General features: G+C 47.1%; 6 protein-coding genes and 1 long non-coding RNA gene across 11 annotated transcripts in view; 4 read left to right on the top strand and 3 right to left on the bottom strand.

Annotated features, from left to right (window-relative positions):
* PMAIP1 (phorbol-12-myristate-13-acetate-induced protein 1) overlaps positions 1-740 on the bottom strand; it is a 4,432-nt gene extending 3,692 nt beyond the window's left edge. Inside the window, exon 1 of one of the 2 annotated variants that reach the window (XR_016036690.1) lies at positions 1-441. This exon is cut by the window's left edge and continues 68 nt beyond it. Coding sequence is in view for 1 of the 2 variants with exons in the window: in XM_088833415.1 (XP_088689541.1) it covers positions 451-508 (58 nt within the window). In the remaining variant the exon portion in view is untranslated. The other variant, XM_088833415.1, reaches the window with a different exon arrangement.
* Positions 741-10,040: 9,300 nt separating this feature from the next.
* LOC148773588 (uncharacterized) lies at positions 10,041-14,524 on the bottom strand. 2 transcript variants are annotated; one of them, XR_016036721.1, is made up of 3 exons: positions 14,428-14,524; positions 13,235-13,405; positions 10,041-10,926 (listed from the first exon to the last, which is right to left on the bottom strand). It is a non-coding gene; the product is annotated as an uncharacterized LOC148773588 (long non-coding RNA). The 2 variants fall into 2 exon arrangements; XR_016036720.1 differs by lacking the exon at positions 10,041-10,926 and adding an exon at positions 12,811-12,884.
* A 120,242-nt stretch (positions 14,525-134,766) lies between these two features.
* Positions 134,767-374,422, top strand: CCBE1 (collagen and calcium binding EGF domains 1). 2 transcript variants are annotated; one of them, XM_055417468.2, is made up of 11 exons: positions 134,769-135,569; positions 136,004-136,084; positions 324,824-324,876; positions 337,443-337,577; positions 339,890-340,042; positions 351,181-351,284; positions 358,401-358,521; positions 363,041-363,180; positions 363,261-363,296; positions 364,010-364,045; positions 364,929-374,421. In XM_055417468.2, the coding sequence occupies exons 1-11, from the start codon at positions 135,439-135,441 to the stop codon at positions 365,160-365,162; spliced, it is 1,224 nt and encodes a 407-aa protein (XP_055273443.2). In that variant the 5' UTR covers positions 134,769-135,438; the 3' UTR covers positions 365,163-374,421. The 2 variants fall into 2 exon arrangements, with proteins under 2 accessions (XP_088689633.1, XP_055273443.2); XM_088833507.1 differs by lacking the exon at positions 337,443-337,577 and having other exon boundaries at positions 134,767-135,569; positions 364,929-374,422.
* Positions 374,423-434,699: 60,277 nt separating this feature from the next.
* On the top strand, positions 434,700-456,792 carry LMAN1 (lectin, mannose binding 1). Its single transcript, XM_055417467.2, has 13 exons — positions 434,700-434,968; positions 438,127-438,281; positions 438,365-438,472; positions 439,246-439,307; positions 440,266-440,365; positions 444,040-444,163; positions 445,696-445,754; positions 446,175-446,307; positions 447,845-448,038; positions 448,198-448,268; positions 451,155-451,308; positions 453,177-453,298; positions 453,599-456,792. Exons 1-13 carry the CDS (start codon positions 434,731-434,733, stop codon positions 453,633-453,635), a joined length of 1,557 nt encoding a protein of 518 aa, XP_055273442.2. The 5' UTR covers positions 434,700-434,730; the 3' UTR covers positions 453,636-456,792.
* Positions 456,793-460,700: 3,908 nt separating this feature from the next.
* On the top strand, positions 460,701-485,548 carry CPLX4 (complexin 4). The gene is made up of 3 exons (XM_055416834.2): positions 460,701-461,005; positions 468,949-469,036; positions 484,815-485,548. Exons 1-3 carry the CDS (start codon positions 460,839-460,841, stop codon positions 485,040-485,042), a joined length of 483 nt encoding a protein of 160 aa, XP_055272809.1. The 5' UTR covers positions 460,701-460,838; the 3' UTR covers positions 485,043-485,548.
* Positions 485,549-504,838: 19,290 nt separating this feature from the next.
* Positions 504,839-509,123, top strand: RAX (retina and anterior neural fold homeobox). Of its 2 annotated transcripts, none has more exons than XM_055416833.2 (3): positions 504,839-505,127; positions 505,418-505,674; positions 508,439-509,123. In XM_055416833.2, the coding sequence occupies exons 1-3, from the start codon at positions 504,839-504,841 to the stop codon at positions 508,934-508,936; spliced, it is 1,044 nt and encodes a 347-aa protein (XP_055272808.2). In that variant the 3' UTR covers positions 508,937-509,123. The 2 variants fall into 2 exon arrangements, with proteins under 2 accessions (XP_055272808.2, XP_088689616.1); XM_088833490.1 differs by having other exon boundaries at positions 505,385-505,674.
* A 23,401-nt stretch (positions 509,124-532,524) lies between these two features.
* Positions 532,525-545,882, bottom strand: GRP (gastrin releasing peptide). Its single transcript, XM_055416831.1, has 3 exons — positions 545,653-545,882; positions 538,310-538,537; positions 532,525-532,789 (listed from the first exon to the last, which is right to left on the bottom strand). The coding sequence occupies exons 1-3, from the start codon at positions 545,789-545,791 to the stop codon at positions 532,752-532,754; spliced, it is 405 nt and encodes a 134-aa protein (XP_055272806.1). The 5' UTR covers positions 545,792-545,882; the 3' UTR covers positions 532,525-532,751.
* Between the last annotated feature and the right edge of the window lie 30,834 nt (positions 545,883-576,716).

Below are 576,716 nucleotides of genomic sequence, written 5' to 3'. Positions count from 1 at the left end.
AGCGTTGTTACCGCTTCTGTTGGTGTTGGGGCGGGAGACAGCGGTCAGACACGGAGCAGGGTCCTCAGAAGGTCCCGGACCCCGGGGGAAAAGGGCCTGTCTCGGGAAGCGCTGAGCGCCAGCGGCGCCCCCGGCCGTGACAGTGACTTTCTCCGCGTGGCCCCGGGGAGGGCGAGCGCGGACGGAAGGCAGGCGAACGAGAGGAGGCTTTCGGCCGCCGCTCAAAGCAGCAGCATCCCCATCGCAAGGCGCTCCCCTTCCTTCGCCATCCCCACCGCCCCGGGTTAAACCCGCGAACTGCGCCCCGGAGGCGCCCCTAAAGCACGTGCCAGGGCGCGGGTCCCGCCCGGCTCCTAGGCCCCGGGGCGACGGGCTGGCCCTGCCCGGACCGAGACCGCGACCCCGGCCCCCTTCCCGGCCAGGATCTCCGCGGGCCCCAGCGCTCCCTACCTGCCGGGACCCGCGCGGGGCTCGGCTGGGCGCTCCTGCGAGCCCTCCTTCCAGGCATCTCTGCAGACGGCCGCCGGCAGACCCGGGCAACTCAGGGATGCAACTCGAGCACCGTCGGTCTGCAGGACGCAGGCCGCGAGCGGGGCGAACTGGCCGGAGCCGACGGGCCGCACGGAGCCGGATAGAGCGAACCGCGCGCCGGCGGGGACCTCGCCGCTCTGGCGCCCGCCGCAGCCCGCGCTCGGGTCGTACCGGGACTTCCCGGTGACGTAGCGAAACCCGCCGCGGGCTCCGCCCATGCCCGGCCCCCAGCCCCGCCCCGGCCCAAGCTTGGCCCCGCCCCGGCCCAAGCTTGGCCCCGCCCCGGCCCCGGCCCCGCCCCCGGCCCAGGTCTGGCCCCAGCCCCGCCCCTCCAGGGCCCAGCCCTGTCCCCGGCCCAAGCTTGGCCCCGCCCCGGCCCCGGCCCCGCCCCCGGCCCAGGTCTGGCCCCATCCCCGGCCCCAGCCCCGCCCCTCCAGGGCCCGCAACGCGCCCGGCCCCGCCCCCGGCCCCCGGCCCCCGGCCCCCGCCGGCGGATCCGCTGCGGGGCCGAGCCGATCGGCGGCTGGGGAGTCCCGACCCGGCCCGGAAATTACTTCCTGGACCGAGAATCCGCTGCAGGCGTGGCTGGGTCTAGGAGCTGCGAGCGGGGAAGGGTTGTCCTCGGGGAACAGCTGGGGATGGGGAGGCCTGGAGCGTCATCCTCATCGTAAACGGGCAATCGGAGACTCCCGTAAACAAACCCCTGAAGGGTTCGGGAAAGGACAGTGTTCAAACTCGAGGAGTGTGGGAAGTTTTCAGGGAAAAATGAGAACACTTAATTACAGTAGAGAAGCTGCCAGAAGCTTAACTGAAACTGAAACTGGTTGGGAAGCTCACTGCCAACTAGAAGCTGGATTTGGAAAATGCGTTGGGGGTGGGGGGAGAAGGAAAGTGGGTGAAGGGAAGTGGCTGTTCTCTACCACCGGGTGAGGACGGTGGTTTTAAAAGCAGGGTCGGTCTCATACCTCCTTCCAGACGCTTTAATAAAACAAACGAACAAAAAATAGTAGGTCATGTAGACAGCTTTCAAACGCTCCCCCGGGGACAGAAATGAGGCATTTGGAAATCTGTATTTGCGCGATGTTTGGCTGGCCCTCGAGCAATTCCATTATTATAAAGAGAAGCAGTCACTCGTACTAGGGAACAGATCCTGAGAATTTGGCGCTGAGGGCTCCCGAAGAACTTTCTCGTCCTGTCCTCGGAACAACCCGACCAAGTGGACATTCGCACCATTGTGGCCACTTTCCGGGTGCGAAAACTGAAGGTTTATAGCGATGAAGCGAGCTGAGCTCACACAGGCCGAGAGCAGCTGGAGGACCTGAACCCAGGCAGGACCATCCCGAGCAGGACGTCTTGCCCGCCATCTGCGGCCCTCCCAGGAATCACAGTTTCTTAGAAAATAAGTGTTCTTTATGTGTGTGCCTGCATGCGTGCAAGTCGCTTCAGTCGTGTCCGACTCTTTGCGACCCCATGGACTGTATAGCCCACCAGGATCCTCTCCAGTCCATGGGATTCTCCAGGCAAGAAAACTGCAGTGGGTGGCCATGCCTTCCTCCATGGGATCTTCCTGACCCAGGGATCGAACCTATGTCTCCTGTAGCTCCTGCATTGCAGGCAGATTCTACCGCTGAGACACCGGGGAAGCCCCTCTTTTTATATATATACCTTTTATTATCTATATTATGCACAGGTTGCAAACTGGTTGCTTAGAGCTGCGAGTTTTCGGTTTGGTTCACAGTACTGGTCTTGTGAAAATTCGAATTAGTTACCAGCATTTAAAAATTCAGAGATTGCATTAGAAGCTCAGATTTCTGGCGGCCTTTGGAAAATCATTAACTCTAGACAACCCAAGATTCTTTGTGAGAAAGCGCAGGAGCGGGCTGGGAGAAGATGCAGTGGCCGCCCTCAGAGAGACGTCAGGCCGGCGGGAGTTCTCACTTTGGCCACACCCCGCTGCGGTTTGTTTTTCTCATTTACATTATCTGGCCCCAGTAGGCATGTGAACTTGTTTATTTACCTTGAGTCACTCAATCAACAAAAACCTGCAGGTATTTATTTGTCACTGGGTCCTGCTGAAATATAGGCAATGTCGTGTAAGCATGGAACAAAACTTACTCGATTTGCAGCAACTTAGCTTTGAGTGTGGTAAAAACATAGGGCTAAGAGTGGATAAAATTCAGGAGTTATCACCACAGGGTCCAGGAAACCCAGCAAGCCCAGCAGACAGTCTGCCTTGCAAGTCTTGAACCCATGTCCCAAAACCACTCTCAAGGCTCATTTTGATTGACTTAATACTTCAGGAACACCATTAGCTTCCTGCTTGGATAAATGAGTAAACTTCTCATCAAACTAAGCACCCTGAAATGCAATCTGTACATTCCACAACAGAAAAACAAATCATACCTTGTTTACCTGCAAAGAGTGTGTCCTCTTGACCTCTGAAATTATCATCATAAAAGATCGTTGACCACGTGACCCATGCTAGATACAAACTTTAGGCAAATTGTGGCTTTTAGGGAATTGCAAATTTAACTCCCAGGAAGGAAAAAGGAAGAGGGGGAGGTGGGCTTCAGAGATGGGTCAAGTCAGCCATTTATGGAGGACTTGTTAAGATTTTGATTTTGAACCACTGAACCAGTGAAGTTGCTCAGGTGTCCAACCCTTTGCGATCCCATGGACTGTAGCCTACCAGGCTTCTCCACCCATGGAATTTTCCAGGCAAGAGTACTGGAGTGGGTTGCCATTCCTTTCTTCAGGGGATGTTCCCAACCTAGGGATTGAACCTAGGTCTCTGGCATTGCAGGCAGATGCTTTACCGTCTGAGCCATCAGGGAATTAATGGTCCATAAACTCTTTTTCTTTAGCCACCTCATGCGACGAGTTGACTCACTGGAAAAGACTCTGATGCTGGGAGGGATTGGGGGCGGGAGGAGATGGGGACGACAGAGAATGAGATGGCTGGATAGCACCACCAGCTCAATGGACATGAGTTTGAGTGAACTCCGGGAGTTGGTGATGGACAGGGAGGCCTGGCGTGCTGTGATTCATGGGAACGCAAGGAGTCAGACACGACTGAGCGACTGAACTGAACTGAAACTCTTTTTCGGATTTAATGTTCTATTAAGAGAATCAGAAACTGTGTGTGAAAGGGCTTTCTTAACTATTTGGACCCAGAGAATGACAAAATAATGATTTCTCAAGAAGCATTAGAATCCCCTATTATGTTTTCTGAAAAGGACTGGTGAAGATAATTTTTAAAACTATTACCAGGTTTTAGTTTTCAAGGACAAGTTTCCAAAATGACAGTGCAAACCTGGCCATGACTGTGTTGTCACTTAGAGTGTTAAAATTTTTTTCTATAAAAAATACACCCGAAAATAGCAAACGTGATTACTAATAAAATAGTCATTCATCTGTTTCATGCAGAAAATAAGACTGGACGGGCAATGAAGATATGAGAGATGAATGAGGGGGGATTGAAAGGAAGCCTGGGACAAAATGGATTGTAGGCTTGAGCCTGTTTATTCTGATAAAAGGGGACCTCCCCCCACCCCCACCCCGTATAGCGTGTTTGTCAGCAAGAAATCAGCCTGATGATCGTCAGAGATGCTTTTCCCGTAATCGATGTCTTTCCTCTTAATCAACAGAGACTGATTTCCATCTCTATTTTAAGGCAGACACTGCTCCTTCTGGGGAGACAGTGCTTCCTGCCCCCATGGAACCTACCTCTGAGAGACACACAAATCCAGTGTGCATATGGATCACCTGTCTTGTTCAAATGCATATCTGACTGTGGAGATTCTGCATCTTAACCTCTGGTAATGCAGATCCTCATCAGCAAGTCCGGAGGATGATGCAGGAAAGTACACGGGCAGGTGCCAAGGATGTACATCAGGACTAGGCCAGGGAAATTATGGCAGACTGTGGGACCTCCTTGCGGGGGGGTGGGGGCACTTAAGCAGAAAGGGCATCTCCATAGAGACCAGGACACAAATAGGAGTTGGCCAAGCAATGAGACCAAAGGGAAGAAATATGCTCCATGCAGAGGCTGAAGAGCAGTGGAGGGGGGTTGGGGTGGGGGGAGAAGCCACCTGAGGAGTTTGCACATCTTTGCGGGGACAATGGGGGTACCACAGAAGGTTTTAAGCACGTGAGATATGTGATCAAATTCTAGAAAGTTCGCTCTGGCTACAGCATGACTGTATTAATCCAGATAACACTGGAGACAGTGTGACTGGTCAAGATGGGTGCTTATTCACTCAGACATGTCCTACTCTTTGCGACCCCATGGACTGTAGCCCCTGCCAGGCTCCCCTGTCCGTGGGATTCTCCAGGCAAGAAAACTGGAGTGGGTTGCCATTCCCTTCTCCAGGGGATCTTCCCAACCCAAAGATCGAGCCCAGGTTTCCTACACTGCAGGCAGATTCTTTACGGTCTGAGCCACCAGAGAAGCCGCCAGTCAAGACAGACATTATCATAATTCTTATACAAGATGGTAATGTCAGCAAAGACAGTCCCTTCTTTCAACCCTGTCTTTATTGAAATTCCCACATTTCCTGACCAGGATAGGACCGAGTTCTATTAGAGCAAGACTTGAAATTTGTCAGCATATATGTAATTGACATTTTCGCCTATGTTAGTTTCCTAGAGCTGCCATAGCAGTGCACCCCTAATTGAGTTGCTTAAAACAATAGAAACTTATTCCCTTGCAATTCTGGAGGCTGGAAGTTTGTTGTTTTTTTTTTTTTTGAACTGAGAACTTCCAGATGTTCCAGCTGGATTTATTTATTTATTTATTTTTTTTAAAAAAAGAACTTTATTAAAAAAGCACAAATGCAAAGAAATGAACAGAGGAAAATTTATGCGTCGAACCTGGACTGGTCACTTATGATAATATACATGCTACAATTCCATTCTCTCCAATCATTCCACCTTCACCCTCTCCCACAGAGTCCCAAAGACTGTTCTAAATGCCTATGTCTCTTTTGCAGTCTCTTATACAGGGTTCAGGTTACCATTTTTCTAAATTCCATATATATGCGTTAATATACGGTATTGATGTTCTTCTTTCTGGCTTACTTCACTCTGTATAATTGGCTCCAATTTCATCCACCTCATTAAAACTGATTCAAATGCATTCTTTTTGATGGCTGAGAAATACTCCATTGTGTATATGTACCAAAGTTTTCTTATCCATTCATCTGCAGATGGACATCTAGGTTGCTTCCATGTCCTGGCTATTATAAACAGTGCTGCAATGAACATTGGAGTACATGTGTCTCTTTCAATTCTGGTTTCCTCGGTGTGTATGCCCAGGAGTGCGATCGCTGGATCATATGGCAGTTCTATTTCCAGTTTTCTGAGGAATCTCCACACTGTTCTCCATAGTGGCTGTACTAGTTTGCATTCCCACCAACAGTGTAAGAGGGTTCCCTTCTCTCCACACCCTCTCCAGCACTTATTGCATGTAGACTTTTGGATAGCAGCCATTCTGACTGGTGTGAAATGGTATCTCATTGTGGTTTTGATTTGCATTTCTCTGATGATGAGGGATGTTGAGCATTTTTTTCATGTGTTTCTTAGCCATCTTTATGTCTTCTTTGGAGAAATGTCTGTTTAGTTCTTTGGCCCATTTTTTGATTGGGTCACTTAGTTTTCTGGAATTAAGCTGCAGGAGCTGCTTGTATAATTTGGAGATTAATCCTTTATCAGTTGCTTCATTTGCTATTATTGTCTCCCATTCTGAAGGTTGTCTTCTCACCTTGCTTAGAGTTTCCTTTGCTGTGCAGAAGCTTTTGATTTTAATTAGGTCCCATTTGTTTATTTTTGCTTTTATTTCCAATATTCTGGGAGGTGGGTCTTGGAGGATCCTGCTGTGATTTATGTCGGAGAGTGTTTTGCCTACGTTCTCCTCTAGGAGTTTTATAGTTTCTGGTCTTACATTTAGATCTTTAATCCATTTTGAGTTTATTTTGGTGTATGGTGTTAGGAAGTGTTCTAGTTTCATTCTTTTACAAGTGGCTGACCAGTTTTCCCAGCACCACTTGTTAAAGAGACTGTCTTTTCTCCATTTTATATTCTTGTGGAGGCTGGAAGTTTGAAGTCCAATTTGGTGTCGGCAGAGCGGTGCTCTCTGAAGACCCTATGGGAGCTCTCCTTCCTCGCCTCTTCTAACGGATTGCAAGCGTCCTTGGAGACACTTGCCTGTAGGTGTATCACCCCATCTCTGCTCCTCTCTTTACACGACCTTCTCCTCTGTGTGTCTGCCCAAATTTCCCTCTCCTTATACAAACATCAATCATTGGATTAGGACTCACCCTAAATCTAGCAGGGCTTCATTTTACATTGGCAAAGTCCCTATTTCCAAAGAAGCCACATTCAGAGGTTGGAGAGGGAGGGGGAAACGGGGGATGAGGACTTCAGCATGTCTGTCTGAGAGACACAGCTTAAGCCCTGACACCTCCTTTCATCAACTGCCTTAAAAAAAATTCTGTATATACATTTTTTTCATCCAATTTGCACATTGACAAACCAAAAGGAGCTTAGTAATCGTGACGATGAATTTGAAGCAACTTGAAATAAATGTCAAAAGCAGTATAGATAAGAAATAAAAAGACTTCAGAGGGAATAGGTTTCAAACATCTGCCAGCTACAGAAAGCACGTGTACCGAGAGCATTGTCTTAGTTGAAGGCGATGGTGTAACAGACCACCCCCCATCCACCCCACCTCTGGGCTCCCCACTCACAAAGCCAAACACGATTTCAAAGAAGGCTTTGATGGAATCTGAAAGTCAATATGATCCCTATTAGTGCAACTTATATAAGCACATTATAAAATGCCGAAAGCAAATGCTTTTTTTAATTTCCCATTTTCGTCATTTGATTCTCCTTTGTTAATTAATTCTTTTCTGATGCACCCCCCCAACCCATGATCACAGATAATGCTCATCAAGCACATTTGTACTTTTTTTTAACTGTAAGAAATAGGCAGTGGGACAGTCCAACACATCTCAGGAGAATAATGGAAATCAGTAAACATGACCTGTGTATTCTTTAACTGAATTACTGATTTTCAACAACTAAATAAATCCAACTAGCTTAGAGCATTTCATTCAAGAAACTATTACTAAGTGCTGTTTAAGTTCATTAGAACCCAGAATATTTGATGATAAACAAAATGATTTTTAGGTTGTCATTGAGTAGCCAGTAGGAAGATAATTCAGTCTTGTGTAAGAGTTGCTGCTGCTGCTGCTAAGTCGCTTCAGTCATGTCTGACTCTGTGCGACCCCATAGATGGCAGCCCACTAGGCTCACCCATCCATGGGATTCTCCAGGCAAGAACACTGGAGTGGGTTGCCATTTCCTTCTCCAATGTGTGAAAGTGAAAAGCGAAGTCACTCAGTCGTGCCTGACTCTTAGTGACCACATGGACTGCAGCCTACCAGGCTCCTCCGTCCATGGGATTTTCTAGGCAAGAGTACTGGAGTGGCTTGCCATTGCCTTCTCCGTGTGTAAGAGTTAAAAAGCAATAATTGTCTGAGTGTTATCTGTGGAAATACAACACCACAGAATCAATTGACAAGCTTATTCAAAATGCAGACCTGCCTGACCTCAGGCTAGTGAATCACAGTCTCTAGGACCCCAGCCTGGAAATACACATTTTAGCGAACCTCTCAGATAACGTTTGTATACTAACGGAGAGGATGCAAAGGCACTTGAGAAATGATTTGCTGCTGTTGTTCAGTCGCTAAGGGTCCGACTCTTTTGCAATCCCATGGACTGTAGCCCGCCAGGCTCCTCTGCTCATGGGATTTCCCAGACAAGAATACTGGTGTGGGTTGTCATTGCCTTCTCCAGAGGGTCTTCCGGACTCCAGGGACCGAACCCAGGTCTCCTGCATTGCAGGAGGATTCTTTACCACTGAGCCACCAGGGAAGCCCTGAGAAATGATACTTGACCTCAAATAGCTTACACTCTAGTGAAAATAAAATAAATATGAATTAGCAGTGAGTAATTGAAAGTGGACTATAACTTATTGTGCAATTTTGTGACACATGAAAATATTTTTACCATATAGTAACAGCTAAGTAAAAATTATTTGTATTTTGTACACTTTTCTGTTTGAGTGTTACAGTTCACAATTCAAACAATCTAGGTAGGGAAAGGGAAAAAAACAGCCCTCTTAATTGCCATCAGAAGACAAAAAAAAACCTGGATATCCAGAATCAGTAGGTTTAGAAAAAAAGGATTAAAAACAATAATACATACACAATTGACCCAGAGCTTATACCTTGTGAATGGGGCAGAGGCCGAGCTGAAATGCATGGTGATTATGATCCGGAAGAGACAGAAGAGACAAAGCAAAGACACAGGTGGTGGGACTTCCCGGAAGTCCAGCAGTTGAGACTCCGCCTTCTGATGCAGGTGGGAGGGTTTGATCTCTGATTGGGATCTAAGGTCCCACAAGCCACAGCATGTGGTCAAAATTTTTTTAAAAAGAGACACAGTGATAACAGGAGGGCAATAGGGAATTAGAAGCTGTTTTGAGCATCCGGAAGCTCTGAGCATTACTGGTGCAAGCAGAACTGTTATCCAGCTGAGTGGCTAATCAGCAGTTGCTTCCTGTAGTAGGGAACTGTGGTTCACACCGCAGAGACTTGGAAATGGAGGAAGGCTGAGCTCTCAATTGCCCTCACTCGTGCCTAACCTAAACCTACGGCACCCATGATCGGTGTCACTTACAGAGTCGTCAGCCTCGGATTCCCCTGAGTGGGGCTCCCCTGGCCTTCTTCCTCAAGCTCTCCCAGTTTGCTCCCTGCTTCTGAGCCTTTGCCTTTGTACCAAGCCTAGAATGCCTTCTCCCTATCTGTCCTTGTCTAGAGCCCTCTGGCTATTCAAGTCTCGGAACAAAGGCTTTATTCTCAGGAAGCACTCCCTGATCGTCCTGTCTAAAATCGCACATCCCTATCCTCCAAGGGACTAGCTAGCAGGAAATCGGTTGTGTCTACTTGACTGGCTTGTTCATCATCTACTTGCTGGTTTTGCTTCCCTGGTGGTTCAGCGGGTAAAGAATCCGCCTGCAATGCGGGAGACCTGGGTTTGGTCCCTGGGTTGGGAAGATCCCCTGGAGAAGGGAAAGGCTCCCCACTCCAGTACTCTGGCCTGGAGAATCCCATGGCCTGTAAATGAATCCATGGGGTCGCTGAGTCGGACACGACTGAGCGACTTTCACTTTCACTTCCCCTTTTGCCGTCAGATTCCACCGAGCTCAGGCCTTAAAGGCTTGTTTTGCCAGTCCTGGGACCCCTGGTGCAGAGCAGCTGAGGACACCGATGCTGAAGGAAGGGAAGGTGGTTGCCTAAATTCCCAGTGCTAATAAGTAAACAAGCAGGCTCTGCAGTCGGAACCGTCTTAGTATACACCTCATTCATCACAGTCATTGTCTGATAATAACAATAATAATGAAAAAGTTAGACCATAGTCAGAAGAGGTCACACATACTAGGCTTTTAAATTCTGCCTCTCTTTTTTTTTTTTTCTATAAAAATATTTGACAATAAACCTGGCAGTCCAGTGTTTAGGACTCTGCATTTAGACTGCCCAGGGCTTGGGTTCGATCCCTGGTGGGGGGATTAGGACCCCACATGCCAGGCAGCTTGGCCAAAAATAAGTAAATACGATTTAAAAATAAATACAGGACAATAACTAATGATTTTTTTTAAGTGAGTTCTTAGAACATCCACTCAATCCCCAGGTTTGGAATGTGCACACGGAGCTCCATCCCCGCTCCGAGACGACCTGCAGGAGCCCTGGGACGCACCCTCCAGCCCTCCCCTGTTGTACCTTCGCAGCCAATCTGCAGGAAGTCTTCCTGAGCGCCGATGCTCTTCCGTTACCTCCGCTTCCGGGCCAGCCCCTGCCTGAGCAGCAGGGCTCCTCCTTGGCTTCCCCTCCACACCCGCTCCTCTTTCATCTGTTCACACTGCAGCCAGCCTGACTGCTTTTGATGCTAATTTTCCCGTCTCTTCTTAAAACCTTTCTGTCCATTGCCCACACTGCCTCCGGAGTGCTCAGATTTTTATTGTTCAAAGATAGAATTCCTGCTCTGCTCTAAAGTCTTTTGGGGGGTCTCCAGTTGCCCCTGGAGTCAAATAAAATATGAAAAACCACCTGCCAAGAGCCAAAGGAAAAAAATTGAGTGAGCATTTGTTCACTTGTTCTTTTTCTCCTTCAAGATTTATCTGTTTGATTGGTTGTTTTGGCTGCACCGGATCTTCATGGCTGCAGGGTGGGCGTCCTCTAGTTGCAGTAAGCGGGGCTACACTTCCTTGCAGGGCTCGGCTTAGATGACTTCTCTCATTTCGAAGCTCGGGCCTCCAGAGCACGGAATCAGTAGCTGCAGGGCACAGGCTTGGTTGCCCCAGGGCATGTGGGACATTTCCCGATCAGGGAGAGAACCCGGGTCCCCTGCATGGGCAGGTGGATTCTTCACCACTAGACTGCCTGGGAAACCCTGTCCGTTTGTTCTTATTCCCAGATAGGAGAGGGATGTGTGGGGGGGGGACAGTGCCCAGGAGGAGATGCCACCCGGAGCTGTCCATGTGGGGAAGAGGACAGATGGGAGAGTGTGCGTGTGTGTGTGTGACAGGTGCACACGGCGGTCCGGTTGCGGAGGGCGGGGGTGGAGGGAGGGAGAAGGAGATGGAGATGCGGGCAGAGTGAAACCAGGAGCCCCCACCACCCTGAGTTCTTAGCAGGACAAAGAGGGGGAAAGAAGGGCCACCAGAAATGTCATTAGAGCTCTCAGGTGAGATAGGACATCAGTGTTCTAAAATTGCATTGCCTTCCGATAGTCCAACACTAACTACATAAGAAATATGTTTCCAAAAATAGCACCCATGTATAATGCAAAGAAATTATTATAAATGCATTCCCCATGGCATATGCAAAACCCAAATGAAGAATCCTGCTTGTGTCCTGAAGGACATGAAGGAAGAATTACTCCCAGGTGAGAAGTCTCTGCCCAATGCTTCCATGAATGTGATACAATTCCAGTTAAAGTGCCAGGGAGATTCCTTGAGGAATGTAACAAGTTAAGAACTAGCCCTTCCATTTATCATAAAGAGAAATGGTTGAACAGAGCAAAGAGTTAATGATACAGGCCTCAAAACAGGTGAGAATAAACTGTATGTTGAAAGTGGTATTTCAATTCAGTGGAAACAAGGTAGATTACTCTATAAAGAGTTTTAAGGGACTTCCCGCCTGGTCCACTGGTTAAGAATTCAATGCAAGGGACACGGGTTCGGTCCCCGGTTGGGGAACTAAGATCCTACGTGCCATGGGGAGACACAGTGCACAGTGAAGGACCCCTTATGCCTCGAAACTAAGACCAGGAGCAAATAAATGACGTCTAAAAGACAGACTGTGCTCAAGATGATTGACTACACACATCCAGGGGAGAAAAGTAGTGTCTGATTCCAGCTCACTGCGCTTGCGTGCATTCCCAACTCTGTGACCCCATGGACTGTAGCCCGCCAGGTTCCTCTGTCCCTGGGATTCTCCGGGCAAGAACGCCGGAGTGGGTTGCCATGCCCCCCTTTCCTATCTCATTATCTGCATAGAAACAAACTCCAAAGGGTTCACGGGTTTAAGTATAAACATTGGACACATTAAAAAGTACTTGAAGCTATCATGGGGGATTATTTACATAATCTTAGAACTGGATTGACCTGTGAACATCAGACCTCAAGGACACATTTGACTTCCTGCTGCTGCTGCTGCTGCTAAGTCACTTCAGTCATGTCCAACTCTGTGTGACCCCATAGATGGAAGCCCACCAGGCTCCCCCGTCCCTGGGATTCTCCAGGCAAGAACACTGGAGTGGGTTGCCATTTCCTTCTCCAATGTGTGAAAGTGGAAAGTGAAAAGTGAAAGTGAAGTCACTCAGTCGTGTCCGACCCTTAGCGACCCCACGGACTGCAGCCTACCAGGCTCCTCCATCCATGGGATTTTCTAGGCAAGAGTACTGGAGTGGCTTGCCATTGCCTTCTCCGATTTGACTTCCTAGAAATGTTAAAATAACACCATCAACAATGTCGGGAGACCTCAGAACTCCTGAAGAACAAAGGCTGAATTCAGACCAAGGTCCGATCCAGGGCTTGCAGCAGCGGTGACAGAAGCAGCGCAGCTTTCTGTCAGAGCTCTCTCTCTCTCTGTGTTTTTAATAAGTATAGAGTCTTTTGTCAAAAATATTTACTTACTTTATTTATTTGGCTGCATCGAGACTTAGTTTTGGCTCTCAGGCTCTTCTTGCGGCAAGCTTGATTCTACTTGAGGCTCGAGGGTTCTTTTGCCCTGCGGCATGTGGAATCTCAGTTTCCTGACCAGGATCAAACCCACATCCCACGCATTGGAAGGAGGATTCTTAACCACTGGACCATCAGGGCAGTACCCTCTTGTTTTTGAGTGTGTGGAGGGACATATCTGATTCCAGCATACCTCTTCCCCCTACACCCCGCCATCTGCTAGGTATGATGCAAGGCCCAGGAAAGACTGGAGGAAAAACTTTGAGAGAAAGTTTTATGGCTCTCCTGAAAGTCACGTATCCATCCTTTCAAGCTCATCTTTGCTGAAGCCCAAGTGCTAATTACTCCATCCTCCCAAACTACAGGGCTCCAAACCACCATCCGCAGTTGATTTCTCACCTGTCCTTTATCCCCCCATTCAAGCTGTCATCAATCCTAGCCCATCTTTTTTCAAGGTGACCGTTGGTTTTAACCTTCTTCCTCAAATTCTTCTGCCAACAGAGCATGTGATTTCAGTCTAACTGTATTGCAAAAGTCTTCCAGTGGAGCTGCCTCTTGCTTTCAGTCTGCCTGTAAAACACCAGTTCCTTGACATTCATTCCTTTGCTGAAGAATTTGTCAGTGTCTCTCCATTGTCCAAACAGGTCTGTACCCCACGTTTCTCGGCTCACTGGTATAACAGGTCACTGATTGTCCTATGGACCCCCTCAAACAGAACTGCGCACACACCCCGGGCATGACCCCCGCCCCTCACTGCTACCTTTCCTCCAGACTAGCTGTTTGTATTACCCGAGCCAATCTTCATCCTCATCGTCATCAAAACCCCCAGGGGATGTTTTAAAATCTGTCAAATTTAGGGTGGTCATTGAAATGCTAGAATAATCAGCTTTATCTTCTTCAACAATAGTAAAAGCTTTGATGTAATGATCTAAGTCTCAAAGAATTACACTATATAGACACAAGTTGGGTTAATGGAGAAATTTTGTATAAAATTCTGTTATGCCTTTTTTTTCCTTTTTTGTCTGCCATCTTCACTATTAACTGAAATGTGTACTTAAACAAGCTCCTTCACTTCTCTAAGCTGAGGTTTCTTATTTGGGGAAGAGAGAATAATACTGCTAATACCCTACAGGGCTTTTTTTTTTTTTTTTTTTAGTATAAAGTTGAATTGTTGTTTAGTCACTAAGTCATGATTGACTCTTTTTCGACCCCATGGACTGTTGCCCACCAGGCTCCTCCAACCATGGAATTTCCCAGGCAAGAATACTGGATTGGGTTGCCATTTCCTTCTTCAGGGGATCTTCCCCACCCAGGGATGAAACCCAAGGCTCTTGCACTGGTCCGTGGGTTTTTTACCACTGAGCCACCTGGGAAGCCCATAAAATTGAATAATACAGGCAAATAGCTACTTCAGTGGATGTCACATCCGGAAGACTCAGGAAGGCTGAGTCTTCTCCACCAGTCTCCCCCACCAGCATTCCCAGAACGAGAAGGGCAGGGCAGGAAAGGGCCGGCTCCTCCACCCTGAAGGTCCCGGCTCACGTGGGCACGCGCCTCACCCCGAACACAGAAGCCCGCCTGGAAACACTCACAGCTGCTGCTGGCTAAGGATGACAGGCCAAACCCCACCCAGCATCAGGCGGTTAGAAACAGGACCGCTTTGCTGAGCTCTTCAGAGAAAGGAAAAAGGTAACAGGCAGGGAAAGGAAACTAAAAGAAAAAGAGGAAATGAATCACTTTCTGAGCTTCAGACCTCAACAAACACAGAGCGGGCTGGCGAATGAGGGCGGAAGGTGGGGGAGGCGGTCAGTTCACAGGCAGGTGACTTTTTTTTTGATCTGTCTCTTGGGAAACATGCAAGAGCAAATATCCAAATATCTGTGACTAAATAAAATTCTGGCGGGAAAGAAGCGTGGGATCGGAAACCAAGAGTCTCGCCGGCTCCTTTGCAGGCCTCCAGGACTCTTGGAGGGGACGCGGAGGGAGCCCTGGGCTCAGCACCTGACCCTGCGGAAGCGGGTCCCGCCAGAGGCCTGGGAGCCCCGACGCAGATTCTGTCGGTTTTCCCGTTGTCACTCAGTTATCAGCTTTGGATCCTGAGTGTAGACAGAGTTCCAGGTTTGAGAGTCAGAAATCCACTCTGCCACTTAAAACCTAGCCTCTTCTCAGGCAAAGGACTTTCCTGGGTTTCAGATAGTCCATCTGTTAAATGCCAGTCCTAAACCCCTGTCCCCTGAAGAAGGGCATGGCTACCCACTCCTGTATTCTTGCCTGGGAAACCCCATGGACAGAGGAACCTGGGATCAGTCCATGGGGTCACAAGGAGTCAGACACGACTCAACAGCAACAACAACCCTGTGCCTACTTTGTAAGTTTTGGAGACGATTAAATAAGTGAGACAGTAGATTTTACAAATATATTGTGTAAACTGTAATGGACATATATGATTGATTAGTATTGTTAGGACAGCAGTTCATCAATTAGAATGTGGTCATGAAGCTGTAATTGTAACACTGATAGACTTGACAGTTCCAAAAAAAAACAGCGGTCTCACAAAAAAATCAGTAACTGTGTGTTTCCTAGAAGGAGAATGAGTGGTTGGTGGAAAGGGGTTTGAGGGATGTGCATTCGTATGAACTGCTCAAAGATTATGCAAAGATAATATAGAAAGGATAAGTACCTTGCAGTCTGTTCCCACCATGGAATCCCATACAGCACTCAGGATAAATGATGTAAAACCATCCAGGTGAAGCCTGGATCAGTATGACATATGGAGTGAAGCACACAGGCATGATTATAGAGAGGATGTTCTCATCTATGGAAACTCCAAAGGAGGCGCAGCTCCTCGGGGCTAACAGGAGCTGTGACAGTGATCACACAGAGGAGTTACTGACTGAAGACTCATGGAAGGGGCACTTGCCTGTGGTCCACTGGTTGAGACTCCTCTGCTCTCCCAGTGCAGAGGAACTGGGTTTGACCCCTGGGAAGGGAACCAGAGCTCAGCTGGTAGAGAATCTGCCTGCAATTCAGGAGACCCTGGTTTGATTCCTGGGTCAGGTAGATCCCCTGGAGAAGGGCATGGCAACCCACTCCAGCATTCTTGCCTGGAGAATCCCCAGGGTCAGAGGAGCCTGGCGGGCTATGGTCCATGAGCCACTAAGCACACAGCACGGGAACCAGATCCCATGGGCTGCAATTAAAGATTTGGCACAGCCAAATAAATAAAAAGAACTTGCTTTTTTAAAAAGTCATGGAAGAATTCCTGAGGAGTTTACAATCTTCCATTTCTTAATCTGGATGCTCTTTGTGTGAATGTGTTAAATTTGAGAAAATATATCATACTTTTTTTGACTGTATGTTATATATCCACTCAAAGTATAAATAAAGGAATACTGAATGGGGGTGGGTAGGTGCCATGCTAATTGGACTCACAAAGAAATGATACAACAATAAAAGAAATATTTATTTAAACTTTTTCAGGATACACCAGATGGTATCCTTGTTCTTTAATCTCCAAGTGGCAGTTTAAGAAATTCACAGAGGCTGGCATTTGTTAGTGGCAGCAGAAATGAAATTACAGAGCCCAAAGTGATATTAAAATCCGAGTCCAGGTGAATCAGTATGTTTTTCAGTCCAACCAAATAACAGAACAGTGAACTAAAGATCTGATATATGATTGGAAGACTTGTCAGGATTTTAAAAGGAAACCACAGGGGTGACAATATTAAAATATTAGAACCAAGAAGTGAGTGTAAAAGACAACTTTATATTCCTTAGAAATGGAAAACGTAGCCATAGAGTGTAGTGGTTAAGTACCCAAAGTAGAAGTCAAGTGAACTGTGAGGCTGGTTAATCCTCATCTTAGTGGCCATCAAGAGGAAGACAACAGGTGTAACCACTCTATCTCGAGTCGGACACAACTGAGGTGACCTAGCATGCACTCACGTGGGACTGTTAAAAATGAAGCAAGCCTTAACTGTGCCAGGGGAACACGAGTTGTGCGATCCCACAGACCAACAGCAGCAGCAGCTGTTGACCTTCTATGCTCTTGAACCTGAGGCTTCCTCTCTCGATCACGGATTTCCTCGTGTGCATAAAATAGAGGCTTGACTGATTGATTACACGCTGTCTCCATTTTCTCCGTTCTAATTCCCACTCCCTGAATGAAACCAGTTCACAACAGCCTGCGAGTGGCTGATGGCTTATTACCATTCCTGGGGAGGGCTGCATTTTAAATAGATAACGCTCCACGTTAATCTCTGTTTTTAGGCTATCAGGCAGCAGGATAAGCGGAAAACAGTGGAACTGATGGGAGAGAGATAATTTTGCCCGAGGGCTGCCTAATCTAAAAGCCTACCCCTATGAGTCAGCTGTCCGCAGAGTTCCTGCTTTTCTGGGCTTCAGCTTCCTCCCTCCTCTCCTCTGATTTCACAAGGGCCGGAATTTTTAAATTCATTCCCGCCTAGGGACGGCAGTGGGCTGCTCCGAAGTCCTTTGTTCCCGTCTGGGTTGGGTCTCTAGCAGCCCCAGATTTCTACTTTCCGTTTCCTAGTGTGGGTTCTATCTGGCAGGCAGGCACTGTAGTTTTGTTTTGTTTTTTTTTCACGCAGGATGGTATCATCTCTTGCCAAGCCTCCAGTTATTCATCGTGTTATTCTTCTGGAACTCAGTGTCCTAAGCAGGAAAATGAATGTCTGGGCAACCGGGCCCAGGGTTGGCTCAGACAGTAAAACAAAGAGAGGAAGCGCTAAGCGGTAATAACAATATTGGTTTCTAGACAGAACAGAGCATTGGCCCAGGAGGGCTCTGTCCAGAGTCTTCTTCTCTTGAGCTATTTTGATCCAGTTGTTGTAAGAACCTGCAGTGGTGGGGGCTCCGCTTCCCGCCACCATCTGCACACACGTGCTGTCTCTCTCTCTAATCGGAGTCGTGCAGAGCCCTAAGCAAGGGCTCTGTGATCTGCCCCGCTGCTGGTAGCTCCTGATGAGAGGGAGGGTACATTTTGTCTATCCACAGGCCCCCACCCTTGTGTTTTCCTTTGGCTATCATTTTCCTCCTGGGAACTGGGCTTCGAGGTGGCCTTCTGTGACGGCTGGGTCTTAACTAACCCTCAGGGATGGGCTGTCGGGCCAGTGCTGGGCACCTCCCCTCCCCCAACCAGCAGGGAAGTGACGCTGGAATGACTTCCTCATTGTTCCTTCTCCCAATGTTTGCTTTCATCTCAGCCTCAAAATCCAGTCCCTCTGCCCTCAAGGTTTATTACCCGAGGGGTTGATTTAAATAAACAGCCACGCCATCAAAATGTGCTGGCTCCCATCTCAGTGGTAGAACAATTTTCTTTTTTTCATGAGTCCCAGATTTCAAGAGATCTGGGCAGTGTCCAGGCCCATCACCATCAACACCCTGAACGACAGAGACCCGAGAAAAGGAGGGGAAACCGCGAATGTAGGAGGGACCCTCAGTGTCAGGGTGTGTCAGTGCGTGCGTGCTCAGTCACTTGTCAGTCGCGTCCGACCCCTTGCGACCCCATGGAGCCGGGCCCACCACGCTCCTCTGTCCAGGGGATTCTCCAGGCAAGAATGCTGAGGTGGATCACCGTGCCCTTCTCCAGGGGATCTTCCCAGCGCAGGGACTGAACCCATGTCTCTTATGTCTCCTGCACTGGCAAGAAGTCCTTTACCACTAGCGCCACCTGGGAAGCCCCATCAGCGTGACTTGTGAAAAATGTGCCCCTCCCCTGGTGTTTTCTAAGAAAGGAAAAGGCTCCATATATACAGAACAAACATCTTTCTTGGCAGAGTTTGCCTTAAATGTTTTTTGCCTCCAGAGCAAAAACTAAACTTTCTGGCTAGAAATGTAGCTTATGACTATGATCCCCACAAGCCTACATGAGATCAGGGGACCAAAAACACCAGCCTCTCCTGGGAACCAGAAATGCAGACTCTTGGTCCCATTCCAGAACTACTGCATCAGAATCTGCATTTTAACACCTTCTCCAGGGGATTCATATGATCCTTAAAGGCGAAGAGGCACTGTGAGCCTCACTCACGGTTAACTTTTTTTTTTTAACTAGCACCATGTAATCTGAGAGAATTTAGAGGTATTTCTGTGCCCACAATAGGCTGAGGTCAACCATTTACAGGGAAATTGGAAGCAAGAAAGTGCATTGATCTCCATGCATTTAGCAGTTTAAAAAAAAGAAAAGAAAACCTCTGACCCCTGCTGGGATGTGTAAAAATGGTATTTTTCCATCTTTTTTTTGTAAATATATATTTGATTAGGCTGCACCAGTTCTTAGCTGTGGCATGCAGGCTCTAACTCCTTGACCAGGGATCGACGCCAAGTCCCCTTCATTGGGAGCTCGGAGTCTTAGCCACCGGACCACCAGGGAAGTTTCCTCATCCTTTTCTTGTTTGGCTAGTTTGGGCTTATTGGTAAAAAGCAGATTGGGAGTTTTGTTTTGGGTTGTTTTTTTTTTTTTTTGGTATTTTTGGAAGGCAGAGGAAGCACACTTTGCTCTCAGGCCTCACAGACATGGTAGACAAATTTTCAGAGCTTTTGTAAAATCTGTAAGTGAACCAATGGGAGGTTTAATGTTAGTTGTCTCTGTGAAGGGGCAGTGCTCTTTAGCTGGGTATTTGTGGGAGGCGGCGAGAGATGCTCCGAGCTGGCTTTTTGTTCGCTTCCAGTCGTCAATGGACACACCTTTAAAATAACCACTATTGTATTGTCTTGTCATGGGAAGGCAGGGGGCTCCCCTTAGACTGCTGCTGCTGCTGCTGCTGCTGCTAAGTCGCTTCAGTCGTGTCCGACTCTGTGCGACCCCATAGACGGCAGCCCACCAGGCTCCCCCATCCCTGGGATTCTCCAGGCAAGAACACTGGAGTGGGTTGCCATTTCCTTCTCCAATGCATGAAAGTGGAAAGTGAAAGTGAAGTCGCTCAGTCATGTCCGACTAGATCTTAAACAAGTTAACAGTTTATGACTGTTTACACTCTTTATAACTTTTCTACTTGAGGAGGAGGGCAGAGATGGGGAAAGGAGCTTTGCAGAATCAGAGGTTCAGTGCTGAGGGATTGGCCTAGTAACTTCCATTTAAACTTGTGCCCAATTTTCTTAGATATTAACTACGTAGAATAACATATAGGTCAAATCTTTTCCATATCATAATTTCTTAAACACTAGAGTACAACAGAATATTAAATATGTACAATCTCCTCCCCTGAATGTTAACCCTGAAGATCTAACTGTCTTAAACATTTCTATACCTAATTGAAATTCTTCCCCAGGTTGAAAGATAGTACTTAAAAAAAAAAAAAGAAACTATCCTTTCAAACTACCCAAATTTGGGGGTTGTCTTCCCATGTAATTTGGGGTGTTGGAATATTCATTGGATTCTCAGCAGACTCTCTGCAGGAACATGCTGAGTCTTATTTATAGTCTAGAACAGAGACTTGAACCTGCAGCTCCCATGGCTATTATGACCTTATTTCAGTCTCTCCCAGTCTATAACCCCTCTTGTTGATCTCTTAATAGATTTTGTCTTTGGATCTTTAAGAAATGTGTTTCCCGTCTTCCCAGGATTCTCTTCTTAAACTTCCAACCTCAGGAGCACACAATTCTTTCCCCACCTCTCCTCAGATTTATTGAGATAAAGTCGAACTATAATACAGTGTAAGTTTAAGGCACACAAATGTTCTGATCTGATACACTTAAAAATGTACCAAAATGATTCCCCATTGTGTAGCTAACACCGTCCATCCCCTCACATATGGTGAGAACGTTTCCAAGTCTATTCTCTCAGCCGCTTTCCAAAATATAATGCAGTGTTGTTAACCATAATCACCATCTGCACATTGGGTACCCCGAACGTAATCTTATAACTGAAAGGACCACACAGGATTAAAGGGCTCTAATTAGATTCTGGACCAAGCCCGTGGCCTTACATGACAATCTGGTTACAATGCCCAAGTCCATTCTATTGACAAACTCCACACACACACACACACACACGTGTGCACAGAGGCGCAACAGCCGAGGAATATAGAGAAAATTATGAAGGGCATGATGCCCGGTTTCAGGGCTAAGGAATATCTTTTACACGAGAAGGGGAAGTATACAAACTGTCATGCTTTTTCAACAGCGTCATACAACTTTAAGGAAGTCAATATATTTCTAATCAGACACAGTATATAACAATATTTTAAAATAATATAAAGACAAAAGTGACATCTGGAAGGGCTAGGAATGTTTGTGTAATCAAATGGTTTCTTACTTGAGTAAGATCTCCTATGTAAAAAGGGGAAATCATCTATTCTTAGTTCCTTGAATATCCATCTATGTAAAAGAGGAAGAGAAAATAACCCCTTTCCCCCCAGCAAAAAAGTATGATTTTACTTTAGAACAAATCAGGAAAATTAAACATGCTGTCTCTATGATTTCTCTGCTTACAGACTTTTTATTTTTTTACCGCAATGTCATAACTTGTATATATAAGTACACTAAGTGTTTCTGATGAAACTGAAGGACTTTCTACTTCTTGACAAGAACTCTGGGGACTAGAGCACAAAATTGTGACCAGTTGGGACTGAAAAGGGAGGGCTTGCATAAGACAGTCCTTGAGACTTCTAGAGTCACCCATGCCCTCCATCAGTTCCCATATATTCAGAAGAGTCTGTGTGACTGTGGTTTCTGATGTCACTTTACAGTGGGAGGGGACTCTTTCTGGGATGCTATTTTTAGCTGAGGTCTGTTTTTGTTTTTAAGTCACAAGTTTCCAGTTCTATAATGTTATTCAGTAAATAAGTCTCCCATTTTTTGTTTTTTGTTTTTATACCCACAGGCTCCTAGATAACTAGAAGAATGTAAATGGATTAGGTAAGGTTAAACATGTATAAATCTCATATAGTGTATTATTTAATTGCTATTGCCACCGTGTAAAATAAATGTTGTTTCAATTTTACAAGATTTGACAACTGACCTTAGGCACATTGCTAGTAAAGTGAGGCAGAATTGAGATTCAAACTGAGAGTCTTTAAGTTTCAAATTCAGGCCAGGAGAAATCTTAAGAATTCCACCGAGGAAGGTTAAGTTCTTGTGGTTTGGAATTATTACAAACATCAAACATATCACCACGCTGTAACTTCCCCTTTGATTGCGCAAATGACCAGAAATGTACATGCATAAAGTCCCAACCCACTCCAGTGTTCTTGCCTGGAGAATCCCAAGGACAGACGAGCCTGGTGGGCCACAGTCCATGGGGTCACAGAGTCATATATGACTGACCCTCATGTGACTTGGCACTCATAAACCCTAAAATAACTTTATAAGAGGATCTATTGCACTTATGGGTTTCCTTGGTGGCTCAGTGATAAAGAATCTACCCCCAGTGCAGGAGACATAAGAGATAGAGTCTCTTGTGTCTGACCCCTGGGTGGGGAAACTATGTTTGACCCCTGGGTAGGGAAGAGTCCCTGGAGGCGGGCATGGCAACCCACTTTAGTATTCTTGCCTGGTCCCATGGACAGAGGAGCCTCGGCGGGCTGTCATTTGTGGGGTCACACGAGTCGCACACGACTGGAACGACTGAGCGCATTGTACTTGTTTTCTGGTTTATTTCTTGCTCATTATTTATCCACTCTTCAGTCGGAGCTATTCTGGAAAGTGCCCTCCCAGGTAGACGTTGTAATAAATAGACTGTCATACTTTCTCTTTTAAAATTTTTTTCTTTGCTTTTTTTTGGCCAAAACTTGTGGCATGCGGGATCTCAGTTCCCAGATCAAGGTTCGAACCTGGGCCCCCTGCAGTAGAAACTTGGGAATCCCGACCACTGAACCACAGGGAATTCCCACAGGCTGTCATAATTTCTAATGGAATCCTATCTATTTAGAATTTTGTCCTGAAAGGATTTATCTCAGAGAACAGTGAAGTTATTGGGATAGGAAGCTTTCTTGTGGCCTCCTCTGTCTTCTTTAGTTTGGAAGTTTTCTAGGCTTTTTCTCCTTGTTTTCCAGGTTTCTTTATGGAGGCCAGAATTTTGGAACAAAATCTGGACTCTCATTGTGGGAGATTGAAGTCCTATCAATATAATGCCTGGAAATACTCATGTCTAAATGTTTGTGTAAATATGAGGAGAGGGCCTGGTTGTTTTCAGAGCTGTTTCCTGCCCCACCGAGATGTTATGAAGAAGAAGTTTGGAAATGTATGCCCATCTTTTTCTTTCCCTCCGGCTGCACGGGGTCTTTGTTAGGGCTTCCCAGGTGGCTCGGTGGTAAAGAATCCACCTGCCAATGCAGCAGATGTCATTGGATGTCTGGGTTGGGAAGATCCGCTGGAGGAGGACATGGCAACCCACGCCAATCTCTAATTCACACAGATGGATTCAGCCTCAGTGTTCACAGCAGCACTGTCTACAACAGTCAAGACGTAGAAGCAATCTAAGCATCTATTGACGAATGGAGAAGGAAAACGGGATACACACACAGACGCGCATGCATACGTGCACGACGGGTACTGCTCAGCCACAGAAGGGAGTAGTGAAATCTGCAGCAACATGGACAGGTCTCCAAATCATTATCCTAAGGGAAGTAAGTCAGACAAAGATGAGTGTATGATACCACTTATATGTGGAATCTAGAAAGTGATAGGAATGAACTGACTTACAAAACAGAAATAGACTCACAGACATACAAAATAAATTTATGGTAACCAATGGGGATAGCACGGGGGGATAAATTAGAAGTTTGGGATTAACAGATACACACTGCTGCTGCTGCCGCTGCTGAGTCACTTCAGTCGTGATACACACGGCTATATACAAAATAGGTAAACAGCAAGGACCCACTACACAGCACAGGGAACTATATCTTGTAATATATAATATAGTGTATACAATATATAGTATAATGGAATGGAATAGATACACATTATAATGGAATGTATACTGGAAAAGAATCTGAAAAAGAATATATATATATACACACATACATATAAAACTGAATCACTTTGTCCTACACCTGAAACCAACACAATATTGTTACATATTGTAACAATACTTCAATTTAATTAAAAAAAATTAATTAAAAAAAATTTTTTTAAAGACAGTAAGTTGAGAAGGGAGGAGACATGTGTATATCTATGGCTGACTCATGTTGATGTATGGCAGAAACCAACCCAACACTATAAAGCATTTATCCTCCAATTAAATGTTGTTTTAAAAAAAGTAAAGAAAAAAAAAAGAATTAATGGTAAAGGCCAAAATTTTTATTGTGAAGGCCCAATGTCTTAAGGCTAAATATTAGGATCTCCCAGCTGGACATTACTTACTTAAGTGTCTTGAACTATATTTTTTATTTTTATTTTTTAATTTTTATTGGAGGCTAATTATTTTACAATATTATATTGGTTGGTTTTGCCATACATTGACATGAATCCGCCCCGGGTGTACATGAGTTCCCCCTCCCGATCCCCCCTCCCACCTCCCTCCTCCCCTTATCCTCCCTCTGGGTCATCCCTGCATACCAGCCCCGAGCATCCTGTAATATGCATCGACCCTGAACTGGCGATTCGTTTCACATATGATAATATACATGTTCTAATGCTATTCTCTCAGATCATCCCACCCTCACCCTCTCCCACAGAGTCCCAAAAACTTGAACTATATTTTAATACTAACAGCAGCAGTGAAAGAAATAGCAAGAAAAAGCATAATCATTCAAGTCAAATTGCTCATTCTGGATTTTTTAAACGGTGTAAAAACCTCAAAAAGAAGGTCACAAAAACACTTTAAGGAAAACAAAGCTTATATTCTTTACAAATTTTAGGAATAGTTGCTAAAATGTATTTAACTCATTAGATTTTAAGAAGAAACAAAAAAGTAGTGAGTGAGTGGTAATACCTAAGAACACTGAATTTTAAAGAGAAATAGAACTCAGGATTAAAGTCACGTCATAAAACAGTGAAGAGAAGTTTAAAACCGGGGGTCTGCAGTTCTCATCCTGTCTCTGTCTGGAACTCTGTGATCCTGGGCAGGTCACCTCCTGTTTCTGAACTTCAGGGGAAATAATGCTAAGTAAGCCCTGGCCCTTGTTTACTCTCTTTAGGGATCAGATTTCTCATCTGCATAGGCAAGGAAGTTTTGAAGGAAACAGTCTCCAAGTGAGTGAAGCACTCAGTCGTGTCCGACTCTTTGCAACCCTGTGGACTGTAGCCCGCCAGCCTCCTCTGTCCATGGGATTCTCCAGGCAAGAATACTGGAGTGGCTTGCCATTTCCTTCCCAAAAACAGTCTCCAGGTTATAACAAAGACAGTCGTCCAGGCAGCAAACGTCTTCATCCTTCTCTTGGCTTTCATACTCATTTTCTCGCCCACTGCCGCTTCACAAAGCAGCAGTAAAACAGGAACTGTTTTCACCTGTTTCTATTGTAGTGAGATTCCTTTTTATTTCAACATGCTCTTTTACTTGAAAATGCATTTTTAAAATGAAAATATATAATCAAAGCTGAATAACATACAAATCAAACCTGTCCTTCACATACAATCCCAGCAGGTCACGGTGTCGCTAATTTTCTCCTTGCTTTGGTAATCTTTCGTTATAGTATTTCTCTTTTTTTAAATGAAATCTGGGTAAAACCATGTGCTGTATTCATAACGTTGCCATTTTTTTAATTAAAAATAAAAAATAGTGGAAAGAATGGGAGAAAGACATAATCCTGTTTTCTGTTAAATATAAATATATTTTTTCTTACATAAGTAATCTGTTTATTTTAAAAATTTCAAAAGTGTAGAAATATTAGAATTGAGAAGCAAAATCCTGTTATCTCATTCAACCAGAGATAATTATTTTTAGTGTATAACTTTCCAGACTTGTTTATATGAATACATGAGCCTATGTATACATATATATTAGAATAAATCATAAGGCATTTCCTATTCTACAATCTTTTCACACAGTGATATATCATAACAGCTTTTCATGTAGCTCTCTCATTAGGCACGTGGCATAAATAACAGTACACGCCATTATTAATGACCAACCTACTGGGAATTCCCTGGAGGTCCAGTGGTTGGGACTCTGTGCTCTCACTGCCAAGGGCCTGGGCTGGATCCCTGGTTGAGGGACTAAGGTCCCACAAGCTGCCACTCCTGCAATTTCACCAAGCATCTGTCACTCACACACACTGTAGAAATGATTTTATCCAACTTGATATTCGTGCTTCACTTTAGGGTACAGTTTTGCATGTAGAGTTTTCATATTTTTAAGCACTTAGAGTTGACTATCGCTTCCTTTACAGATTTTAGCATTGGCTCTATTCTAAGCAGGCCCTACCCCATCAATTATAAAAATATTTTCCACTGTTTTCTACTCGTATTTTCTTTTACCTCATTGTGGTCATCCATGCAGTTACTTCTTTCTTTTTCTTTCCAGAGGAAAACAATTTGACACAAACTGCCCCCTGGAAAGGAGATCAGATCAGTGGCTCAGTCGTGTCCGACTCTTTGGGACCCCATGGACTGCAGCACTCCAGGCCTCCCTGTCCATCCTGAAAGGTAATGGGCATTTACATTCCCACCCGCAGTGAAGAAAAACATGTTTTAACAGTCTTTGACCACATTGCACATTGCCTTTTATTTTAATATTTGTCAATTTGTAAAGGAAAAAAAACTTTGCCCGCTTATTTTGCTTCACATTCTCTGTATTTTTCATGAAACCATCTTTTATGATTACGTGCATTTACAAATTTTGTTTTTTTTCTCCTAAAACTGGTTATGTCCTTGCTATATTTTTCTCCTGAGCTTTACTTCTATATAATCAATTTTCAAGAATTTATATTTTTTGCAAAAAATTATATTTTGTTATACATTTAAAGCATAATTCAGAAAAACAATGTGAAAGGTATGCCTTTTTTTTCATAATGTGTGTGGCAAATGCTTTGAATTGTACTTTAAACTGTGTGTGATAGGGACAAAGCCTTCGCTCTTGCAAACAGAGATGCTGACCGGAGGTCAACATCGCAGTGGGGCGGGGCCTGGAGAGGAGGCTGAAGAAAACTTTCCAAACAGTGTATGGTAAAGGCCAGGACCAAGCAAGCCGGTCTCCAGCAACTAGGCCCCACAAAGTGCGATTCATTCTCATGCTAACAGTCACGTATGGATGGGCTTCTCAGGGGCTGAGTCTGGGGCTCGCCCACAAAGGGCCGGGAGAGAGACTGCTGGAGGTGACAGGAGGCTAGCAGTGGGGGAGGAGATGGCAGGGTCCTAGCGGCTCACTCAGCTCCTAAGACACCCCTATATGCTCAGGGGGAACACCTGGAGGTGGCTGTAGACAAAAATATGCATTTCGTCTCTGCTTTAGTTTATCCGTGTGACCTATTGGTGAGGACAGAGAATTTAGTACATAAAAATACTGTGCAATAAAAATGTGTTTTTTTCTCCCTTAAGCCAGAGCTCTGGAGTCACAGGTGTTTGGGCTCCAAAAGACACCCCCGTCTCCCCACGGCTACCCCAGCAATCACACACCATTGTGTTTCACTTACCAACACAGAAAACAAATGATTTTATCCCTTGCCTATAATGTTCAGTGCTGGCCAACTTCAAAGCTCTCCTGGCACTCCCCACAGCCACGCCAAGCTATGTGTGACATCACCATTTCTACATCTACACTTCATTAAATCTTGGCACTTAGGTACTAAGAGCATGACGTTTCCCATCTTGTTGTGGAGATTTCCATGGATATCTGCACATTATCTGGGTGTTCGGCAGCCACACCAGGAAATAATTGCTCTTTACACTTGCTGCAAGTACAGTCTCAAGACATGGATGTCAGATAAAGTTTCCGTCTTCGACCTTTGTCACTGTTTGCTCCACTTCTGTTTGTCACAAGCCTGCTCATAACACTTTCGTTTGCTGCTTCCTGATTACTGCAGGAGGGTGATTGGAAATGTTCAGGCTGGCAATCACCATGTGTCCTGTCCATTCACCTTCAAGGTTACTGAGTTTCGACTCATCTCTGCTTTCAAACAAAGTCAAACACCACTGCAACCAGCATCCACAAATGAACTGGAGTGCAGTGGTCGTGGGCGAGGACTTTTTTCTCATTCCTGAACCTGGAAAACACTTGTGTGTGCATTAGTCACTAGCCCAACTCTTTACGACCCCACGGACTGTAGCCCACCAGGTTCCTCTGTCCATGGGATTCTGCAAGCAAGAATATTGGAAGGGGTTGCCATGCCATCTCTTGGGATCTTCCCCACCCAGGGATTAAACCCAAGTCTCTTGCATTGCAAGCAGATTCTTTACCATCTGAGCCTACATAATATACACTAAACTGAATTGAGTAAACAACACACTCTGTCACTTGTAACCTTCCTGAGAAAGCTCATGATCACTGCCTTGCAAGGGAAACATGACTTCATCAAATCAGGTATCATTAGAAAGTGTGGTCGAAACTGCCCTTGTAAAGGGAGCATGTACACACCTTCCCTTTGTTGACGCTATTTCACCTACTGTTTTTTTTTTTTTTTTCCTGTGGCACTGAACTGTGATCAGTCTTATCTAAAGATGAGGTTAAGTCAGGCGAAGGAAAGATAAGTGCAGAGGGGTGGGAGGGAAAAACAGGCAGAAGTGGTCTAGCCAGAAAGTACATTAACCTGCTTCATGGCAGTGACAGGGTGTCAGCTTCTAGAAACACTCTGCAAAGCTCTACTTTGACCTAAAGCCACTTTAGTGAACAGCATCATCTTTCCTTTATGCTGTGAGTGTGATAGAACAATGATTGGCGTTCTTGTTGTTTAGTCATAAGTCACGTCTGACTCTTTTGCGACCCCGCAGACTGTAGCCCGCCAGGCTCCTCTGTCCATGGGGTTTCCCAGGCAAGAATACTGGAGTGGGTTGCCATTTCCTCCTCCAGGGGATCTTCCTGACCCAGGGATGGAACCCGAGGTTCTTGCATTGGCAGGCGAATTTTTTTTTACCACTGGTCCACCAGGGAAGCCCCATATCATGGCGTCATTTGTGTGATAAACCACTGAGAAGGTTGTAAACTCTGGAGGAGTTAAGCCTGTGCATGTGGACAAAACTAGCCCTCTAAGGACTTTTGCCTCATCCTGGATTAATTACTCAATACCTGGGTAACTTGGTAGGGGGCTATTGACGTAAGAAATTGGGACCCCAGAAGTGAGAAGGAAGGGAGCTGGTTGTGAATATCTGCACTGTGAGGGCTGAAAGAACTCTGTTTTGGACTATCGGTGTATACTCAGGAGAATTGATGTGTGCTAAGCTTGGACTCTCCCAGTGTAGGCTTTTCTCATCTCAAAAGCGGCAGCTCGCTATCCACCCCTTATAACTTTCAATTGGGGAACTTCTGTGTCATTGAACCATTTCAGGCCATTTTCTATCTTTCTGGAATCTCTGAGTGGTATTTCATTCCTTTTTAAAACCTGCACACCTACCCCAAACTCCCCTTTTCTTTTCTAGCGACAGTATTAGGTCATCAGAACTTTGTTTACTAATAGTTTCCCAAGTTCCTCTTATTCATCAACAACTCTGCAGCCACATAATCCCTTTATTAGTAACCCCTGACCAGGTTCTTTAATCCGCCTTATCTCACTTCTATGGTTTGTAAATGGAGTGTTTTCCCTAGAACTTCTTGGCAATCAAACCTTCAGTTTGGAATGTCTTCCACTTACTGACATTTATTTTTAACTCTTGCTTTGGCCTTTGAACAGATATGTGTCATAAAGTCTATAAGTCCAGGCTGGATACGCACACCTTTGCAGGGCTGCTTATGAAAAGCTCGGGTTGAGGGAGTAATCCTATCTGTGATGCAAACTTTGTTTACCAGAGTGTCAGCCCTCTGGAAGAACACTTTGCATACAACTGAAGGTGAATACAGGAGAGAACTGTGCCCAAACATCCCAGGGCCATGGTTCATTGTGATGGAGATGGCTTGTGTTAGGGATCTCTGCAGGTGCAGGAGGCTTTGGAATGTGCAGTATGACTGCTGACTTTGTGCAGGTCGCTCCCAGCAGGCTGGGACTTTCCACCAAGAGCGTCATTCAGTGACTGTGGACAGAACCAGACCTCCATCTCAGAGTTTCCCCCTCTCTTCCAGGGGGTCTGCAACTTTCTGAAAAGAAATGCCAAAAGGATTCCTCTCCTTTTGGTACTGAGAAGAGGTGTTCAACTGGATGGGGCATCCTTTTGCAATGAGAGGTGGTCTTCTTGTTCAGTAGCTCAGTCGTGTCCGACTCTCTGCAACTCCATGGACTGCAGCACGCCAGGCTTTCTTGTCCTTCACTATCTCCCGGAGCTTGCTCAAACTCATGTCCATTGAGTCAGTGATGTCACCCAACCCTCTCATCCTCTGTCACCCCATTCTCTTCCAGCCTTCAATCTTTCCCAGTATCAGGGTCTTTTCCAATGAGTCGGCTCTTTGCATCAGTAGCCAAAGTATTGGAGCTTCAGCATCAGCCCTTCTAATGAATATTTAGAGTTGATTTTCTTTAGGATTGACTGGTTTGATCTCCCTGCTGTCCAAGGGACTCTCAAGAGTCTTCTCCAACACCACAGTTGAAAAGCATCAATTCTTCAGCGCTCAGCTTTCTTTATGGTCCAACTTTCACATCCATACATGACTCCTGGAAAAATCATAGCTTTGACTATACAGACCTTTGTTGGCAAAGTGATGACTCTGCTTTTTAATGTGCTATCTAGGTTTGTGGCCACCTCATGCGACGAGTTGACTCACTGGAAAAGACTCTGATTCTGGGAGGGATTGGGGACAGGAGGAGAAGGGGATGACAGAGAATGAGAAAGCTGGATGGCATCACCGACTCGATGGACATGAGTTTGAGTGAACTCCGGGAGCTGGAGATGGACAGGGAGGCCTGGCGTGCTGTGATTCATATGGTCACAAAGAGTCGGACATGACTGAGCGACTGAACTGAACTGAACTGAGGTTTGTCACAGCTTTTCTTCCGAGGAGTGAGCATCTTTTAATTTCATGGCTGCAGTCACCATCTGCAGTAGTTTTGGAGCTCAAGAAAATAAAGGTTGTCACTATTTGCAATGATAGGAGGAGGCTTTTAATAGTATTTTGGGAGGGAGCAGGAGGGACAGTCCCCCAGCTGGGGAGACATAAACAGAATCTCTAGTAACGGCTGTGGTTATAGCCAGAGAGGCCTGGTCCCAGCACTAATTACATGGGTCCAGCTCAGGCTGAACGTGCCCCCGGGACCAGAGGAACTCTGGGTTCTTCTTTACTACTTAGGCCAGATGTCTGCCGGCACCCCAGAGATAACCAGCTCAGGTCCTGGGCTCTGGGTCACTAATTACGGGCTCTTTTTGACGTCTCTGCATCAGCCAGACCTGAAAGTGCTGTTTACCAACCAACTTTATCTACTTAGAACAGAAAGCCACCTCTTTCTATCTTGATTTATAGCCCAGTAAACACAAGTTATAGATTCTCTGCTAGAGACTGAAATTTCCTGTAGGAAGAACCCCTGCCCATGTCTTTAGAGCCTCCAGGCTTAGCCCTGTGGCTGGAACAGAGAAAATATTAATAGTTCTTGACCGGATAGAGTGAAATGTGATTGCAGTGAGCTGACACGGTCTCTCCAATTATTGAATAATCATTGTGATCACTGATTGACCTCCAGGTGGCTCAGCGATAAGAATCTGTTTGCCGGTGCAGGGGATGCCTGTCTGTGCAGCAGACATGGGTTCGACCCCTGGTTCAGGAAGGTCCCTAGAGAAGGAAATGGGAACCCACTTCAGTATTCTTGCCGAGAAAATTCCCACGGACAGAGGAGCCTGGCAGGCTACCATCTCTGGGGTTGGAAAAGAGTCGGACACAACTTGGCAGCACGCTGATCTCCTACGAAGTGTCTCAGCGGACATACAATCTCGCCAGTCAGTGCGATCACCTGGCAAGATAGACATAAAATCCTCTTTCGCACAAAAAAAGACAGTCGCTCAGAGAAGTTAGGCAACTTGCCTACAGTCAGAAGCTGCGAATGGCAGAGCCAGGTGGTTCATTTGTGTCCAAGGCCCTTGGGAACATCCTCTCTATCGAGCCACCTCCCCAGAGTTGCTAGAGATGGACAAAGGGAGACTGGCGCCCTGACTCCTCAAGCCAAAGCCTGGGCTAGTGAAGCAGGCGGGGCTGGGCAGGGCTGGGCAGCGGAGCCTCCTCCTGCTCGACGTTGTCCTGCTCGGGAGGAGCGTAGGTCTTGGCTGGCTGCGCCTGCGCACCCGGGCAGCTGCGATGGCAGCACATCAGAGTCTTGGCACGATGCCGCAGGGGCGAGGGACACGCAGGTTGCACGCCTGAGAGCTATAGAAAGAGTCGGAACCACCAAGAATTGGTGTTCAGTGGGGAAAAGTGGAAAGAAAGCCAACACGCCTGTCCTGATTGAAATTCAAAGTCAGTCCTCTGAGACAGGAAAACACACATGGAAATCGGGTGAGGCCTCCGCTTCGCTCCCCTCATTCTCTTCAGACTGAGGTCTGCAGGACAACCAGGAGGCTGTGGTCAGTCCCCCGGAACTGGCTGGGGTCCTCGCTCGGTGAAACCGTGGGTGGGGTGGTGGTCTCCTGGCTCGGCCCCTAGAATGGTTGGTGGGTCTGTTGTTTTTGCCCTTCTCTGCCGGAGTGCAGAGGGCCCTATCTTCATCCTCAAAGCCCCGGGGCATATACTTCTGCACCAGAGAATGTACTTCGAGGCATTTAACCTAAGAAAAGCCTCTCCTTCTAGGAAGAAGGGTTCTCTCCCCTCACCCTGTGCAGTCGCAGAGCCTGGATGAGTGATAGGAGCTGATGAGCACGCGAACCGATTCCTTTAAAAACTCTCATCTGTTAGCTGCTGTTGCCTGCTCTTACCTCCAGCTGCTTAGCTGCTAGAGAAGCTAAACTGTGGGACACACAGCAGCTGAGGGACGAGGCCAGATGGTGACCAGGCTGCCTGACTCTCCTCGCGGCCGAGCAGGTGCGGTAGCAGTGAGCAGGGTGTCGTCAGCGGCAAGGCTTCAAACCGTGGCTCGGCCGTGACCCTGCCCTGCGACCTCGCGCGGTCCCTTAATCTTAGCTCCTTTTGCCTCCAAAGTTGGGATGTCGGTAGTGTCTACTCCTTGGGAAGCTATATATTAAAGGCGATAGACATAAAGCATGTTATCTGCTTACTAGCTCCTGGCTATTACTATCAGAAGTAGTTCCGTGAAAATTCTTATCCTGTGAAGAATATGCTAGAATTCGCACCTAACTCTCACTCCATCTGCATCTTCCATCCACCTCTTTGCTTTGGCTCAGTTGAGGTAAATATCTCATAACATCTCATGCTCTGTAATTTTATACTTATGCAAATACTTTCATATTCATTATCCCAGCACCTCCTGTGCTCAATCAATATTTCTTTAATATTTTATTTATTTTTTGCTTATTTATTTGTTGGGCTGAGCCAGGTCTTCATTATGGTAGGCAGTAGGATCTTTGTTTGTGGTGATGGGGCTCTAGTTCCCTGACCAGGGATTGAACCCAGAACCCCTGCGTTGGGAGCACAGAGTCTCAGCCACTGGGCTACCTGGGAAGTCCCAGTCAATATTTATTTTTATTTTTCACAGCTGTCTCAGGCTACATGTGGGATGATGATGGTGGCATGTTATAAAGGAGGAGAATCTGCTAGGAGCTTACAGTTGGGACTGTGCTCTATTGGTTTGCTAGGGCTGTCATAACCAAGCGCCAGAAACTGGGTGGCTTGAAATAACAGAAATTTATTGTCTCACAGTTCTGGAAGCAAGAAGTCCAAGATCCAATGGCCGCAGGGTTGGCTTCTTCAGAAAGCTGGTGAGGGAAAACTGTTCCGTGCCTCTGCCAGTAAACATCTGGTGGTTCACTGGCAATAGCCAGTGTTCCCTGGCTTCTAGAAGCATCACTCCACCTCTGGCCTCCATCTTCACGTGGTGTTCCCCTGTGTGAGTGTCCTTTTTTCTGTCCAATTTCCCCTCCTTCTAAGGACACAGTCATACTGGGCTAGAGTCCACTCTAAAGAGTTCGTTTGCACTTGGTTACTTCTGTCAAGACCCTATTTCCAAATAAGGTCACATTCCGAGATACCAGGGTTAGGACTCCAGTGTATGTTGTTGTTTAGTCATTCAGTCGTGTCTGACTCTTTTGTGACCCCTGGGCTGTAGCCCTCCGGGCTCCTCTCTCCGTGGGATTTTCCAGGCAAGAATACTGGAGTGGGTTGCCATTTCCTTCTCCAGGGCACCTTCCCTAGCCAGGGATCGAACACTTGTCTCCTGGATTGGCAGGTGGACTCTTTACCACTGAGCCACCTGGGAAGCCTGTATATTTCCTAAGGGTTCAACCCATAGCAGTAACCAGCCATGAAACCAGTAACCAACCATGAAACCATAACTGAAGCCAGGGGTGGAGGCAGGAGAGGGCTGGTGGGCGCACCTGGGGAGTCACGCATCACTGGTTTTGTAGCTCCACTGGGCTGGAAAGAAGGGAGATGGGAAACTGGACCCAAAGCTTGAAGGGCCCTGATTCTCCCAGGGAGCAGGAAAGCTTTCAGTCTGGGAGAGAGCAGGTCACAGAACATTGTGGAGCGGCGCTGGGGGAGCTGGCTGGCCGGCCAGAGGAGGGGACCGGTGAGAAGGCTCGTCTCTGTTCTGTGGGTCACCACTCACGGGGCCAGCGTTCAGATGTGCATTTGTTTTCGGCGGTTCTGGGTCTTCGTCGGGGCGCGGGAGGCCCCTCGTCCTCCTGATGCACAGGTGTCTCACTGCAGCGGCGTCTCTTGTTGCTGAGCACGGGCTTCAGGGCGCTAGGGCTTCACTAGCTGCGGCCCGTGTCGCTCCAGAGTGCTGGCTCAGTAGTTGTCGTGCTCGGGCTTAGTTGCCCCAGGTGTGAGATCCTCCTGCACCAGGGATCGCACCCGTGTCTCCCGCATCGGCAGGTGGACTCTTATCCTTATGCCAATGGAGAGTCTAGCACCAGGGAAGTCCCAGTGTTCGGATTTTGGAAGATCGCTATCTCCTCTCCACTTGGTCGTTCCTGCTCCAGGTTGAACGTGCCCAGGGCCTTCAGTCACACAGAGCACTGTCTGTCCCCTGCCCAGTTCTCAAGTGCCAGCTCTGGGTCCATACTGGGGGTATCACAGCTGAGGGACGGCCGAAGAGGAAAAGTCAGGACTCAGGAGGCCGAGAGGGCAGGCAGGCTGCGTCTGGAGCGTGTGCCGGGGGTGAACCCACCACCTGGGCTCCAGGGCCACGTCCGGGTGTCGGGAGCAGGCTTCTGCACCCAGAATGGGGACTGGCACGGGTGAAGCTAGGGGATTCCAGAATTGTGTGTCAGTCATCCAGGACAGAAAGAAAGATGGAGGCTCAACAGCCAAGGCTGCAGAAAAAAGAGGGAGCCCCCTCTTAGGAATCAGACAGAAACTCAGTTTGGAACCTCAGCACGAAGAGCTTTTATCTTTTGGATGTGGGATATTCATTCCCCCAGCAGGGACTGAACGAGGGCCCGTGGCAGTGAAAGCGTCTAGCCCTAACCACTGGACCGCCAGGGAATTCCTTACAACGAGTCTTCAGAGCCAAACCTGGTCCCTGGTGACAGAGGAAGGAAGGAAGGGAAAAGGAAGGAAGAAGAGAGAGAGGGAGGGAGGAGAGGATCCTCCAAGGGCATGGCAGCCTGAATTCTCACCTCTCTGTGAGAACTGAACCAAACACTGCAGTCTGGCTTTCGGTTCAGTCACTCAGTCGTGTCTGACTCTGCAACCCAACAGACGGCAGCACGCCAGGCTTCCCTGTCCCTCCTTGATCCAGAAGGAAAACAAGCTCTGCACTGGCCATCTATTGCTTTTTAGCTAAATCTAGAACAAAATCTAGCTCTGTGGAGCTGCAAAGAGAGCTTCTGGAGGGCACAGGGAACAAATGTGACTTCGAAATGCAAGCTTGTGACACTGAGCCGAGAGCCGACGAGCCCAGGGGGTCAGGGCGCGGGACAAGAGCCCTCCCGCCTGCCCCGCATCATTTTTGATCGGCCCACCAAGACTACCTCAGACCAATAAAGCGTCTGGGAGCCGATCCAAGCTACTTAACTCCGAATTACTGAGGTGCCAATAGGCACTAGGCTTATAAATCAAACTTTTATTATTTGGTTGGCTCAGCCAAGTCTCCAAAAGGAACAGTAAAGTTTTATGATGCACTTCAACAGGCTGATCTTCAGAGCCAAGCTTTGTCCTGGATGAAATTTTTCCCCTGCAGCCACCAGGTCAGACTAGATCACCCAGCCTTGCATTGATGCCACCAGATGGTGAACTGAGGTTAGATGGTCAGATCTAAATAGAGTTTGCATTTGATATATCATCTTAATGTGCTAACTTAGCCTTTTTGTGAGAGGTAGAACTGCAAAGAATTTCTGGTTGCTCTGTCTGTTATTATTGCTTTTTTTTTTTTTTTAATGGTCTAAAATTCCACCTTAGGGTAGGCAATTTGAAAATATCATTGTCTCATTCCTCTGAAAGCATTTTTCATTTTTTTATTTTATATTGGAGTATAGTTGATTTACAAAATTGCAATAGTTTCAAGTGTACAATAAAGTGATTCAGTTATACATGTACATTTATCCACTTTTTCAGACTCTTTTCGCTTATAGGTTATTACAGAACATTGAGCAGAGCTCCCTGTGCTATCAGGTTGAAATCATTAACAGTTATTTCTAATTAATTTATCCTCTGTTTATTTGCTTTTCCATAGAAATGCCATTTAAATGCAACCAAATTGTTTTAAAAGTAAATGGAAATAATTGTTTAGGGTGTCTCCTAATAAGCCCTAGAAAATAATTAATAATTTGGCTGTAATAAGAACTCAAAAGAAAAACTTAGTGTTCTTTCTAGGAGTAAATAGGACTGTGGTTGAGTAGTATTTCAGTCATGGTGACAATCATTTCCCCAGCTAAAATTTGGTTAGTGAAAGAATGATTTTTAACTTGTGCTGTGGCATTTCAACCACTCGAAAGTGTCCACAGGAATCTAGAGTGGATGGTAGAAAATGACAAGAAGTAATTCTAAGAAAAAGAAAAAACAAATTAGTGACCCATCCCCCAGTGAGAGAGCAGGTCCACAAACCATCACGATGTGTTCATCAAAAGTCCAAGTCAGAATTCCTTTCTTAGATTAAAAATGTACCATTAAAATATCTCAGAGTTTACCTGCCCCCAAACAAATTATAGAATCACTTTGTCACTGGCTGAATCCACGAACGATAAAAAACACCAATGCGATCATGAGATTTTGCTTCAAAATATATTTTAAAGATTATCAAGTGTAAAACTCTATTTCAAAAGAAAGTAGACGAAGACCTTTGTGCCCAGATCAGAGTGATCATCTTCAGGGTTGTCCTCAGGGTTCACCCAATGGGTATCATTGCTGAGAAAGTTCTGGAAACTTTTCAGAACCCAATGTATATTCTCTAAATGTCCTCAGGGGTGTCACATCTTTTTTCTTTGTTTGGAGCTTTGCTTTCCAGAAACAAGTTAAAGTTTATTCTTTGAGTACTGTGGGTGGTCCACCTGAGTAGCACTGGCTTTAAAACTCAGTTTAGACTTGCAGGATGGATCTCCTTGTGTGACTTGTAAATCACTTCTCAAAGCAATCCCAGAAGAGTTTTTGACATGTTTTAAGCAAAGTAAAGATCATAGGCAGGAAGTACAGCTTCCCAAAGTGGCTGTTTTAAAGTGGCATTAATCTGGCTAGAAGTCACAGGGCATTTAAAAGTGAAATCCGTGTGAATTTATAGCCATGGTTCAAACACACACAATGCTGAAGGTGAACTGCTTTAGGGAAACATAAAGAAAACTTTAAAATGTTTTGCTTTTGAATCACATGCTTAGGGAGAAAATCATGTGACTGTCTTCCCCACCACACGCAGAGTGAGACAGGAGAATTACTTCATGGCCTCCAATGCTGCTAGTTTGCAGAGGGACTCATGGAGAGTGGAGAACAGAAATAAGAATTACACAGGCCTCAGGGTGACAAGGGAGCCTGCTAACCCAGTTTATGGAACTGAAACATTGCCCCCTGCCTCTCTGTCATTTATACCTACCATGCACATGTGCTAATAAGCCCTAAAAATCCAGCAGTTGTGAGTTTAGCATCATGGTCGTTCCCACCCCAAATACCCCTGTGATGGCTTGCCTTTATATGCTGTTTGGGTTTTCACAGGACTTTCTTGCATGAACCCCCTGAGAGGCAAGAAACATAGGTAGCCTGCCCCCTTTATTTTTTAAATAACTTTTATTTATTTATTTTTGGCTGTGCTGGGTCCTCGTTGCTGCACAGGTTCTTTTCCAGTTGCAGCGAGCGAGGCCACTCCGGAATGCAGTGCGTGGGCTTCTCACTGTGCTGGGTTCTCTTGTTAGGAACACAGGCTCTAGGGCGAGGCCTGCAGGAGCTGGGGCCCACGGCCTCAGTAGCTGCAGTCCCCGGACTCAATGGCTGTGACTCACGGGCCTGGCTGCTCCATAGCATGTCCCGGCCCAGGGGTCAAACCCACGTCTTATTCGTTGGCAGGTGGATTCCTTACCACTGAGCCATCAGGGAAGCCCCTGCCTTTTTTATAGCCTGAAATACTGAAGCACAGAGGGTGCGATGCTTGGCCCAGAGTTACTTGGCAATCGACATGGCTTTCAGACTCCAGGTCTAACCAGTTCCTGTGCCAGGGTGCTCTCAGGGCTGGACTAGAATCAGCCTGCTGCTGCTGCTGCTAAGTCACTTCAGTCATGTCTGACTCTGTGCAACCCCATAGGCGGCAGCCCACCAGGCTCCCCCGTCCCTGGGATTCTCCAGGCAAGAACACTGGAGTAGGTTGCCATTTCCTTCTCCAATGCATGAAAGTGAAAAGTGAAAGCGAAGTCGCTCAGTCGTGTCCAACTCTTCGCAACCTCATGGACTGCAGCCTACCAGGCTCCTCTGCCCATGGGATTTTCCAGGCAAGAGTACTGGAGTGGGTTGCCATTGCCTTCTCTGAAGTAAGTATGAGATATACTTAAAACACAATTTTTAAAGATCTTTATTTTTAAAATATTTTTTGCTATTATCCTTATATAATTTTAAAGGTTACACTCCATTTTGGGCTTCCCAAGTGGCTTAGGCAGTAAAGAATCTGCCCACTATGTGGGAGACCCAGGTTCCATCCCTGGGTCCAAGATCCCCTGGAGGAGGGCATGACAACCCACTCCAGTTTCCTTGCCTGGACAATCCTATGGACAGGGGAGCCTGGCGGGCTACAGTCCATGGGGTCGCAAAAATTTGGACATGACTGCAGCAACTCGAGCATGCAAGCATAGATTTATAAACTGATGGCTCTCCTCCCTGTGATGTACAAGACATCCCTGCCTCACACGCTTTGTATCCCCCATGCTCCCACCCCTATTTTGGCCCTCCCCACACATTGGTAACCAGTACTCGGTTCTCTATGTCTGTGAGCCTGTTTCTTTTCTGCTGTATTCACCAGTTATATTTTCTATATTCCATATATGTGATATAAGTATTTGTTTTTCTCTGCCTGACATTTCTGTTTAGCATAATGCCTTTCAAGGCCATCTATGTTGTTACAAATGGCAACATTTCATTCTTTTTTATCACTGAGTAATATTTCACCTAGAGCCAGACATCTTGGAATGTGAAGTCAAGTGGGCCTTAGAAAGCATTACTACGAACAAAGCTAGTGGAGGTGATGGAATTCCAGTTGAGCTATTTCAAATCTTGAAAGATGATGCTGTGAAAGTGCTGCACTCAATATGCCAGCACATTTGGAAAACTCAGAAGTGGCCACAGGACTGGAAAAGGTCAGTCTTCATTCCAATCCAAAAGAAAGGGAATGCCAAAGAATGCTCAAACTACCGCACAATTGCACTCATCTCACACGCTAGTAAAGTCATGCTCAAAATTCTCCAAGCCAGGCTTCAGCAATATGTGAACCGTGAACTCCCAGATGTTCAAGCAGGGTTTAGAAAAGGCAGAGGCACCAGAGATCAAATTGCCAACATCCACTGGATCATGGAGAAAGCAAGAGAGTTCCAGAAGAGCATCTATTTCTGCTTCATTGACTATGCCAAAGCCTTTGACTGTGTCGATCACAATAAACTGTGGAACATTCTGAAAGAGATGGGAATCCCAGACCACCTGACCTGCCTCTTGAGAAACCTGTATGCAGGTCAAGAAGCAACAGTCAGAACTGGACATGGAACAACAGACTGGTTCCAAATAGGAAAAGGAGTGCGTCAAGGCTGTATATTGTCACCTTGCTTATTTAATTTATATGCAGAGTACATCATGAGGAACGCTGGGCTGGAAGAAGCACAAGCTGGAATCAAGATTGCTGGGAGAAATATCAATAACCTCATGCCGGGAGCCAGCGAGGGAAATCCTACCCGTGGCAAAGGTCAACTGGGGAAGAGGCCTGACGGGCAAAGGCTAATCAGGACTCGAGGAGCCCCCTGGACTTACCTGAGCATCTACCCCAAAGAAAACCGGAATCTGACTGATTTACTATCTTACGCCTCTTACCAAGTCCTCTAATACTTACGGGGGTTCCCCCCAACCACCTTTCTCTGAAAACATTAATTCAGAGCTGTAGTTTAAAAGTTCTCCTCGGCTTAATAGGAGTGTTCCAATCCAAGCCCCTCTGATAGCTTTCTAACTTGCATGACAAGTTTGTCCGGGCTCCTAAAATGCAGGAATCTGTTGAAGAAGTTAAAATCACTAGAATAGTACTAGAAAAGATTTCATTGTTGAATCAATGCTTGCTGCAGTTTCCTCTATCTATTGTATCCTTGGAAATATATTAATCCTTTGACTTAACCACATCAGATCTTAAGTTAATAAGTTCCTTTCTTGCAGCTCACTACACCGGTGCCTTATAGGAATGTAACTTTGTTATGTGTCTAGCACCTAACTTTAGGAAAGTCACCTTAAAGAAAAGTCCTTTACTTGCTAACTAACCTATTGTTAGGAGAGAGGGCCATAAACTGTTAGCAGGCCCCCTGGCCAGAAGATGATGTAAACCACCTAAAAACTTTTTATCATGAGATATACAAAAATGAGCCCTGATCCTGATAAGGGTCAAGACTGCTGACCCCACGTGATTTTGGTATGAATCTATACCTCCCTTTCTTTGTTTCTTATGCGCATAACTTAGGGTATAAAAGCAGCACTGGAAAATAAAGTTTTGGGCCTTGCTCACTGAAGCTTGGTCTCCCCGTGTCGTTCTTTCTCTTTTTCCATCCTTTTCTCTATTCTCCTTTTTCTGGTTGAGATCCTTTGGAGCGCTGGGCCCTCTGAGTTTACTTATCTGCCTGGGCTTCTAAGACCCACTCGAGGGGGTGCCCTGGTGGGGTGCCTCAAGTGATTCGAGAGGGCGCCTGCGGCCTACGTAAACAGAGCAAGCCCCGTGCTGGGGTTTTATTGGTTTCCAGCGTAAACCAAGGAATCATCAGCCCCTGTCTCTCTCTCTCTCTCTCTAACGCCGACGCCGTTCATCCCGAGGATACCCTGGGTCATATCGGGGCTGGACCCCGATAACCTCAGATATGCAGATGACACTACCCTTATGGCAGAAAGTGAAGAGGAACTCAAAAGCCTCTTGATGAAAGTGAAAGAGGAGAGTGAAAAGGTTGGCTTGAAGTTCAACATTCAGAAAACAAAGATCATGGCATCTGGTCCCATCACTTCATGGGAAATAGATGGAAAAACAGTGGAAACAGTGTCAGACTTTATTTTTTGGGGCTCCAAAATCACTGCGGATGCTGATTGCAGCCATGAAATTAAAAGACGCTTGCTCCTTGGAAGGAAAGTTATGACCAACCTTGATAGTATATTAAAAAGCAGAGACATTACTTTGCCAACCAAGGTCTGTCTAGTCAAGGCTATGGTTTTTCCTGTGGTCATGTATGGATGTGAGAGTTGACTGTGAAGAAAGCTGATCGCCGAAGAATTGATGCTTTTGAACTGTGGTGTTGGAGAAGACTCTTGAGAGTCCCTTGTACCACAAGGAGATCCAACCAGTCCTTTCTAAGGGAGATCGATCCTGGGTGTTCATTGGAGGGACTGATGCTGAAGCTGAAACTGCAATACTTTGGCCACCTCATGCGACGAGTTGACTCACTGGAAAAGACTCTGATGCTGGGAAAGGTTGGGGGCGGGAGAAGAAGGGGACGACAGAGAATGAGATGGCTGGATGACATCACCGACTCTGTGGACATGAGTTTGAGTGAACTCTGGGAGTTGGTGATGGACAGGGAGGCCTGGCGTGCTGTGATTCATGGGGTCGCGGAGAGTTGGACAGGACTGAGCAACTGAACTGAACTGAATATTTCACCCGGGGCTTCCCAGGTGTCGGTAATGGTGAAGAATTTTCCTGCCAATGCAGGAGACATGGGTTCAGTCCCTGGGTCAGGAAGATCTCCTGGAGAAGGAAATGGCAACCCACTCCAATATTCTTGCCTAGAGAATCCTGTGGACAGAGGAGCCTGGTGGGCTATATAGTCCATGGGGTTGCAAAGAGTCGGACACGACTGAGCACACGAAGCAATATTTCATTGTCTGTATATACCACATCTTCTTTTTCCCATTCTGTTGGTGGACACCTAAACTGCGTCCATATCTTGGCGATTGTAAACAATGCTGCTATGAGTACTGGGGTGCATGTATCTTTTGGAATCAGTGTGTTTGGTGTTTTGGATAGGTACCCAGGAGTGGAATTGCTGGGTCATATGTTAGTTCTACTTTTCGTTTTTTTTTTTTTTTTTTGAGAACCTCCATACTGTTTTCTACAGTGGCTGGAACAATTTATTTATTTATTTTAATAATGTTTTAGGCAAACCAAAAATATAGACATTGGCACAATGGATATCTGTAACATACCATCCCACTTCCCAGTTACACTGCTTAAGCTAGAACTGAAGCCTCCTCTCACCTCTTCCAAACCTCATTCCTCTGCCTCCCCGGTGTAGCCACTCTGCTGGAAGACAGTTTGCTTGGGCCTTGGTAGAAAGGATCTTACGGTGTCCTGCGCCTTTTCTGACACTTTGCCCCCAACTCCCCTGCCTCCTGGTGAACTAGTTGGGTCTGGAGGTAGGTGCAGAGTGAGCTGAGGCTTGAGGTGAACCTAACCAGCGCTGGGAGGTGAGGTCGTCCGCCTCAGAGCTGATCAGGTAAGGAGGCAGAGAAAAGAAGGAAGAAGGACATTCGGCCTCTCCAAGCACTTGTGAAGTCGCGTATCTCCTGCCGTATCTGTAAACAAGGACGTCACGGCCCTCCAGATGTGACTCTCTGAGCCCAGAGGGCCCCAAAAGGAAGAATAATGCCTGCGATATGGCTGCTGCTACTCCCTATGGACAGGGGAATGGGAAACTATGGGAGGCTGGCCCCAGATAGCTGTGTTAGTCTCTCAGTCGTGTCTGACTCGTTGACTGCTTAGACTGCAGCCTGCCAGGCTCCTCCGTCCATGGAATTCTCCAGGCAAGAACACTGGTGTGCGTTACCATTCCCTTCCCCAGGGGATCTTCCCAATTGAAGGATTGAACCCAGGTCTCCTGCATTACAGGCAGTTTCTTTACCGTCTGAGCCACCAGGGAAGCCCAGATCACTGAGATGCATATGAAAGAAATGAGTTCAGTGAGCCCAACACTTGCCATACATAGAAGAGCACTTAATTCCTTGAGATACCTGGTTTTCCTTGATTAACAATAATCTTTGATGTTCAGGTTATCTGCCTGTTTGTTGCAAGCTAAGTGTTAGTTGCTCAGTCATGTCCGACTCTTTGTGACCCCATGGACTGTAGCCCACTAGGCTGCTCTATCCAAGGAATTCTCCAGGCAAGAAAACTGGAGTGTGTTGCCAGGACCTCCTTCAGGAGATCTTCCCGACCCAGGTATCAAACCTGGGTCTCTCGCACTGCAGGTAGATTCTTTCCTGTCTGAGCCACCAGGGTAGCCCCCTTTGTCACACACTTCTGTGTAATCTGACTTCTTCCCCCGCCTCCCCAGAGCAGTTCCCTCAGGACTACCTGAGACGCTGCCTTCCAGGCTTAAAGTCCTAAAAATTCCCACTGAATAAATAAGACTTTCAGGTAATGACTATTTTTTCAGGCAACAAACTGAGCTGGGATCCCCCTCCGCCAGCCCCGTCGCACAGTTTCGTTGCCAGTCCAGTGGGTTTGGGGTGGAGTCAGGGAGGTGGGGTCTGGGAGCGCCTTCTGGCTCCTTTCTCTGTCCGGTTCCCTTGCCTCGGGGCTCCCCCGCCCGCGGGGTGACGTGTTCTCCCTCGGGTCCGGCGAGGCGGGCGAGGGTCTCCGCGGCGCTTCCCTTCCGGTCCGCGGCCGGAAGCGGACCCCTCCCGGCAGCCGGCGGGCTCTGGCTTGCTGTCTTCTGCCTCCACCGGACGGGACCTGCCCAGCCTCCTTCCCCCTGGATTTTTCAAACAGGTAGTTCTGTAAACCAAGCTGCAGTGAAGGAAAAGGATTAGGAGACTCCACGTAAGGGCTGTTTGAAAGATAGTCCTTGCCTTGATCTTCCTTGCCTTGTGGGGAATGACTTAACTGAGGGAGTTTTCCAGGACAGGAGAATAGCTCCAGGGTAGAAGGGTGTGGTGGCGGAGATCTTTGTGTGTAAACAGTGCCTCAGGCTCTAGGTCAACCAGAGGGAATGTGGCTTGGCCTTCACCCTCCTGAAAGGCCTCAAATTTGGGGCCTTGATGTCGTCTTCAAAGAACCGTCCCTAAGATGACCTCACAGTGACAAAGCACGTTCCTCACGCAGCTTCAAACCTGAGCCTGTCCTCAGACCACACAGCCTACCACCGACCCATTTTTATAGATTCTGTAATTACTGCTTGATTCAGCAATCCTGTTTTAGAGTAATTATATTATTATATTTTTGTTTTAAAAATATTCATTTATTAAATGTGCCTATGTTTAAAATACTTCATGTTTTGGGAATTATTTTTCCAAACATTTTAATTGGAAATTATAATTTCCAGAAGGGTAGAAAGACAATGCAATGAACATATCCATCACCAAATTCACCAATTGTGAATCTTTTGGCAATTTTCTTTCTCTGTCCATACTTCAATATACATGTGTGTATATACACACACATATAGAAAAATACATATACATACTCAAATGTTATTTTTCCTGTTAAATCATAAATTAAGTTGCTTCATCTCTAAATACCTCAATATGTATCTTCAGATAATAAGGGCTTTTTCATAATAATGACTGCTATGAATATTATTACAAAGAATTACCACATCATAGCAAAGATACATACTGTCAGTAAAAGGGGTGTTATGCTCCCTTGAAGGTAAAGTATCTACTGAAATTATTTGAAATTCTTCTGTTTAAAACGATTTTTCTTTCTCTGCTATTTATTGATGTAGTGTTAAATTAATTCAGCAGGAGCCCATTAAACTTAGGTGGCTCCCAATGCCACAGTAGCCTATGTCAGCAAATGAAAACTTAAGCCTGTCAATGCTTGAAAATTATGAAATTGAAATCTAAGGATGACCAATCATCAGGTTTGAAGTTATAGCCAATCAGTATTTTCCTTTCTCTGTTTCTACCTTTTCTCTAGAAAAGACCTCCTAACTACTTCCAGTTTGGGGTGCCTCCTTCAAATCAATTTTAGTTCCAATAAACTTAAAAATTTTAATACGCCTCAGGTGATCATTTAACAGTTCTTAGTCATTTATTTATTGCATCCATATGGACTCATGAACATTCATTTAATACTTTATATTTTATATTATAATGTAAAATATTATTTTATAATATAATACTTTATATTATATATTCATTTAATACTTTTATTGGTTATAATCCAATACTGCTTTGTTTACTTCATTGCTATGTTTGGTCACCGGGACCTCTTTCAGGTGCTTCTTGTGACTTTTGATGCACTCCCATCCTTATGATTTGTTTAGGCAGATTTTTACCATTTTGTTTTGGACTCTTTCTTACTTTCTGACACAGTAAGATGCTTCTGGTTTATCTGGTGTATTTTCTGCCTGAGTCCTACAGCCAGCTGTTTCTCCAAGGAGCCTTGTTGCCTTTAACTGGAGAATGAAATTAGAAACCAAGATTTGGGAGCTAAGTATGCTTGCTGCTAGCGGGCTGTCATCCCTTCTAGGCCCTCTCAGCTGACAGAGCAAGGAAATACGTGTGTGTCCACTAACCTGTGGGCTCGGCAAGGCAGGAGCCACAGAAGACGAGGGTTCAGTCCCTGGGTTGGGAAGGTCCCCTGGAGGAGGGCAAGGCAACCCACTCCAGTGTTCTTGCCGGGAGAATCCCATGGACAGAGGAGCCTGGTGGGCTGCAGTCCGTTGGGTCACAAAGAGCTGGACACGATTGAACCGACTTAGCACACACATAGCCACACTAATCTGTGCCTATACACTATGTATAAACATTTCTATTGGTAACTATCTGTGTCTGCATTACGCCGAACATGAGCGAATACTGATGTCTCCAACTCTAATCCACATGGATCATTTTGGCCTCCTCTTCTTGTCTGTCTGTACCCCCTCATTCCAGTACTGAGAAATCTAGCTCCCACCATTTGCCATCTACTTCCTTAATTGTTCATTGAGTTTTAAAAAAACATTTGAAATATTAGTATCCTTTACTGCCAGTGTTTTTGTTCAGTTGATCAGTCAGGTCTGACTCTTTGCAACCCCATGGACTGCAGCACGCCAGCCTTCCCTGTTCTTCACTGTCTCCCGGAGCTTGCTCAAACTCAAGTCCATTGAGTCAGTGATGCCATCCAACCATCTCATCCTCTGTCGCCCCCTTCTCTTCTTGCCCTCAATCTCTCCCAGCATCAGGGTCTTTTTCAAAGAGTTGGCTCTTCGTGCCAAGTTTTTATTGCTTTTCAGCCTTTTTCAGTGAATGGAGCTCATCATATCTATATAATAGCCTTAATCTTCTAAGAAACATAGGAATTAAGGGCCCAGCCATTGGTGTAAAAGCCCCAAGTCTACATTCGCTCATCCTAACATTTTCTTTTATACTGAATTTCTGTTTCTTAGGTAGAAAATCTGGAGGAACTACGATTTTAGTCTGAATTTGATGTAAGGATTATATGTTATATGTAATATACTTAATCTTCAGTTCACTTCAGTTCAGTTACTCAGTCTTGTCTGACTCTTCACGACCCCATGGACTGCAGCACACCAGGCCTCCCTGTCCATTGTCGACTCCTGAAGCTTTCTCAAACTCATGTCCATTGAGTCGGTGATGCCATCCAACCATCTCATCCTCTGTTGTCCCCTTCTCCTCCTGCCTTGAATCTTTCCCAGCATCAAGGTCTTTTCCAATGAGTCAGTTCTTTGCATCAGGTGGCCAAAGTGTTGGAGCTTCAACTTCAGCATCAGTCCTCCCAATGAATATTCAGGCTTGATTTCCTTTAGGATGGAGTGATTGGATCTCCTTGCAGTCCAAAGGATTCTCAAGAGCCTTCTCCAACACCACAGTTCAAAAGCATCAATTCTTCGGTGCTCAGCTTTATAGTCCAACTCTCACATCCATACATGACCACTGGAAAAACCATAGCCTTGACTAGACGGACCTTTGTTGGCAAAGTAATGTCTCTGGTTTTTAATATGCTGTCTAGGTTGGTCATAGCTTTTCTTCCAAGGAGCAAGTGTCCTTTAACTTCATGGCTGCAGTCACCACCTGCAGTGATTTTGGAGCCCCAAAAAATAAAGTCTGTCACTGTTTCCAATGTTTCCCATGGCAGAAAGCAAAGAACTAAAGATCCTCTTGATGAAAGTGAAAGAGGAGAGTGAAAAATTTGGCTTAAAACTCAACACTCAGAAAACTGAGATCATGGCGGGGGTCCCATCACTCTTGGCTGGAGCCTGGGTTAGGCTTGTCTGATGACTCGGTGTCTTCCGTCCCTCTCTGGAAGGTCCCAGTTTACGTTTCTGCTGCATCTCTGCCCTCTGGTGGCCAAACAGAGTCAGTGGGCCAAGAGGAGAAGACGCGGCTTCTGGGAAACACCTTCAGGAATAGATTGGTGCCCACTTCAGGGTGCAAAACCAGAGCTGCGAAAAAGATATCTAGCCTTTGAATCATCTCATAGAAATAATTAGAAGATTATTTTTAAAAAAGACACAAAACAAGATGGGACCCCTACCCCCATTATAAGAAGCTTTGCTTGTTTATTTTTGATTCTTACTTATTGGCAAAATTTAGAATATTGCCCAAGCACTAATCTGGAAGTGAAAGGGGTATAACCTTTCATAAAAATGCTTTGGGGGCTTCCCTGGTGGCTCAGTGGTAAAGAACTCGGCCTGCCAGCGCAGGAAACACAGGTTTGATCCCTGGATTGGGAAGATCCTGCGTGCCACGGGACAGCCAAGCCCGAGGGCCACAACTATTGAGCCTGTGTTCTAGGGCCCAGGAACTGTTGCAGAAACCAGTACTCGAGAAACCAAGCCCCACACTTGGAGAGTTGGAGAACTTAGGTTTATTACACCAGCAGGCCCAGAGGAGTCAACACTCCAAGCTCTGAGCCCCTAACAAAGGGGTTACAGAGTTTTTGTACACCGACAGACATGATTAAGCGGGTTTCAGGGTTTGCAGGGGCTGGGCAATTGCAAAGAGCAGGATAAGGGTGAGTGAGATAAGCTCCAGTTCCTAGTATTGTGTCCCCACTTTCTGAGACCTACGTGATCCAGGCTTTGCAAGGAGCAAGCTGGGTTACAGAGGCAGAAGGAGCAGGAGGTTATGCAAAATTTTAACTTTTCCTCTTCAGAACCACAAGGACTGAGCCCATGTGCCCAACTACTGAAGTTGGAGCACCCGAGAGCCCGTGCTCTGCAAGAGGAGAAGCCACGGCAGTGAGAAGCCTGCGCATGGCAGCAAAGGGTAATCCCCGCGCTCTGCAGCCCGAGAAGAAAAAGCCCGCACAGCAAACAGGAAGACCCAGCACAGACAAAAATAAAGGAATAAAAATTTCAAGAAAGAAGATACTTTGGCATTAGGTTTCAACATGCACCGTGTTAATCTTGTTTGACCTAGGAATCCTATCACTGGGAGTTTATGAAGGATCAATTCACACAAAAGCCAAAAGATGTATATAGGAGAGTACTGGGCTTCCCTGGTAGTTCAGTTGGTAAATAATCTGCCTACAATGCAGGAGACCTGGGTTTCATTCCTGGGTTGGGAAGATCCCCTGGAGAAGCAAATGGCAACCCACTCCAGTATTCTTGCCTGGAGAATCCCATGGACAGAGGAACCTGGCGGACTACTGTCCATGGGGTCGCAAGAGTCTGACCCGACTTAGCGACTAAACCACCACCACCACCATTCATAGTTCAAAAGGAAAATTTGAAAATGATCCCTGTTCCAAAATAAACACCTGATTATACATATGGTTCGTACATACAGTATGTATGAATCTTATAGATCTGTACTTGACAGAATATTATAGATGTGTATTTGACAATCCATAAATTGCTGAGTGAAAACAGAAGATTGTAAGGCAATAAATACTGTAACTCCATTCATTAAAAAATATACGTCTGTGTTTGTATGTGTGCTACAGAGGAAGATACAGGCAAGAATGAGGGCTAGAACAGTCACAGCGCTTGCCTCTCAACGTTTGGATCGCTGGTTACTTTTGTCATCTTTGCTTTTTGTTCTCGTTTTCTGGCCCCGCACGTTGGGGGATCTCATTCCCAAACCAGGGATGGAACCTCGGCCACAGTTGTGACAGCCCAGAACCCTAACCACGAGGCCACCAGAGAACTCTTTGTATTTTTTTGAGTAGATAAATGAACTAGTATCCTTTTTATTAAAAAAGTAATGCTATATTTAAAATCAAGCAGAATAAATAAAATTGGTTACTTAAACTGTAAATAAACAAAAGCACATATTTTTCTTAATCAAAAGCAATGCTGAAATATTACCCATCAATAAAAAGGAACGAACAGCGGATTCATGGGACAACACCTTGAGTCTCAGAAACATCATGCGGTGTGAAATAAGCTTGTCCACTTATGTGACATTATAAAGGAAGAAACAAATCTATATTTATAGTAAACAGATCAAGGGTCACCTGGGGCCCTGGGTCTGGGATTAACTTCAAAGAGACACATGAAGAATGTTTGGAGTGACTGAAACATTCTATATCTTAATTGGGGGGTGGCTAACAGGAGAATCTATTTTTAAAGTCATGGACCCATACACTGCAGATGGATCCACTGAACACGCTGAAGCAAAGCTGCTCACGTGTACATGGAAGTCTGTGAGTTACGGAGACAGTGAGATTGACCTGGAGTCCCTAAACTCAAGATGGGCGTGTTGGGCAAGGCAGGCCCCGGTCACACTTGTGAAATCAGGAGGATTTGCACTTCCACCTCCCTGGAAACCAATCCAGTCTTCACCTCATTCCATCCATGACCTTAGACAACAGTAGTTTTCACCTTCTCTACAAAAAAAAAAAAAGCCCTGGAGCTTTCATGCATGGAAATGTGGACATGATTATAACCAGCCTAACATTTTATACTCCCTGAGAGTGTTTCTGATAGGATCACAGTCTAAATCTGAGGCTAGAGAAAGGAAACCCAGTGAGAGACGCTGGAGTGGAGCACCTGTGTATCGAGGGTCTCTGCAACACCCTGCAGGGTAACCCCCTCTATGGGGACAATGTGCCTGGCTTGAAGTCCACTACCTTGTCCTTCGATCTTCAGAGCTTCAATGTCTGTGTTAGTCACTCAGCTGTGTCCGGCTCTTTGCGACCCCATGGACTGCTTGCCAGGCTCCTCTGTCCACGGAATTCTCCAGGCCAGAATACTGGAGTGGGTTGCCATTCCCTGCTCCAGGGGATCTTCCCAACCCAGGGATCAAACCCCGGTCTCCCACATTGCAGGCAGATGCTTTATTTCCTGAGCCACCAGGGCAGCGCTTAGAGCTGCAAGGGATCTTACAAATCATGTATATTTATTCATGGGTTTGTAACCCCAGTTACTGAAAGCCTTCTGAGTTCCCCTGGGCCATGTACTAAAGATACAGAAGAGAACTCAACAAACAGATCCCATCCACAGGGAGCTGACTGTCTCGTAGGAGATTCCAAGATGGGAACTTGGAAGTGCCACAAGGGACCACTCCCCCGGAAGCCGTGGGCAGCAGGATCACAGGATGGCTCTCCACGCCGCGCTCCGGGCAGCATGAGCACCCATGGGGCAGGCGCCAGGAAGACAGATGGAATCAGCTGAGGCTCTACAGCCGAGGGCTGGAAATAGAAAACATGAGCGGCTTTCCTATTGCTTGAAAACTCAGTGACGCTGAAGATTTTGTTCAGAGGTATGCTGGATCAATGAATGGTTGTAGGGGGAGGTCCTGTTTTCAGACAGTTGTCTGTGTAATGACACTCATTTCATAACCCCCCACCCCCCATCCCCTTGTTTTGGACTCAAGTTAGATTTTTAAAAGAAAGAATAAATGTTCATTTCACAAGTACTTCATAGTGAACTCACATTTGTAACATCTGAAATGTTATATCCTGGAAGAGATTGGGAGACAGAACAGAATAGAGGTAAAAAGGCATTTTTAAAAATCTTTTTATAAAAGAGAGGAAGATGACTTCAGTCTAGTTGACTGCGTTTGGGTCTGTGAAACTGTAAGTACTAAACTTTCTTTTTTTAAAGGCAGGTTTGAAATTTACACTCAGTAACTTACACTCAGTAAAGTCTGTTCTTTTCATGTGTACAGTTCTATCAGTTCAGTTCAGTCGCTGAGGTGTGTCCGACTCTTTGCGACCCCATGGACTGCAGCACGCCAGGCTTCGCTGTTTACCACCAACTCCCACAGCTTGCTCAGACTCATCTCCATCGAGTTGGTGATGCCATCCAACCATCTCATCCTCTGTCGTCCCTTTTTCCTCCTGCCTTCAATCTTTCCTAGCAACAGGAAACAGTATTTTCAAATGAGTCGGTTCTTCACATCAGGTGGCCAAAGTATTGGAGTTTCAGCTTCAGCATCAGTCCTTCCAGTGAATATTCAGGATTGATTTCCTTTAGGATGGACTGGTTGGGTCTCCTTGCAGTCGAAGGGACTCTCAAGAGTCTTCTCCAACATAATTCTTCAGCACTCAGCTTTCTTTATAGTCCAACTCTCACATCCATACATGACCACTGGAAAAACCGTAGCTTTGACTAGATGGACCTTTGTTGGCAAAGTAATGTCTCTGCTTTTTAAAATTCTGTCTAGGTTGGTCATAACTTCTCTTCCAAGGAGCAAACATCTCTTAATTTCATGGCTGCAGTCACCATCTGCAGTGATTTTGGAGCCCCCCCAAAATAAAGTCAGCCACTGTTTCCACTGTTTCCCCATCTATTTGCCGTGAAGTGATGGGACTGGATGCCATGATCTTAGTTTTCTGAATGTTGAACTTTAAGCCAACTTTTCCACTCTCCTCTTTCACTTTCATCAAGAGGCTCTTTAGTTCTTCTTCACTTTCTGCCAGAAGGGTGGTGTCATCTGCATATCTGAGGTTATTGATATTTCTCCCGGCAATCTTGATTCCAGCTTGTACAGTTCTGTGGATTCTGACAGATGAATACAATCAAAGAGACACCACCAGAATCAAGATGGCAAATATTTCCACTACCCCCCAAAAGTTTCCTAATGCCCCTTTGAAGTCACGAGATAACAACATTTTGGAGGTGAACCAAAATTCCACTTGAGGTGTCTCAGTTGGGAAGCCAGATTTTTTTCCTCCTAGAAGGAGGCTGTTTGCAGAAATCAGATGTGCACCGAGGAGCCAGCTTGTTTGTATAGCTTGTTTTGTTGCTGTTTCTTCCTGTCTGTTATCTCTGCTATTCTTCCCAAATAGTCTGTTGGCATAAGTGATTTTAGCTGGGCAAGATTGGGCCTTTTGCTTTGCAAATTTACTTTAGATTTAAATGAGAATTAGATTGAATTACAATGGGACGAAAAAGCACTCACTTAACTCAGAGCCTAATTCTACAACGACAAAACATTGTTGACTAAGAAGGAAAAAAGAGATGGGTGGGTACCTAGTTTGTAGACAGACGCTTGTGACTGCTCAGTAGCATCAGACTCTTTGTGAGGCCACGGACTGCAGCCCACCAGGCTCCTCTATCCATAAGATATTCCAGGGAAGAACATTAGAGCAGATCTCCTGGGTCTCCTGCATTGATAGGCAGAGTCTTTATCGCTGAAACACCAGGGATGCGCAGACCAGCTGCTAGAATTTACTTAATTCTTGCGTGAGGAGGCAGGCAGGGTGACTGTCGCCAGGTTGAGGGAGGGGGAGGGGCAGGTCACCCTCTTGGGCGCCCACTGCCCTTCCAGGAATTCTCAGCATTAGCGCCACAGAAACTCTCCAGGAACAAAATCATACTGGAGCAAACAAATGCAGGAGGATACAAATGTACTGTCACAAATACTGTCACCTGGAGTTAGAGCGCCACCTACAGACACGTGAGTGAGGCCGTAAATGCTCCTGGAATTTTCATCTCTTAAAAGATTGTTTATTTCAGAATACCCCCAGCAGTCAGGGTCCTTGGTAGCACTAAATACAATTCTCTTTGGCTTTTGTGAAAAGACAAGTTTGATCTTTCATCTAGGGATGTGTGAAGGTCTGAGGTGTGTTGCGATAGCTAAAACATTGTTTTTTCACATTCCGTTGTCTCTCGAGGCTGACGCGCAATGATGCCTTTGGCAGGGGGAAGGCCTACCTGTCCAGGTGACCTAGGTCTCTGGTTTAAATTTAGCAAGATGCCTAGAAGTGGTTCATCCTGAGGGATCAGTGGAAATCAAGATGAAGAGGAAACATTGTTACCAGGCTCTTGAAACGGCGTTTGCAAAATGCTTTTGTATCAGAGAGACTTGATAGTAAGCCTCAGAACACCCACCTGAAAATGGTTTAAATTTGATGTGCTTGTTAAGTCACTTCAGTCGTGTTCGACTCTGTGTGGCCCATGGACTGCAGCCTGCAGGCTCCTCTGTCCTTGGGGTCCTTTAGGCAAGAAGACTGGAATGGGTCGCCATGCCCTCCCCCAGGGCATCTTCCCACCAGGGATGGAACCAGGCTCAGGTCCCCTGCGTTGGCGGGGTGGGGGTGGGGGTGGGGGTGTCTTTACCAGTAGCGCCCCCTAGTGGGCATTGCTATCTCACTGGGTAAGAACCCTGTGGTCCCTGAGTCCAAGATGGGTTAACTGGCAGCTCTGTGATGTCTTCCAGGACGGAGACTGTTAAGTGCAGACTCCCTTACAAGCCCACGTTCCCTCTCAGATCCCTTGTCACCGTGTCTGAGTGCTCCGAGAAAAGCAGAGAAGGAGCCGGTTGTTGCTGTGAAGGTAAAGCTCAACCCGGAATGGTGAGGGGTCATCTCATGTATGAGAGCAAACAGTCCAAATGCCAGGGTGACAAAATGTCACACTGGCCACCGAGGCAAGACACGGAATCTCTGATCTGCGGAGGGAACTTTATGTGACATTCACTCACTACATGCCAAGCACTGTTCTAAATTTATTACCTATATAATCTAGCTTTTGTTTAGTTATTTTTTTAATGATGTTTTTTCTACTTTATTTATGAATTTGGCCATGCTATGCAGGATCTTAGTTCCTTGACCAAGGATTGAACTTGTGCCCCTTGCAGTGGAAGCACAGACCTTAACCCCTGGACCACCAGGGAAATCCCTTATATTATCTAGCTTTTAAACAACATACTGAAGTGGATACCATTATCACCCCTGTTATACAGATGAGAGGACAAGACAGGCAACACAAGTGACTTCAAGGTCACACAGACTATGTCTGCTTCACACTCTGCACTTTCAACAAGAATGCTTTGCGGTGAAGGTCACGGATTAAGAGACAGGCACACCGGTGTGGCCAGTTACCCTCTTCTCCAAAGCAAGGCTCTATCTACTGCAGAATTAAAACCTCAGGAGAAACCAGACCACTGTTTTCCTAGCCAGTTCACACTACTACTACATATCCGATTAATTCTCAGTCCTTTTCTGATTCTAAATGTGTGTGTGTGTGTGTGTGTTGGGAGTAATTGATTGGGGAGGGTTACCTAGACAGCATTTTAAAAAGCAGAGACATCATGTCGCTGACAAAGGTCTGTCTAGTCAAGGCTATGATTTTTCCCGTGGTCATGTATGGATGTGAGAGTTGGACTCTAAAGAAAGCTGAGCACAGAAGAATGGATGCTTTTGAACTGTGGTGTTGGAGAAGACTCTTGAGAGTCCCTTGGACTGCAAGGAGATCCAACCAGTTCATCCTAAAGGAGATCAGTCCTGGGTGTTCATTGGAAGGACTGATGATGAAGCTGAAACTCCAATATTTTGGCCACCTCATGCGATGAGTTGACTCATTGGAAAAGACTCTGATGCTGGGAGCGATTGGGGGTAGGAGGAGAAGGGGACGACAGAGAATGAGATGGCTGGATGGCATCACCAACTCGATGGACATGAGTTTGAGTGAACTCCGGGAGTTGGTGATGGACAGGGAGGCCTGGCGTGCTGCGGTTCATGGGGTCGCGGAGAGTCAGACACGACTGAGCGACTGAACTAAACTGAACTTGTATTCTGAAATAGGTGGAAAGAAAGCCATTAACCGAAGGGAGGCAGATCAGGTGGTGTAAGGATGAAGACCCGCCCCTCAGCGGCGCCCACGACCCAGAAGTCAGCCTCAGGTGGGGAGGACTGCTCAGTGAAGATTTGCTCTCAGGGGGTCTTTACAGGCAGCACGAGCTGACCTTGCTCTGGGGAATCTCTGCACTTCTAGAGGCAAGGCCATTGTTAGCTCGAGGCCAGCAGATGGCGCTGTGAGCCCAACAGAAAGAACCACTCCGCTGATAGCCGTGCACAAGTGTCCGTCGTGTGACTCTGCGACTCCGTGGCCCTTAGCTCGTCAGGCTCCTCTGTCCATGGGATGCTCCTGGCAGGAATACTCGAGTGGGTTGCCATGCCCTCCTCCAGGGGATCTTCCCAACCCAGGGACTGAACCTGGTCTCCTGCACTGTAGGTAGATTCTTTACCACCTGAGCCACGAGGGGAGCCCAGATGACACAAGGGCCACCAAATGCACTGCCCAGGGCTTTTCAGATTGGTTTCCTCGCGGCCTCCGTGGCTTCCTCACGCCCCAAAGGAAGGTCCGTGCCAGAGTGTGTAAGAAGCCTTGTCTTCCTCAACCTCAGGGGGCTCGGCCCCCAGACACACATGATGTAAAACTGCCCGGGAAGGCTGAACCGGCCCATGAGGTTCTGCTGCTGCTGCTGCTGCTAAATCACTTCAGTCGTGTCCGATTCTGTGTGACCCCATAGATGGAAGCCCACCAGGCTCCCCCGTCCCTGGGATTCTCCAGGCAAGAACACTGGAGTGGGTTGCCATTGCCTTCTCCACATGAGGTTCTAGTTTTGCTGAAAAGGGAATCTTGCAGGGGTTGGGAGGGCGGAGAGGTGACTTAGGAAGGCTTTCTGGAACACCGGCTGTCACAAGAGATAGCCTGGCATAAACGACAAAGTCGGGTGTGGGCGAACGAGAAAAACAGATGAACCCAAAGCAAACAGCAAACAAGTTAGTGGCGGCGTAAATCTTGGAGGAGCTCCAGGGAGCCTCTCAACTTCTGCCCTCACACCATTAATGCGTTTTATCCCGCTTTGTCCCGAGAAAGTCTGATCACTTTGATGGTGGGATCGTTCCATGGAAAATTCTCCTCCGGACCAAATCAGCCTCAATCTTTTGATCACGCTGTCTCCATCACGGTTTCTTTCTCACCGGTAACCCGTGTTAGGACCCCCCGTGCTCCCTTGCTTTCCTGAGGTCGGTTATAGAGAGCATAGTTACAGAGGAACGCAGCTCGCTCCAGCCCAGAGAGGGTGCCAGCCCTCGATCGGCTGCACGCGTGTCTCATACCTGGTGGTTGCGTGTGGGGGATGTTTACTCACCGGAGATTTCCCCTCTTCCCCAAGCCTGTTTCCAGCGTCATCCTCACCTCCACCTTCACCCTCTCACCCTGGCCAGTCAGCAGTGCTTATCAGGAATCACGTGATTAGAAAGATACAGCCACAGGGGAAAACACAAAAATGCACTGATTTAACTGAGAGCTTGAGGACACTTTCAGCATGCCTTTGCCTGAAGGAAACAGAAGGCTCGTTAAAAACAGAGTGGGCTGGACCCAGGATCAGATCTACTAGATCAGAATTTCCAGAGGCAGGGTCTGTAATCTGCACTTTAAGTCCCCCAAGTGATTCTTATCATCAAGAAGCAGACTCAGAGATGCAGAGAACAAACTATTCTCGTAGTTCCCAGTGGCAAGAGGGGAGGGGATTAAGAGGTATAGACAGTTATTAACATGTATAAAATTAGCTACAGACTATATTGTACAGCACAGGGAATATGTTCAATATTTTATAACAACGAAATGGTTGTTCAGTCCCTAAACCGTGTCTGACTCTGCAAGTCCATGAACTGCAGCACGTCAGACTTCCCTGTCCTTCTCTGTCCCTGGGAGTTTGCTCAGGTTCAGGTCCACTGAGTCAGTGATGCCCTCCAGCCACCTCATCCTCTGTCGCCCCTTCCCCTCCTGCCCTCAGTCTTTCCCAGCATCAGGGCCTTTCATCTAGCTGGTCAGTAACTGCATGGACTGTACCCTTTAGCAGCTGTGAGTCACTGTACTGTACCCCTGTGACACGTAACACGCATCAAGTATAGTGATGGTAGTATAGTGATTAGCTGTGTTAGTTGCCCAGACTCTTGCGACTCCTGGACTGTAGCCCACCAGGCTCCTCTGTCCATGGGATTCTCCAGGCAAGAACACTGGCGTGGGCAGCCATTCCCTTCTCCAGGGGAATCTTCCTGACCCAGGGATCAAACCTGGGTCCCCTGCATTACAGGCAGATTCTTTACCATCTGAGGCACCAGGGAAGCCCCTGTACTTCAATTTTTTCTTTTTTTTTAAGCAGCAGCTTAGGAAACACGACCCAAGAAACTGTCTTAGTTCAAGAGTTATTAACTGCCTGCAAAGGGCTAGAGACAGGTATCTGAGGCTTTGTGGACCACAGAATATTCATTACAGCTACTGTGTCTTACTGAGAAGGTAGCCGATATGTAAGTGAAAGGGCATGGCCGTGTTTCAATAAAACTTTACAAAAACAGGCTGAGGGCTAAAGTCTGCTGACTGCTGGACCAGTTGGCAGGTAGGACGGTGAGGACCAGAGGGGTGAGGAGACCCGCTGACACTGCAGTCAATCAGGGGCCCAGCCAGGCCAAGGTGACAGGCCTAGAACAAGGTTCGCTTCATTGCTCTGCTGCTGAGCCGGGTCCTCGGACTCTTCGATCAATAGGAGTTGGTGAGAGGCCAGATGAGAAATTCAAGCAAGGCTTTGCTGGGCTCGTGCTGCAGCCCAGGGGAGTGAAAGCCAGAAACAGCGGACACTGCTTGCTCTCTGAGGGGGCGGGCGGGTTCCTTAAAGGGGTGAGCGTGGAGGCAGATAGGGGCTCTGGCAGAAGGGTGGCTGAGGTGGGCTGCCCACCCCTTGGGGACGCTGCGTGCAGGGGTCAGGCCTGGCACCCTGCTTCCTCTCCGGGCACCTCAGAAGTGGTAGTTAGTTTGGGGTCTTTTTGTATCTTGTGTTGCATGCTAAGACGCTTTAGTCATGCGCGACCCTCCACGACCCCATGGACTGCAGCCCGCCAGGCTCCTCTGTTCCTGGAATTCTCCAGGCAAGAACACTGGAGTAGACTCCCATACCCTCTTCCAGGGGATCTTTCCAACTCAGGAATCGAACCCATGTCTCTTAAGTCTGCTGCACTGAGAGGCGGGTTCTTTACCACTGGTGCCACGGGGGAACCTTTTCAGCATCTTCTTGTTTATAATTGCCCTGACTGCCCAAGCCTGCAGCTGTTTTTAGTCCCTAATCATTCCTTTGCTTTCTGTTCCTTGAGAAGACCTCTGTCCACTGAAGTAAAGGGTCCCAGGTTCCCGTTTATCTCAACCCCACCCAAGTCAAATGTGGATCCACTGTGGTTGACTCTTTGCTTCAGGATGAACTTCTGCCATGTCACTTGTGGCAGGGACAGTCGTGATGAGGGAACGGTTGCATTCTCTATAGAAGGAAGATCTTGGCATCCCCTTTCTCTGGTGGGTGGGTTTAAAAAAAAACAAAGAAAAGGAAATAGAAAAATAAAGTATTGAGTGGTTAAATTAAACAAAACTTGGGAATTTTCTGTATCAATTAAAAATTTCAAAGCTCCAATTGGCTAACTAGATAAATAAATGTTCTTTTAAACTCACTTGTGACCAAGCCTTGAATCACGTTGAGGGGGCATCGGGTTCTGTAGACATGCCCAGACCCTTTGAACAACCTTCCCAGAAAGAGGTGCCCTCCTTATGGCCAATTCCCTCCTTCCCCGCCTCTCGTGGCGGTGGGGAGCATCTGGTTGCCATTTTCTTTGGACCTCTGAAGAACCGTCATTAAATTGCCACATAGTTGTTCATTTCCTGGCAAAGTGGCCGATTCTCTCAGACTGTCCTCAGAAAACTTGTCCTGTAATCCTGAGATCATTTTTATGGGGTGGGAGCCTTCTTTCTCTGAGTTGTCCACACTCAGACTGCGTGGATTTTGACCAGGTTCAATCCGCTGGTGAGTTTTGAGCTCTAAAGGAAGAACTTTTAGAAGAAGACATCATGTTTTCCTCTGCTTGCAGGCCAGGGCCCGCAGTTACTTCCTGGGGCATCCCTTACGGGGTGAGTCACGATGTGAGTTTACCGCGGGGGAAACCAGGGAGCCGGGGTCCTGTTCACTTCTTGAAAAAGAGTCGTCACTCTCTCTCAACCATCAGAAGCTCCTGTTCTTCTCCTTCAGTGGGGGCAGGGAGCATTTGTTTGTGTGTGTGTGTGTGTTGGTTTTTTTTTTTTTTTTGGTACCCAGAAAAAATTTGCCTTGAATACCAAAACAGTCAGGCATTTTGGGAACTCTTGTAGAATTAATTGTTGTGCTGGAATTTAGGAAATTTTTAGAAATGGAAAACAATGTAGCAATCACTGCTTTCATAAAACAGAGCGTTTGGCATTCAGATGACCCTGGTCGTCTGCCCTTCTCAAGCTTCTCATATTCAGAGCACTTTCAGTAGCCTGCCATGGTTGGTGCTTTTTTTTTTTTCCCTCTTCTCACCCAACTTTTATTTGGAAACGATTTAAACCTGCTGAACAGTTGAACACACACTCAGCAGTTATTAACATGTAACCACATTTGCTTTATTGCTCCATCCACCTTCACTGACACCCCCACCCACCGCCTGACACACGCAGGTTAGCTCTTCTGTGCTCAGCCGTGTCTGACTCTGTGCGACCCCGTGGACTGTAGCCCGCCAGGCTCCTCTGTCCGTGGGATTCTCCGGGCAAGAGCACTGGAGAGGCTCGCCATGGATCTTCCTGACCCAGGGATCGAGTCCACGCCTCCTGTGTCTGCTGCATTGACAGGTGGATTCTTTACCACACTTTCTTATTTCAGTTGTAACGTTTGAAAATGAGTTGCTGGCATCATAACACTTTACCCCTTCAGCCTGTGCCTCCTGAGAGTAACGCAGCCTCCTACATGAACATTACATGAATGTTGTTCCTAAGAAAGTTAATATTAATTCCTTAGCATTATCTAATATACAATCCATATTAAGATTTCCCCAATTGTCCCAAAATGTCTCTCCATAGCGATTCTCTTTTCTGATCCAGGATTCAGTCAAGGTTCGTGCTGTACTGCTGTCTTTATCCTCCGGAGTCTCTTCTAATCAAGAACAGGCCTCTCATTTCTTTTTTTTTCATGACGTTGACATTTTGAAGCATCCAGGCCAACTGCTTTTGGAGAATGTCCTCTATTCTGAAACTGTCTTGATTGTTTTCTTATGATTAGATCTGAGCTAAATACTCTTGTCGAGGATGCACGTTGGTGATATTGCATGCTTCCTCCTCATCTCATCTGGGGCTATCACACTGACATTTAGTTTGATCACTTTTCTCAGGTGATGTTTCCCAAATCTCTTCAAGGCAAGAATGCATTTTCCCTTTGTGAAAAGTGAGCAGGGTACGAGTGGTCCTTTGGGTTTATGTGGATCACAAGTTCTCCAATAATCTTACACTGATGTTTTTACTGTCCATTGATGATCTCTGCCTGAATCAATACAGGGAAGCTGCAAAATCGTGATTTTCCTCTAATTTTATTTTTCGTTCCAGTTATCGGCTGGTATTGTCCTGTAAAAAATAGTAAGCTGTGCTGAGACAGGGCCTTCTTCAGTTTTGTTCACGGATTGCACAGCAGGCAACTGCAACTTGAGTGAACTCTTCACAGATATTTGAATTCAATACATGAATGAATGCTGCCCGTGTTTGTTTTCTTTTTTTTCATTTCTTATTAAGCAGTTTTGATCCGTTTTACAGGGAGAAGTATTGAGGGATTACTTGAAAAACTGGATGTTTTGTGCAATCTCTTGTACAAGCAAGTTATACTTTAGTCAGGGAAAACAAGCTGTTGATTTAGTTTATACTTTAAAAAAACAAACTGATATATGAGCACAGTTTACAAGTGAAATAGTTACATTAAAATTGGAAACCACCCTACCCCTTGCCTGCCTCTTTTCAATATTGATTTTCCAGTCTTTAGATAAGATCATTTTCACCGATTTTAGCAGTTCCCTAGTACTTCTCCTCATAGTTTAATGAATTTATGTATTCTTATATTACTAATTCATATTTAATATTCTTTGGATATTGTCTAGTGACTTTCTCATTTAGAAGGTTAATATTTATTGCTTTTAAACTGTTCCCTTTCCTGCACATTTCTTTTCTCCACACATCTATTCTCACCACCATAAGCATGTGGTAAGTTTTGGTTAAGTCACCATCCGTATGCACAGACGAGTCATGTAATATGCTTTTTGTGCAGCTTTTCCTATCCATGAAGATGATCACTGCCTATTTCTTTTTCATTCTCTTGGTTTTCTTTGTGTCATTAATCTATCTCCAAACTCTCTGCCAGCAGATTATACATCTCCTTTCCGTAATTTCGAGCACATCTCAGTTTGTTTTGTTTTGAGAAAGCCCTTCCGGAGCCCTTCGCCCAGCTCCTGTGGCTGAGGCTGCTCTCACGCCGGCTGTAGAGCTGCTGTCCCAGGATCTCTCTTTCCCATTTTTTTCCTCTTCCTCTGTGGTTCGTCCCACTTCCTGGATCCCGTGTCATCTTTCTTGGTTACCTCACTCATTCTGATGAAATTCACACTCCCACAGCTTCCCAAGGAATAAGTGGGAGGTAAGTTGGTGATGAACAGGGAGACCTGGCGTGCTGTGATTCATGGGGTCGCAAAGAGTCAGACACGACTGAGCGACTGAACTGAACTGAACTGAACTGAAAGAAGATGGGACCTTGCATATATGAAAAGGTCTTTAGTCTAGCTTCCTACTTGATTGACATGTGAACAGGATATAAAATTCTTAGTTGGAAATCATTCTCTTTCATAATTTCAAAGGAATTTCTTCATTTTCTGTTAGCTTATTGAGTTGTTTTGTGAAAACTTTTTGTGAGATGTGTGTGTGTGTGTGTGTTTTCCCCTCTCTGAATGGTCTCAGGATCTCATTTTTGTACTCAGTGTTCTGGAATTTCACAGTGATCTCTCCTTGGTATTTTTAAATAAATTCACTGGCCAGGTCACTCAGGAGATTTGTTGAATCTGTAAACTCACATCCTTCAGTTCTAGGGAATTCCCTTGAATTAGTTCTCGTCTACATTTATTTCTTTTCTCTCTTTCTGGATGTGTTATGATTAAGATGTTGGACCATCCAGACTGATCTAAACTTTTCTTCTTTTCTCTCCTATTTTCTACTTCTTTAGCTTCATATTCCTTTTTTTTTTTTTCTGGTACATTTTCTCAACCTCTCTCCCAAAACTTCTATTGAATTTTTGGGTTTTGCTACAATAGCTTTAATTTGTTTTCTTTTGATTTCAGAAGCTCTTTTTCTACTGCTTCCTGCCCTTAATCATGAATGCAACGTCTTCTGTTTTGCTTTTGTGCACTTTAATGATTTTTAAAAATAGTTTGTTGTTTGTTTGCGGCTGCCCTGGGTCTTCATGGCCACACATGGGCGGCTCCCTGGTTGCAACATGCAGGCTTCTCGTTGCGGTGGCTCCTTTGCTGCGGAGCACGGGTTCGAAGCACCCAGGCTTCAGCAGTTGCAGCACAAGGGCTCAGGAGCTGTGGGCTGTGGACTTAGTTGCCCTGTGGTGTATGGGATCTTTCTGGACCAGGGATCAAACCCGTGTCCCCTGCACTGGCAGGTGGATTCCTACCCACTGCAGCACCAGGGCAGTCCTAATGACTGTAAAGACATTTTCTCTTTCCTTCGTTGTCTTTCTTCCTCTAAGGGTACTTTATCTGCTCGGTTTTTTTCTCTGTTCTTTCATGTTTCATGCTTTCATTACCTGTCACTGACCCTCACCCCTTCTTTAATAATTTGTAAGGCTCTGAGAGGATGACTGCAAACTCTGCGTGGTGGGAGAGAGTTTTCAACCTGCAATTAATATTTTTTAACTCTACAAGTGATAGACTCCTGGCATACCTGTTGGACACCTGAGCTGTCGCTAATGAAGAAGCGGAATCAGATAATAATATCCTTTTATTTCCCTTCTGAGCTTGAAACCGACTGAAGCATGCAAGCGGGGAACAGAATGAGCACTTTATTGCTGAAAATGCTGGCTGGAGAAGTGGCTTTCGACGCATCCCCTATGAGAACAGTTCACACCCCTGCTAACTAACAGGAAATGCAGGTCTCCTCCGGATAGGCAGAGCATGGCTGTGAGTCTCACCGCGCACTGGGGAGTAACCCTTGCCGCACGTGCTCAGAAGAACGTCTGAAAGGTCTGTGTGCTGATGCTCTGCTTGTTTCCGTTGAGTCCTTCTGGGGCTCAAAAACTTATTTTGCTGAATTAATCCCTGGTTTAATCTCCTTGGAAGATTACGTGAAGCTGTGCTTCTGTAGTTTAAGGTAGGATACCGTTCCCTACCCGCACCCCAAGGCTGAAATTTGAGCTTTCCGCCCTTTTCAGAACAGAAGCGTCAATCTCCATATTTTATTTCAATCCACAATGTCATCCCTTGTGCCCATGCCTCAGGGTTCTCAGCTAAAGTACGAAGACATGAGAGTTTTAGAGTTCAATAAACCTCTCTACCCAAATTTGGAACCAAATGACAAATAAGACATAGGAGACAAAAAAAAAAAAAGAAGATTAAAATGTCAATATTTTACTGGTTAGGTTGATTGAAGAATGTGGATCTGAGGCCCCTTGGCTTGACTGGCATCATTCCCGGGGCAAATTAATCAAAGTTATTCAGCTGGCACTGAAATGCTAGGGCGGCCACAGGCTCCACATCGTGACCAGCAGACCAGAGTGTGCCCTCTGTGTGAGCAGTGAGATCCGCCAGAAACCCCTGCTGCCCAAAGCAGAGCTGAGCACACCAGCCCCTTCTCTCAGCCTCAGCAGTGAGCTCAGCCATCTCCCATTTGGAGGAGAACTCAAGGGAGCAGAGAGAAGCCAGAAGTGGTTGTTCGGTCTCTAAGTCCTGTCTGACTCTTCGCAACCTCATAGAGCACAGCAGGCTCCTCTGTCCTTCACTGTCTCCTGGAGTTTGCTCAAATTCATGCCATTGAGTCTGTGACGCCATCCAACCATCTCATCCTCTGTCGTCCCCTTCTCCTCCTGCCTTCAACCTTTCCCAGCATCAGGGTCTTTTCCAATGAGTCAGTTCTTCACATGAGGTGGCCAAAGTATTAGAATTTCAGCTTCAGCAATGAATATTCAGGGTTGATTACCTTTAGGATTGACTGGTTGGATCTTCTTGCAGTCCAAGGGACTCTCAACAGTCTTCTCCAGCACCACAATTTGGAAGCATCCATTCTTCGGTGCTCAGCATTCTTTATGGTCCAATTCTCACATCTGTACATGACTGCTGGAAAAATGATAGCTTTGATTATATGGACTTTTGTCAGCAAAGTTGTATCTCTGCTTTTTAATACACTGTGTAGGATTGTCATAAAAAACTCAACATTCAAAAAACTAAGATCATGGTATCGAGTCCATCACTTCATGGCAAATAGATGGGGAAACAGTGGAAATAGTGACAGACTTTATTTTCTTGGGCTCCAAAATCACTGCAGATGGTGACTGCAGCCATGAAATTAAAAGACACTTGCTCCTCAGAAGAAAAGCTATGACCAACCTAGACTGTATATTAAAAACCAGAGACATTACTTTGCCAACAAAGGTCCATCTAGTCAAAGCATGGTTTTTCCAATAGTCATGTATGGATGTGAGAGTTGGACCATAAAGAAAGCTGAGTGCTGAAGAATTGATGCTTTGGAACTATGGTGTTGGAGAAGACTCTTGAGAGTCCCTTGGACTGCAAGGAGATCAAACCAGTCAATCCTAAAGGAGATCAGTCCTGAATATTCATTGGAAGGACTGATGCTGAAGCTGAAGCTCCAATACTTTGGCCACCTGATGACTGACTCATTGGAAAAGACCCTGATGCTGGGAAAGATTAAAGGCAGGAGGAGAAGGGGACGACAGAGGATGAGATGATTGGATGGCATCACCAACTCAATGGACATGAGTTTGAGTAAGCTCCAGGAATTGGTGAACAGGGAAGTCTGGCACACTGCAGTCCATGGAGTTACAAAGAGTTGGACAGGACTGAGTGACTGATCTGAACTGAGGTTTGTCATAACTTTCCTACCAAAGAGCAAGTGTCTTTTAATTTCATGGCTACAGTCACCATCTACAGTGATTTTAGAGCCCAAGAAAATAAAATTGGCCACTGTTTCCACTTCTTCCCCACCTATTTGCCATGAAATGAGGGATTGGATGCCATTATCTTAATTTTTTTAATGTTGAGTTTGAAGCCAACTTTTCATTCTCCTTTTTCACCTGCATTGAGAGGCTCTTTAGTTCTTTACTTTCTAGCATTAGAGTGGTATTACCTGCCTATCTGAGGTTGTTGATATTTCTCCTGGAAATCTGGATTCCAGCTTGTGGTTCATCCAGCCTGGCATTTCGCATGATGTACTCTGCGTATAGGGAAAATAAGCATGGTGACAATATACAGCCTTGTCATACTCCTTTCCCAAGTTTAAACCAGTCTGTTGTTCTATGTCTGGCTCTAACTGTTGCTTCTTGACTTGCATACATATTTCTCAGGAGACAAATAAGGTGGTCTGGTACTCCCAGAATACCAGAGGGAGAAGAGGGAAGCCAGAAGCATTCTCCCATACTTTCCGCCTGGGGTGTGGTATAGAAGTACTCTTACCTGTGGGAGATGTGAGGAATAAAGAATAAGTATTTACTCTGAACACAAATCTTGGATTTTCCCGCATGAAATTACACATGGAAACCACATAATTTAATCTCCAAACTGGGACATATCTGGTGATTGATTGAGACCCCTATCAATAATTATTCCAGGAATATGAGCATAAATGGGGCTTCCCCAGCAGCTCAGTGGTAAAGAATCCACCTGCAATGTAGGAGACACAGGAGATGTGGTTTCCATCCCTGGGTGGGAAGATCCCCTGGAGGAGGGCATGGCAACCCACTCCAATATTCTTGCCTGGGAAATCCCATGGACAGAGGAGCCTGGTGGGCTATGGTCTATGAGGTCACAGAGTCGGACCCAACTGAAGTGACTGAGCATGCACATAAGCATAAACTAGCATCACCCAGGGCAACCAGGAGGAAAAGTCGCCTCCCTTACAGTGAGCGTGGGGATTCTCAGGGGATCTCTTCTCTCTGGACTGACATTCTTCCATTTTCTCAAGTAGTTGCTATGGATAGTCACTCTTCCCCCGACCCTCTCCCTGAAAAGCTGCGTGGCTTGCAGGATCTTAGTTCCCCGACCAGGGATTGAACAGTGTCTCCTGCAGGGGAAACCCAGAATCCTAACCACTGGATCACCAGGAAATTCCATGGATAGTCACACTTCTGTGGCCTTTTCCTCTATATATTCCTTAGGCACCTCATAAGAAGGACAGAAAGAAAAAGTAAGCCGTGTTCCAGTCATTTCAACTATAATAGGCATTTAAAAATAAATGTTTGTTGAGTAATAAGTATGTAAATAAAATTTTAAAATGTACTTGACAAAATTCTTTTCTGTGGAGATAGAGTCTCTATTAACTAAAGGGAAATAACAAATGGAAGACAGGAAGAGAGAAAGAGAATGCTCACTGAGAAAATGTGACTTATTTAACTTTGTTCTAAATTTATGTGGATCCTGGTCCTGTCTCTCATAAAAAGTTATGCTCATCTACCCAGGAAGTCACCAAGAGCGTATTTTCAGAAGTTTAAAGAGAAACAATCTCCAGAAGATTATTTACTATTAATATGCTTTACAGTTGGGGGAGATTTTTATTTTCATTTTTCATTTCCTGTTTCTTATCTTATGTTCCCAGATCGAGGCTATTCCTGGGCCAGAAGAGCATGTCTTAGCACAATCTGCCTCCTGCCATTTATCAAAACGTTGTCTTGACTCTTTTCAGTTAATCAAAACCAGGAGGTAAAATCTCAGGAAAAGACTGAACTGTGTTTCTCACATCAAGAGTAGTGACTGTGTGTGATCAGAGGTGGTATTGGTATTAATACAGAAAGAAAAGTTTGGACTTTGGTCAGTGGTGTGCGAGTTAAGGACTTTTAAAAGGATGCCAATGTAGATATCAACTCTTGAAAATATAATACGATACAATACACATATGCCAGGATTGTTGATAACAATAACAAAGTTGATCAACTTCTACCCCAAACAACTGTTTTCATATTGAACTTGTTTTGTTTTTCACTGAATAAGAGGAGGTGAATTTAAGGTTTCCATTTGTGGTTTCCAAAAAAGAAAGCAATTTGGCAGGGAAAGTTTCTCACTAAGGGCAAACAAATCATGCTGTGACATGAACCTCATTTCCTTCTTGTCGATGGTGATTATTACATGTCAGCTGGGTGCCTGATTTATCTGTCGGAGAAGTTTCATGATGAGCAGCTGTGACTGTGGTAAACACTGAAACACACTGTTATATTCTTTTTGCTTTGAACCATTTGGGGAACCAATGGTCAGTTTTCTATGGGAAAATAGAGTACCAGCTTCCTTTTGGAAAATCTCTGATGGGTAGATGGAACAGAGGGAAAAGGATGATGGCTAACTTTCCTTGAATGTGTATTTTCTTGCCAGCACCATTAAAATTACTTTACATTTCACTTATTTCTCATAACTCTGCCATTTCATAGAAGAAAAATCTGGGCTTGGAAAGATTAAGCCTCTTTACCAGGCTCATACAGCTGCCAATCAGCAGATGTGGGCTCTAAACTTTGGTTTTTCTGGATTTGAAGCCCGAGCTCCTAGCTGCTTCTCCTCATGGCCTCACCTCCCTACCTAGGAAATGCCGTCCACGTATCAGTCTCTGCTGCTTGCTCTGTGTGGAGTTACTACCAAACCCTGTTAATCTCCCATTAGGCCTTAAGACCACGTGTCCAGTCCTAACGCCAGTATACCTCCTTATCCCACGTTGGGGTCATAGCACATTCCCACAAGGTCTGCCTGCTTATGCAATCTCCGCTCTCAATCCATTTTATACATCACAGTCAGACCAATTTCCCTTTATTACCAGTTCCTCCTTATTTTTTTTCTTCTTCTTTGGCAGCAGGCCATGCAGGATCTTAGTTCCCGGACAAGGGATTGAACCCTTACACCCTGCATTGGAGGCTCAAGGTCTTAACCACTGGACTACCAGGAGGTTCCCCCTCCATCACCATTTTTAACATCTGTTCTACCAATGTAGAGGGCTTCCCAGGTGGCGCTAGTGGTAAAGAACCCACTTGCCAGTCCAGGAGATGTAAGACTTGGGTTCAATCCCTGGGTCCCTGGGGAAGGACATAGCAATCCACTCTAGATTCTTGCCTGGAGAATCCTATGGACAGGGTACTGCCTGGTGAGCTATAGTCCATAGAGTCACGATGAGTCGGACACGACTGAAGTGATTTAGCATGCATGCAGGCATGCTGTTGGTGCTTTGCTTGGTTCTGTATAGATTCCATCTTTGAGGGATCTAGTCATGTTCATAGGGTTAGTTCAATGTATTTACACATCTACAGGCCCAGCATTGGGAGTAGAGTCACCATCTTGGCTGTGAGTACTTGAGTCTTGCCTGGTGATTTGCTGGAATGAGTGCAGAGAAGGAAGGGGTCTACAGTACCAGTTAGATTCAGCAGTCGGCGAGGGGCTCCCTATCTGGAAGACTGTAGTCTCTGCAGCGCCCAATTTGAGTCTGAACCCTGTAAGGCAGAAGGAGGAATTGAGTGGGCCGGACTGAGCGCCATCTAGTGGGCGGAGGCTGCAAAGTGTAAACGAGAGCTGACTGTGATTGGCAATCTGATGCTACAGGAAAAGACAGGCAGTTGGTGGTGAATGAGGGGAAAGGTGGGCGCTGCCAGCAGATCAGGGGGCTGTGGACTGATGGGGGAGTGGCAAGAGGAGGCTCACCCTCGTCTTCAATGCAAAGCAGAAGGAATAGGGTAAAAATCATTTATTTTCTTTATCTAGGACCCCACCATGATCCCCAGCTTTCAGAGTAAAACAATAATAATAAATAAAATTTTAAGAAAAAAGAACAGGTATGCCTGCTATCAGTTTGGGTCATATCAGTTTAAACAGTCAGTTGTATCTTTTCTTTTTCTTTTCTTTGACTGCACCACACAGTTTGCAGGATCTTAGTTCCCGAACAAGCGATGGAACCTGGGCCTTTGCGGTGAGAAGGCAGAATCCTACCCACCGGACCTCCAGAGAATTCCCTGATTTATCTTTCAGTCAAGAATCCAAAAATGTTTTGTGTGTCTACATTTCAAATTTTAAAAAGATAGTTCAGTTCGCTCAGGTGTGCTGACTTTTGCAACCCCATGGACTGCAGCACACCAGGCCTCACTGTCCATCCCCGACTCCCGGAGCTTACTCAAACTCATGTCCATTGAGTCGGTGATGCCATCCAGCCATCTCATCCTCTGTCGTCCCCTTCCTCTCCCGCCTTCAATCTTTCCCAGCATCAGGGTCTTTTCCAATGAGTCAGTTCTTCCCATGAGCCAAAGTATTGGAGCTTCGGCTTCAGCATCAGTCCTTCCAATCAATATTCAGGACTGATTTCCTTTAGGATCGACTTGTTTGATCTCCCTGCTGTCCAAGGGACTCTCAAGAGTCTTCTCCAACACCACAGTTCAGAAGCATCAACTCTTCGCTTTCTTTATGGTAAAAGGGGTACTGTTTAGTAATTGTCCATGCATGCTAAAGGGCGATGTGAATTGCACTTTCATTCTATACTGTGGAAGGAGGCAGACACTGTTCACACAGAGATGGAGGAAGAGCCAAACGACTTCCTGAAACAAAAATACTCACAGAACGTTGAGACCATGGGAGCCGGACCTGTAGGTTAAGAGGCAAAGGGACACAGACACAGCCCCATTTTTTTTGCACACCCGATTGTTGAAAACATGCCTATGTGAACGGGACTACTTTCCATGGGAGCACACACCCCTGTTCGGCAGATTGAAGTGCGGGCCAACAGGACAGCTAACACGTTCTCCTCCTCCAGAACAAAACGGTGAGAGGCAAGAGCTTCGAAGGAGCGAAAGTTAATCCAGTTCACAATCAAATGAGCATGTTGTGGGTTCAGAGCCAACTCAGAGTCTGAGCCAACTTTAGTCAGTCAGTGCCCTGCGTTTAACCAGCTGGAATGTTTTATAAGTACCATCCACTCAATCCTTTGACATGAGGGCTTTGCCTCTTGTTGGGAAATATGCATCTCGTCATAAAAATGGAACACAATGTCCTTGGATTTGTTGTTCTCTAGAGAAGGAGACTCTATTGTGCTATATGCCAGGAATATAATAATAAAGAGGCGTAAACGCTTATTACACTGAATTTATTTCAGGCATGAGAGACTGGGAGACATTTATGCAGAGAGATGGATAGATTAGGAGTATAAAGACTGTAGGCGCCACTCCCACGGTACCAATATTTAAGAACAAACTCTCGATCACTCTTTCTTTTTTCCATGCCCAGGAATTCATCAAGACAGAACAAGCCAAGAGCAAAGGACCAACTTCAGAAGAACTGTGATCGATTCAAGGTTTTTGAAACCAAAAGCTCAGTTATAGAGGAATTGGGACTAGTTTAGATATGAAACAGCATTCCAAGGCTTTTTCTCAAATGTATGTATGCTTCTTTTTCTTTAGCCCTTGAAAAAAATGGAGATTGACCCCTGTCTTGTACCACACATTTTATATGTGCTCAAAAAGAAAAAACAACCCAGACTGATTTGAAATTTTAATGGAAAAAAATAAAACCACATAAGAACCAAAGAGAAATGCAGGGAAGGTAATGAAGAAAGAAAAAAGAAAAAGCAACAAAAAACATGGATGAATATTTATATAATCTTGAGGTGCAAATGGCCATTTGAAGACTAAAACTAAAGGCAAAGCTTATAAAGGAAATAGAACCTAGATTTGACTTTATTCAAGTTAAAAAGTTTGTGGGTTTTTTTTTTAATTCAAGATTCAAGCACCATAAACAAAGGCAAATCAAAAGAATGTGTGCAAAATTCTCATTTCCTTTGGTCGCATATAATCCACTCAAGCTAGCTCCTGACAAGAGAAAAGGAACAGGAGATCAGGACAGCTATCTCCCAAATTCCAAGAACAGGAGCGTCACTGGGCCTCAGGAAAGCGCCAGGCACAGGAAGCCTAGGGCCCAAATGGTGCGATTCTGATTTTATCATCTATGCTGACTGGTTGGTAATCTGTGATATGTCTAAGAAGAGTAACTTCACATCTAGTATTTGGTTTCCCAAGGGTCCAATTCTTATAGAAGATTCATGATGAATGCCTGATTCTCCCCCTTTCATTAAAGACGTTTCACTGAATGTATTGTTTTGGGTAGAAAGTCTCAAGATCTATGGTCAATCAGCTGGAGACACAGGAGAGCCAACGCTATAACATCTGTCAGTGTCTGAAGGTCTCAGAACGAGAGAGTCAATGGTGTAAGTTCTAGTCTGAGTTTGAGAATGAAGGCAGGAGAAGGCAGAAGCAGGAAGTCCTGCGTGGGGCTTCCCTCGTGGCTCAGTGGTGAGGAATCCGCCTGCCAGTCCAGGAGACACACGCTCGATCCCTGGGTCAGGGTGATCCCCTCGAGAGGGAAATGGCAACCCACTCCAGTATTCTTGCTTGGAGAATCCCATGGGCGGAGGAGCCTGGCCGGCTGCAGTCCATGGGGTCACAAGAGTCAGAAACAACTTAGTGACTAAGCAACAGCAAGTCCTATGTAACTGTTCACTAAATAAAATAAACTGGTTAAAGCATTCAGTTCAGTTCAGTTCAGTCGCTCAGTCATGTCCGACTCTCCGCGACCCCATGAAGCTTTTAAAAAAAAACACAGGCAAGTCAGAGGGGGTAGATGATGTCATTCTCATTTTGTAGGTAGAAAGGGTGAGACCTGGTGGAGCTGTGGCTCGTCGTAGTTCACTGGGGCAGAGAGAGCAGCCTGGCCTTTTAGTCTACTGCTGTTTCCATTTAGTAGCTGGCAACTTTTCATCTATATGGAAATTAAAACTAATGAGGCGTGCATATATTAAAGTTGTTTCTGTATGAAAGTGTATATAGCCAGGATGAAAGCCATCGGTCAAGGGCTGTCTCCAATGCTGCTTAGCCCAGGGGTTCTTTGGCCCTGCCAGTGTTCATCCAACGGGTATGATCCCACAGCAGAGGTCACAGTGTCCTTTTGTTCCTTTTTAAGGGTTTTTTGATGGAATTTACAATAGTCATCTGGACTCAGTCTAGGTCAACAATGAATATTTTCCATCAAATCCAAAAGGAAAGGACTTATTAAGATAACTTTGGCTGTAGTGATTTTTACGTGTCTCTCCATACCTTATGGGGCTTCCCAGGTGGCTCTAGTGGTAAAGTACCTGTCTGCCAATGCAGGAGACACAAGAGATGCAGGTTTGATTTCTGGGTTGGGACGATCCCCTGGAGGAGGGCATGGCAACCCACTCCAGTATTCTTGCCTGCAGAATCCCATGGACAGAGGAGCCTGGAGGGCTCCATGGGGTCACAAAGAGTCAGATATGACTGAAGCAACTTAGCACGTAGGTATGCAATAAATTACGGGTAATTTTCAATCTAGAATAAAGTCACCAGTACCGAGCTGGACCTTGTCAGGAGTTGGCTCCTCACTGCTGAGTTCAGCACCTGAAGTGCAACAGATGTTTCTTTTTAAGATTTGAGGGAGCCTGGCTGACCCTCCTACACTCAATTTCTCTTTCTCACGGGAACAAATGCCAGCAGAGCTGAGCTCCAGAGATTCCAAGGTTGGTCTCCTGGAGTCACCGGAACAGCCCAGGGCAAGGTTGTCTATTGTTAGGCTCAAGCGACGCGAGTGTACTCTAGAACAGATCTGTCCTTTCACACACACACAAAAGGCCCCGTGCTCTGCTGTGTAGCTGCCCGAAGTCCTTAGGAAGCCATCCAAGGAAGGAGTGAAAACTCACGCAGTAAGCCATGCTTTGAAGTGGGATCCTCTCAGGGTTTCCAGCCCTTTAAGAGTGAACTCAGTTGAAAATTGGCTTCCATGGGACTTCCCTGGGAGTGCCTTATTCATAGTATATAACACAGGATGACTCTGCAGACTTGTTGTTGTTGTTGAGTCCCTCTGTCCTGTCTGATTCTTTGTGGCCCCATGGACTGCAGCACACCAGGCTTCCCTGTCTTCACCATCTCCCGGAGTTTGCTTATTGAGTTGGTGACGCCATCTGCAGATTAAACACTATTTTTAAAGCTGATTTTGCAGGAAAGGCACAATTCCACAGCAAACTTTTCAGGAACACAAGTTTCTGATCTCATCATATTGTCTGATCTACCTACCCAGGAGCCCCCTTCACCTTAGAGTCTGTAAAATGGCAAGAGCTCTTACACTGCCAGAAGAAGCATGCCATGCCTTCTCAAACAGAACCGTGTCAGTCCATTTGAAAGGGTAGATGAAAAGATGGGCCAGTGGTTTTTCATCTTTGCTGCAGTCAGAGTAAGATGCAATGGCCGAAGTTTGGAGGACAAGCTGTCTCCATTAGAAAGGAGAAAGGCCTTCGTCAGACCAGGCACCCATCTCCCCTTCCAGTACGCTGTCTTCCTCTCCTTAACTGAAACCTCTTGTGCTTCAGGGTCTGCCCATTCGGTCCTTTATCAGCCTCTATAATGATGAAAACGTGATGTGTTCAGTCGTCATCGTGGCTTCAGATCCTTAGAGAAAAACTGCTTTCCCACACCTCTTCCTCCGACTTCTTTATGAGAAGGATGCTTTCTGATAAAAATAACATGCTTGTAGTAGAAAACTCGGAAAGTGTGGAAGTGTGTAAAGATTATATACAGCCTTACAAACACATATTACACACCTGCTTGTGTGCTCAGTCGTGTCCGACTCTTTGACTCCGTGGACTGTAGCCCTCCGTGCTCTCTGTCCATAGGGTTTTCCTGGCAAGAATACTGGAGTGAGTTGCCATTTCCTTCTCCAGGGGATCTTCCTGACCCGGAGATGGGGAATCGAACCTGTCTCCTGATTGGCAGGCGGAGTCTTCACCACTGCGCCACCTGGGAACCCTACAAGTAAGAGCAGTTCACTGCGAATAGAAGTGGCCCTCCCCAGGTCAAGCGCTCCTAAGATATCCCATAAGTGGCTTAGACGTAGGCTGGTCACCGGTGTGGTTAGTGTAGGCCGATGACTACATGATGCTTTAAAAAACCTGAAGTGGGTTTTCTGCCCTCAAATCATTTCTCTGTAATCCTTCAGTTTCTTTACTTTTCTTTGACTTGATATTTTAACAAAGAAGATCAAGTTCTCTAAATTAGCCAGAGAATGGCTGTCAAGCACCTCGAGGATATGCGTATATATATATATATATATATATATGCAACAGTTTCTATTGTTACAGTGATTTTTATCATTTTATTTTGGCTGTCATACGGCTTGTGGAATCTCAGTTCCCTGACTAGGGATTGAACCTGAGCCCTTGCCAGTCCGAAAGCATGGAGTCCTAACCACTGGATTGCTAGGGAATTCCCACACTGATCCTCTTATTGCCTCTATACCAACTACTTTATAATTTATTTTTATGATGTTTCAGGGCAGCAGAAGAAGTAGCCCTTTGCCCGTTCTCTCTGCTCCAGTCTCCTAACCACTTCCTCCTGTGGGATCTGTCCACCTAGTCATGTGCAGGTATTGCCCCCGAGCTTATTTTTCTAAACCATAAATTCTTCCTGAACGTATCAAAGTATGAACAGGTACTGCTGATTACTAAAGTGTGAAGGAATTGTCATCTGAATTTAATATCGCCAAAATGAGAAAGGGCTACATGTTAAAGACATTTATAAAACAATAGTTACTTAAGGTATTGCATCAATACATTTTATTACAAAATTTAGTCCAGCCTTGATATATGTGTTCTTATGCACAATAATCATACTTAATGCAATCTTCCTACCATTCATTTTTAACTTCTAGATCCAAGACTATTTCTTTAGCACAAAGAGAAGGACCCATTCCAGGAAAAATTATATTCTAAATAAATGCATACAATGCATTAAAATGATGCAAAATTTTATGTAGTTTATATGATTAATACACCTATAATTGATACTGAATACTGTAGTAGTGAGGTAAAATAGCATGTAATATGCAGATTCAGTATGCAGAGCACTCTAGCAGAAAGGTGAAAAAAATGACAGACAATGCCTGTTGACATTGGACTTTGAATTTTAGGAAAATTTTTGATTACTTAACACTATTTAGAATGGTGCTCTAATGTTTGTGGCAAAATCAATTTGCTTCTCAAATGGAAGTGAAAGTGTTAGCTGCTCAGTTGTGTCCTTTGCGATCCTGTGGATTGTAGCCCCCAGGCTCCTCTGTCTATGGGATTTCCCAGGTAAGAACACTGGAGTGGATTGCCATTTCCTTCTCCAGGGGATCTTCCCAACCCAGAGATCGAACCCCAGTTCTCCTTCATTGCAGACAGATTCTTTACCATATAAGTCCTTTCAAATTAAAAAAATGTATTTTTATTTACTTATTTTTAATTATATATCGTCTCTTCCAGTTCTATTGAAATATAATTGACACACAGCACTGTATAAGTTTAAGGGGTTCCGCATAATCATTTGACTTAACATACATCATGAAATGATTGCAATAAGCCTAGTAAACATTCATCACCTCATATATTAGTAGATACAAAAGAAGAAAATTTCCTTGTGAGAGCTCTTAGAATATGATTGTAACTACTTACTTTCATATATAACATGCAATCGTATTAATTATATTAATCATCTTGTATCTTGTATCCCTGCTGCTGCTGCTGCTAAGTCGCTTCAGTCGTGTCCGACTCTGTGTGACCCCATAGATGGCAGCCCACCAGGCTCCCCCATCCCTGGGATTCTCTACGCAAGAACACTGGAGTGGGTTGCCATTTCCTTCTCCACTGCATGAAAGTGAAAACTGAAAGTGAAAACTGAAAGTGAAGTTGCCCAGTCGTGTCCGACTCTTTGTGAGCACGTCCTTATTTGGAAGTGGAAGTTTGCACCTTTGGAGCAGCTTCAATCAATTTCTCCTGCTTCTCCCTGACCCCACACTTCAAATCTCTTTTCATGAGTTTGTTTATGAAGAATAACTGACCTACAACACTGTGTTAGTTCCAGGTACATGACATAGTGATTCAATATTTCTATACATTACAAAATGGTCACCATGATAAGTCTAGTTACCATGTGTCACTATATAAAGACATTATGTTATCGACTGTATTTCCCACACTGCACTTTTCATACCTGTGACTCCTTTATTTTGTAACTGGAAATTTGTACCTCTAAATTCTCCTCACAGTAGGAGAATTAATTTAAAATTCTAGAATAAGCCTGGTACAATAATTCCAAAGACATCTGAGAAGAGACTCTGTATCAGAGAACAGTACTGTCCTTTGCATTTTTGGAGGTACAGAAAAAAACCGAATATAAATCCACGTCAAACCATGTGGGAGCCATCTGGAGTTGAAGCTGATGCTGTGACTTGCTCCCCTAGCTTGATGTCACCAACCCTGGTAGGTCTATTCCTTCATTTATGGAACACTTTTTGAGTGCCTGCTACCTTATTTGACCCGAACATCGAAGGTAAGAAAGCTAAAGTCCCAGCCCTCGATGAACGTAGCATTTCATGGGAGCAAGGAAGCACGAGCAAGCAGACGAGGCTCTGAGACACGTGCAGGCCAGACCAGCAAGGACTGCGCGAGGAAGGGGCCGCTCCGCCGAGGGGCTGGGGATGAACGAGCTTCAAGGAGCCTGGCGAGGAGCCGTCAGAAACACAAGAGAAAGAGGAGTCCGCTAGTTCCCGCTGCCAGCTTGCCCTGCGGTCAGAAGGGCGCTGCGGGTGAGCAAACGCTCAACCCGCCGGGGGCATCCGGGGAAAGGCCAGCGGGAGACGCTGCCGAGACCAGGCAGTGCCCGGCGCCCAGGCTGCGGGCGGCGGCGGGGCCCGCGCGGCCAGACCCTCCGGGCCTTCGCCGGCGGGGCGCCCGCAGCCCTGGGCCAGGTGCTGGCATGAGACGCTTGGCAACGGCCCCTCCGAGAGCATCTGCGGCTCACACTCTCCCGCCCGCGGGGTCAGCTGCCTTTGCTTCCCGAGTGGGAACGCATGAGGGCGGCTTGCTTCCGGAGAGGCCCGCGAAGGCGCCAAGACGCCGTGTTGTGCTCCGGCCTTACTGCCTGGTTCGGGAGACCCGAGGACAGCTGCGTGCCTCCGCTCCCGGGTTGCATCGTGTTCCTTAAAATGGGTGTGTTCCTCGTGGCTGAAGGCAGTTGAGGCAGAGTCTTCAGGACTGCATTTCGGGGAGGTGCATCCATCACGTTTGTAGGCGGCCCTGGAATCTGTCTCACCTCACATCACTCTTCCCAGGAAGAGTTAGGAATTAGGTTGTGAATTTAAAACCCAGCCTTTAAGACTACAACTCATTTCTCTCCAGGGTCTCGTTTTGTCCGAGCTCCAGAGAGACGTGCAGATGGAGAGAAAGAGAGCTGGACTCTGGCAGTCACTTCGTTTACACCGTATATATACGCCATGCCTAGCACGCAGCCTGGGGGGTGGGGGGCAGGAACTTGGCAAAAATGTGGGGAATGAACAATTCATAGTCATTAGAAACCAGAGAGGAAAACTTCCTTCCCGGTGGTATTTGTGTCTAATCTATTTTGCTATATATCTTTCAGAATGTTCTTTCTAATGCTAAAATTATTTTAATGTTTTACACCGTGCTATTGCATTAAACTTTATTATGAGAAAATACAAAATTAAATGGCTAAGCAAGTTGCGCTTTCTGAGTTAAACACACCTACAGGGATTTTTTTTTTTAAATATTCTTTTCCATTATGGTTTATTACGGGATATTGACAATATCCCTGAGCTATACAGAAGATCCTTGTTGTTTATTCATCCTGTATGTAATAATTGGTGTCTGCTAAGCCCGACTCCCAATTCCCACACCCCTTTCCAGCTGGCAACCACAAGTCTGTTCTCCGTGAGTCTGTTTCTGTTTCGTAGGTGAGCTTGCTTGTGTCGTATTTTAGATGCCGCATGTAAGTGACGTCATGTGGTTTTGTCTTCTCTCTCGCTTTTTTCACTTACTATGATAATCTCAAGGTCTGTCCATATTACTGTAAATGGCATTATTCCATTCTTTTTTTACGGCCGAATAGTATTCCACTGTATATGTACCGTTTCTTCTTTATCCATTCACCTGTCAATGAGCATTTAGGTTGCTTCCATGCCTTGGCTATTGTAAACAGTGTTGCCGTGAACATGGGGGTGTGTGTATCTTTCTGAATTAGAGCTTTCTCTAGGTATATACCCAGGAGTGGGGTTTCTGGCTCATACAGTAACTCTCTTTTTAGTGTTTTGAGGAACCCCCATCCTGTTCTACAGTAGCTGCACCGATTTACATTCTTTACATTCTCACCAACAGGGAAGGAGGGGGCACTGTTTTTTGTTTTTGTTTTTAATAGGCTACAGAGAGGGCTGTAACAGTCAATCTCTGACCTTGCGTATTAACAGCACACCAAGTACTTCGAAAACATGAAGATTCTTACATCCCATAATCAAATAGACAGAACAGACAGTAGACTGTCTAGATTAAAAATAAAGTCAATGGACTATGACGGGTGAATGAAATGGAGCAGGTAATCATTGCATGTACGCAAGTGCCCATGTGGCAAGACTCACATGTACTGTGTTTTCAAGGCCCAGGGCCCTGAGCTGCCACAAGTCAGTGCAGCCACTGGTGTGTGCGCCTTAGGGATTAAAGCTTTTCCTGCCGTGCGCTCTTGGCTCCATATTGAGAATCCTAGTGAACAAGACGGGGTTAAATCCGTGCAGTACAGGAAGAACAGCATCCTGCTTTGGGAAATTAAATGGCACTAAAATGTGTTCAGGACTTCCCAGGTGGCTCAGTGGTAAAGAATCTGCCTGCCAATGCAGGAGACAAGGGTTTGATCCCTGGGTTGGGAAGATCCCCTGGAGAAGGGAATGGCAACCCATGCCAGTATTCTTGCCTGGGAAATCCCATGGACAGAGGGGCCTGGGGTCGCAAAGAGTTGGACGCGACTGACGACTAAGCAACAACAGCAAAATGTGTTGAAGGTATGCTCAGAGCCTAGGATGGTGCATCTGACATCTAGTGCCTGCGACATCACAGAAGGAACTTCCGGAGAAGGGAGAGAAGAAAGCACAGCAGACTGGCGGGGCCAGGCCGCAGTCAGCGGTCCCTCCTGTGAACCCGCGTGGCTGCAGCAGCCAGCGCTGATCCTCCCGGATTTGTCCTCCCTAGGGCAGCCCTAAGGGTTCCTCGGTGCCTTTTCCACCATCCAAACGTCCTCGTTCCAGCCTGTCTTTCCAAGTCCCAGCGTTTCCCCCAACATCCTGATAGGTGACTCGCTCCAGAAGAGGTGTTAATGGCTGATCTTAGGGACACATCAAACCCTTGCAGAGCACATTTACATTTTAATTGTGACCTTAAATGCCTTAACCCTAAAGGAAAAAAAAAAGAACCCAGCTAAGGTGAGACCCTCAGGCACCACCAGAGGGCCAGTGGGAAAGCTCTTTGGGTCGAGGGTAATGAGCTTCCGTGGCCTTGTTTTAAAACCAGCTCATCACAGGGTGGCTGGCATCCACTTGGGTGAGAAGACAGCTGATACCTAAGTCTTTCAAAACGGAGAGTTGTATATTCTTTGGAAGGTCCTCTAGGAAACCATGGTAGCTCGCTTCTGGATTTGATTTTCCAACATCAACAAATCCAAATGTTGATCCCCAAAGTCTTCCTTTAAAATTTTAACTCATTTTCCTCTGTTTATAGCTCAGTGAAGTTGGAAAACAAGTGGGGAAAACCCATCTCATCACGTGAAGATGGTAATTAAGTATCATCCTCTGCAGGTAACCTCAACTTCTCTAGACCTCTCTTAATAAGACCCTGTTTTATTCTGCTTTTAGCACTGTAATAACCTTTCACTGGATTTGCTCTGCTCTCTCGCTAACTTCTCGGTGCAAGGGTTTGTGCTTATTTGCTGTTTCACTGGGAAAACCAACAGCCAGACCGCTCACAACCAGTCTGCAGAGTTGCCGTTTCCCCATGGCACTGTCACTCACCTCCTATAAAGAAAATAAAACGATATCACAGTCTTTTTTTTTTTTTAACCTCACCAAACTCCTCTAGTATGAAGACACAAAAGCAGAGGAAGATATCTTGTTTAAATTGTCCTTTATTTTGTGCATAGTACCTAACAGGCTATCTTGATGGGAATGGACGCTCATAAAGATGCTTGGTGCTGAAGAATGGCTATTTCAGTCCAAACCATCCTTCTCCCTTGGTATATTGCCCCTATTTTCCAAAGTTCATCTTCAGCCAGCAGACAAAATGTGGATTCTTAATTAAACGCAGTTTATGCCCGCTTTTACTCAGACCTGAATTTGTTGTCACATTTTTGGGTTAGCTTTTGAAAGCCCAAAGATTACATGTTAGGGATGATTTTCTTGGATGAAAGCCAGTGCTCTTCGGGATGTCAGTTCCAGAGAAATTGGAGACTTTTATCTCCTTGAGCAAAGCTTTTATCGCCTCATCAAAGGGCAGCTGTCATCCACTCAGATGAGAAGTGGATATCTAAGTCCTCCTAAGAGTGGAGTGGTGGCTTCTTCTGAAGGTTGTCTTGAGATACAGAAACCACAGAAACTGCTTTGGGCAGCAGGTGAAAAAACTAACAGAAATATAACAATGTTGTATCATTAAAATGATGGTTTTAAGGATCATGGTTTTAGAACTTCAGCCTCCTGGCTGAGACTGCTAACTCCCTTTGGGGGGTGATTCAGGGGTCAAATTACTGCGTATTTACATATAGACTCACTTCTGATGGGCTCTCTTCCACCCTCTAACAGTATTTATAACCCCTAGGCCTTATTCCTTTACTTTTTAATACTTCACTGTATTTGCTCTAAAAGTAAGATATTCCCAACTATAGCCGCAACAGAATAGCCAACTTCAGGAAATCGACTATTGATACCATGATGTTATCCAGTTTCTAATCCATCTTCTAATACTGTCCGTTGTCCCAGTAATGTCTTAGCGCGTGTGGACAAGGATCACAGTTTGTGTTTTGTTGTCACTTAGTCTCTTTTATTCTGGAACGTTTTCCCAACCTCTCTTTGTTGTTCAGGACATTGACATTTTTAAGCATGCAGGTCACTTATTTTATAGACATTTCCTCCAGTTGGCTCTGTTGGGTGCTTCCCAAGAATTACATTCAGGTAGATTCTGAGGATTCTTCCATGAAAAGTCAGAAATCACAGACTTTTCCACTGGCTTCTCCAATCTCATCTCAGTTCAGCTCAGTTGCTCAGCCATGTCCGACTCTTTGCCACCCCATAGGCTGCAGCACGCCAGGCCTCCCTGTCCATCACCAACTCCTGGAGCTTCGAGTCAGTGATGGCATCCAACCATCTCATCCTCTGTCGTCCCCTTCTCCTGCCTTCAATCTTTCCCAGCATCAGGGTCTTTTCCAATGAGTCAGTTCTTTGCATCACGTGGCCAAAGTATTGGAGCTTCAGCATCAGTCCTTCCAAGGAATATTCAGAACTGATTTCCTTTAGGATGGACTGGTTGAATCTCCTTGCAGTCCAAGGGACTCTCAAGAGTCTTCTCCAACACCACAGTTCAAAAGCATCAATTCTTCGGCGATCAGCTTTCTTTATAGTCCAACTCTCACATCCATACATGACCACAGGAAAAACCATGACTTTGACTAGATGGCAAAGTAATGTCTCTGCTTTTTAATATGCTGTCTAGGCTTGTCATAGCTTTTCTTCCAAGGAACAAATGTCTAATTTCATGGCTGCAGTCATCATCTGACTGCAGTGATTTTGGAGCCCAGGAAAATAAAGTGTCTCACTGTTTCCATTGTTTCCCTGTCTATTTGCCATGAAGTGATGGGACTGGATGCCATGATCTTACTTTTTGAATGTTGAGTTTTAAGCCAGCTATTTCACTCTCCTCTTTCACTTTCATCAAGAGACTCTTTAGTTCTTCTTTGCTTTCTGCCATAAGTGTGGTGTCATCTGCATATCTGAGGTTATTGATATTTCTTCTGGCAATCTTGATTCCAGCTTGTGCTTCATCCAGCCTGGCACTTTGAATGATGTACTCTGCATATAAGTTAAATAAGCAGGGTGACAATATACAGCCTTGACGTACTCCTTTACCGATTTGGAACCAGTCTATTGTTTCATGTCCACTTCTAACTGTTGCTTCCTGACCTGCATACAGATTTCTGAGGAGGCAGGTCAGGTGTTCTCTTGAAGAATTTTCCACAGTTTGTTGTGATCCGCACCGTCAAAGGCTTTGGTGTAATCAATAAAGCAGAAGTAGATGTTTTTCTGGAACTCTCTTGCTTTTTTGATGATCCAACAGATGTTTGAAATTTGATCTCTGGTTCCTCTGCCTTTTCTAAATCAGCTTGTACATCTGGAAGTTCATGATTCATGTACTGTTGACGCCTGACTAGGAGAATTTTGAGCCTTACTTTGCTAGCGTGTGTGATGAGTGCAATTGTGCGGTAGTTTGAGCATTCTTTGGCATTGCCTTTCTTTGGGATTGGAATGAAAACTCACCTTTTCCAGTCCTGTGGCCACTGCTGAGTTTTCCACATTTGCTGGCATATTGAGTGCAGCACTTTCACAGCATCATCTTGTAGGATCTGAAATAACTCAACTGGAATTCCATCACCTCCACTAGCTTTGTTTGTAGTGATCTTTCCTAAGGCCCACTTGACTTCACATTCCAGGATGTCTGGCTCTAGGTGAGTGATCACATCATTGTGATTATCTGGGTCGTGAAGATCTTTTTTGTATGGTTCTTCTGTTTATTGTTGCCACCTCTTCTTAATATCTTCTCTTTCTGTTAGGGCCATACCATTTCTTTCCTTAATTGTGCCCGTCTTTACATGAAATGTTCCCTTGGAATCTATAATTTTCTTGAAGAGATCTCTAGTCTTTCTCATTCTATTATTTTCCTCTATTTCTTTGCACTGATCACTGAAGAAGGCTTTCTTCTCTCTCCTTGCTGTTCTTCGGAACTCTGCATTCAAATGGGTATATCTTTCCTTTTCTCCTTTGGTTTTAGCTTCTCTTCTTTTCTCAGCTATTTATAAGTCCTCCTCAGACAACCATTTTTGCCTTTTTGCATTTCTTTTTCTTGGGGATGGTCTTGATCACTGCCTCCTGTACAATGTCATGAGCTTCTGTCCATGATTCTTCAGGCACTCTATCAGAGCTAATCCCTTGAATCTATTTGTCACTCCAACTATATAATCATAAGTGATTTGATTTAGGTCATACCTGAATGGTCTAGTGGTTTCCCTACTTTCTTCAATTTAAGTCTGAATTTGGCAATAAGGAGGTTATGATCTGAGCCACAGTCAGCTCCTGGTCTTGTTTTTGCTGACTGTATAGAGCGTCTCCATCTTTGGCTGCAAAGAATATAATCAATCTGATTTCGGTGTTGATCATCTGGTGATGTCCATGTGGAGAGTCTTCTCTTGTGTTGTTGGAAGAGGGTGTTTGCTATGACCAGTGCATTCTCTTGGCAAAACTGTGTTAGCCTTTGCCCTGCTTCATTCTGTACTCCAAGACCAAATTTGCCTGTTACTCCAGGTATATCTTGACTTCTTACTTTTGCATTCCAGTCCCCTATAATGAAAAGGACATCTTTTTTGGGGTGTTAGTTCTAAAAGGTCTTGTAGGTCTTCATAGAACCGTTCAACTTCGGCTTCTTCAGGATTACTGGTTGGGGCATAGACTTGGATCACTGTGGATTCTAATTGTGAATGGAATTTATATGCTTTACCAAACCCTGCACGCCCCACGCCCTCACTGCTGGCCCTGGCACTCTCTCCGCCTCGGGCCGTTTGCACTTGCTGATTCCACCTCCTGGAACCATCTTCCCCTGGGGCTTTGCTGTGTTGCTCCCTCACTTCATTCAGGTACATCCACCACAAACCGAGTGGTGACCTCAGATTCCAGTCCACAGCCTTTTTTCATTGTTTGGAGTCTCCCTTCCTGCCAGACTTCTGAAAGCCTGCCTCTCCCTGTCTCCTACTCCTGGGACGTATCAATACATGTGTATATAAGACTGATTCTTCCAGAAAGAAAAACACCAATACAGTATACTAACGCATATATATGGAATTTAGAAAGATGCAAATGATAACCCTGTATACGAGACAGCAAAAGAGACACAGATGTATAGAACAGTCTTTGGGACTCTGTGGGAGAGGGTGAGGGTGGGATGATTTGGGAGAATGGCATTGAAACACGTATGTTGTCATATGTGAAATGAATCACTAGTTCAGGGTCAATGCATGTTATAGGATGCTCGGGGCTGGCATGCGGGGATGACCCAGAGGGAGGATAAAGGGAGGAGGGAGGTGGGAGGGGGGTTCAGGAGGGGGAACTTATGTAAACCGGGGCGAATTCATGTCAATGTATGGCAAAACCAACCAATATAATATTGTAAAATAATTTGAAAAAAAAAGACTGATTCTTAATTCACTCTTGGAAAGGAACCTGGGGTCTCTTCAGTGTCAATTCTGTAGGTGAAGCCTGTATTTAGAGCACTGTTAATTTAGGTGAGGGTGACATCTAGTGAGCCAGTGATGACAGTCTTTGAGCTAAAAGTTCTTGATTAACCCCAGAGATCCTGGGAGGAGCATAACAAAAGGTATAAACATGAAACTAGTGCACTCTGTCACCAGGTGGTGGGAATGATTCACTATCTGTGAGTGAAGTGTTCTCACCTTCATTCCAGCATTCAATAACGTACTTTCCCCCTGCTGCTGCTGCTGCTGCTAAGTCACTTCAGTCGTGTCCGACTCTGTGTGACCCCACAGACGGAAGCCAACCAGGCTCCCCCGTCCCTGGGATTCTCCAGGCAAGAACACTGGAGTGGGTTGCCATTTCCTTCTCCAATGTGTGAAAAGTGAAAGTGAAGTCGCTCAGTCGAGTCCGACCCTTAGCGACCCCACGGACTGCAGCCTACCAGGCTCCTCCATCCATGGGATTTTCTAGGCAAGAGTACTGGAGTGGCTTGCCATTGCCTTCCCCCTAGTGACTTAAAATACCACTTTTACTATATACCAAATTCCTTTGTGTTTTTGATTAACAGTATATTTTTCTTATCCATCTATGTTGATATATAGAGATGGGAAGATTTTAAAAGATGTTTGGTTTTCTCTCTCTAAGATGTGATGACTATGGACCCACTTTCCACTCCTACTGACTACTCTTTTTTTTTTTTTAAATAAAACTCCCTCTTGACATGTGCCCTATTTTCACTTCCTCTCATTCCATTTCCCCCTGAGCCCCATCACTCAGGCCTTTGCACCCAACAGGTCACCAGAACTGTCCTGGTCAAGGTCACCAATGATGCGGGTTCTGGTTTGTCCGGGATTGTCTGGGTTCTTACCTGTTGACCTGGCTTAGTGATTATGAATTGGGTTTCCTTTCACTCTCAAAAGTGTTCTGGTTTGAGTGATAAATTATCATCTTCCTACTGGTGACAACTAATACAGTCCACTCTGCCCTGACTCACCCGTGGTTAACACTTTCCCTCATGGCCTGTGTTATCTGTGCTTTCTCTGTCTTTCCTAAGGGCAGGAAGAGTCTCTCATGAGGTCACAGCTCAGTGATTAATTTCATAAACTTCCCCAGAAGCAATACTTTTATCTCATCTACTGTCCCTATTGCAGTTTTGTCTGTTGACCTAATAATTTCCCATATAGCATTCCTGTCTTCCCACCCACACCCCTGTAACCCTCACCCATATGTCAAGTACAGGACCTGGCCTGAGGCCAGGCGCTGAATTTACTTGTTGTAACCTAGAATTTACTTGTCTAACCTAGAATATGTCTTTGTCTTTTACAGCATTGACACTTTCAGTCTTCCCCTACATTTTTATCCCAGAACATTCTGCCTCTCCTGTGCCTCACAGTCACCCTTTGATCACAGAGCTCACCACCTCGGCGGGGGCTGAAGAGAAACCTTCCCTCCTTAGTCTTCCCAGAGAACCGGGGTCCAGGGTCCCTCAGGAATCCGGGCAGCGGGGTGAGGGACAGAGAAGGAAGGCTGGGCGCTCCTGACGCGCTGACTGTGGGGCCCTACTCTTTCCCTGCCCATGCCGCCTTGCTTTGTTCTAGAAAGCCCTTGGCGTGGCCCTGGGATGACCCCGAGTCTTGGCCAGAGGGATAGATGTGGTGGGTTCCGGGGGTCGAAGGGGAGCCTCCTCAAAACCATGGCGTCAGGAAAGCCGTCGTGGCGTCGGGAAAGCCGTCATGGCGCCTAGCTCCCTTCCTCGGCCGTCCCTTCCTCCCTCCCTCCCTCCAGTCCTTTCCCAGCCGCCCAGACTCCTCCGGTCACCATCCTCCTCTGCGTCACCTAAAGTCACTCCAGGTGCCTCCAGGAACCCAGGGACCACCTGTTGAGAAACACGGCTCTTAGGAGCTGCCGGCCCCTCTCTCATCAAGGCCTCTGTAGACTGCTGTTTCCCAAGTCAGACTCAGGAACCTTGGACCAAATGGCACGGTGCTGTTTCCTCAACTTCATTCTCACACCAGGGCCCCAAAATATCCGTGCCCCGTTCAGATAAGAGAACCCCTCCAACCGGCCTGCCCAGGGAGCCCCGTGGGTCGCTGGTAAGCCCCTCCCTGGTAAGTCCCACACTGCTGTACTTGGCCTCATGGCAGAAACGTTGGCAGGGGTCTCTATCCGTGAACATAGGCAGTGTGGCTCCCGCTCAGCTGGGCTTGTTTGGAGCAAGGTTTATGGGGTCTGCTTGAGCTTCTGCCTATCCGACTGTCCCCACGAGGCTCCACCTGTTCTGGGCTATCCCCACACCCTGTACTTGCCTCCCACTGACTCTTTCCTGGCTTGACCCCTGCCTTCTTAGATAAACACTTGCTAATTCCCCACTCACCGGAGCCCGCGGGACCTCCCGACCCCCGAGCAACGCACCCACTTGCTTTTCATTTTTGGGGCTGCACCCAGCACAGCTTGTGGGAATTTAGTCCTCCTACTAGAAGTTGAACCCAGGGCATTTGACAGTGAGAGCGTGGAGTCCTAACCACTGGACTGCCAGGGAACTCCTGCAGTTCTTTTCTAAGTATTAACTGAGAAGAGACGGACACAGCTAAAACCACTTCAGCTCGGCAGCGAGAGGCCCCTGCCTTGCCCTGACGAGTCCCTGCCCACTGGAGCCTTGACTCAGCAGAAGGTTTCACCATGGAGAGCTGGGAAAGAGTGAAAGATGTTTCCTGGAAACATCCTCTCTTCGTCAAAATCCCAAGGCTCTGCCGTGACTAGGAAACCTTTGTCTTCTGCCAGAGCACATGCTTTGGCCATGGCTTTGTTCTGCGGAACACTAGGCCTCGGGCTAAGGAAAACACCAGGCTTCCCTGCCCAGGAGGTCCCTCCATCAGGAGCAAACGATTTGCTGCTTACCAGATGAAACATGGACTTTCTCATTTGAAGATCTGAGAAAAATCAAAGGAAGAGAGAAATTAGTGGATCAAAGAGCTTGGGCAACAAACTGAATAAAGACCTTCACTTTCCAAAAGCATGTTTAAACATTTTATCGAAAATAAAAAATCTTCCCAAAGTTTATAAATAGTACCCAGCTATCAGATCCAGCTTTAACCTGGGAGAAGTACTTCCAGCCTTGTGACTGAGTTTGTGTGCCTGTGGTCAAATGGATTTGGAGTGGAAACTTTTTTTTTTGTCATCTGGCTTACTGTTGTTCCTTTCCAAGGCCATACTATTTGTTTAGGCCATGGGATTACTCAATCGATCAAATATTTATTGAGTAACTAGACAACCATTGGAAAACTTGGACCATGTTGTGTTTCCTGCTATCTGCTTTCAAGATTTAAGGCAATTGAGATCTCCTATGCTGGTCTGTATGGGGTCGCACAGAGTCGGACACGACTGAAGTGACTTAGCAGCAGGAGCAGCAGCATGCTGGTCTTTTGGAGCTTAGAAAAGAGTCACTTGGTCAAAAAAGGAGGGACTCATATACACAGAAGGAAATATACTCCTGTGACATTTGGCAAATAAAATATCCACGCATTCAATTGCCCTATTCCTGTATCTATTTATGAATGTTTCTCTCCATTTTAGCTGTTTTCTCTGTGATATCTTAACCATGCCAATGACATCACTTGAAACTGGGTATTAAATTTTGGTCTCCTTAATTTGCCTTCGGAGCAGGTCCCTGGAGACTATTCAGTCAGTCCAGTCGCTCAGTCATGTCCGACTCTTTGTGACCCCATGGACTGCAGCCAGGCTTCCCTGTCCATCATCAACTCCTGGAACTTGCTCAAACTCTGTCCATCGAGTCGGTGATGCCATCCAAACATCTCATCTTCTGTCGTCGCCTTCTCCTCCCGCCTTCAATCTTTCCCAGCCTCAGGGTCTTTTCCAATGAGTCAGTTTTTCGCATCACGTGACCCAAGTATTGGAGCTTCAGCTTCAGCATCAGACCTTCCAATGAACATTCAGGACTGATTTCCTTCAGGATTAACTAGTTTGATCTTACAGTCCAAGGGACTCCCTCAAGAGTTTTCTCCAACACCACAGTTGAAAAGCATCAATTCTTCAGTGCTCAGCTTTCTTTATAGTCCAACTCTCACATGTATATATAAATAATAATATATGTGTGTTGGGAGAAGATATACACACATATCTCTACTAGATGGTGTGGAGAGAATCACTCAGGCTATTTACCAATCTTTCTGGGGACATGCGGAGATTTCACTTCTCTGCGCACTTGAAGTTAGGGTTGGCCATTTGAGTGGCCAATGAAACAGAAAAATTGGTACATAGAAGTGGGCTGCTGCTACAGCAAAGATCTAAAACAAATGACATTAAGGCCAGCAGGTGGTTGGCAAGGACCCTGGACCTGCAGTAAACTGGAATGTCGATTTAACTCCTGTTTTTTTTTATTAAAATTTTTTTTTACTATAATTTCAAAGGTTACTCTCGTTTACAGTCATCACAAAGTGTTGACGGTGCCCTCCACGCGGACACTGTGTCCTGGAGCCCATCATGTGCCCAGTGATCGCCTCCTGGGACACCATAGATGTCTCATGCTCTCAGGCTGGTGACGTCTTTTTCTTACCTTCTTGACACTTGTACTATACCAGTTTTCAACAATATATTCAATTTTGTTTAAAATTCACCTATCCTAAGACAGCATACAGTATTTTTAACATATGAGAGAAGACTTTTTTAAATAGGAAAAGGAGAGCTGTGCTGAAGTATTTGGTGTGAATTAAATTACTGCGGTTGAACACTGCATCACCTCCTGGCATGGGTTACGCAGTTACTGTTGCTTGATAACAGCCAGTTACACGCTTATCTAGGGAAGAAGCCTTTTTCAGACTCTTTAGGGATGGGTAAGATGGTCCACAGTATCTACAGTGTGTGTGATTTTACAAAAGATAAGAAAACATTCTTCAAATCGATGTTGGACTCCTGCGAAGTCCAAGGACATAACATTAATTTTAATTCTATGAGAGTTAATCAGTGAGAAGTGAAGATAATCGAGTCAAGGATTGTTGCTTTCTGATGATCTAATTTGCTTTGGGAATAGGACTTACACATTGTAGAGAAATGGAGAATGAACAGATTCCCTTCTGATTCCAGATGTGCAAGGCAAACTTGGCAAGTGTTGAACCACAACTGAGTCGTGACGGGATTCCTCGACAAAGGCCTGAAACGCGTCCTCACCGTCTCCTCTTGTTAATATTGTCTCTTCAACTTGGAACGTTCTCTTTTTCTCCAACCGCCAAAAATCCCTCTTGTTTTTCCGGGTCCAGTTAAAATGCTAATCCTTCCTGAAACATTTGATAGAGGCAATAATGATAATAGATTACATTTTTAGTTAGAAGTACTAGTTACAAAATATTTAGGTTCCCTTTTGCCAGACACTGGGTTAATTAATGCTTTGGGTGATGATCTCACTTACTTCTTATTGTACGCTTATGTTTTGAAACTGTTCTTCTCCGAATTAGTCATTCATTGGCTTAGAATTCTGTAATTACAGAAATGCTCCATCTTGTCTTTGCAGCATTTATACCTGGGTTTGAGTCCCAACTCAAAAATTCAGTGGACTAGCTGTGTGATCTTGAACAAGTTCTTTAACTTTTCTAAGCCTTCATGTTGAGGATTAAAAGGACTGAAATGTTGTGCACATAGCTGTGGTCCTGGGGTGGCCCATCATTTACAAGCAGGATGCCCTTTGCCTCCCTCTTGTGCTAAAGCCCCTGTCATCTTGGGTCTTGGCTTACTCTTTTATTTTGGTGGAATACATCCTCCAGATGCTCTTCGAGAAAGTAAACATGAGCCAGAAGGCTGTGTTTGTGAGGCCTCACATGTCTGCAGTTTTATTTGACTGCTTCTTTGAGGTGCCTGGAGCCTCCTCTTCCTGACCTCTTCCAGGTTCATCTGTATTAATCAGCTTGTTTCTAGGTTTTCCCCCCTGCCAGATTAGGTCTTAATGGTTTTTGGTTTCCCACGTCGGCTCCTATTTAGTTCCCGCACAGTTCCCTGGGCGTCCCACCTTCTGAGATTGTGTAGCCTTGTCTGAGATGGTGTAGTCTTCTCTTCACAGTCTCTTTGCCTTTGTGAGGTTATGCTTCTTTTTAAGTCCATCTATTGTAATGCAGTTCTGTTGGGGTTTCAGCAGGAACACAGATGCCCACAAGAATTCAGTCCACCACGTTTGATCAGAAGTGGGAGCTTGTTATTTTAGCATAAGGCTTTAGAAGGACAACTAGAGCTCGAGAAGGTTATACTTCTTTTACAGAAAGGTTGGAATATAGAAAGAGAAGTTGGGGAGGGGAATCAGGGCTTCTCATTTGGGACAAGTTGATGTTGAAGTGCCTCAAGGACATTGAAATTGCGATTTCTTGGAGACCTTTGGATAGAAGAGCCCGGAGCTTAGGAGATAAGTCTGGGTTAGATAAGGATATTTGTAAGCTGTCAGTAGGGAGGAGACAGAGGGCAAAGTGTGAAGACAGCAAAGAATGGAGGTCAGAGAATCAGTAAAATAGCAGAAAAAAGAACATTTTGTAAAGACCAGATAATGACCCAGGATTTTGTTTTGCTACTTTCCAGTTTCTGGAAATATATATATTTATTGCTTGAAATATATATAAATATATATATATATATATTGCTTGAAAATATATATTTTAAAGCAGAGTTTCAAACTCTCCCCACTTTTCAAATAGACTCTGTTTTTTTGGATCAACAGCCCCTCCTGGAGAGCAACGTCTATTAGAACCAACGAACTTCACTGACTCATCAATATCATTCATTTCCAACCAAAGTCCCATTGCTGGTTTTATTCAGCGTCACTCCTTGTGTTGTGCATTCTATGTACGCGCTATGGGTCTTGACAAATAAATAATGACGTGTTCCCGCCATTATAGTATCAAACAGAATAGCTTCACTGCCCTGAAATTCCTCTGGGTTCTGTTCTTTTTAGGGAGTTATGCAACTTACCCTGAACTCCGGCACTGCTTTCTGAGTCTTAGCCTCCATGAGACCGGAACAGTGAGATAAGGAAGATAAAAAAAGGCCAAAGAGATGGAGGGTTGCTCCCCAAAACTGCATTATCTTAAAAGGCCTGAATGATTTATAGCCCTTCACTAAGAACTGTCTTCCTCCTTAAACACCCACAGACTGCAGACAGGCCAGAACCAGCCACCCCACCATAGACATGGGTCTTCCTAGCTCGTGATCCAGTAAAGGCTGACAGGAAGCCAAACACACTTGACTACATTAGTGCATCAGTTACCAGGCAAAGACACACATACACACAGTACCTTCAAATGTTGTCTATGAAATGTCCTTTGAGGGGAAAAAATAAAAGCTAATCACTTAAAGGGGAAGGATTTGCTTCTAAATGTCACAACATTGTTTCCAAAAACCATTGCCATGGCAAGGAATTAGAAGAATCTAACTCTCAGCTGATCACGGGCATTTTCCTGTGTGCTGTGTGAAGTAACCGCAGTCGTGTCTGACTTTGCGATCCTGTGGACTGTAGCCCGCCAGGCTCCTCCGTCCATGGGATTCTCTAGGCAAGAATACTGGAATGGGTTGCCATGCTCTCCTCCAGGGCATCTTTCTTAACCAGGGATTGAACTCGCATCTCTTATGTCTCCTGTCTTGGTAGGCAGGTTCTTTACCACTAGGGCCACCTGGGAAGCCCTAGAGTTTCCCTGATTGGGTTGAAACAGTCCTCAGGAAAGAGCTTTGCATCTGCTCAGGTGTGTGGGCAGGTATTTGGTTAAGAGCTCAGTGTTCTGTGCCATGAAACAAGAGAGACAAGCTTGGCCTGAAAACATTTAAGGGCAAGTGTTAAGGATCATTCACCGAGATGATGAAAAGATCACTGTAGGGCCTTGTAGACTGATTTTGAGTGAAATAACACCCAGTGTATCTTTTGGTTCTGCTAGGACAATGGTTCAGAGAAGGCAATGGCAACCCAATCCAGTACTCTTGCCTGGAAAATCCCATAGATGGAGGAGCCTGGTAGGCTGCAGTCCATGGGGTCACGAACAGTCGGACATGACTGAGATAATTCACTTTCACTTTTCACTTTCATGCATTGGAGAAGGAAATGGCAACCCACTCTAGTGTTCTTGCCTAGAGAATCCCAGGGACGGTGGAGCCTGGTGAGCTGCCGTCTATGGGGTTGCACAGAGTCGGACACGACTGAAGTAACTTAGCAGCAGCAGCAGGACAATGGTTTGCCATCTTGGCTGCTCATTAGAGTCACCTGGGGAACGTCTAACCATGAGTGCTTCCCAGGTGTCATGGGTGAAGTTCTGTTTTAATTGGAATGATCGGGACTGGTCATCTGTCTATCTGTCGATCCGGGCATCTGTCTATCTATTCCCCCAAAGAGAGGTTCCTCTTGGGGAATCTACATGCTCACTGTGTTGAGACTTCCTGTATGAGTTAGCTTTGCCTGTGCCCCCAAGAGCTTAAGGAAACCCATTGAGATGTCAGGCTCCACTGGTCACAGGGACCCAGTAAGTAATAAGCCACAGTAGCACGATTTCTGTCAAATGAGGGTGTAGAGCCAAGGTGGTGGTGGTCAGGCGCTCTCGCCCCACAGCCGCTTGCTGTCGCCCCACGTTTTGTGAATACGTGGTAGTCTAACAGCGGCGATCATTTAAGCACTGCGCATGTGCGATGCCCTGCACGAAGCGCCGCCGGGAAAGCTCCTGCAGTTGAGCCGCGCAGAGCTGAGTTGCATCGTCGCCGCTGCCGTGTCCGCCGTCAGAGGGTGCGCCGTGCCTGCGGCATTGCTGCTCTGCCAGTCAAGGGGGAGTGAACATGCTCGCAGTTCCCGTGGCTCCTGGCATCTTCTTCCATCTTCCCGCTGTGCCTCGCCTACCCTGGATGCGGCAAGGCGGAGTGTAAAGCGCGCACGCTCACATCACAGATCCGGGACCAACGCTGAGTGAGGTGAGGGCCCTCGCTCGGGGTCCTGAAGCCAGAACCGAACCGGCTCTAGAATCAAGTTCTCCTCCGGGGATCAGGCTTCATTCTTTTGCTTCTTTGTCACACTGCGTTCTATTCCACAAAGCGGCTCACCTGGCTAGTTTCAAAAAGCCCTAGCATGTTAGCCCTGAGAGGGGCCTCTGCCCGGTTTCCTGACTGTGTCTTTGGGGTCCGTTTCACGCAGAGGTGACGAGTGGGGGACAGAGGTGGAGGGAAGGGGCAGATGGAGCAGGATTGCAAGTCGTGTTCCTGTTGCCCTCAGAGCAACTCATAGTATATTTTGGTCTTCCAAAGAAAAAAATTTGTGAAGGCAAGTGTCCAATCCTAAGAAACAGAAAAGTAATATTAAAAGTAACGACTGAGTCCAATTAATCCTCAAGTGTTACATCAGAGAAAAGAAGGCCAAGAAGTTAAGCTGTTTCCAAGCCTCAACAGATGATGGCCCAGTCAAGAGTAGCCTCTCACTCTGCATCCATACTTTCAGGGTTATAACCATGACTCACGAAACAATCGAAACCTCCAGAATGACACCAAGTAATGATGATACTGACATTATTGCTGATTTTATTAAAAAGCACAGTATTTGAGTGTGAAACGGCACTGCTGTCTGAGTGCGTGTGTGCTCAATCGATTCAGCCCTGTCCGACTCTCTGTGACCCCATGAACTGTACCCCACCAGGCTCCTCTGTCCGTGTGATTTTCCCAGCAAGAATACTGGAGTGGATTGCCATTTCCTTCTCCAGGGGACTCTCCAGGGATGGAAACTGGGTCTCCTGCGTCTCCTGCATTTCAGGCAGATTCTTATGGTTGAGACTCACTGCTGTCTAGATGGATCTTTTTGGTGATGTGAATAAAAAGCTTTATTAGAAGCAAGTCCATTAGAGTTAACGAGGGCATTTTATCAGCAGCCACAGCTATCACATGATTTCTCTATTTCAGCGATAGGTATGAAACAGTAACAACCGTCCAAATATCACCCTTCTTGTGTCTCCAGTTAAACACTTCCTGGTCGCGGTGGCGTACTCTTTCAATCTTCTTGTAACTTTTCCTTTTGAAATAATTAGAGTCATGGGAAGTTACAAAGAGAGGCAGAGTGGTCCCAAATTCCTTTCACCCAGTTTCTTCAGGTGGTTACAGCGTATGTAACTATAGAACAACATCAAAATCAGAAAAACCGACCTTGTTACAGTCACGATGAGTGGTATTCCCTCTCTCTTTTGTTATTTGCATAATATTTTGGGGTGATTTTTTATTGTGGTAAAATATAAGCTAACAAAAATTACCCTATCATTAATTGTACAATTCAGCAGTGTTAAGTACATTCACAGTGTTGTAAAACCATGACTACTATCCATTTCCTATACTTTTCCATCATCCCAAACGGAAGCTCTGTACCCATGAAAGAGTAACTCCTGTATCTCCCTCTCTGTTGACTCTGGTAACCGTTATTCTACGTTTTGACTAGAGAAATTTACTTGGTACAGCTCTTTTAATGTGTTCTTGATTCAATTTATGGTTTTGCCTGAGTTCCCCTTTTTCTGCAGTTCGGCCATTTTGGTGCTTTTCCAGCTGTTCTGTCCCCTGAGAGCATCTCAGACACTCAGACTGGGGAAGGGAGACATCGGTCAAAGGGCACAAGCTTCCAGTTACAAATCTGAAAACACCCTGGAAGCCTAATTATACCAAGGTGACTATGATTAACAATAAATAATGAACAGAGGGTGAGACGGCTGGATGGCATCACCAACTCGATAAACATGAGTTTGAGTGAGCTCTGGGAGTTGGTGATGGACAGGGAGGCCTGGCGTGCTGCAGTCCATGGGGTTGCAAAGAGTCGGACACGACTGAGCGACGGAACTGAACTGAATTCAATGAACATTAAACTGTATACTTGAAATTGCTAAGATAACAGATTTTAAATGTTCTTACAATGAAAGTGAAAGAGGAGAGTGAAAAGGTTGGCTTGAAGCTCAACATTCAGAAAACTAAGATCATGGCATCTGGTCCTATCACTTCATGGGAAAGAGATGGGGAAACAGTGGAAACAGTGGCTGACTTTATTTTTTGGGACTCCAAAATCACTGCAGATGCTGATTGCAGCCAGGAAATTAAAAGACGCTTACTCCTTGGAAGGAAAGTTATGACCAACCTAGATAGCATATTAAAAAGCAGAGACATTACTTTACCAACCAAGGTCTGTCTAGTCAAGGCCATTGTTTTTCCAGTGGTCATGTATGGATATGAGAGTTGGATTGTGAAGAAAGCTGATCGCCGAAGAATTGATGCTTTTGAACTGTGATGTGGAGAAGATTCTTGAGAGTCCCTTGGACTGCAAGGAGATCCAACTAGTCCATCCTAAAGGAGATCAGTCCTAGGTGTTCATTGGAAGGACTGATGCTGAAGCTGAAACTCCAATACTTAGGCCACCTCATGCGAAGAGTTGACTCATTGGAAAAGACTCTGATGCTGGGGGGGATTGGGAGCAGGAGGAGAAGGGGACGACTGAGAATGAGATGGCTGGATGGCATCACCGACTCGATGGACATGAGTTTGAGTGAACTCCGGGAGTTGGTGATGGACAGGGAGGCCTGGCGTGCTGTGATTCATGGGGTCGCAAAGAGTCGGACATGACTGAGTGATTGAACTGAACTGAACTGAATGACCACACAACATAATGGTACTTATGTGCAGTGATGGCTATGTTAATCTTATTGTGATAATCATTTCACAACAGAAATGTGTATCAAATCACCACATTGCACACCTTAAAGTTATACAATGTTATATGTCAATTATATTTCAGTAAATCTAGGGAAAGAAAAGAGAAGTTGAAGACCCAAACCAAGCAACTGACTTTTGTTTCCTCTCCCTTGGAAGATACAGACTCCTCCCTTCTCATTCCAGAAGCCCAATTACATTGATCGATGTTAGACCTTTCTAAAGCAGGCAAAAGGAAGAAATGTCACATTCCCTTTTTATAGGCTTGGAATCAAATATAAGACTGCTTAGCTTCACAGAGGAAGTGACTGTTATCCTAGCCAGCCCTGATAATGGTTTAAAGACGAGGCATTACATTAAATACAAACAAATAGTGTACAATAAAGGAGAATTTATTTAATTGACTTTGTTATCTTTATCAGGGATCATTAGGACCTTGGCTGTTTAGTAGATTTCATAAAATAATTTGGGCTTTTCTTTATTCTTTGCTTAAGGCAATATTCTTTTTAGCCTTTTTATGACCCCTAACGAGGATAGTAAGTTACAACATGAGACTGGATTTTCCAAAACGTGTTCCAATAGATGTTTCAGGGAAAAAATAAATTTTCTGTGGCCAAATACATTTGGGAAACATTGGATTAAACTGATTTAAACAGGTTTCTTTGCTACATTATTTCTCAAACATTTAATATCCTGAGTGTAGTATAAATCTTTAGGGCATGTAGCCTGTAATGCTTCCCAAACTGATTTTTCTGTAGAATTCCTTTTTTGGGGGCCAGCTTATAAGCAAGGTGTCACAGAACACACTTTAAGAAAATCGAAATTAGGCTAAGAAGAAAAGAAGCAACAAAGGCATATAATGTAATTTGTTGAACATCAGTGGGCTTGAGTAAGTTGACGAGTGTAATGTATTTAAATCGGGTATATTAAAGAATGCGTTGGTTTTCAAACTACAGTAGATTATGGCAGACTGCAGCAGAGAGTTGGCAGGACTGTCTCTGATTAGTAATGAAGTAAAGAATGAACCTCGGCATTTGTCACACAGATGCAAAACCATTGTGAGCTTTCTTCAGTTCAGTTCAGTTCAGTTCAGTCGCTCAGTCGTGTCCGACTCTGCGACCCCATGAATCACAGCACGGCAGGCTTCCCTGTCCATCACCAACTCCCAGAGTTCACTCAAACTCATGTCCATCGAGTCAGTGATGCCATCCAGCCATCTCATTCTCTCTCATCCCCTTCTCTTCCCGCCCCCAATCCTTCCCAACATCAGAGTCTTTTCCAGTGAGTCAACTCATCGCATGAGGTGGTCAAAGTATTGGAGTTTCAGCTTTAGCATCAGTCCTTCCAATGAACACCCAGGATTGATCTCCTTTAGAATGAACTGGTTGGATCTCCTTGCAGTCCAAGGGACTCTCAAGAGTCTTCTCCAGCACCACAGTTCTTTGTCGATCAGCTTTCTTCACAGTCCAACTCTCACATCCATACATGACCACTGGAAAAACCATAGCCTTGACTAGATGGACCTTTGTTGGCAAAGTAATGTCTCTGCTTAGGAGTGTAATAAAGCTGCATTGTTACATAGAACTTGTGAAAAAATTTAAGATAGAAGAAATTGTCTTGGACCGCAATAAAAGGACTCGAGGAACAATGTCATCAATAACTGAAGTAAAATTTTTGTATTGAGATTAATTGTTAGGAAAAAAAAAAGAATAATTGTGCTGTCATCCTACAAAAAACAGCCTACAAACACACACAGACACACACACATCCTTCATTTGGGAATTGTGCATGGCTGTTTTGTTTGCATTATACTGTCAAAGTTGAATTATTGCAACAAAGATCATGTGCCCCCAAGGCCTAAAATGTTTACCATTTGACCTTTTACAGAAAAGCCTGTTAACCCCTGACAGAAACAAACAATTGATAGAAAGTTTAATACGTTCCTGGATTGAATTGGGATCCTATTACACCTGAAGAAGTCGTGTGGATCATAAGTAGGTGTAATGGGTTACTTGCAACAGCAAAGGATGGGCTCCTTTCTGTAGAATAGTTAAACTATTGCTGTAGAATAGTTAAGCCAGATACTACTTTGATGACATGGAGGCTGTGGTTCCAGTTTCCCTTAGTTGGAAACCGATGTATATACTACATTTTCTTGATCCGTTGCTCTGTGTTGATGGATCCTTAGATTGTTTCGTTGCCTTGGCCGTTGTGAATAGTGCTGCAGTTTTCATGGGAGTGAAGATATCTCTTTCATATCCTGTTTTCATTTCCTTTGTTAATAAACCCAGCCTTCTTGGGCACCTGAGACAGTGCTCAGTCGCTCGGCCGTGTCTGACTCTTTGTGACCCCATGGACTGTAGCCTATCAGGCTCCTCTGTCCATGGGATTTCCCAGGCCAGGATACTGGAGTAGGTTGGCATTTCCTCCTCCAGGGGATCTTCCCGACTCAGGGATCGAACCTGCGTCTCTTGCATCTCCTGTGTTGGCAGGGAGAGTCTTTGCCACCGAGCCCTGGGAAGCCCCGTCTGTGGCAGCATCACCCCTGAATCAAGCCAAACCCTCTCTTGGCTGGGTCTCCTAGACCCAGAGCCACAGGTCTATCAGATTTCCAGCCACTGCAGTGGCTCTGTCTCCCTGACTCGAATCTTTCTGGAGTTGAAACGCACAGGTTACTTGAATTTCCGGGTCACTTAAAAGTGCAGGCAGAATGCATTTCTTAAAGTGAATTCATAGTTATTTTGCTTTGAGCAATTTGGGACCATTGAGATAATTTGGAGTTCTAACGTTTAGAAGCCCTTTCTAGAAATTTGATGTGTCTGTATACTCCAGAAGAATGATTTCCTTGTCAGATCTCTTAGAGCTAACAGTGAAACATTTGAGTGGATCACAGGTGGAGATTTAAATAACTGTGAACGTTCTCTAATTCTAGCCTCTATTGCTCTCTTATGGCAACGCTGCTGCTTAGCCGCTCAGTTGTGTCTGACTCTCTGTGTCCCTGCGGACTGCAGCCCGCCAGGCTCCTCTGACCATGGAATTTTCCAGGCAAGAATGCTGGAGCGGGTTGCCATTTCCTATTCCAGGGGATCTTCCTGACCCAGGGATCGAAACCTCATCTCTTTCATCTCCTGCATGGGTAGGTAGATTCTTTACCACTACCGCCACCTGGGAAGCCCTTCTGAAGGCAACGGCAGGTATCTGATCAGGCCATTCTGGAGGGAGCCGAGTCACAGACGAGCTGCCTCACAAACAGATGACTAACACACACAGCAGGCGCTGGTTCCCACAAAAATGGGGTTGGGGAGGCAGTTAGCGGAGTTGAGAGGGTGGGGCGGAGGGCAGAGGGGTGTTCAGAGCCCAAGCAGGGGACTTGCAGATCATTGCCTCAGGCTGACTAACCAGCTGGCATTTCCAGGAAGTCTTTTAGGCTCAGCCCCTTTGCCACCATTTTACCGGACCTGGTAACCAGCAGGATCCCAGGCTGTCCCTACTTCAGTGTTAAATGGGGTCTCTGGGCAGACGTGCATGTTATATCAGGAAATATAGATCAGGATTAAATCACTGGGGCACCTTTTCTCTATTACAGAGAGTAGAGATTCAAGTTCAAGGTCTTGTTTATGACCTTGGCTGAGTCCTCTAGTGAGGAATATCAGTCCTGAATATTCATTGGAAGGACTCATGCTAAAGCTGAAGCTCCAATACTTTGGTCACCTGATGTGAAGAGCTGACTCACTTAAAAAACCCTGACACTGGGAAAGATTGAGGGCAGGAGGAGAAGGGGACGACAGAAGATGAGATGGCTGAATGGTATCATGGACTCAATGGACATGGGTTTGAGTAAACTCCAGGAGTTGGCGATGGACAGGGGGGCCTGGTGTGCTGCAGTCCATGGGGCCGCAAAGAGTCGGACACAACTGAGCAACCGAACTGGAACTGAGTCCTCCAGTGAGTGGCCTCAGTTTTCTCATCTGTGAAATGGAAGCAACCAGGAGATGGTAGTCTTAGCATATCCACCTCTTTGCATGACAGCTTTGGAGACACCAGGAGACAATGGCCAGGATGATGACGGGGATGGAAATCCGTACGTGTGTGAGGAAAATGGGCACAGGTGACCTGGATAAACAGGCTTCTTTCTTTTCCCCAAACAACACTTTGGAGGCAAGATAATTGTCTTTATTCCAAGAACCTTTATGTGGAAAAGATAATAATTTCTAACACCTGGTCTAAGGGGTATAAATGACAAGACTCATATCAAGGAAATTTTTCTGATAGAGGTATTTTTTTAATGGTATGCTCTGCTGTGTGATGGTGAACTTCCTTTTACTGCTGCTGCTGCTAAGTCACTTCAGTCGTGTCCGACTCTGTGTGACCCCATAGACGGAAGCCCACCAGGCTCCCCCATCCCTGGGATTCTCCAGGCAAGAACACTGGAGTGGGTTGCCATTTCCTTCTCCAATGTGTGAAAGTGAAGTCGCTCAGTCGTGTCCGACCCTTAGCGACCCCATATAGACTGCAGCCTACCAGGCTCCTCCATCCATGGGATTTTCCAGGCAAGAGTACTGGAGTGGCTTGCCATTGCCTTTTACTAGATGAAGCTTAATAGGGGAGAAATGCCCACTTATAAGTGCATTTGGACTTCAAAGGCGAGAAGCCATTGAAACACAATAAGGTTGGAAACTTTAATTCTCTACAGCTCTCCCGACTATTTTATTTTTGAAAAATGAACTGACATACGAGAGAAAAGGTTGAAAAGACTTGGATTTAAGGATGTCAGGGATGTCACAGACACCATGATGACAAGGGAGTAACAGGAGAGCCTTTCAACCTTCGCCTTCCTGGATGGCGCAGTGAAAGGCGAGCAGCTAAAAGTGCACTCAGTTCAGTGGGAGGAGGAGAGCTAAAGCTTCTAACCACAAGAAGGAAATGGTTTCAACTTTTCTTGCCCTTCTACCCAGCTGTATCTGATGGATTGTTTGGAGAAAACAAATTGGATTAAGATGGAAAAGTTTCAATCCCTGAGTTGGGAAGATCCCTGGGGGAAAGCATGGACACCCACTCCAGTGTTCTTGCCTGGAGAAGCCCCATGGACAGAGGAGCCCAGTGGGCTGTAGTCCACACGGTTGCAAAGAGCTGGACGTGACTGAAGTGACTTAGCACACGCAGAGAGAGGACCCCTGGCTCTCGTCTTCATCCTCTTGCCCCGTGGTGAGCGGTCCTGGGGCTCACCGATACGCCCCACAGAGGGTGGCAGCGAAGGGGGTCTGCGTGACGGGGCAGAAAGCTGCAGACCCCCCATGTCCAAGCAGCTCACGAGTAGAGGTTCCTGCTCAGTGTCAACGAAACGGCGACCAGGAGGGCATCCTGCAGAAAGCTCAGTGCGTGTGGTTCTTGGACTACAGTACCTCTGATACAGCCGTGCACGTGTGAGTTTTCAAGTAAGTGGCACAGTTTATGCATAGAGTATAGAATATTAGCACACGCTTTTGTGCTGGAAGCGTTTTTATTCATTTATTTCAACTTTCTTTATTGACAGCACCAAGTCTTGAGTGCAGCATATGGGAACCAGCTCCCCCACCAAGGATTTAAGTCAGGCCCCCTGCAATCGAGAGTTCAGAGTCTTAGCCTCCGGACCACCAGGGGATTTCCTGGAAGCATTTTTTTTCTTTTTTAAATCAGATTTATTCAGCCTTAAGTAACCTATGTGTCACTAACCTCATCCTGCAAACAGTTACCATTGACCAAGAATGGTGAGTACACTGATTGACTCAACTAGGGGCGTTCTTGAGGAAACTGACATCTCATTTATAGTAAGTCTAATTTTTCTTCTAATTTCATAGTTCAGACTGTCCCTCCTCAATGGTCCACTGGGTACTTGCACTTACCTGGCTTCCCTGGAAGACTGTATCTTTCTTGGCAAGGCACCCAGGGTTGGTGGTGGCCTCCATTAATTCTTCAACGGCTTTTATCCTCATGATGACTGAGAGTGTGACCTAGTGTCCTGTCTGACCACTTGAGTAGGAGGCCGGACTGTTAAACATGATTTCCAAGGACTCCTTAGAGGCAACAGCTTTAAAGAGAGCAGGAAGGAAAGGGGCCTCAGAGACTTATAACAAACTGTTCTGCTCAGAAAAGAACAACCACCAGCTGCAGAAATTCAAGGAAAAGCCTCCGGATCGAGCCCGAGAAGAGCAAAAAGAGCTGATAATAAGGCAAAGGGTTATGTAGGCTTCATTAGTATTTTCCAAATGAGGAAATGTGTGGGTAGGAAGTGGTTTAAGGCTGTTCAAGAAGCCAAATTATGAAAAACCAGAGTGAGGAAATAGGGAACAGTCACTTAAAAGAAAGTAAATCATGAAAAGAGAATTCCAGCCCCTCTCCCCTGTGACCACATGGAATCCTCCCCCCGCAAGTGGACAGAAATACTACAGTATCTGACAGAGGGTCTGAGGGAAGGGGAGGCAGATGAGAAAAGCAAAGGCGCTGTGAAGGGCTTTCCAGGGATGTGGAGATATTCTTTATCGTCTACTGTGTGAGGGTGGGGGCTTCCCAGGGGGAGCTAGTGGTAAAGAACCCGCCTGCCAGTGCAGGAGACACAGAGACGCGGGTTTGATCCCTGGGTCGGGAAGATCCCCGGAGGAGGGCATGGCAACCCACGCCAGTATCCTTCCCTGGAGAATCCCAAGGACAGAGGAGCCTGGGGGGCTACAGTCCATGGGGTCACAAAGAGTCAATTACGAAGCAACTTAGCATGCACGCCTGTGACAGGGGGAAGGATTACGTGAGACGTGGGGGTACAGATTTGACATCAGCCCCCAAAGAGTCTGCTTGTGCCATGGGTCAGCCTTGGAAGGCTTTAGCTCCCATTTGGTCTTCCAGTGGAAAACAGCTCCCAGAGGCCATCTAAGGAGGATGCTCTGGAAACTGCCCTAAGCCACAGGCCACCACTCCAGCTCCCCTCTGGAGGAGCAGCTCGCCCTGTAACTCACCCCCAGCCCTCTTCCCCAGGAAGAAAAGAAATGCCAGCTCTCCAAGCTGAAGTTAGGACATGGCGAGTAATAGAGATGGGCTGTGAATGAGTGAAATCTCATGGAAGTTTTCTCTGTCTCAAGACTTCTCCTCCGGTGAGCTGGAGAGGCAATCCTGTGATGTCAGAACCACCAACACCCAGTATGTGATACTCCAGAGGGACGCAAAGGGCCAGGCGGGGGCGTGGAAACCAAGGGTTCAGCCAGAACCCCAAAGTGAGAAGACTCCCCAGATGCCCTGGGCTGTGCTGAGGAGCCGGTGGGGAGCAGCACCTTGGGAAGCTGGGGCAGCTTCCGTCCCAGACATCCTGGCACTAATCTCGGTGAATCCAAGGTGAGTCACCGGTTATTCAGAAAGCACTTGCTCCAAGCTGCTGAGGGAGGCGGTGCAGAAACACACCGCTATGACGAACAGCCTCTCAAGACAGCAAGTGTTAGGGAAGAAGGATGACACGGGGGTCTGTGAGTTTTCAGGGTGGGAGACAAGCAGTGGCAAGACTCGTGAGCATCTGTCCTTCAGCGGCAGCCTAAGTGGGTGCTCCAGTGGCCTCTGGCTTTGGCCTTGTCCCAAAGGCCTAAGGTAGGGATACGAGCCCAGTCAGCCTCTGCTATGGAAGCCAAGCCTGTGTGCTTGCTGAAGAACCGGTCACGCAAGGGCTGCAGTTAGCGGAGGGAGGCGGCGTTCTGGCAAAGACAGTGACTAATTGAAGGGGAAGGGAGTTCGCCAAGCAAGCACATTCATTTACTGATTCTCAAATGGGTCACCCACCTTTTCTTTTTTTTTTAATTTACTTATTTATTTTTTATTGGAGGCTAATTATTTTGCAATATTATATTGGTTGGTTTTGCCATACATTGACATGAATCCGCCCCGGGTGTACATGAGTTCCCCCTCCCAAACCCCCCTCCCACCTCCTTCCTCCCTTTATCCTCCCTCTGGGTCATCCCCGCACACCAGCCCCGAGCATCCTATAACGTGTATCAACCCTGAACTGGTGATTAATTTCACATATGACAACATACATGTTTCAATGCCATTCTCCCAAATCATCCCACCCTCACCCTCTCCCACAGAGTCCCAAAGACTGTTCTATACATCTGTGTCTCTTTTGCTGTCTCGTATACAGGGTTATCATTTGCATCTTTCTAAATTCCATATCTATGCGTTAGTACTACCTTTTCTTTCTATGAATCTACTCATGTTTTTGGGACCATAGAACCAATTTAGTGATGGAAAGCACAGTTGTAATTTATTACCTAACTCTGCTTAAGTTCCATGGCTAGGATGAGAGAAAAGAAAATGCCGGTCTTTGCAGGGAAATTTATGATCTAATTTGGAACTTATGATCAAGTTTGGAACATCAGATGGACAACTAGATGAAGGAGACTAGGGGGGATGTGCCAGTGTCAGAGGCTGATGGAGTAAGATGGGTTAGGGAGTCTGCAAAGAGGAGAAGGGCTGGGGTTAGACACGCAAGGTCGGGCTGCATCTGGGGTCTGGGGGTCTGCCAAAGGCAAAGGCAGAGAATCTCTGTGTGTGGATCGTAGAGCGATCCATCTAACAAGAGTAGGAGATCAGGTGGTGAGGAGTGATTAGAAAGAGGTGGGAAGTACAGGAGTAAGGGCATGGTGTTGAAATCAGGTCTGAATCCCTGCCCTGTTTCCTTGTAGCTGTGTGACCTTGAACAAGCTGGTTAACCTCAGAATCTCAGTGTCCTCCTGTAAGATGGAGTTGTATACTTCAGCAGGCTGTGAGGATTGAAAGAGACAACCACATCCGGACTTGGAAGCTTGCAACAAACACTAGCTTTTTTCTTTTTAAAATTTGAGCATAGTTCCTTTACCGTGTTGTGCTAGTTTCTGCTGAACAACAAAGGGAATCAGCTCTGAGTCTACACATATCCCCTCCCTCCGGAGCCTCCCTCCCACTACCCCCCAAGTCCCTCTAGGTCATCACAGAGCCCTGAGCTGCCCTCCCCGCGCTATACAGCTGCTTCCTACGAGCTTCCTATTTCACACATGGTCAAACTCCAGCCCTTCTGTGTTTTCAGTCTCCTCTGCAGGGACCATCTGCCTGATCAGTCCTTGTTTTCTAACGCTGTCAGCGCACGGTTTTGAGGAAGTAAACGAGTGACTGAACCGAAGTCAGAAAGAGCAAAGTAACCCAAGTGAGCATGCCCATAAGGTCATCGCGAAGAGCACCAACGTTCTTCAACCTTATCGCCACCTTTATTTAGACAGACTTTCCTCCTTAGGAGTATTTCCACCTCGGGTCATGGGAAAAGCAAACACACAAAACACCAAGAACGCGATGCCTCATTGATGGCATTACAGGTAAGAAGAGGATTATCCAAAGGAATTATGTATTGGTAACATTATCATGTTCAAGTAAATCCAATTATTTCTTTGTAAAAGTTCAATGAGTGTTGGGTTTCTCTAAAACAAAACAACAAATATCTCTGTCCATTATATAAAACCCTAGCTACTTGTTCAGGTCACAGTAGCGAGAACTCTGGCACAGTTTGAGGAGCAGTATTTTTTCAACACAAATGATGCTGTATCCAATTACAGTTAGTCACAATAGCCAGAAAAATCAGATATTCAATTTAGTAGGTTAGTTTATTGTAACATAAATTAATTGGAATTTGAAATCTGACTCTGGGCCTGCACCTGGAGTGCCATCTATTGTGTCTGATTGAAAGAGATAAACGGAGTTGGCTGGAAGGCCAAGAGAAGGAAGGTTAACATCGGGTTGGCCAAAAAGTTTGCTCAGGTGTTTCCGTGCCAGCTTACAGATAAATCCAAACGAAATTTTTGGCCAACCCGATAATATTACTGTCGCACTCACTGAGGGCTTCCCCTGTGTGATTATTGCATCATCCTCATGGTTCCAGGGATCGGAGGCCCATTCTGTAATTCTGTCTCCCACAAGCCCTCAGTACCATCCCCGCATCTTATTCGAGTCTCCCCAGTGTGCTTTCGTACCTCCCAGCATCTTTCACAGAGAGTCCTCTTCTAAGCTCTCCTTGCTGGCGTTGTTCAGACAATTGCTCAGCTCAATCCCCTGCTTTGTTTGGGCTGCACACACACAGCTTAAGTCTCTCTAACCCAAGTGAATCTTTAAAATGTGTCCCAGACCCGGTCTTAAGAGAATTGAAATCTCGATACCATGGCACATTCTTGCAGTTTTACCTAATCTCGTCACTAATTACAGAATTATGCAGGAGAGTCTCTGAATTTACCATGATGTCAGCTTCCATCTCATCCATTGCTGTTCCATAAGCCCAAAAGCTTTCAATAGATAATAATTGGAGTTGGAATTGGAAAAACTTTTGGCCAATGTGTAGCAGGTTTTCCAGAGAAGTATTTTTTCACTGATACTGTGGAAACCTAAACAAACTTCTCCCTTAGGATCATAGTAAGTCTGGAAATATCAGTCAGCACCCTAAACACAGTCCAAGATTTTATGTTTTCTGGGTTGTTTTTTTTTTTTTAACAAACTGTCAGTTTTTATTCTTATTGAGCAACAAGCAGTCTCATTGTTTATTGGAACAAACAGGCAAGTAACAATTCTTTCTTTCCAAATGCTGGATCTTTCCATTCATTTAAACAACAACAAAAAATATATTTCTGGTATGCCCATAAGAGGCAAGAATGTAGAACTGCAGAGCACGCCTTAGACAGGATTTGCAATGCCTCCCTCGGGTCATTTTCCCGTGATCAGACTATTTGCATTTTGCTCTCTTTTGAAATCTTTGCAAACGCAAATTGGATACAAACTCTAATTCTCTTGTGGTGGAACGGGAAGATACTTTTAAAAAATGAATTAGGAATTGACATTCCTTGACTACATCTTCATTTTAAAGCAAACAAGCGGAGCTTCATGTCTCTGAGCAGAGAGCTTCCAGTGAGCCTGGATCCCCCGCCGGGAAGCACGAGGCTTGGCTGGGGTGGGGGCACTGTGGGTAGGGGCTGCTCTGAGGGCAGAGGGCTCTGGCAGCAAACTAGCTGCTCACACTCAGGATGGGGGCTGAGCAGCGCGGAGGCCATAACTTAGGTCTTTTTCTCATCTGATTGAAGGGTGCTTCTTATCCCCTTCTGTCGGGAGAACCACGTTTTAAAGGCTCCACTGAGGCTCCCTTGCTCTTCAGTTCAGTTGCTCAGTCGTGTCCGACTCTCCGCGACCCCATGAATCACAGCACGCCAGGCCTCCCTGTCCATCACCAACTCCCGGAGTTCACTCAAACTCATGTCCATTGAGTCAGTGATGCCATCCAGCCATCTCATCCTCTGTCGTCCCCTTCTCCTCCCGCCCCCAATCCCTCCCAGCATCAGAGTCTTTTCCAGTGAGTCAACTCGTCGCATGAGGTGGCCAAAGTATTGCAGTTTCAGCTTCAGCATCAGTCCTTCCAATGAACACCCAGGATTGATCTCCTTTAGAATGGACTGGTTGGATCTCCTTGCAGTCCAAGGGACTCTCAAGAGTCTTCTCCAGCACCACAGTTCAAAAGCATCAATTCTTCGGCGATCAGCTTTCTTCACAGTCCAACTCTCACATCCATACATGACCACGGGAAAAACCATGGCCTTGACTAGACGGACCTTAGTTGGCAAAGTAATGTCTCTGCTTTTTAATATACTATCAAGGTTGGTCATAACTTTCCTTCCAAGGAGTAAGCGTCTTTTAATTTCATGGCTGCAATCAGCATCCGCAGTGATTTTGGAGCCCCCAAAAATAAAGTCTGACACTGTCTCCACTGTTTTTCCATCTATTTCCCATGAAGTGATGGGACCAGATGCCATGATCTTCGTTTTCTGAATGTTGAGCTTCAAGCCAACCTTTTCACTCTCCTCTTTCACTTTCATCAAGAGGCTTTTGAGTTCCTCTTCACTTTCTGCCATAAGGGTGGTGTCATCTGCATATCTGAGGTTATTGATATTTCTCCCAGCAATCTTGATTCCAGCTTGTGCTTCTTCCAGCCCTTGCTCTTAGCTGGTGAATAATCACAGAGGAAGGAATTTTTCTTTTCATCTGTTTTTTAATTTTCCCTTTCTCTCTTTTCCTTTCTCCGAGGAGGCTCTCCTTCCAGCACATCCTAGAACCAATAAGGAATGTCTGTGAGTAGAAATAGGTTTTTCCCCAGTATTTTTCCCTGTTGTGGGAATTCTTCCTTTGGCCTGATCGCAGATTTTCCCATCCCGTATATTCGATTGACGGGTTGGTGGTTTTAGAATTGGGTCCTGATCACTCATCACAGTTCCCCAGGGTTTCTTTCTCACTTTATTTGGTGACTTATTGACATTCCTGTGTGAAGTCCTCTTCTTCTCCATCTTAAAAAGACCAGTCTTCTTGTGGCATGATTTTCTTAAATCTGTTGAGTTTCCAGTGACAAACCCATGAATCCTTTTCTCCCTAATCCCTTATTGATCGAAACCAAGCTCTTGATCGGCCTCCAAGGAGAATGGGAGGATTCACTCCATTGGCTCTGAGCGTGCTTTGTTGCCGTGTGTAAAAAAACCTTTGTGGACGGATTTCTTGAAGCATGAGTCAAGTCTTATTATAAGAAACTCCCCAATACAGTCCAATTCCTTTGTTGTGACACACGAACTGTTATAAAGCTTAAAGAATGTTGCAGCAGAAAGGGGTCACAGACCTTCTCGTTCTGCAGACAAGGAAACTGAGATTTAATCAGTTTTAATGAATGAGCCCAAAGGGGAACTGCATGGAGTTTGAAGATCTGGTACCCAATGTTAAATGTTAAAAGTTCCCAGTGTTAAAGGAGAGTTCAATCCCATCTGAGTTCCCCTGAAAAGAGTATAATCGTGAATACGAGCTCTGTTTTGATCTTAATTTTAACCACATGTCCCAGAGTCAGGTTCAGCACTTAACTGGCTCTTGCCCACATTCCTGCTGAAGCGTATAAACTGCCAGGAAATTAAATTTTGCTTCATCTTTTGTCTGATAGAAATGGAATCTTTGAGTAAGGTGGTGTTCGAAATTCTTCATTTATAGTTAGAATTCCACTATTCCCTGTTCATTTTTATGAAGTGTTACACTGGTCATGGTGCCATGCCCTAAAGTACAATGCCCAGGGTACTGCTGGTCCCATCAAGCTGCCCACCAGCCCGACGTTGGGGAAGGTGCAGATGGGTGCAGAAAACCCACCTGTCAGGCCGTTAGCACATCTTTGGGTTTCCTCCAACTCATCAGTAATAGCATACTTAAGATGACCATAAGAATCAGAAGTTCCAGAGCTTTCGATTGTTTTTAAGAGCTTGTTTTATTTTTATCACTATCTGAATTACTATTAACGTTAAAAATGGCCGGTGGTTCCCGCCATTTGACTTAGCCAAACTGAATCCTAATTTTCTTTAAAACTGCTGCTGCTGCTGCTAAGTCGCTTCAGTCATGTCTGACGCTGTGCGACCCCATAGACGGCAGCCCACCAGGCTCCTCCGTCCATGGGATTTTCCAGGCAAGTGTACTGGAGTGGGGTGCCATCGCCCCCTCCCTTCTTTACAACAGTGGTTCTCAATTGAGGGTGACTTTCCCACCCCTTCAGGACATTCAGGAAGATCTGGGGATGTTTTTGGCCGTCACAACGGAGGGTGGGGGTCGGCGTGCATGCTACTGCCGTTCAGTGGATAGACCCCAGGGATGCTGCTAAACATCTCACAGTGCGCCGGACAACACCCCGAAACAAGGAATTATCTGGCTCAAAAAGCCAACAGTGCCGCAGACATAGAGAACAGATGTGCAGTTGTCAAGTGGGCGGAGACAGAGGGAGGGATGGCCTGGAGTTTGGGTTAGTAGATGCAAACTATTCTATAGAGAATGGCTTAACAGCAAGGCGCTGCTCTATAGCACAGGGAGCTATATTCACTGTCCTAGGACTCGCCATAGTGGAAGAACATATATATATGTATATGTGTGTGTGTGTGGCTGGATCACCGCTATACAGCAGGATGGCACAGCATTGTAAATCAACTATGCTTCAATGAAAAAAACGTGTTTTCCCGACCCTTTTTGTAAAAACAGTATTGATTTCCTTATTTTGACTGTGCTGGGTCCGCATGGCGACACGCAGGCTCTCTCCACCTGCGGTGAGCAGGGCTTCTCACGGCGGCGGCTTCTCCTGTTGTGGAGCGCGGGGGCTTGGGGGCTTGGGGCCTTCAGTAGTTGCAGCAGGTGGGCCCCAGAGCTCGGGCTCTGTCGTCATGGTGACCAGCTTAGTCGCCCCGTAGCCTGTGGATCTTCCTGGACCAGGGATGGAACCTGTGGCCCCTGCACTGGCAGGTGGATTTAAATCCCACCCCCACCTATTTGTTTTTAAAGCAAATAGTGTCAACGTTGAGAAAACTTGCTCCAAAAGAAGAATAATTCCAGTCTGCCCACCAAAGACAAATGCGGTATGATTAATAGTCTCAGAATTTTTTTAAAGTTGGTAAATAAACATTGAGGATTGTAACTCCACCTGCCATTCTGCAATGGAAACCAGAATGTGTCAGAGTGAAAATTGTATACTTAATGGGTTTAACTAAAAACTAGAGAAGACAACTAAACATGAACACAGTGGTATAACGTCAGTTCAGCCGCTCAGTCGTGTCTGACTCATTGCGACACCAAGCACTGCAGCACGCCAGGCCTCCAACGCCAACTCCCGGAGCTGGTATATTATTGCATTCAGTAATTTTACCATATATATGTCCATATGTACATATTTCTCACTTCCACTGCATAATCATAAGGGATTTGATTGAGGTCATATCTGAATGGTCTAGTGGTTTTCCCGACTTTCTTCAATTTAAGTCTGAACTTCGCAATAAGGAGTTCATGATCTGAGCCACAGTCAGCTCCTGGTCTTGTTTTCGCTAACTGTATACAGCTTCTCCATCTTTGGTTGCAAAGAATATAATCAATCTGATTTCGGTGTTGACCATCTGGTGATGTCCATGTGTAGAGTCTTCTCTTGTGTTGTTGGAAGAGGGTGTTTGCTATGACCAGTGCATTCTCTTGACAAAACTCTATTAGCCTTTGCCCTGCTTCATTCCGTGCTCCAAGGCCAAATTTGCCAGTTACTCCAGGTGTTTCTTGACTTCCTACTTTTGCATTCCAGTCCCCTAGAATGAAAAGGACGTCTTTTTTGGGTGTTAGTTCTAAAAGGTCTTGTAGGTCTTCATAGAACCGATTAACTTCTGCTTCTTCAGCATTACTGGTTGGGGCATAGGCCTGGATTACTGTAATATTGAATGGTTTGCCTTGGAAACGAACAGAGATCATTCTGTCGTTTTTGAGATTGCATCCAAGTACTGCATTTCGGACTCTTTTGTTGACCATGATGGCTACTCCATTTCTTCTAAGGGATTCCTGCCCACAGTAGTAGATATAATGGTCATCCGAGTTAAATTCACCCATTCCAGTCCATTTTAATTCACTGATTCCTAGAATGTCGACGTTCACTCTTGCCATCTCCTGTTTGACCACTTCCAATTTGCCTTGATTCATCGACCTAACATTCCAGGTTCCTATGCAATATTGCTCTTTACAGCACCGGACCTTGTTTCTATCATTGGTCACATCCACAACTGGGTATTGGTTTTGCTTTTGCTCCATCCCTTTATTCCTTCTATAGTTATTTCTCCACTGAGCTCCAGTAGCATACTGGGCACCTACCGACCTGGGGAATTCCTCATTCAGTATCCTATCATTTTGCCCTTTGTTACTGTTCATGGGGTTCTCAAGGCAAGTATACTGAAGTGGTTTGCCATTCCCTTCTCCAGGGGACCACATTTGGCTGTGGTCCATGTGATTAGATCAGCTAGTTTCCTGTGATTATGACTTCAGTTTGTCTGCCCTCTGGTGCCCCCTAGCAATACCTACCGTCTTATTTGGGTTTCTCTTACCTTGGTCGTGGAAAATCTCTTCACAGCCGCTCCAGCAAAGTGCAGCCGCTGTACCTTACCTTGGACGAGAGGTATCTCCTCAAGGCCGCCCCTCCTGACCTTGAACGCTGAGTAGCTCCTCTCGGCCCTCCTGCGCCCGCGCAGCCACCGCCTGTTGGACGTGGGGTAGCTCCTCTCGGCCGCCGGCCCTGGCCTCAGGCGTGGGGTAGCTCCTCAGGGCTGCACCTCTTTGCGTGGTTCGTTGCGCCCGGGCCGGCATCTCTCGCGTCGCGTCTGCGCCGCCGGGGCCGGCGTCTCTCGCGTCGCGTCTGCGCCGCCGGGGCCGGCGTCTCTCGCGTCGCGTCTGCGCCGCCGGGGCCGGCGTCTCTCGCGTCGCGTCTGCGCCGCCGGGGCCGGCGTCTCTCGCGTCGCGTCTGCGCCGCCGGGGCCGGCGTCTCTCGCGTCGCGTCTGCGCCGCCGGGGCCGGCGTCTCTCGCGTCGCGTCTGCGCCGCCGGGGCCGGCGTCTCTCGCGTCGCGTCTGCGCCGCCGGGGCCGGCGTCTCTCGCGTCGCGTCTGCGCCGCCGGGGCCGGCGTCTCTCGCGTCGCGTCTGCGCCGCCGGGGCCGGCGTCTCTCGCGTCGCGTCTGCGCCGCCGGGGCCGGCGTCTCTCGCGTCGCGTCTGCGCCGCCGGGGCCGGCGTCTCTCGCGTCGCGTCTGCGCCGCCGGGGCCGGCGTCTCTCGCGTCGCGTCTGCGCCGCCGGGGCGGAACCAAGACCATCCCCATGGAAAAGAAATGCAAAAGAGCGAAATGGCTGTCTGAGGAGGCCTTACAAATAGCTGTAAAAAGAAGAGAGGCGAAAAGCAAAGGAGAAAAGGAAAGATATAAGCATCTGAATGCAGAGTTCCAAAGAATAGCAAGGAGAGATAAGAAAGCCTTCCTCAGTGATCAATGCAAAGAAATAGAGGAAAACAACAGAATAGGAAAAACAAGAGACCTCTTCAAGAAAATTAGAGATTCCAAGGGAACATTTCATGCAAAGATGGGCTCGATAAAGGACAGAAATGGTATGGACCTAACAGAAGCAGAAGATATTAAGAAGAGGTGGCAGGAATACACAGAAGAACTGTACAAAAAAGATCTTCACGACCAAGACAGTCACGATAATGTGATCACTGACCTAGAGCCAGACATCTTGGAATGTGAAGTCAAGTGGGCCTTAGACAGCATCACTACGAACAAAGCTAGTGGAGGTGATGGAATTCCAGTTGAGCTATTTCAAGTCTTGAAAGATGATGCTGTGAAAGTGCTGCACTCAATATGCCAGCAGATTTGGAAAACTCAGCAGTGGCCACAGGACTGGAAGAGGTCAGTCTTCATTCCAATCCCAAAGAAAGGCAATGCCAAAGAATGCTCAAACTACCGCACAATTGCACTCATCTCACACGCTAGTAAAGTCATGCTCAAAATTCTCCAAGCCAGGCTTCAGCAGTATGTAAACCGTGAACTCCCAGATGTTCAAGCAGGTTTTAGAAAAGGCAGAGGCACCAGAGATCAAATTGCCAACATCCGCTGGATCATGGAGAAAGCAAGAGAGTTTCAGAAAAACATCTATTTCTGCTTCATTGACTATGCCAAGGCCTTTGACTGTGTGGATCACAATAAACTGTGGAACATTCTGAAAGAGATGGGAATCCCAGACCATCTGACCTGCCTCTTGAGAAACCTGTATGCAGGTCAGGAAGCAACAGTTAGAACCGGTCATGGAACAACAGACTGGTTCCAAATAGGAAAAGGTGTACGTCAAGGTTGTATATTGTCACCTTGCTTATTTAACTTATATGCAGAGTACATCATGAGGAACGCTGGGCTGGAAGAAGCACAAGCTGGAATCAAGATTGCTGGGAGAAATATCAATAGCCTCAGATATGCAGATGACACTACCCTTATGGCAGAAAGTGAAGAGGAACTCAAAAGCCTCTTGATGAAAGTGAAAGAGGAGAGTGAAAAGGTTGGCTTGAAGCTCAACATTCAGAAAACAAAGATCATGGCATCTGGTCCCATCACTTCATGGGAAATAGATGGAAAAACAGTGGAAACAGTGTCAGACTTTGTTTTTTTGGGCTCCAAAATCACTGCAGATGCTGATTGCAGCCATGAAATTAAAAGACGCTTGCTCCTTGGAAGGAAAGTTATGACCAACCTTGATAGTATATTAAAAAGCAGAGACATTACTTTGCCGACCAAGGTCCGTCTAGTCAAGGCTATGGTTTTTCCCGTGGTCATGTATGGATGTGAGAGTTGGACTGTGAAGAAAGCTGATCGCCGAAGAATCGATGCTTTTGAACTGTGGTGTTGGAGAAGACTCTTGAGAGTCCCTTATACTGCAAGGAGATCCAACCAGTCCATTCTAAAGGAGATCAATCCTGGATGTTCATTGGAGGGACTGATGCTAAAGCTGAAACTCCAATACTTTGGCCACCTCATGCGACGAGTTGACTCATTGGAAAAGACTCTGATGCTGGGAAAGGTTGGGGGCGGGAGGAGAAGGGGACGACGGAGAATGAGATGGCTGGATGGCATCACCGACTCTGTGGACATGAGTTTGAGTGTACTCCGGGAGTTGGTGATGGACAGGGAGGCCTGGCGTGCTGTGATTCATGGGGTCGCGGAGAGTCGGACACGACTGAGCGACTGAACTGAACTGAACTGAACTGATGTACATATAGACATACACTAGAAACCTACATACATACACACAAAATCCACCTTACCTAGATTCAGGGCCATTTCTATTTTTAAACTACAATGAAAGGGACTTTTATCATACTGGGTTGACACTTAGTCAGTCCTAATACTGAGGCATTGTTCATTCAAGTCAATATCATATGTTCATCCATGAGATTTCTGGTATTTTTGTCCATGAGGTTTTATCAGTTAGTCTTTGCTGCATACATTATTCCAAAATTCAGTAGGCATTTGCTTTCATGTTCTTGAGTCTATGGGCTTCGGTGGTGGTTCAGATTATAAAGAATCTGTCTGCAATTCAGGAGATCTGAATTCAATTCCTGGGTCAGGAAGATCCCTCGGAGGAGGGCATGGCAACCCTCTCCAGTATTCTTGCCTGGAGAATCCCATGGACAGAGGAGCCTGGCGGGCTGCAGTCCACGGGGTCGCAAGGAGTCGGACATGAGCGAGCAACTAACACTCCCACTTGCGTCTACAGGTTGATGGACTTGCTGATTTAAGTTTGGCTCAGCTGGGTGGTTCTTCTTGAGGCGGTGGGTCTTGCTTAACTTAGCTGTGCTTTGGACTTGGATTTGCTCCACGTGTGTTCTTTCACTTGGGTTGAAGGAGCAGCAGCTCCTTTGGGGAGGATCTTCTCACAGTGATGACAGATGAGCAAGACAGGGAGCAGACACGTGATGCCCCGTAGGACCGGGGCTTGAAACTGGCTCGAAACTATAGTTTCTGCCTGCGTCCCGTTGGCCAAAGCGGGTCACAAGGCTTGGGCTGGTAGTTGTGGAGTGAAACGATGTTCTCTGTCCTCAGTGGGAGGAACTGCAAAGTCCGATGACAAACAGTATGGGAACTGGGAACCATAATTTAATCTACATAGGGCATTATGGTAGCTCCCTACGACACTGTATCTGGCTCAGTAGTTTCATGGGTCATCTTAAAGTAGCTCTGACACCTTGTGGACACCCATTCTGGCTAGAACATCAATAAACATATAATTTTTGCTTAATTTTTTTTATTGTGAAATTAATAAAAAATACTTGAGAATATATGAAAAGTACAAAAGATGAGAATAAAGAAAAAATCATCCACAATATTTTAATCCACAGAAAATAATGTTTTGGTGCATTTTTTAGCATTAAATTGTGTTGGGATAAGAGAAGTAATTTTTGCCTATGTTGGGAATTTGGAAATTAGTGAAAAGAATAAAAATCACTTGAAATCCCACCCCACAATTGTCTCTGTTAACACTTTTCTATGCACAGAATTTATGTAATTGGTATCAAACTGTATCTGAGTTTATCATCCTGACTTTTTTCACCAAAATATATGTTAAGTATTTCCCATGTCATTAAATATGCTTTGCAAACAATACGTTGATAGCAAATATTCCAGCACATAGCAATTCTCTATCCAATCACTTATTTAAACTATTTCTATCTTCATCTGTCAATCCTCTTAAGATGGTGTTTTCTGCACTAGTTATAATGCACATCTTTGGGTTTTTTTTTTAATATAAATGTATTTATTTTAATTGGAGGCTAATTACTTTACAATATTGTATTGGTTTTGCATACATCAACATGAATCTGCCACGGGTGTACACATGTTCCCCATCCTGAACCCCCCTCCCACCTCCCTCCCCATACCATCCCTCTCTGTCATCCCAGTAATGCACATCTTTGAAAAACAGATACGAAAGGAGTGTATCCCTGATATTGGTCAAATTCTGGTTTTATACAACTTTCACTAGTTGACATAGTGATTGAAACGACTCAGCTATTTCCAGCAAGGCTAACAGCAGGAACCAAACTTCACGTGCACCAACATTCACAATAATTCCTTGGAAGTTCATACCTGGCTTATCTGTTATCCTGGAACTAATATTAACATATGCTTTCCTGCTGATGCTGTCTACTGATTCTCTTCTAACGACTGACAGCAGGATGTGTATTTCATTTGGAGGTTGTGTGCCTGGCAAAGAGGTGTATTAAGGCTCTAAGTCACAGAAGGAGCTCTGAGGAGCCGTGTCGACCACTTCAGTTCACTTCAGTCGCTCAGTCATGTCCGACTGTTTGCGACCCCATGAACCGCAGCATGCCAGGCCTCCCTGTCCATCCCCAACTCCCAGAGTTCACCCAAACCCATGTCCATCAAGTCGGTGATGCCATCCAACCATCTCATCCTCTGTCGTCCCCTTCTCCTTCTGCCCTCAATCTTTCCCAGCATCAGGGTCTTTTCCAATGGGTCAGCTCTTCGCATCAGGTAACCAAAGTATTGGAGTTTCAGCTTCAGCATCAATCCTTCCAATGAACACCCAGGACTGATCTCCTTTAGGATGGACAGGTTGGATCCCCTTGCAGTCCAAAGGACTCTCAAGAGTCTTCTCCAACACCAGAGTTCAAAAGCATCAATTCTTTGGCACTCAGCATTACTAGCATATGGATGAAGCTTGAAGTATCAACCGATATAAATGCTTTAAGGGTTAAGTTCCAAATGTTTAACCTAACTATCCCTTTATATAGGGCTTCCCTGATGGCTCACTGGGTAAAGAACCTGCCTGCAATGCAGGAAATACAGGAAACTTGAGTCTGATCCCTGAGTGGGGAAGATCCAATCTGTAGTATATAAAGGGATCATTTTGTGGTATATAAAGATTGACATCAAACATTGTTGATATCAAAAAGGTTGACATCAAATACTACAAGTTGACATAAAATGTTGCTAAAGGAGACATACAGACCAGTTTCTAGGGCTGCCTGAAGAAAGTACTACCAACTAGGTGTCTTAAAACAACAGAAATTTATTGTGTCGTCGTTCTGGGGGCCAGAAGCCCAAAATCAAATTGTTGGCAGGGCCACGTTCCCTGTGAAACCGCAAGGAGAGGATCCTTGCCTCTCTGACTCCTGGCGTTTCCCAGCAATCCTTGGCATTCCTTGGCTTGCAGATGAATCGCTACAGTTACTGCCTCCGTCACATGTCACACAGCCATCTTTTCTTGTATGTCTTAGGGCTTCCCTGGTGGCTCAGATGGTAAAGAATAGGCCTGCAACGCAGGAGACCCAAGTTCGATCCCTGGGTAGGGAAGATCCCCTGGAGAAGGGAATGGGAACCCACTCCTGCCTGGAGAATCCCATGGACGGAGGAGGCTGGCGGGCTACTGGGAGGAGGGCGGTCCACAGAGAGTCAGACAACTGAGACGCCAACACGTTCATTTCACTTTTCTCCTCCTTATAAGGACAGCAGTCATACTGGATTAAGGGCCCCTGTTACTCCAGTATGACTACATCTTAATTAATTACATCTGCAATGACCCTGTTTCCAAGGAAGATCACGTCTGAGGTGCTGGGGGTAGGATTTCAACATTTTTTTTTTTTTTACTGTACCACGTGGCATGTGGGATCTTAGTTCTGTGACCATAGATGGAACTCGTGCCCTCTGCAGTGGAATATCAGAGTCTTAACCCCAGGACCGCCAGGGAGGTCCCCTCAGCATATTTTTTTGAGGATACATTTCAACCCATACCACTAGGGAATGGAAAGTTAAAGCCCTGAGTAACTGAAATAGCCCACGTGAGTATTTGTTCCCATTGCTTAGCTGGAAACAGTAAATACATAATAAAAACATCTTTCTGCACTGTGGGATGGCATTAATGAATAGAATAATGGGAACTTCCCCTTTGATCACGTCCCAACATATATTCTGTTTAGGTTCCAGACTTTAAAGAGTACCATGTGAGCATTCTCGAGGCACAGCATGTCTGTGTACAGCGCTCATAACGTTAGCAAGGACACCTCCTGAGTTAACTATTGTTTTCTGGGAATTTCCCAGATTTCTCTGGATTTCAACATGAGGGATATGGCCCGGGAACAGTAGCGTGTGATATAGGACGATATGGCTGGAAAGGACAAATTTTTCTAATTCCACACGTGGTCCGCAGCTTGGCTAATCAAGTGCATCTCAGTTGCAGAGGAGCCAAAGTGGAAGATAGTTCCCAGAATGTGCCTTGATTAGAAAAGTCTGCCCAGCGTGTTCCAGCTGGAGGCCAACTGGCAATGACTTGACTCACTAAGGCGAGGAGTGCAATGTGGTTTCCTTCACGTTTGCTCTCCTCATCATTCTTGATAAGTCATCGTTGGCCACTAGGATCTTTCAGAAAGCACTTATGTAAACCCCAGAGCCCACTGATTTATTGGTTGTCCTGTAATAAATCAATTACACAGAGACATTGTCTGTAACCAACATGCTTTCTTCAACCCACAGTGCTTGTAGAGTATGCGTAGTGGTATGAAGAACTTATAGCATGTCAAACAAACCCACTGGTGGAAAGATTGATGGAGTGCTCCTAGAGCAACGTCAACCAAGATACTTAAACAGGTTAAGATCACTTCTCTTTACATTAGGACCGATGAGGGATAGCAGAATGACATTTGTATCAGCATTACACCCCTCACTAGAATTTAAAGCACTATGTAAATGTCACTCATTGCCCCTGTCCTCAGCGTAGGCACATCGTGTTACAGGAGGGAAATCTGAGACAGGTAACTAAGTGCTTTCTTCCGATCCTGAGGGTCAGACAAAATGAGAATGTTTGTTTATGATTTCTACAGCTGCATCCCGTGCATCCTCACAGATCATGTACACAGTATGCTTGCTGGGCCCAGTACGCCGTCTTGCGTAGGACTTTTATGTAGTGGCTTCCCTGGTCGCTCAGACATTAAAGAATCTGCCTGCAGTGCAGGAGACCCAGGTTTGATCCCTGGGTTGGGAAGATCTCCTGGAGAAGGGAATGGCAACCCACTCTGGTATTCTTGCCTGAAGAAACCCAAGGACAGAGGAGTCTGGAGAGCCTTGTCCACGGGGTCGCAGAGTCGGAAACAACTGAGCAACTAGCACTTTCACTTTTAACCTCACATTACACTTTGTGATGAGCATTGCCATCGTCTCTATTTTAAAGATAAGGAAGCTGAGGACTAGAAAGGTTAAGTAATTTGACTCTGATTCCGGTTCATAAGGTACAGTGTGGCTAGGAACCCAGGGGGTGCTTCCGAAACCTGTCCTCTTCCTAAGTCTGGTTTATTCCGATTCTTTTAAGTAAATCCTTATGTTGTCTCCTCTGCCTCTTTTGAAGACATCCCGTGGCTGCGTTTCCAGCTGATGCCTATTCCAGAATAAATCACTGATTCGAGGGGTAGCTCAGAGGGTTAAGAATTGCCTGCAGTGCGGGAGACCCGGGTTCGATCCCTGAGTTGAGAAGATTCCCTGGAGGAGGGCATGGCAACCCAGTCCAGTATTCATGCCTGGAGAATCCCACGGACAGGGAAGCCTGGTGGACCACAGTCCATAGTGTCATAAAGAGTCAGACATGACTGAGCAACTAATGCTTTCACTTTCTACTTTAGTCCCAGGGGCCGTGAAGTCAGGGATCCAATCCAAGATGGAACAAACAGGACCGCATCTGGCCCGACCCTCATCCTTGTCATCGCCTTGGGAGGCTGCCTGTGTTGTCCCCTCTCAAGGCCCAGACAAGTCTGAGTCAGGGGCGGTGGTTTCTCAGCCCCAGGAGACCAAGATTCTTCTAAACTGGACGCAGGTTGGAGGCGTCAAGAGTTCCCAGTGCCTCCCTTGCGTTCCTTCCCACTCACATGAGCCGTTATTCTCCCCATGGAAAGCACCACTGGACGCTTTTGTATGAGAAGGAGGATTATGTGAGATTATAAATAACACTCCCCGCACCCCCACCCCCAGGAGCATATTCCAGGAAAACATTTTGGGAGCCGAGAGGAAGATGAGTAAGCAGGAACAACCTTGGCCAGCTGTGAGTGCGTCCAAAACACGCCTTCTGAGTTTGGAGCACAGTGACCTCACCCTGCAGCCCCGTGGAGCTGTGAGACCCCCGCCCCTCTCCCGGCCTGTTCCTAAAGGACGCTTCCCCCAAAGCAAATTAAACCCAAACAAAATACAACCAAGCAGCTGCGTCCCGCGACTGAATTATACGAGGTGTCAGAAAACCATTCGGATGGCGTTCCCTGCTGTGGAACGGAAGGGATGGGGAAGAACGGCTTCCTAACTCCCCTCACCCTTCAATTTTGTTTACAAGGCTCTTTGCTAATGTTTCATGGGGGGAAATGACAAAGCCGTTTCCACTCAGACTCCCTGGTTTGTTGGCCCTGGAGGATGGGGGAAGTCACTGTTCCTTTTTGAGACTCGTAAAACGTCTGTTGCTTTCATCCTGAGACGTGAGGTCCCAGGCCCCCACACGCCTGCCCGGGGAGGACTCCACGTGAGGCCACAGGGTCTGCGTCCTGCCCAGCCCACCCGCAGCTCACCGTCGCCTCTGGCAGACCTCCCCGTGGTTACAGTACCTCCCAGCAGGGGCCAGGCCACCTCCAACAATGACAACAGCTCTTTAAACAAGAACGTCCGACCTCCTCTCCCTGCTGCCTCCCAGCCCCGCGGAGCCCATGGGGAAGGCTTCTGACGGAACATTCCTGTTTCCTTCCGCGGTGACGGTGCAGGGCAGTGGCTAGGCAGAGAAGAACTTGAGGGGGAACTGGGATCTGATTTCCCAGTTTCTTCAATTATCTATTGGGCTGTGCCAGGGCTTTGTGGCAGCATGCAGGACCTTTCAGCTGTGACATTCGAACTCGTATAGCCGCGTGTGGGGTCCAGTTCCCTGGCCAGGAAGGGAACCCAGGGCCCCTGCCTTGGGAGCGAGGCGTCTCAGCCCCTGGACACCACCCGGGGAGGCCCAGAACCATTATCTAAAGGGTCTAGAAGCCCACAGTCATCCGTTAACAGAGGCCTGGGCTCCAGCCTTGGCCCCCCGCGCTCAGCCCTGCTGGGCTGGGGGCCAGCTTCCCGGCCCCAGCCTAGCTCTCTCTCTCTGGGGTTCTGCTCGGGCCTCTGTCTTAGGGCTCCAATACTTTCAGTCATTCCTCTGCTGTTCGTGCTTCTGCTCAGGAAAGCCAGCGACGGCTGGAAACCCTCAGAAGCTGGCTTGACAGAAAAGAGGCGTTCGTCAGTCAGTTGTGTCCGACTCTTTGCGGCCCCATGGACTGTAGCCCACCAGGCTCCTCTGTCCATGGGATTCTCCAGGCAAGAATACTGGAGTGGGTTGCCATGCCCTCCTCCAGGGGATCTTCCCGACCCAGGGATCGAACCTCTGTCTCTTGTGTCTCCAGCATGGGCAGGTGGGTTCTTCACCACTGCTTTTGAACTGTGGTGTTGGAGAAGACTCTTGAGAGTCCCCTGGACTGCAAGGAGATCCAACCAGTCCATCCTGAAGGAGATCAACCCTGGGTGTTCATTGGAAGGACTGATGCTAAAGCTGAAGCTCCAATACTTTGGCCACCTCATGTGAAGAGTTGACTCACTGGAAAAGACTCTGATGCTGGAAAGGATTGGGGGCGGGAGGAGAAGGGGACGACAGAGAATGAGATGGCTGGATGGCATCACCGACTCGATGGAGGTGGGTTTGAGTGAACTCTGGGAGTTGGTGATGGACAGGGAGGCCTGGCGTGCTGTGATTCATGGGGTCGCAAAGAGTCAGACACGACTGAGCGACTGAACTGAACTGAACTGAGCACCACCTGATAGAAAAGAACTGGAAAGTCAAACAACCGTGGGCCCCGCAAGGCTTCTGATAGACCCTGTAGCCTCCAGCCCAGCGGAGCGGGCAGTGAGCGTGGTCGGGGTGGGACAGGCTGATCTGGATGCTGGAAACCAGCTCTCAGTTTTTGAACCCGGAGCCACTGCTCTTCCTCACTACTATGATGCTGATGATAAAACTTTGCAAATGGCGCCAGAGCGACATGCGAAATGGAGATACTCAAATCCCTGCCTTCAGTATTGAAGAATTCTTTAATGAATAGGAGAAATTCATTCTATGTGAAGAATGCAATGATAAATCTTTTCTCATTCAACAACCATTTGTTAGGAACATATTATGTATGAGGCCGAAGTGAAATATTCAGAGATTTACAAATTTTCTTGTCTTCAATCCTGAAACTTGGGCTCGAAGCTCCAGCCAAATCCTAAGTGGCCCTGAATTCTTTTCCTGCAAATAATGTAGTGAAATGCCCTCCTTTAGTTTGCACGTCCATACGCTCCTATCCCTGGCCCCCAGGGTGCCTGAGGTTTCTCTGATTGTGCTAACCATTTGCTCACTAAGGTCCCCGTTGACTCGTTATGAATTTGCAGGTGGCTGCCGGGAAGTACGCATGGTCTGTGGCCACAGAGCTCAGCAGAACTTTTGGCTCACGAGGGGACCGCTCTTGGAAATGTGCTTCCATAAATCACCCACTTGGCCAACTAATCATACATGGCAAGAACTTATCCCAGGACAGCGTGGAATGAACTTTAGATTCACTTCCTCTTTAAGGGAACCGCAGACCTTGTCTTCAGGCAAAGCCCAAGCTCTCTGGCCGGGTGACTCAGGACATTAAGGGAGACCAGCCCGGTCAGTGAACCAATGGTGACAGACCCAAATGAGCTTTCTGTAGGGAGGGTGGCCTGGGTAGTGACTCCCTGTGCAAAACAGCCTCTTTAAAGAAAAGAGCCGAGCCAGTCCCTAGTGGCTAAGTGTGTGGTCCCCCAGACCAGACAACCTGCATCAGATTCCAGGCCCCACGGCATGCTAGCCGGGGACCTTGGTTGCATGATCGGCCTGTCCACACCTCAGTTTTCCTCATCTGTAAAATGGGGATAATTATGTTTACATGGCAGGCTTGCTGGGGGACTGGATGACATCACCTCAGAAAATCACTTAGAACAGTGCTTGGGACAGAAGGAACAGCCAATAAAGGATGGTCAGGACTGTTATTGAAACAGGATGGGCCGCAAACTTCACCCCGAGAGGGATGCCCAGAGGTCCGTGTTCATACCAGGAGCACATGAATTTCACAGAGTTGTGAAGACGGTACTTATAATCCCTAGTCTGGCACGGGCACCCCAGCCTGGCAACAGACAGTGATCTCACACAAACAGGATTATGGCCCTTTCAGGGACATCCCCACCCCACCCCCAGCCCCAGCCAAGGGGAAAAGGCCCATCTCGTGGGAAAATATAAGGTGACACTTCTCGAGGAAGGGGGTTTTGAATTGCTTTGGTCTCAGTTTAATCTCAAGGGGGGAAAAAAACGAACTCTTCCTTGACACCAAGTTTTCTATACCAAAGTCCCGCTCGGCCAGGAATGATAGCATTTCGAAGGCTTATGCTCAATCTAACTGTTTTCCTTCAATCCCCCAAACTGCTGCTCTGTTTTCTTAACCTTGACCTTAGATTTCAGGGAATTCAGGGCAGAAGAAAAATAAAGCCAGCCTCAAAAATCATTACCACAGGCTGCAAATTTCCACATGTTGGGGAGGCCACCTATTGTTGAGCTGCGGCCCCTTCCCAACTTTTCAAAAATGTCCTGATTTCCAGAGATGAGGCCTAACACCTTCTGAAGGGTAAAAAGCTTCCCAGTCAAGGATGCAGTTCAGTCTGCTCCAGTTCATTCACTGTGTGGGGAACGGTTTGGCCTGAAGAGGAAGAAAACAGTTTTTGTAGAAAGGAGTTGTCAAGTGGAGGCAGTTGAAACCATTCCTGACCCTTTCCTTTGAGACAGGATAGAATGTGGACGGTGTTTTTGCAATAAATGAGAAATAAATAAATACAGAGGCACGGCGCTGTCACCCCACACTATGGGATCTCCTGCAAGAGTCACGGGTGTTTTGTACATTGGGGTCAAACGTCCGAGTCTCCAGTTAATGGTGGTCTTCTCCAGAGCCTTGGGCTTCAGTGTTGGGAGTAGGGAGGGGACGCTAAGTGGCTTCCCTGCCTTTTTGTGGTGATTCCACTGAGCTTTTAATAGCTTGGCATCCACGAGGCTGGACCCCAGCTGCTTCAAGGATCACTTGTCTGTAAAGGAGGGATCTTAGGTTTGAGGATCACTGACAACAAGCTGGAAATCAGCGGCCTCCGATTGCTCAGCCCTGGCTTTGCTGCATTCTCTCCAGGGGGTGGCCTGGCAGCCCTCTCACTTCCAGCTATCTTGGATCTTCGCTGTGTCACGTAGACTTCTCCAGTTTGGTGCACCAGCTTCTTCGTCCCCTGGCGTGTGGGACCTTAGTTCCCTGACCAGGGGTCGAACCCCTGCCCACTCCACTGGAAGGCAGACTCTGTACCAGTGGACCACCAGGGAAGTCCCTGTCAAACAGCAAATACAGCAGAAAAAAAAGAATAATTTTTTTTTTCATGCAACAATGTAGGGAAGGTCTTTCTCCCTTCTCTTACAGTAGAAGAAGAGCAGGTACAATCAGGCCATGCCACGCCAATGTAAGTGCCACATAAACATCACTTTGGGAAAGAAAGGCCGAGAACAGCATCTGCGGCCACAGCAGGTGAGCCGAGGGAAGCAAGCAGGAGGGGGAGAGTCAGAGAGGCTGTCTGATAACATTCGAGAGACTCTGAAACCAGAACCTTCAGGGCTGCAGGGTTTGGGAAAACTGGGAAGATAAACAGAATTCTAAGAAAAATATTTTTACAGTTCCTCTCGTCACCACAGGACAGCTCAGAGATAAGGCAACTGCCTTGCTAAGATAGGAACACGAGGAGGGGACAGGGCGTCTAAGTGGTGAGACCCGACCACATCTAAGGCGTAAAGGAGACGCAGCCAAGGGGACAGCTGCGGTCGCAGGGAAGAAGTGACGAGCGGGTGGGAGCTGCACTCAGGGCGGGCTGGGGGCAGGAGAGCGGGAAGCACCTGGGCTTGGAGACAGGAGATAAAGAGCATGACAGTGGGAGGTGGCCACAGGCCTGTTTAGGGCAGGGTTTCCCAGCCTTGACACTGCTGACATCTTGAGCCAGGGAATTCTTCGCTGTGTGGTGGGAGGAGGGGGCTGCCCTGTGCATTGTAGGAGCTGGAACAGCATCCTGGTGTCTGCCCACCAGATGCCAGAGCTCCCAGGCCCCCAGCTGAGACGCCTAAAGTTTCCCCTAAAATGTCAGATTTCTGCTCGGTGACAAAATTGACGCCCGCCCCCTCCCCAACCCCAGTTCAGAAACAATGACTTTGTGGAAGAAATAGGACTGGGGTGGGAAGATATTTTAAACGTGTATACTTGGGGGAGAATGCACTTGAAGCAAGAGCAGAGGGACCTCCCTGGTGGTTCAGTGGTTCATCGGACAGCTCGTTTGCCTTCCAACGTAGGGCCTGTGGCTTTGATCCCTGGTTGGGAACTAAGATTCTGCACCAAAACACCAAAATGTAGAACAGATGCAATATTGTAACGAATTCAGTAAAAAGACTTTAGAATGGTCCACATAAAAGCATCTTAAAGACAAACAAACAAACAGAGGAGCAGAGGAGCAGAAGGAAAATGGCAGAGAGAGTCAAGCGGGGGACAGAAGGGAAGGCTGGTGGGTGAGAGGTTGGAATCTGACCAAGGGAGGAATTGCAGTAACACGTTTGACGGAAGAGAAAACTGAAGCAGAAGGCAGAAAGCAGAGACAGGAGAGAGGGGGCCCCACGGAGACCAGGGACGACGGGCCAAGGAGGAAGAACGCAGCCAGAGAGGCAATCGGCTCCAAAGCGGGCCTCGAGGGGCTTTAATGGTGGGTTCCTGACGTGCAGGGTCAGGTCCATGAGTCTCGTATCAGGACGAGAGGACTTGAGAGCCAGATACACGGCCGGCTGCACACACATAACTTTCAGGCTCTTTATAATTATCTTGCAGATAAACACTGGAGCTGAAAGATGCTCTGAAAGCTCTCAACTCCCTTCCCGATGAATTATCAGGGCGGTCATCAGCGATCACACCAAGGAAACGACACTAAACGTTCACTCAGGTCCAAACATCACCCAATTGCCCTGCGATACCCCAGACCCAAAGGGATGTATGTGGATTCCATGAACCTGAACCAAAGCACCTCGTTTTATCTGACATTCCTTCAGGATTCCGCGTTGTTGTAAAGATTAGGGTGGAAGAATGCAAGCCTGTGCTAATCTGAAATATCTTCAAGCCAACCACCTCTGAGGACTGCGTGTGGGGGCGGGTGGGATGGGGAGGGTAAGGGGTGGGGAGAGGGAGAGAGACTGAAGGATCCAAAATTCTTCCAACTTTCATGAGCAAATCTTCCACTATTCTTTCTGACTCTCAGAGTCAGTTTCCAGGTGGAAGGTGTTTCCATGGGACTATGCCAGACTCAGAGGTCTGCAAGACATCTTGGTTAGGTATTTCTCTGTGGTGACTACAAAAATAAGCCTCCCCTAGCCCCTGCATATTTTCCTGATAGCCGGGTGCCATGAGAGTTCTAGGTTTGATTAAGACCTGTCTCTCGTCCAGGGCTAGAATGGGAAGGATGGTTTGCAAACAAGCCAGAGCTCCAAGGGTTTTGAAACCGGATCTCAGACTTGTCAGGTCAGCATTCCCATCCCCACGTGAATCAGCGGACATTCCGGCTCCACAGGGATGGGTAGGTCCAATGGATAAAGCCCGCATTGCTGCAAGGAGAGAGGTCAGCCAGTACTCTCAGGTGAGGACTCACGGGGTCAGCTGGCTGGCACAGAGCTGTGGAGGAAGGCTCACGCCGGGACACAAACCACGATAGAGTCTCAGGGTCACCAGTTATCACGGTGGACTCTGGGCCTTCTGTGGCTTTAATGACATCCCTGAGCAAACATCCCAGATGTAGTCAGTGTCTTAGGAGAAAATTGCTCAGATCCTTGCTTTTCCAAAGGGCAGTTTGGTGTAGTGTTAAGAGCACGGACCCTGGGGCTAAAAATGCCCCAATTCAAACTCAGCTCATTGCTCATAACTCGGTCCTTTAGTCCAGCGAATGAAAATCTCCCTCTCAGAGACTTCCCTGGGGGTCCAGTGGCTAAGACGCTGTGCCCCCAGTGCAGGGGGCCTGGATTTGATCCCTGGCCAGGGAACTCGGTCCCACACGCTGCAGCTAAAGATCCCACGTGCCACAACCAGGACCCAGCACAGCCAGATAAATAAATAAACAAACATTAACAAAAAGAGCGTCTCAGCTTCTCACCCGTGAAAAGCGGATGATAATAGAATCAGTGACGGAGCATCACAGTGAGGATGAGATGAGATGATACTTGAAGATATTTCTTTTTTTCTGGCCATGCTGTGCCCCATGCAGGGTCTTAGTTCCCTACCAGGGGTCAAACCTGTGCCCCCTGCAGCGGAAGCCTGGGGTCCTAACCACTGGATAATACTTGTAAAGTGCTTTTAAAAATATCTGCAGGTACCAAGTGCTCGGTAAGTATTTGTTGTTACTCTTTGTGCCAAATTATTGGAAAATGATCATTGTCCATTAAAAGCGTACAGGAATGTGTCTTCCTTGGTAGTATATCATGAAGAGGCCTCCATCGTGGTTAACAGATCTATCCCATGTTCTGTTAGAATCTAACAACCTCTAGTGAGAATGCTAAGATTTTTAGGCACCATATGGACCACCTCATTTTCTTTAAACAAAACTGCCCACCCAGAAGACTGCCATCTCCTTAGGCAGGGGCCCTTTACTCTGTTGAAAATATTCCCAGCCTGACCCAGTTAGGAAAGCTCAACAGAAAACAATGCGGTCGCACCAATCCATAGAGTTGAAGAGACTCTTCACACCACTCTAGAACTGACCACAGCCAGGTTTTAACTAGCCAGTTCCTGGCATACATTTACACCATGATTTGCTTTAAAATGTATAAACATCAGACAGGCACAGTATTCAGAAGCACAACTGTTTTCTAAGGGGAAGTATGTACATTCTAATTTCTAGCAACTGTTAATGGGCTTGACTTACCCAGGGCCTTACTCACCTCCTAAGGTTTACGTAAAGCCCGACGGTAGTGACCGCAGTATGAATCCTGCTGCTTAGTTTAGTCTGTGCTATGAAAGGATATGTCTCCTGTTAGCCATCCATCCATTTCCCAAAGTATCTTTTATGGAAAGTAAGTTAAACGGACTGGGCAGGTGACCGTCATAGCTGCACGCAAGTTTTCAAAGATAATTAGAGTAATGTTTGCTTTCATTTATTATCTCCAGTGCGGCATGCATGTTGTAGACCATTTTCTCTTTTCAATGATCCTATGACTTGGAGGTTGTTGTTTCTAGTTATTTACGGATAAACGGAATCCCAGAAAATTGTTCAGGATCATGAAGGTTTTCGTTTTAGAGCTGGATTTCAGATCCAGGTAAATCTGATGTTTAATTCCTTCCTCCTTTCAGTGCTATTTCTCTAAGTGTATTTTTTTTTGGGCGGGGGGCACTGCTGCAAGGCATGAAGGATTTAATTCCCTGACCAGGAATCCAAACCTGTGCCTCCTGCAGTGGAAGCAGAGTCTTAACCACTGGTGTGCATGTCAGTCACGTCTAGCTGTTTGTGATCCCATGACTGTAGCCCACCACCCTCCTCTGTCCATGAGATTTCCTAGGCAAGAATACTGGAGTGGGTTGGCATCTCCTTATCCAGGGGATCTTCCCGACCCAGGGGTTGAAACTGAGGCTCTTGCATCTCCTGGATTGGTAGGCAGATTCTTAACCACTAAGCCATCTGGGAAGCCTTAACCACTGGACTGTCAGGGAATTTCCTCTAAGTCCATTTTTTAAAAGGAGGGAGGTAAGGTCAACCTCATTCAGTTCAGTTCAGTTGCTCAGTCATGTCCGACTCTTTGCGACCCCATGTATCACAGCACGCCAGGCCTCCCTGTAACCTCATACCTGGAGGAAAAAAATATTCTTAATTGTAGCAACTACCGTGCTCTGCTAGCGTGGGTAATGCAGTTACATTTACTAAAACATAAAAGATAACCTTGGTTCAAATCAGAAAACCTCTATTAAAGCCAACATGGTTATTACCTGTCAAATTGAATTGATATCATATTACTGAGCTATCTTCCAGTTCTTAATAAATACTAAATAAGTACCCTTCCTCCTACAGTGGTGCGGGATATGAGAGAATATAAAGAGAGTTAGCACTATGAAAATAAAGCAGAGAAGTTTGTAGGAATGGTTGATACTCCAAGGAGTCAGCTCACAAATCCCGGGTCTATTCTAACGCCACGTTCTCTAGCAGGGACCTCGTAGTGAGGGGTTGGTGGCTGTTCCTCTAACGCTGGACCCGGCCTCCTTGTTCATGCCTGTGGGGACCACAAGAGATGGGGCCCTCCTAGCCACTCATCCCGCCTTCCCCATTTTTCCCACAAGGAGCTGAGGATTGAATGGAGCTAGAACATTCTTCTCCTCCTGGAAACCCCAGGTGCGATCCTGCAGCTATGCCTGGCCACGGAGATGGCCAACTCTTATAGTCTAGACAAACTTCTTTGGAAGAAACCCCAGGCAGAGACTCAGAGGAAGAGTGAGGGTGTGTGTGTGTGTGTGTGTATAGAACTTTCATGAACATGACACTCAAATCATATAAACAGTGTTTCTGGATCTATTTGAGACATTTGACCAAGTACCAAGAAGTTTCTTTCCCTTTAAAAAGATCTTGCCCATTTTTCTTTTAGCCACCTTATAGACATATAAGGCTACAGGATCTTTTAACATTATCTTTATTTCAGAGTTTGGCAAAAATCGTGTGATTCTGTCACGGACATAGGAATCAGATGTTTCTTCCTGTCTTGGGAGAAAATTCCAGAGACCTACGGCTTTAATAATACTTTCAGAATTTGGACAAGTTAAAACGAAGGCAGACTAGGTGCAAAGATGGTGTACACACCCCAAAACCAGGGCTTGAAAGCCCTTTGACTGTGTGATCATGTTTGAGGCATCTTGCCTTGAGCACGTCCTCCCAGTGGCTTGGAGACTGGAGCGCTTTAATACTCCTCAGCGGGTAACCCGAATTCCCTAAGTGGACCTGGCTGTATGTCAATCAAAACTGAAACGGAAGGAGAGGTCCCGGGGCAACCTGTCTATTCTAGGGGTATAGTTATATGTGTCACTCGCAGTTCTGAACGCACGCTACCCAGTGCTTGCTGGGTCTTGCTTCTTTGAAAATACCTTTAGATGACTATCGCTGTCTTCCAGGGAGACCAACAGGAAAAGTCTGTGACTCTTTGTTTACGCCATTTATAGGTTTTTCCATGATGGCTACCTTGAATCTTGTAACTGATCAGGTAATTATCCTGAAGTGAAATTTGAGACTCTAGAGAACTGACTTGTGAATCGCTCTGGTTTTTTTAGTATTTGTTCCTTTCTGGCTGCACCAGGCCTTAGTTTTGGCCTATGGACCTCTCTTGGTTGTGATCCAACACGTGGTCTCCGTAGACTGTGGCTTGCTCCCTCTAGCTGAGGCTTGCAGGCTCTCAGATCCCCAACCAGGGATGGAATCTGTGTCTCCAGCATCGCAAGGAGGATTGTTAACCACTGGATCATCACCGAAGTCCTGTTTTAAATACAGCATTGGAATTACACAATCCTGCAAACTAACTTCACTTCAGCTTCATTTTATTTCGCTCCCCCAATTTCCCCCTTTGCCCCAATTGCTTTATCTAATCTGCTCCGTACCATTTATCGTTCTTTAGTCAGTAAGTTACGTCCGACTCTTTTGCAACTCCATGGACTGTAGTCCGCCAGGCTCCTCAGTCCATGGGGTTTCCCAGGCAAGAATACTGAAGTGGGTTGCCACACCCGTTTGACAGCTAGATTAAAGACAGAAGATCTTAAAAGTTCTCATCACAAGAAAAAAAAAATGGTACCTTTGTGTGGTGATGGATGTTAACTGGACTTTTTGCGGTTATCATTTTGCTATACATAACATACTAAATTATGCTGTACACCTGAAATGAATGTATTATATGTCCATTTGCCTCAGTTGAAAAAATAAAAGTTAACAATGTTTAAAAATGAGTGGAAGAAGCCATGGCTCTTATTTCAAAGGACACTCTCTGCCCAGTGGCCTGTTTTTATTCTTTTCTTGCTTCACTTTGCTTGTGTATGCTGGCCCCCGTATTTTCCAGCCGGTCAGCCCTTCCCCCGGACAATGCTCAGAAGCCCTTAACAATAGCTGTTCCACCCGGGAGTGGAACTTGCAGCACAGCCCCGCATCCCGAGGACACGGGAAACTGTGTAACTCTCCGCTGTGTCTCAGGGAAGCTGACAGGTCTATATGGAAAACATCACACAGAGCTGTGTGCTGAAAAGTTAACAGTTGCACAGAGCCTCTGTTGAGCAGCACCGAGGTCCGCATCATTAATCTTCATAACACTCCCAAGAGAGAGGCAGGAGGTGCGTCCTCTCAGCCCGCGTTTCAGAAGCGAGGGCCTGGGGCACATCGGTGGGGGAGATGTGCAGGGAAAAGCCCAAGCTCCTGGAGGTCCCTGCACACTCAGCTGCAGTCTGACGTCTCCCAGGCAGGCTGCAGCCTGAGCTAACGCAGGTTTTGTCTTTAACAGGCGTGTTTAACTTTTCAGGGGACCGGAATGCATCCAGGACATCCACATTGCTTTCCACGCTGCTGTGCTTTCCATCCCAGCCCCCCAAGAAATGGCTTGTGTGGCCGTAGCTGCCAGTGGGTTTAAATACCAGGTCTCCAGGCAAAGGTTTTCAAAAGATCTCTGCTCCAGCTCCGCTCTTCCAGACACGCCCTCTGGCCACCCAGCCTCAGGGTTTCCTCCCCAGGCAAACCTGGCCTGTGTGGCAGACCCCAGCACGTCCTCAGATACCTCCTTCTCATCCGGGCTCAGCAGTGGGGCTGAGAACAAGGAGCCCTCAAAGTCAGCGACTTGACTCCCAGATCGACTCCTCCCAAGTCAACAGACTTGATTTTGCTTTTATCATCTACAGCCTGAATTACTGTCTCGGGAAAGCTCCCTGTCCCCATGTGTGGCTTATTAACTATTTAATGAGATAACTGATGACTTGTAGCACTAACATCCACAATTACAACAGTAGAAAAGCAAAATGAATAACGAGGAAAAAAAAAGGCAGCCAGATGTAAAAAGAGAGTAACAGGTAAGAAAATAAAAATAGACTCTCCTAAAGTGACACAAATTTTACAGCCTCTAAGATGGGTTTCTTTTTCACATGCTTAGAGAGGTATCTCTTTAGGAACTCAAACAGCCGTTGTGAAATAAACTCCTATTTATCTAAAAGCAGAAAGTTAAAAAGTTAAAACTGAAAATCCTGTGTAATATAATCATTTAGGTTCAAAATGATACCAGTTAATGTCTACTGAGCACTCAGTATATACACCAGCCACTGTGAAAATGTGTCATGTGCGTTACCTTATTCATTACTCTTAAACACTTAGAGGGAGTCTTCTCCATTTTACAGACGAGAAAACTAAGTTTCAGAAAGGTCACTTGCCCCAAAGTCACTGACCTTGGAAGCCAGGCATCCTGGGTTTGAATCCAGTTTTTTTTTTCTTTCTTTCCGACTTTTGATGGTCACTGTCAGGTTTTACAAGTTTCTGAAATGTCTCCTGACCAAGTGAAAACTCACTTCTTTTGTTTGATTTCAAATCAAGTCTGATTTGTACTCTGCCATGCCTGTGTAAGTTTTGCAGGAAAACAAAACCCACCTCACTGAAATCGGACTCCTAGTTTCAAGGGATATGGTATCAAATAAAGTCATAAATGTGAAAAACCTTTGGAAATATAAAAACATTCTACAGAACAATGAGGATACCACTGCTTTGAAAAATGTCAGACATGCAGGGTGTTTCTCAGTGGCCCAGAATATTTTGAATCAAAAGGCCTGCTCACCTAACCCATGAGAACCCTAGGAACCTGTGATCAAGCTGTCTTTTCTCCTCCTCAGGAAAGCTGCAGAAACCACAGGTTTGTGAGAGGCTGGGAATCACAACCTTGTTTCTGGGCCGTGACCACTGAGGCTCGCTTTATGTTAGGAGTCACTCTTTAATAGGCAGCACGGAAACGCAAATGGGCAACCAAGTCAGGAGATGCCGAGCCCTCCGAGTTACACGTGGGCCACCAGCAGCCAACCCGATTAACGTCCCGCAGCCCAGGGTTTCAGGAGACCCCTTAACAGCCTTGCCTTAAGCGGCGGCCGCAGGCCCGTGATGAACCGGCCTCTTCAGCGTCTCACCTGATCTTCCAGGAGTTTCCAGCTCTCACCTGTGTGCGTGGTGTGAAGCAGCATTAAAGCACGAGGGAATTTTTTAAATTAATTTATTTAATTGGAGGCTAATTACTTTACCATATTGTGGTGGTTTTGCCATACATCGACATGAACCAGCCACGGGTGTAAGTGTGTCCCCCATCCTGAGCCCCCTCCCACCACACCTCATCCCTCTGCGTTGTCCCAGAGCACCGGCTTTGAGCGCCCTGCTCACGCATCGACTTTGGGCTGGTCATCTGTTTCACAGTCCTCGGAAAGGGCTGACCAGAGCCCATTACTTGTTTGACCGGAGGGCTAAGGGACTGACACAGTCACGCTCTAGCTTCAGGTCTGGGGCCGCCTTCACCTCCTGGGCCCTCCCTTCTACGAAGGAGATGGAGCGGAGGGCGGGCAGTGTAGACGCTCGAGGGGCGGGAGGCCTGACCCGCTCCTTGGAAGCCAGCCCACCGCGGGAAGGAGGCGTGTTGAGCCCTCTGCCCCCCGCCTCCTCCCCCGCCCCGGCTCTGCGACCCCGGGGTAAAATGCCAGCGGCCGCCCGCGCTCCGCACGCCGCGCGCGGCGCCCAGCGGAGGACGGGGCCGGCGGGGAGGGCGCCGCCCAGAGCCGAGCGCAGCGCGTCCGTCTGTGCGGCGTGAGCCTCGGCAGCGACTCCGCCCCGACCCCCGCGGGCCCCGCGTCCCGCCCGCTGCCGGCTGGCGCCCGCGCGCCCCAGCCCCGCAGCCCCGCGCGGCGCGCAGGTGGCTCGGACGCCCCCGCCTCGGGCGCCCCCCGCCGGGGACAGGCGGGCGGCGGCGCGCGCGGAGCAGCCGGGCGCAGGGCTGGAGAGGCGGCCAGCGCCGCCCAGAAGCCGCGAGCGTCCCCGATGGTGCCGCCGCCTCCGAGCCGGGCAGGGGCGGCGAGGGGCCGGCTGGGCAGGAGCCTGGGTCCGCTGCTGCTGCTCCTGGCGCTGGGACACGCGTGGAGCTACCGCGAGGAGCCGGGCGACGGCGACAGGTTCGCGCTGCGGCTCCCTGCTGCGTGCGCGCCGGCTCTCGGGGCGCCGGCGGTACCGCCTCCCCACCCCGTCCCGCCGGTTCCCCGCGCGCTCTGGGTTTCCCCGGCGCTCACCCCTCCTGGGTGAAGGAAAGCTTCGCAGACCCGGGGGTCTGCGCCTCCGCTGCGCGCACACCCCGGGCTCCCGCATCCGGGCTCGGGGCTCCGTGACACCGCGCGCCGCCCTCCTGCCGCTGTCAGTGCCCCGCTTCTGCACCTCTTCTTTTTCTTGGGGGCCGGGTTCGCTGCCTGGGACCCTCGCCGGACCTCGGGGTCCTCCCCGCGTCCGCGCTTGGGGACCGGCGCCGCCTCGGCGCGCGGGACGCCGATGCCCGGCGCGCACTGCCCGCCGCTCTCACGCGGAGCGGTCAACCAAGTTCCCCTAACTTTTTCAGAGAAATCTGCTCGGAAAACAACATCGCGACGACCAAATATCCGTGTCTGAAGCCTTCGGGGGAGCTCACCACGTGCTTTAGGTAAGCCCCGCGGCTCGGCTGACCCGGCTGGCTGGCGCGCGCCCGGGCTGGTCCGGGAGGCGGTGCCCGCAGGAGGGGCCTGGAGGCGCGCTCGGGGACCGCGGCCACCGCGGGGGTGCTCCGTCCTCTCTGGTGCAAACTTTTTTTTTTCTTGTGTGTGTGGTTTCTGAGCCGGAGCAACCACGTTCATCTGAGTGTCTGCACCTGGAGTTCCTGCTCTCAGAACCCGAAGGCGGTGGTTTTCCGCTCCCCGGGATGCTGGCGTGGTGGTTGGAGAAAAGGTTGCCAGTTTCATGAAGAAAGGGGATGGGACTGTGGGGTAAGCGGTGCGGCATAGGGCATAGCGAGGCATAGCCAAGATGAGTGGTTGCGCTTGAGTTTCGTTTTGACGTAAAGTCAACAAGGAAATCCTTAGTCCTTGGATCTGCTGACCTTCTGCTGGGACAGAGTGTAGCTTTGTCACAGCCTCTGGGCGGACGGTGGATAAGATTGTTCCCTAAAAGACAAAAGCGTCGAGATCGTTGAGCCACGGAAGAGGATCTGGCTTCCTGAAAATTCGGTCCGCAGATCACCTTGGTGCTTGTTAAAAGCACGTGTGATGAGAGCCAGGGCCTCTGATAGGAAAACTGCCCCAGGTGGTTCTGAGGGGAATCAGTGTTCCCTGCCTGCGGCCCTCTGAACCTGAGGGGAGGTGCTTTGTCACCGAAGGTGACCACAGGCACTGTCCCCGTGCCATCACTGGAGGGAGGCACACACCCACGAAGACTTGTGAGTTGCCTGCGTTTTAAAGGTATACTGTTCGAGGTCCAGGGATCACACACTCCCAGCAGACTCCATCTGGGGGAATCCTGCACTGTCTCGGTGCCAGAATCAATCCTGGGCAGTACATGATAACAGGGTGGTCCTCAAAAGTGAACTTGAAAGAGAAGGAAGTCACCCTAATGATGTGGTAGCAGATGACTCCTCATGGTCTCAGCTGCAAAAAGCTGCACATGCTCTAAGGCCCAGGTTTGAGTGGTTTCAGGGCTGGTCGGTTTAGAGGTACCAAAGCACTGCCGGTTACATCACAGACCACACTTTAGATATCTGTTGGCAACAGAATGACAACGATCACTTCAGGGAGGCAACAGTCCTGTGAATCCTTGGGAAGGGATTTTCTGAGCCATGGGTGGTAAACACTGAACAGAAATGTGAGTTAGTAGGGGGGAGTGGAGTGTGGTTCAGTTGGCAGGTAAAGTCTTGGAGCAGTTAACAGGGTAAGCAAGGTCTACCCAGCTGGGAACCTGAGCTGGTGGTGGTGGCTTCAGGATTCTGCCTGGCTCCAGCCCTGTGTTTCATCCATACTGTTTCTTAGGATGCATTCCCCCCCATCACCACAGCATAAAACCTTGATTTAACATGGAACGTGTCCCTGAGATGGTTTGCTCATTATTTGGTCCCTGAAAGTCAGACTGCCCATAAGTCAATGCCAGTTACAGAATGCATGTCCAATTTTCAGAAACCATGAGTGCCTGATTAGCCTTCTAAGCTGATTTCATTCATTACGCTGTTACTATCATCTCCGCACCGCTCCCCCCCACAAACTTTGAAAAGCAGTGTGGTGGTTTTTCCTACACTGAGACTCTTACAGGAGACATGAGCAGTGTTTTGATGTGTTTTCATTAACGGCTACTCAAACGGCTTATGAGAGCTAACAAAAAGGATATCTTTCTAGGAGAAAAGAGCTTGGAGGAATGGGAGGATGATTTCAGCAGGAGAAAATGGTCCCGTGATTATCATCTCTCTGGTTTTCCTCTCAGAATTCTAAGTGTATTTCACTGACTTTGTGCAACTTCCATCCTTCAGTAACTCCCTGGAGACAGTCAGCTGGAAGCTGCTGTCCCTGTTCTGAACCCCGAGGATGGAGGGATGCTGTGTACTGATTGCTTTGTGAACCCTGTCGTCTTGGCCCTGGAGACCCTTGCTCCTGCCAGTGTGGTCTGGAGACTGGCACAGGCGTCATCTGGGAGCTCGTACTGTCTTGGGGCCCTGCCCAGCCCCCCTGATCCAGAACTTGCATGTTAATGAGATGTGCATTAAGGCTTGAAGGGCTGCCATGGAAACCAGTGTCTCAACACGAGTCACCCTGCAGACCCATTTGGACAGATCCTCAGGAGCTCAGAGGCCTCCACAGTTGAGCGGGTAGTTAGTTCTTCTACCACATTGACAAAACCAGAGAAAGAGCCAGCCTTCCAGGAAGCTGGACTCGTTAACTGTTGGATGACCCTTAATTAAGCTGAGGGAAGTGTGTCTGACTGCATGGAATCCCAGTTTTAACAGAAGTCTCTTGTGAAAGGATTTTTGCACAAGAATGAGTCCCAGAAGTCACTCCTGAATTGTAGAAAGTTATTGTTTGTTTTAAACACTGACTTTTGAAAAAATCATTGGCATGGAGGATGAGTTTAATGTTAAATAAGTAAACGAATATGGTAGATGTGAGTTATAAATCTGATCTAACATTACTCCTGAAAGCATATGGAGACTTAAGTATCATAACATGGGAAAGAGAAACATGGAGTGGGAAGAATATTTGTCCTGGACCCCACCGCTACCTGCGTACAGCTGTTTTCCGTGGTTTTACCTAAGCAGCATCTTTCCACTTTAACGTTACATTAAATGACATTGGAGGATTTACTGTATATTCAGCACAGTCCTGTGCACTTTGTGTCCATATAGCTCTAATGTTCAAAGCCACTCTGTAGCATGCGGGTGTCTGTTTTACAGAGGGAACTGAAGTTCTGGGATTTAGTCCACTTGCCCAGAGTTGCAAAGTTAACACACGTGAGAGCCTAGGTTTGTCTGACTTCAAAGCCTGGGCCCTTTCATCATCCTGGAGGTGTCTACAGATGAGCCTGAACTTCCAGATATGGAATTTAAGTAAAGGAAGACTATAAATTTAAATAGATACAAACTCATGCAGTTGGTAATGCCAGCATCCACCATGACCACAGTGGTTTTCTGAGTTACCTTTGCCCTTGATCTGTCTCAAACAATTGACTTTATATTATCATTATACACAGAATTGGTTCATGCATGGAGAGCTTTCCTTCCTTGTAGGGTTTCTTTCATCTTAATCACAGTCTCTGTCTCTAGAGACTCTACCCGATTGTGCTTTGAGCCAAGTCCCTGAAGTTGATGAATCCTGAATGAATGCCTTTGGCAGCTTGAAGGACACGTTCGCTCAGTGTTATAATCTGACATACGGTAGAGCATATCTTTTACCAGCAGTTAAGATTTCACAGTTTGTGAGACTTATCTAGGCTCTAAATTTATTCTACCCAAGCATATAAAGTTATAATGGCATTTACCCTCTTGTGGCTATTAGTTTTTTCCTGCTCCCAAACGATGTAATTTTTAAACAAATTGTTTGGGTTTACTTTTTGTTATTTGATTGCTAAGTCATGTCTGACTCTTCACTCCATAGCCCTCCAGGCTCTCTGTCCACAGGATTTCCCAGGCAAGAATGCCAGGGTGGGTTTCCTTTACCTTCTCCAGGGGATCTTCCTGGAGCAGATTTCAAAGCTGGGTCTCCTGCATTGGTAGGGGGATAATTTTTACAGCTGAACCATTGGGTCTCATCAGTAAAATGACATGTTAAAGGCTTTTTTAAAACCAGAAAACACATTTGAGTGTAGGAAGCATTAAGACATCAACTTAAGTCTGTATCCAATAAGTATGCTAATTAACTCTTTGGATACTTGAGCCGATTAAGAATTTGAACATCTCAGTTCAGTTCAGTCGCTCAGTCGTGTCCAACTCTTTGCGACCCCATGAATCACAGCACGCCAGGCCTCCCTGTCCATCACCAACTCCCGGAGTTCACTCAAACTCATGTCCATCGAGTCAGTGATGCCATCCAGCCATCTCATTCTCTGTCGTCCCCGTCTCCTCCCACCCCCAATCTTTCCCAGTATCAGACTCTTTTCCAGTGAGCCAACCCGTTGCATGAGGTGGCCAAAGTATTGGAGCTTCAGGTTTAGCATCAGTCCCTCCAATGAACACCTAGGATTGATCTCCTCTAGAATGAACTCGTTGGATCTCCTTGCAGTCCAAGGGACTCTCAAGAGTCTTCTCCAGCACTACAGTTCAAAAGCATCAATTCTTCGGCGATCAGCTTTCTTCACAGTCCAACTCTCACATCCATACATGACCACGGGAAAAACCATAGCCTTGACTAGACGGACCTTGGTTGGCAAAGTAATGTCTCTGCTTTTTAATACGCTCTCTAGGTTGGTCATAACTTTCCTTCCAAGGAGCAAGCGTCTTTTAATTTCATGGCTGCAATCAGCATCTGCAGTGATTTTGGAGCCCAAAAAAATAAAGTCTGACACTGTTTCCACTGTTTTTCCATCTATTTCCCATGAAGTGATGGGACCAGATGCCATGATCTTTGTTTTCTGAATGTTGAGCTTCAAGCCAAATTTTTCGCTCTCCTCTTTCACTTTCATCAAGAGGCTTTAAGTAGTCCTAGAAAACACTTAAGCAGTCTCTGGTCAAGTTTTCCAGAATTGATTTTTCAACAAAGGACTCTAACTGTAACCAATATACAGTGTACATGACTGAGTTCAAAGTTGGGTAGTTTAGATTAACACTGATGGGGAAAGAGATTAGAAGCAGCTGCTGCTGCTAAGTCACTTCAGTCGTGTCCGACTCTGTGCGACCCCACAGACGGCAGCCCACCAGGCTCCCCTGTCCCTGGGATTCTCCAGGCAAGAACACTGGAGTGGGTTGCCATTTCCTTCTCCAATGCATGAAAGTGAAAAGTGAAAGTGAAGTTGCTCTGTCGTGTCCGACTCTTAGCGACCCCATGGACTGCAGCCCAGCAGGCTCCTCTGTCCAATGGGATTTTCCAGGCAAGAGTACTGGAGTGGGTTGCCGTTGCCTTCTCCAAGAAGCAGCTAGGAGTGGCTTTATGGACTTGGTTGTTTTTAAGTGATTTTTTTTTAACAGAAGGGTTTGTGTGTAAGTCGCATTAGCTCCGATCCTCAGCTTTGTGGTTCACGGGCCTCCAGTGGAGCCCTCAGCTCCATTAGTCCCAACAGTGGCCTCTCATTAGGGCCGCGTTCCCGTGGGAAATGATGACACTTGGCTGCAAAAACTCCTGCTTCAAGATAATGCAGTAGCATTGCCCAATCCTGTTAGATTATGGAAGCTAACGTGCTATTTCTGCAGATGTGTTTACTTGGAAATTGCAGAGCAAGAAGGTCGCTTCATTAGCGCAGCAATGCCAGACAGAGAGCCCGGGACTCTAGCTAAGGCTCTGTTGGAGGCAAGGCTGGAGAATGTCCTCTCTGCCGAGTCCCTGAGTTCCTACACAGGGCTTCGTTGTGTCAAACGTGCCTAGTATAAAAACCCTATGCCCCGGTTTGCATTCAGGCTCTACCGCTTGCTCTATAACCTTGAGCATCCCTCAGTCTCTGTTAGCTTTCTCCTTGGAATACATGACGGCCGTGTTAGTACCGGAGTGGCAGGCTTACAGGGAAGATGGAAGGAGTGGAGGCATGCAGGAAGCCCTCGACGGACACCGCCCCTCGGGCTCCCTGCTTGTGTCTCTCCTCGTCCTGTGTGCACGTACTGAGTGCTCAGCGGACATCTGCTGAGTTTTGAACTTGACAGTTAAAATTTTTGAAAGAGCAAATTCAGACCGTAGCCAGGAACCCTGAGGGTGTTTATACAGCAGTCACACGTCAGCTGTTTTTAGATGCTTTTCCAAATGTAGGCTAGCCCAGAAATCTAGCGCCTTGGGAAAGTTACAAAAAGGGTATCTTTTGCTTCCTCCCTCCTACCTGATTACACGATGTCCTCAATTCATGTAACTATAAAAGCAGGCGTCAGGCATAGCTACCCCCGTTTGAGAGGCGCCTAGAGGGTTGCTGTCTGTCCAGGGTCAAGGAGGGACTCATTGGCAGAGATGAGGCCAGCAGTCGGGTCCTCAGCCCAGTTCTGATCTCTACCTCCTGCCTCCCATCCTGTGGCTCTCATAGCTCAGGACTGGCTCTGAGGGCGGCTCTGAGTAACTGTTGGCTTAGTCAGGGCTCGTGGGCCCCCTTGGAAAGAGCATTGTATCCTTGTGACGACCGTCCGTATTCTTACCATAAGGAGGAGGCAGTCCCAGTGTCCTGAAGAACAGAGCAGGGGACAGGTGGGCGTGGCTTCGTGCCAAGCCACACGATTGGCAGATGTGTTGGAGCGAGCGTCTTGTTCCTGCTGGATGGTTAGCTCGCGAAGCCCCTGAGCCATCTGTCCTCTCATCCACGACTGTAGCCTCAGAGGCCAGTCCCCCGCCTGGACCGAGCCCGCGTGCACTGTCTGCATGCACACGACGGGACGAATGTTAATGTTCAGTTCAGTTCAGTTCATCGCTTGAAAGCAGAGAAATGTGACCTGTCTTTTCGGTCTTCCCAGAACTTCTGTTGCTATCAGAGTATGTCTCCTTTTCTAGCTCTTTTTTTTTTTTCCTGCTAGAAACCGGATTACTCGCCCCTCTGAGATGCCACCATTGTTTGCGTGAGTTCCCACCTTGACCTGCTTCACTTTAGTTGCAGATGTGTTGACGGGAGCTGACTTGGGCAGGCCTAACTCACTCCATGAGCTTGTCGCTTTAAATAATGGCTGAAGAGGACGAGGGCAGTTCCACCTGGTGTGATGCCCGTGGACGCTGGTTTGGAAGCGGTGCTGGGTCGCAGCTTTAAAGGGGATCCCCCTCCCTCCCACACCATTGTTTAGCTTGAGCAGGTGTCTGGGGCGGGGAGGAGGCATGGCGGAGGATGTTGGCCCAGGCAAGGCTCTGTCTCACTTATCACTCATTCTCTACGGATCAAGACAGAACGATAGGAAACAACGGACCAGTGAACTGACCACGAGAGGCCTTGCAGTCACCGGTGTCCTCTGGGACCAGGTCCAGTTGCTACTCATTGTCCCCAGAGCTGTCGATGCCCAGCTTTCTATATTCACTTCACTTCCTCTCTTCTAAGTCAAGCTGGGAGGTGGATGCACCCAGAGAAAGCAAGTACTCTTTCTTCCAGAGCACCCGTCTTCTCGGGTGGCACTTTGCCTTTCGGTCAGCAGTTTAAGGGTCAGCCATACAGCTTCTGCAAGTGTAACTGCCCTCCTGCGTGATGGGACCCTCGCCACCAGGGCGTTAGAGGAGCTGCCTGATTCAGGCCACGCTGACCGTCTGGAGAACCAAGGTCTCCATGCAGTCGCAGTTTGCTTTTTCTTTTTTAGTTTATTGCTTTTTACTTGGAGGATGAAAAGGTAATCAGCTGTACCATCTGCAGCTTCTCTCCTGCCAAGCCAGGTTCTTTTCCATAAAGTCGTTTACCAATTTCAAAGTTTTACCAACAATTTCGTTCACTTATTCAGAGCTTACTGTGTGCCAAGCACTTAAAATATGTATGTGGTGTATAAACATAAGTTGTTTTTACTCTGAAAAAAAAAATGTGAATAAGGCATGAAAGCCCCCCCTCCAAAATCTCTGCCCTCATGGAATGCATGGATTTTAATTCCATTTATTTTTCAGTAAAGGGATTTCAAGCCGAGGATGTCCTTGGGGACCTTTATAAGATGATTATCTTTGGCACACAACCGATGTCACATTTGGGGAGCTAAAAGCTTAGTTTCCTGTGGCCCAGCTGTATCCTTTCAGCAAGAGAAACCCCACAGCTCCAGGCCAGGGACCTGAGAAGCTGGGGATAGTGGTAACTAATGTGTGTGTGTGTTTTCTTTTTTTTTTCCTGCTAGCAGGAAACTAGCACGTGCCGCAAGTCCCTTGCTTCTAAGAATTACTGGAATGTAAAGCGTTACAAAGAGAAAGAGAATTCTCTGGCGGTGTCCTGCGAGGCAGCATCAGAATTGACCACAGGGAACAGAGAGCTCGTAGGGACCCAGTTCACCTTAGCAGGGTCGCCCCACGTTTCCCAGCAGTGACTTTAAGCAGAGCGTCATGAGAAGGCAAACCCCTCCTGCGTTCCTGACTCTCCTAATAATACAGCCCGGTTCTGTGTTCATAAATGTTTCTAAACCTTCTGCACAGCCTGTTTTCAGCCTGTAGAGGACAGAGCCATGTTACGTCCACATATTTAATTTCAAGTAAAGGACCGGCTTCCCTGATGGCTCATGGTAAAGAATCCACCTGCAATGCAGGAGTCGCAGGTTCAATCCCTAGGTGGGGAAGCTCCCCTGGAGAAGGAGATGGCAACCCACTCCAGTATTCTGGCCTGGAGAATCCCTGGACAGAGGAGCCTGGCAGGCTGCAGTCCATGGGGTTGAAGAGAGTCAGACACAACTTAGTGACTGAACCACCACCACCCAGCAGAGGTCACCTTTCCAGCTTCAAGGTGTGACCCGTGTAAGTCAAAAGCAGGCGTCCGAGTCTGGAAGGACAGATATCCTCGCTCAGGGTGTTAGAACGTGGATGAGGTCATCTTTCTGTGCCCTCTGTGATTTCAGAGACTTGAACCACACCCGTTCTAGCCTTACCCACTCTCCACCTTCACACCGCTTGCCCTCTACCCCGGGAGTTCCCCTGGCATTCGCCCCTGCTGGAGTGAGGTCCTCATTCGTAGTCCTCTGGTAATGGCAGGGGCATCTGCCAACCCGGTGGCTGCTGCTGCTGCAGAGAACTGGCAGGAAGCCAGAGGGCCCTCTGCACTGGGACCTGGCTCTGGAAATTCAGTAAAAAGCAGGGATTGGTCTTTATGCCACCCATGATCTAAGAATATTGTTTACCTTTTTTTAAAGAATAAATTCTGGCCATGCTGGATCCTCACTGCTGCGAGGGCTTTTTCTAGTTGGGGTGAGCGGGGTTCCTCTCCAGTTGAGATGCGCGGGCTTCCCCCAGCAGTGGCTTCTCTTGTTGCCGAGCACGGGCTCTGGACACGTGGGCTTGTTAGTTGTGGGGTACCGGCTTAGTGTCTTCCTGGGAGGTGGGGTCTTCCTGGACCAGGGTTTGAACCCATGTTCCCTGCATTGGCAGGTGGAGGATTCTTAACCAATGGACCACTCGGAAAGTCCCTTATGTTTTTGAAAGGGTTAAACTAAGCAACAGACCTTCAGTTCAGTTCAGTTCAGTCACTCAGTCATGTCCGACTCTTTGCGATCCCATAAATCACAGCACGCCAGGCCTCCCTGTCCATCACCAACTCCCGGAGTTCACTCAAACTCATGTCCATCGAGTTGGTGATGCCATCCAGCCATCTCATTCTCTGTCGTCCCCGTCTCCTCCCACCCCCAATCCCTCCCAGCATCAGACTCTTTTCCAGTGAGTCAACTCGTTGCATGAGGTGGCCAAAGTATTGGAGTTTCAGCTTTAGCATCAGTCCTTCCAATGAACACCCAGGATTGATCTCCTTTAGAATGGACTGGTTGGATCTCCCTGCAGTCCAAGGGACTCTCAAGAGTTTTCTCCAGCACCTTAGCCCCAAATCTCAGATATTTACCATCTGGCCCTTCTCCAGGAAAAGCCTGCCAACTTCTGAAGAGCCATCTTAATGCAAAGATGGGAGTGGGTTTCTCCATTCGCCTGTGACCTCATCCACAGGTCTGAGTCCTCAAGGAGGTCATCTTGGGGACGTTGAGTCAGCTTCATCTTTGGGGCCTGTACTTTTGTGTGGCCATATTTTATTGCATCTGGTCTCTGGCCCGAGTGGTTTTGGTTGTGACTTGGTTTCCTGATCTTGAGGAATCAATCATAGTTGTTGTTGAGCTGGAACTTTATTTCCAGTCATCTTTCCTTAAATGATTCTCCGAGTGAATGTGACTTGTCAGAAGCTGGTATTATTGCCAGTGGTTAAGCTAACTTACTGCCGCTTGTCTATGTGTCCCCAAGCCTGGCCTTCCTCTGCCAGCTGAGTAATCCCTGGGTTGCCTTGGCGGATGGCCCACCATTCCTAATTTCATACTTTGCTAATTCCCAACTTGCATATTTATCGTCACATGCTTTGACTCAGAGCCTTTGACTCCATAAACTTGTGAGCTTTGAATTTCTACAGTGGAGAATTGCACATTCAAAAATCAAATGATAGAGTATATATTTGTGTGAGAAGCATACATCTAGAGGAACCTTAGAGGAGCAATCGTTGTCAATGATGAGTACCCTCAGCCACAGCTGCAACATCCCGCTTTTCCTTTTACGGCCGAAAGTATCGTAACGTGGCTCAGTTGCACTGTGCACAACATCAGTAGTTAAACTGTTGAACTTAAACTCTGAACTGCCTTTTAACACTGCCACGTCTTTGATTCCATAAAGGTCGCGGAGACACCTAGAGAGTGATGCCTTTTGGACCCTGAGTGTGGGGGAAGGAAAGAACTATTGAAAGGGAATATTCTGAGGAGAGGGGAGCAGGGCCTCTGGTGGTATTTGGGAAAAAGAGAAGGAGGAAAATGTTGGCGTGCACCACCTGACAAGTTAGGAAAGTAAACAGTGCTGTGTGTTGGAGGAAAGAAGAAAAACCCAGGAATAAACCCTTGATAAGGAGACGATCCTGTGGAGATGAAGTCAGGTGAGGAGGAGGTATTTCTAAGCCGTAGCACACAGTGGTGCCGAGCGGGCGGGGCACTTTCGGGTGTGGTAAAAACAGTCTGTGCCCTGATTGTGCTGGCGGCTACACAGCTGCCTACATGCGTCAGAACTCCTCAAATTTGCACTTAAAATAGATGAATCCTATCTGATATAATTATTCCCCAATAAGGGCTTCCCAGCCGGCTCAGTGGTAATGAATCCACCTGCCAATGCAGGAGATGTGTGTTCAAGCCCTGGGTCGGGAAGATCCCCTGGAGAAGTCAATGGCAACCCACTCCAGTATTCTTGCCTGGAGAATCCCATGGACAGAGGAGCCTGGCGGACTACCAGTTCATGGGGTCGCAAAGAGAGTCAGACATGACTTGGCAACCAAACAACAGTTTCTCAAAACTAATTATGTGTGTCTACTTGAAAGGTTAGTTTCTATGACATTGGATTTTTCCTATACACCAAGTAGTTAAGTAAGTTATATTTTTTAGTCATTGGAAAAAAAAGTTTGTCGAAGTCACGTGGGAGCCTGTGACCTTGGTAACCAGCCGTTTTAACTGACTCGGCTGAACAGAGGTTAAATGAAAGGCCAGCTAAGCTTGTGAGGGTTGACAGATTGACGAATGCAGTTTCCACAGCGTCCTGCTCGTGTTCAGCGCAGTTCCTTCCGAGGCTGGAGCCTGTCTAAGAGGCGGTGCAGTGACCATGCCACGACTTTCCTTCCAGCTGTCCCTTCTCTCTGCTTCCACTTGGCATCGCTTGCGGTAACATGTCCATGTTTCACTCTGGAATTTCCCTCCAGTGAAATGGCTCACAGCTTTTGTGGTGAAAAGTTGAAAGGCAGAGAGGAGGTTGGCTTCCTGGGAGGCCAGAAAGACCACAAGACTGCTCATTGGAGGCAAGGTCATTGCAAAAAAAAAAAAAAAATGCACTGGAATTTAGTTCTGGAAGATTCTGAACGGTTAGAGGAATCTAGCAGAGAAGGTAATGGCACCCCACTCCAGTGTTCTTGCCTGGAAAATCCCAGGGACAGAGGAGCCTGGTGGGCTGCCGTCTATGGGGTCACACAGAGTCGGACACGACTGAAGTGACTTAGCAGCAGCAGGGGAATCTAAAATGTAACATCCATGAGGTTTCATCTCTGAGAAAGTTTGGCTGAAAGATTTTAATTCTGTAAAAAGCAACGTTAATATTCTGTCAGTTTTCTGGAAATCACTCTTGCCCATCGGCTGGAAGGACACAGGTAGAGAGAAGTGTGGAGCTGTGTATAAAATCTCTATGGGGGTCACTTAATCAGGCGACCTTTTGTATCTGCCTGGAATCCAGCTAAGAGCAGGGGAGAGGAAGCAGAGGGTGGGTCTGGGGGAGCTTTGGACCCAAAACCAGAGATCAGAGCGACAAGAGCCCGTTTCTCACCGAAGGCTCACTGTCAGATACTAGCTTGTTGTGCCATGAACCCTCTCTCAAGTCCCAGGGCAGGTGTGTGGCAGAGCTGGGGTCCTAAACCAGGCAGTCTGGCTCCACTGGACTCTTCTGGAAGGCCTGACAGTTTCGGTTACCTTGCCTTCTGCCAGCCGCGATGTAAGAGACGTGTCGACCAGGGAAGGAGGAAGCTAGAGGTAAGAACGTCAGTCCTGCTGGTGACAAGGTCAGTCGGACACGTCGTCAAAAGCAGACACGTGAACCAGCGCCGGTCTCTGCCCCTCGACCGTGTTAGTTTGCCAGGAACGCCCAGGCAAACTGCCATAGACGGGCAGGCTTCAACAAGAGGTTCTCTTGCAGCTCTGGAGGCAGGAGTGTGGGGGGCTGATCCCTCCCGAGGCGTGGCCCTGGCTTGCAGATGGCTCTTCAGTGTCTTCACACGGCTCCCTCTGATCTTGTCTGTCCTGGTCTTCATCTTATACGGACACCAGGCCCCACTGCATCACGGCCCGTTCTCACGTCTCATTTTAACTCGGTGGCCTCTTTAAAGCTCTGGTCTCTAAACAGTCATGTTCTCTGGTATGGGAGTTAGGACTCCAAGGTCTGAGTTTTGGAAGGACACAGTTCAGCCCTTCACATCCCCCACCAGTAAAGCCTGGCACATCCCAGGGCCAGGTAATGAGGGGCATCCTTTCATGCACACTGATTTCCATGGGCATCACTGTCCACCATGGCGGTCCCAAGTTACCCAGTGAAGTTAAAGCACCTTCAGCGATGCTGCTGCAGAAGGACGAGTACTAAACTGTAACACTGTTCGAGGTGGCCTCTCTCTTGGTACCGCTTTCTCTAGCCAAATGTCAGAGGCTCTGATCTTTTCTAACTCCCTGCGTTGAGACGTCATCATTACAATGGTGAGGCCCTACCCCGAGGCCTACTGAATCCAAATCTGTCTTTTAACAGGGCCCTTGGTGTTTCCTGAACTTTTGGGATGGGGGTGGGGGTTGCTGAGTGGTAAAGAACCTGCCTGCCAAGGCAAAAAATGCCAGAGCCTCGAGTTTGATCCCTGGGTTGGGAAGAGCCTCTGGAGGAGGAGGGCGTGGCAACCCACTGCAGTATGCTTGCCTGGGAAATCCCATGGACACAGGAGCCTGGCAGGGTACAGTCCCTGGGGTCGCAATAGAGTTGGACGTGACTAGGCTACTAAGCCGCAGTCACAGGTGCTTCTGACACGCATTAGACTGAGAAGCCCCGCCCTGAGGGCCAGCCTGCTGCTCCAGGGCCCCTTTCCGCTCATGTGGCTGTTCTTTGCTTCCTACTTGCAAAGCGCTGCCTGTGGCTGAACAGCCTAGACTGCACGTGGAAATCACCCGGTGAGCTTAAACAGCAATCCCGCTGTCCAGACAGCACCCTCGACCAGTTGCTTCCAACTCCAGAGATGGGTGTCAGGCTCTGGGAGTTTTTTTTAAATTTACTTTTAATTGAAGGATAATTGCTTTACAATATCGTGTTGGTTTCTGCCTTACACGAATCAGCCACAGGTGTCCACGTGTCCCCTCCCTCCAGGCCCTCTACCCCATCCCACCCCTCGGGTTGTCACAGGGCCCAGGTCTGAGCCCCCTGAGTCATTCAGCAAACTCCTACTGGCCGTCTGTTCCACGTACGGTAGGTACATGTTTCCAGGCCGTTCTCTCCATTCGTCCCGTCCTCATCCCCCACCCTCCCCACCCCTCTATGCTCCGTAAATCTGTTCTCTGCGCCTGCGTCTCCACTGCTGCCCTGAGAATAGGTTCATCCGTACTGTCTCTAGAGTCCACAGAAGGTCCATCCGTACCGTCTTTCTAGAGTCCGTATAGGGCCCCAGACAGTTTTGAAGCTTTTGTATGATTCCATCAGGCAGCCAGGGTTGAAAACCTGGGGGAGCAGAAAGCCAAAGGGAGCGGGCCGCCTGGTTCTCTGCCCGCGGAGAAGTGGCCCCCGGCCCTTCCTTCTGTGGCCTCTAGGCCGGACCCTCACGCCCTGTGCGGTCACGGCCGGTCGTGCCCCTCAGCAGAGATGTTTCCCACTAAAGCTGGTGTCGGTGCCTGGCGTCTCCCGGCTCTCCTGCGGTCCCGCTTTCCTCTCTTGCCATTGCCTTTCTCTGAGTCGGTGTTCCCAGGGGCATTCAGGGGAGCGATGAAGTGGCTGGGGTGGATCAAGAAGGGTGGCCCTTTCCTTGTAAGCTTGGTGTTTCTTAAGCTGATCAGCCCTAAATCCCCTGAATTCCATCATTTCTCATTTCCTCTCGCAGCCTCTCAGCTTGGTGTCTGGAGCTAGTGACCTTTGTTGCATTTTGTTAAAAAAATTTGCTTTGTGGCTGTACATGAACCTTCTCCCCAGATATAAACACAGCTCAGCGTGTTATAAGCGAGCACGTCTCAGGGTCCAGCTGTGCCTTTCTCTCCTTGTAAGAAGCACTGTTTTCCCGCGTCCTGTGATCGGGAGTCTGTGTGCTGGCAGGTTCTCTTCACATTCCATTTTTGTGTTGCTCTTCAACTCCTCAGGCCGCCCCCCTGGAAGCTGAAGGAGTGTCTCAACCCCCAGCTGACACAGGCTTTTTAAAGCTTTGCATTAACTCTAGCAAAATGAAACTACGAGCTTTGTGGTTTGGCTGTGTAGTTATCACCTAAGCCCTGTATTTACCTTATGGCCTTAAACCAAGCAGTCCCCAAATAGGTCCACGTGGAATGCAGTGTTACATACATATAATTACATCTTTTTTGAGTGGCATGGCAATCCTGCTGTTATATCATAGAAATAGAAGTTATTATAAATTAAGAAAGGAAAGGTAATTGCATTTCCTGGGTAGATGTGCTCTTGAGGTTCTTAATAATGGGCTTCTTTGAACTGGAGGCTGGCAAGACGTAAAGTGGTTCATAAATGACCTGAGTTCTTAACCAATGTCCCGAGTCGGACAGCGTGAGTGTGGCACTCTGTTAGAAAGGATACGATCGGGATGGAGATTGAAAACCTTAGGTGGAAGTGTGAAAGGAGCCTAACAACTCATGAGCCACTCCTGCCATCCCCGCTGTCTTCAAGTCCTTTCCCCGAGACCCCTGGGTTTGGGAAACACATTTCCGGGTGTTTGCGCACATGAAGTTACCATCTGTGAAGGGCATCTTGAGGTCTGGGACGACGAATGCTCGAGGCTGGATGCTCTGGTGTGATGGCCCTGGCAGTCCGGCTGCCCTCCTGCTGACCCCACCCTGCTGCCCCGGTGCAGGGGGAGATTGAGGTCTTGGCACACCTGGAGCCCTTTCTGGACAGTGAGGGTGTGTATGTGTGTCTGTCTGTGTGTACATATGTGTATGGGGATGCTCCAGTGTAGACCACTCCCCTTACAGCTCTTGGTCATCAAGCTCTGTTTGTTCAAAAGCTGTTCCTCTGAATCCTGCCTCTCCAGTGAATCCTTCCTTGGCTTTTTAAAAATTTTATGTATTTTTTAATTGAAGGCTAATTGCTTTACAGAATTTTGTTGTTTTCTGTTTTCAGGTAATTATCGGATTTTTAATACCCTTTTCCATGTTTAGGTGGTCTAGTTTAACAAAATGCTATCACACTTGAGTTTTGGACTAAATCAACAGGCTCCTCGAGCTTCCCTGGTGGCTCAGACAGTAAAGAATCTGCCTGGAATGTGGAAGACCTGGGTTTGATCCCTGGGTTGGGAAGATCCCATGGAGGAGGGCATGGCAGCCCACTCCAGTATTCTTGCCTGGAGGATCCCATGGACAGAGGAGCCTGGTGGGCTTCAGTCATGGGGTCACAAGGAGGCGGACACGACTGAGCAGCTAAGCACAGCACAGAGAGGCTCCTCATTAACTTGAAGAGTGATTCTGTTCACTTACCCTAGCTTGCCTTGTCTGCATACTTTTGAAAGTTTTCACTGGGGCGAGGTTGTAATTAGGATGGAAATAAATCTCCATGGCAGCCTTTGCTTTTCAGTGTGCTTTATTTGCGTCATAATCTTAAAAAATGTACAAACTTATCTTCTTTGGAAGATGAAAATCTGACATTTTCCTTTCATGTGTTTTTTTTAATTAGGAAAACTTCAAATAATGCTGTGGGAGAATCAATTTCCATATGCTCATCCATCATTAAGATTTTGCATTATTTGCTTTATCTCTTATTTCCTAAAGTATGTGAAAGCAAAACCCAGACGTGTCATTTTGCCACAAAATATTCTAAGATTCATCCCTAAGAAATGTAACATATTTTTGTACTGCCAAAATGTCATCACACCAAAAAATTTTTAAATATCTCCCCCTTCCCCAAATGAAATTTGGGTTTTGTGGAGTTATTTCTCTTGAACTAAGTCATATGGGTGAGGGGGTACTTCTGTCACCACTAATGAGTGATCTTACTTTTGAACAGGTGTGTGTGGTTCTGAGAGTTTCTAGAATGGAAATGCCATGAGGGTACCCAGAATGCCACATTGTAGTACCCTTTGTAACAGGGTGGAGCTCTGTATGAGGCCACGGCCCAGTAAAAAGATTATTTTCATAAGTAAAAATATTACTTCACCTTAAAGGTAGTCCCATATGTTTGAGCCCCAGGATATCATCATATGAATGAGGTATGTTCTTAGCAGATGAAAATGTAGTTTCAACAGGAACAGGAAAGCAAACATTTCATTTTTATATTTATCTGTATTTATACTTCACTTACGTTTAAGGGTCTTTCACACCCAAATGAACAGGCCTTTAAAAATTTCTTTTTATTTTTTGCACAATTTTTAAAGATTACTTTTCATTTCATTTCAGTTCATTCGCTCAGTCGTGTCCGACTCTTTGCGACCCCATGAATCACAGCACACCAGGCCTCCCTGTCCATCACCAACTCCCAGAGTTCACTCAAACTTATGTCCATCGAGTCGGTGATGCCATCCAACCATCTCATTCTCTGTCGTCCCCGTCTCCTCCTGCCCCCAATCCCTCCCAGCATCAGAGGGATCACTTTTCCAGTGAATCAGCTCTTTGCATGAGGTGGCCAAAGTATTGGAGTTTCAGCTTTAGCATCTGTCCTTCCAATGAACACCAGGATTGATCTCCTTTAGAATGGACTGGTTGGATCTCCTTGCAGTCCGAGGGACTCTCAAGAGTCTTCTCCAACACCACAGTTCAAAAGCATCAATTCTTCGGCAGTCAGCTTTCTTCACAGTCCAACTCTCACATCCATACATGACCACGGGAAAAACCATAGCCTTGACTAGACGGACCTTGGTTGGCAAAGTAATGTCTCTGCTTTTTAATATACTATCTAGGTTGGTCATAACTTTCCTTCCAAGGAGTAAGCGTCTTTTAATTTCATAGCTGCAATCAGCATCTGCAGTGATTTTGGAGCCCCAAAAAACAAAGTCTGACACTGTTTCCACTGTTTTTCCATCTATTTCCCATGAAGTGATGGGACCAGATGCCATGATCTTAGTTTTCTGAATGTTGAGCTTTAAGCCAAACTTTTCACTCTCCTCTTTCACTTTCATCAAGAGGCTTTTGAGTTCCTCTTCAGTTTCCGCCATAAGGGTGGTGTCAAATGCATATCTGAGGTTATTGATATTTCTCCCAGCAATCTTGATTCCAGCTCATGCTTCTTTCAGCCCAGCGTTCCTCATGATGTACTCTGCATATAAGTTAAATAAGCAGGGTGACAATATACAGCCTTGACGTACTCCTTTTCCTATTTGGAACCAGTCTGTTGTTCCATGTCCAGTTCTAATTGTTGCTTCCTGACCTGCATCCAGGTTTCTCAAGAGGCAGGTCAGGTGGTTACTGCAAAATGTTGTCTGTATTCCCATGTTGTGTAGTAACATCCGCAAGGCTGCCCTACATGGAAGCACTAGTTGTACCTCACCACTGAAGCACACACACACAACCACTAGTTTCTTCTCTATTTCTGTTAGTTGCCCTTTTTTGAACAGGACTTTCTGGTGGCAAAACTATTCATTGACACACAATACATTTCACTTCACTAATAGCAAAATCAAAAAAGCAACCTAGATTTTCTGAAATGAAGGGAAGCTGTAATTGTCCTTTTGTCTTTATATTCTGATGTCATCAGTTTATGTACCCTTTCAATGTTTTGCATATTTAAAATCAGTGGTATAATTTACCCTGCGTAGTTAATGTCTTACATACACGTTAGCTTCAAACATTTAAATTACACCACAGCTGGTAAAACAAACAGGCAACCCTCAACCTCTCCCAGACCTTCCCTTCCTGTCCCATGGCAATTATTCCAATTCTTCAACCTTATTCTTCTGAATTTTGTGTCCGTGGCCCTAAATAACTTGCATTACAGCACAATTTATTTTCAGTGTTTGGTCCTGTCTCTCGCCTTCCTTCTCAGGGAGAAGAGAGTTTGGCTATCGACCACCATCCACACGTTTATTCCCCCTTTGTGCGTCTCAGAGCAGTTCTGGATTGATCAGTTTCCATTGTCTTCACTGTGACTGCAGAGATGCTTTGGTGTCTCAGCCCTGCTGGAACAATGCGAGTCCTTTTTTCTACTGTGTTTTGCCTTCCTTATAAGTCGTTATTGCCCCATCTTTTGCCTTTTTCTTTTTTTTTAAGAACAGGAAAATGAACCCACTGCCCAAGCTACCCTCATTTGTATAAAGTTCCTCTCAACATATTCAGACTTTCCTAGATGCCCTGTCGTTTCAACCATCTTGAGGAAATTCCTCCCAGGACCTTGAGGCCTGCCATGATCCAGACCGGATTCTAAGTCCTTTGAGGGCTAGGATTTCTCTTACTCTCTGTGACCTGAGGAAATCTGTCTGGTGTTGGATTCCAGGTTTTTTGGGAGCCCATGTTTTCCCCTTTCTGATTTTACTTCTTCTGGTGGAGTGCATAGGCTTCCCTGGTGGCTCAAGGCGGTAAAGAATCCACCTGCCAATGTGGGAGATCAGGGTTTGATCCCTGGGTTGGGAAGACCCCCCTGGAGAAGGGAATGGCAACCCACTCCAGTATTCTGTCCTGGAGAATACCATGGACAGAGGAGCCTTGGAGGGCTACAGCCTGTGGCGTTGCAAAGAGTTGGACAAGACAGAGAGACTGACACTTCTTTCATAATCTAGTATTTCCCTGAGAAGGGGTCTTGGGAGGGGGATTTGTTGTTGTTGTTTTGAAGTTTGGCGGTTCACACATCCCGCTCTCTAGATCTCTGCTGGGTGCTTTTACCACGTTCCAGGGGTCGCGCGTCCCGACAGACTGAGTTTTGACCCCGCTTCACTCCCAGCACACAGCCTGCTGCCTTCGCTTGTGGCGCTCACGCCTCGTGAGTTGCTCTCAAGTGAGATGCAGAAGCAGTTGTAGAGCATCGTTTTTTGCATGTCCTGCATGCCCAGCCTTTCAAAACGTATTTCCAAATCTGGGCTCTGACTCCCCTGCCACCATCACCTTTGGCCTGACCCCTGCAGCGTCTCTTTTCTTCCTATCCTGTCTCTTATATTTGATTCCGGTGCAGCAGAAAGTGAGATCCTGAACCTTGTAACAGATGGTGTCCAACCCAGGATTTTTTTTCTAATTAATTAATTTTTTATTGAAGGATAGTTGCTTTACAGAATTTTGCTGTTTTCTGTCAAACCTCAGCATGAATCAGACATAGGTACACATACATCCCTTCCCTTTTGAACCTCCCTCCCGTCTCTCTCCCCACCCCACCCCTCTAGGTTGATACAGAGCCCCTGTTTGAGTTTCCTGAGCCATAAGCACATTCCCGTTGGCTGTCTATTTTACACATGGTAATGTAAGTGTCCCTGTTACTCTTTCCATACGTCTCACCCTCTCCTCCCCTCTCAACCTAGGTGTAAAACCCTTCAGGGCTTCCTCGTTAGCCGCGAGAGAATCTCTACCCCTCCCCCAGCCTGTGAGGCCCTGATTGATGTGTCCACACTAGGATGTGTCCCTCCCTCAGTTCCGCTCAGTCTCCCCGTGTCTTTAGATCCTTACCTCCAGTTGTTGCTCATGCTGCTCCCTCTGGATTAAAGGTCTTTCCCTGCTTTAGAAAAGGAAAACTCCTAACCCGGCTCCCAGTCCTTCAGGATCGAGCTCACCTCCTTTGTGAGCTGCTCCCCAAGCCCTTTCCGTACGAGTACCTCCCTCTGTCTCTGTGGCTCTCCAGTTCAGGCCCTGGCTTCTTTCTAACACTTTAAACCACTCGTAGCTCATTTTCTGTGTCTTCCTGACTAGAGGAGGAACGGGGCGGAGCCCGTTTTATTTATTTTTTGTGTTCCCTGTGCCTGGTGTAGAGTGTGGTCTGTTTTCCCTGCAGGATACGCATCTGTTTTGTGGAGAGTGAGTGGACATGGTTACTGTCCAGGAAGGTCACCCTCTGAAACAGAGCCATGTGTGCTATGCGTGGACTTGAATTCACCCTTGGATCTCAGCCAGGTATATAAGGCAGTTTATAATACATACGATATGAAGGGAGCATAAATTAAAAGGACCACAAGGGCTGGAAGCTTGAGAGATGGGGCCAGCACTGAGGGCAAGAATGTGCGCTGTGAGGACACTGATTGCTGTGGATGGGCCCCTGGGCTCTGAGCCCTCTAGCAGCCAGTGAGAAAAGATGGTTTATACAAGTCCACATGGTGAAAGCTGAACATTGCTGGGAAGAACTACAACTGTCCTTTATGTTTAGACTAAAGAGAGGTTTCATCCAGGGGTCACTATAGAAAGAATAGATAACATGAAAATCGTCCCTATAACGGACATGGTAAGTTTCATGGGGTGGGGGGTGGGTTTCGCAGGTGGCTCAGTGGTAAAAGATTCGCTGCAGTACAGGAGATACAAGAGATATGAGTCTGATCCCTGGGTCAGGAAGATGCCCTGGGGGAGGAAACAGCAACCCACCCCAGTATTTTTGCCTGGGAAATCCCATGGACAGAGGAGCTTGGTGGGCTACAGTCCAAGTTAGTTGCAAAGAGTACAATATGCCTTAGCAACCAAACAGCAAGTTTCACAAGAGTGGTTCTTACCATGGCCCTCCAATATAGGCCGCTGCTGTCCTGCCAAGTGCAGCTTGTTGAGGGACCATGCCTGGGCCCCTGTGAGGCTGTCCTGGCTCTGTGTGCCGAGTGGAAACTGCCACACGTGCTGTGCGATGATTGCTCTTGCTGCTTTGGTTTATGGTGCTGCTGTTGCAGGAGATGACCTTGTGTTGGGCTGGAGTGGGAGGGCGGATACGCTTTTTCTTTTTTTTGCTTTTATTTGTAACTTCCTCTTTGTCCTAACTAAATGCTGCTGGCCACCACCACTGCATTTTCTTTGCACTTGCTCCTGTTGAAACACCTTCAGAGAGCCCCTTCTGTCTGTCCTTCTAGACTTTTCTAGAAGGACATACTTCCTCCAGCAGCATCTTCTAGCTTCAGCAGTGTTTGTCTCCCAGACTGCGTTTTGAGAATGTCCTAAACCTTCTTTTATCTTCGATAACTGTCTCTTTACTCTGGATGGACTTGGCTTTCTCCTCCATCTCCTGAATGCTGTGGGGCTTGCCTTTAAGGGCTTAAACATGTTCGCAGTCAGTGGGATTCTAAAGAGTGGAGATTAAAAGACGGAGGAAGTTATTTTCCTTAGCTTTGTAAAGTCCGTCTTTGGTTGTGGGAGCTGTCCACTAGGCATGAGTCTGTGCAGAGCAAACCTGTACTGCGAGGAACAGAAGCCTTCACGAGTTTCATAACCCTGTGTGTGTGCGCGTGTGCTCACACCTATGTGTCTGTGTGGGCGGCAGGTGTTGTGGCTATAGGTTTTAGTTAATATTGCTTGATTCCCCACCCCCATAAAGAGCCCAAAGTAGTCAGTCACTGAACATACGGATCATAGAATGAGCAGAATTAAGGGATCTTACTTAGCGCCGTGGGTAGGATAGAAAGCAGAAATTTCCTCTGTACGATCAGCTTTAAACCGGATACAGTGCAGCAGATTAGAGAGCTCCATTGGTGTCACAAGCAATCACTGTCCTTAACAAAGCTCTCTTCCTGGGAACTAGAACTGCTCATGGCAACAGCGGTTGGATTACTTGGTTTGGGCAGCTGAGTTGGTTTGGGCTTTGGCGGAGACGTCTTTCCTTCAGTGGTCTTCAGGGATCTAAGTTTTCGGTTGATCTTAACTTTGGGGGCTTTGTTAACCCTCCTGTTTCTGTTTGATGCTTTGTGAGAATTCATTGGTGATAAAGATGTGTTTAAGAAAGTGCAAATGATCATCCTGAAGGTAGAAAAGGAAAGGCCTTTTGAGCAGAACCTGGATATGATTAAATGCTTGGTTTGCTCAGGGACGTTTAGGTTTCACAGCTACAGGCCATCGTTATTTATCAAATTCCTACAGAAAATAACTTCTATTGTATACCTGAAACTTGAGATCCTAAATTCATCTTCCCCCTGGGAGCAGTTATTTTTATAATACAGTTGTTGATTATGTAAGATTTCTGAGAAATGCAAATATTGTGTAATGGCAGAAGAGAGTGTATTAAGTTTTTCTGGACAGTTCCAAATATGCACTTAGAAATGTAAATTTTGGTTGTGTTCAGAAATATAGACTTTGCTTGTAATAATAATAATTGTAAATAATATGTATTGAGCACTGTGTCCCAAGCACTGTATTAAGCTGTATGATTTTGTTTACCCCTCTGGGAAATCCCATGAGTAACTTCAGTTGACCTTTGAACAATGTGTGGTTAGAGGCACTGACCCTCCATAGTCCATAGTCAAACTTCCAGGATAACTTATAGTAGGGCCCTCTGCACCCCCACCTGTAATTATTACTGGAAAAATATCCATGTGTAAGTACGTATCCACATGTAGTTCAAAACTGTGTTGTTCAGGGTCAGCTGTTTATGTTCCTTGTTTTACAGAAGAGATAAATTAAGGCTTAGCCTTGTCAAGCGACTTCCTCAGCGTCATATGGCCTGTTGAGTGGTGGAGCCGTGGCATTGCGTGTCCAGTTTTGCGTCTATTCTTTTTTCATTCCTCAATCAGAACTTTTATTTCTTCTAGTCATCTCTTGCTGCCTTGGGCTTCCCCGTGAGCTTCTTTGCCCCTGAGCCACCAGGGAAACCCCTCATTCTGTCTGCAGCTCTCCTCAAACCAGGATCCTGCCAACCTTCTCCTTATTATTGGTGGGGCCAAGATTTTCCTGGCTCATTGAACCTGCTTTCCTGGAGTGAATGTTGATCTTCCTTGCCTTCCACCCATCCTCTCCTCTGCCGAATCCAGCCCTTGATAAGAGCCTTGGAACTCGCCTCTGTTCTTCCCCCTCAGCACTGGCGCTCAGGCCTGTATCCCCTCGTCCCTCCCTGAACAGCGTTCAGCGTAATCCCCCCTCCATGCCTCTTCCTGCCGCTGCTGGTCTTTGGAAACACTGTTAATGAAACCACGTTCTTGTCACTTACTCCTCTTCCTCCCGGTCCGTATTGCTGGGTTCTCGAACTGCTTTCTTAGCGTTCAGGACCTGTCAGCTGCTTGCCTTCCCCAAACTCAGTCACGTTTAGGTGAGCGTTCTCCCCTGGTGGCGTTCAGCTACTCTCTGCAGAGCTCTGCTCCAAGCCAAATTGTGGCAAAGCTTTGAGTGTCAGTCTTGGGCTTAGATTTTATCTTGAAAGGTTCTGAAATGCTCAGTTCAAAGGAGTGATGAGATGGAACATTGCTTGGGAAGACTGATGGAGGGTGGTAGGATGCCTGGTACTGAATAGAACGTTTGTCTCAGGAATAGACGGGCAGATCTGCTTGGAAGTACTGGCCCCAAGGCGGTGGTTACATAGTTGGATTGTATAGACTGTAAGCCATCCCGTAGCTGTGAACACACATGCGTGATTTTAGGCAAGTCTGAATTATGAAGGAGGCTGATAACATCTCCAGCTTCATACATCTTCCCTTTGAGCCAGCCTTTCCATCCTAAGCCCGTGGTTCATCATCTCAGACGTGGTTGATATTTCACTTATTTCTTGCTCCACTTGAAAGAATATTACCATTTAGAAACTGATTGAAACTTGCAGTGGATGGAATACTTGTATCTCCCCCAGATTCATATGTTGAGACCTAATCTGCAGTGTGATGGTATTTGGAGGTTTTGCCTTTTGGGAGGTGATGAGGTTGGGAGGGTAGAGCCCTCATGAATGGGATTCCAGCTTCTATAAAAGAGGCCAGAGAACCCTTTGCGCCACGTGAGGCTGCAACAAGAAGACAGCCATCCGTGAACCAGAAAGATCTCTCCCCGGACATCGAATCTGCTGTCACCCTGATTGTGGACTTCCCAGTCTCCAGAACTTTGAGAAATAAGTGTGTTGTTTAAGCCACTCAGCCTATGGTATTGTGGAGCCTATGGTATTGAACTTGAAGGAGTTCAAATAGACTAAGAAAAAGTTTTTTTATGCACGTGTTCATTTCTTTAACTGTGGGATGAAAAAATCAACAGGAATGAACTGTAACCATAATCAAAAATAACACTTCAGGGTCTTCCCTTTAAAAAATAAAAAAGGCACACCCTTCTCTTAGCTGTATCCTATTGCTGAAACGCAGACATGGTGTGGGAACTAAAATAGAAGCACACGTTGGAGATCAGTCTGGGCTGTCCATGCACATCACACAAGCAAGAGGAAGAAGCATGTATCCTGTGAAGCCAGTTGTCTGACTCTGTAGCAGCCAGCTAGATTGCAAGCTGATGCAGCATCTGTAAAGGTGATGATCACGGCTCCCTTTTGTTGAGCACCCATTCCAAGCTGCACGCTGTGGGCTCATTTTACAGTGACCCCTCAAGGTGGGTACATCTTTCAGCTCAGAAAGCAGGCTGGATGTGGTGAATAAGCTTGACTGTGGTCCCACACCCTGGAGGTGCCCCTGAAGCCTGGGTTTCATCCGGGTCCGCCTGACGGACTTGAATTTGTATCGTCTTAGAAATTTAAGTAACTGTGTGGGTAACGGCCCGTCTGCTGGGTAGTGGGGCTGTTCTTCATCCCAGTTGTTGGGGGCAGGTTTATTCTCTGTCCCCCCAGGCCCTGCTGTCCACTGTTTCCCATCCTGCTTTGTGTCCTGTGTTCCAGAGCCTGATTCTTGTTTAATCACAGGCCTTCTGGCTTTCTGTAGGGGTTGCCCAGTGACTGCCCTGGCAGCAGGGCAGAGGCTGGGTCGAGAGGTTGACCTGTCTCTTGCCCGCTTTCTCCTTCTGCTCCTGTGGACTCTGCTGTTGGCTGAGTGCATCCGTGAAAGCCCACCGTCCTGCCTGCAGCGTCAGCCTCCATCCCTCTGGATTCCTGCCGCTGCCTTCTCCTTTTTGCCGTCAAGCCAGTGGGGTGACAGTTTCCCCGGCTGTTACCCGCTCCGTGCTTTGCATCCTGGGTCGGTCTCCCTGAACCCCGTGCGTATCTTTGTAAATAGCTCCATCACAGAACTTCCCTTCTGGCCCTCAGAGGACCATGTCGATAGTTTCCAATTTCTATAGTCAGCGTACACAGGAAGTAGAAAAGTGCTCCTTGTAGATCTGTTGTAGCTTTTATGATACCAGCAAACCCTGCCTGCGTTTGGGCAGTTTCCACACGCCTTGCCTGCTTCTCCTGAGTGATCCCTTTCCGGCTCATGTCAGCTGGCTGTGTCCTCATGCTGAGTGCTCCCTGCTTCAGCAAAGCTAGAGGGAGCTTCCCCAGCAGGCCTTTAAAATACTGATGCTTTTTCTCTCTGAAGAGATTGTAATCATGAAACCCTAACCCCGCACACACTAACCCTTAGCCCCCTGCCCCCAAAAGACAATCTCTCAGAGGGCAGTATTGCTCGCTCCCCGCTCCTGTGGAATCACCACCAGCTTTATTTACTGCTGTGTTTTGCATGTTATGTATCCTTCACATGTCGGTGAACTTGACGGATTAACTTCAGCCCCCAGTGTTCCTGCTCAGTTGAAGACATGTTCCTCAGCTGAAGTAATAGCCACAAAGCAGATGGATGTTCAGAGACCCATTTGCTCTGTCTCCTGGTTAGCAAGATGCTTTTTCAGCGAGAGGCACTTAACGAGGAAGAAGCTGGCCCAGAGGGTAGAAGTGAACTCACTTCATTTATATGAAATGTACGTGTAACATGGCTGTTCTTGAGTGCTGCTTCTAGACATCCAGAGATTAGCTTTTATTTTCACCTTCAGAAGAAAATCACGTATTTTCCTGTTGTCTACATAGTGACGTGATACCCAGATATTTCCACAGGATTGAGGCGTTTGCCATTGGACTATAGAATGTGAGCATTTCCACATAAATTAGTGCTTACAGCAATATAGTACAACCTTCATTTTCGAATGTTCATATTAGATTGCTTAACAATTATCTAGAACTTACTTGGAAGGGGATAAAAATGCCTGTGGATTTCTTTCTCTCCTATGATTACCTGGCTTATTGATTGTGTTCTGCCTCTCCCATAGAGGGTCTTACCACCATCCCCCAATAATCATGGGCTCCATGTCAGTACATTTTATCCTCCTTTGGAGATCCACCCAGTCCATTCTAAAGGAGATCAATCCTGGGTGTTCACTGGAAGGACTGATGCTAAAGCTGAAACTGCAATACTTTGGCCACCTCATGCGACGAGTTGACTCACTGGAAAAGACTCTGATGCTAGGAAAGGTTGGGGGCGGGAGGAGAAGGGGACGACAGAGAATGAGATGGCTGGATGGCATCACCGACTCTGTGGACTTGAGTTTGAGTGAACTCCGGGAGTTGGTGATGGACAGGGAGGCCTGGTGTGCTGTGATTCATGGGGTCGCGGAGAGTCGGACACGACTGAGCGACTGAACTGAACTGAACACCATGCCTGGTGCCAGTCATATGGAAACTGCTCAGTAAATCTTTCAAGTCATTCGTTCATTTTCTAAACCTAAGAGCCTTGAACTTGGAACCATTCTCTAGGCTCATTCTGTTGTGTACTTTTTACTGTATGTGACTTGATTTAATCACACCCCAGCAGGAAATAGCAATCCACTCCAGTATTCTTGCCTGGAGAATCCCAGGGACAGAGGAGCCTGGTGGGCTGCCATCTGTGGGGTCGCACAGAGTCAGACACGACTGAAGTGACTTTGCAACGGCAGCAGCGGCTTGCCTTTGGGCTCCTGCATTCTGCCTGCCAGCTCTTCCTCCCCTCGCCTGGCTAACTGCAAGCTGTGCTTTGGTACTGAGCTCGACTGTTACCCTCCTCTTGAACCTGCTATTGCATTATGACCCTCCCCCCACCCCCCGCCATACATTCCCAGATCTTCTACATCACACAGTTATCACATTTTGTAACTTACATGTTTGGGGGACTAATTACCTCCACCCCACTAGACTGTTACACAGTGAGGAAGGAACCTGTCTATTCTGGCCATTTTCTGCCACAGTGGCTGGCATTGAGGAAGCTATCAATATTTAGGGAATGAATAGAGTTGACTGTCATTGTTTGCCAACCACATATTTGCAACTTTACCTGCTCAGTAGCATTTATCTGTAACCCTAAAATCAGTATGTGTGTGGGACTTCTGTGGTCATTTAGATACCTGAAGAATAGTGAAAAATCTGAGTGTCCTGATGTGTGTTTTCAGCTGAGGTTGAACAGGTGATGCTGTGCCTCCTCCCTGCACCACTCATACTATAAGCAAGAGTCCTTTTATTGTGATGTGTGTAGGGTCAAATGTTTAAGTTTTGTGGGGTGTTTTTTTTTTTTGGTGACTTTACTGTTTTAAAATGTCCCTAAACGTCATAAAGAAGTGCGATCTAGTATCCCTAAGCGTGAAAAGGCTGGGATGTGCCTTTCAGAGACAATATGTCGTTCGATGAGCTTCGCTCAGGCGTGCGTCATACTGCTGTTGGTTATGACGCCAGTGTTACTGAACTGATGTTTATTTAATGTCTTCGAACGGAAACACACATAAACAAGGTTATGTGTTGGTCAGTTGATAAACAGGCTGTTGCCAGAAGCTTTCAGGAACCTCAACCTCCTCTAGGAGCCATGGTCCAGTGTTTGTGAATTTCATGTTTGTTGCAATTACAGTGGTGACAGCTATGCTAAGTCACTTCAGTCGTGTCCGACTCTGTGTGACCCCATAGACGGCAGCCGACCAGGCTCCACCGCCCCTGGGATTCTCCAGGCAAGAACACTGGAGTGGGTTGCCATTTCCTTCTCCAATGTGTGAAAGTGAAAAGTGAAAGTGAAGTCGCTCAGTCGTGTCCGACTAGTAGCGACCCCATGGACTGCAGCCCACCAGGCTTCTCTGTCCATGGGATTTTCTAGGCAAGAGTACTGGAGTGGCTTGCCATTGCCTTCTCCATGTGACAGCTATAGTAAAACATAATTACTGTGAATAATGAGGATCAGTTGTACAGGATCCATTTCTTGAACTGTGGAAACTAAAGCTCCAGGAACTTCAGTATCTCGTACCAAGGCAGACAGCTAGTGAGCACGAGACTTGAAGCTTTCATTCATTCAACAAATATTTGTTGGGGCCCTACTCTGAGTCAGACTGTGTGTACATTTGACCCTCATATCCTTAACCCCCAAAAGAAATGGATGTGAATGCAGAGTCCTGACTTCTTCAGTAAATTATTGTAAACAAGGTCAGTCACAATGGACATGAGTTTTAGCTAACTCCAGGAGTTGGTGATGGACAGGGAAGCCTGGTGTGCTGCAGTCCATGGGGTCGCAAAGAGTTGGACACGACTTAGCAACTGAACAACAATAAGCTCAATCACACACATCACCCAACTCCTTTTGAGCTAGACCAAAAATATTTACTTTGTGTTTTTTTTTTTTTTTTGGTCTCCAGTCTGTAGGTCCGTAGAGATACCCGTTAGATGGCCGAGATGTTTTTTTAAGTTGCAAAATTTTCCAGCTGAATTCCACAATGGGAGTATGTTAGCAGTATATTGTTGGAACATCTCCAGGGAAAATAGCTTCAGTCAGGGGGAGAAAATACACATTAAAAAAGAAATTACCACTACATGATCATCAAGTAGTCATAGGAGGAAATAGTTTACAAAGATGTATTTATTTATACATTTCCCCTCAGTCCCAGAGTCTGCCAGGTACTGGGATGTCAGGGCAAAAAAAGGGCATTTGTAAATCTGTGGTTGATTGACATTTTGGCTGTGGAATTACGGAGTTATTCCAATGAGAGAATAGTTTCAGCTGATTACTTCCGTGAATCTAATTTTTTGAGCCTCTCAGGAGTAATTTGGGGATGACTTTATATCTTTGCAAAACAAATTGGGCTGGGTTTTCATTTATTGTAGAGACAGAAAACGGGCACGTCTTCAACTTAGGTGGACATGACTTTTATAAACTCCCTACGGCAGACGCGGTAAAGAACACAGAGTCGTCAGAGTTGAGCTTGAGCAGTGTTCATATAGTGTGATTCCAATCGTTTATATTCACCAAGTGCTTAATTGCAGGCTCAAAAAGGCTCTGTCCTCTGCATAAACATACCCAGAATATCACAAGGGGAATATTCTGAAAAGAGCAACTGAAATTGATGTTTAGGGATCAGAGTGCAGTTGCTGACAATGAAATATTAAACTATGTTCCTTAGTACACGAGACTGTGAAAACGTAAGGACTTGGGCGCTCTCTAAGAAGTCAGTTTCTCTTTCAAGGACATTTGCATTTCTTTACTCATCGTAAATAATTCCATGGGAATGTTGGTTGGTTCTGTGGGCAGAAGCCATTCTGAGTGGTTCCATGGATTCTACCATATTTCTCATCACCTCCGTGACCCCTGAGGCTGGGCTAACCATGCAGGGGAGGGAGGGGGGCTCTGGGAGATGACTCCCCAACTAAGTAACCGGGGCTCTCAGCCCCTCCCAAACTGGTACCAAAACGAGTGGAAAAGCCGGCCAAGCCCCCTCCCGCCTCTCCCCCGTACCCCTCAGAGCAGCCTTGTCGCAGCTCCTTCCTTCTCTGGGGGCTCTGTTCTCTGAGCTCCTTGGCAGTGGCCTTGGCTTAGCGACTCTTGGAGCTCCCACACCTGGACTGGAGTTCCCCAATGCACGCGGCCCTGGCGTGCTGTTTCCTTCTGTGAGAGAGGAATAGAGCCGTGTCTGCTTCACTAAAATCCAGCCGCAGCTGAGGTGTCTGAAAGGACACGTGCTTTAGACTCAGCGAGCTGTGATCGAGTGCAGAGCTGCCCCTGGGCAGTCACAGGGCAGTGGGGCCCTCCCCTTGACCCTCAGAGGCCCAGTTGCCCCATCAGGGAAATGACTCTTTGAGGATGAAATCAGCTACTGCATGTGTTAGGTCCATGGTCATTTACTACTGAGTTTTGTGCTTTTGTGAGAAGGTTCATGTTTCCAGGAAGGACTGCAGCTAGGAGGTAAGATGCTTCTGTTGGAATTGAGATAAGGCATCCCTCCCTCTGGACTGATACACAGCGGAGTGCAGGCTGGATTTCAGCTCCCAGTGGCTCTCCGAACTGGATGCCCATGTTCAGGGCGAAGCTGGACAACCTTGTAGAAGTCCTGAGTCCTGGAGGGGCTACTGAAGTAGACGTCTGGAGACTTATGCATGGGATCCATAAACTCGGGCGTCGCGTATCATCTGGCTTAGGAACACTTCTAAAGAGAGAAGAGGAAAATGCTCTGAAGGAGGTGCTAGGGTAAAGGGACTCCGTGTCACAGACACAGAACTGGGAGGGACCTCTGAGCTCTGTTATGTCTGTACCTCCATCTCGCTGCTGCTGAGTCGCTCGGTCATGTCCGACTCTTTGCGACCCCATGGACTGCAGCCCACCAGGCTCCTCTGTCCATGGGATTTCTCAGGAAAGAATACTGAAGTGGGTTGTCATGCCCTTCTCCAGGGGATATTCCTGACTCCGGGATCAAACCTGCGTCTCCTGCATTGCGGGAAGATTCTTAACCGCTGAGCCACCAGGGAAGCCCCATCTCATTGTACAGATGAGCAGATTGTGGTCCAAGAAGCGTTGGTCCATGTGTTTGATCGCACAGCTCTCTGCTGACAGTGGGGAAAGTTTCTACTTTTCCACACTCAGAACAGACTCTCTGCTTGCTCTGCATACATCAGGATCCCGTGGCTCAGCCCAGCCGTGTTTCCTGGGACCCTGGCTCTTTAGAAACCCTGATGATGTGGTTGGGCACATCCAGAGCCTGGTTAACCTTTCTGGCTACACTCTGGATGAGACTCGATGGGTTTTTGTTCCATGTCACGTTTTTCCTCTCATTTTGGCATGCAGTGAATGCTAATTGCTAAAAGAGCAGCCAAATCACTTGTAAACTCTTTTTTTTTATTTTTTTAATTTTATTTGTGGCTGCTGGGGTCTTCATTGCTGTGCACGGGCCTTCTTAGTTGCGGAGAGCAGTCTGCTCTTCCCTGAGGTGCCTGGCTTCCCCCTGCAGGGGCTTCTCTGTTGTGCAACACCAACTCTAGGGCGCTTGGGCTTCAGTAGTTGTGGTATCCGGGCTTGGTTGCCCTGCTGCGTGTGGAATCTTCCCGGACCAGGGATCGAACCTGTGTTCCCTGCACTGGCGGGCTGATTCTTAACCCCTGGACCACCAGGGAGGTCCCTGTGAACTCTTAATAGAAATGCTGAGAGAGTTTCTGCCTGTTCACCTCCCGCTTTTTGGTGCCTGGGAGAAAGTCGAAAGCAGGCCTTTCATGACTTGGTTAGTCAAAAGCCGTGTAAGCAGTCTGTATTGGATTTAATGGTGTCTGCACTGGCTTCTCCTATTCAAAATTGGCTCCTGTTTAAAAAGAAAAAAAGATCATGTCAGTTCTTTTAATTCAGCGTCTCAACAAGCATTTATGGAATGTGTAGGCAGCTCCATTTCTTTATAAAGTTTCTTTAACACAGTCCTCAATATTTACATGCAACTCCTCTCCAAGGAGATCAGAGTACTTACAGTCATTATTTCTTGGCCCTGACAGCTCTGAGATGTGTGTGGAAGGCGGGCGCAGGAACATGTGACAAGAACAGGCCCGAGTTGCTTTCCATTTCCAGTTTTAAACATTATTACTCGGGGGGCTGTAATAACGGTGCTGATGGAAACATAACTGGTTGAGCCTTTTTGTTCATATAGCCCTGAGCACCCCGACTCATGGAACACATTCACTTACAGTAAAGGGTCAGTGAGATCCAGTAACGCTTATTGAGTGCTTACTACTCTGTGCCAGGTACCACTGTACGCGCTCTGTATGTCTTAATTCATTGAATCCCACAGTAGCCAGAGGAGGTAAGCAGCATTGCTCTCTGTATTTTACAGATGAGTAAACCGTGACACAGAAGTTAGGTACCCTGGCCGAGGTCACACAGCTCATACGCTTGGCTCAGCAGTAAAGAATCCGCCTGCAGTGCAGGAGACACAGGTTCAGTCCTTAGGGCTGGGAAGGTTCCGCGGAGAAAGAAATGGCAACCCCCTCCAGTATTCTTGCCTGCAAAATGCCATGGACAGAGGAACCTGGCGGGCCACCGTTCATGCGGTCGCGAAGAGTTGCCTACAACTTAGTGACTAAACAACGTTTCAAAATTGGACCGTCTGCCTTCACGGCCTGCGGCTGGCTTCTCTTCTGATATCCTGCCTCTGAAAGCAGGACATTGTAGTGTGCCCTCCTTACAGCCAAGTTGTGTGGGGCTTTAAGTATCTATTATTTCTTCATTAGACTGTTTTTTTTTAAATTGTGGGACTCCTCCTGGTGGTCTTGGAGAAAGTAATGGCAACCCACTCCAGTGTTGTTGCCTGGAGAATTCCGTGGACAGAGGAGCCTGCTGGGCTACAGTCCATGAGGTCACAAAGAGTCAGGCACGACTGAGCTAGTGGTTAAGACTGTGCTCCCACTGCAGGGGGCACAGGTCTATCCATGGGTCAGGGGATTCGGATCCTGTATGCGGCACAGCCAAAAAGAAATTTCTGATCATACAAGAGACTGTGTTCTTAAGCCTAAGTATTGGTGTTGTCAACAATCTTGGTACTCAGGTAACCCCAGGAATCAATGAAAGCAGTCTTGGTTAAGGAGGATTCTGAGAGTTGGGTGCACTTTGGGAATGTAGACGGCGGCTGGCTGTGTCGTGAGTGCCCTGCCCGATCAGATAGGAGGCGCGTGGAGTGGACATTTGTCTTGGGGTCTCTGGTCTCCCCTCTCCCATCCCCCCTTTCAGAGCTGCTCAGTTCAGCCACCTTCTTGGGGTTCCCTGGCTCTGCAGCATCCCTCCCTATAGATCGGCCTCAAAGCTTCAGCTCTTGCCCTTCTGTTCACACACAGACCTAGGCGAGGCCTTGTCCTCTGGGTGCTTTGCTGGGCAGCTTGGCTAAATCTAAACTGCTTTCTGCTGCAGCACAGGCGTGTGACTGGTAGGTTTGGAAAGGAGCTATGTTTCTGTACTGGACTGCTAGAAATCATAGGACCGTGGAAATGGAAAGCCCAAGGTGGACTCTCAGGCTGTGGGGGACAAGGAATAGGAATATTCCGGGAACTCGGGCCTGCCCTTCCATCGTCCCAGACAATGATCTATGAAGCTGGTAAACTGCATAAGACCTTAGATTCATTTTCCCAGTTGTAATTCTTTCTTGCCCTTTAGGATCTCTGGGCTTAGTTATTGGCAGATTACAGCGTTGGCCTCTGGGTGCTTCCACAACCAGACATAGATACTTTCGGGCCTCCCTTCCCTCTGACCAAAAGTTACCATTACTTGAGTAGAAAGTAACACTAACCAGCAGAAGTTCCTGTAGTAGAGGAGGGAGCCTGTGGAATTGGCGTTTGGTATGTAAGAACCTTTGTTCTTGAGGCGAATAATAAGCCTTGTGTTTACAACTCCATCACTTAAAAAAAAAAACGCTGACCTCTTAAAATATATTAGTTAACCAAACAGTTGCCCTCTAGACACACATGTGAGTGATTAGGCCCAGATGCTGTTCCTGGCCATCAGGAACTAAGAACTAATGACCTGGAATTCATGTCCTCAGAGCGGGGGTCCTTAAAAATTCTTCCCTTGTGAAGACCAATTGAAAGCAGTGGCTCTCTGGAAGGCAAATTAACTTAACCTCCACCCTCCTTCCCTCTATTGCAAACTGGCAATTAGCGAACATCCAAGAAGTCTTAGCATTCAGGTAGCTAGTTGCTCTCCTAAGATTCTATATAACTCAAAATGCTCCTTCAAATGTTCTGCAGTCACAGGTGCCACAACCATGAATGCTTTGTAGGGTTTTAAATTTTTTTTCCCTGCTGTTTAAAAACAGTATGAAACAATCGGCTTCCTTTTCTCATTAGGTATGAGAATTCCTGTTGACTGTTGTGTCGCGTCCCCCAAACTCTACGCCAGCCTCTTGATCCCTCTTCTTTCCGACTCACTTGAAATGGACCTGCACGTTGAAAATCTAATTGTAAAATTACAGTGTGCAGGTTCCGATCCTTGGGAGCGGTCCCCAGTCTTTTGGAAAGAGTCCAGAGTAGAGATTATATTTTAGAGTACCTCATTGGCCCTGCCCTGCCCTCCTACCTCCCCTGCACATTTTCTAATTGTGGCTGCCACATTCAAGGCAGAGTCAACATTCAAGCTAAACGGCCAGACTGGAATGCTTTCAGGTTTGTGAAAACATCCCAGCTTGTTATCAGGCTTCATAAGGTGAGTGTGGTCTCCTCCTTGCTTTCCCAGTGGTGTGTTTATTTCAGGTGGGGCTTTGCCATCTGATGGAAGAGTGGCAGTCATGAGGAGCCAGGTGCGGGGTCCTCATGTGGAGAACCAAGGCACAGCTGAGTGGTTGCAGCAGCCTGTGTGGTCCATGAAGCCTAAAAAAGTTTACTATCTGTTCATTTTCTGAAAAAATGGCCAAGAGATGCCATGTCCGGCTTGCTTTTTAAACACATCTTTGAATCCTGTCTCATCACGGCCCTCGCCCTTCTGCTCAGTGGCTTGGCCTTCATCTGCTTGATTTTCATCACGTTGCTCCCAAAAGGTGACCAGTCTCTGGGAGCTGTGCTTGGGGACTGAGGCTACTAACCCATGTTTGCTGACATTGTCCTGGGATTTCTGTGTTGAATGACGCTCATCAGTATTGGTCACAAAAAAAAAAAAGAAAGGGAAGTCACTCAGTCGTGTCTGACTCATTGTGGCCCCATGGAGGAGGCCCCACCAGGCTCCTCTGTCCATGGGATTCTCCAGGCAAGAGGACTGGAGTGGGTTTCCATTTCCTTCTCCAGGGGCTCTTCCGACCTAGGGATCAAACCCGGGTCTCCTGTACTGCAGGCAGACTCTTTACCATCTGTGCCACCAGGGAAGCCTAGTATTCAGTTTATTTCAGTTCAGTCGCTCAGTCATTCCAACTCTTTGCGACCCCATGAATCACAGCACGCCAGGCCTCCCTGTCCATCACCAACTCCCGGAGTTTACCCAAACTCATGTCCATCGAGCTGGTGATGCCATCCAGCCATCTCATTCTCTGTCGTCCCCGTCTCCTCCCACCCCCAATCCCTCCCATCATCAAAGTCTTTTCCAGTGAGTCAACTCGTCGCATGAGGTGGCCAAAGTATTGCAGTTTCAGCTTCAGCATCAGTCCTTCCAATGAACACCCAGGATTGATCTCCTTTAAAATGGACTGGTTGGATCTCCTTGCAGTCCAAGGGACTCTCAAGAGTCTTCTCCAGCACCACAGTTCAAAAGCATCAATTCTTCGGCGATCAGCTTTCTTCACAGTCCAACTCTCACATCCATACATGACCACGGGAAAAACCATAGCCTTGACTAGACGGACCTTGGTTGGCAAAGTAATGTCTCTGCTTTTTAATATGCTATCTAGGCTGGTCATAACTTTCCTTCCAAGGAGTAAGCATCTTTTAATTTCCTGGCTGCAATCAGCATCTGCAGTGATTTTGGAGCCTAAAAAAATAAAGTCTGACACTGCTTCCACTGTTTCCCCATCTATTTCCCATGAAGTGATGGGACCAGATGCCATGATCTTCGTTTTCTGAATGTTGAGCTTCAAGCCAACCTTTTCACTCTCCTCTTTCACTTTCATCAAGAGGCTTTTGAGTTCCTCTTCACTTTCTGCCATAAGGGTGGTGTCATCTCCATATCTGAGGTTATTGATATTTCTCCCGGCAATCTTGATTCCAGCTTGTGCTTCTTCCAGCCCAGCGTTCCTCATGATGTACTCTGCATATAAGTTAAATAAGCAGGGTGACAATATACAGCCTTGATGTCCTCCTTTTCCTATTTGGAACCAGTCTGTTGTTCCATGTCCAGTTCTAACTGTTGCTTCCTGTCCTGCATACAGGTTTCTCAAGAGGCAGGTCAGGTGGTCTGGTATTCCCATCTCTTTCAGAATTTTCCACAGTTTACTGTGATCCACACAGTCAAAAGCTTTGGCATAGTCAATGAAGCAGAAATATATGTTTTTTCTGGAACTCTCTTGGGTTATCTAAAAGTATGAAATTGAATTTAAGAGGGAAAAGAGACCAGCACCCCTGTCTGTTTAGATGACGATGTTGAGACTCTTGGGGACTGAGGGACTGAGCCACAAGTGCAGGTAGTGGCCATCAGGGTCTACTCTGGGATTCCTGGCTCTTGTTCTGATTCTTTCCGCAGACACCACGTGGCTGCCACAGACATGCACTTGCCAAGACAACACATGCTGTGTAAACCTTTGTTTCGTGTGATCATTTTTTTCCTTCATTCCTACTATATATGACCTGTTACCAGGTTGGCCAGAGGAGTGAGGTGTGCTCAGAAGGAAAAGCAGAAATCCTGTTAGAGCCAAGTGTGCATCACGTTGTCCTTTTTCACTGTTTGCTCAGTCAGTACTCAGCCATCAGACAGAATTAAGCCTGCTTTTACCTCTTCTTGTCAGTAATTCTAACACTAACCATTTCCCCCAGCCTAGTTTGAAACTACTGAATTATGCCTCTTTCTCTTTAATTTGCTATTTTAGCAATGCTAACACCACCTGGCTACTTGTATAACCTTCTAGAATCAGCAGTTTTATTATTAATGTTCCCTGCCAAGCTGACATTTTCACTTCCGATGTGTCTGTTTACATTTTGTAAATAGCACAGCGAAAGTGAAAGTGTTACTCAGTTGTGTTGGACTCTTTGCCACCCCCATGGGCTGTAACCTGCCAGACGCCTCTGTCCATGGCATTCTCCAGGCAAGAATACTGGAATGGGTTGCCATTTCCTTCTCCAGAGGATCTTTCCGACCCAGGGATTGAACCAGAGTCTTGTGCATTGTAGGTGGATTCTTTACCATCTGAGCCAACCAGGGAAGCCCAGAAATAACACGGTGGTCATCAAGTGTAATCCACTTCTGATATGACTTTCTATTTCCTGCTCCTCAGTGGGCTCAATGTTAAATTGGATAGTAATTAATATTTGATTTTGACTTACAATAAAAGATTATAAGTGGAAACAGTACTGTACCTGCTCACCAGTTTTGTTTCTTCCCCCGTCTTTATTGTCAGCCTGGGATTTCTTACTCTGTTGAGAACACAGAGCAGCTTCACGTTGAAAGTGAATCTGGGTGCTTATTGGGTGACTTTGAGGAATCTTTTTTAACGTCTCTGAGCTTTAGGTTGCTCATCTATAAAGTAGAGCTAATGGTACTACTCTCATAAAATTATTGCAAGCAGAAAGCTGGTAGAATGAGTGAAAAGCATGTAGAGGTCTGTCTTTAGCATGCTGTGAAGTCTCCAGATGGAGAAGGAAATGGCAGCCCACTCCAGTGTTCTTGCCTGGAGAATCCCAGGAATGGCGGAGCCTGGTGGGCTGCCGTCTATGGGGTCGCACAGAGTCGGACACGACTGAAGCGACCTAGCAGCAGCAGCAGCAGCAAAGTCTCCAGATAGAGGCCTCTAAGCTATGTGATTTTTTTTTTATTACTTCATTAATTAAAAAATTTCTTTTGGAGTATGGTTGATTTACAGGGTTTTAGTTTCTACTGTACAGTTATGTATACACATGCCAACTCTTTTTAGATTCTGTTCCCGTATAGGTCTTTACAGAGTGCTGAATAGAGTTCCATGGGCCATTCAGTACGTTTTCATTAGTTATCTATTCTGAATATAGTAGTATGTATGTGATTTGTTAAACAATTTTCAACTTAAAACAGGCTTCCCTGGTGACTCAGACAGTAAAGAATCCACCTGCAATGTAGGAGACCCAGGTTCAATTCCCAGGTCAGGAGGATCCCCTGGAGAGGGAATGGCTCCCCACTCCAGTATTCTTACTTGGAGACTCTCATGGACAGAAGAACGTGGAGGGCTTCAGTCGGTGGGGTTGCAAAGACTCAGATATGAATGAGTGACTAACACTTTCATTTTTACTTTCCTACTGAAAGTGATGAGCCCTCAAGCAGGTGGACTTAAAAAAATGACCAGGTTAACTTTGCCCTTAATTGTGTGTGAAGAGTTTTGAGATTTTGCACCATTCTTGAAGGAATGACCCTTAGTTGAGTTCAGGGTGTCTATCAAAGGTGTAGTCCAGTCTCCCCAGGCCCCTGGGGAGCAGGAGGGATGTTTGTCGGCTCTGTGTGGCTGGGACAAGAAGAGCATGAATCTTTGCGAGAGCTGGAGGGGAGGGTGTAACATCACAGGGGACGTTTCATCCAGGCTGATGCTGCATCTGTGTGATTCTTTTTTTCGAACGTGGCAAGAGGGGGTTCTGGAAAGTGAAATGGTTAGAACAGTCTGATTCTGCTGCCTTTGCAAAATTTTATATAAAAGCACCTTCACAGTGGGGCAGACATCAGACTTCACTGGCACTGGAATTCCCTTTTGCCCAGCTGGAGAAATGTTTTTCTCAGTTCTGAGTCCAGCTGGGATGACAGTGGAAGCTTCTCTTCCTCTTTTCCCTGTTGTCACCAAATATTATTCTTGTAGACTCAGGCTTTGTCAGAGGGCTACAGCATGGATTCCACATTTTAGAGAAAGTCAAGTGGGTGTCAGTGTGTCGTGTTACCTTTACTGACCTAGAAACCAAGGGGATAGAAAGAGCTTAACTGTCCCAGTGTCTTCTGGACTCAGTCTTGACTTCTGCCTACCAAGGAGGAGTCGTGGCCGATGATGAGAAGCAAAGATACTCAGCGGGCCCTTGTACCTGACTTCCCGTCTGTGATGGAAGTGATCAGTGCTCAGTCGGTCCAACTCTTTGCGACCCTGTGGACAGCCCGCCAGGCTGCCCTTTCCGTGGGGTTCTCCAGGCAAGAATACCTGAGTGGGTTGCCGTTTCCTACTCCAGGGGGTCTTCCTGACGCGGGGACTGGACCTGGGTCTCTTGTGTCTCCCGCGTTGGCAGGTGGGTTCTTTACCGCTGTTGCTGAGTCGCTCGGTTGTGTCCAGCTCCCTGTGATTCCATGGACGCAGCACTCCAGGCTTCCCTGTCCTTCACCATCTCAAACTCACGTCCATTGAGTCAGTGCTGCCATCCAACCATCTCGTCCTCTGTCGTCCCCTTCTCCACTGGCGCCCCCTGGAAAGCCCTCAGTGATGGGAGAGAGCTGACTTTTCCTTGTCTTTGATTCCAAGGCTGAAGCTCCTGGGAAAGGTATTTCATATGAATGATGGCATCCCTCTTCACCTTGTTTCCCCACAGCTGAAACTTAGACGCTATGGCCGCTAGTTCTGAAGGCACAAGGTGATGTCACTAGGCTATAACCTGTAAATTGTGCACTCACTAAACCCTCTCTCCGGGCGTCTTGGTTTGAAAAATGCTGTACTTGGAGACTGGATTAATCTTCTGCAGTTCTGTCGATTGCTCTCCATCTCAGAAAAGATCTTTCCTATGGGTATACTGACCCCAGCGAACACATTCTTTGATTCTTAGAAAAAAAAATCAGCAGTACAGAGAAATCTTGATTTAGTTCTGTGGATGACTGTCAGTCAAATTACTTAAAAAACCTGATAAAAGTCAATCTAAAGGGAAGAACCAGCATTTTGCAGGCACTCGTGGCAAAGCCTGTCCTGAAAAGGTGGTGGTGGTTTTTTCCTTAGCAAAGGCTGGTTTTGTTTCCTAGCAAGGCAGGCTGTGTCCTTCCTTTCAGGGACCCGCGGCAGCTTCCAGGGCCTGCCCAGGTCCGCTTCATTGTCTAGAGGAAAAGCCATCTAAGATGCCTGAATATTTTCCCCGGAACATACTGGAGCTCGTGGGATCCCAGGACTTTTTCCTCCTGTATCTTGGGCTCTGCTGCTTCTGTTCACGCCTTTGGTGAAAGGGAAGCAGGTGAGACGTCCTCACCGTCTGAGGGGAGGTTAAGAAATCCCACCCAATGCAGATTTGTTAGCTGGCCATGACCCAGAAACAATCCGTTCTTAACAAACTCTTGGAACATTCATTTTAACCCCTTCATGGTATAGTTTTTCAAGCTACACTCGAGTTTCTTTCTCAGGTTCTGTGGCTGCTCCTCATGCACAAAAGAGAATCTGTTTCCTTCTAATTTTTCATCACCTGCTGTTGCTTGACCACCCCCGCCCCCTGCACCATGGTTAACCCTGTTGCCAATTTGAGTTGCCTTCCCAGGTGTGGTTTGGCTGCGGAAAATGGGTGTAGTTTCAGGTGAGACTGCAAGGCACTCCGAGTGGAGGAACTGAAAATGAAGATGCTCAGCAGCTGAAAGGGGGAAAGCGGCTGTAAGATCAAGCAGAGAGTGGTTACAGGGAGAGGGGTGGGCCTGGCACATCTGGGGAGCTCTCCTGGGATGTTAGAGATGCGTGAACATCCAGATGCCCGCTGGGATAAACCCTTCAGAGGAAAGTGCCTTAGGGTGAGCCTAGGCTGCAGTCCGTGGGGTCCTACGGGTCGGACACGACTGAGCCACTTCACTTTCACACATTGGAGAAGGAAATGGCACCCCACTCCAGTGTTCTTGCCTGGAGAATCCCAGGGACGGGGGAGCCTGGTGGGCTTCCGTCTACAGGGTCACACAGAGTCGGATACGACTGAAGTGACTTAGCAGCAGCAGCAGCAGTGCTGAGGTTTGCTCTGAAACCATCGTCTCTCACACTGAAAGGATTAGGTGCCTTTTTTGCTTGTTCTTTTTGACCATTTCAGCCACTTTTATTTTGTAATTAATTTTAAACTGAAGTATAGTTGATTTATGATATTAATTTCTTCTCTGCAGCAAAGTGATTCAGTTACACATGTATAACATTCGTTTTTAGTCTTTTTCCATTGTGGTTTATCATAGCATACTGAATACAGATCTCTGTGCTATACACTGGGACCTTGTTTATTCATTCCGTATAGATTAATAATAGCTTACATCTAGTAACCCCAGCCTCCACTGCAAGCGTCCCCTCAGCCCTCCCCTTGACAACCACGTCTGTCCTCTGTGTGTCTGAGACTTCCTGAGCTCAATCGCGTGAGGAGGTTTCCCGGGGGTGATGGCAGCTGATGAGAGCAGTGGTTGCATGTCATTCGCATGTAGGCCTCTGGGGACGCAGGGGACACTTGGGAGAGGGTTGGAGCCGAAGTGAAGTGGCTTCTGGTCTGCGGGCAACTCGGCTTGGTCCCTCCCCATCCCAGTTAACGTGTTATCCAGGCCAAGGTGGATCAAGGGAACCAGCCTCGACCGTTCTGTGTTTGTTCTTTTTTTAAAAAAAAACAGGTCTCCTTGCATCCATGGGGTTTTGTTGTTGTTCTGTGGGCAGAAGCCATGCTGAATAGTTCCATGGACCCTGCCGTATCTCACATCACCTCTGTGGCTCTGAAGCTGGACTAACCACGCAGAGGAGGAATAAGGGGGTCCCCAGGGTAACCCTGGCTCTCACCCCCTCCCACACTGGCACCAAAACAGGCACCCTGCCCCCTTCCCAGGTGCCCCTCCAAGCAGCCCTTTCCTGGTTCCTTCCTTCTGCTGGGGACTCTGTGCTCTGCACCCCTAGACAGTGGCCTCAGCTCAGTCACTCCTGGAGCTCCCACACCTGGACTGGAGTTGCCCAGCGCCCCCTTGCATGGCCCCTCCCCACAGGCCACGTGGAAGGATGTTTGCTCCATTAAAATCCCACAGTAGCTGAGCTGGGAGCTGGCTGAAAGAGCACGTGGTTTAGACTCGGGGAGCTGTGGACTGAATGCAGGTCTGCCGCTAGGCAGTCATGGGGGCAGCAGGGCCCTTTCCTTGACCTCTCAGAGGCCCAGTTTCCCCACCTGTGACTTGACTCCTCAGAGGGCGAAATAAGCTCATGCATGTAACATGCCTGTCACGTGTTAGTCAGGCGCTCTGTCGGGAGGCAGCATTGGAGGCAGGTGGTCAAGGGTTACGGACTTGAGTCTGAAGACAAGTGCGTGCTATGGATGTCACGTGCAGTGTGGTGACTGCAGTTCCCTGCTGTGTGACACATCAGAAATCGGTTAAGAGTGGATCGTCCATTCTCATCCCGAGGAGAAGTTGTTATTGAAGCTGTGTGAGATGACGGACGTTAGGCAGACCTGTTGTGATCTTTTCACAACGCATCAATCCAACCGTCGCGCTGAATGCCTTAAACTTTTACAGTGACGTATGCCGGTGATTTCTCAGTAAGCTGGTTTAAAGTGCTCTAGTAAGAGGAGCCACCCTTTTGCATAAAGCCTTGAACTTAAAAAGGACTTTTTCAACTTGATGAATGAGGAGAGCTGGGTGTGGCTTTGTCTTGCTTTTCAGTGTGGAATGTTGACCGCCCCTCGGGCTGCCGAACACATGGAGGGGATTTTCCGGGCTTATAGAGTTGGCTGAGGAAGTCCCAGTGGGGGATCAGGAGGCTGAGCCCAGAGGCAGGACCACCAGGGTCAAAGGGGGCCCCACACTGGTCTCCTGGCAGCCATTCTGCGCTGGAAGGTAAGGGCAGGGAGAGAAGTTTTTTGTATTTCAGTAACTAAACCATAACTGTGTGTCCTGCGTCACAGGCTGCTTCTGGTTCAAGCTTAGAAAGACACACTGGACGTGGGGCATCGTGGGTTTCACGGTCCTGTCTGCGTTCCTCCCGTTTGGCCTTTATTTTCCTTTGTTCTGTCCATTCGTACTTGTCAGTTTAGTGTTGATGTAGTTATTTGCTTAGACCTAGGTTTGATCCCTGCGTGGGGAAGATCCCCGGAGAAAGGAAAGGCTACCCTCTCCAGTATTCTGGCCTGGAGAATTCCATGGACTCTATAGTCCATGGGGTCGCAGAGAGTTGGACACGACTGAGCAACTTTCATACATACATAGACGCTCTGAGATGGTCTGGAGGCAACAGTCTGTGCAAAAATCTAAATTGTGTCTCAACCTTTAGGAAAAAGCCAGTAAATTCTTTAATTTTCATTCATTATTTCTCTCCTTCTGTCCCTGTCACACACACACAGAATGCACACTTTAAAGAAATTTTTACTCAGAACTCCTTAAGGTTTTAAATGCCTTGTTTTCTTTTTTATTCAGAATCAAATTTATGTTCAGTTTGTTTCATTAAAACAATGGAAATGTGCACCAAGGAACAGAACACTGAAAATTCAGACTTTCTTCGTAAGTACACAGTTGAAAGTTGCCTCTTTTAATCAATTGGAGGCCATCATTCACAGGTGGAGGGACAGGCCTGTGACATGCGTGCATTCTTTTTTTTTTTTTTTTGGACTCTGGACTCAATTATGCAAAGTGACCAGAACCTTCTAAAGAGAAGAAAGGAACAGACACGGGAATATGCTGCCAATTCAGTTGTTGGGAGTAAGCTGACAGAGTAGGCTGGGTCATGACAAAATCTGATTGCAAAAGAACGTGTTCATGGTCAAAACCTACAAAAGTATGAAAAGATGTCAACCACGAGTTGCATTATCAGTGTTTTAACGATTATCCTTACAGTCTTAGTGTGTATGTGTGAGTTACAGTTCTCATTATTCTCATCTGTACATGTTTTGAATCGTATTTTTCCATGCGTGCTCAGTTGTAGCCAACTCTTTGTGACCCCATGGACTGTAGCCCACCAGACTCCTCTATGAGATTCTCCAGGCAAGAATACTGGAGTGGGTTGCCATTTCCTCCTCCAGAAGATCTTCCTGACCCAGGGATCAAACTCGCATTTCCTGTGTCTCCTGCTTATCAGGCGGGTTCTTTACCACTGAGCCACCTGGGAAGCCTATTGAACTGTACCCCCAAGTTAATCCAATTCGTGTAGAAGTGTAGGGGCTTCCCTGGTGGCTCAGATGGTAAAGGCTCTGCCCGCAATGCGGGAGACGTGGGTTCGATCCCTGGGTTGGGAAGATCCCCTGGAGAAGGAAATGGCAACCCACTCCTGTATTCTTGCCTGGAGAATCCCATGGATGGAAGGGTCAGGCAGTCTACAGCCCACGGGGTCACAAAGAGTCAGACACAACTGAGCGACTTCACTACAGGGTGACTATTCTCACATCACTAATTATAGAATCATTAGAATAATATGGACTAATTATATTGGGGGATGACTTAATAGACTTCATTGCAAACATTTCAAGGCTGTAATTTTTTGTTACTGAATACACGGTGGCTATTTCTAGGTAGAAATGAAACCACATGTAAATAGGGATTAAAGACGAGAGTCTGGGAAACTGTTACCAGGGTTTTTTTTTTTTTTTCTCCCCTTTTTCTTTCCTTTGAAGAGTCTAGCCTCAGCATCAGCTTGTTGTTCTAGCCACTATTTCTATTATTGGATAAAATCAACTCAGCAAATTTCTTTAGAGTTTATGTTCCCATCCATAGACCACAGGACGATCAGAGTCTGTCACATTGTTGGTTTTTTTTTTTGGAGACTGGTGGTCCCTAGTGTGCGTTTGGGGGTTGACGTGGGCTCAGGGACTTTTTCAAGGAATGCTGCGGGGCTCTGGTCATCGACTTGGGTTCTCCGTGTTCTTGCGGGCCTGGTGGTTCCATTCACAGCGTGGCTGATGTTTAAAGCAGACGGTTCAGCACCTCGTAAGGAAGCAGTTTTGAAATCATTGCTACATAAGACCCATCAAAAACCTCTGCTGAGGACTTTGAGAAGGGGTGGTTATGTCTTTAGGGCAGCTGTTCTTAAACACATTAGGTCATAGAGCCATTGAAGGGTGGATACGCTGCCATATATCATGCAGTTCCATGTTCATTCCCAGGGTTGCAGTCCCCTAGAGCCCGAGCTCGCTGTCTTGCCTCAGAAGCTCTGAGCTCTCTCCCTGTATTACACCCCCACCCCCGTCGGCATCCTCTGAGAACTGCCCACTGCTCCTCTGGGCGACGGGCTGAGCACGTCCTCACCCACCCGCTGGGCTGGGACCATCTCTTCAGGCAGGTGGTCCTCCAGGGCAAGGTCCTTCTCAGGACGTCCCAGTCCTGAGCCTTTCCCTTGGTTCAGATCTCTCCCTCAGGAAACTCACACTTCCTTGGCCCCAGTAAATTCTGAGAACGATCATCCATCCTGGTAGCCTTTTATGTTGCTATTCCATCACAAGTTACTGTGCCTTACAGACTCCAGTGAACACAGGTTGTACCTTAAGTTGTTCCCTGGAAGCCCTCTCCCTTGGTTTGAGGCAAGAGGAGGGAAGGTGTTCTCCACTTGTTCTCCAGAGAAATATTCTCTACCTCTCTTACACTACTGTCCTTTAAAATGTTTTGTTTATTTTTGGCTATGCTGGGCCTTTGTTGCTGCGAGGGCTTTTTCTATAGTGTTCGGGCTTCTCACTGTGGAGCACGGGCTGCTAGGGTTCACAGGGACATCCTGAGAAGGCCCTTGCCCTGGAGGACCACCTGCCCGAATAGATGCTTCCAGCCCAGTGGGTGGGTGCGGAGGTGCTAAGCCCAGGAGCAGAGGCTTCAGTGGTTCTGGTGGTGCATGGGCTGAGTTGCTTTGCAGCACATGGGATCCTCCTGGACCAGGGATGGAGTCCGTGTCTCCTGTGTTGACAGGTAAATTCTTTACCACTGAGCCACCAGGGAAACCCCCTTCCCTGCTGTCTTCAGTTCAGTCTCTCAGTCGTGTCCGACTCTTTGCGACCCCGTGAACCACAGCACGCCAGGCCTTCCTGTCCATCACCAACTCCAGAGTTCACTCAAACCCATGTCCATCGAGTCAGTGATGCCATCCAGCCATCTCCCAGCATCAGAGTCTTTTCCAGTGAGTCAACTCTTCATATGAGGTGGCCAAAGTATTGCAGTTTCAGCTTTAGCATCAGTCCTTCCAATGAACACCCAGGATTGATCTCCTTTAGAATGGACTGGTTGGATCTCCTTGCAGTCCAAGGGACTCTCAGGTGGTAGGCAAAGTCCAATTGAAATGATTTCAAAACCACTTAGGTCTTGGATACAGTGTCTACAGCTTCCTTTGAATAAGGGATGGGGGAGTCTTTGCCCAGATTATTTTGTCTAGTTTATGGACAATCTTGAGACAGAGTGTTTGATTCTAACATCTTAAGCTAAATTGCTCTTTCCATGGCTAAGCATGGGGGACCTTAGTGGGATGGGTCTAGGAGCAGGGGATGGCTTTGGACTGGGAAGAAGCACTTTAGTTACACTAAGGGCTTCTGAGGGGTGATGATTAGCTGTGAACACTTGCTTTGCTTGTCGCTTGCTGGGAAGCTGGAGGACTTGGTCCAACATTAGCGTGGTATTTTCCATAACCATATACCACGTGTGTCAAATAGTCAGATGTAAAATCCTGGTTCTCAGAAGTCCTTTGTGGATCTGTGACGTTCCAAGGATTTCTAAACCAACTGACACTGGGAACAAAAGTAGTATTTTGATAGAATTCCATTTTTTTCCTACTAAAGTATAGTTGATTTACCCTCTTGTATTAATCTTAGGTATACAGCATAGTGATTCAGGATTTTTACAGATTATACTCCATTAAAAGTTCTTACAAGATAATGGCTATGATAAACCTGTACTATATAATATATTCCTGTTGCTTATCATTATTTTTATATCTATAGAAAAAACAGACTTGAGAGCAAGAATTGGAAATAATATCTGTCTTTTCATTGATATCTTGTGGGAGAAGCAGGAAAAGCCTCTTCTCTGGACTTTAAGCCATGTGTAAATGATATTCTTATCTCTCCTTGCTATTCTTTGGAACTCTGCATTCAAATGCTTATATCTTTCCTTTTCTCCTTTGCTTTTCGCTTCTCTTCTTTTCACAGCTATTTGTAAGGCCTCCTCAGACAGCCATTTTGCTTTTTTGCATTTCTTTTCCATGGGGATGGTCTTGGTCCCTGTCTCCTGTACAATGTCACGAACCTCCGTCCAGAGTTCATCAGGCACTCTATCTATCAGATCTAGACCCTTAAATCTATTTCTCGCTTCCACTGCATAATCATAAGGGATTTGATTTAGGTCATATCTGAATGGTCTAGTGGTTTTCCCTACTTTCTTCAATTTAAGTCTGAATTTGGCAATAAGGAGTTCATGATCTGAGCCACAGTCAGCTCCTCGTCTTGTTTTTGCTAACTGTATAGAGCTACTCCATCTTTGGCTGCAAAGAATATAATCAATCTGATTTCGGTGTTGACCATCTGGTGATGTTCATGTGTAGAGTCTTCTCTTGTGTTGTTGGAAGAGGATGTTTACTATGACCAGTGCGTTCTCTTGGCAAAACTCTATTAGCCTTTGCCCTGCTTCATTTCATGTTCTAAGGCCAAATCTGCCTGTTACTCCAGGTGTTTCTTGACTTCCTACTTTTGCATTCCAGTCCCCTATAATGAAAACGACATCTTTTTTGGGTGTTAGTTCTAAAAGGTCTTGTAGGTCTTCAAAGAACTGTTCAACTTTGGCTTCTTCAGCATTACTGGTTGGGGCATAGACTTGGATTACTGTAATATTGAATGGTTTGCCTTGGAAATGAACAGAAATCATTCTGTTGTTTTTAAGATTGCATCCAAGTACTGCATTTCGGACTCTTTTGTTGACCATGATAGCAAGGAGAGATTAGAAAGCCTTCCTCAGCAATCAATGCAAAGAAATAGAGGAAAACAACAAAATAGGAAAAACAAGATATCTTTTCAAGAAAATTAGAGATACCAAGGGAACATTTCATGCAAAGATGGGCTCGATAAAGGACAGAAATGGTATGGACCTAACAGAAGCAGAAGATATTAAGAAGAGGTGGCAAGAATACACAGAAAAACTACAAAAAGATCTTCACAATGAAGATAATCACGATGATGTGATCACTCACCTGGAACCAGACATCTTGCAATGTGAAGTCAAGTTGGCCTTAGAGAGCATCACGACGAACAAAGCTAGTGGAGGTGATGGAATTCCAATTGAGCTATTTCAAATCCTGAAAGATGATGCTGTGAAAGTGCTGCACTCAATATGTCAGCAAATTTGGAAAACTCAGCAGTGGCCACAGGACTGGAAAAGGTCAGTCTTCATTCCAATCTCAAAGAAAGGGAATGCCAAAGAATGCTCAAACTACCGCACAATTGCACTCATCTCACACGCTAGTAAAGTCATGCTCAAAATTCTCCAAGCTAGGCTTCAGCAATATGTGAACCGTGAACTCCCAGATTTTCAAGCAGGTTTTAGAAAAGGCAGAGGCACCAGAGATCAAATTGCCAACATCCACTGGATCATGGAGAAAGCAAGAGAGTTCCAGAAAAACATCTATTTCTGCTTCATTGACTATGCCAAAGCCTTTGACTGTGTGGATCACAATAAACTGTGGAAAATTCTGAAAGAGATGGGAATACCAGACCACCTGACCTGCCTCTTGAGAAATCTGTATGCAGGTCAGGAAGCAACAGTTAGAACTGGACATGGAACAATAGACTGGTTCCAAATAGGAAAAGGAGTACGTCAAGGTTGTATATTGTCACCCTGCTTATTTAACTTATATGCAGAGTACATCATGAGGAACGCTGGGCTGGAAGAAGCACAAGCTGGAATCAAGATTGCTGGGAGAAATATCAAATAACCTCAGATATGCAGATGCACCACGCTTATGGCAGAAAGTGAAGAGGAACTCAAAAGCCTCTTGATGAAAGTGAAAGAGGAGAGTGAAAAGGTTGGCTTGAAGCTCAACATTCAGAAAACAAAGATCATGGCATCTGGTCCCATCACTTCATGGGAAATAGAAGGGGAAACAGTGGAAACAGTGTCAGACTTTATTTTGGGGGGCTCCAAAATCACTGCAGATGCTGATTGCAGCCATGAAATTAAAAGACGCTTACTCCTTAGAAGGAAAGTTATGACCAGCCTAGATAGCATATTAAAAAGCAGAGACATTACTTTGCCAACCAAGGTCCGTCTAGTCAAGGCTATGGTTTTTCCCGTGGTCATGTATGGATGTGAGAGTTGGACTGTGAAGAAAGCTGATCGCCGAAGAATTGATGCTTTTGAACTGTGGTATTGCAGAAGACTCTTGAGAGTCCCTTGGACAGCAGGGAGATCAAACAATTCGATCCTAAAGGAAATCAGTCCTGGGTGTTCATTGGAAGGACTGATGCTAAAGCTGAAACTCCAATACTTTGGCCACCTCATGCGACGAGTTGACTCACTGGAAAAGAGTCTGATGCTGGGAAAGGTTGGGGGCGGGAGGAGATGGGGACAACAGAGAATGAGATGGCTGGATGGCATCACCAACTTGATGGACATGAGTTTGAGTGAACTCCAGGAGTTGGTGATGGACAGGGAGGCCTGGCGTGCTGTGGTTCATGGGGTCGCAAAGAGTCGGACACGACTGAGTGACTGAACTGAAATGATATTCTAACTTAGTGACTGGTAATGAGGGGTGGGTGGAAAGTCTCTTCCACCCTCCCCCTCCCCCAGCTTGGAGTCAATGGTAACATGCAGGGAGGGGTAAGAGGTACTAGGGACACATCTGTCCAAACCCTTCCCCACACACTGTACCAGTTAGAGACTCACTTGTGTTTAGTAAGTTCATTGTAATGCAAATGGTCCTTGAAAGGATTAACCACATGGTCATTTGACTACATAATCAAATTGGTCTTTTCCTGGTGGGGTGGTTCTAAAAGAAACAACATGACTGGGGAAAATAGTGATTTGGGAGTATTACATTCTTCACTTGAAAAAGAAAGAAGGTGAAGTTGCTCAGCCATGTCCGACTCTGAGACCCCATGGACTGTATGTAGCCTCCCAGGCTACTCCATCCATGGGATTTTCCAGGCAATAGTACTGAAGTGGGTTGCCATTTCATCCTCCAGGGGATCTTCCTGACCCAGGGATCAAACCCGGGTCCTCCACATTGTGGACAGACGCTTTACCGTCTGAGCCACTGGGGAAGTACAGACTTAAATGGCTCACTGGGATGATGGGACCTGGGAGGGGTCCTTTCTGGAGCCAGAGTACAGGAACAGCAGACTTCATGCATTCAGTCAACAGACTCCTTAGGTGGTCTAGATCAGTGTCTCAGTTATGTTCAACAGAAGACTAATCCCGTGGGATGTTTCACAGCGGGAGAGGAAGGGTCTGTGGTCAGATCTGTTTGTAAAGTATTCCTTGTATCCCTCAGTCAGGTAGTATATTTGTTGTTCGGTTGGTAAATTGTGTCCAATTCTTTGCAACCTCATGGACTGTAGCACACCAGGCTTCCCTGTCCTTCACTATTTCCTGGAGCTTGCTCAAGCTCATGTCCTTCAAGTCAGTGATGCCATCCAACCATCTCATCCTCTGTCGTCCCCTTCTCCTCCTACTTTCAATTTTTCCCGGCATCAGAATTTTATTCAATGAGTCAGCTGTTCACATCAGGTGGCCAAAGTATTAGCATATTAAGGGTTCTGAGAAGACTTGCTTGCATTAAAGAAGTGGTTCCCTAAGTTACTTGACCAAGGAACACTCACTGGGAATACCGAGTATCCCCCTCTTGGGAATGTTCTAAGCTTCCAGAGCAGCTGCTGTGACTCAAGATGCTTTTCAGGCTCTGGTTAAATTGCTTTGAAACCAACAGAAAATTTGCTCCAGTTGGCCTCTGGTGTTTTGTTTTCTTTACCTCAAGGGTCAGTTTGAAATTAGAATCACATATTTAAGTTAAGACCTGATGAAAAGATAAACAGATTAAATAACATGAGAGAGGGATGATACCATGAAATGACTGGATATGTAAAATGCACACCGATAATTATTTGTGTGCACACATGCACAGAGGCTTTGAATGCATTCTTTAGAGAGTCAGGACTTTGTTAATGACTCCATGAAAATAAATAACTCCATTAAAATTAAAAATCTAAATCTTCTATTTTTAATACCTCCAGTTATTTTATAACATCCAACCAGTCCATCCTAAAGGAGATCAGTCCTAAATTTTCATTGGAAGGACTGATACTGAAGCTGAAACTCCAATACTTTGGCCACTTGATGCAAAGAACTGACTCACTGGAAAAGACCCTGATGCTGGGAAAGATTGAAGGCAGGAGAAGGGGATGACAGTGGATGAGATGGTTGGATGGCATCACTGACTCAATGGACATGAGTTTGAGCAAGCTCCGGGAGTTGGTGATGGACAGGGAGTCCTGGTGTGCTGCAGTCCACGGGGTTGCAAAGAGTCGGACACGACTGAGCGACTGAACTGAACTGATGCTTTAAAGTAACACACCTCAGTCAAAAGCCATAGCTGGTCCTTGGTTTGAATGTAACTGACTTTTCTGAGAGGTATATTGGTGTTTAATAGCAAATCAAAGACATCTGGGAGGAGACAAAGGAAAGCGATTGATGGTAAATTATCTGACTGCCCTGGTGTCGCCCAAACATCTCTTCATGAGCTCATTAATTTTTAACAGGAGAGTCTCTTTCCTAAATTTAAGCGTTCCCCCTGTGACTGACTTTATCCTTCAACGTTGTGTTTTAAAGAATCATTGTTTCCCCTGTGTAGTTGGCTCACTATCCCTGAGGCATCATCTCCCATCGTATGAGAACATCACGGTTGACTCTACAGTTGATACTGGTGGTTTGTCCCGAGGTTTCTGCTTTTACAGTTCTGATGCCATGGACATGCTTGGGAGTGTCTTCCAGTGTACATGGTAAGTTTTTCTCGAGGCTGTCTCCGAGAATGGGCCTGCAGAGCCTTGGGGAAGGGCTGTTGAGCTTGGCTAGAGAGTGCTTGTTTTCTTCAGCAACGGTGGATGAGGATTCTCATTGATTCACACACAGAGGCTTTGTCGACTTTGAAGTTTTTATCATATGGGTGTGAAACGGTGCTTCTGATTTTATCCTAGGGTGGTTTAATTGGCATTTCTGATTCCTAATGAGCTTGGGCATCTCTCCATGACTTGTTGAGTCATCTGTGTTTCCTCAGTGAAATGCCCCGACCCATTTTTCTGCCAGGCAGTTTTTTCCTTCACTAATTGATTCTTCATGGATTTATTATTTTATTATTATTACTGCTTTGCCCATTTATGTGCTACAGAAACTGTGGATGAGAAGACACTTGTAACTTTAATATAACTGAATTTATCTTTTGATATGTACTTTTAGTTATAATATCCACCTGTGTTGTTTCTTAAGGTTTTACAGTTTTTCCTTCTCAAACCTAACTGGAATTGATTTCATGTACTGTGTAAGATGGGCTTCCCAGGTGGCGTTAGTGGTAAAGAACCCTCCTGCCAGTACAGGAGACAAAAGAGATGCTGGTTCCATCCCTGGGTCAGGAAAGTCCCCTGGAGGAGGTCATGGAACCCGCTCCAGTATTCTTGCCTGCAGGATCGCATGGACAGAGAAGCCTGGCGGGCTATAGTCCATAGCGTTGCAAAGAGTCAGACACGATGGAAGCAACTTCGTACCCACACACAGTGTAAGATGTGAATCCAAGTTGTTTCTTCCCCTAATGGAGAATCAGTTGTGCAAGCCTCCCTTATTTAATACTCCATCTGACCTTCCACGTCATCAGCTATAAATCAGTTTTCCATAGGCACGTGTATCTGATGTTTGACATGTACATGAATTGTGCATGTATCAATTTTTGTTCCATTTACCTGTTGTTTTATTCACCAGTATTGAACTATTCTGATTACTGTAGATTTATGTATCTTGATGTTTAGTAGAAAATTATCCCTACTTTGTTTCTCAGAAATACTTTGGCTCTTCTTGACTACCTGCATTTCCTTTAAATTTCTTTTTTAGAACCAGCTTACGTTTCACCAGAAATAATTAAATGTAAAAATCAAAAGTTTAAAAATTATTCCCCAAGAGTCTTCATACCCATGAACATAGCATATTTATCTACTCTTATAAATTCCTTAATACATTTTAATAAAAATGTCTAATTTTTTCCATAAAAGCTTCCGTTCCGTTCCGTTCTGTCGCTCAGTCGTGTCCGACTCTTTGCGACCCCGTGGACTGTAGCCTACCAGGCTTCTCCATCCATGGGATTCTCCAGGCAAGAATACTGGAGTGGGTTACCATTTCCTTCTCCAGGGGATCTTCCCGACCCAGGGATCGAACCCAGGTCTCCCGCATTGGAGGCAGACGCTTTAACCTCTGAGCCACCAGGGAAGCCCCCATAAAAGCTTATAGGCCTTTTATTATAAGTATTCTAAAATTTTTCAATATTATAAGTGGAATCCTTTTCAAATCACATTTTGTTTCTTAATATTTGAGATTTATATTTTTGCATCCTGCAGCAGCAACTTAGCAGCAGCAACTTAGCATCAGCAACAATAATCATAAATTTTTATATATTTATATATTTTACCTTACTAGTTTACTTAAAATCTCTAGTGGTTCTCAAACTTAACCATGCATCAGAATTCCTTGGACTTCTTAAAACACACATTTCTGGGCCCCACTGTCAAGAGTTAGATTCAGCGGGTTTAGGCTGAGTCTAGAGAATGTTTCTCTCGAACAAGATCTCCGGAGATATTGATGCTGGTCTAGGACTCTACTTCAGGAACCATTGCTCTGGACTCTGGCGGTATGGTGGGTGAGAATCCACCTGCCTGTGCAGAGGACACAGGTTCGGCCCCTGGTTTGGAAGATTACCCATGCTGTAGGCAGTTAAAGCCAGCGTGCCCAAGCTTAGACTCCACACCCTCTAGGGCCCTCGAGCCACAGCCGGTGAGGCCCTGGGCAGCAGCTACTGATGCTTGTGTGCCCAGAGCCTGCGCTCCGGGAGAGGACCCCCCGCAACGAGAAGCCGGGGAGCACCGCACTGAAAAATAGCGCTCCCCATCACTGCAACCAGAGAAAGCCTGTGTGCAGCAATGAAAACCCAGTGCAACCAAAGTAGGTAAAAAGTAGCATTTTAAAAAATTACTCTAGTACAAAAGTGCAGTATAATTGGAAGTCGATCCCCTATCCTTGTTTAGACGTTTAGAGGAAAGCGTTAGACATTTCACCATAAGGTATGTTCTTTGCAAGGAATGTGTGTGTTCTCTGTCAGTTGAAGTATAATTCTATTTCTTCTTTGCTAAGAGTGTGTTTTGAAATTATGAACTATGTCGAATTTCACCATCATCATCTTTTTGAGATTTTTTGTCTCCTATAATTTATGGTTGTGAGATAATTGACTTTCTCGTTTTGCTTAAAACCCCGTTATTCCTAAGATAAACCCATCCTGTTCGTGATGCCTTATGTTTGTGGCACATTGCTAGATTCAGGTGGTTAATATTTTTTCATTATGCTCATGAGTAAGATTTCCCTTTAATTTGCTTTTCTCTCAGTGTCCTTGTTTGGGTTCATTATCCAGGTTATGTTAATCTTGTAATGTTGGCTGGAAATTATTGCCTCTTTCCCTGTTATCTGAAAGAGTTTGTGTAGATTAGAATTATCTGCTCCTTGCGTGTTTAGTCGAAGTTGCCTGGGAAACCATCTGGACCTTGTTTTTATTTTCTGGAGCTTTTCAAATTGGAGTTAATTTATGGAATAGTTATAGAAATATTCATGTATTCTGTTTTGTCTTGAATCACTTTTATTAAGTTGTATTTCTCTAGAAATTTATCTCTTTCCATGAGTTTGTCATTTTTAAAATTTATAGGCATGAGCTTTATTATATTATTTTTAAAATCACTGCTGCATCTGAATTTATGCACTGTTTTTCATTCCCAGTGTTTATCTTCTTGATTTGTTTGCTCATTGATCTCTCCAGAGTTTGACTACTTTCTTGCTAAAAACTTTGCTTAAATCTTCTCTCTTTGATTTGTGTTTTATTTTAATTTTGATTTAATATCCAAAGTTTAATTTTGTTTTTTTTTTCTTGTCCTGCTGGTTCTTGTTTTCCTTTTTCACTTTCTTTTGGACTGACTTGGACTAACGCAGCTCTCTCAATAACTGACAAATTACCTTTTTCCTCCTCCTGTTAGTTCTGTGTTTTGTTTTTAGTGAAACATCTGCTAATTTTAATTTTGATGGATTATAAAAACCATGCACTCATCGAACATTAAAGTGTTAGATCAATAGTGAAAGAAGACATAGCACCAAAGTAGCAACCCTAATGGAGAAGGAAATGGCAACCCACTCCAGTGTTCTTGCCTGGAGAATCCCAGAGACGGCGGAGCCTGGTGGGCTACCGTCTATGGGGTCGCACAGAGTTGGACACGACTGAAGTGACTTAGCAGCAGCAGCAACCCTAAACATGAGCTGCTGCTACTGCTGCTGCTGCTGCTAAGTCACTTCAGTCGTGTCCGACTCTGTGTGACCCCATAGATGGCAGCCCACCAGGCTCCGCCGTCCCTGGGATTCTCCAGGCAAGAACACTGGAGTGGGTTGCCATTTCCTTCTCCAATGTGTGAAAGTGAAAAGTGAAAGTGAAGTCGCTCAGTCCTGTCCGACTAGTAGCGACCCCATGGACTGCAGCCCACCAGGCTCCTCTGTCCATGGGATTTTCCAGGCAGGAGTACTGGAGTGGCTTGCCATTGCCTTGTCCGTAAACATGAGCAGTTAAGATTAATTCATATTGTTCGTGTAAGACACACTTGATTTGCACTTGCATGTGTAAGTTCCAGATATACTGGTGGGCTTTAACTGTGAGTTTTATAAGCAGATTACTCTCTTCACATACCTCCATTCTTGATCATTTGAGAGCATTATGCATAATTAATAGTTCCAGCATTTATTGAAAGTTTTTTCGAAAGATTCTGCACTGTACAATTTTACCCCAAGAAATACGCACAAAAACATTTGATCCTTGGGAGACTTCACACCAAGGATTATTGATATTTCTTTGCACAGTTAAGACAGTAGGTACAAAATCCTATTTTGCTTTGTTTCTTGAATGGCAGTACAGCGATACACACGGTTCCAGATCGACAGTTATCTCCGCACAGCACTTAGAAGTTCTTCCGCTGTCATCTGGCTCCCAGTCATAGCTGCTGCAGCCTGCTGTCAGGTTGTCACTGCTTTGAAGCAGTCTGTCTCTTCTGTCTTCCTGTAAACTGCCTCTGCTTTCTATGTTTTTCTTTTGTATCCAGCTCCCTCCCTCCCTCCTTCCTTCCTTCCTTCACTGATTAGAATTGATCGTGCTTCCACAGTCCGAGCATTTTGTCTTTCATCAATTCTAGGACATTCTTCTCTCTCCAAATGCTGACTGTCTTTCTGTTCTTTCGTTTGGATTCCTGATTAGACGTGTGTTGGACCTTCTTACCCTCACAGCCCTCCTGTCACTTAAGGCCTCTTTTAAATTGGTTTTAATCATTTGAAGGGTCATATTGATGTCTTTGGGTTTTCTAAATCTTTATTTTGATTTCACTTTTGGTTTTGGGTTTTTTTCTTTTCTGACTCTAGTTCAGGGAGTTTTGTTTCTGAAGTGTTTTGTGATTTTTTGTTGCAAACTCATATGTAGCTGCCATGATCTGCACGGCTGAGTACAGAGTCACTAGGTTGTGTCTGACTCTTTTGCGACCCCATGGACTGTGGTCCACCAGGCTCCCCTGTCCATGGAGATTCTCCAGACAAGAATACTGGAGTGGGTAGCTGTTCCTCCTCCAGGGGCTCTTCCTGACCCGGGGATCGAACCCACGTCTCCTGTGGCTCCTGGACTGCATTTGGACTCTTTACTGCTGAGCCCCGGGGGAAGCCTGCAAAGGCATCCTAAAATGCCTGGCTTTTTAGAAGGCTTGCTCCTCCAGTGAGACTTGGGTTGACTTCTGCCCTAATACCCTGAATTACCTTTGTATAGGAACCACTTCAGTTAATTTTCAGCTTGGGGGATCCTGGGTCATGCAGTTAGGATAAATGCAAACCCTGAAACTGTGTGAACATAGATCTGTGGTTACAGATTCATGGGGGAGACCTTTTCTTTTCTACCTGAGCTGAGGCCCAAACAAACGAGTTTCCCTGTTGCTTTCCCTTGCTGGTCAGCAGGTTCTCCCGGCACATCCTTTCACTGAGTGGAACGTTGAGAGTCCTGTTACCACTGTGAAACATGACAGTACAGCTGATCCTTGAACATCAGGGTGTGTGTGTGTGTTTATGAGGCATTACAACTTATAGTCAGCCCTCTGGATCCATGGTTCCCCTGCATCTAGGGATTCAACCAGCCATGTTTTTTGTAAATTACTATAATATTTATTATTGAAAACCATTTGTGTATAAGTGGACCCAACACAGTTCAAACTCACATTGTTCATGGGTCAACTCTCTTTGACTTCAGTTTGAACTTTAGCCTATAAAGTTCCAGGTTTTACTTCCCATGTTAGGTTCATGTCCCAGTATTTTCAGGCTGTTGAAATCCAAATTACCAGGAAGTCCTTCATTTCTTGGTTGTGCATTGACTACAACTCCTACAATTTCGTAGGCACATCTTCCAGGCCTGTTTTATTTCCCGCATTGACTGTGTCTCCCTTAAAGTCAGGGATATTCATCCACAGCTTGATTAATGTTTTCTGATGGCTTAAGTCAAGATATGACCCCAAGTTTTAGTGTTTGTGCAACTGAAAAATTTATCATTTCTGTTTGGGCCCCGTGTCAAGTGGAAGGAATGTTGACACCATAAAATAAATTAATATTTTGCTATAAAATTTATGCTAAAGTATTCTTTGCTTAAAAAAATTCTGAGTTACATAAGAGTGTGTGTAATACAGGAAGAAGTGGCTTGTCTTTGGGTAGGTTGGCTGCCCGGCATCCTCCTGGCTGCTTAACCCCTTAACAATTCAGACAATGCTCTCAATGTTCTGCCTCAAGGGCTCTTGCTGACCGAGTGTCCTTCAATAACTCTATGGTGGATCCAGAGGAGCCTGGAAATCCAGTTTAATGAAATGTGCAGATGATGCTGAGGGAGAGAAGTGTTTCATTCTCAGTGGGGACAGGAGCTCAATAGCGGGAGGAAAAACTAATGCTAAGCAATAAATAACAAGAGGGGAGAATACGCCTGCGCTTGAACTAGAGAAAATTAATGTACCTTCGGAAAAACGATCTGCGGTGAATCTCCGAGCAGCGATCTCAGAGGGAAAATTGGATTCAGAGCAGAAATGTGAGAGCAGATGGTGGGAAGTTACGCTGCAGTTATTTCCAGTTAATCGGTCATTAGCCCAGCGACAGGGGGCTGAGGAAGGTTTAGCCTTTTTAACAACAGCAAAAAAAAAATTGCTGTTATTCTTGCATAACAATATATAAATACTTGCTGCAGAGTGCCTTACCGCTTTGAACCCGCTGACATCCATCACCGGGGGTTATTTGTCATTTACTGGGGTTTACAAGGCATTGTCCCTGTGAGCTCCCCAAGCATGAATTAGAGGTGCGCTTAGGGAAGAAGGAAGCTGTTTTCAATCATCCTGTTACTGATTAAGTTATTTGAGCACAGAATGCTTAAGGCCAATTTCAAAAATAAAATGGCCAAGCCTCGAGAGTGGGCGTCCGACTTTGACCTCACAATCCTCTTCCTTAGTTCATGCCGTTCCCTTCTTGGTAAAATCACTCCCCGTCGTGAAGGCGCAGCCTGGAACCTCTGCCCGCCGGGGCTCTTCCCTGACTCCCAGCCCTGAATTATGTCTCTTGTGACCTTGAGCTGCTCTTGCAGTCTTTGGGGGCCTGTGTGGCTCTCTGCGAGGTGCTTGGACTGGCTCTTCTAACATGGTCTTTGGAGAGTCTGCTGCTCCTCTATCCTGGGGCACAAAATTCAGTGTGGGGTTATTCCTTCTCTTTTACTGAACCTTAAAAAGATTTTGGGGTTTCCCAGGTAGCTTAGTGGTAAAGAATTCGCTTGCCAATGTAGGAGATGTGGATTCGATTCCTGGGTCGGGAAGATCCCCTGGAGGAGGAGATGGCAACCCACTCCAGTGTTCTTGCCTGGGAAATCCCATGGACAGAGGAGCCTGGTGGGCTACAGTCCATGGGTCACAAAGAGTTGGATACCACTTAGCGACTAGACAGCAACAACAGCAAAGAGATTTCTAAGTTCTTATGAATGTCCATGTTCAATTCTGTTTGAATCCAAAGGACAAAAAGTGGCGATCTAGAGCTGACTACAGAGGAAGGTACTAAATAAGTAGTGACTGGGATTTTCCTGGTGGCCTAGTGGTTAAGGATCCACCTTGCAGTACAGGGGATTTGGGTGTGATCCCTGGTCAGGGAACTAATAAGATGCCTGGTCAAAGTTAGTCATGTCCGACTCTTTGTGACGCCTTGGACTGTAGCCTCCCAGGCTCCTCTGTCCATGGGATTCTCCAGGCCAGAATACTGGAGTGGGTTGCCATTCCCTTCTCCAGGGGATCTTCCCAACCCAGGGATTGAACGCGGGTCTTCCGCATTGCAGGCGGATCCTTTACCATCTGAGGCACCAGCGAAGCCAAGATGCCTCTGCCAGAAAGCAGCTAAGCTGATCACCGCAACTAAGACCCAGACCCTATGCAGCTAAATAAATAAATATTTCTTTAAAAAGTAGTGGGCTCACCCAGATTTTTGCTGTCACACGTTTCCTATTATCCCCTCACTCTAAGATGCCCAAGCAAACCACCAATACTTCATTTGAAGGGTCTTGTCTGTCTCCATTGGAGCCTTCCAGGTGGCTCAAGTGGTAAAAAACCCGCCTGCCAATGATCCCTGGGTGGGGAAGATCCCCCGGAGGAGGAAGCGGCAGTCGGGTCCGGTATTCTTGCCTGGAGAATCCCGTGGACAGAGGAGGCTGGCAGACCGCAGTCCATGGGGTGGCAGAGAGTTGGACGGGACTGAGCGGTTGAGCTCAGGACCGGCTGTTTCCGTGGGAAACCCCAGCTTTCTGCCGCTCTGGTGCGGGGGCGCCACCTAGTGGGGACGGATGGCAACTGTAGGCGTCTTGGTGCCTCCCCGTTTCTCCAGGATCTTTAATTTAGGGAGCCAAAAAGGAGACACTCTGGGGTGAGCTGCCGCAGTGGGACCAGAGCCACGACTCGCTGACACAAGGAACAGTAGCCTGAAGTCTGCACGGTGTGGTCTGAGGGTCGCTGATCTAGACGCTACCGCTCAGAGGTCCTTATTCTAGGCCTCTCATGAATGCCAGGTGGCCGGGTCTTGTGCCCATCCCAGTTGCATGAACTGCAAGGGGGAAGCAGATCATTCCCCACGGGGAAATGGAAGTATGATTCCAAAAGGGAAGAGGACAGACGCTGGGCTGGCAGAGAACAGATGTCCATGACCTTGGTCCTAGCACCCGCGAGCCCGTTACAGGCAGCACATCATTTGCGTTGACGGCTGCCAGCGTGTGGGCATTGCTGGATATCCAGTACGTGCTTCATAACTCCTGGCTGATGAGGAGTAGATGGGCAGGGAGGGACTGTGAGCACCACAAGGCCACAGGATCCCCGGGGAAAGGGTAGAAAATCAAGGTCATGTTGTGTAGGTAAATTCAGAAACAGCCGTGTGTTGGTTTCAAAGCTTAGCCTCAAATTCTTCAAAATTCTTTTAGCTGAGAAGTGATGTATCCATCAGTGGTGTATAGCAGAAGCTGCGCTATGAGACTTCCAAGGCAAGGTGACATCAGACCCAGCCTTGTTCACCAGAACACAGGATCCTGGATCCTGCATCCATCACGTAACTTCCTAATGAGACAGCTGGCTGGAGAGGCCACGTGTAGGTGCTCTGGTCAAAGGCCTCAGCTGACCCCGCCTTCGAGTGGTCCAGGCTCAAATATCAAACATGAGAGTGAGCCTGGCCCGTGGCACAGCCCATCCCCTGGCTGAGTGACTGCAGACGCTGATGCTGCGTGCAGCAGAAGAGCCACCCAGCTGAGCCCTGCCTGGGTTTCTGACGTAGCCAAGTGTCAGATGATAAAACAGTGGCTGCTTGAAGCCACCACATGTTGGGATAGCCCGTTCCCCAGTGAAGCAAAACGGGCACACACTGCTGTCTCTTCAGCCTGAACAGGGACGTCAGGACCGGACACACTTCACGTTACGCTGACCGTGATCTCAGGTGACATGTGCTATAAAAAGAGCTGTTTATGAAGAAAAAGATTAAATGACTTTTTCCCCCCCAAAGGCTTTTAAATAATACGTTTGAATAACTACATGTCTTCCTCCAGCCTGCAGCTTGCTGGCAGGCTGCCTCTCTTGTGTCGGGAGCTCCATGCAGCAGGACGAGAGGCAGAGGCACACGTCTCACTGGCTGTCACAGCTTTGCCTCACGTGGCCCCTGGGGACCCGGAGGACGTCTGTTTCCCCGCGCACATGGATCTTGGCAGACACAAGGAGCAAATTCCACTGGTGCTCTTGCAAAATAGGAAGGAGTCTTCCTTTCTGGAATTTTGGTTGATTTTTTTTTTTCCCTCTCCCCTCTTTCTTCCCCCTGAAGACATATAGCCTGTCCTTCGTCCCAGAGCCTTGTTAATGCCTGGGCAGAGGGAGGGCCAGGGTGACTTCTTTGCTGGGAGCTATGGCAAATAGATTGGGAAACAGTGGCTGACTTTATTTTGGGGGGTTCAAAAATCACTGCAGGTGGTGATTGCAGCCATGAAATTAAAAGACACTTACTCCTTGGAAAGAAAGTTATGACCAACCTAGATAGCATATTAAAAAGCAGAGACATTACTTTGCCAACAAAGGTCCGTCTAGTCAAGGCTATGGTTTTTCCTGTAGTCATGTATGGATGTGAGAGCTGGATTATAAAGAAAGCTGAGCACCAAAGAATTGATGCTTTTGAACTGTGGTGTTGGAGAAGACTCTTGAGAGTCCCTTGGACTGCAAGGAGGTCCAACGCTCTCTGGTGCAGGGTCTGGGCTTCCTGACTGTGGGTTGACTGACTGGGGAGGACAGAAGAGGAGGGCTGTCCTGGCCCCTTCAGTTCAGTTCGGTTCAGTCGCTCAGTCGTGTCTGACTCTCCGCGACCCCATGAACTGCAGCACGCCAGGCCTCCCTGTCCATCACCAACTCCCAGAGCCTGCTCAAACTCATGTCCATTGAGTCGGTGATGCCATCCAGCCATACCATCCTCTGTCGCCCCCTTCTCTTCCTGCCCTCAATCTTTGCTAGCATCAGGGTCTTTTCCAATGAGTCACTCTTTGCAGCAGGAGGCCAAAGTATTGGAGTTTCAGCTTCAGCATCAGTCCTTCCAATGAACACCCAGGACTGATCTCCTCTAGGATGGACTGGTTGGACCTGCTATTCCTTTCCCACATTAAGGGGTTTGAGTGCCAGGATCACAGTAGAAGCTCAGTAAGTAAATGGTTCCCCATCCTGTCCTCAGAAGTAGTGTCTGAGCCCTCTATGAGTCAGCCAGGCCCTGAAAACAATGCCTTCCTAGGGACGTTTTACATTGTGAAAAGCTTGAACTTTCTAAACAGATGCACTGAGAAGTGACTAACTTATCCCAGAACATACTGTGGGATTCTGTCAATAAACCACTTAAACCACTTGAAGATGGAACTTTATTTACTCTCTCAATAGGCCTTTTTTTTGTTCAGGAACTTATTGCAGAAAGTGGAGTTGATACTGAGATTAGGTAAACATCCTGTTCCTTTGTCCACTGCACGTTCATCCGAGGCAGTGTCCACTTCTGTGCTTTGGCACTTCCACTCAAAATGTTAGGCTCTCATATTTTCTTACTAACTTCACCGAAGTGATCATGACTGATTTAAGAGCTCCAGAATGTCAGCGTTGAATGTTGCCTTAGAAATTCCTAAATCACTCCGGCTGCTGGTTCTGCACTTAAGAATGTGGCCTTAGATGGTGCGAAGGTGGCTCTCTTTCTAGAACTTACTCGGTCTGCTTTGCTCACACAGAGGCTGCTATCTCCACAGCTCCCTGTGGACCTTAGTCCCTGGCTGCGGTTTGATGCTCTTATGTGGGTCTGACTTTCTACTTAACTCAGGGCGCCTCAGATTCCATTTGTGACACTAGTGTCCAGCCTGGGACGGGGGTGGGGTTAAAAACCCTGGGTGCCTTGGCTTCCTGGAGACTGAGCTGTGTGTGATATGTTAAACCCTGCAATTGATGCATAGCCATGGTTGAGAACCGTCAGTTATCATGAGGCTCTGTTGCTACTGAGTTCAAACTTGTACTGCTCACTGCAGGACAGGCCAGTAAGTCAAAACACAAGTTGTTGGGATAAGAAATAGACTTTCTTTAAAAGGTCAACAGACCCAGAAGATGGTGGACTATTGTCCCAAAGAACCATCTTAACCTGAGTTAGAATTCATGCTTTTTTTAATATTAAAGGGTGTGGTGGTATAATTGAGTGATGCAGAAGCCTTTGTTCTTGCAGCTGTCCACATAGGTCTGTGTTCCTGTAACTCTCCAACAAGACATGCTGTTCTCTGCAATGTTTTATCCCCATATGAATGGAAAAATGTTATACCTTTAAAGGTCAGAGCCTTGAGAATGGGCCACCCTGTATGTTTTAGACAATAGGCAACAATTCTTGTAGCAAAAGCAACAGAATACAGAGTTGAAGAAACAGATCCAATATGGAGTCAGATTTGTTCTTCCCTTTTACACTGTTTCCCTGATCCATGAGCATGTTGCCTTCTTAAGGTCAGTGAATAATACAAGCCCAAGGCTTCTCTGTTGACTTAGTTGGTAAAGAATCTGCCTCAATATGGAAAACCTGGGTTCAGTCCCTGGGTCGGGAAGACCCCCTGGAGAAGAGAATGGCGACTCACTGCAGTAATCTTGCCCGGAAAATCGCACGGACAGAGGAGCCTGGCCAGCTGCAGTTCATGGGGCTGCAAAGAGTCGGACGCAACTGAGCTGCTAAGCACAATCAGAGCCTGGTGATTAGTTTACTGATAAGAGCCTGAGGAGTGACCGAGGACTGGTGAACAGAGATGAGCCCCGGAGAAGCAACCTGGCCAACAGGGGCACGCCTACCTGCGAGCTTGTCGGAGGCTCGTTTCTTTCTTTTTTTTTGCCGTGTCTGAGAAACCTGCATGCAGGTCAGGAAGCAACAGTTAGAACTGGACATGGAACAACAGACTGGTTCCAAATAGGAAAAGGAGTGCGTCAAGGTTGTATACTGTCACCCTGCTAATTTAACTTATATGCAGAGTACATCATGAGGAACGCTGGGCTGGAAGAAGCACAAGCTGGAATCAAGATTGCCGGGAGAAATCTCAACAACCTCAGATATGCAGATGACACCACCCTTATGGCAGAAAGTGAAGAGGAACTCAAAAGCATCTTGATGAAAGTGAAAGAGGAGAGTGAAAAGGTTGGCTTGAAGCTCAACATTCAGAAAACAAAGATCATGGCATCTGGTCCCATCACTTCATGGGAAATAGATGGGGAAACAGTGGAAACAGTGTCAGACTTTATTTTTTGGGCTCCAAAATCACTTCCGGTGCTGATTGCAGCCATGAAATTAAAAGACGCTTACTCCTTGGAAGGAAAGTTATGACCAATCTACATAGCATATTAAAAAGCAGAGACATTACTTTGCCAACCAAGGTCCGTCTAGTCAAGGCTATGGTTTTTCCCGTGGTCATGTATGGATTTGAGAGTTGGACTGTGAAGAAAGCTGATCGCCGAAGAACTGTGGTTCTGGAGAAGACTCTTGAGAGTCCCTTGGACTGCAAGGAGATCCAACCAGTCCATTCTAAAGGAGATCAATGCTGGGTGTTCATTGGAAGGACTGATGCTAAAGCTGAAACTCCAATACTTTGGCCACCTCATGCGAAGAGTTGACTCACTGGAAAAGACTCTGATGCTGGGAGGGATTGGGGGCGGGAGGAGATGGGGACGACAGAGAATGAGATGGCTGGATGGCATCACCGACTCGATGGACATGAGTTTGAGTGAACTCTGGGAGTTGGTGATGGACAGGGAGGCCTGGCGTGCTGTGATTCATGGGGTCGCAAAGAGTCGGACACAACTGAGCAACTGAACTGAAGAGCCTCTTAGGCTTGCAGCAGCTGCGGTTCTGTGCTTGTACTAAGAGGAAGCTGAGGACCTCTTGGTCCTTGGTCGGCCTGTTCTGTGGCCACCGCCTCTATAACAGAACTGAAAAACTCAATTGTGCCTTCTGTTTAAGCATCAGGAAGCCTAACTCTGTTTTTTGTTCTCAGTCCCTGGAGTGTACTGAGGTTGGAAAGTTATGTTTGCTAGATGTTGGTATGCCAACAATCACAAATTTTTAGAAACGGAGGAAGCAGTTGAAATCGCCTGCATGTTTCAGGAGTGATTCCTGCATCCCTCCTCCCCTGCTCCCTCCTCCCACCCTTGCACGTCCCCTCATTTCAACTCGAGATGCTCTTGTGTCTGCAGCTGGGTCCCAAATGTTCTGTCATGGCCTTGGAATGGTTCTGTCACAGGCCAACGGGAATTTGAGGCTGAAATGTTAAGGTCTGGCCAATGAAAAGGAAATGTCAGTAATGTCCTCTGCCAGCCTGGCAGTGGGGAGAGGGGGGGCAGCTAGCGCTGAGAAGAACTTCTTGACCAGAAGCTCCGAGAAGCAGGCAGGCAGCTGCACAGCTTAAATTGCCTTTCTTGTGACCTCGGTTGTGCCATGGCCAGACCACCCTCCTTTTTATGCAGAAAGGTAATTGTGTGACTCCGTTCAGTTTATCACACACACACACACACACACACACACACACACACACACACACACACCCCTCCATCATTTGGAACGAGTTATTCCTAGTGGCCTTGTGGTTTGGGTCTTTATGCGCTGGGGAACATGTTTAATAAAAACCACACGATTCATTCTGACAGCCTTGGACCATCTCCCCCAGAGTGAGGGGCCGCTCGTGACTGGCTTTCTTCTGTCTTCAGCCTATGTGCTTTTGATTGCACAACCAGGCATTCCTTTGAATTCATGTGTGTCCTTAAAAACAAACCAGCCGTGCTTTCAGTAACGCAGACTCTCCCCGCCTCTGTGGTTGCTGGTGGATGTCTCTATCCTTCCGAGTGGAGAGAAGGCTGAATCAGAGATTAGTAAACAAAAAGTGCCCCCTCCCGGCTCGGGAGTGCTTCTCTGTGCCCCTGAGCCCTGAGCAGGCACAGGGTGAGACTTGGGAGAGGGTTGAGCCTGAGTCCCCTCGGTGTTCTGAGGGTGTGATCCTTCAGAGTCAGAACCCAGGAGGACCCCTGTCCTCAAGCAGACTGTGCTCAGGAAGAGGCAGGGTGCCGCCCGGCTGGTGGGGACAGGAGGCAGCTGGGCTTGGGTTCTTGCTCCGCCATCACTACGTTCTGTGTCCTGGACGTGTGCCCTGACCGTGCACCATATCTCTTCCCTTTTGTGTTGTGGGAGACAGTGATGGTTCCCAGCTGACTGAAGAGTAGGCAGACTTTTCACAGGACTCAGCGTGGGCACTCACAAATGGCAGCAGCTAGCCAGCAGTGAGGAAAGCTGAGCGCCGAAGAATTGATGCTTTTGAACTGTGGTGCTGGAGAAGACTCTTGAGAGTCCCTTGGACTGCAAGGAGATCCAACCAGTCCATTCTAAAGGAGATCAATCCTGGGTGTTCATTGGAAGGACTGATGCTAAAGCTGAAACTCCAATATTTTGGCCACCCATGTGAAGAGTTGACTCACTGGAAAAGACTGATGCTGGGAGGGATTGGGGGCAGGAGGAGATGGGGACGACAGAGAATGAGATGGCTGGATGGCATCACCGACTCGATGGACGTGAGTTTGAGTGAACTCCGGGAGTTGGTGATGGACAGGGAGGCCTGGTGTGCTGTGATTCATGGGGTCGCAAAGAGTCGGACACGACTGAGCGACTGAACTGAACCAGCAGTGGACACGGTAGTCAGAGCAATCAGCGAGCCCTTCACATCTGGTCATTTGCGCTGCCTTTGAAATCCCGAACAGTGTTAGGTTTTCCTGTTGTGTTTCTGTCAGATCTGGCCCTGCAGAACTTCTGACTTGTACCAAAACCCTCCACCAATCTGGAAGAGCTGCTGCTTGTGAGAATATATAAGAGAATGTGTTGCAGACTGTGCAGGTCGCTTCAGTACATGAGGTCCCACAAAGGTCCGAGCAGGATTTTTGACATCTGCATCTGTTTGGAATGGCCACTTTGAGGTCAGACGATCATTTGGGCCAGACCATGTCTGTTGATTCATCCATGCAGGACTTAAGATGGGTGGCCTTGTGGTGGCCCCGTCATTGAAGGGTCTCCTGAGCACTTAGGCAATGGGCAGGATGCACCCTTGGGGCGTGTCGTGAAAGAGAAAACAGCAAGGGGACATCAGACCTGGCAGCAAGCTGACCTGCTGACAAGCTGGAGCAGCGCTGAGAGAGGCAGGCTCTGACTCGTTCAGGGGCAGGCTGGGGTGCGAAAGGGCCCCTGCAGATGGGTTTCTTGGTGTAGGGGTTGTGTGAGTATCTTGTAGGCTGGAGTCTCCTATGGATGAAGTGTGAGTGTGAGTCCATGGCCTGACTCTAACCATGGCAACATCTGGGCTCTTGAGGGTCCCCACGTGGAGTCAAGCTCCTGCGTCTGATATTAAGGCAACGAATAAAGAGCCAGTGGCCGTGTTTCTCCCCACCCCCAACACAGGCTCTCTCCTTCTCTCTTCTGGGGGCTGGGGCCGTGCAGATGACAGGAGGGAGATAGGCTTTGGAGTCAGGAGAGCTGAGTCCAGCTGGCAGCGGGAACGGCAGGTTTCCCACCTCTCAGCCTCTTTTTGCTCATCTGTAAAATGGGAATGGTCCTGTATTTTTTTGGAGGACTGGTTTGGGATTTGGTTACAACTTCGGTAATGGGAGGCATGCAGTAGTTGCTTAAAATTGTAGCACTTGTTATTTAGGGTTATTTATCAATGTATCTGAACATAAGAGATGGGGGTTCAATCCCTGGGTCGGGAAGATTCCCTGGAGGAGGGCATGGCAACCCACTCCAGTGTCCTTGTCTGGAGAATCTCATGGACAGAGGAGCCTGGCAGGCTACAGTCCATGGGGTTGAGAAGAGTTGAACACGACTGAAGCGACTTAGCTCTCACGCATCCATGCCTCTGAGCTCTCTGTATTAAAGGGCGGGAGGCACAGCAGTGCCCGTCCATGAGCAGGAGGAGCCCTGACCCAGGGTTCCAGCACAGGTGGTCAGATACTCAGAAGACTGATTGGTCCAGTTTCAAGTCCAACACGAATGAGGGGCTGATTCAACTCATCCTGTCTCTGGACTGTCCATCTCTGCACCTTCAGACCAAGGATAGGCTTCAGGCCTTTCCCTCTTAAATCTGCTTGACTGAGCGTGTGTGGGCTTTGTTTCCCAGCAGCCCCTGGATTCCCAGCCCTTGCTGTGTTGTTCCAGGGTCCTGGAAGCCTTTCCAGGATACCCCTGGCCTCCTGGATGGTTCTAACCGTCTTGTTACATCTTCCCAGCTTCTGGGTAGCGCTGCACTGGACTGCATCTCTTCCTTCAAATACCTGCTCTGCCCACAATGGTCGCCCCCTCCCTGCCCCATGCATCGAAGTTTACTTGCTCTGACAGGCCTGTCCAGTGCAGGAACGTTATTCTGGAAACCCTTCCCGTTTGCAACCAAGCTGAGATCCTGCCAAATACAATACGAGGACTTATACTGACTCAGGTGAAAACAAGCAAACAAAGTCATTTGAAAGTCACAAGGAAATCAAATACCTTCAATGTATAAATGCTATTAAGTTTTTAAAGGACTCTGGAGTATAAGTAAGTTTGTTTAAAGAAATTTAGTCTGTTCAACTTGAAAAAAAATAAATAAAATTGGATTATTTGATTTAAAAAAACAAAAAAAAAAGAAAGTCACAAGGGGCTGGCTTTTTCTCTGGAGGCTCTCCCTACACTGCCGGGGGAGATACGGAGTCCTGCAGGTGGTCTCTTCCAGCTCGGAACATGCTCAGGAAGCCCGAGGAGAAGTGGGTTTCTTCTCCTCATCCAGGGATTCCTCCAGGACCCTGGGAGAAAGAAGGAAGCAGCACAGAGGCCCGAGGTGACACGCAGACAGGCAGGCCAGCGAGGAGGCCGGCGCGGGGGTCTCACGCTGCGGGGAGGCCGGGCGCGGGGGTCTCACGCTGCGGGGAGGCCGGGCGCGGGGGTCTCACGCTGCGGGGAGGCCGGGCGCGGGGGTCTCACGCTGCGGGGAGGCCGGGCGCGGGGGTCTCACGCTGCGGGGGGACAGGCGCGGGGGTCTCACGCTGCGGGGGGCATGTGCGTGTCTGTCTTCTGCCCCTATGCGTCCTCCTCCACCGGTCCCCCTGCGCCCGCCTCCCTGTTCCCCCAGCTCGGCTTACACGGATGAAGGCTGGAAGCTGTAGAGACAAGAAATGGGACAGTGAGCCCGCGCCCTCTCTGGCCACCTCTCTGCCGTCAGCTTCCCGCCGTGGCTGACTGGTGTTCGAAGGATCCGGTCTCACTTCTTCATCAGTGGTGTGTAGACGCCTGGGAGTTTGTGGAAACTGTTGCGGTGGTCCAGTGGTTGAGACCCACACTTCAGGGGCTGCGGGTTTGACCCCTGGTCAGGAACTAAGATCCCGCATGCCATGCAACCAAAAACAAACAAAAAAAACCTAAAGTTAGGTATGAATGTAGCCGAAATAGTTTGACTCTTTCCCTTCATCAAAATAAGGGGAGGTTTTATGTTTGTGGGTTTAAAAACATATATAAAATGTGTTTGGAGCAATAAAGCAATGAGATTATGATGGGAAACTTCAATCAAGGAGAATGTTGAGATGTGGCCAGTCTGATCAAATAATAATAAATGTAAAGATGAACTCATTTAAGTGTGTGTCGTATCCACCCAAATGTTCAATGGAATAAATCATAAAAAGAACCATAACATCTGAGACTTTATAATCAAGCAGATACTACAAACCAATGAGAAGGAAGAATTAATATATAGTTTTAGAACAACAGGCTTGGAATTTGGAAAAAACAGTATGATCGCTCATGTGATAATCTAACTAGACATTGAGGAAAAATAAAATATTTTGAAGTTTCATTTTAGGATCCAGACAAATAGTAAATGCATAATGCATGATGGTATCATGATTTCCAATGTGATTACTTAAATCACTTATGCTTTTAATGTAAACAGGTACCTGGGGAGTAATACATATTAAGATTTTCCAAGTGATTTTCTTAATATATTTATTAGAGAATTTCTAAGTGCTAAAAATATGAAATGCTTGTAATTTGTAATTATGTGTGTGCTAAGTCAATTGAGTCTTGTCCAACTGTTTGCCCCCAAGGACCATAGCCTGCCAGACTCCTCTGTCCGTGGGCAAGAACCCTGGAGTAGGTTGCCATGTGATTATGAATGTTCAGCAGCCTTCATAGAACTTTGAAATCAGGTAACTATTTTACCCAGGACCTGAGGTAGCACAGGTTCATTCTATCTCTCCATCAACCTCTCCATAAAGGATTGAATAAAATAGTTCCGTAAAGTTTCTTGGTCTCAAATCAAGTAGTTACAGTATCAGTTATAAAAATCCAGGTAGTTTACAAGCGCATCATAAATCAGAGCACTTTCTTTCATTCTGAGTAGAGGCAGATACCTTTTAACTGCTCTCAAGATTTAGTTCCGAAGGAAAACTTTTCTTAGGAAGACATCTTGAATATAGATTTCTGAAGGTCATACTGTTAGACTTCACTGAGTTACACTGAGGGCTTCCCTGGAGGCTCAGACAGTAAAGAATCCAGCTGTAATGCAGGAGGCCTGGGTTCGATCCCTGGGTCGGGGAGATCCCCTGGAGAAGGGAAAGGCGACCCACCCAGTCTTCTTGCCTAGAGCAGGTGTCTATTCCCTTTTCATCACAAAACTAATATAAAAATTAGATATGGGAAAACATTAAATTTTATATGTGTGTGTGTGCTATGTCACTTCACCCATGTCTGACTCTCTGTGACCCAATGGACTGTAGCCCACCAGACTCCTCTGTCCATGGGGATTCTCCAGGCGAGAATACTGGAGTGGGTTGCCAGTACACAAGTACCATTAGTTCAAATTGGCTGTCTTATATTTCTCAGATTTTCACTAAACTCTTAAAGATAGACTCCATCTATCACGGACCTTACGTCTACCACTCCGCAACTTCGTTTGCGGTGAGTGGTATGATCCACCAGTTCATTTATCCAGCATCTGATTCATCCTGCACAACACGCTGTCTTGATTAGATCAGGCACTGTGCCTTGTTCTTTTCAGTGGGGGTGGGGGTAATAGATCAAATAGGAGCTTTTTCAGACATGGAGACCCCGAGGTCAGCACAGCTCAGGTCGAACCTTAGTAATTCCCAAGTCGGAGAAGTACGGTCTTGAAAAATATTTCTATTAGCATGATTCCTTACAAGCTTAAAAGTGAACAACCTGCTGGTACGATTCTCCAGGGAAAAGTGTGGATCTGAGAGCCATCCACGGCGACGGGGGCATTGCTTCCAACCCACTGGGAAAAGTCTGAAAAGTACCTGAGGGGTGTCAGCCCCCTGTTTTCACCCCACGTCTTGTCCTGTGACCTGCTCTTGCCGAGATGGGCAGTCACCCCCTTGATGGAAAATCGCATTTCTTTCCATTTTAAATAAAATCCCTGTTCTCATGGTTCTTGTTCGTTTTCTCGGCAGCTGACCTTTGGGCTGAGGAGCAACCTTTCGGGTGAGGCCTTGACTGTAGCCTAGACTTGTGGTAACGCAGGTGCTGTCTTTAAAGTTGGTTTCACTAAACAAAGAATCTCAGACCCAAATCTGTATGCATTTCAAAATTCCCTTAGACTTTAAAAAAAGTACCTGAGTGCCGAAAGTGTGCAGGGAAAGATGGGAAACACAAGAGAAACATCTGGTTCCGTTTCTGAGGAGATTGCAGAGCAATTTTTTCAACTCCCCCCCGCATCCGCCCCCCATCACATGTAGCCACAATCTAGTGATTATGGCTAGATAATCTAGTGATTACATTGAGCATCATTTCTGCTATCATTGTATTAAATTCCTATGGTGCAGTGGTTCTCAACTTTAGTTGTTGACTAGAATCCCTGTGAAGCTTTTAGAATCCCTGATGCTTGGGTTTTGCTCCCAAAGATCCTGATACAACTGGTCAGGGGAGAAGCCTGGACTCCTGGATTTGCACGGCCACGGTTGAGAATCAGTGGCTCCCATTACCCTGGGAAGCAGAGAAGACAGCTTTATTCTCACTTAGCCTAAGTGATGAACCGTCTTACCCAGCGTTACCCAATTAGTCAGTGGCAGCGTTAGGATGAAAAACAAAGGCTTCCGTCCGAGGGGACTTTGAAATTAAATTTGGCGATCTGTCCATCACACCATGGGCGTCGTGTGAGCTTCCTTGGTTGTTGCACTGAGACTCAGTTTCTGGGAAACCTCGTGCACTGGGTTTGACCCTGGAATCGCCTCAGTCTTCCTCTTCTCTCGCCCGTGCCCCAAGCTTCTGGTGTGGGTGGGAGTCAGGAGGTGATGGGGCCCTTAGCGGAGCCAGGACTGAAGGGAGGGACTTGGCACCAAGTCTCTGAGGACTCCCCAGGGGGCGGGCTCCAGCCAGGATGCACGGCCCCCTGAGCCCAGGGCGTGTGTTCCTCCTCGGGGGAGTCGGCATCCCAGAGGAGCCGGGAAAGGGGCGGCTCCTTCGTCAATTATGTTCTAAAACGGATCCAGCCTTCCAAATGTTTGAGATAGTGCCACTTAACCTGGCATTTCTTGCCGCAGAGTTTGTGTTACCCATGTTTGGGGTCCCCCATCCGTCTTTTCACCGTCATTCGCAGGGCCTCCTCTGGCTCACCTCTCATGGTTTCCTGTCCCATGTTGGCCAACCTTTCTTTTAAAGCACGCGTTCCCCGTGTCTGCCGTCTTCAGATCTCTCTCCCTCCCTCTCTCCGCCCGATACCGCCCCTCCCAGCACAGACGCCCAAACACAGCCTGGTTTGGCAAGGCTGCCCGCACCCCACCGTTCTGGAGGGTCCTCAGAAGCTCGTACCCCACTGACCCTGGGTCAGGAGTGGGCGCTGGGTGCCTGCTAGGTGCGAGGAAGCCAGGCCGCCCATGCGTGTGCCCTGGACCTCGTTACATAGCAGGGCCTGGTTGCCCTGCTTCTGTGACTCCATCAGAATTTCTCTTGACCTCACTATGGCTGTAGTAAAATAACCTTTTCTATTTTTCTTTCTTTAATTTTTGTTGGAATATGCTTGGCTTGCAATGTTGTATTGGTTTCCAGTAAAAACAACAACAAAAAAAGCAAAAACACTTTTCTGTCCTAATAATAGTCCCTTTGGAAAGCGTACTTTTTCTTCTAAAGGAACTTGGCTTGTCTGCTTTCCCCTTTCTTGTTCTTCTCTTCTTCAAATATTGAGTGCCTGCTGTATGCAGTGATCTAGCTGTGTCAGTGAGTGAAGCGGTCTCGTGGGCCCTGCCTTCTTAGGCGCTGTCGGTGTGGAGCAAGGGAGGACATTTACTTAGCACCTACTTTGTGCCAAGAATAACCTCATACTTTACGGAGCAAGGTGGCAAGTCAGATAAATAATATGCCAAGTACTGTGTTGATAAAAAGAGTAAAACAGGTCCTGGCCCTCTGTTCCCAGCCTATTTAGGAAATAAATAGAGTTAACTATGGCTTAGTCCAGTCGAGATGTATACTGTGCAGTGGAAGCACACGTGATCACCTGTTCTTTTTCCTAGCAGATCAGGAAAGGGCCAACCCATGCAGGGGGCATTGGGAATGACCTTGGCATCTGAGCGGACAGGAAAGGCAGCTGTGTTCGGGGGGAACTGGGAGGGCCAGAGAGTAGAACACGGGTGATGAGTGTGGTGTTGGGGTATGGCCAGGAGCAAGGGCGTCCATCAGGGAACGAAGTCGGCAGCAAAGCTTTGAAGAGCCTTATAAATCCATAGGGATGGCCCTGTAGACAACAGGAAACTATTCCAGGTTTCACAGAACGGTGTGTCCAGAGCTCACCTCGGCGGAGCGAGGGAGATGTACAGGGCAGAGTGGTTAGGATACCGGGCTCGGGTGTCTTCTGTTCAAGCTGCGGTGAAGGCTCTGGTCTCCACTGTAGGGCCATAGAGTGGAGGAAAGTAAAGGAAGCCGGGCCCGTGGTTGTCCAGCGTCTGTGCCTGGATGTGCTAAGCAAGAGGCAAGCAAGGAGTCGGAGGAGACCAGGTTTCTGGCTTGGGCGTCTGGTGGCGCCATCAGCTGAGAACACGGACACGCCAGGGCTTGGAGTGGAAGTGGTCCGGGGTTAATGGCTTGTGATGGGGACATGTTTCTTTCTCACATCTTAACGTTTGTCCCGAGGTCAATCCTGAGACGTAAGTAGCTGGAATAGCCTCACCCCATTTGATACCAAATGAATGAAAGTCAGGACACCTGAATCACCAGCTGGAGCTGTGACCACCGGGGTCAGTGAAGCCTGGAGGCAGGTGGGTTAAACTCCAGCTCGGTTCCAAGGTTAGCTGCAATCCCAGTATTCAGGCTCATCAGGATTGAGAAGTTGGTAACCTGTACTTAAGTCTTAGGGCTTCTCAGGTGACACGGTGGTAAAGAATCCACCTGCCAGTGCTGGAGACACCAGAGATTTGGGTTCGATCCCTACTTAAGTGTTAGGGACTGAGACCATTTTCTTTCTGGACTGCATTGATATAACAAGTTCAAAACAGGGTGTTGAAAAATTTGCCTTGGCTGTCTTTGTTCTGTATCTGGTCAATGTGCAAACACAGCCAGCTCAGAAAAAATCCCCTAAAATTAGTTTAGGAAGGCAACTTGGCAGTTATCTGGGAAAGCTTGATTGTTTCTTTAGTGGATTAAGTGTGTTTTAAATTTAAGTGAAAACTGAGTTAAGAAAAATGATAAAGTAAATTAAGCACTTATATTTATGATTAAAGACCAATCTGTGTACATCTGTTATTTTAAATATTACTGATATTTAGAATTAATAAAAGTGTTCTCTATGAAAGAAAACATCCTTTTGCATAAACTTAAAATAGGTGATTGAGGGACTTCCCCGGTGGTCCAGGGGTTGAAATCCCATGCTTTCAATGCAGGGGACGTGGGTTCAATCCCTGGTCAGGGAATTAGGATCTCGCCTGCTACATGTTACAGCCAAAAAAAAAAAAAAGAATGATAATTGAGTAAGAGGTTTGGACTTCTGTTTACAAGTATAGGAACATGAGAGACTTTAATTTTACTACTTAATCACAGTAAAAGAAATTGAAGATGATTCAAAGAAATAGAAAACTAGCCCATGCTCTTTGATTGGAAGAGTTTATGTTGTTAAAATGACCATACTGGCCAAAACAAGCTACAGATGTAATGCAAGCCCTCTCTAAGTACCCATGACATTTTTCACAGAGCTAGAACAAATAATCTTGAAATTCTATGTAGAACCATAAAAGACCCAGAATTGTCAAAGCAGTTCTGAGGAGAGAGAACAAAACTGAAGGCATAACCCTCCCAGACCTCTGACAATACTGCAAAGCTACAGTAACCAAAACAATGTGATCTCGGCACAAAACAGACAAATGGATCAGTGGAACAAAATGGAGAGCCCAGAAATAAAGCCGCACACCTTTATGTGGTGTCAATTCACCTTTGACAAAGCAAGAATATACAAAGGAGAAAAGACAGTCTCTTCAGCAAGCAGTGTTGGGAAAACTGGACAGCCAGCCGCATGCAAATCAAGTTAAAACACATCTTCACACCACACACAAAAATAAACTCAAAAAGACTTAAAGACGTAAATGCAAGATGACACCACAAAACTCCTAGAAGAGAGCACAGGTAAAACATTCTCTGACATAAATCATAGCAATATTTTCTTAAGTCTCCCAAGGCAATAGAAATAAAAGCAAAAATAAACAAATGGGACCTAATCAAACCTTAGAAGCTTTTACTCAGTAAAAGAAACCATAAACAAAGTGAAAAGGCAGCCTACAGACTGTGAGGAAACATTTGCAAACAATATAACCGACAAGGGGGTAATTCCTAAAATATACAAACAGCTCATGCAACTCAGTAACAAAGAAACCCAAACAATTCAATCAAAAAATGGGCAGAAGACCTAAGTAGACGTAACCCAGAAGACAAGAAAATGGCCAACAGGCTCATGAAAAGAGGCTTAACCCTGCTGATTATTAAAGAAATGCAAATCAAAACTACAGGGAGGTACCACCCCACACTGGTCAGATGGCCATCACTGAAAAGTCTACAGGTAACAATTTTGGAGGCAGTGTGGGGAAAAGAGAACCTCCTACAGTTCTGGTGTGAATGTAAGCTGGCACACCCACTATGCAAAACGGTATGGAAGTTCCTCAAAAAATTACAAATAGAGTTTCCACACAATCCAGCAGTCCCACTCCTGGGCATATGTTTGGAGACAACTCGAATTCCAAAAGATTTGCACCCCAGTGGTCATAGCAGCACCATTTACAATAGCCAAGACATGGAAGCAACCTACATTCCCATTGACAGATGGACAGGATACAGAAAACGTGGCACAGACATACATACCATTGAATATTACTCAGCCATAAAGAGAATGAAATAATGCCATCTGCAGCAACACGGGTGGCCCTCGAGATTAGATTACTAAGTGAAATGAGGCAGAGAGAGACAAATACTATATGACATCATTTACATGTGGAATCTAAAATAGGACATTAGTTTGAAAAACAATGAAAATAAATGAACTTATTTACAGAACAGAAACACGGTCAGACATAGCAAACAAACACAAGGTTACCAAAGGAAAATGAGGTTGTGGGGGGAATAAATTGAAGAGTTTGTGATTAGCAGATGAAAACTACTGTATATAAATAAGGATCTACTGCACAGCACAGGGAACTGCACTCCGTCTCCTGTAAGAAACCATAATGGGGCTTGAGTCCGTTATACTCTGCAGAACCGAGTCGCTTTGCTGCACCAGGAGCTAACAGCACTGAGAACCAGCTGTACTGCAGTTTTATGAAAAGCTAGTCATTGTGCTGTTTTAAAACTAAAATTCTGGGACTTCCCTGGAGGTCCAGTGGCTAAGACTCCACGCTGCCAATGCGGGGGGCCCAGGTTCAAACCCTGGTTAGGGAACTAGATCCCACATACTCTAAAAAGAATGGATCACTGAAAATGTCCAAGTGCAGTTTAAAAATTGAGTGTAATTGGAAGTCCCCCTGAAAAATAATTGCAGAAGTGTGCTCATATAGATTTGTATGTGGAGCTTCCTTAAGGCATTTGGATTTATAAATTTTAATATGTTGAATGTTTTTCAAACTAATGAAAACTCAAAAGTAATTGAATGAGTTTCTGTTTACAGAAACCACTCTCAAGAGGACAAAACACCCACTGACATAAACTGTAGTTTAGGGTTTTGACACTGCTCACGTGGTGATGAATGATCCTTGTGCCTTGCCGGCCACTATGTGGCTGAGTAGTTACCCTCATGCAGGTGTACACACGTGCACGCATGCACACATGCCTCCTGGCCCCTGAAGTGCAGTTCTTTGCCCTTCCCCACTCCATCCCCAGCTTCAAGCCCTGGATCACGGGCTTCCTTAAGATCTGTCTTCTCTCAACTCCGTTAGAGTTGCAAGTCCACACCGTGCAATTAAGCCGTTTTGTCATCACGTCTCATTCTTTTTGTGTGTAGATCTTAGTTCCTGCCCTGGTTGGGAAGATCATCTCTCTATTTCTCACATCTTCGTTCCAGCCAGTCATCTCCCAGATGTGCTCAAAAGAATGAGAAAAGGAAAAGCTGCCCCGTGTGGGAGCTGCCTGTCAGGCGGTACCATGGCACGGCACGAACTTAGCTTCAGAACACCGTGGGTCCCAACTCGGCCGCGTTACTTTCTTAGCTGTGTGCACTTGGCAGATTTATTTAGGCTGTTCAAGCCTCAGTTTACTCAGCTTTTTAGCCCAGTGCCTGGCATATTAATAAAGCCCCATAAATGCTTGTTGTTTCGGTAAGCCAGCTGCCTGGAAAGCTTCCACCTTCCGGGGAAGAAGGGACGTGGCACCAGCTTCAGCTGAAGATGCTTCTCTCATCCGAGCAGCCCACGGGGAGGACGGGGCAGCTGCAGAGGTACCCGGGCCCTCTGTGACAGCCCCGGGGTTCTGCTGTCCCGGAGAAGGTCAGAGGTTGGGGTCCTCTGCAGAGCACGTCCTTCCGAGCTGCCATTGCCTCGCTGGCTAGAGAGAGGGTTAGGCCACATGGAAAGGTGGTACTTCTGCCAAAAGATGAAGATCTTATTTGACACTTGGGGTTTGTCTCACTCACTCTTAACCCATGCAGAGGGGAGCAAGGATTGTTGATAAGAAGCCATCCTTCTAGCCTGCCCTGTAGACTTGCTGCTTCCACTCGGAATTCCACAACCTCTTAGCAGGGGTGTCTGATGACTCCAGAGTGGGAATAATCTTGTAAAGTCCCTGCAGTCTCGCATCCAAGCAGGACTCCGGAGTGCGCAGACTGAATAGGTTTCATCTAGCAAACCAGGCAGGAGAAGGCAATGGCAAGCCACCCCAGTGCTCTTGCCTAGAAAATCCCATGGATGGAGGAGCCTGGTGGGCTGCAGTCCGTGCGGTCGCTGGGGGTCGGACATGACTGAGCAACTTCACTTTCACTTTTCACTTTCATGCATTGGAGAAGGAAATGGCAGCCCACTCCAGTGTTCTTGCCTGGAGAATCCCAGGGACGGGGGAGCCTGGTGGACTGCTGTCTACGGGGTCACACAGAGTCAGACACGACTGAAGTGACTTAGCAGCAGCAGCAGACCAGGCAGACCTCGTCCTGCTCCTGAGACCTTTGAGGTGTCTGTTTCCTCAGTGGTGATAAACCTCAATCAGTGGATTCTTCAACCTGAACTCGGCGTTGAAACCTTTAGTTCAGGGTTAGAAATAATGCCCTTTTTTCTACAGTCAGTGAGCAGAGAAATGCTTTTTGACAAACCCTCTGCCTTGCCCAAGTGTGTGTACATGTTCAGTTGTTCAACTGTGTCCAGCCCTTTGCGACCCCATGGACTGTATAGCCCACCAGGCTCCTCTGTCCTTGGAATTTTCCAGGCAGGAATCCTGGAGCAAGTTGCCATTTCCTCCCCCAGGGGATCTTCCCGACCCAGGAATCAAACTTGTGTCGCACTGGCAGGCAGTTTCCCACCGCACCACCTGGGAAGCCCTCCCGCCAAGCGCAGTCTTCTCCTAAAAGAATTTTCAATTGTGATCTTTCTGTTTTCTGAAAAATCTTCGTTGCTGTGTTTCCGTTATGAGCTGTGCTCAGAGGGTCGGAAAGAAAGGCTACACATGAACAGGGGCCCTTTCCTTTCGTTACCACCCTCTAATCCTGCTGACACACTTGCCTGCCCTCAGCTGGAAGCAGGTGTAGACGACACCCTACTTGGTGAGACCTAAGAAATGACACAGGACGCGCGCTGTTTTCCCGTGACGTCTGAACCTGGCTCAAGGCCCCACTGCTCTCCCGCTGAGAGTCCGCGCCAGCTGGGAGACCTGCCAGGCACGCTGACCTCCCAGTCCTTAGGAAAAGTGCGGTCCTGCAGACAGTTTCTGTCTTCATTGTCTTGGTGTGAAGGCCTGAGACCTGCACAGTGAAAGCCATTCGGAGAGCCGCATGAGCCTGCTGCAAAGGGCGTTGGCTTGCAGGGGCCCTCGTAAAATTAATTTTTCATAAAGGGGCCTTGGAGCTGTGCTTGCCAGCCTCCTGTTGGCAGCGCATGGATCCCAGGGCTTTGGTAGGGAAGGGAGGGGCTGTGTGTGAGGGGCACCCTGCCTGCTGGCCGTTTGGGGGACGCACCTGTTGCCTTCGGTCTCTGTCTGGGGCTCCGCTCGGATCAGGTGTCCTCCTGGCGGGATGGGGGTGCCAGATCGTTGGCCAGATCATTGTCTGGGGGCACTTTGCAGCCCTCTCAGGAAATGGCTACAGGTGCCTGTGTTTCTTTCCCGTTTCAAAGACAGGTCAGACAGTGCCGTTACGTGCAGAGCATCACGCTACCACCCCCTGAAAAGGAACGCTCCAGCAGTCCCCTCGAAGCACCTTTACGCCAGCACTGTGGGGTTCCAGAGACTTCTATCGTTCTGTGGTTTCTTTTATCAAATGCTGCTCGAGGGTAAGGTTTCCTTTGGCTGGAGTCTAGCCATGCTTTCTGTTCTGGTGGCTAGTGTTGGTCTGTAACGTGATGACAGGGTGGCTTTGGGGGAGGAACGGGTAGGGAGGGGGGAACTTGGAACAACATGAGATAGTCTTTGCGTCAAATGTCTTACCTTGGGAATTACTTGTAAACAAGTTGTTCACTGGTGCTTAACGTGTCCGAGAAGTATAAGCATGCAGTAAGTGGCACTGAATCCTACGCCCTTTATCGGACATGTCGGTGCAGTTAACACACTCCTTGGTCTGTCTTGCTGACATCAGACCCCTCTGTGCCAAGCAGGTTCAGCCACTGTTTTAAAGCTGGTGTTTATCGTTTCAGCACCCTTCCTTCCACCTTCATCGCTTTTTCCTGTGTGTCCCCTACGCGGTGCGTTTTTCCTGCTCTGAGCCTCACGCGAGTGACCTGCTCTCCTTATCCCTATGTGAGCTTCCCTTGCTCAGTGTCGGGCGCCTGAGTGTGCTCCTGTGGGCCCAGGGAGGTCTGGGTGATCCATCTCCACTTTTCTGTGACATCCCATGGCATGAATACACCGAATGCCAGAGCATTGGCTGGCGCAGAAATGCTGTCTTATTAGTGAATGGAGTCTCTTTCTTCTCCAATTGTGTTGAAATAACTGTCTCCCATAACTGGATTGTTTTCTGCTGTGAGTAGGTTTACTAGTGTAGCTTTTCATTTGGGAAACTTTATGCTTTGGTAATGTTTGTTATTAGAAGAGGAATAAACCCTCACAGAAGGGCTTCCCCAGTGGCACAGCGGTAAAGAATCTGCCTGCCGACACAGGAGACGCAGGTTTGATTTCTGGATCGGGCAGATCCCCTGGAGGAGGAAGTGGCAACCCACTCTGGTATTCTTGTCTGGAGAATCCCACGGACAGAGGAGCCTGGTGGGCTACAGTCCAAAGGGTGGCAAAGAGTCAGATGTCACTGAGCCCAGACTCTCTCAGAAAATGCCATTTTGCAAGTTGATTCAAATAATGAAATCTGAAGACTGGATTGCAGGAGGATAAAGTGGATATGAAGTAAAGATGCTTTTAGAGTGAAGTAGGCCAGAAAAGTAGGAAGTCCTTGGCTCAACAGTGGCTGTCGGGATTGAGAGAGGTGTAAGGATGTGAGAGAGGCTGAGGATCGAACCTGTGGACTTGGTGGACCAGATGTGGAGGAAACTCAGGTTTCTGTCTGGCTCTGGTCTCATTGTTCGTTATAGACCAGTCTCTAGCATGTGAAATTCTTAGGAGGGAACCGGTTTATTGGCGATGAGCGTGAATTAAGGTTTAGGCTGGTTGGATCTGAGATGCCTGTGATGTCCAGTAAGCAACTGCATATGTGAGGCTGGGGAACAGCAGAGAGACGGGTGCTGGAAATAGAATCCTGAGGGTCATTGGCACATGAATGTCGGATGAAACCATGGAAGTAGACGTGACTCCAAAAAAGAGCACGTGCAGTGAGAAGGGAAAATGGCTGAAGACAAAACCCATCAGAACACTGAGGAGCCCGCGAGGCAGTGTGAAGGGTCGAGGCCTGAAAGAGAGGGAGATGAGTGCTGTCCTGAAGACAGGGAGAGGTTTCAGGAGGGAGGAACTGATCAACAGACCGGAAGCGACAGAAGTCAGCTGAGGCGAGACTCGAGTCCACTGGATCTGGCATCAGAGAGGACACGGGGGCCTTCAGGAGAGCCACGTCAGGGGAAGGGGGTGTGGAGACTGTAAAGAGTCAGTGCAGGCTGGGTCACGAGAGCAAGGAAGCAACCGAGGCAGACTCCAGTTTCAAGAGGTTAGGTTGGGCCTGAGCGAAACAGATGGCAGCGGGGGAGTAACAGTAGGGTCAAGGGAAGTTTGGGTTTGAATCTAAGAGAAGCACAAACATGTTCTTGTGCCAAAGGGGGAAAGATCCCGTGTCAAAGGAAAACTTGATGATGAACAGGAGAGGAAGTAATCAAACTGGTCCATGGGAAGGAATGGAATCCAAAACAAAAGTGGAAGGGTCATCTTTGGGGAAGAGAAACTGTTTCTTTCCACTGAGGAGGGATAGCAGAAGGAAGCCACACGTGAGGATATAGATAAATTGGCAGAGAAGCCGGGCTGAGGCCGTTGCTGCCACTGGACCTCTCCAGGTACCTTTCCTTTATCCACCACTGATTGGGAGCAACTTCTAATTGTCTTACAAGTCATTTGGCATCACTTTCTCAAGAACTGCACTGTCCGATAGAGTAGCCATGGGCCACTTGTGACTATTTACATTTAATTAAAATTATATACCCTTAAGCGATTATGTTCCTAAATGCTCCCTGGTGGTTCAGATGGTAAAGAATCTGCCTGCAATGCAGAAGACCCGGGTTCGGTCCCTGAGTCGAGAAGATCCCCTGGAGAAGGGAATGGCTTCCCACTCCAGTATTCTTGCCTGGAGAATTCCATGGACAAAGGAGCCAGGTAAGCTACAGTCCATGGGGTTGCAAAGAGTCAGACACAACTCAGTGACTAACACTTTCGCTTTTCGAGAGTTTCTGTTCCTAAATGCTCTGACCATGTTTCAAGGGTGCAGTAGCCACGTCATGGCCACTGTATTGGACATCAGAGCTATGGAATATGTCCAACATCAGAGCAAGTGGTTAGCCAGTCCTGTGGTAGGGACCTCCCTGAAAACTGCCCCACTAAAACCTCAGCCTTCCATTTGAATCAGACATTCATCTTCCTCTCTAAGGATACTTGATGCCATTCACCTCAAGTGTCAACTACTTAAAAGGCAATTTAAAAACTACATAAACCTTACATGCCAGTAGCCAGATCAGACAGAGTCTGGTTCACAGGAAATGCTGAATAAATGGTCACTCAAAACGCAAAGGCATGAACAAACTGAAAAGTGAATGAATGGGTGGGTGCACTGGCCTGAGTCTTTGGGCCTGAGGTGGTGAAGCTCGGGGTTCTGTACGGACCAAATGACTGTACGTCCATCCACATAAACACCTTCTTTTATAAGGTGTTTGTGTTGTTCCCTAAGTCGTGTCCAACTCCCTGTGACCCCATGGACTGTAGCCTCCCAGGCTCCTCTGTCCATGGAATTCTCCAGGCCAGAATACTGACGTGGGTTGCCATTCACTCTCCAGGGGATCTTCCCAACCCAGGGATCGAACCCTGGTCATCCGCATTCCTGGCAGATTCTTTACCATCTGAGCTACCAGGGAAGCCCATTATATAATGTAAACACCTTATAATAATAAATTATATTAATAGAATTTGAAATGTTCACAGTTCAATTACATTTTTCCTTTAGAAATCTTTACTTTTCTTGAGTAGTTGACAGATTTTTACCTTCAGACAAAGAACCTTCCCCAGATCATTCCAATGCTGATATAAAATTAAAATTAGGCCTTCTTATACTTTCCCTGGAACATACCTCTTATGAAGGCAGTGGAGGCCGATGGGACCTCCTTTCCTTAGAAATGGCTTGTGAAGTCCTTGGTAGGAACAACACAAAGTTGTTTTGTCTCCCGTCTTGCACCTCGGCCTGTTTGCGAAATAGTCTATTTAACAAGCCAGGAGTAGGGCCCTGGGGTCTGGAACACAAAGTTCACTATCAGTTCAGTTCAGTTCAGTTCAGTCGCTCAGTCGTGTCCGACTCTCCGCGACCCCATGAATCACAGCACGCCAGGCCTCCCTGTAGTGTTGACCTATGTTCTGTTCTGTTCTGTTCAGTCGCGCAGTCCTGTCCGACTCTATGCAACCCCATGGACTGTAGCCTACCAGGCTTCTCCGTCCATGGGATTCTCCAGGCAAGAATACTGGAGTGGGTTACCGTTTCCTTCTCCAGGGGATCTTCCTGATCCACCTATAAGAAGTTTTAAAAAACAGTCTGGGGAAAAAGCTTTGTAAATAGCACAACAATAATACCAGCGAACACTTATTCAGTACTTGTGAGCCAAATACTGAGTAGCTTGTTAGACACTGGTTTTTAGTTTTTAGTATGCGCTTCAGACACATGCCTTTATTATCCCCATTTTGTATACAGTTAGCCAACAACCTGTGGCTTGAGAGACTGAGAACAGAATTTGTGTCCCATAGGGAGTGGTTGGAATTTGAGCAAAGGTAGATGCCGAAGCCTGTGTTTAACCACAGGGCTGCATGAGCTCCCAGGCTTCCGGCTCTGGGGTGAAATCTGCTCTCAAGGGCAGCTGAAGGGCACAGCAGGAGGGCAGTGAAGGAAACAAGAGGAGAAGAATGAATGTGGACCCTCAGCTGTCTTCCTTTTTGCTTCGGTTGGTCTGGAGTATTAGAGCAGTCTTGCCTCACTTTTATTTTCACAAGCAGCCCCCAAGTCGTAAGAGTTGTGCCCCATAGTTCACTGCATTTCAGCGATTGGAAGTTTGGGATGGTTCTGCCAACTGAACAGTATTGGAAATGGCGGTAGGTCTCCACTGCAGTGCAGCTGCTTCTGTGCCATAGTCCATCTTCGAGCTGGTTCAAAGATGGTCAGGCATGGAGCGTGAGAGGAGGCTCTCCATGTCTCACACGAGCTCGTGAACCATGGTCCGCAGCACTGGCATATGGTTATGTAAGCATCAGCCCAGACTGTAAAATTAAAGGACCAGATCCACAACTGTACGTTTCCAGGTCCACTGGACAGGATTTGTGGATTAACGTTTGTCTAAGAGTAAACACTGTTCTTTCCCTTCATCAGTCTGACGCGATGAACGTGTTTATGGGTTTTCATCAAGAATGTGTAAAAGGCTTTTCTGAGCAGCTGGTAAAATGTCGAGTGAGAAAACTAGCGTTTGTGTTTATAAACTTAAAGGTGAGCCCATTTTGGTTAAGGAAACTTAGGCTCAAAAGTCAGATTTCTCAGATAAAAAGCTTTAACCTGGTTTTCTTCGCATTATGAAACAGACAAAAAAGTCCAACATAAAATATAGCCTCCAGGGATTATTCTTGATGTGTTTCTTGACACCCATCCAAGGTTTAAGTCACCCCGTGGTCCATGGAGATGCTTGATTTACAGCTGCCTAGCCAGCTTCAAGACAGGGCCCGAAGGTGGTAGGGGTTTATATATGGGTGTTGTCTTCCAAGATGAAAGTCGTATTTACTGCTGTATCTGAAGATGATTTGTAATGGGATGTCATAACAGCTTTGTTAGGTTTGTAGATAATTAAAACAAAGTCTCATTTATAAACCAAAACAGGGGAAAGGCGCGTAGGAAGTCAGCATTTCATGGGTGCAGTTTGTGCTTGGCTGAGTGACTGCTTTCTTCATCACAGATGCCTTTCTGCTTTCCCTGAAAGGTCACTGTATCCCTTTCTCTTGCATCTGAGGAATTTCCTTCTGAGCAACTGAAACTCCAAGTTTGGGGAGTTCTGATGCTTTTAAGCTCAGTCGTGGAGCCTGCAGGAGACCCTTGGGCATGAACTGCCCTCTGAAAGCTCTGCAAAGCATTTTCCTGCAGCAGTTGCTAAATAGTTAAGGATTAAGCTGTATTACGAAGAAAACTCTGCTTGTCCAACTTTAAGTCTGGGGTAAATTGGAGTTTATCCCAAAGCACAGTAGGAGCTGAGATCAACCCGGTGGCTTGGGAGGGTAACTTGCCTCGGGCAGGAAGCTAGAGCTGGGAAACTCGAGCTTTCTGGTTCCTGGCCTCAGCCGATCTCCAACCCCAGTTTCCAGAGACCCAGCCTAGGAGGTTTTCCAGGGAGCAGGTCACTTCCACCTTCACCTTTTCCCATGGAAGCTGCCAGGAGGAGGGCAGGCCGTCCCAAAGCTGCCTTGCTGGGCTGGGGTCCCGTTAGCTCTAGGGCCGTCGAGGCTTCCTTGCGCGCTTCGTCTCCAGTGACAGCCCAGACGCGTTTTAACTCTCCGCTCGGGGCGCCCTGCTTCCTCATCCAGCTGGGAACGCGTGACGGGGCTAAGTGAGAGGCAGAGGGCGGGGTCCGTGAGAGCACGAGGTAGGGACGGTCTGCGCGGAGGTGGAAGGGGCTTCCTGCAACCATCGTCAGGTGCCTGGTTTCCCAGCGAGGTCTTCGCCTGTGAAAGAAGATTGGGAACTTGCCCACCACGGTCAGCGCATGAGATGCTCGGGACCCGACGGGCCAGCGCAGGGCGTGGTTTCCTCTGCTACACGCCCACCTCCAGCACCCACCTGGACCACTCTTCTTTGTCCTTCAGGGGTCGGTTTGAGCTGTGCATGCTCCACGCAAAGCCCTCCGCATCTTTCCGGGGCAGCGAGGCACTCCCCTCCGCCTGTGCTGGGGCCCTGTTCCTGCCCTGGGCCCCCCTCGCTCCCTTTGCCTGCCTCCCACCCCTGCCTCTGGTCACCCAGGTCTCTTCTCTGGATCTGCGAGATTAGGCTTTTCTTATTTTGTTGTTGTTTTAAGCTTGCACATATCCACACAGAGGCTTTATTGTCCTTAAAACAGTTTAGCTCTTACCTGTAGCATGTTCCAGAAGACAGTCTATCAAAAAGAACGAGGCTCCTCCTGCTGCCAGACCCCCTCCTCTTTCTGTATTTCGCCCACTTTGCCTCCCGCGGGACAGGCCCCCCAGCCCCTACACCGCAGGAGGGGTGTCCCGAGTGGGTACTCAGCAATAGCGGCCCCCGAGTGAGTGGGAAGTTTTGAAAGACTTGGATATGTCCTCAAAATACATTTAATGCTAAGTTGGCAAAAATAGGCAAGTCGTGGTTGAATTTTGAAGGACCAGGAGTCCTTGTCAAGTGCATATCAAGGCTATCGTGGTGAACAGTAGGTCAGGTTGACCGTGGATGCAGATACTTTTTGGAGCAATCATACACAGTGAAAGTTGTCCCTTTGCTAACTCTCCCATCTCTATCAGCATGAAATCACCATTTAATCAACATCGCTTAGTTGCCATTTTTCTGCTGTAAAAGTAGATGAGGAATTAACTCCTAAATACAGGTGATTGTAATCAGGTGCTTAGGAGGCATGTTAGTTTAGATCAAAGGAGTGGTAAAATTGCTGATTTTTATGTCTGTTCTAGTAAAGTGGTCTGTGGAGACGGTTTCAGACCGTCTTTTGCTTTTTAGTGGGTAAGTTTCTATTTTGCATCTCCTTCACCCCCAAGTGTACAAAGAGGGTGAACATCTTCTGTGTGGCTGGGACCATGGCTTGGTCCAGTAACACTTCTGGCTTTGAAGGGCCCTGGACGCCTAACCCCTTCCTGGAGTGCAGAGGGGCCCTGCTTAGATAAGATTTCCAGTTCCTTCTGCCTCTTTTCTCCCAAGGATCCTCCCTCATCGGCCTGCCCTAGATGGAATAAAGTACCCAGAGAAACGGGAGAGACCTTTTCCGACTCTGACTTTTCAATGAGTAACAGATACATTATCAGCTATCACGGGTACGGAGTGTCAGGCTTTCTGCTTCACCTCTCTATAATCCTACAAAGAGACATAAGAGACGTGGGTTCGATCTTTGGGTTGGGAAGATCCCAGGAGCAGGAAATGGCAACCCACTCCAGTGTTCTTACCTGGGAAATCCCAGGGACAGAGGAGCCTGGCGGGCTACAGTCCATGGGATCACAAAGAGTCAGACACGACTGAGTGTACACAACCCTACACAGTGCGTCCTTTTTGGATGCAGAAGCTGAGGCCTGGAGGGGATGAAAACGTCTCAGCCCGGGCAAGTTGGATAGAACTTTTGAGGTCCCTCCAGGCTGCAGGCGCTACCTCAGATCCCCTTTCTGATGTTTGAACTGTGTTTCTCTCTCTTCTCTGATATATTTGCTCAGCCTCCAGTATTTTCACAAGGATAAGAGGTTGTCTTTCTCCTAAAATAAAATTAGTATGTTTCTTTATAAAAGAAAAGAGAATTTTCTGGGATGGAAGAAAAAAAACAACCGCTTTGTAGTAGGAGCTGGATGTTAATTTCATTTTGTGTTCTTGTTGAATTTCACAACAACATCGGAACACAGAATTACTTAGTAGATAATTCTCTGATTACTTTAAGATGAGCAAAACCTTGTTTTGAAGCTGGGAGCTATGCTCCCTGGAGAAAGCCAAAGACTACATTTAAGTCAGATGTTTTACAGAGAGGTGAGCCATCATTATCTGTATCATTATCAAATTCTGCCTCTTCACAGGAGTAGAGGAGAAAGATTGTTTTAGAAATGATAAGAACTTTATCAAAACCTTTCAGCCAAGCACCTGAAGGACCGAGTTGACGTGTGATTGATGCATCCTTGCAACGCAGAGCTTCTCCCATTCCTTCAACTTCTGAGAACAGAGTTTCAAGCCCCAGGGACTAAATTCTATGCCTTGATATCTGAGGTTGCAGGAGCCATGACCATTCTTCTCCCAGTGGTCATTCCAGAGCCTTCTGAGTGAGTGGTTAGCATTGATTATGGTGCCCACACACCCTGGATTTTTGTCTAGGATAACCTGAAACTCAGTATTTTGTTTCACTAGTCTTTGGTGTGTAATGATGGCTAACAAATTGAGTGTTCTGTGTTCCTGGGAGCACATGAGTGCAGGTTAAGCACTTTCCCCGTGAGCTTTCATGACGACCTTATCCTTCATGTATAGTTCCAGACAGTGAGAGACGGAGGTTTAGCAAGGGTCTGAGGGATGGGAGCCTGTGAATGAGTTTGAGGCCAGGTTTTAACCTCAAGGCTAACTTCAACCCTGGGCTCTTTACAGGCTTTGGTTTTGCCAGACCCCATGCTCTCATTTGGGATTGGAGACTGGCCATCATGCATCCTTCCCTTCCGTGGCTTTGGGGTCCCACTACTACTGGGCAAGGTAATTCATGTTCCCGACTCTTGGGCGCTTTGGCCTCTCTGTGTCCTGTGGGGTCTCCCCGTTGCTCGGCGCCCGGCTCCTTCCTGTGGAGTCCCCCTTTCCCTTTCTGTTCTTGATTTCCTGATTCTTACTCACGCTTCAAGGTTTCCCATTAAGTCTTTTCTGGTTCTTCCAGCTTATTGTGATCCTCTCTTGATTTCTCCCCACTCGGAACATGGCGTTTTCCCTTTACACAGTGACTTGTTACACACCTTTTCTATGTTGTGGGTATTTTCTGTTGTCACAGTGTGGTGTTTTCTAGCAAGGGCTCTGGTTGTTGGTCAGTTGTTAAGTTGTGCCTGACTCTTTGCGACCCCACGGGCTGCAGCACACCAGGCTTCTCTGTCTTTCACTGTCTCCCAGTTCAGTTCATATCAGTCACTCAGTCATGTCTGACTCTTTGCAACCCCGTGAACCACAGCACGTCAGGCCTCCCTGTCCATCACCAACTCCTGGAGTTTATTCAAACTCATGTCCATTGAGTCAGTGATGCCATCCAACCATCTCATCCTCTGTCATCCCCTTCTCCTCCTGCCTTCAATCTTTCCCAGCATCAGGGTCTTTTCCAATGAGTCAGCTCTTCTCATCAGGTGGCCAAAGTATTTCAGCTTCAGCATCAGTCCTTCCAATGAATATTCAGGACTGATCTCCTTGCAGTCCAAGGGACTCTCAAGAGTCTTCTCCAACACCACAGTTCAAAAGCATCAATTCTTCAGCGCTCAGCTTTCCTTATAGTCCACCTCTCACATCTGTACATGAGTACAGGAAAAACCAAGGTCTTTGCAGATGGAAAATGTGTTTGTTCATCTATCCATCCTGTGGTTTTATGCTGAATTTGTAGCATAAGCACTTGGGTACAGATGAAATGTAAGGGAAGAAGGCCAGAGCTTTGAATCTTTAATGCAATGCTGGTAAATCTTAATGGAAGACGGAAGAAATCACTCAAAGATGATAATGCTTGTATCCTCAGGGTCTTTCTCTTGACGTGGTTATCAAGAGGCAAAAGCAGAACAGAAATGGATGAAAGAAAGTCATGAAAAAATTTGCTCGTTTTTTTCTCTCCAGCCTCTCCTGTCACCCTAAAGGATCCTGCTGCCAAGAGCTAGTACTGTTCTTAGGTTTTCACTGGCTTTCCGGGACCTGTCATATAAGTCAAGGAAAGTGTGCGTGAATTGTGGTGGACCCCTTTTCTTCTCTCATTCCAGTCTTGTCTGATGTCTGAAATATCCACAAATTTGAAACATTTTTAACTTTCCTATATAAGCAAGCTGATCAGATGTTGAATTTGCTAACCATTTAAAGACGTGCAGAGTGGAAAAGGTCCTTTTGGAAAAATGTGGTCCACAAAGCCCGCTCCGTGTCTCTAGGTCTGGCTGTCAAAAGCTGTGGCTCCAGAGCTTTCTGTCTGCCTCTGCCCTACCTCCACCTCTTACCCCAACCCCAGCCTCAGTTCATCCCTCAGTCACAACCCCAGCCCCGGTTGTGGCCAGCTCCTCCCCCACGTAGACTCTCCCCTCCCAGCAGCTCGCTCCCTTTTCTTACACACAGAAGTGTAGACTTCCGCCGGCTTCTCCAGTTGGCATCCTCACCCCTCACCCCCAAGGCTCGGAGTTGGTATCCCTTAAGTGATTTGAAGCTCACTGAGGGGTTGCAGGGAGGAGGGTGTAAATAGTAATGGTCCTTTACCATCTTTGACTAAAGCCATTTCCCACAGGAGCGAAAAGAGGGCCCCAGGCTCTGCTTTAAACAGGAGCCTGTTTAATTAGCTCTGTCTGTTTTCAACAGCAGCCCACTCCGGTACTCTTGCCTGGAAAATCCCATGGACGGAGGAACCTGGTGGGCTGCAGTCCATGGGGTCGCAAAGAATCGGACACGACTGAGCGACTTCGCTTTCACTTTTCACTTTCATGCACTGGAGAAGGAAATGGCAACCCACTCCAGTGTTCTTGCCTGGAGAATCCCAGGGATGGCAGAGCCTGGTGGGCTGCCGTCTATGGGTCTCACAGAGTCGGACACGACTGAAGCGACTCAGCAGCTTAGCAGCAGTTTTCTTTTAACTACATTCATTACCTATCATCTAATGGGAAAGCTTGTACTGAGGAAACATGTTTAGCCCAGAACACTATTCAACCATAAAAGAAATGTTGCCATTTACAGAAACATGGATGGACTTGGAGGGGATGGATGGATGGCATCACCAACTCGATGGACTTGAGTTTGAGTGAACTCCGGGAGTTGGTGATAGACAGGGAGGCCTGGCGTGCTGTGATTCATGGGGTCGCAAAGAGTCCGACATGACTGAACGACTGAACAGAACTGAACTGATACTTAGTAAATATAGACACTTACAAAGATGAATACTATCATCGCTTCCATTTAAGAAAAATTTAGTATAGTGAAACATAAACAGACTCACACATATAGAAAACAGCGGGAAGAGGTAGGGGATAAGAAGAGTTATAAACGACTAAGTATAAAATAAATAATCTATAGGAATATATTCTACAGCACGGGGAATATAACCAATACTTTATAATAGCTTTAGAGTATAACCTATAAAAATACTGAACCGCTGTGTTGTACATGCGTGCTAAGTCATCTCAGTCATGTCCTTCTCTTTGTGACCCCAGGGACTGTAGCCCGCCAGGCTCCTCTGTCCATGGGATTCTCCAGGCAAGAAGACTGGAGTGGGGTGCCATGCCCTCCTCCATGGGGTCATCCCAGTGCAGGGATCAAACCCGCATGTGTCCCCTGCATTGGCAGGTGGGTTCTTTACCACTAGCACTACCTTGGAAGTCCCTCTGTGTTTTACACTTGAAGCTAATATAATGCTAATAAACTAGACTCTGATTTTAAAAACCTTGATTTCCATTCTTTTAGATAAATACCTATATGTTGGACTCTAGTTTACCTTTTAACACTCAGATTTTCTAGAACCTGGAGGGACTTAGAGAAATAGAAGGAAGACACTGGGATACTATTTAAACAGCTATTTTATGCTTAAGGATGAGGGCAGGGGATGAAAGTTGCCTTTGTTTGGGCCCCAGTGTGGCAGGAACCATGAAGGGAGAGAGAATTTACTTTTCACGAGGTTGCCTTGGCTTGTTGGTTGGTCTCTGCTGAAGCAAACATTCCCTGTACCTTTATCTAGAATTGCAGGAGGTGGAGAACAGAGGGAAATGATCTAAACCCAGAACGCTGCCTGGGTGTGTCGGGGACTATGGTTCTAGAGTGTGCCCGGTGAGAATGAATGATACTGCTACTGAAATCAGAAGTCCCCCTTTCCCTGCAGGGAAATGGTGCCCGTGCAGGTACCCATAAGTCACATGGCTTTTGTTTCTAGACCAGAGGCTCCCACCGCTGGTGATCAGTGATTAATAACAGCCCACGTACCAGACTTAATCAGTTACAGGTTGTCCCACTGATAGAAGTTGGATGATGTGAACAACCCCCATCCCACCAAACGTTATAAGTATTCAAATGTCAGCACAAATCAAGAATCTGGGGAATACTCAAGTCAGCGCTGCCTGCAGCCAGGATTATAATGATTATAAATATGTTCGGCAAGTTCAGAAAATTTTAGGCCTTGTCTTATGTAATAGCATTAGGGTTTGTTTTTTTTTAAAACCTTTTGGGGGGATTTTTCTTAGGAAAGTAAGGTTTTTAAATTATCTATTTTTTTTCATTTTATGTGCTGTTGAGGGATAATGGCAATGTAGATAATCTAAAACAGCTGATAGAACAAGCACAGAATTGATAGTTTGGTGCTGGAATGCATTATAGAAGTTATTGTTGGCAACACTTAAAACCTCCTCTTCATGTTTTTCTTAAGCTAATTTGAAAATTAGAATGTGTCCTCTAATCACATAGATTCTAATGGAAGGAGGGTGGTATGGAATTGCACTGAGTGGCAGAAAAGCGCTCACTAAAGATTTAAGGGTGCCCGCAGAGAAGCATCACTTGAACAACTGAGATGGCCAGGAATTCAGTCTTTTCTCAAAGCTTTTTATTTTAAAATGAGATACAGGTCTAGAAGACAACTCAGAACAACTGTGCAGCTTAATGTAAGGCAAATACCTCCAGTCACCACACAAGTCAAGAAAATTGTCAGCCATCTAGAAGTCCCCCATGTCACCATGAATACAGAAACCTTTCATCCTTCCGAAAGCCACCGCACTCCCAGTACTTCCTTAAGGTGTCTCCAAAGTTTTACCATCTCCATGTGTGTCCCTGAATCTTGGGGTTTGCCCGTTTTTTTAATTCAAGCTATCTTTTAAATCTTTATTTCTCTCTGTCCCTTTGCCTTACAGTTTGTCTGAGGATCTTGGGCCCTTTGGTCTGTAGAGTTTCCCACACTCTGCAATTTGCTAATTGCACTGATTTGCTTATTCTTACTGAGACACTTTTTTTTAATGAGAGTAATTCTTATTTTTATTTTTTAATTGAAGTATAATTGCTGTATAATGAAGTGTTTCTGCTGTACAACAGTGTGAATCAACTGTATGTATATATCCCCTCCCTCTTGGGCCTCCTCCCCTCCCCGACCCTACCGCTCCCCGTCATCGCAGAGCGCTGAGCTGAGCTCCTTATGCTCTGGAGCAGGCTCCCACCAGCTCTCTGGTTTACACGTGGTAGTCACTCAGGTGTGTCCGACTCTTTGAGACCCCACGGACTGTAGCCTGCCAGGCTCCTCTGTCCGTGGGATTCTCCAGGCAAGAATACTGGAGTGGGTAGCCGTTTCCTTCTCCAGGGGAGCTTCCCGACCCAGGGATAGAACCCAGGTCTCCCACGTTGCAGGCAGATTCTTCACTGTCTGAGCCACCAGAGAAGCCCCCATAGACATATTGTATATATAATATCAGCCTTTTATTTATGACATGTTGAAAACAGCTTCTCCAGGTTTGTCATTTGCCTTTTGATGTTACTTCTGATAGCTTTCACTATGCAAAGGTTTTTATTTTTATGAGATCAAATTCATGAATTTAAGATTGCATGTGGAACTTGCTTATAATTAGAAGGTTGCTTTTTGCACTCATGCTATAGAGGAATTCCCCCATGTTTTCTTTTAGCACTTCTGTGGTTTCAGTTTTTGCATTTATGTCTCAGATCTACTTGACTTATTCTTGTTTATGGCATGAGGTCTGGATCTGATTTTTATTTTTTTTGGCAAATGACTATCCAGTTGTCCAAGTTCAATTTATTATTATCTTTTATCTCAGTGATCTGATACCACATTTAATATACTAAACTTTGACTATAGTTGGTTTTGTTTCTGGATTTTCTCTATTTCATTGATCTGTCTGTCCTTTTGGTATACAAGTGTTTTAATTCTCAACAGCCTTTTGTGTGTGTTTCCTATCTTCCAGCACTGTGTTCCCCATCCCCTGTCCCAGCTTTTCATCATTGGTGTTTTCTTAGCTCTTCTTGCATGTTCGTTTTCCTCGTGCACCTGTCTAATTCTGTAAAAAGCAAAGTTATTGGAGCTGGTAATTTTGTTGGAATTCAGAAGTTCATTTAAAGAGAACTGAGATCTTTATGATGTTATTATACTAATCCAAGAAAAATAGTAGTCTATTCTAGTGTTGTTCTTTTTTTGTCTTTCGGGGGGGGGGTGTTAAATAGTCTACACATAGATTTTGCAAATTTAAGTGTATTCCTAAGTAACTTATCTTGTATGTCGCTATTCATACTGACTGCTTGTTTTCCCATGGAGACATTTTTGCGTTGCCTCGCTTAGTTTTTCTAGGTATCCTATGTACATAGAAATAGTTTTTCTTTCCACTTTTATGCCTCTAATTGGTTTGCCCAAGCTGGCTAATTACAATGTTAATGTTAAATGGTAGCGTCAATGTTTTGTTCCTGACCATAGTGGAGATGTCTCTAATAAATTTCTTCATTGAGAAAGGTAGATAACGGAGAATTCTCTGACAGTCCAGCAGTTAGGACTCTGCGCTTTCACTGCCAAGGGCCTGGGTTCAACCCCTGGTCAGGGAACTAAGATCCCACAAGCTGCATGGCATAGCCAGGAGATAAAAAAGTAAATAAGACGCTAACTTTAGGACTGAAGTGTATGTATATCGTTTCCTATATTCTTGAGCATGTGTGTGTGTGTGTCTCAATCAAAACTGGATACTGAATTGTTAGACTTTTTTCTTTTTCTTTTGGTGTTATGGAAATACGATTCTTTCTAGATCAGTTAACACCTTAAACTTATTGATGCACTTCCTACTACTGATTTCTGGAGTCCATCCCACTTGGGATTTCCTAAATACAATTGGCCATGGTGCATTTTACTGAGATACTAGATTCTATTTACTATCTCCTTTTGGCAATTTATATCAATATTAATTTGTGATGTTGGTTGTAATACTTTTGAGGGGCTATCAGCAGTAGGCTATTTAATATTGGATCTTTGGGGCTTCCCTGGAGGCTGGTAAAGAATCTGCCTGCAATGTGGGAGACCTGGGTCCAGTCCCTGGGTTGGGAAGATCCCCTGGAGAAGGGAACGGCTACCCACTCCAGGATTCTGGCCTGGAGAATTCCATGGATTGTATAGTCCATGGGGTCACAAGGAGTCAGACACTACTGAGCGACTTTCACTTTTTTCATCTCCTCTTCAATGCTTTGGTAGAATACCTCAGCAAAACCAGTTTGTGGGGGGTAACTTTCTATTTCTTATGTGAAGATGGCCTGCTTGAACTTTCTCTCCCTAACGTGCTCTGTGTTGATGAACTTTCCCAGGAAGTAAGGCATTTCAGATAGGTTTGTGAGTTGACAGTATGAAGGAACGGCTGCAGACTACCTTTAGGGCTGAGATTGAGCTCTGAGGGAGGAGACCCCAGCCCTGTCTCCACAGGGTGCAACCCAGACCTTGCTGCAGATGGCATGGCTGGGGCTCAGCGGCTGGTGGAGAAGCTGCTGTAATCCTGTGCCAGTGGAACCTGCCAGAACAGTGCTGGGGAAGCCCCCCGCCTGGAAAACCACTGCAGGTTCGTGCAGGGAGGAAGTGGGTGGTTTCCTACCCTGAACTCTGCTTGCAGCCTCTCTCGGGGCACAGCCCAGGTGGTCCTTCACAGCGCAGCGGCTGACGGAGAGGCTGCGGGGGCTGACGGACTGGGCACTGCCAGGCCCTGGGCACCTCGGGCGCTGGAGCCGGGCTGCAGATGGCTGCAGGAGCGGGGGTGCGCACCTGGAGTGCCCACAACTGTGCCCGCCGCTGGAGCTCCCACACACTCTGTACCTTGTTGGGCATGCTGGAACCAAGCACAGGGATTCTTCCTGACATCTCGTAGAAGAATTGCTGAGGGCAGTCCCGACCCAGTGCCCATGTGTGAGTGCGTCTGGCCACCCCGTGGCCGTCAGGGGCTGACCCTGTGGCTCCGCAGGGGACCCCCATGCTCCTCCCTGGTTCCAGAAGTGCGTGGAGCTGAGCGGAAGCACCGGACTCCTGAAGCCAGGAGTCTCTCTTTCCTCAGACTCTGCTGAGGCCTCCAAACAGATCTTCGAGGTCTTTATACACAAAGTGAAAGTGCTATTTGCTCAGTCATGTCTGACTCTTTGCAACCCTGTGGACTATAGCCTGCCAGGTTTCTCCATCCATGGGATTCTCCAGGCCAGAATACTGGAGTGGGTAGCCTTTCCCTTCTCCAGGAGATCATCCCGACCCAGGGATCGAACCCAGGTCTCCTGCGTTGCAGGCGGATTCTTTACCATCTGAGCTACCAGGAAAGTCCACAAAGCACATTTAAATGCCAGAGTTTTCTTATCAAGTATTTGGGTCATTGCGATGGAGCGTGCTACCCACCTCTAAGGACAGAGGCCAGGGAGGCTGCTACATGCCTTACAAGGTTCAAGACCACCTCCCTTCCTGCTCCTCAGCAAAGAAGTAACCAGCCCCAAATGCCAGTAGTCCTGGGGTTGAGAACGCCCTAGTGATAGCTGTGTTTGGAAGGACCAGAAACCCCCCTTCAATCCCTCTTTTCCTTAAGTTACCCAAAATGGAAGCCACCATGGGGACGTCTGTAAGCCAGAGGAAGACAGGATTAGCCTCTGTTACCCCGTAAGTCTGGGCGTTTCCAAGCTGAGGTCTGCTGGTTACCGTTGCACGTGACTTACTCCTGGCACTCAGTATCTGAGGCTTTGGGACTTTTCGAGAAAGTTGAGGGGACACAAGTGGGAACACCTTGAACATTTCCCACCAGAACTAGAAACTCTGTCGGGTAAGTTGATATTCTCCTGTCAACTTATATTCTGCTTTTCTGCCTTGCAGTGTTAAGCAAGATGAAAAGCTGTCGCGTCAGCTTCAGATGTGTTGGCAACTGTTGCTCAAATGCAGGGAAATAAAAGGAACCAAAGGAAAGAGCGCAGAGCTCTGGTGTCTGTTCTCATTGCCCGCAGGCAGCTTCGAATGGGAAGCACGCAAATGGAAACCGCTGTCAGGCCTGGAGCCTGGCCAGCACGTGACAGACCCGTGAGTGCCCAGCTGATCACGGCAGGCATAGAACTGGAGGCGAGTAGGATAGTCCAGTGGGAGGAGGACAGGCTGACTCACGGGGCCCCACCCCCATCCTGGCCCAGCCAGCAGCTAATCCCTTACAAGACATTTGGTTCCCATCCTCGACGGCCTAATATCACAGGTGAGGATGTTGAACTAAATTATTCCCAGTGTTTTCTGATCCTGAGACGTTCAGTAATCAACTGTGGCTTCACCCTCTTGGACAGTCTTCTGTGGAAAATGAATTCTACTCAAATCAGGTGTGATTGGCTCTCGTTCAATTATGGGAAATAGAGGCACTTCAGAATGATTTTCTTAGGCTGTTGTTCTCCTGTCTTCAGATGCCCAGAGGTGCCTTTCGTGTGTGTGTGTGTGTGTGTGTGTGTACTCAGCACCACTAGTTATTCTAGTAAAGTGAAGGCGGATACTGGTAGCTCAGTACAAGCAAGGCGTGTCCTCTTCCAACAGCGAGAGTTGGGTCAGTGTGTCCTGTAAAACAGAAATCCCTGGACAGGGCAGAGAACGCTGCTTTTCTGGATAGTCCCAGCTGGACCTCACTGAGGCAACTGGAGCCCCGAACATTTCCTTCGGTTGCCCTGTTCCAGGCGGGTGGGTCATGCCGCACGCAATGCAGGCAGTAATGAAGGTCCTCTGGAATTCACTGTTTTGGGAGGGGAGTCACTTGGTTGCGATGTGGACAGAGGTATTATGAAGGTGATTCAATGAAAGGTATCCTCATTTGTGACCACAGGAGTGGTAGTTTTCAGGTTCTACTGCGTGTGAAATGAGCTTTTAAAGCACCCAGGAGACACAGGTGCTTTCAAAGCATGGATGTTAGCATCTTGGAGAAGCGGATCCAGGAACCTGCCTTTTTTAAGGATCCTCACAAGATTCCCATGTGCAGCTGAAGCCGGGGACGCTGTTCTTGGGGTGTTGATGAGGTTCATGATCCAGGTCCTGCTCATGCCTTTATGAAACTGTCCAATGTCGCTGACTTCACCTCTGTGCTAGAGTTCCTCTTGCTTTCTTAGCTAATTTTAACAAACTGAGACGCTAGTAAGTTCACTTGCCAAACACGCAGTTATAGCAGTTGTCAACAGAGATGAATCGCCTGTCAAACTTTTGTCAAGGGGATTCTTGTATTTTGAAAAATGTTGAATAAGAGATTATATAACATTCCATCTGTGAGAATCTTGTGATTAGATGTCAGTGAGGCTGAAATTAATCTCTGTCTTTAAGCTGGCAACATGACAAACATCCGTATTTGTACTGTGACTTTCTTCATGTTTTTAATAATAAAGGCAAGTATCCTCTATTTAAACTATCTCAGCTCTGTAGGATTGTGCTTCAGTTGGATCACATCGTTGACTTTTTTTCTTTCTACATCTATTCAAAATTAATTCCTTAGAGTAATACTACAACTCCTGTCGTTGTGAGTTTTCCCAGTTAGATACATGGGGTGGGTGGGTCACGGGCTTGTTATGTAGTCTATATAACCTACTCATGTTTTCATGGATATAACTGATTCTTAAAAATCCACAAATCTTACTAATGCTTCCATCTGCATGGCAAGCAAATTGGAGTATAGTTTCATCAAATATGATCCACGAGGTTTGGGGAAGACTTTGTGATATTAGCTTTAGAATTTGCGGAATAGCAGAAGTGCCGTCAATCTCGGGCAGCTTAAACTGGCCCATCGTGTTTTTCCAGGTATCTTTCCTTTTACTAAATTAATCTTCAGACCCCTGTTGTACTGCCAGACTTGGCTTTGGCCGAAGAGAGGACCAGCTTCATCTCTGTTACCCAGAGACTTAAAGCAGCCTCCCAGATAGACGTGCCAGCCCTGGGGCCCCCTGACCTCTCCTCCTCTTAAGGGCTCACTGGAACGAGTGTGTCATTAATGCTTGTGCCTTTCTCTCTCAAACTCCGCCATCCCTTCCCGTCTACATCTGAATTCAGGATATTCAGACACTAGTCACAGACACTTCTGCTTCCCACAAGCCCAGCTGTGCCCAGGGACCCATCAGAGGAAGGAACAGGGGTGTTGGGTTTCCTTTATGCCAGCCGGCTGGCCTATATTCAGATGTACTACGGGATTTCTCCGGGTCCTGTGCAGAGAGCCACATCCGCGACAGGAGTCAAGTTCAGAGGATAAAAGGGATTCCGGAGGAGTCAGAACAAAAGGACCTCTTCAGGTAGGCAGCGTCCACTTTGCAGACTTGTTGGCATCCTTGTTTTGAAAGAGGACAGACAGGTCCCTGGGGAAATGGCAGTCTGGATAAGATGCAGGAACTCTTAACAAATGGGTGCGTTTCACCTCCTCCGTCCCTTTGAAAGGATCGTTCCTTTGTTTGACTCAGAGGCAAAAGCCTTGACGAGGCGCCGGTGGTCGGTCGGGGAGGGGGCGGGTGGGGGCTGAGTGGATGGGGAATGATTTCGGGGCGGGGTGGGAGGGGGCGGAAGCCACGTCCTGGCTCCACACAGCTCCTCACTGCAGGGGAGACGGCAAAAGTGATACAATCCCGCATTGAATCAGAACCAAATAAAGGCAGTGAGAAGTAGCTTTTAGTCTTATGCCTCTGTCTCCTTACAGCTTTGGTGTTTTTTCCTGCCTTAGTCATAAATGTCAAGGTCTCTGACAAGCCTCAGACTTCTACCCCCATTTAATGTTGACATTTCTAATGAAGCTGCTCACCAAAAAGCATATTTGCTGACTTACTTTACACTTGACATTCAGGGGAAAATGACTGTGGAGCCCATTTAGGGGAGGAAAAAGTGAAAACTTATTTGAAAAACAACAATCTGAATGGCACAGCCATTTGGGAAAATTGTTTGACATTTCCTTAGAAAGTTAAACATACACTCATCATATGCCCAGCAGTTCCACTCCTGAGTATTTAGCCAAGTGAAATGAAAGCCTTTGTCCACACAAAATTGCGTATGCCAGTATTTATAGTAGCTTATGTCGACAATCTCCAACAATTAGAAACAGGCCAAAGAGCTTTCATCTGGGAGGTGCACAGGGCTAAGGTGCATGCACACCGTGGAAACGCTGCTCCGCAAACAGCAGGAGTGAGCCACTGTTACACGGAACAGCATGACTGCATCTCAGGTGCATTATGCTAAGCGGTAGAAATCAGATGCACAGAGGCTACAACCTCCTGTGTGATTTCCTTTCTGAGTTATTCTTGCAGAGGAAGAATTAAAGGAACAGGAAAAAAAGAAAAATAAAGACACCCTGGGGCTGAATGGGAAGGTGTCAGTTAAAGGGGCAGGGAGGGGAGGATTTGTCGGTCACGGAACTGTTCTGTCTTGATGGTGGTGGTAGCTACTGACTACGCTTATCAGATCTGGGAGAACTGAACACTGAAAAAGGTGGTTGTTACCAGATGTAATTTATGCGTTAATAAATATAACAAATAAACAAAGAGATGGGTGGGGAGACATCACCCGTGGGAGTGGGGACACCCACCTGCAGCACTGTGGCTGCTGAAGCCGGTTGGGTCCAGTGTCCTGGATCCTCTCCAACCACCTTGACTTAGGACTTAATGAATGACTCCCGCAGCACGGGTTAATGGGGCCTGAGGGCAAACAGGTGAAATAAAGACAGTGCAGTTAGCTTCGGTTTGACATGAGCATTGAGACTCTACAAGCGTCATGTGGCCTCCGTTCCCCTTTACTTTCAAGTTCTGTTGTCGTTTGTCTACACCAGTCATGTTACACTAGTTTCTATTAGATATTCATTCCTGGTATCAAGATCTTGATTAGAATTTGTTGAATATTCTTAGTCTCTGAGGTCACTTTTATAAAGACGTGTCTTCACTATTTCTAGAGGTTTGTTGACCTGACTGGATTCAGGTGATCCCAAGTGGACTCCGTGAGATCCAGGCTGTTGGCTTTATGGACAGTCTAGGAAGGGGCGTGATCTGTCTTGACCCTGTCCTGCCCTTTAACCCCGTGCCCTGTGATGTGTGCCATCTGCCCCTCTGTGTGTTTTGGTGAATTTTTTGCACTGCAGGTAGGAGTGTGGAGTAGTTTGCTAGGGCTGCTGCTACAAAGGAATACAAACTGGGTGGCTTGTGGGAAAGCGTACTGTTTCTCAGTTCTCAGCTGGAAGCCTGAGATGCAGGTGTCAGGGGCTGGGTTCTCTCTGGGGGCTAATGGAGGAGAATGTGGCCCATACCCTCCCCCACCTTTGACCTCCCCTTGGCTTCTGCGGCATCACCCCAATCTCTGCCTTACTCTTCATGTGATGCTTTCCTGCCATGATGTCTGTATCCAGAGTGCCCCCTTTAATAGGGACCCCAGTGTATTGGGTTAGGGGTCCCCTCTAGTATGACCTTCCTGTCCCAGGGGTCGAACCCGGCGTCTCTTACGTCTCCTGCACTGGCAGCTGGGCTCTCTACCACCAGCGCCACAAGGAGTCTTAGTATGACCTCGTCTTAACTAGTGGAGTCACATTCTGAGATTGGGGCTTCAGCAGAGGATTCTGGGTGGGGACACAATTCAGCTTGTAACAGTGTATCAATTACTGCTTTTTGACTGGAGGAAGAGTCAGCCACCTAGAAGTTTAGACTGAAAGGTCTCTCCTCACTTCCAGTTGGGCAAACACAGGGATGCCACAGGAGCCATGGTACTAAAGTTAAACGTTTTGCCAGGCTACAATGCAGTCTATTTCATGAACATGACATCAAAGCAGGGTGTTGGTTTAACTTTCTTCAAAACTAGAACGCAGAAGTGTAAAGGTACGTTTCTTGGAATCCATGTGGAACTGAACTGGAACACTGTGAGCAAGGAAGTCGGTGAAATCTGTGAATGGTTTTGACCCAATTTTTAACAAGCTTTTTTAGGCAGTAGAATTCCTCCTGGGAAAGCATTGGTTCTTCAGTCACATTGACTCTTTGTGACTCTTCCAGGCTCCTGTGTCTGTGGAATTCTCCAGGCAAGAATACTGGAGTGGGTAGCCATTCCCTTCTCCAGGGGATCTTTCTGACCCAGGAATTGAACCTGTGTCTCCTGCGTCGCAGGCAGCTTTTCTTGCCATCTGAGCCACCAGAGAAGCCCTAGAATTCCTATTACAGTGTTTTAAAGCTAGAGCTCATTTTCTCTAATGCACAGCATTTGCTGTCTTGACAGTGATTTATTAAGGAAATATTTTACAATATAACTCTGAGCTTCAATTTTAAGTCATTAGTTTATTTCCAGTAAGGTTCTAGAAGTGTGAAAGCAAAGAGAATCTGACCAAATCACCATACTATAAATTGTGTGAGAGTATCGCCCATGAAGTCAGTCTCAAAATCATTGTGGTCTAATTAGATTCCCCGTGAATGCCCGCTGATGTTACTGTAATCTCATCACGTGGTGACACTGGTGTGAACCAGCAATGACTCGGCTCTGAGGTAATTCAGGAGTTACTGGCCCCTGTGTGGTCCTTTGACTCCAGCTGCTGTTCTAGTTGGCCTAGTACAGAGAGAACGTGTCCCACCATGAAGGGGGCGGCTGTGAAGAGGCAAAGGACCATTAGAATGCTATCTGATTTGATGATTTTGACCATTCGTTTAGCAAAAATATATATCTAATGTTCATTGCATAAAGATTTGAAAATTCAGACAGTTCCTGTCCTCAAGATGTTCACAGTGAATTGAATAATGAAAACAGATGGGTGAATCCTATAATAAATAATGGGAATGTAGACAAGTTCTGTAGAATTTTAGATTTTTATGGCAGTTACTCCAATTTGGAGGAACCATAATACGTCAGTAACTTCATTCTCTACCTGGGAAGTTGTGGCACTTAGATTTACAGTAACTCTAGGAAGTTTCTCGACTTTTTTTTTCTCTGACAAATTATGTCAACTAAACAGCGAGAGAGTAGTATAGATGCTACAGAGACTACGGTCAAAAGACAGGGCTTGGGGGCTATGTTAGAGTCCCCCAGATAAACAGAATCAACAGGATGCATAGCTGGAGGGAGAGACTTACGGTAACACACTCACCCATGCAGTCGTGGGAGCTGGAAGGTCCGACCCCTGAAGGCCTGGCCAGTAGGCAGGAGGTTCAGGAAGGGTTGAGGTCGCAGTGTTGAGTGCGAAGGCTGGAATAAGCAGGGGTTCTGGGTTTGAGTCTGGAGCGGAGTTCCCCCTCCTGGAAGAAACCGCTCTCTTTGCTCTCAAGGTCTTCAAATGATCGGATGAGGCCTGCCCACGCTGTTGTTCAGTCGCTCAGTCGTGTCTGACTCTTTGCGGCCCCGTGGACCGCAGCATGCCAGGGCTCCCGGTCCATCACCAACTCCCGGAGCTTGCTCAAATTCGTGTCCATCGGGTAGGTGATGCCATCCAACCATCTCATCCTCTGTCGCCCCCTTCTCCTCCTGCCCTCAGTCGTTCCAACACTGATGAAGGGTAATCTGCTTTGTTCAGAGTCTGTTGAGTTAAATGTTAATCACATTGAAAAATGACTTTATACCAACATCTCAACTAGTGTTTGACCGAGCGACTGGTCACCACAGTCTGGCCAAGTTGGAATATCAACCATCTCAGGGACACGTGAACCTCTGGAGTCTTCAGTGTCTCAAGACTTTACCTCACAAATGAAGCACCATGTTCAGAGCTCAGAGTTCATTCTCTTAAACTGTCCTGGGTTTCAATTTCCTGCCATTTGAACGCTGGGTCATCCTGCTTGTCTACACTGGGTGAAGTCTGGAAGTGAGTGAAGTTAATCCACCCAAGCTTGCCTAAGCAATATAAATTATCTTGACTGATTTACATATTTTGACACTTTTCATTAAGCAGACTTTTTTCCCAGAAAAAATCAGTGTGATATAAAATCATGATAGAGGATGTTTGTGGGGGTGGGGGGTGGGTACTGTTATATAGTCATTTTTTTTCCTTGAAGTAATTCACTTGGAAACATTGTCAAAACAATCTGCAGCCAAGTCTGTGCATGCCATTTCACGTGGGTTTAATTACATTACCCCCAAAACCCAAACGCACATACATTGGTCTGACATCTCAGAGAATTGATCTGTAGTAACAGGAAATCCGGGACCTCTTTTATTTAGTCTCTCTATAACAACGATTGGTTCCAGCTTCACCAGGGCAAGGGGGAAAAAAACATAAGATTGGTGACAGCTACAATAATACTGCCTCAGCTCGCTTAAACTCAATAGCAAAGCTGATCTGATGCCCTAAGACATTTTTTAAACAAACACACACTTTCCCTCACTGTCATGGGCTTGCTTCACAGTCTTTCTTTCATGCTTGGTGACTGTGAAAGTGCCGATGAATGCCGCAGTGATGCCACGTAATCTGTTCTGCTCATTTACGCTTTCCCCAGATTCCACCTCTGCTGAGACAGCCACTGCGAGGCCCGTCTGGTGCCATTCTTAGGTCGTTCTGAAAAAGATGGAGGGCTATCACTGGGTGTCTTCAGTGGCTGAAGTCTAGACTAGACTAGACTCCTCAGGAGTCTAAAGACTAGAGATCTGGGGCTTCTCTGGTGGTCCAGTGGTTGAGAATCTGCCTTGCATTGCAGGGGACATGGGTTTCAATCCCAGGTCGGAGAACTAAGATCCTACATGTCGCAGAGCAACTAAGCCCACGTAAGGCAACTAGAGCCTGTGTGCTACAAAGAAAGATCCCACATAAAGCAACAAAGACCTGACACAGCCAAATAAATGAGTGGATATTTTTTAAAAAATAAATATAGTGAGCTCTGACTGGGGTCCAGACAACGTTTACAGTTGGGCCTGTCTCCCAGATTTTGATTAAGTCAGTCTCAAGGTGGGACCTGAGAATTTTCATTTCTAACAAAATCCCAGGAGGACCACTTGAGCATCACTCTTCTGTGTGGATCAGAGAGAAAACATTAGGTTAAATCAACCGTGGTATAAAGACACTGGTGTTCCTACTGATTGTCCATTTCACCTATTCATTTACTTTAGTATTTAATAGAACTACTATATGGGTAGGCGTATTTTTAAAAAAATCACTGTCAAAGAACTTATGACCTATATTTTTTAAGAAGAGCAGAAACATGTAAGGAAAAGTTATATGATTGTGCAAAGAATACAGAACTTTGTGCCAAATGCTTCAGCTTTGTCTGATGCACTTCAGCAAGCCGACCTCTGAAAGGAAGTGAGTTAGTGTTGGCCTGGCTCCACTGTGGACCAAAAGGAGGAAAACGCACATTTCACTTTGGGGGGTTGGCTATGACCCTAATCAGAAGCGGCAGAGAGGGGGGTGATTTTCTGGCTCAGGCTCATACATTTCAACTCAGCAGTCAACTTACTCCTCTGATGGAGCGTGAAATTGAAGCAAGATGGCCCCCCAGCTGCAGGACCAGCTTGGTGGGATCGGGGCCCAGGGCACTGCCTAAGGACCACATGAACACCAGAGGCTCCGATGTCCCGATTTCCCTGCTGTTTGGTGGGCGGCGGAGAGGGCCTTCGGCTCTCTGGGAGCCCATGGGCTGGGAGCTGCTCTGGTGCCTTTACCCAGCAGCGGTTCTATTCTTTGTCCTCTCTGGAAGCCACACACCAAGAGCCCTTTTCATATTGCGCTGATGAGCTGCCCCAGCCTCCCACACCTCCCTGAGGGCAGCTTCCTTTTCATTTTCTGGGAGGTCACTTCCCTGAACCCCCTCCCATGGCTGTGGTCTTGGGGACCCTGCCCTGGATTCTCGCTCATAGCCATTTGGGGTATAAGTCGAATCCGAAAGAATATACGCAAAGGCCTGCGGAGGCCAGGGACCATACAGCCAGCCCGTCTTCCTTCACATCATTTCTCTCCCTGATCAGACCCCGGCTCTTGACTGTTTTCAGTTCTGGCTCAGAGGCCTGACTTTCAAAGCCCCTCCCAGCAAACACAGTCTGCGTTTCCGAGGGTGCCTCTGCTTAACCTCACTGACTGTTTAGTCCTTCCCGTGCGTAGGCTCGTGTCCCGCCTCCCGTTACGCTGTTCCTCTCCCTCGTGAGTGGCACCGGGTAGTCAGTAGAACACTTGTGTATGCATGCTAAGTCACTTTAGTCGTTTCCGACTCTCTGCAACGCTATGGACTGTAGCCCACCAGGCTCCTCTGTCCATGGGATTCCCAGGCAAGAACACTGGAGTGGGTTGCCATGCCCTCCTCCAGGGGAACCTCCCGACCCAGGGATCGAACCCACGTCTCTTTATTGGCAGGCAGGTTCTTTACCACTAGCACCTCCTGGGAAGCTCCAGTAGCACACAGCTTCCCAAATAATTCCTCTCTGACTCTCCCAGGAAGCTCCCTCCCCTCAGCCAGACTAAGGAAGTTACTGCACTCTACCCTTCAGTATCCCTTCGTATTTTGAAGCCCCAGACTTCAGAGAAAAGACCTTGATGAGAGTGAAGTGACGTGAAAGTGTTAGTTGTCAGTCGTGTCCAACTCTTTGAGACCCCATGGGCTGTAGCCCACCAGGCTCTTCTGTCCATGGGATTTCCCAGATAAGAATACTGGAGTGGGTTGCCATTTCCTCCTCCAGGGGATCTTCCTGACCCAGGGATCAAACCCCGGTCTCCTGCACTGCAGGCAGATTCTTTTACCATCTGAGTCACCAGGGAAGCCCCTGATGGGGATGATTAAGGTTAAATGGGGTCATAAGGCTGGCACCCTGATCCAGTGAGATTAGTGTCCTTAAAAGCAGAGACAAGCAGCTTTCTCTCTCCATGAGCTCTCTCTCTCACTCACGAGCTCTGAGAGAAGGCCATGTGAGGACAGTGAGGAGGAGGCCGTCTGCAGCTCAGAGCTCCCAGCAGACACGAGCGCCTGCTGACACCTTGATCCTGGACTTTGTGCTAAGAGAAAATAACTCTGTTGTTTAAGCCGGGCAGCCTGTCTGAGCTGAGACAGGAGGGGTCAGGTTTGAAAAGTGCTGGAAGGACCTCTGCAGGGGCCCCTTTTTTGCCCCAGAGGAATTTTCCTCACTGTGGTTCTTTGTGTGAGTTCAGGTTTCAAAAGTTAGAAAAATAATAGCCATAACAGCAATTTTAAAAAGCCCTTCTGAGTGAGTGGGCAAATTTAAAGTTCAAAACAAGTTAAAAATTCAATAGTGCAGCTTAACATTAGGAAAGGGCTGTGTGTGGGCTCAGTTATGTCTGACTGTTTGCAGCCCCATGGACTGTAGACCACCAGGCCCCTCTGTCGATGGGATTCTCCAGGCAAGAACACTGGAGTGGGTTGGCATGTCCTACTCCAGGGGATCTCCCCAACCCAGGTATTGAACTCGCATCTCTTGCATCTCCCGTGTTGGCAGGCGGTTCATCACCTCTGTGCCGCCGGGAAAGCCCTGCCTTAGATCAGATCTGATCTGGGGCCTGAAATCTGAGCCCATTGATAAAACCTGGAGTGAACCGGTTCTGCTTATTATTGCACATTATTGATACTGACTTTTATTCCTGTCAGAAGCAGAGTAGTGTTTGGTTGTTGTTGAGCAAAATAACATAGTTGGCTATGGACTCAGACGATTCTAGGCAGAGCATTAGGCCAACATCAGCCCTAAAAAAGGACACACGGTGAAGGGACATCAGTTACCAGCAGGGAGTTGATTGCCTCACCGGGAGAATCAATACTTCATCATTGAATCTACGTGGCAGCAGCTGGGGATGCACGTTAGGGTGGTGTCAAGGATAGAATGGGCTTCCCTGGTGGCTCAGTGGGCTCATCTGTCTGCCAGTGCAGGAGACGTAGGTTCAGTCCCTGGGTCAGGAAGACCCCCTGGAGAAGGAAATGTCAACCCACTCCAGTATTCTTGCCTGGGAAATCCCATGGACAGAAGAGCCTGACCAGCTACAGTCCATGGGATTGCAAAAGAGTCGCACATGATTTAGCAACTAAACAACAACAGCAAGGATCAAACATGATCTCAGTCCCTTGGTCCTTCTCCACTTCCTCCTGTATGTGTTTCCCCACCAGCTGATTGAAGAGTTAGTGTCCTCACCATCCACGCAAGCAAGAAATAGTTCATGAAATACGAGAGTGAAGGAGAGAGGAGTACTTTTCTGTGACGCCAGACAGAGACACCTCGGAAACGGCCATTCCTCTCTCCCCTTCACTTTACAGATGGAAAGGAAACAATCTGCTAAATGATTTGTGATGGTGAACGTGGTAGCCTTAGGAAGCTTGTCTTAAGACTAAGTGGATTGGGGTTTTTGGTTTTTTTTTTTGGTGTTTTTATCTTAATTGCGCATTTCACCCTGTCTTTCATCTGTATTCTTAATGTCTTATGAGGCTTTATAGACTTTTTGGTAGCTAGACATTTCAGGAAGCAGACAATCATTTTTCTTGGTGGGGGGAACGGCAGAGGGAGTGATATCTTTACAGAAGCAAATGTTAGCCTGCCACTCTGTTGGTGATGATATTTCTTATAAGGAAATTGAGGGGTTTTATTAATACGTTCAGATAAGATTAGCAGCATCCGAAAACAGGATCCTTGGCAACGTACAGCTGAGCAGAAGGCTCCGTTCCTGTCTCGGGACAGTGAAGTGCTTTTTTCCTGTGTACTCTGTTATCGGGACTTCTTCCAAACACGTGTGAAGAGGCTGTACTAAGGGATTTAACTGGGCATACCTGTATGTGGTTAAAGTTGTTAAGTGACATAGAACTTCTGTCCTCTTAGGTGACTTTTTAATATCTTTGCTCAAATTTTCTAAATTTGACAACATTTCTAAAGAAGAGTGTGATAGAGTTACTAGTAAATGATCCTAAAAGAAACCAACCCTGATTATTCATTGTAAGGATAGATGCTGAAGCCACAATACTTTGGCCACCTGATGCAAAGAGCTGATTCACGAGAAAAGACCCTGATGCTGGGAAAGATTGAAGGCAGGAGGAAAAGGGGACAACAGAGGATGAGATAGTTGGATGGCATCGCTGACTCAATGGACATGAGTTTGAACAAGTTCTGGAACTTAGTGAAGGACAGGGAAGCATGGCATGCTGCAGTTCATGGGGTTGAAAAGAGACACGACTTAGAGACTGAACAACAAAATAAAATGATCCATATGAGCCTTAAGCAAGCCTGTTCAGTATTAAAGTGGCCTCACCTCTCCCGCTGTAGCTCATACGGTAAAGAATCTGCCTGCACTGCTGGAGACCAAGGTTTGATCCCTGGGTCAGGAAGATCCCCTGGAGAAGGAAATGGCAACCCACTCCAGTATTCTTGCCTGGAGAATCCCATGGACAGAGGAGTCTGATAGGCTACAGTCCGTGGGGTTGCAAAGAGTCAGACACGACTCAGCGACTAACACTACACCTCTCTGCCTGACAATTTCTTCTCTAAATGGTCACAAGAGGCAAGTGGCCATTAAAAAAAAAAACAACTGGAGGTCAGAGGTTGTGACTCAGGGGTCCTAGGTGATAATGACTGGGGACAAGAGTCCTGAGTATCGGCCTGAAAAGCTCTGCCTTAGACTATTTTACTCATTAGGTGGATGTTGACATTTCTTGGGGGAGAAGAAAAATTGAAACCTTGATGGTGTGTTTGAGAATTTAACAGGCTCTTTCTCTGTGCTGTTCTAAAAAAAAAAAGTTGACAACCCATCTTCCCGTCTCTTTTTATCCCTTATGTTTCTCTCAATTGATGGATTTGTTTGCACACCTCTGCATATTACCCGTGCTTCTGGAACTCTCCACGTCAGCCAGTGTGGGTTCTTCAGGGAAAGAACCTCAATTCCTCCACTTACTCAAACCCACTCTTAGCCCCAGCCTCCGCTGCAGGCTCCCCAGACAATGCCATTTCTTCTCTAAGCCCCGAGGTTTTACTGCTGATTCAGAGATTGTGACGAATAACTTTGTACCTTCTGGGGAATTGGCGCACATGTCTTACTCCTAAATTTTAAACTCTTTTGTGAAGATCTGGGTTCTCATCGCCTCTCACGTCCTTAGCCCGAGGATTCCTCTCTTTTGTGAAGATCTGGGTTCTCATTGTCTCTCACGTCCTTAGCCCGAGGATTCCTCTCTTTTGTGAAGATCTGGGTTCTCATCGTCTCTCACGTCCTTAGCACGAGGATTCCTCACACCTGGCGCATTCAGCAGGACTCGGGCTGGACTGAAGCCAGGGAGGCCAGCGTCTGAGCATCCCTGAGTCTTGGCTCGCTTCCTCCAGCTGGGGTCTCACTCTGGGTATGGGGCCTCTCGAGGCACGGTGCCCTTGGAGTCCATCCTTCAGCCTCTCTGCATCCCCAGCCAGCACAGGCAGCTCCGTGGCAGAGGGAGGAAGTGGTATCCAGCTGCTGCCCTGGGTCCAGCGCCAGCCAGAGAGCAGGCAGAGCAGGGCAGCTGCTGCACCTCCCCTTCCAGACCCTGCCCACCTTGGCCTGAGTGCCCTGCACGCGGGTGGAGCTGGCCATTCTGAGAAACACAGTCCCATCATTGCTGAGCCAGTGCAGCCTGATTGCAACAGGGTCTGCAGACACGTAAAGATCCCCATAAACAATACAACCAGTCTCCTCTTTGTTTTGACTTAAGCTCTTAACAAAATGGACTTCAGCTTGAAAGGACCTCTTTCCTTGGATACTCCCACTTCAGTGAAACAAACAAAAAAACCCCAAAACCCCAGTGTGGGTTGGAGAAGTTACAGGCTATGATGATGTTTTCATTCTCCAAATAATTACTCATTTCAGAGCTGATCAGACTGTCCTATAAATGACTGGTTCTCCGCGCAGAAGCGTAATTAAATTCTGACACACAAGGTCGTTCCCTGGCGCTCTGCTCGCTGCCATAGGGCCTGTGACTCCAGCTGTCTTTAATGTTGCATGAAGCCCTTTGTCCTCCACAGCTGGGTCATATTCAGTAAGTCCTTACGGCGCATCTGATGAAGGTCAGTCCCAGAGCTCGCATTAGTCATCTCCAGGAAAGGAGGCTGGGGGGCGGGTGTTACTGCAGCTCACTTTCTCCTGTCCCACGGACCCAAGGCCTCTTCATGCTCCCGGCTCCGTCACATCCTCCACTTTAACTGCTCCTAGACGATAGAACACAGCTGGACCTGAGCACCCCGGGGACTTGTCCACAGCTGGGATTTGACTCCGTTGAGATTCCAGGAGTGCTCTGAGGACAAGATGCCTCGTCTGTATTTTGCAAGTCTGCCAGGGGGATCCCAGGTCAAGAGCAGCTGAGATGTCTTTCAAGGCAGGAGCCAGACAGGAGGTCAGGTGTCAGAGGAAGGAGGAGCAGGGTCCTGGGGCGGGTGTGGCTCACCTGGGAGCTTGCAGAGCTAAGATCTGGAGACTGTGGTCCTGGGCAAACCCTGGAAATGAGATTATGAATGCCCTGAGATGCTCAGAAAGTGCTTTTCATTACTGAGGCTGCAGGCATCAAAGCTTCCCTCTGGCATTGCCTGTGATACCCCTGAGCTCCTGAGCTGTGGTTTTCCTGCCAAGACAGGACGTCATTTACAACAGATGGAGTGGGTCTGTTTCTTCAGGCTGTCCAAGCTGAGACGATACACTGACTTCCCTTCACACAGTATAAGGGATGACTCCAGGTCAGCGGCAGTCACACGTGATACAGAAGCATCTTTCTTTTTTCTTTTTTTCATCCTTTGTACCTTCTGAATGGAACTGAAGATTTCTACCACAGATTAGCTCTGTAGCTGTTTTTCTAAAGCAGCTACATGACTGGCTTTAGTGGCTGTCTGTCTTAATCTTTCTGAAACTGAAAAATTGTACCAAAGAGCTGGCCCAAGCCAGATTCTTGAAGTATGACATTGGGCCTGGGCTTCTGGGGCAGAAACTGCAGATCACGCTTTGGCAAAGGTAACAGGGACAGCAAGGGGTGAGGGTGTAGGTCACGGGGTCCCCGTGCAGCTGTGAGAGCCCAGGTCAGCTCCCCGTCCCAAGGGAAGGATCTGTATGTGCTGTTAAACTTTCAGTCTTTTACCTCTCAGTGTAGGGCAGTGAAAGTGTTTGCAAGTTTTACCTTTCAAAACTCTTGTTGAAGTGTTTAAAACTATGCCATTTCAAGAAAAAAAAACATTTCATATTCTGAAGTGCTTTATCACAAAAATTTCTCTTTATACCATACCAAGGCTTGTCTGGAGGCTCAGCTGGTAAAGAATCTGCCCGCGATGCATGAGACCTGGGTTCGATCCCTGGGTTGGGAAGGTCCCCTGGAGAAGGGAAAGGTTACCCACTCCAGTGTTCTGGCCTGGAGAATTCCATGGTCTGTACAGTCCTTGGGGTCGCAAAGAGTCAGACACGACTGAGCGACTTTCACTTTCTTTCACTTTCTCATTATAAGAGTGGAATGGGTGAAACGTGCCATTTATACATTAAAATATGAAAAACACACGTGGCCTGTTTATGAAGTTGGCTGGGTGAGAATAAAATGAGTGTCTGAGCCAGAGGAATCTAAGAAATGACATCCTGCAACCATCTTCTTATATGAATGCCTTTAAACCAGCGCCGGGATTAACGAAGGCCTGTGCCGCCTCCTGGCAGAGATCTAGAACTGGACACTCTTCAGCTCTCACTCCCACCTCCTTTCCATTATGCCTCCAGGCCGCTTGCTTTGTTCTCTCCAGACAGTGGGGCAGTCAGCTGGAGGTGGGTGGTCCCTACTCTTTGTTGAAGTCATTTCCACGGAGCAGTTAACCTGCACCCCCAGGAAACGTTCTCCACAGGACTGCCCTTCCTGGTGTGGATGAGTCCGATCGCCCCTGCTGGACTGCGGGACACCGTCTCATCTCCTTGTCACATAAAAGCTGATGTAAGCAGGAGAGAAGAGATCCTAGCAGTGGACATCTGGCAGGTCTAAGTGTGCTGAGCCCTCAAGAGCTGGCCGTTTCAGCCTGTCATTCTGCACAGAGCTCACCTCTTATCAGAAGTTCTGTGGTCTTCTTGGCCTCTTGGAACAGTGACACAAAAGAAAGTGGGAATGATATAAACAGTGTCAATAACAAATAGCTATTTTGGTTGCTCAAAGGACCTCCGATACACAGTGAAGACAAGAAATGCTTTGTCTGACTCTTTGCAACCCCATGGATTGTTTTCAGCCAATCATTAAAAAAAATAATTGTGTAACAGACAGTAGGTAACATACTCAGTACGTAACATCCACACACAGTGGAGATTATCTGACCGCAAAGGAGGAGCCAACTCCCTCCCACCTTTACTTCAGGTCAAGCTTCTGATCTGGAAACTACTCTCTCATTTCACTGAGCATTGATCAGTAACCAGAATTCTCCCCTAGATGCTAGTGGTCCCCAGCAGTGGCTTCTCCAACATCTGGAAAGACATAGAAAGCTTCTCCATCATGGGCCAGCTTTATGATACCACAGACGTTTTATTTACACTTTCTAGACTTTGTCCCGCAGGCCTCCAAGTCACCGCAGTGCTGACCGGGCCTGTGATGTTGGAGACACAGCTTGGTGTTTTGTGGCGGACCACGGTTACTGAAAACAGCAGTGGCATTTCAGCCTCACTTGCCGGAGTCTGGGGCTCAGCAGCAGAAGACAGCCTACAAGGGAGTATCTACTCACCTAGAAAGGATGCTTTTCCCAAGTAAAAATGGTACTTGGGGCTGGTCTGGATTTTGCCCCAAACTTTCTCCCCTTTTCCCTTGTCCCTGGAGCAGGAAGGGTTTGTAATGGCTTGAGTTTATGATGCTGCAGACGAGGCACCTTTGGCATCTTTCAGCTGTTCTGCCTCCACGCCGCTTCTCAGGTGGCACTGTCACGGCCTCTGGGTTATGTGTGCCCGGCTGGTGACCTGGTTGTGTGTTGCGGGATATCTGGTCGAGTGTCTCAGGACCTCAGTTTCCTCATCTGTCAAATGAAAGGGTCCCCTGCATCTCTGAAGTCTTCGTGATGGTAATGACGTGTGCCTGTGCTCAAAGGCGGTTGAGTGGCATCAGCTGACCTGAGGTGTACCTTTGACTGTTCTCAAAGTAATGGCTGCGATTCAATAAACAGAGACTCTCCCTCGGTTTAACTGTTTGACTCCAGATGAGTAGAACAGGGACCATTACAAAATTATCTCATTGACTTGGCCAGGGTGTTGCTATCTTTTATTGATCCCGGGATTAGGATGGTCACCCCTCTGAGGATATGTTGGCTGCAACCTATGTCTAGGGGATATCTCCTGGCACACAGAGACGATCGCCCCCAAAGGCTATGTGAGTGTGGCTGTGTGATTAGTAGAGTCCATTTTTTCCATCTCCACCATATCTCCCCAAGGTTACTGTTCTATCTGTGTATGGCTAGACACAGGACAGTCATATGATCAGAGAAAGACCAGCTTCACTTCACCAAGGAAAACTCTGCCCTTAGCCAAGGCTGAGCATTCATTTCAAAGACATAGATAAACAGTGTTTCTTTTCCCTGGGATGATTGATTACATGATTCTTTTATTAAAAAGGCAAGTGGAAATACTCCGTCCAAAACACAGGCTGCCACTTAGCATGTATTGTGATATGAAGTGTGTATGTGTGTGTGTGTGTGCGTGCTTGGTCTCTCAGTCTATGTCTGACTCTTTGCCACCCCATGGACTGTAGCCCACCAGTCTCCTCTGCTCATGGGATTTTCCAGGCAAGAATACTGGAGTGGGCTGCCATTTCCTACTCCAGGGGATCTTCCCTACCCAGGGATTGAACCCGCGTCTCTTGTGTCTCCTGCATGGGCAGGGAGATTCTTTACCACTAGTGACACCTGGGAAGCCCATGACATGAAATGAATTTGACAAAGTATTTTCCTCTTTGATTTAGACAACTTCCCAGAGTAATCTTTGAATCCTGATAGAAAAAACAACATTGGAACTATTGCCAACTCTGACTTACTCTTAAGTCAGAGCATAAGGAGCTGGCAGATTGCTTCCAGACATCACTGGCATCAGGATGCAGGTCAACAGGGGGAATGTCTCTGTTAAGACATATAATCTTGCCAAAAACTGGGGAAAGAGGAGAAGAATTCTTTCTCGACCCCCTAGATATAGTCTGTGAACTGATCCTCTGATAAAACATTCTGCACATTACCCAGTTTAGTTCAGTTCAGTTCAGTCGCTCAGTCATGTCCGACTCTCCGCGACCCCATGAATCACAGCACGCCAGGCCTCCCTGTCCATCACCAACTCCCGGAGTTCACTCAAACTCATGTCCACAGAGTCGGTGATGCCATCCAGCCATCTCATTCTCTGTTGTCCCCTTCTCCTCCCGCCCCCAATCCCTCCCAGCATCAGACTCTTTTCCAGTGAGTCAACTCGTCGCATGAGGTGGCCAAAGTATTGGAGTTTCAGCTTTAGCATCAGCAATCACAATAAACACAAAGGCAGAAATACCCTGGGGACAGCGTGGCCACAGGATTTTGCAGCTCTTTCCATCAACAGTGGGAGTCTGTTTCCCCGCCCTCGTGGCTTCCTCTGGCCAATAGAATGTGACACCCGTGCTGACGTGCCTCTACCACAGGAGGCCCGGCAGCTTCTGCCTTCCCCCTCTTGGAATATTCCTGCCTCTGTGAAGGAAGCTCAGGCTAGACAACTCAACGATGAGAAGCCCGTGGAGAGAGGGGCCTCAATGACACCCAGCACCCTGGCACCAACCGTATGAATGAGTCCATCCTACACCCTCCAGCCCCAGAATAGTCTCCCATATGGCTGGAGCCATAAGTGAACCAAGTCAAGAATTTCCCAGCTCAAATGGAGAATGATGATCCAACAAGTAATGGTGGCTTTTAGCCACTGAATTTTGGGGAGGTTTGTTACACAGCGACAGATAACTGATACATGGTTCCACAGTCCAGATGCAGAAACTGAGGATCAGGAAGGTTCAGTAACTTCCTCAAGGGTTGTAGAGGCAAGAAGGGGTGTAATCATGATTTGAACTAGATCTTTATGACTCCAGAGTTTCCTTGGCTTGGCTTAAAGCCAACTCCTGCTTCAGTTGAAAAAGTCCTGAATTCTTGGAAAGGTAAAGTGTTTTGTTTTAAGGACTAGTCTCTTAAAAAAAGATGGTAAGGACTGATTTTAGAACATAATTTTGTACAAACCAACACAACATTGTAAAAAAAATTTTTTTTAAATAAATATAAAAACATAAGTTTCTGGAACACAAACGCAAAAAGCATAATTTTGTTTTTAAGTCTGTTTCTCCTCATTAGGAAGTGTTTCCCAAAGCACGTTCAGAACCTGTTCTTTGGGAGCAGAATTCTTGCGCTTACAGGATTTATCAGCTGCTAATTTTCTAACCTCATGGGGCTTGGGCAAGCGTAACTCATCTGAGGTCAAGACTTTGTAATTATAAGGACCTCCTAGTCCAGTTCACTCAAGTGAAGGAAGATATTCAGCAGGGAAGTGAGCCTGCTGTCGGAGCTGGAATTCTGACGTTTGAAGTGCAGCTGCCCCTGGTGCGTCGAGAGGGTTGGCTCTAAAATCTAAGGGTGCTCAAGTCCTGCTGTTGGCTGGCTGTGTCTGCAGCTTTCCATCCTCAGATTCAACCAATCAGTGCTCTTGTAGTACTGTGGTTGTTGTTTAGTTGTGTCCAACTCTTTGCAACCCCCTGGACTGTAGCCTGTCAGGCTCCCCTGTCCCTTGATTTCCCAGGCAAGAATACCAGAGTGGGTTGTCATTTCCTTCCCCAGAGGATCTTCCCAACCCAGGGATGGAACCTGCGTATCCTGCATTGCAGGTGGATTCTTTACCACTGAGCCATGAGGGAAGCTGATAGTAAAATATTTGTTAAAAAAACTCTGCATGTATGTGGACCTGCACAGTTCAAACCCAAGTGTACAGGGGTTGACCGTATTTTGGGTGAGGGCCCTTTGGAAGAGCTAGACCATCAATTAAGGCTCAGGAAAGTTTTCCCATGAAGGCCCAGGTGGTATTTTAGGCTTTCCGGCCACATGGTCTCTGTTAAAACTATTCAGTTCTGCCCTTGTAGCTTGAAATCAGCCATAGGCAGTAAGTAACCAAGCTGTATTCCAATCAAACTTTATTTACAGGAATAGATATGGGCCAGATATTGCCTGTGGGTCATAGTTTGCCAGCCCCTAAATTAGAGGAAGCCTGCCCACTGAGAGGCCATCTGTGGCTGGTTTGAGCGCTGAATCGCTCCCATAGCTCCCAGGCAGCTGCTGTGTAGACAAGCTAAAGCTCGGAGTCAATACAGCCGATGGGATCAGATGGTGAGAAGCTTTCCAAGGGTTCATGGAAGCATCCCTTCCAGTACTGCCGTCATTCCAGTGGACTCCCGAGAAAGCCAGGTGGCAGGCATCTGGGCAAGGCAGCCAGCCACCTGGCACAGGGGAGCGTCCTCAGCTGTGTCCTGGGGCAAAGTTGTTTAAGCCTCGGCATGCTTATCTGTATAATGGGGAGGACAGTGAGAAGCAGACTCTGCCAAACGGCAGGCTCTTTATGCCATGCTGGTGCGGTCTTCACCCTGTGCTCGTGGAGAGGAGTCAAGTTCAGTGCCATTTTCTCCCAGCGTTGTTGGTGTTCAGTGACTCAGTCGTGTCTGACTCTTTGCGACCCCATGGACTGCAGCACTCCAGGCTTCCCTGTCCTTCACTGTCTCCCGGAGTTCACTCAAACTCATGTCCACTGAGTCGGTGATGCCATCCAACCATCTCATCCTCAGTCACCCCCTCTCCCCCTGCCTGCAAGCTCTCCCATCATCAGGCTCTTTTCCAATGAGTCAGCGCTTCGCATCAGATGGCCAGTGTACTGGAGCTTCAGCTTCAGCATCAGTCCTTCCAGTGAATATTCAAGGTTGATTTCCTTTAGGATGGGTTGGTTTGATCTCCTTGCAGCCCAAGGGACGCCCAGTGTGGGGGGCAGTTCTAGGTCACTAACGTGGTTACTGCCCACAGCTTGGCTAACTGGGTCCTGTGTCCCTGCAGCGCTGTTGACTGCTGACCTTGCTGTTCGTCGACTCGCCTGAGTTTTGGCTCCCCCCATGGCACTCCCTCAGCTGGCGACAGGAGGCAGTGGGGCAGCTGGGGGCTCAGGGCCTGTTCTTGCCAAGGGCTTAGGCAGCTGACTGAAGCGTTGCCTGTCCCTGGGGCCAGGCACAGCACATGGAGTTTACCTGTAAATACAGTCTCCATCAGTGAGATCATATATGACGTGCTCTTAATTCGGTTTACTTTCCGGGACTCCTCTCCCTTCATGGAGTGCCCATTAGTATCGTTTGCTCCTCCTAGTTGCAGTGTCTTTGATTTAATTCAGTAATTTTGTTTGGAGAGGGCGGAATAAGAATGAAAAGAGCTTGTTAGTTCAGCCATCATGGTGCATGTAGATTTTATTTTCACTAATGTTAGATTCTAGAATACTGCCCTATTTAAATCAGATGTTGCCATTTTAAAGTATGGATTATCTTTCATTTTAAAAGGACACGTAAATTTTAAAAGGACATGTAAAACAGTCTGAGCTATATTTCCAAGTGAAATGAAGAGCATCTCAGGGCACGGCATCTTCCTTTTAGTTTTACTCTTAGTTTTAAGTGCTTTCTGCAAATAGTTTGTTGGTCCATGATTACGTTTTCTGATTTGCCCTACCTGGGATTTATCAGGAGAGCTTCCCGGATTTTTCTTTCTTTTATCTTTACTCCTTGTGATATCAGAAAGGAATCATGGTGATTACCTAGCCATACCCTGCCGTCTCTACTCCTCCTCTTTTATAGCCTGGAAAGTCAAAGCTGCTTTCCTAGGATTTCTGTTAGATGTTGTTGTGGACTGAATGTTTGGGTCCTCCTCAAAATCCACGTGTTGCAATCCTAGCCTTCAACGTGATGGGATTTGAAGGTGGGGCCTTTGGGTGGTTATTAGATGTGAAGATAGAGCCTTCATGAATGGAATCACTGTCTTTATAAGAAGAAAGGGATAGGGTTACTCTGGCCACCTGATGGGAAGAACTGACTCACTGGAAAAGACCCTGATGCTGGGAAAGATTGAAGGCGGGAGGAGAAGGGGACGACAGAGGATGAGATGGTTGGATGGCATCACCGACTCAATGGACGTGAGTCTGAGCAAGCTCCAGGAGTGATGGCCAGGGAGGCCTGGCGTGCTGCGGTCCATGGGGTCACAAAGAGTCGGACACAACTGAGCCACTGAACTGAAGAAGAAAGAGGCGGTTTTCGCTGCCCCGCCCCCATCCCCTCTGCTCTCCTCCATGAGATGCACAGGTAGAAGGCGACCATCTGTCACCAGGAGGTGGGCTGTCACCAAACTCCGGATTGGCCGGCACCTTCATCTTGGACTTCCCAGCCTCTAGAACCATTGAGAAGTCTTTGTCGTTGAAGCCATCCAGCCTGTGGTACGTTGTTATAGCAGCTTGAACTAAGACATACGTGATCCACTCTATTTGGAGGACGGAAGCCAGAGCGATCTGGAAGTGTCCACGTGATTGTAGTTTCGTATCAGTGCAAATGCTCCCGCTTGCTCTCATAACAAGGACACCTTTCTTCCCGAAGAAAGAGCAATGAGCTGAGGGTAAAGAGGAGGCTTAACATCTCAGCCCGCAAGGAGCACTGACCAACCACGGGGTCTGGACCCTAGCTGCCTTATTCATAGGATGAGGGGACCACCTTGGATGAACTCAAGTCTTCTCCAGCACTCCTAAACATTTGGTCATCAGATAGTTGGCATCGTGTGATAAAACGGCTGTTAAGACATGTTCGATTTAGTGTAAAGCACTTAAACCTCTTAAAGGGTATCTCTTTATCCATGGGGCAAATAAAATTATATGTTAAAGTAAAAGTTCAAAATCTTGGCCAAGATGCCCAATGTTCATCTTTCAGTCAGGTTATCTTTCCAGGCTTGAGCAGGACCATCTCAGATTTCTACACGCAGAACAGCAGCAGCAACCCAACCAGGGTCCAGTCCTCCTCGTGACCCAGCACACTGCTTCTGCTGGGCACGTGGGTCTTGGTTGAGGATGTGTATCACAGCCGTGTGTGCACTCTGAACGTTGGAAAGGTCACTGTGGGCCAAGGTCGCGGGCACATCCAGTGCCAAATGAAGGCATTTGGACTTAATTAGTGGGGAATTGCCTAATGAGATCTAGTTTATGAAGATTAACTTGGGAGTAAAATGATAACCCAAGATTCTGTTGATTTAGATAATTTATTGACTTAAAATTTCTGTAGATGTAAAACCTGGAAGATTAACAAATTTGACTAATCTTTTGCCATATAGAAGATTAACACGTTTAAAGTGCTGACTGGGAAAAATGTACACAGCATGTATAACGGGGCAAAAGCTGAACATTCCTCAACTATAGCAAGTTTCTACAACTCAGTAAGAAATGCAAAATCGGGTCAAGGATTTTGTTATCTATTGCTGTTGAACAAACTGGCCTCAATGAACAGTTGAGTATTAAAGGTCATGAATCTGTAGTCTGGGACTCAAATGAGTTGTTTTTCCCAAGTGGTGTCCACTGGAACTAGAGTGTTCCAGGTGGCTTCTCGTTGATGTGCCTGAGGCCTCAGCCGGCCTGACTAGAACAGCCAGGCATCTCAGTTTCTCTGAGGTCTTTCTTACAAGGAAGCTAGGCCTTTACCTGGTGGCTTAGGGGTCTAAGAGCGAGCCTTCCAAATGGAACAGCCCCGCCGTGTAAGCGCTCATCAGGCTCTGCTTACACCACGCTTGCTCTACACTGTTGGTCAGAGGGGGTCACGTGGCCAGATCCAGCCAATGTGGGCGGTGATAACACACGAGCGTGAGCAAGGGGCATGATCCGCTGTCGGTCCCCAGTGCAACAGTCCACTGTAGATGGGGCAGGCAAGTCCCTGAAGAAACAGGAATGATTCATAAACATGAAAGATGCACATTTCTCTAGAGGTCAGGTAGTATCAATAAAAAGGATGACACAGCTTTCATTTGGAAACTGATGAATATACAGTATCTAGTTATTAATAACATCGAGTGTTGACAAGCTTATGGGAGAATTGCATACATTTCCCTGGGCGTGTATATTAGTGTGGTCTTTTTAAAAGGTTTTTTGGCAGCGCTGCTCAAAATATAAAATGTGCATGACTCAGCAAATTCCACTTCTTCAGATAGAAATACTCCTACAGGTACCCCAGAATGTACTGCAAAGAGATATTTATGTATTGTTATTTGCAGTGGCAATAAAAGCAGAACGCTAAAGCCCATCAGTAAGAGAATGGGCAAATTATGATAAATCTATACAGTAAATACTGAACAGCCATATTAAGACTTGGTTAAATCAGTGGTAAAGAGTCTGCCTGCCAATGCAGGGGATGTGGATTCAGTCCTTGGGTCGGGAAGATCCCCTGGAGAAGGAAATGGCAACCCACTCCAATATTCTTGCCTGGGAAATCCCATGGAGAGAGGAGCCTGGCGGGCTACAGTCTGTGGGGTTGAAAAAGAGTCAGATAGGACTTAGCAACTAAACAACAAAATCTGTATGTACTAATGTGGAGTGATATAACCATTATGTGTCATCATTTTCATGAAAGCAAAAATGTGGGGTGAGTGCACATTCTAGAATGAGAAGTAGACTTGGGTTGGGAGTGTATTTTTACTTTTTTTAAAAATGAGCTTTTGATTATTTGTAATTTTTTATCATGAGTATGCATTGCTTTTATATTGGGAGGAAAAAGGGAAAAAATGGAGACCACTTTAAAATACGTGTGTATAAATGTTGTGTGTGCAGATCACACACACACGTAGATGTCTGTACAGAGAGAAGGGAGATTTCCTTGGGTCCTGAAGATCTTCCGCCTGTGGAACCTCTCCTGACCCCCTGTTCTCCCTTCAGTACCCTCCAGGCTTATTCTCTATTGTTCTGGAAAATTAAAGGTCCGTGAGTCACTTGGAATTCATGTAATAAAAGGCATATTTTTATGATTTAATTTGGAGCTTTTAGAGTTGCACATTGATTCTATTAACATAAAGCTTTGCAAAGATCTCTTTTTCCGTGTCTGAAATTCATATTAAGAATGAAGACTTAGAGACAGTGTGACTCACTAGGGGACCCATTGTTCAGTTCGATGTTCAATGTGGGATAACCTACTCAGTGTCCCCTGACCTAACGTGGAGTGAGTACAAGTCACAGCAGGGACTTCTCCTTAGAAGGTGTAATGGGAAAATGGACCTTTAATAGCCAGACTCGCTCTGAAGTCATTAACATCTTTTTAAAAAAATTGTTTATTAGGCTTTGCCAGGTCTTAGTTGCAGCATGTTGGATCTGGTTCCCCAACCAGAGATTGAACCTGGGCCCCCTGTACTGGGCGCTTGGAGTCTTAGCCACTGGACCACAGGGAAAGTCCCTATTAATACCTTGTTTTGTGCTCTGAGGCTTCTTAAGCCACATCAGTGGCAAAAGACAGGATCTGGAAGAAAGAAATTTTTTGTTTTCTAGTCCAGAGCTTCTGCAAGGTCAGGTGTGCTTGAGATGCAGGAGTGCCATTTAATTTGAAAAGATACTTTGCAAGATGGTATCGGATCTTGCCATGTTTCTGAGGAATAAGCAATGGTGTGGAAATAGACCTATAGTTTTTATTTCATAGTGGAGGGGTTAATTTCATTAATATTTCTTTATTAGTAAAAAGCAACTTGAAGCAAAATGGTTTTCACAGACAACATATGCTTAGAACTATTACATCTTGCCTCACAGTTATGGAGAAGGGATCAAGTAAGCTTTCAGTTCAGTTCAGTTGCTCAGTCGTGACCGACTCTTTGCCACCCCATGAATCACAGCACGCCAGGCCTCCCTGTCCATCACCAACTCCCAGAGTTCACTCAAACTCATGTCCACAGAGTCGGTGATGCCATCCAGCCATCTCATTCTCTGTCGTCCCCTTCTCCTCCCGCCCCCAATCCTTCCTAGCATCAGACTCTTTTCCAGTGAGTCAACTCTTTGCATGAGGTGGCCAAAGTATTGCAGTTTCAGCTTTAGCATCAGTCCCTCCAATGAACACCCAGGATTGATCTCCTTTAGAATGGACTGGTTGGATCTCCTTGCAGTCCAAGGGACTCTCAGGAGTCTTCTCCAGCACCACAGTTCAAAAGCATCAATTCTTCGGCACTCAGCTTTCTTCACAGACCAACTCTCACATCCATACATGACCACAGGAAAAACCATAGCCTTGACTAGATGGACCTTGGTTGGATGACCAAAAGTAGCAGAGAAAGTTTGGTTTCTTAACATTAGGAAAAGTTTTTATTGTGTAACCGACAAAATGTATTAAAGTGACGGAATTCCTGTTATGCCTTTAAGTCAGCTGTTTGTGTGTTATCTTTATTCTCCTGGATATTTTACACATTGGGCTTTCCTGAGAGCTCAGTTGGTAAAGAGTCTGCCTGCAGTGCAGGAGACCTGGGTTGGGAAGATCCCCTGGAGAAGGGACAGGCTACCTACCCCAGTATTCTTGGGCTCCCCTTGTGGCTCAGCTGGTAAAGAATCTACCTGCAATGCAGGAGACCTGGGTTGGGAAGATCCAGAGAAGGGAAAGGCTACCCACTCCAGTGTTCTGGCCTGGAGAATTCCGTGGACTCTATAGTTCATGTATTATCTTCATTCTCCTGGATATTTTATGCATTGTTTTAATCTTTGTGCTTTATAAACACAATAATAATTGTATATAAAATAAAATAATACTCAATGTTTTATTTTCCAAGTAAAGCACTTTTATATACTAAAAGCAAAGACATCCTTCTTCTAGAATACCTGTCTTACAACTTTCTTATTTTGTGAGAAAGTGCTGGTCACATAGTTTGGACCGAGAGTCCCCACACTGTGAGAATTTGTCGTTTCAGAGCCTCACATACTGGTTTCATAGATACAATCTTTGTAATCCTCAGTCTTAAAATAAACCTCAGCAGCCATCATGTTTTCCTGTTTAAATAAGTTGTCTAACTTACCTGAAAAACATATATGCATGATGAAACCCTTTCCTTCTTACAACCTAAAATATTAGCTATAGAAAAATTTATTTTAAGTTTTCTTCTGAATGAAAGGAAAGAAAAATAAAGCTACCTCCTATTGCTTCTTTCACTTAAAACTGTTTTCCCTAAGTGATGTTTAATGAGAGTTTGCATAAGCCTGGCACAGACTTCTAGATTCTTTCTCAGGATTTGTCCAGGTGGGATTGGGGTAGGGGGTGTCACTCACGGAGGATCCTAGTACCCCAGCCCCCAGTCAAGGACAGGGCCCTGGACTCTGCATTTTAAAGTATTCCCAGGTCATCCCAAGTGTCTAAGGAGGTATGAAACATTTAGGGTTGAACTGGGGGAAAAATCTGGGACTTCTTGAAGGAAGCCAAAATTCTGAGGAGAATTCTAGTTAATGCTTCCTGGCTTGTTCCTTAGAAAATTTTAAAGAGGTTTTCAAGAAGAGGGAAGCGATCGCTTCTGGGTGGCCTGGGTTTGGCGGGATCTTGGAGGAACTGGTCTTTCTCCCTGGTGGGGTTCGAGAGGTCCGCAGGAATGGGGAAGCCAGCTGTGGCAGAGAGAAGAGGGACGTTTTCAGGTCAGCGCTTGGAGGGGGTCGGTCCCCTGGAGGTGCTTCCCCAGGGGCCCTGAGGGTGCCCAGAGGAGAGGGAGCCGGAACTTCTGCTGAGGGCGAGGAGGCGTCTGTGGTCTGGTGGAGCTGAGCCATTTCCAAGTGCTGCAGCCTGGTCTGCCGTGGACTCTCTTGACCAGACATGTTTTAGCAGGGCTGCTAGTTGCCCAGCAATATGGCAGAAATTCACGGAAATGGTGTTTACCTTTTCTAGTGCATTCCAGTTTCCAGATGGGCACAAAGCACGGGAACATTGAGAATGGCTTTCTTATCAGTCCCACTGAAGGGACAGGGCTGCTTCTCCCAATCCGCTGTGGTACTCTTTTTATTATTTATTTTCATCCTTTTTCACTTTCTTTTCCCATGGAGGTTGTTAAACAGAACACCGAGTAGCATTCCCCGTGCTGCACAGTAGGTCTTTGTTGGGCATCTGTTTTGTATGTAGCGTGTTTGTCCGTCTGTCCTAAGCTCCTTATTTCTCCCTCCTCCCCGCGTTTCCCCTTTGGTATCCTTAAGTTTGTTTTCAAAGTCTGTGAGTCTGTTTCTGTCTTGTAAATAAGTTTGTTTCTATCGTTTTAAAATGAGATTTCACATGTAAGTGATACCCTGTGGTATCTTTCTCTGACTTAGTTGGTAGTGCTGGTCCATCCATGTTGTTGCAAATGGCATTTCATTCTTTTTTTATGGCCGAGTCATACCCCATTGTAGATATGTACCACATTCTTCTTTATCAGTCTGATATTACTTTTAAACATCAAAATACAGGCATAATTTTTAAACACTGTGGTCTTCGGTTTGTGTAATACTTCTCTCTGTGGCGCTTCAGGTTTGCACTGAGAATGGAGTTCTGCCTTCGTATGAGGACTGATCATGTATCACGTCAAGTGACAATGTTTCTATGGCAACTTGTCTGTGGAAATTCTGGAATCTCATGTTTGCAAAGGTGGTTACAGCTCCTGCTGACCAAATAGCCCTTAAATTCTTTAAGCTTTCACGATTGGCATATATAGTACATTATTCAGCAATAATGCATTGCCGAATACAGTACATTCGTGTGTTTAGGACATTCTTTAATGAAGGACTCTTAACTGGAAGTAAGATTTCTTAATTAATCGGCTGTCTGCCCACTGGCATCCTGGCTCTAATGCTGATGTCAGTGAAAGCAGCTGAGAGGAGTCTGATGTCTTCTCCATCCCAGCCCACCACCTGTTTGGACACTGGGAGGGCGTCATCCTGTATCTTCCTTGTCCAAACTCTTATCCTTCAACGTGTCCCCCCGTGGCCCCTCACTCCTGCTGATCTCTGGATGGCTTGTTATCAGTGACCCCTGAAATGTGGACACCTGGAGCTAAATCCCTTCCTTGAGGAAGTCTGGATGACAGCATTTAACAGAACTTACCCCTTTCTGGATACCGCATTGCTGCTGAAATACCCTTTTCCCCACTTAGTTCTATTGAGATATCACTGACATATATCATTGTATAAGTTTAAAGTGTATAGTGTAATAATTCGATTATGTATGTATAACTTAACGTACATCACATTTCTTTCAGATTTTTTCCTCTTGTGATGAGAACTTTTAAGGTCTGCAAATAGACATTGAAAATTGCTAACTCTGGTCACCATGCTGTGGATTACATCCCATGACTTATAACTGGCAGGCTGTGCTTTTTGACCACTTCACCCAGTTCCCTCACACCTCATCCCCTGCCTCTGGCAGCCACCAATCTGATCTGTTTCTACGAATTTGGGATTTTTAGATTTCACATGTGAGATCATACAGTGTTTGTCTCTCTCATCTTCTGAAGCTGGTTTTTAGAATCCAGTATGCTTTGTCTTTCTAGATCTGGCTTCACTTAGCACAGTGCCCACAGGATCCATCCATGTGGTTGCAAATGCAAAGAGCTCCTAGTTTTTGATGGCTGAATGATATTTGCAGCAACCTTATCTTAACTCATCCCTAGTAGCTGCTGTATCTTAGAGCAACCCACACTTAGGGTTGCTGCTGCTGCTGCTGCTGCTAAGTCGCTGCAGTCGTGTCTGACTCTGTGCAGCCCCATAGACGGTAGTCCACCAGGCTCCCCCGTCCCTGGGATTCTCCAGGCAAGAACACTGGAGTGGGTTGCCATGTCCTTCTCCAATGCACACTTAGGGTTGAGTAACACCTTAACCTCTTTGTCAAGCAGGCTATTATTAAGCCCATTATAACCTTCTGAATGGAGAAGGGAATGGCAACCCACTCCAGTACTCTAGTCTGGAAAATTCCGTGCATGGGGGAACCTGGTAGGCTACAGTCCATGGGGTCACAAAGAGTCGGACATGACTGAGTGACTTCACTTTCTTTCTTTCTATAGTTCCTTTTGGAGAAGGAAATAGCAACCCACTCCAGTGTTCTTGCCTGGAGAATCCCATGGACAGAGGGGCCTGGTGGGCTACAGTCTATGGGGTTGCAAAGAGTCAGACATGATTAAGCAACTAGCACTTTAACCTTCTGAAATTGGTTTTCAGAATCCAGTATACTTGTTGCTTTGTTAGATTTTGCTTATTTTTATAGTCTGTTGATCTTTGGGGGGTCCCACCTCAACTCCTACACAGTGGAGAGAATGGGACTTATCACCAGAACACAGTGTCAAATCCCAGTTTTCTCACTTGTCAGCTGAATTCTGTTTCCTCCCATAAAATGAAGATGGTCATGATATCCACACAACCAGGCTTTGTAAGTGACCACCAGACCATTTAGCAGGCGGTTCCTGAGCTGCAGAGCATATAAAATGGATATGAAAATATATTTTAGCAGTGAAATGCTTTGGAAAATCTTAGAGTCTGTGAATTTGCTATCCATATTCCATTTTCAAGTCATCTGTACATTTAGGCAAACTTTCATCAGAATTCCTGTCTAAGTCATCAATGAGTATGTGGACCGATCTCGGGCCAGAGAGGGACACTAATCCATTAGTGCCCTTTGGACTGACTGATTTAACAGTACCTTCCAAACACAACATACATTTCCCCAGCTTGTTCTGAAGATCATAGGAGACTGTTACATATCTTGTTGAAACCCAGATATTTTCACAGCAGACTGTGTCCACTTCCACTAGATTTGTGACCTTCCCCCAAAAGTAGTAGGGATATTTGGAAGTGCCTGATCTCAGTAGACCCAGTTTGATCCCCAATGATCCCTACATCTCTCTTGAGTACAAAGTTCCATTTAAAAGTACTTCCCTAGAATGTTGCATTTGATTGTTGTGAAGCTCCCTGACACACAGTCATGACCTTGGCTTGCTCCTTCTTGTTGCTATTTGGTTTCCTATCATCAGTGCATCTATCATGACTTTGAAAGAATACTATGTAGAATCTAAGTGACCAAATTCTCAAGATAACCGTGCTTGATTCCTCAAGTTGAATAGTGAAAGCCTGTTGCTGAGCCATGAAAGATGCCAGGATTCTTGGCCTCTGAGGAGAGAAATTCAACTGGGGCTGGTGATGAGGCTTGGTAGTTCAGAGCTTTTGTGTGATAAAGTTTTGTTAAAGTATAAAAGAGATAGAGAAAGCTTCTGACATAGACATCAGAAGGGGCCAGAAAGAGCGCCCCCTCACTAGTCTAAGCAAGGGAGTTGTATGCTTTGTTAATTAGTTATTACAATAAATCAAAAGAATGTTTCAAAGTGTACAAATTTTACCAGACCCACTCCCACAATTTACACTTTGAGGGTTAGGGTTAGAACTTAACAGAAAGGTCTCACCAGACCCATAACACACATTTCCCATAATATACATTTTAAGGTAACAGGATTAGTCAGAAGATTTTCAGGAAGGAGACGCTGTCCTCGAACAGGGTACACTCTTGCTATAGAATCATTAGTACAGAGCTTAAACTGAGTTGTTTGTTGTGTAGTCGTCAGTTCTGGGCTTAAAGATGAAAACGTTTTATGTGACTAAGACTAAGGAATGTAGGAAAAAACGTTTGTCCTTTCCTCCTTCGTGAGAATTCCAGACCCCTGTCTCCTCCTTGAGCGCCCCAGACCCCTTTCTCCTCCTCGGGAACCCTGGACTTCTTATCAACCTGCCTAGGGATTGACCTTCTCAACTGCAGACATCAGACTAATAAACAATGAAAGAAAATGGATGGTTTACAAAGTTACTGCATATAAATTCATCCTGCCATTAAGCAACCCAAAGAAATGGGTCCGATAGTAATGTCATTTTGTAATGAGAAACAGGCTCCGAGAACTTAAGTGAACTGCCCAAGGTTCTCATGTCAGAGGGACGAAGGAAAGATTCCAGAGTAATTCTTTGGACTCCAAATTCAGTCCTGCCTCTAGAGAAGAAACAATGAGACTATATTTTGATTTGTTATTTTTCTAACAGTTCTCCTTTACTATGAAGTACTGACTGGACAGGCACTGTTCCTTACAGTTTGCCATTTTCTAGAACAGGAATACATAAACCTTCTCTATTAAGAACCAGATGCTAAATACTTTGGGCTTTGTGGGCACATAGGGTCTCTGTCATAGCTATTTAACTGTGCCCTCACAGCATGGAAGTAACCATAGACATTATGTAAAGGAAAGATCTTGCTGTGTTCCAATAAAAATTTATTTGCAAAGACAGGTGGAGGGCTGTAGTTTGCTAATGTGTGTTTTAGAACTTGAGTTCATTAAGAAATGAATAAAACCTCATAACACAGAAAGGTTGGGTTCATTTGTGGAAGTGGTTATGATGAGAAAATTGATGCTGGGGAAAGGATTGCTTTGGTACTTTAAACCACTACAGTTTGAAACTGTAGAAGCCAGAAAAGACCCCTTTTCCTCCACCCCCTCAAAAAAATAAAAGACAATGAGCCTCTTCTCCCCGTGACTACCCACACTTAATACCAAGGTTGGCCACAGTCCAGCTAACATGGACAGAACTGGTGCTCAGCTTCATTAGGGTATATTTGACCCTGAATTATTCCAATTTATGTACGAGGCTTAAGTTCTACTGCCTTTCTGGGCCCTGTATATAATTCTCTCAGATAATAGATAAAAACTGAACTGTTGACTCTTTTGGGTGTTAGAACAAATATGAAGAACACAAAAACCCAGAACAAATAAATAAAAATGTCTAATTCTAACGTTTAACTACCTTACTTTATGGAGGAAATGTTAAAAGGCACTTATAGTTAGTTTATCAGTTTCTCAAAAGTAGTAACAATGGATTAAGTATACCCTAATCATTTAAAAATGCCTCCTGACTCCTATCGTTTTATTTATCATGCGAGATAAGTTTATCTCAGAGCTCAAGATTTTATGGGCTCTGAGAATTCCTTGATGGGCCAGTGGTTAGGACTCCACACGTTCACTGCCAAGGGTATAGGTTCAGTACCTGGTCAGGGAACTGGGATACCACGAACCACATGACAAAAAAAAAAAAAAAGCACAAAAAATTTATGGGTTTGAGGTTACGTAGTTATCTTTAAAAGCAGCCAGGTGTATTAAAGAGGAAGCCTCCAAGGGGCACAAGGACATGTAGAATTTGAAAAAGCTTATTCACCAGTATTTAATACAAAATAGTTTTGTATTTCAAAAACAGCAAACACTCGCTATAAAAGTAAAGTTTGACAGAAATCTCAGTCTGGTATAACATGATTTAAAAGAAGCTGAAAGTCGTGATTATCTGTTTATGTGGTTTTTAAAGCATATTTGACAATATAAACCTTGCGACAACAAGAATTTTTCATTTTAGTTTCAAAAATGATAAATGGACATTTAGAGGTTTTAAGGAACCAGAAGATACAGTCAGATTCATCCAGCCTTTGGATGACCAGGATGTTATTGCAAATAGCTTTCTACCTCATCTGATTTTCTGATTAGTTGATAAGCTTTGTGTTTACTATCTATTGCTGCATACCGAAATCCCCCCAAGCTTAGCAGCTTAAGACAATGCATGTTTATTAAATTTGTTTTTGTTGGCGAGGAATTCAGGCTGGGACCTTTTCTGAGTTTCTTACAGCCTATAACCAAATGTTAGCTGGACCGTGGTCTTTTCACATTTCAACTGACTGAGAGTTTGCTTTCTCGATCACGTGGCTGTTTTGTCTCTCTTCACGTCAAGCACTGATTTTTTTTTCCAAGTTGTCATGTGTAGCACCCTGAGTCTACTAGTTCCCGTATTTCAGCACACTTGCCCTTTTGAAAGTATTAGTATTACAAGCCATGTAAGAAGATGTATCTCTGTGTATGTATCCTATGTGTTACAAGATAGCCAAGAAAAAATGTGCAATTTATAGAGAGAAGGCAGGAGTGGCAGCTTTGAGATGTCTGCTGAAGTATTTGTTTTTATTCCATTTGAAAGTATCTCAATAGATACAGACATATTTATGTTTAATGGAGCTAAGTTTCGTGGAATAATGGTTTCACTGGAGACCTTTAGGAATGGAAATTAAGAGAAAACAACTGTGCATGTAGATTTTGAAAACTGAAGATGGACATTTCTTTGAAGTTCTTTGGGGTTTGGGAAGTATCTGAAATTTAGTGTGGACTTTTGAGAATGAGCTCATCTGTTTCATGGCATTTACACTACCTAGTACTCTTGCCTGGAAAATCCCATGGACGGAGGAGCCTGGTAGGCTGCAGTCCATGGGGTCGCTAAGAGACATGACTAAGCGACTTCACTTTCACTTTTCTGCATTGGAGAAGGAAATGGCAACCCACTCCAGTGTTCTTGCCTGGAGAATCCCAGGGATGGGGGAGCCTGGTGGGCTGCCGTCTATGGGGTCACACAGAGTCGGACATGACTGCAGTGACTTAGCAGCAGCAGCAGTCTTATAAGATATTGTAACGTGCAGGTAGTACCCTTGACATCCTTAGTATGAGAGACTGTAAATCTTTAGATGCATTATCTGTTGGACACGTTGAACGACAAGCACGATGTTCAATATCGCCTTGCCTTGCCAGTGTGGCTTATTATAACTGCGCTCGTTTAGAAACACTGCACCTACATGTTCCAGGAATTTGTCAAGGTATTTTAAAATAACTCAGTCCTTATAGTTCAGTTCAGTCGTTCAGTCGTGACCGACTCTCCGTGACCCCATGAATCACAGCACGCCAGGCCTCCCTGTCCATCACCAACTCCCGGAGTACACTCAAACCCACGTCCACAGAGTCGGTGATGCCATCCAGCCATCTCATTCTCTGTCGTCCCCTTCTCCTCCCACCCCCAACCCCTCCCAGCATCAGAGTCTTTTCCAGTGAGTCAACTCATCGCATGAGGTGGCCAAAGTATTAGAGTTTCAGCTTTAGCATCAGTCCTTCCAATGAACACCCAGGATTGATCTCCTTTAGAATGGACTGGTTGGATCTCCTTGCAGTCCAAGGGACTCTCAAGAGTCTTCTCCAGCACCACAGTTCAAAAGCATCAATTCTTCGGCGATCAGCTTTCTTCACAGTCCAACTCTCACATCCATACATGACCACGGGAAAAACCATAGCCTTGACTAGACGGACCGTCACCCTGCTTATTTAACTTATATGCAGAGTACATCATGAGGAACGTTGGGCTGGAAGAAGCACAAGCTGGAATCAAGATTGCTGGGAGAAATGTCAATAACCTCAGATATGCAGATGACACCACCCTTATGGCAGAAAGTCCTCATAGTACCCTCATGAAATAAGCCCTCTCAGTATCTTTGTTTTACAGATATGAGAAGTGAGGTAGAGGAGATTAAATGATTTGCCCAATGGCACACAGCTTGGAACGGGTAGAGTCTGTGAGTCAGGTTCTTTAAGGTGCCTCATGTAGTTCAACTTCGAATTTGATGGATGAGATGAAAAATGTATTAAAAACAGAAGGATTAGCTAAGTTCCTTTTGAGTAAACCTACTGAATGCTGTATTTTTTATTTGCTTGCTAAACAAAGAAGCATGGCAGCTGCATCCTCAGTATATGTCACCTTGGTTTAGCCTGTGTTGTATCACCATGGTTTAGCTGGCACTATATCACCAATTTCTATTACGTAAATATAGATCACTAAGAATCTGAGCTTGAAATTTAGGGACAAGAAGAGAAAGTAGCAGCCTTGATAATGGACAAGAGCTCATAGTATCAGATGGATGAGATTAACTGTTGAAAAACCCCAGCCCAAAAGGTAGTTTTTTTCTAAAGTTTTAGCTCCTGAGGTCAGAAGTCTCCCAAATACACCCAGGAGTTGTGCTCTAAGAATTATTTTGCTTTTTCCAGTTTACAAGTTAGCAAAAAGCAAAAGACTAAAGTGTTCCTTTATTTCCTTGATTTAGAGTCAAGAAGTGCGGCTGCCCATCCGATACAGTTTTGCTCCATGAGTGTGCGCCCATGACTTACTTGTTTTGGTTCTACGTTGTGGTCCCCTACTTTGTTATTCTTACCTCGCTTTTCTCAGAAGTTGATGTTTCCTCAGTCCAAGGCAACCTTCACTTCCTTTGTACTCGGAATTCTTCAATACCAGATGAGGCAGCCAAGGCTCATGGAGCTTAGTTTGACCAGGGTCTCACTACTAAGTAGGGGCTAGAGTTGATATTCTTAATCTCTTGAGATTCAAAACCCATTTTAAAAAATACTTTAAATCTTTGCAAGTGTTCTAGAATATCATCAAAACACTGTGTCTTTATATGGAAAAAAATGCAAACACAGTTGACGCTGTGTATCCCTTTCCCCCAGACACAGTGTCTCACGTCTGAGTTGTATTATATCTCAGAAATGTTCTTTTACTGATATATGTGTCTATTCCTTATCATAAATACTATAATTTTTCAAGTATTTAAACGTTGACATTAATGGTATCATGGATGTACCTATTCTTTCACAGCTTACTTTTAACATCTTACATTATCAAAATGTGATGTTTTTCTGTGTGAGTGAGCGACAGTTTTTACTGTCTCTCGTTGGTGGACGTGTGGGTTATTCCCCAAGCTTTTAGCTGTTAAGAACAGTTCCGAAACGACTGTTGTCGCTCTTGTGTGTGTGCCCTTGTACTCATGTATTTGAATTTCTCAGTGTTTAAGTCCTCAGTGTTCTTAGGACTGGAGCTGCTGGGATAATATGCATGTTTTCAGGCACGGTGGTGGTGGTGGTTAAATCACTCAGTCGTATCTGACTCTCGTGACCCCATTGCAAGCTGTAAGATCAGAGAAAGGGTAGTACAGTCTTGCTATTACATGGATTTTAAAAATCATATGTAAAACTTGTAGTGTAGAAATTGTGCTGTGGAGAAAGTTTGACAAAACATTTCATTTACCTCTCAAAATTGGGAATAATCTTTTAGTTGGGAATAACAATGGATAAAAGGGGAGTTTCTGTCTTCTAAACCTTAGCGATTACGGAAGGCTTTTCTGCTTATCACCAGTGAGTGCTTGATGGTTATGTTTACAATTAACTTGGTGACTTGCAAGAAGATGTGCAGACTGAACTACACTGAACTCTGGATTCTGCACCCGAAGTTCTACTGGGAGGCATTTCCAAGGGGATTCTGGGAGGTTTCTGGAACTGAACTGAATCTGGGTAGAGCCTCATTGTTTAAAGCAGTGGTTCTCAGGTGTAGATGAGCATCAGAACCACCTGGAAAGGGAAAGTGAAAGTCGCTCAGTCATGTCCGACTCTCTGTGACCCCATGGACTATACAGTGCATGGACTTCTCCGGGCCAGAGTACTAGAGTGGGCAGCCGTTCCCTTCTCCACCTGGAGGGCTCGTTAAAACATGGATTGCCTGGCCCCATCTCCAGAGGTTCAGTGGGCCTGGGGTGAAGCCATAAAATTTACTTTTCTAGTAAGGTTCTGGTGGATGCTAATGATAGGGACCACTCTTGGACCACTTGGGAGAAGTTTGCCCTCCAGCAGAAGCGGTACTGGGCCAGGAGGGGGCTCTCAGATTGAGGGTCCAATCCAGAGGAAGTGTCGTTACGTAATATTACTGTGCGAAGGCATGGCTGCTGGATGTATGGCTAATTTCTCCTTTTTTCTTTGTGCTTTTTGGCATATCTCACTTATTTTAAGGCAAGCATGTGTTTTTAAATGTTAAGGACAAGACTAAAAGTAAGACTAAGTGAAGCCTCAGGGCCTCACAGATTAAGAACCATCTGCTGTTTATTGAATCCCTGTTTTGAATTTGAATTTTTAAAATTCTGGCAAGGGTTTCGGGCCATGATACCAATGTTACAGGTATGTTATTTTCAGGTCAGTAGACTTTTAGGAATGTGTGGCCGGGCACACTGTGCCTAAGGTGGCTATAATTGTGTGCTTATTTGTCAGGAACCAGCATTTATAATCTCCACGTGCCAGGTTATGAACGGTGAAACAGTTTAAAAAAGGCACGGGGTGGCTATGACCGTCTGCAGAGTTTTTCGGCTATTGGGGATCTCTCAGTGAAACAAGGATTGGCAAAGGTACATGGATGTCCAGAGCATGGGACAGTAGGAGCTTCTGGTGACTGCCTTTACAAAGTGCAGTTGTGACGGGGTAAATGGATGAAGTTCCCTTCGCCATGTGTGTACATGGACTCACACATATGCACCCATATATACAGGCCTCTTGAGTAACTTGGACATTATAACCAACGTGATCTAATCTTTCTGTGATGGAAAAGCAAAATACTTTTGTTTAAAAACAATAATTGTGATAGACACATGGTATGTAGGAGGAGTTTTACAGTGCTGGTAAAGACCTGTGTTTTAACCTGGATGCTATTTTTCACAGGTCTTTCTTGATAAGCAGTCTTTGCACTTAATATATAACTTTTGTGTTGGTTTCTGTATGTATTTTATGTTTCACAACACAGTGCTTTGAATGTGAATACAATAGGAACCAAATTGTTTTCCTTCCACATTGCTTACATTTCTTTGGGGGGGTTATGCATACTCAATAAGGTTAATATGTTTATATACATGCATGTTTGAATATAAAAGTTGAAACGTATGGACTAAAAGCAGTATGATAAAGCTACTCTCTTTGTAGCCTGTTTTTACAAATAACTGGGCTTATATCTCTAATTTTCTTGAAGAGGTCTCTTGTTTTTCCTATTCTGTTGTTTTCCTCTATTTCTTTGCATTGATCACTGAGGAAGGTTTTCTTATCTCTCCTTGCTATTCTTTGGAACTCTGCATTCAGATGCTTATATCTTTCCTTTTCTCCTTTGCTTTTCGCCTCTCTTCTTTTTACAGCTATTTGTAAGGCCTCCTCAGACAGCCATTTCGCTCTTTTGCATTTCTTTTCCATGGGGATGGTCTTGGTCCCTGTCTCCTGTACAATGTCATGAACCTCCGTCCAGAGTTCATCAGGCACTCTATCAATCAGATCTAGTCCCTTAAATCTATTTCTCACTTCCACTGCATAATCATAAGGGATTTGATTGAGGTCATATCTGAATGGTCTAGTGGTTTTCCCTACTTTCTTCAATTTAAGTCTGAACTTCGCAATAAGGAGTTCATGATCTGAGCCACAGTCAGCTCCTGGTCTTGTTTTCGCTAACTGTATACAGCTTCTCCATCTTTGGTTGCAAAGAATATAATCAATCTGATTTCGGTGTTGACCATCTGGTGATGTCCATGTGTAGAGTCTTCTCTTGTGTTGTTGGAAGAGGGTGTTTGCTATGACCAGTGCATTCTCTTGACAAAACTCTATTAGCCTTTGCCCTGCTTCATTCCGTGCTCCAAGGCCAAATTTGCCAGTTACTCCAGGTGTTTCTTGACTTCCTACTTTTGCATTCCAGTCCCCTAGAATGAAAAGGACATCTTTTTTGGGTGTTAGTACTAAAAGGTCTTGTAGGTCTTCATAGAACCGATTAACTTCGGCTTCTTCAGCATTACTGGTTGGGGCATAGGCCTGGATTACTGTAATATTGAATGGTTTGCCTTGGAAACGAACAGAAATCATCCTGTCATTTTTAAGATTGCATGGGCTCGATAAAGGACAGAAATGGTATGGACCTAACAGAAGCAGAAGATATTAAGAAGAGGTGGCAGGAATACACAGAAGAACTGTACAAAAAAGATCTTCACGACCAAGATAGTAACGATAACTTGATCACTGACCTAGAGCCAGACATCTTGGAATGTGAAGTCAAGTGGGCCTTAGAAAGCATCACTACGAACAAAGCTAGTGGTGGTGATGGAATTCCAGTTGAGCTATTTCAAGTCTTGAAAGATGATGCTGTGAAAGTGCTGCACTCAATATGCCAGCAGATTTGGAAAACTCAGCAGTGGCCACAGGACTGGAAGAGGTCAGTCTTCATTCCAATCCCAAAGAAAGGCAATGCCAAAGAATGCTCAAACTACCGCACAATTGCACTCATCTCACACGCTAGTAAAGTCATGCTCAAAATTCTCCAAGCCAGGCTTCAGCAGTATGTAAACCGTGAACTCCCAGATGTTCAAGCAGGTTTTAGAAAAGGCAGAGGCACCAGAGATCAAATTGCCAACATCCGCTGGATCATGGAGAAAGCAAGAGAGTTTCAGAAAAACATCTATTTCTGCTTCATTGACTATGCCAAAGCCTTTGACTGTGTTGATCACAATAAACTGTGGAACATTCTGAAAGAGATGGGAATCCCAGACCACCTGACCTGCCTCTTGAGAAACCTGTATGCAGGTCAGGAAGCAACAGTTAGAACCGGTCATGGAACAACAGACTGGTTCCAAATAGGAAAAGGAGTGCGTCAAGGTTGTATATTGTCACCTTGCTTATTTAACTTATATGCAGAGTACATCATGAGGAACGCTGGGCTGGAAGAAGCACAAGCTGGAATCAAGATTGCTGGGAGAAATATCAATAACCTCAGATATGCAGATGACACTACCCTTATGGCAGAAAGTGAAGAGGAACTCAAAAGCCTCTTGATGAAAGTGAAAGAGGAGAGTGAAAAGGTTGGCTTGAAGCTCAACATTCAGAAAACAAAGATCATGGCATCTGGTCCCATCACTTCATGGGAAATAGATGGAAAAACAGTGGAAACAGTGTCAGACTTTGTTTTTTTGGGCTCCAAAATCACTGCAGATGCTGATTGCAGCCATGAAATTAAAAGACGCTTGCTCCTTGGAAGGAAAGTTATGACCGACCTTGATAGTATATTAAAAAGCAGAGACATTACTTTGCCGACCAAGGTCCGTCTAGTCAAGGCAATGGTTTTTCCCGTGGTCATGTATGGATGTGAGAGTTGGACTGTGAAGAAAGCTGATCGCCGAAGAATCGGTGCTTTTGAACTGTGGTGTTGGAGAAGACTCTTGAGAGTCCCTTATACTGCAAGGAGATCCAACCAGTCCATTCTAAAGGAGATCAATCCTGGATGTTCATTGGAGGGACTGATGCTAAAGCTGAAACTCCAATACTTTGGCCACCTCATGAGACGAGTTGACTCACTGGAAAAGACTCTGATGCTGGGAAAGGTTGGGGGCGGGAGGAGAAGGGGACGACGGAGAATGAGATGGCTGGATGGCATCACCGACTCTGTGGACATGAGTTTGAGTGTACTCCGGGAGTTGGTGATGGACAGGGAGGCCTGGCGTGCTGTGATTCATGGGGTCGCGGAGAGTCGGACACGACTGAGCGACTGAACTGAACTGGGCTTATATGGGAGCGTTTATTTAAAATTTCCTACAAAGTTTGCTTTGGTTTAAGTGTCCGTTTTTCTTTTTCATTTCAAAATACAGATCTAGATTCATAATCGGAAGTAATGGGAAATGGTATGCATGTCCATCTGATGTCACTAGCATTTCCTTTTAACCTAACAATTCTCCGAGTCATTTCCTTTTGAACCTAACTGTGCTGAGAATAAAATGTAATTTCTTGTTGGAATCTGCTTTCTGTTTTCCTGTCTTTAAAGGTTTTGTTTGAACATATATTAAGCATGATGGAATGAAAGCCAAGAATAGCTTAGGGAAAAAATAAAAAAAGCACCAGGCTCAAGGTTTCAAAATATTATGAAAAGGAAATAATCCAATGCAATGCTTCCCTTTTATGTTGACCTCTTCTCTCTGGCTCTCCGCTTTGCGCCCACGCTGAAGTGTTCTGAAGCCCACAGACTCTGGGGACTTGCCTGACAGGAGGTTGCAATTACCAGGCAGAGGCAGTGGTCCTGTGAGCCACTGATGTGATTGGTGAAAATGAACAAGGCCTAGATATGCTCAAGAGTAATTTTTTATTTTGTATACTTGTTCTCGCTGGAAGAAGGTTTAATCTGATATCTCTGCGTTCGGAGTCCTGAAAGCAGCTTCTTAGGGGAGAAAGAAAGTGAACTTTGGAGTTAGCTATATATCCTCCCCTCCTATTCCAGGCTGCGTTATAATTAATCCCAGTTAACTACCCAGCTTCTCTGAATGGCTCAGGCTGTGGAGCGGCTCTCATCACGTCCCGGAGTTTTGAGGAGGGTGTGAGACATGAATGAGAAGAGATGGGGTGGGTTATGGACGTGAGTAAACGTTAGTTCCATCTCTTCCTGCCCCATCCGGTCAGCGCAGCAGCAGACCAGGCAGCTTTGTAGGTTTCACACGCTCTTCATCAAGATCCACGTTCCTTGGCCCCGTCGTTAAAAGGAATGAATTTAATATGCCTCAAACCGTGTTTCTTTCTTTCTTTTTCTTTTTATGGCTGCATCTCGAGGCTTTCAGAACCTTAGTTCCCTGACCAGGGATCAAACCTGGGCCCTCAGCAGTGAAAGCATAGAGTTCTAACAACGGAGCCCCTGGGGAATTCCCCAAACCATGTTTCTTGGTATACATCCTGCTTTCCAGACATCCCCACGTAAAAAGACAATGCCCTGAGAATATTAAAGGAGGAGCTGTATATATGGTCATGTGTGTATTTATTCTGTGTCCAGTAGATGAAGGTGACACAGAAATAGGTTTTTAAAGCAAACTCAGCTGATGCGGCCCCTGCTCCTACTGGGGGCCTAAGGGAGAAGAAGTGGCACTGGGTCCCTTTCAGAGGAAATAGTGAGCTGTCTTGCTCGGTAACTGATAGGTCTGCTTTTCCTTCTTTTGGGTGCCCTTCCCCCACCCCCAATCCTTAGAGTCCACAGTTCACTCATTCTCAGCATTCCCAGCCTTGGGCACCATACCTGGTAGTTGGATAATGAAACACTTGTATTTGAGTGAGTAAATGACCTACATAGGTTTGTCCCGACATACACGTGTATGTTCCTAGGACATTTTTTAAGCTTTATTTTTCTTTCTTTTTACAGTAGGTCCTTACTGAATAAGTATAGACGTGTGTGCATGTCAATCCCAACATCCCGGTTAGCCTTCCTTCCCATTTCCCCTGGGAACCATAGTTCTGTACATAGTTCCCTAAGTCTGTGTACAGAAATGTACATTTCTGTTATGTTGACAAGTTCATTTGTATCATTTTTTAAATGATTTTTAAAAATTATTCCTCATATAAGTGCTATCATATATTTGTCTTTCTCTGTCTGAGTTAACTTCACTTAGTATGATAAAGTCCAAGTTCACGTTGCTTCAGATGTCATTCTTTCTCTCTTTTTAGTGGCTGTGTGATGTTCTGTTGTCTATATGGGCCACATCTTTATCCGTTCATCTGCTCGTGGACATTTAGGTTGCTTCTATGTCTTGTGTATTGTAAACAGTGCTGCAATGACCATTGGGATGCATGTATCTTTTCAAACTAGAGTTTTCTTCAGATATTTTCCACGAGTGGGATTGCTGGACCATGTGATAGCTCTGTTTTTAGGTTTTTAAAAGAAATCTAAAGCCTCTTGATGAACGTAAAAGAAGAGAGTGAAAAGGTTGGCTTGAAGCTCAACATTCAGAAAACAAAGATCATGGCATCTGATCCCATCACTTCATGGGAAATAGATGGAAAAACAGTGGAAACAGTGTCAGACTTTATTTTTTTGGGCTCCAAAATCACTGCAGATGCTGATTGCAGCCTTGAAATTAAAAGACGCTTACTCCTTGGAAGGAAAGTTATGATCAACCTTGACAATATATTAAAAAGCAGAGACATTACTTTGCCAACCAAGGTCCATCTAGTCAAGGCTATGGTTTTTCCCGTGGTCATGTATGGATGTGAGAGTTGGACTGTGAAGAAAGCTGATCGCCGAAGAATTGATGCTTTTGAACTGTGGTGTTGGAGAAGACTCTTGAGAGTCCCTTGTACCGTAAGGAGATCCAACCAGTCCATTCTAAGGGAGATCGATCCTGGGTGTTCATTGGAAGGACTGATGCTAAAGCTGAAACTGCAATACTTTGGCCACCTCATGCGACGAGTTGACTCCCTGGAAAAGACTCTGATGCTGGGAAGGGTTGGGGGCGGGAGGAGAAGGGGACGACAGAGAATGAGATGGCTGGATGGCATCACCAACTCTGTGGACATGAGTTTGAGTGAACTCTGGGAGTTGGTGATGGACAGGGAGGCCTGGCGTGCTGTGATTCATGGGGTCACAGAGAGTCGGACACGACTGAGCGACTGAACTGAACTGAACTGAACTGAAAAGAAATCTCCATACTGTTTTCAGTCATGGCTGTACCACCCTTGCTCGCTTTCTTCAGCTTCTTCTCAGTTAATTCACTGAAGTGTTTGTTCTTCGCTTTTCAGTTTGTCGGGACACAAGGACCCATCCGTCATCTTCAGGCTTTGTATCTGCTTTAGACGGCCAGCTCAGCCGTGTTGTTAGAACTGTGGGTGACAAAGTGTCATCTGACTCCACGTTGCCTCAGTGAAGAATCTGGGGAAGGGACCAGAGTGAGTTCTGTCAAGTCAGGAGGGTAAACTGATCGAATTGAGGCTGGAGGTCAGATAACCTGACTTAAATTCCAGTGCCCTTTCTATTACACTACACTGTCTGGAAGATTATCTCTTGAGTTCTGGCTCTTTAGTTAACTTACTTTTATATATATCCAGGACCACAGGTAGGACAACATGGAATTGTAATGATGAAAACATGAGTGTTTGTGTCAACGACTATAGCACTACTACTACACACACACACACACAGAGATACACACACACACTCACACACAGATACACAGATACACATACACACAGATACACACACACACACACAGACAGACACACACACAGATATACACACACACACACACACACACACTCACACAGAGATACACACATACACAGAGATACACACACACACAGACACACCCACACACACAGATATATACACACACACTCACACACACAGATACTCACACAGATACACACACACACAGATACATGCATACAGAGATACACACAGATACACAGACACACAGACATACCCACACACACAGATATATACACACACACACACAGATACACACACATAGATATATACACACACACAAGATATACAGACACACCCATACACACAGATACACACACACATATAGAGATACACACACAGAGATATACACACCCCCATCAGCTTTCCTAACTGCAGTGCCTGATGCCCTTCCACCACTTGCCCCCATTCTCCTCTGCAGATGGATCCCCATCGCTTTTCCATATGTACCTCCTGCTCTCACCAAGGTCCGAAGAAACGCACTGTCTTTAATTTATCCCTTCGCTCTCATCCCCCCGCCTTTTTTTTTCTGAAATGTCGTAGGGGTGGCTGGTAAATTATTTGAGACCTAACTCTACTCCCAAGCCTTCTGGGAAATCTTCCTTGGCTCTTGCCATGCCCCGCCCCTCCTGTATCACAGTCTCGGGAGCCTGCAACATGCAAGTCTCTACTACTCTTTTGTGCTAACCAGTTACTTGAGTGGTTTCTTTTTTAAAAGGAAAATTATTTCTGTTCATTTATTTGGCTGCACTGGGTCTTAGCTGAGCTGCTTGGAATCTTCAGTCTTTAGTTGTGGAATGCAGTGTCCTTTAGTTAGGGCACATGGACCAGGGATCCAACCTGGGCCCCCTGCATTGGGAGCTCGGAGTCTTAGCCACTGGACGACTGGGGAAGTCCCTTGAATGACTCTTTTTATTTCTTGCTTATGTGTCTCAGTCCCTACATGAGTTGCTGTTGGAAGTCATTGCTTTCTTATCTTACAGTCCTGTAAACACACAGTAGGTACTTGATAATTGTTTTGTTCCAGAAGACAAAATATTTTTTTGCTCCTCTTATTTTTCTTTTATTCTCTCTAATACAAGATCTGATTTGCTGGCTCATGAGACTCTTGGACAAAAGACGGGGAAAGGTCACATGTGGCTGAAAGAAAATGTGGTTTTATTTTTATCCTGAGTGCGTCTCTTCTTGCCTTTCACTCCGGCGGGGGCAATGATGAGACAGTATTTCCAGTGTCTGGGTCATTTCTTTTTTAGTGTTGGGAGTTCTTTTTGTTCAGTAATTGTGTGGCCAGCTCACTAATTTGAGGGATATCAAATCATTTAGCTCACCCTGGGATCCTTTATTCTGCTGGAAGAACATTGAGTACTCAGATGTTAACAGGATGGTCTTCTCTAGAGGAAGTTCTCAGTGGGATTTTGGTATTTTACTTTGGCAATTTTGAACCTGTCAATTTACAGCCCTTACTTAGAATGGAAGAGTTTGCTTGTTGTAATAAAGCATAAAACACATAAAATATAGGTAATATATGTATATATATGTACTATATATTTTTTACATATATGAAATATATTAATAAACATACAGAATATTGTGTTTAAGAAAAATATTATAGATAACTCAAGAAACAATCAGATCCAGCGCTGGCTGCATCATAGTTTGGAAAGCTGTGTCTGGAATAACAGTAGTAACAGTACCTACTGCTATTGATGCACAAGGAACTGGGGAAGAAAGCTGTCTTAGAACACTGGGAAAGTGGTGCTTTGTGGAAACTGTGTGTGTGTGTGTGTGTGTGTGTGTGTGTTCATCACTCTGCTCATCCTCTGTTCCTTTGTTTTGTGCCATAAGCCATAGTTAAAGCCAGGTTTTCCAGAGAATTCCAGAAGCCATGTCACTTCTATGAATGCCAGCTGATGAAGAAGACAGGAAAGAAATTTAAAATAACCATCAAAAACTGGGATGTCCCCCTTCTGTTCCAGGTGAACTCCGACCTTGACCCCATTCCCTCCTGCCTCCTCAAAGACTTTGCGGAACTGGCCATCTTCACTCAGCTATTTTCTGACTATTGCTGTTTAGTCACTAACTCAGGTTGGACTCTTTTGTGACCCTACCGACTGTAGCCCACCAGGCTCCTCTGTCCATGGAATTCTCCAGGCAAGAATACTGGTGTAGGTAACCTTTCCCTTCTCCAGGGGATCGTCTCAACCCAGGGATCGAACTTGTGTCTCCTGCACTGCAGGCAGATTCTTTACCACGGAGCCACCTGGGAAGCCCATTCTCACCTAAAGAATACCCCACAGCTTTTGCTTGCTCTTGATAATCTTTCTCTCCCCACTTAGCATCTAAACTTCTTAAAAGAATCGTCCCGCTTACTGTCTCCATGGTTTCATGTTCAGCTTTCCCCGCTCATGCCGCAGTGATAAGGCTTTTGCCTCAGTGCTCTTCTGAAATTGTTCTTCTCAGGGTCGATGGAAGATCGTCTTACCGCACACGGTGTCCACTTTTCACCGCTGCGTGTGATGAGGCCCTTGCTTCCCATCGAGCTGTCTCCCCTCGCGGCTGCCCTGAACGTCCTCTCTCCGGCTCCGATCTCTGACTCTTTCCGCACAGCACGCTCACTGCTGTTTCTCCGGGCTTCCATCCTCAGCTCACTGCCCCTCTCTCTCTCTGCCCCCTTGGGGGCACCTCTCTTGCGATTGCACTGTTGACTTTCCCTTTGTGGCTGAGGACTCCCAAATTTTCCCTCTGCTCACACTCACTGGCAGCTGAACTCATCTCCTTGATATTCTCGGAGAACTTCAGCTTCCGGATTTTGCCCTCAAGCACCACTCGCTCATCTTCTGTTTCCTGTCTTAGCAACGCTGCCCACTTGCTAGGTCGCTCCAGTCACGTCTGCCTCTCTGCAAACCTATGGACTATAGTCTCCCGGGCTCCTCCGTCCATGGGATTCTCCAGGCAAGAATACTGGAGTGAGTTGCCACTTCTTTCTCCATGGGATCTTCCCAACCCAGGGATTGAATTTGTGTCTCTTATATCGCCTGCATTGGCATTGACAGGCAGGTTCTTTACCAGTAGAGCTACCTGGGAAGCTAGAAACATAACAGTTACCCTTGATTCTTTGTCATCTCCTGCATTCGATCCATCAGCACGCCTCTGGGTTAAGTTTCTAAGTAATTACTTCTTGAATCCACCCCCTGATGATGTTTATCCCTTGTCTCTTCTCTCTGGACCCCGATAACAGCCACTCCTCCTACCTGGTCCCTCTGACTTTAGTCTTGTCCCCCTACGATTCTCCTGTTTTCTTTCCAGAAGGTTCTATCTGCTGGTACACAGCTAGACTGACTACGTACACCAGTTTGACAGCCATAGTCCTTGGAGTGTAAATCTACTGATGCCTTGGTTATTTTTTTCTGCTAAGGGAGGACGACATCAGAGGAGCCCCTCTCTGGCTCGGAAACCTCAGCCCAGACCTAGTATGTTTGGACACAGCAGGAACCTGAGACCTCTGAAACCAAAGGATAGACTTGAACTAATTGAATCTTCTTAGTTTAGTAACCAAGTGATGGGCCCATAGACATTTTGGGGTTCAGAGTTTTTTGGTTGCTTTGGGTTCTTTTTGTTGGGGAGGGAGGTATTTTTGGTAATAGAGATGATTTTAAGGAGGGTTTAATAGCCTACCACCAACTTAGTGCATAGCCATCCAAATGTGAAGGAGAAAAATTGACTTTTGATTCCTTGACTCAAAAAAATAGTCCAGATGGAGACTGACTGTAAAGACCCTGCTGCTGCTTAAGACCTGAAAGGCACATTCTTAGTCCAGGGGCTGGGTTTGGTTTGGCCTCTCTGCCCCTATGGCTAACACACAAAAGCAGATGCTAAAGCTGGCCTTTGATCATCTCCCTAACAGATTTCCATCTGTAAATGACTCACCTAGATAAGAGGAGGGGTCGAGTCCTGAAGCGGGCATTCAGTGGACCTGAGCCAACGGCCCAAGGCCCTCTGGGGACACAGCACAGGGACGCACAATGTTCTGTGGGGGAACCCCCTCCAGACCTGGCCAGGCTTTGGATATCTGAGCCTTGGGCCACCCTCTCCTGGACTTCCTGGGTAGCTCAGATGAGAAGGAATCTGCCCACAATGCAGGAGACCTGTGTTCAGTCCCTGGGTCGGGAAGATCCCCTGGAGGAGGGCATGGCAACACTCCAGTATTCTTGCCTGGAGGATCCCATGGACGGAGGAGCCTGGCGGGCTACAGTCCACGGGATTGCAAAGAACTGGACACGACTGAGCCACTTTCACTTTCAGTTTGAAGACCACCCAGCTGGTATATAACAAACCCGGAATGTCTGACTTCCAGACCTGGGCACTTTATTGGCACACACACTACCTTGTTTCTGAAGTTCCTCCCACCACGGTCTCTGCCCGAGCAGTGTCTCTAAGCTGGGAATGGAATGTGTCTTAATTCCAATTACTGTTCCCGCACCAAGATGAACTCGTGCTTGTGTGCTAAGTTGCATCCCACTCTTCGCGACCCCATGGACTGTAGCCTGCCAGGCTCTTCTGTCCATGGGATTTCCCAGGCAAGGAGTGGGTTGCCATGCCCTCCTCCAGGGGATTTTCCTGATCCAGGGATCGAACCGATGTCCTGCACTGGCAGGTGGGTTCTTTACCACTAGCGCCACCTGGAAAACAAGATGAACACATATGTCTTCAACTGGCAGATGGGTTTTTAAACCCGGTACTCAATGCCAATGGTGGTGAAGGAGGGTGGGCGTATTTACCTCTTGCTGACAGGAGTGTTGGAACTTCCTGGTCAGTGATTTGCTAATTAGGAGGCTTTCAGTCTTGTTTAGGAACGTATAATAAGGAAATAACCAGGACTCATGTAAAAGATGTCTATTAAAGGATTGTATGTCTTAGCATAGAACCTCAGATGATACAAATACACCCTGAAAGGGAAAAAGTTAAACATGGTCTAATCCTCTGATAGAATAATGTGGCCGAAGTCATGTGTTCACACAATGTTTAATTACAAAAGATACAAGACTTTCAAACTAAAGCCAGGAATAAAATATTATGAAGAGCTCCGTCCTAAGCTCGTAGGATGTGTGTATATGCATTCTGCAGTATAATGTAAACAGTGTTTATAAGAAGTGGGATTATGAGACATTTGTCATTTATCCATGGTTTGCATTTTCCAAATTTATATAACCACCGGATAGTGTTTTAGTACCGAGGAAAAGTGAGCATGACTTCACATTTTTTTCCTCAACAAGACGTTCCTGAAGTCCAATGAATCTGCCCTTTTAAAAGTAAAACTTCTCCAAATTCCTCCCTCTGTGAAGCCTACAGGTTTCCAGCATTACTTTGTCCATGTTAAAAGACAAAGACAAAACGTGGTCAGGGGCACAGTGGCTTGGTCTGTGAGAAGCCGGTGGTGGTATCTGATCTCTGGTTACATCAGCTGAGCCTGGGGTGAGGCGAGCACGGAGGAGGAAAACCGTGAAAGGCAGCAGTTCTCGGACACGGGGTGGAAAATAGGAACAGACTCTCTAGAGGAGCCTGGAGCCCACGGCTAGTTATCAGGGCCATGCGCTGTTCCCAAAATTCTCTTGAAATTCCCTCTTGACCCCTCAGATTTTGGGGAAATGCTTCTCAAAAAAAAACAAGTGATTTCCTTTTCCCTGGGAAGGATGCCTCCCACCAGGCTCATCTGTAACTCACGCACACTCTTCCGTGTTGTCACCACAACCAGGGACCAGGGAAGTCTATATTGTGTTGAAATCATGAAATGGGATCCAAAATCGGATGCGTGTCAGAATTGGGTTGTTGAGGTGCATAATGCTTTTTAGAATTTGGCTGTTAATTTTCAACTCAGCAAACATTCTTGTTTGCTTAACATAGTCATGCCAGCTCTTATGCAGCAATGTTCGAATGTGAGCATAGTGCATGGCGTTAGAGGGTGTTGGCAGAGAGCGTGCAAGATTCCACTGTGGGGCTGTAAACTCTGCACTCTGGTGAGGGATGGGGACAGATGGATTGAGGACCGGGAGACATTCAGCGTTAGGGGAATATCGCAGAAAAGCTGCTCTGTGGTCCTTTTGTGACTGAAAACCAGCAACAGAAATCGCTGTTTCAACAAAGCCCCCAGCTGTGTACAGTGCGGTAATTGTAAGAGACGTTGTGGCAAGTTGGGTGAATTTACATTTGTGTTGATTCTGTCAGGGCCTTAGGCTTTAAATGAACATTTTTCAGAGAAGAACGGGGTGGTAAACACGGTGCTCATTTTGACAATGAGCCAAATTCAGTCCAACTCAAAATCTTTATAGAAATCGCATCCACAAGGCAGTGTCTGCCAGAACCACATTAGGAAACAGGAATTCAAATATTCTGAATCTTAGGGTCAACCTTGTTTCCTTCCGTGTGATTTTAGGGGTGTGTGTGTGTGCATTACATGTGTGTGTGTAAAATTGCAACATGTTGCCCCTCCCTGTCTGGATTTTTTTTTTTTTTTTTTGACAAATTCTCTGAAAAGTCCAGGAATTCCCTGGCAGTCCAGTGGTCAGGACTCCGCACTTCCCCTAGAGGTGGTATGGGTTGTATCCCTGGTCAGGGGACTAAAAGTCCACACACCAGGGGAAAATAAATTTCCTTGGAGAAAGTTTGACGTGTGTTCTCACTCAGAAACTGACTTTGAGTCGTTGTCAAACCAAGCAGGTCAGCATAGCCTGTGCTGAATGCCACTTCATCCAAAAGTCCTCCTGTTGATGGGCCAAAACTTATCTTAATATTTGACAACTTAATTTCACCAACAGCACGAATTAGTCCTGCATAACAGGTGAGTTTCCCTTGGAGAGGTGAGATCTTCCCCGTAGAAGCTGCTGCTTCTAGATATTTAGTAAAAGCCGTTCATTTTAGGTAAAAGTTGACCAAACTCAGGCATTACTTTTAAATTAAAGCATGGGAGAATAAGCTGTTTTTTCTGATTTAAAAAAATTTGCTATGATTTGAAAACCTTCAAAATATCCCAGAACTTGAACCAATTAATTGGACGTCTTAACAATGAGGCTGAAGGTGGTGAGAACAGAACGCAGTAAAACTGGGTCTGCTGCTGCTGCTGCTGCTGCGTCACTTCAGTCGTGTCCGACTCTGTGTGACCCCATAGACAGAAGCCCACCAGGCTCCCCCGTCCCTGGGATTCTCCAGGCAAGAACACTGGAGTGGGTTGCCATTTCCTTCTCCAATGTGTGAAAGTGAAAAGTGAAAGTGAAGTCGCTCAGTCGTGTCCGACCCTTAGCGACCCCACGGACTGCAGCCTACCAGACTCCTCCATCCATGGGATTTTCTAGGCAATAGTACTGGAGTGGCTTGCCATTGCCTTCTCCAAAAACTGGGTCTACAAACAGCCAAACCTGGTGCAGCAGCCATAAATGAAGGGTTGTGAGCATCAGTGCGTGTCCTGGGAACGAGGTGAAAGGCGCCTCCATGGTGGCACGTCAGTGTGGGCTCAGCTATTTAAAAACGTTGAATGCCTGTGCGAGAGTAACTGGGTAACTGCCAGAACCCTCGTATCCTGGATTGTGGATTTATGGGTGATTCTTCTCAACCAGTGTAGTATGAGAAAGCTTGTTTTTTTCAGACACACACTCACTGTGGCTATTATCACTTGAATGAAATGCCTTTCACACTTGCAGTTCTGTGTGTGTGAAATTTGATAGCATACTTCCACACTGGGCTCTAAACTTGGAGGATGGGCTCACATCTTTTCTGCCAGCACCTCCCACGATGCCCGTCACAGAGTAGACGGTCCGTAAATCGTTCTTGCAATGGACAGATTGGAAAATATACAAATACACACGTGTGTATGTATCACTTTGAACTTGCATTTTGACGAGCCTTCAAACCTTGTGTTAGGTTCTTGATAAGCTCCAAAAACTTCAGAGTGCTGACTCCACAAACTAAAAGTAATCCCATCTCACTCACAAACCCTGCCTGCTCCTACGTGGTGGTGGTATGTCACTGTCATCAGCGTCCTCTGGGATAAAACCAGATCTGCTTATAAAGAGGGCTTTCCTGGTGGCTCAGACGGTAAAGAACCTGCCTGCAATGCAGGAAATCCAGGTTCGATCCCTGGATCAAAGAGCTGAGTCTGTTTACTTTTGTTCCCTCCCCTCCCTACCACACCATTCTAACAGTCCTACATCTGAAAGAGAACTGTTTAATTTCAAACAAAGGCTCTGGAAGCCATACGTTTTCTAGCTCATGTGGAATTGCTCACAGAGATGGTCTTGCATCCAGAGGACTCATTCTCATACTTGGTGTAAGATCAGCCTGCAACCTCATGGTATCTCTTTTTTTCTCCTCCATCTTTTATTCTTCTTAGTGAGTTCCCTTCCAAGTAAGTCTGAGGACCTCGGAGCTGGCATTGCTCTGTGATGAGCCCCTTGGTGGGGGCTGTAGACCTGGCCAGGGTCTGAGACCCCAGGGAAGCCTCTCTCAGCGCCGGAGCAGAGCAGCCTGCCTGACCCAAGTTTGTGTGTTCACGGCCGTCTGGCTCTGATAGGTGTTGTCTAACGTAGGAACTGTTCTTGTTAATGGGTTTATTTTGGGTTCCCCCAGAAGCTGTTCCAGGTGACGCAGTGGTAAAGAATCTGCCTGCCAATGCAGGAGGTACAAGAGGTGTGAGTTCAATCCCTGGGTTGGGAGGATCCCGTGGAGTAGGAAATGGCAACCCGTTCCAGTATTCTTGCCTGGAAAATTCCATGGACAGAGGATCCTGGCTGGTTAAAGTCCATGGGATCACAGAGTTGGGCACAGCTGAGCACGCAGAAGCTGACCGTGAAACCGGGTTTTTAATCATGTGTGGTATTTCCGGGAGATGATCCCAAGGAGCACTCGGGAAGAAATGAGACAGAGCTGGGAAGGTGGCTAATAGGGGTGCGCTTGAACCAAGCACCACTCTGCGGGGCAGGAGCTCACCCTGCCAGCAACTGTGGCAACAGTTGACAATTTAGAGCCAGGCCAGGAGCTGCCAGCCGTTGGTTGAGGGCTGCTCCCAGGGAATTGTTAATTTCCTGGCCCTGCCAGCAGGCCTGCAGGCTCTCACAGCCAGAGAAGGCCCTCCGTGAAGTGCTGCAGACGCTGGCTGCGGCAGGTTGGCATCAAAAACTTGGGTGGGGCCCCAGCAGTCTCTCTGCTTCCCAGGTGGTGCTAGTGGTAAAGAACCCGCCTGCCCACGCAGGAGATGCAAGAGACTCAGGTTCAGTCCCGGAGTGGGGAGGTTGCCCTGGAGGAGGAAACGGCAACCCACTCCAGTATTCCTGCCTGGAAAAATTTCGTGGCTAGAGGAGCCTGGAGGGCTAGAGTCCGTGGGGTTGCAAATAGTCATTCACGACGGAGCAACTGAACACATAATTCCAGGAGTATGTGCTTCAGCACTTCTCCCTGTAACTGAGAGGCCACACCCTCCGTGTGCCCCCAGCGTGCCATTGTTTCTGGTCTGTTTGAGGGGAGGTGCCCTCCTCCTGGTCTGCACAGTGATCAGCAAACAGGCAAGTTTAGCACACAGGCCCTGAACTAGAGACACAGATGTAGAGAACGGACTTATGGACGCAGGCAGGGCGGGGAGGAGGGAGAGGGTGAGAATAATGGAGAGGGAAGCATGGAAACACACGTTGCTATGTGTGAAATAGGCAACTGGAATTTGCTGCGTGACTTGGGGAGCTCAACCAGAGCTCTGTAACAACCTAGAGGGGTGGGGTGGGGAGGGAGGTGGGGGGAGGTTCCAGAGGCAAACCTATGACTGATTCATGTTGATGTGTGGCAGAAGTGAAACCAATGTTATAAAGCAGTTATCCTTTGATTAAAGTTTTTTTTTTTTTTTAAAGTGAGCATGAGGGCCAAACAGGGAAGACCCATGAGCAAACATGCGAAGGAGAATTGTTTATAGTTATTTTGTGAATGGTTTGTTTTTTTAATCATGACCTTTTAGCAAAACGTGCATAAGCCCTCTCGGAATACTGTGCCTGCTACTGGATGGAAACTAAAGAAGAAGCTAAACACACAGAGGGGCGGAGGGACTCCCAGTGGGACTCTGGGCGGCCGCTCTCAGATCCCAGCCTGTCAGCAGCTCAGAGCGGAGTTTTGGATTCCTAATCTGTGAGCTTGCAGGACTCGGCTAGCTGGCCACGGAGGTACCATTAGTATGCCTCCCCTCTCCAGGTTTTGACAAGCGATAATTCATGGATTCCTTGTCTTCTTCCCGGCCGGTGTGACAGATGAACATATTCTCTCAAATACGAAAGCCATGCAAAGGAAGGAACTTCAGAAGATTCCCACCAGAGACCTGGTGATGGTTCTGCAGAAAGAATCTTTTTAGAGATATCTCTCTATTTTGAAATCTGATTCTCCAAGAAGATAACTACTCATGTCAAGGAAGGAATAGACGTTAAAAACTCTTAAGTTCTTAACACAGATGTGTGTGTGTCCACATACATATGTAAGCACATATTTGTGTGTGTGTGTGTATATAAACACACATATTCACACATTTGTGTGTGTGTGTGTACATATTTGCAAGTGAGAGAGGTTAGAGCAGTGACTGAAACATACTGAGCACTAGAAGCGTTTGATGTTCTTGTATTATTGATTAGTGACTCCCACCCAGCCAAGATCTGAGAAACCCCCTGGAGGGGAAGCCTGAAGAATTGGCTGTTGATTTCTTGCTTTAGAGCTACCATGAGTGTGTCTACTGGGCTTCCCAGGTGTCTCAGTGATGAAGAATCTGCCTGCCCATTCAGGAGGTGCTGGTTTGATCCTTGGGTCAGGAATATCCCCTGGAGGAGGAAATGGCCACTCATTCCAGTGTTGTCTGGAAAATCCCACGGACAGAGGAGCCTGGCGGGTCACAGTCCATGGGGTCACAAAGGGTGACTGGGCATGCACGAGTGTATCTTCAGAAAAATGTCAACTCACCACCGGGGTCCCAGCACTCCTTTGATCCTCCTGTTTTACGGCCAGACCCCCAGAACATCATCTCCTTTCTCACGAGGCTGATCACAGGTCAGGCAACAAGCGTACAAGTGTCCTCCACCCCAGCTTCCCAGAGAAGTGCCTGCTGGCTTCAGAACCACGGACAGTGTTGTGGAAGGTGCCAGTCCCCTGCCACCCAACAATCTTGGCTGTGCTGAGCGGTCCTGCATCCATTTTAATCTTTGAAATGTCCTCATCTCTTTGATCACGTATGTTGTGTGGTCAAGAGAGTGTTTATTATCTTTTCGAAACTCTGTGGCTATGGCTGTAATCCCCTGCCAGTTAAACGGCTCATGGCGAGGTAGAAACACTGAGCGCCCAGAGAGCTCATTTCTTTGTTTGCTTGCTGTTAGGAGCATCTGTTTGTAAGTGCAGCTTATAAAGGACTTTAGGGAGAGAGACCAGAACTCATCAGATGGTCTCGCTTAATCAGTGCACACACACACTCATCTTAAAATGAGGCTTCCACATGACCGGGGCCTTTGGGGTCCGATGATACTTGATGGACCAGAAATAAGATAATGGCGCATATATAGCATAAGCAGTAAGCTTTGGTTTAGGGTCATGTGGGTCATATGCAGTGCCTCCATGGCACAATGTCCTTTATAAGTGAACAAGTGCCTTTTTACCTGAAAGCGAAAGTGTTAGTCACTCAGTTCTGTCTGACTCTTTGTGATCCCATGGACTATAGTCCACCAGGCTCCTCTGTACATGGAATTCTCCAGGCAAGAATACTGGAGCGGATAGCCATTCCCTTCTCCAGGGGATCTTCCCGACCCAGGAATCGAATCCAGGGCTCCTCTTCAGGCAGATTCTTTACCATCTAATCCACCAGGGAAGCCACTGAGGCCAAGTCAAGATAGCTAATCATTGTGAGCACACATTCGTTTGGTTCAGAGGCATGTCTGACTCTCCGCGACCCCATGAACTGCAGCACACCAGGCCTCCCTGTCCATCACCAACTCCCAGAATTTACTCAAACTCATGTCCGTCGAGTCGGTGATGCCATCCAACCATCTCATCCTCTGTTGTCTCCTTCTCCTCCCGCCCTCAATCTTTCCCAGCATCAGAGTCTTTTCTAATGAGTCAGCTCTTCACAGCAGGTGGCCAAAGTATTGGAGCTTCAGCTTCAGCATTAGTCCTTCCAATGAATATTCAGGGTTGATTTCCTCTGGGATGGACTGGTTGGCTCTCCTTGCAGTCCAAGGGACTCTCAAGAGTCTTCTCCAACACCACAGTTCAAAAGCATCAATTCTTCGGTGCTCAGCCTTCTTTATAGTACAGCTCTCACATCCATACATGACCACTGGAAAAACCATAGCCTTGACTAGAACTCATATTAAAAACAGGTGAAAACTCCTCCTTCCCTAACAAAAGGAACCTTGCCCCTGAGTTAGCCAAATTGAATATTCCAAGAAAGCCGTATGTCCAGGATTCCTCTACATTAGTCACCAACAGTGTGAACAAACAGTTTGTTGAAGGGAACTGATGAGTTAATCCGCAGTGATACAGTTCACTTGGATGCCCTGCTCTCTCTGCATCCTCTGCTCACAAGGGCTTTAGCCATCTCATCTATTCCCCTTCTTGCAGAAATAATAAATAGAAGCTTAAATGTTACATGACTAGTATAGTGTGAGATCCCCATCTCCAGTGACTTGTCCCATCTGCCATGGGGAAAATGAGAAATTCTTGGTTTAAACATTTCTGTTCATGGGGTTTAAATTTTAGGTATCGGTAAAAATACCAGGCAAAAATGTAGTATTCAAGTGATCTGGCTGGCAGTAGGAAGTTTAATCAGCATTTGGTTTATTTCAAGGTGACCTCATATATGAGTTATTGTTAGGAAAGGTGGTTTTCTAAGGAAAACACAAGGGAAGTGGTTGAGTTTGGACAAAGACTATCCCGGCACACAGTGGCGTGGGCAGCCATCGCGGACGTTCCCGTGCGTTCTCAGCATTTGCTATGATGTTCTGGCAGCCACTTGGAGTGTTATCATCCACGTTTACCGATTGCACTGTGACCCTGCCCACGGGGACTGAGGCTGGACCCTGAAGCAAGCATCTGGAGTCTCGGGGACTGGGTCACAGCATGGAAGCCAATTAAACAGAAATTTGGTTAGCCCAGCCAGGAAGGTCTCTGGCAAGGAGCCAAATCATCTCCCAAGAGAAGAAACAGACCCTGAAGCTGAGTCATCACAGGAGGATAAACAAAGATAATCCCTGGCGACCCCCTCCACAACTTTCCTTTTCAGCGCAGATCGTTTTACCCCCTATCAGTGGAATGTTAATGACTCACAGGCACCCACGAGGTACCCTTGCAGCAACAAACATTGACCACTGCTATCGGCCACTTGACATGCATGCTGGCCCTTCTCATTTTCACTGGCTCTTTCTTACTCCTCAGTCTTTCCTAATGAAGAGTTGGAGATGTTTGCATTCCTAGCCAGAGAGAGAAACTAGAGGGAAATCTGTGTCCTTGGTCCCTTTCTTCAGCAACATGGCTTCTTTGTATAAGTGCAGTTGCACTCTTCAAAGTTAATTAGGAGATAAAAACACAAATGTGTCTTTAGCATCAAGGTAAGGCAAGTGCCATACTTACATGTGACTTGCATTATCCCCCCAACCTCCCCTCAAAGCTTATAAAGTCGATCGTCCTGTTGTGCCCATTTTGCAGGTGAGAAAACTGAGGCTCAGAGAGATTAGCTTGTCCAAGACACAGCAGAGACAGGATTGGAATTTGGGCAGCCTGATACCTCAGTCAGGTTCCTTCTGCCTCCCCCCAGAGTGATTTTACAAGGACTAGAGAGAAAGCAACCTAGAGCCAGCACAGTTTTTAAGGTGATGGTGGTTTTCCCAAAGCATCATTTTTCTTACTATAATTTCTATCAAAGGTGAATTAATTTTCAAAAATTACTTTGGCCTTCTAACCTGAAATTGTTCCCTCGATAGGCTTGCAGGAGGGTCTGTGTTGATGATGCAGACGAACTGCTCAGAGATATAATCAGAACCTCATGAGTTGCTGATCTTAGAAACTTGGAGCAGAGTGGCTCAGAAAAAATCTAAGGAGAATCATAATCGCCCAATTTTGGAGATGAGACCATTTATAGGAAATTGTAGTTCAAGGCCCTTCTTGGGAGAAGCAGCCACTCTTGTTTGCAGAGAAACTGTTTAGCACCACCCCTGGCATGCAGTCAGTGCTTATTAAGTGGTTACTATTTTCATTGTGGGCTTCCCTGGTGGCTCAGATGGTAAAGAATCTGCCCGAAATCTGGGAGACTTGGGTTTGATCCCCTGAAGAAGGGAATGGCAGGTGGCACAGCAGTAAAAAGAACCTTCCTGCCAGTGCAGGAGATGTGAGAGATGTGGGTTCGATCCTGGCTTGGGAAGATTCCCCTGGAGAAGGAAATAGCAACCTACTCCAGTATCCTTGCCTGGAGAATCCCATGGAGAGAGGAGCCTGGCGAGCTACAGTCCAGGGGGTCATAAAGAGCCAGATATGACTGAGCACAGATTTTAATTACTGAGCTCTACTGCAGTGATTCTTGAACAGTTGGTCTTTAAATAAAACATAACTTATTTTTGTAACTAAAACACCAGTGTAGAAAACTTAAGAACCTGTTCCGTGACTCGTCCTGTCCAACAGGTGGGCTGGGAGAACGGACCATGCTCCACAGGGGGCTTGTTCTCCTTCTGCTTTACCTTCCTACCCTTGTCTCTTGCCCTCTCTTTCCCCTTCTTCATAGATCGCTTTACTTTGTATCATCTTTGGAGAAAGCTACAGTGTGCATGAATTTAAAAGGTAGATACCAGAACTTCCTGTTTCTCAACTTTGCAAACATAAAAGTAAAACCATATGGATGAGAACCTGGTCACTGATTATTATAATTTCAGGTTCCTCTATAAGGACAGTTGAATTCGAATCAGGAAGGTCAGAAATTGGAATGAGATTTATCGACGGCCACTAAAGAATCTAAGGAACTGTGGCCAAAACGACTTACAGTGTATCTGCTAAAATGGATGACTTTCCCTTGTGTTTTGATGATTGAAACCAAAAGGCTTTGTGTGTCGTGGTCAAGAGAGATCCAGGGTAAGGATTAAGTGTGTGTGTGCTTTAAAGTCAGCAGATGCCACTTAGATTAAGGCTGCAGCCCTTTTATTTTGTTTTTTTAAGAAAAGGGGGAGAAAAGAGGAAAACATGCCTGAATTCCCCCAGGGAAGTCTGTATTCCATAGCAAACAAAACCCCTGCCAGAAGCTACCCTTACACGCACAAGGCTTTAGTCTCAGGGTCTGAGCCAGCTGCAAATGTCGTTTGTGCTTTTCCAAGTCAGACGAGCCCAGAGGTTGTGGTCTTGGCTGCACCAAGGGCTGAGCTCTGGGAAAACAAAGCGCCAGATCAAAGCAGCAGGGACCGGCCCCCTCGGCCACTCACTGGGAGGGCCGCGTGCTGATGGAGGAGCCAAGTCAGGGGAGCTCCCAAGAGTCCAGGCAAGGTAATCAGCACTTATTAAGTGCCACTGTGTACCACGCTGCTTCACAGAAGACTGATGGGGCTGTAAAAGATTCAGAAGTGGTCCCCTCCCTTGCAAAGCTTACTGAGCTTGTGAATTTGGGAGAGACAAGCAGGGTGGTATGAGTGGAAGTTCTTTAAAAAGAATAACGAAGCAATAACCCCCTGCCAGGTGGTGGTCCTACTGCTGTTTTTGTTAGGATTACTAGGCTGATGGAAGCCAGGAAATTAAAAGACGCTTGCTTCTTGGAAGAAAAGCTGTGACAAAACTACACACACAGCGTACTAAAAAGCAGAAACATCACTTTGCCAACAAAGGTTCGTATAGTCAAAGCTATGGTTTTTCCAGTAGTCATGTACGGATGTGAGAGTTGGACCATGAAGAAAGCTGAGCACCGAAGAATTGATGCTTTTGAACTGTGGTGCTGGAGAGGACTCTTCTTGAGAGTTGCTTGGACAGCAAGAAGATCAAACCAGTCCATCCTAAAGGAAATCAACCCTGAATATTCCTTGGAAAGACTGACACTGAAGCTCCAATACTTGGGCCACCTGATGGGAAGAACTGACTCATTGGAAAAGACCCGGATGCTGGGAAAGATTGAAGGCAGGAGAAGGGGGTGACAAAGGATGAGATGGTTGGATGGCATCAGCAACTCAATGCACGTGAGTTTGAGCAAACTCTGGGAGACAGTGAAGGACAGGGAAGCCTGGTGTGCTGCAGTCCATGGGGTCTCAAAATAGTCAGACACGACTGAGCGCCTGAAGAACAAGAAACTGCAAGTGGCTGCTGTCTGGAGGGCAGCTGGGCCGTTCGAGCCCCTCGTCCCCCAGCAGCCAGCCCCTGGTGGCCTGGGCACTGCGTGCAGCCTGCCCCAGGGCGGGAAGGGGCCTGCCCTCCGCCTGCTTCCTAGGAAACGGCATGGACGTCAGAAGGCGCAGTCAGACACGGGTCTGAGTTTCTGCTGGGAGTCTTTGCTTATCTGCCGTTCAGCGCCCAGCTGGAGGTGAAGCTCCGTCACCTAAACCTCACACGGCCCCTCCTCGTGTCCAAGGCGAGCGTCCGCCGACTTGGGGGGCAGCTGGGACATCTTCTGTGTCCCCTCCGGGGTCACGGGCTTTCTTCCGCCCCGGAGCCCCGGGAGCCCCGCGCTCGCCCCCGGGAGCCCGCCCCTGCCACGTCCTTGGAGGAGCCTCGAGCCGCCCGCTTGTCCTGCTGGCTCCATGCCTGCCGGGGACGCGGAGTCGTGGCTTCAGTTGGGGCCGTCGGGCCATCTCCGAACGAGCTCCCCGAGAGCAAAGACGACGGCGGAGACGCAGCCTTTCCCGGGGAGTGGGACGGGCGGTCCCCGCCGCGCCCCTGACCGACCTGCCTCGGCTCGGACGCGCTCACACCCGCCTCTTTCGTTCGGTAGAGCGAGCACCCTCACCCCCGGCGCCAAGGACGGTGCCTTCTCTGCGGGAAGCCTCCTTTGCTCTTCGTAAATCTTGTCTTCCGCCGCAGAGGGCCCGGGGCAGCGTGTGGGCCGCGCTGAGCCGCGGGAGGCGCCAGCGGGAGGCTGAGGGCGCTCCGCAGGGCCGGGCGCGCCTCCGGTTCTGCCCCGGGAAGGCCCCCGGGGCCGGGGTCTCCACCGCGGGCTGCGGAGCCCGGGGGCGGCCACAGCGCCGCGAGGATGCCCGGCTGCTCGCAGCTGCTCGGCCGGTTCACAGGGCACGCGTCTGAGGGCGGAGTTCCCAGCTCCTCCATCGCAGCCCTTCCGGTTGCTGGAAGCCAAAATCTACCTCCGGTGAAAACGGGGTTACTTGTGAGGCTGTCGTGTTGTTGTTCAGTCGCTCAGTCGTGTCCGACTCTTTGTGACCCGGTGAACCGCAGCACGCCAGGCCTCCCTGTCCATCACCAACTCCCGGAGCTTACTCAGACTCATGTCCCTCGAGTCGGTGATGCCATCCGGCCATCTCATCCTCTTTTATGCCCTTCTCCACCTGCCCTCAATCTGTCCCAGCATCAGGGTCTTTTCAAATAAGTCAGCTCTTCGCATCAGGTGGCCAAAGTATTGGAGTTTAAACTTCAGCATCAGTCCTTCCAATGAACACCCAGGACTGATCTCCTTTAGAATGGACTGGTTGGATCTCCTTGCAGTCCAAGGGACTCTCAAGAGTCTTCTCCAGCACCACAGTTCAAAAGCATCAATTCTTTGGCGATCAGCTTTCTTCATAGTCCAACTCTCACATCCATACGTGACCACGGGAAAAACCATAGCCTTGACTAGAAGGACCTTTGTTGGCAAAGTAATGTCTCTGCTTTTTAATACAGAGGAACCACCAAACCGAAGAACAGAAAATGCCTGTGCCACATGTGGTCAAGAGTTGGAAAGTCAAAGCCTAAAGTTACTTTTTTCTGAGTCAGTAAGCGCCTGTTTGCTCTTGTTACAGCTTCTCTTGGGTTTTCTCATTCCACCTCTTCCAGCTGTGCTCTGTTTCCCACAGCTAACTGTCGCTGTCAAACTCTGTTAAAAACTCTGGAGCAAATGTGATTGGCTTAGCCTGGCGTGTGGGTGGGCCCCTTCAAGGCCAGTGTCTACTGAAGGTGGGAGGGACATGTTTTGAACTATGGAGAGTCATTCAGGAGCTGTGAGAAGGTCAAGTTCTCTATACTAGAATATAATGATATTTGATATTTGGTTCATGATTAAGATACCTATATTTGTGTGTGTTTCTAACATCTCTGAAATTGGCATGTAGCTTCCGTTCACTATACCGAGGCAGCAGTTCTGGAGTAGGTTTCCATTCCCTTTTCCGTGGGATCTTCCCAACCCAGGGATTGAACCCAGGTCTCCCACACTGCAGGCAGATTCTCTACCATCTGAGCCACCAGGGAAGCCTCTTGTCAGTACCTACAGGTGCATGAAGGGCAGACGTGCCAGCCTTAAAATGGGCATCGAGAATTTCAGCCACTTGGAAAAAAGTCTCGAAAACACAGTAAAGCATTATTCACAGTTGACTTTAAACTCCTAAGAACCAAAATGTGGTGGGGTGGTTGTGAATCCGATGTCTTAGGGAATTAATCCCAGAACAGAAGTTTCAAGAGCAGGCTATAGATATTCAGAGAGTCAGCTGCAGGGCTGGTACTAATAATTTCTCACTTTTATGGAGTCTTCTTTAAAACGCTGCATCACCAGTGCTCCGAAAGGCTCAGTGTCATTAGGTCGGAAGTTGGACACCTCCAACCAAAATGCTTTTTAAAATGGACAGTGTTTTGTGGTAAAGTGCAGAAATTGACTCTAAGAAGAGTGATTTCCAAGAGACAGATTCCATACGTGAAGACATTTTAAGAACATTTTAACCAGTCACTTGTTTTCTGTTATGTGTATCCACATATCACTATATGACAGTCTGTCTAGTTAGGATTAAAAGAGATATTTTTGTAAGTGGAAAAAAATTTCAGTGATAAAGCATTGAGTCAGAGTTCAACTGACAGCTTAAAAATTGTTACATGAAATAATAGTGCCTCTTATAGTTGACAGTGTCTCAGAGTCCATGAAATATAATAGCATCATTCCCTGGTGGCTCAGAGGGTAAAGAATCTGCCTGCAATGCAAGAGACCCAGGTTCAATCCCTGGGTAGGGACGATCCTCTGGAGAAGGAAATGGCTACCCACTCTAGCGTTCTTGCCTGGAGAATTTCATGGATAGAAGAGCCTGGAGGGATACAGTTCATGGAGTTGCAAAGAGTCGGACACAACTGAAGTGACTCCGAACGCATGCAGGCATCAACAGTAGAGGCTGCAGAATTTGAAACAGCAGACACTTTCGGGTGCCATCTGGTCTGGCGGGGAGGAATGATGGACACATCTAGATTTGCGCAGTAAGCATGTCTGTCTATAAATTGTTTGTGACGGGTCTGTAGATAGAGCAACATTCCTTTTCAGAATGAACTCACACTCGACATGAGAATGCCGGGACTTCAGCCATTCATGTGTCAGAGGAAGAACACGAGGCGTGATGGGCGTGGTTATGAGATGAGAGTGGCAGAGACAGGCCCATGGAGCTGGGCACCAGGGAGGACTCCCATTTGGAGAGGATCCCAGGGACTTGACCCCATAGGACCCAATAGGCCTCGCAGGGAGCTTGAATGTTGTGTTTTTTAATTTATTTATTTGGCTGCGCCGGCTCTCAGTCGTGGCATGTGGGCTCTTCTGTCTTCACTGAGGCACGCAGGATCTTTTGTTCGTGGTGTGGGGCACCTAGTTCCCTGACCAGGGATCGAACTCAGGGCCCCTGCATTGGGAGCCTGGAGTCTTAGCCACTGGACCACCAGGGAAGTCCCTTGAATGTTGCTTTGTGTGCAGTGGGAGGTCACTGGGGGAGTCTGAGCGTAGGAGCCATTGACATCTTTTAAAAGATTATCTAACTAGGGAAACAGTCTCATATGTGGAGTTAGGAAAGAAAGCAGAGACACTGGAGGTTGATAAGAGTCAGGACCTGAAGACAAGGGGAGGGTTAAAGGAGAGGTGAAGAGATATAATTAAATCCTAATAAACAGGCCACCATATTGCCTCCATCAGAACTCGTGCACACAGCCAGGCAGGGCAGATGGCCCCAGCCTGGACTATTATCCCCCTGGCAGGGAGACTTGGTGGTCATCGCTCTGTGAGACAAGAGCCACTGCTCCCTAAGTTCCCCTGTTGTTCGCAGACAGATAAGAGAGTGTTTCCAGGCTGGCCTTCCGGTGTTGGAAGCCTGTGGGCTCATGGTGACCATCACAGCCTGAACCCCCAGCGTCCCCGTGGCCTGACATCTGGGTTCACGCATTTTTCTTGTTGGCTTCCAGTTCTCTTGGCACCGAAATATGAGCAGTCACTCTCTTCCCCAGCCTTCCCCTAAGACAGTCGCCATTCCATCACTTTTTGTTTTTTATGATGACTCAGATTTGCTTTATGAGATACATCCTTTTTGCTATTTCCAAATAGTACCTCAAAGAGTTTGACCAAACTAGGGGAGAGGCTGGTTGACTTTTCTATTATCAGTTGTCAAAAGTTATGCCCTTGAGGGTTGACATATGGAGGAAGCTTGTCATTAGGCTGGAGATGCGAAGCTTCCAACTAAGATGCTTTTGTTTCGTATCATACTTTTGCTTCCTCAGAATTGTTATCCTAAAGAAAGTTTGTAATTAATTCCAAAGCCAGGTTTAACCAGGAAACATACTGTGCCATAAGATAGCAAGTAATTTTTAAAACATTAGTCATGAACTTTATAGTGAGAAAACAAAACAAACCAAAATTGCTTTAGAAGCTGCCTTAACTACACTGCAAGCAAGCCACGACAAAGTTCAGTTAATAAAGTTTTTATATTCATGTCCTCAACCACAAACAGGAATGGAATGCAATTTGTAGCTAACAAACCGTTCCATCGCTTTGAAAACACGTTGGGTCACGAAACAATTATTCCGTTTCTCACCCAGCTCATTAATAATGACATTCCATAAATCACCCCTATCTAAAATACTTTCAGAACAAATAAACCATCTGGATTTCAGGAAGGTCATTAGAAAGCACACATGAAATAATTGTTTCCTAATTCCCTCCTGTATGATTCTGGCCTGTGTCCATGAGGCTCTGAAGTTCCTCTTTGGTGTGGTGTGTCCTGCAAACTTAAGAAACGTGCTCAATTCCAAATGTATCCAAAACTCTCATGCTTTTAGTGTGTGTCCATGAGGGATTCTGGTTAAGGACCAAATTCTTTGTTGTTTCTCCTTTTCTTTCCCCTTGCATTAATTACATTCAGAATAAAAATGTTAGCATTTTCTTAGTATTTGTCATGCATCAGTGAATGCAAAACAGTCAGAATAAAATTGCCAGAATTTTCCTTTATGCATTAAACAGTAGTCAATAATTTATAGAAAGTATCATGAAAGGTCTTTTTTACTATCCAGTAAAACACGCATATAATTTTTTATTCATGTTTGCATCTTTACATTGATAACCTTTCAGTTAGCCTTTGATTTTGACTGTTAAGCAGTGCCCAGGAAGGAGCTATCAATGTTGATAAATATGGAAATAACGTGGCAGTCGCCAGCTACTGTGGTCAGTTTCTCAGCGAGTCTGTTTTATTGAGGGTTTAGGACAGTCTGGGATCCACAGAAGCACTGACTCCCACCTTTGGTTGTTTGGAATAACCATGACCTAGAAGCTTGCTTCTGCTGCTTCCCGGATCCAGCGTGACTGAGCGGAAACGGGTGTTTAGAGAAGACAGGGAAATGGGTCAGGGACCTTATGATGGGACCCGGCAGCCAGTGTCCGTATCTAGCTGCATCTGATGAAATACTAATCTCACCTATTGGCCTTTCACATAAGTTATGTGACTCTGTTGTTCATTATTTACATTACTAAGAACCTAACTTTATGTCTGCACTGTGCTGTTTTACATAAGTTAACAATTCTTGCCTTCGTAATAATACTGAGGCAAGCTTCAAATTGCCTTTTCACAGATGAGAAAACCGAAGCTTGGAGAGGAGAGCAAGTCAGTAACTTACAAGGTCACACAGATAGCCTGTGGATGGGCTGAAATTCTAACTGTGGTCTGACTCCAAAGCCCAAACACTTAATCTGTGCCATACTGTCTTCCTTAGTCCAGAGAAATGCAAACTGCCATAACACATAGCTTGTAGGTTCATCTGAAAAATAAGGAGATAGGGAAAGATGTAAAGGCTGTGATTAGGTATGTATTTACTGCTGATGGCATAGGAAATGCTGGCGGTGTGCATTGTGAGATTTTTGAGAAATGCTTTTCCACTGGGTTTACGGCAGACCCTGACGTACAGTGTGGGTAACTGGGCTCGTGGGTGGTAAAGGGGATGGGGTATGAGTACAGAGTTTGGGGCAGGACCCCAGAGGCAGCAACCTGGCCTCACCAAGGTTCTCCTTGACTAATGATGGGAGATGAGGCGGGAAGAGGAGAACGAAGTTGGAATGTGAGGATTGTCAGAAGCCAGGGAGAGGGCTGTGGATCTGCCAGGGGAGGACGCGAGACAGAAAGGATCACGGGAGGATTCGGGCGTAGGCTTGGCATGGGAAGGGCAGCAGTATTGCTGTGGCCACAGTGAGACTGAAGACCTGGGAAGCTGGAGTTTTGAACATCAGCTCAGAGCTTCTTTGCCATTGTCTGGGTGAAGGTGGCTGTGACTCACGTGCAAGCGACGGGAGCTGTAGAAATGGAGACGGGGTCAGTGGGAGCCCAGTGTCCTTATGAAAACCGATAGGACCTTGATGTCTGGGGAAGGGGAATGAACAGGAGAGTGAAAGCCAAGATGGTTTAGAGAAGTGAGATGGGAGATTTCAGAGACAGTGTTGGTTTTGGAAAGAAGATGGCATGCTTGACTTTTTCAGACATTCATGAGAGATCTTGTGCAGTTTTCCCAGGGTCATTGGAAACTGACTCAAGCTGGAGGGAGAGGTTGGGTGGATGTCAGGGTCGTAAGTTACGTTGAAGGTCATGAAGAAGGCTGAATGTGGAGCTGAAAGGAAAGCACGAAGCAGGCAGACAGACCTTGTGTTAGAGAAACCTTGAGGTTTGAGGGTTAGAGGTTTGAAGGAGAGGAAGACCCAGTACAGGAGTTTTATTGTTGTTCAGTTGCTTAGTCGTGTCTGACTCATCTCGACCCCATGGACTGTAGCCCTCCAGGCTCCTCTGTCTGTGGGATTTCCCAGGCAAGCATACTGGAGTGGGTAGCCATTTCCTTCTCCAGGGGATCTTCCTGACCCCAGGGATCGAACACGCATCTCCTCGATTAGCAGGAGGATTCTTTACCACTGAGCCACCTGGGAGCCACAAGAGAGAGACTGGAGACTTTTTCTGGGGAGAGTAACAGCCACTTTACAGGAAGGAAGGATTTGGGTTGTCACTTTTCAGCTTTGTCATCCCGTGAGTGATCACCATGAGATTTCAGCTTGTGCTGGCAGCTTTCATCTGCCTCTTCAGAGTGGGTTCTCTATCTTTGAGCTCCTGCTCTCTGCACAGGGAGCTGGTCTGTGTGGACCGTGTCAGCAGGGCACCCACATCCACTAGTTTCCTGGTGGGGATGACCAGTGGGGACCCCCAGGTGCAGATTCCAGGGAGGAAGAAGAGCCTGAGGCATGTGTTGTGTTTATCCGGCTCCCTCCTGCACGGTTGCTTCTGGTTGGTTCCGCCCTTGGCTGCAGGCCTCTGCTCCACTTCACCTGATCTGCTCCATGATTTCTCCCTTGGGGCTCAGTCACTCTCCCCGCTTTCAACCTTTCAGGGAGTGAGGGGGTGTATTAGTTTCTGGGGCTGCCATAACAAATTACCACATGCTAACTGGTTTAAAACAACAGACATTTATTCTCTTCCAGTTCAGAAGTCTGAAATCAGGGTTGATTCCTCCTGCAGGTCCTGAATGAGAATATCCCATGCTTTCTCGTAGCTTCTAACAGTCCTTGGTACTCCTTGCTTTAAAAGCACATCACTCCAATCTCTGCCTCCATCTTAAATGCTTGTCTTCTCTGCGTCTCTACGTGAACTTTTCTGCTTTTCTCTCTCTTACATGGATGGTGCCATTGGATTGAGGTCCTGATCTAGTAGTATGAATTCATTTTGGTCCTTTGCAGTTACCCAAATGACATCACGCACTAGACAGACACGAGTTTTCAGGGGAGGGGAGATGGAACTTAATCTACCGCAGGCAGCAGCACCTCCTCTGTGGTCAAGTTCAGGTGAGCAAAACTCACTGGCCATGGGCCCTTGCACCCTGCCCACACATTTGTCCTTTATCTCCTTCATAAACAATCCCTCCTTGGATTATCCAAATTTCAGTATGACTTCTGTTTCCAGTTCGGACTCAATGAACATCTCCTTGGTAAATTTCTTACCTCTTGTAAAAACCTGTATCAGAACTAACTCCTCATAGCTCCCCCTTTGGGGTCAATTGCCAGGAAATTAGCCCTAAAACATAGTGTTCAAGCACAGAAACTCTCTTGAGCCTAAACTCTGTTGCATCTATCTTTTGTCTCAAACGACTGCTATTTTGTTCTCCTTTTAATATGTCTTTATAAATTATTTGACAAGATAAGAAATTGTGTAATTTAGTAAGAAAAATGCTTGATTCTCTAAGTCTCTTTCCCCTGCCAAATTGCTTACAATTTAAAGCTCATCCTCAGAGGAATCAAATTTGAGCATCTATTTTTCACATTTTGGGAGATACATATTTGGCTAATCTAAAGCATTATGTCAGGACATATGTATACCTATGGCTGATTCATGTCGAAGAATGGCAGAAACCATCACAATACTGTAAAGCAATTATCCTTCAATTAAAAATAGATAATTTTTTTAAAAAAAGACAGCCTTCTAGGAAAAGAATAATAAAGCATTTATGCTTTGAACACACACTGGTGGATCATGCTTTATTGAACATTGAAAGGAATGTTAAGTAGATTTTTCTGCGTGTGTCATTCTGAGTTCGTGTGTAATTGTGAGAAGCCAGCTTTATCATGGTGAGCGTTTCAAAGCATAGTTAGCACAGCCTACAGCATGGGTCCTGGTGACGGTAACTTCTGCCCTGCTGGGCCATCTCTGTTTGCATGTTTAGTTTGAAGGTGTCATCTTGCGCTCCTTTGGAAAATGTGGAGGACCGTAACATCCAAATCACTGTTTTCAACTCTTGGTAGTTTGAATGTGGCCCAAAGCTCTGTCTTTCTGCATTTCACCTCCCACCCCTCTAGGGTGCTTTCAACTACTGTTAAGATAGCGGGCATTTGTCATAAACTTTTAGACCTGGAAGGATGCGTAGAAGCCATGTAACCCACTTAGCTTAGCTCCCTCATTTTGTGATGAGAAATTGAAGGCCCAGGGAGGGGGAATCGGGCGCCTGGAGCTCTGTGATGCCTTCCTGACACAGTAGGGATGATGCTTCCACGGCAGAGTGCGTGCCACTGTGATTCGCTCTACATGACCTTGAACAGGGTCACAGCGGCGCAGAGAGCAAGTGCTGTGGAAGTTTGACTGGGGTGAGGGGCTGTCACTTCCTGTTTGGCTCGAAGAGCCAGCGCCACGTCAAAGAGGAGGAAATTGAGGTAAATCTTGACGTGAGGGCAGAGCTTAGCTAAGTTCCAGCTCACATGGGGAAGGCAGTATCCATTCTAGCAAGTTACTGCTTGAGTGTGTTTGCCGTGGAGCCTAGCCTGAGACACAAGGTGTAAAATGCAACTGTCTAATACATCTAAAGTACACCCAATGTGGAATGCTGGTCAGTTTAATTCAGGCACTGGCTCTTTATTTAAACAAGGAATTAACCCAGAATCCTCGGTCAAAAAAACTGTACTTGGGCTAAGAAAGCAAAGGGTTAGACATTCTAGGATCAGATACCACTGCTAGTAATGAACCTTTAGTGATGAAAATACTTCTGAGTGGAAGAAAGCTAGGCTAAAATGTCAAGGAAACATGTTTAAGCTAGAATTTCGTTTTTTTAAAACAACTTTCTTGTGGTTATTTCAGAGATAAGTAAAAATCTATAAAACTCGAGGAATTGTCGAGAATGATTGTACTGAGACTGCATGCGTATGTAGTGAGTCATCAAAACTCAGTGACTTTTGCTAGTTTTTTTCTGATTTTGAGATTCTGTTCATTCAATCAGTGAGTCAACTGGGCAACATACATTAGCACTCACCTTCTGCCAGATCTGGGGGGAATCACAAGAATGAACAAAATAAGCTTCTTTCTAGGAGCTCACGGCCTGGGTGGAAAGGAGTGAGAGTGGAAGGAGGAGACAGGATGTTTTAGGGAAGGGACCTGCTGAGGTGGGCATTTGGTGAGACCGGGACCCAGTGGGGAGTGATGGAAGAGGTACAGCGTGGCCGCCTGTGCTCTGCAAAGGACTGGACTGGACTTGCAGACAGTGGGAGCCGTGAGACGATAGTACATAGGATAATAGGTGTATATTTCAGGATTTGCACTTGATGGAATTAGGGGTAGATTAGAGGCAGGAAGATGAATTTAGAAGGCTATAAAGATGGTAAGGGTAAGAGATTTTAAGGTCTGAACTAAGGTAGGCTGGATCAAGGATAGAGAAAGGGAGGTGGGTCCCAAAAACATTTTTAAGTGTCTGTCCTGGGACTAGGAAGGTTGTGTAATAGTAAGATCAGGGACTCTGGCTTTTGAGTTGGGCAGATCCGGGTACAGATTCCAGCCCTGTCACTTATGGGTCACATGACCCGGTAAATTGCTTAATCTCGCTGGACCTTTGTGTGGTAATAATAATGCTTCTCAGTGGTTCAGCAGTTCAGAGCGTTCAGCTCATAAGATGCACTCCAACGATAGCTGCTGTTCCTGTTGCTGCTCTTAAGACCCAGGCGCCCTGACGTCCAGCAGGCTTATCGTTACCAAATCACTTTCCCTGCCGCTGACGCTGACAGCAAGTGAGGAGTGCTTGATTTCCATGGGAGTCATTCCCTTCGCTCACTCGTGGCTGTCAGCTGTACCCATGGCATGGCACAGCCAGCTGGGCCATCTGCACATCCCAGGCTGGTCCTTACAGGGAAGGGGCACAGACCCATCCCCAAGGGGAACACTTGTCTTGCTGACAGCAAAACAGAAGCCTGTCCTCACGACAGGGTGGCTTTTTCTCTGCTTATATTTGCAGATCGCTGTTGGTTCTGTGTTCCTTTTTGAGCTGGTTTATTGTTCACTGGTGACATAGAACGTTATGTATCCTTTGAGGGGGGACAGTGCAAGACTGGAAGGGATTCAGCAGTCCGCCTCCTCGCTAGTGAGTTATGACTGTTTGATTTCAGCAACCTAGCAACAGAATCACTGCCAGCCACAAAGCCCAGCGTCCCTGTGGCTCATTTTTGCAATGGAATTTATGGCCTCCTATCTTTTTTTCTTTTCTTTTTTTCCCAAGGAAATTGGATCCACAAAACCAAGGTCATGTAAGCTTGGGAATTCCAAGGGCCCAGAGTTGGGCTCAAGTTCATCAGGCGAGTGTTTAGAACTGCCCTCTGGCTCACCTTTGTTTAGATAAATAATTGAAAGTGTGCCATTTACAAGGCTCGGGCCTCAGAGGCACGCAAAGGAATCTGGCTGAAGGCTCCTTAATTGAAAGCAGGAGATAACCAACAACACAGCCTGTTCCTCTCTTGGGATGCTAACATGGGGAGAATTTATTTTCTTTGGAATCTGTATTCTCCGGTTGCCCAGATCAGGATGACACACGCACATGACTCTCACCGTGCGAAAACAGGCAAAAATTGTCCGTATCCTGCCCGGGGTTTGTTTGAATTTTCAGGTGAGGATGCATACAATCGATGAGCACCAGCGACACGCAAGGCCTGGACTCGGTGTTAAGGGCCTTCCCCAAGGAGCTCCCGTCTGGGTGGAAACAGAAGACGCGTTCAGACTCCAAGGCCTTAGATCCCTGGTCCTCAGTCCTGGCTGATGTTTCAAAATGCGGATTCCCTCACTCCAGCCCCAGAGATTTAATTGTTGAGAGGTTGAGCCTGGGCATAAGTGTTTTTTTATCTTTCTTTTTTTTTTTGAAACAGTTCTCAAGGGGATTCTAGCATGCAGCCAGGACTGAGAGCCACTGTTGGGTTGGTTTGGTTTGGTCTTTTTGATAGTGGGAATGTGGGTTTTCAGAGGACCTGGAAATCCCTTCATGGTGGGTATGAATTCAGAGAAGGCTTGTCGGAAAAGGAGGAGAAAGTTGAGTTGGCGTGGGTAAGATGTTCAGGGGTCAGGCAGGGGAAGGCTCGTCACACTTCAGCTCAGCAAGGAAAGATTTCACTGGTTTCCTGCACACTCAGCAGGTTTCTAGCAACTCAGCTCTCCCACTTTCAACCCAGCTCTCACTTCATGTTGCTAACCACCCACCATCCCCACCTCTGTCTTCGAAGGATAAATTGGCTCTGTCTACTTTTGTCCCTTATGGCAGAAAGCGAAGAAGAAGTAAAGAGCCTCTTGATGAAAGTGAAAGAGGAGAGTCAAAAAGTTGGCTTAAAACTCAACATTCAGAAAACTAAGATCATGGCATCTGGTACCATCACTTCATGGCAAATGGATGGGGAAACAGTGGAAACAGTGACAGACTTTATATTTTGGGCCTCCAAAATCACTGCAGATGATGACTGCAGCCATGAAATTAAAAGACGCTTACTCCTTGGAAGAAAAGTTATGACCAACACAGACAGCATATTGAAAAGCAGAGACATTACTTTGCCAACAAAGGTCCATCTAGTCAAGGCTATGGTTTTTCCAGTGGTCACGTATGGATGTGAGAGTTGGACTGTGAAGAAAGCTGATCGCCGAAGAATTGATGCTTTTGAACTGTGGTGTTGGAGAAGACACTTGAGAGTCCCTTGGACTGCAAGGAGATCAACCAGTCCATCCTAAAGGAAATCAGTCCTGAATATGCATTGGAAGGACTGATGCTGAAGCTGAAACTCCAGTAACTTTGGCCACCTGATGGAAAGAACTGACTCATTTGAAAAGACCCTGATGCTGGGAAATATTGAAGGCAGAAAGAGAAGGGGACGACAGAGGATGAGATGGTTGGATGGCATCACTGACTTAATGGACATGAGTTTGAGTAAGCTCCGGGAGTTAGTGATGGACAGGGAGGCTGGGCATACTGCAGTCCACATGACTGAGCGACTGAACTGAACTTTTGTCCCAGTGCAGTAACCATGGGTCCAGAGCCACCCCAGAGCCGGCAGGTGGGAAGAGAGTGCTGGCCCAGGGAAGGAGGGCAGTCCCAGCACACAGTCCCCAGCGTGGAGGCAGGCCAGTGTTCGGGCTGAGGGGCCCTGGCACTCCTGGGCTCAGAACTCAGCTCTGCTGAGGACGACGAGAGTACTTTCACGTCTGGATTTTTTTTTTTTTTGCATCCAGATCTTCTTCATGAGCAACTGTTCTGAGCCAGGCACTATGCCTCCTGCTTTGGGGACCAAAGCGCTAGCTCCAGCCCTTCTTCTCAGGATGACCTTGGGCCGGGTTCTTAAGCTCTGGCAGTCGGTTTCTTCCCTGTGAAAGGGAGTGATCAGGGCCTGTCTTGTGGCTCTTCCTGAGGGTTTGATGAACGTCCACAAGAGGTGGTGGTTTCTCAGCCATGACTCACCCTGGGAGATGTCACAGAAGCACCCTTCCCTCCCCCTGCTGTGTCTCTGCCATCTCAGGAATGGGACCCTGGCTGCACTGAGGGGGCAGCCAGTGGAGGGGTCAGGCAGGGCCGTGACTTGTTGGCCTCTGCCGGAGGGCACCGGGGTTGGGCCATCAGTGTTCGCTCTACTCTTGCTATTTCTACCGCCGCCGCCTCCCAGGATTTATCAGATGGTGGGGCCAGGTAGAGCCCCCTTTTAGGACAGGATGGGGTCTCAGAAGGGTGTCCTTGGCAGTCTGTGGGTGGAGCCAGCTGTGGTCCCTGGTCTTCTACCTGCAGGGACGCTCTGCCCAGGAGACCATGACCCACTCGAGTCAGGGTCTCTTTCCTCAGAAGGAAGGCAACCAGCCAGAGGGGACTCCCTGACCCAGCACCTCCCTGACCTTCTCCGGAAGGTCCCCACTGCTGTCAGAGCTCTCTTCTCTATGACCGGAGGTACAGAAAGGTAGGAGGGTGTCACAGTGGCCTTTCTCAGGGTGAGCCGGGAGGTGAGAACCCGGCCCTTTGGTGGGCTCCCAGGATCTGTGGGAAAGCATTGTGCTGGGGGTCTAGCTGGTTAGCACAGAGCCCATCGGTACGATTGTGGAGGAAGGCTGGCACTGAGTGGACACCGTTGGACCTGGAGGCAGGGTTTGGAGAGGACAGTTTCCTTCCGTTCTCTAGGGAGCTCTCTCTTGATTCAGGGCAGCCCCTGCTGGGAAGCTAGGCCCTACCTTCTAGATCTGGGGAGCCTAGAACTGGATCCTAATTCCATAATGTCCACCTCCTGGTAGCCTTCTGCACAGCTGTCCGCAGTTCCCAGAGCACCAGGAGGATGCTGGACTAGGAGGGGAGTGCCCAGGGCAGCTGTGGTGACTCCTCGGGAAGGCCTTCTGGTCTACGCCACACTCCCAGCACACATAAACACACTTCAGTCCCCAGAGAGATCGGCAAAGCTCCCCAGTGTTGAAATGGTACCTCAGGTCCAGTGTGGAAGAGACAGTTGCCTCCCTGGTATCATCCATTAAACATCAGAAAGCACTGCCCCTCCCCCTGCCCCTTCTCTCGTCACAAAAGCATCCCTCGGTCCAGTATTTGGGGTTCTTTATCATAGTGCCTGGCATTCCATCGAAGAGTTACACCTCTGAGTTGAACGCCATCCCCTTTTACAGTCAAAGCCCTAAAGGAATAGTATCTTCTCTGGGTGCCGGGTTCTCATGGACTCTTGCCTGCCTCTGCCCTAAGATTACAGGAAAAGAATCCTCTGTCACTAGACTTTGTGGCAGGGCTTGGGCTGTACGAGAACACAACACTAAAGTGCGTGGCTCGTTTTCAAACCCACGTGTGTCCCTTCATCACGTAGCACTGTTGGCTCTTTGTCTTAAATGCCATCTGTGGGATCGGGAAGAAAAATGCACTCTCCAGCTTCTTCTGAGAGCCCCTTGGCCTGAGGTTACATCAGGAGAGCTGATTTAGAAAGCATTTCAAAGAGCTGGAGGAGGGGGCTCTGTCAGTAATAAGACAGCAAGAAGCGGTCAGCTGCATGAAACTTCGATGGATCTGCGTATTAGTCTTATCTCCTCTCTAGTGGAGCCTGCAGAAGGATTTCTTCTGGTGGAGGAAGGAGCCAGACCCAGGGAAAGGCGAACAGAAGACACAGAGCCTGGGGCATCACCTGTAAATTACGCGCTCACGTGCCCAGAGACACTCGAACATCCCGGTTACTTAGAGAGAGCTCTCATTTGAAAAGCACTCTCTCACTCCTCTTTGCTCTGCCTGGTACAGCTAATTTCTCATTGTTTGAGCTACCTCTCAACCTACAGTCTCTTCTCAAGTTTACCAGTAAATAACTCACTAATGCCCAGAACACCTGGAGGTTCCACTGTTCCTGACAGAATCCAGTTCTCGTGTGTGATCAGGGCTCTGTCTACAGGTTAATGAACACATTCATGTCTGCCACTGTCCGGGGTGATGTCTGTCCGTGAAACAGAAATGTGTTCTTTTGATAAAACACACAGCAGTGGTGGAAACCCTACCTGGAATTAACCCCCAAATCAAAAGACCCCCCTTTTTTTCCTTTTTTTAAAAATATTTATTTTTAATTAGAGGATAGTTGCTTCACAATATCGTGTTGAGTGTCTGCCATACATCAGCAAGAATAAGCCATAGGTGTACATATGTCCCCTCCCTCTTGAACCTCCATGTATGTGTGCTAAGTTGCTTCAGTCGTGTCCGACTCTGCCACCGCATGGACTCCAGCCCACCAGCTCCTCTGTCCATGGGATTCTCCAGGTGGGAATACTGGAGTGGGTTGCCATGCCCTCCTCCAGGGGATCTTCCCGACCCAGGGATCAAACCCGGGTCTCTTACATCTCCTGCACTTTACCACTAGTGCCACCTGGAAAGCCCCTCTCTTGAACCTCCCTCCTATTAAAAGCCTTTTATACTATGACTTGAAAAAATTAGATCTTTGCTATGTTACCAGGACAACTGGGAAAGAAGATCTTGATTACAAAGAACAGAAATGCCACTTGAATCCAGAAATCAAAGGCGTTGTGCTTGGGGTACCTGGCCTTAGGATGGAGGAGGTGTCAGAAAATGGGCTGAACCTGGGGTGGCTTCCCCCTCGTCTCCCTCCTGAAGTCTCTGCTGCTCTCAGGGCTCTGGCTGGCACCCAGTTTCCCCCACTCACTCGGGTTTCAGCTCACACGGGTCTCTCCTTATCTGTCTCAACAGCCAGAGGCTCAGCTGTGCAGCCGTGGCTAACCAGCCTGGTCACCGGGGTTTGTTGGTGGAGAGCCCTGGACCGGAGCGTGTGCCCGTCCAGCTCGCCGCTGTGTCCTGGGAGGGGCGACTGTGTTACCAACCAGGGCTCTTGGCCTTCCCCCGTCAACAGAAACTGACTAGAGGCCAGACAAGATACTCAGGCAAGGCTCTACTGGGGCCGCTGCTGCAGTGGGGAAGGAGCAAGCAACAGGTTCCCTTGCTTACTCACACGCCAGGGTTGGGGGTGAGCTTGTTCCTTATATGGGGTGAAGGTAGGGATGTGTCCAGGGCTCTGGCCAGCAGGGTGGCTTAAGTGGTTTGCTCACCCCTTAGGTGGGGTGTGTGCAGAGGGCGTGGGCAGTGCCCTGCTTTCGCTCCCGACCTCCCATTTTTGCTCCAGGCTCCTCAAAAGTGGCCACTGGGTTTTTTTGGTCTCTCTGTATCTTCTGGTCCAGAACTGCCCCTACTGCACATGTGCACAGTGACTCTTAGCCCCAGACAGTCTCTTTGTGTTTTGTAGCTGGAGAAGAGGTGTGCCCAGGTGCAAGCATTGCAGCAAAGGGTCCTGGGTCCCAGCCTGGCTCAGCTGGATTGACCGTCCATGGTTCGGGTGCCCCTTCCAAGTCTTCTCCACCTAGAGGGGCAAGAGCATTGTCTCTTGGTGCAAAGTAGGACCAACCATCCAGGCTATCTGATCAGAAGCCAGTGCAGATGAAGTAGTTTTCCCAAAGAAGGGACTGGACGGCCAAGCAGGGCCTATCATCTCTGGCTTGAGGGTATGTGTTAGTCAGGCAGTCACATCCAACTCTTTGCAAACCTGTGGACTCTAACCTGCCAGGCTCTTCTGTCCATGGAATTCTTCAGGCAAGAAGACTGGAGTGGGTCGTCATTTCTTTCTCCAGGGGATCTTCCTGACCCAGAGATTGAACCCAGTTCTCCTGCATTGCAGGCAGATTCTTTACTGTCTGAGCCACCATGCTTGAGGGTACTTGCGTAATTCAAGAGTCTTGCTAGTAAGACACTGCCTTCTACTGCCATGTGACAAAGATCTCTCGGTGCTTCGCCCCTTAGGCCAAGATAACCAACACCTCTGGGTGCCCTGTGTCTGCCCTGAGTGGCCTTCCATTCCCATCCCTGTTGGGATACAGCTTAATCATCCTATAAGATTCCAATCCCAGTCCACGAAAAATTCCCAGACTACACTGGGCTGGACTGGGCCTGTTCTGTGATAATTTGGGATGGGCTTGAGTGCCTTTTGACATCCTGAGCATTGTATTATGTTCAGAGGTCACGTTGTTGTTGAACATTTCTTATGTTCCGTGTCTTTGCACAAATGCTTGTGGAAGCTCTTTTTATCTTAGGACCCCTTCTACTTCCGAGGACGTGCATCTGTGACTTCCCTGAGTCACATTCAGTTATTTGTTGATTCGGTGTAAACTCACAGTCTTTCCAGTCCTTCCCAGTGTTTCATCATAACTTACATTCGTTTAATACATACTTTAACCTCCAACGCTGAAGGAACACAGAAGGCTGACAACAATAATAACCACTACTGCTGTTATTATTTCTACTGCTGTCATTGTCCATGTCCTTTCATTGGCCATGTCCTGTATAACAGGTCCTATACCAAGTACTTTGTCCATGTCAGTTAACACTAAAAATAACCCTAATGAAGTATATACTCATGCTGCATTTTTCAGAAGAAACTGAAGTGTGAGTTTACATATAAACTTGTATCAATTCATGAAAGAGGAAAGGTTTCAGACTCAGTGCTGCCTGACTTCAAAACAGTTGTCCGTAACTGTGATACCATTCAGTGTCTCCATGGTTTTCTGTTTTTTTAATAGTTTTGATTCATTTAGGCCTCCAATACGCCAAGGCCAATACTTCCACTCAGTATCCAAAATTAATGTCCTGGGACAACTTAGTCTGGACTGGGGGGCCAAGTTGCTGAGCATCTCCTGGATTCTGGTTCCAGCAGCACCACTGAATGGTCTTAGACAACTTGCCCAGACTATCTGAGTCTCCCAACTCTCCATCGCAAACAGCAGAGCATGTATTATTTACTCCAAATAAAGTTGAATAACTTTGGCCCCTGGAGGCAATTGATTTGTCATTATTTCATGCAAGAAACATCACTGGGGCTAAATACTTCTTAGTCTCTTCTCATTGCTGCTGATGGTATTTTAGTTGCTAAGTCGGTCTGACTCTTGTGACCCCATGTGTAGCCTGCCAGGCCCCTCTGTCCGTGTGATTTTCCAGGCAAGAAGACTGGGATTTCTCCTGCCAGTCCCTAATTTCTTCTCCACCTTGTGACACAGGAAAGGAGGAGGACAGGAAGCGTCAGAGCACACGGGAGGCCAGGAAAGATTTTTTTTTTTTTTTTTTTAAGAAAAGGGAAGATAAAACCATAACCCGTAACTTGTAAATAGCTTCTAGGATAGTTTTTTTTTTTCCCAAGGAAAGGGTTCTGGCCAAGTTCAGTTCAGCCAAAATGTGTTGACTATCTGATCTTTCAGTCACTGGACTAAGTGCTCAGGGTAAATAAGACTTAATTTCTGCCCTGGAGGAGTTCACGGACAGTCAAAGGAGGCAGACTGTGTTGTGTATGATGATAGAGACATACATGTCCTCCCATGATTCCCAAGGCAGTCTCCACAGAGCGACTTGTCTTGTAGAATCCCAAATGATACGCTGTTGTCGTGCATTGCGCTTGTTTTTCTGAGGCACAGCCTTTTAAAATTTTCACACACACACGCATAATAAATGGCAGGCTCCATAATAGACTCAGCACAGGGAGGTGGGCAGGCAGCCTCTCCTTTCTAGTTACATGATGCTTCAGGTATCAAGGAGCTTAAGTGTTTTAAAAATGGGTACACCCTTTAGAGGAGAATGGATACATGTATGACTGAGTCCCTTTGCTGTCCACCTGAAACTATCACAGCATTGTTAATCTGCTATGCTCCAATATAAAATAAAAAGTTAAGTCCTATACAGTTTGAAAAGGCAAGAAAAAAAAAAATAAAAGGCAAAATAAATAAAATGGTGTCCTTCTCCAGAGGATCTTCCCAACCCAGGAATCGAACCTGGTCTCCTGTATTGCAGGCAGATTCTTTACCAACTGAGCTATGAGGGAAGTCCTATACCTTGTACCAGGAATATCCATCCCTGCACCTTAGAAATCCTTATCAAGTTGAGCCATGTGTTGGCCCACACGTGTTAAACTCCTGAGAACCTCCACTTGAGAATTTGTCTAGAGGTCCTTACTGAGCTCTAGGGCCAAAGAGAGCCACATTGCTTCCCTGAGGCTCCTGGACGGTTCTGTAAAGCCAACCACTTGTGCCATGTCCGAGAGGCCACCGGAAGTTCTCATTACTTTCCCATGTGTTTCAAGAGCCAGCTCACTCACACCAATGTCCGGAATGATCGGGGACTGATTGCTTAAAACAACTTCTGCTAATTCATGGTGGTTTTCTTTTTCCTGTGGGAATTAAGGGTGTGAAGTTTTTTAACCCATATTTTTCTCTGATGAAGAAGTTCTCAGAAATGGACTATTTCATACTGTCATTCATAGTTTTGCCTAAAATGGATTATTCCTTAGAGACAGGATTTTTTTTTAATCATCCTCAATGGACTGTAAGTTACATTTGATAAAAAGACTGCAGTTTTCAGTGGACAGTTCTTGAGTTTTGACAGAGTAGAACCCATGTGACCACAATGAAGATACAGGCATTGTCAGCACCCTGAGAGCTAGGGAGGACGTTAAAGATCACCCTAGTCCAACGCCCTTTATTTCCTGGAGTGGAAGGCAGAGACCCAGACCCGGGACAGTGGTTTACTCGAGCTCATTTGTCTAGTTTGTCAGCATCCCCGGTATCATTTCTCTGACTAGTCCTTCTCTTTTCCTCTCTGGCTTGCTTACTCACCCCAGTTCTTCCAGGAGACCTCCGCAGAGCATGTCCTTGTCATCGACTTGTCTTAATCCAATGCTGTGTTTCACCTGTCCCTGTAAATGCCGTCACCAGCACACTTCCACTCTCGTCCTTGAGCTGTTAGACCTCACATTCTGGGCAGTTACGTCTAAACTGAATGCCTTTAATACCTTCAGGTCTTCCCAAAATTCGTGCTGTAACAATCTTCTGTATCTAGCTCCTTTCTGATTTAACCTACTTTAGTTAATGATGATCTCATTTTCCAAGCAGCTACACTACAGTCGGTCTCTAGTCTCAGACATCCCGGTTTTTCTTATTCCCCCACATCCAGTGTGTTAGGAAATCCTATAGATTTCTACCTCTGACATTTCTTTAAAATCTGTTCTCATTTTTCAATTCCTGTTGCCCTGTTTTAAACCCTATTAATCTTTTGCCTCAACTATTTCAGTAGCCTTTTTAACTACTTTGTCACAATCTCTTTTTTGTGATTTGTAGATTTCTACGTATCTATTCTTTGCAGGCACTGGGTCTCCCTGCTGCATGTGGGCCTTCTCTAGTTGCAGTGAGGGGGGAACTAATAGATAATCTATGGCAATTGCTTGGCTTGGTGTATCATAAGCGCTCAACTAAGTGTTAGTTGAATGAAATCAGGCTTAGTGCTTCCATTTCGGAACTAAACTGAAATTTCTGGTGGGACATTGGATCATTATTTTTGTAGTTTGGTATCTTAAACAAATACAGGATCCCTGCTCTCACCTGTAAATGATCTGGAAGCAGCAATCCCACTTTTGCTGTTACGAGTTTCTCCCTCCAGGGACTTAGACCTGAAGTAATGTCAGTTGTATTTTGTTTTCCATAAGGGTTTATATGTGTGAGGTATGGAATATTTCATATCATGATTAATTAACCTAAGAAAGGATCTCATATCAGATCCCTTCTGTCTTTCAAAGTCATTACAAGTAAGATCTCTAAGACTTCCTCATTTATTCCCAAATGACTGACCCTAGGCAGAAATCTGAATCAGCAAATTGTGTTTACATGTTCCTGCACTGAGCTGTCTGGAAATGCCTCATTTACATGGTGAAGTACAGGAAAGGGGGGCTGAGCACCCATGAAACTCTGCCCACTGTGTGGAAACTAGGATTGTAGCCCTGTCAAAGCAGAGTTCTTTAGCTTTGGGTAATTTGCAAGGAAGATTCATACATTTGCATTTCATAAGGCTCAAGGACTCCATGCATAGTTGTTACTGGAGCAGAATGAATGGCTGCATCTTCTCCAGGCACCTCTTAGCTGACTAACCTTGCCTTTTAGTAGCCTTTCTTCCATGGCTTTATTTCCTTCAGTTATTTTAGCTTTCAGGGAGGGAGGGGTGTCCTATGCTCCTATAGTGAAACAAAAAATAATAGCTTAAACAAGATGGAAGTGTGTTTCTCTTGCACAAAACTGTTCAGGTATCCTTAGCTCATGGTGGCTGGATGGCACCATGCACTCACTTCCTTGTATATTGATCCTCTCATTGCTGAGGTGTGCATCTCATTGTCCAAGATGGTGCACCACCACCAGTCACACTCCCACTTGTGAGAAAGCAAAAGGAGAGGGTGTGTGCCCCTTCCACCTAAGGGTGACACCTGAAAGCTGCACACAGCATGGCTGCTCACATCCCATTGGTGAGGCTTATTCACAAGGCCATGCCTGGGGGATGAGAAGGTGGGAAATGCCTCCTTCATTCTGGGGGATGAGAAGGTGGGAAATGCCTCCTTTATTCTGGCTGGTTATGTGCCTAGCTATAATTTGGGCTTTTGTAACAACAGGGGGGAAAAAGAGAAGATAGATAAGGAGGAACAGCTAGCTGTCTCTGCCTCAGTAATGACTTTCTGAAAATGCAGGGGTTGTGGGTAATACAGTGCTTTTACTAGGGGGGAAAAAATAAAGGCAATATTTAGAAACAAACTTATTTGCGTTTGAGCTCTGACTCCATCCAGGTTGCTGTTCTATTCCACACTGACAGTGAGAAGTTAATTTTTCTCTTCATTTGAAAATATAACTTGTTGTTGTTGCTATGAAAAGTAACACCTGATAATTATGGACAATTTAGAAAATACAAGCAAGCAAAATGAAGGCAAGGAAGATGCCTGCAGGTTTGCAGTTGAGGTGTCAGAGAGGTGAGAATTGAGACCCTCAGGCCAAAATCACCCTTTGAAGAAACAGAGGAATGTGCTTCTGTTTTGTTATAGTCATTCAGAAATAAGATCAATATTTTATGATAACGTTAAATGGTATATACTCTGTAAAAATATTGAATCACTGTGTTCTGAATCTGAAACTAATGTGACATGGTAAATCAGCTATACTTCAATGAATAAGTTATTAAGCAAAGCAAGAACAGTGAGGGAACAAAATCTGAACTGGAGGGAAACCCCAGAGTAGGAGGAGAAGGCAGAGGAGCAGTCAGGAAACCTCAGGAGAGCCATGGTAACAGATGACTTGAGTTGCTCCATTTATCATGAATGTTTCAGTACCTGAAGATAGGATTTTCTTGATGAATGCCACCATAGAATATTACTAATAACCACGTAAGTGTTCCTAGAATGCTTAGAGAGTTAAGAATAGAATAAAGATGAAATCAGTGACTAGGGCTTTGGGTCCTACAGTGTCTCTGCATACGATGAGCCATGTTGCTGTCAGGAATCATCTCCACTTTGCACGCTCTGTCCACGGACAGTGACCCACAGAGTAGAACACAGTCCACATCCATCAGCACCTCTGAAAATTAGCAACCATAGGAATAAGTGTGAGCAGAGATGCACTGGTTTAAACACGTCATACAAATCCAGAGAATTGGTCCAGTAAAATCCTTTCTGAGGCAAACCTATTAAACCAGTTATTTGAGGTGGAAAAATTAAGAATGAATATCCTATTAAATAATACACTAAATTCCTGAAGCAATTTCTTAATACGTACTGTATATTGATTCCAAGTGACTTTGTCAAAAGCATTTGGGTTGAAACTTAATTGTTTCAGTTTGTCCAAAATATAACTGCTCGGTTTCTAGGGTAAGCAAGTCCTGCCAGGTGCCTATCTGCTCAAACACAATTCCTGAACGTGACTCCTTACCCATCTTTCAAAACCACAAGTCTCTGAAAATTCTGTGATATTATTCTGTTTGCCTGGGAGGAGCACTTTCTGGTTAAAAGGCTCAAATCAAGCATGTCTAGTTGGGAGGTGAGTCATTTTATGGACTCCATTCTCAAGTCATCTGGTGTGAAAGGAATTCTACTAGCTCCCACAAAGTTGTACAAAGCTCAGTAAAAGTTTCCACAAAGGAAGAAGTTAAAAAATAGAGAGGAATGCTTCTTCACTCTAAGAAGGTTTACTAAAAAATCCAGGATGACTTTTAGATGCTCAGTTCAGTTCAGTCACTCAGTCATGTCCAACTCTTTGTGACCCCATGGACTGCAGCACGCCAGGCTTCCCTGTCCATCACCAACTCCTGGAGCCTGCTCAAACTCATGTCCATCAAGTCGGTAATGCCACCCAACCATCTCATCCTCTGTCGTCCCCTTCTCCTTCTGCCCTCAATCTTTCCCAGCATCAGGGTCTTTTCAAATGAGTCAGTTCTTCCCATCAGGTGGCCAAAGTACTGGAGCTTCAGCTTCAGCATGAGTCCTTCCAATGAATATTCAGGACTGATTTCCTTTAGAATGGACTGGTGTGATCTCCTTGCAGTCCAAGGGACTCTCAAGAGTCTTTTCCCACACCACAGTTCAAAAGCATCAGTTCTTTGGTGCTCAGCTTTCTTTATAATCCAACTCTCACATCCATACATGACTACTGGAAAAACCATAGTTTTGACTAGATGGACCTTTGTTGGCAATGTCTCTGCTTTTTAATATGCTGTCTAGGTTTCACTTTCACACATTAGAGAAGGAAATGGCAACCCACTCCAGTGTTCTTGCCTGGAGAATCCCAGGGACGGGGGAGCCTGGTGGGCTTCCGTCTCTGGGGTCACACAGAGTCGGACACGACTGAAGTGACTTAGCAGCAGGAGCAGCAGATTGCTCATAGCTTTTCTTCCAGGGAGCAAGCGTCTTTTAATTTCATGGCTGCAGTCACCATCTGCAGTGATTTTGGAGCCCAAGAAAATAAAGTCTGTCACTGTTTCCATTGTTTTAGATGCTCAGGCCTTTAATACTGCCCCAAGGGATTCATGTTCTGTGTTCTTCCTGGTAGAAGTTTCCCGTGAACTCCCTGCTCAGGCACACCACAGCTCGGTTGGGCTGGTGAGAATAAATGATGCACATTGGCTCCACGCTGTCTCTATCTCATCTGTCTTCATTTAGGACTGACTAGTTGAAGATGTGAGGAAGCCACCATCCATCTGCCTTTAGACAACATCACCAGGAGAGCTTCATTGTCTTGGAATGCAATGTTAAATTGAAAGTCTTCATTTTTTAAAATTTGTACTGTGATTGATTTACAGTATCGTATTAGTTTCAAGTGTACAGCAAAGTGATTCAGTTATACATATATCTGTTCATTTACAAATTCTTTCCCCTAAGTTATTACAGAATGTTGAGCAGAGCTCGCTGTGCTGTGCAGGAGGTCCTCCTTGTTTATCTGTTTTAAATATGGCAGTGTGCATCTGTCAACCCCAGACTCTCACTTCGCCCTCCCTCCCCACCCCACCTTTCTCCTTTGGTAACCGTAAGCTTGTTGTCTGTATCTGTGAATCTGTTTCTGGTCTGTAAACAAGCTCATTTGCATGATTGTTTTAGGTTCCACACATGAGCAATATCGTATGATACTTGTCTTTGATTTACTTCACTCGGTACAACAATCTCCAGGTCCATGCATGTTGTTGCAAATGGCGTTATTTCATGCTTTCTTAGTGGCTGAGTAACTTTCCACTGTATATATGTACCATATCTTCTTTGTTCATCTGTCAGCGGAGATTTACATTGCTTCCATGCCTTGGCTATTGTAAATAGTGCTGCACTGAACATTGGACTGCATGTATCCAAAAGGGCTCTTTAAACATTTGAGACCTGTGTGTGCCTTGGCAGGGTTATCTACCCATGAGTGGGTTACATGCTGCTTGGTTCTCTGGTTTTGTGTCCTAGTCTTGAACTTCTTGGATATAGTTTTCCGAAAGAATATACCTTCTCCCTCTTGCCCAGTAGGCAGAGGGTATCAGGCTAACTTCTTGAGTTTGGGGTGGGAACAGGAAGTCCAACTTCTCGCCAGACTTTTGGGTCATCTTGCTGTCTTCTGGCCTCCACTTTCCCCAGTAACTGGGGTCTCCGGTTTTGATGGCTTACCGAGGTTCTGCAGCCCAGGTTGGCTGCCTCTCCATGATCACCTCCTCTGGAGACACGTAGGTTTCATGTTACTTCACTCTGCAAAATTACTTCCCATCCTTCCATCCATGGGTCATGTTTACATTCAGTTGACCCTTGAACAACATGAGTCTAAGCTAACAGATCCACTCAATACACAGATTTTTTTTTCAATAAATATATAGTCGGCACTCCATATCTATAGGTGGATATGGAGTGCCAGCTGTATTCACTGTACTCTTCCATTTTATGTGAGGGACTAGAGCATCTGTGGACATCGGTATGTGGAGGCTCCTGGAATCAATCCCCTGCAGTTACCGAGCAACGACTAGATTCTGTTCTGAAGTTAGACAGTTCTCCTAAATCCATGGGACATGTGTTTGTGTTTTATTTCTTGCTCTCGGGGTTATTTTGAGCTAACTTGTAAAAGAAGATGACAAAAATGTTACTTTTCTATCATCTTGAAATCAGAAGTTTCTCTCCCTCCCTTCCCTTCTCCTTCTCTCTTGGTTCTGGAAGCAAGGGCATCTGCTGTTGATTAAGAAGTGGAAGAAAGTGATGAGTTAAAAGAGGAAGGCATCTGGGAAGAGCTGCCTTTGCTGTTTTCCTGCTGTGTTCATAAAGCTGTGACTTAGAACACCTTTCTGACCCCAAACCAGGTCCTGTGGTAGGCACCTTTCTTATCTGTAATCCTTGCATTAATCCCATAAAGCAGATTTTATTGTTCCTGTTTTATCTGTGAAGAATCTGAAGCTCAGCAGGTTTAAGAAATGAGCCCTAAGGTCACACCCCTCTCTCTTTCAAGGTCAGAACCAGAATTGTAAACCAGGCTTGCTTGACTCCAAAGCCATGGCTCCATCTAGCTCAGCACCACAGACTCCAAATACTCTAAAAAGTTCTTTCATGTTTTAAAAATCCTGATATATCTGGTCTAAGCCCTTTTGCAAAGGAAACCCCCTAGTAAATCTTGGAAAGATTTACTGTTTCACTGGAGCAAGTATTGAAATACATCTTGCCTACTAGCCCTGTAATTCTGCAGGCAGTGGCTTTTTAAAAATTTCTTTTCTAGACTCTGGTAACTCACAGCAGACAGCTGGATGATGAGATCTCTGTTATCTTCATTTTCCTGATTTAGTTTTTCCTTCCAAAAGCTTTCACACACCCTTGGTTGGTGGAATATATTTCTGACTGCACTATTTTTATTTATGAATTTTTTATGCGTGTTAATACTCAGGGGTACCCCGGGGAAGCCTCCACAGACTTTCCTGATTACCAGATGTCGCCCTTTCTATGTAACAACCATCTAATCGCCACTTCCTCTTGCCAAGAAACGAGAAAAGAATTTTTGCATTTGGAAAACCACACTAGGACACGTGAAGCGTATTAAGAAGGACTCTTTCCCCTGACTCCACATGCACTTTTCCTGTCTGGGTTTGTTTTTCTAAAAGATAAAAACCACACAGCCGTGTTTGCATTAGAGTTAGATCTAAGAAGTGTCCGCGCTTGCATAACAAGGAGATTTTAGTTTGGCCAGCGCAACTTCATCATTATGTGAGTTGTGTTATAAGTAATCTCTGAAACGGTATAACATGTGTGGCCAGTGTTTATTTTGTTATGCTTTGGACTCTTTCATTGTTTAAGTGGTGATTCATGATTGATGGCTATTTAACATGCAAAATAATGCTGTATTCCCCAGAGCTCTGGGAAAACAGGCGGGGACAGTGGAGTCTCAGAGCACTTTCCCTCAAGCAGGAAGAGAGTGTTAGTTATGCAGTTAAGAAAAAGCAGCCAAGGGGAACTTAGCTCTTCATTGAGCAGGTATTTAAATGAAGCAGTCCATCCTGAAGCTCAGATTTTCTGACAGAACTCTGTAGCCTTTGGAAAGCATATCAAATCCCTATGTTATCATTTAATTTCATAAAAAAGCAAACCACAGGTGACTTTGGGCTCCACTGTGTGGATGATCCCAAACCCTTGAAGTGCTCGGAAAGGTTAGAGTGCCCAAGTTTAATGTCTTAGATGTAGAAGAAGAGATTATAGGGATTTCATTCATTTGTATGAACTTTAAAATGCCATAGAACATCTCAGAAGCAATACCTTAGATGTGCTATTTAAGCAGAAACAGACAAACAGAACCATATGTTTAAATGTGGGGTTATATTTGACGTATCAAAAACACATGCTTTGCCCCTGCATCCAACTTTCTCATGAATCACTCAAGTTTCGAATCATCTAGTACACTGCCCTTCCTCTGATGGTTTTCTATAGGACAGCCTCAAGGAGTACAGTAAGTAATAGCCATGAAATTTTCTGTTAAACCAGTGTTCTTTTTGGTTGTTAGGATCTTGGACTTTTTAAACCATGGAAAACTAGGTAGAGTTTATTTCATAGATTGTAAAGGTAGGTCTTAATACCTCTGTTACAAATAATAATAATCATGAATTGATATCCCATGGGCTTCTCTTGTCGAGTAAAATTATAATTCCAGTGGAGATAGTGGAAAATTATATCTAATGAGAAGACTCTAGACATTGCCACAGATCATCTGTATCAGTAAATGACATACACATATGTATTACTTTTTAACATAAAATATGTTGATGAGAGATTCAAAATAATCTTTATTGAGTGGACCAGTACAGGCAGGCCAATGTATCATTTGTTGGGAGATGGGGTTGGGCTTCGCTGTTTCACTCAAGTCTGCTTTGGGAACATCGCAGATGTCCCTGCTTTTATAATGGAAGCCCACTTACTTTACTTTTGAAATAGGATTATCTGCAGAATCTGGGTTGCAGGTGAGATGTTGCAGGGAGGGATGAGGTGATCTTGTGACCCAGTTAGGCATCAGAATGTTCTCTTAGTAGGTGCGATGCTTATAAATTGTATAAAATAGTTAATAAAAATCTTGTAAACTTTTAAAGCTTGGGAAAGAGATTGCTTAAGCTTCTCCTATGAGTGGTCATTCCCCTAGCAGACCAGTTCACCAAAAAAGAATGGATTTTACCAGTCAGATTACACTGACTTGTAAAAGTGGAAAATAATGCTGTTAAGTTATTTGTTTACTAAGATGGAATGGAAAAATATACATCTGAGTCTGTCACATTCTTCTAAAGAGACACAGGGCCTTGTCTAACCTGGTTGAAGGTTTTGACCATTTGATGAAACTGAGAACTTGCTTTGGTAATGCCTAATTTTCCAAATCAGTGGTTTGTGCCCCTGATTCATACATACAGGTGACATGTTAGCACAGGTGCCATAAGTTGCAGGTGACATCCAACTCCAAGCTGGTGAAGTGTCTGTAACGTTTTCCCTTTCTGTTCCACCTGGAAGGCATATCCAGATGCAAATGAGTAAGAATGACATTGTGGTAAGAATAACCTTGAATCTGATTTATCTTATGGCTACAAAGAGTTTTTTCATGGTAGTTTAACCGTTATAGTCAACTGAAAATATCTTGGTGCGTTCTTGAGATTTGCAGACTCATAGGACTCTCATTGATTCTTGGACTCTGTATTAGCATACATTGAGTTGGAAGTGGTAAAAGGAAACATACTTAGAAAGCAGCCGGGAGAGAAGGAAAGGGAAAAGATGGAGGCTGGAGACGTGGAGAGCTGAGATTTCCTACCTTTTCATTCATTGCAAGTATATTTTCCTTTATGTCATGGACCGCAGTTGCATGTTTGTGTCTAATAATTCCACCCTCTGGGTTGTCTTGAAACTGGCACCATTGACTATCTTTTTCCTTGAGAATGGGTCACAGTTATACATGTTATGTTCTTGAGACCCTGCATCCTGATACGTTAGTCCAAAGACTATTGATATTTTTCTTTTAGCAGACAGTCAGCTAGAAAAAGTGAACACTGTTTGGCCTGTAGAAGTGGCAGGCCAAGTCTTCATTCAGCCCGTTCTGTCTTCAGCTGAGATGTTCCGGGCCTGCTTCTCACACACATGGACGGAGGAGTTACCAGAGACTCGGACAGTTTATACACAGGATTCAGGGCTCTCCTTTCCAGGATCCCTTCTCAGATTCTCATGACTCTGGATGCCAGGGCTTTGTCCTCTGTTTGATCAGGCCAAAAAATACTGCAAGTTTTGTTTTTTTTTCTCAGACTTTTAACTTCCACATGGCATCTGTGATCTGCATATAGGATAGAGCCCTGAAAAGCAGGGAAATTACCCTCTGTCAGTTCCTTGTTGGAAATTTCAACTCACCTCCTAAATCTGTCTGCTTTTATTTACTCTCCAGAATCATCAGGTAGTTGTTTGCTTTTGTTTGCTCCATAGTTTACAGTGGTTATCTGCAGAAAAGGTTGGTCTGTTAGGAGGTCCCAGTTCCATACCAGAGATGTGATCTCACCACTGGAGATTTGCGTTTTGAACTGACGGCACCACTTCTGGGGCAGAGATGTAAGTCTCAGATGTTTATGTTAGCAGATGCCTGTTAGCTGTTCTTAAAATTCAGATAACTGGGGATTCTTTGGATCCTTTACGTGGCCCAGGTCTTTAAAAAAAGGGAGGGTGGCGCTCAAAGAACAGAATGCTTGGGCTCCAGTCCCAGGCTTGATAGTAACTAGCTGCCTAATTATGATAATTATCAACCATTATGTTATGATTATTCTACTATTATAACCAGCTAATTATTCACAAGTCCTGTGAATCCTTGTCCTGTACGATGATGTCCTATAACACACTAATCATCTAATATAAATTTCTTGAAGTCTCAGAGTTAATTCACTTCATAGGATACCAAGGATTAATGCCGTATATTAGGTGGGGAAGAGGTGTGGTCATATGGTACTGATAAATTTTTTTCCTTTTATCTCAGATTCTGTCTACTCTGATTTTCCGTTATGCCTCAGTTCATCTTCAGTTCAGTTCAGTCGCTCAGTCTGTCCGACTCTTTGCGACCCCATGAATCACAGCACGCCAGGCCTCCCTGTCCATCACCAACTTAGGCACAAGTTATTTCATTCAAAACCACTAACTGAAAAGAACAGTTTTAATCTAACAGATCACATTTAAAATGTGTTTTTGCTTCCCTCTTAGGAAGAAGTGCTGCAAGGGGTATAAGTTTGTCCTTGGACAATGCATCCCAGAAGGTATGTGATGAAGGTCATTATATCTTTTTACCTTGTTTATGACTAACCACCAGAGGTCTATAAAGTTCAGATGTAGTACACGTGATGTCTAAGTGCTATCTGTGCATGCATGTGTAATCTCTCTCTTTTTCTGGCTTTAAATTCTTCTAATGCCAATTTGATTGTACATGCAGGCACTAGCTAAATCATTACCCAGAGTGTACACACGTACTGAGTAATTCTTATATTTCAGGTTTTGTGTTGTAGAGACTAATTCCCTACATGGCATTTCGTGCACAATTAGAACACACCCGTTCTTCCCAACCTCTCTACCTGCTTTTCATCAGCTCAACTTGAAGCCCCCTCACATGATCATCAGCAAACACTGCTCGGCCCAGCACTGAAGAGACACAGTGATGACAGATAGGCCCCCAGCCCTTAAGATGCACACCCTCACGCTGGGTTGTGGATGGCATGGAAACAGAGATACCTGGGGTTTAATCATGCTTCCACATTGCCACATCCATCTGGGCAGCTGTAACCTCAGACTGTGTGGAGACTGCGAAGTCCAAGACAAAGCACTGAGAAAGCCCAGTGTCTGGTGAGCCCTCCCTGGCTCATACACAGCCATCTTCTTGGCGTGTCTTCACGTGGTGGAAGGGGCAGGGGAACTCTCTCGAGTCTCTCTTCTAAGGGCACTAACCGCACTTACGATCACCCTTCTGATATAATAGCCTCCCAAAGGCCTGTACCTCCTAATACACCATGACATCGAGGGATTCGGACTTTCAGCAAGAATTTCAAGAGGACACAAACATCCAGTGCGTAGCACGCGCCCCGCCAGCCGTGGCCTTGGGCAGCGACTTTCTCAACCTTAGTTTGTGCAGAAAATGCTAATTCTCGACGTGTGCTGGTTTTAAGAGTATTACCACATGTAAGCTATTTGGAACAGAGGCTGACTCAGTGCTTGATACATTGTGGTTGCTGCCATTACTGATAAGTGCAATATGCATATAGAGACACACACATTGCAGGGGGGACACATGGTCCCAAGGACCAGGACAGTCACAGGGGGTCTCAAGAAGGAGAGGAGATGGGAGCTGGGCTATCAGGAAGGCAGGACTTAGATGAGTAGAAGCAGGAGAGTTGCAAAGGGTTCCGGGCAGAATGCTGACACCGAAAGCATGAAGAACTGTTGGGACAGCCTGAGATTAGTTTGCCAGCACTGGGTTGGGTTGGAGACAGGTGAGTAGGTAATGTGAAATGGTTTTCCTCACTATTGGCCAAGAATCCAGGTCTCTTTAGAGGACTTGGAGCCCAGCCAAGCTAATTACTTTGCATTATCTCATAGGGAGCGATTTCTTTATCAGTTAAAGTTAAATGGATCCTTCTTGCTTATTGCCCTGTTTTGCAGAAGAGTTCATTAAACCATAGCTGCTGACTCTGAGAAAGCTGCTTTGGGAAGGTTGGTTAGGAAATTTCTTCATGTATTTTGGTTTATGTAGGTCTCTCCAAGACGGAATTTCTCACTGCCAGCTAGTTTTGTTAGAGCTTGGTGGAGTAAAAAACCACAAAAGTCAAAATAATTGGGTTCTTTTATAAGCAGCTTCTCTCCGTCACCAGCTGAGTCCTTTATATTTCAATTTGGTAGATATGAAAAGAAAATTAAGTCTTGGCCCATCAGTTTGAGATCCCCAGTTAAAGACCTTGCCCAACCTGATGAAAAACACATTACACGGATACCACACACTTCAAGTTTCTTTAAATAATATGTGTCGTGGTTTCTAACATCTAAGCCTAAAACCAGTCTCCCTCACTCGACAGTAAGACATTATCAACACCGAGGATTAATTTAATTTAGAATTGAGTATTTCCAGGAAAAGTGGTCCCGGTGCTGAAAGTTGCTTTGCCATAACTAGCTCTCTGTTCCAGCGCTTTTCACTGGAACATTTTTTAAAGTTGATTTGTTTTCCTCTGTGGGAATAAGTCAGTGTGTGTTTGTTTGTGTTTATCACTAAAGAAATCTTTAATCATAAAGGTTTCTGTTTCCAAAGAATGTAAAGTGTAGGATTTCAGAAAAGATGGTATATTAGTCACGATTCTCCAAAGAAACGAGAGATTTATTTTAAGGAATTGGCTCATGAGATTATAGAGGCATGCAAGTCTAAAATCTGCAGACTAGAGCAGCAGGCTGGAGATCTAGGGAAGAGTTACAGTTTGAGTCTGAAGGCCATCTGCTGGCAGAAGTCCCTCTCTATCAATGGAGGGCCATCTTTTTTTTAATTGAGGCCTTCAATTGATTGGATGAGACCCACCCACAGTAGGGGCAATCTGCTTTACTCAACATCTACTAATTTGAATGTTAATCTCATTAAAAAAAAAAAAAAACTCCACAGAAACTTATAGAAAAATGACCAGATATTTGGGCACTGTGGCCTAGCCAAATTAACGCTTAAAATTAGCCATCACAGATAGTAAAAGCAGACTAGAATTTCCAAACAAATATTCTAGGGAGGAGAAGCTGCAATTTTAAAAGTGTCGTTGCCTCATATTTGTTTCAGTTTCAGCAGCTTGTGTCTGTAGGCCCAATGTGGCCCACCACTTGTGTTTGTAAATAAAGCTTTATTGAAACACAGACATACCCATGCACTTAAATATTGTCTGTGGCTACCTTTGCCCTACAACAGCAGAGTTGAGTAGTTGCAACAAAGGCCTGCCTGCAAAACCAAAAGTATTATCTGGCCCCTTTACAGAAAAAGTTTGCCAACCTCTACTGTAAGTGTTTTCTACATTGGCCAGATGATAGGCTAATCGGACTTGTTCTGGTTCAACAATTACTAATTGAGCACAAACTGTAGGAAGAAAATAGTGCTGGTTACTTCAGGGAAATCAGTCCCTGTCAGATATCCAGACAGTCAATCATAATAGTAGTAAAAGAAGCTAAAGAACAGGTAAAACTTTTACTTACTGCATCACCAAATTTAATCTTCCTTAAAGCAGCATGAAGCTGGTCTCACCATTGTCCCTGTTTTGCAGGTAAGGCAGTTGAGGCTTAAAGACCTCAGGACCACAGAGAGGGAGGCAGGTGGGGAGGGCTGGCTCCAGACCTTGTGCTTCTCCTCGCCATGCATTGTGCCTCCTGAAATAGAGCCCGGCGCACAGTGGGCCCTCCACAGATATGGCAGAGCAGACCCAGTCTCATGTGATTGGTGGGCTACAGACACTAGACTCTGTGGAGGACTTCAAGAAGTCTTCTTAAAGAAGTGACATTTGAGCTTGAAATAGGGGGGGCACAGTAATGAAATGCTGAGAGTAAGAGCAGAGGGTTGGTTGGACATAATAGGGGCTGAAAACAGAATACACAAAAGTGTCAGGGTAAGAAGATGAAAGTGAGAGAGGAGAGTGAAAAAGTGGTGTTAAAGCTCAACATTCAGCATCTGAGATCATGGCATCTGGTCCCATCACTTCATGGGAAATAGATGGGGAAACAATGGAAACAGTGTCAGACTTTATTTTTTTGGGCAAAAAAATCACTGTGGATACTGATTGCAGCCATGAAATTAAAAGAAGCTTACTCCTTGGAAGGAAAGGTATGACCAACCTAGATAGCATATTAAAAAGCAGAGACATTACTTTGCCAACAAAGGTCCGTCTAGTCAAGGCTATGGCTTTTCCCGTGGTCATGTATGGATGTGAGAGTTGGACTGTGAAGAAAGCTGATCACCGAAGAATTGATGCTTTTGAACCGTGGTGTTGGAGAAGACTCTTGAGAGTCCCTTGGACTGCAAGGAGATCCAACCAGTCCATCCTAAAGGAGATCAGTCCTGAATATTCATTGGAAGGACTGATGTTGAAGCTGAAACTCCAATACTTTGGCCACCTGATGTGAAGAGCTGACTCATTTGAAAAGACCCTGATGCTGGGGAAGACTGAAGGCAGGAGAAGAAGGGGATGACAGAGGATGAGATGGTTGGATGGCATCACCGACTCAATGGACATGAGTTTGAGTGAACTGTGGGAGTTGGTGATGGACAGGGAAGCTGGGCATGCTACCGTCCATGGGGGTTGTAAATAGTTGGACACGACTGAGCGACTGAACTGAAGAAGCCGTGGGTATGACGAGGGATAATGGGGAAGAGTGTACTCCTTATTGAAGCACAAGAAATTCATAAGTAAGTCTTCAGGTTGGAAGTGTCAGTCTCAGGGATAGAACACTGCTGCTGCTGCTGCTAAGTCGCTTCAGTCGTGTCCGACTCTGTGCGATCCCATAGATGGCAGCCCACCAGGCTCCCCTGTCCCTGGGATTCTCCAGGCAAGAACACTGGAGTGGGTTGCCATTTCTTTCTCCAATACCAGACTTCAAATGCAAGAGTGAACCATTTATATGTAATGTTAGTGAGCATAGTTTACAGGCTTTCTGAGCAAGGTGGTGACACACACAGAGCTATGCTTTCAGAATAGTACAGGCCTGGTGGTGTTACACAGAATGGATTTAAGGGGGAAGAATCTTGAGATGAGGATTTACAAGGGAGGTTCTGAAGATTGGAGAAGGGTGACAAGAGAAACAGAACCAGTGAAAATAGAGAAATTGTAGCAATAAAGCTACATGGCAGAAAGCTGGTAGTCACTGGAAAACCAGCATTAAAAAGGGAAAGTTGAATAAAGTCACTAATCTTGCCACCTCCAGAAACCCTGCAAAATAGGTCAGGGGGAAGGTATATCGTGAAGACCAGGGGGTTCCCAAAAGACACATCAACCCACAAAACAAAGAAAAAAGAAGAGGAGAGAATAGCAATGCAGTTTTGGAACCTGGAGAACAGAGAGGTTGTAATGTGAGCAAAATGGTCAAGCTGAATCCTTAACCAGCATCCAGGTAAACTAAGGAACAACCCAATTTACACCAAAAACAAGTAAAAGTCAGAGAAGCTAAGTTTCCTGAAATAGAGTCCTAGAAAGTAGAAAGTGATGTCAGAGCAGGAGAATTGACTGAAAATCTGTTTAAGAAGAAGTCAGACTCCCAGAACTTGTCCTCCATTCCACTGAGACAGAATATTGCCCCTTCCAAGACCAGCAAAAGACCAGAGATGCTGATTCTCTTGAGAGGGTACCCAGAAGGTCCTGGGACTGCGGGGTGCCAGTCAGAGATGGAGGCAGGGCTCTGATACCGAACATAGAATGGTTTAGTAAAGGCCTGCTTACACATTAAATGTTGAAGCCCTCAGCCTTCTTCTCCCCATGAGTTCCAGGATCAGGATTTACTTAACTATCAGGTAAGGACTTGGAAATGTCTCTCTGGACATTCTGAAAAATGGAGGGAAATGTCCTAAAGAAACAAACATTGAAATGTGCCAGCCAGATCATTTAAATGAAGCCCAGTGTCTACAAAGTCTGCTACATGCAAAAAGCTTCTGTTTAGCCAATTTTGTAGCTTCTATTGAACTAGTTTTGTAGCTTCACTTCCACTTAGCTATAATTTTTTTTTAGTTATTCTAATTAACCATGAATCAGTTACAGCAGATGTCCAAACAGGATCACCACTCATTAGAGGAAGATCTACAATAAGAAACGTACAGCGGGGTGGGGGGGAGTCTTAGAGAAAACACCATGCAGAAAGAAAACTTCAAAGTAACTACCATTTATCTGTCAGTGAGATACAAAAATGGTCTAGCATCTGTGGGACCAGAACATGATATCATTAAAAAGGACGACTGAAAGAATAAATAAAGAATCCTCGGAGATTAAAAACCTGGTAAAACGAGACTGGGGGAGGTTGGGAGATGAGATTGATGAAATCTCTCAGGAACAAGGGCCTGAAGAAGAAACAAATCAAGGAAATACAAAATAGTAAAAGAAAAACTGCTCTTTACAGCACCGGACCTTGCTTCTGTCATCGGTCACGTCAATAACCTCAGATATGCAGATGACACTACCTTTATGGCAGAAAGTGAAGAGGAACTCAAAAGCCTCTTGATGAAAGTGAAAGAGGAGAGTGAAAAGGTTGGCTTGAAGCTCAACATTCAGAAAACAAAGATCATGGCATCTGGTCCCATCACTTCATGGGAAATAGATGGAAAAACAGTGGAAACAGTGTCTGACTTTATTTTTTGGGGCTCCAAAATCACTGCAGATGCTGATTGCAGCCATGAAATTAAAAGATGCTTGCTCCTTGGTAGTATATTAAACCTTGATAGTATATTAAAAAGCAGAGACATTACTTTGCCAACCAAGGTCCGTCTAGTCAAAACAATGGTTTTTCCCGTGATCATGTATGGATGTGAGAGTTGGACTGTGAAGAAGGCTGATCGCCGAAGAATCGATGCTTTTGAACTGTGGTGTTGGAGAAGACACTTGAGAGTCCCTTATACTGCAAGGAGATCCAACCAGTCCATTCTAAAGGAGATCAATCCTGGGTGTTCATTGGAGGGACTGATGCTAAGCTGAAACTGCAGTACTTTGGCCACCTCATGCAACGAGTTGACTCACTGGAAAAGACTCTGATGCTGGGAAAGGTTAGGGGCAGGAGGAGAAGGGGACGACGAAGAATGAGATGGCTGGATGGCATCACCGACTCTGTGGACATGAGTTTGAGTGAACTCCGGGAGTTGGTGATGGACAGGGAGGCCTGGCGTGCTGTGATTCATGGGGTCGTGGAGAATCGGACACCAGGCTTCAGCAATATGTGAACCATGAACTCCCAGATGTTCAAGCAGGTTTTAGAAAAGGCAGAGGCACCAGAGATCAAATTGCCAACATCCGCTGGATCATGGAGAAAGCAAGAGAGTTCCAGAAAAACATCTATTTCTGCTTCATTGACTATGCCAAAGCCTTTGACTGTGTGGATCACAATAAACTGTGGAACATTCTGAAAGAGATGGGAATCCCAGACCACCTGACCTGCCTCTTGAGAAACCTGTATGCAGGTCAGGAAGCAACTGTTAGAACTGGACATGGAACAACAGACTGGTTCCAAGTAGGAAAAGGAGTACGTCAAGGCTGTATATTGTCACCTTGCTTATTTAACTTATATGCAGAGTACATCATGAGGAACGCTGGGCTGGAAGAAGCACAAGCTGGAATCAAGATTGCTGGGAGAAATATCAATAACCTCAGATATGCAGATGACACTACCCTTATGGCAGAAAGTGAAGAGGAACTCAAAAGCCTCTTGATGAAAGTGAAAGAGGAGAGTGAAAAGGTTGGCTTGAAGCTCAACATTCAGAAAACAAAGATCATGGCATCTGGTCCCATCACTTCATGGGAAATAGATGGAAAAACAGTGGAAACAGTGTCAGACTTTATTTTTTGGGGCTCCAAAATCACTGCAGATGCTGATTGCAGCCATGAAATTAAAAGACGCTTACTCCTTGGAAGGAAAGTTATGACTAACCTTGATAATATATTAAAAAGCAGAGACATTACTTTGCCAACAAAGGTCCGTCTAGTCAAGGCTATGGTTTTTCCCGTGGTCATGTATGGATGTGAGAGTTGGACTGTGAAGAAAGCTGATCGCCGAAGAATTGATGCTTTTGAACTGTGGTGTTGGAGAAGACTCTTGAGAGTCCCTTGTACCGCAAGGAGATCCAACCAGTCCATTCTAAGGGAGATCGATCCTGGGTGTTCATTGGAAGGACTGATGCTAAAGCTGAAACTGCAATACTTTGGCCACCTCATGCGACGAGTTGACTCACTGGAAAAGACTCTGATGCTGGGAAAGGTTGGGGGCGGGAGGAGAAGGGGACGACCGAGAATGAGATGGCTGGATGGCATCGCCGACTCTGTGGACATGGGTTTGGGTGAACTCCGGGAGTTGGTGATGGATAGGGAGGCCTGGCGTGCTGTGATTCATGGGGTCGCAGAGAGTCGGACACGACTGAGCAACTGAACTGAAAAGAAAAACTGTGAGAACATTGGAGGACCAGCTCAGGGCGTGCAGCATCCAAATGACTGAGTTCCACAGCGAACAGAGGAAGCAGGGAGAAATCATTAAAGAGTGAGTGAAGAAAATTCTCTAGAATTGAAGGACAGAATTTCCTGATTAAAAGAACCTGCCAAAAATTGAAGCGGTCCCACATAAAGACATCATCGTGAGATATGAGTACCCCGGAGCAAAAAGAAAATACTTTTCATTCAAAAGCTCAAGAATTAGAATCTCACAGGACGTAACAGCCAGTCTGAAAGCTAGATGACAAGGGAGCATTTCCTTCAAAATTCAGAGGGAGTTTTCCAAGCCTAGAATTGTATACAGACTAGCTATGATGGTTGAAAAAAGGCATTTTTAAGCATACATGATTTCAGAACTTAAGACCCTCCTTGGTCTGTCTCCCTTGCACCCAGCTCCCTCCCCAGCCCTGTTCTCAGTGCTTAATAATGCATGCACGTATTTCAGCTTCCTTTCCATTATAGATTATGACAAGATGCTGCATGCACCTCCCTTTGCTGCGCAGTGCCTCCTGGGTGTTTACTTTACATGTAGTCGTGGGTACTGTTAACCCCACAGTCCTGATTTCTCCCTCCTCCTCTTTCCTCTGGGTAACCACAAGTTTGTTTTCTATGCCTGGAAGTCTGTTTCCATGTTGTAAATTTATTTGTCTTAATTTTTAGATTCCACACAGAAGTGATATGTTTTCCTCTGTCTGACTTCACTTAGTACGAAATTCTCTGGGTCCATCCATGTTCCTGCAACTGAAATTATTCCATTCACTTTTGTGGCTGAGTAATATTCCACTGTATATACATGCCACATCTTCTTTCCCCATTCCTCTGTTGATGGGCATTTAGAGTGCTTCCATGTCCTGGCTACTGTAAACAGTGCTTTGAACATTGCGGTGAATGTTGATGTTCAGTCGCTCGGGTGTGTCCAACTCTTTGTGACCCCATGGACTGCAGCCCTCCCTGTCCTTCACAATCTCCATGAGTTTGCTCACACTCATGTCCACTGAGTCGGTGATGCCATCCAGCCATCTTGTCCTCTGTCATCCCCTTCTCCTCCTGCCCTCAATCTGTCCCAGCACCAGGGACAGATTTTCCAACAAGTCAATTCTTCACATCAAGTGGCCAAAGTATTGGCGCTTCAGCTTTAGCATCAGTTCTTCCAATAAATATTCAGAATTAATTTCCTTTAGGATGGGCTGGTTGGATCTCCTTGCAGTCCAAGGGACTCTCAAGAGTCTTCTCCAACACCACAGTTCAAAAGCATCAATTCTTCGGTGCTCAGCTTTCTTCACAGTCCAACTTTCACATCCATACATGACTACTGGAAAAACCATAGCCTTGACGAGACAGACCTTTGTTGGCAAAGTAATTTCTCTGCTTTTTAATACACATATAGTACTAGGTAACTATTTTCATACCAGGAAAAACAAAGGGGTCCTCCAGAAAAGATAGAGAATTAGAGTATGCTTCCAGACTCAGCAAAAAATAGTTTTTATATCATCATTGTGGTGCCAACACTGAAGACTTACCAAACACAAATGTCATGGAGCGGACAGGGTCAGGATGGAGGCGGCAGGAAGTGTGGAGGTGGTTGGGGAACCAGTGATAAAGCTGAAGGCACCTCATCCAAGGCGAGAAATGCACGGACAGCACTTAGCGCCCAAAGCAGGAGGAGGCACTAGTGCCAGCTGGGTGCTCAGACACAGAGGGAAACCGTGACAGAATCAGCCAGGCCAGGCGGAAGTGGCGCCTCAGGGGAGCGGGAAAGGGGGAAGAGATCGGCGCTGCTGCTTCTCAGAATCGGTCTTATTTGAGCATAATAGTCAGTGTGGGACCCCTGACTTCCCGCTCCTCCGCCTGCTGCTTGACTGGCTATAGCTGGGCAGCCCACAGCCAGTCCCGGCTGAGCTGTTGTTCTTAAGCAAAAAGAGCACAGAAATTGGGTTGCCTCGAGGTGATGCTTTGTTGAGGAAAACGTGTTTGATCAGGGACACACACAGGCAAAGCAACCCTGGAATCACATCTGCGGAGAGGAGCAATGAGCAAGGGCCGCCATCCATACTGTCATGAGTTTGACCCCACCCGCATCGGGGCTTGAAAGCCCCACGACTCCAGCTGCGAATGTGGCTGAGCACAGCCAGGCTCCCTCCGTGTCCGGGGCTGGTGTGTCTGTCAGCACCTGGGGAAGATAGCGCTCTGATTAATGAGATGCTGGTTCTAGTCTGAAATAAATGCAGTCTGAGCTCCGTACTTAGAGCCAAATCCCTTCAGAGGCTCATTAAACATTAGTTTGTTTGTAAGGACTGAGATAGAGTTGCCTTGATTCTTGACGAAATAGAGCATCCGCCCCAGTTTGCACAGCGTTAGGGCTGAAAGGACATCTCCAGCCTTTTGACCTTACCCAGCCGCCTCCCAGCACGCAGACTTGACACTCCCTGGCCCCGCCTGCCTGCCTCCAGGCCACCCAGACGCCAGCCTCCTCACACTCCTCCTGGGAGCCCGCCTGGCTTTCAGCACCTCCGTCCCTCCCATGGTGACGCCGACACCCGGCATCAGGGCTGGCTGTTCTTCAGTGTTCAGCTGGAAGGAGTCCCCCTCTCTCCAGCAGCTGTTGGAAATGAAGAAACAGTTCAGTTCAGTTCAGTCGCTCAGTCGTGTCCGACTCTCCGCGACCCCATGAATCACAGCACGCCAGGCCTCCCTGTCCATCACCAACTCCCGGAGTTCACTCAAACTCATGTCCACAGAGTCGGTGATGCCATCCAGCCATCTCATTCTCCGTCGTCCCCTTCTCCTCCCGCCCCCAACCTTTCCCAGCATCACAGTCTTTTCCAGTGAGTCAACTCGTCGCATGAGGTGGCCAAAGTATTGCAGTTTCAGCTTTAGCATCAGTCCCTCCAATGAACATCCAGGGTTGATCTCCTTTAGAATGGACTGGTTGGATCTCCTTGCAGTATAAGGGACTCTCAAGTGTCTTCTCCAACACCACAGTTCAAAAGCATCGATTCTTCGGCGATCAGCCTTCTTCACAGTCCAACTCTCACATCCATACATGACCACGGGAAAAACCATTGCCTTGACTAGACGGACCTTGGTTGGCAAAGTAATGTCTCTGCTTTTTAATATACTATCAAGGTTGGTCATAACTTTCCTTCCAAGGAGTAAGCGTCTTTTAATTTCATGGCTGCAATCAGCATCTGCAGTGATTTTGGAGCCCAAAAAAATAAAGTCTGACACTGTTTCCACTGTTTTTCCATCTATCTCCCATGAAGTGATGGGACCAGATGCCATGATCTTTGTTTTCTGAATGTTGAGCTTCAAGCCAACCTTTTCACTCTCCTCTTTCACTTTTATCAAGAGGCTTTTGAGTTCCTCTTCACTTTCTGCCATAAGGGTAGTGTCATCTGCATATCTGAGGTTATTGATATTTCTCCCAGCAATCTTGATTCCAGCTTGTGCTTCTTCCAGCCCAGCGTTCCTCATGATGTACTCTGCATATAAGTTAAACAAGCAAGGTGACAATATACAACCTTGACGTACTCCTTTTCCTACTTGGAACCAGTCTGTTGTTCCATGTCCAGTTCTAACAGTTGCTTCCTGACCTGCATACAGGTTTCTCAAGAGGCAGGTGAGGTGGTCTGGGATTCCCATCTCTTTCAGAATGTTCCACAGTTTATTGTGATCCACACAGTCAAAGGCTTTGGCATAGTCAATGGAGCAGAAATAGATGTTTTTCTGAAACTCATGCTTTCTCCATGATCCAGCGGATGTTGGCAATTTGATCTCTGGTGCCTCTGCCTTTTCTAAAACCTGCTTGAACATCTGGGAGTTCACGGTTTACAAACAGGCCCCAGGTATTTCAGCAGAACCTGGCCGTCTAAGGCATCTTTGTTCCCTGGATGAGTGACAGAGACCAACTACTGCAGCAGAAAGTAACTCAGCGTGGTAGAGAACTGATCCCCAATTGAAAAGAAGCAAACGGTCAGCTCCTGAGCTGCACACTCTAAGAGGATCAGTTTTGTGCTGTGTGAGTTATATTTCAAGAAAGCTGTTCTATTTGAAAAGAAAAAGGGAAAGGCAACAAAAGAGAAATAAAACAACTCTTTGACCATAGTGGAAATTCTCAGATCAATTTTTAGCAAAAGTAAACATGAAAAAAAATTTTTAAATAAACATGAAACTTTAATAGCTATATATTGACCTTTTTAAAGTTATATGTGTCCAAGTACCCAAAAGAAAAATCTCCTTTTACCCCAGGACCTGTGTATTTAGATTTGAAGCTCTTTGAGCTAGATGAATGTGAGGTTACTTTTACATAGTAAGCACATTCTATATAGATTGTTTGTGCCAATCAGTAAGCTATTACAGTTTATAATGATGCTCTTATAGAAAAAAAAAAATAATGGTGGGGTGATGCAGGGGAATATCCCAAGTGATATTTTCCTTGAGCCTTTGAGATGCCGATCACTTGGTTATGCATTGCTACTGCGGGAAGATTCCCTGTAACCTGAAGAATCCAGTCCCTCTGCGCGTAGCAGGTCGAAGCACTGTTCACCGTGAGCTGAGTTTGCTGGAAAGTCTGTTCCTGGCCAGGGCTGGGCGGCCCCTGCCCCACGCATGGCTGGCTGCTGTGAGCTCACACTCTTCTCTTTCAGATTATGATGTGTGCGCCGAGGCCCCCTGCGAGCAGCAGTGCACTGACAACTTTGGCCGAGTGCTCTGCACGTGTTACCCTGGATACCGCTATGACCGGGAGAGGCACCGCAGGCGCGAGAAGCCCTACTGCCTGGGTGCGTGGGCACCGCGCGTCACTTCCCAGCTGCCAGGACACACCTCTGTCTGGTGATCCTACTGGACATTCTTCGCCAGTGGGGACCCCAGGGGCCACTTTGATCCCTCCTGTTACATCCTGGTACTTGTATGGATGGAGTTGGGGTGGTACTTGCATCCTGGTACGTGTTGGATGGAGTTGGGGTGGTACTTACATCCTGGTACGTGTTGGATGGAGTTGGGGTGGTACTTGCATCCTGGTACGTGTTGGATGGAGTTGGGGTGGTACTGTTCTAGGGGTCACTGCCTCCACCATGCTTATGAAAACTAAGGGATCCTTGAGGGCCGGGGTACCACTCAGAGCCTCACTGGCAGTGAGCTGTAAGAACACGGGAAGGAGAATATTATCAAATGAAAACTAGAATAAGGTTAACAAAAAGAATATTAGTGAGCAGAAATGGGAAAATGCAGAACGAGTGAAATGAGAAGCAGCCTTCTCTCAGAAGACGACTGGCAAGAAAGACTGGGAAGTAGGAGGGGCCGTACGGCAGGCAGGCTAGGGATGGGTCGGAGGGAGCTGCAGCCTGCCCGGGCCCACTGGGCAAAGCCAGCACGTCCGTCCCCACCGGCTTGCTCCCGCCACTCTCTCTCACTGGCCTTCTAATCCCTTTTCTCCTTGGGTATCTGAGGCAGGTTTATAGTCTCTGGAGCTGCTTGTATCTTAGTGTGGTCCTTCCGTGGCTAAACTGTCTCAGAAACACATGGGCTTATTGCTTTAAAAAAAAAAAGTTTCCTAGTCTCCCCTCAGCTCCTGAAAGTAGATGCAGAAATCTATATCTGCACAAATGCACAGTGAAGTCTGAATTTCAGCTCAAAGATGGACTGGGGAGATGGAAGGGAGATCTGGGTAGAAAATAAAGCACCCCCTTCTTTGCCCCGGAGCAGGGGGCGGGCTCTGGAGAGCCTCATTTTAAGACACGTTCTAGATGGTAGGTCTCCTGGCTTCTTCCCTGCAGTACCTGGGATGGTGCTTCCCACTGACCAGGAATGCAGATAAAACCACCCAGCGAAGAAAGGGGGACCTGTGGGCTCTCCTCCAGAGGACGAGGTACCCCCGTCCGTCAGCATCTGAGGTCCCAGGTGTCATGACTGATCCCAGTTGCGGTGGCTCTGGTACCCAGCTCTTTTCACCTGGGTACCAGCAGTGCTGGCCTGCAGCTAAGAGTCCACCTCTCTCTCCTTGCAACCTCGTCCCCCCTGCTATGGACAGCAGAGGCAGCCTGGTCCTTGGGCTCAGAGCACGTGGACAGAGGCGGTCAGCCCGAGGAACTGCAGAGGAGGCGTCGGCTGTGATGTCTTCATCTTCAGATGACGTGGCATGAACTGCCATGTGGGGGGCACCCAGATGACCATGTGCCCCTCATGGGCACACAGGGTCTGCCAGAGGTGGGTCCCGGGCAGCTAGTCCAGGGAGCGGCTGGGCCACTGCCAGCATTCTGGAGTGCGGGGCGGGGCCTTCTCCTCTGGACGCGAATGCATAGTCTGGGGCCGTGTGCCCCGGCCCGGTGTCCACAGCCAATGAGCAGGAAATGGGGTCTGGGCCTCCCTCCCTCCCACTGTGGGGAAACAGTGTGCTTTCCACCGGTTCAGTAGGGGAGCAGGTCTGAGGCGTACACAGTTCACATGGACCCTCGCCAGCTCCTTGTTTGATGGTGTTGTGGCTCATTTCCACCTCGCAGAAGGGGTCTGTTTGGGTCATCAATGGGGCTGAACTTTTCTGGGGAAAACTGCCCATTAGACCCACTGTGACTATTTTCCTTTATCAGAAGCGGCTCTAACTGGGAAGGAGCCAGTGGCCTTAGGTCACCACCACGCTGTTAGGAGCCTACTCAGAAAGGGATCATAAAAACCCTCGCACACTAGGGTCTTGGTAGGAAGTGATTCCTACAAAAGTGGTTTTCCGAAACATGTTTCCATCTGTTGTCTCATTTCGTCTTCCAAGGAGCCCTGCAGGGTATTTAGGGCGGACTTCACTGCCGAGTCCTCCAGTGAGGCCTTCAGGGGCTAGCGGTGCCTGCCCCGAGCCACGTGACCTGGTGGCAGCACAGCCCCAACCAGGAAGCCCACCAACCGTCCGTCTGTTGGCGTGGTGACCTTGCCAGAAGTGCTCTTGTCTGGTCGGCCCACGTCTCTAGCTTCCCGCTCTCTCCCAGGCTCTGGTGACAGAGGCCTGGCAGAGTGTCCTTTGCCAACGTTAGCAGAGGGCCAGGCCTCTTGTGTCAGAAGTGCTCTCTTTGAGACTGAGCGTTCTCTGCATTTGGTTCAAACCCAGATATCGACGAGTGCGCCGTGAGCAATGAGACGCTGTGCGCGCACGTCTGTGTCAACACCCTGGGGAGCTTCCGCTGTGAGTGCCGAGAGGGCTACGTGCGGGGGGACGACGGCAGGACGTGCGCCAAGGAAGACAAATACCCCAACGACACCGGTGAGCAGGGCACGAGGGGCAGCCGCTGATGATGGACGGTGGGGCACAGGGACGGAGGGTGGACGGACGGATGGACGGACGGACGTTTGGATGGATGGATGATGGACGGACGGACGGACGGACGGATGGATGGGGGATGGACGGACAGATGGATGGATAGAGGATGGATGGACAGACAGGTGGACGGATGGATGGATGGAGGATGGACAGATGGATGGATGGATGGATGGAGGATGGATGGACGGATGGATGGATGGATGGACAGATGGATGGATGGAGGACAGATGGACGGACAGATGGATGGATGGATGGAGGATGGTGGATGGACAGACGGAAGGATGGATGGATGGAGGATGGACAGATGGATGGAGGATGGATGGACAGATGGATGGATGGACAGATGGATGGATGGAGGACGGATGGACAGACGGATGGATGGATGGAGGGTGGTGGATGGATGGACGGATGCATGGATGGAGGATGGACAGATGGACGGATGGAGGATGGATGGACAGATGGATGGATGGATGGAGGACGGATGGATGGATGGATGGAGGACGGATGGATGGATGGAGGGTGGTGGATGGACAGACGGATGGATGGATGGAGGGTGGTGGATGGACGGACGGATGGATGGACGGATGGAGGACGGGTGGACGGATGGATGGACGGATGGAGGACGGATGGACAGATGGATGGACGGATGGATGGATGGAGGGTGGTGGATGGATGGATGGACAGATGGATGGATGGATGGACGGATGGAGGACGGATGGATGGATGGAGGGTGGTGGATGGACGGATGGATGGATGGAGGGTGGTGGATGGACGGGTGGATGGATAGACGGATGGATGGGTGGGTGGGTGGACGGGCAGGCAGGCACTTGGAAACCCACGGGTCTCCTCCAGAAGCTACAGACAGGAGGTGGCATGTGTGTGAATGGCAGGTGGGATCTTGGTGAGAGAAAGAAAGGACAGTCATACCCCTGGAGACCCAGTGAAGGAGGTGCCTATTGGCCGCAAGGCTCACGAGCTGCCCATGTACTGGGAGAAACTCTGCACCCAGCACAGAGGGGGCGTGCTCGTGCACGGATGAACAGGACTCTGGGACCAGCTGAGACCAAACCAGGAGGAACAGGGATGAGGCCAGACACACTGGGTTTCCCCAAGGAAAACGAACAGGCTGAATAAAAACAAAATGCTTCTGGGTGAGGCAGCAGTCCACCTGGGTGCTGCAGGGAGCGGAGTCTGGGCCCCGGGCCTGCACGTGAGTGGTTACTGGGTTCACGATCAGGTGCTTCTGGGTGAGACAGCAGTCCACGGGGGTGCTGCAGGGAGCAGAGTCTGGGCCCCGGGCCTGCACGTGAGTGGTTTGAAAGACAGAAATGGAGAGCCTGGAGAACCATTCTCTAGTCACGCGTTTTCATGGCCTTCAGCAGGCCTGTGGAGGCCTTTTAGGCCCTGGCCTTTCTTCAGAGAGTTTGAGCAACTCATTTGTATTCTTCTGACCGGATTCAGCCGAGATGTCTGATGGCTTAGGGATGTGATCCGCCTGAGTGTTGGTCACTGCCTTCTGTAAGCGGTGGGGGAGGCCTTTGCGGCCCGTATCCAACCCTGGTAGGCCCTGAAGCTACTGGCATCTCCCTGAGCTCAGGGCCTGGCTCCAACCCCTTGGGAGGGGAAAGAGGCAGGAACACTCTTCTCTTTGGAGAGATCAGCTGGACCTGGGCCGTCTCTGGACAGGGAGGGGGCTCCCAGGGCAAATCATCTACACCAAGAACTGCAGGGAGAGGAAGGGGCGGGGCTGCTGGGAGCTCAGCAGGTAGCGCTTCTCCTGTGTAACCTGATGTTCTAAAAAGTGTGGACACTGTGCCGTCAGCCAGGGACAGCCAACAGCTGGGGACCTGCTGCCGGGCGCAGAAAAACTATGCAGCAGACCCCGAGAGCAGCCGGGGTAAGTCATGAGCAAGCCGCCGTCTATCAGGAGTGATGTGAAATGTCTGCATGGAGTCAGCGCAGGGGTGGGCAATTGGGAATCGTTGGAATCGATCAGAGGGCTCAGTGCAACACTTTCTAAAGCCTGAAGCATGGGGGCCGAGGTGCCCAGAGGTGCGGAAAAGCAGGGACTCTCGGTCTTTTGAGCATCAGGGTTGATTGAGAAAAGATGTTTCCTGTCCCCGCCAAAGAATCTGACTGCAATGCAGGAGACCTGGGTTCAATCCCTGGGTTTGCAAGATCCCCTGGAGAAGGGAAAGGCTACCCACTCCAGTATTCTGGCCTGGAGAATCCCATGGACTATACAGTCGCCAAGAGTCGGACGTGACTGAGCCACTTTCACTCCACTTCCAGTGAATACTCAGGGTTGATTCCCTTTGGGGCTTCCCTGGCGGCTCAGATGGTAAAGCGTCTGCCTGCAATGCTGGAGACCCAGGTTTGATCCCTGAGTCGGGAAGATCCCCTGGAGAAGGAAATGGCAACCCACACCAGTATTCTTGCCTGGAGAATCCCATGGACAGAGGAGCCTGGTGAGCTACAGTCCATGGGGTCGCAAAGAGTCGGACACAACTGAGCAACTTTACTTACTTACTTTTTTAAAATTCGCATTTGGAATTAAAATCCTTTTTGTCCCATGGTGGAGAAGGTTGGAGGAGGGGGACTGTCCACTTACCTCTTAAGTTATGCCCTTTGTTGAAAGGAAGGATCTCATCGGAGAAAGAAAAATTGAAACACGAGGGGCACTTTGCCACTGACATATTAGCTATAGGCTGACTTGAGAGTCAGCAAGAAGAAAGCAGCTTTCTAAATTTTCGTCTTAGAATTGGATTTCCAGCTGTGCTCCGAGCCAGGGAGCCCATGGGCTTGGGATGTTGTGGTGGTTTAGTCACTCAGTCATGTCCGACTCTTTGTGACCCCATGGACTGCAGCACACCAAGCCTCCCTGTTCATCACCAACTCCCGGAGTTCACTCAAACTCATGTCCATTGAGTCGGTGATGCCATCCAACCATCTCATCCTCTGTCATCCCCTTCTCCCTCCTTCAATCTTTCCCAGCATCAGGGGCTTTTCCAGTGAGTTGGCTCTTTGCATCAGATGGCCAAAGTATTGGAGCTTCAGTCCTTCCAGTGAGTATTCAGGGTTGAGGGGTCCTCAACCAGGTAACTCGGTTGTGTCTTTGTCTCCCATCCCTATTCAAGTGAAGTCCTGTTTACCTGGGTGTAAGGGCAGCATTGAGCAACCCAGTCTAGAGAGAACCAGCAGAGGCAGCAGCGACAAGTGCTGAGTGGGGTTAGAGGCTAAGGATCTCCAAACAGCAGGACCTGAGCCGTCCATGAGCGCTGCCCAGCTGGGGGGTGGCGCGGTCTGCCAGAGACCCGACCTTACCTAGCAGAGACCAGAGGAGTCGGATGGAATTTCCGGAGCCTAGGGGAAGATTTCAGACTCTGAATTGACTTGTTCTCTGGTCTCAGGTGGCCTCCGCCTCTTGCACTAATTCTTAGCTTCCTCATCCTCATCCCTCTAAAGCCACCCTGTCCAGGGATGGGTCTGGGCCAGAGGTGGTGACAGGCTGGACTGTGATGGGTGGCACTCACCTCCCGCCTTGCTTGTGGGCAAGGTGGACTCTGAGAGGGACCCAGCCCAAGGACCAGGGGATGGGAAGGTCTCACTGCAGCTTTGAAATTAACAGTCTCTTGTGATGAGTTGGTCCTGTGACCACACTCCTGTTTCCTTTCCTGATAGATGAATTGCATGTTTTTAAAAATATTCAAACACACAAGTTTCAGTACAAGAGATCAAGAATTTAAGTGATGACCAATCTGACTTCTAAAGCTGAGAATTCAATAAAAAAATAAATAAGAGTGGTCTTAAGTATTGATTGATTCTTCACCTTCTCTATCGTTACTTTCATTTAAAGACTATTTTCAGTTCAGTTCAGTTCAGTCGCTCAGTCGTGTCCGACTCTTCGCGACCCCATGGATCACAGCACGCCAGGCCTCCCTGTCCATCACCAACTCCCGGAGTTCACTCAAACTCATGTCCACAGAGTCGGTGATGCCATCCAGCCATCTCATTCTCTGTCGTCCCCTTCTCCTCCCGCCCCCAACCTTTCCCAGCATCAGAGTCTTTTCCAGTGAATCAACTCGTCACATGAGGTGGCCAAAGTATTGCAGTTTCAGCTTTAGCATCAGTCCCTCCAATGAACACCAGGATTGATCTCCTCTAGAATGGACTGGTTGGATCTCCTTGCAGTCCAAGGGACTCTCAAGAGTCTTCTCCAGCACCACAGTTCAAAAGCATCAATTCTTCGGCAATCAGCCTTAAGACTATTTTACCAACCGTTTATTGCAGCATTTTCCCACATTGTCTTCCATAGGGCTTTGTGGTCCTGGGAGGTGTCAATAAGCCTTTCTTTGCTTGAAAGGTTCTGTGTTCAGATGTTCAGGGAGAATGTATTTACTCTACTTACTTCTGTAGGATTCATGATATGAGTGTATTAAATGCCTGGAGCTTGCCATAAAGGAGTTCTCTGTAAGTCAGACAGTAAAGAATTCACCTGCAATGCAGGAGACCTGGGTTCGATCCCTGGGTTGGGAAAATCCCGTGGAGGAGAGCATGGCAACCCACTGCAGTATTCTTGCCTGGAGAATCCCATGGACAGAGGAACCTGGTGGGCTGTGTCCACAGGGTTGAAAAGAGTAGGATGCAACTGAGCAACTAATACACACACGTGCCATTAAAAAATGTTCATTTTGATTAAACCTGCCCTTCCCAAAATTATTTCCTGAAGACACAATCATAAGCATCTCACAAATGGCAGTGTCCTGAAAAATACGGTTTGGAAAATTCTAACCTATTAGCATCAAAGAGCTGAGCTCTGGGGCCCAAAGTTGATAGGTCATCTGGTCAACTTTCAGGCAAGGACACTGTCATTGCCAGATGAAGCAGCCACAGTCCGAGGGTGGGCAGCGGGGGCTGTGGGCTGCAGATCACGGGGCCTCTCCTGGATGAGAGCAGGCTGATGCTCGTCAATCCCGCCCTGCAGAGAGGCAGTCGTTCCTGCTTACAGTGATTTCAGCGGACGGGGCCTGTCCGTTTCGTCTGGAAGAGCGGTCTTATGGTGAAACAGCACAGCTGACTGCACAGCTGAGCCTGGGTTTTGAATTCTCTCTGTTCTCCCTCCTCACCTTCCTCCAAGCATCACAGCTACAAACAGCTGGACTGTTCCAGTTTTTAAAACTGTCTGTGGTATCCTACTGCCTGCCCCTCAGCAGCCGCATTCTGGAAGGATCTCTCCATATTTCATTTGTAGTGACTTGTCTCTACTGAATTCACCACGTAGTCACAGAGGACTCACGGTTGGTTTTCATGTTTTACTGAGAAAAACATTCCAGTGCCAGTAACCAAGGACATCAGGGGTAGGAGCTGAGGGGAGTAGTTCATCCCCGTAATTAAAGTTATGGGAAAGGACAGGCACATTCTTAGAATCATTACTTAAATGCTGGGCCCCTGAGGAGGTGGGGAGTTGGCTTTGATGGTTCAGGCAACAAGAAGTAAGTGTTCTGGTTTTCCAGAAGTCATGTACAGACGGGAGAGTTGGACCAGAAAGAAGGCTGAGCGCCGCAGAATTGATGCTTTCAAACTGTCATGCTGGACAAGACTCTTGAGAATCCCTTGGACTGCAAGGAGAGCCAGCCAGTCCATCATAAGGGAAATCAGTCCTGAATATTCACTGAAAGGACTGATGCTGAAGCTGAAGCTCCACTACCTTGGCCACCTGATGTGAAGAGCTGACTTGCTGGAAAAGACCCTGATGCTGGGAAAGATTGAGGGCAAGAGGAGAAAGGGACGACAGAGGATGAGATGGTTGGATGGCATCACTGATCCAATGGACAAGAGTTCAAGCAAACTCCGGGAGCTAGTGAAGGACAGGGAAGCCTGGTGTGCTGTAGTCCATGGGGTCACAAAGAGTCGGACACGACTGAGCGCCTGAACAGCAACAACAAAGTGTCAGTGGAAGTAACTTCAGCCCTGCCGGCCCCATGAGTCCCTGAGCGGCTCTCGTTTCTGTGTGCTTTTATCTAAGCGAGTTCAAGACTCGAAGGCATGCCTGGCCTCAGCACCTTCTAAACCCAGAACTTTGTCCTATAGTATCTAAAAGATGAAGAATTATCATCCAGATGTTTAGCTCAGCGGTAAGGCAAGTTAGGAGCCAGACCAGCCTGCGTCTGGGACGCCAGAGGCTGCTACAGAGTTTCATCCGTTTTGGACTAATTCTTAAGCCCCATATTTTATCAGAGTCATTTTTCTTTTGAAGAAGAGATAATGATGGAGTGTAAACACGTGTGATCTAAATCCCTCTTCCAAAATCCACCCCTCCCTTTTTCTTTAAACTTTGCGTTGTCTGCCGTCTGTAATGTTAGAGGAATTTTAAATCAACCACAGCCTTAGCTCATTCTTCAGGAAGTGTGTAGACAGCAGAAGGGCCGGCCTTAGAACAGCCTCTGCCCAGGGCAGGGTGGTCGTGTGCCCACGGGCGTCAAGACGCAAGCATCTGGCCAGTAGGCAGGAACGGCACACTCTGCCACTTTGATCTTTATCTCTTTTCAAATGTGTGTCTGGAGCCAGTGACGTCACCTCCAGGACATCTGTGGTCCCGATGCAGGGACATGGACTTGCTGGCTCCACCGTAATTAGCTTGTTGGTCTCCCTTTTTCAACTTCTTTTGTTTTGTTTTTTTTCCTGATAAAGTGACCTTGACCCCCAACATCACTTATTACTGGGTTGGCCAGGTGTTTCATATAACTCTCAGGCTCCTCTAATCTATAGATCAGCCGTTCTCAACCTGAGGAGCTTTGAAATGCTGATACCGTTCCCTTGCTGTGACCCCCATATGGGTGGGGTGCAATATGGTCTTCAGGAATGTTAAACAGCCCCCCCACCACCATCCTAGATGGTTGCAATGTGCCACCAGAATTGAATACTACCCACCAGGCACAGATCTGCAGTCAGCTTTTAAAACCACATGTATTTGGTGACTCTGCCTGTATGAAACACGTTGAGACCCTTCTTTAGTTTTTCCAAACATGTTAAATATTACTAATATGTTATCTCAGGAATTCTGTTTATAATGCTTATAATGTACAGCTCCCTCAACGTCAGTAAAAATTAGAGCTACACGCCCCCCTGTGGCTTGTCAGTGATACTGCCCCTTTGAAATCTGAAGGCGTTGGAGCAGGGTAAGGGATGGCTCTCTTAACGTGATCCTGGTCAGACACATGACCCCCTCATTAATGGAGAGTCAGATTTCTACCCACATTTCTAAAAAAACTGCTGATGTAGCCTGCGCGGGATTTTCTTAGCTCCACATCTTACTGTATCCTGTATTAGAATAGGATCCATGAGCTCCGATTCAGGACAGGTTGCATGTTCTGCGTCTGCACACGCCATTATTATCTTCAGACCCTCTGGAAGCTCTTTCCAAAGGATGATGCAAAGAGCCCTCCCTCGATCTGTAATTTTGCAGGATTCATAAATGACGATAACCAACCATGACAATGATACTAACATTTCTCGGGCGCTTGCCGTTTACCAGGCACTGCTCTGGTGTCTTGCAGGGGCTGTCTCCTCAGTGCCGCGTGGCACCCACAGGTGACGGCGGTTATGGTCGTTTTACCGGCCCAGGAAGGGATGGTCTCAGAAGCTGTGACTTAGAGTCAGTGGCAGGATTCGAACCCTGATCACCCGACTCTGCGAAAACCTCCGCTCCTTACTCTGCTCCTCTGTGGCTGTGGGAGCTTCCAGAGGCTTTGGGACAAAGTTGCCCTTGTTCTCTGAGTTTTGATAATTCCACAGAGGGACAGGGAACAGGCCAGGGGTTTTCAGGTGAGCCGTCGTTCAGCAGAGCTCTTTTCCCTGGAGCGGTGATGCTGGACTCGCAGGTGCTTTGATGGAAAGTCTCCATCACCAGGGATCTCTCAGAACCCGTATACTGCTGCTGTCGCTGGTCTAGTGGTCACACATGAGAATCACTGCCCGGAGCCCACCTGGCAGACTGCTCTCAGGTGTCCTGAGCAGAGCCCCCTGTAGCAGGCTCGCTGCGCCCCCAGGAGTGCCCGCTTCAGACCCTGTAAGCACTCATCCTCTGCACACGGCTTTCCAGGAAACCTAAAGCAAATGTCAGAGTCCTTCTCTGCGTCTTACTATCCTCATCTGTAAAGGAGGTTGAACTAAAGATGCAGCGATTCTGACCTTCCACGATCTGAACAAAATAGCATCCAGAGCCTGGTAAAGAGGTTTATTATCATGAAAATACCAAGTGGCCTTAATCACACCAATACTCGGTAAGTTTAGCTGAGTGTTTAAAAGCAGAAAGGGAAGGCGGGCTGTTAACCCTGTGTGTGCTGGACTGGTTCTGCCAGCAGGGCTGGTTCCTTAAAAGGAAGGTTGGGCAGGTGTCCTCACTCAGTTTACATTGTCGGCACCTCATATGGAGCTCGGTAAATAGCAGATCCTCCGTAAGTGATAACGGAGAGAGAGAGGGATGGATGGAAGGCTGCACAGATAAATGGATGAGAGATCAGTGGGCAGGGAGATGGGACGGATGAGACTGATGGACGTGTTATCGGCTGGGACGGCGTATATTGGCCAGTAGATGAGTCGAAAGGGATGAGTGCTGACTTGGGAGAGTTGGATGTCCTCCAGCTGCCCTTAAACCTAACAAACCTGGAGCCACGGTCACCTTCCTGTGCAGAAGTCCACCGTCCTCCGCTGTCGGCACAGCCAAAGGTGGGTGAGGCTTCAGTCCTTTACCACCACGCGTCTTCTTGCACGGAAATCCCATCCCATCCCTGTTATGCTGGAGATGGATCTAAACTAGTTCTCTTCCATGTTCAAGCTGTGTGTGTTCAAGCTCCATAGGCAGGTGGACTTGTAAATGGTGCATTAAAAGGGAATAAAGAGTGTAAAGGGAATTGCCTGATTGGGCTCAGCTTCAGGAAATCTCAGTTCATGACTTGCTGGATAACGTTCCTGATGGCACCAAACCTCAGTTTCCCTCTCTCTGTTGTTCGTGTTAATCCCAGAATCCTTGACAGTTTTATCAAGCAAAGGAATTCAAACGAGGTTGGTGGGCCTGAAGCCTCTGCCAGACCCCGTCTCCTGTTTACTGGAACCCAGCCTTGTGCCAAGGATTTAATAGGCGTCAGCCCAGTTCATCCTCACAATAGCCCTGGGTCATGGGAATTACTCTTCCGGTGTCATGGTTGAGGAAATCAGGGTTCACAGTGGTGAGACCACTTCCGCGAGGTCCCCGAGCTAGCGACAGCACTGGGGCGTGCACCCCTGTGCTGACTGAGGAGGTCGCGCCCTAGCCGGCATTTCACCAGCTCCACTTCACCTCCTCCAGACAGAGACTTTCTCACAGCTCGTTGCGACACAGCTGTGGCGTGAGTGGAGCCGGTCTCCCGCGGGTATCAGCTGAACGTGAGGGGGTGGGCCGGGGGTGGGGGAAGCTCCTGGTGGGACAGAATGGGCCTGCAAGACAGGGATGAGCAAGCAGTCCTGTTATACCACGCACACGAAGGATTTAGAAAGAGGCTGCCATGGTAAAGAACCCACCTGCAAAGCAGGAGACCCCGGTTTGATCCCTGGGTCAGGAAGATCTGCTGGAGAAGGGATCAGTTACCCACTCCAGTATTCTTGGGCTTCCCTGGTGGCTCAGCTGGAAAAGAATCCTGCTGCCTTGAGAAGTGGGTTCCCAGCATGTGTCCTCCAAGCCTCAGGCCTCACACACGGTGCAGGGGGTGCGGTTGGCCAATGAGCTCTGAACATGCTCCACCCTCCACCCCGCACTGCTGAGAACTCAGCTGCCAAGTTGCCCCTGGTCATCCTTCCCTCCCAACGAGTGTCTTCCAGACGAGCTGTCTCGGCTCTGGCAGCTTTATATCTGGGATCACGGTGTCCATGGGGTTGCCCCCTTATGAGGGCTCTGATGGAGAATGTTCCAGGTCTCTCTTCCAGCTACTGCTGGGTTGCCAGCAGTTTTTCCCCCAGAAGGAAAGGGCTTTATTTTTCTCTCTAACCATAGTTTGCCAAGCAAGTTTTGTTTTTTCTTTAATTGGAGTATAGTTTGGGATTCCCAGGTGGCCCTAGTGGTAAGGAACTCTCTTGCCAATGCAGGAGATGTAAGAGATGTGAGTTCGATCCCTGGGTTGTGAAGATCCCCTGGAGAAGGGATAGGCTACCCACTCCAGTATTCTTGGGCTTCCCTGGTGGCTCAGAAGGTAGAATCTGCCTGTAGTGCGGGAGACCTGGGTTTGATCCTTGATTTGGGAAGATCCCCTGGAGGAGGGCATGGCTACCCACTCCAGTATTCTTGCCTGGAGAATCTCATGGCCAGAGGGGCCTGGCGGGCTACAGTCCGTGGGGTCACACAGAGTTGGACACGACTGAGTGACTAAGCACGCAGCATGAAGGCTGTGTAGATACTGGGTCGTGTCACCATTTAGCATTTCCTTAGAGAAATGTGATTTTTCAGAAAGATCTCTGCGCTCCCAGTGCTCTACAGGACAGCTCTGGGCCCTGCCCGGGGCCTGTCTCGTTTGGCCCTGGCTTGGCTGTGCCCAGGGCACCTGGTGCTTCTTCCATTGACGCTACGTCCAAGTGCCCAGCCCTGGTCTGGGACCCCGCGTAGCCTGGCCGCACTCCCTTTGAACAGCTGGATCGTCAGAGGTGATCCAGTCCAGCTTTGTGAGCACTTCCCCGAGTCCCATTGCCTGGGTTTGGGGGATGATTTATGGCTTGTGAATGTCGGCTCTTAGAGGGGAGTGTAAGTCATGTTGGGTTGATAGAGCCTGCCTCTTGGTAAAAGGGCCACGGCTCACTTTTTCACGTGTGGAAGAGGAAGGTGCTAGGGTGACTAAGTGGAAACAGCTGAGCCCAGAGTGTAGGGGGGTCCCCTCCACGGACCCCGTGGCCCAGGCATGCTGTCGGCGACCCAAGAGCTGTAAAATCGCCAGCCTCCATCCCTTGCGGATTTGGGCATCAGCCGGCCCACCTGGGACCGCCCTCCCTGATGTGGTCTCCTGGGGTCTGGATGCCCGCAGCCTTGCTGGCAGACTCGAGTCCATCTCCTCCCTCAGGGCACGACGAGAAGGCGGAGGACGCGGTCCGAGCTGGCACCTGCTGTGCCACGTGCAAGGAGTTCCAGCAGGTGAAGCAGACGGTGCTGCAGCTGAAGCAGAAGGTATGTGCCGGGCGCCCTAGAAAGCGTCGCGTAGGATAAAGGGACGCGGCAGGACGCCTGGAAGCAAGAAGAGTGTGTCCGCCCACAGCTTGGTTGGATATTCCCTGAGGTTGGTGGCAACTAGGTTTGGACTGGAATGCTTTGCCCAACCCACCTCGGAGCTCATTATAGTTCAACAGAACAACGAAGGCAGGGGGTTGGTGGTGGTGGCTGTTCAGTCGCTCAGTCGTGTCCAACTCTTTTCGACCCCACAAACTGCAGCACGCCAGGCCTCCCTGTCCTTCACCAACTCCCAGACCTTACTCAAACTCATTGAGTCCGTGATGCCATCCAACCATCTCATCCTCTGTCGTCCCCTTCTCCTCCTGCCTTCAATCTTTCCCAGCATAAGGCTCTTTTCAAATGAGTCAGCCCTTTGCATCATGTGGCCAAAGTTTTGGAGCTTCAGCGTCAGTCCTTCCAGTGAATATTCAGAGTTGATTTCTTTTAGGATGGACTGGTTTGATCATCGTGCTATCCAAGGGACTCTCTAGAGTCTTCTCCAACATCACGGTTCGAAAACACTGACTAGTGGAATAGGCTGCTAGGTAAGGGGCACAGGAGAATCGGAGAGAATGAACTGTGATTGGTGCGGCTTTTTGTGAAATGAACATCCCGACGCGTGGCCCTTTCACGACTCTAAATAGGAGAGTGTACAGTCACCATTTGCTTGTGTTTTATCAATAGAAAACATCTTCTTTATAAACTTCCATGGCTGGTGATGAATTTCTGTAGCAGCTTTATTTTTCACATTTAAAAGTTACAGCCTGTACGTTGGGCTCCATGCACCTGGGAGAGCAGTGCCTTGGATACCTCGTGTCACCAAGCGGGAGGACTGACTCCCTTTGTCTGAGGCTCCCACGCATGCCTGATGGACCAGATTTCTAGTAACATCATTGTGCTGAGAGGAATGCCCCAGGGCGGGTTAGAACCCTGAAATCCTGTCATAGACCCAGGTTGATGGTGTTTATTGTACCTGAGGTCAGTGAATTCACCAGTCTGTCAGCAGCTCAGAAATTGCTCTTCTGCTGGTAAAACATAAACTTGCTAGCTTGTTTATTTAATTGCTTCCCCTCAAGGCTCTTAGTACATCAAAGAGGTGTGAGTGATCTGTTTAACTTTGGCACCTAGTTTTTGTAAAGGGCGAAAGGGTAAGATTAGACAGTATTGCTTTTCTGTGTTCAACAAACATGCAGGCATGTGAGATCCACAGCTTCCCGTGAAACAGGCAGGTCCATAGGCTGGAGAGATCAATGGCTTTGCCGGCTTGTGGTCCACTGGTGGTGAAGGTCTCGCAGCTTTAACAGAAGCAGCATGTACGTGTGTGATGTTCCAATTCCCAAATAGCTTGTGATCTGATTGACAGGCAGAAAACCTTGTAAGTGCATCAGTGTAAATTCAGAGTTCTAAATAATACTCCCCACACAGATATCCTCAGGTTGAAACTTGGATTGGTATCAGTATTTACCGAGTTGAGTCTGAAAAAGAGTTCATGGACGAAGTTTGCATTTCACAGGCCAGAGGATTTCGGGCCTGAGGGAGACAGTTGTCTCAAGGCCCAATGCTCCCCTCCATTTTCTTCTCTGGAGAATTAATAATCCAAAAGCTACGGAGAAGCTCTTTCTAGCCTGAGTGATTTTTAGAGTCACTGCTGCTAAGTCCTGCTAGTTCAGAGATTCAGTTGCTAATTCACCATCTGGCTTTCCCCTCACCTCCCTGCAGTGCTTTATGATCCATGCAAGAAGAAATGTTATGAAGAACTTGAAATTTTATGTTCCCCTTAAGGCCCTTGTAGGTGAGTTGCACACAGATCCAGCAACAATGCTTGTTCGCCCTGCAGTGACTCTCAGGCATGGGATTTGGCCTGGATTGGTCTGTGTTATACCAAATTCTCCTAAAGCTGGCTCAGTGGTAAAGACTCTGCCTGCCAATGCAGGAGAACCCGGGTTCGAATGATCTCCTGGAGGAGGGCATGGCAACCCACGCCAGTATCCTTGCCTGGAGAATCCCACGGCCAGAGGAGCCTGGAGGGCTATAGTCCATGGGGTCACAAAGAGATGGACAGGATTGAGCGACTGAACACACACACGCACACACCAGGCCTACGAGCCCATTGTGGCAGGTCTGAGCTGAAGCTGACATTAAAGGAGCTCCACAAGGAACAACCCTTCTGTTACACTCTTTACCTATCGCCTTCGGTTTTGGCCGTGCTGGGTCTCCGTCGCTGTGCACGGGCTTTCTTTGGTTGCAGCGTGTGGGTCTCTCATTGCAGCGGCTTCTCTTGTTGTGGATCAGGGGCTGTGGGAAGCGCGGGCTTCAGTAGTTACAGCACAGGTGCTTAGTTGCTTCGCCCCCTGTGGGATCTTCCCTGAGCAGGGATCGAACCCGTGGCCCTTGCATTGGCAGGTGGATTCTTACCCACCGTACCACTGGGGACCTCCTGAGCAATGCACTGTTAAAGGTGTCTAGTAGCATGTGTTGTATTCTGCAGGTGATGAAGCAGTTTCACAGCCAGGATCTCGTTTAATTCTCACCGTGACACCCCCATTGTCAGCTGCAGTCGCTGCCGGGGAGGCCGCGCAGACCCTCACTCTGGGCCTCCTGACCCCTTCTCCCGTGCTGCTGCGGGGCTTGTCAGTTGCGTGTTAGCCTCCTCACCACTGCTGATGCCGTGTGTTCCGTTCGAGACAGGGCCTGGGACAGCTGCCCACACACACTTCGGCTCAGAAGTAGGCTACGGGTGTCCTGGACCGTGGCCAACCCCACCGCGTAAAACCGTGCGCAGATGTACTGAAGGACACCGTGAGGGTGCAGTCAGCGAAATCCCGACTGTGGGAAACTCTGCAGGGCCGATGCCCTCGGCTCCTGACGGGCAGAGGCTCAGGACAGGAAAAGTGGAGCAGCCCCCTGCAGGTTAAAAGCAGCTTAAAAGACATCTTGTGTTTTTCAAGTGGGTAAGACTAAACCGTAACATCTAGGCCTGCACAGTGGGGTCATAAGTTATTTTTTAAAGCACATGAAGTGATTAAAATCAGGATAGTAGTTACTTTGGGGGGAAGGAGGGGTGAATGGGTCAGGGCATGGGGACAAAGTTCTGAGTTTTGACTTAGGTGTTCATTAAAAGGGTGTTTGTGCTATAAGATTTCACTGAGATATAGATTTGTAGGGGTTTTGTTTTGCTTTGTTTGGGTACATTTTTAAAATTTATTTGTTTTTGGCCACGCCAGTACACATGGGATCTTAGTTTCCTGACCAGAACTTGAACCTGTGCCTGCGTAGTCCCAGCCGCCGGACCACCAGGGAAGTCCCCAGATTCTGTGCTTTTATTTTCCAATTGAAAATTGTTTTTTGAAAATGGTGTAAAGATTCCATCATTTAATTTGCAGGGAGGGGTCTCGTCCCATCAGAACACTGAAGAGAAATCTGAGCCAAGGGACCAGTTTTTTAATTTATTATGTTTTTTAATGATATGAAGAAATTATTATTTTTTCAGGTTTGACTTTTTAATTGAAATATAGTTGATTTACAATGTTATATTGGTTTCAAGTATTCAACATTGTCAATATTTTTACAGGTCATATTCCATTTTAAATTATTGTGAAATATTGGCTGTATCCCCTGAGCTGTACAATGTACTATTGTAGCTTACTTGTTTTATGCACAGTAGTTTATACTTCTTAATCCCCTACCCTGTTCCTCTCCCCAGGGGTAACCGCTAGTTCATGCTCTGTATCGGGCAGTTTCCATTTTTTATATTCGTTCATTTGCTTTATGCTTTGGTTCCACCTGTAAGTAATCACAGAGAGTATTTGGCCTTCTCTAACTTTACTTAGTACAGTGCTCTCCTAGTGGACCACGTTGCTGCAGATGGAAAATTTCCATTCTTTTTTGTATATCCAAAGAAAACAAAGGCTTAGATGGTAAAAACTCTTCCTGCAATGCAGGAGACCCAGGTTCAATCCCTGGGTCAGGAAGATCCCCTGGAGAAGGGAATGGCCACCACTCCAGTATTCTTGCCTGAGAAATCCCATGGACAGAGGAGCCTAGTGGGCTACAGTTCATGGGGTTGCAAAGAGACAGACATGACTGACCGACTAACACTTTCAAAGAAAACAAAAAATGCTAATTCAAAAAGATACATGCCACCCAGTGTTCATAGCAGCATGATTTACAGTAGCCAATGAAAGCAACCTAAGTGTCGATCAACAGATGAATGGATAAGAAAGCTGTGGCGTGTATGTGTATACACACACACAGACACAGTGGAAGGAGGACGCTTTTAACAATACCCTCGTGTCCCTGTAGCAGAAACGATCTGCGTTGAGGCTGCATCGCTGCAGAGCAGTCAAGGGAAGCGTGAGAGTTCGGTGAACCCCTGCCGTGGCCTGTGACGGGCTAGGAGATGATGAATGACGAGAAGGCACAGAATGAAGATTTGCCTTAAATAAGCTTCCTGTCTTAGCTGAGAAGCCAAGCCCACCGCGGAAGTCAGCCCACACAGCCGAGTAGGGTGGTGCCTGCAGCGGAATCTTCAGAAGCGAGAGACCAATGAGCTTTCCCAAGTGTGAGCAGCTTTGCAAGCTGGCAGCTGTTCGCTCGCTCTGGCACTGCCTTTCGTGCCAGCAGACTGTGGCTTCTCAGTACTTTCCTCTGCGACCTCAGTCTAGCTGCTCTGTACAATGGGTCTTTTCAGGAGGCCTGGGAAGACTAATCCGTATGAGAGTGACTGCAGGTTGATTTGCCAAGTATCATGAGTAATATTGAGAGGCAGCTGGGTGTTGTGGTGAGGGCCACAGATTTCAGAAACAGATGGGCTTGGTTTAAGCCCCAGCCCCACTATTTTCTGGCTGTGTGACCCTGGGTAAGTGACTTAACCTGTCTGTGTCAGTTTTAGAAAAAGGAGATAACAGTAGTACGTGCTACATAGGACTTCATAATCATCAAGTGAGTAAGTATTTATCAAGGGCTTAGAATAGTCCCTGCCACCTAAAAAGAGCTCTGCAAACGTTCTCTAGAATATAAGAAATGTGAATTATAAGTGCTAATAAAGTGCTTTACAGGCCGCACCTTGCAACCTCACACCAATAGCCCTGCGAGGTAGGAGCTTTGTTACGAAGGCTAGTATGATGCTGATATCCGTAATTCCACTGACTGATTGGAATCCACGAGCAATGCAGACTTTTCCTACAAACTTCTTCCCAAACGCCTGCGCCCCCTCAAGCCCACCGTCTGCTGTTTGTGGGGAACGTCAAGCCAGGATTTCCGGCCGACTGCCTCCACGAGCAGGCACCTTCGCTCTGTGCTCGTCCTGTGGACATTTAGAGGGCTACCTGGCGGGAGCCAGGAGGGAACTACCCAGCAGGAGGTCAGCCAGGAAGCTGAGGTCGATGGTGACGGGGTCACCTCATGAACTTCACAAGGAAGCAAAGAAAGGTGGACAGGGCATGGAGTGGGCTGGGCTTGGTTATAACATTTTCGTCCAAAGACTTGCTCGTCTGGCCTGAACCTCTGGTTTTATAGACGTGAAGACGAGCACCTGCAAAGGCGAAGGGACCGACCCAGAGTCACACGGCCGCCTGCAAACAGCCGGGAGCACCCCCCCACCCCCCCCACAGAGCATCCGCACTGTCTGTGGTTGCAGTTGCTGGGCGCTGAGCCAGGCACATTTAAGACTTTCGTCCCTTTCACCCTCCCAACAGCCCTTCTTAGGTGGATATTATGACCCTTGTTTCACAGATGAGAGAGTCAGGCCCTGTGGCCAGGGCCCCACAGGCAGGTTGGAGCAATTTGCTGTCTTCAGTTTCAGTTGCCCTTAGGAGACTTTTTAACATCTTTGCTCAAATTTCCTAAATTTCACAACATTTCTAAAGGAGAGTGCGATACAGTTACTAGGAAATGATCCTAAAAGAAACCAACCCTGATTATTCATTGGAAGGACTGATGCTGAAGCTCCAATTCTCTGGCCACCTCATGTGAAGAACTGACTCACTGGAAAAGACCCTGATGCTGGGAAAGATTGAGGGCAGGAGGAGAAGGGGACGACAGAGGATGAGCTGGTTGGATGGCATTACTGACTCGATGGACACGAGTTTGAGTAAACTGCGGGAGTTGGTGATGGACAGGGAGGCCTGGTGTGCTGCGGTCCATGGGGTCACAAAGAGTTGGACACAACTGAGCCACTGAACTGAACTGAGAGGGCAGGGCGGGGGTGGGGGAGGCACGAAGTCTTTTAAGACCTTGTCTCAGAAGGTTCACACTGCCGGTTTTGTCTTTTTCTGTTCGTTAGGTACCTAAGCACAGCGGGTGGAAATTTAGCCTCCACCTTTTAAAGGGCTTCCCTGGTGACTCAGACAGTAAAAATATCTGCCTGCAGTGCAGAAGACCCACATTCAATCCCTGGATCGGGAAGATCCCCTGGAGAAGGGAAGGGCTACCCACTCCAGTATTCTTGCCTGGAGAATTCCATGGACGGAGGAGCCTGGCGGGCCCCAGTCCATGGGGTCACAAAGAGTCGGACACGATAGAGCGACTAACACTTTTAAAGGGAGGAGTGCCCCAACATCTGTGGACATATTTTAAAGCCGTCACAGTCATTGTTTCCCAACCAGCTGAGTGTGCAGGTGACCTGTGATCCATGCTTTCCTGGTTCCCACGGCTGCGATCTTTCAGAGCCGGGACCATGCCTTGGCCACCGGGGTCACCTTAAAACCGAGCCCGGTGCCTGGCACGTAGTAGTTTCTCAAATATTTGATACATAAATTGCTTAACAAACTTGAAGCCTGAAGCAGATCGACTGTGTTGATTACGGCATTCATGAGTCTCATGATGTTCAGGCAGACTGCAGCCGATCCAGGGTCACCCACTAGGCAGCTGAGCGATCTCAGGCAAGTTGTGTTGACTGGAAGGCCTCTGGGTTTAGGAGGAGGATCTCTCTAGTCCTTCTGGCTCTGACGGGTTCGGGTAAGGGGAAAGGAGCCAGGACAGGCTGTGAAGCCTCTGCAGACAACACGAGCACAGCGCGCCGCCTGCAGTGGGGCCGGCACCCTCTCCTGACCCAGGTCCCTCTTCTCTTTGCAGGTTGCCCTGCTCCCCAACAGCGCTGCCGACCTGGGCAAGTACATCACTGGTCCCAAGGCGCTGGCCTCAAACGCCTACCTTCCAGGTCCTCCTGGCCTGCCTGGGGGCCAGGGCCCCCCTGGTGAGTATGAACATGAGCGTCACTCAGCCATGTCCGACTCTTTGCAAGTCCATGGATAGTCCATGGGATTCTCCAGGCAAGAATACGGGAGTGGGGAGCCTTTCCCTTCTCCGGGGGATATTCCCAACCCAGGGATCGAAGCCAGGTCTCCCGCACTGCAGGCGGGTTCTCTACCAGCTGAGCCACCAGGGAAGTGAGGGTAAAGAGGGGCACAAGAGGGTGGTAGGTTCACCAGCCAGGGCCCGCCAGGAGCTCACGCTCAGTGGCGATGGGACGGAGTTCTTTAGCTTCCGTGGGTGGGAGCAGAAGCCAGGGTCCAGGGAACCCCCACGCCTGTGTGCCAAGAAATAGACAAACCTGAGAAACCCTCATATCCAACAGTCATCGGGGAAAGAGTCATCGTCCTGGACTGGACTGGAGTCTTAAAGATCATTGTTAGGTTACAGAGAAACAAAATGAAAACTCTTTTTAACACCAGCATGTGTGAACGTCACCAGCGTGTGTGAACGTCGGACGGTGTGCTGAACACCTCTGGGCTCGTCACCTGCTCTCACGATTCATGGCCGGCCTCGTGCCATGTTTTCCAGTCCTCTCTCCTCCTCCTCCTGTTATTTGTCAACACGCTTACATTGATATTTATTTTTATATCTGTCTCTATGTTTCACTTTATTAAGTCACCCTCACTGAGATACAACTGTATGCAGTAAAATGTACACACCCAAGTTACGGTTGGAGAGTTTTCCATATATGCCTGCACTCTAACCATGCTCAGTCACTTCAGTCATGTCCGACTCTGCAATCCTACGAACTGCAGCTGCCCAGGCTCCTCTGCCCATGGGCTTCTCCAGGCAAGAACACGGGAGCGGGTTGCCATTTCCTCCTCCAGGCGATCTTCCCGACCCAGGGATCGACCCCGCGTCTCCTGCGTTTTCTTTGCCTCAGGCCGATTCTTTACTGCTGAGCCAGTGGGGAAGCCCTGCGTGCACCCTGTATCAAGCCCTTACTAAGCACCACCTGGGATCTGGTCTACATCCAGATATAGAAACTTCCCATCACCCCCAGAAAGTGCCCTTGTGCCCTCGGCAGTCTACACCCTCAGCTCCAGGCAACCACCAACCTGCTTCCTGTCGCTGCAGTTTTGTCTGTCCTGGAACTTCGTGAAAAGGAATCTATTCTTTTGTCTGGCTTCTTCAGCGTACCGTTTTGGAGATTCCCCCCTGTACGCTGAACAAAATCCCAGACATCCTATCTTTCCATCGGGAAATACACAAGAACTTAAAACAGTGACAGGACGTTTTCTCTTTTATTATGAGTCTCTCCATAGGTAGATCAGTATTTTTTCCCCATACTAGTGAAGGAAATATCATTAGGGCTAGCGAATGTTCTGAGACTTGGACTTCTTATCCCCACCACTCATCATCTAGCAGTGAGCTGGGTGTTGTGAGTGACCGCCTGACATTTTAATGGGGACAACAAAGCACACGGAATGAAAGCAAGTAGAATAAAACAGTACCTATCTGACCCCAAGTAAAGAACTCAGGTGCTTCCTGCTGTGGAAGCTTAAAGAAGGGAGAGATCAGTGTCGCCCGCAGTGATCGGGGGACTTGGGGCTCAAGCTGGACATGGACGAACATGAAAGGTAGGACCGGTCCAAGCTGGAAGGACACGGGCAGGTTTTTAGGATGGAAGGTCAGCAACAGCAAAGGCTCAACGCTTTCTAAACTGTGTGCTTTCTTCTCCACTAGCGTCTTCACCCAGTTTCCATCAAAACCCAGGCTCCTGGGTCTCAAGCTGGCCCAAGACTGGTTTCTCCCCTCGTTCGTCCCCGTGACTTCTTTCCTCCAGCAGACACCACGCGCAGGCAGCCTCTCGCTGCTGCTGAGTAAGCTTGGGTCTCTCCTTATACATTGACTCTTAGCACAGTGTTCTCCGACCTTCTCTAAGAAAATGTCCTTGCTCTGCTTCCCTGGAGAAAATTCATCCCCAGGCCGGTCTGCATATCACTCCAACAAGGACATTCGAGGAACAGGGGAGCCACTGGCCTCTTTCTTCCTAATGAATGACCTGCGGGCTTTCCATTCCAGTCTTGCCATCTGGTTTCCAGCGTAGTGTGAGCTGTCCAGGGGCCTTGCTGGGGCAGAGAGTCGCTGAGGACTAGCTTTGGCAGTGCCCTTGCTTTCTCTTCCAATCCTGTTTCCTTCTCCCTCCTGGCTTCTAGCATTGTGGTGTGCGATGCTCTCCACCGAGATGTGTCAGGGCAGCTAGAGGGAGAGCTGGATTCTCCTCCCCTTAACTAACAGTCCAGTCCTGCAGTCTGATGAATCACAGCCTGGGGCTCCAAGCCAGGAGCTCTACCGGGTTGGAGTCCTTTGGCTTTGGTGTGGAGTGGTGGCTGCTCTCTGCCCCTCACTGTCACATGGAAGGTGCTGACATTTGCTCATCAAAGCCCCACAATTTAAAGGCCCTTGTCACAGTGATCTCTAAAGCTCACTGATTGCCTGAATGAAGGTAAGCTAAGATCTCTGGCCTGTCCTTGTGTTTTGTTTTGAGAGGGAGCAGGTAAACTCTTTCAAGGATGTACCTGGAACCAGCATTTAGAGGAAGGGGTGAGACATACTTGGATGGAATAATTAAGTCTTTAATGTTGGCTCAGTTACTTTGTGAGCTAGAAGAGACTTCCCTGAATATGGTAAGTCTGAAGTCTTTGGGGCTTTTGTCTTGTTTTCCAGTGCCCGAGAGTCATTCCTTTCTATCACTGTGTTCTGCCAATTGTAGGAGCCGTGTGCCATCAAAAAGGGAGTCCTGTGTGCATTTGAAAGAGAGGGATCAGTATAGCGCTAAGGACGACACCGCTGAGAAATAGTGACAGCACAGCAGTCAGCCCATCTCTTCTCTTCGTGAAAGTCATTTGACATGAAACATCTACTGAACAGCCTTTTCTGTAGCTGGGCTTCTCTGAGAGCGTGCTGACAATTAAAATACAACCATGCCCACATAAAGTTGACGGTCTAAAAAGGGTTAAAACACAGCATCCTCCCCTATGCTAAAGAATGAAGTTGGACCCTTGCTTTCTACCATATGCAAAATGGATTAAAAACCTAAATGTAAGACCTGAGACTATAAAACTCCTAGGAGAAAACATAGGTGAGAACTTTCACGACATTGGCAGTGATTTCTTGCTTATGATACCAGAAGCACAGATGACAGAAGCAAAACTAGAGCTGAAATTCTCCCACCTGTTCGGGCAGACTTCCTCCAGCACCTGTAACGTGTGTTGTTATCTTGAAGTGCCTGTGTGATAACCCTAACACCTGGGTTGCCTCTGAGTCTGATCCCGTTGATTGCTGAATTTCTTGAATGGGAGTTGTTTAATTTTGAGGGAAGTAGTTTTGTTTGGGTGTTGGTTTGAGTTTTTTATAATGTACCTTAAAATTCTGATCTGAATGCCAGATACTGTTTGCAGAGGAACAGTGGAGTCTGGGTACATAATAATTACTCGTGGAGATGGGCACGCAGGCTGCTCGCAAGAAGAATTGGGTCAGTTTAATGAATAACTGAGCCAGGTTTGGGTGTGTTGTCACTGACTCTACCTCGAGTGTTCCATGGTCTCCAAGCTTCCAGATTCCTTCGATGGGAGGATGCTGTCACTTTAGTGGGGGGTGAGCAGTGGGTATATAGTTGTTCTACGGGCTTCCCTGGTGGTTCAGACGGTGAAGAACCTGCCTGCAATGCCAGAGACGCAGGTTCAATCCCTGGGGTGGGAAGATCCCCAGAATGAAATGGCAACCCACTCTAGTATTCTCGCCTGGGAAATCGCATGGACAGAGGAGACTTGCTGGCTACAGTCCATGGAGTCACAAAAGACTTGGACACGACTTAGCGACTAAACAACAGCCAAACTGCCCTGTGAGGCAGATTCTTACTAGCCCTGCTTTACAAATGAGGAACGAAGGTTCACAGAGGTCAGGCAGCTTGTCCACGATTCAGAGGCAGGTCCCCCTGCTGTTGAAACCTGTACCCCCAGCCGCTCCCCAGCTGCATTGACCACTGCCCTGCAGTGATGGGGGGATGCTGAGAGCAGATGGTCCCAAGACTGGTGGAATTAAAGAGCTTAAAGGAGGTGAAAGATGTTGAAGAGGTGAAACGGTCACTGATTTGATGAGGAGCTTATGGAAATAGAGGAATTTATAGGAAGACTCCCAAGATCCTGGCTTGAACGGGTGGGGATGGCAGGTCCATGAAAGGAGTGTGAAGTCTGCATCGGTTGGCTGAACGCCTGAGACTGACGCGTTGTCAGTCAACACAATTTCAATACAAGAAATGTTTTAGAAAAAAAATGGGGATGGACGGCAATTTTAGGTCATGTTCAAAATGCCTATGGGACATCTCAGTGGAGAGGTCAGAAGGCAAAGGTCAGAGTGCAAAGAGAAACAGCTGCAAGGGGCGCCTGGACTGTCAGCCACCAGAGGCCTCATCCTCCTCCCTGGCTATGGACTAACAAAATGCTCTTTGATTGCAGGCTCACCAGGACCGAAGGGGAGCCCCGGCTTCCCAGGGATCCCAGGCCCCCCTGGGCAGCCCGGCCCTCGGGGCTCGATGGGACCCGTGGGACCATCTCCTGACCTGTCCCACATTAAGCAAGGCCGGAGGGGCCCTGTGGTCAGTATTTCATCAGCACTCCCAGCCGTGCTTGGGGAATGCACGTTCCTTCTGCTAAACTAGGTCCCTTTGCCTTGTAGGGTCCGCCAGGCGCCCCAGGAAGAGATGGCTCTAAGGTACGTCTCCCAAGTGGTCCTTACACGCCTCGGTTCCTCTGTCTCTGCCTCCTTGCAGGCATCACCTGGAGCTCAAGCATGGTTCACTGTCCCCGCTTTGCACGTGGCCAAGTTGAGACACAGATATACTTTTTGTCCCCAAAGCTGGGAGGAAAGTCTAAAAAGCCATGGAACAATCTCAATAACAAAAACAGCCGCAAAAAACCACTTGGAAGAAAAAACTACCCCTATAAACGTTAAGCCTCCTGGTTGTCATGGTAGCATATTTTTCTATTCAGCCAGGCTTCTCTGTGGGGCTGTTTTACGTGTGTTCCTAATTTCTTTGCTGTGTTTAAGTCAAGAACAGGAGAAGTTCCAGTCTGTGCAAGTGGGTGGTTTCACGCTGGGGGGCTGCCTGCCCCACTGGCCTCATAAAAAAGTCAGTGTGAGTTACTTTAGAAGCTTCTAAGCTATTCCACACACTGCCTGGAAACACCAGCTTCCCTCCTTGGAGATCTGGTTGGAAAACACACGGCCTCGGGGGAAACGGAAACACGAGGCACTTGACTCAAGCCTTTCGGTTCAGAGCAGCAGCCCCAGGAGTGCAGCGGGAAGCTGACGCTTGTTTCCCGCAGGAGATACTGGCTGTCTTGTGTGGGGAGATGGTCTGAATGGAGCCGGGGGTGGCAGCACCCATGTGGCCCAGATGCTAACCCTGACCCTTCTGTTTTCAGGGGGAAAGAGGCGCACCGGGCCCCAGAGGGTCTCCAGTAAGTAGCCCTGCCTGTTTCCTGCTTCCCCAGGGCAGCGCGCTCGGGGCTGCCTCTCGGGGGAGCCTTCCTAGTTGGTCTTGTTAGCAACAGCCGGCCCCTTGCAGCTGTGGCTCAGCCCGGCCACAGAGAGCTCCGTGGTTACAGGAAGAATCACAAGAGCCTTTTGCACCTGGTTGGGTTTTAAAAATCCACTTCCTGGTTTTGTTTGTTTTTGTCATGGCTAATCTTTCTTTGCGTTTCCCTGGTGGCTCATCAGTAAAGAATCCACCTGCCAATGCAGGAGACGTGGGTTTGATCCCTTGGTTTGGAAGATCCCCTGGAGAAAGGGAATGGCTACCCACTCCTGTGTTCTTGTCTGGAGAATTCCATGGACAATGGAACCTAGCGGGCTACAGTCCATGGGGTCACCAAAGACTTGGACACGACTTAGAGACTAAACAGCAACAACGACAGTCTTTACTTGGAAAGTCTTCCCTTAAGATTCCAAACCCTAGTATGTCCTAAGTCTGTTTTCAGCTGTGTCGTACAATATTGGAAGTGGCAGAGCTGAGGTTCAAATCCAAGAGAACCCCAGCCTTTTAACCACTGCTCTCCGCCTCCCAGGGTTCTTTGGAAGGTAACCTAGGAGGGGCATTCTCATATTCCATCGTTCTACCAGGAGAGGTCCCGGTGTCACCACAGCGCATCCGGGAGGTGAAGGAACACAGGGCGGCATCCACCAGCAGTTTTTGTGGGCCTGAGGTTTCCCCTGTTCAAGACACACAGTTGACCAGGTGGTCTCCAGCAGACGGGGGCAGCCGACTACGGCGCCTCTGGGAGCCCTGAGTCAGCCAAGGGGTGGGTCTCTGGTCGTCTGGTTTGACTCTTCTCTCCTGTGCAGGGACCCCCCGGTTCTTTCGATTTCCTGCTGATCGTGCTGGCGGAAATCCGTAACGATATCACCGAACTGCAGGAAAAGGTGTTCGGGCACCGGACTCACCCTTCAGCAGAGGAGTCCCCGTTACCTCAGGAATTTTCCAGCTATCCGGAGACCCTGGACTTGGGCTCCGGAGATGACTCCCCAGGAAGAACTGAGACAAGAGACTCGGGAGCCCCCAGAGACTTCTACCCTTAGTGCATCCCACATCGCCATGCCAGAGGAAGAGTGTTTTCCCCTGCGGTGAAATCCTCCAAAGAACAAAAACAAAACATCACCGGAGACCGAAAAAAAGATACGTTTTTATTTTCTTTGCTCTTCCCCTTTCTTCTTCCTACTTCTCCTCTTCCAGACACTGTTTTCAGAGTCTCCTGCTAGACATCCTAAAGACACCAGGAACGAAATTATTGATTTCAGTGCTTCGCCAGAAAATCTACTGGGCAACTTTTCTTTGAATTCCTTATTTTGCAGGGAATTCTAATTTCTGAATTAGGTACTCACATTATCTTAAAATTTGGCAGCCTATCAAAAAGGGGGAAAGAGTTCTAAGAAAATGTGAGGTTCAGTTCAGTTCAGTTGCTCAGTCGTGTCCGACTCTTTGTGACCCCATGGATTGCAGCACGCCAGGCCTCCCTGTCCATCCCCAACTCCCAGAGTTTACTCAAACTCATGTCTATCAAGTCGGTGATGCCATCCTATCATCTCATCTTCTGTCATCCCCTTCTCCTCCGGCCCTCAATCTTTTCAATCACGGTCTTTTCAAATGAGTCAGTTCTTCCCATCAGGTGGCCAAAGTATTAGAGTTTCAGCTTCAGCATCAGTCCTTCCAATGAATATTCAGGACTGATTTCCTTTAGTATGGACTGGTTGGATCTCCTTGCAGTCCAAGGGACTCTCAAGACTCTTCTCCAACCCTACAGTTCAAAAGCATCAATTCTTCAGAGCTCAGCTTTCTTTATACACCAATTGTCACATCCATACATGACTACTGGAAAAACCATAGCCTTGACTAGACGGATCTTTGTTGGCAAAGTAATGTCTCTGCTTTTTAATATGCTTTCTAGGTTGGTCATAACTTTCCTTCCAAGGAGTAAGCATCTTTTACTTTCATGGCTGCCATCACCATCTGCAGTGATTTTGGAGTCCAAACAAATAAACTCTGCCACTGTTTCCACTGTTACCCCATCTATTTCCCATGAAGTGATGGGACCAGGTGCCATGATCTTAGTTTTCTGAATGTTGAGTTTTAAGCCAACCTTTTCACTCTCCTCTTTCACTTTCATCAGAGGCTCTTTAGTTCTTCTTTGCTTTCTGCCATAAAAGTGGTGTCACCTGCATATCTGAGGTTGTTGATATCCCAGCAATCTTGATTCCAGGTTATGCTTCATCCAGTCCGGCATATCTCTTGATGTACTCTGTATATAAGTTAAATAAGCAGGGTGATAATATACAGCCTTCACGTACTCCTTTCCCGATTTGGAGCCAGTCTGTTGTTCCATGTCCAGTTCTAACTGTTGCTTCTTGACCTGCATACAGATTTCTCAGGAGGCAGGTGAGGTGGTCTGGTATTCCCATCTCATTAAGAATTTTCCACAGTTTATTGTGATCCACACAGTCAAAGGTTTTGGCATAGTCAATAAAGCAGAAGTGGATGTTTTTCTGGAACTCTCTTGCTTTTTCGATGATCCAATGGATGTTGGCAATTTGATCTCTGATTCCTCTGCCTTTTCTAAAACCAGCTTGAACATCTGGAATTTCACGGTTCACGTCCTGTAGAACCCTGGCTTAGGGAATTTTGAGCATGATTTTACTAGCGTTGTGAGATTAGTGCAATCATGTGGTAGTTTGAGCATTCTTTGGCCTTCCCTTTCTTAGGGATTGGAATGAAAGCTGACCTTTTCCAGTCCGGTGACCACTGCTGAGTTTTCCACATTTGCTGGCATGTTGAGTGCAGCACTTTCACAGCATCATCTTTTAGGATTTGAAACAGCTCAACTGGAATTTCATGACCTCCACTAGCTTTGGGGTGATGCTTCCTAAGGCCCACTTGACTTCGCATTCCAGGATGTCTGGCTCTAGGTGAGTGATCACACCATCGTGATTATCTGGGTCATGAAGATCTTTTTTGTATAGTTCTGTGTATTCTTGCCACCTCTTCTTAATCTCTTCTGCTTCTGTTAGGTCCATACCATTTCTGTCCTTCATTGAGCCCATCTTTGCATGAAATGTTCCCTTGGAATCTAATTTTCTTGCCGAGATCTCTAGTCTTTCCCATTCTATTGTTTTCCTTTATTTCTTTGCATTGATCACTGAGGAAGGCTTTCTTATCTCTCCTTGCTGTTCTTTGGAACTCTGAATTCAAATGGGTATATCTTTCCTTATCTCCTTTGTCTTTCACTTCTCTTCTTTTCATAGTTTTTTGTAAGGCCTTCTCAGACAACCATTTTGTCTTTTTGCATTTCTTTTCCACAGGGATGGTCTTGATCACTGCCTCCTGTACAATGTCATGAACCTCTGTCCATAGTTCATCAGGCACTCTATCTATCAGATCTAATCCCTTAAATCTATTCCTCACTTCCACTGTATAATCATTAGGGATTTGATTTAGGGCATACCTGAATGGTCTAGTGGTTTTCCCTACTTCCTTCAATTTAAGTCTGAATTTGGCGATAAGGAGTTCATGATCCGAGCCACAGTCAGCTCCTGGTCTTGTTTTTGCTGACTGTATCGAGCTTCTCCATCTTTGGCTGCAAAGAATATAATCAATCTGATTTCTGTATTGACCATCTGGTGATGTCCATGTATAGAGTCATCTCTTGTGTTGTTGGGAGAGGGTGTTTGCTACGACCAGTGTGTTCTCTTGGCACAACTCTATCAGCCTTTGCCCTGCTTCATTTCGTGCTCCAAGGCCAAATTTGCCTGTTACTCCAGGTGTTTCTTGACTTCCTACTTTTGCATTCCAGTCCCCTATAATGAAAAGGACATCTTTTTTGGGTGTTAGTTCTAGAAGGTCTTGTAGATCTTCATAGAACCGTTCAACTTCGGCTTCTTCAGCATTACTGGTTGGTGCATAGGCTTGGATTGCTGTAATATTGAATGGTTTGCCTTGGAAATGAACAGAGATCATTCTGTCATTTTTGAGATTGCATCCAGGTACTGCATTTCAGACTCTTTTGTTGACTATGATGGCTACTCCATTCCTTCTAAGGGATTCCTGCCCACAGTAGTAGATATAATGGTCATCTGAGTTAAATTCACCCATTCCCGTCCATCTTAGTTCACTGATTCCTAGAATGTCTTGCCAACTCCTGTTTGACCAGTTCCAACTTGCCTTGATTCATGGTCCTAACATTGCAGGTTCCTATGCAATATTGCTCTTTACAGCATCGGACTTTACTGCCATCACCAGTCCCATCCACAACTGGGTGTTGTTTTTGCCTTGACTCCATCCCTTCATTCTTTCTGGAGTTATTTCTCCACTGATCTCCAGTAGCATGTTGGGCACCTACCGACCCGGGGAGTTCATCTTTCAGTGTCCTAACATTTTGCCTTTTCATACTGTTCATGGGGTTCTCAGGGCAAGAATACTGAAGTGGTTTGCCATGCCCTTCTCCAGTGGACCACATTTTGTGAGAACTCTCCACCATGACCCGTCCATCTTGGGTGACCCCACGTGGCATGGCTCACAGTTTCATTGAGCTAGACAGGGCTGTGGTGCATGTGATCAGATTGGTTAGTTTCATACTCTTCCTGGGGTTCTCAGGGCAAGAATACTGAAGTGGTTTGCCATGCCCTTCTCCAGTGGACCACGTTTTGTCAGAACTCTCCACCATGACCCGTCCGCCTTGGGTGGCCCCACACGGCATGGCTCACAGTTTCATTGATTTAGACAGGGCTGTGGTGCATGTGATCAGATTGGTTAGTTTCATACTGTTCCTGGGGTTCTCAGGGCAAGAATACTGAAGTGGTTTGCCATGCCCTTCTCCAGCGGACCACGTTTTGTCAGAACTCTCCACCATGACCCGTCCGTCTTGGGTGGCCCCACACGGCATGGCTCACAGTTCATTGAGTTAGACAGGGCTGTGGTGCACGTGATCAGATTGGCTAGTTTTCTGAGATTGTGGTTTTCAGTCTGTCAGCTCCCTCTGATGGAGAAGGATAGAGGCTTATGAAAGCTTCCTGATGGGAGAGACTGAGGGGGAAACTGGGCCTTCCTCTGATGGGCAGGGCCGTGCTCAGTAGATCTTTAATTCGGTTTTCTGCTGAAGGGCGGGGCTGTGTTCCCTCCTGTTGATTGACCTGGGGCCACACTTCGGTGAAGATGATGAGGGTGACGGCGACCTCCTCCCAAAGGCCCCATGATGCACCGCTGCACCCAGTGCCCCCGACCCTGCAGCGGCCACCGCCGACCCACGCCTCCACCGGAGACTCCCGGACACTCACAGGCGGGTCTGGGTCAGTGTCCTGCGGGGTCACTGCTCCTTTCTCCTGGGCCTGGTATACAGGGTTCTGCTGTGCCTCCAAGGGTCTGTTTCCCCGTCCTGTGTGAGTTCTGACGGCTCTATGGTGGGGTTAATTGCGACCTCCTCCAAGAGGGCTTATGCCATGCCCAGGTCTGCATCACCCAGAGCCCCTGCCCCTGCGGGAGCCCACTGCTGACCCGCACCTCCTCAGGAGACGCTCACACACGGTTCTGTCTCAGTCTCTGTGGGTCCCTGGGTCCTGGTGCGCACAACGTTTGTTTGAGCCTCTGAGCGTCTCTGGCGGGTATAGGGTTTGATTCTAAATGCGAATTCACCCCTCCTACCATCTTGCTGGGGCTTCTTCTTTGCCCTTGGACATGGGGTATCTCCTCAGAGTCACTCCAAAATTAGTTTACTTATTTAAAAAATATATAGGTACATGTCCCAAAATAGACTACTACACCTCCATATCAAAATTAACCGTTTTCAGTGGAAAGGGGGAGACGACAATATATATTTACCTCAGTGGATAATTCTTTTTCCTTGTCAATCTGACAGATTTAAAATATTCTATCCTCCTACCCAAGCTTGTTTACCCGAGTTCCATCCCTGGGTCAGGAAGATCCCCTGGAGAAGGGAATGGCAACCCACTCCAGTATTCTTGCCTGGAGAATTCCATGGACAGAGGAACTTGGCAGGCTACAGTCCATGGGATTGCAAAGAGTTGCACATAACTGAGCAACTAATACTTTAGTAATTTTGATTAAAGACAGAAGAGGAGTGGAGATTAGAATAGATGGAGAAAATTCACAGTCCCATATAGACTGCCCTGTAAGTGGCCACATAGTAACACTCAGATATGACTGTTAGGGGCTTCCCAGGTGACGCTCAGTTCAGTTCAGTTCAGTCGCTCAGTCGTGTCTGACTCTTTGCGACCCCATGAATCACAGCACGCCAGGCCTCCCTGTCCATCATCAACTCCCGGAGTTCACTCAAACTCATGTCCATCGAGTCGGTGATGCCATCCAGCCATCTCATTCTCTGTCATCCCTGTCTCCTCCCACCCCCAATCCCTCCCAGCATCAGACTCTTTCCCAGTGAGTCCACTCGTCTCATGAGGTGGCCAAAGTATTGGAGTTTCAGCTTTAGCATCAGTCCTTCCAATGAACACCCAGGACTGATCTCCTCTAGACTGGACTGGTTGGATCTCCTTGCAGTCCAAGGGACTCTCAAGAGTCTTCTCCAGCACCACAGTTCAAAAGCATCGATTCTTCGGTGATCAGCTTTGGGGCTAGTGGTAAAGAACCCGGCTGCCAATGCAGGAGATATAAGAAGCGCAGGTTTGATCCCTGGGTCGGGAAGATCCCCTGAAGATGAGCAAGGCAACCCACTCCAGTATTCTCGCCTGGAAAATCCCATGGACAGAGGAGCCTGGTGGGCTACTGTCCTTGGGGTCACACAGAGTCAGACACTGAAGCTGTTTATCACTCATGCACGTGATTGTTAAGGGTTCATGCCACACTTATATATAAATATCCTATTCAAAGAAGAAAATTACTCTCACTGTAGGAATAAATCCTGTTTTCAAGGCAAAAAGTGAGTGAGTGCAGTGCCCTGGTTCACATAGGAACAGTGAGCTTCTGGTTTGCTAGGACATTTAAAAGCTGTGGGCTGGCCAAAAAGTTCCTGGATGTTGGAGAAATTTCTGGCCAACCTGATATTTGATTGAATGAGTGGGCTTGCTTAGTAAACCACAAGATTATTTGTTAAATAAGGGTACCTGACCCTTGGGGAGAGGTGCAGAGTTTCCTGGCTGTGACCAGGTGCCCACCAGATGCCTTTAGGCTGTGATCCAGGTTGACTCAATGGACAGCAGAGCTCAGGGCTGGAAGGAGGTTGCTTGGCTTCAGTTGTTGGCAGGGGAGTGGGGTGATGGTGAGAGATAAACAGGAGAACCTTGGGCAGGGGCACCTCTGCGTCACAGAAGCAGGTAAACTGAGGGCTTCCCTGGTGACTCAGCTGGTAAAGAATCCGCCTGCAATACAGGAGACCGCAGTTCAATTCCTGGGCCAGGAAGTGCCCGTGGAGAAAGGGATAGGCTACCCACTCCAGTTTTCCTGGGCTTCCTTGGTGGCTCAGATGGTAAAGAATCTGCCTGCATGCAGGAGACCCAGGTTTGACCCCTGGGTTGGGAAGATCCCCTGGAGGAGGGCATGGCAACCCACTGCAGTATTCATGCCTGGAGAATCCCCATGGACAGAGAGGGCTGGTGGGCCACAGTCCATGGGGTCATAAAGGGTCAGACATGACTTAGCAAGGAAGCACAGGCATGAGAAGCCCTTGTCTGGGGCCAGCCAAGCTTGGCGACATATTGAAAATGATACATAATTGAAAGATCTCTTGAATGGGGAGTGGAAAAACAACAGTCTTCCTCATTTGCCAAAAATTTCCTTCCCACCCTTCCCATTTCTCCTTAATTTTCCATAATTTAGTCCAAGTTCCATTCTTGTAGGTCTTCTTGATTTCCCTTCCCCAGCAAACACAGGAAGCACTTGGAAACCATATTCCCAAACCTCCCCTGAAGTCGTGTTTGCTCTTAAACCTCTGGGTCCTAGAGGGACCCACATTCCAGAAAAAGGCTTTCTCTGGATAACCAGGAGCAAGTGCTCAAGGGACCCGTAGGAGCGTCTGCTCCTTTGGAATGTTGTTGGGGGAGCTCGTGGTCTTAACGGGCAGCTTACAGGTTCCTTCATGTCTGCTTTGTCGTCTGACACCCAGGACGGTGTTTCATGGACCCGTTCGGGAGGCCTCTGCCTGTATGTTGAGCGTCTCACGAGACCACTGTTACAGCTTCTCTTTGCTCGTGTTCCCATTTCTCACCCCGCAGTGTCCCCCTGAATTTCCCGGTGGTTTGTGTTTAATTTTCTTTCTCCATCTCCTTTAACGCCGCCATCATTTCACTCTCCTGGGAGAGCTTGTTTGAAGACAATCGCGGTGGCTGTTCTATTGCCACTTCTTGGTCTTCCTTCAGAATGGTAGGAAGGGCTGCATGTGCAAATCTGAAGTGACTCCAGCCTTTCTTCCCTTGTCCCCATCCTGTTAGAAACGGGGCTCCGTCAGCCAGCCGGTGGCCGAGGTTTTCACCAACACTTGACTCCACTGTTTCTTCCCTGCACCAAGTCGCTGGCAGCTGTCCACCCCAATGCTACAGCTGAACGCAGACACCTCCTCAGAGCTCCTTTCCTGGGATCCCTCCTCCCCCGTTCAGTCTCTCCAGAACCTAACCTTCACAGCCGGAGCCCTCACCCACCGCGGGTTCCCAGAGATGAACTGAGCAGATGTTGATTCCCATCTGGAATGTATTTAATGTTTGTCTGCTTGTGGAACGCAGTATTTAAAGTGTGTGGATGGATGAATGCTTAAAAAAAAAAAATTATGCAAGGCTTTATGAGACATGAGCTTCATCTTTGATTTTTTAATGAGGAATTTTATTACCTTTTAAACAGTGAATTGTATGTAGAAATATCGGGGTTTTTTTCTTCTATATTATTGAGTACTCATAAAATGCAGCTAAACTGCGTGTTTGGCCAGAAGCTAGGATAATATATTAATGGAATGAATGGAAGGTGGTAATATCTGGGATTTATGAGACGATTCCAGATAGTATTTTCTAGCAAAATATACAATAACCTGTATTTTATCATCTCAATCTGCTGGATTGGACAACGTGTAAAACAGTTATTTATCCTCACATTTCCAAAACTTGGGCTACTACCATAGGATAAAATATATACTCTGTATACCCAAATTATATTTTTCAAAGATAAGATATAATAATGCATTGTTATTCCTAATGTATCTTTTAGCTATGGATGGAAAACCAAAGCTTCACTGTCTGAACAGGACTTCTGCTTAAAACCTAATAGAATAGGCTTTCGGCAGTGGGGATGGAGGGGGGGAAGGGGGCATAAAATTTGTTAGTCTGAGTGATCTGCTTCATGTTTCATGGAGGGAAAGGTCTTTACCAGAAATATTGACTTCAGTTTTTTGCACTCTGATAACTAGAACTCAGAATAGGACTTTATAGATTGGCTCTGTTTCAGAAAGCAATGGACATAAAATTCTCCTATCCAAATTAGAAGGGGCTACATTTTAGTTTAAGAAAATCCTCCTCCCTTTCCAATTGCAAAGGGAGACATTATAAGCTTTACAGTGCCAAAGCCTGGGGGCAGTGCTAAAGGAAGGCTGTCTTGTCTCTCCTTCTGTATTAATTCTAACACCTGCCACGGAATGAACTGGCCAACGGAAGCCACTTCTACCATATAAACTCAGACAAGTGTGTTTCACAGCCAAGCAGGTAAAAAACAAGTGCATGTTGGCGTTTGGTATGGGGGAGGGGGAGTGTCCCTCCATCAGGTACCAGGCACCAGGCATAGGGCCCCTGGCTGTGGCCCTGCTCCCTCTCCCGGGTTCGTTCGGCTGTCAGCTCGTGAAGCCTGCCCCCAGGCACACAGGGGACAGTATCCTTCGTGACTAGGCACCCGGCATCCCCCTGTCCCCCTGGGTTGACAGAAGACCCCTCCTCACTTCCCCCCTCCCCCCACTCCAGCCTGTCACAGAGCAGCTCAGTATGTAACCTTAACATCTTTCAGATAACCTTCCCTGAAAAGGAAATTTATCCACAGGAATCCAGGCCAAACAACTAGTAGAATAGAGCCATCTAAAGTTTTTAATAATGAGTTCAGGGAAACAGATGAAAATTTTCCTGGCACAGTTAGCATGTATGTTTCACAAGAAATCAAAAAATAATTTTCCATTTGAGAAAAACAAACACAACTGTAACTGTTACAGCATAAAACCTTGGACTTGACATGCTCCTGCAACAAATACCGCCTTAGAGATATCCTAGAAAAGAAAGACCCTTTTACACATTCCCCCAGGGACCTCACATTCTTTATGTGAGATCTTCAAAGCAAGCACCCTGGGGAATTCCATGTGTGTTGTGACTCCATTTTTATTTCCACTGCCTAGCTGTGTCCTTCAGTAGCTATGTTCATTATTCATAACAGGTCCATGTAACAACTGAGCTGGTATTCAGTTAGGGACTTGACACTGTGAAGTGCTTTTGGTAAGATTCTACATGCCTAGTAACAGTTATTCTTCTTACATGGTTGGGCTGTGTTTTGTCCTGACACCCTGTCCTAAAGAAGTCTGTATGCATGGTGATGGGGAAAGCAGTTTCTCTTGCGAGCCAAAACCTGCATTCTGGGTAGGCTACCCCCCAGGGGACTGGGTGTGGTCCCAGCATTTGAGTCTGAGCCAAGGTCTTAGGACCCATCTTCCACTGAATCTGAGTCTCAGAGGCTCACCTCCCCAGTTGGGGCAATCCCCTGGGACCCCCATGGTGGGCTTTTCAACCCGGAACTCTCTGAAGATCATTGGAGATGCTTTAGGGGGAAACTTGTGAGGGCAGGCCCCCGACCCCCACCCCGGCCCCTGCGACTCCCACTGCACCGTGAACAATTCAGCCTTCAATTGGTTTGGTAGTAGAATTCCATGGAAAGTTTCCTTTGGAGGGGAAATAAGCTGACTACCTAAAAAAGAGGTTAAAATAGAGTTTGGGGAAAAGGCCCCATGCATGGTAGCTGAAGTTCCCTTGTGTGAAGATAAAGGGATTCTCATCAGTTGGGCCACACGGGAGGTGGAGTTCCATAGTAAAAGGAAAGGCTATTTCTAAGCAATATGTAGCACTCTTTATCAGGGTACCTTAAACACACGCCAAATTAGTTTATACGTCTCACTTTTCTTTAGCAAATATTTATCAAATGCTTGTTGTCTGCCACACACTGCACTGTGCAGCCAAACACGGGTGAGCAAAGAGTCATAATCCCCATCCTCCTGTAGATTTTTGGCAAAACAGACACAGATCCTTCCAGGCAAAATGAATTAATTACGGAAGTATGCAGTTACAAGCTGTGATAAGTGCTGTGAATGAACAGCGCTGGGTAAGAGCTCGTGCCCACAGGGCCCGCCTCTCCGTCCCGGCGCACGCGGAGTGCCTCTCACACCACTAGACAGCGTCCATGCCAGGCCCACCCGAGACCGCCAGCCCTCGCAGAGAAAAGCTTCATGAACCCCCTGGATGGAACAGCGGCCAATGGAAATCTCCAAGACCCCTTCCCTATAGGATGTTTCCAGCCTTCCCAATGGAAAAATCAGCTTAGTGAACCAAAAGCTGGGTGACTGCCTGTGGATATTCCACGCGCGCGGTTGGTTGATAACCTCAGGTGCCCCCGTCTTGGTTCCCGGCAGAGTCTGAGCTTCATTTCCTCCCAGCCCAGGCCACTGCAGCTGTGAAAAATCTGCCTGTGCTTTTGGACCGCCCCCCAGCTCAGGTGCGGATTCTCACCACCTGCCCACATCTGGATAACGAGGTTACCAGCTGGGACACGTGGGAACCTGCACTCGGTTCCTGGGGGCTCCACACACAACAGGCGACTCGGCCAGGGCAGGGGTGCAGTTGCTGGTGAGCTGCAAGTTGCTGGGGAACTGATAGAGATGTATATTTGTTTCCTGGGACAAAGTCCCACGACCAGGGGACTAAACAACAGAAATACGTTTTCTTACAGTTCCAGGAGCTGGAAGTCCAGTGGGGGTCAGCGGGGCAGGCGCCTTCTGGAGGCCCTGCAGGAGAGGCCGTGCCACGCGTCTCGCCAGTTTCTGGGGGTTGCTGGCAGTCCTGGACCCTGTGTGTCTCTGACGTCACATGTCGTTCTACCTCCATGTGTGTGTGTCCCGTGCCTTCACGCGGCGTTCTTCTTTCTGTGTGTTCTGTGTCTCTATATTCCCTTCTTTTAAAGACGCTACTTATTGGATGAGGACCTGCCCTAATCCATGATGACCTCATCTCAGTTATATCTGCAAAGACCCTACTTCCACATAAGGTCACATCGAGAGGTTCTAGGTGGTTGTGAATTTTGAGGGGGACCCTATTCAACCCAGTACAAGAAGAAACTGTTCTCCCTACCCATTGACCCCTGTCACCCTGCTTATTTCCTTTAATAGCTCTTTTTTTCCAATCTGAAATTCTTAACTGGCTCCCTTCATGCAAAACAAGTTTCCTGAGGGCCAAAGATAGAACCAGGGTGGTACAAGACCCTGATGTCACAGGCTGCCTTTTGGTCTAGGGAGACAGACAGAGCTATGTTTTAGGGTTCTCAGGGAAACATAACCAATAGGATACATACATGTGGGTAGATGGATAGGTAAATATAGATGTGTTTATATATGTACACACAGATTTAATGAATTGGCTCATAGTGATCGTACAAGCTGGCAAGTCTTAAAACTGTAGGGTAGGCTGGCATCATGGAGACCCAGGGAAGAGCGGATATTGCAGTTTGACTCTAAAGGTAGATCCTGGCAGAATTCCTTCTTCAAGGTCAGTGTTTTTCTCTTAAGGTCTTTGAGTCAATGAGACCCATCCAAATTACAGAAGCTTTACGCAAAGTCTACTGATTTAAATGCTCATCTCATCTTTAAAAAGTGCCTTCCCAGAAACATCTAGAATCATGTTTGCTCACATATCTAGATGCTGGTACCAAATACTATGCCTAGCCAAGTTGACACACAAAACAGACCCTCACAGTATGTATAAGGTATTAAAGAAGAGCTATGGCGGGAAATCTAGGATAGAGGAGTCTAGCAATGGAGGGTGGGAGTGTGTATTTCAGGTGGGGCCTCCTGGGAAGACTGTACAATAATGGGCTTGTGAGCAGAGGCTTTCGTGGGGTTGTGAGCAGAGGCTTTCGTGGGGAAGTGAGCCACAGCGATGCTGGCCGAAATGACCCGTGGAGATGCACCTTGAGGAGGATCTGCTTGGGGTGCTAAAACAGCAGTGCGGGCTCGGTGTGGCCGGAACAGAGTAAACTCGGTAGGAGATGCCTCGGGGAGGCAGCTGGAGCCCACGGAGAGCTTCAAGGGCCTCTGTTAGGACTTCACATTTCCTTCTGGCCCTGTGGAAGGTCTTGAAGGGGCAAGGGCGGAAGCAGGGAAACCCGCTGGGAACTGTTAAAGGAAGTTCCTTGTTTCCTGACTGTCTCCCTCTGTGAGAACTTGCTGCCTGTCTGGTGCCTGCTTCCTCGTTAGACTAGAGACTTCGGGGGAAGGAACTTTTCTCTGCTGCATTCCCAGCATCTGCGCTCATGCCCAGGACTCAGCAGGATTCTGAGCAATGTTTTATAGTGAATTTGATAGAATTACACATTTAGTCTTCCCCAAACCCTATAAGACTGGTACTTTTATCACCCTTAACGTATTCAGACACTAAGAGGTAAATTAGTTTGCCCAAGGTCACACAGCTGAAACATCTGTAACAGGTATACCTCAAAGCACGTTAGTTCACCATCATATTCATCCTATATGTTACATACAGCTCAGCCCCAGCCCACATTCTCCCTGCACGCTGGAATCAAACATGACTTCAGAGAACGGGCCTCCATGATACAGAAGGCCAAGGTCACCCACTTGCCTCCACCGTGTAATTTCCTAATGTATACGGAATTGACAACTTTTCTGACCTTCTGATACAAGGTGACTGGCAAATGCACACAGACTATCAACATATATTCTCAAGGAAATGAAAGAATTACAAAACTCTTATAATTCCTATTACATGGTATTTGGTATGGCCCAAAGATAACTGGAAATCAAGACTCAAAGAGAAAACATTCTCTAATAGAAGGAAACACATTGTTCTTCAGGGAAGGCTTTTTTTCTTTTCTAACAGGAATATATGAAATGATTATTAGTCACTGACCAACATACAAAGCCATTTCTTATGAAGCCTCATGGAGAAAGTGAGGGAACAGAAGAAAGCATGTTTTCACTCACCGGTCTCTGCAGGGGGGTTAATTCCTGAGCTTCGGGTATGTGAGTGATGGGTGAACTTAAGGAAAGGATAAAGCCTTGAGTAAACAGCAACCAGATCATAAGATCAGCAACTTCCAAACGCTTTTGCCATTGACTCGGTGGAGAAACACACACATTCTACACACTGACCCAACACTTGCAATAACTGAAGCAGATTTCATAAGATTTACCCTCCCTATGTAATGATGCAGTCATGTGTTCTCTGTATGATTGCATTTAGAGAAACAAAATCCTCACAAACACCAAATTGATTTTATGACTTCGAAGGAGTGGCAGCCCACAGTTTGAAAACCACTTGCTTAGGCCACCTGCTTCTCAGACTTCATTGTCGCTGAATCAGAATCTCAAAGCAGGGAGGGGGCGCTTTACAACAGTGAGGATTCGGATTCCGCGGCTGTGGGGAGGGTGCGGTCTTGGACCTGCCTTCTGACAAGCTACAGGTGACGTCGCCACTGCTGCTCCCTGAGTAGGAGGGACCCATCTGTGTCACTCTGCGAGTAACGCAGGGTTCCGACAGGAGTCAGGGATGCACATGTGGCTATTATATTCCAATTATGCAATCCCTTGTGCCTCCTACTTGCTCAAGAAAATATGGTTTCCTTGGGAAATGGCACATCCGAAGACACCTTCAGATAAAACTTTTCTCACCATTAGCATTTGATGAGGAATCAAGTTGAAAGCTGGGGAAAGGAGCGTCTAGAGGAGAATGCAGACCCCGCCGGGGACGTGGGAGGACGGCGAACGCAAGCTTTGTGCAGCTTGCTAACACTGGGGCGGACTGGCTCCCAGACGGGAGGACAGGGAGGAGGTCCCGGCAGCCGGGCGGCTCAGCCTCCTGCCGCCCGCAGTGCGCCGTCTTCCCCAGCGCCCCCAACCCGGGCGAGTCAGGGGCTCGGGCGGGATGACAGCTTGTGTTTTGAATTCTAACTTCTCCAGCCTGGCTTCTGTGGCTTCTTACCCCTTCTGTCTCTGACCTGCCAGCCACACCGGGGGTGGAAGCGGGTGGAGAAATAATTAAGCCAGAAGGAAAGTTGTATCTATGGAGTCCTGTTTTGTTGTATAAATAGTTTTTATGGTATGTGAGCATGGAACTGTTTCCAAAGTCAAGTTTTGCTGGGTGTTTTTTTTTTCTTTAGCTGTAACCCATGGCCATTTGGGGTGCTTTCTGCTTTGCCTCCCCACTCCCCCATAAACACTGTGCTATCCTGGATCACCCCTGAGTTGGCTCGGAAACGGCTGTTGACCTTCCTCCCCCAGAATCCTAGAGATAACACAGGGCGTCTCGCTAGTCTGCCATCATGCCATGTAATTGAAAGCCCGTGTCATGCAGAATACTTCTCTTCTGTACCAACGGGATCATTCATTTACCGTTCAGTTATAAGTCTCAGCCAAGACCTTCTATACAGATTGTAGAGAGCCACGTACGGGTGATTTGCCTTTGGAAAAAAAAATCTGGAGAGGCGAAAGGTGCCACAAATTGAATTAGGCTCAGATCGCTCAGAAAGGAAGTAACAGCTGGAAAACATTTCTGAGATGCCTTGGAGGCGCCTTCCAAGGACAGCCGCCAAGTACGCATTTCTTTCCGGGCTCATTCTACGCGCTGTTGGCTGCTGCGGTCCTTGCCACCAGCCAGCTTGACACACACTGAGCGTATAAATATTCTCACGGCGTGGGGTGAGAGCCTTTACACTGACAGGATGTGATTTGGGTGTTCCAAATAAGTGAAAGCAGCCCCAGGGGACTGGCTCTCCCAGCTCACGGGGCATCCTTCCGCCGAGAATCAAATCCGCGGCTGGCGCAGGGCAACATCCTCTCAGAGCCAGTCTGTCAACCCCACTCCATTCACTGCACGCGAGTCCTCCTCTGGGGGCCTGATTACTGGACTCAAAGTTCCACTCGGCGGCCTGTGTGTGGTGAGACCGGACTACGAGGCCGTGGCCACGCCCCCCAGCACCCACCTGGGCGCCCTTTCCTCGCGCAGGTCAGTCTCTCTCCCCCGCCTTTCACTTGATTCCCGATGTCCCCGTGAGACCAGGGAACCTGGCTTGGGGTCCCTCAGGGCTAGGGGGTGCTGGTAGGGATCCTGGGTGCGTGGAGGGGCCTCAGAGGAGTGAAGGACCACCCTCTGAAGGATGGGGAATCTGCAGCTGACACCCCAAAATACCAGGCCTCCTTACCCCTACCCCTCACCGTGAGTCTGCCCAGGTCTGAAATCTTCACCATTAACTTCCCCTCTTAGGGGCCGTCCACTCCGGTTGCTGCTCTCAAAAGCTGGTTCATCCACTCGCCAGCAGGTACATGGAAGACTTAGTCATCTGACTCTATATTGAGACCCAAGTTCAGTTCAGTTCAGTCGGTCAGTCGTGTCCGACTCTTTGCAACCCCATGAACTGCAGCACGCCAGGCCTCCCTGTCCATCACCAACTCCCAGAGTCCACACAAACCCATGTCCATTGAGTCAGTGATGCCATCCAACCATCTCATCCTCTGTCGTCCCCTTCTTCTCCTGCCCTCAATCTTTCCCAGCATCAAGGTCTTTTCAAATGAGTCAACTCTTCGCATCAGGTGGCCAAAGTATTGGAGTTTCAGCTTCAACATCAGTCCTTCCAATGAACACCCAGGACTGATCTCCTTTAGGATGGACTGGTTGGATCTCCTTGCAATCCAAGGGACTCTCAAGATTCTTCTCCAGCACCACAGTTCAAAAGCATCAATTCTTCTGTGCTCAGCTTTCTTTATAGTCCAACTCTCACATCCTTACATGACCACGGGAAAAACCATAGCCTTGGCTAGACGGACCTTTGTGGACAAAGTAATTGAGACTCAAAGAGAAAGCAATTTGGAGGGAGTTTGTGATCTATAATCAGGAGGGAAAAACAGAACTAATTTCAAAGCTAAACTCCAGCAGGGCTAGTTTCAGAAAAGGAAGACGGATTATAAAGAAAATCCAAGACAGCGACCCATGGGCTCTGTCATCTCAAAACACCTGTCCTCCAGTTCAGTGAATATTCCCTCACCACCATCATTGGGAACTGGAGGCTTCTGAGACGCTCCCATTGCTGGCTGGGTGCCACCGCTCCCGCACGTCATACTAAGGGACCGTGAAGGAATGAGTCCAGCCTCACTGGCAGCAATTCAGATCAGGGCTGTGTCTGGGTCAGGGCTGTGTCTGGGTCAGAGCTGTGCCAGGGGCTTCTCCACGTCCCACTCTTGCTGCCTTCAGAGACCGCGTCCTTTCTTTCTCCCAGACGGAAGCTGGAAGCGGTGATGGTAGATGTTCCAATCTGCCTCCTACCCTTCATCATAAACTGCTTGAGGACAGGCATTAACATCTTCATCACTTCTGGGGAACCTAGAAATGTTTGACGCACACACATTAACAGTTCAGGAAATGTTTGCAGGGAGCAGCCAGTTGCTAAGGATACAATCACAAATGGCCCCCAGCTACTTCCATTCACTCAGCTATTCAGAAAAGGATGCATCAGCTGACCGCTCTGTGACATGCGCCTTGTGAGCACTGGATGTGTGATAAATATCAAGGCCAGCTCTGGCCCCCGTCTTCATGGGCTTGTGAATGGAATCACAGGCCTATGTGGACACGTACAGAGGCCCCATCACCTTTTAAATTTTTGTGCAAAAATTTTCCCCGGGATCTTTCGTTTTACAGCTCAAAACCGGATGCTTCATTCTCGGCAACACCTCCAGACAGCCCTGGCCAACAGGACAGAGACCGTCACAAAGCCTGTGTCTCCTTCTGCTGCCTCTTCTGCGCTAAGCGTGTATCTACACTTGGGTTAACAAGCTGCAGAAGCCTGCTCGGGACGTAGAATTTTCCTCTTGAAGCAAAATTGTGCCTTAAGCCGGAGATGAGGTCAAAATGCACTAGGAACGCCCACACTGTAAAGTGAGCACCTTCAGACAGGCAGCACCCGCCTTCCCCACAGGACCTGCAGCTCCTGTGCAGGATGATGCTTCCCACCAGCGCTCACTCAGGACGGGAGGGCTGGGAGAGGGTGATGCAGACCGGCTGGGAAAGAAGACGGTGTTCTTGGGGCCGAATTATTCCCTACCCCCGGGGGTCAGGGCGGGGCGTTTCCCACCCCTAAGATCAAGTGAGATGCCTCTGGGAAGGTTCGAGGGCAGCTTGCTCTCCGGTTGAACGTGTGCTGAGCTGCTGAGCTCACCAGCCTGTGCAAGCAAAGCCCAGTGCAGGCATCCCTGAGAAGATGCTCTTGGAGGCAAGGAGCCGAGTTTGCTTTCCTTCTTCCTTATCTCAATTACGGTCCCAAGATCCAAGAACTGTGAATCATTGCAGGCAAATCCGCACCTATGTGTGTTTCTGCCTCCCACTCCGAAACCAAATGACCTCAGCACTGGGTTTGCCACACGTCTTCCAATTTTCATTTCCCCCTGGCATTCAGAAGAAATCTCTGGATTTCCTCACAGGCATCCCCCAGACACCGGGGCTTCCCCAGTGGCTCAGCGGTAAAGAAACTGCCTGCAAGGCAGGAGCCACAGGAGATGTGGGTTCAATCCCTGGGTGGGGAAGATCCCCTGGAGGAGAGCATGGCAACCCACTCCAGTGTTCTTCCCTGGAGAATCCCATGGGCAGAGGAGCCTGGTGGGCTAGAGTCCACGGGGGTGCAAAGAATCGGATACAACTGAAGAGACTTGAGCACGTATCCCCCGGAGAGCATTAGCTGTGAAGTGCCAGGATGGTCACAGCTCAGACTTCTCTCTGCTATACCTCCAACCACCAAGGAGAGAAAGAAGGGGTGCTTGGGCATGGGTGCCCTGAAGAGAGGGGATGTAGTAACACTTACACACAGGGAAGACTCACCTGCTTTCGTGAAGTCAGAGGCCTGGCACGAGTAGCCTCTCCCTCGGAGCCTGAAGGCACCTGGTTTCTCGTCCCTGGGAAGATAATAGGGATGACCCCCGCAACAAGCCGTGTGCAAGGGGTCCCGGCTTGCATGTGAAAGAGCGAGGAGGTGGGAAGACCGGAGGGAACCCAGCCCAGGGGCCTCTCCCCACTCAGACCCCAACAGTGACCAGCGCCCGCCTCACACGTCCTGCCTGGCTCCCACCCTCCAGGAGCATCAGTTAGCAAAGAAGGGGGTGGAGGCTTCTCAAAACAGACCCCTGCTCCCTTCCAAATGGACAGGCCCACAGCCCTGGCCTCTGCTGGCGGTGGGGAGCAGGGAAGAGCCAAGCTTGAGGTCAAGTTCAAGTTTAAAGGTTTTTTTTTTTTAATTGGTTATAATCCTGTAATTAGGTCATCAGATCACCTTATGGGAATAAATGTTGTTGACTTGAATTTTTTTTTAACCTTTTATTTTATACTGGAGAATAGCCGACTAACAATGTTGTGATAATTTCAGGTGGACACCGAACGGACTCATAAACATGTGTCCATTCTCCCCCAGACTCCCTCCCATCCAGGCTGCCATGTGACAGTGAGCAGAGTTCCCTGTGCTCTGCAGCGGGCCCTTGTTCGTTACCCATTGTACATACAGCAGTGTTTAAGTGTCTGTCCTTTACCCCAAGTTTAAAGTGTTTTAAATGAACAGACTTTGGTCTTAGATCCCAAAGGTGACTAGAGAGTTGGAATTTGGTGATGATGTTGTGAAAAGAGCCACAACCAAAACAGGGGCAGGGAGAATTAAACAAGTTTTAAAAGCACTCTGTATCCCTAATAAACTTAGACTTTTCAATAAACCAGTTACAGATGTGATGCATTTTTTAATTAGTACTTTCAAGTTCACTTTAGAGTTACTTCCCTGGGGATCTATTCAGGTATCATAGTTATGCACAGGAATCATCTGTTTTCAAGTCTGCAGGGGTCCAATCACCATCCAAAGCAAGTGCCTAAGAAACTGTGGATCTGAAAAACACAGACACGTTCCTGCATCTTCATGAGACACAGCGTCCCACTGCCGTCCACCATCCATCAGAACTCTGGCCTCTGTTTGCAGAAGAGACGAGTCTTTGCTGCAACCATCCTGGTGTTTCACAATTCATGTTGCTGGGGGATGCATGTGAGGAAATCCAGACAGAGCGGGGATCAGTTTTGAACGCCAAGGGGAGCAAAGAATGGAAGACATGCGTGGCAAGCCCAACGTTGAGGTCATTTGATTTCAAAACGGGCGGGAGAAACTCATGCTAGTGTGGACTGGCCTACAAAGATTCACGATTCTTGGATAGTTGAGATTCTTGGATAGTTGAGATTATGCTGTTGACATTGAGGATGTCCACATACATCTCTCTGTAATTATTCAGACTTCCCCCAGAGTCAGAGATTGACTGACTCTGGGGGAAGGGCGATGGTAGGATGGGAAGGAAAACAATTATTTTCTGGCCAGGTTTATCTAATTCTAACTTGTGAATTTGTGGAGGTCAGTCAGTAACACTTAAAATATTTAATATGTGTTTCATGATTTTTTAAATCTTTTTTTAAAAAAATACTTTAAAAATATTATGATGTCTATTATATGTCTGTAAATAATCCCATGGGGTAGAAAAAATATAGATTAAAGAAGATTGTCCAGGGATTGCTCTGCTGGTCCAATGACTAAGACTCTGCCCTCCCAATGCAAGGGGCCCAGGTTCAATCCCTGGTCGGGGAACTAGATCCCACATGCTTTAACTAAAGATCTCACATGCAGCTATTAAGACCCAGTGCACAAATAAATACATATTAAAAAAAAAAAAAGATTGTCCAGGAGTTGATAACTGTGAAAGCTGAGTGGTGGGCACATTGGTGTTCATTGTAATAGTCACTCTGCTTTTGTATGTTTAAAAATAAAACTGTCTATAATGAAAAGTCTTTCAAAACTGCATGAAGATTTAGTGGCTTAAAAATATCATTTGCTGGTTATCCAACGGAAGGAGAGAGGACAGAAGAGCCTGGCATGCCGCCGTCCACGGGGTCACAGGGTCAGACGTGACTGAGCGACGACGAATGGAAGCATCCTCTGGCTTAAGGTAGAGATCACAGTCCAGTGACCACCCGGGAGGCAGCTGCTGTCGCTTGAGGGGACGCTCCGAGCCTCATTTCTAGAAGGTCCTCACTTTACAGAGTCGGGTCTGTCCTGGAGAAGTCAGAGGCACGCGCTCTGGGAGAAATGAAATCCCATCTCTCTGGGTTTTAGTCCGTTTTTCCTTTTCCTTCCTTACATAATGGGTTCAGTGTGGGAAAGGCAGACACTACTGGGCAAGGTTTTTCCTCTAAAAACTTCCAGTGGACTCATCTGTTTATTTGGGGATCTGTCACAAGCATTTCCCGACCCATTTCATTCCCGTGGCCAGAGGCAAAAAGGCCAGGACTAGGATCAGTCCCCAGTGAAAAGAATTCCAAGCCCCAGCAATCTAAGAATCTTTACAGGAAATTTGCTTCAGGCCTCTTCCCATACCTCCAGGCCCTGCAGGTCTGTCTCAGCCTCTGTCTACTCCCTCTGGTCTCAAACAAGAGACAAGCGTAGAGCGGGGCTCTGCGTCTCATGGGGAAAGAGGCTAAAGATTTTTCTTTTTTCCTGAGTCCCGTTGGCCAACTTAGCAAATTCTAATTCCAAATGAACTGGAAACTTTGGTTTTCTGTAAAATAAATACAACACCTGCCATGGTGGAAACATCTCTGCTATTTATGGGAACCCAGCCATTCTTCCTCTTTTTGGTAGGAACGTCTGTCTTTCCTTTGGAGAACCCACTTGATACCCAAATGTTACCACAGAGGCGGACACATGTATACTCCCTGCTTTTCCAGTCGTCACGTACAGATTCTTTACTGTTCTGAGCCACCAGGGGGAGTTGGACCTAAACAAAGCTGAGCACCAAAGAATTGGTGCTTTTGAACTGTGGTGTTGGAGAAGACTCTTGAGAGTCCCTTGGACTGCAAGGAGATCCAACCAGTTCATCCTAAAGGAGATTAGTCCTGAATATTCATTGGGAGGACTGATGTGAAGCTGAAACTCCAATACTTTGGCCACCTGATGTGAAGAACTGACTCATTGGAAAAGACCCTGATGCTGGGAAAGATTGAGGGCAGGAGGAGAAGGTGACAACGGAGGATGAGATGGTTGGATGGCATCACCAACTCGATGGACATGCTGCTGCTGCTGCTGCTGCTAAGTCACTTCAGTCGTGTCCGACTCTGTGTGACCCCATAGATGGAAGCCCACCAAGCTCCCCCATCCCTGGGATTTTCCAGGCAAGAACACTGGAGTGGGTTGCCATTTCCTTCTCCAATGTGTGAAAGTGAAAAGTGAAAGTGAAGTCGCTTAGTCGTGTCCGACCCATAGCGACCCCATGGACTGCAGCCTACCAGGCTCCTCCATCCATGGGATTTTCCAGGCAAGAGTACTGGAGTGGCTTGCCATTGCCTTCTCCGCGATGGACATGAGTTTGGGCAAACTCCAGGAGATGGTGAAGGACAGGGAAGCTGGCAGGCTGCAGTCCACGAGGTCACAGAGTCGGACAGGGCTTAGCAACTGAACAGCAGTCCAGCAGTGTCTAGAGCCTCTAATAAGAGCTAACCGCCATCAGAACATTTTGAGAGATTTGTGACATGTAATATGTATGAGACATAATGGTCTAGTGCTGTGCTGTGCTTAGTGGCTCGATCGTGTTTGACTCTTGGCCACCCCATGGACTGTAGCCCACCAGGTTCCTCTGTCCATGGGGATACTCCAGGCAAGAATACTGGAGTGGGTTGCCATGCCCTCCCCAGGGGATCTCCCCAACCCAGGGATCGAACCCAGGTCTCCCACATTACAGGTGGATTCTTTACTGTCTGAGCCACCAGGAAGCCCAATGGACCAGGGCAACTGCTTTAACAGTGGCTAGAATATACCTTCATGGTGTTTAATGATGGACAGGCTTGGGGACAGAGTGATGATGCTAATCCACGTGGATGTTCACAAGGCCTCAACATCAAGAGTTGTTTGGGGACTTAAAAGCCCGAAGATGGGAGCTTTTGAGCAGCTCAGGACAAATTTCCTAGAATGCCCTAGGTAGTGGCTGGAACCCATGCCAAATTCATGAGCACATCTATGACCCAGCAAAGACTGCTTCGCTTCCATGTTGACAGAACCATGACAGTGTGCTTTTTCCCAGAGAATCAGAAAATGACTCTTGTAACCTCAGAGAAGTCTCCGAAGTGAGTTGCATGGTATAATGTAAAGAGTAAGCCAATTTTGAACTTCCACCTGAAGACCCATGTGATTTCTTGCAGTTGGTGAATCTAGTTAGTAGTGAGAAAGACAGAGAAGTAGGTCTGTTCTCAGAACTGGCCCAAAAAGCTCAGGTAAGAGACTCTGGGACAGACCTGGGAAGCCAGAAGCGATGTAGGTGTGACCTACCGCCCCTAAAATCAGACCTGTGAGGCAGAGACGGCTAACTGTCCTTAACCTTCTCCCTTAATAATAAAACTGGTTTTCAGCTGGGACTTGTGATCATACAAAATCAAGACTACATTTCCCAGCCTCTCTGGCAACTAGAGATGTCGTGTGACAAGGTACCAGTCAAAGAATGTCAGCAAAATTTTATGTTTAACTTCCAGGATGTGTCCTTAAAGGAAGAATACATTCTCTTTTCCTCTTTCTTGCTGGCTGGAATTTAGATGTAATGTTGAGAAGTTAAGCAGCCATTCTTACACCATGAATTGGACTATTGTGTTCTTCGGTCGCTAAATCATGTCCAACTCTTTGCAATGCCATGGACTGCAGCACACCAAGCTTCCCTGTCCTTCACTACATCCCAGATCTGCTCAAACTCATGTCCAGTGATTCAGTGGTGCCATCCAACCATCCCATTCTCTGTCACCCCCTTCTCCACCTGTCCTCAACCCCTCCCTGCATCATAGTCTTTTCCAATGAGTTGGCTCTTTGCATCAAGTGGCCAAAGTATTGGAGCTTCAGCATCAGTCCTTCCGGTGAACAGTCAGAGTTGATTACCTTTAGGGCTGACTGGTTGGATCTCCTTGCAGTCCAAGGGACTCTCAAGAGTCTTCTCCAGCACCACAGTTAGAAAGCATCTGTTCTTCGGTGCTAACCCTTCTTTATGGTGAACTCCCACATTTGTACATGAATTGTACTATAAAGGAGGGTAAAGTAGAAAGAAAATGGAGCCAGGGTCCCTGGTGATCATGGAGCCATTAGGCCAATCCTTGCCACCCCAACTCTGGACTTCTATGCAAGGGAAAAATGAACTGCCATCTCCTGTAACCGCTGGAATTACTGACATTTACTAGTTTTTTTTTTTTTGTAATAATGTGGTGAAACAGTCTGATACAATTAAAAACCCTCAACAGACAAATTCTCTGCCAGTGAACATTAGTGAAAACACCCAACTAGAAGACCCTCCAAAACTGTGCTCGGGTCAGGGACAGACAACAGTCCTCCAGCACCTCACCCCAGGATAGGTGAGATGGATTCTGAAAGGACCGAGTTATCTGACTTTCTCTGGTCGTGGCACTGGGCAGCTCTGAATGGCTGCCTACTCTCATTCTTGCTTTTCTTCCCATTCCAAGGCTCTAATCTTAGGGACTTCCCTGGAGGTCCAGCGGTTACAACTCGGAGCTTCCAATGCAGGGGTCGTGGGTTTGATCCCTGGTCAGGGAATGAAAATACCACATGCCACATGGTGCAAATAGAAAAAAGAAAGGAAAAAGTCTTTAAGAAAAAATGGGCTCTAATCTTAGAAGGGAAGTGGTTAGATGCTACGATTTATGTGTTTGCCCACTTGCTCTTAGGGAACCTGCCTTCCCCTCCCCATGTATGTAAGAGGCTCCAATACCTGTCAGCACCCAGAGAGGGACTGTACGCCCACCCAGGAGGAGAAAACAGGTAGGAGAGGGAGACCTTAGCCCTGTGGCTCTTAGACTTGAGTGGGGATCAGATTTACCTGGAGGGCTTCTTAAACCAGACAAGCAGACTAACCCCACACCCAGAGCTTGTGATTCAGTAGGTCTGGGGTAGGGCCAAAAAGTTTGCATTTCTAACAAGTTCTATGAGCCACGTTTTCAGAATCCCTCCTGTCTAGTAGAAATAGAGATAATGCATAGGTGTCTTATTTCCATATTGGTCTTCTCTTTAACCAAAGGAAGGGTAACCAGGCAAAAATAACGAACATGTGTCAAAATGCTCTTCACCAGAGCAGACCTGAAAAGAGAGGGCTAAATGACAAGCGACACGAATCCTTCAGAAGGCGTCCCATTTTCACAGCCGATGAGAGTGGGAGGAGAGGGGTCCTTTCAAGGGATCTCTGCAGAGACATGTCCCCGGGGACCAAGGCAATCCTGGTGAAGGTGAGGCCTTAACCTTGGGAGGGGAGGTTTGCAGAAAGAAGCTAAGGTTTAGCTATGCTATTGTGAAAGAGGTGGGTGGAAATGAAATCAATTTTTTAAAAAAAGAACAGAGTTACTGTGAAACTATGTGCTGGCAGGAACAAGCACAAATCTTCTCTAGAATGTATACCACTTGGAAAATTAGCACATGCAACAAGACTTCATAAGGACCAAACTACTGAAAAAGTTTCTGGTTATAGTCAGATCTGATGAGTGGGTACATGGTCTTCATGCTGGAGCCGTGAAGTTTGCCAATGGGATAAAAAGTTAGTGAAGGGTGACTTCAAACTTTCAAAAAAATGTGTCAGAGCAAAGAACTAGCTTGAATAGTTCCAAATTTATATCAGCATGCTACCAGTTCAGGCAGAAGAGACCCCACGCTAAATATTCTCTTTTTTCTAAACACAGAATTCCTGCCAGAATTATATTTTGTTTAGTTTTCATGTCTTTCCTATCTTGTGCTATTTTAGGATGGGGAGTTACTGGGAGAATACTCAAAAATGTTGATTACATTAAGCCAATCATTTGAAAATTTTACTTCTTTCCAAGAGGAAGTCATGTAGAACTTCTGAATTCATTTTACACCAAAAGGAATTCCTACTTCCAAGAATATTTTGGAGCAGATATTGTGACAAAATACTCCTTTTGTGAACCTTAAGATTATGGATAAAAATGTTAAAAACAAACACGTTTTTAAATGCCCTGACATGGTGGGAAACTATGAGAATTATTTGGAAGTCAAAAATGACAAATCCAGACAGGCAAGTAGGAATTTGGGTTGGCCTTTACCCGGGGTACCTGCTAGTCCCCAGTCACCTGGCAAGTCTGTTTTCATGGGCCATGCACATGTGTCCTGGAAGTAAAGTCTGGAGCAAAAGAGGGGGCTTATCATTTTGTGTCCCCCTGCAGAACTCATACATTGCAGTCCAAACCCCTGGTATACCAGAATGTAACCTTTTCAGACATAGGGTCACTGCAGATGTAATTAGGGTTTTTTCTTTTTACTTTATTAAGTGTTTAATGCTAATGCCGAGAAGATTTCTGTTCTTTTTTAATGAATATTTATCTTTTAATTTATTTTTTATTGTAGTATAGTTAATCTACAATGTTGTGTCGCTAAGTTTTAAAATGGGGTCCCTTGGGTGAGCCCTACTCCGCTATGCCTGGCGTCATAAGAAAGGAGAAAGGAACCTCGACACAGACAGGCCCGCAAGGAGAACCCCATAGGAAGACGAGTGAAGGCAGCGGTCAGGGTGATGCTCCTACAAGCCAGCGAGCCCCAGAAGCTCAGGAAGCGGGGTGGAGTAGTTTCTCCATCGCAGCCCTGGGAAAGAGTCAACCCTGGGGGGCCTTCATTTCAGTCCTCTGGCCTCCAGAATTATGAGAGACTAAACTGCTGCCATTTAAGCCATCCAGTCTGTGGTGCTGGGCTTCCCTGGTGGCTCAGCTGGTAAAGAATCCACCTGTGATGCGGGAGACCCGGGTTCCATCCCCAGCTTGGGAAGATCCCCTGGACAAGGGAAAGGCTCCCCACTTGAGGTCCGTGGTATTAGTTCTGGCAGCTGGAGCAGACCAATCCCAGGGAATGGGGGTGGGCAAGGGGGGCCCCACCCAAGGCGTGACACAGTGTGACACGCTCAGTGGGCGAGTGAAGGGAGAGGAGGCCCCCGCAGAGGAACCAGGCACAACGCGGACGCCACAAGCCTGACTGCAGACTACCACTCTGGCGAGAAACTCTCTGGGATGAAAAGTTCGTTTAAAACGGCCCCAAGCACGGACTTCAGTACAGTGGTTAAGACTCTGGGTTCTCCACGCAGGGGGTACGGGCTCCATCCCTGCGTGGGGAGTTCAGACACAGATCCTGCGTGCCTCTGGGTGTAGCCACCAAAGAGCCCAGGTGGACAGTGTTCCCAGGCAAACAGAGATCCCTCCAGACTGAACATACTCTTAACGCCATTCTCACGGGTAACTTTCCAAGAAATATGAAACCCTGGTCAAAAATCATTAAACACACATAAGGGAACAAGAGTGAGGGTTGATGGAAACAATCAAGTGCTGAAAGAGAGCCACGAAGAACACAGATATGGAAACTTCAGATGCAAAATGTGATTTTAGGAAAAGGCCATTGAAATTATGAAGAGGAACATGAGATTATCAAATGTGATCAGGGAAGTTTGGGGAAGAACTGCAAAAGTTCTATAATCGAAAAATATAACCATTATTTTAAAAAATAAAATGGGTGGTCTAAACCAAAGGTGAGATATAGGAGAACTGATTAACTAGAAGAGAGATCTGAAGAAATTATGCAGACTACAGACAAAGAGAAAAAAAGTGAAAAATGTGAAGGAAAAGGTGTATGGGGCAACATGACTAAAATGCAGCTCATCAGAATTCTAGATGGAAGGATTAGAGAGAAAATGACAAGGCGATAACCAGAGAGAAAATGGCTGAGAACTTTTCCTGAATTGTTGACGACAGCATTTCTCAGATTCAGGAAGCCAAAAAAAATGCAGTTAAATGGAAAACCCACCCACATATACACCATAGTAAAACTGAAGAAAACCAGGAGATCCAAAGACACAAGTACAGGAAAGACTAGAGAAAAATCTCATTATTTGCAGAATATATAATCTATTTTTTAAGAGATCATAACAAACAAGACTAACTAGGGGTTTCAGTGAAGTGAGCAGATACAAGATCAAAATACAGATATGAGTGGCTTTGCTGCGTGCCAGCCAGAAACAATTAGAACACCATTTTTAAAAGGTTCCGTTCACCATGGCAACACACACTGTAAAAGATGCAGAAATAAACCTAACAAGAAAGGTATGTGATCTTTTCATAGAAACTGTAAAATTTTCCTAACAAACGTTTAAAAACAAACTGGACAAATGGTGACAAATACCATGCTCTTGGATAGAAGGACCCAGGATTGTAAGGTTTTCTATTTCTCCAAAATTAATATACACATTCAGAACAATCCCAAACAATATCTCAACAGGATTTTCTTTGACAAGCTCATCCCAAAATTTTAACAGAAAAGTAAAAGCACAAACTGAGCCATGCCAATTTTGAAAACAAAACAAAAGAGAAAGATTTGCCCAGTCAAATCTTAAAACATATTATAAAGCCAGCATAATTAAAAGGAAAAGTATTTTTATACCAGTAAGTGAACAAATAGAAAAATCAGTTAAGGATAAGCCAAGTATCAGAGATGGACTTATTGTATATATATCAAAATTTAATATATAATAAAATTGGCACTTCAAATCATTGGAGAGGTCATCAATCAATACATGTTAGAATGTAGGTTTTCCATTTAGAAAAACTAAACCTGGGCCTTCATACCACAAGCACAAGTTAAATCCAATTAGATTAAATATAAATACAAAACCTCATAGGATTTTTTAAAACAATGTGCATAAGAACCTAAACGAATGCCCTTACTATATATGAAAACTTTTTAATCAACCCCTAAAAAATTTAAAAGCATAAAGGAAAAAATTTAAATTTGACAACATCAAAATGTAATACTTTTATTTAGATGAAAAGATTCATACACAACAACAAAAAAGAAGACAAACTTTTATAGAAAAAAAGTCATAATGGGCAATTCAGGGCAGGATGGTGGATAAACATGAGAAGCTCAGATTCACTAAAAATCCAAGAAATGCAAATGTTTTTAAAAATTGAGATAATCTCACCCAAAAGAATGCCAAAGTTTAAAAACGATTATAACAAGAGCTCTCAAAGATAATGGGAAAGGCAGATGTTGCTGGTAAGTATACACATTTTGGAAGGGCAGTTGGGCTCTATTAATACTTCTAATATACACACCCTACCACCTGGCAATCTGACGTCCTAGTATCTACCCTCAAGAACCACGTGTGCACTAAGAGGTATACACAAGGATTTTCAAAGCAGCATTGTTTGTAATAGAAAAAAAAAAAAAAACCCAAACCTGAAAGCAAACCAGATATCCATCAGTAGGGAAAAAATTGTGTAAACTGTGAATATACCCATTCCACAAAGTACTTTAAAACACTAAGATGGGTGTTGGTAGCGAGCTTTATACTACGTTGGGAAAGCCTGTACATCACTGATTGTTTTGGGGACGTTTTCTCATGTCCGTTGAGAGATGTTCCAGGGTTCTATAGGACATGTGGGTTCAGCTCTGTGCCTTCAAGGCCCCCTGCCTCTTACACCTCCAATGTAGAGTGTTTCAAAATAAGAAAGCAACTCTTGGGGCAAACCGTCATCATCTGTCAGGCATCAATACTGTAGATTTTTTTTTTAATGTCGATAACTGGAAGAAAAGCTAACACATTTCAATCAGTTGGAAACAAACTGTTAACTAGTTATTCCATCTTTCAGGGCAAAATTGCCTTACAGTCAATTCCTTACACAACAAAACTGTCTGAGGCAAAAGTGCTTGCAGCAAAGATATCTAAAGCAAAGAAGCCTCTGGAGAAAATACCACACATCTGGTCCAACAACATTCGCTCACCCGACTTTACTCAATGGAAGACCTCAAAAGGTCAAGCGCACCACTGAACAGCTGTGTGATTTTTAAGCCGAGTAATTCAAACTCTCCGAGTCTCCGTTTCCTGACCTGCGAAACGGCTGTAACAGTGTCTTCCTTGTGTGGGTCCTGTGTCTCACACGTGATGAACAACCGGTATGGACCAGCACTGTTGGCGCGCCCAACTGTGTTTCCCTTCCTTCCTTCCTCCCCCTCCCCTGAGCGCTTTTTGCAGTTCCTAGTTGACTCGGCAGATGGAGCAGTTGAATCGCACAGTAAGCCTCTGGGCAGCTGGCCTGAGTCACTTCCCACCAAGCTGCTGCCTCTGTGCTGCCTCCACGGGGGACAAACCTACATTCCTGCTTGAACGTCTGCCAGATCCGGGCAGCGGTCCCGGCAGGAGGCAGCGACAAGCAGGGTGGAGATACAGTCCGTTTCACTTAAGCACCAAGCCCCCTGGAGGCCCCCGCAGAGTCGTTGCTCATGTCTTTGGCAGTTAGACCAAATACCTTTTTTTTAAGATTTTTGATGCAGGCCAGTTTTAATGTCCTTAATGAATTTGTTACAACATTGCTTCTGTTGTTTGTTTTTTTTTTTTTTTTTATGTTTTGGTCTTTTGCCCGCTAGGCATGTGGGATCTTAGCCCTGCACCAGGAATTGAACCCGCCCCCCTTGCATTGGAAGGCAAAGTCTTAACCACTGGACCACCAGGGAAGTTCCTAAACTAAGTATCCATTGCTTTTCCGAAGGCTCTTAAGCATGCTTCAAAGGTGCTTATTCAGGGGACAACTTCTTATCAAGTAACATTCTGTGTGTCAGGAAAATTTTGCCAATGACCTCAACTTAGTGAATTTTTCTTTTTTCTTGCTTTTGGAATCAAGGAGAATATGTTCGCTCTCCATTTTTCCTTCTGCTTGGGTAAAGAGACGTTGCTATCCTAGGCAGGATTCAAGACTGGAATAGGATCTTCAGAGGCAGCTTCCTAAATAGAACCACCTTCCCTAATGCCGGACCTCAGCTGTAGGAGCTTGAATCCATAAACAACCTTTCCAGCATCCAACAAGCATCACCTGGTGTGCCCTGCTTCAGGAGGCTGGGTGAGCCCCGGACCAACACAGAAAATGGGGGGTTGCGGCGGGGGCTGTCTGTTACACCCCCAGAGCAGTCTCCAGAGGGTGCCAGGGCAGAGCCCACAGTAGGGAGAGCCCTGAGAACAAGCCGGTTCCAGGTGGCTCCCCCACAGCTGAATTGTCGGGGGCTGCAAGTTCAGTTTGAACAGCATTTCTCAACTCGATCAGACCTAAAGTCTCCTTTTGCTAACAAATAGTGTATCAGTTCAGTTCAGTTCAGTTCAGTCGCTCCGTCGTGTCCGACTCTTTGCGACCCCATGAACCACAGCACGCCAGGCCTCCCTGTCCATCACCAACTCCCGGAGTTCACTCAAACTCATGTCCATCGAGTCGGTGATGCCATCCAGCCAGCTCATTCTCTGTCGTCCCCGTCTCCTCCCACCCCCAATCCCTCCTAGCATCAGACTCTTTCCCAGTGAGTCAACTCATCGCGTGAGGTGGCCAAAGTACAGGAGTTTCAGCTTCAGCATAAGTCCTTCCAATGAACACCCAGGATTGGTCTCCTTTAGAATGGACTGGTTGGATTTCCTTGCTGTGTGGATCACAAATAGTGTATAAATGCCCCCATAACAAAATCAAATGTTCAGATACAACTTACCTACACAGGTAATATTTTAATCACTCTAATGTCCTAACCATAATATGAACATTCAGTCGCTCAGTGGTACTTGACTCTTTGTGGCCCCCTGGACTGCACATGCCAGGCTTCCCTGTCCTTCACCATCTCCTGGAGTCCACCCAAACTCACGTCCATCAAGTCGGTGATGCCATCCAACCATCTCATCCTCTGTCGTCCCCTTCTCCTCCTGCCCCCAATCTTTCCCAGCATCAGGGTCTTTTCCAATGAGTCAGCTCTGCCCATGAAGAATAAATATAAGCAAAGTCGTTAAAATAGATTAACATGCATAAAACATGTAAATGATACAGTCACAGCTAGAAGACAGAGGGAATTAGTTTGATGTTTGTGCCTGTGTATATACTGACCCAAATACGACAGCCACAGAGTAAGCGCCAGTGACTCAAATACCCTGAACTGTGCTGTACTGGTTAGTAACTCTCAGTAAAATCCCAGCCAAATGCAAGTAGAATCTTTCCTGAATTTACACTGAATTGTTGTATAAAGAGACCAATTGTGTTTACATGTAAAACAGGGTTAGGCTCCAGTCTCTTTGTTAGTTGTGACAAAAATCTCTCTCTCTTTCTCTCACACACACACACACCACTCACAAACACACCACTCACACACACACAGACACACACACACCACTCACACACACACTCACACACACACAGAGACACACACACACCCCACTCACACACACACACAGAGAGACACACACATACCACTCACACACACACCACTCACACTCACAGACACACAGAGACACACACTCACAAACACACACACACTCTCACACACACACACCACACACATAGACACACACACCACTCACACACACACACCACTCACACACACAGAGACACACACACACACTCTCACACACACACACCACACACACACTCACACACACACACCACTCACACACACAGAGACACACACACACCCCACTCACACACACACACCACTCACACACACAGAGACACACACACACTCACACACACACACTCTGACACACACACAGACACACACACAGCACTCTCACACACACCACTCACACACACACATACACACACACAGAGACACACACACACTCACATACACACACCACTCACACAGACACATACACACTCTCACACACACACTCACACACAGACACACCACTCACACAAACACACTCTCTCACACACACACACATAGACCACTCACACACACACAGACACATAGAGACACACATTCACAGACACACAGAGACACATACTCACAAACACACACACACACCACTCACACATGCACTCACACACAGACACATACACACACACTCACACACACACACACTCTCTCACACACAAAGACCACACACACACACAGACACACACACACACCACTCACACACACACCACTCACACACACACACCACTCACACACACACCACTCACACAGACACATACACACACTCACACAGACACACTCACACACACAGACACACACACTCTCACACACACACACCACTCACACACATACCACTCACACACACACCACTCACACACCACTCACACACACACAGAGACACACACAGCACTCACAGACACATACACACTCTCACAAACACACTCACGCACAGACACACAGTCTCTCACACACACACATACACCACTCACACACACATAGACACATACACACACTCTGTCACACACACACACAGACACATAGAGACACACATTCACAGACACACAGAGACACATACTCACAAACACACACACACACCACTCACACATGCACTCACACACAGACACATACACACACACTCTCTCACACACAAAGACCACACACACACAGACACACACACACACACCACTCACACACACACCACTCACACAGACACATACACACACTCACACAGACACACTCACACACACAGACACACACACTCTCACACACACACACCACTCACACACATACCACTCACACACACACCACTCACACACCACTCACACACACACAGAGACACACACAGCACTCACAGACACATACATACTCTCACAAACACACTCACGCACAGACACACAGTCTCTCACACACACACATACACCACTCACACACACATAGACACATACACACACTCTGTCACACACACACACAGACACACAGAGACACACACTCACAAACACACACACACACCACTCACACATGCACTCACACAGACACATACACACACACTCAGACACGCACACACACTCAGACACACACAGACACACGCACCACTCACACACATACACCACTCACACACTCACACTCTCACACACACACACATACTCTCTCACACACTCACAAGTTCCTAAACAACCTCTAGGAGGCAGTATTGCCACTTTGAAGCCCAAGAGTAAAAGCCTCTCAGTGATGTCCGACTCTTTGTGACCCCATAGACTGTACAGTCCATGGAACTTTCCAGGCCAGAATACTGGAGTTGGTAGCTGTTCCCTTCTCCAGGGGATCTTCCCGACCCAGGGATGGGACCAGAATCTCCTGCATTGCAGGTGGATTCTTTACCAACTGAGCCACCGGGGAAGCCCCAGGAGTGCCCCAACGCATGGGGGAGTGCCCATAGCTGCCTTCCAGAACTCCTAGAAAGCAGGAGGTTCTCTGAGTAATTACTTAACACCTGTCCAAACTGCACAATTCATGACTTTGCACACCAGCTCCGATTCAACTGTAGCAGAGTGCACAGACCTGTCCTGGGTGGCTCTGGGCTAGATTCCTGTGACATGACGAAACGATTAGCTTAGACCTGGGTGGAACAGCCCTGCAGCCCCGTGCAATCAGCCTGAGAAATGCAGACAATAAAGGACACCTGCCTCATTTCCCTGGGCCACCTTCTGCCCCACCCCCCTTTCCAGGCTACCGAGGACAGGCCTGGATCCAGGCCCACAGCGTGTGCCAAGTGGCTTCAGCCGTGTCCCAGTCTTTGCGACCCCATGGACTGTAGTCTGCCAGGCTCCTCTGTCCGTGGGGTTCTCCAGGCAGGAACGGTGGCGTGGGTTGCCATGCCCTCCTGTCGGGGAACTTCCTGACCCAGGGATCACACTCAAGTCTCTGACGGCTCCTGCACTGGCATCGGACTCTTTACCACTAGCGCCCACAGGTGACCCCCGCAGAGAAGGGCTGGGCATGCCCTGCACTAACCTCTGCGGTTATCTGACCATCTGGGATTCAAGAAGCTCCTGACTTGGGTTCTAGTTAATTGAATAGTCTGGTGAGTAGACTGTTAGTTAACAATCCTATGTGTTCCGATCCTTGTAAAACTTTTCTAAAATTCATGAACTCACTCTTCACCAAAGTAATGATGGTTTAGTTAGTAGGCAAGATTCTTTTTTCGTTCCTCTCTTTTCTAAATTCCCATAATGAGGTTACATGTCTATATGAATAGAAATGCATTTAGTAAACACACAAGTCCAGTTTCCTGGCTTAACCAACAGTGCCCACTAGAGAAGTGAACCTTTGTCACAGTCAAGAACACTGCAGATTTCAGGCATCTCTTTCTGAACAAGTCTCACCACTGGAATTGCGCATGTAGACTGCTTAAAGTAGATTCTGATTTAAAGAGATGCCCTGAAAGCGTCGCTGATTTTTTTTCTTTCAGTTATTACGCATTTTTCTACTACAGTCATTTCTTTCTCCCACAACAAATGCAGTGTGCATGCATCAGCTGGGGGTCTGCTGAGAGGCGGGTGCAGAGACGGAATTCGATGGCCTGGCTTCTATTAGAGGAAAGGCTGTGTTGGGGAGTGGGGCAGGAGCCGGGACCAGCTGAGAGCGGTCAGGTGGGGTAGCAAGGGTGATCCCAAGTACCTGCTGGCGTAACAATGCAGCTGATTAAATATTGACTAAATCTACGAACAAAGGAGCGTGCCAAGCCCTAATGGGACTCCATCACCAGGGAGCGTCCTACAAACAAATGAATACATGAAAAAAGACAACAAATGTGAAAACTTTAAGAGACCTGGTAATAACAAGTGGTTGCTGAAACATTTTTGATCAGTTATGGATAAGATTCCTAGGAAAGTTGAGGGGAAATTTATTCATCTTTAGTATAATTCTATGCTTTTATTATGTTTGCAATGTCTCTGCATTTTAAAGAGACCAAAATTGGCCACCATCATTCATGCATTAAGGATGTGACTTACACAACACAAATGACGAAGAGCTCTCATCAGTGGAGCCTCTGCAAAGAAAAGACAGCAGGCTCACATCATAAGACTGATGTGAATATATGCCTCTGCTTTAAGCTAAATGAAAATGTTTGCTTTTTTAAAAGTCTGTGATCTGTTGGACTTTCTCAATGAACCAACCAAGTACTCCTGACCAGGAAAGGCTTCTACATTTGTTGCATACAGTACAACTGCACCTGCCACACATTTCTACACGCGGAGTAATAACGGAATAAAGATGCTCCTGGGAGGGAGACAGGTCTATTGAGGGTCGTGGTTAGGGCTTTTCATTCCAAAAATAGATTTTGGTTTGTGCCAAAATCATAGATGGCCTACTTTGATTTCACATCTATATTTTCCAAAGTTATATATATATAAGGCTTCCCTGGCGGCTCAGATAGTAAAGAATCTGCCTGCAATGCAGGAGACCTCGGTTCAATCCCTGGGGTGGGGAGATCCCCTGGAGGAGGGCATGGCAACCCACCCCAGTATTCTTGCCTGGAGAATCCCAATGGACAGAGGAGCCTGGCGGGCTGCAGTCCATGGAGTCACGAGAGAGCCGGACATGACTGAGTGACTAAGCACAGCACATATGTATATACAGGCATAAACTTCTAGACCCCAGAGACGGAGATCAACCAAAGAGTTTCTCTACTATCTCAAGACATGGCTAGGGAATATTCAGCTACCAGCTATATCGATTCCAGCTCTCTGCTGAATGAAGCAAGCATCGGCTTTAAAATCAGATCTGTCCGGGCCTCCTCCAACCCCCTTCCACGCGGCTCATGTCTTCACGCAGAATTGCCGGCACATCGTAACCCGCCCTGAGCACGCCCCCAGGTGGTGTGGGAAGCGCCAGGCTCCGCAGCCACCCAGATCCAAGCTCCACCTCTCCTGCCTCCCCCAGGCGGGTGTGAGCTGCGCAGCCTCTCGTCCCTGCGGGAGGGCGCCCCCTTCTTCTGGGTGCCGTCTGCAGGGGCGCAGGCTAGAGGCAGGTGGACCCTGGATGTCGGAGTCTCTCCACCGTTCAGTCAGGCTCTGAGTGCCAGGGGCACACACTGTTGCCCCATCTTCCTGCTGGCCCCTGCAGTTTCACGGGCAGGGGAACCAACCGGTAGGGATGGCAGAGGGCTCTTTGCCTAAGCACCACTCCCTGGAGGTTTTCAAGGACTAACTTGGGAGTGTCGGGTGGGCTGGACTTCAGAGGAGTCTGGAGGGAGAAGCGAAGAGAGCTGAGTACTCTGGAGAAGTCAGAGACTGGGGCTTCTGACCCTTTTAGAAGGAAGGGGGTATGGCTGAGTGTGGCACTGGGGCATATTAATGCCCACATGCAGAGGGGAGGTTTGAGAATTAAACCACCCATAAAGCAAGGCATTATACGTGGGCTGTGAGTGTGGCAAACATGGACTTTGGGTCACAGACGTCTGGACTGCCAAGCGTCATGGACGCTGGGGGCTGGAGCCAAGGAGGCGAGCAGGGGCACCTCGGTGCTCTGGAGTGTGTTCAGGTCAAGAAAACCTACCCAAGTGCCATCTGATGGCTGAATAGGACAATATTTAAAAAATCCACAAAGCGACTCCGGTCTAATTCTCTTAATAAAGTTCTGTGGGTTCGGGCAGCGGGAGTGGGGTTCCTATTAGAAAGCTTCACAGTACTTTCATAGAAAATTATGAATTCCACTTTAGGACCAAACAAAACAGTTTGAACATACCGCTTTTTGAAAGTAGAATAACAGGCTGTCAGTGCTGGCTTTGCTAACCCCCTGAGCCAAGCCAACCACCAAATTGCAGAGAGAAATCGCCCCTGTGGTCCTGTTGCCCTGGCTCACCCCTTAAGGACCTCCTTTTTCTCTTTCCTTTTCTTCTTTCTTTTATGTACATTCAGTTCCCACAGGCTTCCTTTATCAATATTTCAATTGGTTGCTGCTGACCTATACTTGAATCCAAATATTTGCCCTATTCAGTGTGAACTGTGCATTCAGCCAAATGCTTGATTATGCCTGGGCCCTTTTGAGCAAACTGAATGGGCTACTTGACTAGGTAATGCCGATATAGCCCGGTCATTAGGAATGTTTGTTAGAACTGACCAGATGCAACAAGGCGGGCTGGGAGGGGAGAGGAGCAGGAGTCTGTGTTCAGTGTTCCTCCAGGACAGCCGCGGTGCAGAGGATGGTGTGCTTTCCAGGGCATAATTACAAGCTGTCTCCGGGTTCTTCAAAACAGACCCTTGGTCTAGTATGAATCAAACAAGCCAGTTTCAATCAGAGGAAATGGATACCTACCTCTGAAGGCTCACAGTTTTGTTTACTCCCTGGAAAATTATGCTCTGTAAAATAAATACAGTACTTCTCTTGGTGGCGAGCATTTTTATTTCCAGCATTTCGATGAGGACAGAAGAAATGCAATAAAGCCGTATACACCACTTGCTCTCAATTCCTCTCAGCCTCCACTCAGCCTTAGAACCATGACATTGTTCTCCATTATACAAAATGACCTTTTATGAAAATCAAATGCCATGGGACTGCACAACATACTACTCTAATATGCTAAACCATAATTCACGCACTCACATACTGGTCTAAAACATGCCCAGTGCTGTGTTATGTTGTGGAAACACTTCATGTGCAATAAAATCGTGGAGTTAGCATCCCTGGCCCTGACCCAAGGGAGGAAGTCAGCACAGGTCCAGGGGGATTTGGCCAAAAACAAGAGTGGCTTTGAGTAGCACTGACTTACACACATGACCATGCGCAAAACAGCCAGCCAGTGGGAAGCTGCTGTGCAGCAGGGAGCTCAGCCCGGGGCTCCGCGATGACCGTGGGGGTGGGCCGGGAGGGGGCTCGGAAGAGAGGGGACGTGTGCGTGCTACAGCTGCGTCAGGCTGTGGCACAGCGGAGGCCAACGCAACGCTGTAAGGAAATCCAGCTTCAAGAATAATAAAACAAGAGTGCTTTGAAACGGACATAAACTTGGCCAGTGCCACAGAGCAGAAAGAATGGATGCTTGTGAACTGTGGTACTGGAGAAGACTCTTGAGAGTTCCTTGGACTGCAAGGAGATCCAACCAGTCCATTCTAAAGGAGATCAGTCCTGAGTGTTCATTGGAAGGACTGATGTTGAAGCTAAAACTCCAATACTTTGGCCATGTGATGGGAAGAACTGACTCATTTGAAAAGACCCTGATGCTGGGAAAGATTGAAGGCAGGAGGAGAAGGGGACGACAGAGGATGAGATGGTTGGATGGCATCACTGACTCGATGGACATGAGTTTGAGCAAGCTCCAGGAGTTGGTGATGGACAGGGAGGCCTGGCATGCTGCAGTCAATGGGTTCGCAAGGAGTCGGACACGACTGAGCGACTGAACTGACTGACTAACTGCAGAGCAGGGTGCAGTAATAAAAAGGCACCCGTGTGTTTACAGCTACCCTTCATGGAGAAGGTCGACATATAAACAGTGTAGAAGAGGCAGGCGTGAGAGTGCTTGGGGCACAATACAAAGTGAGGTCGTTATAGCCCCAAACAAAATATGAACAAAATGACGCTTCCCCCTGGAAGCTTACAGTCTGCTAGAGGAGATTGTTCACAGACATAAACGAACAGCAAGCAAAGGAGACTGTGTCTAAAGGAACAGCATGGTGACGTGGTGTTCAGAACTGGAGGAGGCCATGTCCTAATGCACTGGATATGTCCAACCTATGTTTTTAAAAGTCTTGCTTGAAGTTCATGGCTCTGAGGTACTCACAAGCTCACACCGCCGGTACTTTAAATCTGTCTAAAGAATTTACAAAAATGTGTAAGCAGCTCCTACGTAGCTCTTTGGGTGACTCGGTGGTAAAGGATCTGCCTGCCAATGCACGAGACCCACCTTCGATCCCTGGGTTGGGAAGATCCCCTGGAGGAGGAAATGGCAACTCATTCCGGTATTCTTGCCTGGGAAATTCCATGGATAGAGGAACCTGGTGGGCTATAGTCTATGGAGCCACAAGAGTTGGACATGACTTAGCAACTAAGCAACAACACAGTTCTTTGATTCCAAGTAGAGGTGCTGCCCAGCTTCTGTTCCTACTATACCGACCATGATGCCCTGTTGTATAAAAGAGGGGAGGAAGGGCAGTCACTCTGCTGATGCTTTTTTCTTAATTTTTATTGGATGTTTACAATGTCATGTTAGCTTCAAGTGTAGAGCAAAGTGAACCAGTTTACATATACATATGTCCACTCTTTTTTTAGATTTTTTCCCATATAGGCCGTTACAGGGTATTGAGTAGAGGTCCCTGTGCTATACAGGAGATTACTGTTGTCTATTTTATTATACAACTCTGCTAATTTAAGTAAAAAAAAAAAAAAACTCAGCAGTTAATATGGACCAAACTTGCCCTGAGAAGTTAGCCTAAAAGATCTGGTGTTTGTTTCTTAGCTGTTCCAAAACCTGAGTGTTTCATATTCGCGAATCAAGACAATAGGGTCTTAGGAATTCCCTGGTTGTCCAGTGGTTAGGACGCCATGCTCTCACTGCTAAGGGCCTGGGTTTAATCCCAGGTCAGGGAACTAAGATCCTTCAAGCCATATGGCATGGCCAAAATAAGGTAAATGGGGTGTTAATTAAGAACACACAGAGGCTGTTTCAACAGTGACCAAGCCCAGTGAATTATAACTGAAGGCCACAAAAATATTGGTTCTCGCATTGCTATGACGATTATTCCGAACAACAAATATTGTATTAATTCCAGGAAATGTTTATTTCACTTTGCTGATGAAAAGAATTTTTTTTTTAACAAATAACATGCTTGGCTATGACAGCAAAGAAGGGGTAACTATGTGCAAATTATTCTGAGAGGGTTTCATAGACTTGATGTAGAAAATAAAATTTTTCCGCATCCTTGGTATTTTCTACAAGATCAGAACTACTGGCATTTGATGTTTGTTGTCCCAAAACTGTATAATCTGAAAAGTTCAGAAAAGTGTAAAGTGTTATACTGGCATGCTTAATATTTGGTGGTTTTAAAATGAAAGCAAAGTGAACAGTGTTAGTCACTCAGTCGTGTCCACCTCTCTGCAACCCCGTGGACTGCAGCCAGCCAGGCTGCTCTGTCCATGGAATTCTTCAGCAAGAATACTGGAATGGGTTGCCATTTCCTGTTCCAGGGGATCTTCCCGACCCAGGGATTGCACCCTGGTCTCCTGCATTGCCTCTTTACTGTCTGAGACACCCGGGAAGCCACCAAGAAGTTTTAAAATAGTTGTCACTTAAAATATCTTATAAAACATAAATATTATATATACAAATTAATGCAAAAATATATGAACTGATGCATCTTGGGGCTATTCCAAGGTATGGAAGGCATTTAGCTTGGTTCAGTAAACAGTTATTATCAATTCACCATCTTTCCCTTATTAAAGAGTCCAGAATAAACCACTATGGCATAAAAATTACTTTGAACTGAAAGCATTCAACTTTCTGAAACTCCTTATCTACCTAAAAGCACTTGATTGTCATAAATTCTCTGCCCTGAAGGAAGTCTAATCTCTTCTTGGAGAAGAGAGGGTACCACACCCAAACAAAAATCACCACAAAGCTATCACGGTGTTGTTCTGTTGCCTACTTGTGTCTGACTCTTTGCAACCCCGTAGACTGCAGCACGCCAGGTGTCCCTGTACTTCACCAGTTCCCAGAGTTTGCCCAGCACATGTGCGGTGAGTCCACGATGCCATGCCATCCAGCCAAAACTATCATGTTTCCTATCTATTCTCCCAAGGGCCCATTTACCTTTCTAAAAAGCCATTTGCTTTTCTTAACTTCCCTTTCTCCCTCTCCCTCTGCCCTATTTCTAAGCAGTCATTTGTTTTCCCTGAAGTTCCCCCTCCCACCCCTTATTAAAATGGATAGAAGCCCCATGGGTTTCCCTCCTAGCTCAGTTAGTAAAGAATCACCCTGCAATGCAGAAGACCTGGGTTCAATTCCTGAATCAGGAAGATCCCCTGGAGAAGGAAATGGCAACCCACTCCAGTATTCTTGCCTGGAGAATCCCATGGACAGAGGAGCCTGGTGGGCTACAGTCCACGGGGTCACAACAGTCAGACAGGACTTAGTGACTAAACTACCACCAACCATAAGGCCAGATTCCTCCTCGAGTGTCATTTTCCTATGAACAGAAATCTGTCTTGTCTCTTGTGAATCCAGCATTTGTCACTTTCATTTGCAGGCCTCAAGCACAGAATCTAGGAGGGTAGAGAAAAAGATTTTCCTCCTGAGCAGCCACCCTCTGAAACTTGCAAGCCACTTATATTAATGTTTACTCTTTCATGGGTTTCCTTTTCTCCACAAACGAGTTTCATCACCATCATTGAGCAAAGGAGTTAACTCAGGTTGAGAACACAGGAGCGGCCTGCTCGTGGAAGAGGTGGGATTTGTTAAGCAAGCCCCAAGGCCACACTCTTTCCGTTGGTCCTCCATATTGTTCTGATGGTTGTGGCAAATAATTTGAGGTTTTGAAAGAATAAAATACATGGTCTTGCTTGAGCAAAAGTAAAAACAACACGCAGTTGTGGATGTGACTGGTGATGGAAGTAAAGTCCGATGCTGTAAAGAACAATATTGCATAGGAACCTGGAATGTCAGGACCATGAATCAAGGCAAATTGGAAGTGATCAAACAGGAGACGGCAAGAGTGAACATCGACATTTTAGGAATGAGTGAACTAAAATGGACTGGAATGGGTGAATGTAACTCAGATGACCATTAGATCTACTACTGTGGGCAAGAATCCCTTAGAAGAAATGGAGTAGCCATCATGGTCAACAAAAGAGTCCGAAATGCAGTACTTGGATGCAATCTCAAAAATGACAGAATGATCTCTGTTCGTTTCCAAGGCAAACCATTCAGTATCACAGTAATCCAAGTCTATGCCCCAACCAGTAATGCTGAAGAAGCTGAAGTTGAATGGTTCTATGAAGACGTACAAGACCTTCTAGAACTAACACCCCAAAAAAATGTCCTTTTCATTATAGGAGACTGGAATGCAAAAGTTAGAAGTCAAGAAATACCTGGAGTAACAGACAAATTTGGCCTTGGAGTACAGAATTAAGCAGGGCAAAGGTTGACAGAGTTTTGCCAAGAGAACGCACTAGTCGTAGCAAACACCCTCTCCCAACAACACAAGAGAAGACTCTACACATGGACATCACCAGATAGTCAATACTGAAATCAGATTGATTATATTTTTTGCAGCCAAAGATGGAGAAGCTCTATACAGTCAGCAAAAATAAGACCAGGAGCTGACTGTGGCTCAGATCATGAACTCCTTATTGCCAAATTCAGACTTAAATTGAGGAAAGTAGGGAAAACCACTAGACCGTTCAGGTATGCCTTAAATCAAATCCCTTACGATTATACAGTGGAAGTGACAAATAGATTCAAGGGATTCGATCTGATAGACAGAGTGCCTGAAGAACTATGGATGGAGGTTGGTGACATTGTACAGGAGGCAGGGATCAAGACCATTCCCAAGAAAAAGAAATGCAAAAAGACAAAATCGTTGTTTGAGGAGGCCTTACAAATAGCTGTGAAAAGAAGAGAAGTGAAAGGCAAAGGAGAAAAGGAAAGATATACCCATTTGAATGCAGAGTTCCAAAGAATAGCAAGGAGAGATAAAAAAGCCTTCCTCAGCGATCAATGCAAAGATAGAGGAAAACAATAGAATGGGAAAAACTAGAGATCTCTTCAAGAAAATTAGAAATACCAAGGGACATTTCATGCAAAGATGGGCTCAATAAAGGAGAAAAATGGTATGGACCTAACAGAGCAGAAGATATTAAGAAGAGGTGGCGAGAATACTCAGAAGAACTGTACAAAAAAGATCTTCTTGACTCGGATAACCACAATGCTGTGATCACTCACCTAGAACCAGATATCCTGGAATGTGAAGTCAAGTGGGCCTTAGGAAGCATCACTATGAACAAAGCTAGTGGAGGTGATGGAATTCCAGTCAAACTATTTCAAATCCTAAAAGATGATGCTGTGAAAGTGCTACACTCAATATGCCAGCAAATGTGGAGAAAACAGCAGTGGCCACAGGACTGGAAAAGGTCAGCTTTCATTCCAATTCCTAAGAAAGGCATGCCAAAGAATGTTCAAACTACCGCACAATTGCACTCATCTCACACAGCAAAGCAATGCTCAAAATTCTCAAAGCCAAGCTTCAACAGGACGTGAACTGTGAAATTCCAGATGTTCAAGCTGGTTTTAGAAAAGGCAGAGGAACCAGAGATCAAATGGCCAACATCCGTTGGATCATCAAAAAAGCAAGAGAGTTCCAGAAAAACATCTACTTCTGCTTTATTGACTACGTCAAAGTCTTTGACTGTGTGGATCACAACAAACTGGAAAATTTTAAAAGAGATGGGAATACCAGACCACCTGACATGCTTCCTGAGAAATCTGTATGCAGGTCAAGAAGCAACAGTTAGAACTGGACATGGAACAACAGACTGGTTCCAAATCGGGAAAATATGTCGAGGCTGTATATTGTCACCCTGCTTATATAACTTATATGCAGAGTACGTAGTGCAAAATGCCAGGCTGGATGAAGCCCAAGCTGGAATCAAGATTGCCAGGAGAGATATCAATAACCTCAGATATGCAGATGACACCACCCTTATGGCAGAAAGTGAAGAAGAACTAAAGAGCCTCTTGATGAAAATGAAAGACGACAGTGAAAAAGTTGAGCTTAAACCTCAACATTCAGAAAACTAAGATCATGGCATCCAGTCCCATCACTTCATATCAAATAGATGGGGAAACAGTGGAAACAGTGGCAGACTTTATTTGGGGGGGCTCCAAAATCACTGTGGATGGTGACTGCAGCCATGAAACTAAAAGATGCTTGCTCCTTGGAAGAAAAGCTATGACCAACCTAGATAGCATAGTAAAAAGCAGAGACATTACTTTGCCAACAAAGGTCCATCTAGTCAAAGCCTTGGTTTTTCCAGTAGTCATCTATGGACGTGAGAGTTGGCCTATAAAGAAAGCTGAGCACCGAAGAATTGATGCCTTTGAACTGTGGTGTAGGAGAAGACTCTTGAGAGTCCCTTGGACTGCAAGGAGATCCAACCAGTCCATCCTAAAGGAGATCAGTCCTGAATATTCATTGGAAGGACTGATGCTGAAGCTGAAACTCCAAGTCTTTGGCCACCTGATGAAGAGCTGACTCATTTGAAAAGACCCTAATGGTGGGAAGGATTGAGGGTAGGAGGAGAAGGGGCCAACAGAGGATGAGATGGCTGGATGGCATCACAGACTCGATGGACATGAGTTCGTGTAAACTCCGGGAATTGGTGAAGGACAGGGAGGCCTGGCATGCTATGGTCTGTGGGGTCGCAAAGAGTCGGACACGACTGAGCGACTACACTGACTGACTGATTGCTTGAGGCCCCCAGTTCCCCTTTCTCTCTGGGCTTGTGCTTAATGTTTGAACACCACTTTGCACCCAGAAAGACCCTCTCCACCCATTCGTGATTCACTGACATCCAACGAGCTGTGTGTTTATATGATAGATATAACATAAATATATTAGTTTCCAGCTAGGATAGTATTGCCTGGTTAGCTAAACAATCTTCTTTATGTGCAAACTGAGATGGAGACAATGTAAACATCTTCGATGCTCTGGGCGTTACAGAAAAGCAGCTCTGCCCTCACAGTTGGAGTGTCTCCTTTACCCCAAGCTCGCAGTACAGCGGCTCTGCTCCTACATTTCTCACTGCTGCTGCTGCTGCTGAGTCACTTCAGTCATGTCCGACTCTGTGTGACCCCATAGACGGAAGCCCACCAGGCTCCCACGTCCCTGGGATTCTCCAGGCAAGAACACCGGAGTGGGTTGCCATTTCCTTCTCCAATGTGGGAAAGTGAAAAGTGAAAGTGAACTTGCTCAGTCGTGTCCGACCCTTAGCGACATTTCTCACTAGCCTTGATTTTTGAGTAAATCCCTCAGACTCCCCAGACCTCTGCTTTTTCACCAGGCAGTTAATATTTAAATCTTACTTCACAGGATCCTGGCATCAACAAAGAAAACATCAAGGAAGGATGGATTTAAAGGTCAAATCCCCAAAGCGCTATAACTTTTAAAGTGATTATGAAGCGTATCATCAGAGCTCACGGATCTGCTGCTGCCCTAGCCAAGGTGTCAGGTCAACAACCGCTTGCTCAGTCTGTGCACCTAAAGGTTTATTTTTCGCCTAAAAACAGGGACATGCCCGGCGCCTTCCAAACTCATGTTAGGAAGCGCGGATAATAAATTATCAGGCGAACAAAGGCTGAGCTCATCGAAAAGCTATTGCTGTGTGGGTAAATACAACCCCACTGTGTATTAAACAAAAATTAAACCCCATTTTCTTTTTTATAGTTAAGTTGCCATCAATTCAAATAGCGCGAACAGGGCAGTGGACACAGTTAATAGCCTGCAGACCGGCCAGCCCGGCTTTGAAAGCATTTAAGCTTCCCTGAAGTACTGCTTGTACCCAATTATAACTTACTACTCACCATCTTCATAATTTAAATCTGTCCGCCCCTTAGGGGGGGAAATTTTTTGCTAATCAAAGCCATGAATGCACCTTTTTCCTTTTGACAGCATTAAATTAAAGCTAAATGGTCGGTTTTGAATGAGTTACTGTGAAGAATAAAGGCATTAATGAGGTAATTTCATTATGGAGACTCATCCAGGCCTATGTGAATACAAGGGAAGTAAGCAGAGGGAAAAGCTGAAAGCTGCAGAGGAAATTAGGGTTCCTTCCACCCTAATTAATGTTTGGGGGCATTTAGTACAGGCACCAAATTAACTGCTCCAAAGAACTCTCATTGAAAAAAAAAAATACATTGTTGCCCTCCCCTATAATTAGGAGACAGTACGGAGGCGCGCCCTCAGCGAGTATAAAGCCAGCCTTTAACCGCCGGCGCGGGCTCGGAGAACCGGCCATTAGGGAGGCCGAGGTCTGAGGAAGCCGGAGGCAGACAATATAGGATTGTTTAGGTCCTTGGGCTCCGTGAGCTGTAAACAGGTAGCCTCTGAATGAGGAATTATGAGACTCCTGGGAGGCCTGTCTTCCCAGCAAAACAGTCTTAAATGCATCCAAAGAGAAGAAAGAAAGGTGAATAGGCCCGGCAGAGTTAGCGAAGAGAACGCCTGATGCTTGTCTTAAGTGATTACATGCGGCTCTGCAGGCCCCTCTCATTGAGTTATCTTTACACGGCTTTTGTCTCCTCTAATTGGAGCTGATGAGGTGCTAATTGGAGGCCTTTTTTAAAAGCCCACTACTTTAATCATTGGAAAATCTGGGGAGACTGGGGGAGTGGAGTTAATGAGACCAAAAAAAAAAAGAAAACTTATAAAGTGTAGCTTGACAAAAAATAAAGCTGTTATCTGCATGGATCTGGGAGGGTGAAAGGCAAAGCTTTGATGGGAAAGAAAGCGGAGCAACCGAGATATTTTCTATAAAAATTCTTTCCAAAGCATCTTCCCGGGTTAGCTAGCAGAGGAACCAGGATGGCTCTTCCTGGTCTTCAGTTCTCATCATGAGCCTGAATTCAGGCTAAACCCTTTACGTTCCAACTCTGACTCCCTTGCGAAACGGTAGAGAGACTTGCAGGGAGACGGGCCTGCATCACACTGACCTGGGTCCCTCTTCTCAAAACGAAAGCTTTTCCTGAGCCCTTTGTTTGAAACTTGTCCTTTCTTCTGAGTGCGGAGAGGACCCTTCATCTCAGTTCTAAATCACGTCGCAGGCACAGTGAAACGTGACGACTCCAAGGAAGCAGGTGTCCTTTCAGAAACCCCTTCTTGAGGGCGCCGCACCTGGGTAGCCAGCGCCTGTTCTTACAGGACCCCGTGGAAAGGAAGGGTGCCGTGGAGACTCAGAGGTAAACGTCAAGTGCGTGGCTTTCACAGGCTCCCACTCAACGCTCCCTTCCCCACCCTTGGAGGACTTATAAAGTAGGCCAAGGGATTTAGCACTTTATATATTTTCTCACACTGTTGGCAGACACCTCTCAAAGGCTGATTTCCTGACACATCGTAACTGACTTTAGGGCAGTTGACAGCACAGTATGTCTTCCATTCCCAAGTATTCTTGTTTCAAAACATGCTGCCTTCACGTAAAATCCAGCCACACTAAGAGCCTGTCAACCAATGACCCACGAAACTGACGCGCCTCGAGTCGACCTGTAAACACTCGTGCAGAACCTTGCGGGACTGCACTGCATCTTTGAAATGAGTTGATACATGTCAAGGGCTTGAAACAGTGGCTGGCATTGCAGTCAGGAGTCAGACATTTAAAGCTGACACAAGAAGACAGAGAATGAGAGAGGAGAACCTGGCAAGCAAAGTCTCAAACGGCAGAAATGATGAGCAAGGAAGGAAATGCATGCAGAACTTGGTTTGAAAGCTAAGGACGTGTCTGGTTTCGGGGTGAGGAGATACTTCAAATAAACGTCAACTGTGTCATCCATGGGCTGAGAGGGCAGTCTGCCAGCACCTTGGCTCTGGCTGGGTGAGACAGCATCCCTCACGAGCATCTAAGGGGCACAGCACCGAAAGATCCGCCTGTACCACCGCTCCACAGGTGAAGACAGTCTCCCAGGTCGCCATGAGTGGCACTAAATTCCGGACTTAAGACCTCAGTGCTTCTGAGCTCGGTGCTTCTTTTTCTCCGTGATAACATGCAGCCCACGAGACCAGGAGCCGGCCAGCCTCCTCTGAAGCTCCTCTTCTGTATTTACACACCCATGCTGACCCCTGGACCTCTATGTCGCTGCCCTGGTGGCTCAGTGGTAAAGAATCCATCTGCCAATGCAGGAGGCCCACGTTCAATCCCTGGGTCGGGAAGATCCCCTGGAGAAGGAAATGGCTACGCACTCCTGTATGTTTGCCTGGAGAATCCCATGGGCGGAGGAGCCTGGCGGGGTACAATCTGCGGGGTCGCAAAAGAGTTGGACACAACTTAGTGACTAAACAACAAAGACCCACATATCAGCTCCAATTTGGGGGAGAATTCTTTTCTCATTTTCCATGGACAGTTTGTACATCTGTGGGTCTGGGTGGCTCTCCATGAACCTGAGTTCCATATACATAGTGTCTGGGTTTGTGAAGTGTGTATTTCTTTAGAATCTTTGGAACATTTGCTGCCTTTCAGACAGAAGTCTTTTCTGAGTCTACATCAAAGATCACCAGGTAAAAACAGTTACAGTATGATTCTTTCTGAACAAGTACATTTGAGAGTTATATCCACCGAGAATACTTTTTATAAAGAGCATTCACCCTATGTCAATTTGGGGTTTTTTTCAAAGTAATGACCAACTGGTGTTACTATTTAACCAGGACAACACAAATCTGGACAATACTACTCCAACTGAAGAAAATCCTGCCACTATTAAAATTCTGATAGTATTTAGTGTTTGTTTTCATTAATCAGATATTATCTTGAATTTTTATTCTTTTCAGGTGCCTAGATTTTGTTTCCACAATAACATGGAAGGGTATTCCAGGATTTAAAAACAAAAAGAAACAGATTTATTTGGTCACCCACACATTCGGCATCCAGCAAATGCTGGGATGATTGCAAAGCGCCCTACCCCGAGCTGAGAGCTGAGGATAGGAAGGGAAGCAAAGTCTGACCCAGCCTGCCCCAACGGAGCTCGCTGTCCAGTGCGGGAGGCCAGTGTTACACAAAGTTTGTGAAAGGAATGCTTTGATTCCCGCTGCTGTGATAAACGCTGTGGAAGAAAAAGCACTGTGTGTGATGCGCAAGTAGTTGGGTGTTGAGGACAAATTGTTCATCACGGTCTCCAGGTGACACTGAGGCAGGTCCCTGGGAAAGAAACCCTGATCTGCAGACAGCAGAGCCTCCCCCAGAGCGGCCATCAAAGCAGCTTCTAATGAGTTAATGAGCAGCCTGAGCCTGCAGGCCGCCTGGGCGGGGGGGGGGGGGGGGGGGGAGGGTGGGGGTGGGGGTGGGGGGGGGGGGCGGAGGGCGCAGCAACCCCAAGCCGCGCCAGATGCTGCAGCAGGAGGTGGGACGAGCTGTTTGCCAGTTGGCTGCAGCTTCTGAAAGCGCAAGCAGATCGATGCAGCCTCCACCAACTCTGGGACCATATTTTTTCACGACACTTTAAGAAATCAGAACATGTGATCTAACCCTTGTGTTTTTGTTTGTTTGACAAATGAATTTGGCAAAATAACTTGCCCAGACACAGAAATCAAACTGAACTTCATTATATAATTACTGAATTGATTTTATTGGATAAACATCATTATGTGAATTCTGGGGCCTGTGAGAGCCAGGAATTAAGATCTCAGCATTTTAGATTGAGAAGAAAATTTAAAGACTGTGGAGGCACCCACCACCCCAATCTGAGAAGGAAGAAATGACCCTAGAAGATAAGTGAATTTCTCACAGGTCATGCCAGTTCAAGATGAGAGAACAGGACCCCCGGTTTACAATTCAGTGCGCTCTTAAGAACACCCCACCACTTGACTGCCCATCTACTGATCCGCTACAAACTTAAAATATACCCAGTGAAGTACATGAAAAGTTCCTATCCATTACTATGAAAAAAAGAAATGCTAATTAAGACCCAATGATTGGAAAAGTTGAAAAAGTCTTATCAGAAAGTGAGAAAACTGGGACTCCCCTGGCTGTCCAGTGGTTAAGGCTCTGAGCTTCCACCACAGCGGGCACAGTTCGATCCCTGGTCAGGGAACTAGAATCCTGCATGCGGCACGGTGCAGCCCAAAAATTTTTGTTGTTTTAATTGTTTTAAATTTAAAAAAAAAGAAAGAAAGAAAACTGGGATTGGATCAATAGGACTCAGGAGGCAACTTGAAGAGGCTCCCAGTAGAGTGATTAGAGCATGATTAAGGATAGTAATTGAAATGGATGAAAACACATCAAATACATTAAAAATAAAATGAAATGCCTCAACTGTGTTAAAAGTCATGAGCTCAAAATGAGAACAAACAGAAAAATAGTGACAGCTAATAACACAAAGATATAGGTCATTTTTCGAGGACCCCTGAGAACTATTCAGTTTGAAACTAGTTTGAAAAAAAAACAAAAGAAAGAAGTAAGCATTTCTCCTGCTCTTGTAAGAACTGTTGTTGTTTAGTCACTAAGTTGTATTTGACTCTTTTTTAACTCCATGGACTGTAGCCCACCAGGCTCCTCTGTCCATGGGATTTCCCAGGTAAGAATACTGGAGTGGGTTGCCATTTCCTTCTCCAGGGGATCTTCCCAACCCAGGGATTGAACCCAGGTCTCCTGCACTGCAGGCAGATTCTTTCCTGTCTGAGCCTCCAGGGAAGCCAGTGTCCTTATGAAACGAAGACAGTTTAGGCACAGAAACTTAGAGGGAAGGTGGCCACGTGACCACAGAGGCAGAAGTTGGAGGGATGTGCCCACAAGCCAAGAACTGCCGAGGATTACCAGTAGCCGGAAGCTGGGAGAGCTGCAGTTCCAGCACGCCTGCTGAGCGTCCCTCCCTCACACCCCATGCCAGCTGCACCGAAGCAGTCTTGGTGCCCCGAGGGAGCTGGGTTTCGGAGGCCTCCTGTTTTGCACACATGGTTCCCTTTGACTATGATGACGGTCATCGTTCCCCTGGTCTACTAAGATGCCCACACTCCCTCCGGGGCAGGATTAAAGGCCTTCTGAGACCCAAGCACTGTGTGCACACCTCTTCCTTCATGTTTGCCAGGCAATCAGCCAAGCTGTAGCCAACCCCCCAGCAGACAGAAGCTCTGCCATGCGGGGAGAACACCTTACTCTCTCCATGACCCCAGTGCCCAGCAGAGTAATCAGAATAGCAGCTAAAGGGACTGAGGGACTCCTAGGTTCCAAGCACTGTTTCGTATCTTTCCCCGTATTCACTGAGTTAATCTTCACATCTCTGGATCCTTATCCCCATTTTACTGACGAGAATACAGAGGCGCAAAGTGTTAAGTGACTTGCTGGGCATCACACACAGTGACATGGTGGCATGATTTAAGACTATCCCAGACCCAGAGCTCTCAGGGTTTACTGCCTTCTAGGACATCGGGCAGCAGTAGGTGCTTCCCCGATGGCTCAGCTGGTAAAGAACCTGGCTGCCGATGCAGGAGACGAAAGAGACACGCGTTCGATCCCTGAGTTGGGAAGATCCTCTGGAGAAGGGAATGGCAACCCACTCCAGTATTATTGCCTAGAAAATCCCATGGACAAAGGATCCTGGTGGGCTACAGTCCACGGGGTCACAAAGAGTCAGACACAGCTGAGTGCTTGTGCACAGGTGACCACGAGACGGGGCAGAAGCTGGAAGGAGGAAGAGGCGGAGACGGACAACAGGTGACAACGTCTCTGCACGGGTGTTCATAACCTGAATCTGACCAACGCATGGTTCCGTCTTTCCCCCAACTGACCAGGTGCAAAGCCCGGAGTCAGAAGCAGTCTGAGAACGTGTCCCAGAGAGGCTGAGCCGAATGGCAAGGGAACCCGTGGTTGCTCTGTGATCTTCAGTTCAGGTGCCCGAGCCCAGTTCCGAGGTTGGCGTGTTGTCCAGAGCGCTGCCTCTGGCTGTGCTCTCTGACCCCTCAGCACTCACCGCTGGGGCCATTTCTCACCTTCCTGCCTTTAGCGACAGCCTCGTCACCCTGCTTGCTCTCACTGCATTCTGCTTGACTCCGCCCTAATTTAGCCAAGTTCGTTTTTGTTTTGCTTTCTACAGGTCTGTTAGCTGGGTGTTTTCTCAAAGAGATGTTGGTGCATTTTACAGTGTTAGTATCCAGGTCATTAACAAAATATTATGAAATTAAAATAAAACTGGCGACCACCCACTAAACACAGAAGCATCCCTTGAGGAAATACCGTTTGGTGTGTTATGCTATCCACTCTGGATTTTAAAGTCTTTTTTAGACTGTGGTACCATACACATAACATAAAAGTCACCGTTAGTGACATCCAGTACATTTAGAATGATGTCCAGCCATCACCAGGGCTTTCCAGGTAGCACTTGTGGTAAAGAACCCGCCAGCCAACGCAGGAGACATAAGAGATGCAGGTTCCATCCCCGGGTCAGGAAGATCCCCTGGAGGTACCCACTCGGGTGTTCTTGCCTGGAGAATCCCATGGACAGAAGAGCCTGGCGGGCTACAGACCATGAGGTCACAAAGAGTCGGGCACGACTGAAGCGATTTTGCCTTCATCCCAGCACAGCCATCACCACTATCAGTTCCTGGACATTTTCATCACCCCTAAAAGAAACTCTGCCCCACAAACAAGTCACTCTCTAGTCACCCTCTCCACTCCCTTTGGCAGCCACCCATCTGCCTTCCGTCTCTATGGATCTGCCTACTTTGGATATTTCATCTAAGTGGAATCACACGGTACTGACTTACAATGTCTGACTTCTTTCCCTTCGCAGGGTTTCAAGGTGCCTTCATACTGTAGCACGCATCGGTTGTCCCTTTTCCTTTTATGGCTGACTAATATTCCATTGTATGGAAGGACCACATTCTGTTTATCCATCATCAGTTCATGGACACTTGGGTAGTTTCCCTTTCTGGCTCCTGTGACTAGAGCTGCTATGAAGATTCATGTACAAGTTTTCTTCAAATTACCATTCTCAGCTCTTTGGGGTATTTACCCAGGAGTGGAATTCCTGAATCATACAGTAACTTATGTTTAAGTCATCAAGGAATAGTCAAAATGTTTTCCAATGTGGCTGCACCATTTTGCATTCCCACCAGAAATGTCTAAGGGTTCCAGTTTCTCCACATTCTCACCGACACTTTCCTTTTCTTAAGAAAGTTATAACCATCTCAGTAGGCTTTCCTTCAGAGTGTTTAAAAAGCACAAGTATGACTGTAGCAGTGCTTCTCACACTTTCACACACATACGCATCGCTCGGATCTTGATAAAAAAGACTCCGATTCGGTCGATCTGGGGCGGAATCTGAGAGCCTGTATTTCTAACAAACTCCCAGATGACTCTGGGCCTTCTGGTCCATGAGATTCGTTTATGGGGAAAGATTACAGAGAAACATACAGTAGACATCTGCTGGAAACTCCAGCCCCCCATCTGCGATTATCCAGTTCTGTCAGCTAGTCGTGTCCGAACCCCATGGACCGCAGCACAGCAGTCCTCCCTGCGCTTATTTACAGGATGAGACTCAAAGGACTCCGCATGTCCAGAAAGCCCCCACAGTCCTTCTAGCTCTCTCTCCACCGCCCTCTAACTTCTGACCATGCCTGTCATTCTGGGCTTCCTTTCTCGCCCCAGGGACGTCCCGCTTTCTGTTCCCTGGGGCACCCCGCCCCTCCCTCATCCTCACTCGGCTGCCTCTCTGTCCCTCGGGGCTCGGATCAGACGTCTCACATAGGGAGGCCCTTGAAGCGCCCGCCACCTAAAGCGTCCGGTCGCCCGGCCCACCCAGCCACGCCAGCCACACTCTCAGACTCATTTCTGTTTGTTTCGCTGTTGTCATTTGTTTTGCAGTATTTATCGGCATCACGATCTGAAATCTTTTTTAAGACTCTGCTGACCGGTTTGCTGTCTCTCTCCCTGGACTCGTGTGCAAACCTCTAAACGGTCGAGGTCCCCTCTGTCTGGTTCACGGCTCTCTCCCTAATGCTTAGAGCTGTGCTCGCACACCCAGGGGCACAGTAAACGTTCACTGCGTGAATGAGTGGGTTGGTTACAGTTTCAGGCCTTTCTTGCACAGCTCTCTGTTTTTAAGACGTGGCTATGCATTCTAAAGGAGATCAATCCTGGATGTTCATTGGAGGGACTGATGCTAAAGCTGAAACTGCAATACTTTGGCCACCTCATGCGACGAGTTGACTCACTGGAAAAGACTCTGATGCTGGGAAAGGTTGGGGGCGGGAGGAGAAGGGGACGACAGAGAATGAGATGGCTGGATGGCATCACCGACTCTGTGGACATGAATTTGAGTGTACTCCGGGGGTTGGTGATGGACAGGGAGGGCTGGCGTGCTGTGATTCATGGGGTCGCGGAGAGTCGGACACGACTGAGCGACTGAACTGAACTGAACTGATGCACATTGGCTTCCCTGGTGGCTCAGACTGCCTAAAGTATCTGCCTGTAATGCAGGAGATCTGGGTTTGATCCCTGGGTCAGGAATATCCCCTGGAGAAGGAAATGGAAACCCACTCCAGTACTCTTGCCTGGAAAATTCCAGGGATGAAGGAGCCTGATAGGCTACAGTCCATGGAGGTGCAGAGTCAGACATGACTGAGTGACTTCTCCTTCTTTCTTTTCCTATGCACATTGGAAATTTAACCTAGAGCAGGTAATATAAATTATTACAGTAATTACAGGCATAGAGCATCTTCCTATATACTTGCATATTATTTAAACAGACAAACAGCTTCAATTTTTCTCTAGAGCAGCCCCTAGGAATCTGAGGGGGATTGACTCTAGGACGCCCACAGACACCAAAATCCAAGGATGCCCAAGTCATTTGTATCAAACAGCATGCACACCCTCGTATATACTTTAAATTATCTCTGGATTGCTTATTACCTAATACAATGCAAATGCTATGTAAATAGTTGCCAGCAAGCTGCTGCTGCTGCTAAGTCACTTCAGTCGTGTCCGACTCTGTGTGACCCCTAGACGGAAGCCCACCAGGCTCCCCCATCCCTGGGCAGGCAGCTAATCATATTTTGCTTTTTTGGAATGTTCTGGAATTTTTTTCTCCAAACATTTTTGATTTGCTGTTGGTTGGATCAGAGGATGTGGAACCCCTGGATGCAGAACACCCACTGTACTCCCAACTGGCCTGTTCACGGTCTCTGCTCTCAAGTCTGCTTCCCTTCCCATCCCAGTGCTTTTGTGTCTGTTTATATAAATACTCAGAGAAAGGAAAACAAGATGCCCCTTACCTCTGCCCATTCCAATTCCCTTTATAAACACACATGGCTGTGTGAAAGTCTCCGCTGAGTCATCTCTTTCCAGTCTGAGCTTCCTGTGCCCACTCGAATAAAGTGGCACATTTTCCGCACTCAAGTGCCTTCACTGTATAATGAAGTGTTTTCAGTTTCCCTCGGTGGAGCTGACATCTTGTTTTCTCTTCATGCCTTTGGGCCTGAAGACTCCAGATTTCTTTGGCACTTCTTTGGGGCCCTGCTTGTCTCTTAGCGATCTTACTTGAATCTCACCATTCCCAGAGCATTCTGAGTTTTATTCTCAGATAGTTTTCCTTTTTTGAGGTGGGGGAACACATCACATGGCTTGCAGGATCTTAGTCCCCCTACCAGGGATTGAACCTGGGCCCCAGAAGTGAAAACCTTTGGACTGCCGGGAAATTCCCATAGATTTCCTTTTTTAAGTTTTTATTTTATATTGGAGTATAGCTGATTAACAGTGTTGTGATAGCTTCAGGTAGACACCAAATGGACTCTGCCATACATGTGGAAATATTCATAGGTTTCCTTTTGTCTTTCTCATTTTTCTGTGAAAGCTGGTCCTTCATTCTATCATCATTGAGACAATTTCCTAAATGAACCATCCAATCTGCATCAATCCCATCAATTTTTACACCTGTTTCAGGGAATCCTAGGGCTTCCCAGGAGACGGCAGTGGTAAAGAACCCACCTGCCAAGGCAGGAGACATAAGAGATGCAGGTTTGATCCCTGGCTCGGGAAGATCCCCTGGAGGAGGGCATGGCAACCCACTCCAGTATTCTTGCCTGGGAAATCCCATGGGCAGAGGAGCCTGGGGGGCCACAGTCCCTGGGGTCGCCAAGGAGTCGGACACGACTGAAGCGACTTAGCACACGGAATCCTAAGACTAGCTCCCAATGATTAGGAAATCTGTCCTTTTTCAATTTAGTGTCACAATTAGAGAGAATTCTCACTCTCCATTTCCTGACACCTACACCTGATCACACACTCAAATCTGCCCTGATGGAAGAATTAGCTCTAAAGGACGTAGCTCTCATCAGATCCCAAAAACACATCATGCGGGTCTTACTTTCCCGGTAGGGAAGTTGGGAGTAAATCTTCGCCAAAATCTCTTTCTTGCTCCTTACCCTTTTCTGCCTTAGCCCAGAAGCTCACTGCCTTCTGCGTTTCATGTCTTTCTTGACCTGGTGAGTGTGAGTGCAAAGCTTGCCCTGCCAATGTGTCCCCAAACCCTTTCGTCCGGGTGTTGTCATGGGCCACACTGTTGGCCTCAGTGATAAACCACTTCCTTGTTTCTAGCTCTCCTTCTTGTGACTGAACATCCAAGACTGCAGCACCAGATGTATGTCCAGCTGCGCTGACATCTCTCTTGGAGTCTGGGACCCATTTCTGCTCACTTACCTGCCTCCTTCACTCCTCTGCGAGTGCCTGCTGCCAGAAACCACATTTCACTCATCTCCAGCCTCTAGGACAGTGCCCACCTCACACTAGAGTCTCAATAAAGGCTTTTAGAATATTGAATATATTCACTGGGTGGCCAAAACATTCGTTCAGGCTTTTCCATCACATGTTACCGGAAAACCTCAAAGCAACGTTTTGGCCAACCCAATGCCATGATTTACAAACCGAGAGACCCAGGGCAGGTGAGACAGTTCATAAGCCCGGAGAGAGAGTATATAGTTGAGCGTGAAGTACGGCTCAGTGAGCTTTCAGAACAGGGGAGTAAATAAGGTCTCAAGAGTCGTAGAAAGTTTCATAGAGAATGTAAGACCTAAACTTGGCCACTGGGGAAAAACAAAAGAGAGAGAGAAGCCCTTAAGGCAGCAGCAGCGGAGGCGCCTGCGTTTCCACCGTGCCCTGCGAGCTTTCTGAGTGGGGCAGCCTTTGTCTGTCTTTCTCATCGTACCCCAGCCTCTCTCATTAGGTCGGCTGCACGTTCGCTTCCACCTTTCCCAACCTGGCCTGAAAATCCTCTTAGGGTGCTTATCTGTGCAGCCTCGTCTTATTTTTTTAGCCCAGCGTGAGATATCAAAGGCTGATGGACAATGCCATTTTTGTCTCTTCTCCCCAAGGTCTCTGGGGCCACTCTCCCAGCCTGGTCTGGTTACCGAGGCCGCCCCTCTGGAAAAACAGGGCTATGGGGTAATTAGGTCATAGAGAGTACTGAAACCAGAGGATTCCACTGGAGGCAAGACTAGAATTCTAAACAAATACGGGCATAGCTCAAAGTCGAGACAAGCTAATTTTAGATCCGTAGGCTCGCTCTAACAGGACGGTGACAATTATATCCTTTCTCGAAATGCTTTGCCTGGGCCGGCCTTTGATGCATTTATTTTCCATCACTGAATCATTCAATAGCAATATAATTGTTATTTTCATTTCCCTGATTCGAGCGACGGGTCTAAGAGCCAGTCACCATTCCCAGTTCATTAACCGACTGGCCTTCGAATTAACAGCCCCTCCATTGGGGGTTGCCTTGGAGACAAAGCTTCCTGTGCATAATCCAAGATTATCTAGTTCTTTATCCTGCATGTGACCCTTAATTACTTGCTAAATTAGAATGGTTTTCTGAAAATCACAAGCGGAGGTTAATACGTTCTTCCAGAGCTGGTCAAGCTAAGATGACACTGAATTCACAGGGAATTCAAGTGACATGATCCCTGAAGGCGTCTCTTTGAGGAAGAAGATGAACTCTCCCCCTGGGAGGCACTGCCCCCCCATAAAGCCCTGTCACTCACTGCTCCCCTGCCTGCTTTTCGAGTTGGGGTTTAATCTCCTTGGGACAATTCACTGTGTCAATATTGAGCAGATTCATTCTGGTCCTGGAGCCTGAACCCATGTGTCTTTCGTAACCAACTGCTTTCAATTTAAGTTCGTATTTTTTTATCATAATTGCAGATTTTCACTCTATGCATTTACACAAGGTCAAGGCTTCATGGGCCAATTACGGACAAACAAGGGAATGGAATAAACTACTTTTAAAAAAAAAAGAAAGTAAGCATTTTAGGTGGGAAAGTTGGGGCCCTAGAGTGTCTTTCCTAACATTAGACACGCCTCAAAGGGAGATTAGGGGAAGGAGGAACTCTTAGGATGTACCTAATGAGATGTCGCTTCACGTGGCTTTTCCCCAAGTAAAATATGAGCAAATACAGGTGTTAAATGGGATTTTTCATGAAAGCATACATTTAACATTGCTAGGTTTTTATTCATTCAGGCTGTAATGAAGTTTTTTTTAAGGTCTGAAACATTTATTTTTTGTTTTTTCATTAAAAAAATATTCTCATGCCATTATATGATCATTAAAAAAATATTCTCATGCCATTATATGATTAAAATAGTCTTTAGTCTTTATTTCTCATTGTCTCTGGCAAGTTAAGGATATTCACATTTTTGGCAGTCCTTTGATCAAGACACTGGACCTATGCGTTGTACAAATTAGATACATTATGAGATATAAATATACTTCCAATAAATTGAGTTAATAAAATGAAAAAGGGAAGTTGGTTAATATAATTGAGTGTCATTCCAAAAGATTAAAAAACTGTCTTAAAATCTTAAATAGTATTAGTAATCCTCAACATTAAAGTATCAAACTCAAAACACTATGGCCTGGAACCTCACAGGCATCCATCCAAAAAGTGTTTAGGAAATTCAACTGAATTAGATTAATTGACTTGAATTAGAAATAAACCTCATTGATGATTTGGCACCCCAAGTAATTCATTCAGATTCCTGAAGGAGTTGTCTGCAAACTGCTAAAATCCTAGTCAATCAGAATGCTTGACTGATTACATATAAAGCTTTGTGTGTCCATGGTTATATTCCTCTGCTGTGTACCACTTTTAAACATATTTAAGCATCTATTGTGTATAAGACATCACCCTCATTTTGTTCAACTGTAGTAGTCAGAATAAGAATTATTACAAAGGTCATATGAGAATCATTTTATTATATCTGCCTATAGCTTAATCATGGTAAGTCTGAAAAACCAGGAAATTGACTTTGACTGTGGTACCCTTCAGTTAGCCGTCAAAATGATTTGCTTTTAGAGAGGTCTGGTGAAGCTTGGAGCGGTTACCCATGGAAACTGAGGGGTTTTTTTTTCTGACAGTGTTTTTAAGTAGTTTTGCTCAAGATTTGTGGTTGCCAAGGGGGAAGAGGGTGGAATATGGATGAACTGGGAGTTTGGGATTAGCAGACGCAAACTAATATATAGAGAATGGGTTAACAAAGTCTTTCTGTAGAGCACAGAGAACTATATTCAATATCCTGTGATAGGATTCTTATTGATATATGACAGAAAACCACAAAGTTCTATAAAGCAATTATCCTTCAATTAAAAAACTAAAAATAAAATAAGATAAAATATCCCATGATAGACCATAATGGAAAGGAACTTTAAAAAGAACATACATATATATGTATGTGTATATATACATACAACTGAATTGGTGGTGTAGTGGTAAGGAATCCACCTGCCAACGCAGGAGACCAGGGTTCAATCCTTGGGTCAGGAAGATCCCCTGGAGGAGGAAATGGCAACCCACTCCAGTGTTCTTGCCTGGAGAACTTCAGGGACAGAGGAGCCTGGTGGACTTCAGTCCATGGGGTCTCAAAGAGTCGGACACGACCAAGCACTCAGGCACATAAGCACATAACTGAATCACTTGCTGCACAGCAGAAATTAACACACTATTGTAAATCAATTATTCTTCAAAATAATCATTTTTTTAAAGTAAGTCTTGTTCAACATTCCCTGAGGTCTGTTCCAGATGACAGAAAGCCTGCAGTATATTACTAAGCTTTTATGAGCTTTTTGCACTTTAAAAATTTCAAGTCTCCTAAACTTATTTGCTTTTATATTGAATAGAATTCTTATTCTCATTGTACCTAACAGCATCTCCTGACACCAGTGATATTTAAGCACACTTTGGGAAAACACCTTTTTATTTTTTTTACACACTTTGGGTCACAGGTGCAACCGATTTAAAAAAACAAACAGGGAATTAAGTATTCCATTACCACATCCTTACGTTTAAAAAGGTACCCCCATTAAAAATATCCTGAGAAGAATTTAAACAAATTGCTTTGTCGCCCTGCTCTAGCAGTTACCCACTGGCTGTTCAGAGAAAAGAATGATTCCATAAGCCAAGAGGAGAGGGGAATCCAGAAAGGAGAGCAGCTGTTCTACGTGAAGACTTGATGCAGCTCCATGATGACCTTCCTTAGAAAGAAACCTAACATCCTGTATCCCTGTTGATTAAAACCTGATTGTTTCGACTGCAGTCTAATCTTGAACTGAAAACTCTTTGTTTTAATAATTATGTTTTCAAGTCCCCCTAACTTAGATCACTTTTACACTCTGCCTCTTTAATAATCAATAAAATCTCTAAGACAGTATCATGTTCTTGCTTAAACATGTGTAGGAGACACTGTTGGTTGCCTTCTGATCTTTCGTGTCAACCTTCTTCCTTCTGAACTGAGCCCCCCCACCCCGACTTTGGCTAGATATCCACACACACACAGCTCATGTGACTGGGGGGCCGGCCCCATCTTTGTCTCCTAGGACAGATCATGATTCGTCTAAGCCAGTGATTCTCAATGTGCAGACAAACAGCATTAGCATCACTTAGAACTTGTTAGCAATGAAAATTCTTGCATCCTAACCTCAACGTACTACGTTAACTAGAAATGTTGAGGTGAGGCTCCCCAGGTGATTCTGAACCCCACTGAAGTTTGAGAACCACAGTTCTTAACCAGGGGGGCTTCCCAGGTGGCGCTAGTGGTAAAGAACCCACCAGCCAATACAGGAGACATAGGAGAAGCGGTTTGATCCCTGGGTCAGGAAGATCCCCTGGAGAAGGAAACAGCAACCCACTCCAGTATTCTTGCCTGGAGAATTCCACGGATAGAGGAGCCTGGCGGGCTGCAGACCACAGGGTCACAGAGAGTCAGACACGACTGAAGTGACCGAGCACACATGCACGTTCTTAACCAAACCTGGGGACCCCATGTTCTTTACCATAACTGAGTCAGTGCACGGTTTTTCCCTGGCTACCATTAATGTTCCAAAGATGGACATGTAACCTGACCTCATCAAATGAAGGGCAGAAGTTTTATTCCAAGGTTGGAAGAGAGATTTTCTATCTTTCACAGAACATGAGGAAGGTACCACCATCTTAGAACTTCCTGAGAAGCCTGGGGACAGGAAAGTCAACCCAAGGTAGAGCCACGGACATCTGCAATGCGGAGCAGAGTCTGCCTGTACCTTCCTGCACCCAGCCCTACTTCCTACCTCGAACTACAGCTCTGCCCAACGACAGGCTTCCCTGCTGTTTCAGCCACTTCACTTTGAATTTTGTTTGTCCCTGCAGCTGGAAGCATCCCATTTATTAAAATGTTATAATACTTTTTAAAGATTAATCTGAACTATCCCAGGAAGTTGTATTCCTCCTACTTGGCCTCCAGTGCAGGGGAGCACTCAGTTCTGTTTGATGAATGAACGTGAATCAACGCAAGCAGGCATGAATGAACGATCACAGAAAAGAAGCAAGCAGACAATAGCATCTTCATTACTCTGATCAAACACAATTGATGGAAAGTCATTATGAGGTTCCACAAATAGTCGATCCACTAATGCAAGCAAAGACCTGACAAGTAACCGTAGTCTTAACACCATTTTTGCTGCAACCAAGTGAAATCCTTTCCAGCTAACTCAAGCAAGAATGAGGATTATCATACGAAATTCTAAAGTGACTGAAGTGTCTCATAGACCACAGTTTGTACCCGACTCTTTGCTAACAAGAACAGTGCCTTTGGGGATTTCCCTGACTGTCCAGTAGTTAAGACACTGCCCTTCTGATGCAGGAGGCACGGGTTTGATTCCCTGGTCAGGGAACTAAGATCCCACATGCCACGTGGCTCAGCCAAAAAATTTAAAAAAAAGAATATGTGCCTTCTGTGAAAGGAATGTTTGAGAGTTCCCATTTCTCTATATACTAGCCAATATTTGATATTATCACACTTGTAAACTTTTACTAGTCTGATGACTAGGAAATGATATCCCATTGTTTTAACTTCAACTTTTCTGATTTAATTCACATTAGCTGGGAATAACATCTTAACATTTATTTCTTGGCATTTCAGATTTCCTCTTGAGGAAATGGTCTATTGTAATCTTTGCCTTTTTTAAGTGGGGTTGTATGTTTTCTTATTGATTTCAGGGAGTGCTTCTTCCTTTCTGGATAGCAATCCTTTGCCAGATTTATGCGTAGAAATTACATTCTTCCTGCACGTGACATTTTCTCCCACTTTGCTTAGTGTCTCTTTTGTTGAATAAAAGTTGGTTTTTTTTTTATGTGAATTTTCAGTAAGTGAGTTTATCAGTCTTTCTTCTTTATGAGTCAAGCCTTTGTGTTTGTTTGAAAGAAGTATTTCCCTACACTGAAGTCGTAAGTATATTCACTTTCTTATAAAAGATTTTACTTTTTCACATATAGATTTTTTTGAAGATTTCTTTATCTTTGACCCTGCTGGGTCCTCGCTGCTGCAGGCTTTCTCTGGCTGTGGCGAGCCGGGGCTACTCTCCAGGTGTGGTCCCAGGGCTTCTCATGGTGGAGGCCCCTCTTGCAGAGCGCGACCTCTGGGCACGTGGCTCAGTGGCGGCGGCTCCCGGGCTCTAGAGCTCTGGTTCAGTACTTGTCTTGCATGAGTTTACAGCCCCAAGGCACGTGGGATCTTCCTGGACCAGGGATTGAACCTGTGTCCCCTGGATTAGCAGCCAGATTCTTAACCACTGGACCACCGGGGAGGCCCTCACATGTAGATTTTTAATTCACCTGCAATTTAATTTTGTATAAAGTGGGAAGTTTGAAATAATACGGTTTTATTATATGCTTGCTGTTTTGGAGAGGGGAGAGGAAAAGCTCCCCACTCCGACCTCAACTGCTTAAAGCAGTTTTTGGTCTGGTGGGAGATCTGCATTGCTGGAGATTTATTGTTGAGAAAGTATTCTCTTTGCAGCGTCATCTTGCCATAAGTGCCACACGTTTAAAGAATTACATAAAGAATCCATTAAATTGAGCTAGCCAGTAGCTGACAAATTTTTATTAATGCCTCACATGTCACTGCGGAGAAGGCAATGGCAAGCCACTCCAGTACTCTTGCCTAGAAAATCCCATGGATGGAGGAGCCTGGAAGGCTGCAATCCATGGGATCGCTAAGGGTCGGACACAACTGAGTGACTTCACTTTCACACATTGGAGAAGGAAATGGCAGCCCACTCCAGTGTTCTTGCCTGGAGAATCCCAGGGACGGCGGAGCCTGGTGGGCTTCTGTCTATGGGGTCACACAGAGTCGGACACGACTGAAGTGACTTAGCAGCAGCAGCAGCACATGTCACTGAGATTTCCTTCAGTTTCCAAGTTGAATACACTCCAGCATTCCAAATGGCTGCAAAAGACTTTACCTCTAGGGAGTGGAGAAAAAGAACTAAAAGCTCTGGTTCAATTCTTCTTTAATACATAGTGTAGGGGTGCGATTATTCCCTATCTATGTGCAAGTCCCCTTTCTTTACATGGAACTTTGACTCCCAGTTTAAATGTTTTTCTTAACCCCTCTTTGATTGGCCTTTGTCATTTTGTACTGGGAAATCAATATCTACAAATATTTATTTTGTGGTCAAATATGGTGCAGAATAAAGAGACTCACAGACTTGGAAAATGAACTCATGATTGCCAGGAGGGGCGGGGGGAGGGATAGTTAACGACTTTGGGAAGGTCACGTATACACTGCTATATTTAAAATGCATAACCAACAAAAACCTATTGTATAGCAAAAAAAAATTTCAATAAATAAATTTTGAAAAAAAGTGGTGCAGGATGTCATAGTTCAGATAAGAATATTCTCCTCCCCTCTCCATTTCTTTCTTCTTTTGCTTTCTGTTCTCCTGCCTATTTTTTCTTCCCCTTCCCCTCACCACCTTTAAGGGTACCTGGCATTTGTCAAGGAATGAAAGGTAATGTTTTGTCTCAGCAGAAGTATAAAGGGTCATATAAGAAGAAAAGTTAATTTTTTAAAAAAGAAGAGTTAAACAGTTCGGGTTTATAGTGAACAACATATCTTCTTTCAGGTGCGAGGCCTAATTTTACGCTTACCAAGATGTTATGTTCAGTTCAGTCACTCAGTCGTGTCCGACGCTTTGCGACCCCATGAATCATAGCACACCAGAACTCCCTGTCCATCACCAACTCCTGGAGCTCACCCAAACTCATGTGCATCAAGTCGGCGATGCCATTCAGCCATCTCATCCTCTGTTGTCCCCTTCTCCTCTTGCCCCCAATCCCTCCCAGCATTAGGATCTTTTCCAATGAGTCAACTCTTCGCATGAGGTGACCAAAGTATTGGAGTTTCAGCTTCAACATCAGACCTTCCAATGAACACCCAGGACTGCAGTCCAAGGGACTCTCAAGAGTCTTCTCCAGTACCACAGTTCAAAAGCATCAGTTCTTCGGCGCTCAGCTTTCTTCACAATCCAACTCTCACATCTATACATGACCACTGGAAAAACCATAGCCTTGACTAGACGGACCTTTGTTGGCAAAGTAATATCTCTGCTTTTAAATATGCTATCTAGGTTGGTCATAACTTTCCTTCCAAGGAGTAAGCATCTTTTAATTTCATGCTGCAATCACCATTTGCAGTGATTTTGGAGCCGAAAAAAATTATGTACATTTTACCAAAATCTCAGATTTAAAAATATATTTTAGAAGTTGGAAAGGGGTCAATTAGTTTATTTAAATATCACAGGACCAAGAAAACTATCCTCACATACACTGACTGCTTAAGAAAAATATTTGATAGCTTATGTATACCTGAACCGAACCTGACATAGTAATACACAGACAACTGATGCCAACATACCTGTGCCAAACATAGCACCATTCTCCTTTAACTGTCCTAACTGCATCAAGAACAGTTCTTACCTATATTTTATTCATTAGCCTGAAGGTAACCATGAAGAAATTAAATTGAAAATTTGATTATATCAATAATTGGCGAATTCTTTAGCACTAACTACTATAGCATTTGTAATACAATTAAACCAAATTAATCATATTGGCTCTGCTCTTTTCAAATCTGTGGCATGACCCAGAGGCTATTCATACACTGTCTGCTGCGTACCTAAAAGACGTCAGGCAGTTTATGCTATTGATGCTATGAAGTCACCAGTTCTTCAGCGTTCACCATTCAAATCTGACTGCACTTGGGTGCATTTTCTTACCTTAAGGAGAAAGTAAGAGCTGGGAAGAAGAGAGGCACTGTGCGTCCTGATGAATGCAACCGTGATGAGATTGATTTGATGAGGCTGAGTTAGGTTTCTCTTTGCCGTTAGTGGAGGAGGGAAAGGATGTTACCGGAATAGCTCATGTTTACTGAGAGCTTACGGGTTCCAGGTACTAAATTCTTTCTAAAATGTAAAATCTAAAATGGCAGAGGTACTATTATTAATCTCCCTATCTAGATGAGGAAACCAAGCTTCAGAGAGGCTAACCATCTTGCCCAAGACCACGCACTGGGAAGGCCAGCGGTCACCCCCAGCTGGTTGACTCCAAAGCCTTTGTCATCACGGATTTATAATTGATGAAAATTTGGAGAACTTTTTAAGATGTCCGATATGTTATTTCAGGGAACGTAGTCATTGACGTTGAAAAAGAGAACTGTTTCTTAGACGTGAAACAGGTAGAGCAGAGTAAATGAAAACACTGGGTTAATTCCCAGGTGGCTCAGAAGGCAAAAAATCTGCCTGCCAGTGCAGCAGACACGGGTTTGAACCCTGGGTTGGGAAGATCCCCTGGAGGAGACAATGGCAACCCACTCCAGTATTCTTGCCTGGAAAATCCGAGGGAGAGAGGAGCCTGGGGGGCTTCAGTCCACAGGGTCGCGAAGAGTCAGACAGAACTGAGCACAGCACACAGCTCCAGCTTTGTTTACCACCCAGAACGGTGCCTGATACATAGTAGCACTCAATGCATGGGCACTATGTTAGCAGGATTGCAGGTGACAAAACCGAAAACAGTGGCTTAAAGGAGTGAGTCTTTTCTCTGAAGATAGAAGACTGGAAATCAGCAGACATCTCCTGCCAGAGGGGCTCATGGAAATTGTTAAAGATGGGGCACCTCTAACTCCCTGCGCCATCATTCTTAGAGGTCACAAGATGGCTGCTGCTCCCACACTGCACACATGTTTCAGGCAGAAAGAAGGACAAAAACGGAAAAGCAAAGCCTTTATCTCATGAGGTTGTAACTTTTTATTTGGTAAGTGACTCCTTCCTTAAATATTTCCACCTGCCTCTCATTAGATACCCAGCAGGCTGGAGAAACAAATATTTCAATAAGCTAACATGCTGTATAAAATAAGCTACAATGGGAATATAATCAATACTTATTTATATATTCAATGTTATGTACTTACAACAACTATAAATGAAGTATAATCTTTAAAAACTGTGAATCACTGTATTGTACACCTGCAACTTATATAATATTGTACATACCTGTACTTCAATAAAGATTTTTTTAATAAAGTAAATAATATGTGCAGAGCCCTCAGTGCAATTTCTGCCATATAGCAAGTATTCCTTAAGTGTTTGCCATAAAGATTAACATCAATGTTTCTTTACAAATACTTATTGATTCTTTATGAAAGACATCGAGTTTTTCCCACAGAGATGAAAGAATTGAAGATAAAATGATTAATCTATGAACTGAAAACCCTGGAGAGCCTGGGGCAATGATCCACACATACTATACAGACAATAAGTGTTTGTTCTTGCTGTTGCTGAGGTGGTAATGAGAACGTACTTTCCTTTAGTTACATCTGGAAACTGAAGAGTGGAGAACTGTAAATTCATATTCAACTTAAAGATTTGATTTGATTGAGCAAAAGAGATTTAATAAGAATGGGCCATGAATCTGGAGATAAGTTGGAAGGTCAATGAAAAATAAAATATTGCGGTCATGCAGCTCCAAGGGCCCGGTGGAGCCCTTACTCACATTAAGAGCTCATGAAATAAACTATTTAAATCATACTGCTTATTCTCACCTTCCATAAACCAGGAAGCAGACGCCCCCCAGACCTGAATGAGCAGCACCTTGACCTGGGAATTCCCAGCCTCCACAGTTGAGAAATAAATGTCAGTTGTTTAGACGGAGAAAAAAAAATCATACTGCTTGTTCACAGATTTTTAAAAAATTCATTAAGACACATTTATGAAAAACAAAACTCTGGATGATCATCAGCATTTTGACAATATTTTTTCTAGATAAGGAAAAGAAGGTTCCCCTTTATTTTTTATGTATTTACATCTGACTGCATTGGGTCTTCGTGCTGCAGGGGCTTCTCTCTAGTTGCAGTGAGCAGGGGCACCTCTCTAGTCGTGGTGCACTGGCTTGGATGGCGGCTTCTCTTCCTCCTGGGCCGCAGGGCACCGGCTCAGGCTCAGTAGTTGCGGTGTAGGGGCTTAGTTTTCCTGCAGCGTGTTCAATCTTCACAGCAGGGATCGAACCTGTGTCTCCTGCATTTGCATGCGGATTCGTTAGTACTGAGCCACCAGGGAAGCCCCAAGATTCCCCTTTAAAAGGCAGAACTTATTTGTTGACTCATAGAGACCAATACTGTCTCAAAGGTCCCGTTTCTGTGGCTCCTTCCCTTCCAAGCTCATAATCCTTCCTGTCATACACTCAGTTTTATTTGAATACATTGTTGCTATGGTTTCACAATTTGGAAAGCTATTGGAGTTAGACTTTGAGAAAGGTAAAGGCTCAGCGATAAACTGAGGCCTGAATCTAACACCAAACAAAAGATCCTAGGTCTCTCCAGGCCCGTGGATTGCTGGTTGCCGGTTTGAAATGCCCTTATGGCAGAAAGTGAATAGAAACTCAAAAGCCTCTTGATTAAAGTGAGAGGAGAGTGAAAAAGTTGGCTTAAAGCTCAACATTCAGAAAACTAAGATCATGGCATCTGGTCCCATCACTTCATGGCAAATAGATGGGGAAACAGTGGAAACAGTGTCAGACTTTATTTTTGGGGCTCCAAAATCACTGCAGACGGTGATTGCAGCCATGAAATTAAAAAAAGCTTACTCCTTGGAAGGAAAGTTATGACCAACCTAGATAGTATATGAAAAAGCAGAGACATTACTTTGACCACAAAGGTCCGTCTAGTCAAGGCTATAGTTTTTCCCGTGGTCATGTATGGATGTGAGAGTTGGACTGTGAAGAAAGCTGATTGCTGAAGAATTGATGCTTTTGAACTGTGGTGCTGGAGAAGACTCTTGAGAGTTCCTTGGACTGCAAGGAGATCCAACCAGTCCATTCTGAAGGAGATTGATCCTGGGTGTTCATTGGAAGGACTGATGCTAAAGCTGAAACTCCAATACTCTGGCCACCTCATGCGAAGAGTTGACTCACTGGAAAAGACTCTGATGCTGGGAAGGATTGGGGGCGGGAGGAGAAGGAGACGACAGAGAATGAGCTGGCTGCATGGCATCACCGACTCTGTGGACATGAGTTTGAGTGAACTCCGGGAGTTGGTGATGGATAGGGAGGCCTGGCGTGCTGTGATTCATGGGGTCGCAGGGAGTCGGAGACGACTGAGCTGAAGTGAACCGGCCAGCAAAATTCACAATTATGCCTTGCTGCCGGAAAGACTTGCTTCTGTGAAGTTCTCTTGCTGAACACCAGGAACTGAACAGTTGGTATCACGTCAAAGTGAAAGTGAAGTCGCTCCTAGTGTCTGACTCTTTGCGACCCCGTGGACTGTATGTAGCCCACCAGGCTCCTCCGTCCGTGGGATTCTCCAGGCAGTGGTACTGGAGTGGACTGCCATTTCCTTCTCCAGGGATCTTCCCAACCCAGGGATCGAACCCGGGTCTCCCGCATTGGAGGCAGACGCTTTAACCTCTGAGGCACCTGGGAAGCCTCACATCAACAGGAAGGCCTTTCCCCTACTAACGCTGTAAGGATTTAGTATGGCCAGGGGAGGATTGATGCGGTGGGTTCCACAGGTGTCAGGGCTCCAGAAGTCTAAGATATGTTAAACTGCAGGCGGCAGCGTCTCATAGGTAGGCTTCGGGTCTGCACCTCCAACCCTGCATGGCGCGCGGTAAGAAAATGCTGCAGTGCCTTTCCCGCCCTAGAAGACCAGAAGCATGTGCGCAGACCTCGCCGCCCGGCCCCGCCCCTCCAGTAGCCCCGCCCCTTTCCGTGGTCCCGCCCTTCCCCGCGGCCCCGCCCCTCCCCGCGGTCCCGCCCCTCCCCGTGGCCCCTCCGCAGCCCGCGGACCTGCACCCTACCTCTGGTCCCGCCCTTCCCCGCGGCCCCGCCTCTCCCGTAGTCCCGCCCCTTTCCGTGGTAACGCCCTTCCCCGCGGCCCCGCCCCGCCCCGCGGCCCCGCCCACCGACGCCCCGAGTCCCGCGGCCGCCCGGATCGCGGCGGCGGGGCGGGGCTCACCCTTGCCCCGCGGGCTCCGCCAATCAGCGAGCGCCCTGTTGGCCGTCCGCGGCGCCCGCCACGCCCGCTCGCGCCGGCCGCCGTCTCCCAGAGTCCAAGATGGCGGGGTCCAGGCGGCGGGGTCCCCGGATCGCGGTGTGGCCGCTGCTCTGCGCTCTGCTGCTGTGCGTCTGCCGTTCCGCGGGCGGCGACGGCGCGGGAGGCGGCCCCGGGGCGGCGGGCGCCACGGACAGCCCGGCCGCGCCGCCGCACCGCCGCTTCGAGTACAAGTACAGCTTCAAGGGGCCTCACCTGGTGCAGAGCGACGGGAGCGTGCCCTTCTGGGCCCACGCGGGCGGTGAGCGGGGCGGCGGGCGGTGAGCGGCGGGCGGCGGGCGGGCGGCCCCTGCGCTCCCTCCGCGCCGCGATCCGCGGCCCCGTGCGCCCCCGTCCCCGCTCCCTCCCGATGCCCCCACTCCTTGCGTTCGGTCTCGGGCTCTTCCTTCCTGCGCTCACTCGAGCTCGCGTCGAGGCGTCGCGTTTCACCCCAGCGCCGCGGCTCCGGGCAGACGCCCCCCGGCCCCCCGGCCCCAGCCTGGACCTGCGCCCCCGCCGCCCCGGGATCGGCCGCGGTTGATACTCCGCTTGAGTGTCCGGCGTCCCCTGACGGCTGCAGGGATGGCCCGCGTTGGTTTTAGAGCGACCTCGGAGTCTTCATGTCAGAGGACATGCTTCTCTTAAATTTGCCTTTCTCAGGGACGTCCTGTGCTCTTTGATCTTTTCTCTTGTATTAACACATATGCCGTTTATAGTTAGGCTTGTTGCTTCATTTAATCGAAGAAGGGATGCGAGGTATTGATGAGAACTTGAGTCTAAAAACTAGCGCCGTGTACAGCTGTTTCATTTTTACTTTTTTTTGAGTGCAGGAGTGAAATAATCTCAGTGTTTTATACATTTTGTGTATGTTGCCCTGTTAAGCCCCGGCCGTGCTAAGAGAGCCTTGCTCCCTGCTTCCATACGTGAGAGAAAACCTATCTGTAGGAGTGCTGATGTGTCACGACTGCCTAAAACGTGGCAGTTGGCGTCTGTAAACTGCTCAGTGACCATCACATGCAACCTTTGAAACAAGTGGCAAATGCCTTTCTATGGGGTGAGAAGCACTGGCACTTTGAATACCATGTTTGAGTGTCATGAGCAGTCATTCATGTAAGGTTTGTATACATTCTTTTAGATTGTCCCGCGCTTGAAACAAGATGTTTCATTTCTAGAAAGTAATTGCTGCTTTACAAAGCACACTTTCAGGAAGAGCTATTTCCTTGAAATTAATGTGTAATTAAAAGGTATAAATTTCAATTACGCTTAATGACCAAGTCATTAAGTATGTAGAAGAGAGTGCAATTATTCTGTTACTCCACAGACGTTTACTGTATACCCGCTCCTCAAAAGCCTGTCACTGGGTATTTCTTATCAAGGTAGCCTTGTTCCTAGTAACACAGAGCTGGCGCAGGCGTCCCAAACACAAGTGTGGGGGATTTTTGTTCTTCTTCTTGAAATGATGCTGAGTTTTTCAGTAGTGGTGATAAACATGTTGACGTTTTTCACTTCTGCATTTCTCCATTGTCTTGTTCTTCTCGCTTTTTCTTGCACTCACACCACAATACATCAGCCAATTAGGAATGTTAATCAACTGCTTAAATTAGTTACATTGACTTTCTTTTCAGAACTTATAGCCAACTAAGCTTTTCTGCTACAGAAATGTCACACAGCGTACCTGGGCGAATGAAAATTGTATGGCTAGACTGAATTTGAAATAAGGAGTTTAGAATTTTAGCAGTGACTTTTCTGTTGACTCTGGGGATTGCCGCTGTGGGTATCTCTTGCTTTCATTATCACTGTGATTTTTACCATCTGACAGTTTTCCTTAACTCCATTGATCATTTTTCCCTTTTCATTTTTCCCTGAGATCCATTATTTAAAACACTTTTTCAATAGAGAAAAATTAATTTAAACACCCCCCCTTACATCATCCCCAAGTTAAGACCAAATCTATGGTGTTTCTTTTTTGTAACTCTAATGTCCTTTTGTACTGTTAGTACATATCCTCGGGTCCATAAGGACAAAAATGATAACAGCTGGTCGTCAGCCTTTAGAGCTCCCAGAGCTCTTTCACCTTCTTCATGCTCTTGATTAGATCCCTAGTGGGTCAGGCAGGTGCTGGGTGTTTGGTAGGTGAAAAACCTAATGGTCAGAAAGGTAAAAATTCTTGGCAAAGGTTATGTAGCTAGCGTCGGTAGGATAGGACCCAAATCTGGTTCTCTGTCTGGTGCTGCTTCCGAGAGGACTGCCCCGGACCTTTACGTCCCACAGGTGCTGGTGGCAGATGGCGGCTAAACTTTCTAAAGGGTCTCAGTTTGCCTTTGCTGTCAGCTTTTCTACCTGTGAAGAGACAGTACAGTTATGTCCCAGCGTGGGTGTCAGAATGTCGGAACTGGTTAATATCCAGGAAGGTGTGCTCCAGTTGTTCAGAGTTAGACTGATAGGTGCTTTAATAATTACCTAGTCTGATAAGGTGACACAGTGGTAAAGAATCCACCTGCCAATGCAGGAGATGCAAGAGACATGCGTTTGGGTGGAGAAGATCCCCCAGAGTAGGAAATGGCAACCCACTCCAGTATTCTTGCCTGGAAAATTCCATGGACAGAGGAGCCTGGTGGGCTGTAGTCCATGGGGTAGCAAAGAGAGTCAGACACAACTGAACGACTGAGCACAGTCCAATAATAGGAATAGCAAACATTTTTTGAAATAGTTATATGCACTTGTATAAGCGCTTACACGCCTATAAAGTTGCTAGAGAAATGGAGTAACTTGACTCTGAGCAAGTAGCTAGTAAGTGGATGGAGATACATACCATCGTGTTGGGGGTCCCTGTTCTCTCTGAGAATCTCCTGATGTTGAAGAACTGTCTGTTGACTGGAAATTCAGTTGACCCTCTCTCCAGAACAAAGTATGCATGCTCAGAATTTTGCATGTAACTTTTGGGGTGTATATGGATGATTGAGCCAGCCCCTTCATTTTACAGGTGGATGTATGGTAAGCCCAAGAGAGGAAGAGAATTACTTGCTCAAAGGCACACAGCTGCAGTGAGACTAGGAATAGGTTTCTCTCACACTGTTTGAGCTTTCTAACATTTGTACACTGGTAAAAAAATGCACCAAAGTTTTAAAAAAGAAAATATGCAAATTTTTTAGTTATTTGAAAAAGAATATCATGAGAATCAAATAGTTGATTTGCCATTCAAGCTGTAATTTCTTCCCTCCTACCCCTTGAATTTTTAGTGGTTAGTTGCAGCTTTAAGGTTTGTTTGTTTGTTTGCAGAGATATCACACTTTTCAAAGATAGATATAGGCGACTGAATTAAAGCTAGATCTCTTTAGGTATATATGACAGTTTGTTGATGATTCATTGAGTTTTATCTAATTATAGCTTAAAGCTCTTCTTCCCTGATTGCTATTCTAGATGCCATTCCAAGTTCGGATCAAATCCGAATAGCGCCGTCCTTAAAAAGCCAAAGAGGGTCAGTGTGGACAAAGACAAAAGCAGCCTTTGAGAACTGGGAGCTGGAGGTGACGTTTCGAGTGACTGGAAGAGGTCGCATTGGAGCTGACGGCCTGGTATAGTGATTTCTTTAACTTGGAAAATTTATATAGTTGCATATACCGCTAGTCTCTAAAGGTTCCCTATTATATATTTACAGGCAGTTTGGTATACAGAGAATCAAGGCTTGGAGGGGCCTGTGTTTGGATCCGCTGATATGTGGAATGGTGTTGGAATATTTTTTGATTCTTTTGACAATGATGGAAAGGTATGGTTGTTTTCAGGACTGTTACCCACTTTAAATGTATTTGCTAACAAAGTTAGTCTGTAAACAATATAGTTTATTTGACACTTTAGTCAGCTTTATAGTAGAGGACTCCCTAAACTATATTTTAAGCATGATGATGAATCTTTATATAGCTGGGAACTTTTAGATGGAAAGCTAGAAGTTCATGATTTTTCTTATTCCAGCTTGAGGTGACAATGGAACCTCAAGGCTGAGAACTTTTCAGGACCCACCTCCCCAGGACCGTGTTTATGCTTGATGATTTTGAGGATCAGCTTGAGTGGTTTAGATGTAGGCAGTGAGACCAGTAGCGTTTCAGACTGCTACTGCTTTTTCATGAAAACGTGTGCGTTGCTACTATTAGCTTGCTTCCTGATGCCTTTTTATGCATGGTAATCACTGTTTTTGATCAGCCTGATTTCTCTAACACAGTGAAGGAGAAAATGTACTTATGAACTGGAAACGTTAACTTGTGCTTTAGCAGCCCTAAGACTGTGATCATTGTTTCTGCTGCTGGATTGTTGATTATCAGAGGTCATTATTAGCCATTTAAGGGAGAGCATTAACAATGAACTCCGTCGGTGCTGGGGCCATGTTAACTCTCCTGTTACTGAGTTCCCTTAAATCCCACACTAGTTCCAAGCCCACAGTATCCTAGGATTTTAGAGGTGTTAGAGAACTTATAACACACCCAGACTAGTCTATACTTCTTTGATTTAAGGACTTTAAAACAAATAAATTCTCCTTATTTTTAGAAAAATAATCCTGCAATAGTGATTATAGGCAACAATGGACAAATCCATTATGACCATCAAAAGTAAGTGTATTTTTTTTTTTTACAGTATTCTAGTTTCTTTTTGGAAACCTTATAAAATATTTTGTTTCAAATTGAACATTTTCTAAATGGAAAAGGTTATTCTTTTTCTTGAGGTGCTTTCGTAACTTAATGAGAAGGTCTTACTTTACTTTGGTGTTGTTGTAAAGTTCCTTCTTCGGACCACCTCGATTTCAGACATGAAAATGTGCTGTCGTTAACCTGAAATTGGATAACACCTTCAGAGATTTATGAAACATTCCTGGCTCTCAGTGATGCAGTGGTCATGTGTTTTCATCTTTATTCAAAAGGATGTTTAAAAAATAAAGTTTGGAGCCTTAACCAACCTAATGACTAAGCAATTTACTCCACCTTGTTCAGTTCTGGTATTGCTGTATTGAAGAGATTTTCAGTGGGTTACAAAGCTTCTGAGAGTTTAGTGTATTTATAATGTGTGTGAATTGGGCATGTACATTTTTAATTTTCACATGGTTGTGGGGGAATTACCTTTCAGCCAGTCTGTAATAGCAAGAAAAATTACTTTCCTGCCTTAGTGATGTTTAACTCTGGTAATTCTTCATGGCCACCTGTTGAGCGATTTAAACTAGAGGCCCAAGGCCTCTCCCTGGTGATTCTGCTTCAGCTGATTGAGGGCAGAGTTGAGGAGTCTGCATTTTTTTAAAGCTCCATATGTGACTCTGACTCTGCAGAGGAAGAGAATCACTGTCCCCTTGCCGGCAGCCACGCTAACATCGGCTCCTCGTCCAGACTTCTGACCCGAGTCACAGGGAAAACTCACGTGTCAACTTGGTGTCTTCTGCATAGATAGTTGCAGATATCCCAAACTTTGTCATAACTTGGTATGGGTTTTGATCTTTCTGAAGATTGTTTTAAATAGAGAGTTTTAAAAATACCAAGAAACTTCCCTAAATTTCTTGTCTTCCTTTCCCTCACGCTATAGTGATGGTGCCAATCAAGCTTTATCGAGTTGCCAGAGGGACTTCCGTAATAAACCCTATCCTGTCCGGGCAAAGATTACGTATTACCAGAAAACACTGACGGTAAGTAACGCGCTCTTGGAGGCAGTCCAGTGAGCAGCGCTCCAGTGTGTTTCCTCTGAGCGCCTTCACCCTCTAGTATGCTCCCCCACATGATGGAAATCGGGCCCTGTTCACAGCCTCGGCCGCGCTGCTCCGTGACAACAGAAGCGGCTTCAGAGCCCGGTTCACGTGTCACGTGCTGTCACGCGTCGTGTGTTGTCAAACTTGACAGGTTTGCGTTCAGTCAGTGGGTGTTCAGGCATGCTGCTGCGTGCCACGCAAATATGAATAAGACAAAGGTCGTTTTTCTCCAAAGAGCTTGTCCAGTGGAGGCGACCTTATGTAACACTGTGCTTACGTAACGTTAACTATGCTGCGTGATAAATGCTACAACACAGATACCATTAGGGGCCAAGAGGTCAGAACCCTGTACCTCTGCTAGGAGGGAGGTGAAGGTCAGGGACAGTGTCTCATTGAGCTGCACCCTGGAGGAGGAGGAGGAGCCTCCTAGATGGGGTGCATGTTCCAGGCCGAGAAAACAGGCATCAGGACGGTGGAAACTTTGAGAAAGGCCAGTCGTTGGTGTGGCTGGAGGCGAGAGGGCCTGTGGAAGGTGCGGGAGGAAGGCTGGCAGCGATGAGCCTCAGCCGCCTGGCACAGTGCCTCCTGTCAGGAGCCGCGCTCAGGGCTTGGAGCAGGACGTGGAGCCAGCAGGTTCCAGTTCAGGACGGTGAGCTGGGCGGCGGCGGTCTCTTGATGGTGTTCGTGAGAGAAACACGAAGCAGGGATGTTGAGGCTGACTCGGTGGGTCGCATCTGTGCGGCTTGGTCCTTTACCTGCGGTTTCTCCCTTTTTAGTTTCTTCCAGTTTCACTGAGATAGACTTGACACACAGCACTGTGGAAAGTTGACGTGTGTAGCATGATTTGACTTACATACACCGCGGAGTGATGGGTGCAGTAAGTCTAGTGAACATCCATCATCTCATGAAGATAGAAAACGAAAGACAATAGAAAAAAATTTTTTCCTTGAAAAGATTCAGCCTGAGAGTGTTCATTTTTTTATTAGGTTAAAATTTTCTATTAGATCATATTTTCTGCATGATTTCCAAACTGAGATAAAACTACACATGTAAAATATGCAGTTTAAAGAAATAGTGTCAAGAAAGAGTTTTTCACACTAAGAATCCTTCGTATTTACTCTTTTAACCACTTTGATGTGTAACATCCGGCTGTTGTGCATTGCATCCTTAGTGCTTATTTATCTTATAACTGGGAGTTTATTCTTTTTGACTGTCTTCATCCAGTTCTCTGGTTTCCGTAAATCCAACGCTATGAGTGAGCTTGTTTTTCAAGTAAAGTTGACCTGTAACAAACACTGTGTCAGCTCCTGGTATACAGCGTAATGATTCGCCGTTTCTGTACGTTTCAAAATGGGGGCCGCGGGCAGTCTGGTTAAGTGGCAGCGTGCACAGGTGCCTCATGGCTCCCGGCTGTCTCCCCACCCTGTACCTCACACCTGCGCCTGTTCAGCACCTGGAGGCTGCCCCCCAGTCTCCCTGCCCTGTTTCTCCCCTCCCCCAGCAACCGCCGGCCTGCCCTCTGTGTCTGTAACTTGTCCTGCTGTCTTCTGTGAAATCACTGGGTCCTTGTCACCTGGAGACTGCCCCCCAGTCTCCCTGCCCTGTTTCTCCCCTCCCCCAGCAACCGCCTGCCTGCCCTCTGTGTCTGTAACTTGTCCTGCTGTCTTCTGTGAAATCACTGGGTCCTTGTCACCTGGAGACTGCCCCCCAGTCTCCCTGCCCTGTTTCTCCCCTCCCCCAGCAACCGCCTGCCTGCCCTCTGTGTCTGTAACTTGTCCTGCTGTCTTCTGTGAATCACTGGGTCCTTGTCTCTGGCTTGCTTAGCGTGGCGCCCCCTAGATCCGTCCATGGTGTTGCAGGTGGCACGCTGTCCTTTTCTGTGGCTGAGCAGCCAATGGCAAGCCACTCCAGTCCTCTTGCCTGGAAAATCCCATGGATGGAGGAGCCTGGTGGGCTGCAGTCCGTGGGGTCGCTAAGGGTCGGACACGACTGAGCGACTTCACTCTCACTTTTCACTTTCACACATTGGAGAAGGAAGTGGCAACCCACTCCAGTGTTCTTGCCTGGAGAATCCCAGGGACGGGGGCGCCTGGTGGGCTGCCGTCTGTGGGGTCGCACAGAGTCGGACACGACTGGAGCGACTCAGCAGCAGCAGCAGTGTTCTCTTACATGACTCACACGTACCGCACCTTCATCCCTTCATCTGTTGAGTGTTTCGGCTGCTTGTGTGTCTAGCCTGTTGTAAAGAATGCTGCAGTGAAGACGGAGGAAGAACGTGACAGTGTTAGTCACTCATTTGTTCACCCGTGTCCGACTCTCTGCGACCCCGTGGACTGCAGCCAGGCTCCTCTGTCCTTGGAATTCTCCAGGCAAGAACACTGGAGTGGGTCGTCATTCCCTTCTCCAGGGGATCTTCCCGACCCAGGGATCAAACCCCAGGTCTCCTGCATTGCAGGCAGATTCTTTGCTGTCTGAGCCATGTAGACGAATTGAGTTTGAGGTGATATTTAGGTGGACAGTACCCGGCAGGCAGTTAGAATAACTGAGGTCACTGCTGCCATGTGAACTTTGCTTTTTTAAAGATGCCGTCAGTATCTCTCTGGTCATATAATACTTAGAAGTAAAGGATATCTTGCTTACGTTTTTCTTTTCCCTAAATCATGAGCTAGCCTTGCACTCCTTTGTGTAAACTCAGAAAAAGCCAGTCATTTGGGAAACTTGGTACTGGCTCAGTCTTAAATTCCAAATGATTTGAAGACCTCAGAATAGAGGCGACTGTCCAGTCTGTTATGACTAAGTTAGATTTGCATTCCACTGGAGTTGTTATACATAGTACATACTGTACAGTTTCATCGGGGACATCACTGGGTCACGCGTACCTTCACCTGGCGGAGCCCAGACACCAGTCATGGCAAGTATAGACCCAACACTTGAATTCATAGATCCCAGGGAGGCTGCCTGTACATCCCCACACAGAGAGGCCGTCAGCCCTGCCAGCAATTCCCCAAAAAATAATAGTAATCCTGCAACATGTACCCACAAAAGAGTTCCATAGTCAGATAAGGTTGGTAGGACTGTGCATATAAGCAGAGTCAAGATTCGGGGAAGTCCTGGAATAAAGAAGCCTCTTTTAGCCGCTCGTCCATTAGGCTCACTGGGCCGCGGGGTGCTCTTCCCACCCGGCGTCTGTGCATGTCTGTAGAACCAGCGCTCCGAAGAATCCATTTTAGGGAGCCTCGGCGGGACCCCCGGCTGTGGCTCGGCGGTCCCAGCCCGTGTCTGCTGTCGCTTGCTGTGATACGGCCCCGTCCTTTACCTGGCAGAGGCATGTTCCTTCTACTAGTTCAAGATTTCTTTCCATAATGATCTATCTCTCTGAAACTCTTTAAGTGTTTTTTTTCTCCTCTAGTGCTTATTTTTTCTTCCAGTTTTATTGAAATGTAATTCACATGCAACACTGTATAAGTTTAAGGTGTACAACGTTACGATTTGAAGCTGATGACCCTTTGACAGTTATTAGACCAGGTACAAAGATAAATCGTCGTAAACCGACTGCGTGAAATTCATTTTACAAGGTCTTTGTAAAAGCTCTAACCTGCAGTGTGTCTTTCTAGGTAATGATCAATAATGGCTTCACACCAGATAAAAATGATTATGAATTTTGTGCCAAAGTGGAAAATATGATTATCCCCGCCCAGGGGCATTTCGGAATATCTGCTGCCACTGGAGGTCTTGCAGGTAAAACCTCTCCGTCTTCTAACATGAAGAGGTTGTAAAGTGATTCTTACTAGGAATCCTGTAGTTTGGAAATGGGTAGCTTTGTTTACTTTTAACCTTTTGAGACGAGTTACAACCTTCCCATGATCAGTGGGGCCAGACCTTTGGTCTCTTGGGGCTGTTCATTCTTCTGTAGGCTTACAGTTGGTGGGGGGCTACACACGATTATGTCCATCAGAGTACCTGTCTGGGTACAGGGTTTGTATCGTGAAGGAGACATATTTAAAAGGTCGATCGCCGAGTGCTTCAGGACCCTGAGAGTTGTCACAGCACATTTAAATGAATTTGGTAGCCTGAGGAAATATTACTGGGGACTGAACTTTAGAGATGTACTTACCATATTTTTTTCATATATGGTGATAAATGAATTGTTAGATGTTAATACCATCTTGTGTTCGTACTGTTTAATATTCGTATTATTTCCAAATATGTGAATTTTTCATTTCAGTAGCACCAGGAGGGAGAGAGAGAGAGGATAGATCATATTTACTCTATTTTTAGGTGGCTTTGCCAGATCTTGGATTAAAGGGCTTTCTGAAGATCACGTGGCCAATAAATCAGACCCAGGCAGGACTTGGTCTGGATTTCTGTCCCTTGGGTCCTGTGCTCTATTAACACTGTGTGACTTCTAATGATACCTAACCCACCCTGTGGTGTTTCAGTTTTCTCTTTAATCTGGCTGTGCATCTAGATCTCCATAAAAGCAGCAGAAAGCAAAGAGATGGCCGCAGTTGAGACTCGTGTCTCGTTTGTGGGTGTGACACTAGCCAGGATGAGTGTGGTGGCTCTGTGTTAAGAAGTTTGATCTCTTAGCTGTTTTTAGCTCAGCTACCTTGAATTGAATGATTTCAGGTGAAATAAAATTGCTGGTGTCTGCTGTGCACAGGAAACAAATACAAAAGCAGTACAAAGAGTAGTTGTATTGTCTAACGGAGATGCTTTGGTAGTGAAAGGAGAGGCTGTTAGTAACACCAGGACAACATGGGTAAATGGGGACTCCCAGGAAGCCAGGACAGAGCGGCAGCGTGGTTAAAACAGGGAAGTAGAACGTTCAGAAACAGATGGGAGCAGGAAATACCTGAAGGACGGGCTTCTGTCTCATGTGACTGGGACACGGCCCATGAAGGAGATTTGTGGAAAAATAAAGGAGGATCTTGGTGCCAGGAATAGGAGTTTGCACTTGTTTGACACTTGGTTTGTTTGTTCTTCCCTTTATCAGTTGTTAAACATCCATAATACGTTAAACACAGCTAAATGTTCTGGTTTAGGATTTAAGAAAGTAAATTCTTGCCTAGTTCTTAATACTTAGTACTTAAGACTTAATATAAGTCTTTCAGATTAACTTTTGTCTCTACGCTCACAGAGCACCATTGCCTTTATGAAATTAGAGCCAATTTTCATTATTCTAAAGTAAGAGATGTCTATAAATTCACAACCATAAAAATGATCAACTATGGAACTTTTTCAGTTTGTTTTTTTTCTTTAATTTGTAGACGACCATGATGTTCTTTCTTTTCTGACTTTCCAATTGACTGAGCCTGGAAAAGAGCCAGTGAGTATGCTTATTTTTCTCAGAAAGCTTATTTATAATTTAGTGGTGTTGCCTCATAGCTGAAAACTTGGGAAGATTAACTCAGGTTCAGATCCTGTTTCTCCTAATGACTGCTGTTACGACCTGTACAAGTTGCTTAACCTCTGTACATGCCATTCCTTCACTAGTAAAACTGAGATGCTTGTGCTGGCCACCTTGACATTGGAAGCATTAAAGGCAGCGCACTTACTTCTGGCAAGCACTCAGTAAATGGTAGTGGCTGTTATTATTTGTTGTCATAATATTAATAGCAAGAGGAAATTAACCTTTCAGCTAGTGGTGGAGTAGTTAAAATGAGAAAAAGGAACATATGTCGAGGCTTATTACTTTCTTACTTTTCAATTTTTTTTTTTAATGATCTATTCTTAAACTCCAAACAAGCCTACAGTTGATAAAGAAATTTCTGAAAAAGAGAAAGAAAAGTACCAGGAGGAATTTGAGCACTTTCAACAAGAGCTGGATAAAAAAAAAGAGGAATTCCAGAAGGACCACCCTGACCTTCAGGGGCACCCCAGTAAGTTGGAGCCGGGCCATCCTCTGCGGCAGCGATGGTCACGGCCTTTCTGAGTCCCCAGCGCTTCATCCACCTTACCTTTGCTCACTCATCTGTCACACTCCAAGTACTTCCTGGAAGTGATTTTTAAACCAGTCTCCAGTCTCTAAAGGGCTTGGAGATCGATGCTTTTACCCCGAAGAGTGTCGCTTAGAGAAGCGGGCAGTCAGGAGTGCCGGGTGACGGGGACGAACAGGGAGCCCTTGGACTGCAGGCTCCCTGCGTGCACCGCTGTGTCCCCTGAGCCCCCAGACAGCAGCCGTGCTGGCGTAGTAGTTGAGACTCAGAGCACACTTGTTGAATGGAATTGTGCGGGGTTGGTTTCTTTCCGTTTTAGTGTCTCACACTTACCTTAGTCAGTACAAAGCTGGTGCTTGAAAACTGTCGAGACGGGAGAGGAATGTGAAGTGGTTATCTCCTCTTATTACTCAGAATCCTGGACTTTCAAGGTTGAAAATTTTAAAAGATTAGTCTAAGCTAGTATAACTGAGAACTTACATGGGCTCCATGTCACAAACAAGATAAGGCCAAATAGAATGACTCTGTGATCTGCTAGCTCTTATGATCTCAGTCCCCATCAGCACAGATGATCAAGGCTGTATGTAGTACGGGCTTCCTGGTGGCTCAGTGCTAAAGAGTCTGCCTACCAGTGTAGGAGATGTGAGTTTGATCCCTGGGTGGGGAAGATCCCCTGGAGCAGGAAATGGCAACCCACTCCAATATTTTTGCCTGGTAAACCCTATGGACAAAGGAGCCTGGTAGGCTGCAGTTCATGGGGTCAAAAAGAGTCGAATATGGCTTAGTGACTAAGCACACATACTTAGTAAAGCCTGGGGCTAGCTTTTACACCAAATGTGTTAATCTAAATGATTAACAGTGTTACTCAGATTTAATGACGATAAAAATGAAAAATAAATTTTATTTTTTCCGTGGATTTTTTTTTTTTTACATATCACATATGGTTTTTAAGTGTATCCTGAAGCTTGTTGTAGTAAGTGTTTGAATGGAGTTGTCTGGTTTCAGCATGGTCAGGAATAAAAGGAAAATTAAAACTGTATTCAGGTCCATTTCTTAGCCTTTTATGTGAGGAAAATGCACAGGTTTTAAGAGACTAGTTTGATGAATTTTGACAGATTTTAACCGTCACTCAAGATGGCCACTACTCTGATTCCTATCAAGAAATTAGATTGATTCTGCCAGCCCCTGTAAATAGAGTCACACAGTCTATTTAAAAGAGAAAATAATTTTCAGATGAAAAAATTCAGACCTAAGTTATAAATATTCAGCCACCAGAGATGGCGAAAGCAGCAACTGAATCACGATTGAATCAGTTACATGAGTGTTTATAACCCCGGAAGGATCATAACACTGCATTGATGAATGTTGATGATGTTCTTTGTTTAGTGGAGGTTGGTAATTTGGTCACTACAGTAATTCGAAAATCACATATGTGTGGGTGACTCTAATAATGATTTTTGATTTGTGATTACCTTTTCAGCGGATGAAATATTTGAGAGCATAGGAGACCGTGAGCTGAGACAGATCTTTGAAGGACAGAATCGTATTCATCTTGAAATCAAGCAGCTAAACCGACAGTTAGATATGATTCTTGATGAACAGAGAAGATACGTCTCTTCCCTGACGGAGGAGATCTCTAAGAGAGGAGCCGGAGCCCCAGGGCAGCAGGGACAGGTGAGCTTGCGAGGTCCACGGATGTGCCTCAGTTAGGGAAGGAGCCTGGGGTGGAGGAGCAGCAGGGAAGGAAGCGAGAGTGATGTCTGGGTGTTGCACGGTGTGCTCTGTGGACTGGGGACTCTCAGGCTGGCTGGTCATCTTTTGATTTTCCTCCAGACCTTTCAGCAAGAACTGGATACTGTTGTGAACACTCAGCATGAGATTCTGAGACAAGTAAACGAAATGAAGTAAGTACACAAAAGTGCTGTCTGGATGCTGTGTGATGCCTTCATCCTGAATTCATGACTTTTCTAGATATGTAGGCATGTCGCTGTTGTTCAGAGTCCTCCGTGAGTTAGAATCACATTCTGGATTAGAGTAGGGACTTCTCATATTTAGCAAACATGTCCAAATTTTTTAATTGTTCCGAGCTAGAAAAGAAAGCTTTAACATTTTTAAGGGGAAAAAAAAATGTCAGTCACAGTTGTTTGACAGCATTTGTGCATTTGTAAAATACAGAAGCACTTCCAAGGTAGCTCAGTGGTAAAGAACATGCCTGCCAGTGCAGGAGACACGGGTTTGATCCCTGGGTCGAGAAGATCCCCTGGAGAAGGAAATGGCAACCCACTGCAGTGTTCTTGCCTGGAGAATCCCATGGACAGAGGAGCCTGGCGGGCTACTGTCCTTGGGGTCACAAAGGAGGCGGACACGACTTAGCAACTAAACAACAAAATATAAAAAGAATATAGGTAATCCATAGCAGTCCTGTGGAAAATAACCAGAGGAATGAGGACACATAGCATTACAGTGCTGTAAGACAGGCATCCCTGACGCAGGAGCTTCTCTGACGGAATGAAGCCATTTTGAAGGAAGTGTGTTATGTGTGAGCACTTCTTTTTCATTCTGCATTGTACTGTAAGGGAGACAGGGCAGAGAGTTACTGGAGAGACGCTGTGTCCTTGCAACATTGAATGATAGGGTTTTTAAAAGGACTCACTTCGCAGATGATTAACAGCGTTCAATGCCTGAAGCAGAAAAACAGCCAGCATGCCACATGTCATAAGCTAACACGTTAGAGAAGTGTCCCAACCAGTACAACCCTTGACAAACTAGAATGTTAAGGTGAGTTCTCCAGGACTGGAAAATTCGACTGGATGAGGTTAAGCAGAGGGTGATAGCATTTAACACCTAGAAATTAAAGCTAACCGCAAATTTGTATTTCTTTCAGTTGTACTGTTTGGTATTTTTGAAAAATCTTCAAGTTTTTTGAACTAGTGATTAAAACATGTACAATACTAAATGAACAGTTAAATTATTTTTGAAATAGAAACCAGATCAGTATAACATTTTTTAAAGTGTTTTGATCTAATTTTAGACATTGTGGGAAAAAAATAAAGGACATCCATCCATCACATGGATCTAGCGTATCCCTCACTTACCTTCCTGATGTTTTCATGTTGTGTAGCCGCAGTATAATTGTCAGAAGAAAGAAGGTGACATTGGTTCAGTACTACTAACTGAGCTAACGATCCTACTCAGACTTCATCAGTTTTCTCCCAATGCCTTTTTCATTCGAAGATCCTGTCCAGGATTGCACGTCGCATTGAGTTATTTCTCTTTCGACCTCTGCAGTCTGAAATAGTTTATCTCTCCTTGTCTTTTACGACCATGGCAGTTTTCAAGAGCATTGATCAGTTCATTGGACCAGTTTGGTTCCTCAGTTTGGGTTTGTCTGACACTTTCTCGTGATAGGATGGAAGTTCTGCACTTTTAACAAGAATACAGCAGTGCATCATGTTCATGATGTTGATATGTCTTACTGCTGGTGGTGTTGGCTGTGATCATTTGGATATTATAGTTTCTTCCCAGTTTCCCTTGGTGGTTAATAAATATATATTTGGGGAAAGATACTTTGAGTATATTTGTATCCCACACTCCCTTTTGTATTAAGAAACCACAAGATTATGCAGATACTTTGGATTTTGGTTGGACTGAATCAAACACTGCAGGGTTGATTTTCACCTTCCTCCTTTCCCTGCTTGAGCATTCTTTCTCCAGCGAGGAGTAACCTGGTTCTTACTATCTGCAGTGTATTTACTTATTGATTGTTTTAGTGTGTGCACAAAGTATATGTAAAGTGACTTCAAGTTATTAAACCATATCCCTGTAAGAAACACATTTACTGATGGATTTATATAAAGCTCCTTTTGCCTCTAGTCTTACAATATTTCAAACTCATGTCCAGTTTGCTCAAACTCATGTCCACAGAGTCGGTGGTGCTATCCCACCATCTCATCCTCTGTCATCCCCTTCTCCTCCCGCCCTCAATCTTTCCCAGCATCGGGGCCTTGGGTCCTTCCAAGTGAGTCAGCTCTTCACATAAGGTGGCCAAAGTATTGGAGCTTCAGCATCAGTCCTTCCAGTGAATATTCAGGGTTGATTTCCTTTAGGATGGACGGATTTGATCTCCTTTCTGTCCAAGAGACTCTAAAGAGTCTTCTCCAACACCACAGTTCAAATTCTTCAGTGCTCAGCATTCTTTTTGGTCCAACTCTTACATTTGTACATGACTGCCGGAAAAATCATAGCTTTGAATATACTCACCTTTGTTGGCAAAGTAATATCTCTCCTTTTTAATACACTGTCTACGTTGGTCATAGCTTTCCTTCCAAGGAGCAAGCATCTTTTAATTTCATGCTTGCAGTCACCATCTGCAGTGATTTTGGAGCCCAAAAAAATAAAGTCTGTCACTGTTTCCATTGTTTCCCCATCTATTTTCCATAAAGTGATGGGACTGGATGCCATTGTCTTTGTTTTTTAAATGTTGAGCTTTTTCACTCTCCTCTTTCACCCCCATCAAGGGGCTCTTTTAGTTCCTCTTCACTTCCATTCATAGTATTGGTTTTAACACAAATTATTTAGTATTCTTTTGTGCTTAGACAGCCTTTAGTAAAAGGTGAAGACGTAATGTAGTTTTTAGAAGTTATTTTCCAACTTTGAAGACAGTTTCTTAAACTATTTGTTTTGCTTTTTTTTAATGTTCTGCTGCATTGAGCATAGAAGTGTACCTACCCCTTTGACATCTGTGACACCCTCCTAGTGATTCCGCTGTCTAAAGGGACTTTCTGTCTCAGGAACTCCATGAGTGAAACTGTCAGACTGGTCAGCGGCATCGCGCACCCTGGGCCGGCGGCGGGCGTGTATGAGACCACCCAGCACTTCAACGACATCAAGGAGCACTTGCACATCGTCAGGCGGGACATCGACAGCTTAGCGCAGCGGAGCATGGTTGGTTCTCCTTTCTGCTCGTCTGTGATCAGTTATTGCGGTCTGCTTTTAGAAGCGACAGACAGACATTCTGCTGAAAATACTGTCACTTTTAAACTGATGCCAGTGCTCACTTTTTATTCGGGGGAGAATAACTCCGTTGTGACCCAGACGTCTGCGTGTTCCACATCACGCCTCCATTGCCTAGTGGAGAGAATTGTTTAAAAAGATAGATTTGCTGTTCCAGCTGCTGGGGTCATCACCACCTCAGACTTCTTTCTTTCTACCAGTTCTCTTTTAAAAGACAGGTCTCTGGTTTTCAGTAATGATACCCTTGAACAGCTTTGAAACCCGTAGCCGTTTCTTGACACGCCCGCTGGTGAGGCGGGCACTGAGCATTTCGTGCCTCTTTCCAGGAAGTGCAGATCTAAAACTGGCTGACTTACAGCAGCTCTTTTCAGGCAAGATTTTTCCTTTTTCCAGCTACTTCCCTGTTTCACTTGGTTCATTTTTTTCAGCATTGTTTTATTTTGTTTTCTTTGGTTTTTTAGGGTTTTTTTCTGTTTGTTTTTAGCATAAGTGCCACGTACATTTCTGGAGAGAGGCAGTAAATATTAAAGATAGGTAGCATATTTTTGCGGAGAAGGCAATGGCAAGCCACTCCAGTACTCTTGCCGAGAAAATCCCATGGATTGAGGAGCCTGGTAGGCTGCAGTCCGTGGGGTCACTAAGGGTCAGACACGACTGAGCGACTTCACTTTCACTTTTCACTTTCACACATTGGAGAAGGAAATGGCAACCTGCTCCAGTGTTCTTGCCTGGAGAATCCCAGGGACGGGGTAGCCTGGTGGGCTTACGTCTATGGGGTCACACAGAGTCGAACACGACTGAAGTGACTTAGCAGCAGCAGCAGCGTATTTTTGAAGTTTAACATGCGTAAGAGATAATACTAGGAAATGGGCCTCTGGAACTTTTACGTTTTTTCTTATTGACTGGCTTTGAAAACCCTTGTGAAATCCACAAATGCTTATAGCATTTGCCTCTTCCCCTTCCAGTTTTTTAAACATGGTTCAGTCATTTTCTCGTTGACCATTTTACCTCCCTCCCAAAGCATTGTCATCTACTCCCTAAATCCTGTTTGAGGTTATTTCCCCCCAGCTTCAGCTTTTGTTGCAATGGCGGGTTAATGCTGTGGGTAATACATACACTGTGAAGAGCCTTGTCCTGCAGATGTGAACGTATTGAGAACAATTAATCTTGGAAGCCGTTTTGTCTGGATACCTTGATGAAATCTTTGTCCCGGATTTTAATTTTTGATACTAGCTTATAATAGAAGGAATACTTACGTAAATGGAAAAAGAAATGTTTTCCCAAAAAACTAGTCAGTGATGTTGAACGTTAGGGGAATGGGGTGTATGCAAGCTGAGAAAGCACCGTTCTCTGTTGGGCAGTTGAGTGTAGGGCAGCCGTGCTCAGTTGTCTGAACCAGAAGCCCGCTGACAGTGGTGGGGCTGCCGTCGGTAATCACTGCGGCCGGGATGGGCGGGGGGTGCTCCGTGACCCCCGGGGATGCCGACCTCACAGGCACTGTGATGGGGGAGGAGCCCGACCAGGGAGGGGGCTCCGTGACCCCCGGGGACAATGTCATGGTCACCGTGATGGGGGGGAGCCCGCAGGCAGGAGGTCAGTGACCGAGGCCGCGAGAGGGGCGGCCTCCCCCGTCACCTGCTCTTTCAGAAAGTTTGGTTGTGAAAATGAAGAGGATGTTTATGGGGTGAATAAATGAAAGTATTTGAGTTTATACCAAGAGTTTTATAAAGATTTCACATTTAGTTCCTTTTCTGAAATGCTGGTTTGACTGATTATAATAGAATTTTTTTTCCTCATAGCCATCAAATGAAAGACCGAAATGCCCAGAACTACCACCCTTTCCATCGTGTTTATCCACAGTGCACTTCGTTATATTCGTAGTGGTACAGACGGTGTTATTTATCGGTTATATCATGTATAGGTAAGTCTCTGAAATTTGATCCAGCGTTTTTCTGTATTTGTTTAATTTGAAATATTCAATAAAGTTATCTATTATCTGTAATGGAACTTTGAATACCTATAAAATTAGGATCATACAAAGCGAATGTTGTGTCTAGAATATTTCACCTCGCATGGGAGTGCATGTGTTAGACATGTGTATCTTCATGTACTTCATACTTGAAAAGGCATTTTTAATTGTAAGAAATCCGGTTTCATTCCACTGTAAAGTGTACAGAACTTCACAGGTGTTTTTTTTTTCTCTCTCTCTCTTTTTCCTTAGGACTCAGCAAGAAGCAGCTGCCAAAAAATTCTTTTGACCACCATTTTCATATGTGTACATCATGTATGTATGTACAAAATGTCTTTTTGAGGGAATTTAAGTATTTAAATTGCTTTTTAGTCTAAATTATTTTGTATAAAATAATTAAACATTGAGAATAAACCTTAAAGACAACCACATGTAAATTTGTGCATAGTACATAAATCTATTTAAATTTCAATGAATTTCTGGCCAGTAGAGTACAGCCACTGCACAGAATATTGATAGAGGGTTAAAAAACAGAAAGGGGGAACCCCCATATATGAAAGTAACCCGTAAGTCTCCAGTGTTGGAGGTTTCTGTCTTTAGCATAAACACCCTTGCCCTCCTGCCCCCAGAGTATGAGGTCTGAGAGCTACCCACCATGTTTATTCTGTAACCAAACTCTTTTTTTTAAGAGGCCAGAATTTCCTGCTCCAAGACACAGTGCTGCAGTCCTTGAATCTAATACAGTTCCCTTTGAAATCAGAAAATATTTTGTCTGAGTGTTAGGATCTGGGTAATAGGATTCAGAATGTTTATTGAAGCATTTTTTCCCCTTCTGATCATCAGTGATGTTTTTCACTTTTAAAGGAAATTTGGGGGGAGAATTAAGAGCTGCTCTTTGCCTGAAAAACCGTTTAGGTGAGAACATTCCTCTGATAATGGTTTTTATGGGTCTTTTACCTGGTGAGGTATTCATTTCGTGATTGCTCATATTCTTGAATGTCTGTGCTCCAATAGAGTCAGTTCAAAATTATGAAAATCACTCGCATTTGTGTCTCTAAATTCACCTCAGATGGCATGTTCTGAGGACATTTTAAGGCCACAGCACCTACCACTGCTTTCAGATTTACATCACTCCATGCAGCTTGGCATTTGTGACACTGCATATTAGTTGAAATCCAGAAGTCTGGAGCAGAAGCAGTGTTAAAGTTTCTGAAAGCAAAATCTGAAAAATAGTGTTATTACTTCTGATTTATTTGTTTTAATGCCAGAACTAAGGGTATTGTGAAGCGCATGTTAGCAAGCGTAACCCTGAAATGTCAGGCTGGAAGGAGTTGCTGTAGTCTGTACATAGTTCTTGGTATTATAGAAATACCTAGAATGTCTGTAAATGACATTTAATTTAGTTTTCATGGCTGATGTAGACTTCAAAATACTCTCTTACGTTCCCTTGTCTAGCTAGCTAAAATGAAGCCTTTCATTGGCCATAGAACTGAAAATAGTGCTGTTTTATAAACAGTACTGTTTAATTCTTCACAGCTTTCAGAAGTTTGCTCTGAGTTGTTATTTGCTGATTGGACTGACTGCCTAAAACCCATACAGAGACTCTGAAGAAGCCTGCACTAGAGCAGTAGCTAACCAGTACTGCATATGCAGACAGTCCTAGCGTTGCTTTTTACGAAGCATTTATCCCAGAACACTGAACAAGAATATTCTATTGATCACTCACACACTTAGGACCACTTCAACACAGAACTGCTCCACAGGTATTTTTTTTCTTGTAGTGTTAACATGTTGAAATTCATGTTTCAGAGACATCATCATGACAAAATTTACTCTTATTCCATGAAAAAAAAAAATACTTTCAGAAGAATGTTTCAGTTGTAGACTGTGAGACTTGGAAATCCTCTTGAGATGAAAAGCTGCAGAATATCCAGTATTATAAAAATCCAGAGCCACATGTGCCTGAACTTAAAGGAATATTAGATCTATGCAGTGTACATTTTCCAGGCTAAAATTCAAGAGGAATTGTTCCTATCATTTCTAATACAAGTGAAGACAGCTAGGACAAAAGAGTATACGCGTGAATCTTTCTTTCTTTCTTACTAGTTTAATTTGCTAAAAAAAAAAGCACTAAGACGGTTCATACAAGTTATTATTGTTGGAAATTTGGTTTGTTTTCCTTAAAATCACTGACTTCAAGTAGTTCATTTCTGTTTTTTAAAAATAAGTGTTTGCTCTGTGGGAAAATCAATCACTGCCAGGATTCTCTCATTTCTGTACTGTTTTATAGAATTGAATTTTAACTTCTCTTACACCAGCAAGTATTTTATAGGTGCCTTGGATTAAAACAAAGTTGATTTTACAATTTTACTGTAAGTTTTTGTGCTTCTGCCACTTTAAAAAGAAACACAGTTGTATAATGGTTAATGCTCTTATTTAAAGTACCTTTCGTGTTCTGATTGTTGAATGTTTCATTCAGCTTGAACCTGTACTGGGAGGGCACGGTGTTCTGTCACGTAGTAAAGAGACATCAGTGTTTCTCAGGGTGTGGTCTGTGACCCTCTGAGTCCTGCAGTGCTTGTTAAGAACGCAGATTCCAGGGCTCCATCCGCGACCACCTGCGTCAGAACTCAGCGCTGGGACCTGCAGAGAATCGTTTTCTGCAGGTGACTGGGCGCACTACTGTTTAAGAGCCACTGAGACGCGGGGTGGTGAACGAAACACAGGTTTGTGTGGTTTCACGGCTGAGCTGAGAGCTAACGTAACATTTCCATCATCAGCGACAATAGCAAACTGATTCTTTACGCTTGGAACGTGTTATTTAACGTTCTTTTCACCAAAACTCTTGGTTTATCAGCAGCCACAAACTAAACCCAGATTGCTGCCTGTGGCTCTCGGTACTCCGGTTGACGGCTCTTTCAAAATCCGCTTCAGATCATGGTCAAGCCATGGAAATCCGCATCTTTGAGTCTGCCTGCTAAAGCGTTTTGCTCTCCTGATTGTGGTTTTTGTGACATTTTATCTCAGACAGTTGTACTTTTCGATAACTTGGGGAAAACAAACATTACTTGAACAAGGGATTGCCTGACCCGCTGCATGGCAGAGACAGTCTTTGTGAAGAACGTGAATGGCAGTTGTGAATATTGAGGTGTGCTTATCTGTGTCCTGTCCACGTGCTCATTGCAGGGAGATAGTGAACAAATGATTATACTGGGGGTTTGTTTATTTATAAGATCTAAAGTAAAATCACCACTTGCAACTTTTTAGATCTGTATGTTGCCTGTTTAATATATTCTTTTAAAGTTTAAAAGGGTTTTCTATCCATTGTTAATTTCGATTAGGTGACATTTTGTCTAGTGTTTTTTTTTTTCCTGATTGTTAATTTGATGCTAGCTGGAATTCAAAAGATGACCTTATTCAAATAAAGAAATATTTTAGTAAACTTACTTTTTCCTTCATTGGTCTCAGACAGTAAGTTATTTCCCAAGAAGGCCCTGATCTGTGATAGTATTTCATGTGTCATGTGCTTTGCGTTCTGCCCTAGCTGGCCTACCACCTGCAGAGTCAATACATGGGAGCATAAAAAGAGAATTAAAATCTACTACGGATAAATGCTTACCCTTGCTGGTAATGAAAAATACAAAATAATTAAAACAATACATTTGATATTTTCATCTTCAGTAACCAAATATTGGTCAAAGTGTGGCTAAGCTAGAACTTTTAGTCATTACTAATGGGAGTTGTTTTTTTTTTTTTAATCTTCTTTTTGGTAAACAACATTTAACCAAGTGATTCCAACTCTGAGAGTCTGTGCTATGAAAAGGAAAGAGTGGAGCGTTCAGTTCAGTTCAGTCGCTCAGTCGTGTCTTGACTCTTTGCAACCCCATGAATCACAGCACGCCAGGCCTCCCTGTCCATCACCAACTCCCGGAGCTCACCCAAACTCATGTCCATCGAGTCGGTGATGCCATCCAGCCGTCTCACTCTCTGTCGTCCCCGTCTCCTCCCACCCCCAATCCCTTCCAGCATCAGACTTTTCCAGTGAGTCAACGCGTCGCATGAGGTGGCCAAAGTAATGGAGTTTCAGCTTTAGCATAAGTCCTTCCAATGAACACCCAGGATTGATCTCCTTTAGAATGGAATGGTTGGATCTCCTTGCAGTCCAAGGGACTCTCAAGAGTCTTCTCCAACACCACAGTTCAAAAGCATCGATTCTTCGGCGATCAGCTTTCTTCACAGTCGAACTCTCACCTCCATACATGACCACGGGAAAAACCATAGCCTTGACTAGACAGACCTTTGTGGGCAAAGTAATGTCTCTGCTTTTTAATATGCTATCTAGGCTGGTCATAACTTTCCTTCCAAGGAGTAAGCATCTTTTAATTTCATGGCTGCAATCAGCATCTGCAGTGATTTTGGAGCCAAATGTTGGCAAAGTAACATCTCTGCTTTTTAATATACTATCAAGGTTGGTCATAACTTTCCTTCCAAGGAGTAAGCGTCTTTTAATTTCCTGGCTGCAATCAGCATCCGCAGTGATTTTGGAGCCCAAAAAATAAAGTCTGACACCGTTTCCACTGTTTGTCCATCTATTTCCCATGAACTGATGGGACCAGATGCCATGATCTTTGTTTTCTGAATGTTGAGCTTCAAGCCAACCTTTTCACTATTCACTTTAACTTTCATCAAGTGGAGCATTAGCGTCAGACAAATCTGGGTTTAAAGTCTTGGCTTTGCCACTTCCTAAAGATGGCCTTCGTTTTCCTCATAATACTCTCTCAGAGTTGGCAGCTTGTAAAAGGTGGTCTTTATAAGTGGTTTGAGAAAGTGGAAACTAAGGTAATGGGCCCTTCTCCTGCTATGAGCACACAGAAAACGGCTTCCCTGGTGGCTCAGCTGGTAAAGAATCCGCCTGCAATGCAGGCGACCTGGGTTTGATCCCTGGGTTGGGAAGATCCCCCAGAGAAGGAAAAGGTTACCCACTCCAGTATGCTGACCTGGAGAATCCCATGGAGAGTCCATGGTGTCGCAAAGAGTCGGACACGACTGAGCAACTTTCAATGTAAAAGGAAAGAAACTAGATAGGTTTGAGTATGATTGATTCATGTTGATGTTTGGCAGAAACCTCCACAATTTGTAAAGCAGTTATCCTTCAATTTTAAAAAAATTTTTTAAAAAATTATGTAGCTTTGAAAGAAATCACAGGAAACCAAAACCTCAGTCAGTAAGCCTGCTGGGGGAGGAGTGGTGGGAGCTGGATACCATTGGGGCACTGGGGACGTGGCCATCGTAGAGACAGGATTTGATTCAAGTACAATGAGAAGGCTTTGGAAGGTTAACACCTAGTTTTCCCATTTCACCTGGGGTGTTTATTTTCCCTTTCTAGAAGATTCCACTGGATAGCCAAGTGGAAAGGCCATTGGAATAAACTGAAGAAAAAGTTTTTAAAGACATGGTGCTCATTTCAGTGGAATTATGGGAAGACAATGAACGATCTGATTTCATAAACAATCCCAGGGAGTGTTCGTTTGTCACCCAGGAGTTTCTGTGATGCCCAGCACCAGCCCCCATCACACACGCAGAAAGGACTGCTCAGGGAGAAGCAGCTTCACAGACTGGCTTTGGAGTTCAGAACCAAGATCCTCACTGTTCAGATTTCCTAATTCCTAGTACAATGGAATTGTAATCGTTTTATAATAAATCTAATAGTTTAACAGACTAACATAGATTTTTATCTTTATTGTTTTGCTTTTAGAGATTGTCCTTTTCTTTAAGAAATAAAAAGTGTCTTTTAACGTCATGGAACACCTGTAAGGGGAGTTGTGTTAAACCGGGAAAGCAACAGACAGAAACACAGACTATGGCTTGTCCTTTATATAAAGTTCTATGATCCTTTACTAGTGAGTCTCCTCAATGGAGATGAAAAGCAGTTTATTATAAATAATAATTTAGGGGTCATGGCTTGAATGTGTTAAGTCGCAAGCAACACATCCTAAAAGTGGAAGTGGAATTAAGTGTGAAAGTACATTCTCAATCGAAGCAAACCAAGAAAAGTTTCTTATTTCACCCTATGTTAATTTTTAAAACTGAGACCATTTTAGCAACACTTTAGTAAAGTGAAAAACAGATCTTAAAATACGTCAAGCATTTTAGGCAAAGATCCAGTGTATATGGTTGTGTACAATCTGAGGGAAAGTCATCTATTTCCTGAAAGGGCTCATGCCTATGGATAAAACAATAAGCATAGCCTACAAATAGGCTGTATCTCTCCCCACCCGCTCTTGGAGTGCTTTAATTAGAAAGATACTAAGGTAGATTAAAGTCTTAGCCGTGCTCAAATTCCTACCTTGACCTGGAGGAAAGCACAGCCGTTGAGAATCTGCTATTACCAAACACTGTCGAAAGTTTTCTCCAGGTACACCAGTGAGTCTAAACAGAGCACCCAGGAAGTGACTGCATGTAACAGGAAAAAACCGTGAAAGTGTGTGTGAGTGGCATCCGACTCTGCAGCCCCATGGACTGCAGCCCTCCAGCTTCCTCTGTCCGTGGAACTCAGGCAAGAGTCCTGGAGTGGGTAGCCATTCCCTTCTCCAGGGGATCTTCTTGACCCGGAGAAGGAACCCGGGTGTCCTGTGCTGCAGGCAGATTCTTTACCATGTGAGCTACCAGGGAGAGGGAAATGCCCAACACCCACCGATGACCTGACTCTCCCATGTTCCCACCTCCCGGGTCAGCTTCACAAGTGTCCAGCACAGTGTTTCCATGCGGAAGTGTAACCTTTCAGTGCAGGAACAAGCTAGGCTAATCTTCCAGATGGAAGTGACGGACCCTCTGGCTTGCCCTTCACACTTGCCCTGTTTGGGCATTTATGTCCAGGACCCAGTAACCACTGAAACAGCATAGGATTCAAGCAAACCAAAACACAAATCCTTACATAGTCCTGAGAGTCCAATGAGATAAAATGATGGCTCAAAGGATTATTTTTGCTAAATAAAGCATTTTAGGTTTTGCATCTCACTGGACTCGGTTCTCAACAGGATGTTGTCCTCATGGCCTGGAGTTTGGAACTTCCATCACAGTCATATAATCAGTCACCTCCGATTCATTTAATTGAAACAACCCTTGATGAAGCCCTGCTGCGCTTACAATTTATACCTTAGAAATGGGAGAGGGATAATGTGAAGGGTTCTTTTTCCCCTCTCTGAAATTAGCTTAGTGTACTAATTCAGAAAGTAGTTGGTTGGGTCTGATTGCATGCCTCGGTAATCGGAGCCATCTGCCTCTCTGTGCTAAGGAGTTCACCTCTTTAATCCAGCTTAGAGCCCACAAACCACTCCTCGCTGTCATTATGCCCTTGAATAGATGAGGCTGCACAGAGTCCTTTGCTTAGTGTTGCTATCACAGAAAATACTTGGGGATTTTGTGATTGGTCTGTTTGTTTGTTTTGAGTTTTCTCGGAGTGTTTGGTTTTCTTTCTCCGGGGGCAGACACGATGGCTTTCCTTATGAAAACTATGATAAGTAACCAGATGAAGAATTTAGGACTCGGTGGCGGGTCTGAAGAAAAAAAAGAAGAGGGAGGAGCATCTGACCCCGCAGCCGCTCAAGGGATGAGCCGAGAGGAGTACGAGGAGTATCAGAAGCAGATAATCGAGGAAAAGTGAGTAAGCAGGCGGGTTCCTGGTCAGAGCAGGCGCTGGTCGAGGGCGGGATGCACCGCGCTGCCCATGGCGCCCCACTGGCTCCCTCTCCGCCCTCCAGAGGCCTTTCCTACGCCTCTGCCTCTAACCTCAGGGAGGGCTGTTCTCCTAAAAAGTGAACCAGTTCCTAGCTCAGCAACTACTGTCTTCCTTGTGTGAATGGAAATGAAAAACGCCATAAACAAATGTACATGTCATCCTTAAAAGCAGCTGAAACTTTCTGATCCGGGCACATTTTAATTGACCTTGGTTGTTCAAATGAAAAATTGGGCACCTGAGTATTTTTACAGTCATCTGGAAATTCACCCTTTTAGGTGAGTGTAGAAAGCTTTCAAACTGTGGGAATTCAGACTTTGCAGTGAAGGGGGCCTAAAGGAGCATAGAGTACAATGTTCTTGAACTTACAAGTGCAGGGGAAAAAAAAAAAAGCCTGGAAAATACAACATGACAATTATGTCATAAAACTTGGCTTCTCAAAAGACTCTTAATAAATATGTGGACTGCCTACTATGAAAACTTTAAAGATACAGAAGAGTAGAGCAGTGTAAGGAATGGCTGTGTATACCTATGGCCTGAAACTGACAGTCGACATTTTGTCACGTTTGCTTACAGATAATTAGTTGGTTGGAGCATAGATGATTGATTGATAGATAAATAGGTAAGAGAACCATTTTTAAAGTAAATTACAGATGTCCTGATACTTTACCCCTGGATATTTTTACCTCCAAAAAGTAAGGACATTCTTCTGGCTATATAAAATGTAATAAAAATAAAACATTAGTAACATTTCAGCTGGGTATTATGGAATGTGAATATTACCAGTTTTTCACTACCGAAGACTGATCTTTAAATAAGTGTAGTCTATATTTACTTTTTTAAAGTTTAAAGTAGAATTTAAGAGTTTTAATAAATAAACTGAGTATTGAAGCATCAGTCTTGAAGTTCAAAGTTCACCATATGTTAATGAAAGTTTTTTGGTTTTTTTTTTGCCACCATGGCTGTTTTGCTAATAATTACATGATAATTGCCTAGGTCTTATTGCTAAAATGATTAAAGGAGAAAGGGTTGATGACCTGGAGGAAACTAAGGAAGCTTAAAGCTTACATTTACTGGGAATCTTGTCTATTGTATTTTTTCCTGAAAGCGACTGTGGCTTATAAAACTACCTAGAATGTATTGTGCTTGGCTCTGCAGTAAATTTAAGGTCTGTTTTGTTTTTTCTTAATGCAACTGCAAAAATAATGTGGGTGCTAAAATAATATGCAAAAAAAGGCAGCATTCCTTGAATACTGGCTAGTTTTGCCTATGGTGTGTTAAAAAAAAAAAAAGCAGAAGCAGAAAAATAGCATCAAAGGTTCTCAGCTCAAGAGGACCAATAAAAGGAAAATGGTCAGAAATATAGACTACACATCTGATATTAAAATATCACTTAATGTGTCCCAGTAATAAATCTGGTCACAGATATGACATCTGTTTGATTAACTAGTGTCATAATTTTACTTAATTTTATATCTGACATATCAGAAACCAAAATAGTCAAATGATATCATGAGTCAGTTATACACCAACTACTCAGCTCTGCATGTGTGTGTGTGCGTGTGTGTTATACATTTGTTTGGTCACCCAATTAAAGCAATAGTGGCAGGATAGTGCTAACCTGCTTGCACGGCAAGAGGCAGGACTTCCGGTCCACTGCTTGAGTTTCCAAGAGCTTCATCGCCTAGAATACAATAGAAAGAGGCAGACATCAGGGAACTATGCTCCATATTTTGTAATAACCTATAAGGGGAAAGAATCTGAAAAAGAATATATATAAAGGGCTCCCCAGATGGCACAGTGGTAAAGAATCCATCTGCCAGTGGAGGAAACTCAAGCGACTTGGGTTTGATCCCTGGCTTGGAAAGATGCCCTGGAAGAGGAAATGGCAGCCCACGCCAGTATTCTTGCCTGGAAAATTCCATGAACAGAGGAGGCTGGTGGGCTATAGTTCATGGGGTCGCAAAAGGGTCAGAGTCGCGCGCGCACACACACACACACACGTATATATGAAGCAGGATCACTTTGCTGTACACCCAAAACTGCTGCTGCTGCTGAGTCACTTCAGTCGTGTCCGACTCTGTGCGACCCCATAGACGTCAACCCACCAGGCTCCCCTGCCCCTGGGATTCTCCAGGCAAGAACACTGGAGTGGGTTGCCATTTCCTTCTCCAACACCCAAAACTAGCACATTGTAAATCAATTATACTTCAGTAGAAAAAATTTTGAAATGTATAAATTGGAGCAACTATTACAATGAAAAAATTAGTAGGCATCAAAAATGGTTCACACAAGTTACATCTAGAGACAGCTACACACGTCATAATACATATAATAATTAGAATGAATGTGAGCAAATAAAGCTTCCTAAACTTGTCCTCATCACTTTAGAAAAGTTGTGGGACTGACTTTACTAATAATGAATCAAATACTGCTCAAAAATACACTCTATGGCGCGTTCATTTTTACTTTATTTCCATGTTCAGATTCCAGCCCCCGACCCCCCGCCATATTGGTAGTGTTAGTACTGAAAGAGGTCTATACCTAAATAGAATATTTGGAAAGTTGAAAATAAAACAACCTGTTTATCCCTCCATTTCTCTCTGTTATGTGAAAGTGTCCCCGTAGTTATGATGTAGCACCTGCTATGGCATCCCTTGTAACTTGAACTTTGATGTGCGTCACAGACGTAAGCACAAACCCTAAAATCATAAAGCATCCAGAAAAATATCTATCTTTGCATCTTGGAAGGAGGCAGAAATTTCTTAAACATGACCCTGAAATCAGTGACCATAACATTTTGAAATGAGGAATTAGACATTATCAAAGTTAAAAACATACATTGCAACTAGACAAATATATACGTCCACAAAAAGCCTTATACAAAAGTGTTCCTAGTAGCTTCATCCACAAGAGCCCAAACCAGGAAATAATCCAAGTGTTCACCAATAGAGTGAAACAAACGAGATCTAGTCATACAGTAGAATACGCTCAGTAATGAAAAGGAACAAACCCCTGGTAAGTAAAACAAGCTGGATAAATCCCCAGTTCTTTCACGCTGTGTGAAGGAAGAAGTACACTAAAGAAGGATGGCGTGTGGTTACATTTGCATGAAGTTCTGGAACAGGCAAACCCAGCCTATGGTGGGAAGAAGATGGTGGTGGCCTAGCACTGGGAGCAGGTGCTGATCAAGAGTGGGATGGGGGCATTTTCTCAGGTGATGGTGATGTTTTTAACACCTCAATAGAGGTTTGGTTTACACGGAAACAGAACCAAGAGAAGAGGAAAAATGGACGTATGTATACACAGATACATATGAGATTTATCACAAGGAGCCAATGCTCACGTGGCTGTGGGAGCCGGGAAGTCCCAGCATCCGCCATCCGCAACCCAGGGAAGTCAGTGGTGTGGTTCTGAGAACTGGGGGGTTCTCAGAGCAAAAGGAGATTGCGGTCTCAGCTCAGCAGGCAGGCAGGGGGCCTTTTTGTTGATTCAAACCCTCCGTGAATTCCATGAGCGCCCCCCAACCCCACACAGACACACCGAAGAGGGCCATCTGTTTCACTCCGTCCACCGCCTGCAGACTCCAATGCTCATCTCATCTAGAAACAGCCTCCCAGACACACTCAGAAATCGTGTTTAATCAGGACACCCTGTGTCCCATTTGAGCTGACACACGAAGTTAACCATCACAGTCCATTTAAGGTCTGTGCACTTAATAGCATGCAACATTTTAATTCAAAAGAAAAGGAGCCCCAGTACTTTGGCCACCTGATGTGAAGAGCTGACTCACTGGAGAAGATCCTGATGCTGGGAAAGATTGAGGGCAGGAGGAGAAGGGGACGACAGAGGATGAGATGGTTGGATGGCATCACCGACTCAAGGGACATGAGTTTGAGCAAACTGCAGGAGATGGTGAAGGACAGCCTGGCTCCATGGGGTTGCAAAGAGTTGGACACGACTTAGCTACTGAACAACAGCAACAAATAAACAGATCCGTAACTGGAGTTATGGTATGCACATTGAAGTGCTTGGGGAACAGAGTAATGATGTCAACAGCTTTGAAATGCATCAGAAAATATGATGCATAAATGAAGGGACAGAGAAATGGAGAGACAGGGCTAGGGAAGCGACAGCTGCCGAAACGCACAGGAAGATGCCAATAGTAGAACATAAATGGTGAGTGTATGCGTGTCAGCCGTAAAATTGCTTCAACTTCTCTGTACATTTGAATCTTTTTATAGTAAAATATTGATGTTGGGGGAGATCGACTTCTGCCCATGCCCCTGGGTCTCTGAGTTCTTCAGCAAGCTCTCTTTCCCTAAATGAGAAGACCAAGTCCAGGGTTCTCTCATGCCTGCTCCAGGCCTGACCTTCTGCAGAGGGAAATGAGTTCAGAGAGTGTCCAAACCCAGGTCCCAGTGATGAGCAGTTTAATGTGACACCTTCAGAGCCAACCCTTCCTTCAGCCAGGCTTCTGTGTAACAGTTAAGATGATTCCAGAACTTGGAGTTAAGAAATAGAAACCAACGGAGCCACCTGAAAACAAGATATTTATTTTAAGGCTAATTATGTAGTTCAGGGAGGAAGGCATGGCTACCCACTCCAGCATTCTTGCCTGGAGAATCCCATGGATAGAGGAACCTGATGGGCTACAGTCCATGGGGTCGCAAAGAGTCAGACATGACTAAGCGACTTAGCATATCATAGCATGTAGTTCAGTGGCAAAGAATCCGCCTGCAGTGCAGGAGACTCAGGTTGGATCCCTGGGTCAGGAAGATCCCCTGGAGAAGGGAATGGCAACCCACTCCAGTACTCTTGCCTGGAGAATCCCATGGACAGACCACAGGGTCACAAAGAGTCGGAAATGACTGAGCAACTAACACGCTTCTTCCAAAGATGCTTCCCCAGACCCGCTGCAGACATGCCCCCAGCCCTTGTGGCCCGAACAAGGACCAGAGCGTCACTGGGAGTCATAGGCCCTCATTCGATCCCTGGCCACCCCGTCCGCCTCTGCGCAGCTGCTTTGTCCTTTCAGGGCAGTCAACCCTCTGCTCCTCTGTTACCCAAACCACCCATGAGGATGGGCAGCCGATGGCCTCCGAGCTCACCTGTTAACAGATCCAGTCACACTGCGAGTCTCTGACTTTCTCCATCCCAAACCCAAATTCTCGGAGAAGAAATCCCACTTACCCAGCGTGGTCCGGTTCTGCACAGCTAGAGGGCAGGGCCACATATATAAAGGTTCCTGTTGCTGAGTCACTCAGTCATGTCTGACTCTGCGACCCCATGGTCTTCTATCCATGGGCTTCTCCAGGCAAGAATACGGGGAGGGGGGGGTGGGTAACCATTCCCTTCTCCAGGGGATCTTCCTAATCAGGGCTCGAACCCACGTCTCCTGCAGTGGCAGGTGGATTCTTTACCCCTGAGCCACCAGGGAAGCCCTTATATAAAAGCAGGCTCTAACAATGTGCTTCCTTGGGCAGCTAGGAGAGGAGGCGGTTCATGTGAGCTTCACCAAGATCCTCAAAGGTGTCTACTTCTCTCTGGATCATCAAGAACAAGGGAGCTCACTTCCAACAGCAAATCACAAGTCCAATTAGGCTGTCCACAGAGCATTTTGGAAATCCACACCTATCTTGTGTGAGTGTCTTCCTCCACCTAGGGAAGGGACTGCTGCAGCTAAGTCACTTCAGTCGTGTCCGACTCTGTGTGACCCCATAGATGGAAGCCCACCAGGCTCCCCCGTCCTTGGGACTCTCCAGGCAAGAACGCTGGAGTGGGTTGCCACCTAAATTGGGGCTTAGCAGGTTGACAATGAAGGGAAATAGCTTTGTATTACATCCCCCAATCCTGTCTGCCTCCAAACGGACCCCTGCCCTAGATGCTGCAGCTCTGTTTAGCTTGCATAAGAATCGCTCAGGCTGTTTGTTTAAAATGTCGCTTCTCAATGGTAGGGCCATGATGGAAGCAGGGAGATTGTTTAAATGGCCAACGCGGTCTCTAAGCAAGTGGCCCAGGCGGTAGAGAAAAGTGGACAGAGCACGTTTGCTCATGGAACGCAGTAAAGGAGACTGCTGCGCCTGAGAGGAGCCAGATTCAAGCAGCGGTGAAAGAAATGGACCTTCCAGCCAGCGGTGTGCTGAGCGGACCCACGGCACCCGCAGCGACCCGTCAACGTTAATCACGTGTGTCTCTCCCCAGTGACATCAGGCTGATATTCATAATTTGAAGTCGGCCTCAGTGGAAGTATTGACACCATGGAGCCTGGCAGGTGCCTCAGAGCTTTTTCCCCAGAAAGCTGGTTATGATACATTAGCCAGGACACCACTACTTCCAACTCTTTTTGATAATTCGGGACTGGAAACCTATTTTAAAAATCACTGCATAAGATACGGTATGAAGATAAGAGTCACTCACTGCATGAGATACGGTATGGAGTGGTGGACATTCATAAGGCTGCTATGGTTAGATTGGTGGGGGCGGCTCTGAGAGACCCTGGAAGAAGTCTGCACGAACTGGTTTATAGATGCTGACAACAGAAAGGGGGGAGCGGATGTTCCTCCCTGGACTCAGGCCCAGAGCACGCCTCTTTGGCAGGGCCACAGAGAGAACTTTCTGCAGTTGGATTCCCTGTCATTGATATTTTACACGTCCCTGTCCAGCTGTCAAGGATTTCAAGTGCTTTTTTTTTTTAATTCCACATTCTTGTAGCTCAGAATTCTGGTCCTCATTTATTGATGGACTTAAATGAATTGAATGACAGCTGAATCTCAAACTGTCAGTCACTGAGGATAACTGTCGTGCAGAAACACTGCTCTGCAGAGATCCAAAGAAGGACATCCTTTAAAGCACAAAATTGCATCTTTCACCTAGAGAATCTTGCAGAATCAACGCAGCATGGGGGGAAACCGAACCTGGCCTTAAATAGATATGTGGAAAGTCCACTTAAGGGTTTCTAAAAGGACATCAGGAAAGGAAATAGAAGGAGATGTTTAGGGTTTGCTCCAAACATTTTTGTTCCATAAAAATAAGTGTTCAGTAGAATTTAAAACTTATGTCCCAAGTACAAATTATTATGTATAAACTAAGCTATAAGGATATATTATACAAAGTAGGGAACACAGCCAATATGTTAATTATGATAATTATAAATGGAAGATAACCTTTAAAAATTGTGAGGAAAAAAGAGGAAGGAAGAATTCCTTGGCAGTCCAACGCTTAGAGCTCTGAACTTCGCCTGCAAGGGTCCCAGGATCAATCCCTGGCTGGGGAACTAAGATTTCCTATGCTGAGCGACACAGCTCAAAAAAACTTTTTAAAATAAAATAAAAGTCATAAATTGCTATATTGTATACCTGTGACATATAATATTGTACAGCAACTATATTTCAATGTTTTAAATTCTAGAAATAAATAAAACTTACGTACCCAAAGTAATTCTTAACATCGTCTGTTATCAGCTTATACACCTAGCATTTCAGAAGCACTAAATGTGTCAGCCCCTAAAAAATATAATAAAATAAGAAACAAAATGATTTTGGAAACATAGCTCCTCTCCATGATGCGGACGGGCTGGGAAGCTGCATCGCTGGGAAGCACTCGCGGTGACTCTGACGCCTGAGCTCCCAGGTGGGGTGAGAGGAACACAGTGAGGTCAGCTCTGCACCTGGGGTGGTCCCTCTGCCTCTCCCGCTGCATCAGAGAGAGGTTTGCAGAACCAGCGTGTCTGGGAACTCGGGTCTGTACACAGCCATGGTTGGTGGGAACTCAGGGAGTGTGGCCCAGCGTCTGGCTCCTCTGAGCGCAGCTGGGGGAGCCGTGGTCTCATGCCTTCTGATCCTTTATTGCATTCTTCCACTTTCAGGATGGAAAGAGATGCTGCGTTTACACAGAGAAAGGCCGAGAGGGCGTGCCTCAGAGTTCACCTCAGAGAAAAGTACAGACTCCCAAAGGTGAGACTCTTAACGCAATAAACATTCAGTCATTTTTTACATAGTAAGAAATGCAGAGTGTTGGATTAGCAAGGGTCACACTCAGACGTCTGTGTGTGTGTGTTTGTGTGTGTGTATATAAAACATAAAAATGTAACTATGTATATAAATGCATATATATTTTATGTCTTAATCACAACTGGGGCTTCCCTGGTGGCTCAGCTGGTAAAGCATCCACTGCAATGCAGGAGACCTGGGTTTGATCCCTGGGTGGGGAAGATCCCCTGAAGAAGGGAAAGGCTGCCCACTCCAGTATTCTGGCCTGGAGAGTTCCATAGACTGTAGAGTCCATGGGGTCACATAGAGTGGGACACGACTGAGCGACTTTTGCTTAATCGTAATTGAGGTATTTGATATAGGGAGAAGAGCATTGATTTAGTTCATAAAAACTAGATTCCAGGCACTTAACCTCTATGAACTTCCATTTCCTCTCGACGAAACAGAGTAATACCTGTTTCAGTTCAGTTCAGTTCAGTTGCTCAGTCGTGTCCGACTCTTTGCGACCCCATGAATCACAGCACACCAGGCCTCCCTGTCCGTCACCAACTCCTGGATTATAAAATATATATGTATATATATGCACAATGAGAATAACCGTCATCACAGCTGACATTTACTGAGCTCTTTCTCATGCCAGGCACTTCCCCTAAGTTCTTTGCATAGATAGATTCAGTCCTCACCACAGTCTTATAAGGTGTGTTCTTAGAGGAAACGGAGACAGAAAAAGAGTGACTACCCTCCTGCTAAGGGACACGCACACGGACACACACATGCACACCATCAGCTGGTTGTGTGTCTTCCAGAAAGATGGGGCACTTTAAGGATATATACAGATATATTTGTTGTTATCGAGGATATATTTTTGATAACTGTTCTGTCGTTTGGTGAGGATGTAAGGAGAACTGGGTTTGAATCCTGGCTCTGACATCAGCAATCTCAGATGGCTTCTTAATACATCTCAGCCTCCATTTCCTCATCTATAACATGGGAGCGGTGACGTGTACTTCCGAGGTCTTCGTCTGAAATAAACAAGTGCCTGACTAGTGGAAAGAGCTCCGTGGGCAATCGCTCTTACTGCTGTTACTATCTCTATGCACATAAGTCTTATTTCTTGATAACAACGAGGGGGCGCAGTGAGGTGAGCCAACAACGCAAGGACTGCAGGTCTCTAAACCGAAAACAGTAGGGCTTCCTGAGGGCTCAGACAGTAAAGAGCCGGCCTGCAGTGCGGGAGACCCAGGTTGGATCCCTGCATGGGGAAGAGCCCCTGGAGAAGGAAATGGCAACCCACTCCAGTCTTCTTGCTTGGAGAATCCCATGGACAGAGCAGCCTGGAGGGCTGCAGTCCGTGGGGTCGCAGAGAGTCACAACTGAGCGACTTCACTTTCTTTCACTTAAACTGAAAATATCTGCCCTTTGATTGTTTTTTTAATGGTGAGCTGGTGGTCTTGCTCACCCAGATCCTCAGGGGTGGACAACCTCCTTTGCAAAATGGGTCTGATGCTCTTCAGAGAAAAAGATAATTCCCAGATCTCGAAGCTTGGCTTGTTTCTTTGGCACAAGAGCCTTTCCAACAGAAACAATGGAACGAGGGGGAAATTACAGCCATAACATATAGATTTGCATCCTCCCTGGAGTGACGGTGACTCTATTCACCTTACGCTGCCTGCCTGCCAAGTCACTTCTGTCGTGTCCAACTCTTTGCCACCCCGTGGACTGTAGCCCGCCAGGCTCCTCTGTCCATGGGATTTTCCAGGCAAGAACACTGGAGTGGGTTGCCATGTCCTCCTCCAGAGGATCTTCCTGACCCAGGGACTGAACCCACGAAGCTTACGTCTTCTCCATTGGAAAGCAGGTTCGTTACCACTAGCGCCACATCTAACAGCTGCTCCCCAGAGCCACCGAAAGGAGGCAGGGCCATGAGCAGTCGATACACTGTGAGCAGCGGAGCCTGTAACTTAGCTGCATGGGCCACTAACGCCATGAGCCCATTTTTCCATAGCTGGTTCAAATGCACAACGCATATGAGACCCCCGCCGGATTTTTTCATAGACCCCGAAAGAGACCTTCGAGTTTGTCTAAGAGCCCAAGCCATGGCCTCACTTCAGACATGAGAAAACGGCAGCCAAGGTGGGGTTGGGGGTGCTCAGGGGCTTTGCAAATCCCCACAGCTGTGCAGTGACAGAACCAGGATTGGACCTCGGGCCTCTCGGCCCTGATAAAGAGCATCCTACTCACGAAGGGATTTGAACACAGCTCCACCTGGCCCCACGGTCTCTGCTCTTTCCACTCTTCACGTCTGAGGCATTCTGGAAGTTTTAGAGCTATTTGGAATTCCACGCGGTTTAAAACCGCCCTGCCCCTTCCAGAACAAGGTGCCCTGCTCCTATTTCAGCGAAGCATCTCAGAATCTGTCCTCCAGAGACCCGGGCCCACCGCTTTCCCCGCTGCTCTGTCAGCTGATGGCTTGACAGGAGACCGTGAGCACAGACAAAACTCCAGTACAACCCAAGTAAACAGCGATACGTTGCCTGAAAGCGTTCCCCACGGCATCCTGCGCGGCAGAGTTTACTTTCAGCTGGGGGCCTCCCTGAGGGCACCCGTGTGCCACAGCTTTGAGTGTGTGTTAGTCGCTCAGTCATGTCAGACTGTAGCCCGCCAGGCTCCTCTGTCCATGATTCTCCAGGCAAGAACACTGGAGTGCATTGTCATTCCCTTCTCCAGGGGATCTTCCCGACCCAGGGATCGAACCCAGGTCTCCTGCATTGCAGGCAGATGCTTTCCTTCTGAGCTACTAGGGAAGCCCATGGCTGGATGGTGTAAACATGGATTCTACACCTGATGCTTCAAGAATTTGCCTATGGCGTGAAAAACCCTGATAATACAACGGCCTGCTTTTTTTTGTCAGCACCTGGAAATTCTGTCTAACCCTATGTGCACTGTTCATAAAAATGGTAATTAGGACTTCCCTGGTGGGGAAGTGGATAAGAATCTGCCTGCTGGTGCACAGGACCCAGGTTCGATTCCTGGTCGGGGAAGATCCCCATGCTGTGGACTCAACAAGAGACGCCACCACAAGGAGAAGCCCGCCCACGGCAGCAAAGAGTAGCTCCTGCTTGCCACGGCTAGGGAACGTACATGCGAAGCATCAAAGACCTAACACAGCCCAAAATAAACAAAGAAAATAAATACATTTGAAAACAGTCATTAATAGGAAGAACGCCATCAAAGATCGGCCGGGTTGTGTTCCGTTCAGTCCAGGTCTCCCCAGCCGTGAGTGACACCCCTGCCTCCGCGCAGGCCTTGGGCTTGGACAGCAGCCCACCAAGCCCTCTCCGCCTTGAGAGGCCATCACAGGCTCCCGCCACCCACCTGGGGGCAGGAACCCGGGTCCTTCCGGCCTCCCAGGGTCCCCAGCCACAGTTGCGGGGCGATGCACCCAGGCCGCCCCATCAGAACTGCCCTTTAGAGGGTCTCAGTTCTTCTCCAGGGACTGCACGCTCTAGGAGGGTCAGTGCGGTGGGCCAGGAGCGACTTCCAGAGGGGGCCTTGTTTTTTGCAGTGCACTCTGTTGACAATAAGGATCACACGGCGCATGTTGCTCTGTAGCGGCCTCTGTGCTGGCAAGCGTGGGAAGGCCGCTGGGCCCTGCTGCGGCCTCAGTCAGGAGGCAGGAAGGGGCCGCGCCCTTGAAGGTCGTGGGTGGGCACAGCAGGAAGCCGAGCCACTGTCTCTGCAGCCACCACAATGCTGGCTGAGAAATCTTGAAATGGCTGGCTGTCATTGAGGAAGCTTTGAAGGAATTGGAATTTTCAGCTGTGAGAGGAGACAACTTTGAAGAAACGATAGCCATGGGGTAGAGTCATTTCCCAGGCCTTGAAAGTCTTTGCATCTAGTCAGCCTCTTGAGGGGGGGCTGCAGGCTGGTATGGAACCATCGGTTAGCTCATAGGGCTTCCTTTGATTATTCAGAAGAATCTGCATAGTGGAACCTTTAGAAAGCACCTTCTGAAAACCACAACAGGAATACAGGTGGTGGGTTTTCCTCTCCTAGGTGTCCCCATAAGGAGCCCTGGAAAGCCAGGCAGTGCCCGTGGGCATCACTGCAGTGGGAAAGGCCAAGGCCACGGTGATGTATATGGTCACCCGGAGGGGAAGAGATGAGGGGCTGGCGTGTCAGGACTGGGTCCCTGCAGCAGCCCAGACCGGCTAAGGGAGGCCCTGGCCAGCGTGGGGACAGAACAACAGGTTCCGCAGTCGTTGCCCACAGCCCTTCACGGGGCTTACCATCCTGATTACTGCACTAATGAGAACTTGAGACCGGAACACAGCGGCCTAACACGTCTAAACAGTGCTGGGCAGAGAGCGCGGCTCACCGGGGCCTCACCCAGCTCCTGAGCACAACCTTCCCTCCCCTCGGGCTTTGCAGAATCCTCAGTCCCACGGCCATCTCATAAAATCCATGTTGGGTAAACAGCCGGACTAACAGTATTAACAGCCCTCAGGGGGTTGGACACGCTCACCGTGTCCTCCCCACTAACAAGGGGGGACCCCTGGGGGCCTCATTCACGGTTCCCCAGGGTCACTCCCAGCGGTTACATAACCAGCAGGAGGCGGTCCTGGGCCCGAACCCTCGCCCAGGCCTCACGAGAGCAGATTTGAGGGAAATGTCTTCCCAGGAGCTGTCGGGTCTCATGAGGATAACTCTGTCACATTCTGGAATTAGAACTGTGTTTTCGAAAGAAATCATTTGGCTGGTGTTTCCTGTGAAAAAGGGTTCTAGTCGACTGCTGGCCGGGGGAAGGGAAATCCGGTCTCTGAGAGGAGCAGTGGAGCCGTGACGTCCGCAAACAGCACACGCCTCCCCTCTGGGTTTTCAGCACACCCTCGTTGGCCGTACCCTCGTCTTCTGATGACCCCTGTCTATTGCAGTCATCGCGGGAGTCAAATGAGTGCGGTCATCAAATCGCAATAACTGGACATGTATGTAGAAGAGTATATTCGCCGTGTCCCCACCCTCGAAAGCCTCCCACCACCCCATCTCATCCCCCCGCCCAGGTCATCACAGGACGTTCACGTCCGTGCGTACGTCGGTTTCCTCTGCTTTTCAAATGCCAGGTAATCAGGGGACTTCAACGGTCTGAAGTAACCCACGAGGCTCGTGTTAGACTTGCGTCCCGCTCCACTCAGCGTGCTCTGTCCTGGGTCTTCAGTGCGTTCTCCCCGCTGGCCTCTCCACTGTAAAGGAGGTCAAGTCTCTCCAGCTGAAGCAAACAGCACCTTGAGTGAACGTGGCTTTCTGGGCATCTTCCTCAATGAGCGGTTCGCGCTGCTCTGCCGAAGCCTTCCTGCTGAAGATACTCTGAGGTCAGTCCTGCTGCTCCGTCCAGGCCCTCTTCCGGAGCGGTCCTTCCCGGGGCAGACCCTTCCTCGCCCCGCCTCGCTCAGCGCCCTCCCTGAAGCCCCCTCTCTCTCAGCCTCTCAGCGCCACCCCCCTCATTCTGCTCCGTAACCTGTCTCACCTCTCTTTCCAGGGTCACCGCCCCGGTCTGCCCCCAGGTTTCTGAACATCCCCAGGTGCTTCCTCCGTCTTCTCTTTGTCCCTCATGCTGTCACCCTCTCCCCGAATGGCGGCATCTCCCGTGGCCTTCAGCTGCTTCCTAGATGTGCGCTGCTGACCCTCGGCCTCTACCTCCTTCCTATACCTCCTCCCTAAAGGTCGCCGTCGCGTCCACCTCTCCTCTCCAGATCAGACCCAGAAAGACACTGGCCCCTCCCAGCCCTGCTCCTGCAGGCTCCACCTCCACCGGGGCCCCCAGTCCCCACCACCCCCAGGCTCACCCTTGCCTGGTCCCTCCTGCTCCAGCCCCGCAGAGTAATCAGCAGGCGACAGTCATTCCGACTCCTGCTGCTGCTAAGTCGCTCAGTCGTGTCCGACGCTGTGCGACTCCATGGACTGCAGCCCACCAGGCTCCTCCGTCCATGGGATTTTCCAGGCAAGAGCACTGGAGTGGGGTGCCATTGTCTTCTCCGCATTCCACCTCCTGATCATTCTCAACTCCTCCCCAAGTGCAGGGCTCAACACTTCTCAGCAACTTGACTACAATACGTCTTGCGTGTGCATTAAGTCTCTTCGGCGGCGGCGGCGGCTAAGTCGCTTCAGTCCTGTCCGACTCTGTGTGACCCCAAAGACAGCAGCCCACCAGGCTTCCCTGTCCCTGGGATTCTCCAGGCAAGAACCCTGGAGTGGGTAGCCATTTCCTTCTCCAGTGCATGAAAGTGGAAAGTGAAAGTGAAGTCTCTCAGTCATGTCTGACTCTAAGTCTCTTCAGTCGTATCCAACTCTTTGCCACCCCACGGACTGTAGCCCGCCAGGCCCCTCTGTCCATGGGATTCTCCAGGCAAGAATACCGGAGTGGGTTGCCATTTACAATACCTCTTAAGTAGTTTTTTGATTGTGTCTTGCTTCCCTCAAAATTGCAGAGTGAGGTTTCCAAGGTGCAAACAGATTCTGTTCTTCCCCTTTTTTTTTTGAAAAAAAGGCTTGCCATGAAGTTTTGGAGTAGAGTCGAGCCTCCTGGCCTGCACACCATGAGGTGGCTCCCAGCTTCCCAACCTCACCTCTTGGGGCCCCTCCCCTGGACTCTCTCCTCCTCCCGCCTCCCGTCGCCCACACCCTGCTCCCTGTGACCCCTTTCCTGCCTGGAAGACCTTGCTCTCGTGCTGCTTCTTCCAGAACCTTCTGTGACCTCCCTCCTCTCCCCCTCCGCTCTGCTTCCACAATGCCTGAGCGCGTGTCTCCTGTGTCTCCTTTCCGCTCTGAACACTCACCTGCTGGGTTGTGTGCTTGTTAACAAAGCGGCTCAGGGTTTTGTCTTTGTCATCGGGGCCTTGCATGGTGTCTGACATGGAGAGGCTGCACACAGACACACACACACAGGCACACACACATACAGACGCACCTACTGCACACACACACACACACACAGACACACACACACATGCACACACACATACAGACGCACCTACTGCACACACACACACACACACACACAGAAACACACACAGACACACACACATACAGACGCACCTACTGCACACACACACAGAGACACACAGACACACACAGAAGCGCACACACATACAGATGCACCTATTGCACACACACACACAGACACACACAGACGCACCTACTGCACACACACACACAGACACACACACACAGACACACACATACATACGCACCTATCACACAGATATACATAGACACACACATAAATACCCCCCCACACAAAAAAGTCTTGCTGAATGATCAGTGTTAGTCAGGGAAAAAAGAAAAACAAAAGCACACCCAAAGAACAAAGTATCAAAATCAGCAGAAGGAATCCATCTCCACGAGAGTTAAATTACAATCAGTTTTCATGAAAAGAACCAGTCTGGATTCGATATTATGATTCCGTATAAAATACAAAGATTACTTTAGCTCATAATTAGGATGTCATATTTTTTCAAGCAGGGGAAGTCATACCTATAAATAAAGCCACGAGGGTTTTTTTCCTAAAAACAAAAGTGCCCCCCTTTCCTAGCCAATTCAAAATGTATATGTAAGTCAAGTCAAATTAATAAGAGAAAACAGCTCCACAATGAGCACTAATCCTATTAACAGAATTGTCAATCTAGGTTAGTCATCGAAAAATAATGTTGGGCCCCCCGCTGAGCCGTGCGCTTTAGTTACACCTGGTGTTTGTCTGCGGTATTAAGGGCATTGCTCGCCCTGAACAAAGATGAAGACAGAAGAAAATCTAGCAGGAGGGCTTCTTCCAACATACGACACTGCCAATGCAGTTAGAACAGATTTAAAGCTGCCTCTTCAAGGCACAGCCGATTCTGTGACCCTCTCTTGCCTGCCTTCTTCAGGTCGGGCAGTCTTGGGGCTGCCCCGCAGGGTCCCAGGCACTGAAACCGCCCGCCTCTGGGCAGCTGTTTCTGGCGGCAGCTCAGAGGCCCCCAGGGCCCGCTAGGGGCCGTCCCTTCCCAAGCCTCCCCGGCTGCCTGGGTTCAGGGTGCGGCCTCTGCTCCTGCCCTGGGGAGAGATGAAGGTCCTGGGGGACCTGGGAACGGGAGAAACAGTCATCAGGTTTGGATGTGCCACCTTCTCACTTAACCCTCACGGCCACCCTGGAAGGGACGGAGACCTCGTTTCCCCTGCTTGGATAAGAACAGCAGCTCAGAGAGGGTGCCGGGATTCCCGAGGTCACACAGCCAGTACACAGCAAGACTCGACCCTAGGCTGATCTGACTCTCCAGCCGGGTTTTCCTATCAGACCCAGCAGCAGGGCTGGGCTCTCCTTCCCTAACAAACAGAAGGACATTGCGCGAGGCTCTTCACCTCCCAGGACCTCGGTTTCCGCATCTGTAGAGGAGAGGCTTGGACAAGTGACCTCTCGGACCTTCTCGAGTCCCCCAGAAAGTCTGCACAAAGGAGAGAAGTGTGAGATGTACTCGGCGGGGGAGGTCTCGTACCTCTGAACCCTCTGCGCGCACTGGCTCAGTCAACGTCAGAAACTGGAGGCTCTTCGCAGAGTCTCAGCCTCTGCCACGCTCTCAGCGCTGAGGGCTCCTTCAGGAGCTAAAGAGGGAAAGACCATGCAGTGTAGCAGAAGCTGACGCTAGCAAGCCCTGACAGGGTCTCAACACCTCTCACGCGTTAGAATCACCCAGGGAAGCTTCTAATTAAAAAAAAAAATTAAAAACACACACAGTTTTTTTTTTTTTTGAGGTGGACCATCTTTTAAAGTCTTTATTGAATTTGTTACAATATTGTTTCTGTTTTCTGTTTTGGTGGTGAGGCATGGAGAATCTTAACTCCCCAACCAGGGGTTGAACTGGCACTCTGTGCACTGGAAGGCGAGCTCTTAACACTGGACTGCCAGGGAAGTCCCAGGAAAGCTTTTAAAAAATTCTATTGCCTGGGTCCCTGCCACAGATTGTGCCTGTGTGCATGCTCAGTCGTGTCCAACTCTTCTGCGACCCCATAGGCTGTAGCCCAGCAGGCTCCTCTGTCCATGGGATTTTCCCAGGAAAGAATACTGGAGCGTGTTGCCATTTCTTCCTCAAGGGATCTTCTCGACCCAGGGATCAAATGTGTGGCTCCTGCTTAGCAGGTAGATTCCTTCCCACTGAGCCACCTGTGAAGTCCGACATCAGATCTTGTTGATGTTGTTGTTGGATTGCTCAGTCGTGTCCGACGCTTAGCGACCCCGTGGACTGCAGCACACCAGGCTTCCCTGTCCTCCACCATCGCCCGGAGTCTGCGCACACTCACGTCCGTGTCATTCTGGTGTGTGTCTGCACATCAGGCTTGACTGACTGGACTCTAAGTGGGAACGCTCAGCTTTTTGGCGCTATAACCATGTGAAACAGTTGATCACTGTATTTCCATCTTGATACCAGACGAGGCTGGTTTGCCAAGAAGAGGAAGAAGGAAGTCCGCATCCAGGATCATGCTTGCCCTCCAGCGAAAGGTCAGAACCCCTCGAGGAGTAACAAGGGCAGGAGGCGGTGCTACTTAAATAATGGGGCGTTCAGCCCAGGCAATTAAGACGATAAATCTGGTTAAAAGGCAAGAGATTACGACTGATTCTGGTCAGCCAGCCTAAAAATAATTAGTTCTTAACTGCATTAAACAATATCCCACATTGATGAGATTTCTAGAAATGAGAAGACTTCTGAAACAGGACCCTGAGGGTGAAGGCAGCCTGTGTGCTCCTCTGTAAATGCTAGCTCCCTTCACGCCCTTCTCATTCGTTCGTTCGCCTATCCGGGGCTCTCAGCATCAGACTTCCCCTCCCTCTCTGGGGCTGCTTCATGTCAGCTGTACCTGCACTTGGGTTCGTGGCGTGTGGTGAGGCATTGATGTTTTCCTCGCTGCATGCATTCTGTCAAAATATTCCTGGCGCTCCCAGCCTGGAGCAGCAAAGTCAGGACAAGACCCCCATTGCTTGGATTGCAGAGGAGTTGCTCTCAGCTGGGCAGTTTGTTGTGCAAGGGGAGGCAACGCCCAGGGTCCACGTGTGAATCCCATGTGTGTGAGGGCACGCTCACTCGGTCGGGTCTGGCTCTTTGTGACTCCATGGACTGTAGCCGCACTGAAGCCCACCAGGCTCCTCTGTCCACACATGGAATTCTCCAAGCAAGAATACTGGTGGTGGTGGTGGTTTAGTCACTAAGTTGTGTCCAACTCTTCGTGACCCCGAAGCTTCTCTGTCCATGGGATTCTCCAGGCAAGAATACTGCAGTGATTGCCATGTCTTTCCCCAGGGCATCTTCCTGACCCAGGGATCAAACCCTCATCTCCTGTGTCTCCTACCGTATTGGCAGGTGGGTTCTCTCCCACTGAGCCACCCGGGAAGCCCCTGGGCAGGCCTTAATTGCTCGCGTTGTCCTGATCTTTCTCTTCAGGACGGATACCGTCCCACCCTCCTATCTCACTGTCCATTCCTTCTTTTTCCCAGGAACCCTTTCAGCAGGATCTTCATGCCCTGCTGCCTTTTTTCCTCCAAAATATTCATAAGCACGATGACTATTTGTCCTGAGCTGAGAGGCTTACAAGGCTCTTTCACAATATATCTCATTTGAGGGCCGCTCCTGGGCATCAAAGTGTAAGGTGACTTGCCCAAGGTCCTACGGTGGGCAGAGGACAGAACCGGGTCTCCCGGCTCCAAATCCCAGCCTTCCCACGGTCACAGCCACCTCTGCAAGCTAGTGGTCTGGGTTGGCTGCAGCGTTTGACGCGTGGAACCCTAACTCTTGGCCTGCCCGAGGTCTGCCACTAGCCCACTTGCTTGGGGTCCAGTACTACCGACTCCAGGAGTCCGGGTGCTCCAGCTTGTCCTCCAGCCACTCAGCAGCCCTGCCTGGTTGTCCCCCCCCTTAGTTATAAGGGGCCCGGGGCCCCGGCTGCAGTCCAGGAAGATCGATTCCAGAGGTGGAATCATGCCTGGGAGCAGTGGTGACGGGCAGTCAGTAGCGTTGTCCTTCTAGAAGGACGGTGGCCGGCGCAGCCTGCAGACTGGACAACCAGAGGTACTTGTCCTGGGCCCCAGGCTTTAAACTTTATTTATTTACGTATTGACGGACACGCTGGGCCTTCGTTGCTCCGCTTTCTCGAGCTGCGGGGAGCAGGGGCAGCTCTGGTGTGGTGTGAGGCCTTCTCATTGCGGTGGCTTCTCTTGTTGCCGCGCGCCAGCTCTCCGGCACAGGCTCAGGAGCTGTGGCGCACCAGCTTCGTCGCTCCGAGGCAAGTGGGATCTTCCCGGAGCAGGGATCAAATGCGTGTCTCCTGCGTTGGCAGTCGGATTCTGAACCCCTGGACCCCGGGGGGAGTCAGGCCCCATACTTCTGAGTCTTCTCCTGTGTACCTCCTCCAGCCACATTTCTTCACAAGGGGTAAGGACTCTCCTGGTGGTCCAGTGGTTAGGACTCTAGGCTCCCACTGCAGGGGGCACAGGGGTGATGACCCCTGGTGGGGGAACTAAGACCCCACAGGCCGCACTGTGCAGCCAAGACAAGAAGAAGCAGAAGACGTCTGCGGCCACAGGCTTGCCCACACCCCCTTCTAGAGAAACCACGCTGGCGACCCAATGCCCAGAACTCCCTGCATGAGTGCGGCCTGGGGCCCGCCCAGACCTCTGCTCCAAGTCTGTCCGCTCGAGCGCACACCGAGCTGCTGGCCTGATAAGCAGGTGGGGGTCGGCATGTGTGCTCAGGCATGTCCGACTCTTCCTGACCCCACGGACTGTAGCCCACCAGGTTCCTCTGTCCATGGGATTTCCCAGCAGGAATATTAGAGTGGGTTGCTATTTCCTCCCCCAGGGGGGATCTTCCCGACCCAGGGATCGAAATCGTGTTTCTTATGTCTCTTGCTTCAGTAGGTGGGTTCTTTACCAGTATCTGGGAAGCCCCAGGCTGGGAACCATATACACAAGGTTCCCATGGAAGGGTGGAAACAGGGACTGGAGTCAAACCGAGGTGCAGGTCATGAGCCAGGGACCTCGGTCAGTCTTCCCCCTCTGTGCCCCGTAAGTGTTAGGTTGGGCCTGACAAGGGGTGAGGGGAGCTGGGTGCTCCCCATCATTTTCTCCCAGAATTGAGCGTCTAGTGTTGGAAGGGCAATGAACAGGCCCAGTTTGCTAGGAAAGCTGAGGCTCTGGAGTGAAGGTAGGGTGGGGCACTCCCAGGCCAGAGGTAAGGGGCGGGACAGCGAGGCTTCCTTCTGATGGGATGAGCACCACAAGCAGGGCCAAGGCCTTTCAGGGCAATTCCCCGCCCCACCCCCACCCCCGGCTTTACCTCTGAGGGTCATTACCCTAGGGATAGCCACCTTTAATCGCTTAATACATTCCAAATTATTCAGTCATCATGTAATTAATCTTCTATAGAATTATGAGAGTTATGTTGGTTTGTCACCCGGTCGTGAGTGGCTCTTTTCAACCCAATGGATTGTAGCCCACCCGGCTCCCCCATCCATGGGATTCTCCAGGCAAGAATAGTGGAGCTGGGTTACCATTTCCTTCTCCAGGGCATTTTCCCGACCCAGGGATTGAATCCTGGTCTCCTGCATTACAGGCAGATTCTTTACCATCTGAACTAGCAAGCAGGCAAATAACATAAGCCCAATTTATAAATAAGGAAATAAGTTCAGAGAGGGGGTGTTAGGTGCCCGAGGTCACACAGTCTGTACATGGTGGAGGTAACCTTCACCTCAGGTGTCTGATCTTCAAGCCAACCCTTGATCTCTAGGCAGCCCCCACGGGAGTGGGAAGGTAAACATGTCAGTAGCTATGAAATGAGAGCTTGTTTACAGTCAAGAGGGCCTGAACGTTCAAGCGTCGTCCCTGACAACAGGCTCCTGGAGTCTCGTCTGTGACGACATGCCAGACACTCGTTGGGTTCGAGACTTAGAGGTGAGTGAGTCATAGCCCTGTCTTCAAGAGACGTGGGGTGGGGTTTCTTAAACTTTGACAAGCAGCGGAATCACCAGGAGGGCTCGCTAACCCACAGACGGCTCAGCCCAGCCCCACGGCTTCTGAATCAGCAGGTCAGGGAGAGGGCCAAGAACCCGCGTGTCTAACAAGGTTCCGGGGGATGCTGCTGCGGCCGGCCTCGGGAGCCCACTTTGAGAACCACTAGGGTAGACGCTGTGGCGATCCGGATCCCCTCTGTAAGTCAGGAGGCACAGTGGGCCCTCATGGCTCTTCCTTCCCTGGGTCAGGGGAAGTGAAAGTCAAAGTCACTCAGTCATGTCCAACTCTTTCCGACCCCATGGACTATACAGTCCATGGAATTCTCCAGGCCAGAATACTGGAGTGGGTAGCCTTTCCTTTCCCCAGGGGATCTTCCCAACCCAGGGATCAAACCGAGGTCTCCCGAATTGCAGGCGGATTCTTTACCAGCTAAGCCACAAGGGCCAGGGTGAGGACGTGAAAATAAACCCAAGTCGGTCCACAGCTGCAGAAGCTGCACTTTCTGCGGCCTGGAGAAGGGGGTCGGGGGCACCGCCTGAGCGCATCGGGTCTCTCAGGGCACCAGCGGGCTGGCCCCCTGGCCCCTACAGCCGCCTGCTCCCCCTGCCTGTCCAGGTCTGAACCTGGTGACAAGCACAGAGACCTTCTTACCACCTGGAGGGGTGTGGATGCTGGAATTCCCAGGGGTGCCTTTAGAAATTACATACGTTTTATTTCAAGTGGGCAGGGGCCCGGCACGGCATTTAGGTGAACTGAGAATCCAGGCCATCCCCTGCTTTCACCCCCCCACCCACCCCACCCACCCCCACCCTCACCCCCTTCCTGCAAAAATGGCCAGAGGACCATCCACAAGGGAGGCACCCTCGAGGGCAGGTGAATACAAAATAAATAGAAATGGAGATTTGGCCGGGAGCCCCTGGGGATTAACTAACTAATTAATCCCCACACCAGTTTGATGAGGAACTAATTGATCCGTTAAGTGCTTTGAGGGGCCAAGGCCTGGCCAAGTGCACGGGAAGCTTCTGTCACATGAAAGCCTGACTCTCCCCTAGAGAGTCAGGGTGAGGGATGCGCCCCTCAAAGGCATCTTTCCCCTTGGCATCAGAAGTCTGCGTTCCGAGGAGGGGGAGAAAGCACAGAAGTAAACAGGAGAGGGAACCCTGGGCAAGTAATGTAGAAGGTCCATGTTGGAAGGTGAGCCTCCAAGCTCCATGGCCACGTGTGTGTATCTGTGTTCGCTGCTTCAGTCGTGTCCATCTCTTTGGACCCCATGGACTGTAGCCCACCAGGCTCCTCTGTCCATGGAATTCTCCAGACAAGAATACTGGAGAGGGTTGCCATTTCCTTCTCCAGGGCATCTTCCCAACCCGGCGATCAATCCTGGGTCTCCTGCATTGGCAGGTGGATTCTTTATTGTCTGAGCCACCGGAGAAGCCCCTGTTTGATCTTCTGAATCCCCCGAAGTCCAGTTTGCCCCATGTTACAACCCGATCTCAGAAAATTATATCTGAGGGCAGCCATCTAGGAAAAGAAAGGACGCTTGTCTTTCTCAGAGAAACCTGTTCTATAGATGCTTCCTTGTTACAAAACAAAGGGCTCTGCAGCCTCAGGGTAAAGACATTTTCAGAGACCAGGCAGCAGGAACTCCAGTGTTCTTGCCTGGAAAATCCCATGGGCAGAGGAGCCTGGTGGGCTGCCGTCTATGGGGTCGCACAGAGTCGGACACGACTGAAGCGACTTAGCAGCAGCAGCAAGCAAGGCTAGCCCGGGTGCTGAGTTGGAGTCCTGGTGTGAACGATTCACTCAATAAGCAGGTGGTGTGCGCCAGACATGTTTCTAGCAGCCAAGGATGGAAAGCTGAGTTTGAGCCAATTCTGTATCAGGTAGAAGGGAGGGAAGGGGTGATGGTTACCCCTAAAGAGTGATGGCTGAGTGGAGATAGCCTGGTCTGGCCCTGTGAGCCCAACACTCCCCCACCCCAGAGTGGGCTCAGCTTGGGCCACTGAGTCACAGTCTGGGACTGATGAAAACAAAGTGTGCAGGGCAGCCCTGAGGCAGAGCTGGTCAAGCTTTCTGGGTATCAGACAGACAGACAGGGAGTCTGAAAAACGCAGATTGCTGGACCCCAGCCTGGAGTTTCTGATCCAGTAGGTCTGGGGTGATTTGAGAATTTGTGCTTCTAACACATTCCCGAATGATGCCAACACTGCCTGGGGCAGGGACCACGCTTTCAGGTTTTTAACTAATTAGCTAATTTTGGCTGTGCTGGGCCTCCCTTGCTGTGTGTGGATTTCTCTAGTTGTGGCTTCTTGTGGTGTGAAAGCTTCTCACTGCAGTGCCATGTCTCGCTGTGAGCGTGGGCTCCAGAGCACGGGCTCGGTAGTTGTGACATGCACGTGGGCTCTTCCCAGACCAGAGTCCCCTGCATCGGCAGGCCCATTCTTAACCGCTGGACCTCCAAGGAAGCTCCTCACGCTTTGAGAACCACAGTGCTAGAAGCTTCTGAGAGCCAAGTGCAGAGAGATGGGGCATCTCGGCTGGGACATCCGGCCTCCGCAGCTGGTACCAGACCCAGGTTCCGCTGCGAGACGGCCAAGTGTGTCGTTCCCCGCATCCCTTCTCAGCAGACCCCGAGCTCCCTGCTGCGGTCAGGGTCGGTCGGTCGGTTGGTTTTAGAAGGGCTTTCCCTCTATCTCCATGTTTGTTTTTCCGCAGAGTGAGATGGATGAGGACCAAATCCAGATGGCTGGAGACGACGTGGATCTGCCCGAAGACCTCCGGAAAATGGTGGACGAAGATCAGGAAGAGGAGGAAGACAAGGATTCCATCCTCGGGCAGCTGCAGAACCTTCAGAGCATGGACTTGGATGCCATCAAAGAGAAGGCCCAGGCCACCTTCTCGGAAATCAAGCAGACGGCGGAGCAGAAGTGCGCCGTGATGTGAGCGGCGGGCGCAGAGGCGGCCGGGTCAGGGCCAAGTGGCGGCCTGAACGTAGTGAGCCGTTAAGAAAGCCGTGAGGAAACTCGCAGCCAACTCGTAGACGACACCGCGGTCATTCTAGACGTTCCTGGTAGCGCCCCCGACAGCAGGAATCACACTGTCTTTTTAGTTGTCAATGTGACGAAGCCTGAGCCTTTCAGCTGTGAATGAGGACACACGTCTGGCCTGCAGGACGGCCGGGAGGAAGCAAAAGCAAACGGTACTTCACCTCCGACTTTCTGCAGACAGGACAAGGCCCTGACTCTGTCCAGCCGTTAGCAGGACTCTGGGTCCCTTCAGAGAAAGACGTGGAAGGTCAGGGTGCCCCCCGGAGCCCAGGCTGCAGGCTCTAGGGCCGTCAGGGATCACACCACCTCTGTCTCCAGGATGCCGCTGATGCTTCTCGTGGCTGCTTGCAGGAAGCTGAGGGGCAGGGATGGGGGACGAGATGAGAGAGGAGCCCTGGCCGGCGTTTGCACCGCAGATCACCCTTCCAGAAAGGCAGGAAGAATGGATTTGGATGGAGGTGGGAGGCTGGGGAAAGGGGCAGCTTAGAGGCTGGTGGGGGGCTGTGGGGGGCAACTGGAACAGCTGGCCCTGCTCCTGCTCCAGGATTCGGCATCAGCTCCTCTTGGCTGACCTTGGTAACAGCTCGGGGCCCGTGAGGGTGGACAAACAGCACGGAGACATTAAACCCGCCCGGGCGCGTCTCTCTCCTCTTCTCCCCTCTGGCCCCGCTCCCACCTTCCCTGCTTTTTCTTTCCTCAGACACTCACCCCACTCCCTCACACTGGCTTCCAACAAGCTATGCTGTCCTTCCCTGCCACAGTCCTCCAGGCTACAGCCAACCCTCATATCCACAGACCCGGGACCCAGGGATACAGAGGAATGACTGTCCTGTGCCGGGTTAGACAAGGGACCTAAGCATCCTCAAATTCTGTGTACGCGGCAGGTCCTAGAATCCTTGGCAGACATCCAGGAGCGACTGTATACATGGATTTCTTTTTTTTTTTTTTTTGGTCTAACATTTGCTCTCTTTCAAAGGAAATGACCCAGAAGATTTAGAACATTTACCTCTGAAGCACTTAGAACTGTTTAACCAAACCAAACTCAAAACAAAATTCTAGTTTGTTTTTCTTTCTGGCCATGCCACACAGCTTTCAGGATCTTCCCCAACCAGGGACTGAACCCCGGCCCATGGCAGTGAAAGCAAAAATTCCTAACCACTAGACTACCAGTGAACTCCCAAATACTGGTTTTTCAATGAATGTTTCAGAAAAAAAATAATTCCCAAAGACCAATTTTATCAAGAAGAATGGCTCTATCAGAGGAAAAGGGAACTAAAACCTAAAAGTTAGGTGCTAACCTGTTCTCTATGCAGAGTTCCTGAATGTGATACATAAGAAAAAGTTTCATGTTATGAAAGCGTGTTAATGAAATGAACTGCTAGGGGTCGAGAACCCATGGTCCTTGGCAAAGTGTAGCCCCTCTTGGAAGTTCCTGGGAGAACACTGGTGTGATGTTTGAGGGTAATCAGCCTTCAGGTCCACTTAGTCCATTCAAGATGCTGCAATAAAACACCAACAGACTGGGTGACTTATAACATCCTCATTTGATCCTCACACGGTGGAAGGGGCAAGGGAGCTCAAAGAGTGGGGTCTCTTTTATAACAGCACTGATCTCACACACCGAGAATACACTAATATATTCAGTGCCCTGAATATTCATTGGAAGGACTGCGGCTGAAGCTGAAGCTCCAATACTTTGGCCACCTGATGGGAAGAGCTGACTCATTAGAAAAGACCCTGATGCTGGGAAAGACTGAAGGCAGGAGAAGGGGATGACAGAAGATGAGATGGTTGGATGGCATCACCGACTTGATGGACATGAGTTTGAGCAGGCTCCAGGAGTTGGTGATGGACAGGGAGGCCTGGCGTGCTACAGTCCATGGGGTCGCAAAGGGTTAGATATGACTAAGCAACTGAACAACAAAATCTCAAATGCTAGGGCTCCAACTTCATGACCTGAGCATGAAGTTCTACATCTTAATACCATTTCCTTGAGGTTTAGGACTCAGTATATGAATTTTGGTGGGAGGGACACAAATTCAGATTGTAGCATCCATGAATGCCAGATGCCATGAACATATTTTAAAACAATGCTTGTCTTTTATCAGAACTGGCATGTGAGTTATGATTTGTTTTATACCATAAACTTTGAAATATTCACAATTTTAAAAACCACAGATAAAGGATAAGACTTATTTTCAGGGACTTCCCTGATCGTCCAATGGTTAAGACTTCAAGCTTCCACTGCAGGGGGCACAAGTTTGATCCCTGGTCTGGGAACTAGATCCCAAATCCTTCAGCAGAGATCCCAGGTGCTACAGATAAGACCCTGTGCAGCCAAATAAATATTTTAAAAATAAAATGTAAATACCATTTTAAAAATGATGCCACATGTTGCATAGCACAGCCAAAAAAAATTTTTCTTTTAGACCAATGCCTGACTCTGTCATATAATTGAAGTGGATGAGATGAATCGGAGATGCGTGGGACCCTCTTTCGTCTACTTTGTTGTGACATAAAATAGCATGCCTTCCAAATTATTCCACAGACCAGTTGCAGGATGATGTCCAGGACTTACTTTCTGGTCAAAGATGCAGCCAGTGCTGCTCAGAAAGTCTCTAAATTGGCAGTTCATCTTGACAACCCAAACTGCTCCAATACCGTTTGGAGCTGTATAACCAGAGGACTCTGGCCATGGTTATCTGGTTCCTCTCATTTGACAACACCACGCAGCCCCACACCATGGCATATCCCACCACACCACAGCACACCAGACAGTACCACCCCATCAGTACCATGTCATGTGCGTGTGTGGTGGGGGTTGGGGTGGGCAGGGAAGGGCATGGATTAGGACATTCAGAAGGCATCTTCTAGAAGGAAGACGTGTCTATACCATGGGACAGACACAAAGCACAGAATCCAACTGTAAAGGGCCAAAAGGAATCTATTCCAGACTCCCATACGGTAAGGGGATCCCTTCTACAATAGCCCAGTGGCACCTTAGCTGAAAGCTCCCTGAGGTAGATAGTGAAAGTTACTCAATCCTGTCTGACTCTTTGCGACCCTGTGGACTACACAGTCCCTGGAATTCTCCAGGTCAGAATACTGGAGTGGGTAGCCTTTCCCTCCTCCAGGGGATCTACCCAACCCAGGGATTGAACCCAGGTCTCCTGCATTGCAGGTGGATTCTTTACCAGCTGAGCCACAAGGGAAGCCCAGGAATACTGGAGTGTGTAGCCTATCCCTGATCCAGTGGATCTTCCCCACCCAGGAATCGAACCAGGGTCTCATGCATTGCAGGCGGATTCTTTACCTACTGAGCTATCAGGAAAGCCCAGTGGAATAGAATTCACCTTCAGCTGCTGCAAGGGGATTTAGCCACCACCCCTTCCAACTGTGGGTTTGTGGACACCTTTAATTGTTAAAAAGTCCTTCCTTGTGTTAAGCTGATATCGGCGGCTCCTCCGACCCCTTGGCCCTGGTTCTCTTGTATGACGCTCCGCAGCTGACCTCAGGTCCCCCTCAAGCCCTGATGGTGCCCCCACTCAGTTTTCTCATTCCCCGTGAGGACGTCTTCAGTTCTTTCCTCAATTCTCACCGCACAGTATTGACACCGTTAACCCACCGGCTCTGACCATCACTGTCCCCACGTGAAGTCGGCCTTGCAGAAGGCCCTGATGCTACCGCGCTCCACACCTGGCCTCCGGACTTTCTGTTTGAGCTCACTGATAGTCGGGATGAGGACCCGAGAGCCAGTTCTGCTGCTGCGTGACCTTGATCGAGTCTTTGTCTCTGGAAGTTCATTTGCCCAAGAGTGAAAACGGAGAGGCTGGGGGACTTTACATTCTCCGACTCATGCAACGCTTTCAAGGGTGGTCGATATCCAATGCAGATTTATCTTGTGAAACAGAGCAGATTGGCCCATGGTCACTATCGCAGACCTGGGTTTCTTTACTAACTCCAGCTGAGCAAAGGGACAGCAGGCCCCTGGGTGGACAGGGGACAGAGTTTTTGTAGGTACTAGAAAGGAAAGGGATCAAGAACACAGAGGGTGGCCCATGGAGAGAAAATTTAGGGGTCCAGGGAGCATTTCTAGCCAGGCAGAAAGAACCGTAGTGACTCTGGGGAGAGGTGGTAGAATGGATTCCAAGAAAACAAATTAAATGGACTTTCCAATTTGCCAGGAGATAGTTTAGTCCTCCCTTAGATACGCGCCCTTCCAGTGCAATGAGGGAATATTGACGCAGGGATCTCAGTCATTCGGAGGCCAACTAATCCATTGGGAGGCGTAGAAGCACTTCATCTCAGCTCTTTGTCTACCTGCTAGATCACTGCTTACAAACAGAACCATCAGAGACAAGGAAAGGAGTGAGACTAAAAGTGATCACAGCTTCTGATAACAGGATACTCTCCCGCGGAATTAAACCTTCCTCTGAAAAGAACTGCGAGCTCTGGACAAAACACGGAGAGCAACAACAGCCTGCAGGCACCAGAGGACAGCCCAAAGCAGGTCTGCACTGGAGGGGAGTCGGATCTGCATTCAGAAGGGAAACGAAGCACTCCTGTTACTGCTGCCGGCTGGCCCCACTCCAGCCAGGTGAGTTAAAACTCAGGAAACGTGCAATCACATTGGCTGCAGCCGTGTGAGCCCCAAGAACCAGCAGAGTCTGGGGTAAAAGGGAGAGAGACCAAAGAGGGCAGTCCTGAAATCTGTGCAGGCAGTTGCTCAGTCGTGTCCGACTCTTTTAACCCCATGGACTGTAGCCCATCAGGCTCCTCTGTCCATGGACTTCTCCAGGCAAGAACACTTGAGTGGGTTGCCATTCCCTTTCGTTTCTGACCTAGGGATCGAACCCAGGTCTCCTGCACTGCAGGCAGATTCTTTACCATCAGAACCACCAGGAAGTCTGTGTAGATACTGGCTAATCCCTGACCTATGCATGTGTTAGGCTGACTGCAAGCAGCCCCGTTAACTGTTTCTTTACTAAACTAAGAATTCTGTCGCTGCCCATCCGAGAGAAACAGTTTGCAGTTTGTATCCAGCTAAGTTCACTAACTTCGCAATAAGGAGTTCATGATCTGAGCCACAGTCAGCTCCTGGTCTTGTTTTCGCTAACTGGATACAGCTTCTCCATCTTTGGTTGCAAAGAATATAATCAATCTGATTTCGGTGTTGACCATCTGGTGATGTCCATGTGTAGAGTCTTCTCTTGTGTTGTTGGAAGAGGGTGTTTGCTATGACCAGTGCATTCTCTTGACAAAACTCTATTAGCCTTTGCCCTGCTTCATTCTGTGCTCCAAGGCCAAATTTGCCTGTTACTCCAGGTGTTTTTTGACTTCCTACTTTGGCATTCCAGTCCCCTATAATGAAAAGGACATCTTTTTTGGGTGTTAGTTCTAAAAGGTCTTGTAGGTCTTCATAGAACCGATTAACTTCGGCTTCTTCAGCATTACTGGTTGGGGCATAGGCTTGGATTACTGTAATATTGAATGGTTTGCCTTGGAAACGAACAGAGATCATTCTGTCATTTTTGAGATTGCATCCAAGTACTGCATTTCGGACTCTTTTGTTGACCATGATGGCTACTCCATTTCTTCTAAGGGATTCCTGCCCACAGTAGTAGATATAGGAAAAGGTGTACGTCAAGGTTGTATATTGTCACCTTGCTTATTTAACTTATATGCAGAGTACATCATGAGGAACGCTGGGCTGGAAGAAGCACAAACTGGAATCAAGATTGCTGGGAGAAATATCAATAACCTCAGATATGCAGATGACACTACCCTTATGGCAGAAAGTGAAGAGGAACTCAAAAGCCTCTTGATGAAAGTGAAAGAGGAGAGTGAAAAGGTTGGCTTGAAGCTCAACATTCAGAAAACAAAGATCATGGCATCTGGTCCCATCACTTCATGGGAAATAGATGGAAAAACAGTGGAAACAGTGTCAGACTTTATTTTTTGGGGCTCCAAAATCACTGCAGATGCTGATTGCAGCCATGAAATTAAAAGACGCTTGCTCCTTGGAAGGAAAGTTATGACCAACCTTGATAGTATATTAAAAAGCAGAGACATTACTTTGCCAACCAAGGTCCGTCTAGTCAAGGCAATGGTTTTTCCCGTGGTCATGTATGGATGTGAGAGTTGGACTGTGAAGAAGGCTGATCGCCGAAGAATCGATGCTTTTGAACTGTGGTGTTGGAGAAGACTCTTGAGAGTCCCTTATACTGCAAGGAGATCCAACCAGTCCATTCTAAAGGAGATCAATCCTGGATGTTCATTGGAGGGACTGATGCTAAAGCTGAAACTGCAATACTTTGGCCACCTCATGCGACGAGTTGACTCACTGGAAAAGACTCTGATGCTGGGAAAGGTTGGGGGCGGGAGGAGAAGGGGACGATGGAGAATGAGATGGCTGGATGGCATCACCGACTCTGTGGACATGAGTTTGAGTGTACTCCGGGAGTTGGTGATGGACAGGGAGGCCTGGCGTGCTGTGATTCATGGGGTCGCGGAGAGTCGGACACGACTGAGCGACTGAACTGAACTGAACTGAACTGAAGTTCACTAACAGCTAAACAAAAAAAAAAACAAAAATACTCTTCAAAAACCATAACTCACCAAATAAGTAGAAAGGAGGAAATAATAAAGAGCACAAATCAGTGACATAAAAAACAAAAAATAGAAAAAAATAAACCCAAGAGTTTTTTTTTTTTTTTAAGGGATCAACAAAGTTGACAGATGCTGGAAAGACTGCTTAAAGGGGAAAAAAGAGTGAACACGAATATCAACATGAGAAACAGAAGGGATACGGCACAGATCCTCCAGATACTAATAAAAAGTTCGAGTGCGTGCTGAGTCGCTTCAGTCGTGTCCGACTCTGCGGCACTATGGACTGTAGCCCACCAGGCTCCTCTGTCCATGGGATTCTCCAGACAAGAATATTGGAGTGGGTTGCCATGCCTTTCTCCAAGGGATCTTCCCAACCCAGGGATGGAACCCAAGTCTCTGCATCCCTTGCATTGGCAGGCGGGTTCTTTACCACTAGAGCCACTTGGGAAACCCATGAAAGTGAAAGTCACTCAGTGGCATCCTACTCTTTGCGACCCCATGGACTATACAGTCCATGGAATTCTCTAGGCCAGAATATTGGAGCAGGTAGCTTTTCCCTTCTCCAGGGGAATCTTCCCATCCCAGGGAGTGAACCCAGGCCTCACGCATTGCAGGCAGATTCTTTACCAGCTGAGCCACAAGGGAAGCCCAAGAATACTGGAGTGGGTAGCCTATCCCTTCTCCAGCAGATCATCCCGACCCAGGAATCAAACTGGGGTCTCCTGCATTGCAGGTGGATTCTTTACCAACTGAGCTATCAGGAAGTTTAATAAGCAGAAAACAAAACAAAAGCTTAATAAGAGAATATAATGGAGAATTTTGTGCCAATAAATTTGACAACTTTGTGAACTTGACAAATCTTTGACACAACACACCTCACTAATACTGACACATGATAAATAGAATAACTCCATGTTTATTTAAGACATAGAAATAATTCTCAAAATTCTATCCACAAAGGAAAACCCAGGCCCACATGACTTCACTGGAAAATTCCGCCAAATATTCAAGGAAGAAACAGCATCAGCCTTACAGAGACCCTTTCAGGAAACAGGAGTGGAGGGCATGGGCTGGGAGCCGGGCTGCCTGGGTCTAACCTCGGCCCTAAATTTAGCAGGTGGGTCCCTGAAAGCTCATCCTCAGCCGTGTCTGACTCCTTGCAGCTCCATGGACTGTAGCCAGGCTCCTCTGCCCATGGGACTCTCCAGGCTAAAATACTGGAGTGAGTTGCCATTCCCTTCTCCAGGGGATCTTCCCACTCCAGGGATCAGACCCAAGTCTCCTGTGTCTCCTGCGTTGCTGGTAGATTCTTTACCTGTTGAGATATCAGGGAAGAAAGCAAATATGAGGGGAGGGGCTTCTTCCAAGCAAATTAATTAGGCAAATACCTTGACTCTAAATTCTGACCAAAACATAAGCAGGCCAATATCCCTGTTGAATACAGATTTAAAAAGTCCTCAGCATCTAATAACAAATCAAATTCAGCAATATAGAAAAAGGATAATATAAACAAACTTTATTTAAGTGACAGACTGGGAGAAAATATTTTCAACATGTGTATCTGATGAAAGATTGGAATCTGGGAGAAATACATGTCTTCTTTTCAGATCTAATTACATGTAAATATATAGTTTAATGCATTTTATATAGATTACATACATAGTTTAGATTCCAGTCTTTTGTCAGATATAAATTATATGATTTGTAGAAATATATATTTAAACTCTTGCAACTAAATGATTAGAATTTTAAAAACAAGAAAAGAAAGACAAAATAATTGACCAAGGAAGATACACCAATGTTTGAGCATATGCAAAGGTGCTCACTGCAACTGTCAAGAAAATGAAAATTAAAAGCAACCACAAAATGACCTTTTCTTTCTTTTTCTTTCTCTTTGGCCACACTATATGGCTTGTCAGGTCTTAATTTCCCAACCAGGGGTCAAAGCCATACCCCCTGCCATGACATGCGGAGTCCTAACCACTGGACTGCCAGGGAATTCCATTTTTTCTCCTTTTTTTTTTTTCTTCTTTTTTAAACAAAATGACACTTTACCAGTAAACTGTTGAAATTTTTAAAAATTGACCACAAGTGTTGGTTGGAATGTGTTGTAATTAGACTGTTCATAAATTATTGCAGGGAATATTAACTAACACAACTTTTGGGAAAAGTTCTGGAAGTTTCATATAAAAATAATATACTAAGCTAAACTGCCTCTGACCTATTGTTCCTCTCTCAGGATTTGAAAGTACATGTCCTCAAAAAAGATGTGTCCACGAATGTTGACAGCAGCTTTATTCATAAGAGCCAGGAAGTAGAAACAGTCTAGGGGTCCATTAATGGGCGAATGGGTAAACAGCCATGGAACATTCCCACAACTCAGAGCAAAAATGAATGACCCTCTGATACCAGAACCAACATGGCTCCATCTCAAAAGCAGGGAGCTGAATGAAAGACGTCTTGTGCAAAGCACGCACTAATGCAACTCCATTTGTAATAAGTTGTTGAACAGGTAAACTAGTCAATGGCAAAAAATACCAGAAAAGTGTTTGCCTCTCTAGGAATGGTGGTGAGCACTGACCAGGAAGGGGCAGGCAGGAATTTCTGGAGTGATTATAATGCACCCTGTCTTGATAGGGGTTTGCTACAAAAAAGCATATTAAGGTACACATCTTTGCGAAATTCATTAAATAGTACGTTAGGTGTATACATTTCACCATATGTATGTTTTACTGAAAAAGAGAATCCTTAAAAAACTACTGAACTCCAGCCAACGATACACTCGCAATTGTGTGTTTGGGGACACAACGCACTGAAACCTGCAGCTTACTTTCAGAAATACAGAAAGGAACAAGCAAAACCGAGACATGGATTGACGGGAAAGAGATGGGTAGATGGGGAGACATAATAGAACAATATAGCAAAGTAGTGATTTTAAAATCTAGGTGGTGGGTACATGGTGTTTATAATCCTTCAACTTTATTATATGTTTTAAATTTCTCTAAATATATATTTTATATTTATAATTAAATGTTGGGGCAGAATGTGCAAACTTCTCTACTTTTGGCAGCTCTAGTGAAAAATGTATAACAGGAAGAAAGGCTGAAACAAACAAGTGAAACACATTATTCTCCATACACTTTAATCTTTCACTTTCTTCTCTGCCTAAGCGTTCAAGTAGAGAACAGATATTTGATTCATACTCTTGTGTTCATGTGTAGGACTTTCATTTAAGAGTTCAGAGCATTGAACGGTATGTAAATATCACTCCCACAAAAGATGAAACTTTCTACAAGAATTTCACATCTCTTAATACAATTAAAACAGAAAAGTTAATGCATTCTAATGCTCATAGCAGCACTGTTTACAAGAGCCAAGACATGGAATGCAGTCAATCTGATTTCAATGTTGACCATCTGGTAGTGTCCATGTGTAGAGTCTTCTCTTGTGTTGTTGGAAGAGAGTGTATGCTACCACCAGTGTGTTCTCTTGATAAAATCCTGTTAGCCTTTGCCCTGATTCATTTTGTAGCCAAGGCAAAACTTGGCTGTTACTCCAGGTACCTCTTGACTTCCAACTTTTGCATTCCAGTCCCCTATGATGAAAAGGACACTTTTTTGGGGGTGTTAGTTGTAGAAGGTCTTGTAGGTCTTCATAGACCATTCATCTTCAGCTTCTTCAGCGCTCGTGGTTGGGACACAGATTTGGATTACTGTGATGTTGAATAGTTTGCCTTGTAAACAAACCAAGATCATTCTGTTGTTTTTGAGATTGCACCCAAGTACTGCATTTCAGACTCTTTTGTTGACTGTGAGGGTTACTCCATTTCTCTAAGGGATTCTTGCCCACAGTAGTAGGTATAATGGTCATCTGAATTGAGTTGGCCCCTTCCTGTCCATTTTAGTTTGCTAATTCTTAAGATGTCATATAAATTAAACTCAGATTCAGAGATTGTGAAAATTTTTTGCCTCCTAAAAAACTCTTATTATGGAAAAATTACAAATATAATCAAAAGTAGAAATACAAGTATAACAAATCCACACGGACCCAAGTTTAGTACTTGGGTGGCACTTTACCCAGTGCCACTGTCCTTGGAAAACTCTATACTGTCGAAATTCCATCTATAACCTGAAGACATCATTCTTAGATGGTGTCTAAGCCCTTGAGCTATAGAAGGATAATAGAAGTAAATACAGTGATGCTTGCTTGTTTTCTTAGGTCACTTTAGAGATCTTAAAACATTTCCAAGCTGTGTTTCTTTAACTCTCATTCCTTTAACTTAACCCATCTGCCCTTCAGTAAGTGTGGCAAGCTCCTGACATTTGAATAAAGATGACTTCCGGGGAGCATCTTGAAAACCCCTTTGAAAGCATCTTGTGGTTAAAGGGGGCTAATTAGATTGGTCAGGACATAAGATCAGCATTTTTAGGGCTTAAGGGGTCAAAGGAGAAAGTACAATAAAAATTGACAAACAAATGTCCATAAAGTTGCAGTTGACTGTAAAAGCTAGTAGTCTGCCGCAGAGACAGAGGAGCCCCTCTGGAGAAAAGAACGGCATTCCCTGAGATGGTGCACCCCGCTAAGAAAGAACGACGCAGGGCAGGCTCCCGCAGACGGCAGTGGCGTTGCGCAGAGCCCCGGCTCCTGGTTTGATGAACATTCACATCAAAGGCGGAGCGGGCAACCCCGGCCAGCGCTGATGCTAACAAGACTGGAGTGGACTGAACTGACTTTTGAAAGCGATCAAATGATTTCTATGGACTATTTGGGAAGGACAAGTGAAACAGTTTGACGTTTCCAAACGTCTGGGAAATAATTAATATTTTAGAAAAGCTCCAAAGGACTGAATAAAAGAATGCAGAAAAAAAAAAAGTATACCCATGCTCATTACTAGCTGTGTGAAATGAGACAATTTACTAAATCGTGTCCTGTCTGTGAAGCAGAGTTCCTGACAGTCACTCATTAAATCAGCCGCCACTGTGTGTCACACATGTTCTAAATGCTAGGGAGCCGAAAACGAGGCCCCCTTCTCATGCAGCGTAGGTTCTAATGAGGGGAGACAGGTGACAAAGAAATCAACAAAGAGGAAGGCGCTTTTGCAGAGTGGAAGGTGGTGAGACCAATAAAAGGAGGAAGAAGGATCATGGGAACACGTAAGAGAGGGCGTTGCAGGCAGTGCGCACAGTCGGTGCAGAGTCCTGAGGCAGAAAGGGGCTTGGAAGTTTCCAAGAGAAAAGCCCTGTGAGGCTGTATCTCAGTGGGCAAGTGGGAGCTGATGGGAGAGTGGCCGGAAGTACTCCAGGAGGCCATCCGGAAACTGTGGGAGAGACAAACAGGCTTATAACAATCTTGCCCTTACAGGGTGCTGGGAAGATGAGCTGAGGACTGACTCCCTGACCACTGCCCTTTCGGAGGCGGGAGGCAAGGACTTTCCTGGGGTCCAGTGGTTAAGAATCGGCCTGCTGATGTCGGGGGCGTGGGTTCGATCCCTGGTCTGGGAAGATTCTACGTATGTCGGGGCAACTAAGCCCGTGTGCCACAACTACTGAGCTTGCTCTTAGAGCCCCTGCTCGGCAACAAGAGCAGCCACTGCCGTGAGAAGCCCGAGCTCGGGGACTGGAGAGCAGCCCCTGCTCTCCAAGACGGCAGAAAGCCTGGGCACAGCAACAAAGGCACAGCACAGCCAGAAACAAAGTAAACAAAAATTCTGAAGAGAAGAACCCTGGAGACGACCAAACTCTGGGCGGCAGTTGGGTCAAGGCTGCTGCAAAGCGGGCATCCTCAGATTTGCCTTCTTAGCACCCTAAGAGGATTGATGGGTTTCAAGACCATCATCCCCTTGAGATAAATGTCTCTTGTGCTTCCCCTAGACACTCTGAATTCAATTAGTTTAATTAGAAAACAAGTAAAGAGGAATTATCTGAATATAGCTTTGCTTTGCTTCTAACAATTAAAAAAAAAAGCCCACTTCTTTGGCAGAAATCCAAGTTTCCCTTTATTTACTTATTATAAGATAATGATGCAAATGTCCCACTGTTTTGGCAAAAAGGTGAACATCTCTTGCCCAAGAGATCATATTTTACTTTTTAGAAGTAATGACACTTTCTGATTTCTTCACTCTTGAATGAAGTAGGAGCATTGATACGCTAGTCAATATTTTAAAAACATATTTTTAAAACATTAAAGGACGCTGAAAGAAAGAATGCTCTGATTTTGCAGTGTTTGCTAATTTGGGTTGTAAAATTACTCCCACTATGGCTGATATCAAGCCACTGCTAGGAACTCAGAGCTGGTGAAAGTCACTAACCTTCGGCGCACAAGCCGGGAAGAGCTGGTTCTGACGCAGCAATGGGTTGGGATATCAGCTGTTTGCCCAAATACCCTGCAAATCTGTTGCCAAGGGCACTTTTCTCCTCCACAAAGGCGGCCTAGATTTGCATCAGCTGCTAAAGCAACCTCAGGGCCAAGATAAGTGTCGACAAGTGACTGGGGGTATCCTGAGGAGCAGCTTCACTGCGTGTGCGCAAGAAGCATATTCCTCTGGGGTTCAAGCACGGGGCATCCAGTGACAGGTCCTGCGAGCTGAGGGGCAATGGCTGCCTGGTGAGTCCGGGAGTCTGGAGCCTCGCCTCCAGCCCAGCTCCATGCAGACGCCTTGTCTCATTAGGGTGAATCACTCAACTTCTCTGGATCCATGTTTCCACACACACTGAGGAAAGATGGCAGCTAGAAGCAAAAGAACAGATACCAAGCTTTGTCACCAAGCTCCCTCTTCTAATTCCTAAGCCTGTGCTCAGTCACTAAGTCCTATCCAACTCTCTGTGACCTCATGGTAGCCCACCAGGCTCCTCCGTCCATGGGATTCTCCAAGCAAGAATACTGGAGTGGGTTGCCATGCCCTCCTCCAGGGGATCTTCCCCACCCAGGGATCAAACCCAGATCTCCCGCATTGCAGGCACATTCTTTACCACAGAGCCATCTGGGAAGCTCGTGGTCCTCTGAAATAACAGAAAACTAAACCAGAGAAGGACTGATGCTAAAGCTGAAACTCCAATACTTTGGCCACCTCATGCGACAAGTTGACTCACTGGAAAAGACTCTGATGCTGGGAGGGATTGAGGGCAGGAGGAGAAGGCGACGACAGAGGATGAGATGGCTGGATGGCATCACCGACTCGATGGACATGAGTTTGAGTGAACTCCGGGAGTTGGTGATGGACAGGGAGGCCTGGCGTGCTGTGGTTCATGGGGTCGCAAAGAGTCGGACACGACTGAGCGACTGAACTGAACTGAAACCGGAGGTTAGTTTTAAGTATTGTTGTTCCCAAAATAATGTAATTGGGAAGCAAGGGGGAGTGGCAAAGAGGACAGACTTGCTGCTAATTACTGGATGGTCTGCAGAGAGCTGTGGTCCCTGTTCCTGTGTCAAAGGAAGACTTTCGAATGGAGCCTTCTGCTGGAAAACACAACTGTCCGCAACTGGGCTATGTTTCGTTTTTGTTAGTAGGTGAGATGCCCGTTTTCATCTGCTCTTCCAACAGGGTGCTCAGTTTAGCCAGAGGTGCCTGTGAGGCCCACCTCTTCACTGGCTTATGTATTTTAGCCACAGTTATGTTATAGGATTTTTATTCACTGCAATACACTTATATCAACACGTTTTTTTTTCCTGCTGCACTGCCTGCCTTGTGGGATCTCAGTTCCTCAACCTGGGGTTGAACGCGTGTCCCCTGAAGTGAAATCCACAGTCCTAATTGGCGGATCACCAGGCAACTTATTTCAATGTAGCCTGAAAATAGTAGAGAAGATTTAGGTGGTCATATTGGCTAATAAACTGGAATTTAGGAAGTGTGTTGATTATTTGTGCCAATTTTGTGAAAGTGACGAGGGACTGTCTACTTATTAAAAAAATGAAATTTGTGATAAGAGCTCCAAGAACATTTTCCTGATATACCTTCTGTGACGCTTCAAGTAGGGAAATGTTTCATCAGTTAGGAAGATCTGATAGTGAGAGATAGTGTATTTTATCTCTGGACTCAATATGTCAGTATTAACGAGTGAGTTTTGCTGTTGATTTTTTGGGCAATGACTGTCAGCGGCTTGTATATTGTACTGATGACATACAGTAATAGACGGTACAGAGAATGCGGGTGTGCGTGCCAAGTTGCTTCAGTCACGTCTGATTCTTTGCAGCCCTGTGGACTGCAGTCTGCCAGGCAGTAAAGAACCTGCCTGCCAATGCAGGAGATGTGAGAGATGTGGGTTCAGTCCCTGGGTGGGGAAGATCCCCTGGAGGAGGGCATGGAAAGAATACGCTCCAGTATTCTTGCGTGGAGAGTCCCATGGACAGAGGAGCCTGACGGGCTACAGTCCACGGGGTCGCAGAGTCGGACACGACTAAGACAATTGAGCACGCACGTATGTGTACACGCACCACGCTGGCGGGCGCTACATGAAATGACTAGATGGCTGTTCCTGAAAGAGCGCCAGGGTTCAAGTCCTCCCTCCACCGGAAACCAGCTGTAAACCTCTGGCAAGTGACGTGTCCTCTGTGTCTCAGGTTCTTTGTCTGGAAAGTGGAGATGATAATAGTGTCTACTTCACAGAGTTATCGTGAGAATGATGATAAACAGGGTTATCGTAATTAGGTAATCTACGTAAAGGACTCAGAAGAGTGTCCACTGGCATATAGTTTGTGTTCAGTAAATAATGTGTCATGGATACATAAATTGTAACTTTTGATGACTGAATTCGTTGAACTTCAATGTGTGTGTGTATGTGTTCAGTGATTGTATGCGTTGAATTTTGCTTTGGCTACAACTAAAGTTAAGTTGCTTTGCCCAAATAAACATGTATCAGCTTGCAGGAGGAGACAGTGTGGCATGAGACAGATGGATTTATTTCAGAATTAAAGGCCTCTACTAAGGGGATAGTTGCCATGAAGACGTCGAGTTGGTTTTATACACTTCTGGTCCTCCAATAGGTACTTTATCCGCCCGAACCTGAAACATCTCTTCAAGGTGAGATGACTAGATTCCAATGTCATGAGCTCACTTTGTGAGTATGCCCCATGCCGACCAGTGCACAGAAAAGTCACTCTGTAAATGCCCATTTCCTCAGGAGTGTGTGGGCAAAGCAGTCCACCCAGAAAGGACACCCCCTTACACGTCAAAGGTGAAGAGCCACCCCAACTGCTGGTGTTTGGACTTTGTTTGGACTTTGTTTTCTGCAAGCTTGCCAGTCCCTAGCCCCTTTCTCCTCAAAATCTCCCAGCTCCGATTGTCGTTCTAGATCACCTGCCCCACATCACGCCCAGCCTCCGACCCTCAGACACCCCCTAAGTCCTAACCACCCTCTTTCTCCTTACTTCCAGGAAGGTTTCCCCAAACCACTCCAAGTCTGAAGGAGTTCAGCAGCATAAAATTCAGTTCACACAGGGTAGGGGAGGGGGTTTTCTTTGATCTACATAATGAATTAATGAATTAAACAGAAGTGGAGTTCAGAAGCCAGGCTCCGTACTTTTGCTGAAGCTGGGCTGATTACGAGCAGGCATAACTGCTAGAAAAATGAAGCTCTGGGCTAGAAGAATTAGGGACATGGCCGAGTCCATTCATCTTCCCTAATCGAGTTCTTGGGAAATACACATGTAGATTAGCCCCTAACAATGACCCCCCGCTGATTGCTTGGAGGACCCTGCACTGTGCCCACAATGGTACTGACTAGCTCTTTATGCCACGTACAAAAGGAGTTCCAGCCTCCCCTTGTCCTGCTTTGCCCTGTTTCCTCCGTGGTCCCTTGCCAGTGGCTGTTGAAGTCCTTTCTGCTTTTCTCTGAAATAAACTCTGAAATGAACTGTAAATAGAAGCTAACCTCACCTGCACCTATTGGGGAGTGCGGGGCAGTGTCAGAGAGAATTAACTTTGGAAAACAAGGCGTAAGCCCCTTAGCATGTGGGCAGGAGCTTAAGAAAATGCTGCCAATCTTTGTTTAGCAGCGGTTCCAGAGATCAATGTAATATTGGGGGAGTTGACATAAAAAGCATACTCAGAGGGGAAACAACAGATAGCAACCGATTATCCCTATGGCTACCCTCAGGTCACTAAGGGGTCGTCAGCCCCCCACCTGGCTCTTTGAAGCTGGGTGGGAGACCGCGTGGGGTGCCACCAGCCTGTTTTCAGGAGGAGTACTTCTGACAGCCTAGAAGAGCTGAAGGGGGCTGGCAGCAGGCTTCTCCTGCCCTGGGGCAGTGGCCTCCCGAGGGTCTGTCCTTCGTCCTGGACCCCGGCGCCCAAAGGCCACTGTCTACAGGCTCGACTGCATCTCTTTGAGAAACTAAGCTACCTCTGCCTCAGCTTCTTGTGCACAGGATTCAGGGTCCGGGGAGGATTAAAGACAGACTGCAGGCTAAGATGCATCTTGAATCCGTTCAAAAATATCACACTCTGCCGCCAGGATTACAAACAGGGACAGCCAGACCACACTGGACAAGGAGTCAAAGAGTATGAGTTCTGGTCCTGTCCGCTCCACTTAAGGGCTGTATCACTTAGAGCCTCGGTCTTCTCTTCTGTAAAACGGGGCCAAATTTTTCCAGCTCACCTCACAGGGTTGTGAGGCTAGGATGGTATGAAGAATGTGCTGCCAGCCATAAAGTGATAGGCAAAACTGTAAAGTGAGTATTGATCTTCATTTAATGTAGCTTTTTTTAAAAAAAGTTTCTCACATGAATCAAGTAGCTCAAGTTTACCTACAGCAAACTCATGTGTTTGCTATTTTAATTTACCTTTTTATAGTTTTATTAAAAAGAGAGAGATTATGGACTGAACCCCTCCCGGGTGCCCATTCTGGAGAATTAACCATTTCCATTTAAAGATCCTTAACATTGTCACGTCCCTTTTAAATGTCCTTCTAACATTAATTTAAAGGTGGAGGATCCTAAGATATGAGTTTTTCTCTTGTTGTTGGCAGAGGATGAGATGCTTAGATAGCATCACCAATTCAATGGACATGAATTTGAAAAAACTCCGGGAGATAGGAACGGGAAGCCTGGTGTGCTGCAGTCCAGGGGGTGGCAGAGAGTCGGATACGACTTAGCGATTGAACAGCAGCACTTCCTTTGTCTTGCTCTCATCAGTCAGTCAGTCAGTTCAGTCGCTCAGTCGTGTCCGACTCTTTGCGACCCCATGAACCACAGCACACCAGGCCTCCCTGTCCATCACCAACTCCCGGAGTTCACTCAACCTCATGTCCATTGAGTCGGTGATGCCATCCAGCCATCTCATTCTCTGTGTCCCCGTCTCCTCCTGCCCTCAATCCCTCCCAGCATCAGAGTCTTTTCCAGTGAGTCAGCTCATCGCATGAGGTGGCCAAAGTATTGGAGTTTCAGCTTTAGCATCAGTCCTTCCAATGAACTGGAAGTTAAACCCCTTGAGGCCATGGGCCCCAGCCTCTCCTTTCTTGTGTGATGTCAAGGAGGCCCACATCAATGTCCCACCCTCAGTAGGGACACAGTAAGTGCCCTTCTTAATGCAAGATGAAGTCAGTCAACATGGGGGCAGGGGAGACGCGCCTACCTAGAGACCAGAGGGCCTCTGCAAATGAACTTTTAAAATCTCAGGTTTCTATCAGCATGAGATGGTGGATGTTAACTAAACCAGGAATCATTTACGTGTGTATGCATGTATATATGTGTCAAATCATTATGCTGCACACCTTAAACTTACATAGTCAACGCAACTAGGAAACAAAAGGAAAAGAATCTCTAGATCCTTAGGCTTTTATTTCGGTTCACACTTCTTGCCAGCATTTCAATGAAGGTCAGGGGTGCTTCCTCGGATCTAGCATCAGGTGTGAACAGTGCTGTTCACAGCACTGGGAGAAGGTGGGGGCGGGGGGAAAGTTCACCCGCGCAAATCATCTTTCCACTTGGCCTATGGAAGCCACTCCGGGCCATGGAAGCCTCGTGGAGTCCCCGAAGGGGAAAGAAATGCAGGCCGATGGCGCAGAGAGGCGAGACCTTGCCACGGGGGAAGGTCCTTCCGTCGTCAGCCTGAGGCTGGGTCATCTCGGCCTGGAACATCGTTCGGTGGGGAGGGGTCCCTCAGGACAAACACCCAGCGGGTCTCCCACCGGCTTGGGGCCGCCGCGTGTCGGACTCGGTGCCCCCGAGCCTCGGGCTGGGCGGTGGGCCCGGGAGGTCGCCGGGCCTGGGGACGCTGATGGCCCCACAGCCCCTGGAGCGAGCGCCGTCGTCAGGGAGCTGCGGGCGCGCTATCCGAGGGGACAGGGAGAAGCAGTTAAGTCAAACACAATCAACCTGAAACCCGAGGCTTCGAACTGCGGAGAAAGAGGAGCGCAGGCGGGGGTCATACAGAGGGAGAGAGAGGAGAAAATTCAAACTGTTAGGAGCGTGGACAGACTTCCGACGCCGTAGAGCGGGATGGCCTTCTCCGGCTCTTTCCAAGGGTCACCGCAGGCGCTCAAGCCAGCGGAGGCCCAGAGCCTGGGGGGCAGAAGGCGGGTCTGGGCTAGGGGAGGGGGCTGAAATGGAGCCGAGCCCCCGGGGGCGGTGGGACCGCGGGGGCGGGCCTGGGCGAAGCGGGCCCTCGGAGCCGGGCGCCCAGGCCCGTCAAACAAGCCCCCGCGGCCTCTAGCTTGCGGCCGGTGGCTGGAGAGAGGGGAGGGGAGGGTCCCGAGCGCGCGCCCAGCCCGGCTGGGTGGACGAGGACCCTGAGGACTGACCGGGGAAGGACCCGCCCCGCTGCAGGGAGGGGCCAGGGCCGGCGACGGTGCGGGCGAGGGGAGGAGCCGGGGCGGGCGCGCTCCCAGCCTTAGCACCCGGAGTCCCGGCCACCCGCGGGCGGAGCTCCAACTCCAGCCGGGACCCCGGCGCCCGCGGACCCGGCGCTCGCCCGCCTCTAGTGCGCGCAGGCGGGGCTGGCGGCGCTCGCGCCTCTTGGCCGCGGTTCGGTCCCCCTCGGGCTGGACGGCCGCCCCCGGGGGAGCCGACTTCGAGCCTCTGCTCGCGGTCTTCTGGGCCTGCTGCGAAGCCGAGAGCGCCGGCCGCCTCCTCCCAGCCCCGGCGACCCCCATGCACCTGCCGGGCTGCACCCCAGCCATGGCCGACGGCAGCTTCTCGCTCGCCGGCCACCTGCTCCGCAGCCCCGGCGGGAGCGCCTCACGGCTGCACAGCATAGAAGCCATCCTGGGATTCACCAAGGACGACGGAGTCCTCGGCTCCTTCCCGGAGGAGCGGGCCGCCCGGGGCACCAAGGAGCGGGATAGGAGGCCGGGCGCGCGGCCCGCCGGCCCCAAGACGCCTGCCGGAGGCGCAGAACCGTCTCCGCCGCCCGCCCCGGCGCCAGCCCCCGAGTACGAAGGTGAGTGCACACCCCGGCTGCTCCGAGACCCTCTTAGGGCTCCCAGACGCAGGAGCTCTGCCAGAAGAGGAGAGAGCCCCTGCCTTCACTGTCATTAAAGCATCTGAGTGCGGGGCTGGGGGCTGTGTGCGTGGCAGGGGCTTCCCACCTGCGCTCTGGGAAAGCTTAGGAACCTCTCTCAGCCCTCACCCCCAGCCTCCTTGGGCCAGCTTGAAGCCCGCGTGGGTAGGCAGGGCGGCCCCGGGTACCCCAGCAAGTGTCTCTGACCGTCGGGGGTCTCGTCGTCCCAGCCCCCCGCCCCTACTGCCCCAAGGAGACCGGGGAGGCTCGGCCGAGCCCTGGGCTGCCTGGAGGACCGTCCGCCCCCGGCGACTCGAAGCTGTCGGAGGAGGAGCAGCCCAAAAAGAAGCATCGACGGAACCGCACGACCTTCACCACGTACCAGCTGCACGAGCTGGAGCGCGCGTTCGAGAAGTCACACTACCCGGACGTGTACAGTCGCGAGGAGCTGGCGGGCAAAGTCAACTTACCCGAGGTCCGAGTCCAGGTAAAGCGCGCAGACGGGCCTGGGGGAGGGCGGGTGGCTCAGGCTGCGGCTGGTGCTCCCTAGAATCCCCGGGCGGCCTCGCGTTTATGGCGGCACTTTCCCCGTGGGCCCTTCTCGACTCGGCTCGCCCAGAGCCCTCCCTGGGAGCGTCACTGGTTTTCCATGCGCCCCGCGCACCGGCCCTTAGACGGTCTGTTCCAGTTCGTGGTAGCATCTCCCCTTTGGGGTCCCCTGCTTCTAAACTAAAGGAGTTGGGAATGGCCGAAGAGGTGGAGAGGCGACAGCATCCTGGACTGGGGAGGGGGCTCTGGGAGGGGGGTGGTCGGGAAACCCTGAGTGGAGAGTGTAGGCAGCGGCTCCAGTGTAACCGGATTGAGGCCCCAAATGCCACCCTCTTAGTAACTGTGCGCACCTCTTTGAAAATGAAAACCCTGTCTTGTTACGGGAGCCTGGCGCCTCGCAGTTGAAACTTTCGGAGGATTTGTTTAAGAAACTGACTTTTGCTTCTCTGCTGCACCTCCAGCCAAACTTCCCGCTGCTGCAGAGGCCCTTTTCTTTTTTATTTAAAGGGGTTTTCTCTTTAATTAAGGCTAAATTATCTTTAATCCCTGATCATTAAAATATTTGAAAGCCTTAAATATTTGCTAGTCATCTGTGAAAAATCTGGGAGGATTTCCAAATTGGGAGAGGCCTGAAGGGGAGACATTGGGAACAACTTTCGCCGCATCTGTAAGGCCCTGGGGCTGAGATGGGACTTCTGTGTGTGTCTAATGAGTTGGATTTCCAGGAAGGGAGGAAACTCAGACGTTTGGGGCTTTTAGCCTTCTCTTAAAAAGTAAAAATGGACAGACTCTTGCTTTTTGTCTTTTCTGGTTAAAGGGGTTAAACTAATGAGTTAATGTCATGGTTTTAAAACATAGTTCCCTAATGTGACTTAGCACTAACTGGCAAGGACAGTTCAATTTCTCCTAATTCAGGGCAGAGGAGCTGCAAGGGTTTCAATGAAGGGGTGGACATTTCAGCACCCGCTTTACAGGGAGGGGAGGGGTAAGGAGAAGGGAAGAAAGCAAGTGGAAAATGAAAAAGGAAAGGGCAAAACCCTCCAGTGCCCCTCAGGGACACAGGCCCAGCCCACTCAAGGGCTGTCTTCACACCGCTGTCCCACCTTCCTTCTCCTTTACTTATTCCTTCCCTCTTGACTTGTTTGGGGATGTTTGCTTCTTGTCTAAGATGTGTTCTTGAGAACAGTGTCTGACTTCTCTATCACAGGGCCAGCACAGTGGCCCAGCATATGGTGTGTGCTTAACACATGGCTATGATGTCATCAGATGGGGGGGATCACAGGGTCCCCACTGTGTTGAGGGAGCAGTAGAGCAGGAGAAGAGCAGACTACCCCAGGCTTTAGCCCTTGAACTCTGGATACTGGACCTAAAGCCTATAGCTGATATTTCAGGGGATGGAGTGCGATTTGGAGAGGGGCAATGGGATGTGCCAGTGTTTATATATCTAATGTTTCTGGTGAAATTAGGGCCTGGGATACATAGATGAATCATTTATAGAAAGGGGCTCAGGGAATCTGCATTTTCTGTTCTTTCTCTCCCACCCACCAAATCCCAGCCTTGCAGACAGTTGCCCTGCTCTGCTCAGGTGTTGGGTGGGTTTTTTTCTCAGTTTTCCTAGGGAGTCCCTCTCCCTATTATTAACTCAGAACTGCTGTCTCCCTTTTGAGGTGTCAACCTTTCCCACATTTTCCTTCATAAATTCAACGCTGAAGCCACCAGTTTGGCCAAAGTTCCTTCTAGATTCTGCACTAAACTAGACCAGTTCTCTGTGTTCTGTTTCCCCTGCTGGTAACTTGGTAGTGAAGCCTTAATTACGCCCTCTCCTGTGCTTTTTTTAAAATCAAATCAACAATGGAAGTTTCAGCATTAAGAGACTTCACTCTTTAAAAAAGAGAGAGAGACTTCACTCTTGGCATGGACTCTCTAAAACAAAAAGAAAAACTTGAACTCAATGAATTCATCTTAGGGTCATGTCAAAACTAACTCCATACAATAAAAGTAGACTATTAAACTTGAACTGTTGTAATCCTTGAAAGTCGTTTTTAAGAAATATCAGAAATACGAGTCAGATATCAATCAAATAAAAATGAAAATCTTAGGAGAGCAGCAACATGCGTGTTTAAATATGCCCGGGATAATAAAATCAACCCAGTTTGCCCTGTCAGTTATGGCAACCAGTAATGTGGAGACAGGTCCATTTTAACAGCCAGCGTTGCCAGTTAGAGTACTTCGGGCCTTCTTTTATACCTATGTTTGTAACGGGGGCAGAGGTAGATAGGCCCCTGTGAGCGGTGCCACCCGGGGAGGAAGCCGGGTCTAAAGTGAAATGTCAGGATGGGGCGCCAGCCAGCAGTCTCAGAAATTTGGTGAGATCGGGTTTCCCACGGTCCGGTTCCAGGGTTAACTTCACTCCCCCGCTCCCCGGCCTGTTTGGTGCCACGAGTTGGAAGCAACCACAGCTGGGGCTGAGGTGAAACAAGGACGCGTGGAACCACCACGGAGGACGGGGAGGGACGGAGTCTCAGAGCGCACGAGGGAAGAGGGTAGCCTTGGGCGGACGGGACAGAACAGAGGGGCACCGCGGGTGTGCAGCAGGGGTCGGGGGATGAGAGGCCCGGGGGGAGCCGTGCGGCCCCGGTTTTCCTCGGGAGCGGGAGTCCCGCGCCCTCCGCACCCCGACGGCGCTCTGCTGCCTTCCGCAGGTGTGGTTCCAGAACCGACGCGCCAAGTGGCGGCGGCAGGAGAAGCTGGAGGTGTCGTCCATGAAGCTCCAGGACTCGCCCCTGCTCTCCTTCAGCCGCTCCCCGCCCGCCGCGGCCCTGGCGCCCCTCGGGGCGGGCCCCGGGGGCGGCGGCGGCGGGCCGGCGGGGGGCGCCCTGCCGCTCGAGTCCTGGCTCGGGCCGCCGCTGCCTGCCGGGGGCGCCACGGCGCTGCAGAGCCTGCCGGGCTTCGGGCCGCCGGCGCAGAGCCTGCCCGCCAGCTACACGCCGCCGCCGCCGCCCTTCCTGAACTCCCCGCCGCTCGGCCCCGGCCTGCAGCCCCTCGGGCCGCCGCCGCCGCCCGCCTACCCGTGCGGGCCCGGCTTCGGGGACAAGTTCCCGCTGGACGAGGCGGACCCGCGCAACAGCAGCATCGCAGCGCTGCGCCTGAAGGCCAAGGAGCACATCCAGGCCATCGGGAAGCCGTGGCAGGCCCTCTAGGGGCCCCGGGGACCCGATCGGGCCAGACCCGTCCCGGGAGCCGACCCCGAGCCGCAGGCGCGCGCACCCCTTCTCCCTGGGTCCCCCGGGCTCGGCCCCTCCTGCCCAGCGCCACCGAAACAGCCGGGTCCTGTCGGGCATCTGCGCCTGGCTCGCCCCGAGGGCTGACTCCCAGGCCAGTCGAGGCCCTCTGGCCGCCCCCACGTCCCCATGGACCCCTGACCTCGCTGCTGGACGGAGACAGCTGGCCACGTTGCCCCCACCCGGCGGGTCCCGGAGCCTCCAGGTTCCAGGAACCCGAAGCCTCTGACCTCGGCCCCTCCAGGGCGGCGTGGCAACCCCGAACAAGGACGACTGGGAGGAAGGGGAGACGGAAAAAGTTTGAGGGACTGTATGTAATAAGTAGCTTCAAAGAATTGAGGTGGGGCGGAGAATTAAAAATTGACCTCTTTTGGTTTGACTGGTTCAGCGCTCTCAGGACTGCGGGGGCGCGGAGGAAGCTGTGTGTATGAATGCCGGTGATGGATCCGGGGGTGCGGGAAAGCAGTCGGCTGCGGAGGAGCCGGGCCGCCCCACCCCGCTGCGCATCCTCACCCGGCGCTGCGCTGCCGCCCGGACTCGCCCGCGTCCACGACCCCGCGGCGCCCTAGACCCGAGCGCTCCTCTCCTGGCGCGACGGGCGCCTACGAGTGTGGGGGGTTCTGGGTGTTTGGAGCCAAAGGCTCAGCTGCCGGCGCGTTCCCAGCCCCTTGATACCCTAATAGCCGGGCTGCAGCCGCTGCTTGGAAGGACTGACTCCAATAGGAAGCATCCACCCACACCATCTTCCCAGGGTAAGAGCTGAACTTACTGAAGTTCCTGGCGGCCCCGCCTCCCTCTTTCTAGCCCTCAGCGGCCCCAGACGCCTCTCAGATCCTTGTCCAGGTCACCAGCTCGGGGCCAGCCCCTGCTACCCGGGGTTGATGACATTAGTGCTCCGGAGTCTGGAGCAGGCCGACGTTCGTCAGCCCCGCGTCTCAGTCTCGCTTCCCTGGACCGCTCCGCTCCTCCCAGCGCAGCGGTTCGGCGTGGCGCGCGTGGGGCTGGCAGCCGCACTCCGGGAGGATGTCCTGGAGCGCTGTGCGCCGCGTCCCGGAGCGCATGTCCTCGCGGGCGCGTCGTGGACAGGATTGCAGTTCTTTGGCGCCGTCTCTGTGGCTGGGGGAGGAATTCAGAAGTCTCTACGGGCGTCAGCATCTCAAGGGGTACTCGCCGAGTACTGTCTAAGGGTCGTTAGAACGTTAGTGAACCACCCCAGCCCTCTTTCCTCCTGAGACGAGCCGGGCGTCCCTGGGAAATGGGAAAGATGGGTAGTTTACCGCGTGGTGTAAACTCCTGGCGACCTGGCAGGAGGCAATACACGTTGTGATCCCACTGTCGGGGCTGGAAATGGAAGGAACGTCATCACAGGACCCAGCCCTTGCCCTGTGGGCCCTGAGAGTATGGGCATACCCAGGGCTGTGTACCCCTAGGCCCTCCTCTGGACCTAACACATAGTAAGCTGGTCAGTAAGAATTTATTGAGTGGGCTGTTTTTCCCAAGTCGTTGTTGCTGCTATTTAGTCACTAGGTCATGTCCGACTCTTTTGCGACCCTGGGGCCTATAGACCCCCAGACACCTCTGTCCATGGGATTTCGCAGGCAAATATAATGGAGTGGGTTGCCCTTTCCTCCTCCAGAGGATCTTCCTGACTCTGGAGGGTCAAATCCTGGAACATCAAACCTGCGTCTCCTGCATTCGCGGACAGATTCTTTACCACTGAGATACCTGGGAAGCCCCTTTCCAGGAAGGTAGGGAGTAATACATTTAATGCTTTTCTCTGACAAGATAAATGAATGGAATGGCCCAAGTGACATCAGCTCTCAGCAGGAAAAAAAAAAAAGGTAAACTCGGGATAAACGAGTAAGTAAATTTCTCTCACTTTGGCCGCCTTCTCTTTCACCCTTCACTGCCCTTATTTTACTAGGAAGAATTTACTCAGAGCACTTCCGTGGTACCTGAAACTTACGCTTCAGATGAGCACCACACTTATTCCACGCTCTTTCACCTTAGTCCGGGGCACCTCTGACCTTTCCTTTCTCACCATTAGCATCCCTTTGATTTCCTTAGGTCATTTTCACTGCTCCTTCTGTCTCCTCTCTGCCATTTTCCTTCCTATTTTTTTTCCCCCGCATATGCAGCTTTCCACCATTTTCCTCTCTTCTTTTACTCAGAGAATGAATATTCTAAAACATCTCTTTAGGCACCAACAGACTGAACCATACCTGGATTCAGGAACAAGTCCCTGGAGGATGATCAAAATCGTTAAAGCTAATCACCATTGAAAGCTTACTATGTGCCTGCACTCTTCTAAGTGGTTTTCATCTCAGTGAAGCCTCACAAGGACTCTACCAGGAAGATTCAACTAGCCCCATTTTATGAAGGAGACTGAGGTATTGGAGAGGTGGCACCAATCAACTCTGCTTGTAAGCCTTGGAGCTGGAATAACTAGAACTATCAATTCACGAACGTATCGATGTTCAGGAAATATTTGCTGAATAAGGACTCCTTAATTCCAGTTCCCACGAACAGCTCATTAGGCCACACTGGGAATGAGATGCTGAGGAATGGATGCTAGCTGTGAGTGCCTTCCTGGGTTTCCTGGGGGAGATGTGGAGAGCCGAGGCCCCTCTCCCCGCAGTCCTACGGGCTGCCTAGCAGGGCGGCTCTAAGGGCCCGCAGTGAGTCAAGCTCCCAGCTCCGGGAGGAGGGATGCGGGTGAGGCGGGCAGGCGGTACTTTACTCAGGCTGGACGTGAGAATGGCTTGAGGTAAAGAGTATTAAAACCCCAGATGATCGAGAAATACCCGGGGCCGCCGCGCAAGCTCACGGCTACGAGAAGCAGTTTGCGGAGGCGGCGGCCAAGGAAGGGCCCCAGCTTCCGAAACTAGACTCTCCCGGCTGTGATTTGGGGGGCGGGCACCCGCCTTTCTGGGTCTCTGGGGAAAGTCCCCCCGCCCCCAGTAAACCTGCATCCCTTGGGAAGTGTCCCTTCTCTTCCACGATGAGGCTGCGGGTTTGGTCCAGACAATGCTACCTGTGTGCACCGCAGCGGGACAGGAACCTGTTGGCATTGGTTTAACGCGGATCGGGGAGAAAAGGCGGTGTGCGGCTCTACTCAGGCCTTGGTTCAGGCCAGCTCGGATCAAGGCAGTCTAGCGGCGGCCTGGGAGACTCCCTCAAAGGAAGGAGGTCTGACCCGCAGCCGGGCTGGGGAGAGAGGGTAGGACAGTCGGGACCGCGGCCCTCGGCTCCAGGGAGGGCAGATGCGAGCTGCCCAGGGCCAGGCTGCGGGGCCGCGGGGGCGGGGCGGGGGAGCGCGCCTCTCATTGGACGCGCTGCGGGGGCGGGGCGGGGAGCGCGCCTCTCATTGGAAGGGCAGCGGGGGCGGGGCGGGGGAGCGCGCCTCTCATTGGAAGGGCTGCGGGGCCGCGGGGGCGGGGCGCCTCTGATTGGACGGCTCCGTGGGGAGGGCGGGGCCCGGCGCGGCCTGGGCAGCGGCGGCCGCAGGTTCCTCGCGCTGCGGGTGGACCGTGGCTCCTGCCCAGAGCCCGGCCCGCGCGGAGCCTCCGGCCCTGCTGGCCCAGCCTCCGTCCGCCACGCCCGCCGCGCTGGGCCGCTTCCGTTTCCGCCTGTCTCCCCTTTGGAGGCGTCCCTTCCCGCCCGCGAGCGTGGCGCCTCCGCGCCCGGCGGGGTGGCTCCGGACTGCTGGGGGCGCGGGGCACCAAGGGCTCCGCCTCTGCGGGCGCCCGTCTCCGGAGCCCCGGCGTCCAGAGGCGGCCGCAGCCGCGCGGGGTCTCCCTCGCTCGGCCCCGCCTGCGCTGTGGCCCGAGGCCCGTCCTGGCTGTTCCTCCGCCGTGGGCTTCCCGCTCTCGGAACCCGGTCCTGGCTCCCCCTGGCCCGAGCCCTCATCCCTGCTGCCGGGAGCGGGTGGGGAGGGTGTAGGTGAGACGAGGTGGGAGGACTGGGAGAGAGAGCCCTTGGGGTGGGGCGGGCTTCTGCCCGAGGTCAGCCCCTGGACTGGGGCGGCCCCGCTGTATCCACTTATTGTGAAATGTCAGTAGCTCAGTCGTGTCCAACTCTCTGCGACCCCTTGGACTGTACCCCGTCAGGATCCTCTGTCCATGGGATTCTCCTAGCAAGAATACTGGAGTGGGTCGCCTTGCCCTGCTCCAGGGGATCTTCACAACCCAGAGACTCAACCCAGGTCTCTTAAGTATCCTGCTTGGGTAGACGGTTTCTTTACAACTAGTGCCGCCTTATATGTGATTGCTCAGCTCAGTTGCTAAGTCGTGTCCAACTGTTTGAAACCCTATGGACTGTAGCCCACCAGGCTCAGACTTTGTCCATGGGATTTCCTAGGCAACAGTACTGGAGTGGGCTGTCATGCCCTCCTCCAGGGGATCTTCCAACCCAGAGATGGAACCAGGGTCTCCTGCATTGCAGGTGGATTCTTTACCAGCTGAGCCACCAAGGAAGCCCTTATTCACTTATTTTAAACATATAGTTAATTTCTGGGGAGATAGGAAATGTTATATGAAGGGATATGGTCCCTGCCCCCACGAGGGGGTGCGGGGAAGTTCTCATGCTTGGTTCTCTCAGCCAAGTTCATCACTTCAGTTCAGTTCAGTTCAGTCTCTCAGTCGTGTCTGACTCTTTGTGACCCCATGGACTGCAGCACACCAGGCCTCCCTGTCCATCACCAACTCCCAGAGTTTACTCAGACTTATGTCCATCGAGTCGGTGATGCCATCCAACCACTTCCTGTGCTGTCCCCTTCTCCTCCCGCCTTCAATCTTTCCCAGCATAAAGGTCTTTTCCAATGAGTCAGCTCTTCACATCAGGAGGCCAAAATATTGGAGTTTCAGCTTCAGCATCAGTCCTTCCAATGAATATTCAGGACTGATTTCCTTTAGGATGGGCTGGTTGGATCTCCTTGCAGTCCAAGGGACTCTCAAGAGTCTTCTCCAACACCACAGTTCAAAAGCATCAATTCTTTGGCGCTCAGCTTTCTTTATAGTCCAACTCACATCCATACATGACTACTGGAAAAACCATAGCCTTGACTAGATGGACCTTTGTTGGCAAAGTAATGTCTCTACTTTTTAATACGCTGTCTAGATTGGTCATAGCTTTTCTTCCAAGGGGCAAGCGTCTTTTATCATGGCTGCAGTCACCACCTGCAGTGATTTTGGATCCCCCAAAAGTAAAGTCTACTACTGTTTCCCCATCTATTTTCCATGAAGTGATGGGACTGGATGCCATGATCTTAGCTTTATGAATGTTGAGCTTTAAACCAGCTTTTTCACTCAGTTCATCGATTACTTGAAAGCTTTTGCGGAGAGCCCTCTGTGTACCCCCAGTTCAGGAATGGAAGGCTGCCCCCAGGCTCCTCCCGCAGCCCTTGCGCAGCGGGTGGACAGACTGGATCTCGGGCCTCTGATGCACCCCCGCGAGTTTAGCGTGGGATGCAGTGTTTCGCGCCCCCAGCCCCAGCCTGGCTGCGCAGTTCTGTCTCAGGTCCGCACGCTCCTTTCGGCCCACAGACCTTTACTATGCTAGTGGAACTGAAGCCTCCAGGAGGACATCAAAAAAGAAGAAGAAGAAGACTTTCAGGGAAGGTAATATTAATGGAAAACTGGCCTTTCCTCTGCCCAGCCAGCGCAAGCCCTGGGGGCTCGGCCTGCGTCCTGACCTGCCCGGGAAAGGGGAGGCTGGGCAGCCGCAGGCAGGCTGGCCCGACTGTTCAAGAGGCTGGTGCTGTGCTTTCTGCCCCACATCGTCCCCTTAATTGGGAACCGGCTCTAATAATCTGGCCTCAGCTCATTAACTCTACAATAGTGGGCAGAGTTAATGACTCATTAGTGATTAATTCCTTAACTGTGCCTTAATTGCTCACTGTAAACACCCTTGGTAAAAACCAGATTAAATCGTCCAGGTCCTTGGCCCCAGTCTCTCTCAGCCCTGGAAGACTCAGAGCTGGGTCCTTACCATCAGAGGGCCATCTTCCTTTTTTTTAAAGGAGAAATATCATCTGACATTCCTTATATGTGGAATCTAAAGAGAAATGACACAAATGAACTTACCCACAATAAAGAAAGTGACTCGCAAGCATAGAAAACCAGCAGGGGAAGGACTAGTTGGGGGCTTTGGGAATGTCATGTACACACTGCGATGGATTCATGTATAATCTGGCTGAGGCCCTTCGCTGAAACTGTCACAACATTGTTAGTTGATGGCACCAGCTGGTATCTGTGAATCATCCTGGAAGTTCGTGCTGTAATCATCCATGTTGACAAAAGGGTCTGGCGGGGGATTCTCCTGGACTATTTTGCTCGTCAGCAGTGCTGACATCTGGCAAGGAAAGCCTGTCACAACTTCCCCTTGGCGTGCTTGTTTTCAAGCTGCTGCATGTGTCTCTAGAATGTGGTTCCTTTAGTCTGGTGGGTCATCTTCTTAAGGGCAGGTGCAGCGTCTTCCCTTGGCCTGGAAGTCCTGAGGTCTCTGGTCCAGTCATGGCTGTGACATTGCCTGGTCATGTGACCTTGGACAGGTCCCCTTGTGAAGTTAGATCTCCTAAATCGCCCTTTATCCCTCATCACCCACCATGAACTTCCGAAATGGAAGGCTCCATTTTAAAAGCAGTGCTCTTCTGCTCTGTCCATGATATGAGTGTGAGCATGTGTTTACATTAGTAGGTTCTGAATGAAGTGTGTACAGGCTAACTTTCCTGTCCAGAGTGGCCTGAGAAAGCTCTTTCGAGGGCTTACAGTAGCTGGGTTCTATAGTTTTCCCATTTGTAATTTTAAAAATTAGCCATTCGTCTTTCTCACCTTCTTAATTTTCCTGCCATCTGTATCCATTCCTGAAACTTGCAAGGCCTGGTGGACATGTAAGGATGGATAACCCACAGTCACCATCCTCAAGGGGCATATCTTAGGTAGAGGAAACAGGAATGGAACTGTGCACACGTTTTCCAGTGCCTCCTGGTTTTCCACAAGGTTCCACTGCTGCTGCTGCTAAGTCGCTTCAGTCATGTCCGACCCTGTGCGACCCCATAGATGGCAGCCCACCAGGCTCCTCTGTCCCTGGGATTCTCCAGGCAAGAATACTGGAGTGGGTTGCCATTTCCTTCTCCAATGCATGAGAGTGAAAAGTGAAAGTGAAGTTGCTCAGTCATGTCCCACTCTTCGAAACCCCATGGACTGTAACCTACCGAGCTCCTCTGTCCACAGGATTTTCTAGCCAAGAATACTGGAGTGGGTTACCATGAGGTTGTGCAGGCCACCCCAAAATAGATATGTTCCAAACAAAACTTATTTGTCCTTACTCTGAGGCTTCCTAAAAACCTTCTTAGAAGTCTCCTCTCTTTCTGCATTCATAGTCCTCCAATAGTTATGATGGAAATCGTTCTTGACCCCTTGAGGCAAGCTATTTTCCAGTTTTTTAAAAATCTTATTTCTCAGCCATACATCTTCCAAATGTTAGCTGCCCAGAAGAAAGCCATCACCCAGCCTTCCCTTAAATTCAGTTCAGTTCAGTTCAGTTCAGTTCAGTCGCTCAGTCGTGTCCGACTCTCCACGACCCCATGAATCACAGCACGCCAGGCCTCCCTGTCCATCACCAACTCCCGGAGTACACTCAAACTCATGTCCACAGAGTCGGTGATGCCATCCAGCCATCTCATTCTCCGTCGTCCCCTTCTCCTCCCGCCCCCAACCTTTCCCAGCATCAGAGTCTTTTCCAGTGAGTCAACTCGTCTCATGAGGTGGCCAAAGTATTGGAGTTTCAGCTTTAGCATCAGTCCCTCCAATGAACATCCAGGATTGATCTCCTTTAGAATGGACTGGTTGGATCTCCTTGCAGTATAAGGGACTCTCAAGAGTCTTCTCCAACACCACAGTTCAAAATAATGACCAATGTTATGTAAGGGAAAACAGTTTTAGGAAGTAAGTTCTCAAAAGTCACCAGCATGGCTTCCCCAGGTGGTCCAGTGGTTACGGATCCACCCTGCAATGCAGGGGACACTAGTTCCACCCCTGGTCTGGGAAGATTCCCACATGCCATGGAGCAGCTAAGCCCGTGTGCCACGACGTACTGAGCCACGCGCAGCAACTACGGAAGCCTGCACACCTGGAGCCTGTGCTCCCCAGCAGGAGAAGCCCCGCAGGGAGAAGCCCGCCCACCACAACACACGGTGTCCCCTGCTCGCTGCAACTAGAGAAGCCCGAGTGCAGCAACAAACACCTACCACAGCCAAAAATAAAATAAATATATATCTATATCATGTTTTAAAGTCACCAGCACGCCCTCCTCTGTCTCTTTCCTGCCGTCTGCTGGCTACGAGGCAGGTATGATGCTGGAGCCCCCATCTTGGACCATGTCATGAAGGCGTGTGGAGAGGATGTTGAATAACAGGATGGAAGGGACCGTATGTGACACATCCCTGACGCTGGCACACCAGGCCAGCTCTGGTCTGCCACCTGGGCTCTCCATTTTAGCGAACGTGAAAGTTGCTCAGTCGTGTCCAGCTCTTTGCAACGCCAAGGACTATACAGTCCCTGGAATTCTCCAGGCCAGAATACTGGAGTGGGGAGCCTTTCCCTTCTCCAGGGGATCTTCCCAACCCAGGGATGGAACCCGGGTCTCGTGCACTGCGGCGGGTTCTTCACCAGCTGAGTCACAGGGAAGCCCAGCCTAACCTTCATTCATTCCTTCCTGTCCTTCAATGCCAGCATGTGGCTAACTACTCAGCCCCACGGATTTTACTCCAGAATGCCTCCTAAATTCACCGAGCCCTGTCTCTCTCAGCAAGTTCTCTAGCTCAGGGCTTTATCGACTCTCACCATGGCGCATGGCTTCCCATGGCGTGCAATGCTGCTCATGGCACTTACCACATATGGTCCCATTTTATGATTATTTCTAAATTGATTCATCTACCCATCACAGTTACTGGGTTATTTCTTCATTGATTTGTTAATTATATTTATTGGGTTCTCCTTCTGCTAAATTCTGGAGCTATAAAGATTTGTTTTTTTGTTGTTCAGTCACTCAGTCATGTCTGACTCTGCAACCCCATGGACTGCAGCACGCCAGGCTTCCCTGTCCTTCACCATCTCCCAGAGCTTGCTCAAACTCATGTCCATTGAGTCGGTGACGCCATCCAACCATCTCATCCTCTGTTGTCCCCTTCTCCTCCCGCCTTCAATCTTTCCCAGAATCAGGGTCTTTTTCAGTGAATTGGCTCTTCACATCAGGTGGCCAAAGTATTGGAACTTCAGCTTCAGCATCAGTTCAGGATTGATTTCCTTTAGGATGGACTGGTTTGATCTCCCTGCAGTCCAAGTGTAATAAAGATAAAGATACATCTTCTGTATTATCTTTCTGTCCCTCAATCCTTTCAATCTGTCCTTCACACTCTAGTCAGAATTAGGTGCTTAAAACAATTCCCAGTGGCTCATGGGAGCGCCTGATGAGCCCAACCCACCTTTCCAGGCTTGCCCCCGGCCCTGCTCCTCTCTCCCTTCCTCCTCATCCTCTGCTCAAGGGACACCGGTGTGCTCTGTGTTTCTGGTCTGTCGCGTGCTTTTCCACTGTGTGGCTTTGGGTGTGCATGTTCCTTCTGCCTGGAAGGACTTCCCACCCTCCCCTTCCTGCCAGATTCTGTCAGGTCCTGGCTCAGGTGCCACTGCGTCCGAGCAGCTGGCCTGCGATCCTGCAGCGTTGGTTCCTCATTCCTCTGCCCCCAGGGCACTTTGCTGGTGGGTCTTGAGCACTGTGCCAGCACTCATCCCATGGTGCTGTCCGTGGCCCCCAGGGAGACCGTGGGGTTCCTGAAGAGCAGCTGATTTTTGCCTGCATATTCAGTGCCCGACCTGACGGGGGCACCCAAACTGGAGCACAGTAACCAGCACGGGGATTTGTGATTCCCAGGGAAAGCTCCCCACCCCTTAAGGGCTGATAACAAAGACTCTGCCCCAGACCGGGAAGTCACCAAGATTTCTCTGAAGAAGGGACACTCAGCCGGAGCTCTGAAGGGAAAGCAAGTTAGCCAGGCAAGAGGGGAGGGGAGGGCAGGGTGTGTGCAGAGGGGGAGGGGCCACGGCCAGCACGAGGCTCACGGAGCAAGGCTGGTTGGGCAGAGGCCAAGCACAAGAGAAGTGAGAGTCTCTACGACTAAAAACAGCCTTAGGAGGCAGGGTCTGAGTCCAACCAAGATTTGTAAGGAGGGAGTTTTCCAACACAGGAAGTGTGTTCAGCTGCCCCAGATGGCCAAAAAGCAACTAATGTCTGCTACAGGCGGTGACAAGGTCATTTCAAGTAAATTGTCCTGTCTGCCGCATGAAGAACTGGGAAGGAGGCAAGAGAGAGTTCTAGAAGACCAGTTAGAAGGCTATTGCGGTGATCAAGGGAAAACAGCGTGAGAGCCTCTTGTGGTAGCAAGGAGGCCAGGTCTCAGGTTGAACGAGGAGACTGTGCGTTCAGTCTCGATCCAATGAGTTGGAGTGGAGAGAGTGGGTGGGCAAGTCTTGGTACTGACTGGAGCTCAGAGCAAAGAGCTGGCTGCTATTTGAGCTCAAGACCACGGTACAGATGACAAGCGAAGCCCCGGGCAGACATGGGATGAGACTGCAGAGAGAGAGGGACTGTGAGGTCGGCGCCTAAGAGGCTCCGGCTCCGTGGGCAGTGCTGGAGGAGGCAGGGGGCGGGGAAGGAAACTCGGGAACTGTTGTGACATTGAAGCTGAAGAAAGGGTTTCAAAAGGCAAAGGATGAGCAACCAGACTATTATTATTTTTAAAACTTAACGCTTAGCCAGTGATGAAGCAAGGATATACAATTTTTGCTTCCTGCAGGGGGACAGGGTGCAGCTACTGGGAAAGCTTGTCAATGTTTCCTGCCACCTGGGAAGCAATCGCTGCGGTGGCCAGACCCCGACCAGCCACTTCTCCAGGGCAGGGAGGTCAGCATGGGACTCAGCACTGACTCTGACTATTTTCTGTTTGTATTGACCCCATGGCTGTCCCTCCTTCTAAACCTTTCCCCACCTGCTTTTTTTTCACGTTGAGAAAGCCACTCACTCCACCTCTAGGAAAAAAGTGAAAAAACACAGCAGTCCTAGGAATGGCAACTGAGGCTCTGAAATCCATCCCGTATGAAGGCTTTAGTCCTTCTTTAAGATGGCTCCAGCTTGCCTTCCTCTGTCACTCAAACTCTGCTGCACACACCCTCTACTCTTGCCAAACCGTCCACCAAACTTGACCCAAGCTTTCCTACCTCTGTGACTGTATCAAGGTTCTTCCTTCTACCCGGAATATCTTCCCCCATGGAAAATAATTTCGGATGAGTGAAAATGAAGATGCAACATACCACAACAACTCATGGGGTCCAACTAAAGCAGTGCTCAGGGGAGATTTTATAGCTATAAATGCTGTCTCTATTGAAATAGAAGATCGCAGATCGATAACCCAACCTCCCATCTTGGCACACAGAAAAAAAGATCAAACTAAACGTGAAGTGAGCGCAAAGAAGGAAATAGTAAAGATTCAAATGGGAATGAATACGATAGAGAGGAGAAAAACAGTAGCGAAGAAATAGTTCATATAACGAGGCATCAGGGAAATGAAAGCAAAGCCATGAGATCCCACTTCCCATACATGCTGCTGCTAAGTCACTTCAGTCGTGTCCGACTCTGTGTGACCCCATAGACGGAAGCCCACCAGGCTCCCCCGTCCCTGGGATTCTCCAGGCAAGAACACTGGAGTGGGTTGCCATTTCCTTCTCCAATGTGTGAAAGTGAAAAGTGAAAGTGAAGTCGCTCAGTCGTGTCCTACCCTTAGAGACCCCATGGACTGCAGCCCACCAGGCTCCTCCGCCCAAGGGATTTTCCAGGCAAGAGTACTGGAGTGGGCTGCCATTGCCTTCTCCCATACATTAGGATGATTATAATCAGAAAGTCAGCAGCAAGAAATGTTGGTGACAAAGTGGAGGAATCAGAACCCAGCATACATGGCTGGGGGAAATGTAAACTGGTGCAGTCACTTGGGAAAACCATCTGGCTCTTCAAATGATTAAATATAAAGTTGCCATAGGAACCATCAATTCTGGCCAAGACAAAGGAAAACATATCCACACAGAAACCTGTACATGAATATTTATAACGTGCATTTTTCATAACAGCTAAAAAATGGAAACAACCCAAATGCCCATCACAAAATGAATTAATACACACAATGTGGTATATGTTAATACATAAAGTGAAATATTACTCAGCCGTAAAAAGAATGGGGTGCTGATCCACACTCCAGCATGGGCGGCCCTTGAACACGTTAAGTGAGAGAAGCCAGACACAAAGGACCGCATACCATGTGAACAGATTTTCAGAGGCGATTCGGAATAGGGAGATCTACAGAGACAGAAAATAGATCATGGTTGCTCTGTGTTGAGGGGCAGGGAGAATGGGGACACGGTGGGAGATTAAGGGTATGGGATTTCTTCTTGAGGCAATGAAAATGTTCTAAACTCAGCTGTGGTGACAAATGATTGCATATATCTTTGAACATACTAAAAACTACTGGATGGGTGAATCACTTTAAATGGGTGAATTGTATGGTATGTTAATTATATCTCAATAAAGCTTTTTTTTTTTTTTTTTTGATAAAAGTCTTCCCACCAAGCTCTTGCAGCTTCCATCCATTTCAGGGACTCACACTGGAAGAATTTTCCTAAATGCCGTGAGGCCCCTTGCCAAGGAACCTCTTCAAAGTCAGTAAGACCCAAGGAGCCTCTTCAAAGTCAGTAAGACGTATCAATTCAGCTAACAGATAATCAGCTCCTACTGCCCTAGGCATTGCGATCGATACATCCACCCACTTCTTCTGCCTTCAAGGCTCCACCCACATGTCTCACTCCTGGGGGTTAGAGACCCTCTGCTATGAACAACTGACCTTGCCAGATTCTCACTCTCCCCAGCCCTCCTTTATACTGTTGCTCAAAGCAGACACCTTTTTGAGGGTCCACACCACGTGGCATGCAGGATCCTAGCTCCCCGACCAGGGATCGAACCCATGCCCCCTGCAGTGGAAGCGGAGTCTTAACCACTGGACTGCTTTAGCAAGTCCCTGGCCCACACCTTTTCTTCAGAAGGAGAGTCCATTCCAAAATGCCAGCTGTGCTGGGGAAGAGAACCATGGCTGAAATTTACCCTGTGATGTCAGCGCCTGGCTGGAAACATTTCTTTCTGCAGTGGTAAGTCAGGGAAGTGAGGCTGGGGAGGGGCAAGTGTGACAAGACCTCGACCTCAGGCCCCAGGGAGGCTGCACACAGTCCTGCTCTTTCACCGAGTGTCCTCTTCTCTCTGTGCAGCCTTCTGCCCCTAGTTCACAGCTCCTCTCCTCCAGGCATCTCTCCTCGGTCTCCCTGCCCGCTGTCCTCTTATTTCCTAGGATTCGTCTGTCCTGTTGTATTTCTGAAATCCCACTCCTTCCCCCTGCCCACCGCAGGCTCTTTCTCAGAGCAAACAAGCCTGCAGTAAATGGGACTGCTTGACACTTCCCCCAAAACCTTGCTTAGGCAAGGCTTTGTCCTCAGACTCAGCTCCTATCTTTTCTGTATTTAGTTCCATGTCGGGTAAGGAGTATTCCTTCAGATTACTGTCATAGATGACTGGATTCCTTCTCAGGAGGTCACAGGAACCCCAGTTCAGCCACCGCCTTTTTTTTTTAAGCCACAGACTTGATATATGGCTTCGGGCAGGGTAGTTTCTGCAGTTTCAAATCTCGACTTCTCTTTCTGCCGTCAAGGCTCCACCTGCGTGTTGCACTCACCTGTTTCCTTCCCCCGTGGACTTCCTGGGTAATAGAGACCCTCTGCATTAAGACCTGACCTTGACAGCTTGAACAGGAAACCACGCTGTAAAATAAAAGGGTTATTAGAACAAGGAGTTCCCTGGTGACCTCCTGACTGAGATTCCCGGCTTTCACAGCCACGGCCTAAAAATAAAAATTAAATTAAAAGGAAATGAAGTGAAGTGAAACAAAACAATTTAAAATATTATACCGGAGGAACTGGAAAATCTCCCCAGCTGCAACATTCTGACTCAGCGAAGAGAGTGCTTCAGTAATTTGGCTGATGGCGACACCCGGTGGTCATCTTGAGAACTTCACCTTCTGATTGGCCACCAAGTCGCCTCTAACTCTGCGACCCCATGGACTGCAGCAGGCCAGGCCTCCCTGTCCTTCACCAACTCCTAGAGTTTACTCAAACTCATGTCCATGGAGTCGGCGATGCCATCCAACCATCTCATCCTCTGTCGTCCCTTTCTCCTCCTGCCTTCAATCTTTCCCAGTACCAGGGTATTTTCCAGTGAGTCAGTTCTTCCCATCAGGTGGCCAAAGTATTGGAGTTTCAGCTTCAGCATCAGTCCTTCCAATGAATATTCAGGACTGATTTCCCTTAGGATGGACTGATTTGGATCTTCTTGCAGTCCAAGGGACTCTTAAGATTCTTCTCCAGCACCACAGTTCAAAAGCATCAATTCTTCTGCGATCAGCTTTCTGCACAGTCCAACTCTCACATCCATACATGACCACTGGAAAAACCATAGCCTTGACTAGACGGACCTTTGTTGGAAAAGCGATATCTCTGCTTTTTAATAGTCTGTCTAGGTTTGTCATAGCTTTTCTTCCAAGGAGCAATCTGTTAATTTCATGGTTGCAGTCACGATCTGCAGTGATTTTGGAGCCCAAAAAAATAAAGTCTGTCACTGTTTCCATTTTTCTCCCATGCATTTGCTATGAAGTGGTGGAACCAGATGCTGTGATCTTAGTTTGTGAATGCTGAGTTTTCAGTGAGCTTTTTCACTCTTTCACCTTCATCAAGAGGCTCTTTAGTTCCTCTTCATTTTCTGCCATTAGGGTGGTGTCATCTGCATACCTTCTGATTGGGCATCAACAGTTTTCCAGTAGAACCCTTCCTTCTCAGAGCCATCTACAGTGAGAAGGGCATTTCCTCAACCAAGTAGCGCCTTCCTTTCTGAGTCCTCCCAAGTCCGTGGGCTTCACACTGTCCTTGTGATGGAAAACCCTTGCTTTTCTACTCGCAGGCCAACCCAACCCAGGAAAATGTCATTAAAGCCTCTAGGAGACCAAGAAAGGTTATGCTTTCAAGTTTCTCCTGCTCCTCCATCATTCAGACTAGAAAGAAATTAGGTCTAAATCAATTTATTCAAAGCATGAATGCCTTAACATCTTACCACTTTCACGAGGAAATATTTGCATGTTTTAATGAAATGAGCCCCGAAGCAGGGAAATTCTTTTAATTGAATGTATTTGACATATACCATTGAGTATCCTGAAGACGTACAATGTGTCAGTTTACATATTGCTGTGTGAGTGATATCTGGCACCTCTGTCACATCGCATAATTTCCTCTTTTTAGTGGCTGAGATAATGAAGTTTCAGTCTACTAGCAAGTTTGACGATTGTAGCACAATATTCGGAGAAGGCAATGGCAAGCCACTCCAGTACTCTTGCCTAGAAAATCCTGGCAAGGATGGAGGAGCCTGGTAGGCTGCAGTCCGTGGGGTCGCTAAGGGTCGGACACGACTGAGCGACTTCACTTTCACTTTTCATTTTCACACATTGGAGAAGGAAATGGCAACCCACTCCAGTGTTCTTGCCTGGAGAATCCCAGGGACGGGGGAGCCTGGTGGGATTCTGTCTATGGGGTCACACAGAGTCGGACACGACTGAAGTGACTTAGCAGCAGCAGCAGAATATTGCCATCAGTACTGAACTAGAGCAATTCTTAATTCAAATTTAATTAAAAATTGTACTAAGGGTAGAACTTCAGACGCCTGTGCAGTAAAAAATATTTGATACAAGCTATCTTCTTCCTGGTATCCTTTCAAATCACAGCAAATAGACAATAAGTTTAGTGCTACCACTAGACGTCACATACTGTAAGATTTCTTCTCAAATATCTGGTATTTAATGCCAAGGTATTAATGACTTAAATATCCTAATATATCACCTACCTGGAAATATTTACATTCTAAGAGTCAATTTCCAGGGTGCAATGACCAGCCCAAAGAATTAACAGTGGCATTTAGGTGTGTAAGACATCTGGTCAGGAGATACTTTGAAGCTCAGGGACCTTTTCGGCCACCCTCTGATGGCTGAGACGCTGATGATACTTAAGATTCAGAGAAGGGAAAGCAGATTAAGACTTATTCCATTTATTCGCTTCCTTCCTAGAGAAACAGCCGTTAACTGTCCCAGGAGGGGAATCACCGTTTTGACTTTGGAGGAGAAACAGCCGTTAACTGTCCCAGGAGGGGAATCACCATTTTGACTTTGGAGTATCTGCAGGAGGCAGATGTGATATAAAAAACTAGAACTTGCCTTAGAGTTTAAAGGATGGGTTTTATTTGGTTTATTTATTTTTTTCCAATTTACAAGCTAGGTGCCCTTGATCTAGCTCTTGGGCTTCCCTTGCAGCTCAGTTAGTAAAACATCCACCTGCAGTGCAGGAGACCTGGGATTTATATACCACATGTTACTAATCTGCATATAATTGGCATGAAATCACCTATAACCTATTTGGAACTTCCAAGTTTGACTTATTTATTTATTTATTATATTTTCTTGGCCATGCTGCATGGCATATGGGATCTTAGTTCTCAGACCAGGGATTGAACCCACACCCTTGTGTTGGAAGCATGGAGTCTTAACCACTGGAACGCCAGGCAAGTAGCTCCAAGTTTGACTTCTATACATGCTAAATTGGTATCTGCTCCCCCCGGGAGAGGAAAAGTCGAAGACATAACTTCCCCCAAAGTGTGGGAAGGCCAGAGGGAAGCAGTTCATGGGAAAGTGAAGAAGTGTCACCAGTGGTGAAGAAGGTGCCATAGCGACCCCAGTGATGATACAGGAAGTGATCCAGGAAGGCTGGTGCTGGGAGGGGCAGAAATAGAACCAGGGACAGGGCCTATGCAATCAGGCGTGTGTCTGGAAGGTGGAGAGGCAGGCGAAGGCTCATCTGGGGACAGCTTCTTCTCGGGGCTGAGTGGGATGAGAAAGAAGGGTCTCACCCGAGAAGGAGAGGGTCAGGCAGGAGAAGGGGCAAAGAAAGATTGTTTCCCTCGGCGACCTCTTTACCTCGGCAGGGCTTCTTGGCCTGGGCTGTGCGGATAACGCATTAAGGACAAATAATTCCCCTTCCCTAGACCGGTTGCTTTTTCACTGTAGTGTAGTGTTGTGTTGGTCACTCAGTCGTGTCCGACTCTGTGACCCCATGAACTGTAGCCCGCCAGGCTCCTCTGTCCATGGGATTCTCCAGGCTAGAATACTGGGGTGGGTTGCCATGCCCGTCTCCAGGGGATTTCTGAACCAGGTATCGAACCCGGGTCTCTTTCATTGTAGGCAGACTCTTTACTGTCTGAGCCATCAGGAGGTGCTTTTTTACTGGGGGACTCTGAAATGCCGAATAGCACGCCGCGCATGTCACACATCAAGAGGAATGATGGACTGACAGGTCGTGTATCCTTTCAGCTCTCACTGTGGGTGGTCGGACAGATGGGGTAAACACATGAGACGGGCTGGGGCGTGGCGGGGACTGTGGCAAAGTGGACAGTGGAGCCCCTCCCTGCCACAGGGCCACGGCAGTCACTGGTTGTCTTCTGGGAAAGCAGGCCCAGTGGCAGATCCTCTGATTTTGCAAAGAGCTTGCCATCTGGATTTGTAGGTGAAATCCCTTGATGGTGAAACATCTGTGAACAACTGTCATTATTTTATCTTATTTTCTTTTATCCATTTCTTTAGCTGCACTGGGCCCTGGTTGTGGAGACTGGGATATTCAGTCTTCCTTGCAGCATGTGGGACCTTTAGGTTCAGGATGTAGGATCTAGCTCCCTGACCAGGAATTGAACCTGGGCCCCCTGCATTGGGAGCGTGGAGTCTTAGCCACTGAACCACCAGGGAAATCCCTAATTTTCATTTTTAAGACACTCCCCAGGCAAACATCCAAACCAGCAGGCAGCCAGTTCCTGACTGCTGAGCTATTAATAAATTGTTTGTCACATTATTCACGTTTCCTTTCTCCTTCCATCCCCAGGAGTTAAGTGGGGGCAGCGGGGTGGGGGGGGAGAAGCAAGGAAGATCTTTCTGGTCTTCACATTTTTGTTTGGTTTTGTTTTTTCCAAAATCAAGTTCAATCCCCAGCCTCTCCATTGAGGCCATCCCTAGCGGAGGCATCTTGGGAAACTGCCAGGCCATGGGGAGTACCATTTGAAGCTCTCGATTCCCTTTCCATTTCTGCGTATCAGAGGAGCTGTTATGTTGATTGCACTCGTCTTGCAAAGCACGGAGGAGTAAAGGATGAGAAAAGCTGGGTCAGAAGTGAGGCGCGTCCTGTCAGCTGCAATCACAGCCTGGCGCTGCAGCAGGAGGAACGGACTGTGCTCTAAGGGATTCGTGGCCCTAACCCATCAGAAGGGCTTTCTGTGAGCATCCGAGAACGGAAAACACCCAGCAGTGACTAATTTTTGAACTTGCTCTCCGGCTGGAACCACGGTTGTGTGAGGTCAAAAGAAATGAAGTTCATGCCCGTCACAAACACCCTTGAAAGTTGCTCCCACATCCTTACTGAGGGAGTCTTGACTTTGCTTGGGTTCCTGCCCCTCCTCCCGCATGACTCATGGGTAAATCCTAATCGGTGAGGTCAGTTGCCGTGGTCTGGTTCTCTTCATTAGTGGTAGGATTAGGCCAAGCATGTGACCCAGCTGGTCACTGAGGTGAGAGGGATTTAAGACCTCTGGGAAAGCACTTATCACTGTTTATAAGGTGAAGCCTAAAAAGAGATGGCCTCTCTTCTTGTGAATGTTGTCTTGTCTAGATGTGACAGCTGGAACTCCAGCAGCCATCTTGTGACCACGGGCATAGTCAGCTTAAGGATAAATTTGAATCCTGGTGTCAGAGTGGGAAGAGAGAAAGACCCTTATCCTTGAGGGTATCGATGAGTCACTGAATTAAACGGAACTTATCCCAAGGATGGAGGAGCCTGGTAGGCTGCAGTCCACGGGGTCGCACAGAGTCGGGCACGACTGAAGCGACTCAGCAGCAGCAGCAGCAGCAACCTTGAATCCTACCTCCCTCTGGAGTTCTAGTATATGAGATAATAAATCGGATCTTTGATGCCAATGTGAGTTGAGGGTTTTCTGTTACTAACAGCCAAAGAAATCCTAATGGGCACAGCGGTCATTCCCAGAGGTCTGACACAGTCTCTTTTCTGTCTAGAGGCACACGGACTCATTAATTCATTATTCAGTACTTAGTTTAATGAGTCTGATCACAGGGCACAGAGAAGCCGGGCTATGGTTAGAACTACCAGCAATGCCACTTGTGGGAACCCAGAGGAAATGAAATCTGCATCTCCAAGAGACACCTGTGTTTTCACACCCATTGTAGCATTACTCACATGGTCTTTCTGCTTTGGGAATAGCGATAGCTTTTCATTGTGGGTTTCCCTTGAAGGGCTATCTCATAATCTCTGATGAAGGCAGCCTGTGGTTGAGGAAATGAATTATGTCAACCCCACCTTTTGCTTAGATTACTCCCTACGCATCCGAGCTACGTTAAAAAGCTCTGTGGTGACCAAATTCCCCAGGAGTGGAGAGGTGGGTGTTGTGGGGCTGGAAATCGTACTGCACGGCTTGGAGTGTCTGCTTAGAGAGTTGCTGAGCCTCTGATCGTCAGCGAAGACTGCTGAATTACCCACAGCAACCCGCCCTGTGGCACATAGGAAAAAAAATTACTGTGGTTTTAAAAGAACAAATTTGAAGGCAATTACTGCTTTCTTCCCTTTTGGATTCTTCTTCTTAATTATCCTGCTTTGCTGCAAGGAGGCCTAAATACTGTCGCCTCTTAAAAGTCGCCCTCTTTCCATGCTGTGGGCACACAGACACCCAGCCTGCGTGGTGCTGGGAACGATCAGAAGCCTCTTCCTTCCCCCGAGTCCCAGGCTGGGGCTGAATCGTGCTCTAGAATAGGAACGGGCAGAAATCAAAGAGGAAACTCTTTTTTGAGAACCGCAAGGGGCAGGGGACATCTGTAACCTGAGGCTGACCATATCTTTTATTTCTTATTATTTGTGTATTTTCCTTTCCCCACCCCCAGCCCCTTGGGCTGCACCCCATGGCACGTGGAACTTAGCAATCAGGGATTGAATCCGTGCCCCCTGCAGTGGAAGTGCAGAGTCTTAACCCTTGGACCATCAGGGAAGCCTGACTGCAACTTTTGAACACTCTGCCTTCTCTGATAGGGTCTACTGACTGGGGAAAAAAAAAGGGGGGGGGGGTAACATTAGAGTTGTGAGTTAAGCTTTATTTGGGGCAAAATAGGGACTCTATCGCAGAAGACAGAGCTCAGATAGCTCTAGGAGCTGCTCCGAAGGGGTAGGAGGAAGCCTGGAGTATTTGTGGTTCTGGGGAAGGGAGTTAAGGACAATCAAGCACACATTTTGGCAGAAGGTGGCCGCTGGTCATGAGAAGGTGGCCGCTGGTCACGAGGAGCCGATGTGTCCGTTAATGATTTTAGTGCTTTTCTAAGTATGAGCAAGAAACCGAGTTCATAAAATCATCTCCTGGAAATATCTGTCAATAACTACCTAGCCCTGTCCTGCCAGTCTTCCCAGAGCCCAGAGTGCCTCCCTCCTGATCTCCCTTCCCTCCCGTCAGGGTGTGTTGAAGGTCAACGACTGCAGTGGCCGGTGAACTTCATCCTTGCAGAGGCAGATGGCAAGGACCCATGTTTAGGTCCCACAACGTTTGTCCCAGATTCCCGAAGCACAACCTTTGTAACTACATTTCCCAGCTTCCCTCACCGCCAGTTTCAGGCATGTGATCTAGGTTCTGCCAATCAGACACGGACCTCGAAACTCTGGATTCAGAAGCAAGCGAAGGGCGGAAGAGAGTTGGTGGCCCCGTGCTGTGGGCACAGGGAGTGGCAGACAGGGTCGACTCCGTGGTTCTGTCGAAGGCTGCAGGGGCAACTGTCCCATCGACCTGTCGGAGACGTGGCTTTGAGCCCTGAACGTGCAAGTTCAGCCTTGAGCTCCGGGCTTCCCCACTCACTGTCTGCTCATAGAGCTTTCCTTTCCTCCTTAAGCAACTCAAGGTGGATGCTGTTCCCTGCAGCTGAGATTTCCCTGGCCCAATAGGCGCTCACAGATAGGTGATAGGATTCCACTTGCAAAACAAGGGTTCAGGAAAGCTCTCCGTGTAGGGAAAGTTATTATCTTTTCACTAAAGGGATTCTGATCTTTTCTAATTTTTATTTTTTGTTGGACTCTAGTTGGGTTACAGTGTTGTTTGGTTTCAGGTGTGCAGCCCAGTGACTCCATTACACGTATATATCCATCTGTTCTTTCTCAGATTCTTTTTCCATGTAGGTTATCACAGAGTATTGAGTAGACTTCCCTGTGCTATGGGTCCTTGTTGATTATTTTATATGTAATAGTGTGTATATGTTAATCCCAAACTTCTAATGTATCACTCCCCGACCTTTCCCCTGTGGTAACCATAACTATGTTTTCTATGCCTGTGAATCTGTTTCTGCTTTATAAACAAGTTCATTTGTACCGTCTTTAAAGATTTCACATATAAGCGATATGTGTCTCTTTCTGACTTACTTCACTTAATATGATCATCTCTAGGGCCCATCCATATTGCTTCAACTGGCAGTGTTTCATCCTTTCTAGGGTTAGGTAATAGTCCATTGTATTGATGCACCACATCGTCTTTATCTATTCACTGATGGACGAGCCAAGACTTGATCGAGGGGAGCTTGCGAGTGTCAGGAGATTTGAGTGAGCAATTCCCGTGTCTAGGTCAGGACATGTGAGGAAAAAATAATTGCAACCCAAACAAAGGATCATATCTGCTCTCATGAAACAACCAAACAAGAGACATCTAGGTGGGGTTATTCCAGAAGCATTGCCTCTCTCTTCCGACCTGAAATGCCACCCCTAGAGAAATGTCCCCTGGGTCTGGAAAGGTTGTTCCCATCTTTATGAGTGTCCTGTGTGTGCGCGTGCTAAATTGCTTCAGTCGTGTCCAACTTTGCAACCCTATGGACTGTAGTATGCCAGGCTCCTCTGTCCATGGGATTCTCCAGGCGTGAATACTGGAGTGGGTTGCCATGCTCTCCTCCAGGGGATCTTCCCAACCCAGGGACTGAACCCAGGTCTCCTGAATTGCAGGCAGATTCTTTACCAGCTGAGCCACCAGGGAGCCCCCTGGAGGGTAAATGCTGGTGACAGCGCTTCTCCCTATCATGGCTGCCTGGCAACGATGGTGGGCTCAGCCCAGGACTGAGTTCTTGAGAAAAGGGGCCTAGGACATCCCAAGAAGAGGAAGAGGTCCGCTGGCCCTGGATAAGCTGGGAGCCAATGTAGTTTTAAAAGAATTACAACACAGCACATCTTATGTGGTTCTTTGATAATCAAAGCAAAGTCAAGATAAATCTCTCCACCGTTTCAAATGTGATTTCTCCAAATGAAAGAAATCTAAACATATGGCTAGAAGCTTTAAAACCTGTTAATGTGTGAATGCCATGATAAAAATGGAACTGGGCGTTGTGAACTGCCAGGCCGCGTTCTCCGAGAATCAAGGGGCTCTCGGGAGCCCGCCTTCTCCCCCTGCTGTGGAGCTGACAGTCTGGCTGTGGGGACTACCTCTCCCAGACTGGCGGTGGAATATTGAAGAAATGGCGCTGCCTGCTAGGCTTAAATATCCTGGCAGAGGGTCTCAAAATGAGGTAATAGAAACACTGTGAAATGCTACAGAATATGTGATGACTATAGAAGTTTGAATCCCGGTTGCCTTGAGCGTGTGGCCTTGGGCAAGTCAGCTGACCTGACTCTCTGTTTCCTTGGCTGTTAAGTGAGAAGGGTCATCTCAGCTTATGAAACTCTTAGGAGGAGAATATCAGTAACATCGACAAAATACCTCGTAAGGACTGCAAAAATGGGAATTATTATGTGATAAAGAAGGCCAGCCTCTATGTTCAACCTAGCCCATCCGCTGGTAATAAAGCAAGTCTGAGCTTCTAGTAGTGGCATCTATAAAGGATTCGGTAAGTGGCTTTCAGATGGGAAAGCTAAGAATTCAGCCCGCCTTCATCCATAAGCACACAAGTTTATTATCAAGCTGTTTGTTCTTTTTTGCTGTTGTTTCCTGGGCGGGGGGGTGGGGTGTGTGTGGTGTGTTTGCACCCTGCAGTACACGGGTCTTAGTTCCCCAACCGGGGATCGAACGCGCACCCCCTGCATGGGAGTGTCGAGGCTTAACCACTGGGAAGTCCCAAGCTGTTTGTTAATCTCAGTGCTAATCACTGCCTCTTATCTGGAACTGAAATAAGAGAACTACCTGCCCTTTGGACAATATGTTTAAGCTTTTATTGTGACTGGTAACAGGTTGGGGACTGGAATCTAATAGACAGCCTAGATGTAAAGAACATTGATTAGAAGACTCTTTATGGACAATTTTTCACAGCAAACAAGTTCAAACCAGAAGATGCTGCTTGAAAATCATGCCTTTAGTCAAAGTTGAAAGGTACAAGAACAGTTAAGTATTTTGCACAAAGGAAATTTGTTGATGATCCAGTAGAACTGATGCCCACAGAACGCAGTTTCTCAGGGGTTTTGTTTTGCTTCTTTGAGGGAGGCGGCTATTGCCATTGTCAGTTCAGCTGGGGGTTCCTTCCTTCGTGCTGAGAACCTGCAGTGAAGGGTCCAAGTTAAAAAGTATTAGAAAGAGTTAAGCAGATGTAGTTAGTGCTGCCGAAGTCTAATGCTAGGAAGCAAATCCATTCCCAATAATCACTTGGGAGCTTGGTAGAAAGGCAGATTCGTGGGTCTACCCCAGACCTACTGAACTGGAAATACTGGGAATGGGACCCAGTGATCTGTGCTCTCACAAGACCTCCAGGTGACTCTGAGCACGTTAATACTTAGAACCACAGCTGTCCCCCGAGAGGGAAGTTAATTTCCTCTTTTTGGGGAGCCACTTTATTGTCAAGTCTTTTTGTTATATTAGCTTATTTTATGTCCTCATGTGACTACACAGATGTAGTCATATATATATTTTCACAAAGTTTTCTGTGTATTCACAAAGTTTTAAGAAAACTTTTCTTAAGAATGTATCTTATTGAAACGTAATTGATTTATCACGTGTGAATTTCCGCACTCCAGCAAAGTGATTCCGTTACACATATATATGCATTCTGCTCTCCTGTTCTTTTCCGTCACAGTTTATCACAGGACATTGAATACAGCTCCCTGTGCTGTACAGCAGAACCCGGTGTTCACCTGCTCCGTGTGGAACAGTTTGCCCCTGCGAATCCCAAACTCACCATTCATCCGTCCCCCACCCCCTCCCACCCTTGGCAACCACGAGTCCGATCTCTTTGTCACTCTGTTTCTGTCTCACAGATAAGTGCATTTACACAGGTATAGTTTGACTAACACTGGAAATGTAAATGTATTATTTCCAGGAATTTGCTACTCAAGTAGCAGCTGGGTGGGGGAACTGCTAGGGAATGTGGAATCTTAATTGCCACTGTGCTTCTCTCTAAGCCTCATTCCACAAGCTAGCTCATGAATTACACAGTTACACGTTACAAACCCATGACTGTAAATGGCAGTCGTGTGGGCAACTTGGGAAGAGGAGCTAATGTGGGTTTCTGCCAAGTCTACATCGCTTGTGGTTGGCTTGTTGTGGCTTCTGTTCAAATTAACTCAGACTGAAGAAAGGATGAGTAGCTTTGGTTTTGAACCACACGCTTTGTTCCCATACAGCACCCTTTATCCACTGAGATGAGAAAACACTTTTCATCCAGACGAGAGCTTATTATACCTTCCAAGATTCTCCGGCAATTCTGCTTCCCCAGCATCCAGACCAGCCATTTGTTCCTAATAAAGGGATTACTGAGATTCTCAGGTCAGTTATTACCTGCTCAGTGGCTCGGTTGTTTTGACCAGGTGATAATGAAACCAGGCCTTGGGTTCAATTCCCACACAGGCCAATTAGCTTTGCTTTTCTCCAGGAGGCCAGGTCACACTATTAAGGGTCACCAGCCTGCCTGATGGAGAAGGAAATGGCAACCCACTCCAGTGTTCTTGACTGGACAATCCCAGGGAAGGGGGAGCCTGGTGGGCTTCCGTCTATGGGGTCACACAGAGTCGGACACGACTGAAGTGACTTAGCAGCAGCAGCAGCCTGCCTGCAGATGCTGCCATACATTTGTGACATGAGCCACTGCTCACACAAGGGGCCGGACAAGGTCAAGCCGCATGAAGTCCCCTGCTCAGAATACTGAATCTGAGAGCTTGGCTCAAGAGAATGGAAGTAAAGTGACAATAAAAAGACAAATTGTGTAACCTAAGAAAATCGAGGGCCTGAAGGCAGGAGAGGGTCCATGGTTAGGGGAAGGAAGGAACTGTATTTGAGGTGGGGACTGGCTTCACTCTGCTCCTTCATATAAACGGTCAGGGTAATCGGAAGCTTTTTAATATTCTCAATTGTATGTTGTTTTTACGATATCTGGAGCTATCTTTAGAGCATTTCACATGTTAATAAATAAAGTTATTCCCTTTGCTGATCTGATGGAACAGTCAGAGCAGTCCCTTAAAGGTGAGGGCAGGGACTTCCTTGGTAGTCTAGTGGTTAGGACTCTGCATTTGCAATGCAGTGAGTACAAGTTCCATCCCTGGTCCAGGAACTAAAGTCCTGCATAGTTCATGGTGAGGCCAAACTAAATTAAAATAGTACTAACTCTAAAAGAAAAAAAATTTAAATTGAGGGCAAATTTGTATGTTTACTTTCTTTCCATAACACCCCTTGCCATGCATTCTCCAGGTCCCTTTCCCCATGTCAACCAAATAAAAGAAAAAATGCTAGGCTGAAAAAGAAGAAAAAAAAATGAGCTGGGTCCAGATTACAAAAGGAACCCAAAGACCAGCCTCAACCTTCACTGAAACTCAGGATAAACCACAGCCACCTCCAGGATTATGGATTGGACCCTGGAGCTGAGCTGAACACTGTTTCATGTTATAGAAACCATAGGGGGAAAATTCCATTAACTTTTGTGAGAATGGTAGAGTTAAAAGATACAGGTTTAACCTTAAAAAACTATTGGCCATAATTGCTAATAAAGTTCTGGATCCTGTTGGTCATGATATACTAGTCTAGGTTCAGTGTGCATTTAGACAAATCTTTTCCTGAATCAAGTAAATATCTTTGTCACAAAACATAGGACGATGCTCAGTTTTAACTCCAGGTCTGGGAGGTTTGGCAACAGGACTTGATGCTTTATCACTAAAATGGGAAAGGGGAGCATGTGGATAGTTTTTAATTTTAAGAAAAGTCCTGCAGTTAATCCTGATAATGCTTGGCTGAATTATTAAACTTCTAACACTGAGAGATATAAGCATTTCTAATAGAATGATTCTCTTGGTACTGCCTCTGTGAAAGATAATTGTAGGATGTTTTCAATTTTCATATCAACATACTTTCACTGAGGTGGAGTTTCTAAAGCAAGAGAAGTGATCAACTGTTTTGGTCTCTGCAAAGACTAACTGTTGAATTTGTCTTTCATGCTGTTGGGAAATATGTCCTAAAGAATGGGACCAGTGTGTGCAATAGCTAGTTATTCAATCTGAGGTGGAATTAAATGAGATGGGCTTTCTGAAACTGTAAAAAGAGGAACAGAACAGAGCATAAAGAGATGTAATAGAAAAGCAGGGCCTGGTTAGAAACAGATGACTTTCTCAGCTCACACTGCATACAGATAAATACCGTCCCCTTAAACAGATAAATACCGTCCCCTTAAACAGATAAATACCGTCCCCCTAAAACAGACTCTCTCTGTAACTGCCCACCCAATCCATCCTATAGTACTGCCGCGCAAAGACCTTCTTGGAGCTAATCTTTTGCAATTGCTTTTGAAGTTTACAGAATGTCCTTCTGAAGATGGCAGAAAAACTTTGATCCTTGAGGGAGGAGATGCACTTTTCAAAACATTCCAGAGTCATGCAGAGCTAGGTTTGGGGGAATAAAGCAACTCAAGCAGATGATGTTGCTTGGGTCACAGTGAAGCACTGTGGATTAATAACACGATAGGATGTGCTGTGTGTGTACGTGTGCTCGGCCATGTCCGACTGCGTGCGACCCCGTGGATTGTAGGCCTCCAGGTTCCTCTGTCCATGGGATTTCCCAGGCAAGAATACTGCAGCAGGCTGTCATTTCCTTCTCCAGGGGGTCTTCCTGACCCAGGGATCAAACCTGAGTCTTGGGTCTCCTGCATTGGCAGGTGGGTTCTTTACCACTAAGACCCCTGGGAAGCCAGGGTGTGGAGAGGTGGCATTCTGTGAGTGCTCTGTGAGGGCAAAAGTCCATTTCCACGTGTGCTATTTCTGACCAAGGAGAAGGCCCTGCTATTGGATATCCACCCACGGGAAGTCCAGCAAAGCACTTGATCAAGAATAGCCCAGGTCAGCCAGGGCCCAAGAAGTCAATCACAAATCCCCAGAACCCTCAGAGCCATGCAATTCCTTAGCAGACATGGGAGCTTAAATAACACCGGTGTCCCTCGGGGTTCTGCACAAAGTTGGTACTTATTTCTGTATCAGTTGATGTAATCCAGATTTTCTTTCTGAATAAGGGCTAGAGGAGACTTTCTCTCTAGGTGCTTAATGCCACAAATAAGCTTTTATTGTTTGTATTCAGCACAGAGAAACCACAATAAAGTGACACAGAAAGGTTGTGAGACAGCAGCCAAGGCCTGGCCACACCAGCCCGGAGCCTCTGTTAAGGGGCCGCCAGTCAGAGGCGACCACCCTGAGAGCTTCCGAAGGTCTGCGAGGGAAGCACAATGCTATTTTCCCCAGAAGCAGCAAGAGGGAAGACTGCCACTGCCTCCCGCACCCTTCACCTCTAGGATCAGCGGGGACCATCCCCCACCTTGAACGGTGGCGGACTGTCCAAGGCAGACCCCACCGGCTTTTCCCGTGAAAGGCTACATGACTGGCCTCCGAGCTTCCTCACTTTTAAAATGGAGAGAGGAAGAGAATCTTCCCGAAACTTCCTGCTAAGATTGCTGTGAGCATCCACTCGACGAAATGGGTAGAGGTAAGCTCTTTCACCCAAAACTTGGATTACGGAAAATACTTACTAACACTAGTAGTTATTGTTCGTTTTAATTAATCTTTTATTAGAGTATAGTTTATTTACAATGTTGTATTAGTTTGGCTATTATTATTTGGAGGATTTCAAAGATTACTTTTGCCCTTTGTCATAAATTTCAGGGAAACTTCTTAAAAGTTAACAAGACATCTCATTTTCAGTTGCCCTGCTTTCTTCCTATAAATTTTATTTTCTCTTTCATCTTCTTTACTGTCTTTGTACCTAACAGTGCCAATCTGGTATAAATAGTTTCCTCTGTCCTCTGTAAAGTCACATACAGAATGGATTAGTTGAGCTAAGATATTTTCACCAAGTTTTAAAATATTCAGATGAAACCCAAACTGGAACAAATATGAAGGGTCCTAGCTTGCATCAGAAGTAGCAAACGAGAATGCTCTCTTGTAAAAGGCTCTTCCACTAGTGTTCATCAAAGAATAAACATATATTGGGACTTCCTTAGTGGCCCAGGGGTTAAGAATCCGTCTTCAGACTCATGGGATGAGGGTTCGATCCCTGGTCAGGGAACTAGATCCCACCTGCTGAGGCTGAAGGTTCACGTGGCACACCTAGAGATCCTGCACACCGCAGCTAAAGAGATCTGACATGAAGACCAAAGGTCCCGTGTGCTGCGGCTCAGACCCAGCTCAGCCAGATAAATGAACCTTTAAAATACATACACACGAACAGACATGTCTATTGTTCCACAGGGATCAACTCAAATAATCTATGGCCTCACGATCAAAATATTGGGGAAGGGTGTGGTAGATTAAAAAACCCTACCAATGCACAATTGCTAACAAAACTCCTAAGCAGGAGTTCGATGTCTTAGGAGGAAAGATAATTGATGACGTCGAAAAGAAAAGCTAGCGTGGGGACTGGCCATGCATCCTCTGAGTGTTGTACAACGTCCGCCTGCAGGAGCCGCTGTGAAGAGCAGCTTTGTTCTTCCCTGGAAAAAAACTTCCCCTCCTTCCAACTTCGCCATGTGCCTTCCACCCCCACCCCAGCCCACCTCTCCCGACCTCCACCTCCCCAGTATACCCTTGAGTCTCGAACCTGCGTGTTTGAAGGTGCTGGCATCCTCCAAAGCCCAGGTAGGCTGGTGAATGCTCAGGGGCTCCCTTAGAGGCGGCTGGTGGCCTTTGGTCGCCTTTGCTTGTAGGAGGTTTAGCAAGTTCCTTGTCGCTTCTTCCCACTGGATGGACTCCCTCAGCTGTTCCTTCAGGCTCTCCTCCTCATGAAGTTGTGGGGACTCTGCCGCACTCTTTTTTCCCATTAAGTGTCCTGTTCAAAAGCAGAATGGAGAAGGAAATGGCACCACACACCAGTGTTCTTGCCTGGAGAATACCGTGGTCGGAGGAGCCTGGTGGGCTGCCGTCTATGGGGTCACACAGAGTTGGACATGATTGAAGTGACTTAGCATGCATGCATGCATTGGAGAAGGAAATGGCAACCCACTCCAGTGTTCTTGCCTAGAGAATCCCAGCAGCAGCAGCAAAAGCAGAAACCATACACAGCCAATATTTTATAATAACTAGAAATGAAGTGTAACCTTTAAAATTATGAATCACTATCTGTACATCTGTAACTTACAAAACATTGGATGTCAATTACACCCCAATTTTAAAAAAGGATGTTCAATGCCACATTCATAAAAAATAAAATAAGCACATACTCTGGTTCCAAAAAAGAAAAAAATCAACTAAACCAAAGGCCGCATGCCGTTAATTTAACCCAGGGGAATGAATGAACGAGAAATTAAAAAGGCACCAACTGTTTTTGTGCTTCTTCCTCCTAAATGTGATACAAATTGCACTTTATTAGTAGGAGGAGTTAGTTTGTAAACAACTGACAGATTTTGCTCCCAGCTCAAAATCCCTAATGAAGGGACAGAATTCAGAACCACAACTCAGGAGCCCTGGGTCTTGTCCCTCTGCTCACTAGCCAGGTAACCTCTCTCAAGTCATTTTGCACCCCCAGCCTTCAATGTTATCAACCATAAAATGAACGTGTTGGGTCACATGACATCGAAGGAACCTTCCATATAGAAAATTCTATCACCAGTTCTGTGTGCGTAGAATTCTATTCCCAGCTAAAGGATGGCATTTGAACATCTTCCCCAGTCAATTTTGAATTTCTCCTGAAAAGTCTCCATGCTCTTCTTTGTATGATTAAAAAGGTGTTGCTTTCCTCTTATCTGTACCAAAGGAATTTTTCATTTAAACTTTCTTAGAATTTTAGCTGAGACTGAACCTAAAATTGCACCTAGAAATTACAGTTGGTAATGAAAAATAAATTGAAGACAAGTTCTGGCCAATGCGCTTCAGCCACTGAGATGCAGGATTTTTCTCTTGGAGGTTAAAATGGTCACAAAAGTCTATCAGTAGCTCCAGAGACGAGCATTTGCCATAAAAACAAATAAAAGTTGCTATGCAGGAGGCCAAACCAGTAAAAACACAAAAATTCATGTACGCAAATGGGGATAGCCATAGGATCAGAAGGGGTGTGAAATTTAACGACTGCATTCCTAACACTTTAGCCCATGGCTTAAATATACTAATGTTACCTTATTTACTTTCTGCAGTTGATTTTCCTCATTTCTCTGTAATTGGATTTTGTTGTTGTTCAATTGCTAAGTCGTGTGCAACTCTTCTGCAACCCCATGGACTGCAGCCCGCCAGGCTCCTAGTCCACAGGATTTCCCAGGCAAGGATACTGGGTTGCCGTTTCCTTCTCCAGGGGATCTTTCTGACCCAGGGATCACCTGGGTCAGGTGGATTCTTTCCCACTGAGTCACCAGGGAAGTCTGCGTAACTGAGTTTTAGAACAGTTAATTTCTCACATTAATAAAACTATGGTGCATTTGATTTAAAGTTCACAAGGAAAGAGCTCTTTGTGGCTTTAGTGTTGACTGGCATTAGATGTATGCAAAGACTGTGAAAAAGGTATTGATAGACCCTGAGACCACTTGAAATGGAAGGAGGCTCCTTCCTAACAGCTCTGTGTACCTAGAGAGAAGCCCAGACCATGACTTTATTGCTTGTGGGTGTGATTTACAGTCCACCGGATGTTTAAATGCGACTGTTTCATATGACCCACACCCCAATCAATCTGATGAAAATGAGACTTGCCAAAGGTCGCACACATGCAAGTGAAGATTCTGAGATTCAAATCAGCTCGCAGTCCAGACTCTGCAGTGTTAGACTGCTTTTCAAGTGTCTTTGAACGTCCTAAGAACATAAGGCAGTTAGAAGTCATCCTGGGGCTTGGAAATAAGGATGAGGTTTACAAAAGGCTTTCGAATGTCATCAAAAGGAATGGCGATCACATATCACTATGTCATGACTCATTTTGTGGCTCAGAAAAACTGACTCTGCGCACTGAGAAGCCTGAAAATGAGGTTTTCTGCATTGCAATGTGAGTTCTGCCAAGTCGCTTAGGCCCTGACACTTCACACAATTTTAAGACTCGATTGAGGACACCGTCCCAGCTGAAGGATTGGAATCCTGAAAGGCTGGCTCCCCACTTATCTGCTTGGTGAACTTGGTGTCCGGACATGCACTAAATAACCTTGCCTTTAGCCATCAAAATGATTATGTTGCACAACTTCCCAGGAAGCAGCAAGTCACTTGGCTTTATTACTATGGAGGAAATCGAATCATGATAATGGGAAAGCAGGATTAGAATCCGATGCTCCCAAGAATGACTTCAGTTGCTCGTGTTCTTGGTCATTGCCTGTCATCTAGTTCACTTCAGTCGCTCAGTCGTGTCTGACTCTCTGCGACCCCATGAATCACAGCACGCCAGGTCTCCCTGTCCATCACCAACTCCCGGAGTTCACTCAAACTCATGTCCATTGAGTTGGTGATGCCATCCAGCCATCTCATTCTCTGTCGTCCCCTTCTCCTCCTGCCCCCAATCCCTCCCAGCATCAGAGTCTTTTCCAGTGAGTCAACTCGTCGCATGAGGGGGCCAAAGTACTGGAGCTTCAGCTTTAGCATCAGTCCTTCCAATGAACACCCAGGACTGATCTCCTTTAGGATGGACTGGTTGGATCTCCTTGCAGTCCAAGGGACTCTCAAGAGTCTTCTCCAGCACCACAGTTCAAAAGCATCAATTCTTCGGTGATCAGCTTTCTTCACAGTCCAACTCTCACATCCATACATGACCACAGGAAAAACCATAGCCTTGACTAGACGGACCTTTTTCATCTAGTTAGGATGCTGGAAATGAGAAAGGCATTCTTGGCAGTAAAGCGGAGGGACAGTGGAGATGTTTTTAGAAAGAAGGACTTCATTTTTGTCATGCTTGAATAATTTTGTGACTTTTCTAAAATAGAAGGCTAAAGTAGGCCTCCATTCTGCGGGTGATTTAACATAGACTCTTGGGACCTTGGGGGCTTCCTGGGTGGCTCAGTGGTAAAGAATCCACCTTCTGATGCAGGAGACACAGGAGATTCAGGTTCGATCCCTGGGCCAGAGGAGGAGGAAATGGCAACCCACTTCAATATCTTGGCGGGAAATCCCCTGGACAGAGGAGCCTGGCAGGCTACAGTTCATGGGGTTGCAAAGAGTCAGACATGACGGGGCCTAGCACATAGCTACATATAGCTATGGGGACCCTGTACTGAATTTCAATATTTGCCATTTTGGTGGGTGGGTATTCAGACTTCCTTCCCTAGACCACAGACCTTTTTCCTTTTCTAAGGGAAGTGCACCACCTATAACATCGCAGGGAAGCACACATCCCCTGGGTCCTAATGCACTACTTAGCTAGCGACCATCAACCAAAAATTGTCTCCATGACAACGCGGATGATATGCCCACTCCCATCTCTTCTCCCATCATCATTTGTTACATGTCCATATCACATCAATGGAGCTCTCAGCACAGACAAAAGACAGGCGCCAGAAAAAATAAACCCTCACTGGGGGTGGGGGTGGGTTTTGTCCTTTTTTATCACTTGAAAATATCACTACAATGGCAGGTTTGCAAAAGAATAAAATTTTCTTGAACTACAAACTTGAAGATTATCCTAACTTCAGACAATATCTATTAAGACAGAAAATGTTGAGTATAAGAGCTGGTTTTTCTTTCTTCTTTTGGGGGGGAAGTGATACTTCAGCTGTGTTTCACAGTGACTGGTACAGCACAGTTATGTCAACCATTCTGCAACTGAGCACCAGCATCCGGAATTTCACCCTCCACGGCACACTTCACATCAGAGTCAGAACCACAACCAGAAACACTTCAAGGGCACACAGGGGAGAGGTCCCAGTATTAGTGCTGACCTGTGTTTTCATCACACACAAGACATTTCCATGAACATCAAGCCAGGTAAGAACTGGTTAAGTTTTCAGTCTGTTAACTTCTTTTCCACGGCCACATCACGTTCCTCTCAGCTGGAAGAAGCAAATCACTTAACAAACCTGCAAATTTGTGCTGACAGCTTCTTCATGGCCAGCGATATGTGGCTTTCGTTTGCTTTAATTAAAATCAAACTGCATGTCTTCAGTGATTGAGGAGGACAGGCATTCACTTAGAACGGAAAGCCCAGTTTAAAACCATGCTTGTGATTGCTCACAGGCCAATAGAGGGCACGTTCACCCAAAGCAAACTTCTTCGCCACTGCAGAAAAAGTTGAGTCACTTTCAACTCAAATGCAACTCTACGTCACCTCCCTCCTTCCCTTCATCAACTCTGCACAACTCTGAAAAAGGAAAATGAGCGTGCTTATGAACACATAAGAGAACAAGACGATTTGGGGTGCCTCTGGTCAGTACACTTGGGAGATGGGAACGAATATATGCATACCAGGAGGGCAAGAAGGTGGGAGGAGCTGAGAGCTTGGGATGGACACATAACACTGTTGAGAGTGTGTACAAACAGATAACTAATGAGAACGTGCTGTGAAGCACACAGAGCTCTACTTAAGGCACCGCGGTGACCTGAACGGGAAGGAAATCCAAAAGGAAGGGGATAAATGTATCTTTACGGCTGACTCACTTTGTTGTACAGCAGAAACTAAGACAGCTTTGTAAAGCAACTATACTCCAATAAAAAACAGAAGGACATTTTTATTTTTAATTAACTTTTTTATTTATTTGGCTGTACCGGGTCTTAGTTACGACATGTGGGATCTAGCTCCCTGACTAGGGATCGAACCCAGGACCCCTAAGTTGAGAGCACGGAGTCTTCACCACTGGACCACTAGGGAAGTCCCCAAAATTCACCTTTAAAAAGAAACAACTTAATTCTAGCTTTCCCGCTAGCTCTCTTGTCCTGCTTTTGGCCTTCAAGGGTTACCTAACGATGAGCCTTTTTAGTACAAAAACATGTATGAGCAAAAAGAGGCTAGAAATCTGGAGGTTTCCACCTTCTCAGCCCATTGGCTGCTGGCCAGACTAGGCAATGACCACTTGATCTAAACTCCCAGGAGCCCTTTTTAAGTATTGATAGGGACAGAGTAAAGGGGCAAAATAGGTAATTAAATAGTTAACCCCACTAGGGGACTGTAAGTAGGAAAAATATGGGAGACCCCTTTGTAAGTTCACGATTACTCAAGAGAGAAGGTTTGCTTAATGACAAAACCAAACAGGCTTGCTTACAAGAAAACCATGCAACAGAAGTATGAGACATGTCCCTAAACAATACAACAATGGTGGCATGAGACCCACATCCTGCCAGCGAGCTCAGTAAGTTAATGGTCCCTAGGACATGCTCTCTGGACACACAGAAAAACAACAGTTTGTAGACCTAGTTTGACCACATAGGGACCACAGAACTCCTCTGCCCAACCTGGAGGAGGAGCTGATGGCGGAAGCATGACTGTCTACTCAAAGCAAAGAAGTTTTTCTCCCCCTCTCTGTTTTTCCTTTGATCATGAAACCATAGCCCAGTAAGGTCTTAGGGTGCAGCATTTCTCACCGGCCAACTTGTCAACCTCACAAGCATCCTTTTAAAATAAATCACTTCTTATCTATCTCTTTGAATTCTTTTCTGCACTAAGACATAAAGGGCCTGTGGAACCAGAGCTCTTCAGAACCCCCAAACACACCCAGCTGTTTCAGGATCAATTCTAGGTTTGGCTTCTTTAATACCTTCCAAGTGTCCTTCTCCCTGGGTGTGCAGGGCTTTTCACTCATCCCAATCTTGCCTTTCGATACCCGGCTCCTGGGCTTCGCTGTCCCTCAAAGATGACAGATACCTTCCCGTCTGGGGTTGAGGACTTGGCAAATGATTCCTTAAGTAGTCATGAAAACTACGCTTTTGCTACCCAGAGCTCTCCACTTCTCTGCGGGAACCCACACAAGACACAGGATCTGAGCACCTGAAGTTCTAACTTCACACCCCCCATAAAAGCATCCTAGTCTTCACACAGAGATGCTGTAACGCCTCTAAGAGTTGAATTAGCAGGTATCTTTCCAACACACCCTCCCGCCTCTCCTAAGTAGATGACTAAGGAAATCGTGAAACACACACGCCGCCTGACATCTCTCTAGACATCGACTGGCTTCCGGGGAAATGCTGGGTTCTTGTAGCTGGCTGTGGGGTGGAGGGGAGGTGTCCGAGGAAGCCGAACGCTTCGCCTCTGCTCCGCGCGGCAGAGGGCTCCCGGTTGATGTCGAAGCGGCGGGGTCGCTCCGGGCGGCCCGGGAGGGCAGCGAGTGCGCGCTCCGCGGCCCGGCGTCCAGCCCGCCGCGGACCAGCCCACCTCCAAGCCAGGAGAGCGGGACTTACAGGCGGAGGGGCAGGGGAAGGAGCGAGGTTAGAGGGCGAGAGAGGCGGAGGAAATCAGGCCTCTGGGGACAGAGACACGGGATCCGCGTGGAGACCGGGCGAGTCCCCGAGCGCGGAGCCTGCTGCATGGAAAGAGGGAAAAGAGCAGAGAAAAGAAAATCGCTTCAAGGCAAAAAAAGAAAAGAAAGACTGAGGAAATTCAGGCGGGCCCCAAACCGAGGAGGGATTCAAGCGCTGAACGGATCTGAAAGGCCGGGTGGGCGCCGCGCCCCAGGCCCACACCTGTGGCTTTGTGAGGCGCAAAGGCGCAGCCGCTCCGGGACGCCCTGGGGACCCGGATACCCGAAGTTGTTCGGGGAGAGAACCGTGCCAGGCAGGGTTGTGATTAGGTGGATCAAGGGTGGTTCAGCGAGATGCCCACGGAGGGTTATCTCTGGGATTTGGGAGCGCCGCGTGCTGGGTGGGTGTCTTGGGGAGGAGGGAAGACAGCGGGAAGGACGGCCGGCCTCCCTGGGTGCCGGAGGGCAGGGTGGGCGTTTGGGTCGAAAGGCCGGAGCAAACCCAGCCCCCCAAGGCCGAGCCGCCGGACCGCCGGGAGAGCGGAGACGCGCGCCGGCGGCGGGCGGGCCCCGCCGGGACCCGAGCGCGCGGGACACTCACCGACCGCCCAGTGGTTGCCGCGCGTGTACATCTTGGCCAGCGCGGAGGCTCTGCCAGCCGTCACCGGGGCGGCCGACCCCCGCGGCGCCAGGCCGAGGACCAGCGCCAGCAGGACGAGCGGGACCTCGCGGACGCGCATGGCCCCGGCGGGAAGCGCCCGGAGCGCCGCGGCGAGGCTGAGCCGAGAGCGCGTTGTGCCCGCGGAGGCGCGCCCAGGACCGGAGCTCGGAGCGCCGCCGCCGCCGCCTCTGCTCCGGCCCCCGCCGCGCCGGGGCTTTATATGCGAGCCCGGGCGGGCGGGGTGGGGGAGGCCCCGCCGCGGCCCCGAGCGCTCTGACGTCTCCCTGTGGCGAGAGCCGGGGCGCTGGGACCGCGGCCTCCGAACACCATCCGTCTTCCCGCCCAGCGGTGAAAAGGCCGGGGCTACTCCGCGCGCCTCTCTCTTTCCCGCGTAGACCCGCCCGCCTCCCCGCACTGGGCTCCTTTCCACCCTCGACGCCGTCGCTCCGACACAATTTAGTGAACCTCTCCTTTCCCAGCCCGGCGAGGGCGCCTCCCGGCCAGCTGCCTTCGGATCCAGCAAGGGGGAGCAAGGACGCGGCCGCCTGACCCCAGGGGCGAGGGGCGCGGCGGAGCGAGGGTTGTAGAGAGGGCTGAGCACGGAGGATGGGTGTTTTTAGGCCGGGCTTTGCTGGAGGGGATTGGAGCCCGAATTGCAAAGCACTTGTGATTCTCAGACCTTTCCGCTCCGGGGACAACCTCCCTCTTCGCGTCCCAGCCCAGTTCACGAACCTCCAGACCTTTGCCTCCCTCCTGCAGAGCTCCCCTAACCCCCGCCGCTTCGCCACCTCCAGCAAATACCCTCACCCCACCTGGGTTTTCCGTCCCTGCCCATGAGGTGCAAGGGAAGCTGGAGCGGGAAAGACATGTAACGACGTGATGGGAACTAGCAAGTTTTACTACCCTCCTGGTTCCCTTCATCAGCGTCCGTGTAATGGATGAAGCTTTTATGCCGGTTTTCCCTAGGCTGCGCCTACCAGACGGCTCAAACTGTCCTTTAACTGCTGTTTACACACTCTCTAGAGCTGGGCATCTTTGTCCTGCTCCTTCTGTTCTCGGGGATGAGGAAGGGCCACCGGCTCAATGCCATGGATACAAAGCGGGTGGGCGCCGTAGCCGTGCAGCGGTGACTGGCAGCGGGCAGGATGCAGTTGCCCACGGCTCGGCTGCCAGAGCTGGGGGAGTGTTGCTGCGCTCCTGCGTGCCTCTCCCTCACCAAGTGCTGGTGAGTCACTCGCCGGTGGGTCCCTGCTGGTGTTCCGTGTCAATGCTGGCTGTTGATACCAATGAAGTTGAAATCGAACGTTCTTCTCTGTCTGGTGGCCCAAAGCGCCTGAGCCAGTCTCAGGTGGTGACATGGGCATCTCCCACGACTGAGTGTTCTTGAGCCTTGAAGAGTATTTCCATGCATGTGTCTGGCTAGAAGGTTAAAACAAGCACTAATTTCAAGAGCACTATTATTAGCCTGGCAATAGAGTAACAGGATCCTGAGGGAATGCCCCCAAGTGAAAATTAAGGGGGAAAAGCCCACATCGGCTTCGACTCCATCCCTCTAGGTTCCAGGCTCTGCTTATTAGGCAACAAATGTTCCACCATCAGATGACCATTTGTAGGTTCACTGCCTCCCACTTGGCGGTGAGCTTGCATGAACACAAGGATGCGGTCTTATTCCCCTGTGGGCCTGCACAGTGCCTGGACCCAATGGTGCGCAGCAACTATCTGATGAATGAACAGCTAGCCTAAGAAATGCTCGCGTCTAAATGCCTCCTGCAACCCCGTGCCTTCGGAGGGGCAGTAAAACTTTCTCCAGATTAAGCTACAGAAAAATATCCTTTCCCCTTAGTTTAGTCAAGGTTATTTTAGAATCTTTTAATAAAGTTTTTCCCACTATGAGACCAAGGGAAAGCAACTGTAAATATAACAAAATGTGAGAACAGTTCTACAGAAAGAGCTAATTCAGGCAGCCCATTCTTTCTTAGGTCTGTTACAGGCCAAGAGGCACCTGGGCTCCTCTCTTCATTTCAGCTTTTGCTCTAAACCCCTGGTCTACAGGCTTTCTGCAGCCAGTCTCCGGTTTAGATATGTCACTTGCTTTGGCTCAGTGGGGCATTGTACCCTCTTATCATTGTGGCACAAATTAGGGTATTCCTTCATTGAACTCGGGAACATTTCATCTAATCTTTCTAAATGGATCTTAACCCTGTAGCTGATTCCACAAAAGATCGATGTATCCAACAGCCATGGTATTTCAGTGGCATTTGTTTTGCATGTATGTGCAGGTGGGCTGGGCTCCTGGGCTCCTGGCCTCCAGCTCTACTGGAAACTGCCTCCATCTCTGCTTCCCAGCTCCTGATTTCCGAGAGAGAAATGTGATGGACGCAGCTCGTTATTTTGACCCAGTTACAGTACATGGATTCTAGATTGCCCAACAACTTAAAGATGAGGGAGTCTACAATGTCTGGAGCTTCCTCGATGGCTCAGCAGGTAAAGAATCCACCTGCAGTCAGAAGACATAGGAGATGCAGTTCAATCCCCAGGTCATGGCAACCCACTCCAGTGTTCTTGCCTGGAGAGTCCCACGGACTGAGGAGTCTGGTGGGCTACAGTCCATGGGGTCGCACAGAGTCAGACACGACTGAGTGACTAAGCACACACACGTCCGATGCGCTCTTATCAGGGTCAGGACACCAGTGAGAGACATGGCAGTGCTCACTCCACAGGGCTCTGCTCAGGAAAGTGTTCCTAAACAGAAGGTGTGCGCAGGCAGGCACCCTGACGTCTCACACACAACGGCCCTCCTCCCCGGATGCTCAGGCACAGGCTTCTGCCTGATAGTTCACGACTTCTGCTGTTTCTTTTTAGCTCAGTGACTCCCAGACTTCACTAAGGGCATTTATTATTATTATTATTATTATTCTCTTCCATGAGTTCAGGTTTTGATGGGTTTGTTTTTTTTTTTAACCTGTGAAACAAGCCATATTGTTTCAATCTCATTTTCACTCATCAAAGACATAGGAACTGTCTGTCCATCACAGTTTCTAATCAGGTTGAAGTCACCAGTATTACCTTGGAGAGTCGATGTCATTCTAGCTTACATCAGTGAAACATTGCCTCTTAGTTTATCTTTGCAGCTTCATCGGGGTAAATGAATGGCTTTTTGAAATATGGAAGATAGCTCACGCATCTCAACTTTGTCCTAAGGAGAGTCTAGGTTTGAGGGGGAGTGTCTCTGTTCAAGGTTTAGGGGCTAGTTTTGCTGTCACTGGTCATTTATACCTTGGTGTCTAGGAAGGCTTTTAGGGCAGGTCTTGCTGCAGTAAGATGCCCCACGAGCCCCAGGTCCAGCCCAAAGCCAAGGAAGCAGCCTGCGAAAGCAACTGGTGGAGGGGCTGGCAGGGAGGCCCTTGTGTCCTGTACGCACATGCATTCCAGTTCTTCCTCTGCCACTGAGGACCTACTGTGTGACCCAGGCCAGTGACTGAGCATCTGCATCCCGGTTTCTCCATTGATTTGGCAACATCTCCCTCCCTAGGGTGTTAGGAGGATCAAGTGAGGTCATGTGTCTCTATTGACTGGCAGCTGCTTCTCTGTTTTAATTAGTAATAATGAAGAACTATAATTAGGACAAGCTACTTTTTATCTTAGATGTGAGTGTTGAGATGGTGTAATTTCCTCGCTAATTGCCTAACCCAATGCCATGTGTTCTGTTGAGCCCCCGAGGAACTGATCATATGAATGACAGCTGCCACTCAGTGAGCATCGGGGGTGTCCCAGGTGTTGTACATGGGTGGCTGTGCAGTCCTCACGGCTGTCCTGTGACATGGATGTTATTTGTCCTCTTTTATAGACGAATGGCTTCCCTGGTGGCTCACTCGGTGGAGAGTCTGCCTGCAATGTGGGAGGCCTGGTTCGATCCCTGGGTCAGGAAGATCCCCTGGAGAAGGAGACGGCAACCCACTCCAGCAGTATTCTTGCCTGGAGGATCCCGGGGACAGAGGAGCCTGGTGGATAACAGTCTGTGGGATCACAAAGAGTCAGACACGACTGAGAGACTAACACACCGCGGAAACTGAGGCCCAGGAGGGTTAAGTAACTTGCTCTTAGTTGAAATTAAAATGGAGGAAATCTTGTTCAGGCTTCAGAAGCAGGAGAGCAGACCTCTGACCCACTTCCAACCTGCCTGGACACTGTCCGGATTCTGTACCTGCCTTCAAGCACAGCAAAGCAGGTGGCATGTTAGATAAGAAAGGGAGCCCCTGGAGGTCTGGCCCACCCTCCAGGGTCTAAGACATCTTATGACTAACAGGGTGACACAAACAGCCTCGTAAAAGTTGAAGTAAAACCAGAGCTGCAATTTTGCGTACAAACAGATGATGATATCAGTTTGAGGACTGGGATCATAAGCAGGAGCCCCCAAAACTGCTATTTGAAGCCTCACCTGTGGGGTGGATGCACCACCCAGGACCCTTTCCAGGTTGTGACTCCAGATTGCTGTTGAGGAGGGATTTTGCAGTGCTGTTCAGGTCTGGACCTAGGTCGGCCCAGTTTGGTGATGTGTACAGTTACTTCCCTCTGCTCTTTCTTTTTCTTTTCTTCATAATGACTGTGTATTGAAATTAAGTTAAATAATCTGTTAAGAGTTGAAATCGCTTATTTGTGTGTAATGAAAGTTTTCTTTTGTTAATGAATACCTTAACCCTAAAATGAAAGTAAGGACTTCCCTGGTGGCTCAGTGGTGAGGTGTCCATCTGCCAGTGCAGGAGACACAGGTTCGGTCCCCGGTCTGGGAGGATCCTGCACACGGTGGGATGGCTGGGCCTGTACGCCGCGGCTGCTGAGCCAGCGCTCTGGAGCCCGGGAGTCACAGCTGGTGAGCCCATGTGCTGTAACTGCTGGGGCCCCTGTTCCCTGGAGCCTGAGCTCCACAAAGGGGAAGCTTACCGGAGCTGGAGTGTGGCCCCCTGCTAATCAAGGGAGAAACAAAGCCCAGGCTGTAATGAAGACCCAGCACAGCCGATAATAAATAATAAACATTTTTAAAAAAAGAAGTAAATCTTCCAGCAAAACACTTGCCCAGTGATCCGATGGTAATTGGCAAAGTCAAGAGTCAATGTCAGAGCCATCTGATTTTCAAGCTCTGAGTGTGATAAATCCGGCAAAGATGAGTTTCTTTGAGGTTATAGGGGTTTTTTGTGGGTCAATAAATTTCATCACCCAGGAGGTATAAAATGTATATTAAAATAATTTGGAAGAGATGTCGGAGATCATTTTTAGAGGCCTTGGTGCAACCTCATAGTCTCCCGTCTGCTTGTTTCAGCTGGTGCCCACCACCTGGCCTGCCATCTTGCATGTGGAAGTAGGCAGAGGTGGTGCGGACATATAAACTTGCTTTTTTGGAAAATAACAGGCTCCTAGTTTTGGCTACAGCTGGGACAGCCAGAGTCCCAAAATGGAGCCCACAATGTCTGAAACTGCAAGTATATTTCTGATGTCTACTTGAACTTCTGGCTTTGAAATCTTCCTTTAATTCCAGTTCTTTCTGGTAGTTCACTGATTACCTGCCATGGTCTTCTGAGCTCCTGGACAGATCGCAGGGACAATTACCCTAGACTCCAGCCTTCTAGCTTATCTACTCCAGGGTTTCTCAACCTCAGTGCTGTTCGGATTTGGGGTGGATGATTCTTTGTTGTGGGGAGCTGTCCCGGGCCCTAGGGGGTGGTTGGCAGCACCCCTGGCCTCTGCGCACTAGATGCTGGTGACGTGTCTTAGGGTGACAACCAAAAGGTTCGCAGACGTTGCAATGTCCCCGCTGCGGGGAGAATCCCGCCCAGCTGAGGGTCCGCCCTAACCTGGCGTCTCCTCCTTAGCGACTGCCTCCCCTGCTGCTCCTTGCACCTGAACGTCTCCAGTGCTGGAGAACTCACTCCTCTTTGGAGACGGCTGATGTCGGGAAACTCGTCCTTGGGGTGCATTCACACACGCCTCTCCAGTGTGCCCGCACCTGTGGACCGAGGGGGCCTCTTCTGCTGCCCAGTCCTCCTGACTCTCCTCATGTTTCAACCCCATTGGGCCCGCCGCGTCCTTCTCATCACTGGCTGGCCTCTGTGTTGGCAGCACCTCCTCAGATGCCGGGCCTGCTCCTCCTCCCCCACCCCCCTGATCTGAACATCCTCCAGGGTCCCCTGTATTGTTTCATGTGTGTTTTTTCATTGACGCGTGGTTGATTGACAGAGTTTCGGGTGTACAGCAAAGTGATTCGGTTATATATTTATGTAGATATAGACAGATACCGAACAGACAGACGCATATTGACAGCTCCCTGTGCTGTACAGTGGGTCTTTGTTGTAATCTATTTTTTATATGGTCGTGTGTATCTGTTAGTCCCAAATTCGAACTTTATCTCTCTCCCCATCCCCACCTTTCCCCTTGGTAAACATAAGTTTGCTCTCTCTGTCTGTGAGTCTATTTCTGTTTTGTAAGTAAGTTCCTTTATCACTTTTTTTTGTAGATTTCGTCTGTGATGTATGTGCTAGGGTATGTTTGTCTCTCTGTGTCCGCCTTATTCACTTTGAAGGATAATCTCTGGGTCCGTCCAGGTTGCTACAAATGGCATTGGTTTAATTCCGTTCATGGCTGAGTAAGATTCCACTACACACACACACACAGTCTAGCTTTCTCATCTATTCGTCTGTCAGTGGGCCTTGCTTGCTTCCATGTTTTATCCTCTGTCAATGACGCTGCTGTGAGCATAAGGGTGCGTGTATCCTTTTGTGCTCCCTTTGAGCCTGGAACATGAGAGACACAGGTGCTGAGTGCTGATCGGAGGGTCAGGGGAGCAAGGGGCACTGTTTTCCAGAAACTTCCACAGGCACAAGCCCATGGCACTTGGCCTCCTGGGGAAACGAAAGCTACACTACAAGCAGCTGCCAGCTGCAGGGCAGACGCGCCGGGAAGGCCGGGAGGCTTCAGACGCTTCCCTGACCCTGCAGAGAGCAGAGCGCTGAGCACGAGGTGGAAGGAGACCCAGCGTGGTCGGTGATGCTGCCCAGGCTGGGGCCGTTCCAGGCTGGAGCAGCTCTGGTTCTTCCTTCTAGGGACCTACCCTCAGAAGCTGCGCACCTCGGCTTGCCTCTCCCCTGGGATATTTGTAAGGACAGCATACAAGAGATCATGAGTGTGATACCACTCTGCAGACTCCGGGCGAAGAGCTGGGTGCCCCTGTGGGCCATGTGGCATCTCCCAGTCACCGACCCCCTCACCTGTCGGCTTCTCCGGGCCGGAGCCTCTCAAGTGTAGCCAGACCGAACTGCAACCGAGCTTAGTAGCAAGTTCATAAGGAAAACATTATTCAGGCAAATCTCTGAAATTCCATTAGCTTAATCTGATTTGAGTTATCAAATTAAATCAGTCTATCTCTCTTTACTCCTTTGGATGGCGCCTAGCTAGCACTGAGGCACCCAGGTATTCAGACGGGCGTATTACATTACCATGGAAACGAGGGGGTCTGGTGGGTCAAGAACACACATGGGGCCTCCCAGCACAGCTTCCTGGGGACACGGAGGAGAGGTGAGTCTTGACGGGAGAGCAGGCTCATGCCTGCATGAGTGCCCACGGACAATGGTGATGACGGCAACGTCAGCTCAAATGAACAGTCTGGAAGTTGCTTAAAACCACTTATCGTAGCACCTAATATTTAACAGTAAAAATTCAGGTAATGTTTGTAACAGTAACTGACAGATATACACCAATGATAAACTGCAGTTTCACAAAAGATTGTAAACATTTTGTACACTTATCAGCCCTTTCTGTTAGACAAAGTGCTCTTTTGATGACAAATGAAAAGATACACACTCGAGTGAACTATTTTCAGTCAACACACAAAGCAGTTTTAATTGATAAATTAAACAGTCGTTTCTACCAAAATTGGAATTTGGATTCAAGTTTAAACTAGTGTTGATCCTCTTAAGGTTCAAAGAAGTGTAGACACGTTGTCATCTGCTCAGATCAAGGCGCTGCTGGAATCAGGCTGCTTGAGTGGAGGGAAATCAGGAGAGAAGGACATCACCGTGAACCAGGAGGAAGGGGACAGGACACGGCCTTAGAACGAATGACACAGATCAAGGACGCAGCACAAACAGAGTAGAATCAAACAGGTCAGAGACGGCAGGCAAGTCAACATCACTAGACCCCGATCCTCAGGACACACTCATTGTAACACATCGGCAAGCTAAGTGACACACCCAGAGGCACCGTGACAGATCCAAGACTGACCACCAAAGATCAGAGAAAGGGTGGTGGCCCAATCCCGAGAAACCAGGAACTTCTCTCAAAATAGTTGGAACGGTCCTGTTCATTAGTCTACGAAATTGCCCAGCCCATGGAAGCGCACCACACTGCGTTTCGAGCTGCTTTCGCCCTCTGCAGCAGCCCGCACTGCCTGTGGCTACTCTTGCTTCTGAGACGGTCCAGACTCTGTCCGTGGAGAGTGTTCCTCTCTAGACAAATCCTCTTCTTATCTATCACTTAGTCTTTCACGCAGTTCTTTCTGCCATGAGACATTAAGAAACTGAGCTTCCATGGGTCCTGAAACCACGTCTGTGATCTCAGCTGGAAGACCGTGGGTTTCGCCAGGTTTGAGTCCCAGCACGTGGATTCAAGTCCCAATCCAAGATGAATGGTTTCAATAACAGATACATGGTCACTTACCCAATGGCTGCGCCAATTCAGTCATAACAATCCAGTTTCTTATCTTCCTAGTCTCTCCCCAGGCAGCATGCACATGTGACCCCTTTTGGCCTCGGGGACCTTAGTGAGAGTCCACTTGTGAACGGCTTCTGGGAGAGCTTCTGCCATCATAGCAAAGGAGCAAACGTGGACGGTGCTGCCTTCCCATCTCCTTCCTGCCTTGAACACACACTCCACCCAGCTCTGGCACCATCTTGCAACCATGAAAGAAAGGCAAGAAATACACAGAGACGTCAGCCCTGGTGTGGCTGAGATGGGAAATTATCATTAGTGTCTGCCTCTGTCTTCATGTTACATGTGACAAATCAACTTCTGTTTAAACCACATTTGTTTTAAACCGCTGTTTAAAGAATAAGGTTTTTCTAACAGCCAGATAAATCCCTAACCAATATAGGAGGTTCTGGAAAAGGAGACGGGAACATATTGAAGGCAAATGTCATGTTTCATCTTTCTCTAACTAGAGCCAACAAACAGAATTTGTCTCCAAACAGCGTTCACCACTCTTCTCGGATCTGCCAGGCGTCTTCCAGCGTTTCTCACAGACTCTCCCTGCTGGAGGATGTTCCCCAGGGAATATGGGTTGATAATCCTTTCTCTGACACTTTCTGCCTGGCTTTGAGCAAAAAGCTCTGTGTGCCTCAGTTTCCTCATTTATAAAATGTAGAAATTGTAAGGATTTTTTTTTAAGCTAGGGAAAAAAACCTTGAGGCATACTCCTAGGCATATATCCAGAGAAAATCATAGTTTGAAGATACATACACCTCAGTGTTTATGGCAGCACTATTTACAATAGCCAAGACATGGAAGCAATGTAAATGCCCCTCAGCAGAGGACTGGATAAAGAAGATGCAGTACATATATATAACGGAATATTACTTGGCCATAAAAAATGAAATAATGCCATTTACAGCAACAAGAATGGACTTAGAGATTGTCATCCTGAGTGAAGTCAGAGAAGGACAGCTATCATATGATACAGTTTATATGTGGAATCTAAAAAAAAGTTCATTCTACAAATGAACTTATCTACAAAACAGAAATAGAGTTACATCAAGTAGAAAACAAACTTATAGGTTGCTGGGAGTGAGGGAAGGTGGGAGGGATAAATTTGGAGATTGGGACTGACACCTACACACTACTATATAAGAAATGGATAATAAGGACCTTCTGTACAGCACAGGGGACTCTACTCCGTATGCTGGAATGGTCTACATGGGGAAAGAATCTTAAAAAGGGTCGTTACGTGTGTATGTGGCTGATTCACTTTACTGTACACCTGAAATTAACACAGCAACGTAAATCGACTATACTCCAATAAAAAGTATTTTAAAATTTTATATTATTCTGTTATCAGGGGAAAGAAGCCTTTTCCATCACACCAATCTTTATCTTCCCCTTGTATATTTTGTTAGGTGTTTTCTGTTCAATATACATATATGTGTTTAAGTGACAGAGTAATGTTCAGCAACCTTTGTTATAAATTTTTTAGTGAAATAAAGTCCTTATAATTATCTATAGGAACTCAATAAGTGATGAGAATGATGGTGCTGATAGAATGATAGCTTGTAAATCCCTGAATCACCCTGCAGACTTTACTAGAGTGTGAGCGCCACCAGAATCCCGTTTCCCTGTAGCTAAACTCTGCACCAGGATTGCAGGGACAGCAGGTTCATACCTGCCATGCGCCACTTCCTCTCTGCAAAATCTCCCTCAGGTTGAGCCAACCTGTGAAGGTGTGTTGAAGGAATACCAAGTCTCCCTTTGGTTTATCCACCACCACCCTGACCCCTCCTTTGTGTGGGTTACCTGATTACGTGGATCGTCGAGTGTAATCAAACCTGACGGTATAATAGCTTCCCTTTTCTCATTAAATTCCATCTTATCCAGTTCTGACCAAGATTCTCCAACATCTCAGTCTTTGGCAATTTTAGCTTTAATTTGCCTTCTGCATTTCTCATTTGCCACTCATTTTGCATTATCTACAAATTTAATCTAGGTCGAATTCACTTTCCTTCCAGGTTGTTAATGAGCACTGTCTATTGGATAACACAGTTTCCTGTACTGAGCCCTAAGGGATCCTTGATTCTTATCCACATTCAGATCTAATTTAAGATGCCACTAATTGTTACTTGTGCTGACCATTTGTCAACAGAACCCAAAACTATGTTACCGTCAAATCTCCCAGACCCCACTTCTTTAATTGCTCTATGAATTGCTTGGGTCAGAGATTTCATATCAAATAAATGTTGAAATGATTTCCGCTGAATTCCCCTGTGGCGTTTCAAGTCCATAATTGTGTTCAGAAATGGCCCTGCTGGTATTAGGGAGAATAATTTGAGGCTTTTGAATCCGCCTGGCTCGTTGCTCATTAGATTCTTGTCCACCATGCGCGGACAGATCAATTTTCTTATTAAATTTCTTAAAGTCTTACCTGGAAAGGAAGGCAGACCCCGAGAATATTCATTTCCTGAGTCGTCATGTTGATGTATCTTCTTCGGCATTTGGAGCCTTCCCAGATCCCAGGATTCTGGTTTTCTCCACAGCAGGTGCGATGACTTTGAGGACCCCTGAAAGCCTGGAATGTCTGCCACTCCTGTTTAAACACTGGAGTTTACCTACTGTTTACCAAGTTAGTAGCCTGTAATTGCGTTATCTTTTAATCCAGTGGTTCTCAGCCTTGGCCAGTTTGCCGCCAACCCCCATCCCCAATCCCTTTGTCCCAGGACACTTGGCAATTCCTAGAAACATTTTCAGTTGTCACAACTCAGAGGTGACAGATGGGGGCAGAGGTACTGACTTCAAGGGGGTAGGAAGCAGGAATGTGGCTGATCATTCTGCAAGGCACTGGACAGTCCCCACACACGGGGGTTCTGGCCCCAAATGTCAGTAGTGCTGAGGCTGAGAAACCTAATGGCATCTAAGCTTTTCTCAGACCTGCCCCTCTCCTCCCCCGCCACCACCACTCAAAAAAGGTGGCAGAGTTAATCTCGTTGAAGACTAAAGACCCCTGTCCCCCGTGGCTGGTCACTCAGCTCTCTGGATGGCAGCATTACATTTGGGTGGGAGCGGCGATTGAATTAGAGATTGATGACACTTACTTATATGACTTGTTGGATATTTAGTTGCAGCATGAGAACTCAGTTGCTGCATGTGGGATCTAGTTCCCTAACCAGGAATCAAACCCAGGCCCCCTGTATCGAGAGCACAGGTCTTAGCCACTGGACCACCAGGGAAGTCCCTAGAGATGGTACATTTCTAAATCCTTTTCAATTCTCTCCCTCCATCCCTCCTTCCCATTCTCCTTTCTTCCTTCAGTAAGTATTTACTGGGTGCCAACCATGCGCCAAGCACTTCCCTAGTACAGACGTTAACAAAACAAATGAAATCCTTCCCCAATGGGAACTGATTTTCTAGCTGGTGAGTGCGAAAATACTTCAGAGAAAACATTTCAAAGACCATTAAGAAAGAAAATGAAGAAAAAATTGCATAGTTCTGAGATATGTACCATGACCACTCTGATTTCAGTTGCTGGAAACTCAGTTCTTTTGGTGGCTCAGATGGCAAAGAATCTGCCTGTAATGCAGGAGACCCGGATTCGATCCCTGGGTCAGGAGATCCCCTGGAGAAGGAAATGTCTACCCACTCCAGTATTTTTTTTCCACTCCAGTATTCTTGCCTGGAGAATTCCACGGACAGAGGACCCTGGAGGGCTACAGTCCATGGGGTCTCAAAGAATTGGACACGATTGAGCGACTAACACTTTGACTTATCACTTTCATAGCTGATTTACAATGTTATGTTAATTTCTGCTGTACATTGAAGTGATTCACTTATACATGTATACATTTTTTTTTTATCAGGTTTTGAGGAAAAGGGTCTAAGTGTTTTACTCTGGAGATATGTATTCTTGTTATTGTTTGAGTAAGGCTATTTTTTTATTACATTCACTAAGACTTAACTGTTTTCCATGGAGAAGAAACTGTCCAGCCTAAACATGAATTTAAGCTGTACTTTGTCTGCAGAGCTACCATGCTTTTTATCTAGGTCATGCAAAATCTTAATGGAGACAGACATTGGGATTTGACACCTGGGTTTGCTACTGATGACCTATGTGACCTTGAGCAAACTTCTTCATCTTTCTGAGGCTTAGATTTTAAGGAAATGATGATGCTTATTTCATACAGTGCTGTAAGGATTTAATGAGATGCTGTATATTGAGAACTTAGCACACTTCTCAGTGCTTTGCAAAGCACTCCATGAAGGACGTAACTATAATGTTCTCACGGAGGGAAAGCCTCACTCACATTCCGGTTGTCCTTCGCACAGAGAACCACCCAGTTCTCCCTGTGCCTTTTACTGAGAAGCAGAGATAAACCCCGCAAGGGCAGACGCCACAGGAAGTCGCCCTTGCCCGTGGCCATGACTTTCCCGCGGGTGAAGTCTTTCCTCACCAGCAGCGTCAAAGAGAAACGAGGGGGATAGCAACTAACAGGTTTTTAAAAAGACACATTTATTTATTTACTTGGTGGCATGGAGGCTTCAGTTGCAGCATTGTGGCTGACATGGCTAGGCAGTCAGTGTAAGATTCCAGGACCTCAATCTTGTTTTCCATAAACATCTCGCTCCATTAACCTAAAACCATACCCTTTGTCCCAAGTTCCTGGAATGTGTCCTCGGTCTGATCAGTTATCAGCACTCAGATCCAGGAAAGGGCAGTAATTAACGTCTGTTCCAAATGCCTGAGGGAAAATAACTGGTGATCATTAATCTTTAGCCCATACATCTGGTCCACTGCAAAATGGCCAGGGGGCATGAAAAAGGGTAGCGACTTAATTTGAGGACCAAGAGAAGTCATAAAAATGTTAAGTTAACATTGTGGTCTTTAAATTGATTGGTTAGAAATGATATATCTTAAGGACAGTTCAGTTCAGTCACTCAGTCATGTCCAACTCTTTGCAACCCCATGGACTGCAGCACACCAGGCCTCCCTGTCAATCACCAACTCCCAGAGTTCACTCAAACTCATGTCCATTGAGTCGGTGATGCCATCCAGCCATCTCATCCTCTGTCATCCCCTTCTCCTGCCCTCAATCCCTCCCAGCATCAAAGTCTATTCCAGTGAGTCAACTTGTCGCACGAGGTGGCCAAAGTATTGGAGTTTCAGCTTTAGCATCAGTCCTTCCAATGAACACCCAGGATTGATCTCCTTTAGAATGGACTGGTTGGATCTCCTTGCAGTCCAAGGGACTCTCAAGAGTCTTCTCCAACACCACAGTTCAAAAGCATCAATTCTTCTGCACTCAGCTTTCTTCACAGTCCAACTCTCACATCCATACATGACCAGTGGAAAAACCATGGCCTTGACTAGATGGACCTTGGTTGGCAAAGTAATGTCTCTGCTTTTTAATATACTATCTAGGTTGGTCATAACTTTCCTTCCAAGGAGTAAGCTTCTTTTAATTTCATGGCTGCAATCACCATCTACAGTGATTTTGGAGCCCCCCAAAATAAAGTCTGACACTGTTTCCACTTTTTCCCCATCTATTTCCCATGAACTGATGGGACCAGATGCCATGATCTTAGTTTTCTGAATGTTGAGCTGTAAGCCAAATTTTTCACTCTCCTCCTTCACTTTCATCAAGAGGCTTTTTAGTTCCTCTTCACTTTTGGCCATAAGGGTGGTGTCATCTGTATATCTGAGGTTATTGATATTTCTCCCAGCAATCTTGATTCCAGCTTGTGCTTCTTCCAGCCCAGCGTTCCTCGTGATGTACTCTGCATAGAAGTTAAATAAGCAGGGTGACAATATGCAGCCTTGACGTGCTCCTTTTCCTATTTGGAACCAGTCTGTTGTTCCATGTGCAGTTCTGACTGTTGCTTCCTGACCTGCACACCGATCAGTACTGGTAAGGATATAAGCTGCTGTAAGTCCTGCCTTTTGGGGGACAGTTTACCCCCTCTCAGTGTCTATGCTGAGAGCTTTGTCCTTCTCTCTAAAATAAATCCTATTTTCTTGCTACTGTGAGTGTTTGCATGTTTGTGGAGTTCATTCTTTGGCTCCACAAACAAGAACTCAGATTCCGCTTCACCTGTGCTTGAGTTTGGTGAAGATACTTAGTTGGGGAGCTGGACAGAGTCATTTGTGGGAGATTTCTGTGGTTCTCAGGGGCCTTTTGGGTCTTGTGAACCAAGGCCTTTCTCTCCTGAGAGTCTCCAGGTGTCCCGGGGCCCTGATTGAACTGATGAATGTCTTCACCTTTCACTAATCCTCAGTCAACCAGGGGTGTGACAGATGGTTGACAGATAGTTTCTATTTCAGGGAGAACATTACTTTTTAAGTCTATTTAAACATTCCTGGGAAAAAATAAAATAGGTTGGAAGTGAATAGGGTTTCCCAGGTGGCGCTAGTGGTAAGGAACCCACCTGCCAGCGCAGGAGATGTAAAAGAAATGGATTCGATCCCTGGGTCGGGAAGATCCCCAAGAGGAGGGCATGGCAACCCGCTCCAGTATTCTTGCTGGAGAATCCCATGGACAGAGGAGCCTGGCAGGCTATGGTTCATGGGGTCGCAGAGGGTCAGATACCACTGAAACAACTTAGCATGCATGCAAGGTAAAAAAAAAGTTTCCCTCTCCCCCAAGTCTAGACCCCTAGTGTGGATCGTTACGAACAGCTTGTCTGATATTTTGTCAGAAAGCCTAGCATGTATCTATGAGGCTGGTACTCTTACTGTTCCCATTTTACAGATGAGGAAACCAAGGCCTCCTCCACGTGCTCATGCTGACCAGCTGGTGAGCAGTAGAGCAAGCGTTAGAGCAGGGCAGTCTGCCTGCAGGGCGTGTACTCTTACCCACAACATGTGGTTTTTTTGTTTTCGGTCACACCACGAATCACACAGGATTTCATCCCCTGACTAGGGATAGAACCCACGTCCCCTGCTTTGCAAGGTGAATTCTTAACCACTGGGCCACCAAGGAAGTCCCCATAATCGCGTGTGTTGATGCTTTTCTTTTTCTTTTCCATTGGAATCACATTCTAGTCTAAAGCTTGCTTTATTCCCCAAACAATATGCCAGGAATGTTTTCCCGTTGCTACACAGAAATCTACCTTCTTCTGGAGAAACAGGACCCCTTTATGTGAAGGTGCTGTCACTGATTAAACCTGTCTCTGTTGGCCAGTTCAGTCATTGCCCGCTTCTTGTCATTGCAAATGACGTTGTGGTAAGCATCCTTGTGCGTGATCTTTGGATGAGTTTGCATCTCTAAGGTCCAGTCCTAAGAAATGAACTTGCTGTGTTTAAATACACTGTCATTTCAGATTTCCCAGAGGAAACCTTTAAAACAGTGCTGTGTCCCTGGGACCCGATGATGCCTCTCTTGATCACTTTCGCCTGAAATATTTGGTCTTTCACCACAGGCTTTGCCGGTGAAACACTGTGTTGCTTTCAGTTAATTAGCGTGCCGGCCCCACTGTGCCTGGGAAGACTCTGGAGTGCTATATTGATTTTGAGTTAAAGTTAACTGTTAATCCTTCTGAATGGAGGAGGGGGTGGTTTATAAACCTGGCTTCAGCCTGCCTAGAGAGGGTCCCAATCATCTACCATAATTTCTGACTACAGGCGTAAATCTCATCACAACTCAGACTCTAATAAATCTCCCTTGATGCTGAGGTTTATTCTTTATCTGAGGCTTAAATATCCAAACAAGCAGGTTGAATTAACAACAGAATTGGCCACAAGAACATTCTTTAATTGGAGGCCAAAGCCTATGACCTCTTAACTTTCCTATGTATTCTGAAGAAGCCAGATAAACCAATTTTAATTTACTTTAAGAATATGAATACCAAGGAATATCCTCCTAATTTGAAGATGCTCTACCGTTTGGGTTTCTCCACCCACACCCACTCCCCGCCCCCAGTCTCAAGCAAAATTATCCAAGAATGAGCTTGGGGACAGGAAAATGTTAATAGCTTTAAATCCGGTTGCTTTGCCATTAAAGTACGTGTTTATCACTCAGTCGTATCTGACTCTTTGCAACCCCATGGACTGCAGCCCACCAGGTTCCTCTGTCCATGGAATTCTCCAGGCAAGAAGACTGGAGTGGGTTGCCATTTCCTTCTCCATGCCATTAAAGTAGTATGTGTATACAAGGCAAAAAATGAAAAACGGAAACTGCCATGAATTTGTCATCATTCAGCTCTCAATGTGGCGGCTGCGGTGACTTCCAAAGAACAAGGCTGATGGGATCTGAACACACTGGGGATCAAACACCGAAGGGCAGAACTGTCTATGCACGCTTAATGCAATGAAGGGAAATAGCTAGGAACTGGAGCCAGGCAGCACACCAGCTCAAAGTTTTTATTTTTCCTTCCATATGTGGATTTATTATCTGATTTCTCAAAAGTCTGTAATCTTTATGGAGAGCTAGGACAATCCCATGGACGGAGGAGCCTGGAAGGCTGCAGTCCATGGGGTTGCTGAGGGTTGGACACGACTGAGCGACTTCACTTTCACTTTTCACTTTCATGCATTGGAGAAGGAAATGGCAACCCACTCCAGTGTTCTTACCTGGAGAATCCCAGGGACGGGGGAGCATGGTGGGCTGCCATCTATGGAGTCGCACGGAGTCAGACACGACTGAAGTGACTTAGCAGCAGCAGCAGGTTAAGTTATATTTTTATTGGCAGTAGAATTTGTTAGCTTTGTAAATAAGGGATGACCAAGCAGGAAAACACCCATCCACCTGGCACGTCCCCAGCTTCACCCTTTCTAACTCAGGTGCAAGCCTTGACCTGGCAAGACCTGGCCTGAGCTCGTCCTGCCCCTCCTGCGTTTTCCGAGGTGGCTGCCTCCACCTGGACACACTGCCTTGACCTTCCTGCCCTTGCATGACCTTGATTTCATCCCCAGTCCTCAGGAAATCAACCGGTCTCTCACCGCTTCCTGGGAGCCCAACTCTGAACTTGGCCCCACGACAGCCTTCTCGAGGTGTGGGCTTGGCTGGGACTGACTCGTCCCCGCCGGCAGACCTGAGCGCTTCACTCCCGAGGCACAGGTCTCCCCAGAGTGATCCAGAAGGGCCTGTGTTATTGTTGCTGCCCTACTGGCGGGAATACCATCCCCGCTTGCCCTTGTTGTGCAGACCTTGCCCTTCAAGTGCCACTCCCGCAGTGGTCCCTCCCTGCCCTGGCCCTGGGCCCCCTGCTGCCAAGCCGCCGGTGGCCCCCAGGGCCTCCCAGCTGAACCTGCCACTGTCATCTCATTGTTTGCTGGTGCTCCATCCCCCATTCGGACAGTGTGTCTCTTGAGGCGAAGGTCAGTCTCAACTTGGAATCTATTTAATTAGTATTCGGCCTGGAAATGAGCTTCCTTTACCCAAGACAAATACCCACGGAAATGACTGGAAGCCGAGTCACCTGCTTCAGTAACTGGCCGCAGGATGAGACTGTATTGAACTTGGTCACCATCCTGAACCTGAGTCCATACACCCTTGTGGGTTCATTTGCCAACCTTGACTGTGGGGTTTTTTTTTTTTTAAGTCTTTATTGAATTTGTTCCAATACTACTTCTGTTTTATGTTTTAGTTTTTTAGCCTGGAGGCATGAGAGATCTTAGCTTCCCCAACCAGGGATCGAACCCTCACCCCCTACTTTAAAAGGCGAAGGCTTAACCACTGGGCTGGCAAGACCCCTAGACTTGGCTGCTTTCCTTTCTCCCCCCACAGCCTTGCCCTTTCTCTGCCTTTAAGCCCCTCAGTTTCCTCTGAGTTCTCTGTTTTCCCACATAAATAAAAATCCTGCCGTTTATGTGTTGAATGAATCTTTTACGCTCATTTGCATGGGTGGACTCATAAATAAAAATCCTGCCGTTTATGTGTTGAATGAATCTTTTACGCTCATTTGCATGGGTGGACTCATAAAGCTGCTCTCTGTTGGTGCTTGACAAATGTGACTGCACAAAAAATGCATTTAATTCCTTCAATTCCTACAAAGACCCTGAAAGGATGGTATAGGTTGTAGTCTTCAACTCAAAAATTAAGAAGACGAGGCTCAGAGAGTAATGGAAATCACCCTAGAAGCAAACGGCAGAGCTGGGCTGGATCCCAGGCCTCATGGAATCAAGAGCCTATGCTTGAACTTCCATGGGGGGCCATCGCCCTTAGTGGGCCCTGCTGCATTTTAAGCCTTATCTCAAATTGTGGTATAAAAGCATTTTTCTGCTACAGACATTTTGGGCATTGACTAAAGGAGAGATAATCTTTTTGGAGGGAAGGAGAGGGGGAAACACAGAGAGGTCCCTGAAACTGTAATTGGCTAAGATTTGGAGGCTTCCTCAAGATCCCATGTGTTGCCATACCATGTTACACACAGGCCCCTGAACCACTAGAAGTCATTCCCCACCCTGGGGTTACAGGGGGACCCATGTCCTTTTCCATCGTCTCTCCCAGCCCCTGAGACCCCACGCCACCCCACACTCCCTACCCTCCGTGGCCCCTCCATTCCAATGCTCCCAGCAGCTGGTCTGGGAATCAGGCCCCTCACTCATCTTAAACCCACACTTTCCTTTTATCTACACCCAAGATTCCTGGGCCTCCTTGGCTTTCTTTGAGGCTGCCCTGATAGCTCAGTTGGTAAAGAATCCGCCTGCAACGCAGAAGACCTGGGTTCGATCCCTGGGTTGGGAAGACCCCCTGGAGAAGGGAAAGGCTACCCACTCCAGCATTCTGGCCTGGAGAATTCCACAGACTGTATAGTCCGTGGGGTTGCAAAGAATCGGACACAACTGAGCGACTTTCACTTTACTTTCAAGATTCCTGGGCGTCAAATATACGTGTGTGTGCATGCGTTTCTACATGTAATGGTTACTCCTCTTGTTCCCAGTACACCAACACAAACGCTCTGCCTGCCTCACCCCCTCCCTGGCTGCCCTAATGGCTCAGCAGTAAAAAATCTGCTTGCAGTGCAGGAGGCGCAAGAGATTGGGTTCGATCCCTGGGTCAGGAAGATCCCCTGGAGAAGGGAATGGCAACCCACTCCAGTATTCTCGCTGGGAGAATCCCATGGACAGAGGAGCCTGGCGGGCTACAGTCCATGGGGTCGCACAGAGTATGCCTGCATCCCCTCCCTGATATGTCCCATTGCCCAGGACAATTCTCAGAGGGCCGGCCACCCTGACAACACAGCCTCCTCAAGGACTAAAGATAGTTGAGGACATTTCTTGGGTCCCCACAGCACCACGTGAACAGCAGAGGACGCAGCCAACACCTCCTAGCGGGGAGACTGCGCACCAGCTCAGGGGAGGCGTGTCTCTGCTACGTGAGCATAGAGCTTTCACGCGGACTTCGCTGGTGGCTCAGTGGATGGGAATCCGCCTGTCAGTGGGGCCAGGAGACGTGGGTTCGATCCCCGGCCTGGGAGGATTCCACATGCCTCTGAGCAACTAAGCCTGTGCGCCACCACTGCTGAGCCCGTGCTCAAGAGCCCCTGAAGCCTGGAGTCTGTGCTCTGCAATGAGTCACCACAATGAGAAGCCTGTGCACCGTCGTGAAGGGCAGCCCCTGCTCGGCACAACTAGAGGAAGCTTGTGCAAAGCAGCAAAGACCCAACACAGCCAGAAATAAATTCATAAATAAATTAATAATTATTAAAAAAAAAAAACCACTTTAACACACACAGCCCTGAAGTCCAAAGAGAAGTAGGGAAAAGCCAGCAGGAAATATATACATTTATCCCACTTAACTGACTTACAAACACAAGAGGTTGTCACCTTGACCCTGGGACACAGCATAGGCCAGGCTCATCGGTCTCTGCTCTGAGCGATTTTATTTTTAAAAGATATTTCTTTCTTTCTCTGACTGTGCTGGGTCTTGGTGGTGGCACGCAGAATCTTTAGCTGTGGCATGTGGGATCTGGTTCTGGGACCGGGGATCGAAGCCAGGCCCCTTGCATCGGGAGCGTGGAGTCTCAGCCGCTGAACCGCCAGGGAAGTCCGTGCTCTGAGCTATTGTGGTGGCTGCATCCACAAGGATCCTCCTCTGGTTGGCATCTTCAGAAGGTTGGTTTCCATTTGCCAATACCAGTTTTGCAGCCTCAGAACTTCCAACCCTCTCCTGTCTAAAAACACCATCTGTCTGGGAGAGCGCGGTGACGGGAAAAGGAGGGAATGCTAAGCAGTTAGAGAAAGACCAGTTGAGTCCAGGGGTGGGGGTGGGGAAGGGAGTCTACTTCAGTCCAAACAAGCTCCGAAGGCAGGCAGCTGTGATGGGATTTTTCTGAGCAACTTAAATTCCACCAGTGAGGCATCAGTGGGGAAAGCACTAGAGTTGAATAACCTTCACTGTGACCTTGAGCACGGTCTGTAATAAATTAGGAGAAAGATTTTATTTTGGGAGGATGTGTGGGGATGTCTCCACATGTGTCTCGTTCCCTCCAAACCCAACGACTTCCCCCGACTCTCTAGAGAGCATCTATCTCCGGGGGCTGCCCCTACCCGCCACAGCACACGCCCACTTTATCCCGGTCAGTCACCGTGCAGTGACAGCATTGGAACCCACCGTGAGTTCCTCCTCTGTGATCGTGTGTCCCCAGGACCCCGAGCTTCTGGAGCCCACGCCCTCAGGCTCAGTTCTCAGTGGCATGCTTCCCCCGGGTTCTCAGCAAACCCACCGTGAGAGCAGACAGAGGCTCGTCACGAGTGCCTGTCACTCAGCTTTCAGCACGCGGCCTCTCCACCTTGGATGACACCGTGAGATTCCACAATACTCTCCGGGGCTGGAGTGTGGGATGGAGTCCAGTGCAACGGAGGAAAGAGGAGTTTACCAAGGATCAACCTAAACTCACCTGAACAGAGAAGCTGCGATGTCCCAGCAGTTTCTGGAAAGCACAAGAGACTGGGTGGGTGCGGGGGCTCCTTCCTAACAGAATCCACACGAGGCAACAGTGTCTGTGGCTGTTAAAGGCCGTGTGGTGGCAATGACCAGACAAGTCCAGGTGAACTTGGGTGGACTGGGTCTTTCTTTTGTTTTAATTTTACTTATTTCGGCTGTGCTGGGTCTTCACTGCCGCACCTGGGCTTTCTCCAGTTGGGATGCACAGCTGTTCACGTGGTGGCTGCTCCTGTTGCAGAGCGTGGGCTCGAGCCACGCAGGCTCAGTGGGTGAGGCACACGGGCTCAGCTGCCCTGCAGTGCATGGACCTCTTCGCACCAGGGACCGAACCTGTGTCCTCGCACTGGCAGGCAGATTCTCAACCTCTGGACCACCAGGGACATCCCTGGATCAGCTCTTAATGCTGGAGAGATTCTGCATCGTGGACAGGCGTGTTGGTGCGATGGGAAAGTCTGATACTGAATATGAAGGTCCGGGTTGGCATCCCAACCCCTTCACTGAAAGGTTGGATTCAGGGGGGCCATCCACTGTACTGAGCCTCAGGCTCCTGATCTGTAGTACGTGAGCTCAAATGCCTTTCTGGCACATACAAAGGGCTGCTGAGAGGCACTGCTGCTGCTGCCGCTGCTGAGTCGCTTCAGTCATGTCCGACTCTGTGCGACCCCTTAGACGGCAGCTGACCAGGTTCCACCATCCCTGGGATTCTCCAGGCAAGAACACTGGAGTGGGTTGCCATTTCCTTCTCCAATGTGTGAAAGTGAAAAGTGAAAGTGAAGTCGCTCAGTCGTGTCCGACTAGTAGCGACCCCATGGACTGCAGCCCACCAGGCTCCTCTGTCCATGCGATTTTCTGGGCAAGAGTACTGGAGTGGCTTGCCATTGCCTTCTCCAGGTGAGAGGCACAGATAAGCTAAAATATTCTAAAGGGCTATATTACAAGTCATGACACCATGTCCTCAGTAGCCCATCCCGATGCATGTTTGAGTGAAAGGCAGGGTGGGCTGCAGGGTCCCCCAAGGACCACATGTCTCACAAACAGCATGGAGAAGCATCCCGTGAGCTTAGACAAATTTGCCCAGCTTGGCTGATTTATTGATCTCAGGATTTCAGGCTGAGTTACTTTAATTCCCTGTGCCTCAGTTTCCCTGTCTGCAATGTGAATGATCACAGGGAATTTGAAGATTATCACGCCTTCCATCTAAAGCACTTGCCATATGCAACAGATATTCAAGAATTGCTGGGTGCTTCCCTTTCTGAAGGCACTGGGGATGTGTTATAAAGAGGAGAGAATTCTGAAGAGGCACCAGACTGCTGTTTTCCAACATTGGGAGGGCTGTCATGAGGAAGTGAGTAAACTTTTGGTGTGTTGCTTGCAAAACTAGAAGCAGTGGGTGAGTCCCAGGGACTTCTGTTCGGTAGGAGGTGAGCCATTTTGGTGTTGCTCCACAGAACACACTGCTCCATGACATTAAAAAAGAGTTCCCTGATGCGGGAGATAGAACGGACTGGAGTTCCCTTTCCACTCCAGAATGCTGTGATCCATAACATATGTTCCTTAAATTCCCTAATGTATGTTTTCACACAGAGATAAGGCGTGTGACAGCGATCCCATAGAAGCTTATGACAGCTACTCCAGTGTACATAAGTCTGCAGCCAATAAACTCTCTCAGCTCTACTTCAGGAGCAGTCGTTTAGGAAATTCTTCTGCCACCTTTTCTGTAGCAAGAATAGCAACCTTAATGTCTTTGCTGAAAAGCTAAAGCCCAGACAAGTCAGGTTAAATGGCCAAAATCAGACTCTGCCACTGAGCATTTGGAGGAAGCTAACCGTGATCATTCACCGAGAGCCAGAAATCCTGGAATGTGAAGTCATCACTACGAACAAAGTTAGTGGAGGTGATGGAATTCCAGTTGAGCTATTTCAAATCCTGAAAGATGATGCTGTGAAAGTGCTGCACTCAATGTGCCAGCAAATTTGGAAAATTCAGCAGTGGCCACAGGACTGGAAAAGGTCAGTTTTCATTCCAACCACAAACAAAGGCAATGCCAAAGAATTCTCAAACTACCGCACAGTTGTACTCATCTCACACGCTAGTAAAGTCATGCTCAAAATTATCCAAGCCAGGCTTCAGCAATACGTGAACCGTGAACTTCCAGATGTTCAAGCTGGTTTTTAGAAAAGGTAGAGGAACCAGAGATCAAATTGCCAACATCCGCTGGATCATGGAGAAAGCAAGAGAGTTCCAGAAGAGCATCTATTTCTGCTTTACTGACTATGCCAAAGTCTATGACTGTGTGGATCACAATAAACTGAGGAAAATTCTGAAAGAGATGGGAATACCAGACCACCTGACCTGCCTCTTGAGAAACCAATATGCAGGTCAGGAAGCAACAGTTAGAACTGGACGTGGAACAACAGACTGGTTCCAAATAGGAAAAGGAGTGTGTCAAGGCTGTATATTGTCACCTTGCTTATTTAACTTATATGCAGAGTACATCATGAGGAACGCTGGGCTGGAAGAAACACAAGCTGCTATCAAGATTGCTGGGAGAAATATCAATAATCTCAGATATGCAGATGACACTACCCTTATGGCAGAAAGTGAAGAGGAACTAAAAAGCCTCTTGATGAAAGTGAAAGAGGAGAGTGAAAAGGTTGGTTTGAAGCTCAACATTCAGAAAACTAAGATCATGGCATCTGGTCCCATCACTTCATGGGAAATAGATGGGAAACAGTGGAAACAGTGTCAGACTTTATTTTGGGGGGGCTCCAAAATCACTGCGGATGCTGATTGCAGCCATGAAATTAAAAGACGCTTACTCCTTGGAAGGCAAGTTATGACCAACCTAGACAGTATATTAAAAAGCAGAGACATTACTTTGGCAACCAAGGTCCGTCTAGTCAAGGCTATGGTTTTTCCCGTGGTCATGTATGGATGTGAGAGTTGGACTGTGAAGAAACCTGAGTGCCAAAGAATTGATATTTTTGAACTGTGGTGCTGGAGAAGACTCTTGAGAGTCCCTTGGACTGCAAGGAGATCCAACCAGTCCATTCTAAGGGAGATCAATCCTGGGTGTTCATTGGAAGGACTGACGCTAAAGCTGAAACTCTAATACTTTGGCCACCTCATGCGACGAGTTGACTGACTGGAAAAGACTCTGATGCTGGGAGGGATTGGGGGTGGGAGGAGACGGGGACGACAGAGAATGAGATGGCTGGATGGCATCACTGACTCGATGGACATGAGTTTGAGTGAACTCCGGGAGCTGGTGATGGACAGGGAGGCCTGCCGTGCTGTGATTCATGGGGTCACAGAGTCGGACACGACTGAGCGACTGAACTGAACTGAATAATAGAAGCTTCTGAAAATCACGTCTTTATATGTGATCTTTTTCTTAATTCTTCATGTGTCCTTTTTTAAAAAATTTACTTATTTTTAACTTCATGTGTTCTTTAAAGGATGCTGCTGCTGCTGCATAGTCACTTCAATCGTGTCTGACTCTGCGACCCCATGGACTATAGACCACCAGCCTTCTCTGTGCATGGAATTCTCCAGGCAAGAGTACTGGAGTGGGTTGCCATGCCCTCATCCAGAGGATCTGCCCAACCCAGGGATTGAACCCAAGTGTCCTGCACTGCAGGCAGTTTCTTGACCACTGAACCACCAGGGACCCTCTTTAAAGGATATATGCTATCCATTTTTACTGGAAGCAGACCTATGTATCTGTGTTTCTTACATCAAAAATTGTTGTATCATGTTGAACAAATCTTCTGTACATTATCTGATCATCACTTACTTGATCTCGCACTTTCTAATAAATAAGTGTTAAAAAACCTTCCTCACTGTGTTTTAGATATTTTCTGATTCTTTGAGCTTTTACTTTATGTAGTTCAGGGTTTTATGTTAAGTGCATAAAAGATTATGCTTACTGTACCTTGTGGATTATTTTTAGCATGATGAAATACCTTTCTTTATCCTGAGTAACTTTTAAAAATATCCTGTTTGTCATTAATACTATAAAGCTTCATTTGATTAATATATGCCTTGAATATCATTTCCTAGACTTTTCTTTTTAACCTTTCAATGTTCTAGAAAAATTTCTGGATGTGGTTTGTTGTTCATGTGGTTTAATCCAATTGGATGGTCTCTGTCCTTTAATAGGCAGTTGATTCAATTTATACTTATTGTGATGACTGCTATTACATTTAAAACTCATTTCCACCTTCTGGTCTCTCTCTATCAACTTTTGCTTCTCTTTCTTCTTCTCTGCCTTCTGTTGAGCTCACACAGTTTTCCACGTTCTCTGTATTTTCTCCTCTTCTTTCTGGTTCTCTTGATGGCGCTTCTTCTCTACACGTAGACTTTTATTTATTTATTTTTGGCCATGCTGGATCTTTGTTGCTGTGGAGGTTTTTTTTCTAGTTGTGGCAAGAAGGGGGGGCTACCCTCTGGTTGTGGAGCACAGGCTTGTCACTGCAGTGACTTCTCGAGTTGGAGTCTGGGTTCTAGGGTGCGGGGGCTCAGCAGCTGTGTCGGGGGCTTCAGTGGTTGCAGCTCCTCTAGAACACAGACTCAGGAGTTGTGTCGCATGGGCGTAGTTGCTCCGAGGCACGTGGGATCTCCCTGGACCAGGGATCCGAGAGCCCATGTCTCCTGCAGTGGCAGGCAGATTCTTGACCACTGAGCCACCAGGGAAGCCCCTCTTGATGGTATTTCTGTTCTTTTAGCCTTCATGTTATTTTTCAGGGCTAAAGATTTTGTTTACCTTTGATGTTCCTCAGTTTCGCAAAGATACGTCTATGTGTGGATTGAATTTTATTTTTCTCGGTACATAGAGAATATCTTTAATATGCAGTGAAAGTGAAAGTCGCTTAGTCGTATCCGACTCTTTGTGACGCCGTGGACTATACAGTCCATGGAATTCTCCAGGCCAGAACACTGGAGTGGGTAGCCCTTCCCTTCTCCAGGGGATCTTCCCAACCCAGGGATCAAGCCAGGGTCTCCTGCACTGCAGGCGGATTCTTTACCAGCTGAGCCACCAGGGAAGCCCGAGACCATGGCTTGATTTGCTTCTGGAGTGTCTCCTCTCTCACACAGCCTCGGGGCTCTATGGGTGCGTATGAGAGTCTCTCCATCCGTCTCCGTCTCCGTCTCTCTGTCCTCCTTTACAGCATCACCTTCACTGACCCTTTGCCTGCTGCTGCTTTTTTGCTGTGCTGGGTCTTTGCTGCGGCATGTGGGATCTAGTTCCCCGATCAGGAGTCATACCTGGGCCCCCTGCCCCAGAAGCGTGGAGTCTGAGCCACTGGACCACCAGGGAAGTCCCTCTTTGCCTGTTCAAATTAAAAAGCATGATCATGCCAAGTGGTCATACCACAGAATGATGCGGGGAACTTGAAGTTCTGGTGGGAATATAAATTTATACACATCCTTTGGAGAGCACTAGCAATATCTCGGAGAAGGCAATGGCAAGCCACTCCAGTACTTCTGCCAGGAAAATCCCATGGACAGAGGAGCCTGGTAGGCTGCAGTTCGTGGGGTCGCTACTAGTCGGACACGACTGAGCGACTTCACTTTCACGTATTGGAGAAGGAAATGGCAGCCCACTCCAGTGTTCTTGCCTGGAGAACCCCAGGGACGGGGGAGCCTGGTGGGCTGCCGTCTATGGGGTCGCACAGAGTTGGACACGACTGAAGTGACTGAGCAAAGAAGAGCAGTCTAGACTTTATCCTATTCATCAGGTCTTTAAATTATAATCACCATATATATTTTATTTTTCAGATTTCCAACTGCTTATTTTTCGTATACTCCTGTTCTTTATTCACTGATGCTTGGTTATTGTTTTATCGTATTTTGTTAATGTGCATGAATGATTTTCTTCACTGGCCTTTAAAGAGCCCAAGCATAATGAGTTTACAAATCCTTTCTATTTAGTTATATTGCTTTAATTTCTAATCGGATGAATGAGTGAAACCGATTTTCCTGGTACTGATTTTTCCACTTAGAGTTCGAGTTCCCGATTTTGTTTCCAGGCTCCTGTTTTGTGGGCAGTTTCTCTCCCGCTCTGGTAGTTCTGCTACCGTCTCCTTTGGCTCCCGCCCTCCACATCCCCACAGCAGACAATGCAGAGCCAGGCCCAACAGAAGCCCCGAGGCTCTCTCGGAATCAGGCAGCAGCACTCAGGTCCCCTTCAAAGCTGTGTCTGGATCTTCCCACCTTCCTCTCTGGCCGTCAGCTGTGAAAAAGCAGAAACCTTGTCACCTGTTGCGGCAGCTCTGCCCAGCCTTTTGTTTTGCACAAGGGGAAGCCCCACTCGAGCTCTGCTTTTAGGTGGAGATCCCATTTCTGTTTCCCTACCATATTTGGTGGTGTTGTTCGGTCGCTAAGTCACGTTCAACTCTTTGCAACCCTGTGGACTGCAGCACGCCAGGCTTCTCTGTCCTTCACCGTCTCCTGGAGCTCGCTCAAACTCAGGTCCATCGAGCCACTGATGCCATCCAACCATCCCATCCTCTGTCACCCCCTTCTCCTCCTGCCCTCAATCTTTCCCAGCATCAGGGTCTTCTCCAGTGAGTTGGCTCTTCGCACCAGGTGGCCAAAGGATTGGACCTTCAGTTTCAGCATCAGTTCTTTGTACTTGACACAATTTAAAATACTAATATTTAGATTCCACATGTAAATGATATCATACAGTATTTGTCTTTCTTTCTCTGTCTGACTTATTTCAAGTAGCATAATGCCCTCCAAGTCCATCCAAGTTGCTGCAGATGGTGAAATTTTATCCTTCTTTATGGCTGAGTAGTATTCCCTTATATATATACAACATCTTGTTTTCAATTTGTCTGTTGATAGATACTTAGGTTGCTACCGTATTTTAACAACTGCAGATAGTGTTGCTATGAACATTGAGGTGCGTGTATCTTTTTTAATACAACAAACTAGTGAATATAATGAAAAAGAAACTGACTCAGAAAACAAACTAGAGTTTGCCAGTGGGGAGAAAGAGGCGAGGAGGGGAAATACAGGGGAAGGGGACTCAGAAGTACAAACTGTTTGGTATAAAATGAACTACAGAGATATACTGTACAACCTGGGGAATATAGCCAATATTTCATAACAACTGTAAATGGAATATAACTTTTAAAGATTGTTCATCACTAATCAGATCAGTCAATCCTAACGGAAATCAATCCTGAATATCCATTGGAAGAACTGATGCTGAAACTGAAGCTCCAATACTTTGGCCACCTCATGCAAAGAACTGACTCATTGGAAAAGACCCTGGTGCTGAGAAAGATTGAGGGCGGGAGGAGAAGGGGGCGAAGAGGATGAGACAGTTGGATGGCATCAGTGACTCAACGGACATGAGTTTGAGCAAACTCGAGGAGATGGTGAAGGACAGGGAAGCCTGGTGTGCTGCGGTCCTTGGGGTCGCAAAGAGTCGGACACGACTGAGTGACTGAACAACCACAAGTATGTATAACCGTTTCCCCTGGGACTGATTTTCTCTGAAAGCATCACAACATCATCAATCAACTATAGTCCGATAAAAATTTTCTAAAAAATAAAAAAATTAAAATTGTGAGTCACTATATTGTATACCTTTAATATATAATATTGTATAGCAACTCCAACTTCAACAAAAGTGTAAAAAAAAAACCCAACCATAATATTTATTATCGTTGTGCTCTGTGACATCTTCAGCTATAACATATTCACACCAAGTCTGCATGTCACAGACGTCACCCGGTCACGGGTGCAGGAGAAGGCTTGTGTCCACCATACATAACCTGGACGCCTTGAGCTGGCGAGCAACAGGCAGGAACGCCAGTGTTCTCTGCCACCCACGTTTTTCCCACCAGAACTTTTAATAAGTACAAAATACACTGACTTGCATTTCATCTCCCTTCATTTTTCTTCATTTGCATGTATCAACCAGAAGCAGGCAGCAGGAAAATTCAAATGTTTGGGCCATTTAGAGACTGGATAATCAGTTCTAAAATGTGCAACCTACTTGCTTTTCACAGAATTTTTAAGTGGTGATGGAGCCGGTGTTTCTGGGGAAAAATAATATAAGGCAATTAGAAGTGTAATATATTGATCTATTATAGCCAAAGAATTCTGAACCTAGTGCACTGTGGCAAGTTCCAAGGGACAAAGGCAAACAGCTTTCATGTGGACTTCCATTAGGGTTTTGTAATCTACGATTTATTGCTGCGCTCTGGCTTTTAATACTTTTTTTATTAATGTTCCATTTTTCTCCTGGTACAGAAGCTTCACTCATCGTTCATAATGTTTCTGCACTACCTGGATCTGTCAGTAGTCATTTTCTTGTGGTTAGAGGCACAAACAGCTTCAGCCTTCCTCAGGGGTCGCCGGGTCCTACCTCACCCCTCTGCTGGGGAAAGCGCCAAGTGAGCAACCGCTGGGAGAGTCGAGAGGCTGAGTGCCCAGCAGCAGCTAAGAATGGCAGCGTTGGGGGAAGAGATGAGCTCACAGCCATCCTCGTGGTAGCTATCGCCGAGATGTTTCCCATCCCCTGTCTGAATGATACAAATTTGTTATTTTGACTTTTTTTTTTTTAACCGATTTTCAGACTGAAATTTTGAACTAGCTAATCCATCAGAAACCACTTACCTGGACACACGTGGGTGCGTGAGTGGCAGTAGGGTGGGTGGCTGGCATCCTACATACGTCTGTTTTCCAGTGGGCCGTGGGAAGAGTCTGTGGGCATGCCCAGCTGTGCCAGGCCCTGAATCAGCCCAGACTGATTCCTGCCATGTAACCAAGGAAGAAGTGGGAACCCAAACCACTGATTCTTCGACCTCAGCTATCAAGGCATCTGGAATGACCCCAGTTGTAAGGCCTTGAGCTTTTCTACAAGTTCACCATTAAAGTAAATACTCCTGAGAAAAGAACTGATAAGCCCCTGAGAGTTACTGGTTTTGCATATTTGCCTACGAGCTATGTCCTCAAGGCAGGAGACCCCAGAAGGACCACCTGGGGCCCCAGGAAACCTGGGAGAACCTCCATGTAAGGGCACTGAGGAGTGGCATAGAGAGGGTGCCCAGAGCGTTTTCTTTTTGTTTTGTTCGCTCATTTCACTTTCTGTAAAATGCAGAACTTTCGAGACAGGACCAAGATGGATGTTGCTAGAGGTAGGGGGAGCGATGGATAAATAGGGAGAGGATTTTTAGAGCAGTAAAACTATTCTGTAATGATGCCACCATGGTCATTACACATGTCATTATACATTTATCAAAACTCCTATGTACAACGCCAAGAGTGAATCCTGCTGTAAACTGTGGACTTCTGGTGATAACTTTGTGTAATGTAGATTCTTAAAATGTGACAAATATACAGCTCTGCGGGCTT

Source organism: Moschus berezovskii, chromosome 28 (genome assembly GCF_049115385.1).
Source record: "Moschus berezovskii isolate FMDL1 chromosome 28, NW_MosBer_1.0, whole genome shotgun sequence".
NCBI classification, from domain to species: Eukaryota; Metazoa; Chordata; class Mammalia; order Artiodactyla; family Moschidae; genus Moschus; species Moschus berezovskii.
Note: the sequence above shows the minus strand (reverse complement) of the source record. Positions and strands in the feature narration are given on the sequence as shown.

Bases quoted from the DNA above. Each gene is read 5' to 3' on its own strand.
- LMAN1 (XM_055417467.2), top strand. From the start codon at position 434,731: ATGGCGGGGTCCAGGCGGCGGGGTCCCCGGATCGCGGTGTGGCCGCTG. The intron at 444,164-445,695 runs GTAAAACCTCTC...TTTAATTTGTAG, and splicing joins TGCCACTGGAGGTCTTGCAG to ACGACCATGATGTTCTTTCT. The intron at 451,309-453,176 runs GTTGGTTCTCCT...TTTTCCTCATAG, and splicing joins GCTTAGCGCAGCGGAGCATG to CCATCAAATGAAAGACCGAA.
- RAX (XM_088833490.1), top strand. From the start codon at position 504,839: ATGCACCTGCCGGGCTGCACCCCAGCCATGGCCGACGGCAGCTTCTCG. The intron at 505,128-505,384 runs GTGAGTGCACAC...TACCCCAGCAAG, and splicing joins GCCAGCCCCCGAGTACGAAG to TGTCTCTGACCGTCGGGGGT. The intron at 505,675-508,438 runs GTAAAGCGCGCA...TGCCTTCCGCAG, and splicing joins TACCCGAGGTCCGAGTCCAG to GTGTGGTTCCAGAACCGACG.
- CCBE1 (XM_055417468.2), top strand. From the start codon at position 135,439: ATGGTGCCGCCGCCTCCGAGCCGGGCAGGGGCGGCGAGGGGCCGGCTG. The intron at 135,570-136,003 runs GTTCGCGCTGCG...TAACTTTTTCAG, and splicing joins GAGCCGGGCGACGGCGACAG to AGAAATCTGCTCGGAAAACA. The intron at 351,285-358,400 runs GTATGTGCCGGG...TTCTCTTTGCAG, and splicing joins TGCTGCAGCTGAAGCAGAAG to GTTGCCCTGCTCCCCAACAG.
- GRP (XM_055416831.1), bottom strand. From the start codon at position 545,791: ATGCGCGTCCGCGAGGTCCCGCTCGTCCTGCTGGCGCTGGTCCTCGGC. The intron at 538,538-545,652 runs GTGAGTGTCCCG...GCTTTTGAACAG, and splicing joins CGGCAACCACTGGGCGGTCG to GACACTTAATGGGAAAAAAG. The intron at 532,790-538,309 runs GTTCGAGACTCA...CCTTCACTGCAG, and splicing joins CAGCACCTTCAAACACGCAG to GTTCTCAGCACGAAGGAAGG.
- CPLX4 (XM_055416834.2), top strand. From the start codon at position 460,839: ATGGCTTTCCTTATGAAAACTATGATAAGTAACCAGATGAAGAATTTA. The intron at 461,006-468,948 runs GTGAGTAAGCAG...TTCCACTTTCAG, and splicing joins AAGCAGATAATCGAGGAAAA to GATGGAAAGAGATGCTGCGT. The intron at 469,037-484,814 runs GTGAGACTCTTA...GTTTTTCCGCAG, and splicing joins AAAAGTACAGACTCCCAAAG to AGTGAGATGGATGAGGACCA.